Source organism: Periplaneta americana, chromosome 8 (genome assembly GCF_040183065.1).
Source record: "Periplaneta americana isolate PAMFEO1 chromosome 8, P.americana_PAMFEO1_priV1, whole genome shotgun sequence".
NCBI lineage: Eukaryota > Metazoa > Arthropoda > Insecta > Blattodea > Blattidae > Periplaneta > Periplaneta americana.
Genome location: NC_091124.1, coordinates 175,042,951 through 175,510,450, shown reverse-complemented (window position 1 = coordinate 175,510,450; position 467,500 = coordinate 175,042,951). Strand labels below are relative to the sequence as shown.

Here is a 467,500-nt window from a genome sequence, read left to right as displayed (position 1 = left end):
CATTGATTGTACAAGTTCGGGAATGAAGTTAGTTACCTTTTAAAGAATGATCGCTTGTGAGACGAAACAAAGACGATGAAGTTTCTTTATAATTTCAATATTATTATCACAAAGCTTCCTGCATTTCGTAAAAATGACGTAATGGTAGCCTTTTATTTATTCTAAACCAGCGACGCTCTCTCAGAGAACTTAGCTTCTTCTCCTGCTTCAGTTGCTGTAGTACGTAGATACTTATTTTAACTGCTCTGTTTACAATACCAGTTACCCGTCCATATTCTAACGAACGGAGTTCCTTGTTTTAGCGCAGTGTCTATGGCTCAGCGCTATCACTCTCGTCTTTCATTCAGACGGTCCGGGTTCGATCCCTGGCATACCGTGATGAAATTTGTGGTGGACAAAGCAGAAGTTGTTGACAGTCTTCCTCAGGATCTCCTCTTTCCCTCGTTCATTCCACGAGTACTGTCCACATCCCCCTCGTTTCATATACTTACTTACTTATTTTCTTACTTACTTACTTACTTACTTCTTCCTTCCTTCCTTCCTTACTTACTTTCTTACTTACTTTCTTACTTACTTACTTAATTACTTACTTATTTTCTTACTTACTTCCTTCCTTACTTACTTTCTTACTTACTTACTTAATTACTTACTTATTTTCTTACTTACTTTCTTACTTACTTACTTTCTTACTTACTTACTTACATTCTTACTTACTTACTTTCTTACTTACATACTTACTTTCTTACTTTCTTACATACTTACTTTCTTACTTACTTACTTACTTTCTTACTTACTTACTTTCTTACTTTCTTACTTACTTTCTTACTTACTTACGTACGTACTTACTTACTTACTTACATACTTACTTACTGGCTTTTAAGGAACCCGAAGGTTCATTGCCCCCCTCACATAAGTCCGCCATTGATCCCTATCCTGAGCAAGATTAATCAAGTCTCTATGATCATATCCCACCTCCCTCAAATCCATTTTAATATTATCTTCCCATCTACGTCTCGGCCTCCCCAAAGGTCTTTTTTCCTCCGGCCTCCCAACTAACACTCTATATGCATTTCTGGATTCGCCCATACGTGCTACATGCCCTGCCCATCTCAAACGTCTGGATTTAATGTTCCTAATTATGTTAGGTGAAGAATACAATGCGTGCAGTTCTGTGTTGTGTAACTTTCTCCATTCTCCTGTAACTTCATCCCTCTTAGCCCCAAATATTTTCCTAAGCACCTTATTCTCAAACACCATTAACCTATGAATTTCATGTTGAAGATATACCGATAAGCTGTAACAATTTGACTACAATTATGTATATATATACCGCCTTTGCTTATCATACAATGTGAATGAATTAATTAATCATATTTCCACATTAACGTTTTCGGTACGTAACTTGTACCATCTTCAGATGTTTGTATATGATATTAATTGTTAACCATGCCGGTGAATGCGTGTATCTGGACTTAAATGGTCGGTGTTTTTGTACATGCTGTGCGATGTCGGTGAAGTGTTGTCATGATTACATGATCACCATAACTCTTAATTACTATTTACTGGTGCCACACTTTATCAAACTTAAAATTAGAATGTTTCTGTCATTATTTAAAAACACTATATAAAAACTGTTTAAAACACTATTTAAAACTATTTAAAAGCACTTAGTTTTACATCACTTTGACTATGTGAAGTATGTAATCACTTGTTATGTGGTGTTTGCTGGTTTGTAGTTAAATGAGGCACTTGTATGATAAGCAAAGGCGGTATATATATACATAATTGTAGTCAAACCATTAACCTATGTTCCTCTCTCAAAGTGAGAGTCCAAGTTTCACAACCATACAGAACAACCGGTAATATAACTGTTTCATAAATTCTAACTTTCAGATGTTTTGACAGCAGACTGAATGATAAAAGCTTCTCAACCGAATAATAACAGGCATTTCCCATATTTATTCTGCGTTTAATTTCCTCCCGAGTATCATTTATATTTGTCCCGCGCCGTGGCGTCGTGGTCTAAGGCATCCTGCCTAGGACTCGCGTTACGGAATGCGCGCTGGTTCGAGTCCTCATGGGGGAAGAAATTTTCTCTTTTGAAATTTCGGCCAATGTACGGGACCGGTGCCCACCCAGCATCGTGATGCACTTGGGGAATTACGATAGGTAGCGAAATCCGGTTGCGAATGCCAGCTATAACGGCTGGGGGGATCATCGTGCTAACCACACGATACCTCCATTCTAGTTGATTGATCGTTCACCTCTGCTTCGACATGTGGGCGTGAGACCAGCAGCCGGCTGGTCGGTCTAGGCTCTTCACGGGCTGTAGCGCCACGGATTATTATTATCATTTATATTTGTTACTGTTGCTCCCAGGTATTTGAATTTTTCCACCTCTTCAAAGGATAAATTTCCTATTTTTATATTCCATTTCGTACAATATTCTGGTCACGAGACATAATCATTTACTTTGTCTTTTCGGGATTTACTTCCAAACCTATCTCTTTACTTGCTTCAAGTAAAATTCCCGTGCCTCTCTTTTCATACGCAGAGCTAAACTGCAACAGTTAAAAATAGGATAGGGAAGTTTTTGGTATAATACGTTTTCCGACACTGACATAGGCTGAAGCGGCTTGAAGCTCCGGAACTTGACCAATTTCTTTAGTCTCGTCTGTGAAAAATACCTGGATCTGCCATGCTTCAGACAAGCTGGCCCATCTGTCAGAGTCCGAGTCACGAATTCCCATTGAACTTGGAACAATCATCGCATATGAGTAGGATAGGCCTGTAGGAACACGATGGGCTGCTGTGAGTCTTCAGTGCAGGAATCTGGCCCTCGAAAACCAAGTAAGGCTTTGTTATAGCAGATATAAAATTTCATTCGAATTTTAGCCGCAAATACAGGTTGAATCAGGAGGGAAGGTACGTGGGGTGTGATAATATTGGTGATTCTGAACAATAAAGTTCTTAACAGTATCTGACATACAGCTGTTTGAAAATCACGGGCGTCAGTCTCATGTCCTTCATCAGCACATGCGGACGCAACCAAAACGTCATTAGGTTGTAGTAGGATCAATGAAACGTATCCTGGGCGTTGGATAGGTCACGGTGGAGTCATTTCTTGGCCACCGAGGTCACCCGACCTTACCACATTGGATTACTGTGCGTGGAGTTGGTTTAAGAGCGAAGTCTACAAGCGCAAAGTGGAAACTTCTTGCTCGCATTTTACATGCTTTTGCTCAAGTAAAGGACTGTCCGAATCAGCTCAGATCAGCAACACAGCAGCTGTGTATAAGAACTGCTAAGTGCATTGAAGTTGAGGGTGGACTTTTTGAACATTTCTGTAAATAAAAGTACACAATTCAACAAAACATATGGTAGTAACAATGTTTTAATTTTATCACCTGCTCTTTTCCCGTTCCTCACTGTTTTCCTTAGTTTTCTCCGAAACCGTTAAGAACAGGACATATGTTCATATAAACTTTTTTGTTCAGAGTAACCAATATTATCACCCCTCAAACTATGTAGCCTACCTATCTTCCTGACTCACCCTGGATGTTAAGATTAACTTTTCTGATCCGCGTTTATTGGTAGTAAATAGAGGGTAAGCAATTTATACATGGCCCATGGTGCCCAAGATGTAAAATATTGCTCTTTCAATTTCAATATTTTGTCTTCAGTAGCTAACGAGTCTTACTCATAATTCCGAGTTCCACTTAAAATACTGTATCATTAATGTTCGAACATGATAAAATAATATTTTACACTATTTTGAATAGAAGAGGTATAGTAAAATATAATCTTCAGTTCCACCGTAGCTTGGCCAGTCAGCTGACAGTTTCTCCAGCGAATAGGGATTATAAAGAATGGACATTGAGCGAATTTTTCTGTGTTTTGTTTCTCTGTGCGCCAGCGTTTAGTTCTGCTTTCAAGCGCTAGAGGTTAGTGTACTCGAACATACGCTAAGATAATAATTGAGTATAGAGTTGAGACACAGGATCAAAACATCGCCTACTTTATTGCATAATCCAGCAACGTTTCGCTTCAAATAAATTCAAGTTAACAGCTTTTCCTTATTTCTCAGTGACAAACAAGTAGTAATAATACTTTTTTTAGATTTCAGATGTAATAAATTATATTATAAAATAATATAATACATTATAAAATTATGTATCAAATTCGTTTAATATTTGTATATAATATAATATAGGTATATGGTTTTACTTCTCATAAGAGTTTTGTTTTTCCATTTTCACTGCTATCAAATCATTACATATTTTAATTGTTGTTGGGGTCAACGTCTCAACTCTCATTATAAAGGAACTCTAGAGTCTAGACATTACAGTTAATGACGGATTTATTATTTTATGGATCCAATTTATTTTCTTCTTCTTCTTCTTTCCCTTAGTTTAACCTTTTAGGTTCTTATTACACAACCCACGCCACAGGGGCCTTACAGGGCCGCGACCTGACGGGAGAAGATTAATCTATGGATCACATACATACTTTTTTGACCACACAAGGACATGGAGGGCCTCCCCTGATGAGGGATCAGCTCAATGCCAGGGCCACCTCCGATTCAACACAAACATTTAAGACATTACACAGCATTCACTCACACATATGGAAGGATTAAGGGAAGGATCGCCGTCCATAGCCGGACTTTCAAGAGGTACAATCCCGGCATTTGCCTGGAAATAACTGAGGAAACCATGAAAAACCTCAGGATTGAACCCCGGACCTGCCGAATGCAAAGCCAGCCCTCTACCACGCCGCTAGCCCGCTTGGTACTTTATTTTACTTGAGTACATAATGTAGGCCTACCTAGATGTATTAATTATGTGTTATATTTCCGCTGTGTCGACTGCTAGCAGGTGTGATGTCAGCGCCAACTCTAGGGAGAAAGCAGAATCTCACGCTCTAGCTGGCTTGAAGGTCATTAAAATCAATCCTGCTACATCAAAGGTACCGACGCGAAGTGTCCATACTTAGTTACCTATACGCTGGGCCCGGAATTCAATCCATGGTGTCTCCAAGAGATTTGCCATGAACGAAGCGATTGTGCGGCAGATTTTACTCTGAATATCTCGCTTTACATATCATTCTTTTTTCACTGTCATTCCTTTATTTTTAATCATCATCACCATCTTCGTCACGATCATAATCAAAATATTCATTTGAACTGGACGACCACTGTAATTTAAAAGGGGCATTATTATAATTATATCTTTCAGATAACCTCCACAGTTTAAAGTATAGATAAAAATAACTCACCACAACCACCGAAACTTCAAGATGTGATGTGTTACCTGTTCTGTTCCCATTTACGTATCTGAAGTTACTTATCTTTCCATCGTTTTCTATATATGGCACATTTATTTTTCCTTGTAGTTCAGAATGTAACATGTGCTTGGAAATACGGGTCCGGCGTCGCTCTGCAGAACTGAAAGTAATATGTAAAAATATACATATTATGCGTTTTTGTCTTCCTTACGTATTTCATACTGCAATTAGGTAAGGAATATGTCCATACAGTTTCACAAAATCAAGTAATTTAGCAGTAAAATATGTAACTATTGTTCTCTGGGAGAATTTGTTCCGCCATTATCAAAAAAAAAAAAAAAAAACCTTAGCGGAAGTTCATCGAATGAGATACTAATCGATTTGTATTCGTGGTTGCTGCTCTAAAGGAGAACTTCAAAGAAACTCGAGACATCACAGAATTCGTTCAGCACTGGCATCTTCAGTACGCTCCCGGAAATGGCAAGTGTTTGAAGAAGTACATTGTGTATCAACAGAAAGGTTGATATTGTTGCAATTGATAAAGAACATCAAAAGGCCTATGTTCTCGATCCAACTATAAGATTTGAGAAAACAATCAATTAAGCCGAAGAAGTAGCTCAAGAGAAGAGAGAAATTTACGAAGATTGTCTCCCCTGCCTAAGCACAAAATACACACCTAAATACAGCCCTCTTTTATTTTCTTAATAAGTTTGCATTAATTGATAAAACAAAACTCTAAAATGTAACTTCGTTGTATAATATCCCTTTACATAACTAGCAAATATACGGTTTATTATTCGGAGCCAGAGGAGGTGTTACAAAATTTGTACATAAAATCTTAATTGAATTAGGTTTGACGGTAAATTCGTTGCGAGAAATAATTTTTTATGTTATGAAAGATTCCTTAGGGATTCAACCACCATTTTTACTTTTCAAATTAATATGTTAAACTATTCTTGTTAACTTGACATTGGATAATATTCCATATTCTTTGCATCTCTTTTTTCAGAAATTGGAAGTTTTCTATATCTTAATTTATTATTATAATCATTGGCGGCTCGTGATAAAATATTATGTGTGTTCACAATTTTGTGTTCCAAAATCGAAGAGAATTTGAAATCGTTCGTTTTTAGCCTAATATGAAATGTTTCACTGTCGAAAAAAACCGTATATAAATTCAAAATAACATATAATAATAATAATAATAATAATAATAATAATAATAATAATAATAATAATAATAATAATGATGATGATGATGATGAAACCTAGTCTTTTTATTTCCAATTTTTCCTGGAAAGCCAGTTTACCCAGTTCTTTACTCTTCAAAATTACTTGAACAGAGTTCATTGTTTAAGTTTGTTAAAAATTAATACATAAAACTATTTACAAAAGCGTGTGTTCAGTAATATCTTTTGATTCACAACACACTGATACACTATAGCCTATACCAGTACTGTAATCCCATTCGCTTAGATTGATTACTATGAATACATGCCAGTAAATATTATTCTTAAATAATATACACCACCATACACATATTTAAATTCATACCACCATCACATTCGGCCAGCACGTCTTTAAAAGCCAAACCATGCTATATGCCGACACTGAAGTATAGTAATTCACAAACTACACTCTCGTAGCAGCACTGTACACACATCCACATAAAGTAAACGTTCCGACAGTGAGATGCTGACACCTGCAGGCTAAAATACATACTTATTAAATTTTCTCCTCGAAATATAGCACGTAAACGATAGGCATCGATGCACCTGACATCTGTAGGATAGATTCACTGTTCACTTAATGCTTTGTGCTCTTGACGAGTCATAAATAGCCAGCGGAAGACAATTTTCTCCCGCGCATGCGTGAAATTTCTGTAACCTTCTTGGAAAGAGCACGGCTTGTACGTGAACGGATGTTGCCAAGTTTACATAAGAAGTTTATGCAAGATGCGGGAAGTTTAAAATACTCGATCCTGATATTATACATTCCCACTACGTCAATACGGCATTAAATAATAAAACTAGTCGTGCATTAATGGAAACAAGGTTTTCACGTTCTCGTGTGCTCTTATTCACGCACCGCCACTGATTATAATTGTTAAATTCATTGTTAAACTATATAATTGTTGCACAATTCATTTCTATTCATGACCCTCGTGGTCAACTGCAGTTCAGCAGCAGATGAAAATTATTAAATTGTTAGTAGTACGGAGTCAATATTGCCAACATTTGAAACGATTTGCGCAGCAGTGCAATACATTATTACGATTAAATTGTTTTGAAATAGACTATTATACTTTTACTATGTCATACTATTTTTGACCAATAAAACGGCACGAAAGAACGTGTTTCAACCAATCATGACTGTTTATCGCTACAATTTTATCACTTCCCTAGCATTTGTTTGTTTTTATCACTTCCCTAGCATTTGTTTCTATTTTTGCCAACATTTCAAAATTTATAGCTTTACGGTACTATAAAACATGCTTTGCGATCGTCATTTGTTTCCCGCATAGAAAGTCAACTGAAAATGGCGGCTCCGTTCAAACGTTTTGGTGAAGCTAACATTAGTGAAATAGAATTACTTTATTGTATTAGAGTACTTTATTTCTTCTAATCTTTATATAGCCTACTTTCTTCTAATCGTGTAATAGTCAATTAAATCCCACTCGAGTTTTGATCTTCTCTAGATAAATCAAAACCTCTAGTGAGATTACTGTTGATAAAAGTTCGGTAAAATAACAATTGAAGACAATAATTTACAATGCGTTTTTGGTGCAAGGAGCGTTATACTTCAAAGTAGGCCTACAGAGTAAGTAGTCGACTTATATAAAAAGCCTGCTACTTAATAATTAATTGAAAAACCATGTTTCCATTGATGGTGCAAGAGTAAACAAATGAATACATTAAAAACGATTCCCCTTGCACCAAAAATAAATAATGTAACGACGACATTTCCATGGTATTGTAAATTCATTCTTTCTGAGTACCACTTTTTTCTCTTTATTCTTATGGAATTATATTACAGTGCAAGGAGCATTTGACGAATATTCATATAGACTAAATTGTGAGGAGTAATAACAGATGGCGCTGATCTCCAGTCGATTACCGCCATGTTGTTATGAAAGGGATGGTTTTTATAATGCTTATAATTTTATTTTGATAATAATATTAATCGTGAATAAATTTAATGAATCCTTACTAGATGATTCAAGTAAACCCTACAAGAATACAAAAACACAACTAATCGAAGTGAGGTAGGATGAGTGTCTGTACCAGCGTCTGTTTTAATTTAGATGGATAATGATACAATCTTTTTAGTGAATGGAAATCAGGGAATGCCTTCTTACATGTATACTTAATATATGTACCCAATTGAATTTAGATTCTAAATGAACTCCGAAGTTTTTTACTGTCTAGCTAAACGGGATAATTGTTTTATCCAGTTTCACAGGTGGAATATTCATGTCGTTGACTTCAGGAATTAATCTATGGTACGAGAACAGAATAGCCTGTGATTTATATGCGTTTAGGTTAAGTACAAATTGTTAAAGAGACAGAGTTTAGATCTTCATTAAGACTATTAATGCTTTCGCTCAGTGCATCAGGAAGGGCTGAAATATACAATTGAACGTCGTCTGCATCTACAATGTTTCAATGATTTAGAAATTCCGTTCATATAAATGGAGAAGAGCAAGGAGCCTAATACTGAACCCTGAGGAACTCCTGCGTCTACAGTCCGCTATAATCCAATAAGCAAGTATAGTAGCCTGTCGTTTATCCATGACTGCGCGTATATCCACAGTAACATTCAACAGAGCAATATAAGTGTCATTTCTGAATTCTGATTGTAAAAGGTCTATAAGATTAAATTCGATTCGATAGTCTAAGAACTGCTATGAATGGTGCGTTAAAGGGCCTTAGATAAAACAGGAAGAATGAAAATCGACCTATAGCTTTTTAGTAAGTTATTTTACGACGCTGTATCAATATCTTAGGTTATTTAGCGTCTGATTGTGATAATGCCGATGAAATAAGTCGGGGTTCCAACACCGATAGTTACCCAGCATTTGCTTATATTGGGTTGAGGGAAAACCCCGGGAAAAACCTCAATCAGATAACTTGCCCCGACCAGGATTCGAACCCGGGCCACCTGGTTTCGCGGCCAGACGCGCTAACCGTTACTCCACAGGTGTGGACTCGGCCTATTGTTACTGTCTTTGGCAGAATCACGTGAATTTCCTTCAGGAAGTGGACTTACCAAAGCTGTTTTCCAGAGTGGCGGATAAATAGACGTGGTAAGGCTTAGTACGGTAGTGTTCTTGGCAGGAAGAGAAGTGGAAGACCCAAGACCAGTGAGGAAGACATCGAACGAGTTCGTATGTGATTTGAGCGAATTCCACAAAAGTCGATTCGGAAGACATCCAGAGAGTTAACATATGCAACCAACAACAATTCACAGAGTGTTGCTTAAGAAGCTTCAGCTCTATCCGTATAGCTTCAGTTCCTGCAAAATTTCAAACCTGACAAGCCAAAAAATATAACTTTGCTGTGGACATATTGAACAGGACTGAAGAGGACCCCGGTTATTTGGATCGCATTGCTGTTTCACAAGAGTCCGCTTTTACTCGTCCAGAAATGTTTCTAGACACAATGTACGAATATTAGAATAAGAAAATCCGCATGTGCTTTGTGAAATGGAGAGAGAAAACCTAAAGGTGAATGTGTGCATGACAAGGTCATTGGACCTTCCTTCAAGATGTTACTGTTAATGCAAACAAATTTTGCACTGTTTTCAGAAGTGGCACATTTACAACCAAATATTTTCCAGCAAGATGATGCGCCTTTCCACTGGGATTAAAATGTTCGTTGTAGTTTGAATCTGGATTTCAATGGTAGGTGGATTGGCCATGGTGGACCATGCCCTGGCCTCTTCGCTTCCGACGCTTCCTCATTACTCCATTGGATTTTTTCTTGTGGGGTTTCGCCAACATTTTTTTTAAGTCGCCGGCATTATAATGAATTAAATCTGTCAGAGACTTCTGGAACACTATGTAATATACTTTCATTTCTCGTTTTGTTATTTTCGGCATTTGTTATTCCCAATGTCGTTCAATTCAATATTCAGTTAATATCAGTTGAAGTTGAAAGACTGTTGTGAAGTATAAAGTATTGTTGTTCCTAATATTTAATAAAATTGATGATTCCGACTAATGTCAGGTGCAAATAAAAATACTTATATAAACTTCTGACGCAACAAAAAAAATAGAGATAGCCTATATTGGAGAGAAGCCGCAAGTTGTATGCGTACATACGTCACTGATAAAGTTGCTGTTAAGGTAAACGTCGCCAGTGACAATCAACATCTCTTCTTTCCAGATACCCTGAAAACCAGGTATATCTTCGTTGTGCAGGAAGTAGCCATCTTGTATACATTCAAAGTATGTCGGTTGCTATAGTAACCATCATGCTCTATCTTTCGCTAATCGTTGCTTATACACTCGCCCCCATTTTCGCTGCATGTGCCTCAACTTTGTGAATTTTCTCCCTTTACTCAATTTCACTCGCGAATTTTTCAAATTTATCTTGTCGACTGCTGGTTGTTGCTCAATTGAGATTGTAACCTGGTTCGTTGCAAATTGTTTGACACCACTGCTAACGTTCTATCGCTTCGCACTTTTTTAGTTACACCGCCTCGACTGCAGGCGACCCACCAATTGGTGCCTCAACTTTCCACTCTCGCGTATCGCTAGAGGTCACGCGCTCCAACTCAAGGTCACATTGGATACATTGATCCTTCGTCTGTTGATCACAGTTTACTTCACTGGAATATGTCGTGTGGTTTATAAATAGGCGCGACAAAAGTCGTCTGGAGAAGTGCAGGTAACACCCTAGTACAGTCATGTCAACTCATGCCCATAGGAGCAAGCGCGCGCTTCAGAGCTCAGGAGAGCCTGTGCCACTGCCATCGTGATCTAGACCAGGCCGTAATGCAGTTGTGTGACGTCACTCGATAAGTCGGGGTTTTCTATTTGAGTATACGGAGCTGAGTGAAATATATTACTTTAATGCGTGTCGGCGCTCAATTTTATTTAGTGTAATGTGTGTATAAGACCCCTTCACACTTCTTATTGCATAATATGTTGCAGAAATAATTACAAAACTGTGTTATTTTAATATGAACGGAGTTTTACATGGTAACATAACCTGGTTGCATCAACATTTTAAGTTTGGAATGGAAGCTATTTTGAGATTTAATAAAGAAGAATTATTTTTATTGTGATTTTAATTTAGCACATCTACCTTCCTTACTTGTAGGTACAAAATTTACCACAGTCCCTCCTATGAAATTAGTGTATGTACAGTTGTGTGTTAATCTGGTAGGTTAGATAAATACAATTCATTACAACCCAGTAAAGTACGGAACAAATAAATAATACAATTAAATTTTTATTCAATGTAATATGTGCATAAGTTCCATTTATGTGTTGCATAATGTGGCAGGAATAATAAATAAAACTGTGTTATTTTTATGTGAAGAGAATTTACCATGTTAACATAACCTATCTGCGTCAACATTTTAGGCTTAAGTTGAGAAGGAAAACGGTTTTGAGATTTAATAAAGAAGAATATATTTTTAGGATAAACTTCAGAACACGGTTACCGTCCTTACTTATAGGTAGAAAATTCACCACAGTCCCTCCTATGAAATGTACATACGTTATATTACTTAGTAGCGCTGAGGTATAGTTCCGGTAATTTCTGAACTGAAAACAGTTGAATTTATTTTTTGTGGAGATGCATTTGATCCTATAAGCAAGGCATATTAAAATCCTGAACGAACCGAACTAATTTGTATATGCAAGATGTATGAATACGAAGGGAACTACCTCAGCGCTAGTTTAGCCCTAGTAACATATTAAACTAATCAGACTTCAGACTGGAGTACCGTATGAAACGAATAAATACAATTGAAGTGTAGACAAATTGCATTTATGAGTTATACGTAGCGTTATGCTTAATTATAATGCATAATTGCGAATATGGAAATAAGGCAAGTACTGATAGAATAAACATAACCTATAACTTCAACACATTAAAATATGCGTGCGATGCAACTGAAAATTGTTGAAACGTACATAAATGAATGTGCAAGAATTTCGTAATGAAGCATGAGTGCTTTATTTCAACTAATTACAATTCTAGATACTGTAACAGTAATGGAAACTATAGGGTATAATTTTTTGTAATATACTAATTATATGTATCTCGTTTTTAGTTCAAATTGTGTATATTATCAAACGTCGTATTATTTACTCGTATAATGTAGGTTATTCACAAATAAAAAAGGAGCAATAATTTAAATTTAATAAGACAAATACGGTACACTAACAATAATGGATTAGACAAGAGTAACATCGGTAATGCTGCACTTAGGCCTAATCACAACTTACTTTACATGCCAGTCAATGTTTCACTTTCACGTATATATTATTACACATATTTAGCCTACTGTTTATAAGACCAAAATTTCACTTAACCACATAAGGGCGCAATATTTAATCGAAATAAAGGCAGGTATTACACATACGAACTTTGCCTGCAACAACGTAATTTTCACACCAAAAATAATATTATACCTTAAATTGCAAGTGAATTGTGTCTCAAGTGTCTCACAATCACTGTTTAAAATTTTACTGATGCAATTACACTGCATTTCAGAGAAATATATTTTATTCTTCATGCACTGCAACTAATTCATATGGTTGAAAGACCGCCCTTCGCGATCAGCTGTTAAGCGAGTCACGTGGTCTGCCTTACGGCCTGTATTAGATCACAATGGCAGTGCCTGAGCGCTTTACAGCGGAAAGGAAAGAGACAGACGAAAGAGGTAGTATATGCCGCTTGGTCGAGCTATATACAGGGATGGCCAGCACTGATTCAGTGGATAAAGGGAAGAGAACTTATTAAAACTGTATCCATGTTTATTTTTAGATTTGTCTCAGAAGATAAGTGCATTATAAGAATGTAAGTTTCAATTTTAATGTTCATTTTTCACAAGTTTGCTTTTTCTATTCAAAAGGAATATTTTCTCAACTTTTTTTTTATAGAAAAGTGAAATTTTCAGATATCGGCCTATTTATTTAGTAGTCTTACAGGTAGTGAAAAATGTTTTCGTAAATCTAATATACCGTAAATACGTATTACTGAAGTTAGTGTATTACAAATTTTGAAAATATTCGCATGGAAAATGTTTGTAAGAAAATTAATTAAAAAAGCAACTACTGTCACATCATAAGCAAAAGATATGTGCCCATGTGGTGTAAAAATGTCAGCTCTATAGCTTCAGCACATTTCGAGAAAATAATTTAATATTCTGATGATAAGAAGTTGCTCACCAATATCACTTTAAAAGCATAATGCGATAAGAGTTTTGTTATGGAATATTAGTTACATTTAAAACAGATACAGTACCTAGGTAACTTTGCTTTGTATTGTAATATTATTTTGATTAGTTCATTGATTACTTTTATAAAGCTAAAGATATCATCAATATCAATTTCAACTTACCATGTCATACTCAATCTCTTACTTTGTGATACCACTTTCTTTATGAATGATGTGTTTCATTCATTTAGTACAGTATAGTTGTACTACTATGGAATTTATGTGAATATTCCTTCATAATTCTTTTTTATGTTATTGGCGTTTAAAACACAACTGCAATATTAAGAAATTGGTATTAGTACTTTTGTTTTAAAGACAACATAGATAATATCAAACAGAAATAAGCCATATAAAAATAACGACATAAAATTTCACGTTCCGTTTGAAGTTTGTGCAGCACTGCTTTCTTAATCCAACAGGCTGCTTATTCCTCCTTCCATACCCAGCGCTTGATGCCCGCGCACGACGTCGTCAGAAAAATGCGCTTGCTTTGACATCACTGCCCTAGTACTTGACCGAAGTTAGACTTATTCACGTCAAAAAACCTTCGTTCTTGAGGAATAACAGATGCTTGTTTCCAATGACGTTCATAGTTCATTTAATATTCCAGTTAATAATGGGAGAAAAAAATAAGAATATTTTCTCAATTCTTATAAAACAGCGTGATTCATTAGAAGTAACTGTTCATTGTTGTCCCTCGCGTCGTTTAATAGAATGCTCCTGGCATGCTGGGTGGACACGGGAAGCAGTGGCGGCTGATTGACTGAGGCAAGTGAGGCCGGGCCTCAGTCACTTGGCTTAACTGAAATCAAATTTTGTGTTTTTATATAATGTATTAGTTATTTGAATTAAGCATATATCGCTGTAGAAGCATTTGAAAACTTTGATGTATATATAGACCTGTTTTGCAGTAAAATTTGTTCCTGAGGCCAGAATCGTTCGTGCCGGGTCTGGCTTAAGGCGTTTCATGTCCTTTCGCGGGCTTTGAGTTTACGCTGAAAACGTTGTAGCTGAGGCACAATTTGTCTGGCCTGGTCAGGTTTCACTCGTCCCATCCATGGGCCGGCCTCAAGGGTAGAGTGGGGTGGGAATAGCAGTGGTGACTTGTCTTCCTAACTAGACCATAAATAACAAAATTTCAGCTCTTTGGCAGGCAGAGACCCACTCGATTCTCTCCCCTTATGTCTCAGTTTATGACATAAGCGAGGGTGTTCTACTATTGTACTTCATATATTGTAAGTTCACAGGGCTAACGGCTTCGAAGCTGGGTACCTGGTTCTAATGAAGTGCACTGGAAGCAATTGAAAACATAGGGGCATGAGATAGTTACTCTGCCTGCCATAAAAATTCACTTCGATTAATCCCCAAGGTAAAAAAATAAATAAATAAATAAAATAAAAAAAAATAAAAAAATAAGAAATAAATAAAAAAATGCTATTGTACTTCGTAGTACAGTAGTGAATCTGGGCCAATGTTGTTATGTATTTTGGGAAAATATAAACAGAAACAAATGAGAGAAATAATTCTGGTGCAGTTAATTCATTGTTAGAGTGTCCTTTTTCGAGAAGAAATAATACTGAAAAAATGGAAGTTTTAAATAAAGAGATAGACTACCGAGATACCTACGACATCGCTGATAATTTTTCTGACACATAATCTTAAAACGCGAGTTTCTATTGCATCCTGGTATGGGCAACATAAATGGTTATGTGGTAATGTGATGCAAAATAAACTTCTCTTGGCCTTGTTTGTTGCTGCCAAAGGAAAAAAATAAAAAGAAAAGAAAGAAAGGGGAATTTCAACACATAATATGGGTTGCTTCATCACACTGAAATAATCACTGAAACTCAGAGTATAACAGCTTATTTGATGAGTGAAATTATTATTTTTCATTGATAGTAATAAGAATAGACTAATAATAGTAGTAATAATAATAATAATAATAATAATAATAATAACAATAGTACAGTAATAATTATATTAATAACTAGCCGTACCCGTGCGCTCCGCTGCACCCGTTAGAAATAATTATAAAGTAATTACAAATTAAAATAGGAAATTTGATACAGGGAACATTCGTGTTTGATAGAAGGATAAATAGTTTAATATGTTACTTAACTTAAATTGCATCCAAATAATTAAAATGCGATCATTTTGGTCCAGAGACACTCATTTGGTGCAACGACAATTCCTTTAACATGTTTCTTAATTTTTATTACATGTAACCATAGTTTAATGAAGATTGACATCATTTAGATTTAATGTGTATATTTTATTTTACTTGTTATAGGTTTTCATTGAATTATGGTAATAACTTAATTTTAACCCTTGTTTTCTACGTATTCAGTAAATGGCGCTTGGCCCACTATGGTTCTAAACCCTTCAAATAACTTAAATTATATCATATAATATTACATATTATATTATATTATATTATATTATATTATATTATATTATATTATATTATATTATATTATATTATATTATATTATATTATATTATATTATATTATATTATATTATATTATATTATATTATATTATATCAGAAGTTACTGTAATAACATTATAACATTATGTCCATCTAGAGAAACTACACTTTCCAATGGTGAAATAATAATTAATTATACAAATCGGTTAATTTAGCTTCCGATATTACTCATACAAACACAGAAACATTCTCTGTAGGCTATCTTTCATAGCTTTCGATTGTTTCTGTCCAAGGTCCCTTATAGACGAAGTCATTTATTTCTTAATTCATTACACGGCCTTAGATGGCAATTATTTTAATTTTAAAACTCATTTATCTCATTAAATATCAGTCCTATCAAAATTTTTCATGGAATAAAACTTATCGGAAATTATTTTTAAAGAAACTTTTGTTAAGTAACATTTTTCACAAAAATCAATAATAAGCGAGATATTTCGATTTATTTAGTTCAGGCCCCCTTATAACCCCCCTTTTAAGTAGTGTATTTTGAATGTCATATGGCCTAAATCTAAGTTACAACGAACTTAATTTATATTCCAATTTTCATCGAAATCCGTTCAGCCATTATCGCGTGAAAAGGTAACAAACATACAGACAGACATACAAACAAAAATTTCAAAAAAGCGATTTTCGGTTTCAGGGTGGTTAATTATATATGTTAGAACGAATTATTTTTGGAAAATCGAAAATTACCAGAAAAATTTCGGCTACAGATTTATTATTAGTATATAATAATAATAATAATTAATATCATAAACAAACATTTTCTATCGGAGGCACTTAAACTAGTTGCATCTGGCCTCACCGAGGATTTCGATCACCGGCCGCTACTGACGGGAAGTAGTTCTTCCAGGAGAATATCTCAGGCGAAGTACGGTTTAACTCACGACTACGTGATCCAGCCCAAGGTGATTTCAACGGAGCAGTGTATCTCGACCATGTAGAGAGGAGTATTTTACTCAGCAACGGACAAAATAGCTACCCCATCCGATGTCAGGACTCAATGACAACTATCCCTCCCGTACTGCGACAAACATCGGGCGCAACTGACGAATTCCTGGGTTCGAGCCCCAGCGGTGTCTCTCACCTGAAGTGTTTGTTTGGCCGCTGCGAGGGGAGGGGCGGAGCGGCCCAGTGGCGCCACTGGGCGACCTCGGTCACTATGCATAGTGTGTGGCGCCGTAGATTGTTTTGTGACAAACACCCATCCAGAGCTAATGCGATGTTCTTCTCTTTCCTGTTATTGTTGACGTTATGCTATGTAGCATATGTGAGAATTAGCTCGTATCTATAAAACAGAGAACACATAACTAGGGAGCGGATTTTTATGTGCTAAAAATTTAAATATATTTAGTAGCAGGTTATTTTACGACGCTTTATCAACAGCTTTGGTTATTTAGCGTCTGAATGAGATGAAGGTGATAATGCCGGTGAAATGAGTCCGGGGTCCAACACCGTAAGTTACCCAGCATTTGCTCATATTGGGTTGAGGGAAAACCCCGGAAAAAACCTCAACCAGGTAACTTGCCCCGACCAGGAATCGAACCCGGGCCACCTGGTTTCGCGGCTAGACGTGCTAACCGTTACTCCACAGGCGTGGACAAATATATTTATTTTTTTTATTTTTTTATGTGCTAAAAAGTACGAAAATATTTGCTAAAAATAAAAAATATTCCTTTAAGTATGACAATATATTGAATAAGCAGTCGCGGACAGCCGATGAGTGGTGATCCTCCAGCTTTGGGGTTGGGCGAAGGGCTAACAACCCTTCACCGTAAAAAAACAGCTTGTTACGAATCCTTCAAATATGCCTCGGAATGGGACTGATTCTCTGGCACGACCACAGCAAAGGAATAAGGTTTTGAGATTTGGTACTTGGAATGTTACAAGTCTACAGTGGCGGCCGGTGAGACATTCTGGTGGTGGTGCCAAAAATGAAAAACGTTGTACGGAAATTACCCTAGTGGAATTAATATAATCGCAGTTCACGTTTGCATTATATTAAATAAAACACATTAATTAAACCAGCTATTTTACCAGGTGTACAATTATGATGCATCTAGTAACAGTTACAATAACATTTCCGAAACTAATAACGAAATTTACAGATACAGGCAATCAAAACTTTCACAGTATTGTTAGTCAAATACAAATAACTTTTATAACTAGTAAAATTACTGGCAAAAACACACGAGATATACAATGGCATAGATAATAAACAAACACGTTTGCACTTTATTTAACAGGCCGATGAATCCAAGGTAGCGGCCTGAATAACACGTGTTCATGTCCTGCATAGATCTCATGTATCGTTAACAGAGGCATCAATACTATAGCAACAGTGTAGCGATATTTAGTTGCCGCAAAATAAAACAAATATTACACAAAATTAACAAACAGTTTTACATAATATGAAAAAATATTTATCTTTCTAAAAAGAACCATGACTATCTCTGCGTTCAATATAGCTAAATGGATAATAATTTACACATTCAAATCCAAGTTATGTGCATTAGTTTTGAATTGGCAACATTACATTAACATTTGGCGCGGAACTCTAACTCATAGACAAATAACGTCTCCAACAATCCTGCCATCTAGCGAAATTTCTGCATTACTGTGCTCTAGCGGGCGGAATATTAACTACTGAGTCAAGTTGAATTCGGCTCAAAGTCTGCCATAAGAAACGCACATAAACTAGAAGCAGTAGCCTTTTGTACAGTGTTATATGGACGCAGCAACGAGCTAGATACTATAGAGAGGACAAAGACCTCAGAAAGTTGAAGACAATTGAACATTGGTCCGCCATGTTTCGGTTAGTCAAAACAAAGGGGCGTGGCTCGGATGTTGTAGGAAATGACTGTGAACTGAGCTACATATTAAGACTATGTTAATAAGTAAAAAGTAAAATACACACAAAACTTTACGTTTTACAACAGCTGTAGACCTATGTTTTATTAGTTTCACTAAATATAGCCCAGATATTAAATGACAAGCTATACTCGATGCAACCAAAGCAAAGCACCTAAAGACGATGAACTTAATCGGCAGAAGAAAAATAAATAATTTTTTGACTTCGTCACAAATTTAATTACCTTACAGCTCTTCTAACCTAATATGAAATTATGTAATTCAGTGCTCACCAGGTGATTTCAAGAGAGACGACGTATGTAACTAATAGGAGTAAAATAGAGGAAAGGTAGTGGCGAAAATTAAAAAAAAAAAGTCCAGTAATTAAGTTATTGAGAAAAATTCATTTGACATTGGAATTAACACAGAGAACTTTTGAAAACTGCAATTATTAAAACTACAAATAACCTCTTAGCATGCAACATAATAATTAAAGAATGACACTAATAGAAAGTTTCTCGTGATCATAACTCACCACATTTATTGAAACGATAAGATACTTACGATTAACATTGTTATCAGAAACAACAGGAGCCACAGCTAGCTACACTTCTTTTCGCGTGATGGAGACATCGTGTAGTCTAATATAATTTGAAACAAACGTTCTCACACATGTCTCGCAACTAGGCAGAGGCGTTTGCATCACACACAATTTGTCATTATTTTGAACAGTAATGACAAATTGTGTGTGATGCAAGTGCTAACTTTCCTCTTTGTTAACAAAAAGAGCCCTAAGATTAATAAAAAGAAAATTGGAGTAGGCCCTATAAACACAATAAACACTAAACTCTTGATGGTACAAACTTATTAATACAGATACTTCGCTTATGCTCAGTCCATCTTATCTTATAATTCTCTGCGGCAATGGTTCCTGTATTGAGAGGGTTTAATTATCCAGCAACGAATATTATGATTTACGGTACATTTCATTTAAATCCGAGGGAATTAGACATTTTTGGAAATTTTAAAGTCTTAATTATTACCTTTTCATTTATAAATCAGCTTTTTACAAAACCTATAGCGAAATGTTTAAGTTAAATATTGATGTATCTGAAAAATATAATACATGTACCAACTCGTTGCAGTGTACATTTGATAAGCACTCCTTGCGGAGGCTGGCGGTACTACAGACCGCCATGTTTTTTAGGGAACGATCCATAGTACCGTTGGCCTCCGCAGGGAGCGCTTATCAGAGGTCTTCAGCCTCTCTATAGTATCTTTCTAAAAAGAACCATGACTATCTCTGCGTTCAATATAGCTAAATGGATAATAATTTACACATTCAAATCCAAGTTATGTGCATTAGTTTTGAATTGGCAACATTACATTAACATTTGGCGCGGAACTCTAACTCATAGACAAATAACGTCTCCAACAACCCTGCCATCTAGCGAAATTTCTGCATTACTGTGCTCTAGCGGGCGGAATATTAACTACTGAGTCAAGTTGAATTCGGCTGAAAGTCTGCCATAAGAAACGCATATAAACTAGAAGCAGTAGCCTTTTGCACAGTGTTATATGGACGCAGATAGTGCCTCAGCGAAGTGGCTCCAACGTTTGGAAAGACGCTGCAAGAGTGCGTCCGGATATGTGCGCGCGCTCGTTGAAATGAAATACGAATAAAATGTATAAACTATTACAATTGCTTTCTAGGATATTATTTTTGTTTCTTTCATTGGTGGTGCCATGGCACACTGGCACTACCCCAAAAGCCGCCCCTGCAAGTCTATATAGAACGGGGGGGGGGTAACATTAGTAGCAAAAGAACTAGCTAGTTATAGAATAGACTTTGTGGGAGTACAGGAGGTTAGATTAGATGGGAATGGCATAACACAAATAGGAGATTACTTGTTGTATTATGGGGAAGGAAACTATAATCACCAATTAGGAACAGGATTCTTTATTCATAAAAGAATAAAATCAGCAGTAAAAAAGGTCGAATTATTCAGTGATAGGTTATCATATTTAGTACTTAAAGGTAGATGGTGCGATATCGTAGTTATAAATGCTCAAGCCCCTACAGAAGAGAAAGACGACCATATAAAGGATAGCTTCTATGAGGAAGAGCTTGTAGCACGTATGGGCGAATCCAGAAATGCATATAGAGTGTTAGTTGGGAGGCCGGAGGGAAAAATACCTTTAGGGAGGCCGAGACGTAGATGGGAAGATAATATTAAAATGGATTTGAGGGAGGTGGGATATGATGATAGAGAATGGATTAATTTTGCTCAGGATAGGAACCAATGGCGGGCTTATGTGAGGGCGGCAATGAACCTCCGGGTTCCTTAAAAGCCAGTAAGTAAGTAAGTAAGTATGACAAAATACCTTACTTAGCTTGGAAAAAAATGTCACTAGGTACTCACCAACCACACTTGAGTGCTAGTAGTTGGCCGAGAATTGCAGTGAACAACAAAGGTCATCTCCAAATTCTCCATCACAAATGCCTGCCCATTATCTCTGAACAACGACTTATACTGTGAAAACGATCTTTCCACATCACAGGACGTCAGACGTGCATATTTAAAGAGAGGAATGTCACAAACACTACACCGTCAATTTCACCTACAGACACATCCTCCAATACTTGAGCAACTTTACACATTTTTTTATATCCACTGTTTTTCCCAAACACATTCTGGAATTTGTCCCTTAGTACTTGTACTTCTGAACCTGGTAGCGAGTCTAGTTTAATTTCCACGGCACGCACCTCCCTGTTTCAGACAACAGATTTTACAGGGAGTTATACCTGAAATCTTGATTTGCAGGTTTTTGGATGTTTCGAGTTTTTTATGGTGTCACACAAAAATCTTAAATTTGCTAATAGGAAAGCCAAATCGTTTTTTAAATAACCATCTTTCAGTATATCTTGAAGGATATCGATTGACGAAGCCCAAAGCAAATGCCGGGTAATATTTTGGCGAATCCTCGGACCTCATCTCATCTCACTACATCTCGCCAAAATGTAAAAAAAATGTAAAAAAATTGAACAAAATTGTAAAAATTGTAGAAAATTACTAAATTGTAAAACTATAAAAATTTGTAAAAATTGTAATTGTAATATTGTAAAATGTTGACATTTTCCACATCTTAAAGCTTCATTGCTCATGTAAGATCTATGGAATAAAATAAATGAATGAATGAATGAACAATAACAGGGAATCACATTGCCTTACTTGATAGACATGAGCGAGAGGCGAGAGATTTGTTTAAATTAAATAATGTTCATACCCGAGCTCTTGTTTCACAAACAAAGCGTGGAATGTAATCACCTTCAGCAACAATAAACATTCCTAATTTTGTGTTACAAGATCTCTTCTCCTTGTCCATGTTAATTTATTCTCTAATAATAACACTGATATGCTGCCTAGCAGTTCTCAGAACTTGAGGCGATACTATTACGAAAATGGATCACGGATACACCACACAGCGCTTAGAAACACGAAGCAACCGAGATTTCTTAAAAAAAGATAACGTACTTCTGAGTGATATTATTGATATAGTTTTAAAATATATGAAAGTTCTTGTAAAAAAATTATTTAAATAAAAAACTCCAAGATTTATGTGTTTATGACAGATTTCCTGAAAATATGTATGTACATAATTTTTTTGTGAAAATATGTGTTTTTATGTGAAATAAAATTCGGGTTTTAAACTTGAAACTTCATGTTCGGAATTTTTAACTTTGTTAATTGTGTTTTATCACACGCAAAAAGAATATTTAATTACATAGGAATCCGCTCCTTAGACATAACTCTGCCACAAGGCACTGGCTCTGCGGGACTATTGACCACGTATTTCTTTTTAGTGCACAATTCATTCATTCACAGTTTTCTGCAGGTCTTCCACAGCAAACCCAGAGTTCTCCAATCTTACCTACTTTCTGCCTTCCACATAATAATATTCTCTATTATCTGATATCTACTTCTGCCCCGAACTTTTCTTCCGTTCACCGTTCCTTCCATAGCATCCTTCACTATGTACTTTCTTCTTAGCTAGTGCCCCAGCCAGTTTATTTCTCTCTTCCTGATCAGCCTGAGCATTATTCCTTCTTCACCCACTCTTTCTAGCACAGCTTCATTTCTTATTTTGTAGGTCCATTTTATTCTCGCCACTTTTCTCCACAACCACATTTCAAATGCTTGTATTCGTATCTTTTCACTCCACACAAAGCACTTCACTAGTCTCTTCTTTAGTTCTTTTTCCAGAGGTCCGCAGAAGATGCTCCTTTTTCTACTAAAAGATTCCTTTACCATTGCTATCCTCCTTTTGATTTCCTGGCAGCAGCTCATGTTACTGCTCATAGTATACACCAAGTATCTGAAGCTGTCCACTTGTTCTACTATCTCATTTAGAATTCGCACATTTACATTTTTCACTTTTCTTCCGATAACAATGGTCTTGGTCTTATTTGCATTTATTTTCATTCCATACTGCTCACAGCTGTCATTTAGCTCCACTAGTATATCCCTTAGTATCGTCTCCTCTTATGCTAACAACGCCATATTATCAGCAAATCTTATGCCCATTATTCTCCTACCTCCTACTATCACCCCTTCCCTCTTCTGAAAACAGTTCTTCTCTAAATTCTACAAGTAGAGTTTTGACCAGTACATCGCTGTGGAGTAATGGTTAGTATGTTTCACCGCGGAACGAGGGGCCCGGGTTCAAATCCAGGTTGAAGTTTTTACTGGGTTTTCCTTCAATCCATTAAGAGTAAATGCTGGGTAACATTCGGCGCTGCACCCTGGACTCATTTCGCCAGCATTGTCACCTTCATCTCGCTCAGACGCTAGATAACCATAATTTAGCAGTTGATAAAGCGTCATAAAATAACCAAATTAGAAAATGTTGAACAGAGTAGGTGATAAAGGGCATCCTTGTCGTGCTCCTCTACCTTTTCTTCTTCCCTTTGCCATTTCTTCTCCTATCCTGACTTTGACTCATTGCTTAATTCAGATATAAAGATTACTGAAATCCTCTAAAACAATTTTCATAAATTGTTGGCTTCAGAGATCGAGTAGTTACATAGTACTTGTTTTTTAATTGGTTTATCTTACGATACTTTATCAACTTCATTGGTTATCTAGCCTCTGAATAAAATTAATGTGATAATGCCAGCGAAATGAGTCCAGTATTTGCTATTAGATCGAATCCTAAAGAATGGAATGCAGCAGTTTTTACTTATGCATATACAGTGTTAGTTGGGAGGCCGGAGGGAAAAAGACCTTTGGGGAGGCCGAGACGTAGATGGGAAGATAATATTAAAATGGATTTGAGGGAGGTGGAATATGATGGTAGAGACTGGATTAATCTTGCTCAGGATTGGGACCAATGGCGGGCTTATGTGAGGGCGGCAATGAACCTCCGGGTTCCTTAAAAGCCAGTAAGTAAGATAGTACGTCTTAAGTCCCTCAATTTGTTTCGTATCATTACCAAGTGTCGCCGTCGGTAGCAGCGGCGGTTCCTCTATATGAGCACAGGAGCACGTGAACACCTTAAAAACCAACAATAATCATACATATTACTGTATTAATATTATTACAACTATTACTTTCCAATGTGCAATGACGTTCCTACATTTTTCGTCTCGAGAGAATGTCCCGTTCATCTCTCGTGTGTCTTTAAATCTCCATTGCACAGGTTGACAGCAGCTCGCACAATTTTTCCTCTAGCAGGGTGAAATAGCCTGAGGCGAGAATATTTTCTGGTTTGTTACAATGGTTACAATAGCTCTGCTCGCACAGGTCTGAACGTGCTAGTGTCAGAGAAACAGAGATGCTCCATCTCTCTTGGTCTGGCATCGTGTTCCTTTCTCCCTCTTTCCTCGTTTTCTCTCTTTACTCTTTCTTTTCAAAATACTGTTACGCGCGGGAGCTGATTCTGTTGTCTTTTGTTCAGCAAAGTAAGGAAAATACAAGCTGCAATTGAAAGTTGAAACAGTAACACTTGAAGTTTGGAGACGGACGTGTGTGAAATTGTGTGTTAAATTAAAGGAGGATTAAAAATTCCTCCGCACCATGACGGAAGACCGATTAAGTACATTGGCTATGTTGGCAGTGAAAAAAAAAACTTGTTAACGACATTAGAGACTTCAATAATAAAATTATTGATAAATTTGCATCTCTCAAAACTAGGCGCATGGAGTTTCTCTGCAAATAAATCTAGATCTTCAACACCATCTACAAGAGCAGTGAAGGTGAGTCCTATGAATTAATTTTACTCTAATCCTGTTTAATGGTTTTAATTTTGGTTTATTTACGTAGATTTGGTAAATGCATATTAGAACTGGTTTATCTCTGACGTGTGACTCAGCTATACGAGAATATATCATTGTGTTCATTACTCTTTTTTTTTTGTGAACACCCATCCAAGAAAGGCACGACCCGCCACTGGTCGGTAGTAAGATGTTTACATTGGTTGGCATTAGAATCGAAGTTAACGAGATCAAACCCGGGCATGGTCGCATATCTGCCTTCTCAAGAGAAGTAATACCCGACTCTTGTATACAGGGTGTTTCAAAAATACAGGGCATAATTTCAGGTATGTATTTCCCACATGTAGACAATCAAAATAGTTCATTACAACATGTGTCCGGAAATGCTTCATTTCCGAGTTATGGCCTTCACAACATTGAAATTCACCGGAACGTTTTTCTTTCCGCAGATCGTTGCCGTCAAAGGAGACATTAAGAGGGCACTCTGACAGTTCATTCCGAGGCGAAGGTTACATTCAGTGTCGTGTAGGTGTTAGACTATGCGACATGTATTCAAATCAAGAGCTGGCAGAGATACACTTCATGTACTGTAAGGCGGTCGGCAATGCTGCGCTGGCTCGTCGTTTGTACCAGGAGAGATACCCACAGCGACAATGTCCAGATCGGAAGACATTTGTACGTCTCCATTACCGTCTGTGCGAGTATGGAAAATTTAACTCTCCTGGTTTGGGAAGGGGACGACCAAGATCTACAACTCCAGAAGTACAGGAGGAGATTCTGGAGGCTGTGAACATGACTCCTTCTATCAGCACACGAAGGGTAGCGTTGCAAGTCAATGTTCCTCATACGACTGTCTGGAGACTGTTGGAATCCCTTCGGAATCGAATTGTGGCATGTTCTGAGGACATACGCAATACTCCTGGAGTTTGGGATCGTGTTCGCAGGTCAATGAGACATCGATGTGAGGTCTGTATTCAAGCAGGAGGTGGACATTTTGAACATCTTCTGTAATGACAACGACCTGCGGAAAGAAAAACGTTCCGGTGAATTTCAATGTTGTGAAGGCCATAACTCGGAAATGAAGCATTTCCGGACACATGTTGTAATGAACTATTTTGATTATTCTGTTGTTTTCACCCACATGAAAATTCGGAGGTCTGTTCATTTCCAATGCAGCCCAGCACTGCCTGATTCCTTGTTGTTGTTCCTCCATGTGCAGTGATACATGAAAACCGCCAAGTAGAAGAGAATAGGCTGCAAATTGAACATTATTATTTTGTTTGCCTTCCACTAAATACATTAGGGGATGGCGCTACGATAGTTCTTAAGTTGGAGGAGAAATTTCAGTCATAATTTCTATCTGGCAAGGAATGGCTTCCCGTAATAACTTTCTGTACTCCAACACCCTGCTTTCAAGCCAGACTCTAAACTGTCGACTGCGAAACAACAGTTAAACGTGGAAGTCTCCCTGCTCCACATGTCGCAGTCAGTCAATTAAATTCACAGTGAGGGAAATGTGGCAGAAAATTTTAATGATGAACAAGCATCTTTCTGCATTGATTTTCTCTCCATCCTCTTCCCAGCTGTAAGGGTTGCACAAACACATATTAGTATTTTGAATAATACTTCTCGACTTTATTTGTACAGGTTCAGTCTCACATGACCTCAATATTTCCCACTTGCTTTGTTCTGGTTATCTACAAGTGGCGCTTTCATTTGATTTATTGTAATACAGTTGAAAGGGTGAAAATGAAACAGTCCAAAGCCATACTTAAAAAAAAATAGTTTTTTGTGCGAGTTCATTTGTTACACATATGGAGAAGCTAGTCGTAAAATATTAGTCTAAAATATTTACTCAACAAATAACAGAAATATATGCTGAAGAAATTATCCGTAGTAATCTCAGACCTCGAGTGGCATTTATTAGGACTATTTCGTGAATAAAATAAAAATGTAAATAATATATCCTTAAAATTCGATCACAAAATGTTAATAATTGTTTATTAACGAATACTTAACCTATTCAGACATTGTGAAGTTGAAATACTCGTAGATGAATATCGATTATTGCAATAAAGAATTCGATGTTATTATTCAGTAATGCCAATTGCGAAACACAGATTTAACAATCTTAATTACATGTACTGCACTTTTCTCTTATTATTATAACATAAATACATTTTCATTATCTGCTGAAATCATAATTTAATTTAACAGTAACAGTGGGGACAGCTATATACCAATGTATTCACAGCGAGACATGCTGCTACACAGTGAAGCCATCTCTGTATATATAGGCCTAATTAAAACACGAATTTTATTACGCCATACGGAAGGCAGTTTGATGAAAAGGCCTTATTATTACTATGCAAGGTCATTGGGTTTGATATGCGATGATGTTACATAAATTTGAACATCTGACTTTCTATTAATTGTTTCACTTCATTCACAAAACACAAATTTTATAGGCTACTTACAGGTTATGTTACCTATGGGAGCAGGACTAATGTCAGCTGTGTCTTATTTCGACCGTTACAATCAGTGCTACACGAAAGCATTTTTTATAGCTCGACAAACACATTCTCGCTGTAGTGTGTAACGGAACTAAAGCTGCATCTACACAGTTCAATATTCCAATCGCGTATGCATGGAATCTGGGAAATATTGAAAGAATCAAGTCTGAAAGGTACGTTCAATTAAGTTGCATGCAGATTTTGTGTCTACATGGTGCGCCGTTTTGAACGTCGTCTTCACTGCGTAAATATATTAATTAATATTAAATATCAATCTTGCATTCATTGCTTTAAAGTTGAAAGAAAAGTTTAATCGTGTAGTTGCATCTTAATGTATTCATGATCATCAATTCACGGGGAAACAGTTGGCGACAACGACTAAACAAAAGAACGGCCATGCGATAAATTGATAGCGATAAATCTAGCTGCAAAAATGATCGCAAAGTCTGATTGTGATTGGTTGGAATTCAAAATTTCATTATACTTCATTGGTCGAAAATTGAATGACGTCATATAAACGAAATAGTCATACCACATCTAATAGCACTGGACTCTAAATTTTTAATACACACTCCTGTGAAATGTCTTTGTGACTTAGGATTAGTTCATTCTCACTCTTTCAATTATTATTTGTAATTTTCTGAACAAATATAGATTATATAAATTTACACTATTAAAATATTATCATAAAAATCGTCAAAAATATAAAGAAGAACCACATGTTTACTCTACGGAAAAAAATTTGGCATGTCCTTCAGTTGAACTTAAATGTTAGACAAGCACTGGATCTATTACAGCCAGAGTTACGATTCAAGGTTATACAACTCCATATTGTTAATAAATCCAGATATAGATCATTTTAATTTCGATAAATTTAAGAATAAAATTAAACACATTGTTTAGTACTTATTTTCCTTTTTTCTTTTCCTTAATACCAATGTAATTAAATAATTTATTAAATGGCGATCTTACTCGTATTAATTACGTAAGCATGTGCGACTTACAGCTGTTTCGGTGCCACTTGACACCATCCTCAGAGTCGTCTGTGTCTCGGCGCCATCTCAATTCACTGTGTGTTGTGTGGGTGCGTTCATGTGATGAAGAGTTGTGTCAAATAGTGTGTGTGTTCTGAAATTGATCTGTGTGTTGAGAATTTGATTAGGGTGTGTTTCAGTGTGTCCGTATATTTCATATTGTTCTAGTGTGTTGAGTTTTTGGTTTTTGGGTTGTATGTGTAGGATTTCCATGTCTGTATTTATGTTATTGTATGTGTGGTTAGCATTAGTTATGTGTTCGGTATATATAGATGTATTGTGTCCTCTGGTTATTGCTTTAATGTGTTCTTTGTATAGAGTTTGGAATGATCTGCCTGTCTGTCCAATGTAGACAGATCAATTTCAGAGCACACACTCTATATGACGAACGCATCCACACAACAGGCAGCGAAGTTGAGATAGCGCTGAGATCTAGTAGGCTCTGAGGATGGTATCAAGTAGCATCGAAACAGCTGTAAGGCGCACATGCTTACATAATTAACACGAGTAAGATCGCCATTTAATCAGTTATTTATATTCAAGTGTTAAAAGTAGTGTACGAAAGATTCAACATGGATTACCAATGTATTTATTCATTCGAACTTATATTCTGCTCTTGATTTGATTATCTTTTTCTTTTTATTTTAGGTTAGGTTGGTTAAGTTAGGTAACGGTGGCTAGGGGCGGGTTAGGGACGATCCTTTGCACGTCGGCTATACTGAGGCCTACGGAGCACCCCAAATTTATTGGATGAATGAGGATGAGGTGTACCAGACCACTGGCCGCATGTGACCCCTTACCCGCTCACCCATACCGCCAAGGTTACCAAGTAGCACAGGATCCATTCCAACGGTTCTTCCAAGGTGTCGAAGCGCCCTTGGAAGTGCTCTTAAGGAATGAATCCTGGCAGAGATATTCCGAAAGGCTGGGAATCCAGGGGGTGGCGTCCTCTCCTGTAAGCGGACGAAGACATACGTCTATGGAATGAGATGAAGATGAATGATATGAAACCTAAGTTCTTTTTTCTACACGTGAGGGGAAGGGAGATGGATGAATATTCCAACCCGGCATTTGCCTAAGTAACTGTGGAAAACCACGAACAAAACCACAGTCAGATCGGTCGGTCTGGGAATCGAACCATGGACCTCCAGAATGAGAGTCCCATGCGAAACGCATGAGCCGCTTCGCTCGGTTTTTTTTATTATTATTTTAGTAATTCCTATTCTCAACAATTTTTGTATAAAATTTTGTAATTTTACTTAATTTGTATTATATTGCATTTTAGTACAAAATTATTATTTAAAGGAACTGGTCACCGAACATAAGCTTGCTCAGACGGTGTGCACTATGTTTATTTTAAGCATTAATTTTGTATTGCAGTATGTAGCAATAAATACAAAAAAATGGAATCGGTTAAGAATTGACATAAACATTTCTCAAACTAACAACATCGCTAAAAACTCAATTTAAAATTCTATACATCTTGATTACACAACTTTTGACTCTACACTACGAACGCACCCACACAGGAAACACGAGGCGCCAACACGAACAACGACCAGTTCTGAAGATGACCAAAAATAGATCGAAACATGTTAAGAAGGTACGTTAAAATTTAACACAAGAAAGTCTTATCATACATATTCCTAAAATTCTATGTAATGAAGATAAGAGCTTTAATCCTTAAGGACCAAAATCGTATTGAATAACGAAATAATGTAATATACAAATACGCTTGAATTATTTTGACTGCAGTTTATTATACGTCAAAATTAAATGACGTTATAAAAAACAAACAAATCACGCAGCTCCCAACAAATAATAAGCAATCATGCTAAGAAAACATAATTTTAAGTTTACAAAACTACGGATCGTTATTTCTTTGTGGTTTCGAAACATAGCCTATGTTCTTGCATCATCACGGGTTGGGGGGGGGGGGGGAATCCGATAAAATGAGGTTTTGAGGGCGCTAACAGGTTACAGGCTTAAGACTACGTAAGAAGTGGCAACATAAGATAACATCTGAATATTTAAATCCTAAAAATTAAGCGATTTATTAAAGAGCATGCAAACAAAAAGTCTACCAATATGACTTGCTTTAAACAATCGCATCTTCGTAATCACTGTATCGGCTTTTAACACGAAGTACTTCCTGTGCATTAATGTTGTAAACTGGCCCACTCGTCACAAATTGAACAGATTGAATCTCGCGTTGGTGACAAATGCTTTCCCATTATGCCTACGCTTAGACTTTTCACAACAGTTCAGTTCATTTGGAGAGTTGCTAAGGATAACTATTTGTAAGCTACTTTATTTCCTCGTACTACTATTCGAAAGACATATCTACATAAATGAAAATATTTAATAAACGCTCAACTAAAAAGATGAAATTTCGTTTTCTGAACTACACTCAAAAAACCCTTCTTCATAATTCGAAAAGTAAGTCATCTGCTTCACTTTATACATTGTACAGTTTAAGTATAGGCTACAAGCCTACAAGCAATTAATACTGTACAAATTTACATGAAGTAGCTGTACTACGAGTATATTGCAATAATTTTAAAATATTTATTATCAATCGAACTCCTGTATCTCCTCATGAGGCGCATAGGACATTCACAAAGTGCCTCCATCGGACCCTATTTGCAGCCAACTTCTTCACTTCGCTCCATGTTTTCCCCTCCCTAGCAATTTCCTCCAAAACTGTTCTCTTCCATGTATTTTTTGGCCTTCCTCTTGTTCTACTACCCTGGGGGTTCCAATCCAAAGCCATTCTTTCTACTGCTCCATCTTCTTTCCTGATTGTGTGCCCTATCCAATTCCACTTTCGTCTTTTGATTTCTATTGTGATTTCTTTCTGATTTATCTTCCATAGTTCTGAGTTTGTGATTACATCTGGCCATCTAATATTTTAAATTCTTCGTTAAACATCTATTAACAAATGTTTGCAGTTTATTTTATATAATTTTACTTGTTTTCCATATAATAAGACTGATTTCACATTACTGTTAAAGATTTTAATTTTTGTAGATCTAGATATAATATAAGATTTCCATATTGGGTACAACTGGACAAATGCACTATTTGCATTTTTTATTTGGTTCTTTACATCCTCAAAGGCTCCACCATCCTTGTCAATTAAATTACCCAAATATTTAAATTCTTGAACAGCATCAATGTTATTATTATTTATTATAACTTTATCTGTCCTTTTACTATTTAATCTCATTTCTTTAGTTTTCTTTACGTTTATTTTCATATGAGCCCCTTTTATTACTTCTAGTAAAGTATTAACTTTATTCTGCATATCACCAAAACTATGGGAGAGCAAACATATATCATCAGCGAAATCCATATCTTCCAAGGTATCAATATTTATTATGCCCGGACATTTTCCCGAAAGACTCCCTCCTAAATTCAATTTCCCGAACGACTCTGCCCGAAATCACATTTTCCGAAACAAAAAATAATCCCGAAATAATGTAAAAAATCATTGACAGCTGTTCAATAATGTTATAGCTGTCAATATTAGAATACTATTTTTAAAATATGACGTCTACAAAGAGAAATTATATTCAATGCGCCTCATGTAGTCTAATCTTCTGTTTTCTTCTTTATACTCGTATCCCATGATGTTTACCCCGATGCGGGTTTGAAGTGATATCCACTACGTCTTCGGCTGTACACGTACGTTCTGCCCATTGTAACTCTTCTGGCATAGCTTTGTCGCTTTGTTCCTTTGTTCCACTGAGACTTTTGAATATATTTAAATTTTGATGTGTTCCGAGCACAATTACCCAATTTAAATCTCTCCACCTTGATCAAAACCATCAAATAGCAGGTAGTTATCGCCTTGAAAGATGTTTTTATATCTCTCTGGAATCTCTTGAAATTGTATTAGCAATATTGGATTAAGTGGTAGATCTTTTCATCTTCCCCTCATTACAGTTTTCTTCAAATTTTCACATTCCAGTAGCAGTATTTTAACGTGAAGGAATTTTGTGTAATTCATTTCTCAAAATTTGTAGCCTACACGATTTAGTTCAGGATATTCGTCTGCCATACGTTTCAGGTTTGCTTTTACAATTTCAGCATCAGTCTCTTCTCTATTAAGTGGATGAGAATGTGGAGACTCCGCTTCTTACTCTTGTAGCCCTATTTTGGCTTCACGTAATGTCTCTTGTGTTACACTCCCTCTGTATCATTTTCTTGCAATCCCAGTAAGTTTTTCCTTCTGTCCTTATTTCTATTTTTATAATAACTTAATGTTTTTTTTCCGTGTATTCTAGGTTCGTCGTCCATTTCAACTTTCAGATAACTGTGTCACGTTATTTGAAATGATGATTTTGTGACCAGGGATGTAGTGGAGGCGGAGCGACGCTCCGGCACTGATTTGAAATTTTAAAATCTGTTTTGACATCACAATACTTTCCCAGCTAACGATATCTGAGTTAATGTCAGAATATTTAGTGATTATATTTTCTGTGCTTCCTTTAGAAAATCGGTATAAGTAGAGGGTCGCAAGACCACTAGGAGCGTAGACGGGATGTATGGTGAGAAATGGGAGAAGAATCAGTGACAGGACAACCACCAAACTAAACTTTAGTGCGCCTGCGTGAAATGATCACATTCCTAATTCACTTTCGTTTCGTATCGTATTTCGTTAGTTTTCGCGTCTTTGTACGATACAGGAAATTGTCTATGGCAGTGGTCGTCAGCACTCGCTGAAATGTGCAAAGGGTAAGCGGTGCCGTCCCGTGTGTACCGTCGTGCAGCAGGAAGAGGTAGAGAGCATACCCGCTAGCAGCTACGAGTGCACCATGGTGCACTGTGTTCTCCGCGGTTAAGAGACGCTAGCCCCAGGATGCTCTGCGCTGACGACCCCTGGTCTATGGTGTTACTTACTGAAATGTGTTTGTGTTTGTTTCCCAGTTGTTTTACGAAGTTAATTTTAAACAGTTAATTTACTGCTTATAACGTGACTAAAAGACTGCTTGAAACTTTTGTTTTTATCTACTGTCCTTCAGTAAACTTACTTACTTACAAATGGCTTTTAAGGAACCCGAAGGTTCATTGCCGCCCTCACATAAGCCCGCCATCGGTCCCTATCCTGTGCAAGATTAAGCCAGTCTCTATCATCATACCCCACCTCCCTCAAATCCATTTTAATATTATCCTCCCATCTACGTCTCGGCCTCCCTAAAGGTCTTTTTCCCTCCGGTCTCCCAACTAACACTCTATATGCATTTCTGGATTCGCCCATACGTGCTACATGCCCTGCCCATCTCAAACGTCTGGATTTCAAGTTCCTAATTATGTCAGGTGAAGAATACAATGCGTGCAGTTCTGTGTTGTGTAACTTTCTCCATTCTCCTGTAACTTCATCCCGCTTAGCCCCAAATATTTTCCTAAGCACCTTATTCTCAAACACCCTTAACCTATGTTCCTCTCTCAGAGTGAGAGTCCAAGTTTCACAGCCATATAGAAGAACCGGTAATATAACTGTTTTATAAATTCTAACTTTCAGATTTTTGGACAGCAGACTGGATGATAAGAGCTTCTCAACCGAATAATAACACGCATTTCCCATATTTATTCTGCGTTTAATTTCCTCCCGAATGTCATTTATATTTGTTACTGTTGCTCCAAGATATTTGAATTTTTCCACCTCTTCGAAGGATAAATCTCCAATATTTATATTTCCATTTCGTACAATATTCCCGTCACGAGACATAATCATATACTTTGTCTTTACGGGATTTACTTCCAAACCGATCGCTTTACTTGCTTCAAGTAAAATTTCCGTGTTTTCCCTAACCGTTTGTGTATTTTCTCCTAACATATTCATGTCATCTGCATAGACAAGAAGCTGATGTAGCCCGTTCAATTCCAAACCCTGCCTGTTATCCTGAACTTTCCTAATGGCATATTCTAAAGCGAAGTTAAAAAGTAAAGGTGATAGTGCATCTCCCTGCTTTAGCCCGCAGTGAATTGGAAAAGGATCAGATAGAAACTGACCTATACGGACTCTGCTGTATGTTTCACTGAGACACATTTTAATTAATCGAACTAGTTTCTTGGGAATACCAAATTCAATAAGAATATCATATAATACTTCCCTCTTAACCGAGTCATATGCCTTTTTGAAATCTATGAATAACTGATGTACTGTACCCTTATACTCCCATTTTTTCTCCTTCAGTAAATATGGAACAAAATAAATATAGACAAAAAACAATAACTTCTTTCTTTTCTCGTGCCATTGCTGTTACTAGTGGAGTTATAAAAGCTTCCTCTCCTGATATTAGTGATATCTCAAGCCCCTCGCTTCTATTTGATGAACCTAGTAATTCAACCAGAGATACTGTTATAAAAGATACAGTTCCAGTATGACTGCGAAGAATATTCAACATCATAATGTTCAAAATAGTGAAAGCCAAAAAAATCGGCCTGCAAAGTGAGTGGCCGAATGTATGGAATAAAGAAAATATATGTGGTCAAGAAAAAAGAAGAAGCTTATCCGTGGATTGATTGTAAGCAATGTAAGCTAGGCTGTAAAGTGTGTCATGAAGTAACTACATTAGGTGTATTAAAAAAAAAAAAGAGTGTATTTCTGTATCTAATGAATGGTGCTCATTTTCAATAAATTATACGGATCGAACAGATCAGATCAGCTTAAGCCACTACGAAAAAAATCACTGAACACAAGAAATCCAGTGCTCATAATATAGCACAAAAATTATTGATACGTCTGAAGAGCAATCAATTGAAAATGTTGGCGAATAAACGAGTGCAGCCCACCGTGAAGCAACGAAAGCGGAATTTATATCAGCTTATTACATTGCGCAGAATAATCACCATTACGGTTTACTTGAGCTTCAGAAGCTAATTAATGGAGTAGGTATTGATTGGTGTTGCCTTGCATTATCCTGACAGTCTTACTTTATGGCATTTCTTTCTTTGTCTTATTTTTTTTTTTTGCATCCAAACCTTCCCCCTTCGCCATAGGTTAAAAAACATAAAGAGCTCCGGCACTGTAAAGTTTGGGACTGCAACCCTGATTAGGACACTGTTTATGTATTATGTTGCTATAGAAACTTTTATATATACTTCTTAATAAATTATACAAAGTAGGGTGAAACTAGCGCTGAGCTAGTTCTGGTGATTTTGGAAGTGAAAATCGTTGAATTTATAAGGGATCTGCTGCATCTTGTTGACAGACGTTAAAACTGGGAAATAATTCATTTTTAAATATCACTGTACCAAATATTGTGATCAAAATAATAGTTGTATTATAGCTAAATTAATAGTTTTATATTACAACTGTAAACTACTCCTTTAATGAATCTATGCTTCACACCTAAAAAAATATTGCGCTAAAAAATTGTCGTGAGCAAGTATACCGTATTTTTATGATCAGAAGTTGGTCACCCTGGTTATAGCTATTAAAGTATAACGTGAAAAATAACATAAATAAAATCAAGCAAACGAAAAAAAAATGAAATACCGATATATTCACGCAACAGTAGGTCTAGTGCTCTGTGTAGGCTCATTTTAAAGGGAAATTTTAATTAAAGTGATGAATCTACATAGCTATGACCTACTCAAAGCCACAGGCGTGGCTCAGTTGGTTAAGGCGCTTGTCTGCCGGTCTGAAGTTGCGCTCGGGTGCGGGTTCGATTCCCACTTGGGCTGAGTACTTGGTTGGGTTTTTTTCCGAGGTTTCCCCAACCGTAAGGCGAATGCCAGGTAATCTATGGCGAATATTCGGCCTCATCTCGCCAAATACCATCTTGCTATCACCAATCTCATCGACGCTAAATAACCTCGTAGTTGATACAGCGTCGTTAAATAACCAACTAAAAAAAGTCTACTTAATAAGAAATCGTCCACCGCTGTGAAGTAACGGTAAGCTTGCCTGACCGTGAAACGAACGGTCTCGGGTTCAAATCCTGGTTAGACAAGTTACGGGGTTTTCCCTCAACCCATTACGATCTAATGCTCGGTAACTTTCGGCGCTAGACCCTGGACTAATTCCGCTGTTATTATCACCTTCGTGTCATTCAGACGCTAGATAACACTGGTCTACAGTGATTTTGCTACTGAATAAAAACAACCCTTTCGAGTGTGCTGATTATAGATCTGAAGTCCTTTTTTTCTAACACGTCACAATTTAAAAATAATAACATTTTTAATTTTTACATTTTTAATATATTTAGATCCGTTTCATTTATTTTATTGTGATTGTGCTACTGAACAAAAACAAGTGTACCAACCCTACTTTGAGTGTGCTGATTACAGATCTGAAGTCCGTTTTTTTCTATCACGTCACAATTTTAAAATAATAACATTTTACATTTTTATTATGATGTGTGACACTACGTTCGGGTCAAAACTGAGTGCTCTTGAACTCGAAGCTTAGGACACATTTGTACTAGTGTCAACTAGGTTTTTAGGGAATTGTCGAGCTGATAATTATGCTGAGCTAGTGTATAACATGCTTAGAGCATTTCAGATTCTAGGTTGTTGCAAGTCTTTAAAAATGCACTTTTTTCATTCACACTTTGACTTTTTTCCATCAAATCTCGGCGCTGTACGTGACGAACATGGTGAGAGGTTCCATCAGGACATATCAACGATGGAATCCAGGTACCAGGATCAATACGGTCCGAGCATGATGGGTGATTTCTGCTGGTTCCTACAGCGAACAACCACATGCGGAAAAGCAAAGGTCTCAAGCACTTTTAACAGAGATTTTAGTGCTTACTACATATTGTAAGTGTATATATCTTTTTATAAAAGTATTAAAAATAATATAACAATTTACAAAGAATATATAAACTAAGCATTAGGAACGTTCAGGATAAAAGAGAAGGTTTGGAATTGAACGGGTTACATCAGCTTCTTGTCTATGCGGATGACGTGAATATGTTAGGAGAAAATCCTCAAACGACTAGGGAAAACGCGGAAATTCTACTTGAAGCAAGTAAAGAGATAGAGTTGGAAGTAAATCCCGAAAAGACTAAGTATATGATTATGTCTCGTGATCAGAATATTGTACGAAATGGAACTATAAAAGTTGGAGATTTATCCTTCGAAGAGGTGGAAACATTAAAATATCTTGGAGCAACAGTAACAAATATAAATGACACTTGGGAGGAAATTAAACGCAGAATAAATATGGGAAATGCCTGTTATTATTCGGTTGAGAAGCTTTTGTCATCAAGTCTGCTGTCAAAAAATCTGAAAGTTAGAATTTATAAAACAGTTATATTACCGGTTGTTCTGTATGGCTGTGAATCTTGGACTCTCACTTTGAGAGAGGAACAGAGATTGAGAGTTTTTGAGAATAAGGTTCTTAGGAAAATATTTGGGGCTAAAAGGGATGAAGTTGCAGGAGAATGGAGAAAGTTACACAACGCAGAGCTGCACGCATTGTATCCTTCAACTGACATAATTAGGAACATTAAATCCAGACGTTTGAGATGGGCAGGGCATGTAGCACGTATGGGCGAATCCAGAAATACATATAGAGTGTTAGTTGGGAGGCCAGAGGGGAAAAGACCTTTGGGGAGGCCGAGACGTAGATGGGAAGATAATATTAAAATGGATTTGAGGGAGGTGGGATATGATGATGGAGACTGGATTAATCTTGCTCAGGATAGGGACCAATGGCGGGCTTATGTGAGGGCGGCAATGAACCTCCGGGTTCCCTAAAAGCCAGTAAGTAAGGATATAAACTAAGCTCAATTTATATTTTCTGACTTTACGGTACAGGTATGTAATGAATAGCAAGATTTAGAATTAATGTTACAATCCTATAACTTAAAAACCTGACGTGCTATGATAAATCTGATTACAGATCTGGAATCAGTGCATCAATTTCAGTATAGAACACTTGAAATTTCTTGAGTACCGGTAACAGACAAAAAGTATTTTTTTGTAGACCAGTGTAATCATAGATGTTGATAATGCGTCGTAAAATAACCTACTAAAAAAAATAAGAAATCAGAAAGTGACAAAATTGTATTATACCGCTGAACGATTAATCTATGAGTTTCTCTTTAAAATACTGAGCTGGATTTACTATTGGGAGTGGAGTTAATTTCTTTAGCACATGGGTGCTTTTCAACAAAAGATGGTTCTTAATGTAAATTACAGTAGGCCTATCTATAACAAACTTTACGAAGTTCTCGTATGTTCAGATGAATCTAATATTCAATAAATATTTGGAAAAATTCAGTGCATTTACCAAGTACCAATTTCTTGTAAAACTTAATACCATGTCAAATGGCACAACTTATATTTGTTCATCTTACACGGCCAAGAATCAACCACAGGGAGAAGAAGATGCTCGGACATATTTGGTCAGCATACTTCTTGAAAAAATCTTAAAGTCACCTCTGAGTTGTCTGTTTTGGCAAATACTCTCATTTTTGGGTCATCAGAGCTGTCTGCTAGTGGATTTGGCATACTAATATTTCTAACTATTTCGTCTTACAACTCGATTTTAACTTTCGAGCAGGCTCAAGACTCCTGTTAAAGCTAGGCCAAAAAAGGCATGGAAATGGCTTTAGGTAAATCCCCAACTATAGCCGCGACACTGTTATTCCCGGCGTGACTCCTCCTCTTTGCTTACGTCTTAGGAAGTGAAGGCTCTATAAAGTCTAGGTAGGTAGTATCGTTCGCCATTTTTGTTCTTTCGTTGCCGAGCTAACAGTAGAAGAATCTATTTGCCACACCGTTAAACATTATCATGTCGTAGCTCCTATGGTAATAAATCAAACGCACTGTAATTGAGCAAATAATTGAGCGGCAAATAACGCCAATGAAAGAGCCAAAATGGCGGGCGATTATATTAAGTATTTATTGAGCCTTAGGAAATGCATAACGTCATCATCAGCGAATCACAAGACGCACACATTTAAATGTAGCCGACCTGCAACGTGATTGGCTGCCGGAAATAAGAGCAACGGGACTATAGGTATGAAATATATGTCATTTTAAACATTGTCCTTGATTTTAAGAAATCTCCTATGTGACAGTACACAACATAATTTTTCAGCAAAAAAGAAAAATGCAATTAAGAATCAATGGGCCTAGATAATAATGTGAAGTAATTCGGTAGGAAACGTTCGTGAATATGATGAACATATGTAGATGACATCATCGAGGATCAGTGTAGACTTATTGATATTTAATTAATTTTTTCTTCCTCCTGAGAAATTATTTTCTGTACTGTCACATAGGAGGTTTCATAAAATCAACGACAATGCTGCCTTTTTATTTTTTTATTAATTCAACAATGCCATAATTCAGCTTACGGAATGTGGGGGGGGGGGGGGGTACCGGGTTTGAATTCCCTCCTTGAACTTAAAAAAAATAAATATTTAGATTTGAGTACTTTTTTTTATCCATAATCGTTTTCCCTTCTCTAATTTTTCACGCTTGTCCTCCCATCCCTCCTTCAAAATATTCATCATGTCAGTTTCTTTCTTCATCCTTGGTGAGTTTCACGTTCCATTACTGTGTTTAATTAAATTAATTATAATATATTTGATTGTTTCCTGTTATGTAAAGTAAAGAAGTATCTTACCTTTCATAAACAAATGGAGTATGCTGGGTTTGCAGTGAAAGATCTGCCCATGGGCAGAACACTTATGAATGAATGAGTTGAAATTTTTGTTTTCGTAGGCTTCATTTCGTGTCTAAAACCTGACATGTTTAAAGTTCCTTTTCAATATCCTCTAAATAAAGATTGAGTTCCAAAACCCACTAAATACAAAAAAGATCGAACAGAAGACTGGTTACAGTTGTGCGCCAGTTAAATCAAAATCACAATGTACCGGTACTGTGCATTTTAATACTATGAAAATGTTGCACATGGTGAAGTGAGACATAAAAGTAGTGTACACTAAAAAATAAACAATTATTCTCAAAAAACAAAACAAAAAAACTTTGGTGTGCTATCAGATTTCTCACTGATGTCTTATCTTTCAATTGTCTAGTACAGAACTGAACTGAAGAAATAAGGTACTGGGTAGTGTACACGTACAGTACTACAGCTGTGTTCGATCTTCAATTAAGTCAACATTATAAGGCAGGGTGCATCAGACATTTTTTGTTTATTCTTACCGGTGACATTCAAACAGTCGGTAAAATAGTCAGCTGTTATTAGACAGAGCTAACGCAACATTTGCAATACAAAACATAGTTGGTTCCCATTTTAAAAAAAGAAAGCTGACTCTAATATCTTGAAAATTATTTCATGTACAAAACATACATTACCGGTATGTGTATCAGATGTCCCCTTCGATGTAATTTAATTTATAATTGTCGGGTTGTGCATATATGAAATATATCTCACGTTATCGGAGGTGAAAGAGTTAAGTGGGCCACCCTGTATACACGTCATTACTGATAACAGTACTGATATTTTATAGTCATATGCGAACAATTTCAAGAATTATTAACACTAGTATACATGAAAAAACTGCAGCTCCAATATTTGATCTAGGTTATGTGGAACTAAAGTCCTGTCAAGACAAACACATGTGTTGGTACCTATTGTCTTATAAGGAACTTGTATAAATAATTTCCGTAATACAAAATAACTAAAATTTGGACTACCATTTTATAGTTTCATGATTTAAATGTAAATAAATATTTATTAAATTTAATATCGTTTGCCATTTTTTCACATTAAAGAAAATGAGTTAATGTTTCTGTATCTCACATGTAAATATATAAAACATTTAAAAAAAAATACATACCAAACCATTTCAAATCAATAATTGTAAAGAAATAATTTTGGCCAGTTTTTTGTACCAAATACCCCTGTGTGCACCGGGAATCGAATCTCAGGTCACTTGGTTGGGAAGAACACGTGGTATCCATATAGCCATAATAATGGTATTTGAATCTATGCGTATATAACAAGCATTTATGATTCATTCCAATCCATTTACGTTCATGTTAACTGACCATGCAATGTAATTACACGTTTGAATGCAGAAAATCAATTCAAACTGCAATTTAAATTTAAACTTCAATGAAGTCTAAAATCCTACTGTGATATATTCACAATTTGTATAAATTCACTGATAAATCTGAGCTATTTTAAGCCAATTTTTATTTACATTGGTACTCAAAGTAGTACAGTAATAGATTAAATATTTTACACGGAAAGATGAGTGAAATTAATGAAGCTAGGTTACACGTAATTTTGCATTGGTATACTTTAGTTTCAAAGAGCTACTAGACATTGTTTCCTACCGTCAGAACAGACAATTTTTATTTTTATTTTGTAAACTCAGTACATTGCGGCAGCTGGTCATTTCTATGGATTTGAAATAAACATTTTTGGCTTATGTCCTAGTTTACCTTTCAAACAAATTAATTATTATTTAACAAATCAAAAAATAGCGCATTATGTGGCAGTAAAAATTTTAATGCCTCTCTATGGATATAAAAAAAACAAACTGAAAACATAAGACTATTTAGGGCCAAATTAAAGAACTACCTAATTTCTCACACCTTCTATTCTGTAGGTGAATTTATGACATTCAATAATGCCGCATAAATATTTCTGTTTTGTTTTAAGTATCGGTACTAACTCCTTGTGTTGTACTAGTACGAGGGGGATCCAGGAAATAACGACCGTTCGCGCATACCCGCCACACAGCTGACTCCCGTTCCTTGTTTCAAGGTCAACTGGCTTCCTTAACATGTGTTCTCATAATGTTGTGAGTACTGGTTGCAACAAGTCGCCATTGTGCATTTTGTGTTACTTCAAAATGAACGACGTGATTGATAATCCCGCCGACTGTGAGGTGAGGAGTGTGATTCGATTTTTGAATGCCCGACATTTGAAACCTGCAGAAATTTACCGGAAATTGAAAGAAGTGTATGGTGATACTGTAATGAATGAAAGAAATGTGAGAAAATGGTACGAAATGTTCAACAATGGGCGAACAAATGTCCACGATGAAACTCGACCCGGACACCCATCACTCATCACAGAAAACCTGAAGACTAAAGTGAACGACAGAATCTTGCAAGACAGGCGCACATCACTCGACGAATTGCATATTGCCTTTCCTGACATTTCTCGTTCTTTGCTTGGTGAAATTGTGTCGCAACATCTTGGCTACCACAAAATCTGTGCACGATGGGTTCCACGGCAACTGAGTGACCAACACAAAACTCAGAGAATGGCCTCAGCATTGACATTCTTGATGCGATATCACACAGATGGAGACGCCTTTCTTGATCAAATTGAGACTGGTGATGAGACCTGGGTGTCTCACAACACCCCAGAGACCAAGCGCCAATCACGTCAGTGGCATCATCCCTCATCACCCAAGAAACCGAGAAAATTCAAACAGACTCTCTCAACACAATAAGTCATGGCTACTGTCTTTTGGGATCGCAAAGGTGTTCTTTTGCTGGATTTCATGCCAAAAGGCACTACGATCAATGCAAATCGTTATTGTGAGACTTTACGAAAGCTACGGCGAGCCATCCAAAACAAGAGGCGAGGTATGCTTTCGAGAGGAGTTGTGCTTCTTCACGACAACGCCCGCCCGCACACTGCTGCTTCAACTCGAGAATTGCTGGATCAATTCAGTTGGGAAATCTTTGATCATTCGCCCTATAGTCCAGACCTTGCTCCTAGCGATTTTCACCTTTTCACTAAGCTGAAAGACTTTCTGGGTGGTACGCGTTTTGGAAGTGATGAAGAGTTGAAGAAGACAGTGAACACCTGGCTTAATGAACTGGCGGCAGAGATGTATAACACGGGAATTCTAAAGCTAGTGAACAGATACGACAAATGTTTAAATGTAGGTGGTGATTATGTAGAGAAGTAAAGGAAGCTTCAGTTATGTAACAGACTTTGTTTTTTCAAATAAATATTTTTTTTTTTAATTATTACAACAAAATGGTCGTTATTTCCTGGATCCCCCTCGTATATTGTAAAACTATTCTGTATATATTTCAACTAGACTGTGACTATAATTAAGACTTTGTAGTACCGGTACTATTAAAGATTGTTTTGACTTGTTCCATATTCTAGCTGTAAAGCAATGTATGAATACCATAGAATGTAAATAAATACAACACAATACAACACTGGGAATCTATCTTCGAATTATTTGGATGGGGGGTGGGGGTGCGACGCCCCTGGCTCTATAAGCTGAAGGGACAGAAAGTGCCTTGCCCCTCCCCTCCAAAATCGGAGCCTGTGCTCCCCAGTCATTTCACCAATTGTCGAAAACGTTGGTTATTACTATTTCACGACTGACTGCAAAGTGAGCTGGTTACCATCAACATCATAAATATATCCCACTCAGAAACAGTGCTCTTTGCGGATGATACAAATATGATTTTCAAAAGTAGAAATGAGAATATCCTACAGAATAACATAAATGAAGCTAATAATCAATTAAAAGAGTGGCTAATACATAACAGACTTAATCTAAACATCGACAAAACAGTTTTTATTAATTTTAATCGAAATAAAACGCATAAAAACTTGCAAATATATATTGACAATCAGAATATAAAAGAAGTTGAGTGCACAAAATTCTTGGGAGTACGGATTGACTCGAATTGTCCTGGACTCAACACGTAAGCTTTCTCTCTGGAAAACTGTGCAAATTATGTTACGCTTTTAGAATTCTTTCGAAAAGCATATCTCTTCCAACCTTGAAAGTAGCCTACTATGCCCATGTACATTCCATTCTTTCATATGGTGTAATGCTTTGGGGCATGTCCTCTGAAGCTATGAAAATATTTAAACTTCAAAAGAAAATAATAAAAATAATAAAACAAGTTCCTATATGCACTCCAAGCAAAGAAATTTTTCAAGAATTAAATATTTTACCACTCCCCTGCATCTACATCCTAGAAACTGTTTGCTTTATACATAAGAATCTTAACTATTTTAAAAGGAACTCTGAAACTCACAACCATAACACAAGAACTGCCAACAATTTGCATATAAACTGTCATAATACTACCAAAAGTCTCAACAGTACTTCTCATACAGGTATTTCATTATATAACAAGATACCTGGGGATATTAAACATTTAAATTATGAAGGTTTCAAAACCAGGGTAAAAACTATTCTGCTCCAGTCCATGCCGTTCAAAATCACTGATTTCTTGCATTGAAGCTATAAAGCAAAATACCTACCTTCATTACTGGTGCACATAATTTTTTCTCCAAACAATATTAATAATAATGTAGGACTATCTTGTTTTTACTTAATCTCTCTTAATTTATTTATTTAATGTCTTGTAAACGGAAAATGTATTATATATATTGTTATTTATTGTGTCTTTGGTAGTTTTACTATTGTTTGGAAAACTTAAGAGTGTTAAAATTAAATTCATACTAGAAATTAATTAAATTCACACTAGAAATCTTATTTGTGTGTGTATGTGTGTGTCTGTATGTGTATTTTGTGTGTTTGTATCTAATGACGAACCTATAACCTGTAATAGATTGTACAGGGAATGAATAAATACAATACAATACAATACAATACAACATGTCAGTTTCTTCAAGTTCATCGTGAATTGCAGAAAATATGCGATAATGAGTATATCTTCGTTCGTGGTGTAGCAGAGGCGTTGACCTGTGTTAAACCGGTGAATAAGTCGTAATAGTGAAATGGAGGACAGTGTAGTGAAACACGACCTAATGGAAATGAAGGAGAGCATAGCAGAGCTAAGGAAGAAGTTGGAAGAAATTCAATTGGAAAACGAAATTCTGAAAAGCAAATGGGATCAATGTGAGGAGGAAAAACTTGTTATTTTTCGGGATAGAAGAAAAAGATAGAGAACAGAGTATCGATACATACGAGAAGATATTAGGAGTGTGTTGGGAGTGTTTTGGTATGGACGTGAGCGATGGACAAGTACAGGATACATTTAGAGTAGGAAAGAAACAAATACAGAATAAGTTAGGCCAATATTAGTAAAATTTAAGAGCGTGGTAACGAAGGAGAGGATTATGAAGAATAGAAGAATGCTAGGGAACACAACGATCAGAATAGATGACGACTGGAGCTGCGAAGTGAGAAGCAGAAGAAGAGTTTTAATCCCTTTTCTTAAAGCAGCACGAAAAAATGGACAATTCGCGAAACTCATAAAGGGCAAAATTAAGATAAACAGTTTGGTTTTTAGTGTAGAGGAGTGCTTAGTAACATTAAAGGAACCGATCGTAGACTCAGAAGAAAAGGAAAGGAACAGAAAATTTTTGAAAGAAAAAATCAAGAATATTGTATCTAAAGGCGAGGTTAGTGACACAAGTGTGGTGAGTGTACGCGAGTCAATTGTAAATGTATCAAACTCTGCGAAAATTTCCGGAAAGCAGGTAGTGACGTCAACTGAAGAAGAAACAGGAGTGACGCGAACTGGCATTCAACAAGTTCAGCAAGCTCAGCAGAACAAGACCTCAATGCAAGCGAATGGAAATAGTGGACATCAGATGGGAGCAATTCCGAAGCGAGTGAAGGAACTAAGATCTAAATCGAAGCTGACTAGAAGTAGAGTAACGCAAGTAGGAGATAGTTCAGGGAGCAGTGATGAAGGAAGAGGGGAAAACAAGGTGAAAAAACAGTATGACTTAAGGAAATAGTGTGGAGGGGAAATAAATTGTGAGAAAAGAAAACTAAGACCTAAAAAGTAGCATTGTGGAAAAAGGGGTAGTGAAAAGTGCAAATAATTAGAGATGTAGAGTGAGGGGGGTTACAGTATTTTTGGTATAATGATGGGTTAGGAGTAAAGTAGAGGAAGAATTGATGAGAGACAAGAAAAGACTAGTGGAAGAATTGCAATTATAAATTAAAAATAAGTAATGTCCCAATTGACTTGTATGAGAGGCGTGTAAAACGATGAGATGACACTGTATACTACTAATGTGAAGTGACGCCTCACTGAAAAGTATATTGCTTAAAGACAAATATATACATTCATTCATTTCTTCGTTCATGGAAACGTGTACATTCTCTGGGCTCTTCGAGCATTACCTTCAGTTGCACCATAAATAAAGTGCAAATCCATAAGTACTCTCCACATGTAGCGCTCCATGTTGACACTAAAATGTGACTGAATTACTAGTGCTACACACTGTTTATTTACTGAGAGTACGTAATGTCTAATCACAACGTAGTACATACATCAAATCAGCATGTAGTGTCATGATTTGTAAACAGAATCATATGTTTTGGTCTCGTCCTCCACACTCTTATTTCACCTGCACATTGTCAGTACGGTACTCATTCAATATGGGTTTCTGACCCATGATTATTTAACAAAACATATGTTTTGGTCTCCTCCATGAATCCTAGAAGTTTGTACATGGGATTTTTAACACCTTGTCAGTGGCAGAGCGTCCTTTGCGTTAAATCAGCGTTTCTCAAACTATGGTCCGCGGACCACCTGTGGTCCTTCAAAAAAGACAGAAGAAAAAATAAAATTCAAACGAATTGCGTATCACACTATAGCTGAAAATCTCAGACTTTGGAAATTACACATGTCAATCGCCTTTCACTTTTTCTTCCAGTACTAATATTTTATGGAATTTCTTACCCTACCCGTCTACCCATTTCCCACTCTACTCTCAACAACAAAAGAGGAATTTAAAGCACTATGAATGTGGCGTTTCTCACCATCTTTTCCCTGGATATCTGGTTCGGAGCCTGTAACCCAGCCAGGGATCACCCGAATTCATAACAGAGGAGCAAAGTACCGAATCTTTTCATGTATTGATGACTTTCTTAATAGTTTTGCCGACACCCAGTCTGAACATTGAAATGGGCACGTATTATATGTCGTACACCAAAAACAGAACATGCCAAATTGCATCTTTACTTGTTGAAAATCGGGCATGTTTCTGCATTAATTTTTTTAATTGTTTTTCCAGATGACGATATAAGAAATTTTAGACTCCGCCTATTTTAAAATCCGACAGGTTTACTTTTTAGACTTGCGTGTTTCGTCTCTAAGTGCCGTTTCAATTTCACGGGTTTCATACACTCGTTTGAAAGCACTTCGTAACAAACAATGCACCGAGGTTTTGGTTCACTCTCATTGCCACACCAAGTAAATCCAAGTTCCAAATAACTCTTGTCATATTTACGGAAGTATTTTTTCTTTGAATATCTACTAGTAGGACTAGATATTTCTTTAATGGCACTATAATTAATATTAGCATTGCCTAAATGAAGTGTATCATCATGTTCCTTTCTTTTCAAAGATCCGGATCGAAGCCAGTTTTCCATTATTTATAAAGGACACTATTTAACAGAGACATGGACAACTACTGCGTTTACCACATAAGAAGGATTTCAAACAACTAACTGCTAACAGGCAAGCGATGATTCAGCAATGCACAGAATTTCTTATAAGTTACTTGTGATTGGCTACAAGAAATATAATTACGAAAGTATTATAATTAATTTATTTTATTTTAAACTATAAATATGCTGGTATTAAAATATTCTACAAAAATGATAAATTTACTTTCGAAGGGAACAAGAGTAAGGTGGTCCGCGGAACTGTTCTGACTTAAAAAAGTGGTCCCCATTTCAAAAAAGTTTGAGAAACGCTGCTTTAAATGGTTTAGAGAACCTCCAGGAAAAACAATTTAGTTGTTTAAATAATTGTTTCTTTCCATTTCGTATCCTTTTTCATGCTTCGGTCGTCATGTGAGAAATCAGTCCTGCTAAATCTCTTTGTACACATGCAAGCAATGTTGTTCCCCTCCAACTAGTTGCTAGCAAATCCAGTAGTAGTCTGCCACCTCACAGCTTCTGGACAAGCTGATATACTGCATTTCCTCAGTACAAGATGGAATGGTTATACCGCACGACTCGGTCCCCAGAGCCTTGTTAGTAAGAAGAAGTTGCACCACGGGAAGGTGAGGAAGAAAGTGTGTCTTTCTTAGAAAATTACATTACAAGGCCTCAGCCACAAGTATACAAAATTTTAAAGTTCATGAGCAACGAAATTAAAGAGACTTCTCAACTTAAGGTATATGTACACCTTTACATACAAAAAATTTTGTTTTGCATGATTTTGCTCTGTAAAATTTTTGTGCAATTGAGAATGGTACCAGAAAGAGAATGAAGTGAACAAATCCCTTCAAATTATGTCTAATTGTTTATAAAAATTATTCTGTTTATAATTTAGACATACAACTTGCAACATGATAGCTCATGCAGTTTTTAAGATAGAGCCACATTTTTTCCACTGTTTTATAGCTAAAATTATTCTTTAGTGCCTGACATAGAGCTATTTTTTATTTTCATTTACATTAATTAAATATTACCATATATGTAACTTACAATAATATTTTATGTTGCATATTCAATATGTTACTGATTCAATATGAAAAACTTATCAGATTACCAGAAAACAATTGGCATTCATACAGTCCTCTATGTAGATCGAAAACTCAAAAAAGTTTTATATCCATGGTTCAAGAATTAAAACAGAAAATCAATATCCCGAATTTAAAAGAAAACTTACAAATTAAACCAAACCCTTTAACTCTTTTAAATATAGAATATAATCTAAATTTAACAGAAGAAATACTGAAATCAGAAGTAAACACTGAAATAATGAAACAATTATCTTTAGAGACAATTAATATTAGGTACCCTCCACAAAACTGGCTTCATTTATACACCGACGGATCCTTGATCTCCAGAGAACAAGGTGCCAGTGCAGGTGTTACGTGCTGTCTCTTCTCACTTTATAGATCTCTTGGATATGGAACGACAAGTTTTGATGGTGAAATCATTGCAATAAGTGAATGTCTCAGGAATCTTCTATGCCATATCAATAAATTTAGGAATGCAGTTATATTGTATGACTCCAAAGCAGCTATTCTATCAATCGTCTCTAAACACACACCTTCATCTCAAACAGCAGAAATAACTAAAATGCTCTCTCAATTATTATCACTCAATAAAAGAATTGTATTTCAATGGATACCATCCCATTGTGGAATCCTGGGAAACGAGAATGTGGATGCTTTAGCAAAGAAGGGTAGCACTGCTACTTACAGACCTGTTACTAAATCTACGTATTACTCTGTGAAAAGATTTATTAAATCTACATACTTAGACTTCAACAAACAAAATTTAATAACACAATCTCAAGAGAAAAAATGGAACTCTCTGCATCATAATGCACAGTTAATTCCCGATTTACCACGAAAATCGTCTGTAGCTGCATTTAGATTGGCAACAAGCCATGATTGTTTGGCCAAACACCTGCATAGAATTGGAATATATCAGTCCCCTAACTGCCCATTGTACAACTCAAACCAAGAAATGGATTCGGAACACCTCAAAATCTGTGCTTCAGTGGCTGGCCATGATAATATCTTTGAAAAATATTGGAGTGCAAGAGGTCAAATGACTTTATTGTCAAACGCCTGGCATTAGAAAACAACAACATGTTGCATATATCATGTAAAAAATCCATAACTACATTAATGTTATTTTACTCATTGTCAGGCACTGGGGGACATTTCAAGCTTCAAAATGACACCAATATGTTCTTGGTATCACCATATTTGACTGAGATATCATGTTTAAAAGAATTAAATATTCTAAAATTACTATTTACAGGAAATGAACCACAAACTTTCAGAGCCTAGAAGACTGCATCATCATAATGTCACCCCTTAAGCAGCTTCATGTCGGCCCTGTTTCAGCTTCTTTCTGCCTCTCAAATACCTCCTCCTTGTTTTAACTTCAGGTGTTGAATGTTTTTTGGCATTTTTGTCCTTATTTTCCATTTATGCAACAAATCCTGCGATGGTGCTTGTTCCAGGGTTTATGCCCATCCTCCTCAGAATTTTAATTTCTCCTTTTGGACTCTTATTAAAATGACGTACAACATCACTGACACACAAATTTACAGTTTTATGACTAACAGCAAAAGATTATAAATTACTTCATTATGTAAAAATGTATTTTCAATCTAATGATCATGCCCTGATATCTATGCAGCTATTTTGAGACTAGAAAGAAGTTTATTTTACAAGCAATGCTGGACGAGGGGATTGACAGCTACGAGGATCACTCGAAAAATAATCCACAATATTTATTTAAGAATTACATTTTTATCCTACAGCTTTGCTATTTTCATAGAATGTAGATACATCCTTCAGGAACAATACGTCACTTTTCCACATAATCCCCGCACCTTTCGACTGCCTTACGCCACCTTGGAATGAGGGCCTGTATACCTGCACGATAAAAGTTTGAACCAACTCGTCTGAGCTACTCCCTGGCACCACTCACGGGAACGACTTAAATTAAATTTGAATACAAGGGGGAAGGATGTATCTATGACCTCCATAAATTGCAAAGGTTTAGAATAAAAAATAAATTTAAAAAAATGTTGTGCATTACTTTTGGAGTGATCTTCGTAGAAGTGGCCGTGGCTGATGACGCAGAATTTTGGAAAATGGGACTTATCTGAAAAACCATAAGGCATAAATCGAAAATTCTTATATCAAATTAAAGGGGAGAAAATTGTCTATTAAAATAGTTATATTTTCAAAATTCTAATTTTTCATCATTTTTTTGCGTTTTGTGGGTGTACATATACCTTAATACAATTCCTCAAAATTTATGGTTAAAATATTATCGAGATTTATGATGCCAGGATACTTCTCCTTCTATGCTACAATACTCACTAAATTCTGACACAGAACCCATCTCATTTGAGGAAATTTTAACAGTACTTAAAAATATGAAAAACAATAAAGCATCAGGCAATGAATGTATAAACATCGAACTCTTCAAACATGCAAATCAATCAGACCAATGCTTCAACTTCTGCTAACGAATCCGAAGGTTTTCAATTAGTATATAAAAAAGTATATAAAAAAGAGAACCCAAAGTTGGAACATTGGCTACGAATAACATTGAAATGGCCCCTGAGAGAATAAAAACTAAATCTCTATTTGTTTCGAGATTTAATTCCAAAGTCAACACAAACAATATAGAGGACTCTCTGAATAATCAACTTCAGCTAAGGTCTCTCGCTGTAACTAAACTCAAAACTAAATTTCAATATTATTCCTCCTTCCACATCACTGTTGATGTGAGGGATTTTGATTCCATTAACAATTCTGAAGTTTGGCCTGCAGGTTGCCTAATTGCACCTTTTTATGGTAAACTAAAGCCTGAGCAGCATTTTGCGCATTCTGCCAATTCGAACTCCGTTGATTCTCAGGGAAATGCCTTTTAGTCTTAGTCTTGCTCGCTCTCACTTTCAATGTTCAGTTCTATTAATCATCTTGAGATTTTCTACCAAAATGTTCGTGGACTTAATACTAAAGTTGATGAAATTTTTCAAAATATAGTGAGTGTGTAATAATGATCTCATTATCTGTCTCACTGAAACATCGTTATCTGAGTCAGTTGTTAATTCAAATGTATTTCCTAATAATTATACTGTGTTTCGTGCAGACAGAATGTTTGAAGACACTAACAAAAAAAAGAGGTAGTGATGTCCTAACAACGATTAGCAACCAGTTACCTTTTACAAGTAGGCATTTTGACTTAGAAATTATTAGTGAATGCGTTTGGGTTGAAATTAGAATAGCTGATGGTTTCAATTTGTTAATTGGTAACCATTATTTCTCTCCTGATACAGATCACAGTCACTTAAAATCCTATCTTAATTTTCTTGAAAAAATCTTGATACTCATAACTTTAGAATAGCAATCCTTGGTGATTTCAATACTCCGGGTATGGACTGGTTAACTGGTTTTAATCTTAATGACACTCATTATTACTCTAAAATTAAGTCTAAGGATTTAAATAATTGATTAAATGGCGACCTTACTCGTGTTAACTGTGTAAGCATGTGCGGCTTACAGCTGTTTCGGTGCTTCTTCACACCATCCTCGGAGCCTACTAGATCTCGGCGTCATCTCGAACTTCGCTGCCTGTTGTGTGGTTGCGTTTGATTGTTGAAAAGTGTTGAAATGTGGTGTCAAATAGTGTGTGTGTGTTCTGAAATTGATCTGTGTGTTGAGAATTTGATCAGGGTGTGTTTTATTGTGTCTGTATATTTCATATTGTTCTAGTGTGTTGAGTTTTTGGTTTTTGGGTTGTATGTGTAGGATTTCCATGTTTGTATTTATGTTATTGTATTTGTGGTTAGCATTAGTTATGTGTTCGGCATATGTAGATGTATTGTGTCCTCTGGTTATTGCTTTAATGTGTTCTTTGCATAGTGTTTGGAATGATCTGCCTGTCCGTCCAATGTAGAACTTGTCGCAACTATTACATGTGCGTTTGTATACACCTGTGTGGTCGTATTTATTTGTTTGTGTTTTTTTGTGTGTTGAGATGTCTTTGTAGTGTGTTTTCTGTTCTGTATGCTATGTTGTATTTCTGCTTTCTGAATGAAGATGCGATCTTATGTGTGCTTTTGTTTTCATATGTTAGTGTGATGTATTTCTTGTGTTCTTGTGTTTGTGTTTTGTGTGTTTTTATGTTTATTGAGTTTTTGTTTTGTCTTCCTTATGATGTTGTCTATTGTGTTTGGGTTGTAACGATTTTCTTGTGCTATGTATTTGATTGTGTTCACTTCTTCATTGTAGTGTTGTTGGCTCATGGGTATGTTAAGTAATCTGTGTACCATTGTCCTGACTGCAGCATGTTTGTGTTGTGAGGGTGATTAGATGTGTTGTGTATGTGTGTGGTGGTGGTGGTGGTGGTTGGTTTTCTGTATATTTTGAAGGTGTGTTTGTTGTCAACTTTTGTTATGGTGATGTCTAGGAAATTTATGGAGTTATTGTTTTCAAGTTCCAGTTCAAGAAACAGCTGTAAGCCACACATGTTTACATAATTAACACGAGTAAGATCGCCATTTAATCAATTATTTGAGATCGCCATTTAATCAATTATTTGAGATCTTTTGTTCAGGTTAAAGTAATGGTGATGCACATAGTTTAATCGATGTTTCTATTCAATGTTGTAATGGTAGATTTTTCATAAAATACAATTTCAGATTGAAAGTTGACCCCTAGATATGTAATACATTCTCCATTATCTATTATAGAGGTTATTATTGAACAATTTAGAGATAAAACACTATTTTTAATGCCGATTAATTTGCTTTTGACTGTCAGACCAATGGAGGCAAGATTATTCTCAGTTAAACTGAAGAGTGACTGTATCCCAAGGTTACTTTGAGATATTAAAGTGATATCAGCAAAAGCTAAAGCTTTGAGTTTATTTAAGTTAGGATGTAAAGAAAAGCCATATTCATTAGATAAGTCATTATCAGTTATATCTTTTAATATGCCATGCAATGCTAGGTTCAACAGCATTGAAGAAAGTGGACTACCTTGAGGTACTGGTATGCCTTTATTCTTACTTATTGCTTTTAAGGATCCAGAGATTCATTGCTGCCCTCACATAAGCCCGCCATTGGTCCCTGTCCTGAGCAAGATTAATCCAGCCTCTACCATCATATCCCACCTCCCTCAAATTCATTTTAATATTATCCTCCCATCTACGTCTCAGCCTCCCCAAAGGTCTTATTCCCTCCGGCCTCCCAACTAACACTCTGTATGCATTTCTGGATTCGTCCATACGTACTAAATGCCCTGGCCATTCAAGCATCTGGATTTAAATGTTCCTAATTACGTCAGGTAAGAATAAAATACATGCAGTTCTGGGGTGTGTAACTTTCTTCATTCTCCTGTAACTTCATTCCTCTTGGCCCCAAATCTTTTCCTAAGCACCTTATTCTCAAACACTCTCAACCTCTGTTCCTCTCTCGAAGTGACAGTACAAGATTCACAACCATACAGAAGAACCGGTAATATAACTGTTTTATAAATTCTAACTTTCAGCTTTTTTGAGAGCAGACTGGATGATACAGGTTTCTCAACTGAATAATAACACACATTTCCCATATTTATTCTGCGTTTAATTTCCTCCCTAGTATCATTTATATTTGTTACTGTTGCTCCAAGATATTTGAATTTTTCCACTTCTTCAAAGGATAAATTCCCAATTTTTATATTTCCATTTCGTATAATATTCTGGTCACGAGACATAATCATACACTTTGCCTTTCTATCTCTTTTCTTGCTTCAAGTAAAATTCCCATGTTTTCTCTAATAGTTTGTGGATTTTCTCCTAACATAGTCACATCATCCACATAAACAAGGAACTGATGTAACCCATTCAATTTCAAATCCTCACTTTATTCACTTGAATAAATTTAGTTTTTCCTTTACAAGTCTCAATCTGAATGTTATGTTCTTTTAATAATTTTAATAGATAATATTCTCAGGTTTAAGGGTATATCAACTGATGCTAGAGACCTTTCTATATGTTCATGACCAAGAGTCAAAAGCCTTTGTGACATCCAAGAAGGCGATAAAAAAGTCTGATTTACGACTTTTAGCTGATTGTAAATAACTATTAATTAAAGATGTGTTAATATAGGTTCCGGCTGTTGAAACAAAGCCTCGCTGATAACAAGAAAAGTCTGTATAACTACGTAATTTATGGTCTAATATACGCAGGGCTGGGCAGTATTTGAAATACATTTGTATTTTGTAATTTGTAAGGATTTTCGAAAGTATTTTGTATTTAAATACATAAAATTGATGTATTTTGTATTTGAAATACTCAAAATACTTTTTTTTTCTTCTTCTTGTTCTTCAAGTTTTGGATTTGGATTTGAAGAATGAACTTTTGTCTTATTTGCCTACCCATTTCAGTTGTGCTAGCCATACACTTAGTTTTCTTGCCACAACTGATTTCCTCAATGCCATAAAGAAATCTTCAACAGCATCAAGGATCCATCACCCAACGCTTGCTAAATGTTCAGCATTATGGAATGCGTCTAGGAGACTCATATACTCAGAAATTATATCAGATGTCTTGAAATATTCATTAAAGTTTCCTTGCCCAACTTGATGGAATTCTCTTTAAGACTCAATCTCTCAAATATTGCAATTCAAACATGATATAACCAGTATATGTGAAAAACTGGGATTGCCAACCTTCAAAGATGTTGAGTTTCAGTACCTTGAAGAATATTGTGCAGTCTGAAACCCTCTGCCGTTGCCCTTAATTTAACGCAAAATGAGAAGATGTGCTATTACGGCCAAGTTTTGTCCACATTAATTTTCATTAAAAACAGGTTACATATTCTGTTACCTAGTAATCTAAGCCATCTATTCCAAGTAACTCCAATCCTAATAAGTTCACTTTCATCAAGATTTAAAGCGATGTTTGATCTGATCCCAGAAGAAAATTGAGCTATTTAGGCAGCTTGCTCCACCCATTGTATTGTATTTATTAACATTCCATGGTATTCATACATGCTTACAGCTAGAATATGGAACAAGTCAAAAAACTTAATACTATTATAAAATCTTAATTTATAGTCACAGTCTAGATGAAATATATACAGACGAGATTTACAATATAGTCTACTAGTACAACACATAGTTTTAGTATCAATTTCATGAAGTGTTATTGAATGTCATGAATTCACCTACAGAATAGAAGGTGTGAGAAATTAGGTACTTCTTTAATTTGGCCCTAAATAATTTTATGTTTTGAGTTTCATTTTTTATATTGATAGGGAGGCTATTAAAAATTTTTACTGCCATATAACGCACTCCTTTTTGATAGCACGATAGACTTGCCGATGAAGTATGAAAGTAATTTTTTTGACGTGTATTTATGCTATGAACTGTTGAATTAGTTACAAAGTTTTCACAATTACATACGAGGAAGACTATTAATGAAAAGATATACTGACAAGCCATGGGCATTATTTGTAGTTTTTTTAAAATAGTCCTACACGTCTCCCTAGATTTGGCACCTACTATTATTCTAATTACTCTTTTTTGTAATAGAAATATATTGTTACTATCTGTGGAATTTCCCCAGAATATTATTCCAAAACTCATTACCGAGTGGAAGTATGCAAAATATATTGTTTTTAAGGTATTGATATTTACTATCTTTTGCATAGATCTAATAGCAAAACAAGCTGAATTTAGTTTGGGGGTAATTTCTTTAATATGATTTTTCCAATTTAACACATTATCGATTTTTAAGCCAAGAAATTTGGTTGTTGTTGTTTCTAATAGGGATCTATTGTTAATTATTGCGCTAGAAATTTGCGACGTTGAATTTGGACAGGATTTCATTGAAGATGAGATGGCTACCTGACATTGCCTCACTAAATGATAAGAAGAGGACACAGAATATGTGTGTGAAATCAGCTGAGCAGTTGTCTGCTACGTCTTTGGTCAGTTCAGACGATAAAAACAATTTTTATGTTTTCAACTCAAGTAAAACAGACTTTGAAAACCAAAAAGAAAAGAACTTGTCTATAGCGGAGTATGAGCTCATACAATTCTTCAATGGCAAAGGGACAACGCTGTGCACTCTAGAGAATTACACAACAGTGAAACAAGCTTTTATAAAGTATAATACAAGTTTGTGTTCCTCTGCGCCTGTAAAAGACTGTTCCGTTTTGCAGGATTTATTCATTCATAAGCAACGGGATTCTTATCTGATGAACATTTGAGGAACTGGTTGTTTTCAAAGAGAGCAGTAGTTATTCATATGTAGCATAATTTCAATGATGACTGGGAAAAGGAAGAATGTTCAGTTGCAGTGTTTATATATAACTTCGAGGTAAAAATATTTTTAATGTTAAGATAATATTTTAGATTTTCAGTACGGTAATATTCTTATTTCTTTAGGCCTATATATTGTATCGAGTATTTGAAATACAAATGTATTTTGGTTAATTTTTTTTAAATATTTTGTATTTGTATTTCAAATACAATTATTTGAAGTATTTTGTATTTATATTTGAAATACTTGGATGTCAGTATTTTGCCCAGCCCTGAAAATACACTCAGTTATTAAGATCGAAAATTTTGTAATAGGCTCCAATTCTTTAAATCATTAGAATCACCCTCTTTATAAATTAAAATGGCTCTTGCCTTTTTAAAAGTTTTAGAAACATAATTAAAACGTAACATGGCTGTTCCAAGTAAAGCTACAAATTTGGTCCCTTTAAGATGTTTTAAAACTCTGACTGTTACCGTAAAGCGGGTTGACTTTGAACGCCGAGGTGACTTTGAACAGTAATTTAGCGCCTTTCTAAATTAAATGCTGTACCCTATTGCGAAAGAACTGAACTAGTTTATTGACAACTTAAACAGTTTTATCGCAATTGGGTACAGCATTTAATTTAGAAAGGCGCTAAATTACTGTTCAAAGTCACCTCGGTGTTCAAAGTCACCCCGCTTTACGGTACCTTATCTGGGCCTGGAGCAGTATCACACTTAATTTTAGCTAACACTATATTAACTTCGTTTACAGTAATTTCAGAAATATCGGCCACAGTAGATGCGTCGCCAGCAGGAGAATCAATAGAAGTTAAATCATTAGCAGAAACAAAGATCCTTTATAGTAAGATTCAAAGACGTAAAGGGTGATAAATAGGGACCGGATTTTTATGTAATATCAAGGTGTGAAATATGTACATATTTATGTAAGAAAAATAAGCTGAATATGTACCAAAATATGTAAAATCATGAAAATATTTAATATCAATATCTGGCAGGTATAGGATAGGCAAGACTCTCCAGTTGTGATTTCATAGAGCACCCGACTTTTTTACCGCACACTTGACACATTACTATTTTTCCATCTGTAGTGAAAGCTTCGTCCATCGCAATCCATGATTTTATTTTTGTCGTTAGGGTTGAAGATTCAGGGGACATTTTAGTTAATTAAAAGCAGTAGATAAACTCACTTGCACTTTATACTGTAAGTACTAAAACTAGAGAACTGAGTGATATGAATAACACAACAGTACTGCAAGCACTGTTTCGCTTTACTGGATTAGGAGAAAATAAGAGGACATGTGGGACACATGCATTTTAGCTGCTCTCTGTAAAAAACAAAGTACTGTACCTACTAAAACCTCAAACTATAAGCATTTACAAACTGTTGTTTGAAAAGTGACATTCCTGTCTCATTCACAAGGGTAGGATTATTCCAACCGAGAACCATACTTTCTAATTCCTCGGAAAATCCCATTTCCATATAGGTCTACTAAATTTAAAGTAAAGAGGTCAAGCAATAACCTAAAAAGTTATTTATTTAAATGTTTCAACATCTTTCCAGTTTGTTCCTTTACTCTAGCTTCTTTTCAAAAGTCGGCTACTTTATTGTGGCTCATGTAAGACTTAACACGAGTTTTCCATGGAAGGATTAAGAAGAGGGTGGGTAAGGTTGCAAACTGCATGGGAACAGCTTAAGACGTGTGCAGAACAATTATAATTCGAGACAAATCATGTCATCCTCGTCCCACTTCACTGCATGAAGGCAACACTACTTTCTGAGTGATTTTTACAATACAAGATAGTTGTATGAGAAAGGTTGCCTTTTGTTCACTCGTATTTACAGTGGGCGGTATGGGGTCAGTGCCTCTATTACTTCCTGGAACTAAGGACGTTATGTTTCGTCCCGAAATATGCCCTTTCTTGGGTAGGTAATAAGGCTTTTTAAATCTGTGTATTTCAAATTGTAAACTTCCCCAGCAGATTTTTTTTTTTTTTCCTTTTAGAGAAGTAAAAATGAATAAAACCCCTAAATATGTAGATATATGTAATACCAAGCCATAATATGTAATGTGGGCTAAATATGTAAAAATATGTAGTATCAAATTTTAATATATTCATGGTAATTATAAGATTCGGAAAGATTTGTTATTTATATACGGTTAGGTTGAAAGGAATATAATATGTAATTACATAAAAATCCGGTCCCTAGTGATAAAGACCAGGGAGATTTAGAGCCAGTATTCATTATTAAATTTGTCGTACTATTTTCCGTCTATTATTATAAAAGTTATACTGCGCTAAATCATAGGAATATTTTTCTCTTCTTTTATCTCGTTCTCGTTTGAAATGTCTTGTGGAATTTGAAGACGCAGAATAAGTGTGCCATTTATTAATCAGATTAGCATGTCGAAGTTCATAGTATTTTGTTTTACGGACCAGGAAGATTGGGAATGGATTCAACTAAAAAACTGATCACATCACAAACAAGATCATCTAAACCAACATGATTATTTGCAGCCATTATATTTTCGAGTTCGATTTCCCATTTCACCAGAGGAGAGGAATCTTTATTTAAATCAACACTTACAGCAGAATGTGGAGTAATTTGTGGATTTGTTCTTTCACACGATTTCTTCAAACTTAACACAAACTATAGAAAATATAAGTAAATCTAGATACTGTATGTAATATTTCCACTTATAAAAAAGTAAAAAGAACTGAGCATTTCTTGTTGTGTATCAAATGCATGAACTACTTCGAAACTGTAGATTGTTCTATCCTTCTTTCCATGGGAATGTATAGTTTTGTAATATTCCTTCATATAATTGCACTATAGATGTACATAATTTCTATTTTCCGACCATTTAACATTATGTTTTAATATTTCTATGGAAGATCATAATATTCAATCAGCACAGCAAGTTTTCTCCTTTAAGGGGTTAGGTACCAGTACAGCTTATAGCAGTAAAATTTTGGAAATATTCAACATTTTTTCCTCCATTACTGTATCTTGTACAATAATGAAAATTAGTATGTGTAAAACACTGTCTTTCTGCTATATGAAAAAAATATTTTTACGATTTAAAAAAATATTTACTTTTTTTTTTTTTTTTTTTCAAAATTAATTTCACTGTGCAGTGATGAAGCGTTTTCTACGTAACTCAAAAACTATCAAACATTCTGTGATGAAAGTTTTTGTGTTTATTTATGCATCTCATATCTACAATATGATGCAAGATCACTTCTCTACCTTTGATAGATTGTCTGATAAAAAATAATTTAATTTAAAAAAATGGTCAAATATCAGTACTTTCTTCTAACACAAAATAAAAAAATATTATTTATTAAAGAATGTAGTTGAATAGTGTAAACATGAGTTTCAGCAATAAAATAAGAGAGAGAGAACGTGAAAAAGTTAACAAGTTTATGAGTTATGAGGGAAAAGCTTCATCACTGCACAGTAAACTGTCATCATTTTAAATTTTGAAAAAAAAAAAATAATAATAATAATTTTCTTTAAACCGTAAAAATATTTTTTTTTCATATAGCAGAAGGACAGTGTTTTACACGTACCAATTTTCATTATTGTACAAGATACAGTAGTGGAGGAATAAAATGTTGAATATTTCCAACAATTTTACTGCTGTAAGCTGTACCTAACCCCTTAAATTTAACAATTTTAAACAACTTGTAAATCAAATTGATTGGAATATTTATTATTATAGCATGAACTAATACAGCTTCAAATATCATTGATTTATTTTTTTAATGTGTTATGTGATATCCTTAATTAATGTTTTACTAAAAAGTGTGTTTTAAGTAAAAGCTACAATTTTAGCAATAAAATTAAGTTTTCCAACCAATTAATTCAGTCCAGAATTATATTTAGATTAAGTTATGATGTACAGTACCGGTATATAAAAAGAAAACTGAGTCAGGAAGTGCTAAGCTGAAGTATTATATACAAAGAAAACTATATAGACAGAAAGTAAACGAACCTAAAATGATTAAAAATATGTTTGATAGAAAATTCAAGTAACAAAAGTAGAAATGCTTGATCGATAATAAATAAACTTAAAAATCGTGATAGAAACAAATCTGTAGTTCCACTCTCTGCAGAAACTCTGAATAAATATTCCATAAATTCAGATGAAGAAATTAAATCGAAAATTCCTAAATCTAAAACTTCTCATACTGAACTTTTAAATAGTTATACATCTCCAAAAGATAATCTAATTTGAAAAGAAGTTTCTGTTGATCAAGTGGTAGACAATGACACACAGATTAATTAATATACCAATGAACAATGACAACTACACTGAAGAATTAAACACAATAAAATATATAGCACAAGACAATGGATATAACCCTAACATAATAGACACACTAATAAAAAAAGGCAAAACAAAAACAGAACAAACCAACACAAACACCACGTGAGAATAAATACATAACATTAACATATCACAATACCAATACTCACAAAATTGCAACTTCATTCAGAAAACTAAAATACAAGATAGCATACAAAACAAATAACATAACACAGAAATATCTAAATAATCAGATTATACATTCAAATAAATATAATTCAACTGGAGTTTACAAACTAAAATGCAGTAGTTTCCCACATTTTTACATAGGACAGACAGGAAGATCCTTTCACACAAGATATAATGAACATATTAAAGCTATAACCAAACCCTACATCACATCAAATTATGCAGACCACATTATCAACAATAATCATGACTATAATAATATAGAAACAGATATGGAAATTTTACACATCACACCAAAAAGTTCACAGTTAAACATCTTAGAACAATACGAAATATACAAACATACAATAATACACCCACAACATATACTTAATACACAATTACAGTTCAATACCCACACATTATTCGGTCATGATACGTCATAACAAACAACCAGCCCCCACCATAAGAGCAACACACCCCCACCCCTACAACTGACAAATGCACATTGCAGAATTCAATATCACCAGTAGTTCAGAAGACACTGATGAAGACGTAACATCACGTCAAAACAGGCCGTCTGTCCAAGGTACATACCTTTTTTAAAAATTTTAACACTTTTTAACGTGTGACTAAACAATTTTATGTTTTTAACAAACAAAGTGTTAACGTGAACTATAATCAATGATAGTCTGTGACTTCAAGAACTCTAATAATACTGTAGAATCCCGGTCGGAGCAAGTTACCTGGTTGAGGTTTTTTTCCGGGGTTTTCCCTCAACCCAATACGAGCAAATGCTGGGTACTTTTCAGTGCTGGACCCTGGACTCATTTCACCAGCATTATCACCTTCATTTCATTCAGACGCTAAATAACCTGAGATGTTGATACAGCGTCGTAAAATAACCCAATAAAATAAAAAATAAATAATACTGTACTAATGTAAATGATATGTAATATAACTCTAAAAAGAATAACTGAGAACATTCTTTAGCACTTACATTGTATATTAAACCTCTCTAAGCAAGAAGTAATTCTTCCAAACTGTCTGAAAGTTGCGAAAGTTACACCTATGCACAAAAAAGATAATATTTGTGATGTGTCTAACTATAGAACCATATCTCTAATACCAGTAATAGGTAGTTTTTGGATAGGCCTACATAATATTTAATCAAGTAAATTCCTTTTTCAAACGTTTCGATTTATTTAGCAAAGATCAATATGGATTTACTGAAGGTAAATATGCTGTAGATGCGATAAAAAGTTCAGTGGATGTGATACTTCACACTATGAAAATGGAGGCTATACTTTACCAAGTTTTTGTGACTTAAGTAAAGCCTTTGATTCCACAGATCATAATATTGATAAGCTTTATTCTTAAGGTATCAAAGGTAAGGAATTAAAACTTTTAAAATCTTAATAATAAGAAAGGCTCTTTTTCAGCTTTCCCAATAACGGGACTGCCTCATTGGACAAAGCATAACAAACACAGAGTGAAAACAAAAACAGACCACAAAAGAGAAATGTGGAGAACGAAAAAAAAAAGGAAAATTAAGTACAGGAAAAATAATAGCTTACATATAACAGGCCTAAACATAGTAAACAAACACATTAGACGTTCAAACAAAAGTTCTTCCTTTTTAGGAAACAAAGTACAGGTGGTATTTTAAAATGGCAAGTGACCCTCTGATAGCAGTAAGGGAAACATCACGAATGAAGTCATTGTTCAGCTGGAACTTCTTGCAGAAACTGACAAAGAGGCGAGGTATTGTGCCCCTAGCGCCAACCATTAGCCCAACTACTTCAATGGAGGCGAGGTGATATTTCTCCAAATAGAATGGAACTGTGGGCTCATAAATTCTGCATTTTTCTGCGTGGACTTCAGCGGGCTGTTGTTCCTGTGCCTCGAACCTGACTGTCGGGTCGATAATGTAGGCAGATGTAGAGCCTGGTGGAATGGCAAGCATGTCAATTCGCCGACAGGATCCCTCTTGAGAGATGCCATGGACTTCTTCGTGCACAGTGAGACCTTTCTTCCTCAAGGCTTCGGCAATCATGGACCTGATTCTGTGATGTCTAGAGTTCCGCAGCATCTCACTGAGAGGCAGTGGCGTGCGGTGCTATTTCTCGATGGGGAACAGGTCAGAAACAACACTAATAATAATAATAATAAAATAATAATAATAATAATAATAATAATAATAATAATAATCTGTTAATGCATATAGAGTGTTAGTTGGGAGGCCGGAGGGAAAAAGACCTTTGGAGAGGCAGAGACGTAGATGGGAAGATAATATTAAAATGGATTTGAGGGAGGTGGGATATGATAGTGACTGGATTAATCTTGCACAGGATAGGGACCGATGGTGGGCTTATGTGAGGGCGGCAATGAACCTGCGGGTTTCTTAAAAGCCATTTGTAAGTAATAATAATAATAATAATAATAATAATAATAATAATAATATGTATGATTTAGCAACATTACCAATTCCTTTTTTTTTTTACTTCATTTACAACTTAATCAAAAAAAGAATATGTTAATGTAAAACATATTAATGATATTATATTATTGTTGTTATTATTATTATTATTATTATTATTATTATTATTATTATTATGCCTAAATATATAATACCGTTAACTAAAAATAAATAAACCTCAATTAAACCTGCAATTTACCGCTTCACGAGTACCCAGCTAACCATTTCACAGAATTATAGTAACTACTTTGGAAATGTTTTGTATAAGATTTTGTTTTAGTTTTAAGTTCTGTAAGGAGAGTAGTAGGTTTGCCATTCAAAATAATCGCGCTTTTCTCAGCAACATTGATCGAATTAAACCCTCTCGACTTCGGCTGATCGATAACACAACACTCGCTGTCTCGGTTCGCATCAGAGCGCTCACGCTCGGCCTCGTTGAAGTTGGAACAGGCAGCAGTTACCTGTTCCATTGCCATTATTTCGTCAGATTTAACTCAGGCCGTGAATGCTTAAATCGTACGAATTTTTTTAGAGCTATTGTATAATTTGACACATAATATTATGTCATACGAAAAACTCTTCGAACTTAATTGTTTTCCGAATTATCTCTATATAAATAAACTAGCTTGATGAAACAGTATATTACACACTTCTCAATACTTTGCGAGGGAAGAGGTAACTTTCCAACGATACTCGGGTAAGTTCGTGTCCACTCGAGCCTGCTTCGGAGAAAACATTGCTTGCGACTCCCACTCACATCATCATGCACAGCAGTCGAGAAGGGCTCGAGTCGTTTTCACTTCACTGCAATAAGCCTGCTAACGATAGCTGTTTTTGCTTTTCGAAAACTGCAAGTAGGTCTATCCTTTAGAGTAAAGTATATCTCACAATCTCAGTTAAGGGGGCAGGGAGGAAGGGAACAGCCTGTTCCCTCTGTTCCACTGCTGAAAGGACAGGCATCCAAAACGTGGCCAAGAGTTTCAATCTCACTGACACAGTGACGACAGTGGTTTCCGTCTCAGGACCTTCCTGGTATAGCACGCAGCGGACAAACATTAGCTGTCATTTTAAGAGCTAGTCTCCATTCACTGCTAGTGAGGTGATCAGGTTGTCGGATCCATTTATTGGCGGGAGTGAACTCCTTATAGAGGATGACGCCTTTCCCTTTCTGATTTAAAGAGCACCGAGATTGAAATGCTCGCTCCCTGAGCTCTTGTCTCAATTTTTTCACTTGAAGTGAATCAGAAGAGATGTTTTGAAGTCAAAGTTTATTTAAACAAACCCCAATTTCATTAGACAAGTTGCGACAAGCGTTGACATGGATATTTTGGGATCGTTGTAAGCTCTGACATGCATTGATATTCTGCAAGAAAGCTTCCCAGCTAGATTTAAATAGTCCCAATCCCTTGTATTTTCTGTCAGCATAAAGCATGTTGTCTGGCATATCGGTGGGAAGCAAACAATGGTTTATGTAAATGGCGAATTTTCTTTATTGAGTGGACTTCCTCAGAAATCAGTATTAGCCCCTTCTTATGTTTTAGTGTTGTTAATGATCTACCAAGCAATATTCCTACGCATACTGTAATGTTTGCAGACTATACCACTCTTGGTAATGACTTAAACGTTTCGAAACAAGCAAGTGAATCAATGACAAAAGTGTCTGAATGGTTTGGAGCCAATATTATGCATAATAATCTTTATGAGCCAGAAGATGGCTGAGAAGGGGCAAATGCTGGCCTTCTCAATTGATTTCAACTTTTTTAAGGCACTAGAAAAATGTGACTTCAAGGTCTTTTGAGAGACATCTTTAAGAACTTAAAGGACAGGGAGGCCAGTGATGATAATGCTGCAGGTAGATCTGCATCACAGTAGGGCTGCATCGTCTGCTCTCTGTGTAAAGATGAAGTCCTACGATGTAGCACTATCCAGAAACCATGGCGCTACAAAGGAGAGTGTCAAGAAGGCTGTGGAGAATTGATATACAATAAAACCACCAAGACTCTAAGAACCTGCATTATAATTAAAAACAATACAAAAATACTACCATTAATGAACCTCTGTTCCAGGATCTTACATCATCATCATCAATGGCACGACAGCCCTTCATGGGCCCTGGCCTTCTTCAGAAGTTTTCACCATTCCTCCCTATCCAATGCCAAACTTCTCCAATTTCTAACACCCAAAGTCTTGATGTCATCCATCACACAGTCTTCCCATCTCAATCTCGGTCTCCCAACCTTCCTTCTTTCCATTGGAATAAATTTAAAAACTCTCTTCGCAACCCTACCATCTTGCATTCTCACAACATGCCCGGCCCAATCCAATCTTCTTACTTTTATGAATTTAACAATGTCCGGCTCATTATATAATCTGTACAGTTCGAAATTATATCTTCTTCTCCATGTTCCGTTTTCTCTAACTGGTCCAAAGATTTGCCTAAGAATCTTTCTTTCAAATGTACATAATAATGTCGCATCTGACTTCGACAATGGCCAAGTCTCAGATGCGTAAGATAGTACAGACCTTATAAGAACTTTATACATCATAATTTTTCTATTCCTAAATATAATTTGAGATTTCATATGTCTTCTAAGACCATAAAAGCATCTATTGGCAGATAATATTCGTTTTTTTATTTCAGAACTAACATTATTTTTGTTGTTAATTTCAGAACCAAGATAGATAAAACTATGGACAGTTTCAAATTTAAAAGAGCCTATTTCCAGGTAAGGGGGTCCATTTATATTAGCTCTCGTGACTGGCATATACTTTGTTTTTTCTTCATTAATTTGTAAATGCATCCTTCTTGCTGCCTTTTCCAGCTTAATAAAGACCTCTTTCATTGCTGCCTGACTTCTTCCTATGATATCTAAGTCGTCAGCGTAAGCCAGTATCTGAATCGACTTATAGAAAATAATTCCCCTAGTATTAATACGTGAATCCCTCGTGACTTTCTCCAGTGCTATATTAAAAAGGAGACAAGCTAGTGAATCTCCTTGTCGGACGCCACACCTAGTAGAAACAGGGTTAGCTTTCACCAGAGAGATCAAATTTTTAGGGATCCTCAATTCCTCCATTGCAGCATAGAGTCTTTCTCTATTTATGGTGTCATAGGCTGCTCGAAAATCAACAAAAAGATGATGAGTCTCGATTCCAAACTCGTTGCACTTTCCAGGATCTTACAGCAGTTAAAATAAAATCATCAAGTGAAGAGGGACAGAGGGAGATGATTCTTGGATCGGCATATGTCCCACACAATGATATCAATCCACTTCCCATCAGAGAAGTAGAGAAGTTAGTGGTCAACTATCAGGGAGAGAACTTGCACTTAATCATCGACTGTGATGCAAACTCCCACCATACTGCATGGGGAAGTTAAAATATCAACAGAGATGAGACTCTGTACAAGTTTATTGTAGCCTACCTAATAATTTAGATGTAATTAATATTGGTAACTGATCTACCTTTGTTACATCGAGAAGGCAGAAAATTATTGATGTAACTGTAGCTACCAATTATTTAGGTACTTTCATAAAAAAAAAAACTGGGATGTCTGAGGATGTAAGTTATTCAGATCACAGATATATCCGATTTGAATTATTACGCAAATTTAAGTAGGAAGAATTTTACCAGGATCCGAGACGGGCCATATGGGGCTCCTATAAGGAAGACCAAGCTGGTTATCTAGCAAGGATGGATGATAAGATCAGTGACTTTTCCGATTTAGAAAGTTATAACCTAAATTAACCTAGGCCTAACTTAAATTATTATGTGTATAGGAAGAATAATGTCTCATTTGGTAACAAAATATAGTGTGCATTGTTCGTAGTGCAAATGTAATCCTTCATTTCATACAATTAAAAAAAAAAACTGTTCATGAATCCCATCTTTATGACAAATAAGTAGGCTATACCGTAGACAAAAAATTGTGAATCAGGTATATGTAGCTATTCCAGCATTTTATTCAATACATGTAATTTAAAGACTTGGCAAGACCTAAAAAGTGCTGGATAGAGACCGTAACAGACCCATATGATGATGATATGTAATGTACACATGTAATGTTTTATCTATACTAATAATAAATCTGTAGCCAAAATTTTTTCTGGTAATTTTCGATTTTCCAAAAATAATTGGTGTTAACCGAAAATCGCTTTTTTGAAATTTTTGTATATCTGTCTGTCTGGATGTTTGTTACCTTTTCACGCGATAATGACTGAACCGATTTATATGAAAATTGGAATATAAATTAAGTTCGTTGTAACTTAGATTTTAGGCTATATGGCATTCAAAATACTTTATTTAAAAGGGGGGTTGTAAGGGAGCCTGAATTAAATAAATCGAAATATCTCGCTTATTATTGATTTTCATGAAAAATATTACATAACAAAAGTTTCTTCAAAAATAATTTCCGATAAGTTTTATTCTATACAAAATTTTGATAGGACTGATATTTAATGAGATAAATGAGTTTTAAAATTACAATAACAACGCCATCTAAGGCACTGTACTGAAATAAAAACAAATGACTTCGTCTATAAGGGGCCATGGACAACAACAATCGAAAGCTATTAAACATAGCCTAAAAGAACGTTTCTGTGTTTGTATGAAATAATATCGGAAGCTAATTAATTATTCACCATTGGAAAGTGTAATTTCTCTAGATGGACATAATTATACAATGTTATTACAGTAACTTCTGAAACATAAGCAAGTAATATAAAGTAAACACATTAAAACTAAATGATATGTCAATCTTCATTAAACTATGGTTGCATGTAATAACAATTAAGAAACATGTTAAAGGAATTGTCATTGCACCAAATGATTGCTCTCTGGACCAAAATGACCGCATTTTAATTATTTAAATTAAGTAACATATTAAACGATTTATCCTTCTATCAAACACGAATGTTCCCTGGATCAAACGTCCTATTTTAATTATGTAATTACTTTATATTTATTTCTAACAGGTGCAGCGGAGCGCACGGGTATGGCTGGTATGGCAATAAAGTCAAGAAAGTAAGCACACCTCCTTTAGTTCTGTATAATAAATAACTTTGTTTTACTTCTTTAGTTCTATACAATAAATAACTCATGTTTAAATAATGTCATAATAGTTCTCAGGTTAGTATGAATGTATGCTCTTTTTAAGCCACACCCTGTCATGCTGGTGACATAATGAATCTTATTCACAGTATCATGCTGGTTGCTGGATAAAACCCTCCTTTAGCAAAAAGTCGTAAAGTTTACGTGTCTTATTCACATCAATCTTTATAAGAGTGCGGGCCTGGGCCAGTTTGAGACCTCCATTGCGCTTACATTCTGCCACCAGGATGCGCTGGAATTCCAAGTATGATTCTGGTACTAGCCTTACAGTGGAACAAAGTGTTCTCTCTGCTGTAGACAGTCGTTCGTAGCCAGGAAGCCCTACAATATCCAAAGGCGGAGCAGGTCGTCTTGAGGACACGTTCTGGGGAATTGTCTTATTGGCGGTGGTAATACTGGGTGCTGGATCGCTCACTGTTTTCAAGAAGCACATGGGCATTGTCTGATTTAATCGCTGTTCCTTCTGATAAGCCTCCCGTGCACGAAGCAACTTCCTGTATAGCCGACAACTGTGGAAGCGCGTTACGCCGTTTTCTCGCAACTCCTGAAGCCGTAGGATGTACTGTCGTAATTCCCCTACATGGTGTAACCCCTCCATTATGTAGTCAAAATCAATACCCGACATTAGCTGCATGAACACTAAAAGTCGTTCAGCGACTGGTCTCGTTATGGTAGCTTCATATCGATGTAACCATGTCAATGTCTTCCTCACCAGAATCAGACCATGATCTCGTATCACACGTTTGCGCCTCTCCCTCTCTCGAAGACGTGTGTTATACATGTCCGCAACTGCCACCTGCAATGCGGTTCCAACCTCATAGTAAGGGTCGCCCGGTTGGAATGAACTTATATCTAACAGGGAAACTGGAGTTTCTGCATAGTTATCATACTCAATTTCGAAGTCACCCCTGGCTGCATTGTATCCCCCTAGAGCTCTATAGCTATTGGAACCGGGTAAGTAACGTGGAGGCTCCTCTGTTTCCATAGGACGATACTCAAAACTAGGGAGGGAGGACACTGAACGAACATTTTCTTTAAATTTTGGTAGCTCTGGTGCAGAATTTTCAATGTAAAATGATACATAATGTTTCTCACATTCTTGTGATGTTCTAGTCTTCAAACGTCGGGAAACATCACTCCAGTTTCCCAATCCACATTCTAGTATAGCATCCAATAAAATTACTTCCTCATTTGCTGTCCATGTTGAGCCATTAAATAGTGGAAACTCGTTTTTCACCACAATATATTGGTGAACATTTTTATGAGGTTCACTCTCTGCTCCAATTGAAAAACACGACGAACAAATGTTCACATTCTTACCGCAGTCGGCACAACGTATAAAAGGCTCATGCAGTAATGAAGAACAAGTGTAACACACCGATGTTGATCCTTTAATGTCCGACCTCTGCATGCAATGCCAGTCTGTAACGAAGATAAATAAACACAATTATTCAAATTCTCAGCTGACATATACAGTACCACATAGAGTGAATACAATCTAATTGCCGGCTTATTAGACAACGTTCCCACTGAAGTACCTAGTTAAAATACATACTAAAATCTATTTTGCAACTGTATTAAGTAATATGAAAAAAATGTAATATATCTTACAGTAATCATACATGTGTATTTACCTTTAGAATATTGTAAATCTCCCTCCACGTCCATATTTACTACACAATGAGCGGCCATCTTTGATGACTGCTTAGTGACAAGTGTAGCCAACATTAGCAATCTGTCATTTGCACAAGAACATGTCAATGTTGCCGGCCGTACGGTTTGAACCGTGGCGGGAAGACTAAGGGCTATACTACACGAACGTTAAAAACGTTGCGTTGACAACGTTCTCTTATAGGAACTTGGTTTTTGGTAATATGATCGCTTGTATAATTGCATGACTATACTACACAAACGTTAAAAATGCTGCGTTTGGTTGCGTTGCTTCGACGTTGAGAAGTTTCAACGCAGAGGCCTGCGTTGGCAACGTCATCTTTTGCAAACGTATTCATACTACATGTGCGTCACCAACGCAACGTCAACAACAGACTGGATATTGTCAAGCAAATGCAGTTTTACTACCTACTCTGGTGAGAATGAAACCATTTCGAATATACCTCCACCTAAACAAGAAGACATACCGGATGGTATTATTTCTCAGGCTACTTCGGGTCATGAGAGTAATGTAAACGATACCCAAACAAAATCGGGACCATCTCTTCGCTCGACAGAGACAGGAAGAAAAGAAAAATCTGAAAATATTCTAGTAACTGCAACAAGGGATATTACAAATATACTATCAGAGAGCGTGGCCATACAAATGCAAGACAGAGAGAATAACAAGGATGGAAACAAAGCTTTCCTATTATCATTTGTCAAAATCATGGACAATTTATCTCCAGATCTTGCAATTGAAGCCCGTTTCAAAGTTTCTGAAGTGTTCAGAAACCTGCTTGTCGAGCAAGGGGCAACGTCAAGAATGTCCCAATTGTCAGATATGTCGCCGTTGAGTGTTATTTTCGATGGTTCAAATGATTCTGAATTCATTGTTAATTTCAGTCAGTACTGATTTCTGCAGCTTGTAATGTTCTTAATTTTCAACATATTATGCATAAAATAAAAATATAATCATTACAAATTAAGGAAAATTTTATTACTTACAGGGTGAACTGATTTCCTCATTACAGTATCAGTTTTCCTAATTTTATGAGAAATTAAATTCAAAAGATCATCAAAACGTTTTATTGACATTCTGTAATAGAGAAAAAACTTGTCGGGATACTGTCGGTGATTTTCAAATGCAGTACAGTATAAAACTTTCCTGTCGAGAGTCTTTTAATGTTTGCGGGATGAATTCACCATCTCCTTTTCCTCTTTTTTTGAGACAGACTTATAAACTGAACACATAGCAGAGCTACATATGCAACTTGTATAACATCCATTGCAGTTCTGAAACCAAACACAGCGTCCCTAACGCAACGTGTAGTTTATACATTTTTCATGCGTTACCAACGCCTATCAATGCAACTATGTAACGTGTAGTTTACACATTTTTCACATGCTACCAACGCCTGTCAACGCAACATTTTTAACGTTCGTGTAGTATAGCCCTAAGGCGCATCTATATTGTTCAACTTTTCTTTCAACTTCACGCATTCAAGCAATGCATGCAAGATTGGTATTCATTGGCGGAGTTATGGGGTGGGGGGGCACTACTCCCCCCCAAACTTGCCTCAACTTGTTTTTCTATTAACGTTAGAAAATATTGAATTCAAAAGATCTTTTTTGCTTTTGTTTATGATTAAGTTTCTGTGCTTAAATTTATGAATTAATGTCTTCAGATCATATGTCTGGACTATAATATTTACTAGTATTTTAAATTTCTGGATGTATAAGAATTTCTATACTTTATTTGAGGAGTGGAAGCACTTCAAGGTTTCTTTTGTAACAGTCTGTATTCATGTGTTAGGCCGCCACTTGGAGATGTATGAATAACATACTGCACAACAATGCAGAAAAAAGAAAAGTGATCCCGGTATAATGTGTAAACTTAAAGACGAGATTAAATAAAATAATACGAGTTTACATCTCATATGATATCTTCAGGAAGGTAAGCTTCATATAAAAAGTTTCTGTTAGCACTGTTACGTAGTGTTATTGAAGTATGCATGTGTTTCTGTAAGAGAGAAAGAGGGAGATTGTTTTAAGTCATCTCCTATTATAGTTTGTGGTAGACCTACAGTTCAAACCCTATACAACTCGGTCCGAAACATCGCGGATATGGATGTAACACTATAAGAAACATGCCCTCCGAAAATACCTTTATTAAATGACCATATTTCGATATTCTGTACTGTATCACAGTCAAGCTATAACGTGGGGAGGAGGTAAATGATGTCCCCCATAACCCCGTTACACGGGAATTCTAGGTTTTGTTTCACCCCCCCCCTCCCAAAAAGAAACAGCTCTCTCTCCGCATATGCTGCCGGCCCTTCACATTCCTGTATTCGGGCCAGCATTCCCATTCTTACACTACTTATATCATTTATAAATTTAGTGGACGACTCATGCACTCCTGTTCCTTTACTCAACACAGCGTCCTTTCGTGTCCATTCTTTCTCTTATCACTTCAACTATTTCGTACTTTAATCATCTGACACTGTTTATTGTTCTAAACCTTATCTAAATCTAATCCCCCTATCCCTAACACTTCATTTACTATTTAATTCAATCTCTATTTTTCCTACACATACTATTCATTACCGTTTCTATCTCTTCCTTTTTTTCTCATATGATATAAAATATTTTTCGTGTTATTTATCCCAGCCGATACATACTTCTTAGACCTTACTGACATGTATCATGGTTAATTTATACTCCTAGCTCACTTCACTTCTTACATCACTTCACTGTTCATTTACTACCTTTACACTATACTGGGTGTTCAGTTCAAAGTGTGTCATAGCTCGCTGTATGTCGTCATGTGGCTAGTCGATGAGCCTAGAGAATTCGATCTTCCTACACTTCCGCAAAGGCGAATTACCTATGTGGTAGAGAAGTTGCCTAGCAAGTACGGCGTTCATTCTGAAGAGTACGTACCGATACGTACGGTAACGCTGGTAGTGGCAGGAATGTGAATTGTTTAGAAACACGTAGTCTACAGAGGTGAGTTTTTTTTTCTTACTTTCGGGATATGGGGAGAGAGTCAAAACGATTACTTACGTATTTGTTGACATTAACTTCGACGGTCAACACGGACACAGAGCATTTGATTTGTATTATGGAATGTTGCCGTACGCAACCGATGATAACAAATACCCTGCGTACGACTTGCCCGTGCAAAACACAGTTCGAAAGAGGTTATGGTAGCACACAGACCGTACAGACCGCCAACTGTTGCTACGATGTTCAAGTTATACCGTACACGATCTCAAGTTCAGATTGAACGCCTTAAATATAGGCAACTTCTCTGACATAAAAGCTGAAACTCGCTTCAAATCGCTGACTCACAACAGTGACGTCATGACACATTTTGAAATGAACACCCAGTATTATTACAAATGTAATCTTCATCTTACGATGTTTGGTGACGTATACACGTCCGTTGATGTGACATGTGATGTGTAGTATGTCACATCAACGGACGTGTATACGTCATCAAACATCGTAAGATGAAGATTACATTTGTAAAGTTTCTTTCAACCCATAAGCTGTGCTGACTAGATAAGACACTATGGACAGTACTCTAGAGTCGCCAGTATGAAAGGATAATTCCAAGCCTTTGGCATGAGACGAACTCGATAGCTCAGTGATAGAGCACCTGACCGAAGAACAGGAAGTCGCAGGTTCGATTCCCGCTCGAGGTTGTGAAATTTTTCTTTCATACCATGGCATGATTGTGATTATAATAGTATTTAAATTCATCATATTCTTACACTTCACATTATTTATAACACTACGATCTCCTCACTCTTACTCCCCCAGTACACTCCATCCTTTTTCTTTTCAATATCCTTCGTCACTTGTTCACCACTTACACACCATTTTATTAAATTTTACGTTTATTTTTCTTTACTATTACACATTTGCTTCTCATTGACTGTGTTTCCCTTATAGTCAATCCATCTCTTCTTTTCATTTTATCATCTTTCCTGGCCTTCTCTTTACTCTCCATCTGCTGACCTATATTTATTTTGTTTAGATTGCTTGATCTGCAGAAATTTTCACCCTGTCGTAGTCTTCATTCCCCTCTCCTCTTGCTCGACCTTGGGGTGACATCATCAGTGATTTTCTCCAAGTCTCGAAACCACTAATCTCTACTCTTACCCTGCCGTCGCTCCCTCTGTTGTCACGCACATTGAGGTCCTTGGCCTCGCGCCTGTGGCATTCCCGGAATCTGCTGTGCCTTGCTGTTTACCCACCTCGCCAGTCTTTTATGTTCTTCACCTCCCATCCCCATCTCTTTCAATTATTTCCACCATTTAATGTTTCTTCACTACGTCTCTTACCTTGTTTTCAAGGTCTCTTCAAGACAAGACAAGAATCCAGTGTTATTTCATAAAGCACAATGTTACGAATGCCAAACTCTAAATGGACAGAAAAGAACCTCCCTTCTTCAATCCTTAAAACTCATAGTAGTTTCCTAGAAAAGGTAACACAGATTAAATCCAAACTGAGCATTCCTAACACAAGAGAAAATCCATTGGAATTATTGCAACCTACCTTCAGTTTGGAATTAACAGAGGAAATAAGTAAATCAGACACACCAAAAGAAATACAAAAACTTCTAGCACTGGAAACGATCAATACTAGATACCCTACAGAAGAATGGCTACACATATATACTGATGGATCAACCACAGAAAACCTTACTGGAGCTGGAGTTACATGTACACATTTTTCCTTTTATCATTCTGTTGGCGGAGACACAACAAATTATGATGGTGAAATAGAGGCTATACACATTGCTCTCCGACAATTATTAAATCTTCCCTTAAATAAATATAACAAGACAGTAATTCTTTCAGATTCTAAAGCTGCAATTCAGGGAATATGTTCAAATGCTACAAAGAAGTCAACAAAAATAAGAGAATGCTACAAAATGTTAACACAACTCCAAAAAGTTAATAAGATTGTCCATCTCCAATGGATTCCAGCACACTGTGGAGTCATGGGGAATGAAACTGCAGACACACTCGCAAAGAAAGGCACAACAATAAAACAAAAATCTAAATTTAATTTCTCATATTCCTCAATAAAACGCTTGATCACTACAAAATTTTCTCATTCATACCTACAAGAAATAGAATCAAATGCTAAAGACAAAAAATGGATTACACTACTTTCCAACCCAGATGTAATCCCCCAGAGACCAAGGAAAACAGCAGTTGCAGCCTTCAGACTATTGACAAATCATGACTGTCTAGCAAGTCATCTCTACAGAATACCCTAGGTATCTCAGCTTCACCCATGTGTGTCCTGTGTAACGATCCAGCAGAAATGAATGAAGACCTGTGAAGCATTAAGATCAGAAGAAACTACAGTTCAAAAGTATTGGAAAGCACGACTGCTAATGGCTTCATTGCCAAATGCAAGGCACTAGACAACAACAACAACAACAACAATGTGTGGACATGGATGGAATTTGTCTAAAGTCGAAGAAGACTTTTTATTATTTTAATGAATTCTATACAATGTAAAATGCTCAAAAAAAATTTAGTAGTAATATTAGGCTACAATATATATTCACAGTACACATGGCCTGAACTCTACTAGATTTTGAGTTGACGATCTTATTAGTAATAGAATAATTTTATGAAGGATTCTCCATTCTAACAATGTTCACTAACAGAACATAAACGTAGGTCCTATATAAATTAATTTTTTCACCAGAATTAAAAAACAGACAGGACAAATACAAACCAATACTTTCATGATAGATAGTATTATTACAAACATATATTTTATAATGTTTGCAACAACATAAAATGGGAAATGTGCCACACAAACTCTTTGCTCCTGGCATAACAACAGGATCTGGGAGCAAAATCTACATAAAGTGAAGGATGATGGAAAGGAAATGGATTTGCAAAACCTTAAATTATCTGCGAATAATTTCAGAAGAAAGTGATACATTTTTTAAGTTATTGTGTGAAGAAGAGAATAGGCCTACTGCAAGTATGACAATATATTACTGCAAATAACGATAATAATTTAAGTTCTTGCTCCACAGTACTTTCATAGGGTTTTAGCTTAAGTAACTTTCATAGGGTTTTAGCTTAAGTAACTTCGTAGCCCCTTTGTATGGAACCATAAGAAATTTCCATTTGCTAAAAAAGATGGCTAAGAAATTTCTTAGGGGACTTTTCCAGGCACTGTTCAATGTCATCATGAGATTTTTCTGTGAGCACTGTACATCGCTTTCTTCGTTTCTTATCTGGAACGCTTTCTGTTTCCCGAAATTTATTAACTAATTTATGAATTGTATCACGATTTGGAACTCGATCACCTGGGAATTTCTCTTGAAATAATCTCCTGACAGCATGAGCAGATTCTGTACAGACATATGAATCATAAATGAACACCCGACATGGAATAGAATAATTAGATCTAACAACAATACTAAGTGAGTTCTGAAGAAGGCCAATAGCAGGCCAAAACATGTTAACCAGGTAAAGTAAAATTTTACATGAGAAAGACATATAATACATATTCCGAAATAATACTAAATTGTCACGTGAGAGTCAGGCAAACCCATTTAACCTGCCTGTCCAATTCCTCTTTCGTCCATAGGCATTGTCTTATCATACGATGAATGAGTAGTGGAATGGAGAAAAATTCTCTCCGGCACCGGGATTTGAACCCGGGTTTTCAGCTCTATGTGCTGATGCTTTATCCACTAAGCCACACCGGATTCCTAACCCAGTGTCGGATCGAATCCTCTCAGTTTAAGTTCCACCTCTTGGGCTCCCTCTAGTGGCCGCCCTCTGCACTACGTCATAGATGTCTATGAACATAGGACTAATGTCCACACATGTGCGGAGGTGCACTCGTTATGAGTGACTAGTTGGCTGAGATCCGACAGAATAAGCACCGTCTTAAATCACAAGTGATTTACGCATATCATATACATTATTTTAATGTACCGAAGTACATATGACGTTTCCATGCAAATATTCTGCGTCATCGTACGATGAAAGACGTAGTGCAGAGGGCGGCCACTAGGGAGAACCCAAGAGGTGGAACTTAAACTGAGAGGATTCAATCCGACACCGGGATGGGAATCCGGTGTGGCTTAGTGGATAAAGCATCAGCACGTAGAGCTGAAAACTCAGGTTCAAATCCCGGTGCCGGAGAGAATTTTTCTCCGTTCCATTACCCTTTCATCGTATGATGACGCAGAATATCTGCATGGAAACATCATATGTACTTCAGTACATTAAAATAATGTATATGATATGGGTAAATCACTTCGTGATTTAAGACGGCGCTTATTCCGTCGGATCCCGGCCAACTAGTCACTCATAACGAGTGCACCTCCACACATGTGTGGACATTAGTTCTATGTTCATAGACATCTATGACATAGTGCAGAGGCCGGCCACTAGAGGGAACCCAAGAGGTGGAACTTGAGAGGATTCGATCCGACACCAGGATGGGAATCCGGTGTGGCTTAGTGGATAAAGCATCAGCACGTAGAGCTGAAAACCCGGGTTCAAATTCCGGTGCCGGAGACAATTTTTCTCCGCTCCACTACTCTTTCATCGTACGATGACGCAGAATATCTGCATGGAAACATCATATGTACTTCGGTACATTAAAATAATATATTGTCTTATCAACTAAGACAGTTCCCGCCACAGCTCTGGTCAGAAGATAATTGGATGACCCAGGTAAAAGGAAATACTCGGAATTCTGAGCAGTCCATAACCATTCATTATAAATTTAAAATTTCAGCACAAGTCTTACAATCCTAGAGTAGATATCATTGCTCTTCTTTAAGCTTAAGGATTTAATTTTAACAATATTATTAAAAACATAATAGCAAACTATTATATTTCTTCAGTAATTTAGTAATTATTAGAGCAGTAGGCCTATCCTTTCCAGATTAGTGAAAATTTCAAACTGTAACTTCTTAAAAATTGCAAATCAAGCTTTCAGATATAACTCCCTGTAAAGTTGATTTGAAAAATTTCGAAGGAAAAATTGTTCCGGGGCCGGGTATCGAACCCGGGACCTTTGGTTAAATGTACCAACGCTCCACCAACTGAGCTAACCGGAAACTCTACCAGACAATGATCCAATTTTTCCCTCTATATCCACAGATCTCAAAGTGGACTGACAACAGTCAAGCAACCACCATTGAGTGCACACTAACTCCGTGTGACTTAAATTGTGGTTTTCTGTTAACGAATAGTGACGTGTATTATGCAAATCAAGCTTTCAGGTATAACTCCCTGTAAAGTTTTTTTTATTGGGTTATTTTACGATGCTGTATCAACATCTAGGTTATTTAGCGTCTGAAATGAAATGGAGGTGATAATGCCGGTGAAATGAGTCCGGGGTCCAGCACCGAAAGTTACCCAGCATTTGCTCAAATTGGGTTGAGGGAAAACCCCGGAAAAAACCTCAACCAGGTAACTTGCCCCTACCGGGAATCGAACCCGGGCCACCTGGTTTCGCGGCCAGATGCACTGACCGTTACTCCACAGGTGTGGACCCTGTAAAGTTGATTTGAATAATTTCGAAGGAAAAATTGTTCCGGGGCCGGGTATCGAACCCGGGACCTTTAGTTAAATGTACCAATGTTCCACCAACGTTAGTGTGCACTCAATGTTGGTTGCATGACGGTTGTCAGCCCACTTTGAGGTCTGTAGATATAGAAGGAAAAATTGGATCAGTGTCTGGTAGAGTTCCCGGGTAGCTCAGTTGGTGGAGCATTGGTACGTTTAACCAAAAGTCCCGGGTTCGATACCCGGCCCCGGAACAATTTTTCCTTCGAAATTATTCTCTTAAAAATTATTCACAATTCTTACTGCAGCAATTGTCACACCCTTATGAATATGTCCTAGTATAATATAAATTTACTATTGATTCTTCACACTACTGAGATATTTATAGCTCTATGGTGATGTTAGATAACATTAAGATATATGGATCTATATGAAGACTAAGACTAAGGTGGAAAAGAGGGAAGACTGGAGAATGCTGGGATTGCAGTGAAGGACCTACTTTTGGGCAGAAATCTATGAATGAGTGGTGGTGGTGGTGGTTGTGCTGATGGCAACACCAAAATAGTATCTGTCTAACAGAAATTCCACTTGGACTTGGTGGGATTCGAATTGGGTCTCCAGCATGGAAAGCTGTCACATTTGCCATTTGACTAAAAAAAAAAGAGCAAGTAAGCAAATTTGTCAGAAACAGCAGTAAGAGGGACACTACATCAAATAACAGGAGATGTAATAATAATAATAATAATAATAATAATAATAATAATAATAATAATAATAATAATAATAATAATAATAATAATATCTTCATCACCAAATGCAATGGAGCAATAACGAAATAACATTTCAGTCTCAATAGACTCATGCTGTCTTTCCACAGGTGGCCTGCTTTGACCTTTAATTAATACAAATTGTTCAATCACAAAACTGACAAACTTTGCAAGCTTATTCGGATGGTCATTCTAAGCAAAAATTCGTAATATATCAGCTTCGTCCTCAAGCTATGGACTGAAATGCCAATGTAATAGAGATGATATACGAACACATGAAATGCCCAGTTTGACTCCTGCAAAGTCCTTCAGTTCTTATGCTTCTGTGATGTATCGACAGAGGGTGCATTTAGTCAGTGTAACTGATAACGCCATTGTGACAGACTGTGATAACAGATGTGACTAACGTCCATCTTCAGTCTGTGTTGGATATACTGAAAAGGGGAAAAGCTGATGGTGTGGATAAAGATCATCAGAATGTTGGATTTTCCATAACGACTTCGACAGGCTTCGACATAACACCTGACATTCTTCACACATTTGAGATCAGAATCCATTGTAGTGTGTTTAGAATACCATCACGTCTCTGTGCTACATGTTCAGTATTTCTTCATGGAGGGAAACCAATCTCTCTCAAACACCAGTATACATTTCCAAATTTCGAATGTTGTGGGACCCTGCAATGTGGATATTATCTTCTATGCTTCTTAAGGGGAGAGGATGATATTTTTTAAAACTTTTTTCCTATTTGGTGTAAAATATTAATTTTTTGTATGTAGAGAGCTCATAGCTGTGGCAACTCAACCAAATATAAATATTTTGAAAAAAAAAAAAAAAAATTATTTGGGGGCCCAAATTTGAACAAAATATACCCAATGCAGAATTGTACTAAAATCGATATCTAAACCATTTTTAAAGATAGATTCAAACAGTTTTTTACAATGTATTTGCAAAAGCATGTTCTACAAACTGTCTGTAACAGAATGTTGATATTAGTCCCTACGTTTGTAAAATAAACAATTTTCTGATTTCCTTTCTTGCAAACAAACGGACGTAATTTTAAAATGAAATCAATTAACAAAATTCTGTTACAGAGAAAAGTTTCCTAATAGTCTAAAGAATGTGTGTTCTAAATTTCATGCATGTATCTTTAATAGTTCAGAAATTATATCCATTTTTGTCTGGCAATATTGCAAAAAAAAAAAAAATGAAGTTACTGGAAACCGATAAAAGTGGGCGTGTGATTTAAAAATCCATAGCGCAGGAAGTTTAAAAATGACGTCTCAACATCCGATATGGGCACAAATACCCACAAAGTGTTATGCAATGCATTCCACACATATCAAAGAGTATTTTAAGGAAAAAAAAAAAAATGTTTTTTTTTTTAATTTAATTTACCGGAAACAACAATAAAAGTGGGCAAGTGATTTAAAAATCCATAACGCAGGAAGTTTAAAAATGGCGACTCAACATGCGATAAGGGCACAAATACCCCCAGAATATTAAGCTATGCATTCCACACATATCACAGGGTATTTTAAAGAGATTTTTTTTTTAAATTTACTCATTTTTCACCAAAAAATACCATCCTCTCCCCTTAACAGCAGCACGATCATTTCCATTACAAACCCCGTATTCATTTGAATACAGTACATCCCAGACATTTCACCATACCATCTCTTGACTCACACCTCACTAACACAAAATGAAGGCCAGAATTACTCACACCAGTTTTCTCGGCCTAATCACAATGATGTTATCAGTTATACTGACTAATGCACCCTCTGTCAGTACATAACAAAAACAAACAAATGAGGGACTTCACAGAAGTCAAACCAGGCATTTCATGTGTTCGTACAATGCCACCTGTACATTGGCATTTCAGTCCATATCTTGGGAATAAAATCAAATCAACCTATGGTATAATATTAACATCTGCTTAGAATGACCATCTGAACATCCTTGCAAAGCTTGTCGGTTTCATGACGAAACAATCTATAATAATAATAATAATAATAATAATATAAAAAAGGCAGAATATTCATCAGTCTGCTAGTAAAATTTAATTGCGTGGGAGAGTAAATAATAACAAATTTTATTTTAATCTGATAATCAAACAGATGTGGGTGGGTGAGGCAAGGTTGTGAGGTAAGTACATGTATTTATTACAATAAACTTGCACAAAAAATACGTTCATAAAAAATCAATACTGCAAACTTCTCTTCGTCTGTATATCATCCAAAATCTGTCGTAGTTCTTCATCCTCAAACCTTCCCTCAAGACTGGAATAAAAGCAAAACAGGCAGTAAATAAACAATGAATATATTTAAAATCACAAATTCAAATACTTCTACATTTATAATTGAGGACCGATTTTGCAAAACTTTCTTAACTGCAAAATTGAGATTTTGGTGGATTAGTTAACATAAGACCGGCCTCTACATGATGCTAAAGGCTTCTTACGTAAATCTTATTATTTCCTTCGCAGTAGTGTGTCAAAGTGTGATCGTTTTTTTTTTTCAAAACTTGCTTTCTGCTATGTGAGAGCTATAGCAAAACTTGCAGTTATTTCAGTGTTTTGTTTTTCCTATAAAATTTAGTTTCTACAGTTAGCAAGTTTTGCAAAAACGGTCCTCAATTATACAGTTTTTAGACAAAATTTCTTTCGTCAACTTTTCATTCAATACAATAATTATTATTTGGATGCACACATCTATACTTACAGTTCTGAGTACCAACAAGTCTACAGACACCCTCTAAAACTATCATATTTACTTGAAAATAAGACCCCATCCATTATAAGGCCCTAGTAATTTTTTTAAAGTATTGTTTTATAAAAATATTTTGTATGTAAATATTAGATTCATAAGAAAATACTAGTAATAGAATTCTAGTGCCATATTCTAAGTGAGATAGAAACTGTACGTTTTTTCAAAAAATCGTTGTCAAGAGAACCCAATACAGTAGAATTCCTCGTATCCGGCAACTGTGGGACAAAGCCAGTGACGGATAATTGGAAAATACGTTTGTGCGAGATCGTGCGTATTTGCTTGCTTTCCGCACAAAACCAATACGCGGAAAGTGTGAAATACCACATTCAGTATTCCCAACGTAACACACATAACAATTTCCCTCTTCTTACCGCTTAAGCGCGTCATTCATTTTACTGCTTTACGCTTTTAACATATTATTTTTAGAGACGTTTAACATAGTAATAATTATAAATTGGAAACTTACCACTGCAATTTCACCTAAATTGCAATGTTAATTATTGTTTTTAAATATTTGCAAAAATTAAGTAAAGTCTACTACTCCACAAAAACTTATTGCATTCCTGATACAAGTAACATTAAGGAAGCCGTGAAAAAATCAACAAGATTCCAGATGCCAATGTTATTACTGCAATATGCTATATAAATAATATTGTTAAAATATTATAATGAAAAATAAATCATTACATAACCTTACCGTTTGTTTTAAGTTCGCATTTATAGACTGGGGGAAAAAAAAGACAGACGTATATCACGGCCTGCTGGAGTATAGTAAACACAGAAAACATTTTATAGCAACAATGATGAAGAAAGATATTTTGGTTTTCCGAAGTTGCCATCATTAAACAGAAACATTGCAACTAATTAGAAATTCGTCTTTCAGGTATGTAATAAACGATCTTCGCACAAAATAATGTACGATACACGAGCGGTATGTTTGTTTTCACGTTCTCGGAAATTAAAAAAGCTAACTATGTTTCGCTTTTTCAATCTTTTCCTCGACCATGAAAACGTCAACATACCGCTCTTGTAACGTATATTACTATTATAGGTTATGTAAAGACACACTGTACTGCACAAACATTGTTTTCCATGTTGAAATTTAGTAATTTTTATATAGATATTTAATAATAATAATAATAAAGTTTTGAAATACCTACAATGTTTATTTTTAATACTGAATACGGTAATATACATCAGTGTTCTGCAACCGGTGTGATGCGGCACACTGATGTGCCTCCACAAGGTAAAAGGTGTGACGCGAACTTTTATGAGGCGCGTCCATAAAGTAACTTCCCACTCGTCCCACAGCTAGCAAACCGTATGTTGCGCGAAGCAACTGCGTGTACGTGATGGAGTAATGAATGTCTGGTACTTTCATGTAGAATTGAAAGGAACTAACTACAGTACATTAATTTATTTTTCTAACTACAGTAATATATAAAATTGAAATTTACATTCAATTTTTAACATCAATGACTCATTCTTTACCACTCTGAAAAACAAAATAAACATAAACATTAAAAGCCTAACTTTACGACACTTTCTTTCAATTTACCGAAAACCACACAAAGTGTAGTTGGTTCCTTACACAACTCTCCAAACCAAATATTGTAGGCCTTAAGTATGACCTGGAATGAAACAACAGGTTTTTTTACTCTTATGGTTTTTCAAAGACTATACTTTCTAACCACCCCCAGCATCAAAATATAACTACATTATGCTGCCTTCATTCTTTTTCTGGAACATTCTATATCTATCTTCCTGTTTGTATATAAATATTCACTCATCATGAAAAATATTTCAGTATGATGTTACCATTTATTTTTATAAAATTCAATGTCTTCAACTAGTTTTATTTAATTCCTTTATGCAATACCCTGTTTTTATAATCTATGTTGAATCTTTCGTACACTACTTTTAACACTTGAATATAAATAATTGATTAAATGGCGATCTTACTCGTGTTAATTATGTAAGCATGTGTGGCTTACAGCTGTTTCGATGTTGCGTGACACCATCCTCAGAGCCTACTAGATCTCGGCGCTATCTTAACTTCGCTGCCTGTTGTGTGGGTGCGTTAAATGTAATGAAGAGTTGTGTAAAATAGTGTGTGTTCTGAAATTGATCTGTGTGTTGAGAATTTGATCAGGGTGTGTTTTAGTGTGTCTGTATATTTCATATTGTTCTAGTGTGTTGAGGTTTTGGTTTTTGGGTTGTATGTGTACGATTTCCATGTCTGTATTGTATGTGTGGTTAGCATTAGCTATGTGTTCGGCATATGTAGATGTATTGTGTCCTCTGGTTATTGCTTTAATGTGTTCTTTGTATCGAGTTTGGAATGATCTGCCTGTCTGTCCAATGTAGAAACTGTCGCAACTATTGCATGTGAGTTTGTATATGCCTGTGTGGTTGTATTTATTTGTTTGTGTGTTGAGATGTCTTTGTAGTGTGTTTTCTGTTCTGTATGCTATGTTGTATTTCTGTTTTCTGAATGAGGATGCGATCTTGTGTGTGTTTTTTGTTTTCGTATGTTAGTGTGATGTATTTCTTGTGTTCTTGTGTTTGTGTTGTGTTTTGTGTGTTTTTGTGTTTGTTGAGTTTTTGTTTTGTCTTCCTTATGATGTTGTCTATTATGTTTGGGTTGTATCCGTTTTCTTGTGCTATGTATTTGATTGTGTTCACTTCTTCATTGTAGTGTTGTTGGCTCATGGGTATGTTGAGTAATCTGTGTACCATTGTCCTGAATGCAGCATGTTTGTGTTGTGTGGGGTGATTAGATGTGTTGTGTATGGTTTTCTGTATATTTTGAAGGTGTGTTTGTCGTCAATTTTTGTTATGGTGATGTCTAGGAAGTTACGATAGCGCCAAGATCTAGTAGGCTCTGAGGATGGTGTCAAGCAACACCGAAACAGTTATGAGCAACACATGCTTACATAATTAACACGAGTAAGATCGCCATTTAATCAATTATTTACCGTGTTTTTAATGTTGTCTTTTAATGTAACCCCCACTAAAGACTGCAATGATCTCATTTCTCTTTATGTCAGTTTCTCTCAGCACCCTGTCTCACTGCCACATAATAATGCAGGTTGTAATATAACATTACCTAGTCATGATAGGCCTATCTTAAAAATTATTGCTATATTGCACTTGTATTTTACCTAGGAATCAGAGATTTCGCCTCTTCAGGGGTCTCTGGACACAGGTTTGCCAAAGATGCTAATTCAAACTTGTGCAACTTTTTCTGCATTAGCAGGCTGTAACATAAGACAAATGCAAGTGGTAAGCTTTAATATTCTATTAGTCTGCCATAAATTCCAGTTCTTGCAGTGCACAGAGCCAATACTCTCTTCATTCAGAGACTGATGATTAGGGCTAGGATTTTAATGACCTATAAATCATAAAAAAAAGTCCTAAAAACAATGCATTTATGACCTAAAAATCTTTAAAAAATGCCCTAAAAGTTGATCTTGCATTCTAAAATTGGCTTAGTAGGAAAAGGAGTTTTGCGCTACTTAATATTTAGACTAGTAATTCAATTAAATTCTAGTACCAACATTTAAGTTTATTTAATTTTACATAATTTTTTCTAAGTGGTACACTTTAATTATTTTACCTGATGTAGTTTCCATGTAGCCCACCACAAGGCCACTCTTATACAAAATTAGCAAGTATAGAAGAGTCTATATTGCAGGGATGGTTGGACTGATCCATTACATGGGGTGTACTACGTTAAAAGGGCAATATTTGTGTAGAAAAACGATTAAAATATTATACACCACCAGCGTAGCTCGGTTGGTTAAGGCGCTTGCCTGCCGATCCGGAGTTGCGCTCGGGCGCGGGTTCGATTCCCGCTTGGGCTGATTATGTAGTTGGGTTTTTTCCGAGGTTTTTCCCGACCGTAAGGCAAATGTCAGGTAATCTATGACGAATCCTCGGCCTCATCTCACCAAATATCATATCACTATCACCAACTCCATCGACGCTAAATAACCTCGTAGTTGGTACAGCGTCGTTAAATAACCAAGTAAAAAATAAAGGGTATTAATGGACAAAATATGTAGACAAAATATCAAAGGAAATAAACATTATTTTATATTAATAATGGGGATTTGTGGCCAAAATTAAATGAAAATGCCTAAAAAATATCCAAATAACACAAAAGATGCTCTTATGAGTTGAAACAGGCAAAAAATGCAAAAAAAAAAATGCCCTAACAAATATGTCCTAAAACACTCAGTTTATCACTTACTTACTTACTGGTTTTTAAGGAACCCGTAGGTTCATTGCCGCCCTCACATAAGCCCGCCATTGGTCCCTATCCTGAGCAAGATTAATCCTGTCTCTACCATCATATCCTACCTCTCTCAAATCCATTTTAATATTATCTTCCCATCTACGTCTCGGCCTCCCCAAAGGTCTTTTTCCCTCCGGTCTCCCAACTAACACTCTATATGCATTTCTGGATTCGCCCATACATGCTACATGTCCTGCCCATCTCAAACGTCTGGATTTTATGTTCCTTATTATGTCAGGTGAAGTATACAATGCGTGCAGCTCTGCGTTGTGTAACTTTTTCCATTCTCCTGTAACTTCATCCCTCTTAGCCCCAAACACTTTCCTAAGAACCTTATTCTCAAACACCCTTAATCTCTGTTCCTCTCTCAAAGTGAGAGTCCAAGTTTCACAACCATACAGAACAACCGGTAATATAACTGTTTTATAAATTCTAACTTTCAGACTTTTTGACAGAAGACTAGATGACAAAAGCTTCTCAACCGAATAATATCAGGCATTTCCCATATTTATTCTGCGTTTAATTTCCTCCTGAGTGTCATTTAGATTTGTTACTGTTGCTCCAAGATTTTTTAATTTTTCCACCTCTTCGAAGGATAAATCTCCAATTTTTTATAGTTCCATTTCGTACAATATTCCGGTCACGAGACATAATCATATACTTAGTCTTTTTGGGATTTACTTCCAACCCTATCGCTCTACTTGCTTCAAGTAAAATTCCTGTGTTTTCCCTAATTGTTTGTGGATTTTCTCCTAACATATTCACGTCGTCCACATAGACAAGAAGCTGATGTAACCCGTTCAATTCCAAACCCTGTGTGTTATCCTGAACTTTCCTAATGGCATATTCTAGAGCGAAGTTAAAAAGTAAAGGTGATAGTGCATCTCCCTGCTTTAGCCCGCAGTGAATTGGAAAAGCATCAGATAGAAAATGGCCTATACGGACTCTGCTGTAAGTTTCACTAAGACACATTTTAATTAATCGAACTAGTTTCTTGGGAATACCAAATTCAATAAGAATATTATATAAAACTTCTCTCTTAACAGAGTCATACGCTTTTTTGAAATCTATGAATAACTGATGCACTGTACCCTTATACTCCCATTTTTTCTCCAATATCTGTCGAATACAAAAAATCTGATCAATAGTCGATCTATTACGCCTAAAACCACACTGATGGTCCCCAATAATTTCAGTTTATCACATAACATATAAATACTAAAGCAGCTATGTTTCTGGCTTACTAGAAAAAAGATGCAATTTCATCAAAATCCTAGCCCTACTGATGACAGAATCATCACAAGCTTGTACCTCAATCTATGCACCCTGGCAGCTTTAAAAGCTCTCTTCTCAAGCTAACTGGAGTCTTATTTGGTTAGAACTGCTAAGGGACTGACACAATGGAATGAAGTGACCAGTCTGGTGCATAGTCACAAGGACAGTAAGAAAATTGACTGCCTAGTAGCAGTAGCAGTAGTATTGTCGGACCATCGGATCTGTGCCCCCGTAAGATATGCGAAATGAACCCTAATTCCTTCTCAGCCTCGGTAATTCATTTCTCTCCCTGCATTCCTATCTCTCTCCCACTACTCACAATTTTGAGCCTTCTTGCGGGACAGTTTATTTGCACTTGCAGTCCAGTGTTGTCAACTCAACATGAACACTGTAGCACGGAGTGGCGAAAGAAATATTAAGCAAGTACGTAATAGCATTTTGCGATGAAGAGAAACAAACAGGTCAATATCTGTTTCCTATAAATCAGGAACGAAAAGAGCAACTGATAACACAGGTGAGGCTTATTTTATTTCAATTCATTACGTATTGAAATTACTTACTTAACTAATACTAATAATACAACATTTTATGTAATTTATATAGGCAGGTCAGAGTGCCTAACAAAGAAAATCAGGAGAGAGGGAGGCTGTGCAGGAGATGAAAAGCTAGAATCACCAGAGAAGAACAGACCAAGCGTACCTTTAATTCTTGTAGATGATATGAACCGATGTATTTTAAGAAGAAAGATACAAGAATTTTATACCGTGTAGAATGAAGTTCCGACATTGAAGAAATTACTGAAGGTTGCGAGAGACACTATTTTCCAAGGTTGGAGAGAAACGCTGTGCAAAGTGATTCAAGAGATGGGATTTAGGTTTAAAAAATGCAGAAATACAAGATGTATTTTGATTGAAAGAAATGATATTGTAGCATGGAGGACCAGTTATTTATGATACTGTTTGACAGAAGTTTGGCAACATCCCTATTCGGCAAGGTTCGTGGCCTGCTGTTTAATGTGGTGGGAGGAAAGCGGGTGGAATGGAGTGAGTACAGGCGTTAACTTTTTCAAGAACGACGACAGCGTGGAATGAAGTGAGTACAGGCGTTAACTTTTTCAAGAACGATGACAGCGTGGAATGAAGTGAGTACAGGCGTTAACTTTTTCAAGAACGACGACAGCGTGGAATGAAGTGAGTACAGGCGTTAACTTTTTCAAGAACGATGACAGCGTGGAATGAAGTGAGTACAGGCGTTAACTTTTTCAAAAACGATGACAGCATGGAATGAAGTGAGTACAGGCGTTAACTTTTTCAAGAACGATGACAGCGTGGAATGAAGTGAGTACAGGCGTTAACTTTTTCAAGAACGATGACAGCGTGGAATGAAGTGAGTACAGGCGTTAACTTTTTCAAGAACGACGACAGCGTGGAATGAAGTGAGTACAGGCGTTAACTTTTTCAAGAACGACGACAGCGTGGAATGAAGTGAGTACAGGCGTTAACTTTTTCAAGAACGATGACAGCATGGAATGAAGTGAGTACAGGCGTTAACTTTTTCAAGAACGATGACAGCGTGGAATGAAGTGAGTACAGGCGTTAACTTTTTCAAGAACGACGACAGCGTGGAATGAAGTGAGTACAGGCGTTAACTTTTTCAAGAACGATGACAGCGTGGAATGAAGTGAGTACAGGCGTTACCTTTTTCAAGAACGATGACAGCGTGGAATGAAGTGAGTACAGGCGTTAACTTTTTCAAGAACGATGACAGCGTGGAATGGAGTACAGGCGTTAACTTTTTCAAGAACGATGACAGCGTGGAATGAAGTGAGTACAGGCGTTAACTTTTTCAAGAACGACGACAGCGTGGAATGAAGTGAGTACAGGCGTTAACTTTTTCAAGAACGATGACAGCGTGGAATGAAGTGAGTACAGGCGTTAACTTTTTCAAGAACGATGACAGCGTGGAATGAAGTGAGTACAGGCGTTAACTTTTTCAAGAACGATGACAGCGTGGAATGGAGTGAGTACAGGCGTTAACTTTTTCAAGAACGATGACAGCGTGGAATGAAGTGAGTACAGGCGTTAACTTTTTCAAGAACGATGACAGCGTGGAATGAAGTGAGTACAGGCGTTAACTTTTTCAAGAACGACGACAGCGCTGAAGGGGCACAGATCCGATGGTCCGACAATAATAGTAGTAGTTGTAAATGTATTTATTCTGGTGGTGTTAAGGCCATCAGACCTTCTCTTCTATGTCACAAGGCTCTGCTAACAAATTTGCATGCAGAGATACCTACCTACATAATACATTAATCCAGTTTTCCAATATTAATCATAATAAAAAAGACTTACTTGCGCACTGAGGAAATTGTTTCTTTATTCTTAAACTTGCGGAATCGGTTGGTGTAGGTCAGGGTCTTCATGAATACTTCCGAAAACTCTTGCTCCTCCTCTGCACTCTCATTCTGTGCCTTCCGATGTTCCAGTAGCATGTGAACCTCAGAAATCAGCAATGTTTCTGCATTTTCAAATTCTGCAGAAAAATATAAAAATTGTTTCTGTAAGTAGTTCATGTAAAACACATGGCACTGGAGTTACTCTACTTATGACCAATCTTCAAGAATAATACACATAATGTAATATTGTAAATTATTTAAAAATAGCGTGTAAGAGGGCCTTAGACTAGAAATGTTTAGTTTAAATGTAGTTCTGTTTATAAGTACAGTATGCATAAGGGTGTAATTATTTGACTTATTTGAACTGTTGTATCAGTGAAGCAAGGTGAGTCAGTGGAGTTATCGTATTACAGAGCAGTGAATAGTTCCGATCAGTGATAATTTATAGCGTCAATGAAATGTGTTCTATAGTGTCAGTGAAATGTGTTATAGTGTGTCAGTGAAATGTGTCCTAAAGTGTCAGTGAAATGCGTCATAGTGCCACTACAGTGAGTGAGATGAGAATAAAGTGAAAGACTATTCAAACTTATGTAGGGCCTATACATAATTATGTAGGTTGTAATGTAAAATTAGGTATTTTATTTATGTTTTATTATTATTGTGTTAAATTATATTGTGTATTCTTATTGTATTGTGTATAAAATTGTATTGTGTATTGCTTATCATTTTTTTTTTGTGTATTGTTTATATTGTGTATACCACTGCCACTGGGTGCTTGCCCACTTGCAGTGTAAATAAATACATACATACAATGTGATTGTGAAATATGTATATACTGTAACGTTTAATTTTTAAATGGCAATTTATGTCTTCGGTTAAAAGTCAGTGTTTTGACTATATGATACGAGGCGTGTTCTTAAAGTAAGTTCCAAAAGGGTGTAGTAAGTAAACGGGAAGATATTTACAAACCATTTTTGTTGCATTGTATTCCCCACACTTCAATTACTTCTCAACATAATCTCCACATTATTGAGGCATTTATCGAGTCGTGGCACAAGTCTTTCTATCCCCTCATTGTAGAATTTGCTCACCTGCGATGCGAACCACTCCCACACTGCTGTTTTCACTTCGTTGCCATCAAAACGTTGACCACTGAGGAACTTCTTGAGGTGCAGGAAGAGATGAAAGTCACTCGGAGCCAAATCCGGGCTGCAGGGGGAATGGTCAATTTCTTCCCAGCCAAATTTCGAGATGAGATTTTGGGTGTCACGAGCTGTGTGTGGCCGAGCGTTGTCATGAAGCAACACAACTCCGTCGGTCAGCATCCCACGTCTCTTGTTCTGAATTGCACGATGGAGCTTCTTCAAGTCTGACAATAGGTTTCTCTATTAATGGTTTCACCCCGAGGCAAGAATTCGATGAGTAGGACCCTTTTCTGTCCCAAAAACAGTGCACATAATCTTGCGTGTTGACATGGTTTGTTTGAATTTCTTTTTCCTTGGCGATGCAGTGTGTCTCCATTCCATGGACTGCTGCTTCGATTCAGGTGTCATGTGAGACACTCAAGTCTCGTCACCTGTCACGATATGGTCAAGAAACTCATCGCCTTGCTCACTGTAACGTGTGAGAAAGCTCAATGCACTGGAAGCTCGTTTGGTTTTGTGTTCCTCGGTGAGATTCTTGGGTACCCATCGTGAGCACAATTTTCGATATCGTAATCGATCTGTCACAATTTTGTAGAGAACACTCCGCGACATTTGTGGAAAATTCAAGGAAAGCGAAGAAATTGTGAACCTCCTGTCCTCATGAATTTTTTCATCGACAGCACGCACAATATCGTCATTGATCAAAGATGGCCGACCAGTACGCTGCTCGTCATGCACAGAGACGCTGCCCTCGTTGAACTTCCTAACCCATCTCCTGACCATTCCATCACTAATGGCATCATCACCATACACCTCACAAAGTTGACGATGAATGTCAGCTGGTTTGATGTTTCTCGCATTCAAGAAACGGATAACAGACCGCATCTCACAGTCGGCGGGGTGCTCGATCACTTTAAACATTTCAACTGATCACAACTAACCACACACACGGACTGAAGCTCTGAAACTGCATGCACAGCTTGCCTGAGGACTGAAGAAGAAAACACGCATGTGCAAAATAATGATTGCAGTGATGCGACGGCTATAATTGAAAACGGAACTTACTTTAAGAACACGCCTCGTAATTTAATTTGATGATAGCACATTAGAAGCTGAATGCTCGTTTCATTTTTCCAGGCCAGATATTTACATTCATATTCGAATTCTAACAAGAAGTGCAAGATTTCTGGGTATCTGCACCATAACATAGAGACATTTCCTGAATTTTACGGGAAGCTGATATAACCTCTGCAGTTGCGAGCGTCGTTAAATAAAACATAACATTTTTTTTTTTCACACGATAGTCCATTTTCTCCTTTACACATCACACCGTGTTTAGTAGTGATATTACAGGTTGTTAAATCCGGCGAATGATGTGGCCAAGTCAGGAGCGTCTGATCTATGTTAGTCCTATGTCCGATCCATCACTTGCTATGTGCTGGTTTATAAATTTTCAGACCTCCCAATGGAAATGACGAAAATCTGACATTGATCAGACGCTTCGGTACTGGCTACATTTTTTGCCGGATTTCACCATGTGATTTTTTTCTGTGGGGTTACGTGAAAGATCAAGTGTATGTCTCCCATATCCTGAGACTACCTCGGAACTGAAACAGCATATCAGACTCGCCATTTCAAAAATCAATGCTGATATGCTGTGGTGTGTACAGGAGGAAATTGTGTGAATGTCTGCAAAGTAATCAATGGCATACACATTGGACATCTATATTTTATGTAAGAAACTTTGAGAGCTTTTTTACAAAATAAAACAAAATTCATATCCATATCTCAATTGTACTACGAACAGTGATTTTTTTTTAAACCCCAATAATAACATCATATTTTCTAAGTTAATGTCGGTTTGGAAGCATTAATTTATTAATGATTAAGAAGTAGCAGTCAAAAAACAAAATGTCTGTTTTGTGTTTAATTAACTTTCGTGATTTACCTCCTTTGTGGTAGAATATGGCTCTCCAGAGATCAGAGGTCCATATGCTTCTAAGATTGCGAAGTTACTGTGACAATGTTTTTTCGTAATGTGTATAGATTTTTTGCTAGTTGGCGTTCGTATAGATGATAGATTTGATTATATTTTGCAAAGTTAGATAATATCAGAATGTTTTGATTAATGAACATGAAGGCGGCATAACTCAAGTGCATGGTTTGTGTAACAGTTGTCAATGGACAGTTCTTCTTCTTCTCAGTCTATTTTGCGATGTCTAATTGGCCAATAGGTACCAATTTTAAGTCAGTTTCGTGAATAAGTAGTTAATAAAAAGTGGGGAATTTTCAGACCACTGTCATAAATACAAAGTTCTCTCTCTCTCTCTGTGTGTGTGTGTGTGTGTGTGTATGTGTGTATAAGGCAAGTCGACACATCTCGTGGATAAATTTCAGAACACGGATTCTTTCCTTTCCCTCTTATTTCAAAATTCCAACCAGCGAGTAGGGATTATAAAGAATGGACACTTCGCGTCGGTACCTTTGATGTAGCTGGACTGTCAAAGGTGCCTTCAATGTTCAGGCTGATCATAGTGACGCATTCCTTATTTCCAAGGGTCTTCTCTATAAAGTCCTTTATGACCTTAATTGCATCCACTCTGCTTGTTTGTGATCGAAATTTGAATTTATTTTTGTTCAGCAATCATTCGAGTTCAAGTGATGCATTATTCCGTTACTTCAAAATTCCAACCAGCGAATAGGGATTATAAAGAATGGACACTTCGCGTCGGTATCTTTGATGTAGCCGGACTGATTTCAATGACCTTCAAGCCAGCTAGAGCGTGAGATTCTGCTTTCTCCCTAGAGTTGGCACTGACATCACACCAGCTAGCAGTCGACACAGCAGAAATATAACACATATAATTAATACATCTAGGTACATTATGTACTCAAATAAAATAAATTGGATCCATAAAAATAATAAATTAACTGTAATGTCTAGACTCTAGAGTTCCTTTATAATGAGAGTTGAGACGTTGACCCCAACAACAATTAAAATATGTAATGATTTGATAGCGCTGAAAATGGAAAAACAAAACTCTTATGAGAAGTAAAACCATATACCTATATTATATTATATACAAATATTAAACGAATTCAATACTTAATTTTATAATGTATTATATTATTTTATAATATAATTTATTATATCTGAAATATAAAATATTATTATTACAACTAGTTTGCCACTGAGAAATAAGGAAAAGCTGTTAACTTGAATTTATTTGAAGCAAAGCGTTACTGGATTATGCAATAAGGTAGGCGATGTTTGGATCCTGTGTCTCAACTCTATTCTCAATTATTAACATAGCGTATGCTCGATTACACTAACCTCTAGCGCTTGAAAGTGGAACTAAACGCTGGCGCACAGAGAAACAAAACACAGGAAAATTCCCTCAGTCTCCATTCTTTATAATCCCTATTCGCTGTTCTAACCTTGTGCACACAAAATAAATTATTGGCACTGAAAAGTACCTTTTCGTAAGTATGATGACGCCCATTCGACAAACGCAGACAAATCAGCTCTTTTTGGTATTTTTAGATATAATTGTCAGTGAGGAATCCGTATACTGAAATTTTGTGGGAAAATTTTAGAACACGGACTGCACCTACCAAATTATGTCTTACAATACTAAAAAGAGCAGATTTGTCTGCGTTTGTCGAATGCGCATCATTATATTTACGAAAAGGCACTCTTCAGTGCCAATAATTTATTTTGTGTGCACAAGTTTTTATCTCTCTTAATAAAAGTCACAATACAATTGTCCCAACTGTGTTTCCCGCCATTTTTCAGTAATTTTCGTTTGTGAAAAGCCATGAAATGTGGCAATTTTTAAGAGGGGGGGGGGGAAGGCAGTCACAACGGACTACACCTTTGTCAATTATTTTATAGTACAAGAGTCTTCTAACAAGGATGGCTTGAAATTAGTTTCAAAACGAACATCGCTGATCAAGTGATCATGCGCAATGTAGAGGTTGGAACAATGTTCAAACAGTTGTCAAACCATCACAAAATTCGTTGTAGAAATAAACCTGATACATCCTACTTTTCTTTGATAAGGCAATTGTAAAGAAATTACAAAAATATTCCAGGATATGCACATTTTAGAATCTTCCTTATAATACTTCTTTTGAATTATACAACTTCATTTTTTACCTTTGGGAAATTGTAAATCCGCAGCATCCTCTTCCACTTGATCAGCCTGAGCAGCCATATTGTATTGCAACCAAAGAACAGTGTCGCCAATTCATCGTGAAAAGAATGCGACAGTGGCAATGGTAAACTTTAGCGGTCTCTGCTTAGGTCTTTCTTGCACGCATTTCTTAAACAATGGAACTTCCTCACTTGTTATTTACGATACATTTCAAAATCTGGCGGTTTTTATTCGGATTCTGCGATTTTCAAGGGGTTGTTAGCGGGTTTTCATTCTTCTGTGTTGAGAACACTACTGAATAACTGCGAATCAGTGTTGCCAATTCAGCGGTTTTTCTACTTGATATGGTGTTTTTCTGTGTTTAGCGTGTAAAATTTATGAAATTTGTATTGCTGATACAGGAATTTAGCGACTCTTTTAGTACTCACAGCGGGAAAATAATTTCACTTTACGTTGACAGTGTAGCAATTTGCGGTTTCTGCACAGTATCATAGCGGGTTTTTAGGAATCGCGTTGGCGACACTGCTGCGAATGATTTATGAAAGTGAAGTTCATTTAATTTTCTGTATAATGTGTTGATTACGATAAATTTAAAATTGAGTCTGTAACTCTGTGATAGTGGAAATAGCTACATGAAACGACGTATAGTAAATATGGATCCTGAAGAATTTTCAAAATTAAAATGCGTAGGAGCTGGTAATACCTACATTTTAAATTTATGTTTGCTGTTTTAAGGTTAGGCCTATCTCTTGATTTTGTGTATTTATTATTTCACAGAAGCAAATAATTACCTTTAAATTGTAAATGTCATGTTCACCAAACAATCTTCTTGATTATTCCACAATGCAACTCTTAGAACAGGACTTACTTACAAATGGCTTTTAAGGAACCGGAAGGTTCATTGCCGCCCTCACATAAGCCCGCCATCGGTCCCTATCCTGTGCAAGATTAAGCCAGTCTCTATCATCATATCCCACCTCCCTCAAATCCATTTTAATATTATCCTCCCATCTACGTCTCGGCCTCCCCAAAGGTCTTTTTCCCCTCTGGTCTCCTAACTAACACTGTATGAATTTCTGGATTCGCCCATACGTGCTACATGCCCTGCCCATCGCAAACGTCTGGATTTAATGTCCCTAATTATGTCAGGTGAAGAATACAATGCGTGCAGTTCTGCGTTGTGTAACTTTCTCCATTCTCCTGTAACTTCATCCCTCTTAGCCCCAAATATTTTCCTAAGCACCTTATTCTCAAACACCCTTAACCTATGTTCCTCTCTGAGAGTGGGAGTCCAAGTTTCACAACCATACAGAACAACCGGTAATATAACTGTTTTATAAATTCTAACTTTCACATTTTTTGACAGCAGACTAGATGATAAAAGCTTCTCAACCCAATAATAACATGCATTTCCCATATTTATTCGGCGTTTAATTTCCTCCCGAGTGTCATTTATATTTGTTACTGTTGCTCCAAGATATTTGAATTTTTCCACCTCTTCGAAGGATAAATCTCCAATTTTTATATTTACATTTCGTACAATATTCTGGTCACGAGACATAATCATATACTTTGTCTTTTCGGGATTTACTTCCAAACCTATAGCTTTACTTGCTTCAAGTAAAATTTCCGTGTTTTCCCTAATCGTTTGTGGATTTTCTCCTAACATATTCACGTCATCCGCATAGACAAGAAGCTGATGTAACCCGTTCAATTCCAAACCCTGCCTGTTATCCTGAACTTTCCTAATGGCATATTCTAAAGCGAAGTTAAAAAGTAAAGGTGATAGTGCATCTCCCTGCTTTAGCCCACAGTGAATTGGAAAAGCATCAGATAGAAACTGACCTATACGGACTCTGCTGTATGTTTCACTGAGACACATTTTAATTAATCGAACTAGTTTCTTGGGAGTACCAAATTCAATAAGAATATCATATAATACTTCCCTCTTAACCGAGTCATATGCCTTTTTGAAATCTATGAATAACTGATGCACTGTACCCTTATACTCCCATTTTTTCTCCATTATCTGTCGAATACAAAAAATTTGATCAATAGTCGATCTATTACGCCTAAAACCACACTGATGATCACCAATAATTTCATCTACGTACGGAGTTAATCTTCTCAAAAGAATATTGGACAAAATTTTGTACGACGTCAACAAAAGTGATATTCCTCGAAAGTTACCACAGTTGGTTTTGTCCCCCTTTTTAAAAATAGGTGCAATTATGGACTCCTTGCATTGTTCTGGTACAATTTCCTTTTCCCAAATAGCAAGTACAAGTTTATAAATTTCGCTATATGATGCACTTCCACCCTCTTGTATTAATTCTGCTGGAATTTGGTTCATACCTGGAGACTTGTACTTTTTCAGATTTTCTATCGCAATTTCGACTTCTGAAAGCGTGGGTTCGGGTGTAAATGACTACCAACAACTTTTGAGTCTAAACCACTTCCCTTTGCCCTCCGCTTATACGAATGTGACAGGTTAGGTTTGATTAGTTTAGGCTTCTGTTATGGCTTGTATATACGATCAACTGCATATCCACAAAAATAATCCTTATAAATTGAATGATTTTTACCCCCCCCCCCCTCCCGTAAAAGTCTAGTTTATGTACACCAGTTTCAGATCCTCTTTCTCCTTATTGAATGCATGAAGGTCCAGGAACATGGACGTGACTTGCACAGATTAAACTTTTCACATTGGGTAGCTCGAAGTTGAATTTCTGTGATTCTGTTAGAGAAGCAGATTTATTTTTAACAATGTCTGAATGTGTAGGCAAGTGGTTGGTCAATAAAAACAGTACCGGTAACAATTTTCTTAGAATTTTATTAATACATTTTCTTTTGGGTAACGGATGTGATTAGGTATAGTAATGGATGTGACATTTACATTCTGTTGTTCTGTTTCTTCATTTAAAAGTAGTATTGAACACAATACCTATGTAGATTATATTAAGTAAAATTAAGATTTTAAAGAATGAAATCTTTTTATCCTCAAAACACTAACTAAACATTTTCGCTGTATTGTCACATGAAATATGTCAGACATTACTGAAATTCTGATTATTAATTTTTGTTTCATAGTTACTCGTAAAATATATTATTAGAAACAAAAATAAATTAACTTTTTTCTTAATAACCATAACTATTTGATTTTGATAATATACATTATTTTAAACTACATACATTCACAATTGTCACATTCATTAAACATGCAGTACACTACATTCAAATCTTTCTTGCAAGTTGCTGGAAAATTTTCAAAGTGTGCAAATAGAAGCTAACAATTTTAGGACATCTTTTGGACTGCCACTTTTCTTGGCATTTTCGTCCAGAACATTGCATATACATAGGCACCATGCAATTAGAACTAAACTGGCCGATGCCCTTAGAAAACTAAAATACACCGTCTATGAAGAAGTCCACGGAACTGCCGACAATGGCAGTAACAGACGAATTGACATAATCGCCATTAGCGAATCCCTGTCTCAGGGTATGATAATCGACCCCACCATCAGGTTTGAAATGTATAAAGGACAGCCTGAAGACGTACATGAGGAGAAACGAGCAATCTACGTTCAAACCATCCCGTATTATAAAGATAAATACCAACTTCACGATATCAGTGTTACAGGATTGATGTTTGGAGAAGAGGAATGATACCTAACTTCTCTTCTCAATTCTGTAAGACCCTAGGACTGCACAAATCGTTTCTGAATGAACTGGCCCTCCTCATAATTAGAGAGTCAGTCAAACTTTAACGAAACCACCTATATGGACTCTAATTCAGTGTACTGAAAAAACTAATGCAACATTATCTTTTTTCTTTCTCTTATTAGCTTTCATTGCTTCTTTACTTGTAACTTTTTTAATTCTATAATTTGCCATTGTTTGTTTGTTTGTGTACTTGTTTACTTTTTTTCTTACTCCGTTATCTTTCATCATTTATATTGTTTTGTATGCTTTGTCTAATGGCAGCCTCTAATTTGAGGAAGCACAATAAAATAAAATTTTATATATATATATATATATATATATATATATATATATATATATATACACACACACACAAAAAGGTAGAGATTTTATTCCTCTATTAAATTGAAACTTTTTAAAAAATAGATTTAGTTGATAGAGTAAGTACTTAAGCTAAATGGCAGAAATTATAACACTTCTTTAAAGGGATAAATAAATGAGCACAAATGTACCATTCTACAGAGTCCATAGTGGAAAGGAATGTATCACCGCAAGGAACTGAGCTCGTCAACCCTTTTGCAGTAGCTAAACATGACTCCGTTGACCTGGTTGAGCTAGCGCAAGGACTCCAAAAGGTAGGCCCCTAACTTTGTACATGTTTTTAAGATAAGAAGTCATGTGAAGTAATAATACTATTTATGATTAGATAAACGCACTTTCTTTTACATTAGAAATAAAATGGAGGTGGAGACAGTTTAGCTCTTTTCACTTTGCTTGGCCCATTTTATCTACTTTTTTAACTTAAAATGTTCGGAGTTGCAAAGTACTTACACCATCCTATTTTATGCATGTTTTTTCCTTAAGTTTCGTGTCAGAAATTCTGTTAATCTTTTAATTATGCCCTCTTTAGTGCTAAGACCAGAGGGCGTTTCAGTTATCCATCTACTATTATGTCTAAAATCAACGAGATCAGCCACTGGCGTGGCTCAGTCGGTTAAGACGCTTGCCTGCCGATCTGAAGTTGCGTTCGGGCGCGGGTTCGATCCCCGCTTGGGCTGATTACCTGGTTGGGTTTTTCCGAGGTTTTCCCCAACCGTAAGGTGAATGCTAGGTAATCTATGGCGAATCCTCGGCCTCATCTCACCAAATACCATCTCGCTATCACCAATCTCATCGACGCTAAATAACCTAGTAGTTGATACAGCGTCGTTAAATAACCAACTTAAAAAAAAAATCAACGAGATCATCCAGATGCGAGCATGCTCTGCCTCTGTCTGCTTTTTCACTGCAAAGCAAACCAGACTAGCTGAAGTCACAGAATGATTCTAGTCCAATAGGAATATTTCCAACTGCGTCCTTCACCAGGAAATTGGTTCTCTCAGTGTAAATTATATCTCAAGACTCATATAATTATATCATTGTAAGTCATAATTTCATTAATATCTTTTTGACAGTTCTAGATTATCTGGGAGTCTGAACATGAGCTGTAAGCTTTGTGTAGGTTCAAATCTTTTGAACCATTCCTGTTTGCCTCAAATTTTCACAAGCAGACAGTTGGATTGCTGAATTTAATATCTCCCTGCATCTTTTTCCACAGCTTCTGGAATTAACATAATTATTGGTCTGGATCCATCTGAATATTGGATTAGAATCCCACTTCTTGAATTTAAATCCTGTAACATTACGTACAAATATTATAGCGTCTTGTTAAATTTTATTCTGGAAATAATATTTGAATAAAACTTTTGGAATTCTTGCCACGTCAGAGAGTTTGCGCGCGTCTGGGGAGAAAGGAGGCGCACAGGGAGAGGAGACGCTTCGGCACCTCCCAACATCCGTGATTGCACAGAGACCTTAATTCAATTGTCTTTAAAATGTTATTATGTAAATAGTATTTTCTTCAATTTAATGTTCATATGTTTACCGCAGTGTTAATTTTTGTGTATACTCTTTATTCAAATGTCTGTTTACGACTATATCATGTAAATCGTGTTTACTTATCACCTAACACCAATATGTATTCCACTGTGTTGTTTTTATTATTTTTTTTTATTGTGTACATTTTATTCTATTGTTGGTTTCTGCTTTAATTATGTGACTCCTACTTACTTGTAATTTAATACTAATATGTATTCCAATGTGTTTATTTTTATTGAATTATCGGCTTCTGATTTTATGTGATTCATATGTGATTCTAACAACATTAATATGTATGCCACTGTGTTTATTTTTACTTTATTAGGTACATTTTTATTTAACTACCTCTTTTGATGTTATTATTTAAATAGTATCTATATGTAATTTCTTAAATCTGATTCAGTTGTAAGTTCGACCACGTAACCAAGTTTTAATCCTGGTTGAATGTAAGAGAAGATTCTATGGCCTTAACTCTGCCAGGTTAAAATAAAGTCATTATCATTATTATTATTATTATTACTATATCGATCGTCTAGTTCAAAAGTGCGACAACTCAAAAAAACAAGTTTTGAGATATCTTCAGTTGAAAGTTTCAAATAAATCACTTAGAAAGGAACAGAGTTCTGGTTCATAACCACGACAATTAGAAATGAGTCAGTATTCAGGACGAGTATATCACAATCTTCCAGTTCATTATTAATACATTTCGAAATGTACTAATAATGAATTAGTAAAGTCCATAGTTATAATTACTTCTAAAGCAGTTTATTTCGTTTTTTTTCTTTTTGGTTGTAAATATGACTTATCTCAATACTGAATCGGAAAGAGCTCCGAAAGGGGCTTTGAATAGTAGAGCTACTACAGGTACAAAGGCTTTACCCGATTCCATAGCCTTGTATTATGAAAAGTATGAGACATACATTATTGAAAGTTATACCAATAAAAAGAGAAACTCATCAAGTTTTTGGTCCATCAACTGCTAAAAGTGCTCGATGTGACCTCCTCGACAAACATCCACTCGGTAGTCTAACTCCTGCCACACCCGCTGGAGAATATCACGATCAACTCTAGCCACTGCCGCACGGATCCGGTTATTAAGTTCTTCAAGATTAACTGGCAAAGGAGGTACATACACTTGATCTTTGACAAACCCCCATAGAAAAAAATCACAGGGAGTCAGATCTGGCGACCGAGGAGGTCAACGGAGAACACACCGATCGTTGTTAGAAGCCCGTTGATGTTGTTGATGCCTCAGTTACATGAAGATAAACCAGGGTTTTTATTTCAACAAGATGGGGCTCCACCACATTTCCATCTGGAAGTGCGTGAGTATCTTAATGAGCATCTACCACAACGTTGGTGTGGACGGGCTTCTAACAACGATCGTTGTGTTCTCCGTTGGCCTCCTCGGTCGCCAGATCTGACTCCCTGTGATTTTTTTCTATGGGGTTTTGTCAAAGATCAAGTGCATGTACCTCCTTTGCCAGTTAATCTTGAAGAACTTAATAACCGGATCCGTGCGGCAGTGGCTAGAGTTGATCGTGATATGCTCCAGCGGGTGTGGCAGGAGTTAGACTACCGAGTGGATGTTTGTCGAGGAGGTCACATCGAGCACTTGTAGCAGTTGATGGACCAAAAACTTGATGAGTTTCTCTTTTTATTGGTATAACTTTTAATAATGTATGTCTCATACTTTTCATAATACAAGGCTATGGAATCGAGTAAAGCCTTTGTAGTAGCCCTGTATAAATAACTAAAAAATGTCAATTTTTGAGTTGTCGCACTTTTGAACTGGACGATCGATATATTGTATAAGATTATGATCACACATTAAAAAAAATATTTATTTCTACTAATAGCAGGAAAAAAACTTACACCCATACAGGCAGATGACATGGTGAAGGCAACTGCAACTAGCCAACTGCAAATGATTGCTAATCAAATGCGATTTCTGCAAGAGCAAGCACGTAAAGTTCTGTTGGAGGCCAAACTAAATGCAGATCTTCACCACGCAGCTTGCAACTTTCGTAAACTTCCAGGACACATTTACTACCTGTATGAAAGACCCAGTGGACAACAGTACTTGTCCATGTTGTCGCCTGAGGTAATCAAATTTTTTATTTATCGAGAGTTTATCTAGTTTTTTTTTTTTTAATCTGACAGACGTGTGCAGGAGTTGACAAAAGTACAGTAGCATGCAAATTAATCCGAACACGACATATTTTTACATTTTCTGTCATTGTTGGCCTCACAGCTGCTCATACCGCTTTAATTGACATCTGTAGTACGTGTAATTCCATTGTTGAAAGTCTGTCATTATTTTTTTTATAATATGTGACATTTTGCCTGTCGTTTTGTACTTATAAGCATTTCAGTTGTGTTGAAGACTTAATACTGCAATCCTGTGTTCATTCTGTCGTCTTCACAAATGGATACAACTCCACGAAAACGGTCTAAAATTGTAACATTAGCAGAGCATTCTTCTATGACACAGAGGCAAATTGCTGCAGAATGTCACATCGGTTTGGCTACTGTTAATTCGATCATAAAACGATACAGGGAGACTGGATCCATCACGCCCCAGAAAAAAGGAAACTGGGCCGGAAAAGGAAGACTTCACCTGCAGATGATTGTTTAATTGTCAGGAAAAGTAAATTAAATCCTAGACTAACTGCTGTCGACTTAACCCGCGAGCTAATGGCTACCACTGGGGCGAATATTCACGTCACAACAGTGCGGCATAGGCTTTTGGAAGCTGGACGAAGGGCTCGTAAGCCTATTAAGAAGCAACTGCTAACCCCTGTTATGTGCAAAAAACGCTTAATGTGGGCAAAATTACATCAACACTGGACAGTGAATGACTGGAAGAATGTACTTTTTTCCGATGAGTCTCATTTCGAGGTCCACGGCCACCGTGTTTCTTATGTACGGAAAGGATCCGAAAAAGTAACAGCAGCTCATCTCCAACAAGCACCCAAATACCCCCCCTAAAGTAATGTTTTGGGGTTGTTTTACACTTGAAGGGCCTGGAGCATTAATACCTATCAAGGGAATGATGAATTCTGACAAATATATTCACTTATTGGAAACCAGAATCGTATCCCAGCTGCAAAAATCATTTCCGGATGGCAGAGGTGTGTTCCAACAAGACCTGGCACCATGCCATACGTCTCGAAAAACTACAGAATTCTTCAACAAGAAGAATTTTCAGGTACTCCCCTGGCCAGGTAACTCACCTGACATCAACCCCATTGAGAACTTGTGGTCAATTTGCAAAAGAAGAATGCAAAAAGTGGATTGTTCTACAAAGGAGAAGATGATTTCTGCCCTCATTGGTGTATGGTTTCGCGATGAAGAAATGAAGAATATTTGTGGGAAATTAGTGGAATCCATGCCAAATCGTCTCAGAGCTGTTATTAGGAACAAGGGAGGCCACATAGATTACTGAGGTATGTCTTAGATCCTTTTTTTATCCCGTTTGAGTGTTTTTGCATAAGTAATTACGTTGTTCGGATTAATTTGCACGCTACTGTATAGTACTCTGCTCAAGATTGCATTGTGTTAATAATGTATGGATATCCATATTAAGAAATAGGATTCGAACACATAACAGTGACTTATATGAAAGTCACTCCAAAAGTAGTGCACCATAATTAAAAAACAATGTCAGCTTTAATTGTACAAGATAACTATTCTGAAAGAGCGTTGCTTCATCTTTTAAAGACAACATTTTTCTACAAAACTCTCCAATTGTTTTCAGTACCATTACACCACCTTGGAACAAAGGGAATGTATGCATATTGCATACACAGTAAGGCTAGGTTAACACATTATGTTTTTGCAGGTACCGTTTAATACACTCCTGCTTGGGGCCTGTTTCATAAAAGTAATAAATTAATACTATTAGTAAAAAGGTAGTAACATTTAGTAATATTATTATTGTCCTGTTTCATAAAAGTATTGTTCACACCTTTGGAGTAACAGTTAGCGCGTTGGCCGCGAAACCAGGTGGCCCGGGTTCGATTCCCAGTCGGGGCAAGTTACCAGGTTGAGGTTTTTTCCGGGGTTTTCCCTCAACCCATTATGAGCAAATAACTATTGGTGCTGGACCCCGGACTCATTTCACTGGCATTATCACCTTCATCTCATTCAGACGCTAAATAACCTGAGATGTTGATAAAGTATCGTAAAATAACCTACTAAAATAAAAACAAAAGTATTGGTTAATAATATTTATTATTGTAAACGCTCATAATATTACTGAAATAAATAATATTATTAGTAAAGTGTTTCGTAAAGTAGCAAAGATAATAAAATTTATTAATATTATTAATGTTAGTTCCATGAGTGTATTTTAACTAATAATTTAATTATTTGTAAAAAGTAAATGCCAATGTAGGGTTAGATTTTGAAGATAAAACCGTGAAAACATTTGAAATGGATAATACTGATTCAAATAGTGATGTCTCTTTTCCCCCATTTTAAAAAGTGTCAGAGACAAAAATGAATGACCACCTCTTTGTACTTACAAATGACTGTCACAGGCGCCAATGTAGATGGACCAGGTTGAAATTGAAAGCCATCAAATCTCCTACAGTACCTATTATGCTTAAAATTAGAAAAAAATAGATTGATTTTATCTAATTGGGAAGGAGAAACAACTGGAAAGGGAGAAACTTAATTAAATGACAGTATAGAATTATTATAAAGCAATTATGTTTTACATTGTCATTTGACTTAACGTTTTTCCCTCCTTTCACATTATCATTTTTTAAATTATTATAATTAGGGCTAGGATTTTGATGATCTATAAAAATCATAAAAAAATGTCCTAAAAACAATGCATTTATGACCTAAAAATCTTTCAAAAATGCCCTAAAAATTGATCTTACATTAATAGGAAAAGAAGTTTTGTGCTACTTAATATTTAGACTAGTAATGAAATTAAATTCTAGTACCAGTATTTAAGTTTAATTAATTTTACATAATTTTTTCTAAGTAGTACACTTTAATTAATTATTTTACCTGATGTAGTTTCCATGTAGCCCACCACAAGGCCACTCTTATACGGAATTAGCAAGTATAGAGGAGTCTATATTGAAGGGATGGTTGGACTGATCCATTACATGGGGTGTACTACGTTAAAAGGGCAATATTTGTGTAGAAAAACGATTAAAATATTGTACAAAATAATGGGTAGTAGCCACCGGCGAAGCTCGGTCGGTTAAGGCCGATCCGGAGTTGTGCTCGGGCGCGGGTTTGATTCCCCCCGCTTGGGCTGATTATCTAGTTGGGTTTTTCCGAGGTTTTTCCCAACTGTAAGGCAAATGTCAGGTAATCTATGACGAATCCTCAGCCTCATCTCGCCAAATATCATATCGCTATCACCAACTCCATTGACGCTAAATAACCTCGTAATTGGTACAGCGTCGTTAAATAACTAAGTAAAAAAATAAAGGGTATTAATGAACAAAATATCAAAGGAAATAAACATTATTTTATATTAATAATGGAGATTTGTGGCCAAAATTAAATGAAAATGCCTCAAAAATGTCCGAGTAACACAAAAGATGCTCTTATGAGTTGAAACAGGCAAAAAATGCCTAACAAATATGTCTTAAGACACTCCGTTTATCACATAACACATAAATACTAAAGCGGCTATGTTTCTGGCTTACTAGAAAAAAGATGCAATTTCATCAAAATCCTAGCCCTAATTATAATTGTTCAGAAATATATGCCTAGGCCTATTGGTCACAAGTTCCTCCAATTTCATTGTTTTGAGAGTAGTTTTAAAAGAACATGGGATACCTACATCATAAAATAATAACATTTTTTGTATTGAAATGTTTTTTTCAATGTATACGACAACCTGAATCTATAAAATTGTACATATTCACTAATTAACATTGTGAAGATCTTGGTGAGCCAAAGTTACTGACAACTAAAAATGAGAGGATTTATTCACTCACTCATCTATTATGTTCTATATGTGCAGGAATGCCAACTACTTTAAACCACCCCTATTGATCAACTAAAAGTAATGTGTGATATATGGGGGAGGGGGGAACTTATGCCCAAGAGAAAGATACTTTTGCTGGTCTAGTTTTTTATGTGATTTTTTTTTCAAGAGTCCATTCACTTCCATCCCCAACTGCAGTGCAGAACATTTCCTTTGTCCAATAGAGACCTTTGTAGTCTCAAGGCGGTCCCTAGAGACATGTCTGGAAAACAGGATATTTGGTGGAGCAAGAAATAGTTGCAGGATTCTTTTACATATTGTCAATCTCGAGCATATTGGACAATGGTGTGATATGTTATGGTATCAAGTATTTTTGAAGCAGTGTGTGTTCGATATAGTCTAATAAAATAGGTAACGAGTATGGCGGAGGAGGCTAGCTGGGATGGCGTAGTATAATATGTAGAAAATTAGAGAGATTGGAAAATGAAATGTACACATGAAACAGACATGATAAAGAGCATATTGGACAATGGTGTAATATGTTTTAGTATCAAGTATTTTTTGAAGGAGTGTGTGTGTTCGATATCTATACTAATAATAAATCTGTGGCCGAAATTTTTCTGGTAATTTTCGATTTTCCAAAAATAATTGGTCCTAACATATATAATTAACCACCCTGAAACCGAAAATCAGTTTTTTTTCAATTTTTGTTTTTATGTCTGTCTGTCTGTCTATCTGTATGTATGTTTGTTACCTTTTCACGTGATAATGGCTGAACGTATTTCGATGAAAATTGGAATATAAATTAAGTTCGTTGTAACTTAGATTTTAGGCTATATGGCATTCAAAATACATCATTTAAAAGGGGGGTTATAAGGGGGCCTGAATTAAATAAATCGAAATATCTCGCTTATTATTGATTTTTTGTGAAAAATGTTACATAACAAAAATTTCTTTAAAAATAATTTGCGATAAGTTTTATTCCTTGAAAAATTTTGATAGGACTGATATTTAATGAGATAAATGAGTTTTAAAATTAAAATAACTGCCATCTAAGGCCGTGTAATGAATTAAAAAACAAATGACTTCGTCCATAAGGGGCCTTGGACAGCAACAATCGAAAGCTATGAAAGATAGCCTACAGAGAATGTTTCTGTGTTTGTATGAAGTAATATGGGATGCTAAATTAACCGATTTGTATAATTAATTATTATTTCACCATTGGAAAGTGTAGTTTCTCTAGATGGACATAATGCTATAATGTTATTACAGTAACTTCTCATATGATATGATATAATATAATATAATATGTAATATTATTTAATATAATTTAAGTTATTTGAAGGGTTCACAACCATAGTGGGCCAAGCGCCATTTACTGAATACGTAGAAAACAAGGGTTAAAATTAAGTTATTACCATAATTCAATGGAAACCTATAACAAGTAAAATAAAATATACACATTAAATCTAAATGATGCCAATCTTCATTAAACTATGGTTGCATGTAATAAAAATTAAGAAACAGGTTAAAGGAATTGTCATTGCACCAAATGAGTGTCTCTGGATCAAAATGATCGCATTTTAATTATTTGGATGCAATTTAAATTAAGTAACATATTAAACGATTTATCCTTCTATCAAACACGAATGTTCCCTGGATCAAATGTCCTATTTTAATTATGTAATTACTTTATATTTATTTCTAACGGGTGCAGCGGAGCGCATGGATACGGCTAGTAGTCTAATAAAATAGGTAAGGAGTATGGGGGAGGAGGCTAGCTAGGATGGCGTAGTATAATATGTAGAAAATTAGAGAGATCGGAAAGTGAAAGGTACACGCGAAACAGACATAATAACGAGCATATTGGACACTGGTGTAATAAGTTTTAGTATCAAATATTATTAGAAACAGTGTGTGTTCGATATAGTCTAATAAAATAGGTAAGGAGTATGGGAGAGGAGGCTAGCTAGGATGGCGTAGTATAATATGTAGAAAATTAGAGAGATCGGAAAGTGAAAGGTACACATGAAACAGACATAATAAGGAGCATATTGGACAATGGTGTAATATGTTTTAGTATCAAATATTATTAGAAACAGTGTGTGTTCGATATAAGGAGTATGGGAGAGGAGGCTAGCTAGGATGGCGTAGTATAATATGTAGAAAATTAGAGAGATCGGAAAGTGAAAGGTACACACGAAACAGACATAATAACGAGCATATTGGACAATGGTGTAATATGTTTTAGTATCAAATATTATTAGAAACAGTGTGTGTTCGATATAAGGAGTATGGGAGAGGAGGCTAGCTAGGATGGCGTAGTATAATATGTAGAAAATTAGAGAGATCGGAAAGTGAAAGGTACACACGAAACAGACATAATAAGGAGCATATTGGACAATGGTGTAATAAGTTTTAGTATCAAGTATTTTTAGAAACAGTGTGTGTTCGATATAGTCTAAGTGATCTGAAAATCAAGAACAGAGTATTAAAAGTGTCAATTGTGAATGAATTAGAGGAGTGTAATAGGAAGTTAAGTATAACGAGAGAGATAATTGAAAATAGGTGAAGAGTCTGGCGGAGGAGGCTAGCTAGGATAGCAAGTATAATATGTAGAAAATTAGTGAGATCTGAAAAAGGAATTGCATACAAAAACAGACATAATAATGCACTTATTGGACAATGGGGTAGGCCTAGTATGTTTTAGTAACAAGTATTATCAGAAACAGTATGTGTTCGATATAAGTGTACTGAAAATCAAGAACAAAGTCGTAAAAGGGCAATTTAGGATGATCTAAATCAAGTTGTTAAGTTTTTAAAGGTGAGAATTGTGGAATGATATAAATCAAGTTGTTAGGTTTTTTAAAGATGGAAATAATGATCAATTTAAAGAGCTTCTAAAATAAGGTATATCTGTAATGAACGTAATTGTGGCACCGGATACGAGGGGGATCCAGGAAATAACAACCGTTCGCGCATACCCGCCGTGCAGCTGACTCCCCTTCCTTGTTTGAAGGTTAACTGGCTTCCTTAACATGTGTTCTCATAATGTTGTGAGTACTGGTTGCAACAAGTCGCCATTGTGCATTTTGTGTTACTTCAAAATGAACGACGTGATTGATAATCCCGCCGACTGTGAGGTGAGGAGTGTGATTCGATTTTTGAATGCCCGACATTTGAAACCTGCAGAAATTTACCGGCAATTGAAAGAAGTGTATGGTGATACTGTAATGAATTAAAGAAATGTGAGAAAATGGTGCGAAATGTTCAACAATGGGCGAACAAATGTCCACGATGAAACTCGACCCGGACGCCTATCACTCATCACAGAAGACCTGAAGACTAAAGTGAACGACAGCATCTTGCAAGATAGGCGCACATCACTCGACAAATTGCATATTGCCTTTCCTGACATTTCTTGTTCTTTGCTTGGTGAAATTGTGTCGCAACATCTTGGCTACCACAAAATCTGTGCCCGCCCGCACACTGCTGCTTCAACTCGAGAATTGCTGGATCAATTCGGTTGGGAAATCTTTGATCATCCGCCCTATAGTCCAGACCTTGCTCCTAGCGATTTTCACCTTTTCACTAAGCTGAAAGACTTTCTGGGTGGTATGCGTTCTGGAAGTGATGAAGAGTTGAAGAAGACAGTGAACACCTGGCTTAATGAACTGGCGGCAGAGGAGTATAACACGGGAATTCTAAAGCTAGTGAACAGATACGACAAATGTTTAAATGTAGGTGGTGATTATGTAGAGAAGTAAAGGAAGCTTCAGTTATGTAACAGACTTTGTTTTTTCAAATAAATATATTTTTTTTAATTATTACAACAAAACGGTCGTTATTTCCTGGATCCCCCTCGTACAAAAATTGTGAGGTCCATATTACATGGATGTAAATGTTGGCAATCAAATATAATACAATACAATACAATATTGTCAATCTGTGATATGGAACTTCCACCTTTACTTCTCTTTTGAAGGAAGTCATGTTCCCTTAAAAAATTCATCACCTTAAGCTGGGTTTGAACCTGCGATCTTCAAAATAATAGTGAACTTGGTAACCATAGAGGGCAACATTTTCACATGATAGGGTATATAATCCTGAAGGAATGCTTGCAGTTCTTCGAAAGAAATAACAGTGTGTCATATGAAAGAAAAAAAGTGATAAATTTCCAGGTACCATTTTTCTTATTTTCTTGGTTCAACGATATTTTATTAACTCATATAATTACAAAATATTGGTGAAATAAGAATAACTGAGTTGCGGATTTGAGAGTGCGTGATTTTCAAATTAAACCTGTGATCTTATTATTGAACTAGCACTCTCCAACGATAACACTTAGTAGAATAGAATAATTATTTTCACCAACTCATTTTCAGGATTGGAAATGCAGTTCTGCTGGACCTCCTCATCAATTTATTGGTGCTTATCTGCTGGAGCGTGACCTCTCGTGGACACCTGAAGAGTTAATACACTCCAGGAAAGCCCAAGTAGCTGTACAAGACAAATTATTTGATATTGATGTTCTCAAAGCACTTCAGCCATCTAAACTGCTGCAAAGATCGCCAGATGTACACATGTGATGGACTAGCATCATGGTTCCTACTATGTAATGAATTGCGCAATAACTGTGTGGCATTGTAATTTTATTTCATGTAAAAATAAGGAAGCTCTTTAATGAAACCAAGTAAGTCCTGCGTGAGTAAAGGCTGTACTTGCTAAAAATACTAACAAATGACTGAAGTCTAGAGATTTTCGTAATTGTTTTATCTATTTTTCATTTTTTCAAATTATGCAGTACTTACAAATTTACAACCCAGTAACTAGCAAAAAAGTCGACTATATATCTTAACACTCGTCAAGTTGCATTCACCCGATGTGCTGGAAATTAAAAAAAAAAACATTATTCTTAAATCTGATGATATAGTAGAATCAAACTGAAATAGCATGACTTTTATGTGACTTACACTGCTTTGGTATCCTCAAAGGCTCATTGTCTTCTACTGTCACTTCGTGTACATGACTGTGGAACAGGTAGTGTACTAACAGCGACTTCTCCTCTCCAACACAAGGGTCGTAGAATCCTGGCAAGTGGCTCTGTAACACAATATAGCATTTCTTTAAGCAAAGTATTTTCATTTTTTATTTCCAATAAAGATCTTATAATAAACCACATAAGAAAACTTCTTGCAAATAAATCTTCTGAATGAAGATGAATAGTAATGTAAAATAGTTTATGCTCGACCATGCCGAAATGTAATAATTATACACCTGGTAGCAGTCCTTTAATGCACCTCACTAAAGTACACCTATTCATTAAAGTTCAGGTTTTCCACCAATCAGAAAGCACCATTGTAGCAATATGAAGGCGCAAGTATCGATTACTCTCAAATATGCAATCGAAAGACAACTAGCAAAACGTCACGGTGGCTGGAAATCCAATACTGTTGCAGAAGGTTATGTTCTGTTACTATAATAATTAGCGTTAATTGTAAATAATATTCAAATAAATTCAATTTGTCATCTCGTTTTTCAATATCTAGATCAATTTCAAGGTTTTATCAAGATTAATGTTCATTTTACTCTCTAGATTATATCAAGGTCAATGACATTTGTTCCTCGGAAAAAATCAATACTTTCGTGTCTGCGCACATCTCACAATTTACGCGATATTGCACAAAGTCACTTCCGCTCCCTAGTCAGATAAGAATAATATAAATACTTATGAATAATTTCAAGTTAGAAATATGGTCGAGCATAAAAAGTCGTATGAAACTTGCCTATAATGGTAATTAAGACGCTCCTATGAAAATTATGAAACGAGCGCAAGCGAGTTTCATAAACATACTCGCGTCTTAATTACTACCATTATAGGCTCGTTGCATAATGTACTATTGCATTATGTAAAAGATCTTATAGACACGACAGTTCACGCAGTCAGAAAATGTTTGTAATATATATTACGCTGAATTCTAAATTAACTGACAAGATAAGTTCATATATTCAGTATCCTTCATTTTGAGGCCATCAGCGTGGTCAAGGGATTAGCTTGCTGGACTCTGCTCCACAGGTTCCAAAATGCTGATTACATGTTTGGTTTCTTCTCCCCTCCTCCAAGGTTTTTCCCAACTGTATGGTGAATACCAGGTAGTTCCATTTCGTGTACTACTCTGTATATTTAATGTTTTTATGCTCGACCATGCCGAAATGTACTAATTATACACCCGGTAGCAGTCCTTTAATGCATATCATTACAGTACACCTACTCATTACAGTACAGGTCTTCAGCCAATGACAACTCAGCTTACATGTGTTCAGCCAATGACAAGTCAGCTTTGTACCATTATAAAACCGCAAGTATCGATTATTCTCGGATATGCAATCGAAAGAGAATTAGCGAAAAGTCATGGAGGCTGGAAATCCAATACTGTCGCAGAAGGTTATGTTCTGTTACTATAATAATTAGCGTTAATTGTAAATAATATTCAAATAAATTCAATTTGTCATCTCGTTTTTCAATGTCGAATTCAATAATCAAGGTTATAATATTATCATATTATCAAGTTTAACGGGACTACATCAAGGTCAATGACATTATTGTTCCTCGGAAAAAATCAATACTTTCGCGTCTGCGCACATCTCACAATTCACGACCTAGAACAAGGTCACTTCCGATCTTGTCAGATACAAATAAAATGTATACATCTGAATACCGGTAATTTCAAGTTAGAAATATGGTCGAGCATAAAAAGTCGTATGAAACTCGCCTATAATGGTAATTAAGAAGCTCGTATGAAAATTATGAAACTCGCTTGCACTAGTTTCATAAACATCCATACTCGCTTCTTAATTACTATTATTATAGGCTCGTTGCAAAATGTACTATTATAAGTACAGTATTCGGAATTTGTACGAATGCTCAGTTAAGCAATATTCTATATTAAGGTTAATAATTAAAATGCAAATCATGTGGACTGTCATGGCTGCACATATGCTTAGATCTCTTTACTAGCTTCTTGCTACAAGTACATCACTGCTTTTTTTTTTTAAATATATATTAACACGTTGGGAAAAATATTTTCATTGTTACCAGTACATTTACTTTCATTAAAACAAGACCAAAAGATTCACCATTAAGTCATAATATAAGTTGTGACCGTTTGCTGCCTGCTTGTATATCTGGCTTTAAATTTTTATGTATATTGTACATTATTTTAATAATGGTTGCACATAAAATTAAATAAAGATTAAAGAAATGAACTATTTATATTATTTTATAGTTTTCATTGCTCTTAGAGCAGATATTCTTCCCATGCCAAGTATAACAGATACACCAGTGCTCTTCAATGTTATTTAAGGATTATCCACAGTAATTTACGTCACGACAAATGTGAGTAGTTCTTGAAAATGCTATTTCGATATTTGGGCAGTAATGTATTGCTAAGAATAATCCTGTAGCAGTTTGTATAATTAAGCATACCCCTAATAGTGAGCCGAAGTTTCATCATGTTCTGATATTGGATGGTGTTGGTAAGTCAATTAAAGCATTAAAATATTTTAATACTAGTGGCTTGTGCAGCAAATGCTGCAAACTAAGTTCATTAGACGTTCAAATAAACATTTTTCAGATTTATTTTCAATGAAGAATAACAGACATTTGGAAATTTGCTTCCATAACAATGAAAGATACTCTCCCTCGAGCCAATACTGAAGAGAACCACGCATATAATATCTACACCACACCGCCATTAAATATATGAAAAAGACCCAACCCCACTTGATTAATAATTATAAAAATATTTGATTTTTAATAATATTATTATCTTACGTAAGTTTTATAGCTTTCAGTAACATATACTATATAGCCGCCACTCAGTAAAATATAGAATCAAAGTCTAATTTAAGTTATTCTCTACATCTACTTATATAACCCCAAAACGTTTCACTTTCATATCATCACTATAGCATTAATATGTATAATTAATGAAAATAGTCACATCATGGCATTAACTACAATAATATTTCATTTCTAATGCTAATAATGCCATCAAACCACCTCAAGGTTTGTAGTTTTTACTATCAAATACACAGCTGTACCCAGAAAATTACACACCACAGAATCGAACCTGTAAATTATTTTTAGCAAGTTAAGTTTTTAATAACCAATTTAATTTGAGCTCTAAATATGTCAGCATTCTTGCAGATCATGGCCTTCGTGTAATATTGTTTACTGTGGTATGTGTTTTGTTTTATTCTGAAATGCAACACAGCCGACTTGATGCTCGCTTCGCTTCTGCTTTACAAAAAACCGAAGGGTATATCAAGTCGGCCGTGAATGCTATTAGCTAGTACTCAAAACTGACGACAGATGGATTTTGGAAAATAGGAAAATTATGCGATGAAAGATTAATGGAACGGAGAAAAATTCTCTCCGGCGCCGGGATTTGAACCCAGGTTTTCAGCTCTATGTGCTGATGCTTTATCCACTAAGCCACACCGGATACAACTCCGACGCTGGTTAGAATCATCTCAGATTAAGCTCCAACTCTTGGGTTCCCTCTAGTGGCCGCCCTCTGCACTATGTCATAGATGTCTATGAACGCAGGACCGAAGTCCACACATGTGCTGAGGTGCACTCGATATGAGTGACTAGTTGGCCGGGATCCGACGGAATAAGCGCTGTCTTAAATCACGAAGTGATTTACGCATATCATATATATTATTTTAATGTACCGAAGTACATATGATATTTCCATGCAGATATTCTGCGTCATCATGTGATGAAAGAGTAATGGAATGGAGAAAAGTTCTCTCCGGTGCCGGGATTTGAACCCGGGTTTTCAGCTCTACGTGCTGATGCTTTATCCACTAAGCCACACCGGATACAACTCATCGCATGATGACGCAGAATATCTGCATGGAAATATCATATGTACTTCGGTACATTAAAATAATATATATGATATGCGTAAATCACTTTGTGATTTAAGACGGCGCTTATTCCGTCGGATCCCGGCCAACTAGTCACTCATATCGAGTGCACCTCAGCACATGTATGGACTTCGGTCCTGCGTTCATAGACATCTATGACGTAGTGCAGAGGGCGGCCACTAGAGGGAATCCAAGAGTTGGAGCTTAATCTGAGACGATTCTAACCGGCGTCGGAGTTGTATCCGGTGTGGCTTAGTGGATAAAGCATCAGCACGTAGAGCTGAAAACCCGGGTTCAAATCCCGGCACCGGAGAGAATTTTTCTCCGTTCCATTACTCTTTCATCGCATGATGACGCAGAATATCTGCATGGAAATATCATATGTACTTCGGTACATTAAAATAAGGAAAATTATGTTTAAAAATTGACATTTCACTGAAAACTACTATTTTTCCGAAAATCTTTGAGTTCCAAGCTTCAAAATGAGGGGTCATTTATTAAAATCCGTCCAGCCGTTTTCTTGTAATTTCCATTATTAGTTCAAATTATATATATAGATACTGTATATATACAGCAGTGATAAAAATCTACATGCACATTTCCTTCAATGAAAGGCTTTTCATTTAACTGCAACTGCAACGCATTTTCTATACATAAGCTATTCAATTGCTTTTGTTTTCAATGTTGTATATTGCATTTTTAAATAAGCAAGCACATGTACTAACAAAAGAAAGCAAGGACGAAGTAATCCTCATTACTATGACTAAGGAGAGAGTCATGAGCCCCTAGGTGCAAATCATCATTAACCTACTTGCTGCAGAATGTGGGTATGCTTACAGATTAGTTACCAGAAGAAAAGTGTTCATAAAGTGTTCAACATTAACATCAAGAAGAAAAACTGCAAGCGCAGAAAGACAAGTTTCATGGAGTATGCTTGGTGTAAGAAGTATGTCTTTTTTTTTTTTTTGCATTTTTTTGGTGGGGAGGGGGGCGGGACAGTGAAATGCATTCTATAACCTCTCGTATTCAAATCCCATCCTTAACTTGCCCATGGTGCAACCTGCTTTTACAGATGAGGCTCTGGGGACCAAATATTGGCAGTATATTGTCGGACCATCGGATCTGTGCCCCCGTAAGATATGCGAACTGAACCCTAATTCCTTCTCAGCCTCGGTAATTCATTTCTCTCCCTGCATTCCTACCTCTCTCTTTTCTATCTCTCTCCCTTTCTCTCCCCCACTATTCACAATTTTAGCCTTCTTGCAGGACAGTTTATTTGCACTTGCAGTCCAGTGTTGTCAACTCAACATGAACACTGTAACATGAAGTGGTGAAAGAAATATTATTAAGCAAGTACGTAATAGCATTTTGCGATTAAGAGAAACAAACAGGTCAATATCTGTTTCCTATAAATAAGGCAACAAAAAGAGCAGCTGCGATCACAGGTGAGGCTTATTTTATTTCAATTGATTACTTACTTACAAATGGCTTTTAAGGAACCCGAAGGTTCATTGCCGCCCTCACATAAGCCCGCCATTGGTCCCTATCCTGTGCAAGATTAATCCAGTCTCTATCATCATATCCCACGTCCCTCAAATCCATTTTAATATTATCCTCCCATCTACATCTCGGCCTCCCCAAAGGTCTTTTTCCCTCCGGTCTCCCAACTAACACTCTATATGTTTTTCTGGATTCGCCCATACGTGCTACATGCCCTGCCCATCTCAAACATCTGGATTTAATGTTCCTAATTATGTCAGGTGAAGAATACAATGCGTGCAGTTCTGTGTTGTGTAACTTTCTCCATTCTCCTGTAACTTCATCCCTTTTAGCCCCAAATATTTTCCTAAGTACCTTATTCTCAAACACCCTTAACCTATGTTCCTCTCTCAGAGTGAGAGTCCAAGTTTCACAACCATACAGAACGACCGGTAATATAACTGTTTTATAAATTCTAACTTTCAGATTTTTTGACAGCAGACTAGATGATAAAAGCTTCTCAACCGAATAATAACACGCATTTCCCATATTTATTCTGCGTTTAATTTCTTCCGGAGTGTCATTTATATTTGTTACTGTTGCTCCAAGATATTTGAATTTTTCCACCCCCTTGAAGGATAAATCTCCAATTTTTATATTTCCATTTCGTACAATATTCCCGTCACGAGACATAATCATATACTTTGTCTTTTCGGGATTTACTTCCAAACCGATCGCTTTACTTGCTTCCAGTAAAATTCCCGTGTTTTCCCTAATCGTTTGTGGATTTTCTCCTAACATATTTACGTCATCCGCATAGACAAGAAGCTGATGTAACCCGTTCAATTCCAAACCCTGCCTGTTATCCTGAACTTTCCTAATGGCATATTCTAGAGCAAAGTTAAAAAGTAAAGGTGATAGTGCATCTCCCTGCTTTAGCCCGCAGTGAATTGGAAAAGTATCAGATAGAAACTGACCTATACGGACTCTGCTGTATGTTTCACTGAGACACATTTTAATTAATCGAACTAGTTTCTTGGGAATACCAAATTCAATAAGAATATCATATAATACTTCCCTCTTAACCGAGTCATATGCCTTTTTGAAATCTATGAATAACTGATGTACTGTACCCTTATACTCCCATTTTGTCTCCATTATCTGTCGAATACAAAAAATCTGATCAATAGTCGATCTATTACGCCTAAAACCGCACTGATGATCCCCAATAATTTCATCTATGTACGGAGCTAATTTTCAATTGATTATGTATTAAAATTAATTACTTAACTAATACAACATGTTATGTAATTATATAGACAGGTCAGAGCACCTAATAAAGAAAATCAGGAGAGAGAGAGTCTGTGCAGGAGATGAAAAGGTAGAACCACCAGGGAAGAACAGACCAAGGGAATCTTTAATTCTTGTAGATGATGTGAACCGATGTATATTTTAAGAAGAAAGACAAGAATTTTATACCGTGCAGAAAAAAGTTCCAACATTGAAGAAATTACTGAAGGTTGCGAGAGAAGCAATAATTTCCAGGGTTGGAGAGAAACACTACGGAAAGTGATTCGAGACATGGGATTTAGGTTTAAAAAATGTAGAAATTCAAGATGTATTTTGATTGAAAGAAATGATATTGTAGCATGGAAGACCAGTTATTTATGACACCATTTGACGGAAGTTTGGCAACATCCCTATTCGGCAAGGTTCGTGGTCTGCTGTTTAACGTGGTGGGAGGAAAGCGGGTGGAATGGAGTGAGTACAGGCGTTAACTTTTTCAAGAACGACGACAGCGCTGAAGGGCACAGATCCGATGGTCCGACAATAAAACCTTCCATACAGAGGAAATGTTGTTGTTGCTGTTGTTGTCTAGTGCCTTGCATTTGGCAATGAAGCCATTAACAGTCGTGCTTTCCAATACTTTTGAACTGTAGTTTCTTCTGATCTTAATGCTTCACAGGTCTTCAAGTGGTCTTCATTCATTTCTGCTGGATCGTTACATAGGGCACACATGCGTGAAGCTGAGATACCTATTCTGTAGAGATGACTTGCTAGACAGTCATGATTTGTCAATAGTCTGAAGGCTGCAACTGCTGTTTTCCTTGGTCTCTGGGGGATTATATCAGGGTTGGAAAGTAGTGTAATCCATTTTTTGTCTTTAGCATTTGATTCTATTTCTTGTAGGTATGAATGAGAAAATTTTGTAGTGATCAAGCGTTTTATTGAGGAATATGAGAAATTAAATTTAGACTTTTGTTTTATTGTTGTGCCTTTCTTTGCAAGTGTGTCTGCGGTTTCATTCCCCATGACTCCACAGTGTGCTGGAATCCATTGGAGATGGACAATCTTATTAACTCTTTGGAGTTGTGTTAACATTTGTAGCATTCTCTTATTTTTGTTGACTTCTTTGTAGCATTTGAACATATTCCCTGAATTGCAGCTTTAGAATCTGAAAGACTTACTGTCTTGTTATATTTATTTAAGGGAAGATTTAATAATTGTCGGAGAGCAATGTGTATAGCCTGTATTTCACCATCATAATTTGTTGTGTCTCTGCCAACAGAATGATAAAAGGAAAAATGTGTACATGTAACTCCAGCTCCAGTAAGGTTATGTTTTATTTAACGACGCTCGCAACTGCAGAGGTTATATCAGCATCGCCAGATGTGCCAGAATTTTGTCCCGCAGGAGTTCTTTTACATGCCAGTAAATCTACTGACATGAGCCTGTCGCATTTAAGCACACTTAAATGCCATCGACCTAGTCCGGGATCGAACCTGCAACCTTGGGCGTAGAAGGCCAGCACTATACCAACTCGCCAACCAGGTCGACTTCCAGTAAGGTTTTCTGTGGTTGATCCATCAGTATATATGTGTAGGAAATGTTAATCCCACCATTTTTTACCCCTTCAAGCTAGCAACCAGTTGGGCAGTGATGTCATAATTGCTTTGAAATCTCACAGCGAGCCTAGGATGGACCGGATGGATAATTCTGTTAATAACAAAGGTAAGACTAGGACAATTCTTGGAGGGGAGGAGGGATTAAAAAACTAGCAACATAGAATGTGCAAGGTAAAGCTTACAAGGATGATCAACTAGACGACATATTGGCAAGAAAGGAATTTCAATAACAGTTATATCTCAAACAAAAAAATTAATTTTTGGTACACAGTCCGTAAAGTGGTTGCTTTAGAGACAGGTAACAGTCCATAAAAATGAACTATTTTAAGAATTAATCCTATCAAGTCCTCGTGACAACACTTTACGGATTGAATTTGTGGTAACCACAACAATACATTATTCAAGTGGCCGCCTTTATAAACTTGATATCAGAAATACATTATAATAAATAGGTCTTGGCTTATCAATATGAATAAATATTGAAAATAAGATTCAATTTTATTTTAATATTAGTTTTAGAAACCACTTTACAGACTGAGTATCAAAACATTTTGCATGTAAGAAGTATGTGAAACTTTCAGCAACTTACATCTCGTCCTTAAACATCAATACTCATCCTCAAGATACATTGTATGTACTAGTTACATAAATAACTATAAAAGTCTCAAGAGGGACAATTGGAGTTTGCAGTAAATCAAGAGCAAAATCTGGGTTATGTTAATGATAAAAAACAAAGTCTTCCAAATTTAATAGTTAATTAGTGAATGAAAGAATTATCTAAATTAAACTATGAACATAGGTCTGTTTTCGAACGATGGCGGAGCTTGATGCATTTTTTTGGTAAAACGTCTCACCCCAATGTGAATCAGACATTACCATATGCTGCTGATGTGAGACAAGGTCAAGGTCGCAATGAATGACGTAACATTGGAATCTGCATTGTGAGTGATGTAGATAAGAGAAACAAACCAGGTGGTGGGGCTTTACAAATGTCCCAACAAATACGCTATCACTTATCAGTTCACAGCAGTTCAGTCAGCTACCTACAATACAGTAGTTATACAGGTACAGTTATCGGAAGTGTTAAGTTGTGTTTTTCAAGATGCCTTATAAATTTTCGACTATAGACTACGCCGATATTGTGTATGTTTATGGTTTGTGTGATAGAAGTTCCTTGCGTGCCGTCGCTGAATATGAACAACGCTTTCCGAACAGAAGGGTACCATATCGAAGAGTATTTACTGTCTATGGGGTTGGATGAAAGACTTGGTATAGCAAAGGAATGGGGAAACGAGAGAGGCGCTAATCGACCATATTTTGGATACGGCATAAAGAACAACGTGCAACTCTCCCGAACGATGAGCGCGATTCAAGCCCAAGTGCAACAGTGCACTGAAGCAGAAGTAGGTAGCTTTAAAAATGTGCGAAAACATCGACCCCGACATCTAGAATATTAGGTATGTATGCATACGTGGATATAAACTTTAAATTTGTCCGTTATCTGTCTCTAAATGCGAATTAGTACAATGGAATCTCAGAAGTTTTTGTGAAATCAAAGAGCCATATCTCCGTAACCGTTCGAAAACGGACCTATATTCATATGAACTTTTTGATTCAGAATGACTTCAGAATTCACATCCCAAATTCTTTACCTTTCCTCGTGAATCATCCTATATGTCTCCGATAGCAAAAAAGACTGAAGAAGAGTGGCATCATTCTCCGTGTAAATGTGTTATGAAACAGACATTCCTCTGATTTGACGTCTGCCAATAATAACTAAATTTAAAAAAAAGCTTTTTCTAATTATGTTTTATTTAATGACTAGCCGTACCCGTGCGCTCTGCTGCACCCGTTAGAAATAAATATAAAGTAATTACATAATTAAAATAGGACATTTGATCCAGGGAACATTCGTGTTTGATAGAAGGATAAATCCTTTAATATGTTACTTAATTTAAATTGTATTTAAAACATTAAAATGCGATCATTTTGATCCAGAGACCACTCATTTGGTGCAATGACAATTCCTTTAACATGTTTCTTAATTGTTATTACCAATTATTTTTGGAAAAGCGAAAATTAACAGAAAAATTTTGGCTACAGATTTATTATTATGTTTATATTATATTATATTATGAAAAAGTGTGTTGATAACGGATGTACTCGAATTAGAAAGTTTTTAATTTGTTGTAGGAGCTCTTGAATCTCAGGAGGAACAACTTTTACAACAGCGCAACATAATCTGCTTGGCTCATTACCCAATTTTTTTGCATTGCATTTATTGCATATGTATTTTATGTATTTTAACACGATTCAATTGAGCATAGTTAAAATTTGAATTATAAAATAATGGATTGCTAAGCTAACGTACCTTTACTGCATACTAAATCAATACACTCTCGTTGTTCGTTAATTCTCTGAGATAAAAATGAATATGTTCATAAACATTATTATAAGAAATACAGGAAATGAATATACAGAATAACCTATCAAGTTTTCTGTGCATAAGAAGCTATTTTAATCTTACCTGTCCTCAATTCACTCACAAGTTACTGTAATAACATTATAGCATTATGTCCATCCAGAGAAACTACACTTTCCAATGATGAAATAATAATTAATTATACAAATCGGTTAATTTAGCTTCCGATATTACTTCATACAAACACAGAAACATTGTCTGTAGGCTATGTTTCATAGCTTTCGATTGTTGTGTCCAAGGCCCCTTATAGACGAAATCATTTGTTTTTTTATTTCAATACACCACCTTAGATGGCAGTTATTTTAATCTTAAAGCTCATTTATCTCATTAAATATCAGTCCTATCAAAATTTTTCAGAGAATAAAACTTATCAGAAATCATTTTTAAAGAAACTTTTGTTATGTAACATATTTCACAAAAATCAATAATAAGCGAGATATTTCGATTTATTTAATTCAGGCCCCCTTATAACCACCCTTTTAAATAATGTATTTTGAATGCCATATAGCCTATAATCTAAGTTACAACGAACTTAATTTATATTCCAATTTTCATCGAAATCGGTTCAGGCATTATCGCGTGAAAAGGTAACAAACATACAGACAGACATACAAGCAAAAATTTCAAAAAAGCGATTTTCGGTTTCAGGGTGGTTAATTATATATGTTAGGACCAATTATTTTTGGAAAATCGAAAATTACCAGAAAAATTTCGGCTACAGATTTATTATTAGTATAGATGATTGCAACTGCCAAGGTTATATCAGCGTCGCTGGTGTGCTAGAATTTTGTCTCACAGGAGTTATTTTACATGCCAGTAAATCTATTGACACAAGCCTATTGCATTTAAATACATTTAAATGCCATCGACTGCGCTGGGATCAAACCTGCAACTTCGGACACAGAAGGCCAGCACTGTACCGACTTTGCCACACACTCTGACATAACTAAATTATATGTACAATCCTTTTGAGGTTTTTCCATAACAATTTGTATTCAGTGGTTGTAAAGTGTTTCTATGTAAATAAAAAACGAAAAGTTCAATTAAAAACGTGTTTCTACTCTGGGGATATATTTCAAACTGCAATGCTACACAGAGATGTTCTGAGAAATCAGTCTGCCAGTGATAAGCAACATGTACTTTTGTTTGTAATGAGTATCAACCTTACAGTCACACTCAAACCTCCTGACGTTTGCAGGTGTGTCCGCTTTTCGACTATAGCCAATAGCAGCAGTGCTACGTTGCAGTATATGGGCACGCATACTCGCCGCTTAGAAAGTTTCATAATCAAATAACAAGTGTGCTTGGAAAATTGGTATGTTGTAGGGACCCTGCATGTATGTATGATGAATGTTTAATGTTTTCTGAACACATAGAAACAAAAATCACATTTCTACACCCAGTGGTTCCAATTTGATGAGTTAATACAATAAAATCCTGATAAGATGGTGTTCAAGGGACCGCGTGTAAACCGTATTATTAACTGGAACTGTGTATTAGACGAATATATTAATTTTGACTTATATACAGTATCTATTAGCATTTTTCTTTATTGAAATACATGACCCATGAAAAGTAATACAGTATTACTCCATTATGTAATTACTGTACTGTACATCAAAGACATTTTCAATATGTACTTACTTACTTACTTACTTACAAATGGCTTTTAAGGAACCCGAAGGTTCATTGCCGCCCTCACATAAGCCCGCCAGCGGTCCCTATCCTGTGCAAGATTAATCCAGTCTCTATCATCATACCCCACCTCCCTCAGATCCATTTTAATATTATCCTCCCATCTACGTCTCGGCCTCCCTAAAGGTCTTTTTCCCTCCGGTCTCCCAACTAACACTCTATATGCATTTCTGGATTCGCCCATACGTGCTACATGCCCTGCCCATCTCAAACGTCTGGATTTAATGTTCCTAATTATGTCAGGTGAAGAATACAATGCGTGCAGTTCTGTGTTGTGTAACTTTCTCCATTCTCCTGTAACTTCATCCCTCTTAGCCCCAAATATTTTCCTTAGCACCTTATTCTCAAACACCCTGAACCTATGTTCCTCTCTCAGAGTGATATAGCAAGTCACCATTCTCATCCTTGATAACGTTTACCCTTGGCTGATATCCGTTCTTAAATTCCTTTATACCCTTATATAAATCTCGAATGTTTTTATTCTTACTATTTGTTTCTACCTCATTCAGTTTTTCCTTCAAGTAACCTCTCTTTTTATTCCTAAGTGTACGACTTGCTTCCCGTCTTTCATTGAAATAATTATCTCTCTTCTCCTCAACTGGATCCTGTAAGAATTTCAATTTTGCCTGTTTCCTTCTTTCTACTATGACAATTAAATTTTTCGATGTGGCAAAGTTGACTAATCTAACTCCATTGTCACTACTAATTGCGTGTAGGCTCTCTTTTCCAATAGTTGGTCTAAAAATATCCTCCCGTCCTACTTTAGCATTGAAATCCCCCAATAAAATTTTCATGTGATATCTAGGGAACTGATCAAAAGTATGTTCCAATTCCTCATAGAAGCTATTCTTTATATGGTCGTCTTTCTCTTCTGTAGGGGCGTGAGCATTTATAACTATGATGTACTGTACTTAATTCTTTCGAAAAAAGCATTTATAGTTGTTTGCCGTGTACGTGTTCTCCAGGTCCTCATGTTTACCACACTTCAGTTTCATGCACTTACACCCTCCCGACATCGCAGCTGCAGTGATTGAATCACCATTTTTTATTATCGTCATTAATGTCGTCTGCTACTGAAGTAGAAATTTGCAGCACAAGAAGTACGTTTTATTAATTCATCATTTTCTTTAAACGGAACGCAGACATAAAATAACCGCTATTTTTGCAAGACAGCATGGACATAATGATATTGTGACAGCGACGTGAGAATCGAACTCACGACCAGCGTCCCGCAAGAAAGCAGATCGCACAGGCTCCACGGAACATTGAGTGACGTCGCGCGGTGGAGAGAAGAGAGAGGGTGTATTACGTCAATGCGACGAGGCTGCGCGCGCAGCTGCTACTTAACGCAGTGAATGTGGAACGACCTTCCCGACTATTCCAGAAATCCGTCGAAGTGGAAGACTCGCGAATTTTCGAGGCTACGTCGCTGTGGTTATAAATTACGGTCGCGAAGGAATGACAGCAGTTTTCAGTTATTCAGTCAGTGAGTAAGCCAGAGCAAGCAAGCCAGACTTGTGTACCGGAGTTCGACTCGAGTGTGCGTCCGCATCTGCGTCAGCATCCGAAGACCTGAGTTCGAGTGCCGTGGACCGCAGTTGGAGGGACCCGAGTTCGAGTACAGTGAACTGTCTCTGAAGGTCTGTGGTTCGAGATACTGTGAACTCGAGTGACTGAGATAGAAGAACTGTGAACTGAGAACTGGTAGTTCTGATTTGTAAATAGTGCTTTGTAAATATTAGTTAAGATTAACAGTTCATTGTTGTGCGTAATAGTCCAAGTAAATTGTCATTGTCGTCGGTGGAGTGCTATAACGAATACTGTGTTCAGTGAAGATCCAATTGTTGACAAGAGCGTTTAAGGTGAATTGTAGAAAGAAATTATTGTTGTGACGAATAAATTACATTGTTGTAACTAATAAAATTAACAATATTTAGGGCCATGTCAATTCATTTGTACAGAAAATTACTATTTCAAATTAAGTCTAACATTCAATTTATTTTATCATAGTGTGCCTTTGTGTTATTCAACTGCTTAATTAACCCAATAAAAGTAAAATTATTACAAAAACTGATATAATCTCAGAGAGTATGATTATTTATGTGTGACTCAATTAATCTTTGTATATTTTGTGACTTTTAATTTCATTCGATGCAGTCTGATGATATTTATTACTGTTGTTATTATTATTATTATTATTATTATTATTATTATTATTATTAATATTATTAAGAAGCCTTCTGCATCTCCCTATCAAACCAATCTCAGGGAAAGGGTCGCGCTCCACATTTTTAAAACTACTGTCGCTGAGAGACAGAGACGAAGAAAGTACTTGTGACAACGTCACGCTCGCATGTTACTGGCTCTCGCCAAACGTCAGGAGGTCTGAGCGCGACTATAGGCCGGCACCATATCAGGAGGAACATGCTGCAGAGAATTGCCCTACGTGCACCATGGGAGGTGGTCAACAGCACAGCAGTATGATGATTATAATGATTAATAGAGTCAGCAGTGAAACTAAAGTTCCCAGCAAAAACCTACCACCTAACAACGTCTTTGTCCACACAGACTCACCAGGATTCGAATCCAAGTTACCAGAACTTTAGCCATGGTGGGCCCATAATCTATAACAAGGCGAAGCTCAGTTATGCAACTGCTTGGTACTGGCTAGTGTTGTTGGTAACACTTTTACTGCTACTGTTATTATTAGGGACCGGATTTTTATGTGCTAAAAAATGTAAATATATTTATTTTATATGAGCTAAAAAGTATGAAAATATTTGCTAAAAATAAAAAAATATTCCTTTTAAATATGACAAAAATACCTTACTTAGCTTGAAAAAAAAAAAATGTTACTAGGTACTCACCAACCACACTTGAGTGCTAGTAGTTGGCCGAGAATTGCAGTGAACAACAAAGGTCATCTCCAAATTGTCCATCACAAATGCATGCCGATTTATCTCCAAACAACGACTTATACTGTGAAAACGATCTTTCCACATCATAGGACGTCAGACGTGCATATTTAAAGAGAGGAATATCACAAACACATACACTGTCAATTTCACTTACAGGCACACCCTCCAATACACATTTTTTATATCCACTGTTTTTCCCAAACACATTCTGGAATTTGTCCCTTAGTACTTGTAATTCTGAACCTGGTAGTGAGTCTAGTTTAATTTTCACGGCACGCACCTCCTTGTTTCAGACAACAGGTTTTTGGATGTTTCGAGTTTTTTTATGGTGTCACACAAAAAGCTTAGATTTGCTAGTAGGAAACCCAAATCGTTTTTTAAACAACCATCTTTCAATATTTCTTGAAGGATATCGATTGACGAAGCCCAATAACAGGGAATCACAACAAGACATATTGCCGTACTTGATGGATATGAGTGAGAGGCGAGAGATTTGTTTAAATTAAGTAATGTTCATACCCGAGCTCTTATTTGTTGTGTTTCACAAACAAAGCGTGGAATGAAATCATCTTCAGCAACAACAAACATTCCTAATTATGTGTTGCAAGATCTCTCCTCCTTGTCCATGTTAATTTATTCTCTAATAATAACACTGATATGCTGCCAAGCAGTTCTCAGAACTTGAGGCGATACTATTACGAAAATGGATCATGGATACACCACACAGCGCTTAGAAACACGAAGCAACCAAGAATTCTTAAAAAGATAACGTACTTCGGAGTGACATAATTGATTTAGTTTTAAAATGTTTAAAAGTTCTTGTAAAAAAGTTATGCAAGTAAAAAAAAACTCCAAGATTTATGTGTATATAATAGATTTCCTGAAAATATGTACTTACATAATTTTTTTGTGAAAATATGTGTTTTTATGTGAAATAAAATTCGGGTTTTAAACTTGAAACTTCATATTCGGAATTTTTAACTTTGTTAATTGTGTTTTATCACACGCAAAAATAATATTTAATTACATAGGAATCTGCTTCTTAGTTATTATATTACTTACACTACATATCTCTATACTACTTACCTTGGAAGCCTCATGTAATATGAGCTTGGAATCCTTCACAAGGCACTGGAGTGGAATCATTACGTCTATCACCTCATCCACATACTCTGTATCAGTTTCTACACTCCCATCTTCTCCAGATGTTCCTCTTCTGCTGACGTCAGCAACATTCACAAGGCGTCCATACAGAGCCTTTATTATCACCAGACCTCTCTTTGCCTCCTCTTCACTTCGAACACGTGCAAAGGTGGCCCGCATTAACTCCACTGCTGCCCGGGCCTCTCGTTTTTTTTCTGCCATTCTGCATAACACAAACCATGTAAATTATACATTAATATGGTATAACTTCAATGATTGTTTGTAAGCATCTGAAGTCTGATTAGTGGAATATGTAGCTAATCAGTGATGTATGCATTGGAACTGGCCACTCTATCCCATTATGGACACAGCGGGAAAAGCATGGAGAGCGTTACACTTTGTGATGAGGGTACTAAGAAAAGGGTCTGATAAATCCAAAGAGATTGCATATAAATCACTAGTACGTCCAGTAATGGAATATGGTGCTGCATGTTGGGATCCTTACAGATTAGAACATATTAAGACACTGGAAAAGATTAAAAAAACGGGCTCTCAAGTGTTGTCGGAAAAATTCACCATTAAAATGGGACACACTCACGGACAGGAGAACGCGAATTCGATTATGCGCACTGTTCAAAACATACAGAGGTGAGCCTGCCTGGAGAGAAATAAAAAATAGGTTGCAGCCGCCAAATTACTCTTCAAGGAATGACCACTCATATAAATTGAGGGAAAGAAGACAGAGGACGGACACTGGAAAGTTTTCTTTTCTCAATCGTACTATCAGGGACTGGAATGCTTTACCTGCAGACTTACTAAAGGGTTTACCAACAACCAAAAACGTATTTAAAAATAGGCTTAAGGACTTTACTAATAGACGATAATTATACACAGTATGTAAAGGATGTAAATGATATTTTGTTATTGAAGTGTTGTATCAGTGAAGAATTATGTTGTGTCAGTGAAGTGTGTTGTGTCAGTGAAGTGTGTTAAGTGAAAAGTGTTCCTGTCAGTGAAGCTTTATAGTTTATAGTGGCAGTGCAAAGTATTTGAACAGTGAAGTGTTTTTGAAGTGTTAGTGAAATCAGGATAGAATCAGTGAAATGTGTCGTAGTTCCAGTGCAGTGAGTGAGTTGACAGCGAAATGAGTGTAATGTGGAAAGGTACTTGTGCAGATATGAACATATCATACTCGTGGGTTTTAGTTCGAACTTAGATTTAAGATACAAATTAGATTTATTTTAAATGTTATTTTAAGTGATAGTGCTTCATTTAATTTAGGATATTCCCTATTATTATTATTATTATTATTATTATTATTATTATTATTATTATTATTATTATTATTATCATTATTATTATTATAAATTATTGTTAGTATTAATTATTGGTATTATTATTAAGTGTATTTCTAATTAACAAGTTTATTATTGTCATTATTGAGTGTAATTAGTTACCACTGCCACCGGGTATATACCAATTGCAGTGTGAATAAATACATACACACATACATACATACATACAATTATCTCCTGGCCTAGTTGCCTCATAAGTGATGCCTTATTGGTGTTACTTATGAGGTTCAAACCTGTCTTCGGACAGTTGACTAAACAATAACAACAACAACTTCAATGATAATGGCACAGCATTAAATACTGAAATTCTGTGCTACAGTACCTAAAAAGTTTTACACACCAATGTGTAAATCATACAAAATGCTGAACTATTGTTCTACAGCTTACATATGAACGAATTTTAAATTCATATATATTCACTAAAATAACGATATTATTCTTCATGATTATCATCATCAGCCATACAGGTTTCTAGTCCCAATTGATCTCCTGCCTCTAGGTTGGTAATGCAGGATTGCATGAGGGATTCTAGTCCTAGACATATGCCTCACATGCTGACGCCAGTTATCTTCATAGTGACATATGTCTGGTAGTATAGAGTTCATTTCAAGTCCCTTTAAGATGTCTTCATTTCTTTTATAATATTATATTTTATTTTATTTTTATTTTTTTCGTTGTTGGTAACTCTATAGTATCTATTAGATGCTTTATGGTTGTGCTAACAGATGGAGTTACTTGTCAACAATGTGACATTGAAACGTGTGTTCAGGTTACTGAACAGCGACAGTCCTGATGTATTTTTATATTTGTGATGATTGGTTAATTAATATTAACCCAGCACACTCACACTCACATTCATACAAATTTTCAGACTCTAGACACCCAGGGAATTCCTCTTCAAGAAAAATTCACCGGGAATCGATCCCGGGACCTCCTGATCTGGAAGCCAGCATGCTGACCATCAGACCACGGAGGCAGTCCTTTTATAATAATAATGATATTATTAAACTGAACATTTGTTGCCCCTTTTGTCAACTGGTTTCTGTACTAAGTATTATATTGGCTAAAGGTGATGGATTTTTTTAAGGATAATTTTCTATTTCTTGAGGAGTGAAGTAGGATTGGAGTCCCATGTAAGGTACATAAAAGAACCCCAATACAGCTTCACGCACAATTTCTTCACTGTTATTTGCCTACATTTAACTTTATCTTTGTTGTAAATTACCTTTGTTTTTCATCCTATTATAATGAGACAATTATTAACGGTTATGAATTTCACTTTAAAACCTCTATGAGGGTCATTTCAGAAGTTTCCTTGTAATACAGCAACATTGTTGTGACAAACAGTAACAGTGGGATTTGGTACATGGCTAAGTGCAAACTTTTACCAAAACTACAGTAATAGTTTAGTCGGGTGACCAGTGCAGTGTGTTGAAAAATGGCTCGTGGAACAGTGCAGTGCAGCACAGCTTTTCACTTTCGGATGTGCGTACACTATAGTCCGGGTCAGCTTACTTCATACCCTAAGGGTGAAACCTAACCATTTTCCCCCCATTACTACATAAGCTAGTGGATTGTGGTGATTTTCTAGTTTGTATGTTGAATTTTCTTTTGCCAACTTCATTTCGAATTTCGATACTGACAAATACTACAAATGGTAGTGATTTTGTAACTAGTATGTTGGCAGCTGAGACAAATATCGACAATATTTGTCGGTACTGGAGTTCCATGAAATTGAAATTGTACTAGATTTCTGAGCCGGTTACTGGAAACTAATGAAATTTGAACATACCAGTATTAATAATTAATTAATATCTTACTTACTTACTTACAAATAGTTTTTAAGGAACCCAAAGGTTCATTGCCGCCCTCACATAAGCCTGCCATCGGTCCCTATCCTGTGCAAGATTAATCCAGTCTCTATTATCATATCCCACCTCCCTCAAATCCATTTATTAATATTAATACATAATAGTTATTTTATGTGTTGCATTGTGGTTATAATTCAAGACTATAGTCAGGTAAGTTTGCGGAGTTAGTACTAATAATTTCATGTGGTCAAACAAAATACATTTTTAGGTTAGGTCTCGTGAGTCAATGGTTTAGTCAAACCAATGAATTTCGTATTGCCAGACAAAATACTTAACATGTTGATCCCTTTCTCGTACAGTTTGCCTACGAAAATATGTTACAAATTATTGAATTATTTAGAATAACCTTCCAACATAAAGTACGGTAAGTAAATAAGTCATTTAGTACAAGGATCGTGTGATATCTGGTAACAGTTGGCAACACTGACAAAACGACAATATTTGATGCTTAAGAACTGTTCTTATGTGACCCTCACTATAATGAAGATCCATGTTCTACTGGGAAAACTGTTACAGAGTAAGGAGATGGTGCGCAATCTCTTTAAGAAAGATCTCAGCAACTATGAACTACCATATGAAAACCATGTGTTGGTGGTTTAATGTCGTAAAGGAAGGAATTACTTTGTTCGGAGGGTGTCCCAAGGACATTTAATTTTATTTTATTGTATTCATGTATTTTACATCAGCATAGTAGCTTTGAGATATGTCACAAATAAATAATTTTACAGAAATCTATACAGAGTAAGTAGACTGATTCAATTTGCAAGCATAAAGACTTCATCAGGGGATCAAGCTTACTTTGTATCTTGCTGCCTAATGTCCTGTCACTGATATTTACGTTCTGTATTTGCTGCATATGTCTAGCATCCGTAGCTGTTGTGTTTCAATCACAAGAACTTGCTTCACAACAAAATGGTTGTTGAGCATAGAGGTGTATCTCTTACCTGGCTTGAAACAGGCCTCCTTGTGTATACATAGTCCTCTGAACAGTCTTGTGTATGTTAAGAGTAAGACGAATCTACACTTTCTGCTACAAACCTTCACCCAGCATCTTCAGGGCTAAGAGCCATAATGAAAGTTTTAACATGACTGTGAAGATGTCTGATTGCTCTGAAAGATATGCAGCATGAAACTTCGCAATAATAAACCTAAATCTCTTTATGTGCACTGTTGTAAAACAACATTTAAATCACTAAACTTACAGCAAATGTTTGCAAAAAGAGGCAGGTGCACAGCTTTACTATGCTGCATACCTTTATGTAGAATTACATATGGTTGCAATCACCTGTTGATAGGTGCATAGTTTTATATGATATGTATCTTCATGTAAAACTATGTGTATGCAATCATTATTAATTTATTGGGCAACAAATCATGGCACTCTACAGATACAGTGGAACCATACATGGCAATCAATCAATCATCTTAATGTATCCAGCTGTTTGCTGACAACATAAATTCCACTATAGTCCACTGTAGTCTATTCAGTTGTTGTTTTTCACGAGAAATGAGGGGTATTTTGATCGGTGTTCATTATAAGATGCCTGTTGCTAGTAGCCAGAGGTAGAGTGTAGTCAATATATACTGCAGGGCTGTGTCTTCTGCAACCGGTACTGATGATTTTAATTTACTTCTTTTGTGGTTTATGGATGGACAGTATAGAAGCATGTGTTCCAGATCTTCATCACGATTATTACACCACAGACAAGTAGGATTATCAGAAATGTGAAATCGGTGTAGGTACAATTGAGTGACAATGTGACCTGTTCTGGCTCTTGTTTGAACATGTCTGGGCAAGTTTTTGTACATTTCCAGGTCATTTGGTTTCTTTTGTACAGACTGTAAAATTTTTCCTTTGTCAGAAGAGAGCCAATTGTTGATCCATAGGTTTGTAAAATATAGAGTTACATACCTGTCATTTTGACTTGTTCTGCCACTTCGCTCCACGCTTTTTCTGTCGAATCTTTTCTTGAGTAGCCTCAGCTTCTAGTTATATAACAGAGGTAACCCCTGACATGTCATGAAGACACTTGGGGGCATGGAAATGGAGCTCAGTACTAGAATGAGGTGGTGTGGTTGGCACCACGCTCCGACCGCCTTTCATCCCAGGAAAGATAGGGTGTTCAATTTGATAGGAGGCTGAGCAAATCTCAGGGCTGTTCTTAAAGTTTCGCAACGAGAAAATCCCATCACCACCAGGGACCGAACCCCGGACCTTCCAGTTCTTAGCCAGTTATTCTACTAATTAAGCTACCTAGCCACTTCTAGCTATATAGTACAGAGTATTTTTCAACTTCTACGAAATTGATGTCTGCTATTTATTCATTCAGAATGCAAAACACCAGATACAATATACTGAAGACAATGGAACTGTGCGACTAAAGGTGTGGTCACACGTCGCTACTTTTGCTGCGCAACTTTTGTACTGCAGCTGCAAAAGTTGCGTGTCGTGTTCACACATAAGCCCTGCATGCTACTTTTCGTGCTGCACAACCCGAGTGCAGCAAAAGTTGCAACTGGAGGTTGCGAGTCTGTTCACACATGGCACTACTTTTGCAGCCGCAGTCATGCTGCAGGTTTCCATCTCCGTGTTGACTTCTCAATATACATTTTGTGGTTATGTTCGCATTATTAATAAACTCATGCGAAAGCTTACTTATCTATTATTTGCTTTTCTGTCCTAACTAGTATTCAGAAATTGGCATTATTTTTACTATAAAGCTTTTAAAAACGCCTATATACTTAAACGATAACCAACAGCATATTCACGTAATCAATGTTGGCAACCCTCCTGTTTGGAACTACGCTACAGAAAATTAAAAAAGTGAATTATATCGTCAGCAAATATGCTCAGACTGTGTTGTGCATTTAATAACTGTTACAAATAATTTATTTTCATCACATCTAACATTAAAATATATCCAAACAATAAAAGTATCATTGGCACATTTGAGTGGCAACACTGGTAGCAACCGCAGCAAAAGTTTCAACAAAACCGATATCAAAAATGCTGCGGCTGCAACCCTGAGAACCCTGTTCACACGTCGCTACTTCTAAGCTGCGCGCAGCATGGAAAAGTAGCGGGCAGCAGGTTCGGCAGCCGCTGCTTTTCGGGTTGCACTGTTGTTCACACGACGCAGTACGAGAGTTGTGCAGTTTTTTGTACTGCATCGCTGTAAAAGTAGCGACGTGTGACCGAACCTTAAGATTGGTTTGCGACCTGCACATCGAGTTGCATGCAGAGAGTCGCGTTTTAGTCGAGTCGTGTGTGGCAGTCCACTCAAATACACGAGAAAGTGCTTGCAAGCAACCGGTTGCCAACTCGAGTTATTAACTAGTTGAGCCGTGTGCGGATGGCCTAAGACTTCATGCTGATGTCTGAGTCTTCAGATATGGGACAATATAAGAGATGTGATGCGCAGTCGCTTACCTTGTCTTGTTAAGTTCCCTCTGCTTCTCCTTGTCTCGCTCCTTCTGTTCACGGACGATAGGATCCACCACCAGCCTCTTGACAACTGCCCACACCACCACTGGAGTTATAGTGGCATAAAACACGGGGCTGGGGATCAGCTCGTCACTCAGATGGATTGGGAAGATGTAAGTCTGGTTAGCTCGGCTCAGCCTACAATACACAATATGCGCTATTACTTTCATAATAATGTAGACAGCCCGTTCTTCTACATCACATATTCTACATATAATAATAATAATAATAATAATAATAATCAGTGGCGCCAACTTATATGGGCCCGTGGGGCCTGAGCCCACCCAATAATTCGTGTTATTGTTATCATTATTATTATTCTGAGATTTACTTAGGCTAACTTATAACTCAAGTGTTTGAGCCCACCCAATATTCTCCAAAAGTGAAAATTAAACCAAACCCTTTAACTCTATTATATATGGAATATAATCTAAATTTAACAGAAGAAATACTGAAATCCGAAGTAAACACTGAAATACTAAAACAATTGTCTTTAGAGACAATTAATATTAGATACCCTCCACAAAACTGGCTTCATTTATACACCGACGGATCCTTGATCTCCAGAGAACAAGGTGCCGGTGCAGGTGTTACGTGCTGTCTCTTCTCACTTTATAGATCTCTTGGATATGGAACAACAAGTTTTGATGGAGAAATCGTTGCAATAAGTGAAAGTCTCAGGAATCTTCTATGCCACATCAATAAATTTAAAAATGCAGTTATATTGTCAGACTCCAAAGCAGCTATTCTATCAATAGTCTCTAAACACACACCTTCATCTCAAACAGCAGAAATAACTAAAATGCTCTCTCAATTAATATCACTCAACATTCCAACGGATACCATCCCATTGTGGAATCCTGGGAAACGAGAATGCGGATGCTTTAGCAAAGAAGGGCAGCACTGCTACTTACAGACCTGTTACTAAATCTACGTATTACTCTGTGAAAAGATTTATTAAATCTACATACTTAGACTTCAACAAACAAAATTTGATAACACAATCTCAAGGGAAAAAATGGAACTCTCTGCATCAAAATCCACAGTTAATTCCCGATTTACCACGAAAATCGTCTGTAGCTGCATTTAGATTGGCAACAGGCCATGATTGTTTGGCCAAACACCTGCATAGAATTGGAATATATCAGTTCCCTAACTGTCCATTGTGCAACTCAAACCAAGAAATGGATTCGGAACACCTCAAAATCTGTGCTTCAGTGGCTGGTCATGATAATACCTTTGAAAAATATTGGAGTGCAAGAGGTCAAATGACTTTATTGTCAAAAGCCTGGCATTAGAAAACAACAACAACAACAATATATTCTCCAAAAGTTGGCGCCACTGATGATGATGATGATGATGATGATGATAATGATAATAATAATAATAATAATAATAATAATAATAATAATAATAATAATAATAATAATAATAATAATAATAATAATAATAATATAACAACGTGTTTATTTATTTTTTTACAGTAATTCAATCTCCAAGTAAGATTCTGAGGAGTGCATATTACTACTTACTTGATCTTAAGAGTCACTCCAGAAGGAATGCCAACAGAGACGGAGGCTGCCAACCAGCTGTGTTGTGATACTTTCTTTTCAGCCCCATACTCTGCAATGGCTCCAAAGGTACCAGCCCTAAAACCAGAACCCAGATGGTTAACTAAAGTTAACTTTTTAGATCTCTTGTGTACCCCAGTTTCTTAAGACTCACTTGATTGAGCCACGAAGCTTCATTTCCATTTCTTGCAGCTTGTGTGTGTAACTCACGGAGATGAAGGAGTGGGGGATGCCAAACTGGATTGCAAAGGCCGCGTGTGATGTTGGAGTGTCCCGCACTACAACTGTGGACATGAAGGACTGGATGCCAGCTCTCCATGTGAGATAGCCCACAGTGTGCTTATCCAGTTGAGTGGCTAGAGCTGGTAAAGATGAATTAGGTATGAGATTTCATGTTTTTACATCTTACAACGGGAGAGTACTGGTGCATATCAAGGTTAATTTTACTGTGCCAGTATATTAATCCTCTAACTTTTTCACTCAACTAGACACTAAGCCAAGCCAAGCTAACCTAATCAATTGTACAAGGCATAACTATCACCTACATAAAACCTCTAACCTTCTCACTGAACTATACTAAAAGCCAGGTTATGAACCAACTAAACCAGAAGCAAAGTTCTGTTGCCACATAGTGGCGTGAGATTCACAGCGTGTTCAGCGTTTGTCACTGATATGTTTAAAATTACTGTCGTAGGTGTGTTTTCAATTATCAATTTAATAAAGAAGTATATAACGAATTCAAACATTTCAGTTAAATGAACGAACAACGATTCGATTCAAATAATAATGATAATGATAATAATAACGGTAATAATATAGTGTTAACTAATTTATATCAACATATATTATAGTAATTTTTATTTTATTTTGAGTCGTCATTATAAATCGAATTAACTATTTGGCTATTTTTGTACATCAATAATAATAATTTAATGGCTATGATTTTAATTTCATGTTTATACTGATTGAGTCATGTATATTCAATTATTATTATTATTAATATTATTATTATTAAAAAAGGTAAAGGTATCCCCGTAACATGCCATGAAGGCACTTGGGGGGCATGGAGGTAGAGCCCCATGCTTTCCATGACCTCAGCACTACAATGAGGTGGTGTGGTCGGCACCACGCTCTGATCGCCTTTTACCCCCGGGAAAGACCCGATACTCAATTTTATAGGAGGCTGAGTGAACCTCGGGGCCGTTCTGAAAGTTTGGCAACGAGAAATAATCCTGTCACCACCTGGGATCGAACCCCGGACCTTTCAGTCCGTAGCCAGCTGCTCTACCAACTGCGCTACCCGGCCGCCCATTATTATTATTATTATTATTATTATTATTATTATTATTATTATTAATTCTCATATATATCAACAAGCAAATATAGGAATTTATAAAAAAATCATTTCTGTCTCTCCAGACTTAAAAATCCGCTTCCTTTTTGTATCGTAACATTCGGTAGAATTCATTATTCTACTTCAAGTACTACTGTATATAATTATCGATAACACTATCAATAATATTAGTAATTAAAATTACTGTTTTTAAGAAAGCACGAGCTAATGGTACTGGTGCGAAATGCGACTCTAATACACGTGGTATTGAAAATGAACTGAGAAGTTTGGCTACACTGTCTCCGTGTTCCTGTTGGCAGACGACATTTTCACGTGAGGTCCAATGAAAAGCTCCATTCTCCTTCTCCCCTCCACCCCTCACACTCAACGTGTCATCGTTGCACAGGCTACCCCTCTAACCCGCACTTTCCTCTCGCCCACCCAACTATTTTCTGTTTAGTCGGTTCATAACCTGGCTTTTAGTATAGGGACTAAGCCAAGCCAATCTAATTTAATCATTTGTACAAGGCATAACTATCACCTCACTAAACCTCTAATCTTGTCAATTAACTAGAAACTAATCCAAGCCAATCCAACCTAACTTTGGGCTATCACAAAAATGTATCTACCTCTAAATACCTAACCACAAAATTCTAGTATCCTTGCTAACAATACTATCTGGCCACAACAGAAAAGTTCCGTGAATTGTATTGCCTTTTTCATGAATCTTTGTCTCTACACAAAGCAAAATATTTCTTGATTACATCAATTGCATTAGCCTGAAACTCAGTGAACATCACTTCCAACATCAATCGATCAATAACAGTGAGCATAGCTTGCAGCATCAATTGATCAACAATACAGAGCACAGAGAACCTTATCTGCACGTGCTAATATAACTGAAGGAAATGAGTGCAATAAAGTCTCAAGTAACATTATATATCATTCATTCTTGACTTTACTTGAAAAATTGACACAATGGCATATTGATCTTCTCTGCTATATTATGTGCATAAAGAAGGTTCTTGCTACATTATATGGGATGTACTGTTAAGGTACGGACACACGTCACTACTTTTGCTGCACAACTTTTGTACTGCAGCTGCAAAAGTTGCGTGTCGTGTTCACACGTAAGCCAAAAGTAGCGAGCTGCACGCTACTTTTCGTGCTGCGCAACCCGAGTGCAGCAAAAGTTGCAATTGGAGGTTGCGAGTCTGTTCACACACAAGGTGCTACTTTTGCAGCCGCAGTCATGCTGCAGGTTTCCATCTCCGTGTTGACTTCTCAATATACATTTTGTGGTTATGTTCGCATTATTAAGAAACTCATGCGAAAGCTTACTTATCTATTATTTGCTTTTCTGTCCTAACTAGTATTCAGAAATTGGCATTATTTTTACTATAAAGCTTTTAAAAACGCCTATATACTTAAATGATAACCAACAGCATATTCACGTAATCAATGTTGGCAACCCTCCTGTTTGAAACTACGCTACGGAAAATTTAAAAAAAATTAATTATATCGTCAGCAAATATGCTCAGACTGTGTTGTGCATTTAATAACTGTTACAAATAATTTATTTTCATCACATCTAACATTAAAATACATCCAAACAATAAAAGTACCATTGGCACATTTGGGTGGCAACACTGGTCGCAACCGCAGCAAAAGTTTCAACAAAACCGATATCAAAAATGCTGCGGCTGCAACCCTGAAAACCCTGTTCACACGTCGCTACTTCTAAGCTGCGCGCAGCATGAAAAAGTAGCGAGCAGCAGGTTCGGCAGCCGCTACTTTTCGGGTTGCACCGTTGTTCACACATCGCAGTACGAGAGTTGCACAGTTTTTCGTACTGCAGCGCTGCAAAAGTAGCGACGTGTGACCGTACCTTTAGCGTCACCATGGCTGGAAGCAAAAGGCTTCTGGCCAGTTCAAATGGTTGTTTTCATTTAAAATTCAGATTAAAAAAAAAAAAAAGACAACAAGGAGTACTCACTCGTCACCAGACCAGGACGTATACCATGGGGAGTGAACTGGAAGATGGTTGCCATATTGCTAAATGTCCGTTTTGTCAGTGTACGAAAGCCTTTTATTGAAAACGTAGGTCCATTCCCAGCCCCCACATCCAGTTCCACCCAACCCTTCTCCGAGAGTAATCTGCGCACAGAAACGTCCACAGAGCCGGATCCTGTGCCATTCTGCGTCGAGAGTTGACCTGCCATGGTCATGGTATCACGCAGTGTGAGTGGTGCCTCGATGGACTGAGTAATCGACATTCCACTGACTTCGATAATAGGGAAGTGCATGTGCTCCCTGGAAATGAATTTGGAGACAATCAATGATGAAATCAAGAGACAGCTCAGAGGGTAACAGTAATTTGATTCCCTCTCCTTACGAGAAATTAATCCCCACTATAAACAACTACAATAAACTACAGACGTGGACAAATTATTAGCAAAATTGGAGATTTTATTATATATTTTTACAAACTATGATTCTTCAATTTAGACTACAGTTGACATCTTTGGGTATTTCCAAATTATTAGGAAAATCGAAGATTTTTATTTTATATTTTTACAAAATTTCACTCTTCAATTTAGACTACAATTGATATTTTCGCATATTTACAAACTATTAGCAAAAGTGAAGATTTTTTTAAATATAGTTTTTACAAAATTCGACTCTTCAATTTGGGCTACAGGTAACATTTAGGATATTTGCAGATTATTAGCAAAACTGAGGATTTTTATTATATATTTTTACAAAATTTTACTCTTCACTTTAGACTGCAGTTGACATTTTTGCATAATATTTACAAATTATCAGGAAAATTGAAGATTTTATTATATATATTTTTTTACAAAATTTGACTCTTCAATTTAGAATAGCCTACATTTGAAATTTTTGCATATTTCTATGTACTGTAATGATAGAAATAAGCAAAATTGTCAACTGTAGTCTAAATTGAATAGTCAAATTTTGTAAATAGAATTAATCATAAAAATCGTCAATTTTGTTAATAATTTGTCCACATCTGTATGATAAAATGTTCACATTATTCATGCCTGTAAAATTTATCAATAACTACACACTTCACATAGTAAACTGTAACACATAAAATACTTTGCTATATACCAATATTCCCAAATAACGTGTGACTATACAATAGATCATTTAGAACAGCGTTTCTCAAACTATGGTCCACGGACCACCTGTGGTCCCCGAAGTCTGCCCTTGTGGTCCTTCAAAAAGGACAGAAGAAAAAATAAAATTCAAACAAATTGCGTATCACACTATAGCTGAAAATCTCAGACTTTAGAAATGACACATGGCAATCAACTTTCACTTTTTCTCTCAGTACCGACATTTTATGAAATGTATTACTCTACCTGTCTACCGATTTCCCACTCAGCTACAAAAGAGGGATTTAAAGCACTATGAACGTGGTATTTCTCACCATCTTTTCCCTGCATATCAGCTGATGACATGTGGCTAAGTACATTGACATATCTTCCAGATGTATTCTCAAAACACTAAACGAACTAAATCTCTCTCTACAAGGTAATTCTTTGACTGTTCTCAATGCACATGAGAAAATAGTATTCGAGAGGAAACTTGGTTTGTAGGTCAGTTCCGTAAAACAGAGGATTTTTTCACTATTTCTAACCCTAGAGTCTTTTTTGGTTAAAATGATCTCGTTATTGGAAAATAATTACGCAATGACATATGTTTGCATCTCGAAACTCTGAGGTCACAATTTGAAACTTATTTTCCAAGTAAACATGACGAATTTTCATGGGTTCATGATCCCTTCAATGCGATATTGAAACTAACAAACTTTCATTGATTGAAAGAGAACAGTTAATTGAACTCTCGAATGACACCGGACTTAAAATGTAATTCCAAGCGGAAGGTATGGTTAATTTCTGGACCTCATCACAAGTGAAAAGAGAATATAGTGAACTGTACAATGGTGCTTTACAGATTATAATTCAGTTTGCTTTTACGTATCTGTGTGAGAAAGGGTTTTCATCATTAACTCTAATAAAAACAAAGTATCGAAATCGATTTGATGTATGTGACGATCTCCGACTTAAGCTTACCAGCATACATCCAAATATAGAACAACTGTGCAAGAATCGGGAGGCTCATCCATCTCATTAATGTGAGTACCAACATTTATTTATTTTCTTTAGTTAATAGGTTAAAGATTATCCAAACTCTAATAGCCATGATTTATTAAAAAACGGATATGAATTTTTTTCTATTAACATTAACTTAATTAGTTAATACTAAAATAAAATTAAATGAATTAAATTAATTTCAATTAATTAATTCTGTTTTAAAATATAAATATACTGGTATTAAAATACTTACTTACAAATGGCTTTTAAGGAACCTGAAGGTTCATTGCCGCCCTCACATAAGCCCGCCATCGGTCCCTATCCTGTGCAAGATTAATCCACTCTCTATCATCATATTCCACCTCCCTCAAATCCATTTTAATATTATCCTCCCATCTAAGTCTCGGCCTCCCTAAAGGTCTTTTTCCCTCTGGTCTCCCAACTAACACTTTATATGCATTTCTGGATTCGCCCATACGTGCTACATGTCCTGCCCATCTCAAACGTCTGGATTTAATGTTCCTAATTATGTCAGGTGAAGAATACAATGCGTGCAGTACTGGTATTAAAATATGCAACAAAAATGGTAAATTTGCTTTCGAAGGGAACAAGAGTAAGGTGGTCCGCGGAACTATTCTGACTTAAGTAAAAAAGTGGTCCCCACTTCAAAAAAGTTTGAGAAACGCTGATTTACAAAATAAAGTTTTAACATGGATAATTATAAAAGTCTTCGGTCTTTCACTCTTATTATTTTAAAAACTGTTTACATTTCCACTGCAATTTAACGTACTGGACCTAAGTGTTTGAACTGCAAATAGATGTATCAGATACGCATATTTTCAAATATCTACTTAAGTAATAAAATATACAGAATTTATAAAAAAAAAAATTATTTTAATTAACTTAATGACATGCAAAATTAGAGTTACTATTAGTATTAATTTATGTCGTAGAGAACATTTCTTTATTAATTTATTTCTTAATCGAAATTATCTTGTATGCACACACTTGAAAAAATACTGATAGTATTATTCTTTTGACTGCCATTCAATTTTTCAAAAGATTCATTTTATGTCCTAACCCATAGTCAATCTTCCCTTCGTCCAGAGAAAAATGTCTTCATTTGAATTTTCAACACTGAAGGCATGTAGAAACACAAATACATATACAGTGAAACCTCTCATTTAAGGACATCAAAGGGACGTAACAATCTGTCCGCATATGAGAGGTGTCCTTTACTGGGAGGGAGGCTCCCCAATCTAACAGTAAATTTATAATATGCAATATATATCCCTTCACGCTTTAAATTAAATGTATTACTGTAGTTTATTTCTAAATACAGTCTACTGTACTACAGTAAATTCTTTGCAACTTTGAACTACAGTAGATAAAACTGAAAAAGGAAAATACAGTATTGTGCCATACAATTGTGTTCTTAGAGATATAGCAAACGCATTTAATAAAAAACTTCTCAAACTCTCACAGATTACATCCCAATATCAAAAAAACTGACAAAGTTATCAAAAGAGAATTACATAAAAATAATAAAAACAATATTACTAGTACAAAACCTGAAATATTTCATAAAAATTTTATTTCCAAAGAATTAACTCTAGCTATACAAAATTTAAAAACCAAGAAATCTCCTGGCCCCGATAACATTCATTCCGAATTTTTTGAAACATCTGGGGGAAAAAGCCAAGTCTGTACTTTTATCCATTTTCAATTTATCATGGAACACCTCAATTCCTGCAGCTTGGAAAAAAGCAATCATTGTACCAATTCACAAAAAAGGGAAACCTGCTCATGATGTTAATAGTTATCGACCAATAGCACTATTAAGCATCATAGCAAAAACCATGGAGTCCATGATCTCCAACAGATTAACTTGGTATTTAGAATCCCAAAATCTTTTATCACCAAGACAAGCCGGTTTTCGACAACCACACTCTACCAATGAACAAGTCATACGCCTCAGCCAAGAAATAAAAGACGGTTTTAACAAGAAAGAAGATACCTTGGGAATATTTATTGACTTTCAGCTAGCATATGACTCTGTTTGGAGAAATAAATTATTACTAAAACTCCAGAAATTAGGTATCTCCAGCAATATGTTCAGATGGATATCAGAATTCCTTAGTCAAAGATTCATTGCCACTAAATTCAATAATTCACTTTCTAGTTACAGACAAACATATCGAGGTCTACCTCAGGGCGCTGTCCTCAGCACAACTTTATTCAATATTTATATAAATGACTTACCCCCTCTATTAGAGGAATCAAACATGAAAACAGCACTATTTGCAGATGATATAGTTTTGTGGACTTCCGGATCTTACAGACATAGAGACAAAATTCAAAATTCTGCTCTTAAAGCTCTAAATCAACTACATGAATGGAATACATCAAATTTGATGACACTCAATTTAAGCAAAAGTAACTACCAAATATTTTCACTTGGTAAAAAAGAAAGAGAATTCAATATCCAATACCATGGCCAACACCTTCCTAAGACTTATGAATCCAAATATCTTGGAGTTATTTTCGATAGTAAGTTAACATTTCTGAAAAAGCTCGTAAAAGATTCTCCCTTCTAAAAAGACTAGCAGGAAAGAAATGGGGATGCTCTAGGAATACTTTGAACACTACATACAAAATGTTTATACAGCCAGTGCTGACATACTGCGGAGAAATTTCAATTACTTCACCTTTCATAAACGACATAGAATATGTTCAAAACCAAGCTCTCAGACTCATTACTGGTGGAATCAAAACAACTCCAATAGATTCTATGAGATTCCTCACTAGTATTAACAGCATCAAAATGACAATAGAAGAAAAAGCACTGATTCAATATGAAAAACTTATCAGATTACCAGGTAACAATTGGCATTCATACAGTCCTCTTTGTAGATTGAAAACTCAAAAAAGTTTAAAATCCACTGTTCGAGAATTAAAACAGAAAATCAATATCCCGAATTTAAAAGAAAACTTACAAATTAAACCAAACCCTTTAACTCTATTAAATATAGAATATAATCTAAATTTAACAGAAGAAATACTGAAATCAGAAGTAAACACTGAAATGCTGAACCAATTCTCTTTAGAGACAATTAATATCAGGTACCCTCCACAAAACTGGCTTCATTTATACACCGACGGATCCTTGATCTCCAGAGAACAAGGTGCCAGTGCAGGTGTTATGTGCTGTCTCTTCTCACTTTATAGATCTCTTGGATATGGAACAACAAGTTTTGATGGTGAAATCATTGCAATAAATGAATGTCTCAGGAATCTTCTATGCCACATCAATAAATTTAGGAATGCAGTTATATTGTCAGACTCCAAAGCAGCTATTCTATCAATCGTCTCTAAACACAGACCTTCATCTCAAACAGCAGAAATAACTAAAACGCTCTCTCAATTAATATCACTCAATAAAAGAATTGTATTCCAATGGATACCATCCCATTGTGGAATCCTGGGAAACGAGAATGTGGATGCTTTAGCAAAGAAGGGCAGCACTGCTACTTACAGACCTGTTACTAAATCTACGTATTACTCTGTGAAAAGATTTATTAAATCTACATACTTAGACTTCAACAAACAAAATTTGATAACTCAATCCCAAGGGAAAAAATGGAACTCTCTGCATCAAAATCCACAGTTAATTCCCGATTTACCACGAAAATCGTGTGTAGCTGCATTTAGATTGGCAACAGGCCATGAGTGTTTGGCCAAACACCTGCATAGAATTGGAATATATCAGTCCCCTAACTGCCCATTGTGCAACTCAAACCAAGAAATGGATTCGGAACACCTCAAAATCTGTGCTTCAGTGGCTAGTCATGATAATATCTTTGAAAAATATTGGAGTGCAAGAGGTCAAATGACTTTATTGTCAAACGCCTGGCATTAGAAAACAACAACAATTGTGTTCTATGTCTACAGTTATGCAGTACTGTAATTTACAGTTTTCTAAGCTTTAAGTTCAAGTGGCATGTCTCTCGAAACAGAACAACTGATTGAAGTGAAGACAATAATCCTACTAACCCCACACGTGTCAAAAAAAATTTCACCATTGCGAAAACCTTGGACCCATCAGACAGGTTAAATTTTATGACTTTGTTTATCGTCCCGCTTCCAGCTAATAAGGGATAGCCGGCTGGGCTAGTGGTAGCATACGAGACCCTTGTTGTCTTTCATGTTTTTTTTTTTTTTTTTTCCATTTTTGTAACACATTAGTTCTTGAAATCCAAGTTCTGTCCACAGTCAGGAGGTAAAGCAAGCTTTAGAACTGTGAAACAGCTGTCCGTGTCCGTGTCTGAGAGTGTCCATAAACGAGAGTTTAATTTATCATTATTTGTATATTATTTCAGTTGGGACATAAAGATCTGTCCGTATATGAGGAGTGTCAATATCTTGGGAGTGTCCGTAAAGAGAGGTTTCACTGTAATTCCCAACACACATATGGTATTCTTTAAATACATACATTTCATCATAGTCAAAATCATCTCTGTATCTACTGAACAGATCTGTTGCATTAATATTAACTGTGACACTGCCTTTAGGATTTGTACGCTGCTGCAGCTTCCGTTCCTCTCGTTCTCTGAAAAAAATATTAAAATACTTAATATGATAAACACACATAACTGCTACACAATGTCGGTACTATAATTTGATTTATTGAGTACTACTTAATGCTCATCATGAATATCATAATAAAAGGTCCAACTATTTACCATATGATTAACAAAATTGTTATTGTTAATGCAGAAGTGCATATTACCTTGCCAATCTCTCATATTCCTCTCTAATTTCTTGAGGTGTTTTGGTTCTCTGCACTATTTCCCATCCTTCAGTTTCTAATCCACGTGTTCCAAGACTGTCATAGATTGCCCTTTGATGAGGATCGCTCAAAACTGTGTAGAAAATTGTGTATGATTAAAACTGAACTGTATTAAATAAAGTAAATTTTCACAGCAAGGAAGATAAGATTAAGTAGCCCTAAGTATAAATAAAAGATCAACACGAGCTTCAAAATTAAACTTAAATGCTAAATTGCAAAACATGACAAATGAAATTTCAATAACACAGTTTACTTTTTTTCAATAGTAAGTTAACATGGAGCAACCATTTGCAATACATTTCTGAAAAAGCTCGTAAAAGATTCTCCCTTCTACAAAGACTAGCAGGAAAGAAACGGGGATGCTCTAGGAATACTTTGAACACTACATACAAAATGTTTATACAGCCAGTGCTGACATACTGCGGAGAAATTTTAATTACTTCACCTTTCATAAACGATATACAACATGTTCAAAACCAACCTCTCAGACTCATTACTGGTGGAATCAAAACAACTCCAACAGATTCTATGAGATTCCTCACTAATATTAACAGCATCAAAATGACAATAGAAGAAAAAGCACTGATTCAATATGAAAAACTTATCAGATTACCAAGAAACAATTGGCATTCTCTGTAGATTGAAAACTCAAAAAAGTTTCATATCCATTGTTCAAGAATTAAAACACAAAAGTAATATCCCGAATTTAAAAGAAAACTTACAAATTAAACCAAACCCTTTAACTCTATTAAATATAGAATATAATCTAAATTTAACAGAAGAAATACTGAAATCAGAAGTAAACACTGGAATACACCAATTGTCTTTAGATACAATTAATATTAGGTACCCTCCACAAAACTGGCTTCATTTATACACAGACGGATCCTTGATCTCCAGAGAACAAGGTGCCGGTGCAGGTGTTACATACTGTCTCTTCTCACTTTATAGATCTCTTGGATATGGAACAACAAATTTTGATGGTGAAATCATTGCAATAAGTGAAAGTCTCAGGAATCTTCTATGCCACATCAATAAATTTAGGAATGCAGTTATATTGTCAGACTCCAAAGCAGCTATTCTATCAATAGTCTCTAAACACACACCATCTCAAACAGCAGAAATAACTAAAATGCTCTCTCAATTAATATCACTCAATAAAAGAATTGTATTTCAATGGATAACATCCCATTGTGGAATCCTGGGAAACGAGAATGAGGACGCTTTAGCAAAGAAGGTCAGCACTGCTACTTACAGACCTGTTACTAAATCTACGTATTACTCTGTGAAAAGATTTATTAAATCTACATACTTAGACTTCAACAAACAAAATTTGATAACACAATCCCAATCTAAATGCAGCTACAGACGATTCGTGGTAAATCGGGAATTAACTGTGGATTATGATGCAAAGAGTTCCATTTTTTCCCTTGAGATTGTATTATCAAATTTTGTTTGTTGAAGTCTAAGTATGTAGATTTAATAAATCTTTTCACAGAGTAGTAGATTTAGTAACAGGTCTGTAAGTAGCAGTGCCAGTGCATCCACATTCTCGTTTCCCAGGTTTCCACAATGGGATGGTATCTATTGGAATACAATTCTTTTATTGAGTGATATTAATTGAGAGAGCATTTTAGTTATTTCTGCTGTTTGAGATAAAGGTGTGTGTTTAGAGACTATTGATAAAATAGCTGCTTTGGAGTCTGACAATATAACTGCATTCTTAAATTTATTGAATTGGTATAGAAGATTCCTGAGACTTTCACTTATTGCAATGATTTCACCATCAAAACTTGTTGTTCCATATCCAAGAGATCTATAAAGTGAGAAGAGACAGCACGTAACACCTGCACCGGCACCTTGTTCTCTGGAGATCAAGGATCCGCCCGTGTATAAATGAAGCCAGTTTTGTGGAGGGTACCTAATATTAATTGTCTCTAAAGACAATTGTTTCATTATTTCAGTGTTTACTTCTGATTTCAGTATTTCTTCTATTAAATTTAGATTATATTCTATATTTAATAGAGTTAAAGGGTTTGGTTTAATTTGTAAGTTTTCTTTTAAATTTGTGATATTGATTTTCTGTTTTAATTCTTGAACAATGAATATGAAACTTTTTTGAGTTTTCAATCTACAGAGAGGACTGTATGAATGCCAATTGTTTCCTGGTAATCTGATAAGTTTTTCATATTGAATCAGTGCTTTTTCTTCTATTGTCATTTTGATGCTGTTAATATTAGTGAGGAATCTCATAGAATCTATTGGAGTTTTTTTTTATTCCACCAGTAATGAGTCTGAGAGCTTGGTTTTGAACATATTCTATTTCGTTTATGAAAGGTGAGGTAATTAAAATTTCTCTGCAACACAATACAGAAAATTATTCGTAATATTTGTGAACTTCTCTAAAGCATTCAATTTAGTGAACAGACAAAAGGTGATGGAAAAATTGGGGTTGTTAATGGATAAATCCATGCTCATAAGACTAGTTAACAGCATTATGGCTGAAAACTATCTGGATCAACCAGAAGAACAGAGTGCTCCAAGGAGATCCTATGAGCCTCCAGACAATATAGCAAGCACATCAGACAGCCTCTCAAATGTACAAAAGACAAGTGGGGAATGTAAAATGAATTGCAAATAAATGGGAAGAAAACAGAGTTGATGGTGTGCAGGAGAGGGAGCTAAACTCATGGAGAGAGAAACAGGGTGGCCTGTAATGGGCAGATTCTACCAGTGATCAATTCTTTCTGATACTTAGGGGGTCAATATACAGATGACAGAAAGTGCATTTACTGTAAACATAAAAGAAAGGCTCGTAGCAGCAGTGCATACCATAAAGGAAATCTGATACCTATCAGATATGTTGTTGGCCTCAGTTATGAAGCTACATTCGAGATCGAAATATGGTCCAACATGTACAATCCAACATGTACAATCCTAGAAAACTTTGTAAGTTCCAGAAATGAGGCAGTGCTTATTATCAGAGGACAAGCAACCTGGTTCACAAGAGAAGAACTAGTTGAGGTAATAAAATTAGTTTTTATTATAATGTACCGAAGTACATATGATATTTCCATGCAGATATTCTGCATCATCATACGATGAAAGAGTAATGGAACGTCATCATATGATGACACAGAATATCTGCATGGAAATATCATATGTACTTCGGTACATTATAATAATATATATGATATGCGTAAATCACTTCGTGATTTAAGACGGTGCTTATTCCGTCGGATCCCGGCCAACTAGTCACTCATTATGAGTGCACCTCAGCACATATGTGGGCTTCGATCCTAGGTTCATAGATATCTATGACGTAGTGCAGTGGGCGGCCACTAGAGGGAACCCAAGAGTTGGAACTTAAAACTGAGACAATTCTTCCGACACCGGGGTGGAATCCAGTGTGGCTTAATGGATAAAGCGTCAGCACGTACAGCTGAAAACCCGGGTTCAAATCCCGGTGCCGGAGAGAATTTTTCTCTGTTCCATTACTCTTTCATCGTAAAATTAGTTTTGTTTCATTGTATGTCTGATCATGTGCACTGCCTCCTTTCTGGGACTTATACAGTATCTGTGCGACAAAACTTTTTTCTAAGACTGTACATATAGCCTCGAAATCATCTGCGAGTATCTAACATTGATCCAAATGCGCAACACAGAATCCCTCAAGGCAAGATTCATAAAGAGGGCTCTTTGCCTGTCCAAATATCCACCCTCAAGACTGGTATATGTACATACTTGGGTAGGAAACATTTTTGTGCAAATCGTAAAACAGCGAACACTAAGCTCCGTCCACGACCCTGTTCCACTTTTTCCCTACAAGCTCACCACACACACTAGCGGGAAAGAGTGGAAATAGGGGTTTAGGGTGGGGGTGACATCTAGTGGAGGAAAGTGGAACAAAAAGAGTGAATTAGGCATTTACGAAGCAAAAGAGGAACTTCGTCCTGCCTCCCTCTGTCTCTCCTCTCTCCCTCTCCAGCCTCTTCTTCTCTCTTCCTTGATGTCTCTCTTTTTTTTTCTTATGACTTTGCAGAGGGTAGGATTCGATCCATGTATGTTCCTAACGAAATGCACGCACACACGCTTTAGATCTTTCGGCTACCGAGGCGAGTTGGTGGTAGAAGGGAAAATGAATCTATTTGTGGCACGGGGGACAATAACCGAATAGCATGGGTAGAAAGTGGCGGGCTTGTGAATTTAGCTTGGTAGGGGTTGACTGCTGGGGTGGCATAAGTGTTAACACACGCTGGTAGAGCTTCATTGTGTCCGTGTCCAGCTACAAGTACAAATGGAACGACGTGTTGTGATGGGCCGTCACGTGGCGGGTCCTGATTACAGCAAACGAGGCTCTGGTGACTATTGTGTTACTTCGAGGACAGTGCAAAGTTAGTAGTTGGTAGGTTATTTTACGACGCTTTATCAACAGCTTAGGTTATTTAGCGTCTGAATGAGATGAAGGTGATAATGCCGGTGAAATGAGTCCGGGGTCCAGCACCGAAAGTTACCCAGCATTTGCTCATCTTGGGTTGAGGGAAAACCCCGGAAAAACCTCAACCAGGTAACTTGCCCCAACTGGGAATGAACCCAGGCCACCTGGTTTCGCGGCCAGACGCGCTGACCGTTACTCCACAGGTGTGGTCAGTGCAAAGTTAACAGGTGAGTGTTGTTTTATTCAAAGTATGTGTTAGTTCGAGGAGAAAACTTATATATGAAATACGTGCGAGACGGTAGGCAGTGATCCACCAGTGTTGTTTTATTCAAAGTAGTGTTAGTTCGAGATCCAAGCATTGTCTAAAGTGCATTAATTTCGTTGTATTGTGTTGTGTTGTAAAATATGAAATACGTGCAAGGCGGTAGGCAGTGATCCACCGAAGTGGGGCAGATAGTAGAGAGAGAGAGAGAGAGAGAGAGCAGGCGAGCGAGGTGTCGAGCGGCGAGGGTGGGGATAACTTCCCCTACTGGTGTTCGCTGTTTTACGATTTATCCCATTTTTTTTTCTGGAAGATATAAGAATGAAATTACTCCTGCCATGCACGAAGAGTTACAAAGTCGTACTTGAAGAAAGGATGCGGAAATATGGGAGGATTTCTACACAATGGATACCATGACGAAACATATGTGGCCTGAAGCAGACTACAGATTAAGGCCGTGTCTCAAAGCTCAAGTCCATACTACACACTAGTGACTAGCAACTAGGTGACTTGTAAACTACACGCTAGAGAGTTTTGGAAATGTATGCTTGAAACACGGCCTTCTTCATAGACTATTTTTATAAAAACCATGACATCACGATGCAACACTGAATTAAGAAGGCAGTGTCCTAATGCAGTTTCATTACGAATTATGAGGAAAAGATGAGGGCTTAATATATTACAATAATGTTTAAAACATTGTACAGAAGGTACTAACAATGTCAGTGTTCAAAGTTAACGTGTTATTCTACATTATATTTACATTATTTCACTTCCAAAGCATTTTCAGATTTCATAACCCCAATTTCTGATGAGGTATCCATGTTTGTTTAGTGAACAAGTCAACAATCAAGCAAGCATTTTCGTTTACTAGCTACTACGGACTTGATTGCTATGCACTATGTAGCTTTGGATCATGACTTCTGACATCACATCCGGCTATTTAGTCAACAATCTAGTTCACTTCAGCTGAAAATGTAGCTTTGAGATACGGCCTAAGATGCATAGTAAGGAGCCTTGCTGTACACGGGTTTCACTCGAGATCTGCAAGAGTCCACGACCGCAGTGATGGTTGTGTGTGTGAACTATGTGATGAAGTGCGACCAGTACCACATACAAGATACACAAGAAATCTGTCATCGAAACAGTCAAGGAAACATAAACATGTACATTGTGCGCAATACTCTTTTGTTATTATTATTATTATTATTATTATTATTATTATTATTATTATTATTATTATTATTATTATTACTACTACTAAAACAAATGAAAATAGACATGACATGTAAATATTCTTTTAAGAGTAATTCTGTACAAAAGCGCTACCAAAGAAAGGCAAATAATTTTCTGTGGAAAATGTTTGAATTGAATGCAACACTATTCATATGAAGTCCAAGGGAATTTTTAAAGGACCCTGGAATGAATTCATATGTAATCAATGCTGCAACGTACAATTGGAGGAAATGCATTTCAAGAATCATTCAGTTGCAAACATGGCGTGCTTAGGATGCCATATGAGGTCTAGGCAGCAAGACTGAAGGCGAAGTAGTGAATTTTCGGACCCAAATTGGCGTCGGGGAAAATTTCAGTATACGGATTCCTCACTGACAATTATACCTTTAAATACTAAAAAGAGCAGATTTGTCTGCGTTTGTCGAATGCGCATCATCATGCTTAAGAAAAGGCACTTTTCAGTGCCAATAATTTATTCTGTGTGCACAAGGTTGGAATTTTGAAGTAAGAGGGAAAGGAAGGAATCCGTGTTCTGAAATTTATCCTGTAAAATTTTTTCATTTCTCACTTTCATCTGACCATGAAATAACGCAAAGCAAATCAGACACATCAGTGCCGTGTGTGGTGCAGGAGGATATACCATACAACTTTTAATTTGTTTTCTAGTAAGCGCATTTTTGGGAATATACAACAAGGACTCAGGAAACGGTACATTACCATTGCATTCTCGAGTTATTCCTTTTTGTGTAATGACATTTGAAAACTGTATCAACATTATGTAAAATGCATTCATTACCTTCATAAGCTTTTTTAGTCTTGTTGAATAGAATTTCTGCTTCTTTTTTAAGAACTGGATCCACATGCTTATCGGGATGGTACAAACGACTGTTCCGGCGATAAGCATTATTGATATCTTCGGTTGTTGCCTAAATAAATGAAGATAAAATATAATAAGGTGAAAATTACAAAGAAACAACTTTACCGGTAGGCCTACAACAAATGTCTACTCTCCAATATCAAGATCATAATTAGTCACATATTACATGAACATTCAGCTTATTAACGTAACTATATCTTACTTCTCTTGGAATATTAAGAAATGTATAGTAATCTTCTTCTATCAAATTTGCTCTTTCACTATTATCCTCCATTCTGCCTTACGTGAAATTTTGCAAGTATACAACATATAAATAGGTTATGGTGAACACATGGTTCCCAATCTGAACAGGCACACGAAATTCCATAATCCACTATGCCATAAATTGCACTGTACGTGTAGCAAGCGATCCCAGCGTAGTGATTCATTTTCAAGTAACTTGAACTCTAGTCACGTGATTTCAAGTAACCTGAATTCAAGTCGCAGTTCAGACAATTTTATAGTCAAGTTATTTTGTTTTCAAGTAGGGTAAAATGGCATCGATGGAAGTTGTGCAATTAGGAATTTCTGTATTAGCAAGGCTCCGTGCCAGGAAAATGATAAATATATTTAAGAAATGGAAGACGCGTTGTTCAGTATGGGTTAGGAATTAGATTAGTAAGAGAAATACACAACCATTGACCATTACAAATAGAACAAGTGAAATCTTCAACCAGATTTAATAATTGTTAATTTAAATTCCCGCGCTTTTCTCCTTGAATTCAAGTTATCAAGTGACGTTCACACTCTTCAAGTTGTTTCAAGTGTCCTTTCAAGTCAAGTAAAAAGTAGAAAGAGGTTCAACTTCACTTGAAACTTGAATTCAAGCCGTTAATTGATTTCAAGTTCAAGTCAACTTGAAACATAGTTCATACTTTTCAAATTCGTCGAAAGTGACTTGAAAAGTGTGAACGACACAGTTTAGTATATACTAAACTGTGGTTATATACCACGGACTCAGATTCAGCCAATCAGCCTCCATTAGAAAATAATAAATCAATTAACAGACTTATTTTATCTCCTTCCTGAGCAAAATATGACTTTGGCTGAGAGGATAAAAAAATACTTTGGTTTCTGAATTGACTTGTAGTCAGTTGACATCTAGTGGTGAAACTGCGAATTACGTTTCCAAGGCAGTTGAGCCATTTTTGAGATCCGATTTGCAAAATTACCACGGTCTACACTTATGTAGTCATATCACAGTCATATACCACTGCAATGTTGTAAACACATTGTATCGTGTACAATAAAATCTTAATTACTCGTAATTATTGTTTGTACTGTACGTACAGTAGTATGTCAGTATACTTTGCGCTTATCAGCAATCCGAAGCGAACAGAATTATCGGGAAATATTTTGATGAAGGGAATTTTTGTACCGTAAGACTGGTCATCCTACGCACGCCCATTTTCCATGACTCATTTCCCATTTTGGTGTTCGGCGTTTTGTGGTGTGCTAGTACAAAACGGTACAGTGTATTATTTAGCGAAATGGTAAAAATGGATCGTGAAGAAGGAGGTAGATCGGGAAAATTGGATCGTGATGATGGAGGTAAAGCGGAACCTGAGCATATACGGAAACTTTTTATTGGTGGAATTGATTATAAAACTACCGACGAATCTCTCAAAAAACATTTCGAACAATGGGGTGAAATTGTCGATGTTGTTGTAATGAAGGATCCGCAAACAAAAAAATCTCGGGGCTTTGGCTTTATCACATATTCTCGTGCCCACATGGTTGATGATGCTCAAAACGCCAGACCCCATAGAGTAGATGGCAGGATTGTGGAACCTAAGAGAGCGGTTCCTCGTCAGGACATTGGTCGACCAGAAGCCGGTGCAACAGTGAAGAAACTGTTTGTGGGTGGTTTGAAAGAAGATATGGAAGAAGAGCATCTACGAGAGTATTTCAAAGCCTTCGGCCCGATTGTGTCCTGTGCCATTGTCATCGATAAGGCTACCGGCAAGAAAAGAAGCTTTGGTTTCGTAGAATTTGATGATTATGATCCAGTCGACAAAATTTGTCTTCAGAGAACACATCAGATTCAAGGAAAACATATTGTAGTAAAAAAAGCACTTAGTAAAGCAGAAATGGCAGGCCAAGGTCCAGGAGGACGTGGTGGTATGGGTGGCGGTGGAGGTGGTGGCGGAGGCGGTGGTGGCGGCGGCAGCAGCGGCCGAGGCGGCTCTCGCAGTGGTATGGGAGGATCTTGGGGCGGACGCGGAGGAGGGGATTGGAATTCTGGTGGCGGTGGATACGACGATGGTGGATGGGGAGGCGGTGATCCCTGGGATAACCACGGTGGCCCGGGTGGAGGCTGGGGCCCTGGTGGTGGCGGTGGTGGTCCAGGTTACGGAAGTGGAGGTGGCAATTGGAGCAGTGACAATTTCGATGGTGGCTATCAACAGAATTATGGTGGAGGGCCTGTTAGAGGCAGCTTTGGTGGCAGTGGAGGGGGAAGACCGGGCCCCTATTCAGGTGGTGGCGGTGGATATGGGTCAGGTGGTGGTATGGGAGGATATGGCGGAGGAGCTCGACGATACTGAACCATCTGCTGTTTTGTGAGTACATTGCATGGGCAGACAGAGTGAGTAAGACTTACATGTGCAGAACTTTGGCAGAATGTAATTAGCACTGTGACTGGCCCATTTGGGACTCGAAGGCCACCTTTCAGCATTAAGACACGTTGTATTGTCAGTGGTTCAAGTTTTTTAATGAATTCTTGCACATAACTTTCTTATTGAGAGATAAAAGAGAACAATAGTAACTGTGCACTCATTTAAATCGTGTCGAGTGTAGTGTATGTGTTGGTTGCCTGTTCCATATTTCAGTTTCGTTTGTACTGTTTTATCACATGACATTTCATTCTAGACGTTTCTGATGTTTTCAAATTGTATTGCATTACATGTTGGATGTTAGTCATGTATCCCAGGTGTGTCAGTATTAAATTAAATTGGATCTTAAAAGACTATGTTGTGATTTTTAAATTGCCGATATGCCCTCCCCTCCATCTGCATATGCTTTTGTGACTGAAGTTTAGTCAAGTGTACTGTAGTGCTAGGTTTTTAGACGTTCGCACAGTGAATATAAAAACGTAAACAATTTCGGAATTGTGTGGAATCCTTTCATGTGCACTGTGGGTGAAAAGAAAAAAAAAACTGTAATTATGGAGATCCACTCCAGCATCGATTTTCAATTTTTTTTTTTCTGAAAATCCTCAATTTTTACCCTCTTTCAAAATAACTTTAAAAAACAAGCAGCGAGATGATCTACTCTAACCTAAATTTCAACTTGGTATCATCAATCTCTCTTTCCTTAATAGTTCGCAGATTGATGCGTAAGTCGAAATTTAGATTAGATTATGTCAGGTCATCTCGCGGTCAATGTTAACTTATGTCCCGCCCACTATAGAGACACAAGCCAATTTTACACATATTTAGTATAACTTGTTGCTTCTTTGACAGGTTAGGTTTGGTTAGTTTAGGTTTTTGTTATAGCCTACCTTGCATATACGATTATAGCGCAACATTGGCAGTGATAAAAGTGAAATGTTCGTTCAGTGGGCATTGGATACTCTACATTCACCCGAAAATCGATGGTAGAGTGGGCTGTGATCAGAATTATTAAGCTTTTGGATAGATAACTTACCACCATTTCATGGAATTTGACATTTCAGAACTACTTACAGATTCTATCATCAGAGTGGCTTGCAGGAACAAAGGGGTCACGTGCTGTGGTCTAACCTATCTGTCCTGATGGTGGAACCTGTACGTAGTTCTGAAACGTTGGAACTCTGAAGTTCCAGGACATGCTGGTAGCCTATATGGAAAAGCCTAATGCTGAATTTACAATGATACGACATTGCAGTATCATATCACGGACTGGTGTTCACAATTCTGCAATTTGAATCGCTGGTTTGTGTTGGTTAGGAAATTTAAAATGTAACAGTGCCTGTCTCCTCTATTTTTTGGAGAATAAGAAATCAACATAGAAGACTGCAAAATAATATATTCGTTGTTGGTGGGTTTGTCCTACTTTCAGGGAGCATCAACAACTCTGATTCTGAATATGAGCTTAATGGATACAGAATCTTATCATAACTATATGCGAATAACACCTTCGTGATTTGATGATCTGCATATCATTGACCCTCATATATAAAAACATTCAATGCGGGAGGCATCTAGCAGAGCGTCTAAGCATAACTTTGAGGTTAGTATGATTTCCTTAGGGAAACTCCATTTCAAGTACTTGGCTGCAGGAGATTCCCTACTTTCGCGCTTTTCAGATTGCATTTTCTACAATGTCCATTATAGTTTTAGAAACGAGTACTGTAATCTGGGATAAATTGAAAGGCACCTTGAAGAAACTCTGAGGACACTTTCACGATGGTGGAAGAAGGATATTGGCAAAAATTAAATTTTCCAAACTTCATGTAGGCCATGGATGAAAACATTGTGTATTTCAGATAAACAAACTGTAATATGTAGAGTGAACCGAAAGTAATGTCATTAATTTTAGGGGGTTATTCTTTGAGGTATTTCTAAACAACAAACAATACAAATTTTCTCCTTTTTGCTTCCTTTTCGAGATAAAAATTATTTTATATTAAACATTTCATACTGTATTTTGGGAAAACCATTGATTTAATTTCCAGCATGCTCCTCCGTCAATTTAAGAGGGTAGTGTATTATGATAATAAGTACGCAGAAATTTGACCCTAACAAATGAAACATTTTAAAATTTCTTTTCCGAACGAAAAGTTGTATTTTTTCAGATGTAATTCCTGCATATTTGAAGGACAATCATTTATAATAATACACTGCTTTCTTAAATTGACTAAGCATACTGGAGAATTAATTCAATGGTTTTCCCAAAATGCGCCATGAAATGTTTCACATTTCTAATGGCTATTCATATCTCACTCCAACACGTACTATACAGAATAGATAAATTTCAAAATGCTGTCATTCTCTCTGATTCTAAAGCAGCATTATAGGCAATAAATTCATATAAAATGATGTCAATCCAAATTAAAGAATGTCACAAAATGATCCAACAACTTCAAAAACTACAGAAAAGAATTCAATTGCAATGGATACCTGCACATTGCGGAATTGCTGGAAATGAAACTGCTGTCTTTCTTGCCAAAAAAGGATCCAATTTAATTCAGAATACAAATACAAGCCTACCTTTTACATCCATCAAAAGACTAATTAAAAATAAATATAAAATCAAGCAAAACCAAGCACTATGTACCAAAGCCAAAGATAAAAAATGGAGCATTTTAATTAAAAAAAAAAAAAATATTCCAGAAATCCCACGTAAATCTGCAGTAGCAAAATTCAGACTGCTTACAGAACACGATTATTAGGCCAAACACTTGAATAAAATAGGAATTTACACAAATCCAAATTGCCCTCTATGCAACAAAGAAGAAGAAATGACTGAAGATCATCTCATAACCTGTGAAGTTCTACCTGATGGATCCACCACAGAGAAATATTGGAGAGCAAGAACGCTAATGGCTTCGTTGCTAAAGCCCGGCATTAGATAACAACAACATGTTTCACATAATAAAATAATTTTTTTCTCGAAAATAAGATGTTTTTTGCAAAATTGTATTAAAACTTTTTTGTTTGAAATATCTAAATACTTACAGCTCATTCTGTATAATTCAGGGTATCCTTTAACCAATTCCATGAACATTTCTGAAAAAGTATTCAATTTTGTTGCAGACAATGCCATCATAAACAAAACGTTCATTCCGGTAACATCGCATGGTAAAAGGTAACTCAATTTCAACTTTTATTGTGTTGTAATCTGTGCCATGATGTCACGTAATTCTGATTTCCTATTGGGCCATAATTTATGTAATGTGTAAAGTCATTAAACGATGCATAATTCTGATGTAGGCCTACATAATCCTATTTACTGTTAATGTTCATTTTTGTATTTTATATTTCCTGACGCAGGATTGTAAACCTTACTTAACATAGTCTTATATATAATTCAATGCATTTTGTCAAGATTATGTAATAAGCATTGGCCAAGCCATCTTACCATAAGAGAAGTCCAGGGCACATACATTATCAAATAATATACACATATATACTTCAATTAAATTTTCGTTTTCTTTTCATTCTTAAAATTTATCTAAGGCAGCTCACTGAAATTTTGACTTTTAATGGATAAGAGTGATCTTTTTTTAAAAGTTATAACCACTTTTCGATTTACAAAAGTTAAATGTTAATTTTCTAGTCAAGCACATGTAGGAAAGAGAAAAATATTTATTTTATAAGCAAGAAATCCTCTATGAATAGGGTTGTCATAATTCAAAAACACGATACCGGGACATAGGGGAAAGTCTTGCAACGCAGGTCAGCATACAGTACCGGTCAGTGTGTGTTTTTAAATACCAACAACAATTAGCAGGACGTGCAATATAGTGTACGTTACTTCTAACAGTCAGTAATCACTGGTAAATAATTCAAACTTAAATCTTCTTTCATTTGTTAACAAAGTCGGTTGAAAGACTTTTCTGTTTGCTGTGGCGCAAATCGACTAAATCTAAATTGACTGACACCAAGGCAATTCGGTAAGTATCGTTATAAATCTTGTTTCATTCGATTCAGTCATGATTACTTTTGTGCATGATCCATGTTACATAACATAATGATGCTATAGAAAAAAATATATGTTTCGCTGTGTGTCAGCCAGTACCGGTCACCTCTTGATCTTGCAGTACCGGTCATATTCTTTCATATAAGTTATGTATGTTTAATATTTTTATAGGATGTTCATGATTCCTCCAGTGATAAGTAGACCTTCCAAAGGAAAATGGCATCCATATTCTATGAAACAGACTGTAGATAAAGTGTTAACAGGCCAACTTTCTATCTGCAAAGCTGCTGAAATACACAATATCGCCAAAAGTACGTTGATTGATCGTGTTTCTGCCATACTACTAAGATTTATTTCAAATCGTCCATCCTCAAGTGAGGTTGACCACTGGGATCCGGAATTAACAAACAAAAGATAAAGGGAAATGAAACGAGCAAAATAATGATTCAATTTGTACATTAAAACAAAAATTTACGTGTTAACATGTAGATGATAGTGTAGAATTTGAAAAGAGGCCTTCAGAATTTCCGTTACAATCTTCTGAACATCATAAAAGGGAATTTGAAAGGATTTAAGGATATTACATGTAAATTTTGGTAAAAAAAAACCCTCGCTCCAAATCGTAAGCTCCCAGTTGTAAAGCGAAAAGCCATAAGAGGTAAGGAAATTACATTCACTCCTGCACTTTTCCGTTTTCAACCCACATTCATTGCTGAATTCTAAGGTGTTCTATTGGATCATGTGAAAGATCTATCTGATAGGTTATTATCACTCACAAGGAAAGAGTTTTTGGATCTAGCTTTTCAACTTGCTGACGCCTTAAAAATTCCTCATCAATTCAACTGTGACAAAAAGACTGCTGGTAAGCAGTTTTATTATGATTACATGAAACGGCACCCGAATTTGTCTCTCCGAACTCCTGAATCGACAAGCCTTAATAGATCAATAATTGGGTTTAACAAGCCACAAGTCAATCGATTCTTTGAAAGTCTTACAAATCTAATGGAAAAATATGAATTCATACCCTATAAAATTTATAACTGTGACGAAACTAGTATCACTACTGTACAAAAAAATTCTAAAGTTATTTCGCTGAAACAACGTCAAGTGGGTAAACTGACTTCGGCTCAAAGGGAAAGAAGTGTTACTGTACTATTCTGTATGAATGCTGGGGGTCAGTACATTCCACATTTTTTTCATATTTCCTTGACAACGCATGAATGAAAGACTCCTCATTGGTGCTCCCATAGAGAGCATAGGTGAAGCTCAATCAAACGGATAGATGACATCCCAATTGTTCTTGAAATGGATGCAGCATTTTGCTCACTATGCCAATCCTTCTGTTCAAAACCCCGTTTTGTTAATTTTAGATGGCCATGTTAGCTATAAGGACTTGGAGGTGATCACCTATGCTTGAAACCAGAATATTCATATGGTAAGCACTCCACCACATACGACTCACAAGGTTCAGCCTCTTGATCGTGTTTTCATGAAGTCATTTAAAGATACATATTATGAAGCTTGTGGGCTCTGGATGAGAAAGAATCCCGTTGCAAGGATAACAGAGTATGAAGTAGCAAGTCTAGTAGGTGACGTTTTCGCAAGAGTTTCACAGGCTGAAATTACAATAAAAGGATTTCAGTGTACAGGAATTCATCCCCTGAATCCCAATGTATTCACAGAGCTCGATTACCTATCATCAATGATGACAGACATAGCAATGGATGCGAACGTGGATCAAACTGAGAGCCCAACAGTTAGGGCTATGCTTCCATTCCCTGACATGACTTCTGCACCTTAGGCAAGTTCACATCATGAGACTAGTCCTAATAGGCCCACTCCTACTGATAGGCCTAATGATACCACTGTTGTAAAGGAAACAATTCAGCAGCTCAGCCTAATTCCGGATGCCAGTAACAAGCGAGAAGTTAGTCGACGCCGAAAATCTGAAAGAAGTGAGGTTTTGACATCCAGTCCTTACAAGACATATCTAGAAGAAAAAAATAATGAAAAGTTGAAGACAGAAGTCAAGAGCCTAGTGCGTGGGAAATGCCCCCTATCAGGAAAATTCTTCCCAAAAAGCTCAAAGACAACTAAGAAAAATGACGAAAAGGAGGAAACTACATGCATTTTTTGCGGAGAATCTCATGACGAAGATTGGATCCAATGTTCTTCATGCCAAATGTGGGCTCACGAAGCCTTTTCCAGCATTCCTGAGATATCTGACACGTATGAATGTGATTTTTGTCAAAAGTAACATGTGACCGGTACTGCCTGCCAATTTTCTGATTGTATCGATTTTATGGACATTTAATTTATTTATGTTTTGTATTAATATCAATTTCTGAATTTTTTTGTAATTACCATTGAGTTCAATAATATATGTACTTATATTATATCAAAAGAGTGTGCCAAAAAGTTGAATGTTTATTTATAACCCAAAAACCTTAAGCAAGACTTCCCCCTATCGGCACGTCAACTCGATCAACAACAGGAAACACATGAATTTCTAAGAAACTTATGGCTGTATTCAATATGGACACCAAATATCATTTATTTACTATAGATATAGATACATCATCAATATCACTTATTTACATATTATGGACAGGATGGGACATTCAGTAATAGACCTCATCCCATATTTCACCTTTTTATTTGGCATGGGTATTACATTATTGATTATTACCATTCATTTTAGCGACAGACCATTGAAATCACCACCACAGTAACACTCATACTTCTCAGAAGTGTGAACAGAAGAAAGGAACTTTGTTTCTGAATGACCTTGTGATAAAGCGTCATAAAATAACCTACTAAAATAAAATAAAAAATGTTGCTACATGTTGTATTTAATTTTTTCGAAAAGCCCAAAATATCCAATAAATTACTGGTATATTAAAAACAGAATATGTTTCCTTCCGCTCCTAAACACACACACACATACACGCAAGCACTAATCCACTATAAATATTACAATAAAAGACTGCAATTAAATTTATTCAGCAAAATGATGTATTTTGGCATCAGTATCTGAAATCATACCGCATATTACATCCCCAATACTACAAACTGCAAATATCAGAATGCTGCGAACTGTGAAGATTATCTCATACATGTGAAACTATATCACTTATAAACAAAATACACCAAATTGATACTGGTACTCATGGTTCTGGCAATATTCAATCTCCTAAACCCAGCATTCCCAGTTAGCATCATTTCCCGAAGTAGTTAACTCTCAAGAACAAAATGACACAACAGCTGTTCTTGCAACTAATATTGTATTGTTATCCTTCTGAACCTTTTAATTCAAAACATTTGCTTTGATGCTTCCTGTGTTACTTGAAAGAAAAATGGACTCTGCATCTAATAATGAGCTTTGCATTTGCTCTTAGAACTGTTGTGAAAGCAATATAAATATCAGGATCTATTCCATTTTCTCATTCTTTACGAAATAGACATTTTCTTAGTCATCATCATCAAAACGATTGTGCCATTGGTTTCCTAACTGAAAGCGCATAAAAAGGAGAAGAAAACGAAGCTGACATCTCAAATACCTTTAGAATGCCGAGCTGTTATATGTTTACTAACCCAATCATTTATTTCAAATATTACAGGAAGGAGCTTCAGCAATATTTTAGAACATCACTGGTTCTTCATGAATTTCTATAGGACCAGATTTTCAGATCTCTGAGATTCAAATTAACTCATTTTCATATTCGATACTTTTTTCAGTTCCATTAAACAAATAATGTGATAGCAGACTTCTGGGGAATAATACATTAATGAAAACTCACAGCTCACTTTGATACTGGTAACAATTATCCACATTCAAACTCACATAGAGTGTTTCAGAATAACTTTCTAATTTTCAGATGTGATAGCACGTAATGACACTTTTTTTCGTAATAGTGTCCAGAAATGCTTCCATATTAAGATAATTTTTCATTTCATTTACTGTATTCCATAGATCTTTCAGCATTGTAGTTTTGAGATGTGGAACATACAAAAATTACTGTACACACCTTTACAAAAAATTTTGATAGAAAAACCGAGAAACATCTGCTGTATAAGAATATACAGAGACATCACTTTATTTTTACCAACATTTTTAACATTAACCTGGGTATACTCGGAAACACTGTTGTCCCCTTCCATTACAGGAGTTTGATGTTACTAGTGCAATATGTAAACAAATCATTTTACTAGGTATAGGAGGAGAGAAAAGTAGTGTATCCATTTATGTTGTAGGGAAATACGATATTACGATTTTCAGTTTGATCATCACTTTTACGGAATTTATCAAAATACAGTAGAGTAGTAACATTTTTTTTTCAAAAACTCAACTTTTCAGGCGGCTATGTTCGTTATGTAATGTGTACTTTATTTAGCATATTAATTATTGGTGTTAACATAAAATAAAGAGAGTGCATTTAAATTGAGGGGGTCATAAGTAAAGGGCTGTAAGTGCACTTAAGTTACTTTTGAGAAAATGGGGTTTAAATATTTAAGCTTTCGTAAAATCGGTGAAATTTTTATTTAAATTTTAATGTGTGATGCGATTAAAATATCCCTTTGCCACTAAAATTTTAGATACTTTTTCTTACACTGGATGCACTTAACTCATGTTATTACAAATGTCACTAGCATTCCTTTGCTTCTAGCCACCTCAATTCAAAATAAGCTAATCTGAATTTTTAAACAAGTTGCTGCAAATGGTTGCCGTTCATTACAATGCAGGCTTCAATTCTTTACGCATATTATTAAAAACATTTTGAAGCATGTTCTCTGAAATTGAATTTATCGTTTCTTGAATATAATTTTGTAGTACGATATTATTAATATAGGTTCTTTCTTCTATAGAAAACGCAACCATATTTCTGAAACACTATACACTGCAGTGTTTACTTCACTGCTTGAAGACTTCGAATACAACAGCGGCCGTAAGTTTGTGTGTCTGACGGGAGCAAGGACATTAGTGAAGGGGTGAGAGTGAAGTACATTCAGAAATGCAGGTACAATAAAAATGCAAGTAAAAATAAAATGATGTCCCTGTATAAGGGAAGCAGATTTTTTCCGCTTAGCCAATATTTACACCTTAGCTTTGCCACTTCGCTTATGTCATTTTCATTTGATTGCCTACCATGGCGGCTATTTTGTTCACCCTGTTTCGTCACTTTGGGACAGAAGATTTAATACAGTAAAACCTCGATAAGACGCAACAGCTTATTACGCTATCCCGTGTAATAAGCTTTTTTTGTCCGGTCCCTGCACATTCCATATAATGCCTTTATAAAATGCCCCATTTGTTGTGCTCAAGTCCCGCATAATACGCTGTTTTTATGGAATATTTTCGATGTAATTTTCAGCAATGTACTGTAACAGCAATGGAACATCTTTGTCATTGAACTCACTGGTGCCATTGACCTGAAAAGTATTGGTATTCGACCCTTTACCTGCGCATTTAAACCTTCATACTTCATACCTTAGTATACCCCACCCTCTTGTTACGCTCTCTTATTCGACTCCTTATCTGCGAGGTTAAAGCCTACATACAGTTACAATACCTCACCCTCTTGCTAACCCTCTCTCTCAAACAACATTCCTCACTCGGCCGTAATAAAATTCTGGAAATTTTTGCTGGGCAGTTTCTTGTCCTTTCGTGCATTGAAGTGTCTGTGAATGTGATTACAATCAGGGCTGGGCAGTATTTGAAATACATGTATTTCAAATACGTATTTGAAATACATTTGTATTTTGTAATTTGTAAGGATTTTCGAAAGTATTTTGTATTTAAATACATAAAATTGATGTATTTTGTATTTCAAATACTCAAAATATTTTTTTCTTCTTCTTGTTCTTCAAGTTTTGGATTTCGATTTGAAGAATAAATTTTTGTCTTATTTGCCTACTCATTTCAGTTGTGCTAGCCATACACTTAGTTTTCTTGCCACAACTGGTTTCCTTAATGCCATGAAGAAATCTCCAGCAGCATCAAGGATCCATCACCCAACAATTGCTAAATGTTTAGCATTATGGAATGCGTCTAGGAGACTCAAATACTCAGAAATCATATCAGATGTCTTGAAATATTCATTAAAGTTTCCTTGCCCAACTCGATGGAATTCTCTTTATGACTCAATCTCTCAAATATTGCAATTCAAACATGATATAACCAGTATATGTGAAAAACTGGGATTGCCAACCTTCAAAGATGTTGAGTTTCAGTACCTTAAAGAATATTGTGCAGTTTTAAATCCCATTGCCTTAGCACTTAATTTAATGCAAAATGAGAAGACGTGCTATTACGGCCAATTTTTGTGAACATTAATTTCCCTGAAAGACAGATTACATATTTTGTTACCTAGTAATATACGCCGTCTATTCCAAGTAACCCCAATCCTAATAAGTTCACTTTCATCAAGATATAAAGTGATGTTTGATCTGCTCCCAGAAAAAAAATTGAGCTATTTTGGCAGCTTGCTCCACCCATCATTGAAGATGAGATGGCTACCTGACATTGCCTCACTAAATGATAAGAAGAGGACACAGAATATGTGTTGTGAAATCAGCTGAGCAGTTGTCTGCTACATCTTTGGTCAGTTCAGACGATGAAAACAATTTTTATGTTTTCAACTCGAGTACAACAGACGTTGAAAAGCAAAAAGAAAAGAACTTGTCTGCTGTGGAGTATGAGCTCATACAATTCTTCAATGGCAAAGGGACAACCCTGTGCACTCTAAAGAATTACCCAACAGTGAAACAAGCTTTTATAAATATAATACAAGTTTGTGTTCCTCTACGCCTGTAGAAAGACTGTTCTGTTTTGCAGGATTTATTCATTCACAAGCAAGGGGATCCTTATCTTATGAACATTTGAGGAACTGGTTGGTTTGAAAGGGAGCAGTAATTATTCATATGTAGCATAATTTCATTGCTGACTGGGAAAAGAAAGAAGTTCAGTTACAGTGTTTATATAAAACTTCGAGGTAAAAATACTTTTAATGTTAATATAATATTTTAGATTTTCAGTAATATTCTTATTTCTTAAGGCCTATATATTTTATCGAGTATTTGAAATACAAATGTATTTTGGTTAATTTTTTAAAAGTATTTTGTATTTGTATTTCAAATACAATTATTTGAAGTGTTGTGTATTTGTATTTGAAATACTTGGATGTCAGTATTTTGCCCAGCCCTAATTACAATGAATGTTAAACAAAAAGCGCTTTCTGTGTCAGAAAAATTGGAAATCTTACGAAAGTACGATGAGAACAGTACTCTTACTCAGAAACAACTCTCTGATTCATTATGAATCCCATCATCAATATAATAAAGAAGGAATGCGCACAAGTGTGCATAGGGTGTTTGTTCGTTAGTCTTCTGTGCTAAGTTCGGTCACTTTTTTTTGGCACTCGGTACACTGCAGGACATAGTACTTGTCACACTTTGCACCACAGAATTTACAGATACACTTCTCGGACACTGTATGGAATTCCATCATCGATATTAAGAACGATAATAAAAAATCGCGACTCAATGACTAACAGCTGCGACGTCGGGAGGATGTAAGCGCAGGAAAGTGAAGTGTGGTAAACATGAGGACTTGGAGAACAAGCACACGGCAAACAACTATAAATTACTTCTTTTTTTTTTTTGAAAGAATTAAGTACGGTACATATTGTAAATGTCTTTGACATACAGTACAGTAATTACATAATGGAATAATACTATATTACCTTTCATGAATCATGTATTTCAATAAAGTAAAATGCTAATAGATACTGTATATATGCTTAAGTCAAAATTAGTATACCCGCCTAATACTCGGTCCCGGTTAATACGCGGTTTACATGCGGTCCCTTGAACAGCGTCTTATCGGGGTTTTACTGTAGTTGAGACTTTAGTAGAATCTAACACTAAACTTCTAATGATCTGATCAAGAGGAAAACAAGCTATTACAGCATCTGGTTCACTAACTATAACTCAAGACAACATAGGCCTACCGGTAATTAAAAAATTGTAACATGTCACGCTGGTAAATAATTTATTTTGCCACAGACAGTTACAGCTTTGCACCAAAATACATAATTTCTACAGGAAGCGAAACTCGTGGATCCTGATAGGCCTGCTCGAATTTTTCGATCTCTGCTGACTTTAAATGTTCGGGTTTAACATAGCAAATGAGGATAGTTCGCAAGGCAGAAACAACACTGGCTCTCAAATTATAAATTTGGGGCTTTTGTCTTTGCAATTGTGTGTTCTAGAACATTGGAAATATGTAAAACAAACTCAAGATGTAACTTGTAAGTATGGCCTATTTTAATTTCGGATGCTAACAGTTATTTGTCTTCTGAGGCAGCATGAGTGAAGAAAAGAGAGTGAGGGCATTATATTATACAAGTACATTGTTCTAACTCCCGAGTCCTTTTAGTACTTTTAAGAGAACCAGCTGGCGACCTGCAACACATCAGAGGAGGGAGGCAGCGGCGGTTCCTCTATATGAGTACAGGAGCACGTGAACACCTTAAAAACCAACAATAATCATACATATTACTGTATTAATATTATTACATCTATTACTTTCCAATGTGCAATGACATTCCTACATTTTTCCTTTCGAGAGAATGTTCCGTTCGTGTCTTTAAATCTCCATTAGACAGGTTGACAGCAGCTCGCACAATTTTTCTCTAGCAGGGTGAAATAGCCTGAGGCGAGAATATTTTCTGGTTTGTTACAATGGTTACAATAGCTCTGCTCGCACAGGTCTTAACGGGCTAGTGACAGAGAAACAGAGATACTCCGTCTCCCTTGGGCCTGGCATCCTGTTCCTTTGTCCCTCTTTCCTCGTTTTCACTCTTTACTCCTTTTCAAAATACCGTTACGCGCGGGGACTGATTCTGTTGTCTTTTGTTCAGCAAAGTAAGGCAAATACAAGCTGCAATGGTGCGTATTGAAAGTTGAAACAGTAACACTTGAAGTTTGAAGACGGATGTGTGTGAAATTGTGTGTTACATTAAAAGAGGATTAAAACATTCCTCCACACCATGACAGAAGACCGATTAAGTACATTGGCTATGTTGGCAGTGGAAAAAAACTTGTTAACGACATTAGAGACTTCAATAATAAAGTTATTGATAAGTTTGCATCTCTCAAAACTAGGCGCATAGAGTTTCTCCACAAATAAATCTAGATCTTCAACAACAGCAGTGAAGGTGAGTCCTATGAATTAATTTTACTCTACTCTTGTTTAATGGTTTGAATTTCGGTTTATATGCGTAGATTTGGTACATGCATATTAGAACTCGATGAAAGAGTAGTGGAACGGAGAAAAATTCTCTCTGGCGCCGGGATTTGAACCCGGGTTTTCAGCTCTACGTGCTGACGCTTTATCCACTAAGCCACACCAGATTCCACCCCGGCGTTGGAAGAATCGTCTCAATTTTAAGTTCCAACTCTTGGGTTCCCTCTAGTGGCCGCCCTCTGCACTACGTCATAGATATCTATGAACCTAGGACCGAAGTCCACACATGTGCTGAGGTGCACTCGTAATGAGTGACTAGTTGGCCGGGATCCGACGGAATAAGCGCCGTCTTAAATCACGAAGTGATTTACGCTTATCATATATATTATTATAATGTACCGAAGTACATATGATATTTCCATGCAGATATTCTGCGTCATCATACGATGAAAGAGTAATGGAACAGAGAAAAATTCTCTCCGACGCCGGGATTTGAACCCGGGTTTTCAGCTGTACGTGCTGATGCTTTATCCACTAAGCCACACCGGATTCCACCCCGGCGTTGGAAGAATCGTCTCAGCTTTAAGTTCCAACTCTTGGGTTCCCTCTAGTGGCCGCCCTCTGCACTACGTCATAGATATCTATGAACCTAGGACCGAAGTCCACACATGTGCTGAGGTGCACTCGTAATGAGCGACTAGTTGGCCGGGATCCGACGGAATAAGCGTCGTCTTAAATCACGAAGTGATTTACGCTTATCATATATATTATTATAATGTACCGAAGTACATATGATATTTCCATGCAGATATTCTGCGTCATCATACGATGAAAGAGTAATGGAACAGAGAAAAATTCTCTCCAGCGCCGGGATTTGAACCCGGGTTTTCAGTTCTACGTGCTGACGCTTTATCCACTAAGCCACTCATTACGAGTGCACCTCAGCACATGTGTGGACTTCGGTCCTAGGTTCATAGATATCTATGACGTAGTGCATAATAATATATATATATATATATATTAAAACTCGTTTATCTGTGATTGTGACTCAGCTATACGAGAATATATCAGTGTGTTCATTACTCATTTTTTTTGTGAATTCCCATCCAAGAAAGGCACGAGCTGCCACTGGATGGAGGTGTCCTTTTGTCAGACATTCTCAGCTAGCAAGAAGTGGCCAGTGATTTTGGTGTTGACCATATGTGGTTGGGGTAGATGTGTAGTGCGCTTGTAAATAATTCTGTAGGTACCTTATATGGTACCCTATGTGTGCTCGTTTAAGGGAATAGGAACTCAAACAAGCACTACAAATCTTTCAAGAAGGTCTTGCCTGCACCATATAATGCATTAAAGAAGGTTTTATTGAAAATAAGCTGAAAATGACAAAAAACAGGAGATTTGCCTAATTTTTCGATTTTCAGAAGTTTATCAGTAGATTTCTAAAAGAAAAGCAGCAGATCTCTGTTGGTTCATAAATCCATTTTTCTGCATGGACTTCAGGGGGCTGTTCCTGTGCACCGAACCTGGGCCCTCTCTCATAAAGCTAACAAGTCTTAAAATCATGAAAATTCTACAGATATGTCAGAATATTATAGCATTTATTTTCTGTCAATTCTTACCTGCTTTGACAAATAAAATTTGTGAATTGTCAATAGCGTTTCATAACATGACAGTGACAGACGAAGTATGTGTAAACATGTAAGATCAATAGCAATATTCATTTCATATTTTTGTAAAAGTAATTGATATGAGACGAGTTGATCGGATGATCTATAATGCATGTCATTACCGTTAACTGGGGTTACTTTGAACACAGAGGAAACTTTGAACATTTTTTCAGACAATCATATTTAGGTTTCTACATGCTGAAACTTGTTATAGATGGAGGTAAATTATAAAAATCATTCTTATACCAAATTTACCTCAAGTGCAGCATATAGAAACCTAAATATGATTTTCTGAAAAAATGTTCAAAGTTTCCTCTGTGTTCAAAGTAACCCCAGTTTACAGTATTGAATTTGTTAAAATTAGTAACAAACCATTAGAAAATAAATTATGAAGAGTGAGAAAATTATAATTCTAAATTTGATGAAGGAATCAACGACATTTCTGTCAACAAATGCAGCCTCATTTTCAAAGGAAGCAACCATTTGTGTAGTTAAGCTCCATTTCACATCCAGTGCAAGAACACATAATTATTTTGGATCAGGTGCTTCATTTCTTTTTGTTTTGTGCAGGAAATCTCCTATTTTAGTCATATTTTCAGCTGGTTTTATTAATACGAAGTTTCTCCATGAGTACTGGCACAGACTCATTGAAAATATAATTTAGATGTATCCTTTCTTTAAAAACGTTTGTCCTACGTGGTTCCCTATAATCATCACTTTCTGTACTAGTGCTGCTCCTAGTATTGAGCATGACTTACTTAAAATAAAGTATTCCCCCTAAAATCCACACCAATATTCAATAGCATCAATTACAATATAGCTCTACTACTGCAACAATAAATTGTCAACTTCCTATGACATATGAAACAGGTGTCTACAAATATTAGAACTGTCAACAAATGAATTAACACTTCTCTGTTTCATAAAATTAAATATGTCAGAAAAGTCTTGACAATTGTAAAATATTGCCTGACATGGTAAAACTTTTATAAAACAAGAATCTGATAAATTGTCATGATTTTTCCTGACAGATGGAATGCTTTATGGAACAGAAATTTGATGTGATGCAGGGAATATATTAATTTTTTGTTCTGAGTGTAAATCCTAGCTTCATGTTCTCTGCGTTGGATTGTGTGAAGATGAAGTTAAAATTGACGATGAGTCTCCTTCTTTGTGGCTCCCTGTCCAGCCCGTAAATCGAAAGATGAAAATCGTATGTCTAATAATAATTTTCACTGGCAATGATGCAAAATCGTACAAAGACTTGAGGGGGCTTCGTGTACACTGGGCATGAGCTCATACCAATGAACCATCAGGAGTTCTCCCATTACATTCAGGAAACAATTTAGATGTACCCTTCCATTCTAAGCTTTCCAGTTGTAAAATTAATGTAAGAGTTTTGAGAATAATTCCGAAAGGAACAAGAAGTTTTGCGGCATAAAAATTAACATAGTTCATTGAAAAATGCATTTCCTTTAACTCAGAAGCATGTTGACAAGATCTTCTATTATTTGCATATATTGTGGTTAGGGTACCTATCTCTTAAATGGAAGAAGAAACCTGATAACGCTTTAGTTCCCAAAATTAAAGAGAATATTAAGCTTTCAGTCTGAGTTCTTTTTCCAATAAGAATAAAATAAAACTGTCTTAAGTCTCATCTTATAAAAACAAAAGTAGCAGATCGTTATTATATATTGAAATAAAGCTTAGAAATTGCCTATATTTAAACATTTTTCTTTTTTGTTTTTGTGAATTTTTTCTATTTTGAATTTACTTGCGAAAATTAGGAGTTTTCAGGTTTGTTCTTCAACCTTTTCGAAATGTTAACGCTTTCCGCTCATTTTTTCATAGTGTTTTAATTTTTGGGACAAAAAAAAATAGGAAGTTTTTGGAATGTTTTTTCTCGAAAGTACAGAACTACTTACAGATATTTACCAAAAAAATTTTATAGTCAAAATCACATTCTCCCCTCCCCAAGAAAACTTTATTGTATAAAATATACATCACAGTTGAGCCTTACAATAAAAACAAAACATATGGAACACGTATTCGGGGAGCCATTCTGTAATGGTCCCGACATTAACACAATGTAAAAATGACATAGGCCCTATTTCAAACTTATTGTCAAGCTTTATGAAATAGGACCCCGTGTTTAATCTGTGCCCCTGACTGTCGGGTCGATAATGTAGGTGGATGTAAAGTCTTATAATGGAAACCCAGATCATAGTATATATATAGGCCTATATGATCTAGGATGGAAAGTATGTCCATTCATCAATAACATTTACCTGGTCTCTAGTACATTTGTTGTTTATTCTCATAAGTTCTGCAGTTTGAGCTCTTACAAGGTTGAAAAGAGAAATGGAAATTATTAAGTAGAAATTAAAATTGAAGCTTATTGGTTGAATAATACCTCTACTATTTGTCAAGCTGCAAAATAATAAATGTCATTAAGGGAAATTTCTATCAAATGCTAATGTGGCAACACTGGTCTGATATTTCGGTACAGCATAGCCCGTATTATAACTTGAGGGACCATGTATAAAGAATATCGAATATCTCAGTTACTCCCTCATTAATAGCACTTAATCGCGTAAACTGCATATATTTATATAAGAATACAAGCTTCAATATATACTATACTTGTATATAAATAAACTTTTATAACTATATAAATAGTATATAAGACCAAACTGGCGAATGTTGATGTGTTCATATTAGGTTAGAGGTAACCTATATTTTATTGTGACATCGTAATACAGGATATTCATGCGTAATGCCAGGAACCAGTACTCTTAAAGTTGCTGTAATATGTTCAAGTAATATGAACAGGAGTATGGAAGCCCACGCCTTTTTGAGGTACTGTCGGTTTTTTTTTTTCCGATAAGGTTAGGTAGTGTGGTCCAGAAATTTATACAGAGTTTACGCTTTCTTTTACAGTAAAAAGGGATTTCACGTCCAATCGTATGGTACAGGTGATAAGGTAAAGCTGCCAGGACCTGCACCGGATAAACCTAACTGTTACGAATTTGGAATCACGTATGATGAGATATATCAAGACCTTCTTGTAAAGGACAAAACCTTGTATCCTTTTTCAAAAGTGCATATTCTGTCTCTCCCTCTGTAATATATGTCTATATTTGAACATTACCTAGTTTTACTAAAATGCATTGGTAAAAAAAGTTTTGCATATTAAAACAGTTTACGTAGCCTATGTTCCCGGAACAAATAGGACACAAAGTTCTATATTCAATAATAATGCATAGCATAAGTTACTAACAAAAAATAGAAATGTCTTAGAAATATCACACGATTAATCGAGGAAAGAAATCTATTTCTTTAGAACAGTTCCAAAATTCATTGATTTCTTAAAGCAAGATAAAGTACACTTTCAGTGCATTCAGTAATGTGAGGTCTCTACGAACCCTGAGACAGGTTTGGAGACGACGGAGTTTGCTCAAAACTAAGTTCTGTAGTTCAACTTGAAGGTTGTCTCATTCCTGTATTACAGTGGGTACGAGATCCCATACAGTTTGTGTTGGTTGGAGGCAGTTAGCAATTGCTTTTCAGAAAGAACCGGCATGTTCCATACAATTCATATCAGGAGATGGTTGCTGGCCACGTCAACTGATGAATGTCACATCTTCTCAAGCATTGGCTCGGTCAGGATGAGCACTATTATCCACTAGAATGAAACCTGCTTCAATGAGCGCTGCAAATCCACTAATGATGTGTTCAAGGACATTATTCATACACCATCCTGCATTCATATATTCCTGAATGTGTATTAGTGGCATGTGGCAACCCATCATGTTTTCTCCCCAGAATAATGCTGAACCACTTTGTTTATAGCATTCGACCACAAAGGATTCGTTGAAAAGTAGACTTGACATGAATAGTGTTATCTGAATCCAATGTAATCCTTACTTCATCTGTAAACAGTGTTTGAGTTCTGGGATCTAGTTTTCATATTTTATTCCCATCTTAACATGCTGAACTTTTGATGCTGACGGAGAAGGGGCATCTTCATTGGTCTTCGAACACATACCCCTATATTATGGAGTCGATTTCGAACAGTTTGAGTTGACATATTGACACCTTTAGCTCCCTCGGATCTCCCTCCGGAAGTTGGTTGCAGTGACAGTAGGCTTTCTCATAGCGGAAATACGGATTTTTTGCGTGGCCAACTTGTTCGAGGCCTATCAGCTATGGAATGTATCTGCTAGAACTTCGCCACACTCAGGAATTGTCACTCTGATTGCAGTGTACAATGTGAACTACCTCCACTTGTGTCACACCTTCTTGCATTAAAGTTACTTTGTTGTTTTCTAATGCCAGGCATTTGACAATAAAGTCATTTGACCTCTTGCACTCCAATATTTTTCAAAGATATTATCTTGGCCAGCCACTGAAGCACAGATTTTGAGGTGTTCTGAATCCATTTCTTGGTTTGAGTTGCACAATGGGAGTTAGGGGACTGATATATTCCAATTCTATGCAGGTGTTTGGCCAAACAGTCATGGCCTGTTGCCAATCTAAATGCAGCTACAGACGATTTTCGTGGTAAATCGGGAATTAACTGTGGATTATGATGCAGAGAGTTCCATTTTTTCCCTTGAGATTGTGTTATCAAATTTTGTTTGTTGAAGTCTAAGTTTGTAGATTTAATAAATCTTTTCACAGAGTAATACGTAGATTTAGTAACAGGTCTGTAAGTAGCAGTGCTGCCCTTCTTTGCTAAAGCATCCGCATTCTCGTTTCCCAGGATTCCACAATGGGATGGTATCCATTGGAATACAATTCTTTTATTGAGTGATATTAATTGAGAGAGCATTTTAGTTATTTCTGCTGTTTGAGATGAAGGTGTGTGCTTAGAGACGATTGATAGAATAGCTGCTTTGGAGTCTGACAATATAACTGCATTCTTAAATTTATTGATGTGGCATAGAAGATTCCTGAGACATTCACTTATTGCAATGATTTCTCCATCAAAACTTGTTGTTCCATATCCAAGAGATCTATAAAGCGAGAAGAGACAGCACGTAACACCTCCATCGGCACCTTGTTCTCTGGAGATCAAGGATCCGTTGGTGTATAAATGAAGCCAGTTTTGTGGAGGGTACCTAATATTAATTGTCTCTAAAGACAATTGTTTCATTATTTCAGTGTTTACTTCTGATTTCAGTACAGTGAAACCTCTCCTTACGGACACCTCCAAGATACGGACACTCCTCATATACGGACATATTTTTATGTCCCAACTGAATTAATGTATAAATAATGATAAATTTAACTCTCGTTTATGGACACTCTCAGACACGGACACGGACAGCTGTTTCACAGTCCTAAAGCTTGCTTTACCTCCTGACTGCGGACAGAACTTGGATTTCAAGACCTAATGTGTTACAAAATTGGAAAATTTAGTTTTGAGAACTGTACAGAAATTCCTTAACATGAAAGAAGACAATAAGAGTAGCGTAGGCTTCCACTAGCCCAGCTGGCTACCTCTTGTTAGGCCTAGATGGAAGCAGGTGGATAAACAAAATCATAAAATTTAATCTATCTGATGGGTCACATTATAGGATTAGTAGGATTATTCTCTTCACTTCAATCAGTTGTTCTGTTTCGAGAGACATGGTACCTGAACATAAAGATTAAGTTGAAATTACAGTACTGCATAACTGTAGACCTAGAATAGAATTGCAAGACATAGTACTGTATTTTCCTTTTTCAGTCATCTGTATTGTAGTTCAAAATTACAAAGAATTTAATGTAATATACTGTACTACTAATACATTTCATTTAAAGGGTGAAGAGATACATAATTGATATTATAAATTTACTGTTAGATTGTGGAGCCTCCCTCCCAATAAAGGACACCTCCCAGATGCGGACAGATTGTTACGTCTCTTCGATGTGCGTATATGAGAGGTTTCACTGTATTTCTTCTGTTAAATATAGATTATATTCTATATTTAATAGAGTTAAGGGGTTTGATTTAATTTGTAAGTTTTCTTTTAAATTCGGGATATTGATTTTCTGTTTTAATTCTTGAACCATGGATATGAAAGTTTTTTGAGTTCTCAATCTACAGAGAGGACTGTATGAATGCCAATTGTTTCCTGGTAATCTGTTAAGTTTTTCATATTGAATCAGTGCTTTTTCTTCTATTGTCATTTTGATGCTGTTAATATTAGTGAGGAATCTCATAGAATCTATTGGCGTTGTTTTGATTCCACCAGTAATGAGCCTGAGAGCTTGGTTTTGAACATATTCTGTTTCGTTTATGAAAGGTGAAGTAATTAAAATTTCTCTGCAGTATGTCAGCACTGGCTGTATAAATATTTTGTATGTAGTTACAGTTAAAGTTACTAAGTTATTCAGATGTGATCTGCTGCTGGAAGCATATGCTACAGCATTGTTGTAACGTACAGTAAACAACATAGAAAAGCAGTATTCACGACTTCATTCCTTGACCTACCTCTCTGAATTAATCGGTATGTCTACCAGTGGCGTAGCATCAATGTAAGCTAAAAAGCTCAGCTTCCCCAGTTAATAATAATTTCATAACAAACCTGCAGTTTATGAACAAAATTATTTATTAATTTTAATACAATTTATATTTACGCGTTAAATATTATGATGCAGCAGCTCAGGATGATTTGTGATGCAGCAGTAAACATGAAGCCTGCACACACCAGCTTCCAATCCCCTCATTCTTCTGTGTATCCCTACCCTCAGATTTTCCATCTCTTTCTAACAAAACTACCCTGGTCGCAAGGCTCACAATAAGCTAGCTTTAACATTGAAAAGAATTTAGTTTCGGAGTTATCCCTTTCGTGAGTTGTGTCTAGTTGAAGTGTTAGTGTGCATTGTGGCTGATATAATAAATAATGAGTGAAATAACAGTTCCTGACACCAATTTACTTGAAATTTTAGGACAATTCCATTATCAAGACTGACTTACGAACAAAAGTGTAATTTAAAAAGAAACGACCGACTCCCTTGCTGTCAATGGACACAACCAAGACAGACGCATACTTACGTAATTACTAATACTGTATTTATTGACCGTTAATATTGTGATTTCTCTAAATATGACAGAGAGTGAGCTAGTGTTAAATTATACGTATACGTGGCTATTTGTTAGAGATATGTGTAAACCATGAAATCATATTTTACTATGTACCATTTCAGGTAATGCCTTATTGGTATTACTTACGAGGTTCCAACCAATCTTCGGACTTCTGACTTGACATTGACTACTATTTACTTTAAGACTATATTTTTCCAATATCTACATGGAAGAGAATTTGAGTTACCTTCCCCTGCTCAAAATGTCATGCTACGCCACTGATGTCTACCTACTAGTGAATGAGAGCGAATGCTTCGACATTTAAACAAATGAAGTGCGTCTCAGACATCATACGAAGACAAGAGAACATAACATTTAGTGACATGGCCGTAAGTCAATTTTATGACTTTGTGCAAAACTTTTTTTGACCGGTGTATGAAAACATTCAATACATTGGCCTCTTAACTGTTATAAATAGCTACACACAAAATGGTCTTCTACATATGTTAGACAGAAATAAACGAATTAAACCGAGACCAGAACGTTTTCAGGCAACCAGAGATAAATTTGATATTCTTGTAACATGCGAAGAAAGAGTATATGATCAAGTTATTGAAGGTAATGCATGTTTTAAAAGTTCTTACATATTATCATGGGGCGTTTAAGTGGGCATCTATTCGGAAAAATTGTCCGTTACCATTTCTGTAATACACTAAGTGCATCTTGCACCTTAGCTTGAGTATGCTGATGCAACCTGCAACATATCAGTGCTCTTTAGTGGCAATGAGCCGATGCAGCTCGCAACATATCATTATTAGAAACATACTGTAAATGAAATCTGAATATCATCGTATATGCATTACATTAAAAATAGTAAATAGCTTGAGCAGCGAATACTGCATTTATTTTCGTGCACTATTACAGTATTTATTAAAAGTTCAAGTCCTTTGTTTTATAAGATTCCTGTATTGGACAAAAAATGATTATGCTAAGATGATTATTATCAAGTGGTAACCTACAATTATTTAAAATCACACAACTACCAATCACTTAAACGTTCCATGCAATTATAAGGATTCTACAAATCTCCTGCCATCTTTTTATAAGGAAATTAACATTTAGTAATGTACCAGTAATATCCTACAATGCCTTCACGTCATATCTCCACCATAGTAGGTGTAGTACATAGTGTTAATATTATACAACGTAAATTGCAATTTTACAGTGTTTATTTTCTAATGCTTAGATTTCCTTTGCAGTCAGAGATTCTTCTGGTGCTATGAACAAACAATGCATGCCTTCATTGTTATAGAAAGATGCAAGTATGACAACATTCATCATCCATATACGATTATGTCGATATATGCACTAATGGACAAAACATTATTCTTACTGTAAGCATACTAATTTTCCTAGGTTAGGTGGGTTGGGTTTGCCTAACTTGGATTGAATTTTCTGAGAGTGCGTACCAACCTAAATATGAATTTATTTGTACATATTGCATATGAAGATGGATTTTATCATATTTGCATTTCAGCATTCCATGTTTAACTTATTGTTTGCAAGAGCATGCAGTGGAAATTTGATATTAAATAAAACAAAACGTGTAACAATAATATTATAGTTTGACAACTTAAAGTGAAACCCTGTAAAACACGTCAACTTCTGGAATCTCTCTCTTTCTTTTCTCTCTCTCTCGATCCGAGTCATTCAGTCACCAATCCCCCATAAGTATCTGAGGGGGTGTGTGTGGGCATCGCGACCAATAGAAGAACCACTCTCCAGTATTACCACAATAACGGATTCTTCATTTTTGCCTCGACTGTCAGCTAGAAAGGTTCCATTATGCTAGCATTGCAGGCAACTAGTCAACCTTTTAATGCTTTTGTTAGCAGGTTTGACAAGCTGTGAGTGGACCTGCAAGTACAATACAACTGCGATCACAACGTTGCCGATTAGAGTCTAGCTGATTGTGAGTGTGTTGTGTCTGTGCGTGCGTGTATAAAGGTTCCCAAGCTACAGTATTATCAAATATTTAATTCACACTGTTGGAGACAGGCAATAATAAAGTTTACATAGTGAATGAAGAAGTATTGTTGCCAAGGTAATTGAGTTTTTTGATGCTGAGAAGAACAGGAATTCATTTAATTTGCCACTGTCTCAAGCAACAAAACGAGCTGCAACAGCAACTGGAAAATCGGAATCATTCATTAAAAAAAATCAGAAGAGAAACGAAAGTAGCCGACAGTAACCAAACCAAATTATCCACACCGGGTAAAAACCGAAAAGTGAGGAAAAAATTCATAGTGAATGACATGGATAGGTGCATTATAAGGAGAAAAATATGAGTACTTCACACTAAAATGAAGTACCTACATTAAAGAAACTCCGTGCTACACTGCAAGATGAAATAGGTTATAAGGGTAGTTGAGAGCACCTCAGACAAGTATTGCATTCTATACTAATAAATACTAATTCTATAATAGTAATAATAATAATGTTATGTATCCCTGTTACTAAATGTGGCAACGCTGAGTTCATAGTGCTCTCTCCCTTCCTCCCATGCTTTCTCACTTGCTCACCCCAAGACAGCCAGTGCTCACGTAGTAACTCGGTCAGGGTTTCAGTTCAATTTGTCAATCTATAGCACTGACACTTGGTCTTTACTGTGACTAAGGCAAATGATTTCACACATGAATTGAGTTAGTGAAATTGGTAGAGCAGCTAGCTTTTAGAATAAGGCTTTTGGATAATCCACTGTGTCCTGGAACTTGACACAGTGGATTACTCAACAGCCTAATTCTAACCACAATCACCATGAAAGCCTAGAGACTCATAGGCTATAACTAGGAGGAAACTCACATAATATTAGAAATTTGAACAGCTGGAGAGAAAGACAGTCTGTCAGCTTTCCCAATAACGGGACTGCCTCATTGGACGAAGCATAACAAACACACAGAGTGAAAACAAAACAGACCACAAAAGAGAAATGTGGGGAACGAACAAAAAAAGGGAAATTAAGTGCAGATAATAGCATACACATAACAGGCCTAAACATAGTAAACAAATAGATTAGACGCTCAAACAAAAGTTCTTTCTTCTTAGGAAACAAAGTACAGGTGGTATTTTAAAATGGCAAGTGATTCTCTGATAGCAGTAAGGGAAACATCACGAATGAAGTCGTGTTCAGCTGGAACTTCTTGCAGAAACTGACAAAGAGGCGAGGTATTGTGCCCCTAGCGCTAACCATTAGCCCAACTACTTCAATGGAGGTGAGGTGATATTTCTCCAAATAGAATGGAACTGTGGGCTCATAAATTCTGCATTTTTCTGAGTGGACTTCAGCGGGCTGTTGTTCCTGTGCCTCGAACCTGACTGTCGATAATGCAGGTGGATGTGGAGCCTGGTGGAATGGCAAACATGTCAATTCGCCGACAGGATCCCTCTTGAGAGATGCCATGGACTTCTTCATGTACAGTGAGACCTTTCTTCCTCAAGGCTTCGGCAATCATGGACCTGATTCTGTGATGTCTAGAGTTCCTCAGCGTCTCGCTGAAAGGACAGGCACCCAAAATGTGGCCAAGAGTTTCAATCTCACTGACGCAACGACGACAGTGGTTTCCGTCTCGGGACCTTCCTGGTATAGCACGCAGCGGACAAACATTAGCTGTCATTTTAAGAGGTAGTGTCTCCATTCACTACTTTTGAAAAGAGAAAAATTATTATGTTTACTAACCTCCCTTTTAAGATGTTGTGACACAAACACAGTAGGAAATGTCAATTTCCAGGACATAGTGGATTACCCAAAAGCCTAATTTTAATCACCGTGAGAGCCTAAAAACTTATACAACTACCTTTCATTTGGAAAAGCTTGCATTCCATTCCAAAATAGCAGCAATTAGTTTTTCGTTATTACTTCCAAAACTGTGCTGTGATTCACTCAGCTTTATATTTAACAAGTTTTTAGGAGTTGTTTCTCAAGGAAGTATGGAACAATTTTTTAAAACATGGAATGCACATTCCTGTTTCTATGTGCCTTCATGGTGTTGGAGAGGAATATCGTTTTTTTTTTCTAATTTTTAATTTTACCTTATTTTATATTGTCATTTTATTGAATGCCTATTTAAAATATTTGTATTAATATCCTCATTTTAAATTATGTGAAGAAGTGTCAGCACTCATTGAGTTCTAGAAAATTAATTGAAAAGTTGTTGACACAATGACAATGAATTTTAATAGTGTATATATATATATAAAACTGCTGTCGATCGATCAAAATATTTAATCGATTAACTATTTTAATTTAATCGAATTTTGATCGAGTTGAAAAAATGTTTTAATATACTGTAATACACAGTTATTGTTAAATTTAACTTGTGTTTGGTGATAAGCATAAGTATTAAATGTTGCATATATGTATATATTGTATCATTATATTACAAAACAACTATTTTAATAACTTACTAACATATTTATTATGAGGCTTATAATTTATTGTGTAAATTTCTCCGGGAATTTTCGAGACAAACATAAATAAGAAAAAGTATGAAGACTCACCTAGTTAATACTGCTTCATTCAAGATTTTAAACATGTGAGTGCATTCACATGCTCCGAATTAAGTCCTGCTCTACATTTAGTAACAATGTTTCCTGCATCACTAAACACGTAAAAACTTTTTTTTTGTCAAGCACTTCTCCACTATCGTTCTATTTAAATGTGGGTGTACCTCTCAAATTCTCATATGACATAATGGAGTTTACACTTTTCACAGACCACAGAAAACTGATTTTTTTTTTCTTTATCAAACTAAACACACAACCTTCATATACAAACTCAGTACAGAAACTGTAAGCACCTACAAAAGTACAGCGGTCGCAACAGAAGGCTGGCCCCTATTGTAATCGAATTACCAGATTTTAGAAAGAGAAGAAGGTAGTTATGCTCTCTCTTGCACACAGTGTAGGGATGGCTATTTTATAAGGGATGAGGGGGACGAATCCCAGAAAAGTATGTATTTCATATGCTACGAAGATGAGCTGACAACAAGGTGGAAGTTTTCTTGGAAAACCGTAACACTTAATAAATAAGGGTTTTGCTTTGTTTTTTAACTTTCAATGGAGGTAGACTAGATCGCTGTCCTAATATCTCCATCTCTTTCTGAAGTGTTTGTGCAAAGATTTTTCCTACGCTACCTGCTTTACAGTTAGAAAATAACAGTACTATTGTGCTTTTAAGTAAGCAATTTCCGAGAGAGAAATATTGTCGGAATTTTTAGTATGAGTTTGTATTAACAAAATAATAATTATCAACTATAACCGATTAATTTTAATCGACTCGATTATTCAATTAAATATTTTTTATCGATTAATCTTATAACAGAAATTCGTCGATTAATTCCCATAACATTAATATATATGCACACACAGACATATATAATGTCATGAAATGTAATGTAAATAAATTGTTTGTAATCACTTTGCAAAAATAAACAAACTAACAATTATTTCATTCTCTTTTTTTTTTCTAATTATTTCTAAATGTGTTGCTTGATATTCTAGCAATGGCATCATTGCCAGGGATTCCAGACAATTATAGGGGGACAACTTACAAAACTCCATTCGTCTGCGCATGCGTCTGTCTTAAAGAGTGACACAATATACTATTCACCTCCTCCTTTCTAATTGTCAACTAATAACTGGAGAAGATGTTACATAGACTCTCAATGAAGTCTAATATTTCCGCATTTTTATACTTAATAATAACTAAAAAAGCAGTAGTCAGATTCTAATAAGGAAAAAAGCGTGTTGAAAAGTATTGTTTGCCGATTTCTAAGATGTTTGAGTCACTGCAATATAACAAATGTAAGACTTCTTAATTGAGGTTTGTTTTATACTATTGTAGTGTGGAAAAAAATATTTTTTTGAAGTAGAAAATCAGTCAATGATAACTTTTTTTCTTTAAAAGATAAGTGGGTAGTTGCAGTGTATGAAATCGTCTAAATACATTATACTTTATATTGAAATAACCCTATATTAATAGAATGAGTATAAGATATTATCACTTGTTAAAGGTTTACGTCTGACAGCTCACGGTCCATCCCGTACATAAACATTATTTATCTTCAAAACCCAACAGTGCTTTAAAAATAAGCATTTATTGTTTTGATTGATTTCATTTACTTAAGGGCTAGACTAAAATGTTTAATCAGTTATCTACAGTCTTTTCAATTGGATTTTTGTAAATCCCACTTAATGTAAAGGAACGATTCTGTCGCCGCCTTTTCGCAGAATATGGAGAAGACAAGTGGAAGAAATGTGTTGATCACGTTAAAAATAACTAAGAACAATATTTTTGTAGTGCTAATGTATTAGACAGTGAAACTGACAGAATAATTTCGTTAGATGTTTACGTGATAGCAGAGATGCTTCAATTGGTGCGACAATGGTTCAGATTAATGGAGGAAGACTCCGCCTCCATCGCAGCGGTAAGATTTAGTAATCTCCTACAGCGGAATTTTGGCAGTTGTTAACCTATACTTATTTTGTCCTTTGGTATATATTTAATTCATGAATGCCATGGTGTTCATTGATATGTTAAAAATTAAAAGTGGTGGATGATGGACAGGCAAACAGTGCGCTCCCTACCAGAAATTTTTCAGTGCCATTTCATCACAAGGATTTTAGCCAACACAGTGGAAAACCAATGCATCACTCTACTTAATAGAATGCAACTAACATACTTAAACAATTTGGACATAATGAGGGCAATCTTGAAATGGTTTAACTATTATCTAGAGCATACCTGCACAAACAGCGCTCAACGAGCGCGCGCGCTCCTTTGGAGCGGGAGAGCTGTGTTTACCGCTCGCTGAAACGGAGAGGAAGATACGTCAGAATGACATAGACTTGCTATAGGTAGAGGAGAGGGAAACGACGACTGTTATCTAATGGAGTGCAGTGTGTAGGCCTATTCTCAGTAACTATTTCACGTTGCTTACCTACTGCTACAGTACAGTATGGAGGAATCTAAAAGACGGAACATAAAATTTAACATTTAACGATTTACAGCTTGAACTTATTCATCTTCAATGTGACCTAAGGGCTAAAGACCGTTTGAATAATACTACTAGCCTGGTTAAGTTTTACAAGACTAAACATTAGCAATAATATCCACGACTACACAGGCTGGCTGTGAAAATGATTGCTATGTTTGGCTCAACATTTATATTTGTGAGCAACTGTTTTCTATAATCAACTTTAATAAAGGCAGACATCGAACATCTGTAACAGATGTTTCATTATGATCAGTAGGCTACTGTTCCTTTCAGCTGCCAACAGCATAAAACCTCGTTTTGATGTACTGATAAATAAAAATATAACAAAATGATATTGTACATTTAAGTAGCTATAGAATTTCTATTATTTCTGTAAAATAAACATTTCTTTATTAATTAATAATAGTCCAAGATAGTTTTACAAACACTGAACGGGAATTCATTTCATGAACCTCGTAATAGTTCTTCCTTTTGTGTATATTTTGTATGAGATCACCCCTTCTTCCAGTCCACCCTTATACAGAGCGTAGCTAATATCTGCATTCCGCTCATGAGCTGTGAGCCGGCTCGGAGAGCGCAAATCTCGTGCAGGCCTGATCTAGAGTATGAAGAAGTGGGCTTGGCTTGAATAAATCAGAATAATGCAGAAAACTCATTGTGAAATAAATGTAAAGAAAAAAATACAATGAAACAGAATTCTAAGAGTATAAGTAAAATGACGAGGAGAATGAAAATCTGGGACTAAAGAGAAATAAAAACTCGGGGATGATGATTTTCCTGGATTTCTATTTTCTCAGCTCAACCCGTTGTCAAATTTAGTACTGTATCTTTTCGACTTTATTCTAGAGTGAAGTTATGAAAACATGACGCTTTATACCTCCATACTTTCCATGCGCATGTATGGCGTGAAAAGGGATACCACTACCTTTTTCCTTCAACTTTATCAGTATTATAAAAGGCATGTGACTTGAAATGCATTTTAGGAAATTACCAATTGATTGACATTTTGAAGTTTGTTGGATTACAGAATGACTTGAACTGTTTCTTTTTTTTTTTTTTTTGAACAGCTCTAGAAAGCCGGACACCTACAGATAATGCATCAGTGCATGTAATTAACATTGACATTCAAGACAACCACGAAGAGGCCACATTAGGTGCATTTCTGATATGTGAGTTAATGTCGACGGTAAGTTATTCAGTGGGAGATAAATTATATTGTAACTTCTTTATACCATAGATAAATTATAAACTTTTGTAAAATAGAGTTTTTTTTGGATTAGTAACTGCAAAATATAACATCATAAAAAGAGATGACTTGTAATCATCAACTCAGTTTATAATTCTAATGTTCTTTGTACAGGGACATCATTCTATTTTTACTAACATTTCCAATATTAACCTGGCTATACCTTTGGATCAGTGGTTGAGAACCGGAAACACCGTTTGCTACCCCCTTCCACGACTGGAGTTCGATTATACTGGCGTAATATACAAACAAATCACTTTACTAGGTATAGGAGGGAAGAAAAGTAGTTCATCCATTTACATAAACTAGGAAATATGACGCTTTTGAGTTTGATAATTTTCATTAGGTTTTTGTTTAATCAAAATACAGTACAGTATTAACAATGAGTGTTTTTACTCACGAACTGAGCTGTCCATGCGGACGTATTCATTATTATACTGTCTACAGCACATTAGTGTATACTATAGGGAATGAAGTTAAATTGAAAAATAATCATAATATTGATATTTAAACACATTTTTCAAAATGGTGGCTGTTCATTTCAATACAAGCTTCAGTTCTAATGTGTGTAATTCCAATTACCAATTTCGTCGTTCGTACTAGTAACTCATGTTGAAATAATTCTGTACCTACTCAGTAAAAGAGTACCTTACGTACTGTAAATTCAATCTTCACTTATGCCCGATTCAAAATGATAAAATTTATCAAACATGCCATCTACGGTCCGGCCAAGTGGTTATGTCGCAGGATCGTAGAAAGGAGGGAAATCACGTGATAGTTAATTACTTAACAAGGGCCCTTTTATTTAAGATATTTTAAACAGTTGTATAATATTACGTAGACGTCCAATTCCTAACAGAAATTAATGTTCTAAAAAAAGAGCTACGACAGCCCAGCCACTAGCATTTACAGAGAGGCGAATAGAAGCAGGTGGGGAAAACCGGAATGTGACGTAGACAAATGGACGACAGTACCTGTGCGAAAATGATGCAATATTGAAAGCTCTTTCGTCACTGGAAAACGCGAACATATTTTTTGGAAAGTACTGTTTACTATGACCGTAAGTCTACTATGACTGTATATGCGGTCTTGGGTCTGTGTGGAGGACGGTTGAACTTCATTAGTAGAAGGGGTGGGAGTGAAGTACATTAAAAAACTAAGGTACAATAAAAATTGAAGTAAAATTAAATGATGTCCCTGTATATGTTGTTCTAATGGCTAAATATTTGACAATAAAGCCTTTAGTTCTCTTGCTCACCAATATTTTTAAGAGGTAGTAGAAGACCACAGGAAAGATGGATAGATCAAATTCAGAAGAACTTACAAGAACAGGGATATAAGTGAGATGAAATAAACATGAAAAAAAGGTTGGAAAGACAGAGATGAATGGACGCATATTTGGAATCAACCTTCTGAAAGGAGGACAAGATAAGAGGATGATGAATGAGTATCGTGCATGAATAGGATTGTGTATCTGTTAAGATGGTCCACTTCGTCCATATTCACTACTTCACTAGCCATACCCAGGGACTTTAATTTTTGGTATCCATTTTCATAAAAATTAGCATTATTTTTCTCGAAATTAGCATCTATTTTTCTGATCCATGTTGAATCTTTCGTACACTACTTTTAACACTTGAATATAAATAATTGATTAAATGGCGATCTTACTCGTGTTAATTGTGTAAGCATATGCAGCTTACAGCTGTTTTGGTGCTTCTTCACACCATCCTCAGAGCCTACTAGATCTCGGCGTCACCACATTTCAACACTTTTCAACAATCGAACGCACCCACACAACAGGCAGCGAAGTTCGAGATGACGCCGAGATCTAGTAGGCTCTGAGGATGGTGTGAAGAAGCACCGAAACAGCTGTAAGCCGCACATGCTTACACAATTAACATGAGTAAGATCGCCATTTAATAAATTATTTATTTTTCTGAAATTAGCATCTACTTTTTTTCCAAATTACATACATACATACATACATACAATAGAATCTCTCTTATCCAGCACCAAAGGGACCAGGCTAGTTCCAGATACGAGATTTTGCCGGATAATTGAATAAATACCAGTATATACAAAAAAGTTCGTATTTCATGGTGCCAAATGTTGAAACTGCAGCCATGTGAAGCTTATTTCTCTATCACTTGCTCATAACTGAATAAACATGAAAGCTGTGTGGATTTTCCTTATTAAAACACATCACACAACACAAATAATACACTAATTTTAGGTTCGAATATTCACTGAAAATTAAAGTTCGTGCGAACTTCCTAATGTGGCAACACTGATGGCCAGAACATAACTAAATAAACATAAAAGCTGTGTGGATTTTCTTTATTAAAACACATCACACAACACAAATAATACACTAAATATTCAAACGAAAGTTGGCGCGAACTTCCTAATATGGCAACACTGACAGCCCGAACATAATTAAATAAACATTTCTTGAGGAAAATGTTTATATCATCAGTTCATTGAAAATTGCATGATTTCTCAACTTACATCATACAAGATTTAATTTTTCTTTTTATAATTCTTGAGCTAAAATCATTGGTACATCTCATGTGCTAATATAATAATCCAATTCAACTTATTTAACTGAAGTTTTATTTTTTTTAAATTAGTATTACAAAGATAAAGACCTTTGGGGAGGCCGAGACATAGATGGGAGGATAATATTAAAATGGATTTGAGGGAGGTGGGATATGATGATGGAGACTGGATTAATCTTGCACAAGATAGGGACCGATGGCGGGCTTATGTGAGGGCGGCTATGAACCTGTGGGTTCCTTAAAAGCCATTTGTAAGTAAGTAAGTATTACAAAGATATTTCTCCATGTTAATACATGGATCTTTATAAGAATCCATTGGTAATCTCTTCTGTATTGAGACGAAGAAATAAATTAAAATATTCTATGAGATCCATAATATCAATGCTGTCGGCTCCCAGTAATTCGCATGCAGTTAATTCGTGATCCTTTTTTTGGGGGGGGGGCGGAGAGGGGCGAAGTAACGTCATTTCCGTTTCTACTAGATTTACGCTCTCTCCCTCCCCACTTCAACATCTTTCGAACAGGGTTGCTACAGGGTTGCTACACATAGCAGAATTGAAGTCTTATAGCATATAGCATAACATTCATAGTATATTACTAAAATGTAGCATAACGTCAGCTTAGAGTGTAAACCTGCTAACCGCCAAAAAGAAAATTTTACAAGAGAAGCAAAAAACTGAGTTTAAATTAACTCTGAAACCTTAGGACCAAATCCAAAGCACAGGTACAAATGCCACCTTTACTTTGGATTTGATCCTAAACTTTCAGAGTTAATTTAAACTTAGTTTTTTGCTTCCCTTGTAAAATTTTCTTTTTGGCGGTTAGCAGGTTTACATTCTAAGCATATAATGTGGGAAATCTTGCCATTATTTCAATATTTTTTTGCACTGTTTCACTTTTTTCATTTTATATTAAAGTATCTTTCCAGTAAAATCTTAAAGAAATTAATATCTAATTATATACACCATAATAATAAAGAGGATATGAAAGTGAAAAGAAGCAATATTAGATTATAAAATTCCTCTTTAGAAAATATGCCCACGACATAATAGAATCTTAGGTTGATAAAAACGCATCTAACGCATGCTTAAATGGTATTATATATATATATATATATATAAAACTAAACAGAAATATTTACACACAGAATAATAAATTTTACATGAGAAAGAGTTCGTCCAAAGGGCTGGACTCGGGAAGAGTATCCAAAACGCTCATTGCATTTCTGCGTTGAATAGCAATACTTAAACGTTGACGCAAATAAGTAGTGCAACGGCGATCACCAGTAATGGAGATCAAAATTTGGCCGATTTGAGGTACCAAAACTTCAGCGTCATGACTCCAAGGACCGAAGGTCTCCACAGCAAATGGGTCAAAGATATAATTGTCTAAAAGATGAGCATATTTATTGACCTTCTTCTTCGCGGCTAATTCAGCAGCAGATGCTGCTGGAGGTATTCGGCAAGTGAGATGGAGCTAGAGTGTCAACGCAAGTGGAGTCCCGAATTAAAGATTTTCCTCTAGACCATGGAATTAAAGTGAGACCATTGGGTCGTTTACCATCCGCGCGACTAATACCTGATGGTTCCAAAAGAGACGGGATGCCACAAGAAGTCAGAGATCTTTTAATGATATCGTTGAGTGATGAATGTCTGGGAATGTGACCCTTGCTCCTCGCACAGCTGAGTGCATGATGGCTGTAAATATCAGCAATTCCTCCGCAAATGCATTGGTGTGGCTGGAAGAGTTTACAACCAAGGCGTAAAGCTATTGCGATTTTAAAGGATGTACTATTAGAGTGCTGATGTGAGGAGATGGTAACCAAGCTCCAGACTCACTCTCTTGAAGAGCTAGAAGACGTGCAATGTCTTGTTCGGATTTGAAAGAAGAAAGGATTTATCTAAAATTTTTTGGGAAGAAATAACGTCCCACTGCTTTTGAAATTTAGGATGGGCAGGAGGATCAGTGGTTTGTGAAGAAGTATCTTTTAGTAATCAAACCTGTCAAAGTAACTTCTACTGCACTTTAAATGACGCATTCCAAACTTGGACAAACCATACCTTGCGTGGTAAAGGGGTTATTGTTTATAGTGATCTCCCCAAGGCTAACTCATGGGTAAGCAATCGAAAGGGCCTATCTTCCTCAGAATGGACCAATGCTTTAAAAATGTCAAGCAATATTTCGGCAGTTCGCGCAATACCGGGCAGAACTCTAAGCACAACCCGCTGCCGTCATCCAGACTGTAGCGAGCTTGAAACACTTGGACACGTGCTTGGACAATGCCCCAAAGGCGAGCTGCTGATCAATGCTACTAGACATCATCGTGTACGACATGCTTTGGCGATATCGTTAAAAACTTTAAATTGGGAGATTCATGAGGAAGTACATTGTGTATCATCAGATGGTTCTTTTAGATGGGCAGACATTATTGCTATCAATGGACGCTTAAAACGGGCTCTTGTTCTTGACCCTACTATCCGTTTCGAAAGAAACCTAAATCAGGCCACCAAAGTTGATACTGAGAAGAAGTCCATATATGAACCTTGTCTGCCGTATCTTTCTCAAAAGTACAACGTCCCTGTTATACAATGGTCCGTCATTGGTTTGCTGTTTGGCAGTAGAGGTTCAATCACAAAATTCACGTGGAATTATCTTAAGGAACTTCACATTCCTTTTGATTATGTAATGTCTATTCTTATAAATATTATCAAGGATTCTCTTCAAACATTACATCATAATCTCTATTTCAATTAATCAACTTATGAATAATTTGGAGGGAAAAATTGTTCCGGAGCCGGGTATCGAACCCGGGACCTTTGGTTTAACGTACCAACGCTCTACCACTGAGCTACCCGGGAACTCTAGCCGACACCGATCCAATTTTTCCCCCTATATCCACAGACCTCAAAGTGGGCTGACAACTGTCAAGCAACCAACTTCGAGTGCACACTAGCTCCGTGTGACTTAAATTGTGGTTTTCTGTTAACGAACAGTGACGTGTATTATGCAAATCAAGATTTCAGGTATAACTCCCTGTAAATATTAACTTATATTTGCCTTCAACATTTAACTTTCTTTTTTCTTTAATGTATCACATCACATTATATTGTACATGTTTATTGTATTCAGGACCCTTGTAGTCACTCAAAATTCTTTGAGCTGATGTCTATAATTTAGAAAAAAAAAAAAAAAAAAAAAATTTCTCGACAAGTCAAGATTTTTTATAGTTCGTGGAAGTTCGTACATTAATTACCGCGAATTATTGGGACTCGACTCTGCTTATTGTAATTGTGTAATATTTCAACTGCAAAATTTACTTGTAAATGATACAATTTTACTGTTTTGGATTTCAGATGTCACAGAGCGAAGACCTTGACAATGATATTGATGAGCTGCTTCACGAGTTTGAAAGCAAATGTGGGCGTCCCATTCTACACTGTGTACTGTTCTACTGAGCAAATGCGAACTGCTGCAACGAGCTATTAACCTTGCTTGAGAGCCCCCTTATTCTTACAAAACCCATTAAAATGGAGGTGTATTGGGAAATTAGGATAGGACATATTCACAATACTTATCTTTTAGTTAGAATATGTCTTTTCATTTTAAGTGAGATTATATATAGTATAAATTCTACTGGCCTTTATGGTTGTGACCCTAAAGTCACTAATTCCAAGGAATTAAAGGAGTGGAATTATGTATATTTGATTGAGGTGACAGCTGCTTGTCTGTTGCTTCCTTTTTGGACTTGGTATTTAAACTTCACTGTCCACAAGGACTTGGTAAGAAGTAAGGCATTGTTTGACATCTGGCACGCCGATTCCGATTTTCTTTCTTTCCTTGGCTGTGTCCTCCAGAAGTTCGAGAGTCTGTGTACCACAATTTTTAATTTAGGAAGAAGATTTTTTTTTTTTGTAATGTACCATTTGAAACTCTTTTCGGTGTCACATGTTTAACATTGCAATTCTTTTCTTTTTTTTTATAAAAAAATGTTTTCAATGACCATACAGGGTTTAGTCCCTCGCTACATCAAATACTAATAATGTCTTCTCCTCAGAAACAGTGAAACGTAATACTTTAGGTTAGATTGAATTGGTAATAAAATCATATTAATGCTTGGACAATATTTTTAATTCCTTGCAAAGATATTGACACAAGAGCAGATGGTCTTCTGTCATTGTATCTACTTTAGGAGGAATAATATTTTGTCTTTAAAAGTTTCTGCGGTGTGAAGTTAAAGTATAAAACAAGTTAATAAAGGAGTACGTAAACTTGCAGACTGTTATTGGTAATTCAGAATACAAACACTTGTTCTTGTCCTTATTCCTTAGACCAGTGATTTCCAACTCTGGTTTTCCCTCTTGCATCAGAGATATGGAACATTTATTGTAGTGCTATGCCCCATAGATCATGTGTCTGTAACATTTATGCAAATAAGACTACTATGTATATGTATAATATGAATGTACATCATTATGTTAATCATCTGTTCTCAAAGAACTTTGTTATAGTTCCTCTTATAGGCAAATATTTAATGGTATAAACTTTCTGTATTGTCCATGATTTGATTAAAACAATAACTACAATTGAAATTTTGACGCATGAATTTTTTTCAATGCAGGACATAAAAATGATTAAACTTTACGGTCATATTTTAATGACTAATGTGTACAATATGTTGAACTGACAGTCGAAATACGAGGGGGATCCAGGAAATAACGACCGTTTTGTTGTAATAATTAAAAAAAAAAAATTTATTTGAAAAAACAAAGTCTGTTACATAACTGACGCTTCCTTTACTTCTCTACATAATCACCACCTACATTTAAACATTTGTCGTATCTGTTCACTAGCTTTAGAATTCCCGTGTTATACTCCTCTACCGCCAGTTCATTAAGCCAGGTGTTCACTGTCTTCTTCAACTCTTCATCACTTCCAAAATGCGTACCACCCAGAAAGTCTTTCAGCTTAGTGAAAAGGTGAAAATCGCTAGGAGCAAGGTCTGGACTATAGGGCGGATGATCAAAGATTTCCCAACCGAATTGATCCAGCAATTCTCTAGTTGAAGCAGCAGTGTGCAGACGGGCGTTGTCGTGAAGAAGCACAACTCCTCTCGAAAGCATTCCTCACGTCTTGTTTTGGATGGCTCGCCGTAGTTTTCGTAAAGTCTCACAATAACGATTTGCATTGATCGTAGTGCCTTTTGGCATGAAATCCAGCAAAAGAACACTTTTGCGATCCCAAAAGACAGTAGCCATGACTTTTTGTGTTGAGAGAGTCTGTTTGAATTTTCTCGGTTTCTTGGGTGATGAGGGATGATGCCACTGACGTGATTGGCGCTTGGTCTCTGGGGTGTTGTGAGACACCCAGGTCTCATCACCAGTCACAATTTGATCAAGAAAGGCGTCTCCATCTGTGTGATATCGCATCAAGAATGTCAATGCTGAGGCCATTCTCTGAGTTTTGTGTTGGTCACTCAGTTGCCGTGGAACCCATCGTGCACAGATTTTGTGGTAGCCAAGATGTTGCGACACAATTTCACCAAGCAAAGAACGAGAAATGTCAGGAAAGGCAATATGCAATTTGTCGAGTGATGTGCGCCTGTCTTGCAAGATTCTGTCGTTCACTTTAGTCTTCAGGTCTTCTGTGATGAGTGATGGGTGTCCGGGTCAAGTTTCATCGTGGACATTTGTTCGCCCATTGTTGAACATTTCGCACCATTTTCTCACATTTCTTTCATTCATTACAGTATCACCATACACTTCTTTCAATTGCCGGTAAATTTCTGCAGGTTTCAAATGTCGGGCATTCAAAAATCGAATCACACTCTTCACCTCACAGTCAGCGGGATTATCAATCACGTCGTTCATTTTGAAGTAACACAAAATGCACAATGGCGACTTGTTGCAACCAATACTCACAACATTATGAGAACACATGTTAAGGAAGCCAGTTGACCTTCAAACAAGGAAGGGGAGTCAGCTGCGCGGCGGGTATGCGCGAACGGTCGTTATTTCCTGGATCCCCCTCGTATTACGATTGAGTAAAAAAATCAGTATAATCTTAATTTACTTGATCAGTGAAATAGACTAAAATAAAACCAACAGTTCGAAAGAAATATCAGATGATAGACAACATTAAGATATATGGATAATATGCAGATCAGGGGTGGCTTTAGAGGCAGTGCCATCGTGCCATGGCACTACCAGAACACAAGAGAGAAAAGTCCAAGAATTCATATTTTCCGCGCACAACCAGAGTAAAACAAGCTACACTTATAAGTAATGAAAATTCAATTAGACCGTCTCTGCTTATCTGTATTACAATTATAATTTATTGATTTCTTACATTAACGTTTTCGGTACCTCAGTGTACCATCTTCAGATGTATTTAGGATACTAAATTTAAATTTAAACCTAGCCAATAGGTACATATGTTGTGGTTAAGTGCAATTAAGGCAACGACTAGTTGCCCCAACGAACAGTCACGATAAACATTCATAAAATTCACAGTGTTGTTGTTATCCAATGCCGGGCTTGGCAACGAAGCCATTAGCACTCTTGCTCTCCTATATTTCTCTGTGGTGGATCCATCAGATAGAACTTCACAGGTTATGAGATGATCTTCAGTTATTTCTTCTTCTTTGTTGCATAGAGGGCAATTTGGATTTGTGTAAATTCCTATTTTATTCAAGTGTTTGGCCAAATAATCGTGTTCTGTAAGCAGTCTGAATTTTGCTACTGCAGATTTACGTGGGATTTCTGGAATAATTTCTGGATTTTTTATTAAAATGCTCCATTTTTTATCTTTGGCTTTGGTACATAGTGCTTGGTTTTGCTTGATTTTATATTTATTTTTAATTAGTGTTTCGATGGATGTAAACGGTAGGCTTGTATTTGTATTCTGAATTAAATTGGATCCTTTTTTTGGCAAGAAAGTCAGCAGTTTCATTTCCAGCAATTCCGCAATGTGCAGGTATCCATTGCAATTGAATTCTTTTCTGTAGTTTTTGAAGTTGTTGGATCATTTTGTGACATTCTTTAATTTGGATTGACATCATTTTATATGAATTTATTGCATATAATGCTGCTTTAGAATCAGAGAGAATGACAGCATTTTGAAATGCTAAGACGAACCATATACGATTTCTATATTTCACAGAAACAGAGGCCTACACTTAACAGAAAAAAAGTATTATTGAAATTGAAAGAGTATCGACTTTCAGGAAGGTATCTCGTCTTTAAGGAAAGTTATTTTAAAATTAGGATTTCATTGGAAAAAAAAAAAACACACACAAAATAATTGCCATATTCTGGTGGAGCATCACAGCATTAGGGCCAAAAGTTTACAGTATTTGAGGAAAATAAAGAAGTACAGAGAAGAAGGCCGCCCCATCATTTACATGGATGATGATGGGAAAGGTAACAGTGAATCACTTATGAATATTACCGGTATTTCCGCATGAGTATATTTCATTGTTAATTAGTGATTAACTGTGTGTGTGTGTATCTAATGCTCTGGATTTAACAATGAAGTCATCATCCTTCTTGCTTCCCAATATTTTGATGGAAGGTCCACAAATGTCCTCAGAGTTTCACAATTAGCCAGGTGCTCCATCTCCATGTCCTCTTCTCTGGTGCACAGTAAGCATTTAGGTGAATTCAGTACTCCAATACGATGGAGGGTTTACTGAGGCAATCATGACCAGTAATCAATCTAAACATGGCCACGGCAGATTTTCGAGGCAGATCAGGAATTAGTTTTGGATCTTTGAATGATTCTTTCCATTTTGAATTTTGATGTTTTGCCTGTTCGCTGTAACTTATTCTTTTTATGACTCGCTTTATTGATTCATATGGGAACTTGAAATTTGATGATTTGGTGATTAACTGTTAAATGATTCGATTGCTGCTCATTGTATTTCCATATTAGTTTACTACTTTAGTGTTTATTAGTGACCATTGTTCCAGAGTATGAAGTGAACACAGTGACAGGAGCTCAAAATTATGCAGACGCTTCAACATGCGAGAGAGCAACGTGAGACTTCATTTTTAATATGACTGTATTTCCCTCCCTCCACCCAGAAAACGCTTGCTCTGTCTTGGATTGGTCTCCCTCCCACACTCGAACCTTCTCCTCTCTCGCGTCGACGAGCTGTCACCATAAAGTAACTGGGCTGTAATAGTCATTGTTGGTCTAGTACAGACGTGGGCATTTAAAGAGATGTGCTGTACTATTCTGATTGCTGCAACACGCATCACCTGTTAACGTAATACTCAGCGGTGGATCGCGTGAAGTATTGAAACACGGAACGTTAAGTAATTAAGCAGGACAAAAAGATACACAGTTTTCTACAAATGTTATTTTTATGAATAATGACAATGAAAGAAAACATATTTTCCAAAACAAATACAAACTATTTTACAAAAAGCTGAAACATAACTGTATTTCTAATTTAAACAATTACTCTAAAAACCTTATAAAATGATATAAAACGTACAATTCCACAACAGTTAAAAAGTAATGCCATAATCTGAACCTATTTGTTTTGAAAGGGCATCAGTCACTAATTTGCATCCTTTGAAAATAAAATTAAGAAACTAAGGAAAAATAGATTAACGAAATATCAAGCACATAACCAAGAAACAGAAAAGCAACAATTAGGCTATTTTTTTAAACTTCTTACTGTAGTTCTTTGTTGTTTTTGTCAATTTACGTCAATTGACTCACGCCCTTAAAAGAAAGGAATCGTTTATTCTTCTTCGTCACGTAAATCAGCAAGTGTTTCAAAATTTGGAGTTATGTCAGACATTGCAATTGTGAGCTGATAGAATAAATTTTCGTCTGAAATGCGTGATCTTGATTTGGATTTTACAATGGCCAACTGAGAAAGAAACTGTTCACAAGTAAAGGTTGAGCCAAACATAGAAGCAATTTTCATAACAAAACTCCGAAGATGTGAATATTTTACTTTGCAAAGTTGTTTAAGCTTATATACATCTAAACCAGCCATATTTGTGTACTTGCACTTGAGGTTTCGCGGCCAGACGCACTAACCATTACTCCACAGGTGTGGACTACTATTATTATACAAAATAAAATTAAAAAAATTTGTTCCATTAAAATGAGTCTTTTCATAATGTCGCTCAACGTGCTAGTAAAATTTTGTAGCATAATAAGCACCTAACGCTTTCCCCGTCTTCGCAACAAAAGAATTCATTTTCCCATTCTTTGTGGAAATAATATTTTTGGACTTTTTTACTTCAGGAGCTTCCTTAGAGAGTGACTTTTTTTTTAGTGAAATCCACCGCTGACTGCCAGTACAGTACTTCAACCGGTCGGACAGGTACCCCAGCTAGGGATGTGGAGGGAGGGAGATCACTTCCTTGCGTTCGACTTCATTCGACATGTACTACTGACGCCCACGTCTGGTCTAGTAAGAGGGTTGGGAAATCTTAACAACAGCCGCACTTTTAGGTGGTATTGTGGAAGGAGTGAGGAGTAGAATGAAAGTCATGATATAACATTAACATTTATTGTTACAAGATACAACAGCTGTTACTGGTCCAAGTGTGCATACACTCTCCGCAGCTTTTCACGCTTATTCCTCTTGTTTCGATGATCTTTCCATGGCTTTGTATCACTGCTGGAAGGTCTGGAAGAAGATTATGTATAACTTCAATTAAGCAGCTTTTTAAAGTCCTAGGACAGCCAGAATAAGAAATGAAGCTGGGTCACTGGCTAAAAAGAGATTGCCTTAAGGATGCACTGGAAGGAATGGTGAATGGAAGAAAAGTTCGGGACAGAAGAAGATATCAGATGATAGACAACATTAAGATATGTGGAGAATATGCTGAGATTAAGAGGAAGACAGAAAAAAGGGAAGATAGGAGAACACTGGGTTTGCAGTCAAAGGCCTGCCCTTAGGCAGAAAACTATGTACGAATAAAGTCCTTATTGGTGAGAGAGCATTACGGAGTAAATATCAACTTATCAAATTCAACCTTTGTATAATTAAACTGGCTGACAAAGTTTTTGTAACATGGATGAAAATAGGCATTTTAAGTCAATTCTCATGTGCTATTAACGAATATGAGTGTGAAAATTTCCATGACCCTTAATTTTTTAAAATAATGAAAATAAATATTAAATAGAGGAAAAATTAGCAAAAAAAAATGTGGGTTACTGCATGTTGGAGTTCTTAAAGAGTTGTTGTTGTAGTTGTTTTCTAATGCCAGGCGTTTTACAATAAAGTCATTTGACCTCTTGCACTCCAATATTTTTCAAAGATATTATCATGACCAGCCACTGAAGCACAGATTTTGAGGTGTTCCGAATCCATTTCTTGGTTTCAGTTGCACAATGGGCAGTTAGGGGACTGATATATTCCAATTCTATGCAGGTATTTGGCCGAACAATCATGGCCTGTTGCCAATCTAAATGCAGCTACAGACGATTTTCGTGGTAAATCGGGAATTAACTGTGGATTTTGATGCAGAGAGTTCCATTTTTTCCCTTGCGATTGTGTTATCAAATTTTGTTTGTTGAAGTCTAAGTTTGTAGATTTAATAAATCTCTTCACAGAGTAATACATAGATTTAGTAAGAGGTCTGTAAGTAGCAGTGCTGCCCTTTTTTGCTAAAGCATCCGCATTCTCGTTTCCCAGGATTCCACAATGGGATGGTATCCATTGGAATACAATTCTTTTATTGAGTGATATTAATTGAGAGAGCATTTTAGTTATTTCTGCTGTTTGAGATTAAGTTGTGTGTTTAGAGACTATTGATAGAATAGCTGCTTTGCAGTCCGACAATATAAATGCATTCCTAAATTTATTGATGTGGCATAGAAGATTCCTGAGACATTCACTTATTGCAATGATTTCACCATCAAAACTTGTTGTTCCATACCCAAGAGATCTATAAAGTGAGAAGAGACAGCACGTAACGCCTGCACCAGCACCTTGTTCTATGGAGATCAAGGATCCGTCGGTGTATAAATGAAGCCAGTTTTGTGGAGGGTACCTAATATTAATTGTCTTTGACCCTTTTATTGCTGTATTACTCTAAGCACCAGGCCGACAGGAAATAACGAATAGGGTAGCATTTGAGGGAGAAGAACTGATATTTCAGTTTTAGCTTAGATTTAGTTTTGCCGGTAATGAGTGATTTTAAGCGGATGTGAAGTTATTTTCTGTTGTAATGGAGAAATTCTGCTGTGCATGTGAGTTTCGCCAAACAGTTTGTTATACAGAGTGGAAGGGGGCCAATGCACCAAAATTTAAGAGGTGATTTTACATGTCAAATATAACAAAACTTTTATTACATTTTTCCTTCGATGAAGCACCGTTAAGCGGAAAAAAATAGTTTTTGCCCAATGTTTGCAGCGCTCTATTGTTGTAATGGCCCGAGAAAAATGGCTGATTGCTATACAAGCAGAATGGTAAAACTAATCTGAAAAGTGATGTCTTGAGTTTTTTTTATACTGTTTAATCATGAATTTAAATTGAATAACTGCGAAAATCGTTAAAATAAATCTTGCAATGTAGTGCAGTATCACGAGAGTACAGCAGAGGTGGAGGGGAGAGTAAGAGAAGCGTGGCCGTGCTTGCTAGAGTTATTGCAGTAGCTGTAATGTTGCAAAATGTTTCATAGAAACATAACAATTTCCTCTAAAACAGTGAATGTTAGAAAAAACTTATTTAGATTTTTCAAACCTCTTTTCATGATCTATTTTACCAGTTTCATTTTGGTGTAGTGGTTACCTTCCACACTGTTTATATGAACAGTTTACAGTGAAACGTCAGCATTGATCATTAACAGAAAAGGTAAAAGAAGCTAATTACAATTATTTTGAATACTGAGCAGGTGAAGAAGACAAACTGCGGGCCCTCATTGAGGAGTAGGATACCAGATGTACGTAAGTCCAAATTCAATGACTGTGGGAAATTAGCTTTAAGGTCTTGAAAAATTCAATGACATCATAATCGTCGTTGATTTCATTCAATACTTGGCAAATGCTATTAACAACTTGCCAGGTCCTAGACACCCTGCAGTACGTTATTATAACAAACATAAAGCCCATAAAGAAACAAGGCATATTTCCCACTTATCTACGAAAAATCCTGGTAGATTAGCTGCAAGAAAACGAAAACAACATAAAGAACGATATCAATATGAAGTGGCCCAGTATCAGTATTTTAATCAACGGCGTAAAGTAGTGAGAAACATAATGAATAGTCAAGATAATAAAATGTGTAAAATACCTATTAGTAATACAGTGAAACCTGTTCAAATCGGAACCTGAATAATCCAGAATCCTGTCTATTTCGGAACAATTTATTGGTCCCGGCGAAATTTGTATGTATTATGTGTAATTTTTCCTGAATAAAACGGAAACTGTCCAATGCGGAAACGGAAACTGTCTGCTACTGTTCAAAACGGAAACACTATATTTTGAAACAGCGTGTAATTTCAAGAAATATACGAAATATGTAGGTCACTAAGATAAAAACAAGTTTTCTTTGAAAATTGTAGAGGGTACGAGGGTGTGTTGGCCTGTCGGTCATAAATTTTATTACCCTATTGACTAGGCAGACGAGTCCCTTCAAAGATGTTCAATGCTTCACACCCGTATACTGTCATAGCTAAACAGAGCGCAAGTGTAGTGAATTCCTTGTAAAAAAAATTGCATAAAATGTGACATTAACATTAAGTGATGAAGTAAAAGTTATCCAGATAAAGGAAAATTAGAAACAAAGTCCATGTGAAATAATATTGAAGTACAGTTGTGGAAAACTCAGGTGTGACACTTCAAAAAATAAAGATCATAATGAGTGGCGTGCGGCCAATATTGGTGACACAAAAGGAACCAGAAAGCAACTGTTTATGTGGAAATAAATGAACTGTTGTGAGAGTGGGTTCTTCATGACATTTCAAAGAACAAGCCAATTTCTGGATCTGTTCTGCAAAGCAAGCTATTGAACTGGGAAAGAAATGAAATAAACCAGAATTCAAGGCTTCTACTAGATGGCTCCTAGTCCAATTAAGTAATAATGTGCAGTAATATGCAGTACAGTATTAGAGTGTAGTGTTAGATATTAAATATAATGAGATTAGTAAACTTTAGTAATGTTTAATGACTAATGAGTGAGTAACGATAATATTTATACAGAAAATGAGATTTTAATCAAGATGATTCACCAGCGTAATAAGCGACAGAAAGCTGATTTAATGTGATGAGTGTTAAATGGAATATTTTGTACTTCTTGCAGTTTGGGACATCCCATTTTATTTTCCATGTATATGAATGACAAAATATTCCATTTTAATGTCACACCTGAATAATATGGAAACTTGTCCACAACGGAAAAAAAATTAGGACCATGTCACTTCCGTCTTGAACAGGTTTCACTGTATTTCTGAATATTTTACAAATAGGTTTGGTAAAACAAATGATTTAACACCACTAGAGCTCATTGATCCTATATCTTCAGAAGAGGATATTCAGATATCTGAACATGATATAAATATGGCAGTCTCAAAAATTAAAGTTGACACATCTTCTGGTCCGGATCATGTAATCATGAGAACAATCATGGAACTAAAGATGAGTAAAGTACTTTGTTTACTTGCTAATGCCATGCTGAAGCTTAAAAGATGTCCTCGTGTTCTTAAGACAGCTAGGACAATTTTACTATTTAAAGGTGGTGAAGAAGACCAGTTGACGAACTGGAGGCCGATGTCAATATTTTCAGTAGTGAGAAGACTAATAGAGAAGGTTCTTGATAAATTTCTCCGCAATTTTGTTAACTTGACAGATCAGCACTGGGGGTTTATATCTATACCTGGCACTCATATAAATTCATCAGTTATCAACGGGTGTCTTCAGGATGCAAAATTGGAGAAGAAGAACTGTTGCGTAGCTTTCCTTGATATAAGTAAAGCCTACGATAATATAGGACATGAGCATTTAAAACGATCTCTCTACCATACGGATATGCCAAACAATCTCAGAGACTTAATTATTAATTTAATGGAAGATAACATTATCAAAATAGAAACAGGCTTAAATAAAAATGGCGACATACACCTTAATAGAGGAGTAGCTCAAGGTTCTCCTTTATCCCCAGTTCTCTTCAACTTGGCTATTGATAATATTCTTAAAGAATTAAATGAAGCTGAAATAGCCCAAGAATACGGTTACCAGTTGTCTCCTACTGTTAGCCCTGTCTCAATTCTTGCCTTTAGCGATGATTTGGCCCTCATTAGTAAGGACCTTGAGTCAGTTTCTATATTAACGGATTTGACGATTCAAAATTTATCAAAAATTGGTTTGAATATTAACCCCCAAAAATGTAGTCTCATTAACATTAAAAATGGTAAACTCAGCCAAGACACTATCACTTTGAATTGTGGAAATATAATTAACTGTATTGGATCAGGTGAAATCGTCAAATATTTGGGAATTACATTTTCTGCAGAAATTGTATTTGATTAACCAAGTATTATTCGAACTTTTGGTAAAGATATTGACAAGTTAACCACCACCAATTTACTAAAACCTGGTCAAAAACTGAATATTATGAATCAATATATATGGCCTAAGATCATTTATTCGCTCCAAAGTACACCAATGAATAAGATTCCAAAATCTTTCTTACACAATATTGATAAAATTGTCCGGACAGGTGCTAATGAAATTGTGTGTTTACCGCACGATTGTCCGAATGACATGTTATATGCTCCGAAGAATCTTCGTGGCCTTGGTTTATTTAATGCTGAATGGGAAGTACACCTCCAACACTATAACATTGCCAGAAGTCTTTTAAAAATAAATGACGAACATCTCCATTTCTGCATGAATCTTGAAACTGAAAAACAAGAAGCACTTCCACAATTAAACCTTCCCAACAACGCAGAAGCACATTCGATGACAGGACGAAGTTTAAGATCTGAGTTACGGCGGAGGTCGTTTAATAATTGGTGCCGTCTTCCACAAAAAGGCAAAGGAGTGGTAACTTACAGTGAAGATCCAAAAAACAACTCTTGGATTAGTAATAGAAGAGGGATATCATCCTCAGAGTGGACCAATGCCATAAAGATGTCCACAAACATTGCAGCAGATCGGTGCCAGGTCGTTCCTTTCAAGATCAAAAGTGTCGTCATCCAGGATACAGCAAAGTAGAAACCCTTGGGCATGTTTTGGGTTATTGCCCTAAAGGAGAACTACTGAGGAACAATCGCCACCATAAAGTGAGAAGCTCCATCGCAACCACTCTTTGGAAGGCAAAGTGGGAGGTTTACGAAGAAGTGCACTTCTTGGCTGAGAATGGGTCAACGAGAAGAGCAGACATTATAGCCATCGATCGCCGGAATCAAAGAAGCCTCATTCTTGACCCCACTGTCCGTTTTGAGAAGGATGATCAACAAGCCAATAACGTTAACGATGAAAAGAAGTCTATTTACAACCCATGTATTCCTCACTTCAGTGAGAGATACAAAATGAATATTAATACATGGGAAGTGAAAGGACTTCTTTTTGGCGCTAGGGGAACTTCATTTAAGTTAACCAAACCCATTCTCCTTTCTCTTAAATTTTCTAATGATGACATTAACAAAATTTGTCTAATGGTATTGAGAGATTCATTATCCATTTTACACAATCACTTGTATAATAGCATGTAATTTTTTTTCACTTCATTACTCTTCAATGTATTTTCATCTCATGTTTCTCCGAACTCAAATTGTACTTTATTTTTAAATTTATCATTGTTCCGTATTCTCTCCGCAATCATATTGTATTTTTCATTTAACCTCTGCTTTATATTCTGGTTCCTAGTGGTCAGCCGTAGATTTCGGCCAGATGTCCCAAATTGTGGAATTTGTTGTTCACTTTTAAGCATACCATGAACACAATAAAATACACGTACAATTATAAATACAGTATTCTGTATTAAAACAGTTTGTTCATTACTCACCAAACTTATTTACTGAGGAGTGAAGTAATCAGTCATTTTACTCTGTTGTCTCCTACTTGCCCAATATACACTTTCTAAATTAAATTCTATGTTCATTATTTCAGTTGAAATTTTACTGCTCCCTCTCCTAGCTTCATACTCCCTTCTCTAGCTTCATAGAAATGTTCACAATTCTAATGGTTTCTAAAGTGTCACTCACTTCTTTTAGTGCATTAAAATGCGTGCACTTAGTGAAAACTTCTTGTCGAAACTGACTGCATGCAGGTACCATTAATACTGCATGAATTCGGGCAGGTTACAATGGGATGGGGAATCTGCCTGCATTCCAGAGGTCTATGATAGAAAGGAAGCGGTAAAGGATTTGCCAGATTTCAGCAAAATACTTTGGTTCTTAGAAAATTGTATTCCAAACTGAGGTTGAAAATGATGTTATATGCGAGGGAGACGCATATACGTTTGTCGTATTAAGCAAGGTAGGAAAGCATATGTCTTATGGAGAATTAGTTGGGACCACAGAATATTTGACGTTATAGGCGAGGTGTCGCACAAAACGAGGTCGCTATAACCAAGTTCTACTGTATAAAATATAAAAATGTACCTGTTGTCCTCTCCTTTCTGGTGTACACCCACCGACACCTTCTGGAAAAACTGCTTGTCCAAGTCATCTCCAGTTACTTTATTGGCCTGGTGACACAAAAGCATATTCAGAAGACTGCCACAGCATAGAACATGACAGTATTGCATTACAATTCAGACACTGACCTTCAGGAGCCTGGCTCCTTGTGGTGGCAAGGGAACAGTGCTGGAATGCTTTGTTCTCTCGGGAAATGCATGGTACTGCGCCTGATCATATGTCGGGGGCGCATGACAGTACAGCAGCTTGCCCTTCACAAAGTCTTTCAGGACATACCTCGCAGAGCGTGGGTTATCTGGCTGTCCATTCTGTGTCATGAAACCGCGATTATCTGTAACATCATGATCAATGCCATAAACAGTACGAATAAACAACCATACTTTATCCAACCACATAAATGAAGACGGAAACTTTGAGATGTGAGGCCAATAACTAACAACTTTCAGTCAGTCAGGGTGCTTTCTGGCCTATGAATGTTCTATGATGAGTTCTGTAATGGTGTATTTATTGTAACAGAAGACAAAAATTGTGTACTACAACTGTACAATACTTATTGCCCTCAATACAGTTGCTTTATAATAACGTTAGCATAGAAATAAAGTTTCTTTATCAATCTTTAAGTGTTTTATGTAGAATTTTACTTTAGGATATTTTCGAATCAAAAGAAGTGACTGTGTGACGTTTCTGAGAATGCAGAAAAATGAGCTTCACAAAGTGATTAAATACCTCCACAAAAGGTATTTAATGCCCAAAAAAACCATCAAGATATCGATGCTGAGATCCAGACTGTTCAAATCCACCTTTTTAGAAAAAGGAGATTTACATTTCTTTGTGTTCCATGTCTTTGTTTGCATATATGAATCAACAAAATTGTAAATATTCCTCCCCATAAGCTTGAGAGGAGGCTATTCCAAAGTGTTCCATGTACAACTTTGAAAGTCAGAAACTTAAAACAGCTCTTCTGATAAAAAAAAAAAAAAGTGAAAGACTTGCAACAGTCTGGTGCTCAGCCACCGATATGACAGATATGGTAAGAGATGATGGATGCTCTTTCATATCATGTAGTGAAAAATTGGTGTCGCGATTTTAGATATTAAGAAAAAACCTGATCTTTAGATGTATTACTGAAATAACAGGCTTCTGAAACTGTATAGTTGAAACTATTTTAAATGACTATATGGGTCCCCATAGTCGAGAATACAACAGACAACGAGAACGCAGATGGTCAAAGTCCAGCAACCGTGGGTGATATTGAGAGGAAACTAAAAATGATGTGCGAAAAACTAAATGAAACTTTTTTAAAAATTCAGCGAGATATGTGATAGTTAAAGAAACAAGGAAGTGCAAACTAAGACGTGTGAAGTGTAACAAGTGAACTACAGGAGAGATCTGACTTAGTCTGAGGTATTAGATGCAGTCAAAAATGTGAGTATTAGATCAATTAGTGTAACTGAAGTGGAATTGTGAATAATATAGAGGAATAAGCAATGAAGTGTTAATAGAAGATGACTAGAGTAAATTAGAGAGAAGAAAAGCAATATGGTAGTGAGATTAATAAGCGTAGGAGATAGTATGTAAATAATAGGTAGGGTTTGATGTAATTGAGAGGGAAAATATGGGAAGTGAGGATGTAGAAAGTAGTGCAAGTAGTGAGAGTGAACCGTAAAAATTATCCAATAAAGTGAAAAAGTGATAAGTGAATCGATCAAGAAATTGCAAGGAGGTATCACAAACATTAGAACATTGCAATAATAATTGAGACAAATAATATAATAAGATAAAGTAGATGAGGTAGTAGAAATATTAGTGAATACTAGTCAGAGATATAAAAAGATTTTTTTAACGATAAAATAAAAGTAGGGATAACAGTAATGAAAGATGACAATGATAGTAGTAGAGATGGAGGAGTAGATGTAGACGCGAATGTTTCTATATAAGAGTAAGGTGGACAGTATTGCATAGCATTCGGGAATTATATTGACGGAAGATAAAGAAGGTTAAGAGTTGTAAATACTGTACATCAGAAAGGATGGAAGAAGAAATAGACAGAAGCAGGGTTTAACTTTAGGTAATTGGAAGATTTGGGGAGACATAGATGATAAGAGAAATATAAAGGATATATGATGGAATGTAAGCAAGGTAGTGGTGGACAGTATGCAGAAATGTGAGGGAAACCACTACCTGAAAGCCTTATGATGACAATAAATATAAATATATGAATATGATATATATGGGTCCCCATGGAGTATCTGCTAGGTGGGTGCCAAGAATGCAGAGTACTTTGCTCTGAAGCCAATTTGGCGGGATGCAGAAAGTTTTCTCAGTCAAATAAAGATAGTATTTGAAACATGGGTTTACCATTTTCATCCAGTGTAAAATTCAAATACTGTATCTCGCTAGTTTTGGATACAGGCCTTAGAAGGGAAGATTATGGCAAAATATTCCGGGAAGCTGAAATAATTTTAATGGTTGACTCTTTGAACAAAAGTCAGGTGATTACTGGGTAACACTACGCAGTATTACATCATTCACCTCAAGACAATGCTCCTGACCACAGAAGTCTCACTGCTGCATTTTAACTTAATGAACATCCACCCTACTCCCCTGACATTGTCCCCCGTGACTTTTATTCATTCTCAAAACTTAAAGAACATCACAGAGGGAAAAAGTTTGAGAAAGATAACTTGAGTCATGACAGTTGCATGTAGAGTACAATGGGTATGGAATGAATGGGACCGTCAATTGCTTATCATACAATATAGTGTTACTAACTACGTTACATTTTATTGATGAACGTTTTCGGCATACTATGCCATCATCAGATCTTGAAAAGTTATCTTTTATACATACTTAATATTATGCCACATTGGTTAAATGTAATATATAAATAACAAACAACGAAATCATGATTACACTAGTTTTATAGGCGAACTTGTGATTAATGTGTCCTCAATCAGCTGTTAATTGGACAATGTCATTATGTCATAATATGTTAAGACACAAAACAATAATTGAGTAAAACAGATCTATAAAACATTGCAACATTAAAAACATTGAAAGTTGACACTTGATATAATTCTTCATAGAACAGATGTCATTTTCGTCGTTCGTTTTTTGTTTACATATTGTGATGAAACAAGTTAGAAACAAATAGATAGCTTTGTTGGATGGTAGATTGTTTGACTATTATATCAAGTGTTGCATTACTAGCATTAACAATCAAGTTGAGGTACGATGATATTAATATTAGAACTATAAAAACTATTAGAAATATAAAACTGTTAACATACGTCCACTTCAAGCTGTTATCTAATATTAGAACTATAAAAACTATTAGAAATATAAAACTGTTAACATACGTCCACTTCAAGCTGTTATCTAACTAATAAATTAAGTGAGTTATGGCAGTTTGAATATTTGTTACGGAAATGAGGTGTTTTGAGAAAACAAACTTTAAACAAATCAAGATTTCAGGTATAACTCCCTGTAAAGTTGATTTGAATAATTTCGAGGGAAAAATTGTTCAAATCAACTTTACAGGGAGTTATACCTGAAATCTTGATTTGCATAATACACGTCACTGTTCGTTAACAGAAAACCACAATTTAAGTCACACGGAGTTAGTGTGCACTCGAAGTTGGTTGCTTGACGGTTGTCAGCCCACTTTGAGGTCTGTGGATATAGAGGGAAAAATTGGATCGGTGTCGGTTAGAGTTCCCGAGTAGCTCAGTGGTAGAGCGTTGGTACGTTAAACCAAAGGTCCCGGGTTCGATACCCGGCTCCGGAACAATTTTTCCCTCGAAATTATTCACCCTTAACCAAGTCTGCACATGCAAGAACTGTAGTTGATCATCCATCCAATATGAAACCTGAGTCTTTCTCAAATTTTTATCTTAAAATTACTGCAAACATTTACATACATCCATAAGCATTCAGCAACTCTTCTGCAGTGGGCGGTCTTAAGGGATCTTCTCCCTCCATCGGCGCAGGCAGCATGATGCCATACATGTACTCCAGTTCATGACGAGGGATGAGGGAGGCGACCAGGGTCACTGGGGGCACATGGTCTCGCAGCTGGTCGATGGGAAGGATGCCGTTCACCACCATCTCAGCCTTGGTGCACACAAAGCTGGGCATCACGAGGCCTGGGCAGTCACACAGAAGCAGGTCTTGTCCCAGGAATAGTGTCTGGAAGTGTTTTGTCTTGCCAGGTGTGGCTGAGACAGACACCTTCTTGCACGTCAATAGGGCATTGATAGTCGAACTCTTGCCCACATTTGGGTAGCCCACTAAACCAATAGTGGTCACGCCTGCAGACACCTTGGGACCTGTGTGCAAAGTTCTGAAGAGAGTGATGAGCTCTTCGCGAGAGAGTAGAGCCCCAGAGTTTGTCTCCACACGCTTCTCTTCACTCTCTTCATTGTCACTGTCATCTTCTTTGGCTGCTTCTGTAGCTGAGAAGAACACTGCCTGCACACCAAGGCCGGCAAAATATGTGGCCCACACCTCTCTCTGCGTGGGAGTCAGGAAGTCTGCTTTGTTAACTAGTAGAAGGTTCAGCTTGTGACAGCTCACCTCCTTCACGTACAACTCAAGGTCCTCACAGCGGAACAACAAGGGGTTGCGAGCATCAACAATCTGCACCACCACATCACTCCTCTCCACAACCCTCCACAGCTGTCGCCAGAACTCCAAGTTCTTCTCATATGGGGTCAGCAACACATCTTCCACCTCCTGTAGTTTCGCAAGGCGACGTCGCCACTCCAGAAACGAGTCTCGTTCTGCTGCCTGCAGCTGCTCTGTTGTGGTGTCAGAATCCCACTTAGGCCTGCGTGCAAGTGCAAAACAATTTAACAATGTGTGGGAAAAGTAGGGATCTCTATTTTCATAAGTTTTTCAATACAACATTTTTGAAGTTTAAAATTCTAATTTTTTATTTTTCTCGAGTGTTAAAGGAAACTGTTATGAGGAGTGTTTGAAAAGTTCGTGACCTGACGCATACAGTAGATAGCACAGGAAATGTGTCAACAATATCGCCATCATTAGCAGCCATCTTACATTAGTTCATTTCATTCCGAATTTTTTAAACATCTGGGGGAAAAAGCCAAGTCTGTACTTTTATCCATTTTCAATTTATCATGGAACACCTCAATTTCTGCAGCTTGGAAAAAAGCAATCATTGTACCAATTCACAAAAAAGGGAAACCTGCTCATGATGTTAATATTTATCGACCAATAGCACTATTAAGCATGATAGCAAAAACCATGGAGTCCATGATCTCCAACAGATTAACTTGGTATTTAGAATCCCAAAATCTTTTATCGCCAAGACAAGCCAGTTTTCGACAACTACACTCTACCAATGAACAAGTCATACGCCTCGGCCAAGAAATAAAAGACAGTTTTAACAAGAAAGAAGATACCTTGGCAATATTTATTGACTTTCAGCTAGCATATGACTCTGTTTGGAGAAATAAATTATTACTAAAACTCCAGAAATTAGGTATCTCCAGCAATATGTTCAGATGGATATCAGAATTCCTTAGTCAAAGATTCATTGCCACTAAATTCAATAACTCACTTTCTAGTTACAGACAAACATATCGAGGTCTACCTCAGGGCGCTGTCCTCAGCACAACTTTATTCAATATTTATATAAATGACTTACCCTCCCTATTAGAGGAATCAAATATGAAAACAGCACTATTTGCAGATGATATAGTTTTGTGGACTTCCATATCTTACAGACATAGAGACAAAATTCAAAATTCTGCTCTTAAAGCTCTAAATCAACTCCATGAATGGAATACATCAAATTTGATGACACTCAATTTAAGCAAAAGTAACTACCAAATATTTTCACTCGGTAAAAAAGAAAGAGAATTCAACATCCAATACAATGGCCAACACCTTCCTAGGACTTATGAATCCAAATATCTTGGAGTTATTTTCGATAGTAAGTTAACATGGAGCAACCATTTGAAATACATTTCTGAAAAAGCTCGTAAAAGATTCTCCCTTCTAAAAAGACTAGCAGGAAAAAAATGGGGTGCTCTAGGAATACTTAGAACACTACATAGAAAATGTTTATACAGCCAGTGCTGACATACTGCGGAGAAATTTTAATTACTTCACCTCTCATAAACGACATAGAATATGTTCAAAACCAAGCTCTCAGGCTCATTACTGGTGCAATCAAAACAACTCCAATAGGTTCTATGAGATTCCTCATTAATATTAACAGCATCAAAATGACAATAGAAGAAAAAGCACTGATTCAATATGAAAAACTTATCAGATTACCAGGAAACAATTCGCATTCATACAGTCCTCTCTGTAGATTGAAAACTCAAAAAAGTTTCATATCCATTGTTCAAGAATTGAAACAGAAAATCAAAATCCCGAACTTAAAAGAAAAGTTACAAATTGAACCAAACCCTTTAACTCTATTAAATATAGAATATAATCTAAATTTAACAGAAGAAATATTGAAACAATTGTCTTTAGAGACAATTAATATTAGGTACCCTCCACAAAACTGGCTTCATTTATACACTGACGGATCCTTGATCTCCAGTGAACAAGGTGCCGGTGCAGGTGTTACATGCTGTCTCTTCTCACTTTATAGATCTCTTGGATATGGAACAACAAGTTTTGATGGAGAAATCATTGCAATAAGCGAAAGTCTCAGGAATCTTCTATGCCACATCAATAAATTTAAGAATGCAGTTATATTGTCAGACTCCAAAGCAGCTAGTCTATCAATAGTCTCTAAACACACACCTTCATCTCAAACAGCAGAAATAACTAAAATGCTCTCTCAACTAATATCACTCAATAAAATAATTGTATTCCAATGGATACCATACCACTGTGGAATCCTGGGAAACGAGAATGCAGATGCTTTAGCAAAGAAGGGCAGCACTGCTACTTACAGACCTGTTACTAAATCTACGTATTACTCTGTGAGAAGATTTATTAAATCTACATACTTAGACTTCAACAAACAAAATTTGATAACACAATCCCAAGGGAAAAAATGGAACTCTCTGCATCAAAATCCACAGTTAATTCCCGATTTACCACGAAAATCGTCTGTAGCTGCATTTAGATTGGCAATAGGCCATGACTGTTTGGCCAAGCATCTGCACAGAATTGGAATATATCAGTCCCCTAACTGTCCATTGTGCAACTCAAATCAAGAAATGGATTCGGAACACCTCAAAATCTGTGCGTGAGTGGCTAACCATGACAATATCTTTGAAAAATATTGGAATGCAAGAGGTCAAATGACTTTATTGTCAAACGCCTGGCATTAGAAAACAACAACATTAGTTCAAGCACGAAAATTCATAATTTTCAGTTGAGTACATTTTGTGCAGTTTGATTTTGAAGTTAGTACACCGAACAGATTGGCAAAAATGGAAAATAAAACTTCGTGCTGTCATTAAATATTTCGTAAAAAAGGGAATGAATCCAATAGAAATTAAAGAAAATATGGAGTTTGAAGTTAAACCGCAGCACGGGATTTAAAGCCCAAATATTGTTTCGTATTATTCTGGTCATAAAAATCCTGTGGGAGTAAGTGCCTGCCGATTTTTTTAAATCTCAGTATAAAAATGAACTTCAAGACAGAAAATTTAATTTTCAATTCAGTAATTTTGAAAATTCTTATTACAGTATTAACATGGAATAAATTAATTAAACTTTATATAAAATAGTACATACCTTCAAACAGACTTTACACATGAACACAACATAAAACAATTATTCCTTGCATCGCTCCAACTCGCAACTAGGTGCAGACAGTTCTAATGTTTTATCAATCATCATCATCTTCTGCTATATACAGCATGTTCGTAGCTCGGCTGGACCGTTCAGTGGCGGCCTTGAACTGGGTGAAGATTGGCGTGCCTGCTGCCAGAATAGCGCTGTAGCTACCCCTGACGTGACAGTGAGTCGAGTTGGATCTGTCGTGAGGGAAAGACATCTGTGCGCGTGTTGTGTTTAAAATTGTATTGTCTCATGGTGATAAAGTGTTTATTAATAATGGTTGAGTACACTTTAGAACAACGTATTTTTCTTTATGATGCGTATGTGAAATACTCTTGTGCAAGAAGGTGTTGAAGAGAATCTGAACATCAGTTTGCAGGTGTTCGAATTCCTAGCAGGTCAACTATTCATGACCTTGTCAGATGCACAGTATCTTTTTTGAACAAGAAACGTGTTCAACAACGCCGTGTACTGACAGAAGGGAAGCTTAATGAAGTAGGGACCCAGTTAGAGCACTCACCCCACAAATCACTGCGACGTTTAGCACAAGAGGTTAACATTTCCAAGACGTCAGCTTTTGTGGCAACGGAACTTCTGAAACTTAAGTCATACAGGGTAACTGTAGTTCATGCTTTACAACCACAAGATCCTGTAAGTAGGGTGAATTATTGCAATTGGTTTTCACAGTCCATTCATAATGGCGACATGGGCCCATTTTTAACGTTCTTCACTGATGAAGCGTGGTTTCATCTTCACAGTCACGTTTCTACTCAGAACAATAGATACTGGGCTACTGAAAATCCCCCATGAAGTTCCTCACCACGCTGCAAAGGTTGGGGTTTGGTGTGCAGTGAGTGCGAGTAGAATTATCGGTCCCATATTTTTCGACACAAGTTGATTCACACGTTTATGTAACTTCAATTTTAAATCATTTTTTCCCCCGCAACTAACAAGAAATGAACGATTGAGTGGCTGGTTTCTGCAAGATTCAGCTACAGTGCACACCACTGCAAATTCTATGCATGAATTGCAAAGTGTATTTGGTGACAGGATAATTACTCGAGGATTGTGGCCACCTCGTTCCCCTGACCTATCTCCATGCGATTTTTATTTATGGGGAACGTTAAAGAATAAAGTGTACGCATCAAATCCGCACACGTTACAAGAATTGAAGGACAACATCACGAGAGAAATACCGGCAATCAGTCAACAAGAACTTTTGCGAGTGAACCAGAATTATTTTCGGAGATATAGGGAATGTGTTCGAGTTGAAGGTCATCACTTTCAACATCTGTTGTGATGCAGGTAAGCTTAATGTTAGTAGAGTAGTTAGTGTTCCGTACCCATGACTTGCCGGTCATTTATGTGTAACTATAGCAGGCGCGCCAATCTTCACCCAGTCCAAGGGCGCAACGGAACAGTCCGGCAGAGCTACGAACATACAGTATCTACTGTTGTTAATCTTTCTGAATCCCTTTCTGCGTTGCGGATTTCTGGAGTTCAGACATCTGGTTAGTGTTTACAGAATAGGAACACCAACTTCAGTAATTTTTTTAAATATAATTTTTTCCAGCTAGATTGTGATTCTAGCCCACTGTGCAGTGCGATTATCATAGGAGCTATGACATGATAAATGTTCAAAGAAACAGGAAATATCATTCTTTGTCTGCTAGCAGCTACTAAAGAACCATAATGGCAGATGATTATACTCACTAATACAGAGCCTTATGTAATTCTTTGCTGGAAATAATGTTTAGTATTTCGGCTCTTATACTTTATACGGAAAAAAAATGTCATAGAAGCCAATCATTTATGATGGAATTTACTGATATAACATTATAAATTTATTTAAATGTCGATTTCTCATTAGTACCTTAATGAATATAGTAGGCCTATGTTGTCTAGTTCATTAATCTGGTCCTGTAAATGTAACATAACACATGATTTTAGTTCATGAATCCCCAGTTATTTCTTAATCTCATCTAGGGCTTCACATATGATGATATAACTCAGACGTCTCAATAGGGCCTTCTCGGAGCACTTCCTCCCCTTTCTCTTTTTTAATGTAAGAATGGAACAAGATGCGGGACTAGTTCGTGTATCTCCGGATGATGTCATTGACCGCGACATTTGAATAAACATCTGCAACCGCTGCGATGCTGTGTCCATCTCCGAAGAAAGAATGTCCTTATTACTGCAAATGTATGAAGAAATAAAAGCTTTCGTAGGGAAAGCGAAATTGTGGGAGACGCAAGTTTCAGTGGGTAACTGTTACCACTTTATTAATCTAAAATTTATTGTTACCTAATTTGAATCAAGACCAGTGTAACAAATATAATGAAGTACTGAAGGACTTGAGGAAAGAATTTGAAACCAGATTTAAGATTTGAATAGTTCTAATTTAAAATAATTGGTTGTGAATTTCTAAGATGTTTTGGTTATTTTTAATTATTGAAAACATTACGAAACATGTTATTTAACTATTACTGTAATGAATGTATTAATATGTTGTTGTTTTCTAATGCCAGGCGTTTGACAATAAAGTCATTTGACCTCTTCCACTCCAATATTTTTCATATTGGAGTGAAAATGGCAAGTTGTAGCCGATTTAAGTGAACACCATATTTTAACGTTTTGGTGGCTACTTCATTCACACACAACCCCCAGAATGTCTGGAAGACCACAACCGCCATTGGTCGACGGGTCCATTGGACCTAGCTGGGAGATCTTGTTGATCACCAGCTTTCCCTCCTTAAGCCACTGGAGAACGATTTTAGTGCCATAGCAGGTCAGCACTAGGAACAGAAAAGTAGAAAGAGGAAGGAAAGGGAAATGAACCCCTAGGCCTCAGTTGCTCTAATGCCGTCAGGGTCGAAGAAAGTAAGAGTTCAGTCAGAGGACTGGATAGGAAAGGGTAAAGAGGGAATTAGGTATTGAAAAATGTAAGAATATTATGGAACAAATAAATATATCTATCTATCTAAATCCGTTCTATAGTCAATAATTTTGTAGGTAGTTTAAGGGTGAGACAAGTAGTAGTCATTCTCCACAGCCAGAAGAGGAAAATTCAGTTATTATGAATGGAGACCATCTGACAAAATTCTCTGCATCTGAAAACTTTCGGCATGAATCTTTGTCAAAATTGTACTGGGAAGCAAGGAGAAGAATAGAGATCATCCAAGATCCTGGACATTAGAATAGTACTTTTTAAATCTTTCCCATTTCAAGTGTTTGGTCAGATATGAAACCCCTACCGTCTTCAGCTTGAAACACAGGGGTCATGGTGAAATTAATAACAGAAGAAACAGCAGCCTCACACTTTATAATAATGTCCTAAAATGACCACTGTTCTACATCCATGTTACAAAATTTTATACTGATAACTTTCGAAGTATAGTTGGGCTTCTCTATTCCTATAATGGACAAAGTAAACAGGGTTTTGAACGAGGAAACTGATTCTTTATTTCTGTAATTGTAATTATTGTATATTATATATCACTGCCACCGGGTGTATACCCAATTGTAGTGTTAATACATACATAAGGAACGACTGCTACACAGCAGTTAACAGAGACGATCTGGTTTTCAATGTGTGGACCGTGAGCCTAGTAAGAGGCAGGCAATCTGCACATGTGTATATTAATATTGGCATATCATAAGAATAAGTACTTTACTAACCAACAAGTTTAATAATTGTAATTTAACCACTTCCCTTATTATCCCGAGTTAACTCGGGTTGCTAACATGTGTCAAAATTTATTAACCCGAGTTAACTCGTTTGAGTCCCATTCTCTATTTCGTAGTGACTTTTTTAAGTATGTAAGAAAATTAGTGATGTACAGTGATTCTGCAATATTAAATGACCTCTTTGCGAAAATAAAAAATATGACACTTTTTTTCACAAAACTGGTGAAATAATTAGTAAGGGAAGAGGTTAATTATTGTTAATTAATTGAATTTTATTTTATGAAATATAGTATAAACTTTAAAAGAAAAGAAAGATACCAAAAACCATTTACTAGAAATGAAGTTTTGTTGTTTTTTAATCAATTGTCCAAAGGCACGTCTGAATCTCACAAGTGATACCAACAAGGCGCCACTTATGAGGTAACTAGGCCAGGAGATAATGGGGTAGGGTGGCCAGTTCCTTGTGCTTAAATAATTACGCAACATGTATAGTTCTTCATGCTTCAGATGTCTTCTTTTTTACTTATTGATATATAATTAGAAAATAAATTTTTTATTATTATCATTACTGCAAACTACTTAAGAAATTCCTTCTGAAAACAACCGTCTATTGTGACAGTACAACTCAAAAGTGCAGCTTTGTAGCATTTCTCCCACGACAGTAACACTTAGCTCGCTCATGCTTGTAACATGAATCAGCGATCGGCTATCTTCGGGTATTGCGCTTATCTCTTCAGCTGACTACGCTATCTACAGTTGCTCTCTGTAACAACTTTTATGCGTTGGCCTTGAGACGCCTGATATAGCTGCTGACCTGTTCCTTTGTCAGTTACCAATTGTAGGGACAGTCTTCCTACTAGCGTAAAATTAATTAATTAAACATTTTATTTGGCGTTCTATAAAATCATCAACCTTATTCTTTCCTTCTTTTCCCTAATCTACCTTCAGGCGTAGGAAATTCTGAACACAAGAATTGAGTTCAGCAAGGATTACTCAACATAAAACAAACCTTCGGGGTATGCCTAAAAGTTGTCTGTTCTGGTCCTGTGTCTCTTTCATTCGCTTTTCATCTTCCTTGGACAGCAATCCAATCCCACTCTTGGGGTTCACAAACGTGACATTCAACTTTTCAGCCTGCAAATCAGAGACTGGAATAAGAATTTACAAAATAATAACAGATAGTCCAATATATTAAATATAATAATGCTTCTACACAGATTACAATTATTGTAAAAGAAGAACTCCCACTTTCCTGCTCACTCTCAAAAATGAGCTTATATTTCCAAACTTCTAGAGTCTTTCACACTAAAGTGGAGCCAATCAGAGTTACTCTCTGGTATTTATCGAGTTTGTTGCAAAAACATTTTCAGGTCGTAAAATACTATTCTTTGCTCATGCTTTTATTTGAATTTTTTTTATATTTTAGTTGGTTATTTAACGACGCTGTATCAACTACTAGGTTATTTAGCGTCGATGAGATTGGTGATAGCGAGATGGTATTTGGCGAGATGAGGTCGAGGATTCGCCATAGATTACCTTGCATTCACATTACATAATCAGCCCAAGCGGGGATTGAACCCGTGCCCGAACGCAACTTCAGATCGGCAGGCAAGCGCCTTAACCGACTGAGCCACGCCAGTGGCTTTTTATATGAATTTTCATACAAATGCTAATCTGCTCCTTGGTCTTACCAACATTTCCACGAACTTTTAACTTTTCTGCCTTTCAGTGTGTGTTTAATTTTCGAAAATGATTTCATACAACTCATCACACTATAATTAAAGAGAATAAGGTGCTTAGGAAAGTATTTGGGGCTAAGAGGGATGAAGTTACAGGGGAATGGAGAAAGTTACACAACACAGAACTGCACGCATTGTATTCTTCACTTGACATAATTAGGAACAATAAATCCAGACGTTTGAGATGGGCAGGGCATGTAGCATGTATGGGTGAATCCAGAAATGCATACAGAGTGTTAGTTGGGAGGCTGGAGAGAAAAAGACCTCTAGGGAGGCTGAGACATAGATGGGAAGATAATATTACAATGGATTTAAGGGAGGTGGGATATGATGATACAGAATGGATTAATCTTGCTCAGGATAGGGACCGATGGCGGGCTTATGTGAGGGTGGCAATGAACCTCCGGGTTCCTTAAAAGCCAGTAAGTAAGTAAGTTAACATTAGCTGGACTACTTTTCTTAAAAAGGCGAAATCACCAATGGAATTTATGCCGATAGAATATGTGCAGAGTAAAATGTGTCATAATAACAAAAAAGCTGGGCAATATGAATGCAAAAACTCAATTACATAAAGAAAGAGGAAGTTCTGTTCTTAAATATATCTAGAGTTTATGGAAGTGAGATGGAAAGTATGTCATTGAATTTTTCAAGACTTTAAAGCTAATTTCCCACAGTCATTGAATTTGGACTTGTGTACATCTGGCATCCTACTCCTCATTGAGGGCCCAAGGTTTGTCTTCTTCACCTGCTCGATATTCAAAATACTTGTAATTAGCTTCTTTTACCTTTTCTGTTAATGATCAATGCTGACGTTTCACTGTAAACTGTTCATATATACAGTGTGGAAGGTAACCACTACACCAAAATGAAACTGGTAAAATAATAATAATAATATCTATTTATTTATTTATTCTGGCGAAGTTAAGGCCATCAAGCCTTCTCTTCCACTTAGCCAGAAACAAAAGAAGCTGATACAATTTTACAGATTAATATTTAAAGAAGACTAATAAAAAAGTATATAGGCCTAGTTATATATGACACTCAATTTAAGCAAAAGTAACTACCAAATATTTTCACTCGGTAAAAAACAAAGAGAATTCAATATCCAATACAATGGCCAACACCTTCCTAGGACTTATGAATCCAAATATCTTGGAGTTATTTTCGATAGTAAGTTAACATGGAGCAGCCATTTGAAATACATTTCTGAAAAAGCTCGTAAAAGATTCTCCCTTCTAAAAAGACTAGCAGGAAAGAAATGGGGATGCTCTAGGAATACTTTGAACACTACATACAAAATGTTTATACAGCCAGTGCTACATACTGTGGAGAAATTTTAATTACTTCACCTTTCATAAACGACATAGAATATGTTCAAAACCAAGCTCTCAGGCTCATTACTGGTGGAATCAAAACAGCTCCAATAGGTTCTATGAGATTCCTCACTAATATTAACAGCATTAAAATGACAATAGAAGAAAAAGCACTGATTCAATATGAAAAACTTATCAGATTACCAGGAAACCATTGGCATTCATACAGTCCTCTCTGTAGATTGAATACTCAAAAAAGTTTCATATCCATTGTTCAAGAATTAAAACAGAAAATTAATATCCCGAATTTAAAAGAAAACTTAAAAATTGACCCAAACCCTTTAACTCTATTAAATATAGAATATAATCTAAATTTAACAGAAGAAATATTGAAATCAGAAGTAAACACTGAAATAATGAAACAATTGTCTTTAGAGACAATTAATATTAGGTACCCTCCACAAAACTGGCTTCATTTATACACCGATGGATCCTTGATCTCCAGAGAACAAGGTGCCAGTGCAGGTGTTACGTGCTGTCTCTTCTCACTTTATAGATCTCTTGGGTATGGAACAACAAGTTTTGATGGTGAAATCATTGCAATAAGTGAATGTCTCAGGAATCTTCTATGCCACATCAATAAATTTAAAAATGCAGTTATATTGTCAGACTCCAAAGCAGCTATTCTATCAATAGTCTCTAAACACACACCTTCATCTCAAACAGCAGAAATAACTAAAATGCTCTCTCAATTAATATCACTCAATAAAAGAATTGTATTCCAATGGATACCATCCCATTGTGGAATCGTGGGAAATGAGAATGTGGCTGCTTTAGCAAAGAAGGGCAGCACTGCTACTTACAGACCTGTTACTAAATCTACGTATTACTCTGTGAAGAGATTTATTAAATCTACATACTTAGACTTCAACAAACAAAATTTGATAACTCAATCCCAAGGGAAAAAATGGAACTCTCTGCATCAAAATCCACAGTTAATTCCCGATTTACCACGAAAATCGTCTGTAGCTGCATTTAGATTGGCAACAGGCCATGATTGTTTGGCCAAACACCTGCATAGAATTGGAATATATCAGTCCCCTAACTGCCCATTGTGCAACTCAAACCAAGAAATGGATTCGGAACACCTCAAAATCTGTGCTTCAGTAGCTGCTCGATGATAATATCTTTGAAAAATATTGTAGTGCAAGAGGTAAAATGACTTTATTGTCAAATGCCTGGCATTAGAAAACAACAACAACAACATAGGCCTAGGTATACAGCACAAGTCGAGTAAAATAATGCGAACATACTAAATAATAATTACAAAATAATATAAGGCTAGAAGTTACACTCAATGAATATGCAAGCAGTATGTGAACCAATATTACAAATTACGAGAATAACAAATTCAAATGTAAATTATAACTATACAACACTGAGGAAAAATTACATATTATATACACAAAGGAGAATTAAACCTGAATACTGGTCACGTGTTTAAACAATTCGCTTTTAAATTGCAATATCGTTCGACAGTTCCTGAGGGAGCTGGGTAGGGAGTTCCAGAAACGAACTGCTGATACTGTGAAAGAGGAAGAATAGTGAGCTGTTTTATGGCAAGGCGTAGATAATAAAGGGTCATTTTTAGAACGAGTACCCAGGCTGTGATAAGAGGACAAGAAATTAAAACGCATTGAGAGATAGTTAGGCGAAGAAGTGTTGATGATGCGATATAGGAAAATTAGTGAATGGATATATCTTCGGTCCTGTAATCTTACCCATTGGAGCATTTCAAGGGAAGGTGTAATGTGGTCGTATTTGCGGATGTTGCAAATGAAACGAATGCAGGCATTATGAATGCGCTGCAATCTTTGGGCTAAGTTAGAATTTAAATCTGTTAGTAGGATGTCGCAATAGTCAAAATGTGGAGAATCACACAAATAAATAACATCACACCGCCATTAAATATATGAAAAAGACCCACACCACTTGATTAATAACTATAAAAATATTTAATTTTTAATAACAATATTGTTACCTTAAATAAGTTTTACAGTTTTCAGTAAAAATATATATATAGCCTCACTCAAAAAATTATAGAAATGAAGATCTAATTTAAAGTATCCTTTCTCTGCGTCTACTTATATAAAACCCTAAAAGGTTTCACATTCATATCATCAATATAGCATTAATGTGTATAATTAGCGACAAATATGTAACTGCATTAACTATAATAATATTTCATTTTTAATGGTAATAATGTCACCAAACAATCTTAAATTTTGTAGTTCTTAATATCCAATACACATCTGTACTCAGAAAACTACAGATCAGAGAATCAGACCTGTAAGTCTTAAATTCTTTATTTGTTATCAAAAAATTACATAAACAAAGATCGACATATTGGCATTATGATGTCAGAGAATCTGAACCATCTGAACTCTAAATATGTCCGCAATTCTGCAGGTCATGGTCTTCGTGTAATATTGTTTATTGTAGTGTGTATGTTTCGTTTTATTCTGAAATGCCATTAGTTCTCAAAACTGGAAAATAGGAAAATTCTGTAGGAAAACTAACTCTTCACTGAAAGTTACTATTTTTCTGCAAATTCTTGGATGCCAAGCTTCAAAATGACGGTCATTAATTAAAATCCGTTCAGCCGTGTTAGCATAATTTCCATACCAGTTCAAATTATATATGTAGATTACAAGCAGCATTAAAAATGATGAAGTATCCTATAGTTAATAATGATCTGAGAAAAACTGTAAGCCTAATGGCCATTTGTCTCATTCTGAGTTTTGCTACTTCACTGAAGGAATATTACAGAATTTTGAAGGAGAAAGTCGAGAAAGGACTTAACATAATATCTACACATAAGGAGGGGAGAGTGAAGCATGACAGAACAGCAAGTCATTATTGCCGAAGATGTTAAAAGTCTGCACATCCAGCGGGATTCTGCAATCATCGCCATTGAATTGTGGGAGTGACACTTCGGTAAATTCGCCCAAGTACCGAAGGCAATATGTGAAAGTTAATACTCCTATTACGAAGGCTTTAATTCGGAAAAAACGTCGAAATTTGTATGCGGAAAGATGTAGGTCTGTAACCCATTTCTTTTAGGACTCATCCCGACATGTCTCAGCGCCTTAGGAAAATCACGGAAAACCATACGCAGAACGAGTTGTCTCAATATAGAAGACTAGCCAATTGGCCCTGAGGTGACTCTAGTAGAGAGCATTACCTTGGGACGGATGTGTGTTCTAATTGTTAGAAATAGCCTGAATTGTATTTCATCACGAGAGATGATATTGGGGTGTTTCTGGCACAAGATGATCCTGAAACTCGATCAGGCAAAAGATGTTGCCACTTCACAGGTTACTGCTGATGCAGTACTCCAAGTCTCTGAACGGACCGGTGAAAGGACAAAAGCTTCTGTGTTTGCCGAGTTGTGATTACTGTCGAAAAGCGTTAAGTCATGGACAGTGTATACACATAAGAGAAAATTAATTTCACTTAGCATGTAAGCACAGTCTACTATATACAGTCGCGAAGCTCAATATGTAGTAAAAATGCAAACATGGGTAGTTGCCCACCACTAGGATCGCTACTATCGCCTCATCATCGCAGATCTCTCTCCTAGCAGACAACAAAATATGTTACACTTTCGTTGTCGTGTTCTTTTTGAAAAATTAACACCTTCCTTCCATTATTGAAATATTAAATGCATGAAGTTAATTTATTATTTTAATGAAGTATATTAAATTCCACAATAAACTCGAAGATACCTGCAAGAAATAAGTAATATAATTTTTGTTTGTGCAAAACGAACTGAAATTTACTATAATAGCTTCACTCATTCAAGATTATAGCGATAATTAACTATGAAACCAATAAATATTAATTTGCATTTCCCTTTACAACAATAATAATGGAAATATGAATTACTGGAGTAACTTCAGCGTACCGGTACTTGTAGTGTAGACTTACGTAGTTAATAAAGTGGGATGAGGTTAAGCAATAATAATCACACCAGAATTGGAAATAAAATGTGATCAATAAATTTTATTGTAACAGACTTTTTCTACGTCTCTAGTAAAGCAACAAATAAAAATAACAACAAAATTAACAGCTATAATTAAAAACATATCCTTTGAAAAAAATAGGCCTAAGCAATAATAATCCCACCAGAATTGAAAATAAGACGTGATCAATAAATTTCATTAAAACAAACTTAATTTTTCTACGTCTTTAGTAAAATAACACACAAAAATAATAAAATTAATAGCTACAATTCAAAATATATCCTCTGAAAAAAAAAAGTAGACCTAACCTTTATTTCTCTGGAAATTTACCAGCCTAAGTGACAGAACTTTAACCGGTATCTAATGTCCTTTCGGTTAGACTGAAACATTTCATTGTGAAATTTAAGGATATAATGTATTCTAACAGTCACAAAGAACTTCAAAATTAAGAGTTTTGTTTCTGCACAGCATTCCTGTGGAAACCCAGGAATCTTTCGGAAATGGGGAAAAAGGATAACTCTGGCCTCTTTCTCTTACTGTTGCTACAATTTATAGCACTACAAACGTCTCCTGCTTGTCCCATATTATTATTCCAATTATTGTATTTTAGCCATTAACATTTTCATTACAACCAATAACGAACATTTCACAAGCATCAATGTGAAATACGCAACGAGCTAGCACTCGATAGAAATACGACACAGTCCAAAGTCGACCATGGGCAGTCTATTGTTTCTAGTTGCTAACCGCTTGGAGCGCTTTATCACGAGATTTGCAAAAAAACACCTCAAGCTTCGCGACTGTATATAGTAGACTGTGATGTAAGTAACTATTACGCATACCGAGGGAACTTTACTTAATGATAAACCCTCGTATTTCTGTTGACTTTTGAATAACGTTTGGCTATGCTAATTGATTAGGATATACTTCACAGGCGTTAAGTGTGGCTAAATACATCATTTCAATCGATGTAACAAGAACAAATACACTTTGAGAATGAGGGAGACACAGATTTATAAATAAGGATTATTTCATTATAAACTTTAGGCCTACTGGGCATGACTGGAGTATTCACCTCTGATTTCACTCTATATTAAGTATAACATCACCTGAAATTCAGTTCCCGCTAACTCAGCTGTAGACAGGAACTCTTGAAATGAACTCTCCTCGGTTACTGATTGCAGGTTAAGGCGACTCCACTCATAGCCATCATTTACATCTGCTGTGTGCAGCTGTGAAATGTACACGAAGCATATTGTAAAAACTACACACATAGTGTACTGCGTGGCAACAACAGTCATTGTATAATTACACGATACATTTTAACATGTTAATCAGAAAACTTACCATAGAAGAATCTTTGTTTCTTTTAGTTTTATTGGCGGATCCGAATCTATCTTTGATTAAGGATCGTCCAAGACTATTATTGGCAGATTTGTTTTTCTTTCCCATTGTTGGAACAGAGAATTAAATTACTTATGCAATATATAACACGATGAACATGTAAATTTTACTTCGTATATACCACGTTACATTTTTCTCCCATTACAACTATCGGGAACCTATTACGATAGGTTATGAAAATGTGACAAGTGCAGGCCTAAGAGCATAAGAGTTCAGAACTGTTCGACAGTGACATCTAGAGACCTTGGGCTGAATTTCTTCGCTATGACATCTAGTGATGAAATTGTGAGTTGGGTCCTATTGAATTGTTGATTATGTCCTTCAACCTTCAAAGTTCAAACTGTTAAAAGTGGTTTGGTTGTTTGGAAGACCGGATTTACTCGTTGTATTTTGTGGAGTAGGCCTATATGTCAAGAATCATTCTTGGTACGAGTTAGTACTGTTCAAAAGGTAATTTATTGTTCCGGCTTTCCTTCTCACAGTTCTAAAGTAAGTATCTCGTATTTTTCCAGTTTGGTTTTTACTTTTATTCCCATTTTGCCATGTACGGAACCTAAGTTGGTTTCTGCAATGTGACAGAAGGCCGGTGCACGATATAAGATATACTGTGGCCGGTGGCGAAGCTAATGTGTAAATACTGGGTAGGCTGAAAAAAATCAATCTGCTTAAGTACTTTGTATCTTTTCATACAACAGATGTTTCCTGGCTTTACTGTCAAAGTATTTTTTTATGACACAGACCGCACAAGAAGATCACTCATTTTCACCACCAAACAGAATACAGATATAACAATATAACTTAATTTGGACTATTTTTTAGACTGGTCAATCTGCAGTTTCCTATTGCCACTTCCAACGGACTCCTAACGAATATTCACACGTTTATCACTGGGATTGTGGCGCTGGAAATCAATTTTGAACACTTTTATCACAGCCGTGGCACATTTCAATTTTATTGTACAATATATATGCAATTATCACTACAATGACACAATAACACAGAATCAACTTAGGAAACGTAATTAACAGAGTCTCAGTTTCACTTCACTTCCACTAGATGACTGACTTCCAGCAGATAGGTGTAGCAGGGATGCCAATATCGGCAGACGAAATGAAACTGAGGAATGTTATAACAGGTGTGCTAAACGTTAGGAATGTTACAATAGGTGTGTAGCACGTTAGGTTACGTTAGGTTTTGTTAGGTGTGTAAGATAATATGAATGGTTACCACAGTTGGCAACACTACAATCCCCACTCCACCTCAAATAACGTCACAACGACGAAATATGGCCGCCTTCTTCCTTCAAGTACGACGATTTTCCTATATAAGTAAGGAATCTATTTAGGACAGGTCGGGTGGTACCACAGGTCTCCCAGTGATTCCATCGAGTTTCTACTACTCCACACTACAAAACTAAGGCATTTTCAGTGTTTGTTTTCAATTCCCTATACTGGCAATACCAAATTCAAGATTCACCTTAAGGTTTTTAGAGCTTGTTCTCATTCGAATAATCTGATAGGAAGTAATGATAGATGAAGTATAGGAAATTTTTACGCTGCCTACATTAATTTGAAACTGACATGGTATAACTTAGTTGCTTCCGTTGATAACACAAGAAAAGGCGACATTGTGGATGTCAGTAGGAAATGGTCTAAAGTTTCTCCCATATTTGTCTCAGAGCACCCTATTAGTTAAGAATATTTTTTGTACCCTGCAAATTGAAAATTTCAATTTTGTCTTCCTCCATGCACTATTTTAATATGTAAATGTAGGCTAGTGTCGATCTCCTATCTTTGTAAGCACATTAGGGATGCCAGCTTTCTATTGTCTGATTCCTAGACACAATTCAAACTTTAATTTTGAGCTTACAAGAAAATACACAAAATAACTGTAGAAATATACATACTGGTACTGATTATCAATTGAAGAGCGTGATTCCAAAATTCGCTTAGTCCATTTGACCATTTTTATGATTTATACATTATATATGAAGAAATTATTACAAAAACTGCCCTAGTCACTTTTAATGAAATTGAGTTAAGGACATATTTGCTACTATTTCAAATGTTTATAGACTCCAAAAATGACACATGTCAGGTGCAATAGCCACAAGGATAAACACCAGTTGTACGGAAACAGCTGACGTGTTGTTCTATTTATGTTATTGTTCTCTTAAAAAATAGCAATTTTGACGAGGATTGTTTTTGTAATAATGTCTTCATATATATTCTTATGTTTGAGCCCTCTATCATTATGTTTTAAGCATGTTTTCTTCCAAAACAACGCCAATCCTTGTCTAAAAGTTTGTGTTATTGTGCTTGTTACTTGAAAACTCTCTCTGCCTCTAGACCCGCAGATACAAAAACTAGCCTGACTTAGTCCTTTCATTAAAATGGACTGAACCCATTTTGGAATCGCACTCATCAATTGTAATATTTAATAGCCTTCAGTGAAAACCACAAAGCAACACAATAATTCAGTCGCCTAGAATCAAACTGCACTTTCTCCAAATTATGAAATATTTGATTAATGTGTGTTTCAGTGCAGAATTTTCAGGGAATGTGATAAACTGCTCGTTTGGAGTCAACCTGTAATTTATCTGCCTTAACATTAGTAGTAAAATCACCGTGTGGAGTCTAACTGCACTAATTTTTCGTATTTTTTTGACAACTCAGGTTTTTAGATAAAGTGCAGTTTGTTTCTATGTGACTCAATTTGAAACTTTGGATAGAAAATATTAACTTTTTAATGAAAAATCACCCATAGTCCGTCTTAAACCTCTAATTTAGTTTCACTTCTATATAAATTATACTAGGATTATCTTTAAGAAACAGACAATTTTATAACATGGTCCTCCAAAATTAACTGTTACTCGAAACTCTGCCTTGAACAAATTTTCAGACAGCTTTTTGTTTCTCTTATCTGTCAATGTGACCAAGTAAACTGAAAATTCTTTCACAGAAGACATTAGATACTTGAATTGGCATTACAAATGATAATTTCAGTAATTCACGGCATGTCCACAGACTGTTCACTACAACCAATATACTCGTACACAACCGAACAAATTTGTTCGTACAAGTTTCTTAAGATACAGAGTTCATTGTATAGTAGATCTTCACCCAGCTTGTCCAGGCAGCACGAAATCTCAATGTGAAACCTGGACGGTTGGCAACCGTAAAGCACATTTTGTTTCATATGTCCAACTAATTGGACAATATCCAATATCGAAATTTCGATAGAAAATCTGAAAAAGTACAAGTCTCCAGGTATTGATCAAATTCCAGCAGAATTAATACAAGAGGGTGGAAGGGCATTATCTAGCGAAATTTATAAACTTGTACTTGCAATTTGGGAAAAGGAAATTGTACCAGAACAATGGAAGGAGTCCATAATCGTACCTATTTTTAAGAAGGGGGACAAGACTAACTGTAGTAACTTTCGAGGAATATCACTTTTGTTGACGTCGTACAAAATTTTTGTCGAATATCCTTTTGAGAAGATTAACTCCATATGTAGATGAAATTATTGGGGATCATCAGTGTGGTTTTAGGCGTAATAGATCAACTATTGACCAGATATTTTGTATTCGACAGATAATGGAGAACAAATGGGAGTATAAGGGTACTGTACATCAGTTATTTATAGGTTTCAAAAAGGCGTATGACTTGGTTAAGAAAGAAGTTCTATATAATATTCTTATTGAATTTGATATTCCCAAGAGACTAGTTCGATTAATTAAAATGTGTCTTAGTGAAACTTACAGCAGAGTCTGTATAGGCCAGTTTCTATCTGATGCTTTTCCAATTCACTGCGGGCTAAGCAGGGAGATGCACTATCACCTTTCCTTTTTAACTTCGCTCCAGAATATGCCATTAGGAAAGTTCAGGATAATAGACAGGGTTTGGAGTTGAATGGGTTACATCAGCTTCTTGTCTATGCGGATGACGTGAATATGTTAGGAGAAAATCCACAAACAATTAGGGAAAACGCGGAAATTCTAGTTGAAGCAAGTAAAGCGATAGGGTTGGAAGTAAATCCTGAAAAGACTAAGTATATGATTATGACTCGTGACCAGAATATTGTACGAAATGAAACTATAAAAATTGGAGATTTATCTTTCGAAGAGGTGGAAAAATTCAAATATCTTGGAGCAACAGTAACAGATATAAATGACACTCGGGAGGAAATTAAACGCAGAATAACTATAGGAAATGTGTGTTATTATTCGGTTGAGAAGCTTTTGTCATCTAGTCTTCTGTCAAAAAATCTGAAAGTTAGAATTTATAAAACAGTTATATTACCGGTAGTTCTGTATGGTTGTGAAACTTGGACTCTCAATTTGAGAGAGGAACAGAGATTAAGGGTGTTTGAGAATAAGGTCTTAGAAAAATATTTGGGGCTAAGAGGGATGAAGTTACAGGAAACTGGAGAAAGTTACACAACTCAGAGCTGCACATATTGTATTCTTCACCTGACATAATTAGGAACATAAAATCCAGATGTTTGAGATGGGCAGGACATGTAGCACGTATGGGGGAATCCAGAAATGCATATAGAGTGTTAGTTGGGAGGCCGGAGGGAAAAAGACCTTTGGGGATGCCGAGACGTAGGTGGGAAGATAATATTAAAATGGATTTGAGGGAGGTGGGATATGATGATAGAGACTGGATTAATCTTGCTCAGGATAGGGACCAATGGCGGGCTTATGTGAGGGCAGCAATGAACCTCCGGGTTCCTTAAAAGCCAATAAGTATTTCCAACTAAAACGGTTTCGCTTTCAATTCTACAAATAAATAATAATGACCTCATTATTTTCTCATTATGAGTCATTTTTTTACAAAATTAATCCCTTTCCGCATACTGGGACAACACATATGGCACATACCAGTTTTATATTCATATAACTTATAATATAAGCATATAATATTTCAAACTGCATATTGGGACAGATATGGCACTGGAAGAATAACTGGATTTGACCTTATGTGACATCAGTTGAAAAAGAGAGAACTAATTAAGTTCTTTGAATATTAAACCAGTGTGAGCAAAACTGTCCTATCCATTAAGGGGTTAATATGTAACACTCGCATGCACTTTTTATTAAACTAAAGCTCAACAACACAACCCATTCATAGAACACCAATATAGTGCGACGTATTATTGCGACGGTAGGCTATAAGGCTAGCCTCGTTTAGCACGGAGATGTAGCAAATCTATCCCCCCTTCCTGGTCCCCCCCCTCAAGCTTACGTATCAGAGTCGTAGCCATGCCTTTAGAAGTTTGTGGCCACAAGCCTTGTCTCGCAATGAACTTTCGGATCCTAGAAGTTAATATGTGAAAGGATCGGAGTTAAACCAAGTGTTATGATAAATTATTACGAACTTATAGGCGTAATGTTAATAACTCAAAAGCCTCTTAAGAGCTTCGGCACTGCAGGAGATGGAGGATTGTGACAAGGATACAGTGTGTTAGACGAAGGGATAGATAAGTGACAACCTTGTCATAGTCCTCGCCTCTTGTCACCAGTGTCGTGCAGTCCAACCAAGCACGGCTTGGGCAGCGCTGATTGATTATAAGAATCACGATTCTACGTAAATCCATGATTAAACTTTCTGTTCATTTAATCATAAAGTCCTGAAACGTTTCTAAATACGTTTTGTTAATTGTAAGTCGCGTGATGGGGCATATACAATGCACATACTGCGATCCCGAGCTGGCATCAGCGTGCTAGCAGTGCTGAATGCAGGTTAGCATGGAAGTTGCCATGACAACCCACGTCATCATAACTTCTAACCAATGAGGGACGCCTCACGAGACTGTAGTAGATGCATATCTATGCATATATATACCCCAAGCAGCCGGTAGCCCAGGGAATAGGGATTATAAAGAATGGACACTGAGCGAATTTTCCTGTGTTTTGTTTTTCTGTGCGCCAGCGGATAGTTCCACTTTCAAGCGCTAGAGGTAGTGTAATCGAGCATACGCTAACATAATAATTGAGAATAGAGTTGACACACAGGATCCAAACATCGCCTACCTCATTGCATAATCCAGTAACGCTTTGCTTCAAATAAATTCAAGTTAACAGCTTTTCCTTATTTCTCAGTGACAAACTAGTTATAATAATATTTTATATTTCAGATATCATAAATAATATTATAAAATAATATAATACATTATAAAATTAAGCATCAAATTCGTTTAATATTTTTATAATATAATATAATATAGGTATATGGTTTTACTTCTCGTGAGAGTTTTGTTTTTCCATTTTCAGCGCTATCAAATCATTACATATTTTAATTGTTGTTGGGGTCAACGTCTGAACTCTCATTATAAAGGAACTCTAGAGTCTAGACATTACAGTTAATGAAGGATTTATTATTTTATGGATCCAATTTATTTTATTTGAGTACATAATGTACCTAGATATATTAATTATATGTGTTATATTTCCGCTGTGTCGACTGCTAGCCGGTATGATGTCTGCGCCAACTCTAGGGAGAAAGCAGAATCTGACGCTCTAGCTGGCTTGAAGGCCATTGAAATCGGTCCGGCTACATCAAAGGTACCGATGCGAAGTGTCCATTCTTTATAATCCCTATTCGCTGGGTAGCCTGCCTGGGCTAGCTGTGTGCGCGAAGTCGAATGAGAGTAAAACATACTCTGTTTCTCTCGCGTTTGTTTGTACCTGTACTTTGTAGTTACATTGTGTACATGTATATAAGTGCAATAAAAAGTTTTGACTATGTCTGGTGATAATAATAATTTAATTCAGCAACAAAAGCTAAATACAGTAATTTGACTAAAGCAATACGGAATCATGATATTGCTATTGCACATATTCGTGCTACTAACGCACTCGCGACTTTGGAACTGTGCTTATTGGAACTGAGCAAGTGACCAAACACAAAAAGTAATATTCTACATAATGAAAAGGCAACACCCAATAGAGACATTCTGAAAAGGCTTATAAACGCCGTTTGTTTACTTGCAAAACTGGAACTTTCATTTAGAGGAAATGGTAAGTCGAAAATGTCCAACAACCGCGGTAATTATTTAGAACTTTTGGACTACACGACCAGTACGACCCTCTTCTAAAAAATCATTTGGAGACATCTACAGTATTCAAAGATGTATCAAATCGTATTCAAAATTATTTAATTGAATCTGTTGCCAGTGCAATTAATAAGGAAATTAAACGGCAATTACAGAAATCCGATTTTTTTTGCCATATTAGCTGATGAGAAAACTGACGTCTCGAATAAATCACAATTTTCTCTTGTTTATCGATATACGATTAAAGGAAGGGTGGTAGAGCGGTTTGTGTGCCTCGGTGATGTGAGGACAAAACAGTGGCAGCACATTCTGATCTTATTTTTAAGACATATTCAAGACTTTTCAAACTGTAGTAAGAAACTTGTCTGTCTCTTCATTACATGTGTCAAGCTAATATTAAGGCGCCTTTTCTACAAGCTCTCTTTTTTCACTGCTATGCACACTGTTTAAATTTAGCACTGTCCCAAAGTGCTTCAAGTATTCCTGAATGCCGTATATTTTTTGCTACTCTTTCTGGGCTTGCAGCATTTTTTCCAAATGATCAAAGCGCACAAAATTTCTTGATGTATTTCTGGGTCGATGATTACACATGTTTCCCCAACAAGATGGAATAACTCGTCACGACTTACCAATATGTAGAGGAGTCTTGTATAATAGTATTTTTAATTTTAGGCAGTACTTGCAGTAGGCCTAATCTTATAGTTATTTTAATGTACCGAAGTACATATGATATTTCCATGCAGATATTCTGCGTCATCTCCGTTCCATTACTCTTTCATCCTAATCTTATAGATTTTGTAAAAAAAATTGGTACCAAATACCAACGTATTTTTATAATTAGTAATGTTATAAGTATTTGAATCAAATATAAATAGTAAGAAGGAAAAGAAAACTGCCTCCTGATTCTTGGAATGGATCACCATTGTGTTTTTTATTTGAAATAAATCCTCACGAGTATAACAATATAACTTAGAAGTAATTCTGTATGTAATAATTTATCTTAGGAAACTGTTTTTGATCAATGTAAACTTCATATTTTCATTTGTGAGTTTAATTTATGTACGAGTAATACAAAGAAATTTGTCTCCCGATTCTTGGAATAGATCGCCATTGTGTTTTTTTTTTATTTCATATAAATCTCATTAATCTTTAATTTATTATCTGATTGAGGTTCTGGCTGATATGTACAGCTATTATCAGGCAGTACATCTCACGTCACGATATGTGTCAGAGGAAGAACAAATTGTTTGTATGCATCTGAAGTCTGATTAGTGTAATATGTAGCTAGTAGGCGATGTAATGGAGGGGGAAAGGAATTGGCCACCCTACCCCATTATCTCCTGTTCTAGTTGCCTCATAAGCGGTACCTTCTTGGTATCACTTGTGAGGTTCAGACCTGTCTTTGGACAGTTGACTAAACAACAACAATCCCTAATAAATTGCTTGTAGATACTGAATATGAATAAAATTCAACAAACACTACACTGTATATAGGAGAAGTTACTGTATGCAAATATCTGACCTGCATGTGGATGGACAGACAGGTGTGGTGCTCAGATCTGGAACCACTTTTTCGGTATCAAAGATGCTAATGTCGTGTATTCCCATAACAATCTCAAAATAAATTTTTTGTGTCATCACAATACAAAACTTTCTTTATTGTACGATGAAAGAGTAATGGAATGGAGAAAAATTCTCTCATAGTATGATGACGCAGAATATCTGCATGGAAATATCGTATGTACTTCGGTACATATATATATATATATATATATATATATATATATATATATATATATGATATGCGTAAATCACTTCGTGATTTGAGACGGTGCTTACTCCATCAGATCCTGGCCAACTAGTCACTCATAGCGAGTGCACCTCAGCACATGTATGGACTTTAATTCTACGTTCATAGACATCTATGACGTAGTGCAGAGGGCGGCCACTAGAGGGAACCCAAGAGTTGGAACTTAAAACTGAGACGATTCTGTCCGACGCCGGGGTGGGTATCCGGTGTGGCTTAGTGGATAAAGCATCAGCACGTAGAGCTGAAAACCCGGGTTCAAATCCCGGCGCCGGAGAGAATTTTTCTCTGTTCCATTACTCTTTCATCGTATGATGACGCAGAATACCTGCATGGAAATATCATATGTACTTCGGTACATAAAATAATATATATTTCTTTATTGTACTTCATACAAGGAGAAAGTAAAAATAGGTATAAAAGCTGAATACTGGTATCTTAACGTATCTTTGAACTGTCAGTTTGTAGTTCATTATAAATTATGTTGGAGAAGAAATTCCTTCCCTTCCCTCCCTTTGGCCCATCTCTTGAATTCATTACTGCTTTAAAACTGATATGAATTTTCAGGTATTGTCGTCTAATGGAGCTCTTGTATTGCGGATTTAATGGCTTCGGCCAGCTCTCCTCAGTGAGAACAGGAATCGTGTCATGCCTTACTCCATTCCCTGCTGAGGGAATACAGCTGGCATCACTGTCCTGGAGCTATGTCGCACTGAAGTCAGACCGTGGGATCCAGCTGTCAGGATTTGTTGGACACAGATCCCACCAGGTGAAATGTGTTGGCATGCATGACAGCGTTGCAATATCATGCAATCGGAAACATATGTTAGCAGTTGTGGAGACTGGTGTCTGTTGGAGATATTGCATAGAGAGTGGCTCGTGGAGGAGACTGGACCCCTTCACAACAGTGGAGCAGGACATTGAGGGTGAGCGTGAGGACGATTCAGTTGTGCAGGTCTGCAGTGGTGCCACATTTGATGCTTCAGTGTCTGAATCAGGTGTGTGTTATGAAATCAAGTCAGGGAGAGGAAGTTTTTTATACTGTGATAGTGAAAGTGAGGAGAAGAATAAAAGATGAAGTGAGGGCTAATGTTCATTTTATGGTCCCTCTTTAAGACTATGAAGTTCAGTTAATTGAATTTGCATTTATGTGTACTCATATTATTGTAGTACCATTCAAAATGTTCATATTTCAGAAATTCGATTCTAAAGTCATTCTTCGACATTAGCAGATGACTTTGGTTCTGTCTCATTTGTAATATAGGCTAGATTAGTAACTAGAAAAGTGAGAAGATTGGAAACTAGTGGGGGTACCTCTATTTTGAAGCAGATAATACAGACGGGGCATTGCTCAACCAGTCAGAAATTAAGATCCAGTACATTAAAATAATATCCAAGAAAAGGTAGTCCTTAAGATTTTAATATTGCTGTATTTAATTACTTGCTTTTCTACCTTAAAAATGCTTAAGATATCATTTCACTAGGCCTATGTACTTACTTACTGGCTTTTAAGGAACCCGGAGGGTCATTGCCGCCCTCACATAAACCCGCCATTGGTCCCTATCTTGAGCAAGATTAATCCATTCTCTATCATCATATCCCACCTCCCTCAAATCCATTTTAATATTATCTTCCCATCTACGTCTCGGTCTCCCTAAAGGTCTTTTTCCCTCCGGCCTCCCAACTAACACACTATATGCATTTCTGGATTTGCCCATATGTGCTACATGCCCTGCCCATCTCAAACGTCTGGATTTAATGTTCCTAATTATGTCAGGTGAAGAATACAATGCGTGCAGTTCTGTGTTGTGTAACTTTCTCCATTCTCCTGTAACTTCATCCCTCTTAGCCCCAAATATTTTCCTAAGCACCTTATTCTCAAACACCCTTAACCTATGTTGCTCTCTCAGAGTGAGAGTGCAAGTTTCACAACCATATAGAACAACCGGTAATGTAACTGTTTTATAAATTCTAACTTTCAGATTTTTTGACAACAGACTGGATGATAAAAGCTTCTCAACCGAATAATAACAGGCATTTCCCATATTTATTCTGTGTTTAATTTCCTCTAAAGTATCATTTATATTTGTTACTGTTGCTCCAAGATATTTGAACTTCTCCACCTGTTCAAAAGATAAATTTCCAATTTTTATATTTCCATTTCGTACAATATTCTCGTCACGAGACATAATCATATACTTTGTCTTTTCGGGATTTACTTCCAAACCTATCTCTTTACTTGCTTCCAGTAAAATTTCCGTGTTTTCCCTAATCATTTGTATAATAAATTTTAGTCAAATAATGTATAGAATTTTATTAAATTTTTATCTCGCTTTCCATAGACCAAGTTTACTATATGTGACACTTTTAACAAATGTGAAGAAAATGGTTCCGAATAAATTTGAGAACAGGGGAGAAAAAGTAGAAGACAGAGTGTAAGATAAGGAGAAGGGGAAGGGAAAATAAAAACAAAACTATATAATAGAAAAAATGTCATACATAATCCTCACTATCATCTTTGTTGCATTGGAAAGAGAGTGAAATATATTTCCATATGTTGCAGGTCGAGCATTCATAATGCCATCACCAATATACAATCCTGGAACAAAAGTAACACAGGTTGCATGTGGAAATGAACACTGTCTTTTAGTCACAGAAATTGGCGAAGTGTTCTCCTGGGGCATAGGCAGGTATGCAGCAATGTTACTTTACTATGTTTAATGCAATTTTAATCCTTTACTTTGTTTCCATCTTCGATTATTCATGTAAAGTGCTTGATGCCTCACTCAGAGGTAGCAGCCTATTTACAATGTTTGAAAATATGTTTATGCTCGACCATGCCGAAATGTAGTAATTATACACCTGGTAGCAGCCCTTTAATGGACCTCATTAAAGTACGCCTATTCATTAAAGTTCAGATGTTCCACCAATCAGAAAACACCATTGTAGCAATATGAAAGCTCAAGTATCGATTATTCTCGGATATACAATCGAAAGACAACTAGCGAAATGTCACGGAGGCTGGAAATCCAATACTGTCGCAGAAGGTTATGTTCTGTTACTATAATAATTAGCGTTAATTGTAAATAATATTCAAATAAATTCAATTTGTCATCTCGTTTTTCAACGTCTAAATCAATTTCAAGGTTATATCAAGATTAATGTTATTTTACTCTCTAGATTATGTCAAAGTCTATGGCATTTGTTTCTCGGAAAAAATCAATACTTTCGCGTCTGCGCACATCTCACAATTTACGAGATATTGCACAAGGTCAGTTCCGCTCCCCAGTCAGATAAAAATAACATGAATACTTATGAATAATTTCAAGTTAGAAATATGGTCGAGCATAAAAAGTCGTATGAAACTTGCCTATAATGGTAATTACGACGCTCGCTTGCACTCGTTTGATAAACATACTCGCATCTTAATTACTACCATTATAGGCTCGTTGCATAATGTACTATTATATTGGTATTGCTGTTGTATAGGCTCTGAGGATGGTGCATGAAGCACTGAAACAGCTGTAAGCCGGACAAATCTTACATAATTAACACGAGTAAGTCCACTAGTTAATCAATTACTTATATTTGTGTTTTTTGTTGATTTTTATTCTAGTTTATAGTGTAATGCATAATGTTTAAATGTGAAAATTATTCTCTTCATTTGTACTTAGATTTCTTAAGATGAATTCAATAGTTATTAAAATTTAAAGAGTCTCATATCCTAGAGAAAAATCATACATATTCTGTAAAAGTATTTAAAATTATATAAACAAACATTCCTATTCAAAAGTGTTAAATATTTGGAAAGAAAACCTAATAAATCTGCACTCGTCAAAATGACGGGTCTGGTCCTTGTAGATAGACAGTAAATCTGGTCCTCCTAGTGTTAATACAAACAAATTATAGAACTAGATCTTCTATTGCTGACTATACAATTGAACCGTTTAAACATTCTGCCATTCCAACAATCACTGTTGAACTGAATTACGGCAGGATTGTGTAGTGTGGTGTTCTATCAAAAGATGGTGCTATCACAGTCTAATACATACAGTCACGCAATTCATACGTATAAAATATGCCAACATTTGACAATTGGCGCGACAGTAGCGCTCCAGCGGCAGGCAAGTTAAATGTGTGTAGAGTACATATGATAACACAGCAAAGAAATGATACTGTGTAGTTTATTTGATATTTTTATGCCATACAGTAACTGTATATGGTTCTTATTAATTTTATTTTAAAACCTACAAGATTTTTACACCCAGTTAATCTGAAAAAAGTTGTAAGTTCGAGAAATTGAGAATAAATTTATATCCCTGGGAATCATAGTTTCAGTTATATAATTTTGTGCGAGATCGTGCGTATTTGCTTGGTTACCGCACAAAACCAATCCGCGGAAAGTCTAAAATTCCACATTCAGTATTCCCAATCTAACACACATAACAATTTCCCTCTTCTTACCGCTTAAGTGACATATTGATTTTACTGCTTTAGGCTTTTAACATATTATTTTTAAAGACGTGCAATATAGTAATATTTATAAATTGGAAACTTACCACTGAAATTTCACCTAAATTGCACTGTTAATGATTGTTTTTAAATATTTGCAAAAATTAAGTAAACTCTGCAACTCCACTAAAGTTACTGCATTCGTGATGCAAGTAACATTAAGGAAGCCGTGAAAAAATCAACAAGATTCCAGACTCATCATAGACTGAGGGAAAAAAAAGACAGACATATATCACGGTCTGCTGGAGTATAGTAAACACAGAAAACATTTTAAAGCAACAATGTTGAAGATAGATATTTTTGTTTTGCAAATTTGCCATCATTGAACAGAAACCAAGATGGAAATTTCATTACAACTAATTAAAAATTCCTCTTTCAGGTATGTAATAAACGATCTTCGCACAAAATAATGTACGATACATGAGCGGTATGTTTTCTTTCAATTCTCGGAAATTAAAAAAACTCAACTACGTTTCGCTTTTTCAAACTTTTCCTCGAACATGAAAACTTCAACTTACTGCTCTTGTAACGCATATTACTATTTCGAACCTAGATGGCAAATACAATTTATTTCTAAACATATTTAGCTATTTTCCATACCATAAATTGGGATAAATTCGACAGCTGATGTAAACTTGATAATAAAAAGGAGATTTAACCCATACAAGATGCATTGAATATATTTTGAAGTTCTGTTTTTTATTTCTTAAAGTACTGGCATTTTTTTATTATTTTAAGCCACAATAGGGGTATTATTTTTTTTTTTACGGTAAGTTTATCGCAATTTGCAATACATGTCCAGTTTTCCACACATAGGCCTACTTTTAACTTATCCTACTTATATGATACATTTACATGCACTCACTACTAATATGACGTACATGCAAACAAATGAATATACAGGTTTGATGAAGAAATTTTAATTTGATGTAAATTCAGCAGTAATTGATTCTAAACATACATACATACTACGTATAATGATTTACTTACATAAGTAGACTATATCTAGAGTGTGGTAAGATAGATTGAAAGTAATAAAACTCCAAGAAACAAATTACGTAACTTCTTGTTTCTGCACATCTTATAAATTTTATCTTTCTGTACAGTTATTTAGAATATTGCACAAGCTTTTCGCAATTTGCAATTTGCGCAATTTCCATTTGTGCATTTTTGCAACAATTATTTATTTTCTAGCTTAAACCCTGCTTCTAATTCTTGACCCCCCCCCCCTCCTCTATGGCACATTTCCCCTCACTTCACATCTCTATTTGCATTTTTCACTGCTAACTTTTCCACATTGCTACTTTATTTCAGGTCTTTGTTTTCTTTTCTCACGATTTATTTCCCCTCCACACCATTTCCTTAAGTCATATTGCTTTATCACCTTGTTTTCCCCTCTTCCTTCATCACTGCTTCCTGAACTATCTCCTACTTGCATTACTCTATTACTCAGCCTCGATTTGGACCTTAGTTCCTTCACCCGCTTTGGAATTGCTCCCATCTGATGTTCACTATTTTCATTCGATAGCACTGAGGTCATGTTCTGCTGTGCTTGCTGAATACAGTTTGCGTCACTCCTATTTCTTATTCAGATGACGTCACTGCCTGCTTTCCGTAATTTTCGCTGAGTTTAACACTTTTACAGTTGTCTCACTGCTCTCGTGTACACTCACCAAACTTGTGTCACTAACCTCGCCTTTAGGTACGATATTCTTGATTTTTTCCTTCCTTAAATAGTCCATGTGCGAGTGATTGAGCTAGATTTGTCTGCTTCAGGAAAGATCAGAAATATAACTTCTTAGTACCTGTACTGCACTACATACTTGGAAATTCAATTTTTAATATCAGCACTTTCTGTTGATTGTAGAAAATAGCGAAATAAGTACTGCAGTAATAAACATACAATATATATATAACACAGTTGTATGAACACTTTACAAATGATGATAATTAAGATTGGTAAAATTCAGACATGTTTCGGAGGGTGCCCCTCTATCTTCAGTGACATTACCACGATGTTGGTTCAGGAGTCTCCTTTAAGCCACGATACATCACGGTCGAACACCTGAACCAGCATCGTGGTAATGTCACTGAAGATGGAGGGGCACCCTCCAAAACATGTCTGAATTTTACGAATCTTAATTATCATCATTTGTAAAGTGTTCATACAACTGTGTTTTATATATATATATATATATATATATATATATATATATATATGTTTATTATCTAACCCATGAACACTGTTTAATTGACCTTACATGTGTGAGTTAAATAGGTACTGCAATATTTTAAAATTGAAATAGAACAAATTTATCTATTTTCCGGATGTTATAAATTTAAAAAGGAGGCAGGAGATGTGAAACTGTCAGTGTAGCATTTACTTTCTGCATACTTCTCCTTTCAGACATTAAGACAAAGTGCTCGTTTTTAATTTTAATTTCTCTAATGGCCAATTTCCATTTGGTTTGTAATTGTGAATTTGATCTATGTTTCTAGAATCGTATATCAGAAGCATACGATTTTTTTTATTGGGCAAATCGTAAAACAGCGAATGCTAAGCTCCACCCCTTTCCACTTTTCCCCTACAAGCTCACCACACACTCTAGCGTGTGGAAAGAGTGGAAATAGGGGTTTAGGATGGGGTGATATCTAGTGGAGGAAAGTAGAACAAAAAGAGTGAATGCGGCATCTATGAAGCAAAAGAGGAATTTCGTCCTGTTTCCCTCTGTCTCTAGCCTCTCCTTCTCTCTTCCTTCTTCATGTCTCTCTCTTTATTTTTTCTTATGACTCTGCAGATGGTAGTATTCGATCCGTGTATCTTCCTAACGAAATGCACGCACACTTTTTGGTCACGCTTTAGACCTCTCGGCTACTGAGACGAGTTGGTGGTAGAAGGGAAAATGAATCTATTTATGTTCAAGGGAACTGCCATAACGTATTGCATAAATGCAATGTGTGTCGTTGGATATGTCTTAGTACGTATTTTTTTTGCCCTGAAAAGGGCAGTTTGGTGTTGGAGCATGATGTACTCCTAAACTTCATCTCTCAAACTTACGACTCTACGCAAAGTGAGGTCGTGAGTGTAATAGCGAGATCTGAATTTCACATCAGTTTCCAGTCTAGCGTAGAGGGAACTGTAATGTCTCTCGTGTTTCGGTTGTAATGCTCTAGAAAGTGGTTGTTGTCTAATGCACATTAATTTGGTTGTATTGTGTTGTGTTGTAAAATATGAAATACGTGCGAGGCAGTAGGCAGTGATCCACTGAAGCGGGGCAGATAGAGACAGTATAGAGAGAGAGCAGGCAAGCGAGGTGGCGAGGGTGGGGATAACTTCCCCTGCTGGCGTTTGCTGTTTTACGATTTATCCTTTTTATTAAATTCTGTATTTATATATTTCTGCCAGTGGCGGTTTCTCGGGGGAGGGAAGGGAGGAACGTCCTCCTCACATGTTTCTTCTTTTGAAAGTAAATACCAAATAAAATATGTGCCTTGAAATTCAAAGAAGATTCGATAATTTTTAAGTTCACAGCTATAAGAAAATCTCGGTTGATCGAGTTTTAAACGACGCACACTCATGTGCTGCTAGAAAACTGTGAGAAAGATGCGAGATGGTCTGTGTGGAGGAAAGTCAATCCATTCCTCCTTTACTGCAGTTAACACACACAGACAACAGCGCACTAGCGGCCAGAGGAAGAAGTAGAGTTTTAAAGTGAGTACATGAACGGAGAGGGAGGAGATCCTCCTCTGAATCAGCGCATGGGCGGGAAATAGAAACCGACTGGTCGTGCAGCAAGCTCGCTACCGCTGCCATGTAACGATGTTGCATTCAACCAGACTATAACACATCTAGGAGGAGGCACAATAAAAACAGTTTTAACGCAACGCTATGAAAGACACCATATAAACTTTTTTTAAAATTATAAATCAAAAATATTATTCATTGTACTTTATATAGGCTACTATTCATGGTTTGAAACTGTCAAGGATATTTGAAAGATAAAGTCGGGTTTATATAAAACAAAGAGGAAGTAGTTCTACGTTAGTATCACAGATCTTTTTGGCCCCTGAAATTCACTTCCATTCATTGTGTAGTAAACAGGGCAACAGCCAAGTTGTCAGTTTTGTACAAATATATTTGAAATTGAAAGTAGGTACTCCAAATTACATTATTTTTAACATAAAAAATTGATCGGCCACCGGCAGCTTTGAACAATAATGGTAGTATGACTTTACAAGAACTAATTGATATTCTTCAAAAGCATGTGATACCGAACTTGTAAAATGTATATATGGCAACACAGACCACGTGGGTGGGTGTAGTGTTCTCGCTTTCCTCAGATTATTTCCAATTCCGCGGTTCCGGTTACGTGTTAGTAGCTAGTCTCTTCAAACACGTGTGATGCTGTAGTGTGCTCGAAAAATGCTGCAAGGTTGTGAATTTCCTTGTAATTGTTAATTTGTGCAATTATTCAACAATGAATGGAAGTGAAAACATATTCTATTTTGGACAATTTAGGAAACTCACTTTACAAGAACAGATTATTGCTATACAGAAGGGAAAGCCAACCCCAACAGTACCTGGTTTTACATGTATGCATGTTCGCTAATTTGTAGCATGTTTCATTCAAGAAGGTGTCATTTCGTCCTGTTACCTTCTTTCCTCCTCTTAGGAAATACGCAGGAGCCGCCACTGATTTCTGCTGTAGGCTATATCAACATGGGTTGAGCCAGTACCTTCAATATTTTAGTACATTTAGTCAGTTCAAAAATAGTCTGACAAAGATAAAAATCGTGAAGTATTTTGATTTTATTTTCTTTTTTTTTCAGTCGAGGACAGTTGGGTCATAGTGACTTGGAGAATGAAGATGAGACAGCCCGTCAAGTGGATGTGTTGGCAGGCTTGCGAGTAACACGGGTGGCAGCAGGAGGTTGGCACTCTGCAGCTGTAACTGATTCGGGTGACTTATACACATGGGGCTGGAATAACTCTGGGCAGCTCGGGTTCCCTACATGTGCAGAAGAGGTAAGAATAGTTTGCTCTGCATTGTATGTATTTATTGCAAGCAACGCAAATATAGTGCCAAAACACCTCTGATTAGTATTTAATTTAGTAATTTTCCTTTGGAAATAACATATAAATCGACTAGAGAAAATGAACTACTGGCATTTGTTATTAGAGTAATTCATAATAAATGAATTAACAAACTTAAAAAACAAAACTGTCGTCATTATTTTCAAATGCTACAATACAACATAATGTTTTCAAACCAGAAATTAATCTATTAAGATGAGTGCTCTAGAATCTAAATTCAAATTTGTATTGCATTGTATTTTTTCTTAATTAATACCCAATTCTTTATAACTGCAGCCAGTTTCACTACTTGCAATTAAAAATAGTTGTAATGTTTTTAAATTTGAACACATACAACATTAAATTTCAGTAAAAATTAAAAACGTTAAAATAATGGAAGTAAGGAACTGAAGACTTGTATTGTTATTTCTTCAGATTTTCATTTTTGGTATCGTCTTCTTTTTTTAAGTGCCTGTCTGGAACTCTTGTTAGCTATTTGATAGCTACCAGACTGTGCCTGACCATAATGATTGTATTGGCGACCCAGCAGCTATCAGACTGTACTAAGAAAATGGATGGACACAGTAGTTTTCCATTGCTTTCCTTATTTGATGGTGATGATGCTGGCAAAATGAGTCCGAGGACCAAATGCTGAAAGTTATCCAGCATTTACTCGAAGGATTAAGGAAGAAATCCATCAAAAACACCAATCAGTAATTCGTCTCAACCAGGATTCGATACCAGGCTCGCGAGTTTTGCAGTCAGGCACACTTACCACTACTTCAAGCAATAGATATTTTCGATATGCTCCATTGTATATGCAAAGAAGTGTTTTAAGACAATTAGTCTAATTCTAAAATAAACATAAATATTCTCCAGAACTGGTGTAAATATTTGATATTATGTCCTCTGTGACATCCCAACAATTCATCATCATCATCGTCATTGTCTTATGAGTGTAATGTAGACTCACTGCCTTTGATGCACTCTGGATAGTCTCTCAAGAACTAAATGGTCGTGCAATTGTATTAGCTTTTTGCATTTGTCAAAGAAGCAGGGAAAAAATTTACAGTTCGTTCAAAAGAAACCAAATGACCTGGAAATGTACAAAAACTTGCCCAGACATGTTCAGACATTTTTAACTAGAGCCAGAACAGGTCACATTGTCACTCAGTTGTACCTACACAGATTTCACATTTCTGATAATCCTACTTGTCTGTGGCGTAATAATCATGATGAAGATCTGGAACACATTCTTCTATACTGTCCATCCATAAACCACAAAAGAAGTAAATTAAAATCATCAATACCGGTTGGAGACGACACAGCCCTGCAGTATATATTGACTACACCCCAACTCTGGCTACTAGCAACAGGCATCTATAATGAACACCGATCAAAATACCCCTCATTTCTCGTGAAAAACAACAACTGAATAGACTATAATGGACTTTATGTTGTCAGCAAACAGCTGGATACATTAAAAAGATTGATTGAAAAAAGCAAGTCAGAACAGTTTCACTTTCATCCCGTTTTTTTCTAGTGAAATACTATACAATTACAGAAAATATCTTCACATCATTGTGATAACTTGTATCTGACATTATTCCAAAGAAGGTAGCATTGTTTTTCATACTATTTAATGCATGTTTTACTGAATGTGAAACAATCACATTTTTTATTAATGATTTAGTTTTTGTCCTTGCACTTGAAAACTTCTGCAGTCTTTGAATTCAGGAAAATCGTATGAGAGTTTGCAGCCATTTATATTAAAACTCTTATGGTGTTTTACTGTGTGATACGTAGTCCATAGTTAATTCAGTTACTTGCACTGTATCTTCTTCATCAAAATTCTTCTTTAAGAAATATTTTCCTACAGATTTTGATTATGAAAGGAAGTTGCAGTTTATGTTTCCTGGTATTAATATACTGAATTATGTCAGGTCTCCCACCATGAGCTATGCTAAATTCACAGCTATCTAACTTGCATTGAGCATCAAATTCTGTTTCCCCCATTCCCTCTAATTTCTAAGATATCTTTTTTTGTGTTGTTTTGTAATCAGTCACATAATTGGAATTGTATTCCAATGGATACCATCCCATTGTGGAATCCTGGGAAACGAGAATGTGGATGCTTTAGCAAAGAAGGGTAGCACTGCTACTTACAGACCTGTTACTAAATCTACGTATTACTCTGTGAAAAGATTTATTAAATCTACATACTTAGACTTCAACAAACAAAATTTGATAACACAATCTCAAGGGGAAAAAATGGAACTCTCTGCATCATAATCCATAGTTAATTCCCGATTTACCACGAAAATCGTCTGTAGCTGCACTTGGATTGGCAACAGGCCATGATTGTTTGGCCAAACACCTGCATAGAATTGGAATATATCAGTCCCCTAACTGCCCATTGTGCAACTCAAACCAAGAAATGGATTCGGAACACCTCAAAATCTGTGCTTCAGTGGCTGACCATGATAATATCTTTGAAAATATTGAAGTGCAAGAGGTCAAATGACTTTATTGTCAAACGCCTGGCATTAGAAAACAACAACAACATAATTTGGAGTTGATGTATATTTTTGAAACCTGGTTGAGTGGAAGAGAAGGCCTTATGGCCTTAACTCTGCCAGGCAAAATAAAACTACTACTACTATAAAGTCCTATTCTTTGCCATACTCACTGTTAAATGTACACTTTTTTTTTTCGGCATAACCAAACAGTTTACAAGACAGTTCACAAATAAATTGTAAATGAGCTCAGTTTTTAAAGATTCTGTTTCACATTTATACATAGCACCACTTTCTAATGCATGTTACGTTTTGAATAATACTAACAATCTATTCTGATTCAGCTTTCACACATATTGACTATTCTAAAAATTCATTGCTTGATGTCAGAATCATTGCTGGTCAGCATAATCAAATATTAACAGTATCAAAATGACAACAGAAGAAAAAGCATTGATCCAATATGAAAAACTTATCAGATTACCAGTTGGCATTCATACAGTCCTCTCTGTAGATTAAAAATTCAAAAAAGTTTCATATCCGTGAATTAAAACAGAAAATAAACATCCCGAATTTAAAAGAAAACTTACAAATTAAACCAAACCCTTTAACTCTATTAAATATAAACATATATATATATATATATATATATATATATATTTTTTTTTTCTTTTTTATCCAATGCCACCAGGTTGTCTTTTCTACATTTCTGGTCTTCTCTCCTGGCCGTGGCTTAGTTGTAACCCACTTCTGAGGTTGGGGCACCTGGAAGGCGGAGTTACATTACCCCGATGATGTGATAGGATGATTATGATAATGTGGTGCCAGGAGAGGTCTTAAATCTACACTTAACCTAAATTCCAGAGCATAGACGAACACAGGAATAATCCCCTTTAAGGAAAAATTCCTGTGCTCTAACCGGGAATCGAACCCAGGACCTCATGAACTATAGCCAGAAGCTCTGACCACTAGACCATGAGGCTGGTCACTCTATTAAATATAAAGTATAATCTAGATTTAACAGAAGAAATACTGAAATCAGAAGTAAACACTAGAATAATTAAACAATTGTCTTTAGAGACAATCAATATTAGGTACCCTCCACAGAACTGGCTTCATTTATACACCGACGGATCCTTGATCTCCAGAGAACAAGGTGCCGGTGCAGGTGTTACGTGCTGTCTCTTCTCACTTTATAGATCTCTTGGATATGGAACAACAAGTTTTGATGGTGAAATCATTGCAGTAAGTGAAAGTCTCAGGAATCTTCTATGCCACATCAATAAATTTAAAAATGCAGTTATATTGACAGACTCCAAAGCAGCTATTCTATCAATAGTCTCTAAACACACACCTTCATCTCAAACAGCAGAAATAACTAAAATGCTCTCTCAATTAATAACACTTAATAAAATAATTGTATTCCAATGGATACCATCCCATTGTGGAATCCTGGGAAACGAGAATGGGGATGCTTCAGCAAAGAAGGGCAGCACTGCGTATTACTCTGTGAAAAGATTTATTAAATCTACATACTTAGACTTCAACAAACAAAATTTGATAACACCATCTCAAGGGAAAAAATGGAACTCTCTGTGTCATAATCCACAGTTAATTCCCGACTTACCATGCAAATCGTCTGTTGCTGCATTTATATTGGTAACAGGCCATGATTGTTTGGCCAAACACCTACATAGAATTGGAATATATCAGTCCCCTAACTGCCCACTGTGCAACTCAAACCAAGAAATGGATTGGGAACACCTCAAAATCTGTGTTTCAGTGACTAACCATGACAATATCTTTGGAAAATATTGGAGTGCAAGAGGTCAAATGACTTTATTGTCAAACGCCTGGCATTAGAAAATAACAACAACAACAACAACTTCTGCATTACAGAAAAGATTTGCAGTTGGTTTTGGCTCTAACAAAAAATAATAAATTAGGAAGTACATGTATCTAATACAGGACAAATGAGCGTTCCAACAAAATTTTTCGAGACACCGGGACAATCGTGTATATATGGGATGTCTGGCAATTTATTCTACTAATGAGATACTTTCCCCTTTTCTTTTGTGGCTTGGGCAGGCAAAACAAATGTTTCATATCCTTATATGTAGTCTAATTCTTGTTGCAGCAGCAGCAGTGTGATAAAAGTGAGACCTGCAGCACTGAGGCCGTGTCCATTCTGAACTTTCCATTGCCTGTTAATTGGGATAAGACTATAATGAATGTGGGCTGTGGAAGCAGACACACTGTTGTGCTTCTAGGTGAGTGGAATCGAACCTCTGTTACCTGAAGCCTTTAACATCATCACCTTTTTTCGTCTTCCTCTTTTTCTTTATTTTCTCCATCCATTCCTTTTTCTCGTTTGAGATGGGCAGGGCATGTAGCACGTATGGGCGAATCTAGAAATGCATATAGAGTGTTAGTTGGGAGGCCGGAGGGAATAAGATCTTTGGGGAGCCCGAGACTAGATGGGAAGATGATATTAAAATGGATTTGAGGGAGGTGGGATATGATGATAGAGACTGGATTAATCTTGCTCAGGATAGGGACTGATGGCGGGTTTATGTGAGGGCCGCAATGAATGTCTGGGTTCCTTAAAAGCTATAAGTAAGTAAGTATCCCTTTTCCTACTCCTGATCCTGGCTCTTCATCCACTTCTCTCTCTCTTGGAATAAGTTTTCGAGTAATGTTCTTGTACATTTCAATAATAAGACATTTTTGTCTTGGTGAATAGTTCTGTAAAAGCTTTGCCCTTGTTATGAGTGCGTGAATCTGTTGTCTTTTGTGTTGCATAGGCATACTTTTTGTATATTATTATCAAGACGTATTTTGTTCATTATCTCTAAAATCAGTGAAAAGTTTTGGGGAACAAGAGTAAGCAGTCATGTCTAACTAACCCTTCTTGTTCACACGGCAAAGTTTATGATTGGAAATTGATGCATTCTCCCTCTGATTGCAGTATTTAGTCTCTCCAGCATGTGGGTATGGCTTCCGTAAACCCTAACATTTAGGATTCTCAATGAAAGAAGTTCACAAGAGGACAAATTGAAGGGCTATTGGGATCATAATCCACAATTAATACCACCAAACACTATTCTTATTGTTCTGACATGTATTTGCGGTAAACCATTATTACAAAAGAATAAATATCTCAACGAATTAACATGTGTAACTCAGCATAGGCAGACTTCCGAGTCCATCACATTACTATACAACGACACTTAAGGTAAGTCAAGATATAAAAGACAATGTGGATAACAAAGAAACCACATTAACTGTTTTTGTTGGCTTCAGAGATGCTTATGAATCAGTTTGGAGAATAAAATTGCTTGAAAAATTAAATAAGATAGGTATAGGTGGTAAATTACTTCAATGGATATACAACTTTATTATTCAAAGATTATATTGTACAAAGTATGGAGAAGCTATATCTAAATTTCGACAGTCCAGAAAAGGTTCACACACCCAAGTGAAAGAATCTGTCTCACAAGAAACTGGGAATATTCCAAGACATTGTCTGCAAAATGCTGTGCATGGTATTGCACAAAGAATGATGCCTGTTGAACAAGAGACTGGAGGACATTATATTATTCTCGATGTTCTGTAAAACCCCATTATTTGCCCAACACAGTGATATTATTGAGGGGGGGAAAGGAACTGGCCACCCTATCCCATTATCTCCTGGTCTAGTTGCCTCATGAGTGATGATGTTACTTGTGGGGTCCAGGCTTGTCTTCGGACATTTGACTAAACAATAACAACAGTGATATTTGGTTTTTGTATTTTTCTACTTCAAATATAATATTTATAGTGGAATCCTTTGTATCTGGCACCCTTATACCTGAAATTTCAGAATACGGCAGTTTTGAATAAAAAAATGAAAATACAAGGGAGAGTCAGTACATAAGTTACAAATTGAAGTAAATACCTACATTTTTTAATGAAGTGCCTGATAATGTCACTACTAGATGCTGGTATTATTGATGTGCTCGCTAGTAACTTCACATTGGGAAGCAAGGCTGGAAGCCGTCATTTTTAAAGCAGGCATTAGCCTGTTTTTGTTCCACAAATTTCTGTTATATGCTACATAGATGTGCAGTATACATCCTGGTGTGATGTTATCACAAAATGCCAATTTCGTGTGCTGCCTTTTGGGTGCACAAACCTACTGAGATCAGTCCGATATCTGGGGTACCAGCATGGAAATGGTGAGATAATGATGTAATGTTTGGAGAGTGATCCATTCCTACACCATAACACTAATGACTAATAACAAAATTGAAATAAATGTGGTCTCGTTCGATAGGGTATACTACTATGATGCGAGCATGAACATAGTGGGAGCCTGCAGCAACTGGTGGTCATTATGGGCTTGCGCGAAAATTCCCGGGCAGTAGGCCTATATCTCGCGACTCCAATGTGTTAGCACACTAATTTTGGTGCCAAATGAAAGATCTCGTGCAGATCTGTCGATATGTATTCACGTAAAACCCAACAGCTATTTCGGACACATGTACATTTTTAATTGCTTTTCTTAAATAAAAGGTGTCAAACATAACAAGTTAGTAGGCTGCAGTGCATGCAACAGACAGATAATTCCTTGTTCGGAAAAAAAAAGAATAGTGAAAGTATAATTATTAGCTCGAAAACAATAGGTTGATGACAGCATATTCTAGTTATTATGTTGTTGTTTTCTAATGCCAGGCATTTGACAATAAAGTCATTTGACCTCTTGCATTCCAATATTTTTCAAAGATATTGCCATGGTTAGCCACTGACGCACAGGTTTTGAGGTGTTCTGAATCCATTTCTTGGTTTGAGTTGCACAATGGGCAGTTAAGAGACTGATATATTCCAATTCTATGCAGATGTTTGGCCAAACAGTCATGGCCTGTTGCCAATCTAAATGCAGCTATAGACGATTTTCGTGGTAAATCGGGAATTAACTGTGGATTATGATGCAGAGAGTTCCATTTTTTCCCTTGAGATTGTGTTATCAAATTTTGTTTGTTGAAGTCTAAGTATGTAGACTTAATAAATCTTTTCACAGAGTAATACGTAGATTTAGTAACAGGTCTGTAAGTAGCAGTGCTGCCCTTCTTTGCTAAAGCATCCGCATTCTCGTTTCCCAGGATTCCACAATGGGATGGTATCCATTGGAATACAATTCTTTTATTGAGTGTTATTAGTTGAGAGAGCATTTTAGTTATTTCTGCTGTTTGAGATGAAGGTGTGTGTTTAGAGACTATTGATAGAATAGCTGCTTTGGAGTATGACAATATAACTGCATTCTTAAATTTATTGATGTGGCATAGAAGATTCCTGAGACTTTCACTTATTGCAATGATTTCTCCATCAAAACTTGTTGTTCCATATCCAAGAGATCTATAAAGTGAGAAGAGACAGCACGTAACACCTGCACCTGCACCTTGTTCTCTGGAGATCAAGGATCCATTGGTATATAAATGAAGCCAGTTTTGTGGAGGGTACCTAATATTAATTGTCTCTAAAGACAATTGTTTCATTATTTCAGTGTTTACTTCTGATTTCAGTATTTCTTGTGTTATGTATTATATGTTCACATTATATATTTATTATGTTCACATTTTGTATGGCTCATTTCAAATCGGAGAAGATTAGTAATCTATAAGCATGAAAACAAATGGCATAAATATGTAACGGTGACAAAATTTTCATGTTTACAGATGATGGATCAGTATGGGGTTGTGGGTGGAATGCATTTGGACAGCTTGGGACTTCCCCAAAAACCATGCAAAGTTGCTGGAAGATGCACAAGTTAGAATTACCAAGCAAATGTGTTGCTCAAGATGTCTTGTGTGGAGCCTGGAGTACTATGGTTTTCACAATACCAGATCAAGAGGACAAGGAGCCATTTGCTGGCAGGAGTTTGAAACGTAAAATTTAATTTAATGTTGGTTGTTGTCTACTGCCAAGCACTTGGCAATTACACCATTTGCTCTTCTCAGTTAATTGCGCCGTATTTGATAGCCATTTTCAAAATGTGTACTTACCACAAATAAGTTAGTAAAATCCATGGTGCTACAGCCCTTCGAAGGGCCAAGTCCGACCAGCCGGCCGCACGTCCACATGCCGAAGCAGAGGTGGACGATCATCCAACCGGAATGGAGGTATCATGTGGTTAGCACGATGATTCTCCCAGCCGTTATAGCTGGTCTGCAAAACCGGATTTTCGCTACCTATCATAGCTCCCCAAGTGCATCACGATGCTGGGTGGGCACCGGTCCCATACACTGGGCGAAATTTCATGAGAAAATTTCTTTTCCTATGAGGACTCGAACCAGCATGCATTCCATAATGCGAGTCCTGGCAGGATGCCTTAGACCACAACATCACGGCATGGGACATAAATAAGCCAGTGGGTTCATTATATTCTAATGGTTCTGGACCAGAGAGATTAAGAATCAATATATTACCATTCTCCAAAATAATAAAACATAAACAATACAATTTGCTCTCCTACCTAAAGTGAACTAACTTTCATACAGTATAAAGCATTTCTCTCTCAAACCATTCCTTGTTTTAGATATGGTATTTCGTATTATCCAATTAAATGGTCGAAATGAGGCAAAACTATAGGCTAGTAATGGTTTATACAAAATTTGTGTATTTTTTTACGAGGAATAAGAATAAGAAATAAAAAATATGGCTCTCCATTTAAAAATATTAGTCTGACCTTCAAATGACCTTGAAAATATTTTCCAGATAAAACATAAGTAACGCAATTTATCCCCTCTAAAGTCTACTAACTTTAATTTAAAACATTTCTTTTTCAAACTATTTCGTTTTTAGATATATGAAAATTGAACCCCTATTGTTATTCAATCCATTATTTATGGATACACTAATATTATAATATATTATATGTGCCATATTTTGTATAAACCATTCCATTTTGTTAGTACTGTTAACTAAGTGGATAAAGTTTTGGTTTGCCGTGCAGAAGATCTGGGTTCAAACTTTAGCTAGTAATAAATGAAATTTGTTTCTTTAAAGCTAGGCACTCACTTACTGGAAAAAATTCGTTTGCCGTGTCGGATTTTTATTCTTTGCATTATTTTAAATGGAGCATCGTCCACTTGGCTGTATTGCCTCCGTCCACTTGACCGGATTCTGTTCAGAATTCTAAACAGATTTCCATATGGTCCAAGATCGAAATACAGAATGTCATGGCAAATACAGTGCGTATACTAACTGGTTCCGCAGGAGAAGTGGCAAGCAGAACGTGGGGACTCGAGCAGTTGTGTTGGTATCATCTAGGTAGAGTCAATGACCTTAGCCACATTGAGTGGTGGAGAGTGGGAGAGAGCGAGGAAGGAGATGTAATATTCCTACATGTTCAAACCAAGCACTACACAGTACCAACTTTACATTGCTGCCGGGTCAAATACTGCCGCTTGCTTCACTGTGGAGGCAGTTAGAATATGCATTGTATATCAATTAAAGGCTTCCAATCACGGTAATATTGAAGGTATAATAAAATGGATGGCGCAAAGCTTATTTTATTAAATCCAACAGTATGAAGAGCAAAAAAATTTATGAAATTAGAATTATACCAATGTATTAAGGAGAAAGTACATATGAGATGAGATTGGGAAAATACTAAATTAACCAGGTATGTCATTCATAATTTATTTATGGTACAGAATTATTCATTTTATTTCCAGGTTCAGCTCAAAACACTACAATGAAATAATGCACTCTAGCGGTAAATCACAACATTATTTTGATGATTAATCCGGAAATGCGGACAAGTAAGCGATACTATAATAAAAATCCAAATGCAACGAATGAATTTTTTCTGATAAGTGAGTGCCTACCTTAATTCTATAATTTATCCATAATTCACAATCATTCTTAGGACAAGTAGAGTAACAACGGAAAATTACTGCACTGTAACAACTTTTCCAGGATACTAACTCCATGGGAGTCATATGCTAAATGATTTATGGAGCATAAAACTATTAAAATCATTGGGATTGGTTGGTTATGATATCTGAGTACTCAGATATGGCATCATAAGAACGAACCAACAGACATTTCTTTTGTATGCACTTATGTATAGAACCATATTATGTATATAACGTATATGTTTTACAGGAAAGCATGAGGAAGCTGACTAAGATATTATGTGAATTATTGTGATTCGAAATACCACGCTGAGGATGTACATCTGGAACTTGAGATTTACATTCATCATCGTATGCTGAAGGAAGTTGAAACACGTGGTGGTAGGTATAATAATTGGTGAGTGATACTTCTGTATTTGTTGATCCGTAACTTCTTGTCAGTTTGATTTATTAATAGCTTTATTTTTTTCATTTCAGTTCTACATACTGCAGGGCATATTACATCACAAATACGTTAATTTTAACAAAATTTATTGTAATCTGTGTATGTTCTTTTATATTCCTTCACATTACTAACTTGAAAATAATAAATCAATAATATTGATTGTGAAAATGATGAAGTAGTACTATTACAGAGTGTTTCATAACTATTTATTACAGAATAAAATGGTAGTAGAGGGTCCTAAAGCAAACATTTTTGTTTTTGAATCTTGCGTACACTACTTTTTAACACTTGAATATAAGTAATTAGTTAACTAGCGGACTTACTCGTGTTAATTATGTAAGTCCGTGCGGCTTACAGCTGTTTCGGTGCTTCATCACACCATCCTCAGAGCCTACTAGATCTCGGCGTCATCTCGAACTTCTCTGCCTGTTGTGTGGGTGCGTTTAATTGTTGGAAAGTGTTGAAAAGTGGAGTCAAATAGTGTGTGTGTACTGAAATTGATCTGTGTGTAAATACGGACATGGAAATCCTACACATACAACCCAAGAACCAAAAACTCAACGCACTAGAACAATACGAAATATACAAATACACTAAAACACACCCCGATCAAATTCTCAACGCACAGATCAATTTCACTATACACACACTATTTGACTCCACTATTCAACAATAAAACGCACCCACACAACAGGCAGAGAAGTTCGAGATGACGCCGAGATCTAGTAGGCTCTGAGGATGGTGTGATGAAGCACCGAAACAACTGTAAGCTGCACAGACTTACATAATTAATACGCGTAAGTCTGCTAATTAACCAAACATTTTTGGTTAAACAAAATGTGTCTGCCCTCACTTCATTACAGTAGACTACTACAGTTTTTGTAGTGTGACATATTAAACATTTCTTCTTAAATCATTTCAAATCTTCATGACGAATTATTCTAAAGCCTATATCAGAAAGCACCTTCCCTATTTTTTCTGTCAACCAGTCATTCAGTTTCGTCTTTATTGTACACACTTGCTCCAGATTGTTCACTGTAAAATAATCACAAACTGTTGTTTTCAGATTGTGGTACTGTTTATCTTATTATTTATATATGCTTAAAAGATATAAGAATAAAATTACGTCATGCTATAATCTGTCGTCCTTTAGTAACTTAGTTAGAATTATAAATTTCACCATTCTGAAATATCCTTCTGACTGTTCATTCTTTTGGTTTTACAGTACAGAATATTGAAAGATATGTTATATGATAAACAAGTTCTGTGTTAGACGCATTTCAGACATCCTTAGAGTGACCTCTAGATTCTATTCCCAACTACTGCACATAGCAATTTTCATTACATTTATAGCTATAGCTTAAAGTAATATTTGAAATGAAATATGATTGAAAAGTAAATAGCAGCATAATTGAATTAAAATAAACTTGTATTAATTGGGTCTTTGTTCTTACAGAGAGAGAGAGAGAGAGAAATAACTTATCCGGCCTTAATTAAGGATGACCACGAGATTCCGGAAATGAATAGCAAACAAATATAATCAATTAAATATGAATATTGTTATAAAAATAAAATGTAATAATTAAGCACCATTGATTATCAATTATAAAATAAAATCTTAGAAGATGACTATAAAATTATACTTATAAATAAAAGATTTTATTTAAAATTAGCATATCCTTAATTAAGGCCTTCTGAGTGGTATAAATGAAACTGTATAATCTGCAGGGAATCTTCAAGAATTTGCGAGATGATTTTTTTAAATTTCAAAAGATGATATTGATAATTGTTTTAAAAAAATTATATGTAAATTTTGGTAAAGAACTCCGAGCACCAAAAAATAAACCTGTCACTGACCAATTGAAGAGAAGGATGTTATACTTGGCACTAAGGTAGGGAATACAAGGTTCATAAACGGCCCTCTTTTCCTGAGCAACCTGATGAGCTTGGTTTAGATCTCTCTCCATACGTATAGTTGGATCTATGATAATAGCCTTTTGTTGTTGCCTGTTTATTGCTACTATATCCGCTCTTCTGTGAGAGTCGTCTTCAGAAATGCAATGGACCTCTTCCTGAACTTTCCAACCCTTGTTCCGAAGAAGACAGGCGATAGCTCCATGGACTTTATGATGCTTGTTGTTACGCAATAACTCTCTTTTCCGACAAAAGCCCAACACATGGCCAAGAGTTTCTGTCTCGCAATCATCAAATACGAAATTTAACATAAATTTTTACTAATTTATTGAGATGTTTGACTGTACAGTTATAATAACAATAAAAATTTGTTTTGAACTACATTAGGGATGCGTATTATAATGGTAATGATATTATATATGTACAAAGTAAGGGCTTATCTAGTAGGTGCTTTATATTGTGACTTTGAAGAAATAAAGAAATGTATGTGTAGTGTATGAATACAGCAGTTCCTAAGAAACAGGTTTTGCAATGTGTGCAATTCGGTCTGAAGGCTTATTTTAAAAATCATATTATAACACTGAGTTGGGTTTAGTAGCTTTAAGTACTTAAACATATTCCGTTAATTTAATTTTTGCACTTCTTGGTACTTCGGATAATACTACATTTCGATTTTGCTGTGATGAAGTAGATTATGTTTTAATAACATATGAGAATTTTAGTGTAAAATTTCAAGGTATTAACTCATCCTGGATTATAAGCAGTCCCAAATATATTTTTTTTTTATTTTCTCTTATCTTACTTCTCCAAATAAAATTAAATACGGATATCAGTTTTTCTTCTTTTTGCGTTTATCATTTTCTTTTCTGTTTTCATCTTTTTTCCCCATTTTCTTATTCTTTTCTTCCTCCATTGATTTGATTTCTGCCTTAAAAAGTTTTTCAAAGAAATGTTCTGGTACTGCTGCTGTCAGAGGCAGTATGTAACAATGCTTTTCTGCCTCCACTGTCGCATGGTCTTCAGTTGAGAGCAGGGCAGCTAGCCGATTTGCTTCCTGCTGTTCCCTGTCACCTGGAAGAAAAATTACATGCAGAGTGGTCATGTTATAAAAATATATTGTAACTTAATTTCTGTGTCTATTCGTTTGGAATAATGCCTATGGTTACTAAAATGAGAAACTTGAGACATCAATTTTGTTTCTGCTATAAATTTTTAGATATGGAAATACAAAATAATAATTATTTAGGATAATGTGATTAATATAAAAATTGTTGATATTGATGATCTCCCAAAAAGAGACACATCTTAGTGCATCATTATCAAGGTTCAAAACTCAAGTAGTCCATATGACACTTCTGTCCTCCTGCCACTGTGCAACTATTTCTTCATTCATCATCATAATCATTCTTAATGAAGTATAGGACCACTTCTAAGTGATGTACTGTAAGCATAAAACAACAAAGTTATCTGCAACTTTGCTGTGTTATTCCTGCAGGATCTATAAAACAGTATGCTACTTGGTTCAAAAAGTTTCAAGAATAAATTTTTTTTGCCGAAATGAATAATGTTATGTGGTATATTTCTGTTTCTAATGTTGACATCATTCATGATGTCACTTCCGTAGAAGTTTCATGATCATAGTCGTTGTTGTTGTGTGGCAATTGGCTGTTGTTTGTGTGATATTCGTTCATCGCATTATTAAAGACGACCAGCACTCTGGTCATTCTTCAGAAAAACGTTTATGCCAGGCATAGAGCTACGTTTTTTTCATTGCTGCTTCACCATAAGCTTCTTCAAGCATTCTGTCTCTGAAGGAGATTTGTGCAAAAAAAAAAAAAAAAAACACAAAATTTGATATTTGCACATTGCTCTGTATCCTACATTCTGAAATCTGCAGTGCTTGGGAAAAGTGACACAAGTCAGTTTCCACAAACCTTTTTTGATAATTTATTGACAACTTACACTGGTTTATGTCGATTTTATTTTTTTCTGTATGAATTATTGTAATGGGAGGAATACCTATGTATTTTTTTCCAAGCGAACAGATGTCCCGTAAGTTGTCAATAAATTATCAAAAAAGGTTTGTGGAAACTGACTTGTGTCACTTTTCCCGAGCACTGCAGAAATACAATGAACAAATATCACACAAACAACAGCAACCAGTTGCCACCCAACAATAACAATGATTATGATCATTAAACTTCTACTAAAGTTACGTCATGAATGATGTCAACACCAGAAACAGAAATATACCATATAACATAATTCATTTCGGCAAAAAAAAATATATATATTCTGGAAACTTTTTGAACCGAGTATGTTGTTGTTGTTGTTGTTGTTGTTTTCTAATGCCAGGCGTTTGACAATAAAGTCATTTGACCTCTTGCACTCCAATATTTTTCAAAGATATTATCATGGCCAGCCACTGAAGCACAGATTTTGAGGTGTTCCGAATCCATTTCTTGGTTTGAGTTGCACAATGGGCAGTTAGGGGACTGATATATTCCAATTCTATGCAGGTGTTTGGCCAAACAATCATGGCCTGTTGCCTATCTAAATGCAGCTACAGACGATTTTCGTGGTAAATCGGGAATTAACTGTGGATTTTGATGCAGAGAGTTCCATTTTTTCCCTTGGGATTGTGTTATCAAATTTTGCTTGTTGAAGTCTTAAGTATGTAGATTTAATAAATCTTTTCACAGAGTAATACGTAGATTTAGTAACAGGTCTGTAAGTAGCAGTGCTGCCCTTCTTTGCTAAAGCATCCACATTCTCGTTTCCCAGGATTCCACAATGGGATGGTATCCATTGGAATACAATTCTTTTATTGAGTGATATTAATTGAGAGAGCATTTTAGTTATTTCTGCTGTTTGAGATGAAGGTGTATGTTTAGAGACTATTGATAGAATAGCTGCTTTGGAGTCTGACAATATAACTGCATTCTTAAATTTATTGATGTGGCATAGAAGATTCCTGAGACTTTCACTTATTGCAATGATTTCTCCATCAAAACTTGTTGTTCCATATCCAAGAGATCTATAAAGTGAGAAGAGACAGCATGTAACACCTGCACCGGCACCTTGTTCTCTGGAGATCAAGGATCCGTCAGTGTATAAATGAAGCCAGTTTTGTGGAGGGTACCTAATATTAATTGTCTCTAAAGACAATTGTTTTAGTATTTCAGTGTTTACTTCTGATTTTAGTATTTCTTCTGTTAAATTTAGATTATATTCTATATTTAATAGAGTTAAAGGGTTTGGTTTAATTTGTAGGTTTTCTTTTAAATTCGGGATATTGATTTTCTGTTTTAATTCTTGAACAATGGATATGAAACTTTTTTGAGTTTTCAATCTACAGGGAGGACTGTATGAATGCCAATTGTTTCCTGGTAATCTGATAAGTTTGTCATATACTGAATCATTGTTTTTTCTTCTATTGTCATTTTGATGCTGTTTATATTAGTGAGGAATCTCGTAGAATCTATTGGAGTTGTTTTGATTCCACCAGTAATGAGTCTGAGAGCTTGGTTTTGAACATATTCTATTTCGTTTATGAAAGGTGAAGTAATTAAAATTTCTCCGCAGTATGTCAGCACTGGCTGTATAAACATTTTGTATGTAGTGTTCAAAGTATTCCTAGAGCATCCCCATTTCTTTCCTGCTAGTCTTTTTAGAAGGGAGAACCTTTTACGAGCTTTTTCAGAAATGTATTTCAAATGGTTGCTCCATGTTAACTTACTATCGAAAATAACTCCAAGATATTTGGATTCATAAGTCCTAGGAAGGTGTTGGCCATTGTATTGGATGTTGAATTCTCTTTCTTTTTTACCGAGTGAAAATATTTGGTAGAAACCGAGTATGTAATATGTCCCTTAAAAAAAAAAAAGTAAAGAAATAATGTTAAATAAAATATTTTTAAAATATATATATTTCCTTTTGCAATAAGTCTAAAACTGCTTTACTTGGGATTTTGATGCTGCAGATGAACAGATAATCAGATCAGAATCTGTTTCCCGATCCCTCTTGTTTTCAGTACTTGAAGTAAAAAGTCCACTGGGTCACGCCTGTGACATTGTACTTCTTAGTTAGCTCTTGACTAACTTAGGTTTTGGAAACGATCTTTCAACCATTGCAGTCGTCAAGGACAATGAGGAAAATAAAATTTAAGCTGTACAAATCTCGGAGAAGAAGGCAGACAGAGTTGAATTTATTTAAATAATTGATTAAATGGCGATCTTACTCGTGTTAATTACGTAAGCATGTGTGGCTTACAGCTGTTTCGGTGCTACTTGACACCATCCTCAGAGCCTACTAGATCTCGGCGCTATCTCAACTTCGCTGCCTGTTGTGTGGGTGCATTCATGTGATGAAGAGTTGTGTCAAATAGTGTGTGTCTTCTGACCAATTTGACACAACTCTTCATCACACGAACGCACCCACACAACAGGCAGCGAAGTTGAGATAGTGTCAAGATCTAGTAGGCTCTGAGGATGGTGTCAAGTAGCACCGAAACAGCTGTAAGCCACACATGCTTACGTAATTAACACGAGTAAAATCGCCATTTAATCAATTATTTATATTCAAGTGTTAAAAGTAGTGTACGAAAGATTCAACATGAATTTATTTAATTTAATCTTCCAGATAATTCGCACAAATACAACGAAAACAGTGGTAGTAAAATATAATGATCAGTTGTCTGATAATTTTGGTATTTTAATTTCTTTTCTCATAATTGAACGGATGCTAACCATTTAATCCTTCAGATTACTATTATGTTGGTCATTTGAATTTATTGTTAAGCAGTGAAGATCGTCATCACTATGTCTAAAATTTTGGGACTCAAAAAACGTCATGTTTATTACTTATATGAAGGACTTAAAATGTTCTTTCATTCGGGAATTAGAATGTCTAAAACTTTAAAATGAATCTTTACTTTGAACTTCTTTTCACTATCTTCTATTATTTCAGCTTGATTAAGTTTATAAACTTGTCCTTCCCCCTCCCCACTATGGGGAGTTATATTACTTCCATCCTGTATTAACTGAAAAACACCTTTAAGCAGTGATGCACAAAATTTCACAGTATGTTTAAACAAATTTCTCATTAAATCACGAAATTCAGGAATGTGACAACATTTTGAGATTTAATTACCATCTTCATTTTCTGATGAGGGAAAGCTCTCAAATAGACTATTATGTACTTTTTTTTAATCATGACGTATATTATGTTAAACTTGAACTCAAAACTCTTTGACTTAGATTGATTCTGAAGTGTGCATCATTGCTCTGTGTACGATTTTTGTCGTACCTTTCCCCTTTTCTGATTTTCTCTTCTTGCCTTTTTCTTTGTCATCTTCAGCCGTTAGTATCTTGCCCTCATCTGATTTTTTCTGTTTAGAAATGGTGGCGAGCAGGGAAGCAGGAGCTGCAGTCTTGGGGACAGTGATTTGGTACGGAAATTCAGAATTCAAAATTTCGGGAGAGTTGTGTAGAATGTTTCGGAGGAGGAAGAACGAGAATGGATTGGCAAAACTGCAAACAGAAGAAAATGATTTTACGAACAGTGGAGTCTCTTAATCTGCTACTGCAACTGGTCTGAGTTACTTCTGAAATGTGAAGTAAGGCATTTGGAAGAATGGTCAGTGTGTCAACAATTTCATGCGATAAAATTAGGAATTTCAAACTAGGCTTTAAGTTAATTGTAAACTAATATCCTTGCTATAAATAAATATTAAACTTCTTTAAGCAGCAGGCTATCATCCTGCTTTAAATGCAACTTTCTCGGTTTTTAATATTATACCTACTAGCCAACTATCAGTTTGGCCGTGAATCTTATTTTGTTCCGTTGTCATTTAATATGAATTTCAAATTGAATTCAAACTACTTACTTCTAGAAAGATATCATATAAATTGTGTGAAATCAAAAACAGACCCAGCACTCGTCTTACAACTGCATAGGTCAGTGACCTTCAACTCGCACACAGTGTGATTTCTGAATGATTTTGTGTGGTCTTTATTGACTCAATTTCAGGAAGGAAAAAAATATATATAAAACATAGAGAATTCTCAAATTTATCAAGCAGCTGAGTGGATCATTTTTGTATTCTAGTTTTACATTGACTAAACTCCATACTGAGTGAAACATAAATGTGTAAAAGTTGAGTAGGTACACACAATAAACTGATGTTTTTAAAATGTCATTATTTTCGTCGCATTGCAACAGAGACCGAATAAACTCACGCTAAAATAAGCAAAGCTGCTGATTTGGCACTCCAAGAAATAACTATAGTCGCGACGCTGTTATTCCCGGTGTGACTCCTCCTTTTTGCTTATTTCTTAGGAAGTGAAGGCTCTATAAAGTCTAGGTAGGTAGTATCGTTCGCCATTTTTGTTCTTTCGTTGCTGAGCTACCATACGAGGAATCTATTTGCCACACCGTTAAACATTATCATGTCGTAGCTCCTATGATAATAAATCAAACACACGCAAATAATTGAGCGGCAAAAATACGTCTTCGTGTGCTTTCTGCGAACGCCAACGAAAGAGCCAAAATGGCGGGCGATTATATTAAGTATTTATCGAGCCTTAAGAAATAAATAACGTCTTTATCAGCGAATCACAAGACGCACACGTTTAAATCTAGCTGACCTGCAACGCGATTGGCTGCCGGAAATTAGAGCGACGGGACTATAGTGGTCAGCAGTAGTGGGTGATAATGTGTTGTTAAAATTTTAAATATATATGTATTCTTGATTAAGGCTTTGTGCTGATTTCGTAGCTGATGTGCTCTCTTCACGTTTATTTCAGTTTCCATTTGTAGTTATAATTGGTTTTGAAATATTTATTACTTACTTACTGGCTTTTAAGGAACCCAGAGGTTCATTGCTGCCCTCACATAAGCCCGCCATTGGTCCCTATCCTGAGCAAGATCAATCCAGTCTCCATCATATCCCACCTCCCTCAAATCCATCGAAATATTTATTAACAAATGCAAATAAAGGACCGAATTTGTGATTGATGAAGTCGGGCATTTCAGGAAAAATGAACGGAACTTTTTATTAATGTAAAAGGTAAACCAGTTTGTATGATTTGCAATGAATCTGTTTCTGTGATAGAATAATATGTATATCAAGAGGAGCTGTGAAACAAAGCATGCATCCACATTGGAGAAGCTACAAGGATAACAGCAAAAAGACAAAGTAGCTGATTTGAAGAAGAAGAAGATGAAGAAGAAGCAGAAGCGACAATTAACATTTTCCCAGCCAAATGTGGAGAATAAAATGGCAGTTAATATTCGTTATCTGATAGCCGAAAAAAAATTATGGGTGGTGAATTTATAAAAATATATTGTTGTTGGTCCAGTGTCTAGGCCAGTGGTGACCAAAACTCGAGCTGCTGTGATTACATGCGACAGACAGCCAATGAAGTAAGGAGACGGAGGAAAGGTACTCGGCATGAAAACTACAACCAGTGGTTGTTCCTGTACTAACGTCTTGATCAATCCCGTGGATAAAAATCTCAAGCTTTGCTGTATCAGTAATGTCACTGCTGTCATCAAGAGCCAGTGAATAATATAGGCTACGATTTTTCTTGCTTCTTTTTCTAACCTTCCTCTTGAATATAATCAGGAATTTTCTAAATTCTTCTCTCGATACTTGGTCGAGAAATTCGTAGTTTTTCAAAATTAAAAACTTCTTATGGACAAGTTATTTAAGCTATTTTAATCATTACTCTTTTGAAAAATTATGTTCTAGTAAAAGACTTTAGAGCACGAGATATTTCAAACTCCATTAGGTAGCTGACTTCCTTACATTTATTTATCTCATCTTTCTCTTCCTGGCTATGATTTAAGAATGTCAATTCCTGGCGTTTAACAGTTCGTTGGCACATAATATTGAATCGGTTTTTCTACAATATTATCATTAAATTAATTACTAATAAATAGTTATCCTCATCTAAAGATTAAGAAGATTAAAATTGAGATAAAACCTAATAATTTTATCCTTCTAGGGAGAAGATCTAAAAATATCAATATTCATGCACGTACAGAAAAATTATAGAAACACATACTTAGTGGTCAGTAATAATAATAATATTATTATTCAGCGTGGCAATTAATGTTTCTGTATACTCCTAATTGAACCATTGAGCAAAGTAAACATATTACATTTTGTCCGACAGAACAACATTTTTACGAAACCACCTCTTACTGCTTGTAGAGACAGAGTTTGTAGAGTGACATGATACCGCCACTGCTTGCCTTCAGTAGTGAATGAAACACACAGCAATGTACAGGAAACTTCTCATGCCCGTTTGAATGTCTGTGATTACGTGATGTAATCACGACACCTGCTTTGGTCACCGCTGGTCTAGGCACTTAACATTGAAGTCATGTGCCATCTTGCACTCCAGTATTTTTGTATGATCTCATCTTCTTGCAGCAATGCTGTGCATCTTTCCATGTGTTCCGTGTTCATCTCTTCATTTGCATCACACACTACACAGGTGGTAGTTATATAAAATATGTCAGTATTTTTATTGTATCTAAAAATATCAGAAACACACACAGGGCTAAATTTGAGCTGCAACCCAGCTGTTTCCTTACAAATTAATGTCCATTTACTTCAAAGGAGCTTGCAGACTGCTGGCTAGGCGATAGACATTACTTCATTAGACGTTCAGTCTTTATATTTCAGATATAGTCATAAAAGTCTTGAACAATAGTATATTGTGAAGGACATATGGTGCTGTAGCCACTGTATTATTTACTCTTTTCCAAACTCAGATATTCATGCTGAATAGCTGATTGTTCAAATCACGCAGCTTAGTTCTCAATTCACTGTACATTTCAATCTCCAAATGTTTCGTTGTAGACTAGATTTGTTTTAGACCAACGTTTCCCAAAAATTTTTTGCTCAAAGAACACCTTTTATTTAAAGATTCTTCTTCTTCTTCTTCGTCTTCCCTTCAAGTATTAGGCCAAATGGCCTGTTACGATCTCACAGTTGAATTTTTAATCCAGCACTTCTTTGGACGACCGAGAGATCTCTTCCCGTTTGGACGATAGTGGAGCTTGACTTTTGGGATTCTGTCTCTATGCATGCGATGCAGATGATTTATTCAGTTGTTCTGATAATGTTTTACGTGATTAATTACAGGTTCTAGTTGTAATTCTTCCCTAACATCTTCATTCGTTTGTGATCCCATTTAGTATATCCCGCTGTACGAGGCCTGTCTAAAAAGTATCCGACCTTAATTTTTCCCGCGTAAAGTTGTGATTCTAAGGCGGCGCCACTGTGCATGGTGGAAGGAGGAACTGTAATGCGCATGCTTGAATTTTTTCACCGCATTCGCTTGTGCCAGTCACTGGCTGGTGGTCGCCAAGTAAGGTGCTGTTCTAGGTGTTTGTCGGATTTAGTTTTCTCGCAAGATGACTGAACGAATTGAGCAAAGATACTGCATCAAATTTTGTCAAAAGCTTGATGATTCTCAAAGTCAAACAATTCGTAAGATTCAGCAGGTGTTTGGGGAAGATGCGATGGGTGTAACACAAATTAAGGAGTGGTTCAACCGATTCAAAGATGGCCGCACATCAGCGGAGAGTGAGCAGCGTTGTGGCAGGCCCCAAACTGCTCGGAGTGCAGCTGTTGTTGAGAGGGTGCGAAATTTGGTGATGGCAGATCGTCGTTTGACCGTGCGGGAGATTGCCGAAGAGGTTGGAGTGAGTAAAGATTCTGCACATGCAATTTTGCGTGATGATTTGAACATGAACCGAGTGGCTGCGAAATTCTTGCCCAAGTTGTTGTCCCCGGAACAAAAGGACCTCCGTCGTGACGTTGCACAGGACCTTCTGGACACCGCCAACACTGATCCTGGGTTTCTGAACACCGTGATAACTGGAGATGAGTCATGGGTGTACGGGTACGACCCAGGAACAAAAAGACAGTCGTCGCAATGGAAGCATCCCGAGTCTCCAAGGCCGAAGAAAGCGCGGCATGTGCGAAGCAAAATCAAGGTGATGCTGACTGTTTTCTTTGATGTCCGTGGAATTGTGCATCACGAATACGCACCGGAAGGACAAATGGTGACAAAGGAGTACTATCACGATGTTCTCTGGCGACTCCGTGATGCAGTTCGGCGCAAAAGACCAGACATGTGGACGGCGAACAACTGGGACTTGCATCACGACAACGCCCCCGCACATTCATCCCAATTGATACACACTTTCTTTGCGAAACATGGAATTACAACCGTTCACCAACCTCCCTACTCTCCAGACCTGGCTCCTTGCGACTTCTGGTTGTTTCCAAAATTGAAGACACCACTGAAAGGATCCCATTTTGAGAGTAGACAAGAGATAATGCGGAATGCGACGACGGAGCTGAACACCATTCCAAAAGAAGACTTCCAGAAGTGTTTCCGGCAGTGGAAGGATCGGTGGGCTAAGTGTGTGCAAGCACAAGGGGCCTACTTTGAAGGGGATTAGGGTCCCAACCCCGTCAGTTATTTGAAATATTTTTTCTGGCTAAAGGTCGGATACTTTTTAGACAGACCTCGTATATCTCATAAATTTCATTTCATTAGCCGTTATTCTGCTTTATTTATTTAAAGATATATATATATATATATATATATATATATATATTTATTTATTTATTTATTTAGAGAACCTGGAAATTCATTGCCGCTCTTACATAAGCCCACTATCAAGAGCAAGATTAATCCAGTCTCTAGCATATCCCACCTCCCTCAAAGTCATTTTAATATTATCCTCCCATCTACGTCTCGGTCTCCTCAAAGGTCTTCTTCCCTCAGGTCTCCAAGCTAACATTATATGCATTTTTAGATTCACCCATATGTGCTACATGCCCTAACCATCTCAAACGTCTGGATTTAATGTTTCTAATTACGTTAGCTGTAGCTATTTTCAGGCTGAATACAGGTCATGATTACCTTGCATCACTCACATCTTTACAAGATTGGAATTTATAACACAGAAGAATGTCAATGAACAAAGAACATCTGCTTCAATGCACTAAACTGAAGAAAAAATCACAGCAGAGCACAAATTTGAGTGCTCTTTATTGGGAGGCAAGAAGCAAAATGAGTTAAATGATCCCAAAAGCGGCCATTGGAAAACAAACAACAAAAGAATACAATGCGTACAGTTCTGTATTGTGTAACTTTCTCCATTCTCCTGTAGCTTCATCCCTCTTAGCACCAAATATTTTCCTAAATATACCTTATTCTCGAATATCCTTTACCTCCGTTCCTCCCTCAAAGTGAGAGTCCAAGTTTCATAGCCATATAGAACAACCGGTAATATAACTGTTCTATAAATTCTTTCATTTTTTTTTTAAAGGAATCTAGCTTCTCAACTGATTAATAGCAGGCATTTCCCATATTTATTGTGTGTTTAATTTTCTTCCGAGTGTCTTGTTACTGTTACTCCAAGATATTTGAATTTTTCCACTTATGGAAAGGATAAATTTCTAATTTTTATATTTCCATTTCGTACTATGTTCTGGTCACGAGACATAATTATATACTTTGTCTTTTCGCGATTTACTTCCAAACCTATCTCTTTACTAGCTTCAAGTAAAATTTCCGTGTTTTCCCTAATCATTTGTATATTTTCACCTAACATATTCACCCGCTTTATAAAAAAACATTGTTGTGGAACATTCACGCTTAGCCTCGGATGAATATATCACGTACCTCAAATAATAGAGGGTCACTTATAATAGATGATTAGGAGTTTCAAAAAGTTGCTGAATTTAAATACTTAGGAAGTATAATTAATGAAACAGGCTTATTTGGGAAAGAAATTGAGCATAGACTCGTTACGGCAAATAAGTGTTAATACTCCCTTCATAAATTGCTTAGTTCCAAACTCCTTTCTAGATTATCAAAATTAAGATGCTATAAAACTATAATCCTACCAACTCTCCTATATTGCTGTGAAATTTGGATATTAACAAAAAAAAAACAACAAAATCCCTTTTTACTTTTGAGAACAAAATCTTGAAGATTTTTGGTCCCATTCAAGAAAATAACACATGGAGAATTTTGAACAACAGGGAACTAAGAGATATTTATAAAGATCCGGACATAATAGCCTTAATAAAAAATCGAAGACTACGTTGGCTTGGACATGTTCTACGGCGTGATGAAGAGTCTCTTCTACAAAAAGCTTTAGACTATTCTCCAAGATGTACGAGACCTCTTGGTAGACCTCGTCTCCGTTGGCAGAACCAAGTATATGATATCCTTCTATAGAGGGAGGACGACAAGAAGATGCAGAGAACAGAGATGAATGGCGATATATCGTGAATGAGGCTAAAAACCTCTTAGGTTTTGAAATGCCCTAAATTTATTGATTGATATTCACGTCATCCGCACAAACAAGCAGCTGATATTATAACCTGTTCAATTCCAAACCCTCTCTGTTTTCCTGGACATATTTTAGAGTAAAGTTAAAAAGTAATGGTGACAGTGCATCTTCTTGCTTTAGCCCACAGTGAATTGGAAAATCGTTAAACAGAAACTGGTCTGTACGGACTGTGCTGTATGTTTCACCGAGACACATTTTAATTAATCGAACTAGTTTGTTGGAAATACCAAATTCAATAAGAATATTATATAAAACTTCTTTTTTAACCGAGTCATATGTCTTTTTGAAATCTATGAATAACTGATCTACTGTGCCCTTTAACTCCCATTTTTTCTCCAATATCTGTTGAATACAAAAAATGTGATCATTAGTCGATTTATTATACCTAAAACCACATTGATGATCCCCAATAATTTCAACTACATATGAAGTTAATCTTCTTGAAAGAATATTCGACAAAATTTTGTACGACGTCAAAAAAAAAAAGGTGATATTCCTCGAAAGTTACTATAGTTTTTCTTTACTCCGAAAAGATAGGCACGATTATGGACTCCTTCCATTGTTCTGGTACAATTTCCTTTTCCCAAATAGCAAGTACAAGCTTATAAATTTCATAGATACTGCAGTTTGCACCATAAAAATAGTTACAATATTAATATTATTACACGTCATTGAAGACTTACTGTCACATAACATTTAAACAGTACAAGAAAATGCTTTACATTTTTAAACAAATAACTTACAAAGCATAAGAAAAACCTTTGTTGCAGCATAATATACGAAATCCTTTTTGTAAATAAGTCGTTACAAAAGGAAGGAACTCTCCTATCACTCGTTTGGCAATATTAGAATACTGTTCTATGAGACTGCAACAAAAGTCATTCAAAGAAAAGTCTTTGAAAATCTGCTGTGAATCAGGATCAGAAATGATGTCATACTTTCATAATCAGTTGCACTGAAATTGACTTGCTTGAGCATTGTTATAAAAGGGTTTTATACCCAAGATTTTGCATCCTCATTCACAGAAAAATATCCTGATAAGGATCTTTGCAATTGCTGTAAATACTACAAAATGCTGCGTGAAACTTCTTCTAGGATAGTAGATTTTGTTTACTCAGAAATTCATTCAGAGTAGGAAAGTAGCAGATATTCTAATTTCCTCCCCCTTATTTTTAGTTGGTTATTTAATGACGTATCAACTACTCGGTTATTTAGCATAATTGAGATTGGTGATGGCGAGATGAAGCCGAGGATTCGCCATAGATTACCTGACATTTGCCTTATGGTTGGGAAGAACCTCTGAGGAAACCCAACCATGTAATGAGCGTGAGCAGGAATCGAACTCACGCATGAGCATCAGCAGGCAAGCACCTCAGCTGACAGTGGCTAGTTTCTCTTTTAAAAATGGAATTTTAACAAACATGTTAAAAATGGTGACATTCTTTGTTTGCAGGGATAATATTGCAAAACAGGCAACATATTTGCAACCAAGACCTCTTCAAGTGATATCTCTATTCCATGCTTTTGCTTCAGTAAAGTCTCATTTTACAAACCTATGGATCAACAACTGGCTCTCTTCTGACAGAGGTAAAATTTTACAGTCTGTACAAAAGAAATCAAATGACCTGGAAATGTACAAAAACTTGCCCAGACATGTTCAAACGTTTTTAACAAGAGCCAGAACAGATCACATTGTCACTCAATTGTACCTACACCGATTTCACATTTCTGATAATCCTACTTGTCTGTGGTGTAATAATCATGATGAAGATCTGGAACACATTCTTCTATACTGTCCATCCATAAACCACAAAAGAAGTAAACTAAAATCACCAGTACCAGTTGCAGAAGACACAGCCCTGCAGTATATATTAATAATAAATAATAATAATGATTTATTTTAGCTGGCAGAGTTAAGGCCGTAAGGCCTTCTCTTCCACTCAACCAGCAAAAAGTATATATACATATGCATGAACTTACAAAGAATTCAACAATTTGATTTAGATGAGAGTTACATGTATACAAGAGTTATTTACGAATTAAACAACAAAATACTATGAACTATTAATTAAACACTGAAATAAACTGTGTAGCAGAATTAAGCTAAAGTACATAGAATGTTAATATATTTCAAATAATATTAGATAATAGAAAGAGATTATTATGAGACAATTTTGAAAATACAGCGCTATCAGGATGATGTCTAAAGAAAGAAGTAAGAATGTAGTAAGTGATAGTTTAAATCAGTATGATTGGAGTGAAATGCTAATAAGGTTATCTTTTAAGCTGTTTTTAAAGGTGTTTATTGTCTTGCAGCCCCTAATACTTTGTGACAAGGAATTCCATTGACGCGAGGTGGATACTGTAAAAGATGATGAATAACAAGATGTTCTATGAAGAGGTATACTTATTGTGCCACAGATAAGTGATCTGGTATTGACTACACCCCAACTCTGGCTACTAGCAACAGGCATCTATAATGAACACCGATCAAAATACCTCTCATTTCTCGTGAAAAACAACAACTGAATAGACTACAGTGGACTTTATGTTGTCGGCAAACAGCCGGCTACATTAAGAAGATTGATTGATCAGGTACATTTTTAGGACTGCTGGAATTTTTTGGTGGAATGGTTTGTATAAGAAGCAGCGACTTCTAGTGATTTGTGGATTTGCATTCAGGATTCGAATTACATCCCCTTTATCTTCCCCATCATTCTTCGTGAACTGTTACTGCATATGTCAGTACAGTTACCTCGACGAATTTCATGCTCGATCATAAAATTATTGATGGAATTAAATATTTCTTCTCCAGTTGTATTGCTTTGCAGTGATTCGCATAAGAGCAGATCCTCTTCAATTCTGTTATTATATCTGTATCTAACTAATACAGTACTAGCAAATGGTCAATCCACAAATCTCAGCAGACTCGTCTAACATATACCCAGACAACTTCTCAATCTGCGAACTAATTCTTCCTTAATGTATCTAATTGGCAAGATCCTGAATGTGTTGTTGGACAGCTGTACTGTATCAATTTTCTTAGGTGATTCGCCATTCAACATGCATGTTACACTGTCTTCTGCATAAGACTTTACAAGTCTTTCTGCAATAATATAATTATGCTCCTCCAGCATGAGCTATATTAAAACTCACATGATAAGATGCTTCGGTTGCATTTTTCTTGTTTTACCAACTTTAATCATGAATATTTTCTCAAGTGAATGTAGTTTACTGGGAACCATTGAGCTATTGGCCAGGATTTTACTGCATTCAGTGCACTGTGTATCAGGAGCGTCTTTGTTTCCAACATAAGACAAATAATGTTCGCAGTACTTACGGTTTGGTCTTTTATCTGCTTCAGGCTTGGTGTGCTTTGAATAAGCTTTTCGAACTGCTTCAGTGGTTTTTTCTTTTAATTTGACTGCACCAGAAGTGTCAGAAGAATTATTTTTTCTTTTCAAATATCCATTTTTTAGCTACAGATCCATGTTGGATAAATACATATTTCTTGTGTGTGTGCTAATCTACAGTAGCTTCACAAAATAACTTGAATGATCAGATGTGTGGCCAGCTCAGGGAATAAACATCATAGACCTCTCGACTGGTTCACCATTATCACGAACCATCTGCATGATAAATGTTAATTGGTCGCAGTTGGTAATATATGGAGTTTAATCTACATTGATTGAGTAGTATTTGTTTCTCCAATTGCTTAACATTACTTGAATACATTGCATTTATATTTTCAGATAAGATACATGACCTTTTTCTAGGTTACCATACCTGTCTAAATGAGAAAAGGGTCATAGTCTGATATTAGTTACACTAGCCTTTAAAGTTTATTATTCTCATGTACTGTGTGTATTGTTGGATCCTCTGAAAGATAATCCTCTCCTTCCTGAAAACTTACCGGTAATTAAAACTTCTTGCCAGTATTGTATTTGCTTTAAGTCCTATTTATGCAGTTTTGAATCTATTGTACCAACCACATTTTCTACTTTAATAAAGTTGTAACATTATTTCATGTTCTGAACTTCCTTCATGTTCAGAAAAACATCAAATTCCACGCAAAATGAATTTCATTTTCGGTCATAAAAATAACTACAAAAAATGCGGTAATATTCTACAGTGAAACCTCTCCTTACAGACACCCCCAAAATATGTACACTCCTCATATACGGACAGATTTTTATGTCCCAACTGAAATAAAATAGAAATAATAATGAATTTAACTCTCGTTTATGGACACTCTCAGACACGGACACTGACAGCTGTTTCACAGTCCTAAAGCTTGCTTTACTTCCTGACTGCGGACAGAACTTGGATTTCAAGAGCTAATGTGTTACAAAAATGGAAAATTTAGTTTTGAGAGCTGTACAGAAATTCTTTAACATGAAAGAAGACAATAAGGGTCTTGTAGGCTACCACTAGCCCAGCTGGCTAGCCATTGTTAGCTGGAAGCGGGTGGATAAACAAACTCTTAAAATTTAACCTGTCTGATGAGTCCAAGGTTTCTGCGATCGTGAAATTGTATTCGACACATGATAGGGTTAGTAGGATTATTCTCTTCACTTCAATCAGTTGTTCTGTTTCGAGAGACATGGCACCTGAACGTAAAGGTTAACTGTAAATTACAGTACTCCATAACTGTAGACCTAGAATAAAATTGCCTTGCACAGTACTGTATTTTCCTTTTTCGGTTTTATCTACTGTAGTAAAAGTTGCAAAGAATTTACTGTAGTACAGTAGACTGTATTTAGAATTAAACTACAGTAATACATTTAATTTAAAGCGTGAAGGGAAACATAATGCATATTATAAATTTACTGTTAGATTGGGGACCTCCCTCCCAATAAAGGACACCTCCCAGATGCGGACAGATTGTTACGTCCCTTCGATGTCTGTAAATGAGAGGTTTCACTGTATATCTTTAGATTCGGAAAATAAAAACATTTTGACTCATATATTTTGATTCGCATGTACACTCTTAGAATTTCTGAAATTCAGCTCTTCTATATTTACTTATGCCGGAATATACATGATAATTAAGTCCACTGTCTTCTGATTTAGTGATGGTTACTTATCTGGAAGGTGTTGACGGTAAAGAACCATCATTTGAATATGACTTAACTTGAAAAAATTGTCTAATTTTGGTACCGGTACGCAATTCAAAACTGCAAAAAAAAAAGTCTTTATTTTTTGACGCTTTGCAGTACTCATCTTACTGTTCATTATACATTTCAGTCATGACAGTTGTAAGACTACAGTACACAACACTTAATAACACAGAAAAAGTCTATACTTCTTCTTTTTCTTTACATGACATAACATAACATAATATAGCATAACATAAAACATAACATGTATATTACGACCAAGTGTTCAGCTGCATTGGCAAAATTCTGAAATAAATGTCTTGCATCATTCTTGACAATCACAGAATGCATGTAACATCAGACCTGCCAACCTACGAGGGATGAAATGCAGGAGACGGGAATTAAATTGGGAATATTCTTTTTCATGATGATGATGATAATAATAATACTGGTAATATCGATGCGTTGAAAACATAACATTATATGTGGAAGTTAAGTGATTATTTCAAAATCCCAGAGATTATCATGTCAATGCAGGAGAGCAGAAGTCATGAGCTAATTGTGAGTGACTTGTACATTATGCATGAAAGTTGGTAGGTCAGTAATTACAAACTCATGACAACAAACCTACAGTAACAATCTGCTTCCGATATGGCTCATTCTTTGGCTACACAGTAACATAACAAAACATAACATTTTGACTTACTGTATTCCATAGATTTTACATCAGTATTACAGCTTTGAAATGTGGAATAGCAGTATGTAAAAAATTATACATAAATATACAAGGTTAGTTAAAAGTCCCGCTCCACCTAAATAACATTTGAAGCATACTGTTCAGCGACATGAAACTTGGTATGTGAGGATAACCATATACTAAGAACTCAGTAATGGTATTACCGAGTTTTTTTCTACTTCCGGTTTAACCGGAAGTAACTCCAACTCTTTTATTTTAAATGGAACACCCAATATATTATTTTATTTTTGAATAGTGCTCATTAAGAGCTTTTCAAAAAGTACCCACTATTGATACTTCTGTACAAATTCAGTGTTGCTAAGTCAAGAAAACTGAAAAGCGTATCGAATATTAAAATAATAAAATACTCCTTCCTTAACAAAAACAAAACAAAGCTAGCTCACCTTCTAAATTATGTCTTCAAATTGGTACCCTCAGCTGCTTTACAATGTGTCACTCAGTCATAGAAACCATTTAAGGAATAATTTAACCAGGCTTTAGGAATATCTTGCACCACTTCCATTTTTATTTAGCAACACTGAATTTGTACAGAAGTATCAAGTGTGGGTACTTTTTGAAAAGCTCTTAATGGGCTTCATTCAAAAATAGAAAAAAAATATATTGGGTGTTCCATTTAAAATAAGAGAGTTGTAGTTACTTCCGGTTAAACCGGAAGGAGAAAAAACTCGGTAATACCATTATTGAGTTCTTAGTATATGGTTATCCTCACATACCAAGTTTCATGTCACTGAACCAGATGCTTCAAAAGTTATTTAGGTGGTGTGGGACTTTTAACTAACCTGTATAATACATAATTGAATACTCAGTTGGAATAAGGGTCGAAGATATATTATTTCACCATTTGAGTTATATCCTTATTCCGGGGGAGAGGGTGGTATTCAATTATTAATATAAGGTAAGTAGAGTAATTCCATTACAAGCATAAATAGTTCATCACTTGAGTAGCAGGTATGAATATGAAAAAAATTCTGTTATTTCTGTTTAAAAATTTTTCTCTTCAACCTTCGAAATTTTAAGGTACGAGGCGTGTTCTTAAAGTAAGTTCCAAAAGGGTGTAGAAAGTAAACGGGAAAATATTTACAAACCATTTTTGTAGCATTGTATTCCCCACACTTCAATTACTTCTCACCATAATCTCCACCATTATTGAGGCATTTATCGAGTTGTGGCACAAGTCTTTCTATCCCCTCATTGTAGAATTCACCCACCTGCGAACCACTCCGCAACATTTGTGGAAAATTCAAGGAAAGCGAAGAAATTGTGAACCTCCTGTCCTCATGAATTTTTTCATCGACAGCACGCACCAAATCGTCATTGATCAGAGATGGCCGACCGGTATGCTGCTCGTCATGCACAGAGATGCGGTCCTCGTTGAACTTCCTAACCCATCTCCTGACCATTCCATCACTAATGGCATCATCACCATACACCTCACAAAGTTGATGATGAATGTCAGCTGGTTTGATGTTTCTCGCATTCAAGAAACGGATAACAGACCGCATCTCACAGTCGGCGGGGTGCTCGATCACTTTAATCATTTCAACTGATCACAACTAACCACACACACGGACTGAAGCTCTGAAACTGCATGCACAGCTTGCCTGAGGACTGAAGAAGAAAACACGCATGCGCAAAATAACGATTGCAGCGATGCGACAGCTATAATTGAAAACGGAACTTACTTTAAGAACACGCCTTGTAGTTAGGCAGTGTACTGAAGACTGTAATACGTGAATAGTGAAGTCATTTTTAACAGCCGAGAGGAACATGGAGATCTGATTTGTGTCTTGTATATTATGAATGTTCTGGTAAGTACTGAAAAGTATCTTTCAGCAGGGAAAGAATGTACTCACAAGGTAAGCTGCATTCTCTGTTGATTTGTTTTTTCTGAATCCAAATAATAATAATAATAATAATATAATCTATTATACATAATTTTTTCAAAATATTTAGGTTGTCTATGGTAAAAAGGTAAAAGGTAAAGGTATCCTCGTCACATGCCATGAAGGCACTTGGGGGGGGGGGGGGGGAGCATGGAGGTAGAACCCCATGCTTTCCATGACCTCGGCACTAGAATGAGGTGGTGTGGTCGGCATCACGCTCTGACTGCCTTTTACCGCCGGGAAAGACCCGGTACTCAATTTGATAGGAGGCTGAGTGAACCTCGGGGCTGTTCTGAAAGTTTGGCAACGAGAAAAATCCTGTCACCACCTGGGATCGAACCCCGGACCTTCCAGTCGGTAGCCAGCTACTCTACCAACTGAGCCATCCGGCCGCCAGTCTGTCTGTGATATATAAATGTCTAAAAGAATTTTCAATATAAGAGTACTCTACTTTATCATAATTAATTTTATACATCTTGATTACACAACTTTTAACACTATATCACTTCGAAATATATAATGTATTTCTTTCACATGTTAAAATTAAGTATCTTGTTGTTGACTAGTTTCAACCTGTTGTAGGTTATCTTCAGAACTGGGTGTTCCTGGTTTTCTTGCCTTCTGATTGTGCTTCCTGTGGGGATGTGTGTTTGTGTAGTGTAATGTGGAGTCAAATGTGAAAGTGTTTTGTGATTTTGTTATGGCTGTGATGTGTTCTTTGTAACGTGTTTGAAATGTCTGTCCTATGTAGAAGTTGTTGCAGGTGTTGCATTTGAGTTTATATACGCCTGTGTGGTTGTATTTGTTTGTTTATGTTGTTTGTGTATTGAGATGCTTTTGTAGAGTGTTTTTTGTTTTGTATGCAATGTTGTAATTTAATTTCTTGAATGAGATTGCAATTTTGTATGTGTTTTTGTTTTCGTATGTTAGTGTGACATATTTTTTGTGTTCTTGTGTTTGTATTTTATTCTTTCACTGACTGTTCATTATAAGTAAGTCTGTGATATTCCTCATATAATGCAACTTTTATTTCCAGTGTCATAATATAACACTCTTCTTTTCTGAATTTGCTATGTTTTTTGTAATTCTGTTTTGTCCTTCTTATTATGTTGTCTATTGTGTTAAGGTTGTACAGTTTTCTTGTGCTATGTATTTAATTGTGTTTAGCTCTTCTTTGTAGTCTTGCTGGCTCATTGGTATGTTGAGTAGTTTGTGTACCATTGTTCGGAATGCAGCTTGTTTGTGTTGTGGCCATATTCAGACGAAAACCTGCAGGTATTCCTGGTTGTACTGTTCATGCATTTTTTTTTATTGTGTCTGCAATGGTTCAAGTGACTGTTCCTGGAAATTGTTTTGTAACTGACGTGGAGTTGTGTGTTTAATCTAAAAATATTTTGTTGTAGATGAAGAGTGCCACTGCAAGAATACAAGCACATAGCTGAGATAAATATTTAATTCTTTAAAGAAAAGGTAAATAATAAAATGTTTAGACACATAACCTAATGCAATATATCTGTGGCCGGGAGGAAAAAGGTCTTAAGTCAATTTTTTGTGAAAATGAGATTTTTACACATTCTGAAAGCGGAAACAATTCTTTACAATCTGGTAAAACGGTTAAAGTCAAATAAGACTCCTGACTGGATTTATAGAGTGTTACCAAATGTCCTAAGTACTTCTGAATCGAGCACACACAGGATAAAGGACTTAAGAATATTTAATACTTTATTCCTTACAAACCATCACATGTTTACTTTCCATGCTTCCCTATTAAAAAGGTCTAACTTGTACTTTAGTCATTTTATCACATACTGATGCCCTTTCCTTTTAAAACTATAGGCACCAGGTAAACAATCCTATAATTGTTTAAGACCCATTTTGCATTCCTAATAATTTACATTTCTCATTTATTTTGACATGAAAAAGGTCTTATGTTTACATAGTCCCTTCTGCTCAGTTTGGGTTCTAGTCTTAAAAGGGCTTAAGTGCGGCTATTTTTGGAAATAATCAAGAAAATTGTTAAATGAGCAACATTACCTATTTTAGAAGAAATATAAACAAATAATATCCAAGAAAAACCTCTTAATTAAAAAAACTCTACAATTGACACCAATTTCAATCTTTCTACTGTTCTCCTAAAAAGTATAAAATTTTTACTTAAGACCTTTTTCCTCTCAGCCACAGATATTTAAAATAAAAGGGGCTTGTTTATTATGTCTTTATTTTCAGTACCTATTTATTGGAATCTTATACGTATTGTGTGTTTTCAGTATCTGTTCTATTTTAGTTTTTTTATATTGGGTTAATGTAAAAGTTCGTAGCGTTTTTTTGCTGTGACAAAAGTTTTTATTTGAGATGAACAGAAGACAGAAATTAACCAGGGATATGTTCTCCTATATTATCTAGGACTCTTTGTTAATGCTGGGATAGTTTTTTGATTCCATCTCAGGAGAAATCTGCTGCTTTAGAGTTAAAAAAGAAGTTGTCAAGTCAAGTTTGTAAAACATCTTCGTTAATAAAGGCATTCCCTTGAAGATTGTTGAATAGAGAACGGAAAAAGTGGAAATCTGAGGGTGCAAGATCAGGAGAATATGGAATCACCTTCCAACCAAGCTTATAAATAGCTGCTTTCGTCATATTAGCAGAGTACAGGCATGCATTATCGTGTTGCAGCAGCACTTGATGCAGTCTTCCCGGTCATTTTTCTTCAATTACGGCTGGAAGACGTCTGAGTTGTTGTAATAAATGTCATAGCCTTCTTTATCTCACCAGACTCATTTGCGAACCCTCCCATATTTACCAGGAACTCCTGTACCTATAGTTAAATGACTAGTTTTTAAGTCTCCCAGCTCCCGAATTTTTGCATAATGTTAGTTTCCAATGGCTGGATCTTGACTTAAGATCATCTTCCTTAATGTAAAAATCTTTATTTCAAACACTTAATTTTGCTGTGGATGAAGATGATTTATATGATGAATTTTGTTGTTCCAGAGATGCATTAAAATGTGCAGTCTATGATGTAGAAGGTATTACTTGCAGTGGCGGTTTCTCAGGGGAGGGAAGGGAGGAACGTCCTCCTCATATTTTTCTTCTTTTGAAAGTAAATACCAAATGAATATATGCCTTGAAATTCAAGGAAGATTCGATAATTTTTAAGTTCACACCTATAGGAAAACTTCGATTGATCGAGTTTTAAATGACGCGCAATCATGTGCTGTAGAAAACTGTGAGAAAGATGCGAGATTGTTTGTGTGGAGGAAAGTCAATCCTTTCCTCCTTTACTGCAGTTAACACACATAGACAACAGCGCACTAGCGGCGAGAGACAGAAGCAGAGTTTTAAAGCAAGTAAATGAACGGATAGGGAGGAGATCCTCCTCTGAATCAGCGCATGGGTGGGGAATATAGAAACCGACTAGTCGTGCTGCAAGCTCACTACCGCTGCATTCAACCAGACTATAACACATCTAGGAGGAGGCACAATAAAAACAGTTTTAACGCAAACCTATGAAAGATACCATATAAACTTTCTTTTTAAATTATAAAACAAAATATATTATTCATTGCACTTTATATAAGCTACTATATTCATGGTTTGAAACTTTCGAGAATATCTGAAAGTTTAAGTTGGGTTTATATAAAACAAAAACGAAGTAGTTCTACGTTAGTATCGCAGATCTTTTTGGCCCCTGAAATTCACTTCCATTCATTGTCTACTAGACAGGACAACAGCCAAGTTGTCAGTTTTGTACAAATATATTTGAAATTGAAAGTACTCCAAACTACATTATATTTAACATAAAAAAATTAATCGGTCACCTGCAGCTTTGAACAATAATGGTAGTATGACCAGAGTGGTATGACTTTACAAGAACTAACATTCTTCAAAAGCATGTGATACTGAACTTGTAAAATGTACGTGTGGCAACACAGACCATGTGGGTGAGTGCAGTGTTCTCACTTTCCTAACAGATTATTTTCCATTACCACTTCTGTAAAATGGTTCCGGTTACGTGTTAGTAGCTGGTCTCTTCCAACACGTGTGATGCTGTAGTGCGCATGAAAAATGCTGCGAGGTTGTGAATTTCCTTGTAATTGTTAATTTGTGCAATTATCCAATAATGAATGGAAGTGAAAATATGTTTTGGACAATTTAGGAAACTCAGTTTACAAGAACAGATTATTGCTATACAAAAGAGAAGGCTAACACTATCTGGTCTTACATGTGTGCATGTAGGCTAATTTGTAGCATGTTTCTCTCAAGAAGGTGTCATTTTGCGCTGTTAACTTCTTTCCTCCTCTTAAGAAATATGCAGGAGCCGCCACTGATTACTTGTCAGAAATGGGTTTCAGTGTTCACCAATTTCAAATTAGAAAATGTTAATGTTACAAATTTTGTTCTAAACGTACCAAGTAGTAATGTCCATACAGAGAGCGTTTTCTCTCATGAACAATAAGTGGATGGATGTTCGAAACAGGAGTGCAACACACATCTAATCAAGTCAGAACTGGAAATTGCAGTCGACTTCAATTACTCAAGCAGGAAATTTTTACAATTTGTTAAAAATTATTACAAGCTATTATGTAACGATAAATCTGTCTCAAAATACTCTTAATTTAAGCTATACTCTATTCGAGAAAAATAATAAAGTGATGTAAACCATGGAACAAGAATAGATCTGTTCTCATGGCGACAAACAAGAGTCACTATCAATTCTGAGCTCTCAAGACCACGTGCATCATTTTATTCTTTGGTTGGACAAACTTTAACTGCCATAGTGAATTTAATAATTTGCCAGTTTTCTATGTGAAAGTTTGTCGATTTCTTAGTCTCCCGTATTTTCTTCAAAAAAGATTGGCAACTCTAACAGCCTTTAACCTGTCAGCCCTTTTAAGGGGTAGAGAGTTTTCTGACATGAAACAAGGAAGAAATTAATAAATAAAAACAGTAAACAACCGAGTTAAAATCCAAGATATATAGGACTGAGATCTTGGATGACTTTACATTTACAATGCAATGGAAATAATCAAAAACCTCATACCATATTCATCACTGTGAAAGTCTCAAATAATACTTAATATGTCATTTACTTATCACTATTCTCTCTTTCAATATCACCATCATCATCATCATCATCATCATCATCAACAACAACAACTATCTTGGATTAGGTCTTCTGGCCTCTTCTGCTTCAGGTATATATGAACATTATTACAGATGCAGGACCGGATTTAGATATAGTGTCGCCCTTAGGCAGTGCTAAAATTTACTGCCCCCCCCCCCAACTCCCACAAAAGTTTATGAGTAGCCATTATACAGGTCATGTTTAGTTTAAATTAGTTTTAAAAGAAATGTTACAATTCAGAAAACAACAAATTACTGGAATCAAAATATATGCTTCTAACTTGTGAATTACAAAGATTTTCTTCGCATTTTCTTCCAGAGAAAGCACTGATGGTGTCATGAAATCGATCTGACGAAGCACAATATCAGACTCTATGCAAAGAAACATATTCAAACTTATTCATTGTTGAAACAAAATTGATTTGTGAAAGGCAAGCTGTGGTTTATTTTTAAACATTGTTTTGTTGGGGTATAATTAATACGAGTATTTCTTATTTCGATAGGAAATATAAAGTAACTTGAATAATAAACTCCAACTCTTTGCGGAATAAACCTTCCATATCGAATTATATAGTATGGTCTATACTTGTTTGTTTGAAAGATGGGACATGACAGGAGCATTGCGATCGGAAAAACAACTGAATGTCACATAGCGTGGTAGGCCTGTTGCTATGGTAACAATGGTTGAGTTGCCATACTTACAGTTTCCATATGGCGAGTGCTTAATAGCTCTCTTGGTTACATTTATTGTGCACACAATGTTAGCATTGGCACGTTTCGTCTTTGATTCTCTGTCGATTTTTGTATTGTTTTCTTACCTTCGCGTTAATTGTCAATGAATGTTTTAACGTCAGCCATCTTAACAACAATTGCTAGCTTTCATCAGCTGGCAGCGTCGTAGTCCATATTGGCAACATGGCACTGTAGTTCCAAGCTCGGCCGCTTAACTGTCATGTCCCATCTTTAAAAGAAAACAGGTATAGTGGTCAGAGCTTCTGGCTATAGTTCATGAGGTCCCAGGTTCGATTCCCGGTTAGAGCACAGGAATTTTTCCTTAAAGGGGATTATTCCTGTGTTCGTCCATGGTCTGGAATTTAGGTTAGGTTTAGATTTAAGACCTCTCCTGGCACCACATTATCATAATCATCCTATCACATCATCGGGGTAATGTAACTCCGCCTTCCAGGCGCCCCAACCTCAGAAGTGGGTTACAACTAAGCCACGGCCAGAAATGTCGAAAAGACAACCTGATGGCATTGGATTAAAAAAAAAACGTACTGGAAAGTGATTAAATAGTATTGTTGACGATATATTATATTGGAAGTGTACTGGTAACTGAGAGTTATGGTTATTATTCATAGCGAACAATAATAGACACACATCCAATTTGATTTTCAATAATGCATTCTTGCTTATACAAGCAGTTAAATTTAAGCAGTTCCATAGTATAATAACGTGATACTGGCATTACAATATAATTATGCAGCTGCACACTTTCCTTTTACTCTCGCCGCGACCGTGACAGTGCAATAATAAAACAATATCCGACTTCCACAAGGTGTTCAAAAACAACTTCAGAAAAGGTTTACCAACAAGTGTTTTAAAAAGGAATTTCACTGTAAAATCAAAATGAAAAAGAAAAAAAAGGAAAGAATAAAGGAAAAAAAGAGAGAGAGAGAGAGTTGCCGCCCTAGGCAACTTCCTAGGCCTAAATCTGGCACTGCACAGATGCGTAATAACAGGCTGCTTCAGAGGCTCTTTAACTACAATCTCTTTCAATTTCACTTCAGTACTTCATTCCAGCGCAGGGTACTCACATATCATACAGAATGTCTGCGAGGACCTTCATATTCTTCACCTGCTGCGGTCCATTTCCCTGAAGCATAGCACTGCGCAGACTTCGAAACACATCCTCGCGTGAAGTTGCATCTTTTCCTATGGTAGGTACATAATTTTTCATTAGAAACATAATATTTCTGAACCAGAATACCTGAATACCATTATACGAAACTGAAGCTTTTATATTCTCCTTATTTAAATTAGTATTGTAGTATTGAAAGAAAATGACACTTTATGCACGTTTAAGACTAAAATAAGTATCTGACATGTTATTTCCTTCAGAAGGCTGATTCAATACTTGACGGATCCTTGATCTCCAGAGAACAATGTGCCGGTGCAGGTGTTACGTGCTGTCTCTTCTCACTTTATACATAGATCTCTTGGATATGGAACAACAAGCAATAAGTGAAAGTCTCAGGAATCTTCTATGCCACATCAATAAATTTAATAATGCAGTTATATTGTCAGACTCCAAAGCAGCTATTCTATCAATAGTCTCTAAACACACACCTTCATCTCAAACAGCAGAAATAACTAAAATGCTCTCTCAATTAATATCACTCAATAAAAGAATTGTATTCCAATGGATACCATCCTATTGTGGAATCCTGGGAAACGAGAATGCGGATGCTTTAGCAAAGAAGGGCAGCACTGCTACCTACAGACCTGTTACTAAATCTATGTATTACTCTGTGAAAAGATTTATTAAGTCTACATACTTAGACTTCAACAAACAAAATTTGATAACACAATCTCAAGGGAAACAATGGAACTCTCTGCATCAGAATCCATAGTTAATTCCCGACTTACCACGAAAATCGTCTGTAGCTGCATTTAGATTGGCAACAGGCCATGATTGTTTGGCCAAACACCTGCATAGAATTGGAATATATCAGTGTCCTAACTGCCCATTGTGCAACTCAAACCAAGAAATCGATTCGGAACACCTCAAAATCTGTGCTTCAGTGGCTGGCCATGATAATATCTTTGAAAAATATTGGAGTGCAAGAGGTCAAATGACTTTGTCAAACGCCTGGCATTAGAAAACAATAACAACAACATACTTGACTTAGAAGAGGACAGCGCAATGGAGCTTACCTTCTTTTTGGCTAATGCAACTATTCCCTTTTCTGACGTTATACACCAATAAAATGTGGATTATTCAATGTGAAAATTAAACATGTTTTAGTAATTTTTACTTCCACTAGATATCATTTCACACATTACCACTTGAAACTAACAGCTGAAAAGTCAAAGGTATTGAAAAGATCTTTATTGAGTTCAAATTTCCTCTCCCTCATATTTATGCGCGTGCATACATTAACTTACATGTCATGTGTAAAGAGAAGGGGGGAGAAGTGATGTGTCAGAAGAAAAGGGAGAAATTAAGTATAGAATTTAGAAACAAGGAGGATAGGGAACAGTAAAGAGGAAATATGAATGGGAGAGTAGGTGAGAATTAAGATAGCATAGAGCAGGCATGTCAATTGATGCCGACAGGAGCAAGCGCGCGCTTTAGAGCCCAGGAGAGCCTGAGCGCTTTACAGCGGAAAGGAAAGAGACAGACGAAAGAGGTGGTATATGCCGCTTGGTCGAGCTATATTCAGGGATGGCCAGCACTGATTCAATAGATAAAGGGAAGAGAACTTATTAAAACTGTATCCATGTTAATTTTTAGATTTGCCTGAGAAGTATAAGTGCATTATAAGAATGTAAGTTTTAATTTTAATGCTCATTTTTCACAAGTTTGATTTTTTTATTCAAAATAAATATTTTCTCAACTTTTTTATAAAAAAGTGAAATTTTCAGGTATAGGCCTATTTATTTAGTAGCCTTACACAATGTTTTCGTAAATCTATATACCGTATATACGTATTACTGAAGATAATGTATTGAAAATTTTGAAAATATTCACATGGAAATTGTTTGTAAGGAAATGAATTAACAAAGCAACTACTGTTACATCATAAGCAAAAGATACGTGCCCATGTGTTGTAAAAATGTCAGCTCTATAGCCTCAGCAGATTTCGAGAAAATAATTTAATATTCTGATGATAGGAAGTTGCTCACAAATATCACCTTAAAAGCCTAATGCGATAAGAGTTTTGTTATGTAATATTAGTTACACTTAAAACATATACAGTACCTAGGTAACTTTGCTTTGTACTGTAATATTGTTTGGATTGGTTTATTGATTACTTTTGTAAGGCTAAAGATACCATCAATATAAATTCCAACTTATCATGTCATACTCAATCTCTTTCTTTGGAATATCACTTTCTTTATGAATGATTTGTTTCATCCACTTAATACAGTATAATATTATACTACTATGGAATTTAAGTGAATATTCCTTCTTAACTCTCTATTATGTTATTAAGATTTAAAACACAAGTGTAATATTAAGAAATCAGTGTTAGTACTTTTGTTTTACAGACAATATAGACAATATTAAACAGAAAGAAGCCATATAAAAATAACGACATAAAATTTCACGTTCCGTTTGAAGTTTATGCACCACTGCTTTCTTAATCCAACAGGTTGCTTATTCATATACACAACCCTTCCTCTTTCCATACTTAGCGCTTGCTGCCCACGCACGACGTCAAGGTAAGAAAAATGTGCTTGCTTTGACATCACTGGCATAGAGGAAGGATTGTATTATTATAAATTCAATTGGCAAGAAAACACTGATGAAGAAATTGTAAATGAGCAAGTGATGGCATCGTATACCATGGAAAGCTGAAGACAATAAATATGTCATATCACATTACATGCCATATATTTTATATAGTATATCAGCATATTTGTACTCTTTCATAGCAGACTTGTTTTGAAAATAAAAACACTCCAAATTATAATATGAGAAATTTTGGGGAACCTGCCAATATGTGATGAAAGAACCAAGAGTAGGCCTCGTAGGCTAGAAGAAAACCCTGCCTAATATTATATAAATGTGATTCATTAAATTATACCAGATGTCACTTATTTCTTAAAATAAATCCAGGGCGGTTATAAGGCAGCATACGATAGTATTAACAGGGAGAAGTTGTTTGATGCCATGGAGGAGCTTGGAATTCCTACGAAGCTTGTTGCCCTGACAAGATCAACCCTAACTAGGGTTAATTTTAGAGTTAAACTACAGGGAGGACTTTCAGAACCTTTCTATACACAGAAAGGCCTTAGACAAGGTGACGCACTTGCATGTCTGTTGTTCAATATTGCTTTGGAAAAGGTTATCTGGAGCTCAGGAATTGAAAGGAGGGGTACAATATTCCACAAATCGGTGCAAATATCGGCTTATGCTGATATTGATATTGTTGGGAGATCAGAAAGAGCCATCAAAGATGTATTCATCAACCTAGATGCTGCAGCACAGCAAATGGGCCTCAAAGTAAATGAGGGTAAAACCAAGTATATGGAGGTATCAATCAATCCTTCAGAAATGGAGTATCTTGAAGTAGGAGGATACAAGTTCGGAAAAGTTACCGAATTTAAGTACCTAGGTTCACTAGTATTGTATTCTTCACTTGACATAATTAGGAACTTAAAATCCAGACCTTTGAGATGGGCAGGGCATGTAGCACGTATGGGCGAATCTAGAAATGCATATAGAGTGTTAGTTGGGAGACCGGAGGGAAAAAAACCTTTAGGGAGGCCGAGACGTAGATGGGAGGATAATATTAAAATGGATTTGAGGGAGGTGGGGTATGATGATAGAGACTGGATTAATCTTGCACAGGATAGGGGCTGATGGCGGGCTTATATGAGGGCGGCAACGAACCTTTGGATTCCTTAAAAGCCATTTGTAAGTAAGTAAGTAAGTAAGGTTTACTAGTCACCTCAGATAATAATGTGAGTGCAGAAATCCAACATAGACTCCTCACAGCAAACAGATGCTATCAGGGACTCCAAAAACAGTTAAGATCACATGATATCAGCCTCAACACTAAGTGCAAATTATATAAAACATTAATAAGACCAGTCCTGCTTTATGGATCCGAAACCTGGGCAGTTGACAGTGCCGACAATTGTAGGCTGAGTATATTTGAGAGAAAGGTTTTGAGGATGATATACGGACCAGTAAATGATGAGTGCAGTTGGAGGAAAAGATATAACTATGAATTATACCAACTTTTTAAAGAACCAGATGTTTGCAGAGAAATTAAAGTTAGGAGAGTCAAGTGGCTAGGCCATATCTGTAGGAAGGATAAAAATTATCCTTGGAAGAAATTGACTCTCACTATACCTTTTGGCACCAGAAAAGTAGGGGGACCTCAGCTAAGATGGCTGGATGAAGTGGAGAAGGATATAGTAGCAGCAGGTGTTAGAGGATGGAAAACAAAGGTGTTAGATCGAAGGACATGGAAAAGCATCGTTGGGGCAGTCAAGGCTGGAACCTAGCTGTAGAACCAAAGAAGAAGAAGAAATCCAGGGCGGAGTATACTACAGAAAGATATTGTGAAAAAGCATTTGAAACTGAATAAAACTGTGGGATTGTTTAATTAATTAAATTTTAAATAAATATAAAGAGACTACTGGGACTGAATTAACCCGTGTCTAGTTATATTTATATTTTTCTCTCTTTTAATTAAAAGGCATATGTATGTATGTTATTATTGCTTGTCGTAAAACATTTAATATAATGGTTCAAAACTTAAATATAAATGATGTAAAAATATACTGTACACTTTAAATGTAAATATGATGATATGATATTGGTATATATTTTGTCAAACAACTCTTTACATGTAATAGTGGAATGTAAATATGAAACGACTCCGATGTGTGAGGTACATCATCTTAATGACTAATTCATCAACTTTTGCCACCTAAGACTAAGTTCAAATTGTAAAGAGAGAAATATGAAATTTATACTGATGGACAACGAACTGTATTGGGTAAGATTTTCTTAAGATAGTCAGATTTCCTTTGCAATACCTTTAGCATTTCTCAATAATCATTGGAAGCTAATGCACTTATATACATAGAACTTCAAAATTCTTAGGTGAAATGCATCTTATAACTAGACATCGGATTTTTAGGCACTAAAAATTGCAGTTTTAGGCGCCTAAAATAAGCTCAAAATTTGTGAAATTAGGCTCTATTTTAATGAAAATAGGCATTTTAGGCACATCAAGGTATCATACTTATTTCTTTCACTGAAATTTTAGTTATACACTAAAATACGCACAAAAAAGTATGTTTAAACATTAAAAAAGAATACTATATTATATTTATAAACAGAGCTGAACAAATTTAATATATTGAAACTAATGAAATAATGATTATTGATATCAAGATTACTCATTTTAAGTTATTGAAATTCAGTTCCATGTTCAGACTTTATTATAATTATCTGCACAGTACACCACCAGAAATTGTAATTTTATGACACTCTGAAGGGCAGTACAGCTAATCGGTTTCAGACCGAAAACAGTCATTTTTATAGTATAGTATATCTCTGAATCGGTAGCAGCACATGTTGTGATTGTTGCCTGCTTCAAAACTAAGGTTGGTTCTTTGTCGGCATTTATGCCTCCAAACATGTTAAATTCGGTGAAATCTATTGCGAGTGTCGTGAGATTCAAAACATTTTGTTTCCTTTATCAATGGTTTCATGGCCGGTGTGAAGCAAACTTTCCACTTTTTAAATGCCTTAAATTTCGCAGTGAATGCATGTGTAAATTATAAAAAGTAAGAGTAAAATGCGAAACTTTACAGTGAGTTAGGCATTTTTAGGCTAATATTAACAAATTAGGCTCTAATAACCGTTTTAGGGCATTTTAGGGCACTATAAAACTCTTTGAATACCTTTCAATTTCCATGAAACACAAATATTAATAATTATTTTTACTTTTCTCCTAAAGAAACAAAATAGGCATTTGCCCTAGAATCCGATGTCTGCTTATAACTGAACTACAAATTATTCCAGCACCTGGAATCTCGCATGACATTTCATCATCATCAACCACATGGTTTAAGCCTTGTTTGGCTCGTTCCGGTCTCATGAAGTATATAAATTTTAAAATTGTTGAAGCCATCTTTTCCTGGGTCTACCTATGTTTCGTTTACCAGTTGGTCTGTAGTCGAATATTAATTTAGGAATACGGTCTTGAGTCATTCTTTCAACGTGTTGCTTCCATTTATTCCTATATTCTGTGAGTTTTTCAATTAAATTGAATATATTCAGTTCTAGTCTGATGTCTTCATTGCGTTACTTGTCTAAGAGAGTATAACCTGCTATACTCCTCAAAAATCTCATTTCTATCACCTCGATTCTTTTTTCTTCGGATTTAGTAAGAGTCTAGAATTCAGAGCCGTATAGTAACATAGGGACTGCTATAACTTTATAAAATTTTAATCCTGTTTCTTTTCCAGTGTATTTTAAAGTTCTTTTTATTACCCCACAGAAGTAATTAAATTTGTTTATTTTATTTGTAAAGTCTTCTTTCCTTGCATATGAGATATTGCAGCCCAGATAATTAAAAGTATTAATTTGTTCTATCAGTCTTCCATTCAACACGATTTTGGCACTAATTGTTTCTAATCCTCTAAAGGCTAACACTCTTGTTTTAGTAGCCGATATAGTTAAGTTATTTTCTTTGCTAATTTTGTTTAATTTAAATATTGCCATTTGTAGGTCATCTTCGGAAGCACAAATTAAAACCTGATCATCAGCAAAAAGTATCGTATCTAAGTTTATGTTTTTAATTTTAAAATGTACTTTCAAATCCATCTGCCACTTCAGCACGATGTCGTCCATATACACATTAAAAAGTGATGGTGACAATGGGCATCCTTGTCTTACTCCTCTATTTATATTGGCTATTTGTTGTCCTTCTTTACATTGACATTTGATTATTTTATTAATAAGAGGAACCTCACCTTGGATGAGTGAATGTAGGTATCCAGTCCATGCCAGCAGTGCCCTCTGATCCTCGGCTTTCATATTGGACTCCTGAACCTGGCACAAAACTTCTGATATGATGTCAACATACCAGAAGCTCAGGAGATTTTCATAATAATCGTTTGCACCAGTAATTGAAGCCACAGCCCTGCAAACGTTCATGGAGTCAAAGATAAAAACAAAACACTAATTTATTATATGGTGAAGATTGGGTAGAACCACAGTCTAGTATATACAGTCGCAAAGCTCAATACGTAGTAAATATGCAAACATTAGATAGTTGCTCACCATTAGGATCGCTAATATCGCCTCATTACAGGCAATGTAAAATAGAACCTTCACAGTCTATTGTTTCTAGCACCCTCAAAACTTAAGCTTTGTGACTGTATATAGTAGACTGTGGTAGAACGGAGAAAAAAATTCTCTCTGGCACCGGGACTCAAACCCGGGTTTTCAGCTCTATGTGCTGAAGCTTTATCCACTAAGCCACACCGGATTCTAGTTTCGATGCTGGATTGAATCCTTCTCAGTTTAAGTTCTACATTTCTGTTCTCCTTTGTTGGCCTACCCTCATGTACTGTGTCACAGAATGTGATAAGCATAAGTAATCACTTCGTGATTCAAGACAGCGCATTGTTCCGCCGGACCCAGCCACTTAGTCACTTGTAATGAGTGCACCTCTGTACATAGTGTTGGACATTGTGCCACTGTCACATATTCTGTGATAGTACAGTGAAACCTCTCCTTACGGACACTCCCAAGATACGGACACTCCTCATATACGGACAGATTTTTATGTCCCAACTGAAATAATATAGAAATAATGATAAATTTAATTCTCGTGTACGGACACTCTTAGACACAGACACGGACAATTGTTTCACAGTCCTAAAGCTTGCTGTACCTCCTGACTGTGGACAGAACTTGGATTTCGAGACCTAATGCGTTACAAAAATGGAAAATTAATTTTGAGAACTGTACAGAAATTTCTTAACATGAAAGAAGACAATAAGGGTCTTGTAGGCTACCACTAGCCCAGCCGGCTACTCCTTGTTAGCTGGAAGCAGGTGGATAAACAAGTCACAAAATATAACCTGTCTGATGGGTCCAACGTTTCTGCGATCGTGAAATTGTATTCGACACATGATAGGGTTAGTAAGATTATTCTCTTCACTTCAATCAGTTGTTCTGTTTCGAGAGACATGGCACCTGAACGTAAAGGTTAAGTTGAAAATTGTAAATTATAATACTGCTTAACTGTCAACCTAGAATAAAATTGCATGGCACAGTACTGTATTTTCCTTTTTCGGTCTTATCTACTGTAGTTCAAAGTTCCAAAGAATTTACTGTAGTATACTATATTTAGAATTAAACTACAGTAATACATTTCATTTAAAGCGTGAAGGGATACATATTACAAATTTACTGTGAGATTGGGGAGCCTCCCTCCCAATAAAGGACACTTCCAAGATACGGACAGATTGTTATGTCCCTTCGATGTCCGTAAATGAGAGGTTTCACTGTAAATGAGGGTAGGCCACCAAAGGGGAACAGAGATGTAGAACTTAAAGTGAGAAGGATTCAATCTGGCATTGCAACTAGAATCCGGTGTGGCTTAGTGGATAAAGCATGAGCACGTAGAGCTGAAAACCCGGGTTCGAGCCCCGTTGCCGAAGATAATTTTTCTCTGTTCTACCCATTCTTCACCATATAGTAATGCAGAATTCCTGCACGGAAATATCATATGTACTTCGGTACATCATAGTAATATGATAAGCGTAAGTAATCACTTCATGATTCAAGACGGCGCGTTGTTCTTTTGGACCCCGGCCACTTAGTCACTCATAATGAGTGCACCTCTGTACATAGTGGTGGACATTGTGTCACTGTTAAATATTCTGGAATGTTGAGAGTTTTCAGTTAAACGCATCTACTTAGAAAATCTAAAAGCATTCTAGAGAAGAAAATGTGATGCTGAGAGACAGTTTTGTATCCTCACTTGTTGGGAAGTCTGAGGGGAATTTAAGTAGAGTGATCAGGACTACTTACTTACAAATGGCTTTTAAGGAACCAGAAGGTCCATTGCCGCCCTCACATAAGCCCGCCATCGGTCCCTATCCTGTGCAAGATTAATCCAGTCTCTATCATCATATCCCACTTCCCTCAAATCCATTTTAATATTATCCTCCCATCTACGTCTCGGCCTCCCCAAAGGTCTTTTTCCCTCCGGCCTCCCAACTAACACTCTATATGCATTTCTGTATTCGCCCATACGTGCTACATGCCCTGCCAATCTCAAACGTCTGGATTTAATGTTCCTAATTATGTCAGGTGAAGATTACAATGCGTGCAGTTCTGCGTTGTCTAACTTTCTCCATTCTCCTGTAACTTCATCCCGCTTAGCTCCAAATATTTTCCTAAGCACCTTATTCTCAAACACCCTTAACCTATGTTCCTCTCTCAGAGTGAGAGTCCAAGTTTCACAACCATACAGAACAACCGGTAATATAACTGTTTTATAAATTCTAACTTTCAGATTTTTTGACAGCAGACTAGATGATAAAAGCTGCTCAACCGAATAATAACACGCATTTCCCATATTTATTCTGCGTTTAATTTCCTCCCAAGTGTCATTTATATTTGTTACTGTTGCTTCAAGATATTTGAATTTTTCCACCCCTTCGAAGGATAAATCTCCAATTTTTATATTTCCATTTCGTACAATATTCTGGTCACGAGTCATAATCATATACGTTGTCTTTTCGGGATTTACTTCCAAACCGATCGCTTTACTTGCTTCCAGTAAAATTCCCGTGTTTTCCTTAATCGTTTGTGGGTTTTCTCCTAACATATTCACGTCATCTGCATAGACAAGAAGCTGATGTAACCCGTTCAATTCCAAACCCTGCCTGTTATCCTGAACTTTCCTAATGACATGTTCTAAAGCGAAGTTAAAAAGTAAAGGTGATAGTGCATCTCCCTGCTTTAGCACGCAGTGAATTGGAAAAGCATCAGATAGAAACTGACCTATGATCAGGACTATTAGAAGATAAGTGTGTATTTCAAAGAAGTTCTAGATGTTTTGACTGATAGATTCAGGTACATGTTCAGTGAAGAATCCTTGTCCCTGGCAAATGCTGCTGATGATCTGTTGAACTTGGATACTGAGAAGGAAAATTCATTTGTTACGAACTACAGACGTGGAAAAATTATTAGACTAAAACGTTTTTCTTGGAAACGTAATATAATTCGTCGTTTCAACTATTAGTATAATTCATAGAGTCTCTATTATAAAATATGATTGTTTACATCTTCTGGTATATTTTTCCAATAGTTAAATATATTTTGTGTGGCTGTGTTGGTACTACTGGTGTTTTAATTATATATACGGTACTGCAGAAGATATTCAACAGTGTGTTCTCCCATGGCCTGCAAGAAGACCGGACATGAACAAAATTGAAAATGTGTGATAAATACTGAAGAAGAAAGTGAACAAAAAGAGGCCTACATCAAAACATGGACTCATTTAAGCACTGTCTGATATCTGGCTAAATGATGCTGACACTCAGAGAAAGTGTCAAACTTTGGTTCCCACCATCTCTGACAAAATCAACGTGTTAAGAAAGAATAAGGGAATGTTCACAAAATATTAGTAACCTCCAGACTCAATTTTCTGTTCATTATTTCTGTGCAAAATACATTTTTGTTCATTATTTATCCTGATAAATATAGCTTTGTTGCACATATAATTAATTTAGTCTAATAATTTGTCCACGTCTGTATGTTAAATGTTTGAAAGTAGGCTTAGATGAAACTCTAATCAAAGCAGAAATGTCAATTGTCAGAAACAGTATTAGAAACAGAGCAGTTGAATTTAATTGCTCTGGCTTCGGTCATTTGAACAAAATAGTAAAGAACAACCTACTCCCTAATTTGTTTAAGTTCTAAGAGCTGCTGTTATCATTCCCGTTAAGTTCAGCAGCTTGTAAAGTGTTTTTTCCTGCAATAAGAAAGATCAAAACATGGCTGAGAACTTCAATGACCCAAGAGAGATTTAGGTCTACTACTCTGGCTTCAGATAGAAAATGGACTAAATAAAAAGACCATCACAGGTAACGATGTCAGTAGATTTTCTCAGAAACCAAAGCAGTTGCAACTGAGTAAGTGAGCATATAAGCTTAATTTTATCTGTTATCATATTGTTAATTTACTTCTTTTTCAGACACCAAACTGTAAAAGGGAAACATAGCAACTTTATAGAAATGTAAAAGGATATTGAGATATTATTTAACATATGTACCGGTATATGCAAAACAAACTCAAGCCTCCCCCCCCCCCCAAATTAACAATGCCATTAGGTAAGTCCAGGATAACAGAGAGGGTTTGGAATTGAACGGGTTACATCAGCTGCTTGTCTATGCGGATGACGTGAATATGTTAGGAGAAAATCCACAAACGATTAGAGAAAACATGGGATTTTACTGGAAGCAAGTAAAGAGATAGGTTTGGAAGTAAATCCCGAAAAGACAAAGTATATAATTATGTCTCGTGACGAGAATGTTGTACGAAATGGAAATATAAAAATTGGAAATTTATCTTTTGAAGAGGTGGAGAAGTTCAAATATCTTGGAGCAACAGTAACAAATATAAATGATACTCGGGAGGAAATTAAACACAGGATAAATATGGGAAATGCCTGTTATCATTCGGTTGAGAAGCTTTTATCATCCAGTCTGCTGTCAAAAAATCTGAAAGTTAGAATTTATAAAACAGTTATATTACCGGTTGTTCTTTATGGTTGTGAAAATTGGACTCTCACTTTGAGAGAGGAATATAGGTTAAAGGTGTTTGAGGATAAGATTCTTAGGAAAATATTTGGGGCTAAGAGGGATGAAGTTACAGGAGAATGGAGAAAGTTACACAATACAGAACTGCACGCATTGTATTCTTCACCTGACATAATTAGGAACATTAAATCCAGACGTTTGAGATAGGCAGGGCATGTAGCACGTATGGGCGAATCCAGAAATGCATATAGAGTGTTAGTTGGGAGACCGGAGGGAAAAAGACCTTTAGGGAGGCCGAGACGTAGATGGGAAGATAATATTAAAATGGATTTGAGGGAGGTGGGATATGATGATAGAGAATGGATTAATCTTGCTGAGGATAGGGACCAATGGCGGGCTTATGTGAGGGCGGCAATGAACCTCCGAGTTCCTTAAAAGCCAGTAAGTAAGTAAATCTGCCGATGATATGCACTGTACAGGGTGATCTGTTTGGTTATGGATAAAATAAAAATACTGTTAAACATTTACTACTGAACTTTATTTGTTGAAACTTTGTGTAGACAACATTGAGAGATGGGACATTTTTCAGAATTCTACATGACACCTATTGCGCACTCTGCACAACTTATAACAGTAATGCAATTCAACCCATACCCCATTTAGAATATTACGAACCTCCCATGCCCAGTGAGGGGGTGCATCATCTTGCTGGAATACAATGTTCATATTGTTGTCTTCCTCGAATTGTGGCAACAGACACAACTGCAACATATTCAAGTAAGATCCATAGCATATTCTCTTTTCCGCAAAGAAGAATGATTCACACACTTTATTACTGCTCACTCCACACCATACGTGAACTTTTGGACTTGACTTTTCAAGCTCGTAGGAGACATGTGGATTTTCCCTTGCTCAAGTAATGCAATTGTGTGTGTTTACTCTCCCGCTGACATGAAAAGTTGCTTCATCTGTAAATAGTCATTTATTTAAGAAGTCATCATCATCTGCAAACTGTTGGCACACCATGGATGCAAAATTGAAACGAGCTTCATGATCGTCATCGCGTAAGGCTTGTAGACGTGTTATGGGTAGCCTACAGTTCTAGATACTTTTGAACAATACGCTGACAGTCATCTTAAACTTTTTGTAGGACTTCTTGTCATGGCTTCAGAGATAGCCGCTTCTCGTTTTGGGTTTTGTCTGCGACCTCCTGCACCTGTTTCTACAAATGTTCGATAACACAACTGTACAGAATCACATTTAGGTACATTACGCACACCAAATTCACGTCGAAATCCTCTTTGAACTCGTTTAACACTCTCAAATTTCGCATACCAAAAGAACACATTGTGCCCACTGTTGATTTGTAGTGGCCATTTAAATTATCAACGATTTTTTTTTCACATTATTGATTTTCATGCTTGCCATGTATGGAAATTTCCATCTTTTAAGCATAATATTATCAGCAAGAAATTTCTCATACTATCATAATAGCTTTATAATAATAAATTAATATTATCCATACCCAAACGGATCAGCCTGTATATTAGAATGGTTTATACTCGACAGAAACAGCTAACAGGCTTAGGTCTTTTCTGGTGATGTGAAAGAGAATAACTCCATCAGAGTAAATAAATAAAAAGAAAGTTTCATAGCCACTGGTGTAGCTTAGGGGGAACAAGCTCCACATGTACCTATAATGTAAGGCCTGTTTTCAAATTTAGGTTTCTGCTTGTTATTAAGCGGAGGAAAGTCTACAATAACAATGACAATGAAAGAAGACGAATGGAATAAGAAACAAAAGGAATCTGAGACGAAGTATCTGTGTGAGCTCCAAGCTTTTTGGTCACTTGTCTCATTTTTACCATTCCATTGAAGGAACATAAGAGAATTTTGAAAAAGAAAAGCCGAAAATAGACGTAATCAAATAGCTACCATACCACATGAAAGGGAGGAATGTCACAAGCATGACAGGCAGTTAAAAGCCTGGGAAAAGCAAACTTGAGAGGGGGAGGAGTGTCGCTAGGCCAGAGCTTCAAACTCTTGCACTGGGCGAGTGACGACCGAGCAATATTAAAAGTATGTCCTAGGGAATAAATTTTGAACATTTGCACGACATAAATGCCACTGCTTGGAAGACTACAGTGAATGTCACTGATCAGTCGTTTGTAGGTAGGCTACAGATCGGTTCAAACATCATCTAAGATGACTGATTTATTTTATTGCACATCCCTTTTAGGATGGTAAATAAAAATGGGGGTCCCATGTTACACTTTCTTGTCATGCAAAATAATATCTTGGGTTATGCGAGCATTAGGTAGGTACTATTGTTTTTCGCTCCCTTGAAATTGAAGCCACTCGAAATGGGGCGAGACCTACTGACGAAGGTAAGATACATTTAGCTCGCCACTGTTGGTTCAGTAGTTGAGACAGGCATAACAAGACCTTAGCAAGACTTAAGACTTTACAGGGAGTTACACCTGTAATCTTGATGTGCATAATACACGTCACTGTTCGTTAACAGAAAACCACAATTTAAGTCACTCGGAGTTAGTGTGCACTCGAAGTTGGTTGCTTGACGGTTGTCAGCCCACTTTGAAGTCTGTGGATATAGAGGGAAAAATTGGATCGGTGTCGGGTAGAGTTCCCGGGTAGCTCAGTTGGTAGAGCGTTGGTACGTTAAACCAAAGGTCCCAGGTTCGATGCCCGGCCCCAACACAATTTTTCCCTCGAAATTATTCAAATCAACTTTACAGGGAGTTACACCTGAAATCTTGATTTGCACCTTAGCAATACTTCATCAAAATGAAGTAGCCTACTACTGGTAGACCTAGGGTCCAATACGTTGTGTAAATGTATCAGGATGATGATGATGACGATGACATTCTTTCTATTAAATATTTAGTTACAGTTAAAACTGCAGCTCTTATGGTACTGTACGAACTCGTATGTGTCCAGCAGGTTTAAGTCTGTTATTGTAGGAATATGGTCCCAGGAATCTGACAGTAGTTTGAATGAAATTGGCAGACAGATTCTATTGGGCCAGATAACAGAATCTGGTAATTCCTCCTCCTCTTCAACTACTTCGAGAATTGTGTCCGGTTTCATTTTGGCTGATTCTCCCATATTTAGCTAGTAAGCATCTGAATAAACAATATGAGACAATACACAATTTATTATACGTTGCATCAACTTAAAAAAAGCAAGCACAATCTCATTTTTGTGAAACCAATCTATGAAAAATAAATATACCAGTAGACGTCGATCATCTTAAAATATAATCAATATCGGTATCCTATAGTTCAGCAGTGACGTCTATAGTTTCTTAAATGTGACATGTTTTTATCATTATTTTGTATATAGTTCGTTTATCATTTCATTAGATGTTAATAATGTCCTTGGCACCTATGGTAATTTTGTAATTTGTGGAAACGAGCGTAAAACCGTTGTATACGATAGCTAGCTATAATCTGTGCGACAAATGTATTAAACATTATTCTCTATAATCGACTTCATTAATACTGAAATCGATAATTCCAACATTCAAATTCGAAGCCGGAGGATGTGGAGAGGACTGTTTAGAGGGAATACTTTTGTCTAAGCGTTTTTATCAAATGTTATAATTTTATTGTCGCGTTATCGGTATATTAGTGAGGAGTACTGTTCCTGTTATTTAATAACTATCTACACATTTAGCAGCTCAAATTTTGGAAGGAAATCCAGCATAAGGTATGCTAAATCTAAGCGGAATTTTAGTTCATTGTATAAAGGGAACTCTATTTGTACAATAATGGTTTATGCCTGCAGTTTAATTGTAAGTCTAGAATCCTAATAACGACTTACGCACTCACCTGTAGTCATGCATGACATACGCCACTTGTACTTGCCGCATAGAATTTTATGAAGATACCAACATTTTGGAAGGTTTGTTTAGGTTAGTTTTTTTTATTTTTGGGGAGTACCGGTACTTTTAATTCCCTTTTGTTACCAATGCAGATTTCACTCTATTCATTACCAATAGTAAGTAATTTTTTCGTATTACAGTAACCGTGTTATAATTTGTAATGTTACGGTTAACAGAAAAAGATTGAGAAAGAGACATAGGCTACTGTACAGAAGTCCGCTTCCAGAATCATCTGGTACCTAATCAACATTTTAATTTGGTTAAACGAGCGCTGAGGTCAACGAGTTATATGACTATTATTATAACTCGTTGGCTGAGGTAGTTCACTTCCTACTTCGCTCTCACACCTTCAGCTGTCTCCTCTGTAATAGCAACGTAACTTCGGTGACAATACGAAAGTTTCACGCTAGTGTACATTCAGGCTATGCCGTGCATATACGAATCTGTGGCAGGTTAGGTTAGGATAGGTTAGTTTAGGGTTTTGTTATGCCTTGCATATACGAATCCTAGGCGGAGTTACGGGGGGGGGAGCACTGGCCCCCCAAACTTGTCTGACCTCTTTTTTTTTTTTCTATTCTATTGAATTCAAAAGATCTTTTTTGCTTTTATTTCTGATTAAGTTTCTGTGCTTAAATTGGTGAATTAATGTTTTCAGATCATGTGCCTGGACTACAACTTAACACTGTATTTATTTTGAATTTCTGAATGTATAAGAAATCCTATACCTCATTTGAGAAATGGAAGCACTGTAATTTTTCTTTTGTAACAGCCTGTACTCATGTGTTAGAAGTCTGCAGGTGTTCAGGTAGCCACTTGGAGATGTATGAATAACATACTGCACAACAATGCAGAAAAAGAAAAGTGATCCCGGTATAATGTGTAAACTTAAAGATGAGATTAAATAAAATAATTAGAATGTACATTTCATATGATATCTTCAGGAAGGTAAGCTTCATATAAAAAAGTTTCTGTTAGCACTGTTACGTAGTTTTATTGATGTATGCATTTGTTTCTGTACGAGAGAGAAAGTTATGCCCTATTATAATTTGTAGTAGACCCACAGTTCAAGCCTTATACAACTCGGTTCGAAACATCGCGGATATGGTTGTAACTTGTAACACTGTAAGAAACATGCTCCTCGAAAATACCTTCATTAAATGATCATATTCCGATATAGGCTACTGTACCACGGTTAAGCTATAACGAGGGAGGAGGTAAATGATGTCCCCCATAACCTCGTTATATGCGGATTCTATGGTTTTGCTTGCCCCCCCCCCCTCCAGGAAATGGTTCTCTCTCCGCCTATGTTATGAATCTACAGGATTTTCAAAGCCTGGTGACTTTTCTATAGCGATGTCAGTACGGGCTATCGTAATGGCCGACGTGGAAACGAAGTTACAATCATAAAGTATATAGAGCTAGCGCGTTGATATAGACCTATAGAGCGCGCATGGTCTACTGCGCAGGGTATCAACATTGGAAACGTAAGTCACGTGACTTTGGCACTGCAGACGATTCTGTAGTGTTTTTATACGTGGGGTCTTGCTTGTGATTCATTAATGCAATGTATTCAAAGTAAGATAATAAGTTATTGTGTACCGATTGTAGGCCACGGTGATGGCGAACTACTGCTGTTGCTATCGTTACAAACAAAAATATGTAACCTCACTTGTAAATGTCGTATTGAAAATAAATTGAATGATTTATTATCATAATTTATTCTTCATTTTTATAGTTTTTCTTTAGAAATTTTCTCCAGGATTTCTTTTTGCTGATTTTTTCTTCCAGTTCTGGAGGTTTTAATGAGTTTTCTGCAGTTAATTTTTCTTGATCCCTACTTTTATTTAATTATTGTAATTTCTAAGTTCAAAATGACATTATTGAGCATAAACCCTTTCCATTTGTAAACAAATACTGTACAATAATATAACATTTAAATCAACAAAACTGTAGTTGAATTCCCTAGAATGGTGATGTATTCTACGTGCATTTTTTTGCTTGCGTGTATTTCCTTAGTGAATTTTCGCCTTCTCAAGCAATCCCAAATGTTTTTTTTGTCCTAAAATCATATTGATGTTACAAGTTATTCAGGAGTGTTCATAGTAGCCATTACTTTTTTATATGTTAAAGATATGGATGCTTTTCAATTGAGACAAAAATGTACTAGTAAATCCTCTTCTTTGATTATGCTCACGACAAAATTGTCAATACCGACTTAATAGCGTGACATACACTCTCAAATTTTATAGTTCGTAAAAGTCCATACCAATATAAAAATAAATGTAAAAGACGGTCAAAATTTCAGAAAATAGTTTATTGTTTACAAAAAAAAAAAAAAACTCTGAAACTAAACAACAGAATAGAATGCGGAACTGTAAGTGAAAATAGTCAGAAAAAATTGAGTAAATCTCTGTTCATAGTTTGATGTGAAGAGAAAGTGAAGTTATAAACTTTGCATTGCTGTAGGTTACAAATAAAATATTAAGTAATTGTGTAGAAGTCTCGTAGCGATACAATAATGATTAAGTAGGATAATGAAAATATTTTTCATAACAAGGTATTAAGAGTAGTAGGCCTATGAAATAGTTATAAGACTATCACCAACTAGTGTCAATATAGTGTAAGTATATGAGTCACCTAAAATCAAAATCCATTTCCTCCAAATTTTGAAATATGTGTTTGACATATTTCAGAATTTTGCAGGAAATGTGATAAACTGCTCGTTTAGAGTCAAACTGCAATTTATCTACCTTGATTTTAGGTAGTAAAATCACCGTTTGGAGTTTAATAGCACTAGTTTTTTTTGTCTTTCCTGAAAAATAATATTTTTTTAATAAAGTCCAGTTTGGTTTGATTCTAGGCGACTAATATATTCGATATTATTATTATTATTATTATTATTATTATTATTATTATTATTATTATTATTATTATTATTATTATTATTATTATTATAGAGGGATGAACTTACAGGAGAATGGAGAAAGTTACACAACGGAGAGCTTCACGCTTTGTATTCTTCACCTGACATAATTAGGAACATAAAATCCAGACGTTTGAGATGGGCAGGACATGTAGCACGTATGGACGAATCCAGAAATGCATATATAGTGTTAGTTGGGAGGCCGGAGGGAAAAAGACCTTTGGGGAGACCGAAACGTAGGTGGGAAGATAATATTAAAATGGATTTGAGGGGGGTGGGATATGATGATAGAGAATGGATTAATCTTGCTCAGGATAGGGACCAATGGCGGGCTTATGTGAGGGCGGCAATGAACCTCCGGGTTCCTTAAAAGCCAGTAAGTATTATTATTATTATTGCTATTATTGTATAAAACACTCATAACTGTTCAATTTGTTCCTCTCCTTATATGATACATCAGGCCACGTTCTCCTTCCCATTAATGAAATTCTTCACCAGCGTGTGTTTTATACAAAGACTATAATATTACGATGAACTGTTACCATGTAAATAATGCAACGACATGAAAAACTTTGAATACAAGTCTGAAGGTGAATTAAATCGGGAAGTAAGCAGACCAGTGGTCTTTTTACCAAGTTCAAATATCTGGACATTAAGTTTAATAAATGATAATATATTCTCGGACGAATAGCAGGAGTTTAGAAAATCAGTGAATAATTTCGAAGGAAAAATTGTTCCGGGGCCGGGTATCGAACCCGGGACCTTTGGTTAAACGGACCAACGCTCCAACAACTGAGCTACCCAGGGACTCTACCAGACACCGATCCAATTTTTCTCTCTATATCCACAGACCTCAAAATGGGCTGACAACCGTCAAGCAACCAACATTGAGTGCACACTGTGTGACTTGAATTGTGGTTTTCTGTTAACAACAGTGATGTGTATTATGCAAATCGAACTTTCAGGTATAACTTCACTTCCAATTTCAAAATCACCGGAACTATCTCAACGCTCGTTTTTCCTTAATATTTTATCCTAATACCTATAAAAATTATATTCATGCTGTCCCATTAAGATGCATACGAACGTAGCGAGCGAATGACGAAGCGAACATTCGCTGTTCGTAGCAACGTACGAATTATCATCAAATGACCAGAGAACATTCGCGTTCACTTATTTTTTCCTCAATAATAACAGACGAAGATATAATTATAGCAAGTGCAGCAGTTCATTAATTAATTAATTAATTAATTCATTCATTCATTCATTCATTCATTCATTCATTCATTCATTCAGTGTTCTGCCGAAGGGCAGGTCTTTCACTGCAAACCCAGCTTTCTCCAATCTCCTATTTCTGCCTTCCTCTTTGTCTCCTCGTATGTTCCATATACACACATCAAAATTGTCTAAGGAACAACTAAAAAATTTGAAATATCAAGAAAATTGACCAAGTTACAAAACTTAACGGAAGTGAGTATTAAAGTACTAGTCATTTGTCATTTTACCTGGTTACCATAGTAACCAAGATTGTTATTTTGTATTGTTACATCGGAAAGAATTAAATTAGTGTGTTTTAACAGGGGACATAATGTAACTAAAAACCGTGTAAAATCGTAATAAACAGTAAAGAATAGTTTTAATGATGGAAGAACGTCGTCATTTAAACCATGATAAAATGTTTAAGGCGATTGGCATAATTGAAAATGGCGGAACACAACCTGATGCTGCAAGGGCTCTAAATACGGGAAGAGGTGTAATTTAAAAAATGTGGAGTCGTTATGAACAATTTGACAGTCCAGAAGAAAGGCACTAAGGAAAACCAAGGGTTACCACTGCAGGACAAGACAGATTTCTGTACCTTAAAGCCCTGAGAGAAAGAACTTCAACTGCCACAATTTTAAGAAGTGACTTGCAAAATGTAAGTAACGTAATTGTTTCAACTCAAACTATCAGAAATAAACTGCATGAAAGAGGTCTTCATGCCCGTCGACCTTTAAGGTGTCCAGCTATTCGTCATGGAAATCGAACACATCAAAATTTGACAGTGGATCAATGGGGACAGGTCCTCTTTACAGATGAATCACGCTTCGGTTTGCACCCAGACTCGAGAAGACAGCTCATATGGAGGCCACCAGGTGACGCAGAAAGGCTTAGGAACGTTCAGGAGATCCACAAATTTCAAGGAGCTTCTATCATGGTCTGGGGAGGAATAATGACCAATAGAAAGACGGACCTCGTTCTTGTAAGAGGAACACAGCGAGCAAATGTTTATATTCTAAACATTTTGCAACCTTTGGTGCTTCCGATCGCTGAAGAGTAGGGGCCTAAATTCCTCTACATGCATAATAATACCAGAGCACATGTTGCCGGAGTGGTGTGTCAATGGTTTCAAACACACAATATTCAAGTGCTACAGTAGCCTGCACAATCTACTGATCTAAACCCCATAGAGCACCTTTGGAATAACCTTCAAAGGAACGTTTCGGAGGATCTAGACAACAACCAGTGCCTTGATCAGCTGTACGCTCGGCTTAGACATCACTGGGAGAACATTCCTCAAGATGAGATTTTCCATCTTATTTCGTCAATGCGAATCCCCTTAAACATTTCATCATGGTTTAAATGACGACGTTCTTCCATCATTAAAACTATTCTTCACTGTTTATTACGATTTTACACGGTTTTTAGTTACATATGACCCCTGTTAAAACACACTAATTTCTTTCCAATGTAACAATACAAAATAACAATGTTGGTTACTATGGTAACGAGATAGAATGACAAATGACTAGTACTTTAATATTCACTTCCGTTCAGTTTTGTAACTTGGTCAATTTTCTTGATATTTCATATTTTTTAGTTGTTCCATAGACAATTTTGATGTGTGTATCTTAATGTCGTCTATCATCTGATGTCTTCTTCTGCCTGAAACTCTTCTCCCGTTCACCATTCCTTCCAGTGCATCCTTCAGTAGGCAGTTTCTTCTCAACCAGTGACCCAACCAATTCCTTTTCCTCTTCCTGATCAGTTTCAGTTTCTTCACCCATTCTTTTCAGCACAGCTTCATTTCTTATTCTGAATGTCCACTTCACATGTTCCATTCTTCTCCAAATCCTCATTTCAAATGCTTCTATTGGGTTCTCTTCACTTCGTCGTAATATCCACGTTTCTGCCCCATACAATGCCACACTCCATACAAAGCAATTCACTATTTTTCATCAATCCGATAAATTAATAAATATGTACAGTTTCAGAAAAAAATGGCTCGCCTAATTTTATTGTTTCAGATCAACGCTTTACGCGTGTACAGTAAATAGGAGCGCCTGTATATATGCTCCTTGTGGACAGTCGTGCGGAACTTGTTGCCTACATACAAGTGGAATCCCGTCAAGACTCGGGCCATTTGTATTTTTCTGGAACTGTACATAATTTTGTCACTACACTTCAGAAATTACAAAGTCAAAACGAAAGTTTTTTTTTTCATTAGTTCATTGAACACATGGAGTGTAATTTCTATGTATGTTGAGGAGTGCCAATCAATTTGAACCGGTATTTCCAGTAGAATTACGAAATATGTTTTTAGGCGACATAATGTTGAGAAAGATCGTTCATTTGCACATGTGGACACGGGTAGCGCAGCTAGCATTTCTAGCAGTGTAAATATTATATTTGGCATTACGTTAGGATTATTCTAGATTTATTAATCCATCTAGAACAGTTTTCGGTTGATCTACCTTCTGAAGATGTGCAGTTCTTTTGTACCATAATCTAAACTCATTATCCAGATCTTCTTGGCAACCTGTTCACTATACGATCGCTTAGACATAATGAAGGACCCGGAACGACAATATAAAGTTTATATAAAAATTTTGACCTGCTAACTAGACGAAGCAATAAAAGCAGAACTCGAACGGATGGATACCGCTCTTAAAATCGATAATGCACAACATTTCACATCTGCACTGTCAAAACAACTTTTTCGTTTCACAAGTTCATGTTTATTTTTTATTAAAACAAACACAATCATGTTAATTACGAGTAAATAGTGTTTCTTAGTAAGGTACAAAAATATTCATATCATCCTCATCATCTCCATTTCTCTTTGAAAATACACGCTTCTTCATATTTTAGTTTCACGAATTCGTGTTTATATTTTAAAAGTGAATGGCATTTTGAACCACACTTTTTAAAAGAAATATTGTGAAAAAAATTGCTTTATTTAGATTTGAATATATAGGGTGATTCAGGAGGAAAGGTAAAAAATTTAGGATACGATATCTTAGGCGATTTTGAGTGCAAAAGTTCATATGAACATAGGTCCGTTTTCGAACGATGGCAGAACTAGGTGCATTTTTGTGGTAAAACGTCTCGCCCTATGTGAATCAGACGTTACCATATGCTGCTGACGTGAGAACATGAGACAAGGTCACCGATCGCAATGAATGACGTAACATTGGAATCTGCATTGTGAGCGATGTAGATAAGAGAAACAAACCGAGTGGTGGGGCATTACAAATGCCTAATCGCCTGTCCTTGTCTGATGTAATGACACAGAACCAGCACATTATACAGGTACGGTTATCGGAAGTGTTAAGTTGTGTTTTTCAAATGCCTTATACATTTTTGACTACAGAATACGCCGATATTGTGTATGTTTATGGTTTGTGCGATGGAAGTTCCTTACTTGTCGTCGCTGAATATGAACGACGCTTTCCGAACAGAAGAGTACCATATCGAAGAGTATTTACTGTCTATGGGGTTGGGTGAAAGATTTGGTATAGCAAAGGAAGGGGGAAACGAGAGAGGCGCTAATCGACCGTATTTTGGATGCGGCATAAAGAACAGCCACGAGCAACTCTCCCGAGAGACGAGCGCGATTCACGCCCGAGAGCAACAGTGCATTGAAGCAGAAGGAGGTACCTTTGAAAATGTGCGAAAACATCGACCCCGACTTCTAGAATATTAGGTATGTATGCATACGTGAATATAAACTTTAAATTTGTCCATTATCTGCCTCTAAATGCGAGTTAGTAAAATGGAATCTCAGAAGTTTTTGTGAAATCAAAGAGCCTAATCTCCGTAACCGTTCGAAAACGGACCTATATTCATATGAACTTTTTGACTCAGAATGACTTCAGAATTCAGATCCTAATTTTTTTACCTATACTACATATTTTTATCCATCATTTTCCCTTTTCTAATTTTTCACTGCCACAGTAACATTACTATGACAAAAATAATAAAGACATATATATCTTAATTCCGCTACACAGAGAAATATAGTACATTCCAATCACACACGTCTTTATACTTCCAGTGTGTGTTCAAGGTGATGGAGTTTAAACCGGTAACTCTCCCTTGCGAACGCCGCTGCAACTACTACTGCCACTATTGCTACTGCTACTTCTAGTACAGTAGAACTCCAATTTAGAGGAATACCTTGCAAACACGAAGTTCGCCCGAGACGATGCACTCGACGTAGCAAGACTCCTGCGTTCGTTCAGAAGTATTAGCATGTAGTTAAATATAAAGTACCAAAGTAGTCTATTCATTTTTAAGTGTCATAAGAAAAATTAAGTTCCTTCTATAAATAAAATATATAATCTCTTTAAATAGAATAAAACATAAATATATTTTCATAATTTCAACAAAAAATTGAATAAATAACAAATATATTTCAATGAATTCACTTATTTCGTGACATAATAATTATAAAATTAATTGCATAATAATCTCTGAACATTAATCAGATACCTTACAGTCAACTTAACTATTGGGTGTTAAATTTATTCCAGCTTATTTTATAGTTTCCCTGGATACACCATTCCAAGCATTTGCAATGTTATCAATTGCATATTTTACAGACTATATAGAGTATTTCTTTAAGAACTCACGGACATTTCTTATCATGCACTGAATAAATAGTTTCCGATATCGACGCTTCACAAATTGAGAAACAGGTGATGTATCAGCACTTCGTTGTTCGGCTTGTATTGAGATCTGGCGAATGCCATGACGTGCTTTAAAATTCCTTAACCGCCCATTGCTAGCTTTAAATGTTGTATCAACACCAAATTTGTTGTTAACTTCACGTTGCTTTCACACGCAGTATTTCACCTGACATGAGAATTCCCTCACTTCTCTTTAGCTTCAACCATTCAAAAATTTAATTCTCTAATTGCTTGTTATCAGGAAATTTCATAGATTTTCTTTTCTTTACATTACCCCCTTTCTTTTTCAGTTCTTCTGCAAAAGCTTTTATCTTTTCTCTGTCACTGTTCATCCTGTAAACAACAGGTAAGGTTAGATTACATCGCTTAGTAATTTTGCTTATTTGTTCACTATTTTCTATTGGAGCAATAACCTGCAGTTTTTCTTCTTGGCTAAATCTTGTTCTTTATCGTGCATCGAGTACTCGTTGTGTACACGACAGCAGCGTCGCATGAACTCAATCAACTCTGCTTGCAAGTTAAATGCTCCTTCCTCTAAATTGGAGTCCTACGTTGTTGTAGGAGTGATATCCTCCAATGAACCAGTAAAGAAATTTTTGTTGGCATCAGAAATACTAGAAAAATAAATAGTGCAACTATTGTTAATCTTTTTGAGATGTACCTATGTATAACATCGTGCGATGTTGAGCGAACTTTCTCGCAGTACAAGCATATTTTTATTGAAAACAGAAGGAATTTCTCTTTCTCACACTTAAACATGTATATTGTTATGCAATATACTGTAACGGACTACAGTTTGTATCAGAATAATGTACGTAGGCTAACTCGATTGCAAATACTTGTGTGTAATTTGACTAACTCGTCGTAGTTGTAAATACGTGTAAGTAATTATATAACATGTAACTAATCAAGGCATATGCTAGGCGCATACATATTATACGGCAGTGGTAACCTGTAGAAACGTTGCATTTCTGTTCCGCCGATCTATACCAGCAAACAGTCGCGTGCTGTCGCTGGACTGCTCGTATCAACTAGTCGACACAGGTACTCTATACACCAGTACCAGTGAACCTGTGGCGAACTGGGACAAAGTGTCGTCCCTAGTTATAACCAGGCTTCGAGGCTTTGGACCCAATAGAGCAGTTCAGTGGGAAATCCGCATAACGGCGTACTGAGTATAGTGGTAAAGCGTACAGTGGGTGGGGGTACTGTAGAATGAATGCCAACAAATACGCAAAGGAAAAAGCTCTGGATTTGAAGGTTCTGACGAATAATTTGGTTTTCATACAAACTGTGTCTGAAACTATTACACGGTTAGAGAAGTCAGATCAAGAGATGCCGGAAGCCCTCAAATTAATTTAGAAAATGACACAGAGAATTAATGAGACATCAAGTACACCGGGTACTGAACGTGTAAAACAGAAGTGGATATCAATTTTATGTAAAAATAACGGATATGGAACATTGCGTAACATAAACAGCAAATTAGTGGGCATAGAGTCACTCGAGAATAAAGGACTGTCTCTTAGAGACTGCAATGATGTTAGGTTTTTTTGTTTTGCTCCTATCACGTCATGCGACGTAGAGCGCAGCTTTCTACAGTACAAACTTTGGCAGATAACCGAAAAAGATTTACGTTTGAGGCACTGTGAGAATGTACTATCACTACTACCTACTATTACGACGTCAGTCACAGTATGATTAGTTCCTCGTGTACTGGGTGTACCACTGACTTGAATATGTTCTTGAACTCTTGGTTTAATTTAAGAAGTGTATAAGAACATACATTTATTTTGCAAAACTATTTCTCAGATTTTTGTTATTTGCACATACAGAGTGGAAGTGTAATAACCAGGCTTCGAGACTTGGGACCCGATACAATAAGTTTACTGTGCATGCACTGTAGGTTGTTGACTCGCTGTAGGTAGGTAGAGATGTGTTGAGGTAACAACGTTGCTATTTAGAGTAGAATACGGTAGTATGGGGGAACACACACACACACACACACACACACACACACACACACACACACACACACACACACACACACATATATATATATATATATATATATATACATTCTGAAAGTAAATATACATTACACAATGATAATGTCAAAAGAATTTAAAAAGCATTTATTCTCCTGTCTTTTATATGCATTTGTGTTTAATTATACACAGTGTTAATGGTGGAAATAAACATGTAGCAATTTTTTTTCATTTATCCTATTGGTCGTCTTTAGGAAGTGCAGTTACAGTACCGAATTGCAATGTACCTACTACAAGATACATTCTCACAGTGCCTCAAACGTAAATCTTTTTCGGTTATCTGCCAAAGTTTGTACTGTAGAAAGCTGCGCTCTATGTCGCATGACGTGATAGGAGCAAAACGAAAAAACCGAACATCATTGCAGTCTCTAAGAGACAGTCCTTTATTCTCGGGTGACTCTATGTCCACTAATTTGCTGTTTATGTTACACAATGTTCCATATCCGTTATTTTTACTTAAAATTGATTTCCACTTCTGTTTTACACGTTCAGTACCCGGTGTACTTGATGTCTCATTAATTCTCTGTGTCATTTTCTAAATTAATTTGAGGACTTTCGGCATCTCTTGCTCTGACTTTTCTAACCGTGTAATAGTTTCAGACACAGTTTGTATGAAAACCAAATTATTCATCAGAACCTTCAAATCCAGAGCTTTTTCCTTTGCGTATTTGTTGGCATTCATTCTACTGTACCCCCACCCACTGTACGCTTTACCACTATACTCAGTACGCCGTTATGCGGATTTCCCACTGAACTGCTCTATTGGGTCCAAAGTCTCGAAGCCTGGTTATAACTAGGGACGACACTTTGTCCCAGTTCGCCACAGGTTCACTGGTACTGGTGTATAGAGTACCTGTGTCGACTAGTTGATACGAGCAGTCCAGCGACAGCACGCGACTGTTTGCTGGTATAGATCGGCGGAACAGAAATGCAACGTTTCTACAGGTTACCACTGCCGTATAATATGTATGCGCCTAGCATATGCCTTGATTAGTTACATGTTTACATAATTACTTACACGTATTTACAACTGCGACGAGTTAGTCAAATTACACACAAGTATTTGCAATCGAGTTAGCCTACGTACATTATTCCGATACAAACTGTAGTCCGTTACAGTATATTGTATAACAATGTGCATTTTTAAGTGTGAGAAAGAGAAATTCCTTCTGTTTTCAATAAAAATATGCTTGTACTGCGAGAAAGTTCGCTCAACATCGCACGATGTTATACATAGGTACATCTCAAAAAGATTAACAATAGTTGCACTATTTATTTTTCTAGTATTTCTGATGCCAACAAAAATTTCTTTGCTGGTTCACTGGAGGACATCACTCCTACAACAACGTGAGCTACTTATCGTCCCACAGCATCCGATGTCTCATCTATAGATACAAATATTTTGTTACTACTTATAGCTGTTCGAATGGGTTCAGAATTTTTTTCATATACAGACGATAAATAGGTTGTACGCATTGACGTTATACAGGGACATCATTTTATTTTTACTTAAATTTTTATTGTACCTGAGTTTTTGAATGTACTTCACTCCCACCCCTTCTACTAATGAAGTTCCAACTCCACACAGAACCAAGACCGCAGATAGTAAGCACTACTGAGTTACTGAGTATAGTATGTTCCAGAAATATGTTCGCGTTTTCCAGTGACGAAAGAGCTTTCAATATTGAATCATATTTTCGCACAGATACTGTCCGTTTGCCTACGTCGCATCCCGGTTTCCCCCACCTGCTTCTGTTCGCTCCTCTGTGAAGTCTAGTGGCTGGGCTGTCTTAGCTCTTTTCTGAAAACATTAATTTCTGTTAGGAATTGGACGTCGACGTAATATTACACAGGTGTTTAAAATAACTTAAATAAAAGGGCCTCGTTAAGTAATTAACTGTCACGTGATTCCCCCCCCCTCTTTCTACGACTAGAGTAGGTACAGAATTATTTCAACATGAGTTACTCGTACGAAGGACGAAACTGGTAGTTGTAATTAGGTACAATAGTCTATAGTGCGATAATATGCACAAAAGAACTGAAGCCTGTATCGAAATGAACGGCCACCATTTTCAAAAATGTGTTTAAATATCCATATTATGATAATTTTCAATTTAACTTCATTCTCTATATTGTACGCTAATGTGCTGTAACAGCACAATTTACAATGCATAATTAATACGTCCGAATGGATAGCTCAATTCGTGAGTAAAAACACTAAGTGTTAATACAGTACTATATTTTGATTAAACAAAAACCTAATGAAAATTATCAAACTCAAAATTGCGATATTTTCTAGTTTACATAAATGGATGAACTACTTTTCTTCCCTCCTATACCTACTCCAATCGTGGAAGGGGTAGCAAACGGTGTTTCCTGTTTCAATCGTTAATAGAAAGGTATAGCCAGATTAATATTAAAAATGTTAGTAAAAATAAAATGATGTCCCTGTACTAGACAGTTTTCTAGACGTATATTTTTCCATAAACCGCTGAAAATGTGGATTATTGAGCTTGCGTATAGGACTATTCGCCGACACCATCATCTCGCACAAATCATTTTTCGTTTGACAATGCTTTTGCAAATCGTCACGAACGTTTACCTTTAGTTCTGTGTTGCCCACTTTACAGCTTATATTATCGCCCTCCACACTAATATACTCACTTCCAAACGCAGTTGCAATTGCATTCAGTTTAGACTCTTGTCTGACTGCATTGTATTATGTTTACACTACTGCACACAGAGTCACGATCACAACCACCTTGCCATTAAGTGACAACGGCACCAGTAGTGCTGTAGGAACTGTAGGTAAGCCACGTACGTGCTTTCGTTCTCCGGTGCAGCACACACAGGTTGCCCTTTCCTGTCACAGTGCAGTACCTTCGAACCCATGGCCTCCGTAACGTCTATATAGACAAGCAACAACCAACCTAATATCCGTCCATGCTGGGACAAAGTGTCGTAATAACCCTGTAGATTTTCAGAGCGAATAACTCATGTTGTAGGCCTATGTAGCAAAAAAGTGTAATACCAAATTGGTGGAAAGTCCATAGTTTTCTCAGAATTTTTTTTATTCGGTAATTATTGCGAGTAGGATCGTTAGAAAATCTAATAAAAATAGTTCGTTCCTCTGATAAGCCCCGGGGGCCCGGAAACCCAAGCTCTTCCTGTATCAGCATTGGATATCCGTACTAACTTCAAACTTCACCCCAGCCTATTTTTACTATTGCAGATGATAGATGAAGTGAGAGGGAAGTGAAGAGTATTAATGGAATGATAGAGGGAAACGAGAGTACCTCGAGAAAATTATTTGCAACATCGTCTTTGTCCACTACAAATTAATGGGTTATTTATGAAATGGCCTAAGTCTTGAATACTAAATTGTTATCAATTAAAGAAAAACTGCTTATCTGCCGAAATTTTGAAATTAAGGCTGAAATAAAAATTGTACCATAAATTCTACAAAACATTTAGAGTGTGAAACTTAGTCCTTTCATATCTAAATTGATGTATCTACACCCAAAGAGCAGTTATTACATTACGAACTCATTTTCACAAAATAATGACTTAGGCCCTTTCATAAATAACCCATTCAAAATTCATCACGACCTGACCGGGTATCGAACGCGGGCCGCCTGGGTGGAAGACCAGGACGCTAACACTTAGCCCAGATGCGGCACTTCATGTCTTTGTACAGGGACATCATTTTATTTTTACTAACATTTTTAATATTAACTTGCCTATACCTCTGGATCAACGCAGTTTGCTACCCCCTTCCACTACTGGAGTTCGATGATACTGGCGTAATATACAAACAAATCACTTCACTAGGCATAGGAGGGAAGAAAAGTAGTTCATCCATTTAGGTAAACTAGGAAATATCGCAATTTTGAATTTGATAATTTTCATTAGGTTTTTGTTTAATCAAAATACAGTACTGTATTAACACTTAGTGTTTTTACTCACGAACTGAGCTGTCCATGTGGGCGTATTCATTATGCAGTGTATATTATACTATCTACAGCACATTAGCGTACAATATAGAGAATGAGGTTAAATTGAAAAATAATCATAATATGGATATTTAAACACATTTTTTAAAATGGTGGCCGATACAGGCTTCATTTCTAATGTGCACATTATCGCACTATAGACTATTGTACCTAATCCCAATTACCAGTTTCGTCCTTCGTACTAGTAACTCATGTTGAAATAATTCTGTACCTACTCTATAAAAGAGTACCTTACGTACTGTAAATTCAATCTTCACTTCTGCCCGACCTGAAAAGATAAAATTACTCAGACATACTATCTACTGTCCGTCCAAGTAGTTACGTCGTAGGGTCGTAGAAAGGGGGCAAATCAGGTGACAGTTAATTACTTAACGAGGCCCTTTTATTTAAGTTATTTTAAACAGTTGTATAATATTACGTAGACGTCCAATTCCTAACAGAAATTAATGTTCTCAGAAAAGAGCTAAAACAGCCCAGCCACTAGCTGGCGAATAAAAGCTGGTGGGGGAAACCGGGATACTACGTAGGCAAATGGACGACAGTACCTGTGCGAAAATGATTCAATATTGAAAGCTCTTTCGTCACTGGAAAACGCGAACATATTTTTGGAACGTACTGTTTACTATGACCGTAAGGCTACTATGACTATATATGCGGTCTTGGAGGACGGTTGAACTTCATTAGTAGAAGGGGTGGGAGTGAAGTACATTCAAAAGCTCAGGTACAATAAAAATTGAAGTAAAAATAAAATGATGTCCCTGTAGGAAACATAATATGGACTCTTCGGTCGGAAGCTTAATTATAAGTGACAACTGTAGGAGACAGGCGGAGTGTTGAACGTACTTGTTTCTTAAGTTTACGTCAATTGGTAACCAACAAGCTGTCCACGGTATATGACTTTTTGTTATGTTTCCTACTTCAACAACTTTTCTGTGAAGCAACTTACTTTCTTTATAGTAAAGTTCAGAGATATAATCAATGTGTTGGAAGCCGTGTACGGACTGGCATTCGTCGAAAGCAACAGGTGCCACGCGAATGCGCCTATTACGTGTAATAGATCCAGACGCGACGCAACACTTGTATAGGAAGGCCGGCTCGCTGGTCATTGTTGGGCGGTGGTAATGACAGATCAATTCACTATTACAGGGGTTCTTAACATTTTTATGGCTCTTTTCTCTCCCCTCTCCCCTTCCACACCGCATAATTTAGGCCTCTACTCCAATAACATTACATTCATCCTTTAATAAACTGTATAACCAATCATGAATTCATATGGTGGCAGGAGAAAGCGAAAACTTGCTTTCCCGGGATAAAATGAAATAGATTCTACTGCCCCTATCAGAGTTAATTATTATAATGCATGAGCTTTTCCTATGACTAGGAATTTTATTCTGATTTTAGGAACGATAAACATTATAATGTTTATACAGGACACTGCCAGTCGTAACATTGGCACTTAGATAAACTTTTTATAACATTTTACTGAATGCGTACCAGACGTTTTCGCTCGAGCGCCAAGTAGTTCATAGCATAATCTGATGGGTAGCGCACATGCATGATGGGTAAAATTGTCACGAGCGATAAATCCTCGAACGGTATAAGCCGAGCGTTAGATATTCGTTCTTGTTACAGTGATGAACTGTGTAGTAACATCATAGATGTTTATCATTTCAAAACTTTGCAGTGTTTAACTAACCTCTCCATAGTACAACTACAAAATTTGCTTTAAAATGTAATATAAATGTTGTAGGTAAATGTTTTTTTTTTCTCCCACAGGAGTGATTTTGTTTTTGCCACATCTGATAGATATTATTGGATGTAAATGTTGTTGTTGTTTTCTAATGCCAGGCGTTTGACAATAAAGTCATTTGACCTCTTGCACGCCAATATTTTTCAAAGATATTATCATGACCAGCCACTGAAGCACAGATTTTGAGGTGTTCCGAATCCATTTCTTGGTTTGAGTTGCACAATGGGCAGTTAGGGGACTGATATATTCCAATTCTATGGAGGTGTTTGGCCAAACAATCATGGCCTGTTGCCAATCTAAATGCAGCTACAGACGATTTTCGTGGTAAATCGGGAATTAACTGTGGATTTTGATGCAGAGAGTTCCATTTTTTCCCTTGGGATTGAGTTATCAAATTTTGTTTGTTGAAGTCTAAGTATGTAGATTTAATAAATCTCTTCACAGAGTAATACGTATATTTAAGTAACAGGTCTGTAAGTAGCAGTGCTGCCCTTCTTTGCTAAAGCATCCGCATTCTCGTTTCCCAGGATTCCACAAATGTAATGTAAATGTAATTATTATAAACGGAGAACGCAATCACGATAATGCAAGAACTGTATCAATCTCTAATAATTAGTGTATTAATCTTTGCGTCTGTAACAGTTGTGCAGCATGATTATTCGTTTTATTATATTTTCTGTGACGTTATCTCTGTACTAATATTGTTATTAATCTACTGCTATATCAATAATATTTTGTAAAACATTTCTATATTGTCGCAGTATATAGGCGAAACACTATGTACGGACCAATCATATTATATGCCTATATGTGGTAAATCAAATATTGAATAATTATTAATTAGCAATAAAGTTTTTCATACTATTTTATTTATAACTTCATGTTCCTGTTTTGGTACGTTCCACTCACTGTTCCATTAAACGTTTGTCATAAACGCAGAAAATAAAGCCTTATTTTTACCGTGTGAGCAAAACATATGTGTATCTTATCTGTCGCCTTGCATACAAGATAAGACATGTCGGTGAGATGACCTTGCACTGTGCTTCTATTTATTACGAGCGTATCACGACCGATCATATCTCACTCGAGGGTGCGACACTCGACCAAGCGAGCGATTTAACTCCAATGCAGCACTCTGAGGCGTACGTTAATTTTTTTTTTTAGGGAACAGTGATGACATTGTGCCCATTTTTGATTAAAATTGTTACGCAGATCCATAAAAATCGCTGTTAAACTAAGGTACCTGAAGGTAATATTGCCACCTTAATTTGAATTAATTTTTTCATGACTGTTCAGTGTTCGTGTGCTTGCATGAACATGTGAAGGTAATATGGCCAGGAGAAAGAAAATTCATTGTTTTTGAAAGAAAAACATGTATTGGTGATTAATGAAGTTCGGATTGAAAATAATGGTTCTTGGCTACAAAATAATATTTCCACAAATAATTTGTGACTAGATCTATAAAACATTGCAATTTGAAAAAAAAAGACAAATTAACAAAAACAAAAATGAAAAGCACCTCTCGAAAATCAGCTATTGTTTAGATCGATACGAATCCATTTTAAATAAGCATTGAACAAGTTATAAAATGTTATATAGAAACTATAATTACCAATTGCTGCAAAGGAAATACAAGACAAACTTACCAACAGCAATATTGTAACACCGTCTTAATCCGTTGCCACAGAATAAAGAAGGCCTGTGGAAGCTGTTATGCTATTATCCACTAATGTCGCTGATTATGTACACGTCCTAACATGTGATTCGACATACTGGCACTAACATTTGCTTATCATATCACTTAGCTATAGAATAGTATTGTGTTCATTAGGGTTATGACTTTTTTGTAGCCTCATGTTCCTGTATTATAAATCGATTAACTTTTGGTGATAAGTAATGAAAAAGGTATTCATTCGGTTGAGTTTCTGAAAAAGGCAACCCCCGAAACCGAACATTCAATGTTACCGTATACGCTTATAAGGTAAGAAAATCAAAATATTTTAAAGGGTTATTTTTCAATTCTAACTAGTGGCTTGTGCAGCAAATGCTGCTGCAAACTAAGTTCGTTAGACGTTCAAATAAAAATTTTTCAGATTTATTTTCAATGAAGAACATTTGTCTTTTTGATAGTTATTTGTTTCCATAATAATGAAACATACTCCCTCTGAATAGATTTTTTTTAGGCCAAATACATTCTCTTGAACCTATCCAACTTCAGTTTTTGAGTTTCAACGCGAAAACGCAAGAATCAATGTCAGGACGATAGCAGTAGCTATTTCAGGTCATTGTGGATTGTAGGCGAAAGTTAAAAAAAATGTCAGGTTAGCTAAGCTTTCGAACAATAGCATTTTCGTATAGCTGCTGCATGTAGAACTTGAAATGTAGAGCGTAAAATCATTTTATCCTACTAAGAGATCTTGCTGAAATGATCTGGAGACTACAAAATTTTCTAGTCCTCTTATTTTATCAGTAAGTAATACTTTTTGATCTTTCTTTAGGAACTGTAATTTTTGCGCTCTGTCGAGCCAATACTGAAGACAATGACAGATATCAATATCTACACTACACCGCCATTAAGTATATGAAAAAGACCCAACCCCACTGGGCTAATAAGTATAAAAATATTTAATTTTTAATAACAATATTATTATCTTACTTAAGTTTTGTAGTTATATATAGCAGCCACTCAGTAAATTATATAAATGAAGATCTAAATTAAGATATTCTCTACATTTACTTACATAACCTCAAAACGTTTCACTTTCATGTCATCAATATAACATCAATATTATGCACAATTAATGAAAAATAGATGCATCATGATATTAACTATAATAATATATAATTTCTAATGATAATAATGTCATCAAACCACCTCAAGTTTCGTAGATTTGAATATCCAATAGCTGTACTCAGAAAATTATTATATACTGCAGAATCAGTTTTTAATAACAAATTGAATTGAGCTCTGAATCTGTCGGCAATCCTGCAGGTCATGGCCTTCGTGTAATAGCCTGTTGTTTATTGTAGTGTGTGTTTTGTTCTGAAATTCAATCAAGTCGGCCGTGATTCGATAAAATTAGTTCTCAAAACTGACAACAGATGGATTTTGGAAAATAGGAAAATGATGTAGGAAAATTGCCATTTCACTGAAAACTACTACTTTTCCGAAAAACTTTGGGTTCCAAGCTTCAAAATGAGGGGCCATTTATTAAAATCCGTTCAGCCGTTTCCCCGTAATTTCCATTACCAGTTCAAATTATATATATATATATATATATATATATATATATATATATATATATATATATATATGATGTAATTGTATAGTATGTATTCAGTTTTTGAAGCACTGTTTATTGATAATAGGCTAAAGTTTATTGCTATAGCATAGCATAAGGAATGAAAAAAAAAAAAAAACATACAAAATTACAAACTCACTTATGAATTCTACAAGTACGAATAGCTATATTACAAAAAACATTGTGGAGTATTTAGAAAAATTACAGCATAGTATACAATTATTATGTTTTGTTAAACAACGTTAACTTTGCATCAGAAACTATTGTACTGATAGTAATAACAATGTCAATTTTATAGTAATAACAATTTCAATTTTATAATAATAACAAAATTATGGAGTATTGAAATTTCCTTGAAAAAAATAAACATTAAACAATGTACTGTATATTTTGTATAAAAGTTAACAACAATGTTGGCCATCGGCGTGGCTCAGTAGGCGCTTGCCTGCCGATGCGGAGTTGCGTTCGGGCTGATTAACTGGTTAGGTTTTTTTCCGAGATTTTTCCCAACCGTAAGGCAAATGTCAGATAATCTTCCTGTTTCTGTTCAGTTTCTTACATCAAGACTAACTCTGAAAGAGTTAAGATTTTACGTAAAGCATCTGTTATTCTCATTGATGAAGCATCGATGATCCTCGCTGTAGCAGTTGAATGTATGAATCATTTCCTAAGAGACATTATGAAATGTAACGATCAGTGTTAATGTTATGTTTTATTTAACGACGCTTGCAACTGCCGAGGTTATATCAGCGTTGCCAGTGTGTCAGAATTTTGTCCCGCAGGAGTTCTTTTACATGCCAGTAAATCTAATGACATGAGTCTGTCGCATTTGAGCACACTTAAATGCCATCGACCTGGCTCGGGATAGAACCCGCAACCTCGGGCATAGAAGGCCAGCGCTAAGCAACTGCTCTAACCAGGCCGACTGTAACGATCAATCATTAGGTAATCTTCCAATGGGTGGAAAGTTATTCTTTTCGGTGGTGATTTCAGGCAGGTATTTCCAGTGGTGCCAATGTCAAGCCGAGTTCAAATCCTGCATTCAGATCAGTAAAATTTGGAATTTCTTTATTATTCCTTATTTTACTCAAATATGCGAGCCAATGCCAATGAACGAGCATTTTCTGAGTGGTTATTTCAATTAGAAAATGGAACACTTCAATCTAATAATCTCGGTGAAAATATCATTAACATTCCAAATAATTTTATATGCAAGGAAAACTCGGTTGTCAGACACGTTTTTGGTATTACATTAAATTCTGGTATCGTTGATGAATATTCGATCCCAGTTTTTGAGTGTCCTCGCAATGACAATTGTTATGAAATCAACAAGGAAGAGATGCATTTTATTGTACGGGATTCCAAGGAGTGCTGCAGAGTCGACTCAATCATCACAGATGACCCGGTAGAAAAGTTAAACATACCTATCATTAGAAACTGCATAAAATTGTTTCACTTGTTCAAACCATAGTTGGCCTCGCAATAAATTACTGAATCTTCTCTAAGTGTTCTAGAGAAAAAGTTTGGCGCTTGTCGGAGGAAATCAGTTTATAAGCAGAAAAGAACGTTCTACATCAACAGACGTGACAGGGAATACTTCAATTTCGGCATATGTTCAATTGGAATGTTGCAATCAACTACACCGAAGTTACCTACAATAATATCTACTGCTGCACACAGTTCATTCAGGCCCTTGTTCTTTTGTAAAACTTTTTCCGTTTTTGTACGCGCTTTTTCTCCCACATCTCCTGGCGTTTCCTTGATTTCTTCTTTGAACTCCTCCAGTAAAGCCATGTTTTCATATAAAGGTTTCCCTGAGCCATCAAATTCTGAAATGATTTCCACAAGAAACGTATAGTGGGACCTAATGTAAACCAAATCACGGGAGATGGAGGGATATTCGAGTAAAGGCTGGTTCACAATAAACCGGGAACGAGAACCAGAATGAAAACGAGAAGCAGAGGATGTGAATGTGGAAATTTTTGATTCACAATAAACCGAGAACGTAGACGACTATGCATATCGATATGCATGTCAATAACGATATGTAAAGTCGATATTACGCATTCTGATGTTATTTGTGTATAATTGACCAATGACGTTCTCTCATGAGTACAAGGCAGCCAACATAAACACAGGTTAACGAACTTCGAAATTTCAACTGAAACATTTCATTAGGTACGGTACTATAAATATGCCCATGCATCTTTATCATCACAACCTATTTTAAATCTACCATAACGTAAAATAATCAGAGAAGAAACATTTATAATAGAACAAAAATGAACACAACAGTAGTTATTAAATTGAAGCATGAATATGTAGTGTGTAATACAACCAATACAGTAATAACATATGATTCACTTACGATCGGTGTTCAAAGACGCAGCTATTGAAAGCCACGTGTTCTCCTTCATTTTCTCATCTTTATACAAGGCGCGCCGCTTATCGTAAATGTGAGGATTTTCCTTAATACTCAATATTAGAATCTCATCAAATAAAACTTGCTCCATCATGCACAGCACAGAACAAAATAATGCATAGGTTATATTGTCACGGTCTTCTTGCTACAAAATATACGACGACAAAATAGCTTTTAGATGGCAATAGAATGAATCTAGTGGGCTGTGATCGGAAACGTGAACGCCAAAGTTGAAACTTAGCCAACTCTCCGTTCCCGATCCCGGGCTCCGGCAAGCTTTTCGTTAATTGTGAATGCTCACATTTAAATGTACACATTTTAACAATTTTACTATTTTCGTTTTCGTTCCGATTCTCGTTTCCGGTTTATTGTGAACCAGCCTTAACTGTTTTTCCGAATGTTCACCGTAGTACTTTGCTGATTTTAACCATGTACCTTATCGGGTAAGAACTGGTTGAGATGGCAGAGGAATATCTGGGAGCTCTTCTCTGAAAGCCTGTATCCTTGAGGGTGCCTTAACGAAAACTTTCTTCATCGTAGAGATTAATTTATTGATCCTTTGTCTGCTGCGTGGTTTATAACATGAGCAAAACACGTCACGTGTAACATAAAAGGATAGAACATCCTAACAACGCCATTGCGGCAACCATGTTTGCCGCGGCATCTGTGTTGGCGAGCAGCACTTTTTTTTCGTCAATATTATTTGGATATAGTATTTTTAATCCATTGTTGAAAAATTGTGCGATTGTTTCCTGGTTTGTCTTAGGAAGTTACTTTTTGCATATCAGGTAAACTCGGGATGGCGCATCTGGGTTCAATTTCCCGACAACTACATTTGTAATGTATCGACCAAAATCATCAGTCGTTTGAATTGGTATCCAGATATGTGAGTATCCAATATCTTGTCGGATTCTGTTCATTGCGTCATTGTAGGCTGAATCCAAATAATTTTTGCTCACCGTTGACTTAGAAGGGACTGATTGGTGGCAGTATCCCTGTTTTCTTAAAAAATATTGCAATTCCTGCTTTTACTCTCTTGTTTTGTGGGTATCTACTATGCAACATTATATGGGTATATGATCTTCCAACTCTACCGACACTTCAAATTTCTTTTTTGTTTCTGAGATTACTGTTATGTCTATATCTGACTGTTTAACTCATTTTTGTAATTCTTCTTCCTTGTGGCATATACCTCTTACATTCCAGTTTTCCAAACATTTCATGTCTTTGGCTTTTTTTTTTAGCTAAGTTCGTCATAATGTTTGTCCGATCATTTGTTTCCTTGAAGAAACTGAGTAAATGAGATGTCCTCGGAGCACGTTACCAACGTGAAGCAGAAGACGTTGCTGGGCTCCAGCTCATAGACCAACAGTCACGTCTATCATAATATGTACCATCCCCAAATGAAGGGTTGTCTCTTTCACAGTCATCAAATTTGCACCGTTGCGATCTTCAACCTTGTTACTGCGGACATTTTTTTTTTTAATTCAGAAAACTAAAGCTTTTATTTGGTTGCAGATTGAAGCCTTTCATTTTCGTAGTAACAGTATTTTCAGTAGCTATCCAAGAAAATAAAATAGTGATAAATAGACCGCGGAACTTCATTCAGTTGCATTTTTTTTTATTGATTTGGCATATTTAAAAAGTAAAAATGGATCTTTGCCGATCATGGTTTTTACGTTCGAATAAAGTCAATTTTATTTTGTATATATGCATATTTTTGGAGTTTTCCCTTTTAAATACTTACATATCGGTACATATTTTTAATTTCCATATTTAAATGCATATATTAACATCTTTTCTTGTTTTGCCCTATTTATTACCTAATTAAAAATTTATCGTGATAAAAATTAGAATAATTTCCAAGAAATATAAAAATTATGTGAGAAATAAAACCAATAATTTAGTTAATTACTGTTGAGTACATGAAATTACTGTGACGGTAATGGATACTTGTCTCTAGTGTATAAGTTGGGTCGTTTTCCACTTTAACATGAAGCAAGCTCTGTGTACGTACAGTTGTAAAAAAAAAAGTGGCCGCACTCGTGAACAGCGAATATTTTCTAAGTCCACTTCGGGTCACGGCGAAGTTACACGATGCATGTGCTTGTCGAAGCAGTTCCTGAACTATGGAATTATTCCGTATCTGAGTCTCGTAGACCAGTGGTAGAGTTCTCGCTTAATGATTCGAAGGTTGTGAGTTCTGGTCTTGTTCAAGTTTTCATATTATTTTTTAATCGTTCTTTAGCGATATAAATAATTCAAATTATCATTTATATTCTATTATCGTTCCTTATCAATATAAATAATATTCAAGTTTCTTATATTGTGCTATCGTTCTTTTAGCGATATAAATAATATTCACGTTATAATTTGTTGTATTCTGTTATCGTTCTTTAGCGATATAAATAATATTCTAGTTATCATTTATATTCTATTTTCGTTCTTTAACGTTATAAATAATATTCAAGTTATTTATATTCTGTTATTGTTCTTTCGCGATATAAATAATCTGTATTTTATGTAAGTAATATTATAATATAAATAATCATTTTTCTTTGTAAAATAGGTTGTTTTATTTAAATAATTATATATTATATAATATCTTATATTAATTAAACAAACCGATATTCATCATTTGTATTCTATTATGTTTCTTTAGTGATACTGTATAAATAATATTCAAGTTATTTATATTGTTATCGTTCTTTAGCGATATAAATAATATTCAAGTTATAACTTATATTTAATTATCGTTCTTTAGCGATATAAATAACATAAATTTAATATTAGGTTTGGAACAATACAGTTGCATAATACTAGTGTTAGTTTTTTTCTTTTTGTATTATTACATTATACTATCTTGAAACACAATAAAATGAAAAGGAATGACGAGGAATTGAACCCGAGACGCTGACATCTAAATTCCGACATTCTTCCGACTGAGCTACGAGGGCACAATTATAGAAACATTTGCGGAAAAATTGGCTCAATCCTCCTCCAAGACTTTCTGATGATTTGTAGAAGCTAGTCCAGGATGAGGCGGGCAAAGGCTAATCGGGTCAAAAAATCCTGATAGAACTAATATTTAACTTTTGCGGTGAATTTCGGTGAAGTCCGAAGGGCCCAATTAGTCAAATCCACTCTCCTCATCTTCACACTTGGACCCCCTGGGATCTAATAAGATGCGAAAGAGACAGTGGTGTGCGGAAAGCAACGGGAAGTTACCGCATTTATCCTTCTCATGAAAAACTGCAAACATGAGCAAAGGAAGCTTTTAATGGAAAAAGGAGCATCTTCTACGGACTTCTGGAAAAAGAACTAAGGAAGAGACTAGTGAAGTGTTTCGTGTCGTGTGTGGCATTGTATGGGGAAGAAACATGAATATTACGACGAAATGAAGAGAAGCTAATAGGCCTATAAGCATTTGAAATGTGGATGTGGAGAAGAACGAAGCGTGGAAGTGAAGTTGCGTTGGAAAAAGTGGGTAAAGAAAGAATGATGCTGAGACTGATTAGAAAGAGAAAAAAGTATTTGTTGGGTCACTGGTTGAGAAGAATAATAGACGACATTAAGATATGTGGATCATATACAGAGACTGAGATGAAGGCAGAAAATAGGAAAGATTGGAGAATGCTAGGTTTGCAGTGAAAGACCTGCCCATGGGCAGAACACTTATGTATGTATGTATGCATGTATGTATGTATGTATGTATGTATGTATGTATGTATGTATGTATGTATGTATGTATGTATGTATGTATGTATGTATGTATGTATGTATGTATGTATGTATGTCCAGGATGCCTGGAATGTCGTGTTTGAGAACAGTTGCTATTTGCAAAGACTAGTCGATTCCATGCCTACTCGACTGCAAGATGTGATCGAGATATGGGAAAGATATACTAAATTTAATATTGAATCGTGGCTTTTTCTTTTATTTTTTGAACGCTTAATTGTTTGAATGTTCTAAGACAGACGCCAGCAAGTTTGTTTTGTTTGTGCCACGAAAGATATTTTTGTTGAGAATAAAATCTTTTTTTTCTTTCCATTTGCAGCCATAATGTCATAATAAATAATGATAACGTCATGACATAATACATTTATGAACCTGATGTTAATTACTAAAATAATCATAAAAGAGATAGGAGCAATTATATATATATTTGATCTTTTTCTTAAAAACAAAACAAAAAAGAACATAAAAAGTACTAACAAGGGAAGGGTTTCGGCTCGAGCAGGAATTTCGTATCCAAAATTTGTATACAGGCCCATCTTTACATCTCTGTAAAGCTCCCAAAAGCATTCGTTTGTGTAATGTGTGGTTTGTGTGTTAGAGACTGTACAAGTTGAGGGGTGGGGAGAGCACTGCACAAATTAAGGAGATGGTACACCTTACCCTTAAGCCTAGTCTAGAAGCTAGTTCGAGTGGTAAAATGTCTAAAGCCCATTTAAGAACATTTTTCTCCAACGTTCTGTCTGAAAATATTGCAGCTAATCAAAAATGTACACTGTCGTGTGAGTCATTGAATGCGCACAAGGACACAACCTTAATAAATGAATCATTCCAAGGCTAGGACATAGAATGTATGATCATTCCACCTAAAAAAAAAAGTAAATATTTCCAGCCTCTGAATATCTATTTCCTTAGACAATACAAAATATATGCTCGGAGGGTAACAGATTGCATAAGGACTCTTGCTGAGAATCCAGAACTTAACTTGGGAAATCGAGTTTTTAAATGAAAATGCGCTCTGTTGTTCATAATCAGTTGTCTGCTCCAGTATACCGCCCTATGCTTCAGTATTCCCGGCTGTCAGCTGCTTACGTGAACAAGTCTCAGACTTCAGAAATATAATTCAGGTAGCATTTGATTTTTGAGCACTGGAGTGTGGTTCAGAAGATTGTTCAGGTGTTGCTTCTGTGTGTTGTGCTTATTGCTCTGCTCCATGCTGTTTCATGCATTTTATAGAGAATCCTCATGTACATTTTTAAAGAAGTTTATTGACCAATACCAACCAAACGGAGAGTTACACAAATGAATGCTTTTACGGACTTCATCACCATTGTGAGGTAAGCCTCTGTACAAATTTTTAACAAAAAATTCCTGTTCGAGCCGAAACCCTTCCCTTGTAAGTTGTGTTCGAACGCAGAACCTCACGAATACCAGGCCGGAACGCTACCATTACGCTATAAAGCAACACATAATAGAGTACTTTAATTATAACTGTAGATATCAGGCAACGTGGTCCAACAACATGTAACATCGCCTGTCTCCGAATTGTAGCGAAGATACCCAAAGGGAACTTTGCTTCCACTTTTTCTTTTGACAACTTTACATAGACCTACTACCGATGTGAGTATAATGTTTCAGGAGCCAGAGCGAAAAATATATGCGTCGCCTAGATGTCATTCAGATTTCTGATTTCGTTGAACCAAAAATGAATGTATGTAGACATATGCAACAATAAAATCACATATTGTTGAGGTAATGAAACTGCTGCTATTGCACTCTGATTCCATAGAAACAAAATGGATGTATTTGTTAAACACTTGCGACAATGAAGTCACTTGTCACATCGTGATGTCTAGAGATCGTTCTCGGCATTTAACTAATTCTGACAGACAAGAAGTTTCATAGTAGAGAGCCTGGAGAAATCGTTGGTTGTTTACTGTCATGATAATTACGTGAAAAAAAAAATGAAAGTTTAAAAAAAAAAGTTGGAAAGTTAGGAAGTTAAAAATGTACCAATTAAAATATGTGTAAAATGAATAATTAATACATTTATAGAAAAAAGTTTTAATAAAAATGATAGTTACTTTAAATTATTTTCACTCACATCATATCGTCGGCTTACAAACAAAACACATTATGTAAAAAATATCACCTCTGAGAAAAGAGCGTCTTGAAAGCTCTTGACAAAACTGAATCCTCAAAATATTATTTTTAGTAAGTTGTTTCTCTTTATCTCTATTTAATTTTCCAATTCTACACGGTGTAACAAACATTTTTGGTACAGTGACAATTTTATTTTATTTCTTAATTTTTTTGTGGTAAATATCACAAAATAACGCCACTTTATAGCCTAGTGAACAGTCCTTTCATTACTGTTCTTCAGTAGTTGGTATTACATCCTTTTTTTTCAAGACACTGCAACACACGCCTACCAAAACTATCTGTGAATCTGAAAATGTCTTCCTGAGTAATGGACTCCCACTCTTCCAACACTCGGGCAATCAACTCATTGCGATTTCTTGGTCTGGGTGTTCGAAACACACTTTCTTGTAATCTGCTCCACAGGTACTCTATGGGATTTAAATCTGGAGAATTTCCAGGCCAGTCTGTCCAGACTTTGATGCCAGAATTCTTTATTGTGTCCAGTGTACTCTTAGCTGTGTGGGCTCTGGCTCCATCTTGCATGAGGAACGCAATATGTTGTTTTGGAAATTTAGTGGTATCCCTTAGAACTTTAGAATATGCTGGGAGAATGTGTGTACAATAATATTCGCCATTCACAGTTTTCTTCTCATTCACTATAACAAGTTGTGTCTTTCCATAACGTGAGATTCCTCCGGCCACAATAATCTTAACGCCAAACTTGGGTACTTGCGTAGGATTTATAGAGGATGGATCCGCTGTTCGAATTCTGGCATTTTGACGATTCGGAATGGAGTGGAGTTCCACAGGTGACTCATCCGTGAACAGAATATGAGCCCTTAGAATTCTGGCAGCAGGTGCATCCTCTGTGTATCCTTCTTTCAGCAACCTTTCACAAAATTTAATTCAATCGGATATGTTCTTTTCACTCAGAATTGGCTTGATTCTTGGTACATAAGACCTCCGACCCCAGTCCTGACTACGACAATGCCTACTGATTGTCATGTGTGAAATGTTTGTGTTTATAGAGCGGTAACACTCCGAAAAATTCAGCCTTTTAGCCACAGCCCGAGTTCCTACACCAACCTTGTCCTTCACCCACTCCCTTATTTTTCTTTTTGTTTGAGGTGACACTTTGCTTGGTCGACCTGATCGCTTAGCATCAGAAACAGAATCATCCGTTTGATTCTTCCATTTTAAAACTGTTGTTGGTGACATTTTCAATAACCTGGCAATATCACGTACTGATTTTCCAGTCTTGACCGAGCATGCTCACGTTTTGTTGGTGCCATGGTGACCTGAGTGATTAAAAATAAGTGTCAGTATCGTTTATTAAAATTACGTATTAAAAATTACATTTAATTGGTTTATTATCCGGAAAGTATACAAAAATAAAGATGTAACAATAATTCCTGGTACGTACCAGAAACTTTTGTTACATTTTTGTGTTATGAATAATTAATATTGAAAGAAGATGACACTTAATTTCAGTCATACTACAAGATAATTTATTGATTAAAGAATATAAAACAATACTCACCAGAATTAAAATCACAAATTACAGGAAAAATTTATGACCTCGTAATTTATACTACCTACATTTTACAACAAATTAACTCACACTGTTAATATATTGAACACCTGTCTTCAATAATGTGACATTTCCCGCCAAATTATTAATAAAGAATTGGATCACACCACAATCAAGTAGTACCAACTCCTGCATCATAAAATTTTGTCATCATTCCTGGGAAAATGGGAACTAAACAAGAGAATAATTTTAACAAACTGTACCAGAAACTTTTGTTACACTCTGTTATACACATAGTACATTATGTACATTGTAGTATACGCGTTTTTTCTCAAAAATAAGTTTTGTGACTTAATGTGTTTTGCTTGTAAACCGACGATATTATTAAACCAAGTAAAGCTCTAAATTATATTTCTTACTGCATATATTTAAATTTTAGCGCATATTTCAACAATTTTTACTGCATAGTTGCATGCAAATTTTCAGTTTTTTTTTTAGTGTATAAAGTTCCTTGGTCTAGTGATAACATTTTCAGCATAATAAAAGTACCTAATTGTTTCGAAACGCGCAAAACTTATGTGAAAGTATGTGTCATCTTCGTGAAAAATAATTTTTTAATGATGCAAAGAATAAATGTATTGATGTTATATAACGATCGAAATTCTTCAGGACAACCTATGACACAACTCTGTGGTTGCAAAGAAAAAAGTGATACGTCAATTTTTGGCGAAAATTAGATTTGTTTATATGTTGTGCATCCTGATGGTATCTTTAATGTGGTAAAAATACATTCATGATCTTTCCTATTTTTATTTCTAACACGTTGTTCTGAAACATGATTACGGGTGCTATGGTGTTATGCAATCGCTCAAACTTTAAATACTCGCTCCTGAAATACAGCAATGAAAGACATCACATTTTGCCTAGGAGCCGCAGAATTATATATGTTTGTTTTTATTAAATATAGGCCTATTATTTCATGGAAAGGAGAAGTCATAACCGCAAAACTAAATTAATTTAATACATAGTTTTTTCGTTAGATTCGTGATTTCGAAATTAAACGCCGGAATCTGCAAATATTTAATGCTTATAGCAGTTGTCGATAATTGTAATTGGTTGACACCAATACTTAATTTAAATTCCATTCAGATATTTTGCTTGTTTGAGACAACATCTTTCAGATTGTTAGAATAAATTTCTGATGCAGGTAGCTTATATTTGTATCAAAGAGATAGCTGCTTGCTGACTTAGTATTCTTGTAATTCAGTATTCCATTTCTGAAGTTCTCTATTATTTGCGAAATAACTGTAGGAACAATAAACTGGACTTCTTAGGTATCCATTAGTTGTCAATTCCTAATCAGCGAATCAGCCTATCTTCTCATTGTCGCTGCAGTTACAAAACTGACCTGTGCAATAAAATAAAACTAACTAAATCATTTGCCTTAAAAAGTTCAGTTTCACGTTGTTTTTATTAGTTAAGTAGTTCCGTACGGTATTACCGGTACAACTTACGTTCAACGTGTTTCCTGTTTATGACATGACATAGAGTTCAGGTGGGATGTCTTCCGCATGACCAACAGAAGTCACATTGAACCACATTGAGTGAAAACTTGGTGAGTTTTGCTATTACATGGCATTAAAGCCAAATCTGTATGTTTCCTAAATAAATTTCTATAAGCTTACAAAGTTGTAGGCCTATCGTCCTTTCGAATCACCGTGTATAATGGGGCCGTTTGAAATTCCCTTTCTCTTTCTGTCAAGCAAGATTTGAACTTCAGCCCGTTTCGACTTCACAAATCTTTTTCTTGGTCAGTTGGTCCTATGGCATATATTGTAGGGCAAGTTGCATTGGTATGATATGTACTTCGTTCAACATATCCTTCCAATTCGATTTTCTTCTAGGCCAGTGTTCATAGAAATTATATAGAAGTCTGCCCCTCTATATTTAATATATGGTTATCGATCTACATCTTAGAAATATCATCTACGTGGTCTGTATATTATAGATATTCTTTTACAAGGAACATATGGGTCATTTCCACAAAAGTTGTGACAGCTATTATTCGTACTTCTTAAATCTTCAGCTAGGTGTCTTCACGAGCCTTTCAGAGTAATTATGGTAGTATCACAAAAATACCGGTACAGGTAGCTAAATTTAAGTACGTTTCCCTATATTCTGGTTTATATAATATGATACATCCCATTTAAAGTAGCTAAAAATGTGCTACTACTCGATAATGTTATTGTAATTAGATGCTATTTCTTAATGTAAGTGTTATTTGCTTTCAGCAACTCACATAGTCTCCTGAGACACAATTTAATTAATTAATTATTTTGCTAATAATTGTAACATAAAATATGATATACCGTATACAGAAAAAACTTTAGCTTGCCCCTGAAGGAGTAGAACTCGTGCTCAGGGGCGGATTCCTGAATTGAAATTAATAATTATACAATACAATTTGTCTTATGTCTACTGTGCAATTATAGTATATAAATTTAAATTTACAATGTTTCAATTTTTATAAAATCCATACATAACTTTTTAAATTTAATACTAGAACTACATAACTTTTTAAATTTAATACTAGAACTATTAGAATTGACAAGATTAGGATATTTAAATATAAATTTGTTATACATTCTTGGGCCTAAATTACTACTATGATTAAATACTGTAACAGTGTTGCATTTTGGTTCAAACAATTTTAAAGAACTCATACCTTTTGTTTCATAACTATGAGAATACAATTCAAAATTATTTCGATTTTTATGTAGGAATTTTATTAATACAATATAATAAATTTGTCTTACGTTAAGTACATTAAAGTCTAGAAACAAATTTTGAGATGGAAAATCAATAGGTTTATGAAGACATATTTTAATTATTTTCTTCTGTAATTGAAATGGAATAACATTTAAACGCTATAAATTCTTCTCGGCGACCATTTCGAATGAAAAATATTACTTGGACACAATAACTCTAGCCCTAATCGTGAAAGGAATCAGCTTTCTATCTGGTCTACAAAAAGGTTGAATTTTGGTGGTCACTCGAGCCACTGAACCGTGCAAACGGGAAGGACACTGTCCTGTGCAAATGTTCACATGTACATAAGCATTTTATTAACTTCTGACTGTACATTATTGAGATGGTAGAATGACCACGTTCCGCAATTGCGAGTGCATGCGGTTGAAATCGTGACCCAGGTAATGTGCCTTAATTTTGAGAAGACCCACGAAAAGTTGAAATCAGGAGAACCGATCTCAGAGACATCATGGTGGTATGCTAAATTTACGAAGCATGCGAAATAGGTACTTACAGAATGAATGGTCAGTGGATTACAACGGAAATTTAAGTAATCTTAGCCTTTTGTAGAGCCGTGAGAATGAAGATAGATCGTGGTAAAGAATCAGCGTGTAAGTGGGCTATGTCTGAATATTGTAATGTGTTGGTTAACACGCTTTGAGAAGTCCTAAGCTGCATCTTCGACACGTGTTTCTTTTCAGTCCTTTAAACAGAGAGTTGTTAATGAACTCTGCGTAGTGTATGTGGACCCAATTATAACTTAAATGATACTCTCTAATTAAGTCTCCTTCCGGATACAATAAATTGCAAAGAAGGGCTCTGCAATAGATTATATTGGACCAGACTTCTACTGTCAATCTTATTCTCTGCAATACATTATATAGGACCAGCCTTCTACTGGCAATCTTATTCTCTGCAATACATTATATTGGACCAGAATTCTACTGTCAATCTTATTCTCTGCAATAGATTATATTGGACCAGACTTCTACTGTCAATCTTATTCTCTGCAATAGATTATTTTGGACCAGACTTCTACTGTCAATCTTATTCTCTGCAATAGATTATATTGGACCAGACTTCTACTGTCAATCTTATTCTCTGCAATAGATTATTTTGGACCAGACTTCTACTGTCAATCTTATTCTCTGCAATAGATTATATTGGACCAGACTTCTACTGTCAAGCTTATTCTCTGCAAAACATTATATTGGACCAGACTTCTACTGTCAATCTTATTCTCTGCAATAGATTATATTGGACCAGACTTCTACTGTCAATCTTATTCTCTGCAATACATTATATTGGACCAGACTTCTACTGTCAGTCTTATTCTCTGCAATACATTATATTGGACCAGACTTCCACTGTCAATCTTATTCTCTGCAATACATTATATTTGACCAGACTTCTACTGTCAATCTTATTCTCTGCAATAGATTATATTGGACCTGACTTCTACTGTCAATCTTATTCTCTGCAATACATTATATTGGACCAGACTTCTACTGTCAATCTTATTCTCTGCAATAGATTATATTGGACCAGACTTCTACTGTCAATCTTATTCTCTGCAATAGATTATATTGGACCAGACTTCTACTGTCAATCTTATTCTCTGCAATAGATTATATTGGACCAGACTTCTGCTGTCAATCTTATTCTCTGCAATACATTATATTGGACCAGACTTCTACTGTCAATCTTATTCTCTGCAATACATTATATTGGACCAGACTTCTACTGTCAGTCTTATTCTCTGCAATACATTATATTGGACCAGACTTCTACTGTCAATCTTATTCTCTGCAATACATTATATTGGACCAGACTTCTACTGTCAGTCTTATTCTCTGCAATACATTATATTGGACCAGACTTCTACTGTCAATCTTATTCTCTGCAATACATTATATTGGACCAGACTTCTACTGTCAGTCTTATTCTCTGCAATACATTATATTGGACCAGACTTCTACTGTCAATCTTATTCTCTGCAATACATTATATTGGACCTGACTTCTACTGTCAGTCTTATTCTCTGCAATACATTATATTGGACCAGACTTCTACTGTCAATCTTATTCTCTGCAATACATTATATTGGACCAGACTTCTACTGTCAGTCTTATTCTCTGCAATACATTATATTGGACCAGACTTCTACTGTCAATCTTATTCTCTGCAATACATTATATTGGACCAGACTTCTACTGTCAGTCTTATTCTCTGCAATACATTATATTGGACCAGACTTCTACTGTCAATCTTATTCTCTGCAATACATTATATTGGACCAGACTTCTACTGTCAGTCTTATTCTCTGCAATAGATTATATTGGACCAGACTTCTACTGTCAATCTTATTCTCTGCAATACATTATACTGGACCAGACTTCTACTGTCAATTTTATTCTCTGCAATAGATTATATTGGACCAGACTTCCACTGTCAATCTTATTCTCTGCAATACATTATATTGGACCAGACTTTTACTGTCAATCTTATTCTCTGCAATACACTATATTTGACCAGACTTCCACTGTCAATCTTATTCTCTGCAATAGATTATATTGGACCAGACTTCTACTGTCAATCTTATTCTCTGTCTATTCAGTTGGGTGAGTGGGTGGGTGGGTAGATAAGTAGACAATAAATGATGAAAACAGTGGCTTTGGGACAAGTTTTCTGTGAACATTATCATTTATTCTACCATGTTTTAATAATTCACAACTTACTTTATGCCCATTACAGAAAACGACGCGAGAAGCTGATGCGAAGCTGTAAAAATCCCTCGGATGGCGCCGGCACCTGCAACATCAGGTATGGTCAACGAGAATCAATTTTGATCAAATTTTGCAGTGTGAATATAACTGTTAGGAACTCTTCAACAGTTCTAAGATTTATTCCTTAAGTCTGAAAGTTGAGTCTGAGAGAAATAGACAAAGTCATCCGGAAACTTCCTTGTTTATTAGATGAAACATTTTAGGGTGCAGTTCCTTCCTGTTACATTAGCCGAAAATACTGTAACTTGTATCTGAAGTATGCAAAGCACTTTAGCATTATTTTTATCTGTCGTTTGCGTGACGATTTTTTCCTCTGAACTTTTGATCTGGTACTTTTTTCATGTTCATTATTGACGGGTTAATTTACTAGGAAAATAATTGAAACTTTTATCATTTTACCCGATTTGTAACAATATTTCACTTAAACCTCGTACATGAAAATTAACGCCTTGATGGTCGGGTAATCTTGGTTTTTATTCCTTCGATAAGTAATGGCTTGGGATAATATTGTGTAGATTGTATTATTTCTTAACATTTTTAAGTTGTGAAAATGTTTTTGTCTTTTATAGATTTATGTTTGAAACAGACCAATTCATCATACGAAAATTACTGCATTACAAAGGAGTTAATTCAAAGATTCCGAAACCCATACCAATTATTTTAAAGTAATTACACATTAATTCACATATATTTTTGTTAGCGAAGTTAAGATCTTCATGGAATGTGTAATGTTTCATATAAAGTTCCTCAATTTAATCTTAAGAGTTGATCTATTCAGTGATCTCAGGGTGGATTTATCCCAGAAACTGCAACGTGTTCATAATGCATGTGTTCGTTTCATTTGTAATGTCCGCTACTACGACCACATTTCGCCTTCTTTCGATAAATTATTGTGGCTCAGGTTAAATGAGAGGAGAAAGTTGCATTCTCTTTCTCTCTTATACCGAATTTTGCACACCTCTACTCCCTCTTACTTACCTGTCCGATTCCACAGTCTTTCTCGGTATCATAACTTAAATACTAGATCACAATATGATAACACGCTGGAAATACCACTGCACACATCATCTCTTTATTCTTCATCTTTCACTGTTGCTACTTCTCGTCACTGGAATTCTCTGCCGCCTGAAGTCAAGGGCTGCCGAACTTTAATTCCCTTTAAATGTAAATTAGAAAAATATCTTATGATGAGTTGCCAGACCTAACGCGTTGCAAATATTTAATGGAATGTGTTCCAATGTATTTATTTATTTTTTTTTGTTTCTTATTTTTATTATCTAAATCGTGTTTATTTATCACTTAACGCCAATATGTATCCCACTGTGTTGTTGTTTTTTATTATTAATCTATTTTTTGTGTACATTTTATTTAATAGTCGGTTTCTGGTTTAATTATGTAAATCCTACTTAATTGTAATCTAATACTAATATGTATAGGCTACTAATGTGTTTATTTTTGTTTTTACTGTGTACATTTTTTTTATTGAATTATCGGCTTCTGTTTTTATGTGATTCGTATTTGATTCTAACAACATTAATATGTATTCCACTATGTTTATTTTTATTTCATGAGGTAAATTTTATGTAACTACCTCTTTTGATCTCATTATGTACCTAAATTGTATCAGTATGTAATTACTTAATTCCGATCCAGTTTTATGTTCAACTGTGTAAGCAAGTTTTAATCCTGGTTGAGTGTAAGAGAAGGCCTTACGGCCTTAACTATGCCAGGTTAAATAAAGCCATTCTTCTTCTTCTTCTTCTTCTTCTGCTTCAAGCTGTAGGCTTTAAGCCCGTTGCGACTCCTTTATTTCTTGTATCCATCTTTTTGCTGGTCGGCCGATACTTCTTTTTCCAGTGGATACATAGTCAGCGATTATTTTCGGGGTTCTATCTTGGCTCATGCGTTGTACGTGTTCCCACCATTTCTGTTTATACAGACGTGGACAAATTATTAACAAAATTGACGATTTTTATGATATTTTGTTTACAAAATTTGACTTTTCAATTTAGACTACAGTTGACAATTTTGGGTATTTCCATCATTACAGTAGAGAGAAATATGCAGAAATGTCAACTGTAGTTTAAATTGAGGAGTCAAGTTTTGTAAAAATATATAATAAAAATCTTCAATTTTGCTAATAATTTGTAAATTAGCAAAAATGTCAACTGCATTGACGAGTCAAATTTTGTAAAAATATAAAACAAAAATCTTCAGTTTTGCTAATAATTTGGAAATATCCAAAATGTCAGCTGTAGTCCAAATTGAAGAATCGAATTTTGTAAAAATATACAATAAAAATCTTCAGTTTTGCTAATAATTTGTAAATATGCAAAAATATCAAATGTAGTCCAAATTGAGGAGTTAAATTTTGAAAAATATGCAACACTAATCTTCAATTTTGCTAATAATTTGGAAATACACAAAAATGTCAACTGTAATCTAAATTGAAGAATTATATTTTGTAAAAATATATAATAAAAATGTTCAATTTTGCTAATAATTTGTCCACGTCTGTACTCATCTACAGTTTCTAACAGACTGTTAACTTTTAGATTGTATCTTATTTCCTCATTCCTGATGTGATCCAGTCGAGTTACTCCTACTACACTTCGAAGAAATCGCATTTCAGCTGCCTGTAGTCGACTTCTATCTTTCTCTTTTAACGTCCAAGTTTCACTCGCATATAAGCCCGTTGGTATTGCCATAACTTTATATAGTTTAATCTGTGTCTCTTTCCTAGTTTTATTACGGAGTGTTCTTCTAATGGTCCCACATATATTGTTAAATTTGGCAATAATAAAGCTATTATTATTATTATTATTATTATTATTATTATTATTATTATTATTATTATTATAAATTTAAGAAAGAGTGAAATTTACGCTGCTTCGCTAATAATTTAATGGAATAATAATAATAATAATAATAATAATAATAATAATAATATAACAAAATTATAATCAACAACTTCAAAATTAAGCTCTTTGTATAGTTCAGTTCTCATCCTTGTGACGAGTATGAACCACCATTAGACATTCACTCAGTAGTGAGATTTGTAGTCATGTAGATAGAGTGACAAAATGCCTGCGCTTAAGAAGTCACAAGGTACTTCTTAGTCTCTATCGAATAAAATATAGGCCTAAATATGTCCACCCCTTAAAGTAGCCTAGGTGCAAGCGAGTCACTTTATTGACTGAGCTACTAGACGTCGCGCTTTTCGATCATTACTTTTCCCTGGTCAGGTTTACACGGCACTGCAGCGGCATTGGGTTTAAACTTTAATGAAGTTCGAGTAGCAAGTTTCTTTAAACACTTTTTTTTTGCTAAGAAAACGAAGGTCTAATTTTTTCCAACTGTTTTAGCTGCATACATTCATTGCCTTTTTTCCTGTTTATTACGATAGAAATTTGTGAAATGTACCGTAAGTTCTGAACATACAAAGCTGATCATCGAATGTATCGCAGCACGAGTTCGTCGTGAGTATTTCCGTTTCATTGTCCATATTACTGTGCGTTTTTCAAACCATCCAGAATGTTATTTCAAAGAGCCGAAATTATACGATTTCTTGTTCGTAAATTTACTTTGTTCAAAGTCCTTTTTTTCTCTTTCTTAGATTCTGGAAATGACACGCATACATGACTTGTAAGAATTTTATTGTTTCGTTTTGATAGCCACCACATCTTGTCGCAGAATATTCTTTTTTAAAATTTCATTATGTATTTTTTTAACATTAATTTACATTTTATTTTTTGTTCATTTGAATTGATTAGGATGCCGATATTTTAAATCCAAGATTTGGACGGCTATCATTTCGATCATGTATGTATGTTAACCATATTACAATAATAAATAAAATGAAAATTAAATTGTTCTTTTATGTGAGTATACAAAGTATCTTAGTAAATGTAAGATAATTATAGTGGCTATTTTGTTGTACGACACTTTTAACTTTGAAGATTATCAGAGGCGTAGCGTTAATGTAAGCTAAAAAGCTCAGCTTCCCCAGTTAATAATAATTTCATAACAAACCTGCAGTTTATGAACAAAATTATTTATTAATTTTAATACAATTTATACTGGGTGTTCATTTCAAAGTGTGTCATGACGTCACTGTTGTTGGGTCACCGATTTGAAGCGAGTTTCAGCTTATATGTCAGAGAAGTTGCCTATTATTTAAGGCGTTCTTCAATCTGAACTTGAGAACGTGTACGATATAACTTGAACGTCGTAGCAACAGATGGCGGTCTGTACGGTCTGTGTGCTACCATAACCTCTTTCGAACTGTGTTTTGCGCCGGCAAGTCGTACGCAGGGTATTTGTTATCATCGGTTGCGTACGGTAACATTTCACAACACAAATCAAATGCTCCGTGTCCATGTTGACCGTCGAAGTTAACGTCAACAAATACGTAAGTAATCGTCTTAACCCTCTCCCCATATCCCGACAGTACGTATTTCCAAACAGTTCACATTCCTGCCAATACCGGCGTTACCGTACGTATCGGTACGTACTCTTCAGAATGAACGCCGTACTTGCTAGGCAACTTCTCTGGCACATAGGTAATACACCTCTGCGGAAGTGTAGGAAGATTGAATTCTCTAGGCTCATCGGCTAGCCACATGACGGCATACAGCGAGCCATGACACATTTTGAACTGAACACCCAGTATTTACGCTTTAAATATTGTGATGCGGCAGCTCAGGATGATTTGTGATGCAGAAGTAAACATGAAGCCTGCACACACCAGCTACCAATCCTCTCATTCTTCTGTGTAACCCACCCCGCAGATTTTCCATCTCTTTCTAACAAAACTATCCTGGTCGCAAGGCTCGCAAGAAGCTAGCTTTAACATTGAAAATAATTTAGTTTCCGAGTTATCCCTTTCGTGAGTTGTGTTTAGTTGAAGTGTTTAGTGTCCATTGTGACTGATGTAATAAATAATGAGTGAAATAACAGTTGCTGGCACTAATTTACTTGAATTTTTAGGACAATTCTATTATCAAGACTGACTTATGAACAAAAGTGTAATTTAAAAAGAAACGACCGACTCCCTTGCTGTCAATGAAGGACACAACCAAGACAGACGCATACTTACGTAATTACTAATACTGTATTTATTGACCGTTAATATTGTGATTTCTCTAAATATGACAGAGAGTGAGCTAGTGTTAAATTATACGTATAGTGTCTATTTGTTAGAGATATGTGTAAACCATGAAATCATAATTTACTACGTACTATTTGAGGTGATGCCTTATTGGTGTTACTTACGAGGTTCCAACCAATCTTCGGACTGTTGACTTGACATTGTTTACTATTTATTTTAAGACTATATTTTTGCAATACGTTTTCTCATATGTACATGGAAGACAATTTGAGTTAGCTTCCCCTGCTCAAAATTTTATGCTACGCCACTGAGGATTATTAATTTTTTGTAATAATAATGTCTTGGAACAGGCTGGAAAAGAAATAGGCCTCATTATCAACAAGAGGAAAACAAAATATATGTTGGCAGATAATGGAAAGATAGTTGACAAAATAGACAGCCTGCAGATATCAGATTATAATTTTGAGAAAGTTGACAACTTTACATATTTAGGATCAGTGGTCACTAGCGATAATAACATGTCCAAAGAAATCTCTAATCGACTAATGAAAGCAAACAGAGCATATTTCGGCTTGAAATATCACTTTAGTTCGCATGCTCTATCCAGGAAAGTAAAAGTTATTCTTTACAAAACATTAGTGAGACCAGTTTTGACATATGCGGCAGAAACGTGGTCAATCTCCAAAAATGATGAAAAAAGACTGGAGATTTTCGAAAGAAAGATTCTGCGAAGGATCTATGGCCCAACATTTGAGGAAGGTCTCTGGAGGAGGAGATGCAACTATGAATTATATGGACTTCTAGGAGAGCCAAATATAATCAATACAGTTAAAACTAGCAGATTGAGGTGGGCAGGACATGTAATACGCATGGACCCAAGTGAACCTTGCAAAAAAATTGTAATAACAAATCCGGGAGGTCAGAGAAGACGAGGTCGACCGCACTTGCGATGGATTGATGGAGTGGAAGAGGATGCCAGAAAGTTGGGGTGCAAGAATTGGAAGGCTGCTACACAAGATAGAGACGGATGGCGACAATTACTAAGGGAGGCCCAGGCCCACCAAGGGCTGTAGCGCCAATGATGATGATGATGAATAATAATGTGTTCAATGAAAATATGTTCAATTTTCGGGGAGCAAAAAGAAAAAGTGTCTTTGCGTAATTGCATAGAATCACCCAGTTATAGGCCTAATTTTAATAAAAGTATATTTAGCACATAATACCAAATAAGTAATCTATTTTATCTGATAAATAACACGACGGAAACTATCGAAACAAAAACATGGACTTCTCTCTCCTAACCATAAATGATGGGAATTAATAAAAATGTGAACAAAAAAATGAAATACAGTAATTAAAATATTTCATTTTTGTGGAATGGATTACACTGCATACAGTTACTTACAGTTTATTTACTTAAACTATACTGTCGACCCATGTCCGCTTGCGAAAGACCACATTCAATGTCACTTAATATTCATCTTATCTTCCAAAGAAAGCACTTTACGCTTTGACATTTTTGCACAGTACATTTACTGTTCGAACACCAGAAACAGACTGATCAGGTAGAAATGACAAACGCTGTTATGCTGTGACTGCGTACTGAGCCTTGGAATTTCCCGAATCACTTCATGGAAACTGGGGGGGGGGGGTTGGTGGAGTTTGAAAGCCACCGGAATCTTACCTTAATTTATGCTCTGAGAACTGAGAAGTTTTCCTCATTTTGAACCACTTATATTGCAAGGTATTGTTTTCCTTTTGCATATTTTGGAAGCAAATTTTAAGTTTTAGGCAATATACTTACACTATTATACACATGTAATAATAATTATAATGTTATAAGACCGTTAAGTATCGATTTTAAAGGTGTGAACTTGAGATTGAAGTACTGCTGTATAGAATTTGAGGATGATATTGGACTTGTTGTGTCTGTGGCTCAAGGCTAGCGAGCTGTTCTCCAACAAGGTGATCTGGGTTCGATCCCCAGCCAGGTCATAATGGAATTTGTGGTGCACAAATCAGACGAATCAGAGGGTTTTTGCTCGGAGTACTCCCTTTCCTTCTACTATTCAACCAACACTTTCCATCATCCTCTCATTTCATCTATCATCAGCAATAGTTAAAATCAGGCTTGCATGAAGTCTCGGGGGTAGTAAGGGTTTCCGATACTGATACAGAAAAGGCTTGGTGCTTCGGACCCTGGAACTTTTTAGATTCTCATCTGAGGACGGAATCTGGCTCTGTCAGTGCTGAGACAGATGGCCCGCCTGTGAGTATCGGATTCACGAATGTCACCTAGGCCAACTGTCGAACTTGGACAATCATCACATAGCCTGTGTAGGGCATAGTGGGCCAAAGTAAGCTTAAGTGCAAGGTTTATCTAGTAGTTTCTCGAAATCCACCTTCATGCAATCACCTACACATTACACACACACATTTCAAAGAGGTGATGCTTTTAAATGCTTGGTTTGGCCTTAGGAGGCCTGAACCTGCGACGGTTCCGTACACTTAGGCCCTTTGTGCGCCCTATATATGCGATGACTTTCCAAGTCCAACAGGTGGACTGGGTGAATCGTGAATACGATGCTGACAGATGGGCCATTCTGCCTCAGCCCCTAATAGAACCAGGTCCCTCTTCGCATACGGGTAGCGTGATAAGCCCGAGGGGCTCAAAGCCCCAAGTCCTTCCTATATAAGCATCAGAAACCTGTACTACCCCCAAAACTTCATCCCAGCCTATTTTTACTATAGCAGATGTTAGAAGAAATAATAGGGAGGTGGAGAGTATTGGTGGAATGATAGAGGGAAAAGGAGTTCCCCTAGAAAAACTCTCTGCAACGTCTGATGTGTCCATCACAAATTCCATCACGACTTGGCCGGGGATTCAATCCGTGCCCCCGAATGGAAGACCAGCATGCTAGAACTTGAGCCAAAGCACGATATAATTAAGTTCGGTGACCAATGATAAGGAAGAAATAGACATTAGAATTCAGAAAAAAGATCGATTTTATTGTGCTTTATTAAATATTTTTAAAAGTAAATTAATTTCAATAAAGGGAAACTAGTGTATACTCTAAAAGGATATGTATATACAAATCGCTAATTGAGCCGTTCAGAGCAGAAGTGGTGTAAGTCAAAGATGGGTAATGATGGTTAAAGTAAACATTCTGTAAAATACAGTGCAAAGTAGCAATTAATATTAAGTTTATTTAAACTATTAGTAGTCAGTGGATAGCAAGAAGGACGTATTAATTGCTACTTTGCGCTGTATTTTACAGAATTTTTTCTTTAAACCTCATTACCCAATTTTGACGTACACCACTTTTGCTCTGAACGGCTCAATTGCTGCTGTACTGACTTACGCTTCTGAAAACTGGACGAAAATATATGAACAAAAACTATAGAATTTTTTAAAGTAAAATTTAAGGAAAATATGCTGTGTAATATTTGACTTACAAATAAACCTTCACCTGAGTTTAAAAAACAATAGAAATGAAAGGAATATTATTGGAATCAGCATAATAAAATATAAGTAATTCTCAAATTTCGTAACTCGACTGCAATTAACTAGTGCGGTACACAGTCCGGAACAAGAGGCCTTAAGCAGTAAGAAAACAGCGATTAATGCATGAGAAGGAAAACGATGGTGTGGTCATGATGTTACTTAATGCATCGTATTTCCAGAATCTGTGTTTGTTTTTATCCAGGAAAGGAACATATGTCAAACAACAGTGATAGCTAATGAAAAAATATTGGAAACACAAATTTGTTAATACACCCACAACTCGCACTTTATAAAGGCTGATTTTGCACAGGTCATACTTATTCCTTGCACATTTCGGATATAGTACTCCGTAGTGTTTTGGAAACGCTGTTCACTCTTGGATGTCAATTCAGCTAACACTCAACCATACCGATGCGTCTGTTGAAATTGTGGAGAAAGCAACTCCTGGTAAACAAGCGACTGTAATTCCAGTATATTGTTGCACTGTTGTATCAGATAAATCAGGGACCGTCAAGTGACTACACTCTCGTGCTTACGTACAAACCCTCAAGCCCTGACGTACGGCTGCGGGCAAGTGTAGCTGCTTCCACAGTGGCGGAGCTAAGAATTTGTATATGAACCAAATTGTGATAAGAATGTAAATTAATTTCAGCTTTTGATTGAAGCACGCTTTCACTGTAAATTGCACTATACTGAAAAACAGTACTCTATACAATTTTGTACAGTTAACAATATACGAAACAAATTTTTGCATGTTTGCACAATAATGAAACAAAACAAAATATACACTTTTATACAGATTAATATACTGTTTGTCTTCTTCTCATTGCTATACAATTCAATTATCAAAATAAAACAACAGTACAAACGTTGTTATTCAAATACAATTCTCTAATAATAGTACTTTTTCTTAAACATCAGAGATCCGCTGCGATTTTTGCAGTTTTCTGTTAGTAAGCAGCTATTTAATTCTCGGAGCTATTGTTTTAGTACCAGCCAATCGCAAACATGCTTTCAATTGTTCATCACTTAGTTGTTTCTGTGCCGTGACTTTGTAAACTTCATTAAACAAAACAGTGTTTCGCATACGTAGGTTGTCCCGAACATTTACAACGTTCTTGCAGCAAGATTGTACTGTTTAGGAAACCTTTCTCGTGGAAAACAAGTATAGAAATGGTTAATACTTTTTGTTTTGATACTTATCCTTTAGCTCAATATCGCTTTGTAAATCAAGTATTTCTAATTGTAGTTGAGCAGGAATATCCAGGACACTCACTGAAAAAGATATTGCAAATATCTTAAATTGTTGTTCAAGATCTCTAATATCCTCAAATCTACGTTCGAAACTTCGCACAATTGTTGCATTATTCTTATATATTCTTTCATGTCCAAGGCTTCTAACAGGTTTCCCATGTACATCCATAAATAAGGCAGTTTCATTTCTAAGTGCGAGAAAACGTTCCAGAATTTTTCGACTTCACCACCTTACCTCGGTATGGTAGAGTAAATCCCCATACTGTTAATACCATCAAGCAGTGCCCTGAAGTCCCTGTGATTGAGTCCTTTAGACCTTATGAAATTAATTGTTCGCATAACAACATCCATTACATTGCTAAGGTTCATGTTTTAGCACATAAATATTCCTGGTGCAAAATGCAGTGCACCGGTGCCCCAAGCGACCTCGATAGGTTCCACCACTGATAGACTGCAGTATACAAGTGTACTGCCCGCAGTGGAAGCCGTAAGCAGGCCTGTACGCCCTCTCGCGATCTTGACTCGACTTGGCGGAGCCTGAGATAAATCGTCAAAATCTATATTATTGGGAAATGTGTCAAATCATCTTGTACATTCGAAAAAAATATTTGTCCAAAGGTTGCAACCCATAAGTCGTATTTAGTGATATGATTTTCACCATTAGTTTTTCAAGATCATAATCCCCTTCTTCTAACAATTCTTAATTGTATTTTCGTCGCAGTGGACACCATACGAGTCCAACAGCAAAAGATTGCGTGTTGCAGACTTAGGAAGGAATATTTTATCGTAAGAATTATATCCGTATTTTTAATCACTTTTCCGACGAAGTCCATTTCACTACAAGGTTGACAGTCTGGAAAATGCGTGCCGCATCTCTTGCACGTATACCTCAGTTTTCCAGCTTTAGAAACTACAGTCTGATCAGTTTGGTTATGGATAATATTAATTTATTATTATAAAGCTATTATGATAGTAGGAACAATTTCTTAATATTATGATTAAAAGATGGGGGTTTCCATAATATGACAATTAACAATGCATAATCTGAAAGGACAAATGAAAATCGTAGATGATTAAAATGGCTACCACAAATCAACAGCGGGCACAGTGTGTTATTTGGTATGCTAAATTTGAGAGTGTTAAAAGAGTTCAAAGGAAATTTCGACGTGAGTATAGTGTGCGTAATGTACCTAAATACGATGCTGGGTAACTTTCGGTGTTGGACCCCGGACTCATTTCACCAGCATTATCACCTTCATCTCATTCAGACGCTAAATAACCTAAGCTGTTGATAAAGCGTCGTAAAATAACCTACAAAAATAAAAAAAAAACTAAATACGATTCCATAATGTTGTGGTATCGAACATTTGTAGAAACAGGTTCTGTGTTAAAAAAAACATGCAGGAGTTCGCAGGCGAAATCCAGTACGAGAAGCAGCTATCTCTTGGCTTGGTCCCCAAACTCCCCAGATCTAACCCCTCGTGACTTCTTCTTGTAGGGTTTTGTTAAAGACATTGTCTATTCACAGAAACCCAGGAACATTGATGATCTGAGAGTAAAAATTACTCAAGCTTTTCAACAAATCACCCCTCTTATGTTACAACGGATATGGGCTGAATTGCATCACCGTTATGAGATGTGCAGGGTGCACAATGGTGGTCATGTTGAGCTCTGAGGAATCTCCCATCTTTCAGTGTTGTACGCACAAAGTTTCAACAAATAAAGTTCAGTAGTAAATGTTTTACGGTGTTTTTATTTTATCCATGCCCAAACGGATCACCCTGTTTACTCTAGGAATGTATAGTTGTCATTTTGGACTGCATGACACCATACACTTTCTTGACGTTCTAATGTTCTGCCGAAAGGCATTTCTTTACGGAATCCACATTCATCTGCATTAAACACATGATCATCAGTGTACGTGTTCATAAGTCACGTGCACTCACGTCTGAATGTTTGGATTGATTCATCAAGATGTCTTGTTGTGTACTTGATGCTTTGTTACATGTTATGCTATTTTACGGCTGACAATCTTATAATGCTTTTCAAAGCGATGTAATCAGGAAGAACTTGCGTTGAAGTATTTTTGATCTATGCCTAATAAATCACGAGCTGTTGTGCAATTATTTTTATGTGACTTTCTTTTACAATTTTATTTGATGACCGGCACAGACATAATTCCTCAACTGTTCTTCGATGTACTACTTCTTTTCGTTGTTCGACAGTTTGCTTCATGTGAAGTACTTGATTCCTATTCTGACGTAGTAGTTGTTTCTTCAGTCGCACATTCTCGTACATGATACATGTCATTATCATCATCATCTCGTGGTTCATTTTATCAGTGTTCCAAAGTATGACTTTCTTCAACTGCTTCCGATCTATAATTCTTTAATAAGTCGTATATATAATCAGCAATTTTAAATTCCTTTCGCGACATTTCACAGTCTGCCTTCTTATAACTCTCTTCTTTTAGTTTATCCAGAACTTTGGCTACTATATTCACTGGGTTCATCTTCTTCAGCTCATTGTACATAACATTACACAAACAACTACAAGGTACAACTGACAGCGCGTCTAGAGCAGCACTATTTTCGCTTTCGCTTATAGCGTGGTATGCGTATTTGCAATCAAAGTAGCCCATGTCAACTTGCATCTTAATTGGTCGCGATCTCTGATGTACACTGCGTTCGAGTTGTAAAACGTACGTATTTTGCACTGGCTTTAATGCTTAATCGAATGGTAGTAAAGTCATTTGTGTTGTTTCTTACCCAGCCTGAAGGTTTACTTGTCAGTCAATTTACAATGGAGGAGATTAACAGATGAAGAATGTTGTAGTCTTTACAGTAAAACCAACGTAATTGCAAAAATAAAATCCATAGACTACAACTACTACTGCAGGCATGCCAAAACCCTGCACATTGTACACTTGTCTCTGTGTGATGTGCAGTTCCTATTCCCCTACCTGGAGGGAGTGAATCGGCTTGGAGGGGAACGCGACAGGGCTGTACATTACCTGCAGTGGCAGATCAGCTTTGGTTTCAGTAACACAGATCAGTACGGGTGCTCATTGAGCTGTGATTGTGAATGCGTTATGGAAAATAAAGTGAGGAGTCCACAGATATAACGAAGAAGAGAAATCATGAATCATATAACGTAACTGTTATGATGTTTTCCTCAGCCAACAGTAGTTCTTTTAAAATGAAAGGCTTTCATCATCTCATATGGACCTAATAGTGATGTGAGAATTTGGATCAGATTAGTAAAGTTCTCAAAATATATTCGCCAGCACTTGTTTTTTAATCAGTACTCTTACGGCAAGACAAACGTGACAATAGCGTTGTTTTGGAATTTGTACTAATCAAAGGTTAGACGACTTACAACTTTTATTTGATAAGCTGATAAATGATGAGAATACTGAGTGAAGAATACATGTGAGGGTTTGAAGTTTTAAGGGAACGAAGAAAGCAACTATTTGTAAGGCGGAAAAATTTTCTGGAAAAATATATAATGGCGAATTTTCCATCTCACGTTACTATATCATGTTAATATATTTACGTTAATAAATCTTTAAATGTCCTCGCTTCACAGCTTGTGAAGTACTCTTTTAACTGAATTCAGTAACGCTCCCAACTTGCTAATACTTGCTCTCAACGTTTTCCAAATAAACTATATATAAATTTTAATTCAAGCTTAATTTGTACAATTTATTAATAATAATGTGAATTTATATTAACATACAGCAAGGAAATGATTCCAGTGTAAAAGCCTCACAATGTCCTATTGCATGTAATTGAGAGTAAAATATTTTCTTTAACATTTGTGCACCAATGGTCCCAATAATGCTTGAGGAACAATGAAAGAGTATTACTTTGAAATAATCAGTACCTACTACGTAAAATGAAATACTGTGTTCGTTTTTTGTTGTTTCGAAATTACTGCAGTATTTATATTTTCTTAAAATACTGCATACAGATCAAGTAAATAAATTATTCTTTACAAACGACTGCTTTGTGAATTGTAACTGAGTAAGTCTATTGTTTCTTGTCTTACAGTTATTGTCAAATATAGACACTGACAATAATTGTGATTTTTTCCTTCTGCTAAGTGTGTTTATAATGTCCAAATGTCAATTTAATTGAACACTAGAGGCGGAGAATAAATTCTTGTACATCCCTCCTGCTAAGAACTGGTAAGTGTAACAGTGAATGAAGCAATCTGCACAGACCGGCGTTCCGCGCACATACACTGCACATTCAGTGTCTGATTTCTGGCATGCCTGTACTACTGGATTCCACTTGGAAGACCAAGACTTCGATAATTTAGAAAAATACATGATGATGTGAAACATTTGTGTCTGGAAGAAGACATATGCAGATAGTACAGATAGTGTAGGATGGCATTTTATTGTGAATTCAGTAGCGAGGAGTTTTCATAGCTTGGAAAGCTAATAATACATACTAGGTTCAAAAAGTTCCCGGAATTTGCTAGTATCATAGAAACAACGTACCTTAAACACTATTCTACAGCATTCCCTTCAAAATAGTTGCCTTCCGCAACAACACACTTTTGCCAACGCGTGTATAATTCCTGGAAGCAGGCCTGGAAGCCATTTTGTGAAACCCGTCTTAGTGCTCTCGTCGCGTTTGCGATAACCTCTTCAGCATTAAATCTCCGTCCTTTCAGATGACTTTTCAGACGGCGAAACAGAAAGTAATCAGGTGGTGAGAGATCAGGAGAGTATGGTGGGTGATCCAAAGCAGTTATGTTGTGCCTGGCAAGAAAATTCTTTACAACAATTGCGCGATGAGCAGGTGCATTGTCATGCATAAGGAACCAGTTGTTTTCTACCCACTTTTCTGGACGTTTCCTTCTCACTGCGTCTCGGAAGCGACGGAGGATTTCTACGTACAATTCTTTCGTTACAGTACGACCTTCTGGAATGAACTCGTGGTGGATGAGACCCTGAGAGTCGAAGAAAACTTCCAACATAAATTTGCCTTTGGAAGTGTCCCTAGGAAATTTTTTCTTCCGAGGAGATGTTTTCGATTTCCACTCAGATGACTGTCGTTTAGGGACTGGGTCGTACAAGTAGCACCAAGTTTCATCACCTGCAATAATTATGTTTAAGAAATCACCACCTTCATCAGCCATACTGATCATGACCCCAGCAAGAGTCATTCTTGTTTCTTTCTGTTCTGCCGACAACATTTTCGAACTAACTTCTGAGACACGTAATGCATGTTGAGATGCTTGTGAAGAACATTGTGTATACTTCCGACTGATATTCCGACCTCTGCTGCTATCTCTTTTATGGTTTTACGTCGGTCGTCCCTCACAATATTACGCACACGCTGAGCGATTGCTTCATTTGTTGCAGTTGTTGGTCGGCCGCTGCCTACGTCATATTTGATGCTATCGCGGCCACCAGAAAAGCGTTTATGCCAGGCATACACTTGAGTTTTTTTCATTGCTGCTTCGCCATATGCTTCTTCCAACAATCTTAATGTCTCTGCAGGAGTTTTGTGTAACAAAACACAGAACTTGATGTTTGTACGTTGCTCTGTGGACATAATTACAAAATGCGACGAACAAAAAAAAACACTATGATAAACAATTGCCTACAACTCAAAACCAACAATCGCCATTATCAACAAATTTTAAGGAAATGACATCATGAATGTTACCAACAAAACAAATGTATAATATCCCTTGTTATATATTAATACGAAAAATGGTAGTAAAATTCCGGGAACTTTTTAACCCAGTAGTAGTGATAATTATGCTGCGGATTTATGTGCACTAAAATCGTGAAAATATGCATGCAAATATGCTAAAAAAATTAAGAAAATATGCATTAAAACTTGAAAATATGCACAGATTAAATTATTTTATTTTTCAACAATAAGTTTCCCCCGTATCTTGGAGGATGTACACTTACATTACATTTAATTCTTATTTATTACAACAGATTACAATGCATTTCTCCAAATTTTCAGACGTAAATCTCTTTCGATTATCAGCAAGTATCTTCCTCTAAACAGAAAATGTTATTTCAACTTCACATGAATTTAGAGGACAATACTTGAACGCTGCTATTTCTTTAGCTGTGTAATTCTGAACAGTCTGGGAATCTTGTAGAATTCCAGTAATCTTTTTCATTGGATTTCGTTCCTCAATTTTCTTCATCTTCTCTGTTAGAATTATCCCCACTGGCTCTGGTAAGTTGTTGAAATAGGTTGTCACAGTGTTCAACAAATCCACTGCAATAGCTGGAGACTACGTCCCTTAAGTTAAACATTCTTGAACTTTAAAATACGTAATTGTAGATAATATTTCTGTCATCGATTTGAAAAAGGGGACACGTCCAAAATGACAAAGTGTTGGAAAATCGCAAAAAAAAAAAAAAAAAAAAAAACATAACAGACTTTAAAAAAGTAAAGTGTTCATGGATTCTGAATGTATGTACCCATCGTGATCTAATTAGAAAAAAAATATATGAACATTTTAATTTGTTAACGTAGTTATAGTTTTTGCGATTTTCCAACACTTTGTTATTTTGGACATTTCCCTTTTGCAAATCGACGACAGATTTGTAAGTTAGATAAAAAAATGAAAAACTATTTGTGAATAAATTTAAAAAAATTGCGAAATCTTACCTTATTCGAAAAAAAATGACGAAATATACTTCTTCCATCTGCTATTAATGTCTTCTTTCTTTCTTTAAACCCATCAACTACGTAATGTCTTTAGGCATAATGTTAGCCTTGACTCTGTACACGTACAACAAATCACCGTGAATGAAACACAAACTGAATAAACGCATGAAAAGTCAGCTTGAATTTTGTTGTTAAAATATAAATAAATTAATTTCAATTGTTGATACTGCCAGCTGCGATAGATCAAAGAGGTAGAAAAAAGGAACAAAGAGAGTATTAATCTCGCGGTTTGTATTTTTACAGAATAAAATATTTATTTTTTGCATTAAAGTAGTATAAATATGAAAATATATGCTCTTGAAGTATAAAATGTCGTATCGTCACAAATTTGTTCAAATATGCACAATAATAGTACATTATGCAACGAGCCTATAATGGTAGTAATTAAGACTCGAGTATGTTTATGAAACGAGCGCAAGCGAGTTTCATAATTTTCATACGAGCGTCTTAATTACCATTATAGGCAAGTTTCATACGACTTTTTATGCTCGACCATATTTCTAACTTGAAATTATTCATAAGTATTCATGTTATTCTTATCTGACTGGGGAGCGGAACTGACCTTGTGCAATATCTCGTAAATTGTGAGATGTGCGCAGACGCGAAAGTATTGATTTTTTCCGAGAAACAAATGCCATTGACCTTGATATAATCTAGAGAGTAAAATAAACATTAATCTTTATATAACCTTGAAATTGATTTAGACATTGAAAAACGAGATGACAAATTGAATTTAATGGAATATTATTTACAATTAACGCTAATTATTATAGTAACAGAACATAACCTTCTGCGACAGTATTGGATTTGCAGCCTCCGTGACGTTTCGCTAGTTGTCTTTCGATTGCATATCCGAGAATAAAAGATACTTGCGCTTTCATATTGCTACAATGGTGTTTTCTGATTGGTGGAACACCTGAACTTTAATGAGGTCCATTAAAGGGCTGCTACCAGGTGTATAATTACTACATTTCGGCATGGTCGAGCATAAAATATTATGCGTATTAATTCCAAACATCGAGAAATGCGTTAATGTTCTGTCTGCATATAATCAGGTTTAAGGAAGAAAAACATGCAAATGTGCAAAATCCGCAGCCTAATGATAAGAGGATAATGTTAATAGGCCTAATAACAATCATAATAATAGACTAATAATAATAATAATAATAATAATAATAATAATAATAATAATAATAATAATAATAATAATAATACCTATGTAACACATTAGTCAACTTCCCTTTGTTTTCCACATCTGAAACTTTATTATAGTTTGTAATCGTGGAGGTTGAACTTCATTATTAATAATTTCGTGAAGAAACCATTGCCATCTTGACTCTAAACTGTGTGGCGTCTTGAAATTCTTTGTCTATATTCATCTCGATCGTACGCACGAATCTCGGGAGCGTATGGACCAATATTGATTTGAAGAATTTTGTAGAGTAGAGCCTGGCATTCTATACATACTGGGGATTTTAAAAGTCGTTTTGCAACTTTTAATATTCTATTCGGGGACATCAGATAGGCAGTTACGAAAGATACTGTCTACAGTTTATCTAACTGTATGATAATAGACATCATAAAACGATTAATGTGTTTATGGTTATGATGATGAGAATAATAGTAATAATAATAATAATAATAATAATAATAATGATAATAATAATAATATCATCATCATAATCACAAATATCATACATTTAAGATTAGGAACTTATGACCCGTTCCGAGATTCAAAATTTTCAGCATCAACAACACTAAATTTGACCGTCTTCGCCTATTTTTCACTACTTCTGCTTACAGTAATGGCTTTATTTGGTAATTTTGTATTATCTAGGCTTATTATTCATATATGTATGTTTTTTAGTTGGATCTTAAACGGTGTTGTTCAATATTGTCTAGATCTAAATGGATTGAAAAACTAATCAAACCTCTAGAAACTACTGTATTATAGTGAAGAATGAATAGAACGGAGAAAAATTCTCTCCGGCACTGGGATTCGAACCCGGGTTTCAGCTTTATGTGCTGACGCTTTATCCACTAAGCCACACCGGATTCAAGTTCAGATGCCGGATTGAATCATTCTCAGTTTAAGTTCTACCTCTCTGTTCCCTTTTGGTGGCCTACCCTCATGTACTGTGTCACTGAATATGTGACAGTGGCACAATGCCCAACACTATGTACAGAGGTGCACTCATTACGAGTGACTAACAAGGAGAGGACACGCTCTGTATATCACCGAATTAAATAAGATTCTGTGACATGAAAGTACAAGACATACTGCTTAAAGTCACACCTGGTATGGGTGGCCAATGAGCCCTCGTTTTGAAAATATTGGCTATTGTTTGTGACGTACTTCCGTTAGGTGTCTAATAGGAAAGCATTAGACTGTGTAACTGCGTAGCTCATATTGTTGGATGCTGAGTTGTCATCCAGGCTACCTGCGTTCGAATCCTAATGCCTTCTCATTTTTTAAAGCTTGATATTATTATTATTATTATTATTATTAATTAATTAATTTATTTATTTATTTTTTAAATTCACTTTCAGTTGTCAGCTCCTATATTCAAAGCCATGTTGAAATATGCGTGGTACGCATCAAAATTAATAAACGAATGAGAAGTGTTTGTGAATGTGGATGATATCTGTTTCGCAGTAGAAGTGCGGAAAAATGTGTGTGACTGTGGACAACCTTCTTTCATTTGCTGTGCATGGTGCAGGAAATGTGTATGTTTTGTGTGTTTTTATGACATTTATCACAATGAATCGGGACAAAATGAAGTGGAATAGCTGCTACAGAAACAGAACAGACATCAGTGACACATCTTACCTGCCTACATGAGCAATATTTCATTATTTATCCTTTACAATACAATGTTAGTTAATTAGTAATTTGTTTAAAACATGATGAAGCGTTCAATACATTGAGAAATATGATATATGTAATTAGATAACTGTGATCACAATATTCATCATTATTAAAAGAAAAAAAATATAGGACCAGTTAAGATTCGTACTAAGGTTGTCTGGATAACAACTCAGCATCCAACTATATGGGCTACGCTGTTACACAATCTAAAGTTTCCCTATTAAGCACCTAACGGAAGTATGTCACAAACAATAGCCAATATTTTCAAAACGAGGGGTCATTGGCCACCCATACCAGGTAAGGCTTTAAACAGGACGTCTTGTACTTTCATCTCACACAATCTTATTCCATTCGGTGATATACAGAGCGTGTCCTCTCCTTGTAAGTAGCCGGGGTTCGACGGAACAATGCTTTGTGTGGAGTGTGGCATGGCATGGACATTACGACGAAGTAAAGAGTTACAACAAGAAGCGTTTGAAATGTGGATATGGAGAAGACTGGAGCGTGTGAAATGGACAGACAGAATAAGAAATGTAGCTGCTAGAAAGAGTGGATGAAGAAATAATAATGCTGAAAAGAAGGAATATAAGAGAATGTTGGGTTTGCAATGAAAGACATGTCCTTGAGCAGAAAACTATGAATGAATGAATGAATGAATTAATTAATTAATGGAACATAAACAGAAGTAGAAAATAATTGCAGATAATTTAAAGTATTTGCCATTTGTATTATTATTTCAAATAAAGACTAATTAATTTGTAGTAAAAATTGTTACATATATTCGTATTGTGCATTGCCGGCTGGATTGACTCGTAGATATTGAATAAAAACAAAATCCGTCCATATATCTACTATAAGTCACTTTACAAATAAAGACAGACGAGATACCAAAGATCATTTTCTCGGTACAAGATTGTAAAAATCTTGAAATTGATTTTTTGCAGCATCAGAATACTGCTTTCTCTTTTCATATATCTACAAATTATAAAGAAAATGTTGAGTTATTATGAGGTTACGAGTAATCGATTTCAAGATTTTGACGAAAGTACATGATTTTAGTTTTCCATCTAAAAATGGCTTTGGTATCCCGTCTGTCTGAAATTCTATCTAAGTAAAGCGATTTATCCTGGATTACGAGTATCGGAATGGTTTATAAGAAACAAAACTGGTAATCTGATTGCTTTCAAGAGAAATAATTTGTTTTTGGTAACAAATGTAGGTCGTCTCTGCATTATTTTATGTCTGCGACGGTATTCCAGACGCATATTACCTTGTACGTTAATATTTTCAATACAACGTTACACTTGCAGTACTGTCAAAATGGCGTTTTGCTTGCCGAAATGGAGAGGGGGCCAACCCCTTGGACGAGGTGAGTGACCCGCACGCACGACTGGGCGCCATATCTTGATCGCTTCACAGTCCAGCGACGGCCCTCCTCGGTTCAATTTTGGTTGATTATGGTTGTCATACGATCGATCTTCTCCCGTAGCCGAATGTTCATAATCGAAATCGCTAACTAATTGCCATAGGGTGTTCGAAGTTCTTCATCTCCCATCACCGCAGTTAATCTTTAGCTAGATCAGCCTTGCTGAAGTGTAGATTCCATACGTTTATTTTCTGTAGGATATACAGTGAATGTAAAAAGTATTCGCACGACGATGTTTTTACTACAAATTGAACCTTAAATGAAATAGGCCTATTATTAATTCTTGGTATGAAATAAACTGTTCACGTATAATAATAATAATGCATCACATAGCAAATACACACAATAAATTTTCATAATTTTGCGTGTAGGTTCTGTTTTAGTTCAATAAATTGAATGCCTAACAAAACTACAGCATAAAAAGTATTCGCACACTCAATTCTGTTGACGAATAAAAGCACTCATGCGGAACGCAGTAGGCACATGGTACTAAGAAAACACTCGTAATGCATGTTCCAAGACAGTTTGATTCTAGAATCACAAGTAGTATATAGCTATCACGTCAAATGGGACTAAGAGGGAAAGAAACTTCTAAGAAAGGAAGGGCTACTATCATTCGTCTGCATAATCAATGTAAAACACTGAGTGAAACATCAACGATTATGAATAGAGGTAAGTCAACCATCAAGCGAATCATAGACAGATACGGGGAAAGAAAGTCTAACGAAAGTTTAAGGAGAAGTGGCCGGCAGAGAAAAATAAACGAATATAGTGGCAGAGCAATCATACGAAAAATTAAAAAGAATCCACATATTAGTGCGGCAGAGCTTCAATGTGATCTTGGTATAAGTGTATGTAACAGTACAATCCGAAATTAAATAAGGAGCAGCGAATGCTATGGTAGAATCGCCCATAGGAAATACTACATCAGTAAAGTTAGTAAGAGTAAAAGATTAGACTTTGCTGAAACAAATCTTAACCGCCCCAAGAATTTTGGAACAGAATGCTTTTCACTGATGAAAGTCAGTTCAATATATTTCAGTGTGATGGGAGAAGTTTCGTGTGGAGAAAAAAAATGCTGAACTGGAAAAGAAAAATCTTCGTCCCACAGTGAAACAATGTGGAGTTTGAGTACTAGTATGGGGGTGCATGAGTGGAGTTGTTGGCTTTTATAGAGAGCAATATGGATCACCAACGTTACACTGATATTGTGAATGATCATGTAGTGCTTTGTGCCCAAAAATTTGGCATCAGGAACAATTTCATATTCATGCAAAATAACAACCCCAAACATACGGCCCACAATACTTGACTGTGGATTCACTATAGCATCCCTTCATACCTTCAGACACCTCCCCAGTCACCAGACATCAATCCAATCGAGACCTGTGGGATTATTTAGAAATAAGACTTAGAACTAGGCATATTACCAGCAAAGAGTCTCTAAAGAATGCAATTGTAGAAGAAGCGGAACATTCCGGCAAGTATTACTTCAAATTTAGTTAAATCTATCCCCAGAAGGTTAGAGGCTATTCTAAAATGCAAGGGCTACCTTACAAAGTATTGAAATTGAAAAGAAACTCACTAAAGTGAGACCAGTGTGCGAATACTTTTTGTTAGTATTTTTGTTCGTTATCTTTGTGTTTTAATCAAACATAATTGTTTATTTTGAGAATTGTGCATTTAATTTTGTGTTTATATGTAAACAAATAACAGAGAATGTGTATACTTGTACGTAACTTGTGTTCAAGTCTAAAAAGTTGAGAGTATCGGATTTGAAGCACATTAATTATTACTAGCCTATATATTTTTATTACCCACCGTGCGAATACTTTTTACACTCACTGTATAGATATTCTTCTTCGTTACTATGTTAAAGAATATATGCGGAGTTCACTCCCATCAGTGCAGAAAGTTTTGAAGGATGAAGTGACGGTCAAAACGAATAAAGCAGCAAGAGTATTTATATTTCTTGATGATTTAATATGGAGAAATAAATACATGTATTAAGTAGGCCTAAAAGTAAGGATTCACAAAGCCATTATCAAATACATTTTAACATATGCAAAGGAAACAAGGGTAGACACCGCAAGAACACAAAAAAATGTGACAAGTAAGATGGAAATGTTGGTAAATTTGTGATACATACAAGAATATTAAGTGAAGACAGAGAACAATGACAAATGAGGATAGGTGGGTCCAGGAAAGCTGTAATGATGTGATAGAATCTTGCGTTTAGTGAGGGATGACGTAACGGGAGGAAAAAGATGGCTTGGTGAACCTCGAGATAATAGAGCGATCCATTCTAGGATGAAACAGGCCCCTTGGAAAGAAATCTTTTCTTTAGAGATGTGGCGGTTGATTTATTTGTTGAAATAAAGCATTCAATTAATGCTAAATTAAACATTATTTTCTCTACCGTCCTGATCATTATGCTCACGACCATCATTACTACACAGCACAATAACAATCATCATCATTATCATAACCACCACCACCACCACCACTATTACCACCGGATGTATGAAGAAGTATTGCGATGATGCGAAAAATCAGTCTAGATGTGAAAATGCACAGTTCACATCCCTGATGCTCAAAAAAGTGGCTTTTGGCGTCTGTGAACAGCGATTTCACTGAACTACTGGGTAGATTTGTTCATAATCAACAGCAATGAGTCAATGTAACCTGGGATGTTTTTTTTAGTTGGTTATTTAACGACGCTGTATCAACTACGAGGTTATTTAGCGTCGGTGAGATTGGTGATAGCGAGATTGTATTTGGCGAGATGAGGCCGAAGATTCGCCATAGATTACCTGGCATTCACCTTACGGTTGGGAAAAACCTCAGAAAAAAACCCAACCAGGTAATCAGCCCAAGCGGGGATCGAACACGCGCCCGAGCGCAACTTCAAACCGGCAAGCAAGCGCCTTAACTGACTGAGCCACACCGGTGGCTCCTGGGATGTTACGTCATATGAAATTGTTTTGAAACTAAATGGATCTTCATATTTTTTTAGTGGGTTATTTTACGACGCTTTATCAACAGCTTAGGTTATTTAGCGTCTGAATGAGATGAAGGTGATAATGCCGATGAAATGAGTCCAGGATCCAGCACCGAAAGTTACCCAGCATTTGCTCATATTGGGTTAAGGGAAAACCCCGGGAAAAACCTCAACCAGGTAACTTGCCCCGACCAGGAATCGAACCCGGGCCACCTAGTTTCGCGGTCAGACGCGCTAACCGTTACTCCACAGGTGTGGACTGGATCTTCATATGAAATCATTAACACACGATGGCGATCCAGTTCAAATGAAATCTAAAGAATTTCTTCATGATTTTTTTGTTAAGTACGTAGAATATAAAGAGTGGTGCAGATAGAAGTAGCCTATGTAAGTATAGAGTAAATACAAAAGAAAAATACAGAAGCGAAGTGCTGAAAAGGACTCACTTTTTGTAGAAGATATTGGAAGTGGCTCTCTGCAGCACCAATACACAGCTGTGCACGTCTAATCATGTTCAGGTACACTTGCACAGATACCGTAGCGTGCCACTTTTTAACCAAACTCTTTGCCGGTTGACCTCTATCCGGAAACTTGCCTCTGAAAATTTCGCGGGTTTCCTTAATCGAACCTGTTCTCGCATACGCTTCCACAATTTCCACTCTTTCTTGTATCGAGTAAGTCATTTAGCAGAATGCGAACAGACACGTGTAATTCGACCGACGACTGATGAAATACTGACAGGAAGAATGCCAGCAATCGATTATTGTATAAAATTATCCATTGTTGTGTCTGTTTACGCATTTCGTTATGATGCGATAATGACGTTTGAAGCAGTCAAAATAGTACATTATGCAACGAGCCTATAATGGTAGTAATTAAGACGCGAGTATGTTTATGAAACGAGCGCAAGCGAGTTTCATAATTTTCATACGACTTTTTATGCTCGACCATAATTATAACTTGAAATTATTCATAAGTATTCATGTTATTCTTATCTGACTGAGGAGCGGAACTGACCTTGTGCAATACCTCGTAAATTGTGAGATGTGCGCAGACGCGAAAGCATTGATTTTTTTCGAGAAACAAATGTCGCGCTAGTTGTCTTTCGATTGCATATCCGAGAATAATCAATACTTGCGCTTTCATATTGCTACAATGGTATTTTCTGATTGGTGGAACACCTGAACTTTAATGAATAGGCGTACTTTAATGAGGTCCATTAAATAATGTTTCTTGTGTGCAAACAAGAAAACAGTTTGGTGCCAATTCATCCAGGGAATTTTCTCCCAGTAGCATTTTCATCCTCGGAACAGTCGTTCATTGGATAATCTGCCCAAAGTTATTAATCCTAAAGAAAGTTCAACCAAAGAAAATTGTCCCAAATGTATAATTTTTAGTGTTGTGGGATTTAATCGGTTAATCGATCAATTTTTGCTGTAACATTAATCGATCAAAAATATTTAATCGAATAATCGAATCGATTAAGATTAATCGGTTGTAGTTAATATTAATTATTATTTTGTTAATACAAACTCATACTAAAAATTTCGACAATATTTCTCTCTCGGAAATTGCTTACTTAAAAGCACAATAGTACTGTTATTTTCTAACTGTAAACCAGGTACGTAGGAAAAATCTTTGCACAAACACTTTAGAAAGAGATGGAGATATGAGGACAGTGGCCTAGTCTACCTCTATTGAAAGCTGAAGCACATTCGAAACCCTTATTAAATTTTATGGTTTTTCAAAACAACTTCCACCTTGTTGTCAGCTCATCTTCCTAGCATATGAAATACATACTTTTCTGGGATTCGTCCCCCTCATCCCTTATAAAATAGCCATGTCGACACTGTGTGCAAGCGAGAGCGTAACTACCTTCTTCTCTTTCTAAAATCTGGTCATTCGATTACAATAGGAGCCAGTCTTCTGTTTCGATCGCTGTACTTTTAGTTTCTGTACTGAGTTTGTTTATTAAGGTTGTGTGTTTAGTTTTATAAAGAAAAAAAATCAGTTTTCTGTGGTTTGTGAAAAGTGTAAACTCCATTATGTCATATGAGAATTTGAGAGGTAAACTCGGTGAAAAGTTTGGATTTAAATTGAAATATCGTGGAGAAGTGCTCGAAAGAAAAAAAGTTTTTTCGTGTTTAGTGATGCAGGAAACATTGTTACTAAACGTAGAGCGGCACTTTATTTGGAGCATGTGAGTGCACTCACATGTTTAAAATCGTGGATGAAGCAGTATTAACTAGGTGAGTCTTCATACCAGTGGCGGCTCGTGATGAAATATATGTGTTCACAATTTTGTGTTCCAAAATCGAAGAGAATTTGAATTCGTATGTTTAGCCTAATATAAAATGTCATGATTCCAATGTTTCACTATCGAGAAAACCGTATATAAATTCAAAAGAACATATAATAATAATAATAATAATAATAATAATAATAATAATAATAATAATGAAACCCAGTCTTTTTATTTCCAATTTTTCCTGGTAAGCCAGTTTACCCAGTTCTTTACTGTTCCAAATTACTTTAACAGATTTCATTGTTTACGTTTGTTAAAAATAATACATACCACAATGCCGTTATTTACAAAAGCGTGTGTTCAGTAATATATTTAGGTTATCAAGACACTGATACACTATAGCCTATATCAGTACTGTAATCCCATTCGCATAGATTGATTACTATGAATACATGCCAGTAAATATTATTCTTAAATATTATACACTACCATACAGATACTTAAATTCATACCACCACTACATTCAGCCAACACGTGTTTGAAAGCCAAACTATGCTATTATGCTAACACTGATGTATAGTAATTCACAAACTACACTCTCGTAGCAGCACTGTACACACATCCACATAAAGTAAACGTTCTGACAGTGACATGCTGACACCTACAGGCTAGAATACAGACTATTAAATTTCTTCGAGATATAGCACGTGAACGATAGCATCGATGCACCTGACATCTGTAGGATAGATTCACTGTTCACTTAACGCTTTGTGCTCTTGACGAGTCGTAAGCGGCCAGCGAAAGACAATTTTCTCCCGCGCATGAGTGAAATTCCTGCAAGCTTCTCGGAAAGAGCACGGCTTGTACGTGAACGGATGTTGCCAAGTTTATATAAGTTTATGCAAGATGCGGGAAGTTTAAAATACTCGATTCTGATATTATACATTCCCACTACTTCAATACTATATTAAATAATAAAACTAGTCGTGCATTAATGGAAACAAGGTGTTCGCGTGCTCTTGTGCTCTTATTGACGCACCGTCACTGCTTCATACTTTTTGTTATTTATGTTTGTCTCAAAAATTCCCGGAGAAATTGACATAATAAATTATAAGCCTCTTATTAAATATGTTAGTAAGTAATTAAAATAATTGTTTTGTAATATAACGATACAATATATACAGATATACAACATTTAATACTTATGCTTATCACCGAACAGAAGTTAAATTTAACAACAGTTGTGTATTACAGTATATTAAAGCATTTTTTCAACTCGATCAAAACTCGATTAATCTATCGATTAAATTCAAATAGTTAATCGATTAAATATTTTCATCGATCAAAAGCACTAATAATTTTATTGTTTTATGTATTAGATTTATGTATTGCATTTTAAATTTTGTAATGTTGTCAAACACCGTAATTTACATTGCCATATTATGACCACAAGCATTCAGATATCCAATAATATTACCATAATCTTTGTAATCATACCGGGATGCAATGTTCTGCAGCCTAACATTCAGGTTCTGGAACTGCTTTTTTGTGTTCTCTGATTCGACGGGACAGCTTTCGTAGGTGGGATTTCGAAGCAAATATTATTATTCGATCAAAATCTTCATCATCACTGTCATGGTCATCAAAACTATCAAACATAAAAAACTGTTCACCACTTCTTATTCGGAATTCTTGCGGCAAAGCATGACGATCTGATAGTGAGTTTGGGTTTGAGGGAAATTTCCTCTGACGTCTTTTATTCACGTTCCTTTTTATTGACTCACACAAAGGAAGTAACGGGAGCACTTCTGATCGTACACGCTCCAGCTCACGTTGGATAATTTGCGCTGGACCCGCAACAGGCTCAATCTCTGCAACTCTCTTTAGCCTAATACAACGCCTTAGGGCTTCCACTTCTTAGCGATGGTGGATGATCGTGATAAACAGCCTTCAAAACCTGTACAACATTAGCATCCGGCGCTGTAGTAATAGCCCGTTTCGTGTAATTTGATTTTCTTCTACAAACCTAGTACAATTCAGTTCTCTTAGTTGTATAGATATCCTCTGTGGACCAAAATTATTTCATTCCTTTCACTTTGTGTAATTTCTCTCTGGTCGCCCATTAGACCTGATTTATGAGCAACTGCAAATTTAAAACTGTACAAAATAGACGTGGATATGGATATGGGAATATTGTTGGGTAAATGTTCCTAGGGTGAGGACAAGAATGGAATATATTGGGCGAATTATCTTTGGATTAATATTCTTTGATGAATTTTCTTGGGTGAATTGTCCCTTGTGTGAAATATTGATGGATTAAATGGCCGGACCCCAAGAAAACGAAATTGTGTCTTCCTATTTTGTTACACAGTAATTTTTTTTATATGTCTAAGTAGGCATATATGAATGATAACTTAAGAAAATAAAATATATACTAATGTAATTTATAACATGATGAAGGACAGTGGCGGTTCTAGCCCAGAGTTTTAATGAAATAGTTATTTTATTCTTTAATTACTGCTTAATAAATTGCTCATTTACTTGATATAAAGCAAACAAATAAATTTAATGAACTTAATTTAACATTAATTTTGAAGTTTTATTTATTCTGTATGAAGGGTTCAGAGCCATAGTCGGCCAAGCGCCATATATTAAAAACGGAGAAAGCGAATGTTAAACTTAAGTGAATATCATAATTCAATGAAACATATAGTAAGTAATATGAAGTGTGCACATTGAAACTAAATGATATGTCAATCTTCATTAAATTATGACATTCACTTAACTTTAACCCTTGCTTTCTCCGTTTTTAATAAATGGCGCTTGGCCCACTATATCGTTATCTTAACTCCAAAACCTCTTAACTCGCTCTTATGTCGATTTTCACTTTTTACACATTTTGAAAGTGTATTCACAGAGAAAGAAATGAAATGGTTTCGTAGTAGCCCAATATTAGCGCTAGTATTTTAAATTAAGCTTCACTGCTTTGTCAACAGATGGATCTGTAGATATGCTTTCAAAAACGTGTAAAAGTGAAAATCGACATCCGAGCGAGTTACGAGGTTTTGGAATTAAGATAACGATATGCTATACAGTTTATTTCTTCTGTTTAATAATCATACTAATGAAATAAAGTTTAAACGTAATATTTTAACATGCATAGATCCAGTACATGCACACCACAATCAACATTTTTAGATAGTTCTATACAACCAACAATGCTGTCTGCCAGAGGTCTGCATGGACGTTTTCGCTCGAGCGCCAAGTAGTCCATAGCATAATCCGATAGGTAGCGCACATGCATGATGGGTAAAATTGTCACGAGGGATAAATCCTCGAACGGTATAAGCCGAGCGTTAGACATTCGTTCTTGTTACAGTGATGAACTGTGTAGTAACATCATAGATGTTTATCATTTTAAAACTTTGCAGTGGTGTTTAACTAACCTCTCCATAGTACAACTACAAAACTTTCTTTAAAATGTAATAGGTAATTTTTTTTTTCCACACAGGATTGATTTTGTTTTTGCCACATCTGATAGATGTTATTGGATGTAAATGTAATTATTATAAACGGAGAACACAATCACGATAATGAAAGAACTGTATCAAGTTTTCTAGTAATAATAATAATAATAATAATAATAATAATAATAATAATAATAATAATAATAATCTCTAGTAATTAGTGTATCAATCTTTGCGTCTGTAACAGTTGTGCAGCATGATTATTCGTTTTATTATGTTTTCTGTGACGTTATCTCTGTAGTAATGTTGTTATTAATCTACTGCTATATCAATAATATTTTGTAAAACGTTTCTACATTGTCGCAGTAGGCTATATAGGCGGAACACTATGTATGGACCTATCATATTATATATGTGGTAAATCAAATATTGAATAATTATTAATTAGCAATAATAACTGTATATCGAAGTTTTCCATACTGTTTTATTTATAACTTCATGTTCCTGTTTTGGTACGTTCCATTGACTGTTCCATTAAACGTTTGTCATAAACGCAGAAAATAAAGCCTTATTTTTACCGTGTGAGCAAAACATATGTGTATCTTATCTGTCGCCTTCCATACAAGATGAGACATGTCGATGAGATGACCTTGTACTGTGCTTCTATTTATTACGAGCGTATCACGACCGATCGTATCTCACTCGAGGGTGCGACACTCGACCGAGTCCAAGCGAGCGATTTAACTTCAATGCAGCACTCTGCTGTCTGCATTCACAATAAGGTATATTTGACAGTGTCGACTGTCGGTTACTCTAACAATCACAGAAAGAAAATTCGTCGTTTCGCAACAGTTTTGAGTAGCAAATGATTAGTCATTGATGCTAGTAGTGTTCTTGTATTAGTTGCGTTACGTCTAAATAATATAATATTTTTAAGTTCTTTCACCGTGATAAGCATAAGTGCGATGAAAGTGTTTGTGAACCCAGTGAACCAAAATGTCTTAAACTCTCCCTCTAACTTTGTGCTTAAATGGAAGTTCAAATGTTTCTAATGTATACAAATCGCCCTGTGGTATAAATGCATCGATATCTCCCCAACTTTGTGACGTAAAGGTGAGTACAAATGTTTCTAATTTAAACGAACCATTTTGATATCAGTGCATCGACATACGATGATCCATGCAAACCACGTAAGTCAGTTTACAAACAAACGTTATTGTATAATAACGAAAGCTTTAACAGTAAACGATTTGATAGGAATTCGTTGAATACTCTGAGCAGAAATAATATGCAGTTTTCTGTTTTCCTTACCGCCATTTCATTCAGTCTGATTCAAGCAATGCTGAACATGTTTTGGTGAATCTTTCTTATGTCCCAGCTACTAATAAATAAATAAAAAAAATGCCTTGAAAATGCCTTGGATTTAAAGTATTGAATAGTAGATAATTGATGTGATCACTGGGAGAGCTGTAAGCCCACCCAGCCCGTCCTAAATACGTACCTTATATACGAAAATCGTCGTGCGTGAACGAAGAATACCGCCATATTTCTTTAACGTAACAGTGGGTTTCAGTGTGGCCAACATAGTAATAATATACACACCTAATCAAACCTAACCTAACCTTTCTCATAATACTACACACCTAATCAAACCTAACCTAACCTGTCACATAATACACACCTAATCAAACCTAACCTAACCTGTCACATAATACTACATACCTGTAGTAACATTCCTCACATTTAGTATCAATTCGTTTTCATGTATTGCCGGCTCTGCCAATCGTGTCGGTTTCCAACTAGTGGAAGTGGATCGTAATAATAATAATAATATTGAACTGCCCCCCATTGAGGGTAGCCCTTACGGACTCAGTATATCCTCAAAAAAATATATACATATGTAAACATAGATATTAAATTTTAAAGAAGGGAAACAAAGAAAAGGGCGTGAAAAATTACAATTGCTATTAATGTGACACCATGTGATTAATTAGGATTTGGTAGGATTTTTTTAAAACAATTATCACAATGTCATCCCTCAGAGATGTTGGCAGAGCAAACTGCCGTCGAAATTCTTCGAAAAAAGCTGTTATAGTCCCTCGAGCACCTATGAGCAAGCCGAAAATCTCAACGTGAATTAAGGCATATTTCAGCTTGAAATAGTTGACTGTAGGCTCATAGAACGACTTCTTCTCAAGGTGGACCTCGGCTGACTGATGACATCCTACTTCAAAATGTATCGTGGGGTCCACAATGATGCCCTGTTTAGGTCAGCATTGTACGCTAAAATATCTACTTGTCTCGTTGACCCATTTTCAGCTAGACAGGAGATTTCTTCTTATATTATCCAGCCCTTATTTCTTAATGCGGCAGCAATTTTGGATCTTGTAAGATGATGTCTAGAGTTCCTCAAGAGCAATCCCTGTTCACAGAATCCCAAGACGTGTGCTAAAGTTTCAATCTCCGGGCAGCCATGTCTGCACCGGGTACCGTAGAGAGATCTGCCGGGAACGGAACGAACAGCTGCTAAATTTGCTGTCATTTTCAGGCTAGATATCCATTCACTAGTCGAAAGTCCTTTCTTACTGTTGGCGGCTGTTACTTCGCTGTACATCTCAACACCTTTTCCCCGTCCTGAAAGGGTCTTCCCTGATTCATATTCACGCAATTCGTCTCGAAAATTTCGAATTGTAATTGTACTAATTTTAAGAAGAAGCAATGGCGACTTTCATAATAATTACATTTGACATGTTTCATGTTTATACTAGATGTGTTAATGAAGTAATAATTCTCTATATAATTTAGTAGTATTTAGTAGTATTTATTTATTTAACCTGGTAGAGATAAGGCCGTCAGGCCTTCTCTGCCCCTCTACCAGGAGATTCCAACTACAATATCAACAATAAAATTACAATTAGTATTAAATTTACAATTACAATTACAAACAATATTACAATTAGTATTAAATTTACAATTACAATAAAATCAAAGTACGAAAAGATTACCTGAATAATTAAAGCTAGATAATTTATCATAGAGAAACAAAGAATATTTTATATTTACTGAATTACAAATTAAATCTAGAATAACAGAATTGTATAGTGATGAAATTACTGAATATTGAAATATTTTGTGATAGATTAAAGAAACTATTTACAAGTAATCAATTACTGACCAAGTGCCTAGTAAGTTTTCGTTTGAATTCAATTTTATTTCGACAGTCCCTGATGCTAGCAGGTAGCGAATTCCAGAGTCTTGGCAGGGCTATTGTGAAAGAAGATGGGTATGAGGAGGTGCGATGGGATGGTATTGTTAGTATTGTTTCATGACGAGAGCGTGTGTTCAGATTATGGTGGGAAGAAAGGTAAGTGAAGCAAGACGACAGGTACGAAGGAATAGAAGAGTTCAAGATTTCGAAGAGAAAGAGAAGTGAATGTAAATTTCTTTTCTTATCTAGTTTAAGCCAACCTATTGCTTCCAGGGATGGGGTAATATGATCATATTTACGAACATTGCTTACAAAACGTACACACAAATTATGAGCACGTTGAAGTTTCATTTTGTTGTCGCTGGAGAGGTCAGTCAGTAAAATGTCCGCATAGTCGAAATAGGGAGATGCAAGTGTCTGCACAAGGGACTTTTTTAAGCAAGAGGGGAGATGAAAATTTATCCTTTTTAGCACATGGATAATAGAATATACTTTTCTGCAGGTTTCTGTGATTTGCAGTGATGGTACAGTAAGATTTTAAATGTGTTGTGGTTGTGATAAAAGTATTTAAAATTGGTTTATAGCTCCATATTGGCAGTGACAAAAGTGTGCAATATTCGTTCAGTGGCCGGTGGATACTCTACATTGACCCGTTTTCACTAAATCTTGATTTTGCAATTGGAAAAAAAAAATAGGAGAAAAACTTGCAAAGCATGTTGATAGTGAATGTCATAAATCTTCAGTACTAAAATGGAACAGTTTTCTGGAAAGTGAACGTAGCGGCATATTCATTTCAAAGCTAAGCAAGAAACACAAAGATGACGTCATATTGCATAACCGCTCAGCTGTGGCAACAATGGCCCGGGTCGCGTTACTTTGTGCTCGGCAAGACATTGGGATTAGAGGTCAACGCGAAACTGTTTCAGATGTCGATAATGATAATCATAAAGCGAATTTTGTTGCAATTTTACAACTTATTAACCCTCACAATTTAGCTGCTCTAGAATTTCATGCTACTCATCTAGGATCTTTTTTAACCCCAAGAATATTTGTTGTTAATAGAGATGGTAGATTTTCGCAGTTGCGATAAATGCAGTGTCCAAATGCTATGTAATCACGTAATTGTGTCTTAGCGAAGGAATTTCATACCTTACGGTGGTTTTATATTCCACGATAAAATGCGAAATTGAGTACAAAATGCGAAATGTATTAGTTTCTACGAATAAGTGCGAAATTATAATTTCACGATTTTTTTTTTATTTTGCATGCACTTTGGCCAGCCTTTAAATTTTTCTTGCACTTGGACATCCTTTGCTTTCTGTTCCAATCCCCTCCCCCCCCCCCAGTTTTAAGCATCTAGAACCGCCAATGATGAAGGAACTGAATTATTGTGACACGCGTAAAACATATCCGAAAGTACGTGTCATCTTCGTGATAGGTAATTCTGTTTTGCGTTGACCGTATGATTACTGTTTTCAAAGTGGGAGCTACTATTTGCTGTCATTCTTATTGTGAGTAGGGGCGGACAAATGACAAGATGTGCATACGAAGATCGGATACGAGTTACCAGCTGGAACATGGCGAAATGATGGAGCACAAAAATACGTAGCTAAGATAAAATATTTAGATACGAAGCACCATAGATAGTAGGCATAAGGGAGTTTAAAAGATCTGGATTGTCAACGATTTTTTAATTTAATAAAAACCCGCCCTAAATAAGGGTTCGAATAGATCGGCCTACTAATCAATTCATAAAGAATAATCATGAAAACCAATTGTGTGACAATTTGAAAGAAAAAAGAGAACATTAAGATAAATGATACGAAAACATAGGAAATAATTTACAATAAAAGTTTGTTGGGTACAAATGATTACTAATTATAGCTAAGGATGATTTTAACACATGAGATCCTATGGAATCAATCGTTGCATCAGAAATTTTAAATTGTTTAAGTTGATTTAAAGTTTCTCGTGGGATCGTGCCACGGGAACCGAACATGAACCCAAAAACTGTCCAATGTGTGATGTGGTATTGTGCTCCAAGATGCTGACAACAAGGCTCATAGATGACTTGTTTTTCACGACACACCTCTTGTGACTGCTGCTCGTGCATCTCGAAACGGATTGTGGGATCAAGAATGACACCCTTATCCTTCTGCCGATCAATTATGATGATATCAGCACGTCTAGTAGAGCCATCAGAAGAGACGCAACCAACCTCCTCATAAACCTCATAGGAAGCATTCTGACGGATTGAAGATGCGATGAGTTTATTTTATTAGGTTATTTTACGACGCTTTATCAACAACTTTGGTTATTTAGCGTCTGAATGAGATGAAGATGATAATGCCGGTGAAATGAGTCCGGGGTCCAACACCGTAAGTTACCTAGCATTTTGCTCGTATTGGGTTGAGGGAAAACCCCGGAAAAAACCTCAACCAGGAATCGAACCCGGGCCACCTGGTTTCGCGGCTAGACGTGCTAACCGTTACTCCACAGGCGTGGACAAGATGCGATGAGAGAACGAACCGTATTATGTCTGTTGATTCGGAACAATTCTCCATGATGGCAGAAACCCAAGACGTGAGGAAGTGTTTCTTGCTCGTCGCATCTTCTGCAACGGGTTGAGTCAAGAGTTCTACCAGGGAGAGTACGTACAGGTATTGTATTACAGTTCATCTTAATGGCTTGCGTCCACTGACTGCTCGAAAGTCCCTTTTTGGTTGAGATCCACGAATTACCTTTCTTCCAGTGAGAATAGAAAACAACTCCCAAACCTTTACTTTTCAGCTTGCTCCATTGATAAAAAGAATCTTCACGCAATGCTAAGAGACGAAATTTCAGATTAAATGAGATCAGATTTAATTTTAATAGGTGGTATACCAATTTACGGGTCTCTGTTGCTGTCTCAAGCCTTCTCACAAGGCTGCAGGTGCCGACGGTAGGTATTCAGGGAATAATCTGCAGCATCTCTGCTATTCAGCTATGAAGCGCACAGCAGATATTATTAAAAATATCACTATCCAATTCAACGGAAGAGGCTCATACGGTCTTTTTCCTCTAACACGGCATGGATGAGACGAACGCTAGTGACTCCTGCTCCATTAGTCTCCTCAGTTCAGTCATCAAACTGACGGAGCGATTTTTCTGTAGACGATTAATAATTGATATAGTTTACCTCCAAATCAGGAATTAACAATTTGACTGTCACCCTGGCTGTTTCACAACGCTCCATGTACTCCGAATGATAGAAGATCTCATTTGGGGATTTAGTACTGCATGAGTCGCGACTGCAGCGTATCTTGATCCCGACAATGTTTGAACAGATAGACTCCTGATAAAGTTATTAGATCTGTGAGCTCCAGATGGATTGGCCCGCCTTATCTCGGCCTATCTTACAGGGTGTACATTCAAAACACAATTATAAAATAGATTTTACTTTGCCAGTCGGCAAATTCAAGTAGAAGTTTCTCCGAGTGTCAGTACTTGAGACCCCTGTTGTTAAATATTTTATAAATTAATTACCTCTTCTTCCGGTATATCGCATAGTTACCTGTACGGTTTATGCATGGAGATGAATCTGTAGTCATGCGGACGAACAAGACCCCTAGATTAGCTAGGCTACTCGCAGATTGTATATGATCTTGAACCACCTCCAACAATCGTTTCATGTTTGAAAGTTCAAAATCAATGTTAAAAATGTTTAGGCACTACAATTTTTTCACTAAGGCCTAGGCTCGAAGATAGGCTTCCATCACCCATGCTGTTTGGGCAATTCCCGTGAATGGACCAAATTAAGTATCTAGAAATAACCATGAACTCACATCTCACGTTCCGTAATAACGTCCAGGACAGCGTTAGAAATACTAGAAAATTAACAGTTAAACTCTGTACCAGGGGCAATTTCTCAGGGCATGCTATGCTTGCTGTGCAAGCCCAATATTTTCGTAGAATGTATATTTCTCAAAATGGCGTTACGTACATTAAAATTTATTTCGATTTTTAGAATACTGTATAGGCGTAATACCATCCGCAGGTTGCACACCGCAAGTAACGCAACGCTTGCTCGTTTCTTGGAGCTACAGGAAAGACGTAGAAATAGCGAGAATATGATGCGCGCAAGTGCCTTCCTCCTTAGTCCGTCCTAGGCGCACATGCTTCTGTTATGTGTTGTTTGAAGCTCTGGTCCGAGAGCTACACCAACGACTATTTAACGTTACACAGAGCAGTATTGACAGCGGGAATGTGCTGTGATTTGCGAGTGCAATGTAATTGTATAAGCGGAATGCATGTATTATTAATTCTTAAACATTAATTTGAAGTATTGCAATGAGTTCGGATTTTGTGTGTTATTGAAACCTTGTTATTAAATCCATTTTCCCGAAGGACTATTCAAGAGAAGACAGACATTATAAAGAATATGTGCGCTCGTTCAGTGCAGCTCAATACAACAATGTGCATTGGTTGGCAGGGTCGAAAAAACTAAATAAACTGTTTTGTTGGCCATGTTTGTTATATTATATCGAACTTCTACATCTGATGAGCGAATATGATCCATGACTCATAATGATTTCATAATTATAAAATAAATTATTTATGTGGCTCTGATTATTTTTATTAATTATGAATTATTATATCCTCCCATCTTCCCCTATGTATAAAAGAGCAAGCCTAACTTTCGTGACTAGCATTCGCCCCTGCTCTGTACTATCCTTATAGCCAAAACATCCCGTATTTTGGTGATAGGATTTACCATATATAAGTATCTCATTTATATTATCATAACATTACTGTATACTACACCTGCAAGCAGCACTTTCCCACATTTTTAAGCTCTAAGTGGTTCAGAACCAGATGATTCAGCTCACTACCATATTCCTTACAGTTTTTCATACACTGGAATTCATGATGAATTAAATTTACAGACTATTGATGAGAACATTGATCAATATAGGCTACATCCGTTGATTTTGAGGAATGCACACTGTTCAAGACTTTTTAAAATCATTGTATGTAGTGTTTTCTTGACAGTCCGGGACAAGTACTTAAATACCTGATACATTTTCGTGACATTTTGAACCCTATAAGGCAAAATGAGTTAAATTGAGTGATAAATTATTTGTTTGCTAGTTAGCTGTGCATATTTAAGATCCTGTCTAACTTCGGTCCAGAGTAAATCAAGTGCTAAAAATTAAAACATCAATCAACGGAGATGGAAGCTCCATAATATAATATAATATAATATAATATTCTGGAGTTTTCGAGTATTTAAAGAGACGGAAAGATCATGTGCTGGAAGGGGAACGGGCCAGGAGGCCTAATCCAAGACTGTTATTGATGGTGTGATGATGATGATGATGATGATGATAATATAATATAATATAATATAATATAATATAATATAATATAATATAATATATTATATATGATAAGCTATGATATGATATATGATGTGATGTGATGTGATGTGATGTGATGTGACCATAAATTAATACAACTTAAAGAAAATGTTTCTCAGGTACATTATATTAGAGTATCTATTTGATATTTACATTGCATTGTAAGTTATTATAGTACATTTAGTAATATATAATTTTAACTCACACATGTAAGGTCAATTAAAACAGTGTTCATGGGTTAGATAATAAACATACAATATATATATATATATATATATATATATATATATATATATATATATATAACACAGTTATATGAACACTTTACAATGATGATAATTAAGATGGGTAAAATTCAGACATGTTTCGGAGGGTGCCCCTCCATCTTCACCAGCGTACACCTGTACCAGCGTCGTGGTAATGTCACTGAAGATGGAGGAGCACCCTCCGAAACATGTCTGAATTTTACCCATCTTAATTATCATCATTGTAAGGTGTTCATATAACTGTGTTTTATATATATATATATATATATATATATATATATATATATATTGTATGTTTATTATATAATTTTAAATTATACAAATATTATGATATATCATAGTATGGTATATTACAGTTCATGATATATAATATGATATATCATGAACTGTAATAATACTATATTATGATATATCATAATACTTGTATAATTTAAAATTATATATTACTAAATATATAATAACTTATAATGCAATGTAAATATGAAATAGATACTCTAATATAATGTACCTGAGAAGCATTTTCTTTAAGTTGTATCAATTTATGGCGATCATTACCAACATATTTGTCATATTCAGTAGCATGTTGTAAAGAAAAATGCCGTTGGATATTGAACTTCTTAATAAGTTGGAGTGTTTTATGCCAAATTAAACACTTTGCTAATCCACTGCTCTCTACCAAAAAGAACTCCTCCTCCCATGATACATTAAAAGCATTGGGAATAGCGGGCCGCTTTAGTGTATGAGCAGAAGCTCCGTCTTCAAAGTTCGCCATCATACTGCAGAGTCACCACTGCACCGACACTGAATGACGTACAGTATGCATACGTCACAGCGCTCGCAAGACTCGCTCTTTAAAGCACAAAGCGCTCATTTCTCAGAATCACGTAATGTGCCCAGCCCTGACCTAGAGTTTTGTAAAGATAATGAATGATAATCATCTGGAATTTGGGATAAATAAAAACACGTTAGGACAACTAAACCGGCAGAGCAGTGAGCGCGAATCCACAAATACCTGGAAAGGAAGCAGATGAGAAGAAACATGTGCGAAGTGATGCAAAGGTAAATCAAAGGGCAACGTCATGAGAAATGAAGAAATGAATAGTGGATGTAGATTATTGCAGACGTCAACTACAAAACAAATGTTGGACAAAGATGGAACCAGGTCAACAATACCTACTTACTTATGGCTTTTTAGAGAAACTGGAGATTCAATGCCGCCCTCACATAAGCTCTCCATTGGTCCCTACCCTGAGCAATATTAATCCAGTCTCTACCATCATATCCCACCTTCCTCAAATCCATTTAATGTTATCCTCCAATCTACGTCTCGGCCTGCCCAAAGGTGTTTTCCCTCCGCCTTCCCAACTAATATTCTATATGCATTTCTGGATTCGCCCATACGTGCTACATGCCCTGCCCATCTCAAACGTGTAGATTTAATGTTCCTGTCAGGTGAAGAATATAACGCGTGCAGTTCTGCGTTGTGTAACTTTCTTCATTCTCCTGTAACTTCATCTCTCTTAGCCGCAAATGTTTTCAAAGTGAGAGTCCAAGTTTCACAACCGGTAATATAACTGTTTTATAAATTCTAATTTTTCAGCCTTTTTTAGAGCAGACTGGATGACAAGAGCTTCTCATTCGAATAATAACAAGCATTTTCCATATTTATTCCGCGTTTAATTTACTTTCGAGTGTTATTTTATATTTGTTACAGTTGCTTCGAAATATTTGAATTTGTCCATCTTTTCGAAGGATATATTTTCACCCGGCCCCGGAACAATTTTTCCCTTGAAATTATTCAAATCTGCTTTACAGGGAGCCTTACCTGAACGACTAGATTTGCATAATATATACGTCACTGTGTACGTTAACAGAAAACCACAATTACAAGTCACACAGAGATTGTGTGCACTCGATGTGGGTGTCTGGCGTTTCGTCAGCCCACGCGAGTTGTGTGGATATAAAGGGAAAGTTGAGACGGTGTCGGGTGGAGTTCCCGGGTAGCTCAGTTGGAAAGAGCGCTGGTACGTTCAGCCAGAGGTCCTGGGATCGATACCCGGCCCCGGAACAATTTTTCCCTTGAAATTATTCAAGTCTGCTTTACAGGGAGCCTTACCTGAAAGACTAGATTTGCACGATATATTTTCAATTTTTATATTTCCATATCGTACCATATTCTGGCCACATAGCTCTCCATTAGTCTCTACCCTGAGCAATATTAATCCAGTCTCTATCATCACATCCCTCCTCCCTCAAATCCATTTTAATATTATCTTCCCATCTACGTCTCGGAATCCCCAAAGGTCTTTTTCCCTCCGGTCTCCCAACTAATACTCTATATGCATTTCTGGATTCGCCCATATATGCTATATGTCCTGCCCATCTCAAACGTCTGGATTTAATGTTCCTAATTATGTCAGGTGAAGAATACAATGCGTGCCAGACTTCTTTACATCTGAATAATTTCGAGGGAAAAATTGTTCCGGGGCCGGGTATCGAACCCGGGACCTTTGGTTTAACGTACCAACGCTCTACCAACTGAGCTACCCGGGAACTCTACCAGATACCGATCCGATTTTTCCCTCTATATCCACAGACCTCAAAGTGGGCTGACAACCGTCAAGCAACCAACGTTGAGTGCACACTAACTCTGTGTGACTTAAATTGTGGTTTTCTGTTAACTAACAGTGACGTGTATTATGCAAATCAAGCTTTCAGGTATAACTCCCTGTAAAGTTGATTTGAATAATTTCGAGGGAAAAATTGTTCCGGGGCCGGGTATCGAACCCGGGACCTTTGGTTTAACGTACCAACGCTCTACCAACTGAGCTACCCGGGAACTCTACCAGATACCGATCCGATTTTTCCCTCTATATCCACAGACCTCAAAGTGGGCTGACAACCGTCAAGCAACCAACGTTGAGTGCACACTAACTCTGTGTGACTTAAATTGTGGTTTTCTGTTAACTAACAGTGACGTGTATTATGCAAATCAAGCTTTCAGGTATAACTCCCTGTAAAGTTGATTTGAATAATTTCGAGGGAAAAATTGTTCCGGGGCCGGGTATCGAACCCGGGACCTTTGGTTTAACGTACCAACGCTCTACCAACTGAGCTACCCGGGAACTCTACCAGATACCGATCCGATTTTTCCCTCTATATCCACAGACCTCAAAGTGGGCTGACAACCGTCAAGCAACCAACGTTGAGTGCACACTAACTCTGTGTGACTTAAATTGTGGTTTTCTGTTAACTAACAGTGACGTGTATTATGCAAATCAAGCTTTCAGGTATAACTCCCTGTAAAGTTGATTTGAATAATTTCGAGGGAAAAATTGTTCCGGGGCCGGGTATCGAACCCGGGACCTTTGGTTTAACGTACCAACGCTCTACCAACTGAGCTACCCGGGAACTCTACCAGACACCGATCCAATTTTTCCCTCTATATCCACAGACCTCAAAGTGGGCTGACAACCGTCAAGCAACCAACGTTGAGTGCACACTAACTCTGTGTGACTTAAATTGTGGTTTTCTGTTAACTGCAAATCAAGCTTTCAGGTATATCTCCCTGTAAAGTTGATTTGAATAATTTCGAGGGATACCCGGCCCCGGAACAATTTTTCCCTCGAAATTATTCAAATCAACTTTACAGGGAGTTATACCTGAAAGCTTGATTTGCATTCTTTACACCTGTTCCAATCTGGCCGCGAATATTGACGGGACTAGACTCGGTACATGGTTCAAGACATACAGCACTGAGGATACTATCCGCAACTGACGTACTCATTCGTCAGAGTAAAAGTAGCAGCCATGCCCATCTCCAATCTCTCACATAGCCAAAATTCAACCAACTTTCCTTCCCTTTCTCCGAGGAGATTGATGATGCTTTGACTCGGAACATGGATCGCTGATCCAGAATTTAAGATGATGTTAGTAGCAAGCGATGCACTCAATCATCATCACCAGAATAACAATCATGCCCACTGCTAATCTCTAAACAGCCATGATGCATAAACACTTCTTAAGCGCCGTTAAAACAATATATAATTATACAGGGTATAGTGTAAGTATTGTCATAAATTACAGAGAGTAATTCTTTGAGATATCTCAAACAAAAAAAGTTGAATACAATTTTGCTCCTTTTTGCCTGCTTTTCGAGATAAAAAAGGTTTTATATGAAACATTTCATTGCATGTTTTGGGAAGGCTATTGACTTAATTCCCAATATGCTCAGGCAGTTTAAGAAAGCAGTTTATTATAATAATAAATGATTGAAAGAATTTTTGTTTTGTCTTTTAAACGTTCAGAAATTTGATCCGAACAAATGTACGAGTAACTTTTCCTTCTGTAAGGGATTTTAAAATATTACTTTTGTTCCGATAAAATTTTTGCGCATTTAAAGGATAAACCTAAAAATTATTCAATCGTTTATTATCATAATACACTGCTCTCTTGAATTGACTGAGCGTATTGGGAATTAAATCAGTGACTTTCCTAAAACACTCTGTGAAATGTTTTATATACAGTGTGTTAATTAAGTATGGAATATTGCTAATAACTCTTTATATATTCATTTTATGAAAAATTACCAAGAACAAAAGTTGTTGGAGATATCTAACTAAAACTTACGGCTGTAGTCTCACAAAATTATTTATTTATGTACATGATGTGACAAAAAATAACACTTTTTTAAATGGCATTCTATATTAAATTTTACATAATTGAAATCGCCATTCAATTTTACATACAAATAGAAGTTCGACTCAGCATAAATGGTGAATACTCTCTTGTAAATGTTATGGTTCTTTCAAATGCTTTGAAATATAACACAAAATAAATGTGTGTATTCATATGGAGTAGACCATGATACAAACAAAACAATAACATAACTATTTCAGAGAATGTTTAAAATTACTGTATAACAAATGTTCAAAATGAGAACCATTCACGGCCAAACAATGCTCCAGTCTATCACGAAAGCAATCCATTGACTTTCTCCAGTTTCAGGAGTGATCAGTTCCATCTCATTACTAATCCTTAATTTCAGGTCTTCAATACTATTCAGTCTATCACGATACACCCTGGACCTTAAGTAACTCCACAGGAAGAAATCCAATGGGTTGAGGTCAGGTGACCTTGCTGGCCAGTCAATGTGTCCTCTTCTACCAATCCATCTACCAGGGAACATTTGGTTGAGGAAATCCATTACTCTTGTACCATAATGTGGAGGTGCACCATCTTGTTAAAATCAGATGTTCCCTTGACACACCAGGAAACAACTGTCTGAAAGCTGGGATAACATCATCATGCAGAAGCTGTTGATACTTATCAGAGTTCAAATTTCCGTCTATGAAAAATGGACCAATTTTGCTGCTTCCTACTAAACCTGCTCAGACATTGGCTTTTTATGGATACTGTGTATGTGCTTCTGCCATCCAATGGGAGTTGTGAGGAGACCAATACCGACAGTTATGGCAATTGACGGTGCCATGTAGAGAGAAAGTTGTTTCATCTAAAAATATGTGGGTTCTGGTCTACGATCCCAATCATTGTTTCACAGAATTCATTCCTTCCATCAAAATCATCTTAATTTAACTCTTGCACAATTTTATATGGATGCCATTTCTGTGATTTCAACAATTTGCATACTGATACATGACTGACATCATATTTAAGTGCCACCTGTCTAGTTGATTTATGAGGGTCTTCTTCAATGCATAACATCATATCAACGGCATTTTCATCACCTGTAATTTTTTTTGGCCTTCCAAATTTTGGTTTATTCTTGACACTTCTTGTTTCATTAAATTTGTTTGTATTTTTGAAACTGTTGACTGTTATGTTCGTATTTGGTTATACCTCATTAAATCAATTGCATACCTCTTTTGATTTCTCTTTCTGTCACCATAACCAACAATCATTAGGATTTCTATCCTTTCTCTTTAGGAAAGCATTGTCATAATGAACAGTTTTGAATTCAGGAATCAAAAGGAGTCATTGTTGATTTATGTTATTGTTTTGTTTGTTTTATGGCCTACTCCATATGAATACACACATTTATTTTGTGATATATTATCCATCGTAGACATATGAAAATTTCCTTCCTTACTTTTTATAGTATAATGGTATGAAGCACGCTGTAAGTAGGCCTACTGTAGCCTTGTTATGTGCTTACTATGTTAGAGCTGTTGTACTTATTGTAGATATTGTTTTCTCTTTCTATATTTAAGGTTAAAATTTTGTTTGTAAAGTGCTATCGCTTTTCATTTGAATACCAACATCTACCTGTACAGCTTGAAGAGCTTGAATAAATACAAATACAGACGTGGAAAAATAAAGTGCTTCTCAAAATGTGCATCGAAAGATTCAATGAGGGAAATATGCTGAATTTGCGGGGCTAAACAGATTTCTCTCGTGATTAATTTTGAAGATCTGTCGTTTCTCCTCTCTCTTCTTCTTTTTTTTCTCTTTTCTTTTTTTTTATTATCTTGATATATTTCTTAATCATTTGTGTTTGTATGCCATTTAGTACGACTTTGCTAATCAACATTTTATGTCTTGTAACCCACATGTATTCTCCTATTAGTATATTAACAGTCTTACTAATAAACCGTGTATAGTTTTTATACGAGACTTATGCAGAGTCGAGACAGAAAACGTTACTAATAAACCGTTAATAAGCTATGGACGTATAAACAGCCTGTAACTATACAATGGGAATTGTTTTGCAGTAGTTATATACACGAAACCTCTTGTTTAAGCGTTGTATATAGGGGAAAAAATGGCCGCCCTTCTAACAGCTGTTCATATCGACTGTCATTTTATGATGATGGTTACCTTGCAACCAGAGAAGAACAAACCAAAGATTATAGAATTATTAGAATAATATTGCTGTAGCTTGTACTCCTTGACCAAAATGTATTGTGATAATCGATTAGAGCCAGTTGTACTATCGATATTTAACACGCCACACTAGAGCGCTCTACCGGATGCAGTAGAGAACCTCAGATATTCTATTACCTTTCGTAACGAAGTAATGACGAAACTATGACGTAGCTGTGTAACAGTTATACTGTTATACACGACGTATGTAGTGATTATTAGTAAGGAATTTACACACGGCTTATAAACGAGCTACTCATTGCATAAGTATAAGACAGTTAAACGTCTGTATATAGAGTTTTTATTAGTAAGACCGTAACTGTATAATATATCTCAAGTGAATTAATCGTCGTATTTATCTCGGGCATTTTAGGTCTTATAAATTGTGTGTTTGTGTGTGTGCGTGTGTTTTCCCCTTTATGTTATGTAACTGATTTTGATTATGTGTAATTTTCTACTTTATTTTATATATTACATAACCTATCTTGACTATTTGTAATTTTATATTAAGTAACTGATCTTTTCTATTGTAATTTTCTACTAGGCCTATATTTTATGTAATTTCTAAGGTATTTTCTTTTGTGTTGATTTGTAATCAAATTTTGTATTTCATGTATATTATTGAAACCTGGTTGAGTGGAAGAGAAGGCCTCATGGCCTTAACTCTGCCAGGCAAAATAAACCTACTGCTACTACAAGTCTTCTTCACTGGCTTTGCGTTTCGCGGCATTTGTAATCATGTGACGGTCTACAGTTACATGTTTTACACGGTTGTGGTTTCCTTCTATTGTATTTAAAAGAATGTCACCTTCAACAGTTGTCACTATTTTTGCATTACACCGTTTTACTATGCACTATGCAAAATGAGCAGTCGCCAGCTGTGGAGGACTGACTGTGCCATAACTTCTCGCGGAGTAATCAGTGCTGCGCGCGCACACAGAAAATAGTGCCCGAGCTGCCACAGTAGGGGAGGGGAAAACAGTGGGGATAGTTGTAACTGCGAAGCATATTTGCAGAGTTTAAATTTATATATATTCGCGGAATTTGAATATATATTTGCGGAACTTGATAACACCGATTTATTGTGTAGAGTACGGCGTCTTTTGACCAACATTGGACTCTCTTCCAATGCGGGCCTCCCTGACTGTGTGGTCAGCACGATGTAGGGCCACCACGAAGTCGTCACAGGACAAGTGTAAGATAAGGGACAACACCAGCTGTGTGGAATGGAGATAAATCTCTGCCCGCGCTGGGGATCGAACTATAGATGGTTTGGTTGAGAAGCGCACGCGCTATCCATTAAACCATAGCGGCAAACTTAAAATAATGTATGTATGTATGTATGTATGTATGTATGTATGTATGTATGTATGTATGTATGTATGTATTTATTCACACTGCAGTGGGTGTATACCCGGTGGCAGTGGTAACTAATTACACTCGGTAATGACAATAATAAACTTATTAATTAAAAATACAATTAATAATAATACTAATAACTAATACTAACAATAATTAATAATAATAATAATAATAATAATAATAATAATAATAATAATAACAACAACAACAACAACAACAGGGAATATACTAAATTAAATGAAACGATCACTTAAAATAACATTTGAAATAAATCTAATTTGTATCTTAAAACTAAGATCGAACTAAAACCCACGAGTATGATATGTTCATATCTGCACAAGTACCTTTCAAATTACACTCATTTCGCTGTCAACTCACTCACTGCAATGGAACTACGACACATTTCACTGATTCTACCCTGATTTCACTAACACTTCAAAAACATTTCACTGTTCAAATACTTTGCACTGCCACTATAAACTATAAAGCTTCACTGACAGGAACACGTTTCACTTATACAGCACACTTCACTGACACGACATACTTCTTCACTGATACAACACACTTCACGGACACAACATAATTCTTCACTGATACAATACTTCAATAACAACATATCATTTACACCCTTTAAATACTGTGTATAATTACCGTCTATTAGTAAGGTCCTTAAGCCTATTTTTAAATACATTTTTGGTTGTTGGTAAAGCCTTTAGTAAGTCTGCAGGTAAAGCATTCCAGTCCCTGATAGTACGATTGAGAAAAGAAAACTTTCCAGTGTCCGTCCTCTGCCTTCTTTCCCTCAGTTTATATGAGTGGTCGTTCCTTGAAGAGCAATTTGGCGGCTGCAACCTATTTTTTATTTCTCTCCAGGCAGGCTCACCCCTGTATGTTTTGAACAGTGCGCATAATGGAATTCGCGTTCTCCTGTCCGTGAGTATGTCCCATTTTAATGGTGAATTTTTCCGACAACACTTAAGAGCCCGTTTTTTTTAATCTTTTCCAGTGTCTTAATATGTTCTAATCTGTAAGGATCCCAACATGCAGCACCATATTCCGTTACTGGACGTACTAGTGATTTATATGCAATCTCTTTGGATTTATCAGAACCTTTTCTTAGTACCCTCATCACAAAGTGTAACGCTCTCCATGCTTTTCCCGCTGTGTCTGTAACGTGTTCCCCCCAGCCGAGATCGCTGCTAAATGTTATTCCGAGGTAATTATATGAGTTTAAAATCACAGAACAAGAATTCTTTTCTAAGATAAATGTCTGGCGCTTTTCTGAGAGACTGTGTTTAATTTGAAATATTTTAGTTCTTTGAAGTTCTGGGTTTCTAGTGATGACTACTCATATATTAATTAGTCTGCCTTTCTCTGGAAAATCATTCTGTTCTGTTCTGGACGCTGTGCACCAACATTTACAGCTACACTTGTACTGTATTGGATTGGATGAACAATAAGAGCGTCGATATTCGCGACCCGACGCGAGGAAAATTTCTGACATATCACAGTGCCAGGGGCGGCTTTCGAAGAGGGGCTGCGGAGCTGCAGCACCCCCAGACATTTGTGGCTCTTGTCTCGTTTTATATTGTGAAATACATTTATTATACAGTGTCTATTTAGCGGCTCGAATTTTTTTTTTTTAATTTCGCTCTCAATGACATGCACGCAATCGTTAGTGAAGTCACTTCCTCCTCTGGTGATGCCAGAGCGAAACCAGAGACAAGGACTATAGGGTGAAGCCACTTCCTCCCCTGGAGCTGCCAGTCTCGTCTCTGATGCTTTGCGCGTTAGTTTTACCCCTCCTCCCTGCTGCCCCTTGCCATGAATCCAGAGTTTCCAGGCGCTGCAGAATTTACAGCAGTTTGTCAGTAGCGCGCAGTTTTAAATACATTTTCTTTAATGTTGTGAGTATAACAAGTGTGACAATGTTTAATTCTGTACAATATTTACAGTCTATTCAGTTCAGTACCTTAACAATTCAGGAGAAATGTGAAATTAAGTGCCCATCAGTTGAATATCATAATGGAAAGAGCCGCTAAACAAAATACAAAGGCTCGCATATTTTTTGATAATTTATCCAGTATCCCTGCTTTCTTTTCTCGATCTACACACAGTCTGTATTAGATTAATGTGTTTCAAAGACAATTCCATCAGCTGGGGCAACAAGATGGATTTAAAATAAGAACAGTAAATGTTGTTCATGAGAAGAAGGAGCCATTGCTACAATGTTTTCAAACCATAATGGAATCTGATCATCTAACATCACAATAAATGAGGCAAGCGCCCTGGTGCGTACTCTTGAATATCCTGAATTCAATTTCTGGCTCAGTTATTTTTTTCATGTATTGATGTATCATGTATATATATTATACAACCAACTACAACATCGACAAATCTGTATACAAAAAATTAAATTATGGTTTATTTAACGACATTCGCAACTGGAGGGGTTATATCAGCGTCTCCGGTGTGCCGGAATTTTGTCCGCAGGATTCTTTTAAATGCCAGTAAATCTACTAACATGAGCCTGTCTCATTTAAACACAACTTACGAGATAAGGCGCATGGAACTAATCTTAAAATAAAGTAAGTTGCTTGGTTTATTTTTGTATGCAGCCCCCCTTAATTCAATATCCACGAGCCGCCACTGCACAGTGCTCATGTTGAGGCCGATCTGTCAAGCTACCAGCGAGGGACTCTAGACTAGGCCTGCACAAGGTAGCTCATGAGCGGAATGCAGATATTAGCTGCGCTCTGTATAAGGGTGGACTGGAAGAAGTGGTGATCTCGTACAAAATATACACAAAAGGAAGTACTATTACGAGTGTTTATGAAATGAATTCCCGTTCAGTGTTTGCAAAACTATCTTGGACTATTATTAATTAATAAAGAAATATTTATTTTACAGAAATAATAGAAATTCTATAGCTACTTAAATGTGCAATATCATTTTGTTATATTTTTGTTTATCAGTACATGAAAACGAGGTTTTATGCTGTTGGCAGCTGAAAGGAACAGTAGCCTACTGATCGTGATGAAACATCAGTTACAGATGTTCGATGTCTGCCTTTATTAAAGTTGATTATAGAAAACAGTTGCTCACAAATATAAATGTTGAGCCAAACATAGCAATTATTTTCACAGCTAGCCTGTGTAGTCGTGGATATTATTGCTAATGTTTATTCTTGTAAAACTCAACCAGGCTAGTAGTATTATTCAAACGATCTTTAGCCCTTAGATCACATTGAAGATCAATAAGTTCGAGCTGTAAATCGTTAAATGTTAAATGTTATGTTCCGTCTTTTAGATTCCTCCATACTGTACTGTAGCAGTAGGTAAGCAACGTGAAAGTTACTGAGAATAGGCCTACACACTGCACTCCACTAGATAACTGAGTGATCGTTTCCCTCTCCTCTACCTATAGCAAGTCTATGTCATTCTGACGTATCTTCCTCTCCATTTCGGCGAGCGGTAAACACGGCTCTCCCGGTCCGAAGGAGCGCTCGCGCTCGTTGAGCGCTGTTTGTGCAGGCATGCTCTAGACTATATTTTTGTTGCTCTTCTCATTGGTGTTACGTTTCCTATTCATTCTAAGTTTAAGATAATTTTTACATAGGATATAGACACGCTGATCAGCTCTGTTCCCTATTTCTCTGAGTCTGTCTTCATACCACTCAAACTCTCGCGACGATACCGTTGTTCAGAAGAGGTTCCCTTCCTGATGCAACTGACTTCATCCCTCGATCCAGCAACTGACGACTGATGGTCTGCATGGAGTAGCCTGGTTATCTGTCGTATTTCATAACTGTCTTCATGGTTGCTCAGTCTATATTTTTGCTGACAGTTCCTGAGCACTTTTCCTTGGATGGTTCTCTGCTGTACCACTTTTTTTTACTTGATGCAAATAATTATTATTTATTTAATTATTTAATTTATTTATTTTATTTAATTAATTAATTAATTTATTTATTTAGTTTGTTAGTTATTTAGTTATTTATTTATGTATTTATTTATGTATTTATGTATTTATTTATTTATTAATTAATGTATTTATTTATGTATTTATGTATGTATTTATTTATGTATTTATTTATTTATGTATTTATTTATGTATTTATTTATTTATGTATTTATTTATTTATGTATTTATTTATTTATTTATTTACTTACTTACTTACTTATTTATTTATTTATTTATTTATTTATGTATTTATGTATTTATGTATTTATGTATTTATTTATGTATTTATGTATGTATTTATGTATTTATTTATGTATTTATGTATTTATTTATGTATTTATGTATGTATTTATGTATTTATGTATTTGTTTATGTATTTATGTATTTATTTATGTATTTATGTATTTATTTATGTATTTATGTATTTATTTATTTATTCATTTATTTATTCATTCATTCATTCATTCATTCATTCATTCATTCATTCATTTAGGCCTTCTCTTCCATCCCACCAGATAGCACATATAAATACAAAAAAGAAATACAAACACTGATGAAAATAATACGTATTAAGTTAAAGCCCTATAAAGTTTCAGCAGGGTCAAAAGAACACTATAGAGCTCTCATCGAGCTAATACAAGAAAAAAAGAGATAGCAATGATGATAGTGATAATAATAATAATAATAATAAATACATTACATATTAATTGTCAATTTTACAACAGCAATATTTACTATATGTTATGGGTTAAGCCGAAGTTGCGCAACCTGACAGGTGTTCAAAAAGCAATTTCATGAGCTAGAATGTGTTTTTTTAATTTAAATTTGAATTTTGATATTGTCCGACAGTCTCTGACATGGTCAGGGAGAGAGTTCCAGAGGCGTGGAATAGATATGCTGAAAGATGATGAGTAGAAGGATGTTCTGTGCAGAAGAATAGAAGGTACATGTTCCGGGTTCGAGGTAGTGAAAGGTAAACAAAACGAGATGCTAGGTAAGAGGGTGTGGAGGTGTGGATGATTTTAAATAGTAATAAGAGAGAGTTGAAGAATCTTCTTTCTTTAAGTGGACTCCAAGACAACAATTCTAGTGACGGTGTTAATGGTCGAATTTTCTAATGTTACAAACGAAACGAACGCAGATATTCTGAACACGCTGTAGTCTATGGGCAAGATCAGCATTTAGATTCGTGAATAGAGAATCGCAATAATCGAAGTGGGGTATCACTAAAGTTTGGATATTTTCGTAATATTTTGAATACAATACCTACTAATATTTCAGGACTTTGAACTCTCCTATTTTACTCGTGTCTGTGAGCGCTAAAGGACTGATTTTCCATCTAGGCAGCCCGGGTTCGATCTTCAACCAGGTCAGTTCACCAACACTCTTCATCTTTCCTTTATTTCATCTCTCATCTGCAGTAGTTAAAAATAGTCTGGAGTGAAGTCTTGGGGGTATTAGAGATTTCAATACTGATTAGGAAGACTTTGGGCCCTCGGGCTTATCAGGTACTCGTTTGAGGATGGAGCTCAGTGGGAGAGCGTTGGTACGTTTAACCAAGGTCCCGGGTTCGATACCCAGCCCCGGAACAATTTTTCCTCGAAATTATTCAAATTAACTTTACAGGGAGTTATTTCTGAAAGCTTAATTTGCACTCACTGCTAATACTGTACTGTATTTTGATTAAACAAAAACCTAATGAAAATTATCAAACTGAAAATCGCGATATTTCCTAGTTTACGTAAAAGGATGAACTACTTTTCTTCCCTCCTATACCTAGTAAAGTGATATGTTTGTATATTACGCCAGTATTATAGAACTCCAGTCGTGGAAGGGGGTAGCAAACGGTGTTTCCGGTTCTTAATCGTTGATTCAAAGGTATAACCAGGTTAATATTAGAAATGTTAGTAAAAATAAAATGATGTCCCTGTACAATCTTTTCAATATTAGGGGTCTGAAGATATGGAAATCAGTTTTTGTGCGCAGTGCAATATATTGAGAATACTGGGTAGGTGGAAAGAAACAAAGAACGTTTCATGACAGTTGGATTTAGGTAACATTCCACAATGTGTTGTAAATTCGGCCTTGCGGCTTGTTTGCATGCACGAGCAGTGACAGGCGGGCCACCTGATGGTGCTTTCCTCACGTTTTGTACGTGGTCGTCTGATTCAGCTTGTGTGACGACGGTGACGAACTTGTTGAAGACGCAACAAGTGCACGGACTCGCGAAATATTTCCAAAAGTGATCGCCAGGAGGGAGGAATTCGCCAGACGGATCAATACGCAATGGAAAGAAAAGGAGCGGGAGTCGGAAGGGGGAGAAGGGAAGGAGGGCGCGCTGCATTGCGGACGCTTCATCAACTGCGATGTCTAGACTCCAAATAATTCGGCGCTCAAGGCCAGCCCTGCCGGGTCTCGAACTGTGCCTCGTCATAGTCCCGAAATACGTCACGCCCGGTCAGACGAGGGGGGGCCGTCCCCTCGTTGCACCGGGCGGCCTTGCACTCCAGACAGACACGATGCACTGTCGAGCGCTGCACCGCCGGTTCATCGCCGCTACCACAAAATCATTTCCTTCCCAATCCCCTCCGTATTATAATCTTTATGTTAGAAATGAGTAGCTTAATATCAAAGACGGAAATCTGTCGTCTCCATAATTTTGATCTAGCGGCACTTTTTTGTTTCACAGTGTTCTTTGTAGTATTTTAAAACAATTTATTTTTATAAATGTAGTCCCAGAGTTTGCATATACTTCACCATAACTGAAAAGAGCATGAACAAATGTATAAGAATCCACATTATCTAAATTTCGTCTGAAGGTCAGATGTCCGCCTTTGATATTAAGCTACTCAAATAACAACATAGACAAATAAACGGACGGCAAGTGTGGCCAGGTAAAAGTTCAGCCTGTATTCGGATTTTAATCCAAGTTCTTCCAGACGGAGCCAACGCGGTTCTTTAATTTAACCTTCATAGCTTAAATCAGCGTTTCTCAAACTTCTTTGAAGTGTTTAATTGTACAAATGCAGTTCTGAGATTTTTATCAAATACAGGTTTGGATAAGGTGATTTAGTTTTTTATTGATCCGTTTTACTTATCCTCCGGACCCTTTACATCCGGAGGTTACATTTGTTGTTTTATATTTGATTTTACATTGTTGACATTTCGGACTTTATACATCCGAATATTTTATAAAATTTTATGGTTTTAAAATATGATTCACATGTTATTTCTGGTGGCCTTAGTTTTATTGTTTTATTTATTCGTTTGGAATACCACCTAGTGTGGTAGAATTGCTCACTTTTATGATTCTGTAGAAATCACCTTATGTATACTGCATTTGTGTACCTCGTTTTACCGTGACAACGCTTTTTAGTTCTTTTAGCACTCTGATTATTATATTATTTATGTCTTTGTTATATCAAGAATTTTAGATAAGGGCGCAAATAGCCATAGTAGCTGACGCGCCCTTCTTAAACCCTACTACTACTACTCTTTGAAGTGGGGACCATTTTTTTAATTCAGAACAGTTCCGCGGACCACCTTACTCTTCTTCCCTTCGAAAGAAAATTTATAATTTTTGTAGCATATTTTAATACCAGTACACTTATATCTTAAAATAGAATTAATTAATTAAAATCAATTTAATTCAATTAATTTGATATTAGTATTACCTAATTAAGTTAATGTTAATACAAGAAAATTCATTTTGTTTTTTTTTTTTTATAATTCAAGGTATTAGAGTTTGGATAATCTTTAACTAATTAACTAAAAAAAAAAAATAAATGTTGGTACTCGCACTAATGAGATGGATGAGCCTGCCGATTCTTGCACAGTTGTTCTATACTTGGATGTATGCTGGTAAGTTTAAGTCGGAGATCGTCACATACATCAAGTTGATTTCGGTACTTTGTTTTTATTAGAGTTAGTGATGAAAACCCTTTCTCACACAGATACGTAGAAGCAACTGAATTATAATCTCTAAAGCACCATTGTACAGTTCACTGTTTTCTCTTTTCACTTGTAACAAGGTCCAGAAATTAACCATACCTTCCGCTTCGAATTGCATTTTAATACTACTACTACTACTACTACTACTACTACTACTACTACTACTACTACTACTACTACTACTACTACTAATAATAATAATAATAATAATAATAATAATAATAATGACTTTACTTAACCTGGCAGAGTTAAGGCCGTAAGGCCTTCTCTTACATTCGACCAGGATTAAAACTTGCTTACATAGTTGAACACAAAACTGGATCAGAATTAAGTAATTACATACTGATACAATTTAGGTACATAATGAGATCAAAAGAGGTAGTTACATAAATTTTACCTCATAAAATAAAAATAAACATAAGTGGAATACATATTAATGTTGTTAGAATCAAATACGAATCACATAAAAACAGAAGCCGATAATTCAATAAAAAATGTACTCGATAGAAATAAAAATAAACACATTAGTATACATATTAGTATTAGATTACAACTAAGTAGGATTTACACAATTAAACCAGAAACCGACAATTGAATAAAATGTACAAAAAATAGGTTAATAATAAAAAAAAACACAGTGGGATACATATTGTTGTTAAGTGATGAATAAACACGATTTACATGATTACACAATAAAAATAAGAAACAAAGAAAAAAAAATAAATACAGTGGAACACATTCCATTAAATATTTGCAACGCGTTAGGTCTGGCAACTCATCATAAGATATTTTTCTAATTTACATTTAAAGGAAATTAAACTTCGGTGTCATTCGAGAGTTTAATTAACTGTTCTCTTTTACGCAATGAAAGTTTGTTATTTTTAATATCGCATTGAAAGTGATCACGAACCCATGAAAATTCGTCATATTTACTTGGAAAATAAGTTTCAAATTCTGACCACAGAGTTGTATTATTGGTGTACGACGTACGGTACGTAACCACTTCAATGTGCAGACTGGGTGTCAGCAGAACTATTAAGAAAGTCATAAATACATGAAAAGATTCGGTACTTTGGTCCTCTGTTATGAATTCGGGTGGTCCCTGGCTGGGTTACAGGTGCCAGATGAGCTATAGTGTGATACGCAATTCGTTTGAATTTTATTTTTTCTTCTGTCTTTTTTGAAGGACCACAAGGGCAGACCTCGAGGACCACAGGTGGTCCGCGGACCATAGTTTGAGAAACGCTGGCTTAAATCTAAGAACAGTGATGTGTGACATGACTTGTTACATTGCTAGGTTTATTTACGGTTTCGAAAATATTGATGATAATGCAAAGCTTAGGAAATTCTTAAAGCACCAAGAAAGATAGTTTTCGTTTAGTGTCATCCACGAATCCAATTATGGGGAAAATATCGTGCGTAGGAACTCGTGCAAATTTATCGAATCTCGACACATGGCTTTCCTATTAGAACAGTTTCCCAGCTTTCGTAGGTCATTCCAATCTAAAATCCATATCACTGATCCTTAAAATAATTCATAATTACCTATGATTTATCTTTGGCGCGTAATTCAATCACTAAACGTCTTCCATCAAGGAACAGGGACCTTCAATTTTCGATTAATTATTTAATATTATTATTATTATTATTATTATTATTATTATTATTATTATTAATTTGTTTTTTTTTTTGTCAAAAAAGTTCTCTCCAGCTCTTCCTCTTTCCAAAACTTAACGTTTTCGTGACAGCCTCCTTTATCTCTTAGTTTATGAAGCTTCGAAAAATGCATAGCATAATAATAATAATTTATTTATTTAATCTGGCAGAGCTAAGGCCAGTAGGCCTTCTCTTCCGCACAGCCAGACTCTAATTCTAATTGAATACAATTGGTTACATAGTTATTACATTAATATCTAGACCATAAAACAACATGAAAGTAAATAATGAAAGTTGGATAAGTAATATTAGTGTGACAGTAATAAACATTGGTAAGAAGAAATGGTAATAATAATAATAATAATAATAATAATAATAATAATAATAATAATGAGATAATTTAGATATTTATCTGTGATATATATAACCATTAAACATTGAGAAACCTGAAACAGCTATTATTGTTAACAAGAATTGTTAGAAAATATTTCGTTAATCTATTCTTATATTGGTTTGATGTCTGACAGTCCCTGACATTACTCGGTAGGGAATTCCAAAGCCGAGGAACAGCCACAGTGAAAGAAGATGAATATGAGGATGTTCGGTGGGAGGGAATGGATAATATTGAGGAGTGTTGTGATCGTGTGTCTAGATTATGATGGGTGGATAAATTTTGAAAACGAGACGCAAGATAGACAGGAGTGGAGAAATGCAATATGTGAAAGACAAGGGAAAGACAGTGGATTTTCCTACGATCTTCTAGACGGAGCCAGGACAACATTTCGAGGGATGGTGTTACGTGATCAGCCCGGCGAATATTGCAGACGAAACGGACGCACATATAATGAACACGTTGTAGTCTCTGCGCCGAAGCAACGCTTAGGTTATAATGGCCTATCTTTGGAGAATATTACATTTTATTTTAAGCGCAATTATAAAGAGACTGAAAACTCAGTCGTCTCGTGCCTGTCACAAGTCACACGAGTCGAGTGGGCGATGATGTCGTGTCGTCACGGTTAGCTTGTGTTGTTTGAAAAGTAATTAAAAAGTAACATTTGGAAGAGTTCATAATTGTCGGCTATTGATAATGTATTGTGAAAGTGATAGGCTGAAAATGAAATCTATATATATATATATATATATATATATATATATATATATATATATATAATTTTAACTGGTAATGGAAATTACGGGAAAACGGCTGAACGGATTTTAATAAATGATCCCTCATTTTGAAGCTTGGAACCCAAAGTTTTTCAGAAAAATAGTCATTTTTAGTGAAATGTCAATTTTCCTACATCATTTTCCTATTTTCCAAAATCCATCTGTCGTCAGTTTTGAGAAATAAGTAATGGCCCTTTCAGAATAAAACAAAACACAAACACACTACAATAAACAATATCACACGAAGGCTATGACCTGCAGGATTGCTAACATATTTAGAGTTCAGATGGCTGACATATTGCCAATATGTCGTGTTTCATTTGTGTAATTTTTTCTGAACGTTTCTGTAATATTGGTTATTAAAAACTTCAAGACGTAAAAAGATGATTCTCTGGTGTGTAATTTTCTGAGTACAGCTGTCTGTGTATTGGATATTAAAAACTACAAAACTTAAGGATGTTCGATGACATTATTACCATAAAAAATGAAATATTATTATAGTGAATGCCATTATGTATTTGTCACCAATTATACAGATTAATGCTTTATTGATGATACGAAAGCGAAATCTTTTGGGGTTATATAAGTAGGCGTAGAGAATATCTGAAGTTAGATCTTCATTTCTGTAATATTTACTGAGTGACGGCTATATAGCAGTCTATACAAAACTTACGTAAGATAACAATATTGTTATTAAAGTGAAATATTTTTATAGTTATTAGTGAAGTGGTATGGGTCTTTTCCATGTATTTAATGGCGGTATGGTATAGATATTTAAAGTTAGAATTTATAAAACAGTTATAGCCTATTACCGGTTGTTCTTTATGGTTGTGAAACTTGGATTTTCACTTTGAGAGACGAACAGAGATTAAGAGTGTTCGAAAATAAGATGCTTAGGAAAATATTTGGGGGCTAAGAGGGATGAAGTCATAGGAGAATGGAGAAAGTTACACAACGCAGAACTACACGCATTGTATTCTTCACCTAACATAATTAGGAACATTAAATCCAGACATTTGTGATGGCAGCGCATGTAGCACGTATGGGTTAATCGATAAATGGTATAGAGTGTTAATTGGAAGACCTGAAGGGAAAAGACCTTGAGGGAGGCAGACGTAGATGAGAGGATAATATTAAAATGGATTTGAGAAAGGTGGGATATGATGGTAGAGACTGGATTAATGTTGCTTAGGATAGGGACTTCCAAAATGTCTGGTATTTTTCATTGGAAATAAATTTGAAAAATTTTAATTTGAATTGTAATGAACTTAGTTTGTAGCATTTGCTGCACAAGCCACTAATTTTATTATAATTTGAAAGAGGCAAAGGCTAGTTCGATCTGGGCTCTTAATTGAAGATTGTGTTGAAGTTCCGGGTTTTTGTCAAGAACGTAATTAATTACCTTGGACTGTTTAAAACGCTTTATGTTTCAAAAACCGTAAAATTGTGTGATGATGACGAGGAAGGGGAAGGTAGAAATTAACTCAGCACGCTGCACAGTTCCGAATTTGATTTTCTGAAGCAGTGACAGATTCTTCTCGCAGTTTGACTACGGGCGTTTTGGCGGGAACGAAGCGCCCACAGTTAGCACCAATATTTTGGAACTTTTCGTGGTAAAGACGGTCAGAGCATGCGACCTTGTGTACACGTCTTGTGTCGTTATTGAGGTTCATGAAAGGCGACGTAGGGGCGGGCAATTTCTTCAAGGCCTCCCTACGTCTGGGTCTTCCTCATTTCCGAAATGGGGGCTCGTGGGGGAGGGTCTAGACACTGACGCGCGGCCTTGGCGATCCTGTTTGCACGCAACAAAAAGTTCAAGTACAGCAATTACTTGTCGGCCGGGCGAACCTCGTAAACATTCGGCTGCACTTGTCGCCGTCTGCAAATAAATCAGCGGCCATGGCGTGCAAAATTTTGGTTGGGAGACCTGAACTGAAATGACATTTGGTCTGGATCAGACTAAATTGTTGCAATAATGTAATTATTTATTAGAATAGGGTTATATTGAAATTAAAAGATCATAATTAAAAAATTGATTCAGTAGAGATATAGCATCATCTGTTTTAGGAGCATCAACACTCATTACATTGTGATATAAATCTGCGAAAAGGACTTCATTCAGAAAAATGTTGGGAGCAGTGATTACTGAAACCTCTGTGGATTGCCTGGTAACTGTCAAAGAATATGAAAAAAAAAAATTCCGCAAAATTACATCGCTTGACTGAGCTCTTACTGTCCTATTTTGGAATCAAAGTTACATAAAAAAAAAACAGGCTGCGTTTATTTTAGAGTTCTCTGTAGTATTTTGGGAATATAAATTATGTAATAACAAAGGAAACATGAGACAAAAATAGGCAGGTTTCATTGTATTTAGTTAGACTTACTTACTTACTGGCTTTTAAGGAACTCGGAGGTTCATTGCCGCCCTCACATAGGCCCGCCATTGGTCCCTATCCTGAGAAACATCAATCCATTCTCCATCATCATATCCCACCTCCCTCAAATCCATTTTAATATTATCTTCCCATCTACGTCTCGGCCTCCCTAAAGGTCCTTTTCCCTCCAGCCTCCCAACTAACACTCTATATACATTTCTGGATTCGCCCATAAGTGCTACATGCCCTGTCTGTCTCAAACGTCTGGATTTAATGTTCCTAATTATGTCAGGTGAAGAATACAATGCGTGCAGTTCTGCGTTGTGTAACTTCCTCCATTCTCCTGTAACTTCATCCCTCTTAGCCCCAAATATTTTCCTAAGCACCTTATTCTCAAACACTCTTAACCTATGTTCCCCTCTGAAAGTGAGAGTCCAAGTTTCACAATCATGAAGAACAACCGGTAGTATAACTGTTTTATAAATTCTAACTTTCAGATTTTTTGACAGCAGACTGGATGATAAAAGCTTCTCAACCGAATAACAACAGGCATTTCCCATATTTATTCTGTGTTTAATTTCCTCCCGAGTATCATTTATATCTGTTACTGTTGCTCCAAGATATTTGAACTTCTCCACCTCTTCAAAAGATAAATCACCAATTTTTATATTTACATTTCGTACAATATTCTCGTCACGAGACATAATCATATACTTTGTCTTTTCGGGATTTACTTTCAAACCTATCTCTTTACTTGCTTCCAGTAAAATCCCGTGTTTTCTCTAATCGTTTGTGGATTTTCTCCTAACATATTCACGTCATTCGCATAGACAAGCAGCTGATGTAACCCGTTCAATTCTAAACCCTGTCTGTTATCCTGGACTTTCATAATGGCATACTCTAGAGCAAAGTTAAAAAGTAAAGGTGATAGTGCATCTCCTTGCTTTAGTCCACAGTGAATTGGAAACGCATGTGACAGAAACTGACCTATACGAACTCTGCTGTACGTTTCACTGAGACACATTTTAATTAATCGAACTAGTTTCTTGGGAATACCAAATTCAATAAGAATATCATATAAAACTTTTCTCTTAAGCGAGTCATATGCTTTTTTGAAATCTATGAATAACTGATGCACTGTACCCTTATACTCGCATTTTTTCTCCATTATCTATCGAATACAAAATATCTGGTCAATAGTTGATCTATTACGCCTAAAAAATTTGAATTAGGTGAGAATAAAAAACGTATCATTTAACTTAGACATTGCTGCAGTATTTTAGAAATTAGATTATGTAGAAATAACAAAAAAAAAGTGTGATGAAGACGGCAATTATTTTCTCATACGTTTTATGTGTTTCACAGCAGTGCATTTCATGTTATCAGTGATATTTCGTTTGCAGTTTAATTATTTGAACTGTCACTCACAAGACACATGAAAATAAAATATGTTACTGTACACTACATAAGAGATAAACTTTCATTTCCTGCACTTAACACATTTCTAAATTCATGTATGTGTTACGATTTAGATAACTGCATATAATTAATAATTTTTAGTCTTCCTCATCTTGGTGAGGTTGCCAAATACAAAGAATGTTAAACAGTAACATTTAAGATGTGATATTAAAAATGTCTTACAAGAAGTTTGTTTACAATAAACTGAAATTTACAGTAGATAATGTTTTACAATAATGAAAATTTGCAGTAAAATAAAAAAAACAGATAAAAATAGACTGAGAAAATTCAACTTTAATTTGAATTGAAGTACAAGTGTCGCCGTAAAATCTGCAGAGAACCCTTCAAAACTATCATAGAAATTTTCTTAATTGTTGTTGTTGGGACTCCAAATTTATGACAGAATGAGACGAATTGTTTTGTTATGGTCCTCTAGCGCCCAACATTAATCCGATGACTTCTATATCTCTGAGTTTATACGGGGACATCATTTTATTTTTACTTCAATTTTTATTGCACCTGAATTTTTTAATGTACTTCACTCCCACCCCTTCTACTAATGAAGTTCAACCGTCCTCCACACAGATCCAAGACCGCATATACAGTCATAGTAGCCTTACGGTCATAGTAAACAGTACGTTCCAAAAATATTTTCGCGTTTTCCAGTGACGAAAGAGCTTTCAATATTGAATCATTTTCGCACAGTTACTGTTGTCCATTTGCCTACATCGTATCCCGGTTTCCCCCACCAGGTTTTATTCGCCAGCTAGTGACTGGGCTGTTTTAGCTCTTTTCTGAGAACATTAATTTCTGTTAGGAATTGGACGTCTACGTAATAATATACAACTGTTTAAAATAACTTAAATAAAAGGGCCTCGTTAAGTAATTAATTGTCACGTGATTTCATCCCTTTCTACGACCCTACGACATAACCACTTGGACGGACAGTAGATAGTATATCTGAGTAATTTTATCTTTTCGGATCGGGCAGAAGTGAAGATTGAATTAACAGTACGTAAGGTACTGTTGTATAGAGTAGGTATAGAATTATTTCAACATGAGTTACTAGTACGAAGAACGAAACTGGTAATTGAGATTAGGTACAATAGTCTATAGTGCTATAATATGTACATTAGAACTGAAGCCTGTATCGAAATGAACGGCCACCATTAAAGAAATGTGTTTAAATATCCATATTATTATTATTTTTCTATTTAACTTCATTCTCTATATTGTACGCTAATGTGCTGTAGACAGTATAATATACACTGCATAATGAATACGTCCGCATGGACAGCTCAGTTCGTGAGTAAAAACACTCATTGTTAATACTGTACCGTATTTTGATTAAACAAAAACCTAATGAAAATGATTACACTCAAAAGCACAATATTTCCTAGTTTACGTAAATGCAATAACTACTTTTCTTCCCTCCTGTACCTAGTAAAGTGATTTGTTTGTACATTACTCCAGTATCATCGAACTCCAGTCGTGGAAGGGGGTAGCAAACGGCGTTGATCCAGAGGTATAGGCAAGTTAATATTAAACATGTTAGTAAAAATAAAATAATGTCCCTGTATAATGTTTTGTAATAAGGAATAGTTGGTTTATAATTGCTCTTTTCTCTAGATTCACCTCCTGGGTTTGATCCTGATGCGTCTCGAATCTGATGGTCGGATCCAGACTATAACCTTCCGTCTGTACAGTAATTCTCATGACACAGCTCTTCGTATAATATTATAATCACTTTTGCGTAATATTGCAAAACGTTCAAGGGAAAGTTATCTTTACAACTGAAAAAACTCGATAAACCTTAATTAAAACAGGTACGTATTCCCGTCGTGGGTATTGCGTAGCCTGCTCCATGTAGAGAATTCCGACTACTGCACATTTGCGACTTGTACAGAAAAATGTTATTTCTAATTCTTAAGCCCCGGCGTAGCTAACAAGCAAATATTCTCATGGGGGCAGATAAAAGAGTTATTTTTTTTTATTCTACCATGTTAATAATGTCAAAACAAGTGCTTGTACAAGTTTTGGCCACTCGAGCGCAAGTACGAGGTTCTCCCAGAAAGTAATTTTTCCTGGGGCCGTTTTCAGAAAGAAAATACAATTTCATAGGAAGGTTTATTGAAAGAAACACAACAGTTGTTGAGCTATTTTTCAACATATTCCCCACCCGAATTGAGACATTTCTCATACCGTGGGATCAAAGAGAAGTGCAGATGGCTGTCACACACTGGTTCCGATCCCAGGCGGCAGACTTCTACGACACAGGATAAAAAAGTTGATCCCACTGTATGACAAATGTCTCAATTCGGCTGGGGAATACGTTGAAAATAGCTCAACAACTGCTGTATTTGTTTCAATTAGGCGTGAGTTCGCATCTCCCTTGGGCCCATTACCTAGTTTTTTCCGAGGTTTTCTCCAACCGTAACGCGAATGGCAGGTAATTCCATGACGAGTCCTCGTACTCATCTCTCCAAATAGCGTCTTACTATCAGCACTAATTCCATCGACCTTAGGTAACTTTGAAGTTGACATAGCTTCATTAAATAACCAATAAAAATTGTTACTTTTCCGTGATGGGTATGATTAGCCTACATTAATTTTACTAACCAGTGCGAGAAGATGCCTTGAAGAAAGTTTTCAGTTGGAAACATACTTCTGTAGAAATTATTTTTACTGGAAAATAAAGTGTCTTATTTGCTTTATTCCGTAACGACTACAGTTTTGTTAGTTTTGCAAAGACGTTCATATAGTTATTTCAAATGCAATTTCTTTTTTTGTCTGAAGAAATTTTAGATTTGAATATAATTGCGTAAATAATAATTTCTTTAAAAGTTACAGTAGAAATGTGACATACCGCCAACATCATTTCATATATAGGCCTACTACTTTATATCGTATGTTAGAGACAAAATATTGTGACTTTTAATAACTCACACAACAATGTTACTTTTATTTACAACAAGAATTACTTTCTATAACTGAATTTAAACACTCCCGTCAACAATGGGTATTTCACTCCACACAGTATTCGTTATTGCACAGACGACAATGACAATTCACTTGGAGTATTGAGAACAACAATGTGCTCCTAATCTCAACTAATGTTCACAAAGCACTGTTTACAAAACAAAACTGTCAGTTCTCAGTTCACAGTTCGTTTGCCTTGGCTAGTTCTTCTGGCTCATTCACTCAATTTCACAGTATATCGAACCCAAGACTTCCAGAGACAGTCCACTGAACTTCGAACTCAATACTTTCAGGTAAAGTTCACTGCACACCGAACCAAAGACTTCCGGCCGCGTTGCTTCCTCCTGGACGCTCACTGCTGCTTCACAAACTGACTGGCTTGCTGTCCAAACTAAACTGCCTTTGGCCTTCTTCGCGTCTTCTATTTATTACTAAACCATAGTTTCCAGAAAGTACTGTTTCGAGTTTCTTCCACCTATTACTCGCAGCTTCTGTTTCTGGACGATTCTGTTCGGGAAGTTTCGTTCCCCCCTTCACCTCGCCAGCGCAGCACCTGCAGCTTTGCGACCCCTTTGCTTCGCGCCGCAGTCGGCCTCCTTCCCCTCTCGGAATGCAGACGCTCCCCTTACGTCCGTCCCCTCCAGTCCGCGCGACTGCAGTCTCCTTACCCTTCGCCGCGCCGCGTGTCTTCTCGCGCGTCCTGCCTTCTGTGGGACGCGTGATCGACTCTCGACGCGGCTGTCACAATTTTGTGAATAAAAGAAATGTCTTAGAACAATTTCCAGTAAATCGCTCTTTTGTACCATTGTTTCAATAGGCTTCTTAATTATTTATTAAAATCATAAATAAAAATAAATGATGAATAATATCTAGTTGATTTGATTCGTACAGTAGATACTGTAGTACATCTAGTATTCTAGTAGGAAAAATCACTGTACACACAGTCACGTGCCTAAAACAACTTTTTCATTATCGGGTACTTATGCTGAAGATGTGTATTTCTGTGAATATCTCGAACTATATTTTACAAACATCATACAGTAGTGTTCGTTTATGTTTCATACTCTGAGAATGTAAAAATATGTACAGCAGACTTCAACTCGGATTTTATTGGGGTTTCTAGTGTCCAATAATAGCGCTGATGTAAATATTGAATAAAACTGGCGACAAGAAGCAGCCCTGACGTTCTCCACAATTGATTAGTTTCCACTCTGTGTATTCTGATCCATTATTAATTGAAATTACATTTTTGTGCATAAATTCTAAATTTATATTAATTTTTAATTTGGGGTTTTATCATCTGCCAAAATTTCAAAAAGCTTATTCCACCAACCCAAAGAAATGCTTTTTTGTACGATAGTGCGTAAAATTGCATTTTTACCCACTGTTATCAGTGCCTAAAGTGAGACTTTAAAACAGTAGTGCGTAAGAAAGTAAGTAATCACTCTAGGCTCTGCTATTCATTTTACGCACTGCCAAAGAAAATGCAATATTCAATGTACAAATTCCATTCAGCAAGAAATTAATGCATTGTCTCGATCTTTCGTGTAAAAAAGAGAACTTTACAAACTTGTCTCATAGGCTAAATAATTATTTTGTAATTCACAAATGTCATATGAGTTTTTCTGTTAAATTTCCTGTGTTTTTCAGTCAGAATTTTTAGGACAAAGTAGATATTAGCACACAATTTTTCCTTACGGAAACCATTTTGCTCTTCTCCAATAGATATATTTCCGTAATGGGTTGCTAATTTAGTAGCTGTTAATCTCGAGAATATTTCGTATCGGCTATTAAGAAGATTTAATCCTCTGTAATTTTTGCAGTCTTTTAAGTTTCCTTTATGAAAGAGGCATGACAGTAGCTTTTTCCCAAGAAGCTGGTGGGATTTCTTCATTCAGTATTATGTTAAGGAACATAACAAATTTAAATTTAAAACTTCTGTCGGTATATTTATAGAGCTCCATGTTTAGTCCATAATCTCCAGGTGCTTTGTTGTTTTTAGAAAGTATGAGGGCTGTATTTAGTTCGTATTCAGTTCTTATAATTTGAATTGTGTTTGATTTTTATGGAGGAATATCTGGTTTATTTTTGAATTGAGGTCACATGAAGGTGGGAAATAAATAGGCATTATTTTTAACAGAGGCTTACTGCATAAATTTGAAGCTTAATCACATAAAAATAAAGTTAACTATCGTTTTGTGAGAATAAGACGTAAAGATAGAGTTGGAGGTGCTTATCACGGGGGCATGGAGATGCATAAGCGCTTCAGCCCAAGGAGATTTTTTGTGCATCCGTGATGAAATGAGTTGAGCGTTATTGTGCTTCCCGGCTAAGTCGACTCTACGATCCGCCACACCGCGCAATCCTCTCAACCATCAAATCCAGTATAACACTGGTAGTGATTCAGGTAAGTTGTCGTGTCCCCATCAGGAAGGAAAGTAAGATTCCTGTGGACTCAAGTGCCTCTTATGCAACTCTATGAGTCGTCTAGAATTTACCACGATGAACACTCACCGAGTCGACATTACACAACCACATATGGTGTCCTATTTTTGGATACAGAGATGATAACGAAATGGAATTTTTGGAGAGTATTGGTGAAATGACGAAGATAAATTGAAATAAAAAAACAGTCTTGGCTTTGTCCTCCAGAACTAAAACATCGTCATCGCTAAGATTTGAACTCGAATGCTCAGTAATTGTAAGCCAGCGCTGTTTCAACTGAGCTAACAAGACAGTGAAATAAAAAATGAAAATATACATAATTTTTCTCAAGATCCGAATTATTATTTCGAAATTGAATTAGAATTGAGGAAAATTACAAACGAGAGAAACCTATATCCCTATTAGAAGAATTCGATTCGATAACGGATATCTAATATGGGAAATGCCTATTATTATTCGGTTGAGAAGCTTTTGTCATGTAGTCTGCTGTCAAAAAATCTGAAAGTTAGAATTTATAAAACAGTTATATTACCGGTTGTTCTGTATGGTTGTGAAACTTGGACTCTCACTTTGAGAGAGGAACAGAGATTAAGGGTGTTTGAGAATAAGTTTCTTAGGAAAATATTTGGGGCTAAGAGGGATGAAGTTACAGGAGAATGGAGAAAGTTACACAACGCAGAGCTGCACGCATTGTATTCTTCACCCGACATAATTAGGAACATTAAATCCAGACGTTTGAGATGGGCAGGGCATGTAGCACGTATGGGCGAATCCAGAAATGCATATAGAATGTTAGTTGGGAGACCGGAGGAAAAAGACCTTTGGGGAGGCCGAGACGTAGATGGGAAGATAATATTAAAATGGATTTGAGGGAGGTGGGATATGATGATAGAGACTGGATTAATCTTGCTCAGGATAGGGAGCAATGGCGGGCTTATGTGAGGGCGGAAATGAACCTCCAGGTTCCTTAAAAACCAGTAAGTAATGCATATCTATCTCCAAAATACAGACGATTAGTCCGTTAGGGTTGTAATAAATCTGTCCAATTTGACCTTTGATAGTGGACAATATCTCTCTTGTTAGAAGGTCTAGTGAATGTAGGTGTAACAGAGTTAGGAACTTAATACTGAAGGTCATTTTTAGCGAGGATTGAGGATAATTTCAAAGGCAGATTAAAGTGATGAATGTGTTATACTTCAGACTTTCAAGAATAAATTCGCACGTTTCTAAAAGAAGACACACTACAATTGCAAATATACCAATCCCGATCATAAGCACAAAAGCATTAAGAAAACAGAGAATGGTTCACTGCGAAATCCATTTCTACTGAAAGGTACACAACGTGAAAAGAAAAAAAATAGTGGCATTGATATTCTAATAGCCCGCCAGGACATACAGTTACAAAGTAAATTCCAAACATTTCTGTGTACTCTTACATTCTTTCTGCGTTGTGACATACCTATTTAATAGAAATATATATATTCTCCCTGTAACATAGTCCTAGTAAGCTTATATTAAATTAATTTTCATCATTTTACTAGCTATCTCAAATATTAAATTAATTATAATTCATTGAATTAAATTAGCTCATAAAATAAGTTACTACTTTACCTTATAGATTTATCTAAATTTAAATAAATGTTTAGTGAAGAATATTGCTGGAGAACCTTTTAAGTGTAGTGTAAATATTTGTAATTTAAATTTATGTATTGTATTGATTAAGGCTGGTTGAGTGGAAGAGAAGGCCTTATGGCCTTAACTCTGCCAGCGAAAATAAAACATTATTATTATTATTATTATTATTATTATTATTATTATTATTTATGGTAAGAAGCAAACAGTAGAGTCGAATATTTCATAACATGTGATTAGAAAACCATCGCTTCAAATAACATTTGAGGCGAGTAATATGGCAAATTACTTTCGAAATGCACGCAATCAAGCAGAGCTAGATATGAATACCTCAGTACTTTGTTGCGTGCTGAAATATCTTATTTGGGTCAACAGTGAGATGAGGAGATGGTCTCTGTTTTGAGGAGGTTCCAGTCCACGGAAAAGGCGATAGATTTTACTGTTGATCAGATTTTGTGAACGTTTATGTAATCCTCAAAAGGACTGTTTGACTGGGCACCATATTGGACTACAGTTCAATATCTCGTCTATCTCTTATTCTCTACAACCATTTTCATTCTCTCAAGCAGGGATATGACAAGACCAGTTGCATAGCGCTCGTCCTAGGCCACTTCTTCGTAGGCGTTTAGTATGACATCCCAAAAGGCGGTTTTAGAATTTTGGATGGGCCAGGTCAGTTTTCGGCCATGACTGGTTTCGTCTTCGCCCACATTTTTTATTGGACTGAGATTGGCCCCACATGGAGGCCAGTTTCAGCACCTACACACCTCGTCAGCTGGCCTTTTGGATTGACGACTGATCCTGCTGGAAAAAATAATCCCATCGGAATACATTTGTCACACTGAAGACTCGTCTGAGAAAATTACATTTTCCAAGTTTCGATCCACATTATCCTCAGCGAACGCGAACCGGTAGAGTCTGTGGTCCTCAGAGAGCGTCTCCTTCACATCTCAGCTCAACGTCTTTTAGACGGTTTCTCGCAGTGTTCTTACATCCGGGAAAAATACTTATACATTTCATATATACATCTTGATTACACAACTTTTAACACTATATCACTTCGGAATAAACAGACTAGAACAATACGAAATATACAGACATACAAAAACACATGCAAATGAAATTCTCAACACACAACTCAATTTCAGAACACACACACACTCTTTGACTCCACATAACACTACACAAACACACCCCCCACAGGAAACAAAACAAAGGCGCCAAGACCAGCAACAGCCAGTTCAGAAGAAGGTCAATAACAGACCGAAAAATGTTAACCAGGTACGATAGAACTTTACACGAGAAAGACATATACTACATATTCCGGAGTTATACATTTCATTTGGGTAGAAGGTAGAATTGAGGGATGGGTTTATCCGAGTAAGGTCTACCAGCACTGTGTCGTGAGCTTGGGTTGAAACACTTCGCCTTTACAACCCTTGTTGACGAGTAGAAATCCTTGAGGCTCTGTGTTGCTGCTACCAATTTTTATATTTCCATTTCGTACAATATTCTGGTCACGAGAATATAAATTTATAATAAAAATTAATCACTCAATAAGCGTCGCTCGAACATAGCAACTTTTTTAAAGGCATGTTGGGTCCGATAAGTATAACATAAGTATCAAATATGTGTAGGTTTATTACAGTAAAATTACTTATCAATAGTACACACGTTGAACCATTATGATATTACATGAAATGGTATATAAAAGTTTTTGACAAACGTTTTCGCCATAACCATGGCATCTTCAGGTCATATTAAAGGAGAACACAATAACACATGATGAACACTTAAAATATTCTGGTGAAACAATCGTTAAAAAGTAAAAACTGGTGTAGTAGGCAGTTTTTTTTTAACTTTTTAACGATTGTTTCACCAGAATATTTTAAGTGTTCATCATGCGATATTGTGTTCTCCTTTAATATGACCTGAAGATGCCAAGGTTATGGCGAAACGTTTGTCAAAAACTTTTATATACCATTTCATGTAATATCATAATGGTTCAACGTGTGTACTATTGATAAGTAATTTGACTGTAATAAACCCACACATATTTGATACTTATAGCAACTTTTGTTTAGTAGTCAAACATTATATCATTGGGCTATCGCCTATCATACACTTCGACTGTAGACCTTTGTCAGTGCCCTTTCTACAAGTGTACAAGTATGCGCGGTGAACCTCACAGGCACCTGGAAAAGTATTTGTTGTTCAATTGATGTATTTGGAAGTTTCGTGAGTTATATCATTATCTAAATTAGAAACTGATAACGGGAAAACAGTAAAGACTGGTTCACAATAAACCGGGAACGAGAAGCAGAGGACGTGAATATGAAAATTTTTTATTCACAATAAACCGAGAACGTAGACGACTATGCATATCGATATGTATGTCAATAACGATCTGTAAAGTCGATATTACGCATTCTGGTGTTATTTGTGTATAATTGACTAATGGCGTTCTCTCATGAGTACAAGGCAGCCAACATAAACACAGGTTAACCAACTTCGAAATTTCAACTGAAACATCTCATTAGGTACGGTACTATAAATATGCCCATGCATCTTTATTATCACAATCTATTTTAAGTCTACCATAACGTAAAATAATTAGAGAAGAAACATTTGTAATAGAACAAAAATGAACACAACAGTAGTTATTGAATTGAAGCATGAATATGTAGTGTTGTAATACAACCAATACAGTAATAAAATATAATTCACTTATGATCGGTGTTCAAAGATGCAGCTGTTGAAAGCCACGTATTCTCCTTCATTTTCTCATCTTTATACGAGACGCGCCGCTTATCGTAAACGTGAGGATTTTCTTCAACACTCAATATTAGAATCTCATCAAATAAAACTTGCGCCATGATGCACAGCACAGAACAAAACAATGCATAGGTTATGTCACGGTCTTCTTGCTACAAAATATATGACGACAAAATAGCTTTTAGATGGCAATAGAATGAATCTAGTGGGCTGTGATCGGAAACGTGAACGCCAAAGTTGAAACTTGGCCAACTCTCCGTTCCCGATCCTGGGCTTCGGCAAGCTTTTCGTTAATTGTGAATTCTCACATTTAAATGTACACATTTTAACAATTTTACCGTTTTCGTTCGGATTCTCGTTTCCGGTTTATTGTGAACCAGCCTTAAGCGGGATCAAGAAGATAATACTTTCATTCATTCATTAATTCATTCATTCATTCATTCATTCATTCATTCATTCATTTATTTTATTCCATAGATCTTACATGAGCAATGAAGCTTTAAGATGTGGAACATGTCAACATTTTACAATATTACAATTACAATTTTTACAAATTTTTATAGTTTTACAATTCAGTAATTTTCTACGATTTTTACAATTTTGTACAATTTTTTTTTTACATTTTGGCGAGATGTAGTGAGATGAGATGAGGTCCGAGGATTCGCCAAAATATTACCCGGCATTTGCTTTTTCGGTGGGGGAAACCTCGGAAAAACCCAACCAGGTAATCAAATCAAAGGGGTTGATGCCAAGGACTCGCCATAGACCATCCGGCTTCAGTCCCACGGCTGGGGAAAACCTCCGAAGAAACCAAAGTCCAAAGGGGGATCCAACCCAAGCCCGAACGCAACTCCGGATCAGCAGCCCAGCGAGTCTGCCGACTGAGCTACATCTATGGCTCTACTAAAAGTAATATGACGCGACATTTCAGTACAGCTATAGCATATTGCCGTCATGAAGACTTGTTTAGGGCGATCATTTTTTTATTTCCGCGAGTGTACAAATGCGAATAGACTACTAAGATACTGATACTGATGGTGAACAAAAGCAGCTGAACAGGTTTACTTCAAACTGCAAGTTTATTCTCGCCATCAACATAATTATTACGATCAAGCCCACGGGCACTTAGGTCACTGTTGCGTTATCTCCAAATTTCGACAAGGACAACAATTCGGCGACATATTTTGCTAGAAGCCCTTTATATTGGACAGGATTTTTGATGTGCCGTAAATCTATGACATAGAAGAATATTTTATTGTCATTTAAATTCTATCATCTTCTACCGGGTTTGAAACCTGCGAACCGCTAGACCACCACGAAGAACTCACCGCATCTGCATAACCTTGGTACCACTGAGTAGTAAGAGGCTTCTTAAATAAAACCCGTTCAGATACTTCTTTGTGCGCAATAGGCCTATATCCCATCCCATTTCCGAGGATCGTATTAGGAGTTCTTTCAGACAACGCTAACTGGTAATAAACCACGAAGAGGGTACTTATGAGTAGGGGGCCGGTTGTTGATGACCTAAAAATCTAATTAAATGATCATTAAAATGCCCTTAAACTAATGGAAAAATGACATGAAATTAAAAGAAAATGACATTTAACTTCTTAAAAATTAGTCACCTTGTTTCAATGACTGCCCTTCAAACCTCGGAGAGAGGAGGCAACGTCCTGGAATTTGGCTAAGATAAAGGAAAATAACATGCAACAAAATGAAGGTTTTAAGGGAAAACTATAGATTTTAATGAGAGTTTACAATGTGTTTCAATCAGGGGTGGTCCATGTCAGTGCCTTCATTCTCCGTCTCTTACTCCTTCCGCTCTTCACTTTTGTTACCAGATCTTCCAGATGAGGGAGTGTAAGTTACAAAACAAATTGTGGGCGCAGCGTGCATTCTTGCAATCTTTGTGTTAAAAATACTGTCTACTAAGTAGACATCCCTTCCGAACCATGTTCAGGACACAACGTCCTGTCCAGGACATGGTGAAAGTTTCCTCCTTTGCAAACATAAATTCTAAAGACACCCTCATACCGACAAAAGAACAATAGCGGTCAAAGTCCTCACTTAAACTAAGCTGCTATCAAGCATTTTATATTACTTCCGTTGTGTGAAATGAAGCCGTCAGTGGAATGAGGGATGGACTTTAGAGTCTGTTCCAAACTATAAAACTCAAACTTCACTGTTATTCACTTATTCAGTAGGTAATTACTACTGACCTATTGGGTTAGAAAATGATTTAACAGACCTATCACTAAAGAAGAAAGTAAAATGCATTGCAAATTATCTAAAAGTTCTTCAAAGTATTAAAAATGACCAAAAATGTCGAAAGAAAATAAAAATGACGTATTAGTTCAAAAACGTAAAAAAAATGCAATATAAAAATTACTTTTTTACGTTGATATTGACATAGAAAAGATTTCAATATTGATAGTAGTAGTAGTAGTAGTAGTAGTAGTAGCAGCAGCAGTAGCAGTAGTAGTTTAGTAGTAATAATAATAGTAGTAGTAGTAGTAGTAGTAGTAGTAGTAGTAGTAGTTTTATTTTGCCTGGCAGAGTTAAGGCCATGAGGCCTTCTCTTCCACTCAACCAGGTTTCAGTAATATACATGAAATACAAAATTAGATTACAAAACAACACAAAAGAAAATACCTTAGAAATTACATAAAATATAGTCGTCCTAATGTGAAAAATAAGAAGATGACTTTTCATCAACATCCGCCCCCTACTTATGAGCAACAAAATTATGCAGAATTAATGTCTTCGTAATAAAATTTGTTTGACAGTTGCTACCATGATCTGTTACTTGTTTGATTGTGATATAACTAATCTATTGGCTTAAGAGAGAAACTGTTCTGTTCAGTTATTTGTGTGGCTTAGCTTGAGCTACATACATTAAGAGAAAATTCAAACAAACTTTCTTATTAAATTTATCTCCATTCTAGCTTTGCCACTTGGTTTTTGGCTCGAAATGTTGTACTATCGTCTTAATCCCTCCAGAAACTCTTTTCCTTCGGCCAAATACCAATTTTTCATATTATTGCATATGCAAAGCCTCGTTTCGTTGACCTCATTTGTAAGCTCCCTTGGGACCCATTTGACTGTGCTTTATGATAGTTCAGATGGTTATAGATCAGGCCTGGACGTTAATACCTTCTTCAATTGAGGTATTGCAGACTTCCACACTCCACTTTCCCTGGCAGAGACAGTTACGTATCAGACCGATATGAGTATATCAGAAGGCAAGCATTGCTGAGTGACGGATTATACAGGAACATCATTTTATTTTTACTTCAATTTTTATTGTACCTGAGTTTTTTAATGTACTTCACTCTCACCCCTTCTACTAGTAAATTTCCAACCGTTCTTCACACAGAACCAAGCGTATATAGTCAAAGTCGCCTTACGGTCATAGTAAAAACAAAATACTGAGTTAGTGAGTATAGTACGTTCCAGAAATATGTTCGCTTTCAATATTGAATCATATTCTCGCACAGGTACTGTCATCTGTTTGCCTATGTCGCATCCCGGTTTCCCCCACCCACTTCTGCCCGTCCCTTTGTGGCTGGGCTGTCTTAGCTCTTTTCTGAAAACATTAATTTCTGTTAGAAATTGGACGTCTAAGTAATATTATACAACTGTTTAAAATAACTTAAATAGAAGGGCCTCGTTAAGTAATTAACTGTCACGTGATTTCCCCCTTTTCTACGACCCTGCGACAAAACCACTTGGACGGACAATAAATAGCATGTCTGAATAATTTTATCGTTTCGGATCGGGCAGAAGTGAAGATTGAATTTACAGTACGTAAGGTACTCTTTTATAGATTAGGTACAGAATTATTTCAACATGAGTTACTAGTACGAAAGACGAAACTGGTAATTGGAATTAGGTATAATAGTCTATGTGCGATAATGTGCAAAAAATAACTGAAACCTGTATAGAAATGAACGGCCATCATTTTCAAATATGTGTTTAAATATCCATATTATGATTATTTTTCAATTTAACTTCACTCTCTATATTGTACGCTAATGTGCTGTAGAAGTATAATATACATTGCATAATGAATACGTCCGAATGGACAGCTCAGTTCGAGAGTTAAAATACTTATTGTTAATACTTTACTGTATTTTGATTAAAGAAAAACCTAATGAAAATTATCAAACTCAAAATCGCGATATTTCCTACTTTACGTATATCGATGAACTACTTTTCATCCCTCCTTTACCTAGTAAAGTGATTTGTTTGTATCTTACGCCAGTATCATCGAACTCCAGTCGTGGAAGAAGGTAGCAAACGGTGTTTACGGTTCACAACCTTTAAGCCAAAGGTATAGCCAGGTTAATATTAGAAATGTTAGTAAAAATAAAATGATGTCCGTGTATAAGGCATGCATCATAGATTTCGGCTCTCACTGGTCGCCTAAAATCCACCACTGATGCACAGTGTTTTACTATGTGTTCGTCTCTAAACCGGTGAAGCGGAAAGGACATGCGCGGGGGTATCTCTTTCCTTTTTTCTTCCCCTTTATGCCCAGGGCTCTTATAGGCAATAGAAAGCGCAATTCTTATATTTACATGACATTTTGATAGCATAAGCTTATCTTGAAGTTTTCCATCTTCGTGAATCATTGTACCAATATTCTTTTCAAGCGTCGGTGTTAAAATTTCAACTAGTCTTTCTGGGCGTTCTTCGTCAACACTTTTCCATTTTTGAACATGTCAACACACTTCTAGAGAATGGCATAGTTCATACAGTTGATGTTAGTTGCACATTTTTAAGTAGATTTTTGCTACAAGAGAGCCAACACTGGTCATAATCTAACGTGGCGCATACTTCAAATAAAAACCTTAACTTCTACAATAAATTTAGGATATGACAAGGGACACAGCTTCAGTTTTTTGCTAAAATTCAAACCGCGTCCACTAGATTTTTAGTTTAGTTTCAGTAAGAACTACAATATAAAAAAGTTCTTTTTTATTGTTGCGGAAATGGAGTGCAGAAGTTTTCCACAATTTGTAATTAAGCTGATGTGATATGTGCAATTCAAGAGTGTGATCCCAAAACTCGATGAGTCCATTTGATTATTTTCATGATTTATACATGCTCTTACTTACTTACTTACTGGCTTTTAAGGATCCCGAAGGTTCATTGCCGCCCTCACATAAGCCCGCCATCGGTCTCTATCCTGAGCAAGATTAATCCAGTCTCTACCATCATATCCCACCTCCCTCAAATCCATTTTAATATTATCTCGGCCTCCCTAAAGGTCTTTTTCCCTCCGGCCTCCCAACTAACACTATATGCATTTCTGGATTCGCCCATACGTGCTACATGCCCTGCCCATCTCAAACGTCTGGATTTAATGTTCCTAATTAAGTCAGGTGAAGAATACAATACGTGCAGTTCTGTGTTGTGTAACTTTCTCCATTCTCTGTAACTTCATCCCTCTTAGCCCCACATATTTTCCAAAGCAACTTATTCTCAAACACCCTTAACATATGTTCCTCTCTCAAAGTGAGAGTCCAAGTTTCACAACCAAAAAGAACAACCGGTAATATAACTGTTTTATAAATTCTAACTTTCAGATTTTTTGACAGCAGACTGGATGATAAAAGCTTCTCAACAGAAGAATAACAGACATTTTCCATATTTATTCTGTGTTTAATTTCCTCCCGACTATCATTTATATTTGTTACTGTTACTCCCAGGTATTTGAATTTTTCCACATCTTCAAAAGATAAATTTCCAATTTTTATATTTCCATTTCGTACAATATTCTCGTCACGAGACATAATCATATACTTTGTCTTTTCGGGATTTACTTCCAAACCTATCTCTTTACTTGCTTCAAGTAAAATTTCCGTGTTTTTCCTAATCGCTTGTGCATTTCCTCCTAACATATTCATAGACAAGCAGCTGATGTAACCCGTTCAATTCCAAACCCTCTCTGTTATCCTGGACTTCCCTAATGGCATACTCTAGAGCAAAGTTAAAAAGTAAAGGTGACAGTATATCTCCTTGCTTTAGCCCACAGTGAATTGGAAACGCATCTGACAGAAATTGACTCATACGGACTCTGCTGTACGTTTCACTGAGACACATTTTAATTAATCAAACTAGTTTCGTGGGAATACCAAATTCAATAAGAATATCATATAAAACTTCTCTCTTAACCGAGTCATATGCCTTTTTGAAATCTATGAATAACTGATGCACTGCACCCTTGTACTCCCATTTTTTTCTATTATCTATCGAATACAAAATATCTGATCAATAGTTGATCTATTACGCCTGAAACCACACTGATGATCCCCAATAATTTCATCTACATATGAAGTTAATCTTCTCAAAAGAATATTGGACAAAATTTTGTATGACGTCAAGAAAAATGATATTCCTCGAAAGTTACTACAGTTAGTCTTGTCCCTCTTCTTAAAGATAGGTACGATTGTGGACTCGTTCCATTGTTCTGGTATAATTTCCTTTTCCCAAATAGCAAGTACAAGCTTATAAATTTCGTTAGATAATGCGCTTCCACCCTCATGTGATTTATACATGTAGTCTAAGTATATGATTAAGTTGAGCCTACTATCATTAAATTACATTTTAAGCACGTTTTCTTTCAAAACAAAGTCAATCCTTTTGTAAAAGGTTGTGTTATAATGCATGTCACTATAACTTGCTCATCCCGTAGATCGGTGGATGCAAAAACTTTCTTAAAAATGGACTGAACGCGTTTTGGGATCACACTCTTCTATTCATTTCTGAGTAAAAGTAATTTCACTTTCTCAGTCATCGAAGTATTATGTACTAGCCGTACCCGTGCGCTCCGCTACACCCGTTGGAAATAAATATAAAGTAATTACATAATTAAAATAGGACATTTGATCCAGGGAACATTCGTGTTTGATAGAAGGATAAATCGTTTAATATGTTACTTAATTTAAATTGCATCCAAATAATTAAAATGCGATCATTTTGGTCCAGAGACCACTCATTGGTGCAATGACAATTCCTTTAACCTGTTTCTAATTTTTATTACATGCAACCATAGTTTAATGAACATTGACATCATTTAGATTTAATGTGTATACTTTATTTTACTTGTTATAGGTTTCCATTGAATTATGGTAATAACTTAATTTTAACCCTTGTTTTCTACGTATTCAGTAAATGCCGTTTGGCCCACTATGGTTCTGAACCCTTCAAATAACTGAAATTATATTACATAATATTATATTATATTATATTATATTATATTATATTATATTATATTATATTATATTATATTACATTACATTATATCAGAAGTTACTGTAATAACATTATAGCATTATGTCCGTCTAGAGAAACTACACTTTCCAATGGTGAAATAATAATTAATTATACAAATCGGTTAATTTAGCTTCCGATATTACTTCATACAAACACAGAAACATTCTCTGTAGGCTATCTTTCGTAGCTTTCGATTGTTGCTGTCCAAGGCCCCTTATAGACGAAGTCATTTGTTTTTTATTTCTTATACGGCCTTAGATGGCAGTTGTTTTAATTTTAAAACTCATTTATCTCATTAAATATTAGTCCTGTCAAAATTTTTCAAGGAATAAAACTTATCGCAAATTATTATTAAAGAAACGTTTGTTATGTAACATTTTTCACAAAATCAATAATAAGTGAGATATTTCGATTTATTTAATTCAGGCCCCCTTATAACCCCCTTTTAAATAATGTATTTTGAATGCCATATAGCTCAAAATCTAAGTTACAACGAACATAATTTATATACCAATTTTCATCGAAATCCGTTCAGCCATTATCGCGTGAAAAGGTAACAAACATACAGACAGACAGACATACATACATACAAACAAAAATTTCAAAAAAGCTATTTTCGGTTTCAGGGTGGTTAATTATATATGTTAGGACCAATTATTTTTGGAAAATCGAAAATTACCAGAAAAATTTCGGCTACAGATTTACTATTAGTATAGATTATAATTGGATGGTAGCTTTGGATCGCGATGGCTGGAGAAGAGTCCTTGAGGAAGCCAAGACTCAGCAATGAGTTGTAGAGCTACTGATGATGATGATGATGATGATGATGATGATGATGATGATGATGATATGATGATGATAGATTATAATTAGTGAAAAGTACTTCTTGATGTTTCATGGAAATACATCTTCACGATACCGAAAAAGTAGTTTCTATAATACCGTCCCTTTGTCTGCTGGTCCCTCTGTCTGTGTACAGCGATTTAACTTGTATTATCTTACAGCAGCGTTTCTCAAACTATGGTCCGCGGACCACCTGTGGCCCTCGAGTTCTGTCTTTGTATTCCTTCAAAAAAGACAGAAGAAAAAATAAAATTCAAACGAATTGCGTATCACGCTATAGCTGAAAATCTCAGAGTTAGGAAATGGCACATGGCAATCGCCTTTCACTTTTCTCCCAGTACTAATATTTTTTTTCCCCCTGCATATCTGGCGCCGAGCCTGTAATCCAGCCAGGGACCACCCGAATTCATAACAGAGGACCAAAGCACCGAACCGTTTCATGTATTGATGACATTATTAATAGTTTTGCCGACACCCAGTATGCACATTGAAATGGGCACGTACAGATGCCTCAAACTAGGAAGCTGTCTCGTTCGCGCAGGCGCATAGAGCACTTCTCCCCTACCACTGTCCGCCTACTGCTGTGCACTGTGGGCTAGAACGGTACAGCTCAGTTCTAATAACAGTTGAGAAGGCTGCATAGGGAGGGTACATCTTGAATACATTGTCAAGAGGTCAACTTTTCAAATAATATGACTATACCTGGGTATCGGAGCCTAGGTGGGCCCCCTTCGTTAGCTCTACTACTTCCCCTCTCCAGGCAGCTTCCTAGTTTGAGGCATCTGTACAGTACGTCGTACATCAATAATAGAACATGCCAAATTGCATCTTTACTTGTTGAAAATGGGGCATGTTTCTGCATTTATTTATTTATTTTTTTTCTCCAGATGACGATATAAGAAATTTTAGACCTCGCCTATTTTAAAATCCGACAGGTTTACTTTTTACACTTGCGTGTTTCGTCTCTAAGTGCCGTTTCAATTTCGCGGTTGAAAGCACTTCGTAACAAACAACGCACCGAGGTTTTGGTTTACTTTCATTACCACATCAAGTAAATCCAAGTGATATTTACGAAAGTATTTTTTCTTTGAATAGCTACTAGTAGGACTAGATATTTCTTTAATTGCACTATAATTAATACATTTCTTCACACACAGCTTCTTAACTATTAGTACCGCTTAAAATAAGCGTATCATCATGTTCCTATTTTTTTTTTCAAAGATCCGGATCAAAGCAAGTTTTCCATTATTTATAATGGCCACCATTTAAAAGAGATATGGACAACTTTTGCGTGTACCACATAAGAAGGATTTGAAACAACTGACTGCTAACAGGCAAGCAATGAATCAACAATGCACAGAAAATGATGTAAGTAACTTGTGATTGGCGATAAAAATATAATTATAAAAGTATCATAATTAATTAATTCTATTTTAAAATATAAGTATAGCTACTGGTATTAAAATATCCTACAAAAATGATAAATTTGTTTTCGAAGGGAACAAGAGTAAGGTTGTCCGCGGAACTGTTCTGGCTTAAAAAAACCGGTCCCCGCTTCAAAAAAGTTTGAGAAACACTGTCTTACAGGATAGTAGGCCTACAGTTTTCGACTGCCTGACAAAAGAATGTCTATAATAAAATATTGTTTTACGAATACAGCTTTCCCTTTCACGATTGGAAATGGAAAAAATAGAGAACATGAAACTGTCATTATAAACCAATCAATCAATCACTAATAATAATAATAATAATAATAATAATGATAATAATAATAATAATAAATTGAAAACTCCTATTAACTTTAAGTGCCGATGTTCACAAACAGAAAAAAATAATTAGACTATACTAGTAACTGTTTCATATTATGAATTTGCACAAAATTAACACTCATATTATAATCTAATTAAAGCGTACAGTTTACAAATAATGTACTTGAAATTATTACGAAAATACCTTTTGTATGCAGTGTTTAAAACGAAACTTTTTACTTCTGTTCTAGTACCCAATACATGATTTTATTAATATATTTAAGAAAATGTCGTCTGATCGGTTTTGGAAGGCATAAAATTAAATCATTGTAAAAAGTAAATGAGTAGTGATGCAATAGTTATATGCGTTACATGAGCGATATGTTGAAGTTTTCATGTTCGAGGAAAAGTTTGGAAAAGCGAAACGTAGTTGAGCTTTTTTAATTTCCGAGAATTGAAAGAAAACATACCGCTCCTGTATCGTACATTATTTTGTGCGAATATCGTTTATTACATACCTGAAAGAGGAATTTCTAATTACTTGCAATGAAATCTCCATCTTGGTTTCTGTTCAATGACGGCAAATTTGCAAAACAAAAATATCTATCTTCAAAATTGTTGCTTTAAAATGTTTTCTTTGTTTACTATACTCCAGCAGACCGTGATATAGGGGAGAGTCGGGTAGTATCGGACAAATGGGGTAATATCGGATAGTGAGTTTCTTTCATCTACCACACGATGATAGTACCTGATTGACATGGTTACGTTTCTGTGATGTCGCATAGAGAAACGTAACCATGTCATTCAGGTACTACCGTATGGTGGTAGATGAAAGAAACGCACTGTCCGATACTACCCGACTCTCCCCTACGTCTGTCTTTTTCCCCCCAGTCTAAGATGAGTCTGGAATCTTGTTGATTTTTTCACGGCTTCCTTAATGTTACTTGCATCACGAATGCAGTAAATTTAGTGGAGTTGTAGAGTTTACTTAATTTTTGCAAATATTTAAAAACAATAATTAACAGGTGAAATTGCAGTGGTAAGTTTCCAATTTATAATTATTACTATATTGAACGTCTCTAAAAATAATATGTTGAAAGCCTAAAGCAGTAAAATCAATATGTCACTTAAGCGGTAAGAAGAGGGAAATTGTTATGTGTGTTAGGTTGGGAATACTGAATGTGGAATTTTAGACTTTCCGCGGATTGGTTTTGTGCGGAAACCAAGCAAATACGCACGAACTCGCACAAAAGTTATTTTAGTTCCAATAAGATATAAAAGCACAGGTATTTTGGCGTTTGTATTTTAAAAGCACAGGTATTTTGGCATTTGTATTTTAAAAGCACAGGTATTTTGGCATTTGTATTTTAAAAGCACAGGTGTTTTGACGTTTGTATTTTAAAAGCACAGGTATTTTAGCATTTGTATTTTAAAAGCACAGGTATTTTGGCGTTTGTATTTTATGTTATTGCAAAATAAAAACAGAAATATTAGTTAGTTATGGTACTTGCGAGGTGAGTGTATCTTTATTGCGCGAGTGGAAAAATTTAAGCACGTGACGTCAGCCGAGTGCTTAAATTACACGAGCGAAATGAAGGTCACTCTCACAAGTACCTAGGCCTACGTAATTTTATCCATGACCATAACAAAAAATACTGTTTATAAAAGAAAATATGTTGAAAATAAGTCCTCATATAATCAGATATTATGGCATGGATTTTAGAATCGATACGCGTACTAGGTAGGTTATGATGTAGGAGGCCATGAATAGTGAAGAATGGTATCTAAAGCGTTGGTTAAATAACAATTATAATTATAGAATTTTAATTTTTTTAAATTTTAAACATGTATTTTCATCTTTTTCAAGTTTCAGGGATTATTTAGAAGCGTTCACGGTACTAATGTGATTCAAATAATTTCACTTTTTCCTTCTGTAAACTTAAGAGGAATATTAAAACTTAATTAATCATTGTGTCTGTTTAGCTCAGTTAACTAAGGGGTGTTGTTATTTCTTATTAAATTATTAAATCCAACTTCGCCGGTTCGAGTCTCCTCGCTTCCAAAAAGGTAAATTATGATATATAAAAAATACATATTTGATATGGATGTAATGCACGAATTACGAAGTAGTGGTAGTAGTAATAGTAATAGATAGAGAAAGGAGAAAGAGATTGAGGAGTATACGGAGATATAAGAAATGGTAATAAAGAAGTAGAGGTAGTGGCATATAATAACTAATATATTAACTTCTTGAGAAATAGTTGAATGAAAAGGTGGTATATGTGCGGTCCAGGATACTAAGAAAACTGTGAACTGTGAGGTAAAGTTTATTTCACTAGTGGAATAAAGTAATGTTGACTAAAAGCCTACTTTACAAACGCAAAAGTATTTAGTAAACGCACGTTTTTGTTATGGTCATGGATAAAATTATTAAGATGGTAATGAATTGAAGTCTTACGAAGCACGTAAAGCATATAATAAGAAAGTACCTGTAATCGCTGCGTCAACATAGATTGTTTTGGATTTATTTGGCGTACCAAGAGTCAACTAGCAAACAATAACAAAAAAATGCATAATTGAAACCCATCGATATAGATACTCTAAAATATTAATAATTTATGGAATTTTTTTTTCCAAACTAAATGTTATAAACTTTTGGTCAAGTTATCTAACAAGGACGAAATAATATCTCCCACTGTAAATGAGATTTTATAATTTTTCCCACTTATCTCTGTCTGTGAAGCAAAATTCCCTTAAATGTCCTAGAGTCTGTGTGATGTATCTTGTCTCACTGTGAAAAGAGAGAGAAAGGATATATGTCTTACTTCGTCTGTATTGTTATGGCGATGGGGGAATGGAGCGGTGCCGTCCATCCATCCAGTGTCGGAAGGGACCATTTGATACATTCTGTAGCGCAAAATAAAATGACAGAATAGGGTGCAATTCCGTCACTGAGCTTGTCTTTCAAGAAATTGAGTTCCGGTAGCCTGCACAATAACAAGGTTTTGAAAGGAATACTGAAAATTTACAACCCTCCTATAATCTCCACCCTCATTTGAAGGGACTTGGTTTTATTGCTGCTGAGACAAGATAAACCTTACCAGGTATAGACAAAACTTACATAGTAGACATGGGCTGCTGGGTAACTTTCGGTGCTGGACCCCGGACTCATTTCACCGGAATTATCACCTCCATTTCATTCTGACGCTAAATAATCTAGATGTTGATACAGCGTCGTAAAATAACCCAATAAAAAATAAAAAATAGACATAGGCTGTATCAATTTTTTTTTTAGGAAAGTGGCTAGTGCGGGAAAGTTGTGATTTGTGGCAGAAAGACTGCAGGAGAAAGAAAATTAAATTTAATCAATATCTTGTGTCTCCGCATCAATACTGAAGATCCGAATTTATTACGCATACTTGTAAAATGTATTATAACGACAGTCTACATACGTTTACGGCTACCCCGTCAACCAGATTTTTTAAAAGTTAGAGAAGAGAGGGATCCAGGCAGTCAAGGTAGCCTCTGCACAGCAGTCTTATTTGGTAAGCTACGCTGGCCAGGTCTGTATCGCTGTTGTTCCATTGAAGTAGTGTATCATATCGTGGTTCAGTGGTGCATACAATAGTTCTTATGCGTCGTGTTGTCATGAGTGGAAAAAATAATTCCGTACTCGCCGTGCCTACTGCTGAGAGTCCTTTGTTCGGTACACCAGGACCGATAAGAGAGTCGCACATTCCAATCTATAACGATGTGATAACACATTTTCTTTGGATCAGAGAGCTAAAGACAAACGATCTAAGTGGAAAACACCTTTAAGTAAAAGAGATATCTCATGCTACTGCCGGCAAACTTATCGAGGTTTGGATAACAGCAAGCCTTCCCACCATCAGCAAGCGTAGAGTAGTGGAAATGATAACATTGTATCACAGTAAATATCAAAATATTCTGAAATCCCACAAACGAAGTGGGCCAACCTTAAGGCGCATGAGTAGGCTTTTATTAATAAAGGTCGAAAATTGTTTGATATATGCACTTGTAAGTGCCCGGACCCAGAAAACTTCTGTGAATGTGAGTTAAGTAGAAAAAATCCATCGATAGAACTATCCTTTCTAATAGACCAGATAAATGAACGAAATATGATGATTGGTGATATCGACATTGTGACGACCAAGACACTACTTAAGAGTGGAGAGAGAAAAGCGAAGAGGCCCATTCGCCATCGATCTGAAGAAGTGCGACTTGGATTCCGAGGAAGAGAAAAACAGACATCAGTTACAAGCTCTGAGTCTTCACCTTCCCACCACTTGGAACATCAATGAAGCAGTGTGGATTATGACTTCCTGCTGTTCAGGCTCGCTTGCCTCTACCAAAATCATCTTCATTTTCCTCCAGGACAGGCATCTCGAGGAGAGATGTGGCTCTGATTATTGCGACAACTATGCTACAAGACGCGAGAATAATATCTATAGGAATATGGGTTTTATAATAGATAAGAGCAAGATCACGAGAGAAATGAAGTTTGGAGATAAAAATCAGAAAGAAGAAAGACCTAATAATAAGTTCATTCGAGCAGTATATTGTGACATCCGAGAGTCGATCACGCGTCCCGCAGAGGCCGGGGCGCGCGAGAAGACGGGCGACGTGGCGAAGAAGGCTGCAGCCGCGCGGGTCTGGAGGGGACGGACGTAAGGGGAACGTCTGCGTGCCGAGAGGGCAAGGGGTGGTGCACTCCGGCGCGAGGCGAAAGGGGACGCAAAGCTGTAGGTGCTTCGCTGTGCGAGGTGAAGGGGGTGGGGAACGAAATCTCCCGAACAGACGTGCGGAAATAGAAGCCGCGAGTAACAGGTGGAAGAACCAGAAACTGAAACTTCCAGAATCGTACTTTCTGGAAACTATGGTTTAGTAATAAATACAGGACGCGAGGAGAAGAGAGTTCAGTTTTTTTACAGCAAGCCAGTCAGTCTTGTGTAGCAGTGAAGCCAGAGTTCGACTTGAGTGTGTGTCCGCATCTGTGCGAGCGTCCAGGCGAGTGCGGCGTATCCGGAGTCTGTGGTTCGACGTGCGGTGGACTGCAGTTGGGGGACCTGAGTTCGAAGTTCAGTGGACTGTCTCTGAAAGTCTTGGGTTCGATATACTGTGAACTTGAGTGAATGAGCTAGAATAGCTAGCCAAGGCAAACAAACTGAGAACTGACAGTTTCGTTTTGTAAACAGTGCTTTGTGAACATTAGTTGAGATTAGCAGTACATTGTTGTTTTCAATAATCCAAGTGAATTGTCATTGTCATCTGTGGAGTGCAATAACGAATACTGTGTTGCTGTGTGGAGTGGAAATCCCATTGTTGACGGGAGTGTTTAAATTAAATTATAGAAAGTGATTATTGTTGTGACAATAAAAAATTACATTATTGTTTGAAATAAAAGTCACAATATTTTAATGATCAAAAGGACAAAGCACTAATTCATGAGGAAAAGGACAACCGATTATATCGCCGAGAAAAAGAAGAGGAGCATAATTATAATTTTACTAGAGGAATCACATTCAACGTATATTGGACTTGTCTCCCCTTCCTCTGGGTATGGACACCAGATTGGAAGAGTCGTGCTTCAATTCTTAAAGGCATGTAAATTTGATGTATCGCTCCTAGCAGCACTTGGTTCTGATTGAGCCCCTACAAATATAAGAAGAAAGAACGGATCGATGCTGTGCATCGAAAAGAAAATCGGCAGGCCACTTCAACGATTAATATTTGTCTTCTCCATGCAAATGAACTCCGCCATCTCATGAAACATTTCGCTGGTATCACTACAGGTCCAGAAACACGTTCTGAACCTATGAGTGAAGAGTTACTCCATTGTGAGACAAAATCAGTGGCGAATTTCAAAGCCATATTGAAGTGCCCTTGTGAGGGGGCGGCGGTGGTACGATCATCCACTCCTCCTCTTTATCTTTCTTATATTGGCTGCTTTCGCCAGGTGGACGGCACATTGGAAGGATTGGATGTGCGCAGTGGAAGACTTTTAGAAATGAATAGTGTGAATTTGTAAAACAAATATAATAACAATAATAAGTAACAATGTACATAAATGAAAAATGAAATAACAATAAATATGAAATAGATGAGTGAAAATAGGCCAAACTAATCTGAAATGATATCCCCAGGATATGTAAATCATGTAAGTATCACAAGGCTGAGGCCAACACACTTATAAGTGATAAAACAATCTAATATGGCCTTCTCTCAACAATCAGTGACTAACCTATTAGCCATATGTTCGAGAACCACTCTTTAAATATATATATATATATATAAACTATCTGAGTATGAATCTGAAAGCAACACCCAGCCAGCACATTAACTTAATACATGATCCATTCGACCATAGATACCACTCAGACTGAGTAACCAAACTAAAAATACATGTACACTCAATAAGAGACAATCTCTACCCAGCATAAGGCATTACATGACAGATCACTATACATTACCCATTGCACATATTGCTCAGATAAACTGTGCAAACTGCACTAACACAAATCTCTGCACTTTACAAAATGAACACCCAACGGAGAGAGAGAGGGATGGAGACAGATACACGTAATAAGTAACGGACGATAATTCCAATCTCAAGGATCGTTTAAATAGCAACAAACTCGACGCATATGATAAGAAAATAGCGGCGAAGGAAACCAACAATAATCAAATGTAGCAGGGAAAACACTAAAAGAATATGTGAGACCGTAACCGCTGGTCTATCACTCTAACCGTCTCGGAACATGAACTCACGTTTCAAATCATATCTCATAACATAATTCCCAAAGCAATTTACCTCAAACACATATATCTCACAAATATATTACTCAATGCAAATACTAAAACTTGCCCCCAAGACGTATCACTAGCAAGCGATGTATCAACTACGATCCACTAAAATCCCAAACACACACGACGCAATACAACTACTCCACTGATCTATCTCCAACACGTACAAAGCCCGAGTCACGTTGTCTATAACTGCCGCGTACCAAAATCCTAAGTCTTGCTAAATGTTTCTGCCGCGTACGAGAGCTTGAATCTGAGCCAACTGTTTCCGTGTATCTCCCACGTACGAGAGCCTAAGTCTTGTTAAGTGTATCTGCCGCGTACCGGAACCCGAGTGTCGCTCCGTGTATCTCCATTAAAACAGGTAAACTCTCTCCCCCTCTATCCTCTTGAGACTTAATGAACCGGCCAATAGGGTTATTTGGAAAGAACAAATGAAAGGATTAATAGCGCTATCTATACTGTGACGTCTGAGAGCGCTCTGGCGGATGAAGTGACGTACTAGGTGAACGGCCGTGGTCGTGGGCACGGCTCACCCTGGATCAACAAAATTAACGTGGAAAATCTCCGATCTTAGTACTGACCAAGAGTATCTTCTGAGGATTTGCCAAGCCTTCATTCTGGCTATTGTCCGATAGAGCTTGAAAGGAAGAAACCAGGGCCAGTTGTTCAACCTCGATGGCTTACAACTGCTTGTAGGATTCTCCACTTGTATGTGAGCTGTAGGAATGCTTCACATAATTTAGTCTATTTAGCTGAGAAATGCCATGCGTCGAAACGAAGTCTGATTTTGAAGTGTAAATCAACATTTGACATCGGAGTATACTACTAAGGGTGGGTGGAGGGATGGGGCTGGAAGTGCAGCCACCTCTTCGTAGTGAGCTCCCGGTTATTTCTGAGTGTAAATTTAAAGAAATAAACGAAGAGCTGCACTACAAAAAAAATTGAAAACAGGCATATAGCATTAGCTCGCGAAACTTTAGAGCTGATGCGGAGACACAGGATATTGTCGAATTACTATTTTCTTTTTCTCTACGCTCTTTCTGCCGCATGTTGAAACTTTTCCGCACTAGCCACCTTCATTAAAAAAATTCGATACATCCTACTAGACAGTTTTAAACAAGAACGATATAATATCCCTAACTTTAAATAATGAGATTTTACAATTTTTCCCGCTTATCTCTGTCTGTAGAGCAAAATTCTCTTAAATGTCCTAGACAAAACATATTATACATAGTACTGTACTCCAACCACGACAAAGTCTCCAGGGAATGAAACGAAGCGGGGTGATGCTGTGAATGAATGTTGATGTCATAAGATGTCATAAGGTCACACACGTGGGTACTCATATCTCTATTGGCTATCTCTCAAAGCACAAACCATAACACATTTTTATACTACCCTAGTTACAAAATTAGATCACTGTTAATCTCTTGGTCTTTTAATCCCTCCATACAGGAAATAACATATGGAGGAGAGCGCATGATTTTTAAATTGACATTATAACGATAATATTATGTATCTACTTCGCTCCAATAGATGACGCAATAGTAAGCACATTCCTTTCACGGTTTATCTCCTGGTTGGAGAACAGTAGACAGTTCTTTTTAATTCATATTTAAATTACATTAATCAATAAGAAATTTAAACACGTTATTCATGTTTAAATCTCCTTTGTGTATGTATGTATGTGTATGTGTATTTATTCACACTGCAATGGGTATATGGCGGCCGCGTAGCTCAGTTGGTAGAGCAGCTGGCTACGGACTGAAAGGTCCGGGGTTCGATCCCAGGTGGTGACAGGATTTTTTCTCGTTGCCAAACTTTCAGAACGGCCCCGAGGTTCACTCAGCCTCCTATAAAATTGAGTACCGGGTCTTTCCCGGGGGTAAAAGGCGGTCAGAGCGTGGTACCGACCACACCACCTCATTCTAGTGCCGAGGTCATGGAAAGCATGGGGCTCTACCTCCATGCCCCCCAAGTGCCTTCATGGCATGTTACGGGGATACCTTCACCTTTTTACCTTTTGCAATGGGTATATACCCGGTGGCAGTGGTAACTAATTACACTCAATAAAGACAATAATAAACACAATAAAAATACAATTAATAATAATACTAATAATTAATACTAACAATAATTAATAATAATAATAATAATAATAATAATAATAATAATAATAATAATAATAATAACAGGGAACATCCTAAATTAAATGAAACACGATCAGTTAAAATAACATTTAAAGTAAATCTAATTTGTACCTTAAACCTATGTTCGAACTAAAACCCACGAGTATGATATGTTCATATCTGCACAAGTACCTTTCAACACTACACTCATATCGCTGTCAACTCACTTACTGCACTGGAACTACGATACATTTCACTGATTCTATCCTGATTTCACTAACACTTCAAAAACATTTCACTGTTCAAATACTTTGCACTGCCACTATAAACTATAAAGCTTCACTGACAGGAACACGTTTCACCTACTCAACACACTTCACTGACACAACATAATTCTTCACTGATAGAACACTTCAATAACAAAATATCATTTGCACCCTTTAAATACTGTGTATAATTACCGTCTATTAGTAAAGTCCTTAAGCCTATTTTTTAATACATTTTTGATTGTTGGTAAAGCCTTTAGTAAGTCTGCAGGTATAGCATTCCAGTCCCTGATAGTACGATTGAGAAAAGAAAACTTTCCAGTGTCCGTCCTCTGTCTTCTTTCCCTCAATTTATAAGAGTGGTCGTTCCTTGAAGAGTAATTTGGCGGCTGCAACCTATTTTTTATTTCTCTCCAGGCAGGCTCACCTCTGTATGTTTTGAACAGTGCGCATAATCGAATTCGCGTTCTCCTGTCCGTGAGTGTGTCCCATTTTAATGTATGTATGTATGTATGTATGTATGTATGTATGTATGTATGTATGTATGTATGTATGTATGTATGTATGTATGTATGTGTGTGTGTATGTGTGTATGTATGTATGTATGTATGTATGTATGTATGTATGTATGTATGTATGTATGTATGTATGTATGTAATTTTCCTCAGTGTTGTATAGTTATAATTTACATTTGAATTTGTTATTCTTGTAATTTGTAGTATTGGTTCACTTACCGCTTGCATATTCATTGAGTGTAACTTCCAGCTTTATATTATTTTGTAATTATTATTTAGTATGTTTGTATTATTTTACTCAACTTGTGCTTGTATGACTATATAAATTTTTTATTAGCGTTCTTTAAATGTTAATCTGTAAAATTGTATCAGCTTCTTTTGTTTCTGGCTAAGTGGAAGAGAAGGCCTGATGGCCTGAACATAGCCAGAATAAATAAATATGATTGTTATTATATACCGTATATAAAAAAAATTCCTGCTTTTCTTCAGCTCAATACAATTTTAATTAATTTTGGTTTTAAAATTCCATGTTTAAACGATGCTACGCCAATTAATAGAATTTGTGACTTCCAATTTTAAAATTTTCGTTCCTTATTTTTTAAATTTTTTGTCACGAATTTTTTAGTAGTTTTTTCCTGACTTATTGTTTAATTTCGCCTCTTTCAAATAAAATACAATGCATACGTCTTACATGCATCTTACTCTGATGGGTATGTAGTATTAAGCCACACAGTTTACAATAAGGTTGAAGAGATTAGGTTTAAAACTTATGAATCCACACTTGAACAAAGGGAAATTAGATACATGCACTAAGCCTGATCCCTTTCTCCAGACCTTAACTTAGAAAGCTGTTAGAATATTTCAAAATGCAAATATAAATACCAATATACTTACGGTACGTTTAAATGAGTGAAGCTACTCATATGTACAGTAAATATTCTATAACTGTGTATGGTGTTCATGAGGTAAAGTTCTCGCTCTTTCTTAACTGTCGTGGTTCGAAAGTTTTTAGTGTTTAGCGTTTTACTATTGTCGCCTCGACCCACAGACAAGAGAGCCGGTAATCATTTAGCAGAATACTGAATGAAGTGTAGAACAGCTCTAGAAAAAGAGAGTGAAGAGGAAAATGTCTGTGAGAAGGTTATATAATTTTTACGATTTTATACAGGGTCTTTCATAAGTAACGAGTCTATCGAAAAATTAACTATTTTGGACAATTTTTTGAAATGATGTTCATCCTCAAGAGAAAGAACCCTTACCGGTGCCGTACAGTCGATTTGGAAACGAACACCCCCGTCCATCGCCGCCAGAGCTATTAAACGAAAGAATGGTTAGTGTTTTGAACCTTTATTAAAACAAATAAATGTAAAAACAGTTTCAATTGTTGACAAATTATGGTGTACAATTTTCAAAATGTCTTTCGTTCTACTGAATGCACAAATGTAAACCACGTATCAGCTCTTCATGGACTCTGGTGAGCATGTCAGGCGTAACCATTTGTATCGTGTGTTCAATTCGTTCAACTAATTTAGGAATGGTGCGTGGCTTAGTTACATAGACACACTCCTTGATGAATCCCCGGAAAAATAAGTCCAAGGAGTCAAATCAGGTGATCGCGGAGGCCAACGGATTGGGCTTGTTCTATCGATCCACCTCCCTGGAAATACTTCGTCTACTGAATAAACGCTTAATTTGAGAGACACTGTTTCCAAGTTCAAATCAGGCAGCAATTTTTCTCTTCTGCAATAACGTTAAGCGACAGCGTGACATTTTATCATCCGAGTCTATCACAACAATGTATACAGGCATGGCCGTGTGCCATTATCCTTGGCGTATAGAAGGCCATGGTCCAGGTCATTTTAAGTTGGCATCAAATGCACATTACACATGGATAAGTAGCTTCCTCTGACGGCAGTGGGAGGGGGTGTTTGTTTCCAAACTGACTGTACGGCACCGGGAAGGGTTCTTTCTCGTGAGGGTGAACATCATTTCCACAAATTACCCAAAATAGTTGATTTTTCGATAGACTCGTTACTTATGAAAGACTTTGTATAATACGTATCCTTTCCATTAGTCATTTTGTGGCGAAATGGTAATGATTTTGGAAACTCGTACATTTGAAGTAAGACATGATAATACGAATGAAAACACAGTTGCTAACAGAGTATGTGCAAAACATGTGATAAATGCTATTATTGAATTTTTGGACTGAATATATTTTTTTACCTTGGCGATGGAAAATTAATTCTGTATTCGTATATAAAGCTATCTCACCTTCTCTCTTGCTGAAGATGACGCACTTCAAAAAATTCTTTGTTTGTTTGTTGTTTGTTGCCTTACTTATTTCCTTCTTTTTTCCTTTCTTTCTTTCTTTCTTTTGTCTTTCTTTCTTTCTTTCTTTCTTTCTTTCTTTCTTTCTTTCTTTCTCTTTCTTCGTTTCTTCCTTCCTACTTTCTTTCCTTTTTTATTTTTTCTTTCATACTTCTTTTCCTTCCTTCCTTCTTTCTTTCTTTCTTTCTTTCTTTCTTTCTTTCTTTCTTTCTTTCTTTCTTTTCATCGAATGTTTTCTTTTACAACGAATAGAAAAGTTTTATACAAATGGGGCTTTTTAAGCGCAAGAAGACCTAATGATAGCATGGTTATTATACTCTAGAAAATACATGCGTTACCGGTCTATAAATTTAGAGACTTTTTTAATCATATATGTACATTGCACAGAAGACGTAAACAATTTCGCCAGAGTAGTAGCCGGAATGGACTGGTTGCGTTGTTGCTCCCATGTGATTAACGTTGCCTGCAATTTACTTCTGATCCAGACAATAAAAAAGCTGTTGCACCAAAATCCAGTCGCTCGCTCCTTCATAAAAATGCACACATGCCAGTAATTGCCGACTACTCAACTTCATTTGTATGAGGTCTCAATTTTTTCTATCCTATATGTATTTATCTATTTATATCCATAATAGGGCAAAGCCCCAATTACAATAGACAGTACAGATATTACTAGGTTCTTTCTTCACCTTTTTCTTTCTTTCTTCCTTCCTTTCTTTTTTCCTTTCTTTCTTTTTTCTTTTCCTTTGTTTCTTTCTTTTTCTTTCTTTCTTTCTTTCCTTCTTACTTCCTTTGTTTCTTTTTTCTTTTTCCTCCCTTTCTTTTTTCCTTTCCTTCTCTCTTTTTTCTTTTTTTTGTTCCTTTATTTTTTCTTTCTTCTTTCCTTTCTTTCTTTTTTCCTTTCTTTCCTTCTTCGTTTTTCTATCTTTTTCTTTCTTTTTTCCTTTCTTTCCTTCTTCCTTTCTTTCTATCTTTTTCTTTCTTTTTTCCTTCCTTTCTTTTTTCTTTCTCCCTTTCTTTCTTCCTTCCTTTCTTTTTCCTTTCTTTCTTTTTTCCTTTCTTTCCTTTTTCCTTCCTTTCTTTCTTTTTTCCTTTCTTTTTTCTTTCTTCCTTTTCTTTTTTATTTCTTTCCACCTTCCTTTCTTTATTCCTTTTTTCCTTTCTTTTTCCTTTCTTTCTTTCTTTCTTTCTTTCTTTCTTTCCTTCCTTCTTTTTTCTTTCTTTTTTCCTTCCTTTCTTTTATCTTTCTTTTTCTTTCTTTCTTCCTTTCTTCACTTTTTTCTTTCTTTTTTCCTTTCTTTTTTCTTCCTTTCTTTTTTCTTTCTTTCTTCTTCCTTTCTTTCTGTATTTCTTTTTTCTTTCTTTTTTCCTTTCTTCCTTTCTTTTTTCCTTTCTTCCTTTCTTTTTTCTTTCTTTTTTCCTTCCTTTCTTTCTTTTTTACTTGTGTGTGTCTCTTTCTTCCTTTTTTCTTACCTTCGTCGTTATTTTTATCTCTCTTCTTTTTTCTTTTTTGTTTATTGCTTTTCTTTTTAATTTCTGTGGAGCATCGTTTTTTTTCACACTATCATAATCCTGACGGATAAAATTGTGAACTTATTTAATAAAAGCAACATAAATAACCCATATGCACATGTTCAAATTGCATTTATGAACAAACATCTAATTCGAAACATTAGTAAAACTTAAACATTTGTTATCTGCAGACATTTTTTGGGGTTTAAACTTCCGTATCTCCAGATAGAAAATGTAGAAAACATTTTACAATTTTTCTTTTTCTTGCAAAACAGAGTGTTTTTAATGAATTCAATGGCACGGACCATTTCAAAGAAATATTAAGTCACTGTTGTATGAGTTGGGTGTCTCGAGGTCTAAACCGTCATGCTTTAGTCTTACAGTAGAGATACAGCTGGTACGCCTTGGCTGTCGAGGAACGGATTTGATTTAGGTGAGAGTTTGGGTGATACAAATAATAATTTAAATGCTCTTACAAAGTTTTTACATAGTTAAGCATAACATAGCCTATGTTTCTATTTTCAACTAAACATTTTTATATAAATTTGACCACCAAATCGATGTGCTTCGAAGTTCGCATTACCTATAAGGAGGAACAGAAAGGTCAGTTATATTTTCTTTAGCAGAATAAGTTTCTACTTTCAGCTTTCCTATACGCAGAACTGCATTCATCTCTTATGATACTGCATTCAAAATATTGTTAAATAAGGGAATTGGAAACATTTTCTTTCCATGTGAGTAGCAGCTGTCAAACGAGGTATCCTGTTTTCAAGCATTTATATGTATAAGGTACTTGGCTATTATAATACTAGATATAATACAAGTTAAAATTCCCCTACTGAAGCGGTATCCACAATGCATGGAAATGAAAATGGCTATTGGATGAAAGGAGGCAAAGACTAATTGGGATTTCCCGGTCTCTGATCGGATCAAAAACCCTAATAGAATTGATATTTAACCCTTGCAGTGAATTTCGGTGAAGTCCGGAGGGTCCAATTAGTCAAATCCACTCTCCTCACCTCCACGCTGGGGGCTCCTGGAATCTTTCAAAATGCGAAAGAGAGAGTGGTGTGCGGAAAACAACGGAAAGCTACCGCATTTATCCTTCCCAAGAAAAAATTGCAAACATGGCATGAGTCTTTTCACGGTAAAAAAAGACTATATCAATGGCCAAGGAAGCTTTTAATATAAAAAGGAGCATCTTCTGCGGACCTCTGGAAAAGAACTAAGGAAGATACTCGTGAAGTACTTTGTGTGGAGTGTGGCATTGTATGGGGGCTGAAACAAGGACATTACGACAAAATGAAGAGAAACAAATAGAAGCATTAGAAATGTGGATATGGAAAAGAGTGAAGCGTGTGAAGTGGACAGGCAGAATAAGAACTGAAGTTGAGTTGGAAAGAGTGGGTGAAGAAAGAATGATGCTGAAACTGATCAGGAAGAGAAAAAGGAATTGGTTAGGTCACTGGCTGAGAAGAAACTACCTACTGAAGGATGCACTGGAAGGAATGGTGAACGGGAGAAGAGTTCAGGGCAGAAAAAGATATCAGATGATAGACGACATTAAGATATATGGATCATATGCGGAGACTAAGAGGAAGGCAGAAAATAGGAAAGATCGGAGATTGATGGGTTTGCATTGAAATATCTGCCCATTGGCAGAACACTTATGTATGTATGTATGTATGTATGTATGTATGTATGTATGTATGTATGTATGTATGTATGTATGCATGTATGCATGTATGTATGTATGTATTATGTATGTATGTGATAAAACATAGGCCTACCGCTCGATAAATGAATTACCTTCAAAATGTTATTATTTGAACTTTTTTTGTCAACTGTATAAAAATATGTTTCTTTGTATCTCATTTACGAGTTATTAGAAAATTTTTAAGCTTTCCTTTTAGAAATAGCTCAAGTGTTTTAAATTTAGCGTTAGCATAAGATTAAATGCAATACATAAGTTCTGTATTTTTACTAAGTTACTAACCCTATTTTTGACGAAACACCGGTTTTTTCCAGTATAGGCTATCCGAACTGACTCATGTAAACGAAATGTGACAAACTACTCGACTTAACTCTTACCAATGCCTTCTCGATCTAGACAGGCCTAATGTAAGTTGTGTGACGTCATTTGAAGAGTCGGGCTTTTATATTCGAGTGTACGGAGCTTAGTGAAATATATTACTTTATTGCGTATCAGCGCCAAGTTTTATTCAGTGTAATATGTCAGTAAGTTCCTTTTACTTCTTGTTGCATAATATGTTGCAAAAATAATTGCAAAACTGTGTTGTTTGAATGTGAAGAGAGTTTTACAAATTGACATAACCTGTTTGCATCAACATATTAAGTTTAGAATGAAACTATTTTGGGATTTAATAAACAAGGACTTATATTATGATTTTAATTTAGCACATCTACCTTCCTTAATTGTGGATAGAAAATTTACCATCCACTTCTATGAAATTAATGTACGTACAGTTGTATGTTACTTCGTCTGGTAGGTAGTAGATAAATACCGGTACAATTCAATACAACCCAGGGCTCAACTGTAGTATTAAAATACAGACGAATTGAATGTGGGTATATCAACATGACGTTATGCTTAATTATAATGTATAATTGCGAATATAGGAATATAAGGTAAATACAGTAAACATAACGTGTGATTTCAATATGACATAATGTATAATTGCGAATATAGGAATATAAGGTAAATACAGTAAACATAACGTGTGATTTCAATATGACATAACGTACCTGTGTAATGGCAGGGCATTGGAGACCACTAAAATTAGACAGAAAGGATTATATTATATAACTCCTTCTTAATTTAAACTGGGTACATTAAGTATTCTTGACCTTTTCCCGGAAATTTTATCACTGTCTGTAACTAGTTTGTGTGAAGATTTTTCAGTACAAATGCTTCCTTTCACGCTGAAATAAAATTATTCAGTAATATATTTAAACATTATATTAATGTAGTGATCTGTAATTTGAATAATTGTGCTACCACATTCACATTCTACGTGATAACATAGCCTTATAAATCTAGATGCTCTAATAATAGCGCTGCGAGGTTGCCGTATTTCAATACAGTACAGTACAGCTGTTGTTTAGTCAAGTGTCCGAAGGCCAATAAGGCATCACTCATAAAGCAACTAAATCAAGCGATAATTAGGTAGGGTGGCCAGCGCCGTTCCCCCCCTCCATTGCATACATCACTGACTAGCAACAGGTGAACTAGCGTAGTTCCTGTGATTTCGGAAGTGAAAATCGGTGAATTTATAAGAGATTTTTTGTGGAGCTGCAGTTGATCGTATAAGCAAAGCATAATAAAAGCCTAAACTAACCAAACTTAACCTGTTACAGATCCGTATATGTAAGGTGTATAAGTAGAAAGGGAACTACCTCAGCGCTAGTTTAGCCCTAGTAACATATTAAATTAATCAGACTTCAGATTGGAGTACCGTAAGAAACAAATAAATGCAACTGAAATATTATAATAATAATAATAATAATAATAATAATAATAATAATAATAATAATGATTTATTTAACCTGGCAGAGTTAAGGCCATACGGCCTTCTCTAACACTCAACCAGGAGTAAAGACTGCGTTACAAAAACATTACAAATTTACAAATTACACTACAATTTTACACACAAAACTGAATAAGATAATAATAATAAAAAATAAACAACAAATAAGAAGAAATCAGACATAATATATAACATACAGAAAGAAAGAAAAAAGCATAATAATATGTGAACAGCAGGTCAAAATAAATGAGGCATACAAAAAAAAAAAAAGACAATTATTCATAATAATAATATAGTTAATAATAGTTGAATAATGGAAGAACGTCGTCATTTAAACCATGATGAAATATTTAAGGCGATTGGCATTGACTAAATAAGATGGGAAATCTCACCTTGAGGAAAGTTCTCCCAGTAATGTCTAAGCCGAGCGTACAGCTGATCCAGACACTGGATGTTGTCTCGATCCTCCGAAACTCTTCTTTGAAGGTTATCCCAAAGGTGCTGTATGGGGTTTAGATCAGGAGATAGCGCAGGCCACTCTAGCACTTGAATATTGGATGTTTGAAACCATTGACACACCACTCCGACAACATGTGCTCTGACATTATCGTGAATGTAGAGGAATTCAGGCCCATACTCTTCAGCGATCGAAAGCACCAAAGGTTGCAAAATGTTTAGAATATAAACATTTGCTTGCTGTGTTCCTCTTACAAGAACGAGGTCCGTCTTTCTATTGGTCATTATTCCTCCCCAGACCATGATAGAAGCTCCTTGAAATTTGTGGATCTCCTGAACGTTCCTGAGCCTTTCTGCGTCACCTGGTGGCTTCCATATGAGCTGTCTTCTTGAGTCTGGGTGCAAACCGACCTGTCCCCATTGATTCACTGTCCAATGTTGATGTTGTGGGCACCACAAAACACGACGTGCTCGATTTCCATGACGAATAGCTGGACACCTTAAAGGTCGACAGGCATGAAGGCCTCTTTCATGCAGTCTATTTCTGATAGTTTGAGTTGAAACAATTACGTTACTTACTGTACATTTTGCAAGGTATTTCTTAACATTGTGGCAGTTGAAGTTCTTTTCCTCAGAACTCTAAGGTACAGAAATCTGTCTTGTCCTGCAGTGGTAACCCTTGGTTTTCCTTGGTGCCTTTCTTCTGGACTGCCAAATTGTTCATAACGACTCCACATTCTTGAAATTACACCTCTTCCCGTATTTAGAGCCCTTGCAGCATCATCCTGTGTTCCGCCACTTTCAATTATGCCAATCGCCTTAAACATTTAATGATGGTTTAAATGACGACGTTCTTCCATCATTAAAACTATTCTTAACTGTTTATTACGATTTTACACGGTTTTTAGTTACATAATTATGTCCACTGTTAAAACACACTAATTTAATTCTTTCCAATGTAACAATACAAAATAACAACGTTGTTTACTATGGTAACCTGCTAGAATGACAAATGACTAGTACACTTTAATATTCACTTCCGTTCAGTTTTGTAACTTGGTCAATTCTCTTAATATTTCTAATTTTTTAGTTGTTCCTTAGACAACAGCAAGAAGACAATGCTAACTTCTTATCGTCACACAGTGTGCAATTTTCCCAATCTAGGTGGACAAAAATCAAATTTCGACTTGTTCAGTTAGGCATAGGTGAATATGAATTCACGTTCTTTAACATTTGAAGAATGTTGTGAGTAATATCTTTCACTGATTTATCAGCGGCAAACTATATTTAGATCGGTATAAACTGTGAGTTCTTTCTAATGCTACGTTTACACGGCGACAGTTTAGAGAAGAGGGCTACAGATTATAGCTAAGTATCACCGTGTAAACGGTTGTGAGAGCAGGTATCTCGTTGACTCTAATATCTAAATAGAGAGTATAAATAGAGCGGCCTTGAAAACTGCTCTCGCCGTGTAAACACCCTGAACAGAGAACTCTCATATACTGTCAGCTCTCATTATAGCTACTCTAAATTAGTCAGCTAAGTTGAACTTTTACATTAACTAAAGCGACTGTTGCGTACGAGATTATACAAGCTTGCGCATAACTCTTGAAATACAGGTCTAAAGTAATAATCATGCTACGTTTGCACGGCGACAGTTCAGAGCGAAGTTCTGAAGAATCATGACAGCTCTCTAACGGAGTGTTTACACGGTGACAGAATATAGTTCTCTAAATCCATTAGCGAGCTCTCATGAGATTTATATAATTCTAAACTCTAAGTTACTCTCCGGACCGTTTACATGGTGCAGACAGTTTAGAGTGAGAGAAAGTGTTGGGAGAGAGCATTTAGAGAAGAATAGACTGGTCAGTGCGTTTTTATGACATCATCACCCATCTAACTTCTGAGCAGTGTGTCAGCAGTTGTGTAACCTGACCGCGCATAGCACTTGCGTTACTAATATTGTTGGGCGAGTCATTATTTATTTATTCGTATAGAATACTATAATTGCACGAAGGACGGAGTTGATAGTCTTGATCAAAAATGTGCAGATTATAGCTCAAGTCGGCACACATGTAATTTACATTCTGGTCGTCTATTCTTAACACGTCATCCCAGCATGTCCCACACTTGTTCAATTGGGTTCATGTCTGGACTCCTTGCTGGCCAAGGAAGAACATGGATTCCCACTTCTTGGAGATAATCTTCGACGGCATGGGCCATATGCGGCCGTGCATTATCATGCATTAAAACAAAATTATCGCCTACAAATTGGCCAAATGGCACAACATGATCAGCCAAACATTCATTTATATACCTATCAGCTGTTAGTCTTCCATTTTCAACAAAAACCAACTCTGTACGAGCATCCGTACACACTCCTGCCTAAACCATCACTCCACCACCTCCATACGGCACATTTTCGGAAATGCAACACTGTGAAAATCGTTCTCCCCTCCTTCTCCAAACCCTTTCACGTCATCAGGTGAGCACAGATTGAAACGGGACTCATCGGTGAACAGAACACAGCTCCACTGTCCATTTCTCCAATCCCTGTGATCATTTGCAAAACGCAGTCGTTCAACTCGATGCATCCTGAGAAGTCTGGGACCAGTTGCAGGTCTACTTGATATCAGTCCACTTTCTTTCAACCTCCTTCTAACTGTTTTGGCCGAAATTGGGCGTCCATGCATGTTAACAAATTGCTGGGCTACACTAGTAGCTGGCAGGTTGCGCTCCCTAAGAACTCTCAACACCATATACCTGTCTTCATTTGGATTTGTAGCTCTTGGACGACCCGAACCTGGTCTTCTGGTATATTCTAGGGTCTCTCTATACCGTTTTATGGCATCATGGGCTGTGCTTCTAGCCATATTCATAACATTTGCAATGTAACGTACACTGCGTCCATCATCGTAAAGGGCTACAGCTCGAGCCACATCTTCAGGTCGCATCTTGTTTTAAGACAAATGTTACAAGCCCACTTAAACTCAAAAAATGTAAAAATAAAGAAATAACGAATGATAACGATAATGAAGCACAAAATGGTTGAGACAAAATTCTTATAGGTGAGACTCCGAAAGCAAAATTGGAATATTTGGTTGTAATGGCTTGTTTATAAAACAGAAAACAATCAACAATGTATACACGTCTCCATAACAACAGATGGCTACCATAATATTGTATGAGAAGATAATGTTTTGCAAAATACCAGCAAATATTAAAGTGTCCGGTTTTTTTTTGTCCCTGAGTGTAGTAGACTGTGGTCTGTACACAGTTCCATAATAATCCGTTGGAATGCAGAGAAGTAATGAATTTTGCCAGGTAGATTTTCGTTATTGCACAATGTGCGTCATCTCATATTAAGATTAAACGACCGTGAGAGCTTTCACTCTCTTGTACTGTACAACTTCTTGACTGGCTTTGGAGGAACTTCGTACATTTACGCTCATTGAAATGTTTAACTGCACTGCAGGTTTTATAATTACAAACGAACTAAAGAAAAATTTCCGTTAAGTATAATTTATCAGCATTGCATGTTAGTTCTCTGTGTTTACTATTACGATATTACAAAGGACAATAGTCCGAAGCTCAATATCGTTTCTTGGAAAACCCTGGTCCTTGAAAAATGTATGTAATCGTATGACCCTATTATTATCACGTAACGTCTAGCCAAGACTGGTTTTCAAACTATATTTTTAATTTTCCCGTGGGACGGACCGCAAAAAATTGCACTGAAGAAAAAGAGTTGATCGCTAACTGTGCAATATTACATACATCTCTCTTTTCTCTTAAGGGGACACTCAACTATATTTTGGAACTTTTTTCCTTTTTGACCAATCTTTTTCAAATTTGGAGAAAAAGTTTAATATACACATGGAAAGTAACATGCAAAATCTCAGCACATTAGATCCAATACTTTTCAAAATAAAAAAGATTTCAATTTTTAATCAATCATTAATTGAAATATCACTTTTAATTATCATTTTTTTTATTTTTTTGGCTTTGTGCATTTGACTGTGACTTCTGAATGAATAGGAGAAGAATTCTGCGTATTGATTTAATTCTGTCACGTAAATTACTGTAGAAATTTAATTTTTCATTTCTATGACTCTTTTTCTCCAATTTTTAAGTTGAGTGTCCCCTTAACTTGTGTTCAGGTCGGTTCTACGACAAGTCCTAATGAAAATGTTTATTCCTAATAAGTAAAATCCAAAGGTTTAGCCTCTGTTCTAGTCCGCAACGTGTAGCATTGCGTTTGTTTACTGCTGCGCCATGCATCAGGCACTGTACGTACAGGGACATCATTTTATTTTTACTAACATTTTTAATATTAACCTGTCCATACCTTTAGAGAACCGGAAACACCGTTCGCTACCCCTTTCCACGACTGGAGTTCGATGATACTGGTGTAAAACACAAACACATCACTTTACTAGGTATAGGAGGGAAGAAAAGTAGTTCGTCCATTTACGTAAACTAGGAAATATCGCAATTTTGAGTTCGATAATTTTCATTAGGTTTTTGTTTAATCAAAATGCAGTACTGTATTAACAATAAGTGTTTTTACTCACGAACTGAGTTATCCATGCGAACGTATTCATTATGCAGTGTATATTATACTGTCTACAGCACATTAGCGTGCAATATAGAGAATGAAGTTCAATTGAAAAATAATCATAATATGGATATTTAAACACAATTTTGAAAATGGTGGCCGTTCATTTCGAAACAGGCTTCAGTTCTTTTGTGCATATTAACGCACTATAGACTATTGTATCTAATTCTAATTGCCAGTTTCGTCTTTCGTACTAGTAACTCATGTTGAAATAATTCTGTACCTACTCTATAAAAGAGTACCTTACGTACTGTAAATTCAATCTTCACTTCTGCCCGACCCGCACAGATAAAATTAATCAGACACGCTATCTACTGTCCGTCCAAGTGGTTATGCCGCAAGATCGTAGAAAGGGGGAAATCACGTGACAGTTAATTACTTAACGAGGCCCTTTTATTTAAGTTATTTTAAACAGTTGTATAATATTACGTAAACGTCCAACTCCTAACAGAAATCAAACTTTTCAGAAAAGAGCTAAGACAGCCCAGCTTTTACAGAGGGACGTGCAGAAGCAGATGGGGGACATCGGGATGCCACGTAGGCAAACGAACAGTATCTGTGCGAAAATATGGTTCAATATTGAAAGCTCTTTCGTCACTGGAAAACGCGAACATATTTCTGCAACGTACTATACTCACTAACTCAGTGTTGTTTACTATATGCAGCCTTGATTCTGTCTGGAGGACAGTTGGAACCTCATTAGTAGAAGGGGTGGGAGTGAAGTACATTAAAAAACTCAGGTGCAATAAAAATTGAAGTAAAAATAAAATGATGTCCCTGTACAATCAACTCACAAAAACACTCATGCATAGTAGGACCTCAAGCTCCAGGAATCTCTGTCAGTCTGATATGATTCATCCGTGATTACTGTAGCAGGGTTGCCAGATAAAGGAATCGCAACCGTCGTACCAATTTATGAAAATTGTCGTACTTCAGCATAAAATTGTCGTACATTTCTCAGCTTCCTAATACACACACACACACGCACGCACGCACACACACACAAAATTCTATTCCACCGCTGTGTAGTAATGGTTAGTATGTCTGACTGTGTTTTCGGGGTTTTCCCTCAACCCATTAAGAGCAAATGCTGGGTAACTTTCGGCGCTGGAGTCATTATCACCTTCATGTCATTGACGTCAAATAACCATCGCACTTGATAAATAATCATCAAATAACCTATATATATTATCCTATGTCTACCAGTCAATTTCAGTTCCAAATTTTAATAATTTACTACTAATTATTGTTCACATCCACAATGACATTCAGGATTGAAACAAATCACCACCCAGTTCTTCATCATCAACACTGTTATCACCGTAAGGTGTGCACGATAATGCTTGGTTAGAAACAACTTTGTTGTATTTAAACTCCGCAGAAATTTGATCTTTGGCTGGCGAGGCGGCAGACATTTAATATCAATAAATGCGGCGGCTGAAAATTATATCAAATTAATTCATCTACAGTCGACTCAAACCCGACACTTATATAATGTCGGCACGTTTAGACTTATTAATGCTACTGCGATACTATTTCATTGACTATTACACTCTTACTACGTCATACTACTTTTGACCAATAAAACGGTACGAAAGGACGTATTTCAACCAATCATGGCTGCTTATCGCACAATTTTATCGCGTCCCTAGCATTTGTTTAATTTTATCGCGTCCCTAGCATTTGTTTCTTTGTTTGCCAACATTTGAAACTGCGCTGGTCTGGACGTCAAAAATATATATAAAATTACAAACCACTCCAGTCGTTGCACAGCAGTTTCAAATATGACTCGCATTGGCATTCAAGAACAAGAATTAATAAAAATCACTGATCATACCTATGCATCTTCTGAAATCCGATTTACAAATAAATGAAGAGCACCATTCGTAAATCCTGAATAAGTTGAATATACCATGTAGGCCTAAATCAACGAGTTCCAATTCTATTATGCACACGTCCAATATAACATCAATTGAACCACCAACCACATTCAAATTTGAAAATTGTATATTCAATAATTATTCATTTTAAAATTATTCATTCGGAAATTCTGAATAAGTTGAATACACCATGTAGGCCTAAATCAACGAGTTCCACTTCTATTACGCACACGTCCAATATAACATCAATTGAACCACCAACCACATTCAAATTTGAAAATTGTACATTCACTAAATATTCCTTTTAAAATTATTCATGTTTATTTTTTATATCATCGTCGTTAATTAAAATTTTTCTAACACTTGTGTATATTAGTTAGGTTATGTTATAGCTTCTGCTCTGAGAGGATAAAAAGAACTTCTGCTATATGATATTATGGATAGTCACGTATCAGAGATTGTTTAATATTAAGATTTATTGAATAGTAATCATTACAGTGTCTGTATAAAGACACTACTGCAATCTAGCATGCATCTAGCGTAATATTTGTAATGTTGAGATGGTACAATAATACATTTAAAGACAGTTGTATTTTCGTAAGTCATTTAATATTTTATTGTATTGGAGTACTTCGTTACTTCTAATCTTTATATACTTTCTTCTAATCGTGTAATAGTCAATTAAATCCCACTCGAGTTTTGATTTTCTCTAGATAAATCTGTTCGTGTTCCACTCGCAGATTTATCGATAAAATCAAAACGTCTAGTGAGATTACTGTTGATAAAAGATTTCCTTTGTCGAACAAACAAGGAAGTTAATAAAATTAAACGTGTATTACTTTGACTATTACACTTTTACTACGTCACACTACTTTTGACCAATAAAACGGTACGAAAGGACGTCTTTCAACCAATCATGGCTGCTTATCGCACAATTGTATCGCGTCCCTAGCATTTGTTTAATTTGATGGCGTCCCTAGCATTTGTTTATTTTTATCACTACCCTAGCATTTGTTTCTTTGTTTGCCAACATTTCAAACTGCACTGGTCAGGACGTCAAAAAACAGAAAATTACAAACCACTCCAGTCGATGCACAGCACTTTCAAATATGACTCGCATTGGCATTCAAGAACAAGAATTAAAAAAGATCACTGGTCATATATGAAGAGCACCATTCGGAAGTCCTGAATAAGTTGAGGAATACACCATGTACATCAACGAGTTCACTTCCAATCTAACATCAACTGAACCACCAACCACTAAAACATTCAAATTTGAACATTGTACTTTCAATAATTGTTTCTTTTAAAATTATTCATGTTTATTTTTTATTTAATCATCGTTAATTAAAATGTTTCTTGTTTATTTAATCATCCCTAATTAAAACTTTTCTAACACTCGTTTATATTATTTAGGTTATGTTTGTTATAGCTTCTGCTATATGATATTATGGATAGTCACGTATCAGAGATTGTTTAATACTAAGATTTATTGAAAATCATCTGTCAAGTGATGTTGATTACTGGGATCCGGATGATTGAAGTGGAATGCAACTGTTTTAATAAAAATGAAATTGAATCAACAAATACAGAGTGTAACAAAAGTTTCTGGTACAGTGAAAATTTAATTTTTTTTTTTTTTATGGTAAATATCACATTTTCAACCAAATTATTAATAAAGAATTGCATCACACCACAATGAAGTAGTTTAAACTCCTACGCCATAAAATTTGGTCATGGTTCCTGAGAAAATGTAAACTAAACAAGAGAATAATTTTAACATACTGTCACAGAAACTTTTGTTACAACTTTTGTTACACTCTGTATATATGTGTGTGGACTTTAGTCCTACGTTCATAGACATCTATGACGTAGTGCAGAGGGCGGCCACTAGAGGGAACCCAAGAGTTGGAACTTAAATTGAGACGATTCTGTCCGACGCCGGGATGGGTATCCGGTGTGGCTTAGTGGATAAAGCATCAGTACGTAGAGCTGAAAACCCGGGTTCAAATCCCGGCGCTGGAGAGAATTTTTCTCCGTTCCATTACCCTTTCATCGTATGAATCAACAAAGCCTTCTTGACCAGTAACAGTCCACAGAGTTCAATGAAGATTCCATAGTTGGCACAACTGATAAGAAAACAACTAATCATAACACACTACTGCCATCTACTAGCGTAATATTTATAATGTTGAGATGGTACAAATTGGAAGACAGTTTTGTATTTTCGTAGGTCAATTAATATTTTATTGTATTGGAGTACTTCGTTACTTCTAATCTTTATATACTTTCTTCTAATCGTGTAATAGTCAATTAAATCCCACTCGAGTTTTGATTTTCTCTAGATAAATCTGCTCGTGTTCCACTCGCAGATTTATCGATAAAATCGAAACGTCTAGTGAGATGACTGTTGATATAACCGCGCCGTATACGTGAACCCTATATATAGCTCAAGATGACAAATTATGACTTGCATGGCAAGCATAGATACCAGATCGAGTTTCAAACCATTTTCTCCCCTTAAAAGATGTTTCTTTCTCATTAGTCAAGGACATACTGAATGAAGAAAACTTGCCTAAGGGGGACTAATTAACCATCAATTTTATTTCAATTATATGCCAACATTATAAGTTCCAAAATAATTGTTTCCCTTCAGTGAAATAGTCGTACAAAATTGCGTATGACGTAGAGTTCGGTCGTACCTCGTACAATTAGTCAAAATAGTCGTACATATGACAACCCTGTATAGTAGGCACTATACTGGAAATAAACAAGCAATACTGGTTATTGAATATATTTCTGTTGCACAGGAGAACTAACATTTATTATTATTTAAAGGAACAGTAATATGTACATTGTCACAATTTTCTGGAACAAAACATTACTTTGTTCATAGAACATAGGCCAACGTACAATATAAAGATAGTTACAAACATAGTAATTAAATATATTATTTACATTTTACTTTACTGTCTATATCTTCATTTATTTACATATTTACATTATAGCATTTCAGTGAATTACGAAGTTCCGAAGGAAAAATGTTTGCGATGCTCACTCAGAAGCGTTTGTATCGTGATAAAGAGCGTTCCACATCACAGGACGTAATAGGAGCATAATAGGCCTGTCTGAAGTAAGGGATGTCACTTTCTCACGCGCTATATTCCTGCAGGTTTGCGTCTGTGGTACCTGTCAACATATTATTTCGTATAGCCGAGACTACTGCATACTTACTTACTGGCTTTTAAGGAACCCGGGCGTTCATTGCCGCCCTCACATAAGCCCGCCAGCGGTCCCTATCCTGAGCAAGATTAATCCAGTCTCCACCATCATATTCCACCTCCCTCAAATCCATTTTAATATTATCTTCCCATCTACGTCTCTGCCTCCCCAAAGGTCTTTTCCCCCCCGGCCTCCCAACTAACACTCTATATGCATTTCTGGATTCGCCCACACGTGCTACATGCCCTGCCCATCTCAAACGTCTGGATTTTATGTTCCTAATTATGTCAGGTGAAAAATACAATGCGTGCAGTTCTGTGTTGTGTAACTTTCTCCATTCTCCTGTAACTTCATCCCTCTTAGCCCCAAATATTTCCTAAGAAACTTATTCTCAAATACCCTTAATCTCTGATCCTCTCTCAAAGTGAGAGTCCAAGTTTCACAACCATACAGAACAACCGGCAAAATAACTGCTTTATAAATTCTAACTTTCAGATTTTTTGACAGCAGACTAGATGATAAAAGCTTCTCAACCGAATAATAACACGCATTTCCCATATTTATTCTGCGTTTAATTTCCTCCCGAGTGTCATTTATATTTGTTACTGTTGCTCCAAGATATTTGAATTTTTCCACCTCTTCGAAGGATACATCTCCAATCTTTGCTGTGGTCGTGCCGGAGAATCAGTCCCATTCCGTGGCTAATTGTTAGGTTTCGTAACAAGCTGTTTTTTTTACGGTGATGGGTTGTTAGCTCTTCGCCCAACTCCCAAGCTGGAGGACCACCCCTTATCGGCTGTCCACGACTGCTTATTCAATATATTCGCAGCTACCCTCCATATCTGGAGGTCGTCTCCTCTATCCCCAACGCCGACACTACTACATACCCATAATTATTGTTCTTGAGTACCTATACTAACAAATTTATGTTTTAGATTTGTGAAAATTGGTCCGTTAGGTGACCCAGTAAGAATATGCGAGATACTGTCCTCTTGTTTTAGCCTGTTCAGTCATTGGCAACTGCGATGATTCTAAAATGGTGATAGTTTCAAAAATAACTGAAAAGTTATGGTTAATCATATTATTAACCCTACGATGCATGATGGGAGCCTAAGAGGCCCGATAGATAATTCAATTCCTTTTGAAGTGTAGGCCTACTAAATATTTGAATTTACCCTTATACTTCCATGTAATCCTCGTAAATATATATTAAGATCATACAACTCATGAACTTTTGTCGTCATTGTCAACAGACATTTAAATACTTAATGCATTGATTATTATAGGCATACACGTTTAATGCATAATGGCGGCCTTCCAAGCCCCCATGCCTGGCGATAATTTAGCGATAATTTTTTCTTTCATCTATTTAATGTTGTGACATAGTGGCAGTTATAAATCAGTTAACCGCCTATGCCATTCAAATTTCTACGTATTGCTGACAATTACAGCCAGTGTTGCCAACCGTATGATCTGGATGATACATTTGCGATAATTTGGTCTCATGTACGATCGTACGATCCAACCCGCGGATAGTACGCAAAATGTACGATCCTGTCGACAAAGAGGGTAAAACATATCAAAAAGAGAGGATTTTAAACATTTATTACAATTAACGACATTTGAAATTGTGTATATATATATATATATATATATATATATATATATATATATATATATATATATATATATATACATTCCTGCAGGATTACGGGTATATTTTACTTATACATTTAAGTTAGTTTCTACACGTAGCACTTCTGCGTTAAAAGTACTCCACACAGTCGACTGTCGCTAATAGTACATTATGCAACGAGCCTATAATGATAGTAATTAAGACGCGAGTATGTTTATGAAACGAGCGCAAGCTCGTTTCATAATTTTCATACGAGCGTCTTAATTACCATTATAGTCAAGTTTCATACGACTTTTTATGCTCGACCATATTTCTATCTTCAAATTATTCATAAGTATTCATGGTATTCTTATCTGACTGAGGAGCGGAACTGACCTTGTGAAATATCTCGTAAATTGTGAGATGTGCGCAGACTCGAAAGTATTAATTTTTTCCGAGAAACAGATGTCGACATTGACCTTGACATTGAAAAACGAAATGACAAATTGAATTTATTTGAATATTATTTACAATTAACGCTAATTATTATAGTAACAGAACTGACTTTATTTCAAATATAGGCGATTTATTGATTTATTGTTGTCTTTCGATTGCATATCCGAGAATAATCGATACTTGCGCTTTCATATTGCTACAATGGTATTTTCTGATTAGTGGAACACCTGAACTTTAATGAATAGGTGTATTTTAATGAGGTCCATTAAAGGGCTGCACCAGGTGTATAATTACTACATTTCGGCATGGTCGAGCATAAACATATTTCTATAACAGGTGTGACGAGAACGTGACTCGCGAGACATTGTGGCTCGCAGTGATAGCTGTGCATTTCGCTTGCTTCTAACGTCCGCCACCCTCTCACTCACTGGAGTCGAACTCCGTTCCATTTGTATTTGTCTCTGACCTGCGAGTGGCATATGTCTCTCTCGAATCCATGTACGAAATTTCCGAGTAGGATGGGAGGACGTATTTTTTTGTTGTCAATATGATGAGAATATTAAATGTATGATTTGTTCACAAGTATTACGAGGAAAACGGTTGTATAACATAAAACTTCATTATACTACATGTTACTGATGAAACATTAAAAGGTTAAGTTTTGTTGTTGTTGTTATCATCATCATTAGACTTCGTGGAATTGCCACGAGAATCGCAAGGTTTCCTGCGCACGCAGTATAGACTGTATGAGAAGGGGGCGTGCAAAGGATTGAGTATGCCTCTGGTGTAAATACTGAGCAGTATACTGCGGTTACAATAAAACCTGTATCCTGCATTAAAGAAATATAATGAATGATCTTTGAAGTATGAAATGTCTAAACATGTAAATACACAATTATTTTATAGTGAGATATATTAACTCTTAAAATTTAATGTAAGATACTCACATCATTCTTGAATATGTGCATTGCAGTGAATATTTACGTACATTTTGAGCGACTGCAAAGTAATCTCCTCCGATAGTCACTTAAACAGTTTTTATATTGGTAAATGTACGTTCAACATCACACGATGTAATACGTGCATATTTGAAGAACGGAAAGTTACTACTTTTTAATACACCAACTTCAGATATCTTGTCGTACATAATTTATAATACGAAGGTTGTGAATAGGCAGAATTTTTAGCAATAATGTTTCTCAACTCACATTTCACTTTTTCTGAAATTAGTGAATTATTATTTTGGATAACTATATTAAGGGCTTCTGAGAGTTGTAGTTTAGACGATTCTAACAGAATGATGCTTTTGGACACGATTTTAAAATTAGAATCAATGAACAGAATATCTTCCAATAGCTGTTCAGAAGGCAATGATTTTATAGCTGCAACAGCGGAACAGTCTGTCCTATTCAATGCATCAATTATCTCCATTATTTTGCCGTAATGTTCTGCATAATAATTAACAGCATCCAACCACGTTCCCCAACGGGTCAAGACTGGCTGCGGGGGTAAAGGTATTCCAGGGGCAATTATTTGGAACAGCAACACTCACATTGTAGTATGTTTGATTGAATTCTTGTCTACGCTGAACAAATATTAAGCTTTGACTATTCCAATCACAGTAATGCAAAAACAAGTGCTTACATAGGTATACATTAGCTGTAGCTGCTCTATCTATTTGGACCGGTCACATCTCTTAACATGAACTGCTTATACTTCGCGACCGGGCGGTCGCTCACCTCCTCTGTACTACCGTACATCGGCAACCTGATTGCATGCTGCGTGTGGCAATTCAAAGAAGTCTAATCATCATCATCTCTGTACGTCGACCCTTTTTCAGCAGATGTACGAATAATGCGGTTAGCTCTTCAATTTAAACTCACTGATTTACAATGTGATGTCAAATGAAAGCTAGGTGTAAGGACTTGACAAATGTTGAACTTTCAAATCTTTGCCAAAAAATAAATATCTGAAGCTTCGTTCTTTCGCTTGCTCTGTTGAAGCCATATTCGCTACAACTTACATTTTTGAAAAATTATTTTCAACAATGAAAATAGTAAAAACCAAATTTAGATCACGACTGACAGACAAATACCTTCGTGATCAACTACGACTGGCATTAAGTGACAGTACTGTATTAACACTTAGTGTTTTACACACGAATTGAGCTATCCATTCGGAAGTATTAATTATGCAGTGTATATTGTACTGTTACAGCACATTAGCGTACTATATAGAGAATGACGTTAAATTGAAAAATAATTATAATATGGATATTTAAACACATTTTAGAAAATGGTGGCCGTTCATTTCGATACAGGCTTCAGTTCTTTTGTGCATATTATCGCACTATAGACTATTGTACCTAATTCCAATTACCAGTTTCGTCCTTCGTACGAGTAACCCATGTTGAAATAATTCTGTACCTACTCTATAAAAGAATACCTTACGTACTGTAAATTCAATCTTCACTTCTGCCCGATCCGAAAAGATAAAATTACTCAGAAATGCTATCTACTGTCCGTTCAAGTGGTTTTGTCGCAGGGTTGTAGAAAGGGGGGGGGGAAATCACGTGACAGTTAATTACTTAAGGAGGCCCTTTTATTTAAGTTATTTTAAACACTTGAATAATATTACGTAGACGTCCAATTCCTAACAGAAATTAATGTTTTCGGAAAAGAGCTAAGATAGCCCAGCTACTAGACTTTACAAAGGGGCGAACAGAAGCAGGTGGGGGAAACCGGGATGCGACATAGGGAAACGGACGACAGTACCCGTACGAAAATATGATTCAATATTGAAAGCTCTTTCGTCACTGGAAAACGCGAACATATTTCTGAAACGTACTATACTCAGTAACTCAGTATTGCTTACGCGCCCTCGGCTCTGTGTCGTGAACGGTTGGAAGTTTACTAGTAGAAGGGGTGGGAGTGAAGTACATTCCAAAACTCAGGTACAATAAAAATTGAAGTAAAAATAAAATGATGTCCCTGTAGTAGTTTCTTGTGCCAGCCGTGTTTTTTTGTAGTGGCAGTGACAGTAAGAAATCACGTAACATTGTGATAGGTTCTGACGTGAAATAGTGGCAATGGAATCAGAAGATAGTTATAGTGGTCTTAGTAGGTCCTACTTCAAAAAATCTACATCGGGTGTACTTAAATATACAGGACAGAAACAAAATTGTAGAAAATTATGATAAACAATTCCTAAATTTAAAGCTTGGTTTTGCCCTATGAAACAAAAGGCTAGATGTAGGTTGTGGCTCTTCTGTTCCTGCTGTTGTTGATCCTTCTGAGGATCCTCCTAAGTTACAACAAAGTTAAAAAATCATTTTGTACGCTGATATTTAATTTTTAACAATTTTTTTGCAAGAATTTAAAAAATCCTATAAATAAAACACTGTGGAGGGAGTTTAAGTAAAATAATCAAAATAGGCCTATTTTTATTATGTGTACGATCCTTCTATCAAAAGTACGATAATTTGGAACCAATTGTGCGATCCAGTCAAGCCTCAGGGTTGGCAACGCTGATTACAGCATTTCATAGCTCTGAATTATTAGTATGTTGTTTCTTTCTTTGAAATGTGTGATTTTATTCAGTTCATATTATACAAGGTGCCCAAAAGATCGGAAAAATTTGAAATGGAGATTTAAGGAAGAGAGAGAGAGAATATACACTTTGAATACATTTATTCATCGCTATTAATAGTAAAGTGTATGCCATTGGTGGATTTCATCCCGATAATATGTCTTGAAGATGAGATGCAATAGGTGACCACCATCTTTACCAGAAATTCCTGCAGTCTCTTACGAACATTTTACATTACCCGACGTAACATTTCAACAGGAATTTCGGCTATTTCTTCTCGGATCTTCGCTTTCAGTTCTTCTATCGTAGCAGGTCGACTACGGTATACCTTGCTCTGAAGTTGACTCCACAAGAAGAAATCGCACGGTGTTAGATCCGGGGATCTTGGTGGCCATGAAATGTCATCGCTTTTTGAAATCACACGGTTTGCAAGCAACTGTCGTACAGCTGACATCCATTTCGTGTTGTGTTTGATGTTGCACCGTCTTGCTGAAACCAGGTGATTTGTGGGAAAATCTGCAGTTCGTGAGCAACAAAGGTTTCCATCATGACAACGTACTGAACAGAATTGACAGCGAGCGCACGCCCATCATCATTCTCAAAAAGTAAGAGCCTATGACTTCAGTTGACGACAGTGTTAAATACATGTGCTGATGGAACACAACCGTGCCATCCAAATTAAAGTGACTTCGAAATTGTTTATGCGCGGGCTCCACACTAATTGTTCTTGTAATATGCTTTGATAGCAAACTCACATTAATCACCACTCCAATTTTCCATAATAACTATAACAAAATGGAAAGATGTAAACAATATTTCATTTGTTATTCGTTGCTATCTATTACCGAGGGTTACCATTAAACATTTCAAAATTTCCTCATCTTTTGGGCCACCTTGTAGTTTTCTATAACACTAAAGAAATATGCAATTACAGTAATACAATTGATCTGTTCATTCTGTAAGGGATTCTAAACGTGAGAAGAACATTTACTTAGAAAGCATGATGGAAATATTGAGATTGTCAATTAATATAGATAAACACAGTATAATATTTGTTACTCAGTCAAATGACAAATCAATGTAAAATAATGACTTATATTACATGGTCATTAAGTTTTATATACATGAATTACAAATTGCAAACGTTTTCGCCCATTCAGGCATCTTCAGGCACAATTATACAATATCTCAATATCAAACTATGTAGGCATTACATTGGTGGTAGATAAACTGTTTAAGATTAATGATGTACAAAACATCTCCATAATTAAAATGTTGCCACGTTCAAACGACACATAATTCATCACTCATTGGACTCTACTGAACAAGAGTTCCACAGAATATTATGAAGTTTAATTACAACACTACGTGGTTTTTAACATTATTTTAATTTTATGACTTGTAATATTACATTTTAATTATGGAGATGTTTTGTACATCATTAATCTTAAACAGTTTATCTACCACCAATATAATGGCTACATAGTTTGATATTGAGATATTGTATAATTGTGCCTGAAGATGCCTGAATGGGCGAAAACGTTTGCAATTTGTAATTCATGTATATAAAACTTAATGACCATATAATATAAGTAATTATTTTACATTGATTTGTCATTTGACTGAGTAACAAATATTATATTGTTTATCTATGTGAGAAGAACAGCCCATACTTATTTTTCTGCAGAATGAAGTCACACCGTGGTAATCAGAAGAGGCCTTTACATGTTATTCTGCCTGACAAGTGTTAGGCCACAAGGCCTGTTACGGTCTCGCATAAAATTTTTACATCATCTCTTAGCAGGACGACCCACAGATCCTTGGCCATGTGGTATATAATCATAAATTGCCTTTGGGAGTCTATTATTACTCATTCTTTCCAAATGATGTTTCCAATTAGACTGATATTGAACAATGTAATCTAAACCTGATTGAGTTTTTTAGTTCCTTTTAAAATTTCACAATTTATTTTCAAATCCCATTTAGTATAGCCCGCTGTTCTTCGCATGAATCTCATTTCACAAGCCGTTATTCTGCTTTTATCTGCTTTCCTCAGTGTCCATGCTTCGCTGCCATAGCTGAGCATCGGTCGTGCCAATGTGTTGTAGAGACGTATGCGGGTGTGTTTCTGAACCAAGGATGGTTTCATCACACTATTTATAATGTCCATAGCTCTTGTATATTTATTAATTTTCTGTGATATGTCCAATTCTTCAAAAATGTAAAGATTGTAACCTAAATATGAGAAACTATTACATCTTTCTAATATTTTATTATCGAGACAAATTTTACTTTGTATTGGGTATTTCCCACAGAATGCCATAATTTTTGTTTTATCTGTTGAAATTTCCATATTGTATGTGGCTGCTACTTGCTGCAAATTATATATTGACCTTTAGACATCGTCTTCTGAAAGTACTAATAATACCAAATCATCTGCAAAAAGAATTGAATCCAAATTAAGGTGTCTGTTAATTTGTATATATCCATGGCGAGTTTGCTTCCACTCTTTAATTATTCGGTTCATATAAATAATAAAGAGAATGGGTGATAATCCACATCCTTGTCTTACACCAGTATTGATGGGTGTCCAAGATGATAGCTTACCGTCTTGTTTAATTGCTATTTTATTTTGGTTATATATGTTATGAATATTGTGGATAAACTGTAGTGGAACATTGTCGTCTACTAAAATTTGTAATAACCTTGATCTGTCTACTTTATCAAAGGCTTTCTTGAAATCCACAAAAGCCATATGTTTTTTAATATTAAATTCTTTGTGTTTTTCTAATAATAGTTTCATTGTAAAATATCCATCTGCGCATGACCTTCCTTTACGAAATTCCATTTGTTCCTGTCCAATGAGATTGTCATAAAATTTTGATAAACTACGACAAAATCTTAGGAAACAAGAGTACGACAAATGGTGTGCGCTTCCACATAAAGGAAAAGGTGTTATTTTATTTCAAGAATATACTCCCGGAAATAAATGGATTTTTTCTAAGGAGGGTCTATCTTCCTCTGAATGGCGGGACGCAATTAAGATGAATGCTAACGTAGCACCAGTGAGAAGTCTTCATGGGAGATCCTTGGACGGTTTCCGTTGCAGACACTGCAACGAGATTGAAACCTTAGCACACGTCCTAGGATCCTGTCAGCATGGAGAACTCCTGAGAAATTCACGCCATCATAACATCCGAAAACTAATAGCACAAGCCCTTAGAAACAAATCCTTCGAGGTCCATGAAGAGGTGCACTGCGTTGCGTCTGAAGGCGGCGCAATTAGAAGAGCGGACATCGTGGCTCTAGACAAGACTAATAGTAAAGGCTTAATACTGGACCCAACTGTTAGATGAGCCAGACCCAACCATCCGAGGTCAACAAAGAAAAACAACAAATTTATGAGCCTACTATTCCGTATTTTCGAGAAAAATATCAGATGGAATGGCACCTGGGAAGTACATGGTTTAATGATCGGAGCGAGGGGCACCATCCCACGATCAACTGTAAACACTATCAAAACATTTGGAATCCATGACATCATTCCAAAAATAATTACTTCAACCATTAAAGGATCTGTGGCAATTCTGAAAAATCATTTATACGGAATATCATAATACCCCCCCCCCTTTTCTATTCGTTAGTGTGTGATTGTTACAAATATATGTACAAATTTATTATTTCTTAAACTTAAGCTCCTAGTTCACATTTAAATTTGGCTCATCTATCTTACTGTAATCATTACTATTCTTATATGTGTGTTATTCTGTGTTTTTGGCAACACAGGATGCCTGGGCAGACTATTTCTTGAAATAAATTATATATTGGCATAGATTTTGTAGCCTGAATTCAATAAACTGATCCCACGATAATTATCACAGCCCTGGCGATTGTTCTTCTTGAAGATCGGTACATTTAGTAAACGTAATCCGAAGATGTCAATAATTAGTATTAGTGACCCGAATTTTTCTAGGGCATTGTTTTGTCTCAATGGATGGATTAATCTGTTTATGAATATGAATCCACCACTGAATGAGAGGAAGATAATGATCAAGAATATATGCCCACTTCATCTAGAAGTGAAAGTGAAGCAAATAATGAGGGATGAAGCGGTACTGGCAATACAGAATGTAAATCTAATAATACAGCTGATCTCGTTGGTCGTGATGAGACTCTGTGGATTAAGTTACCATAACCTATAAATAGAAAACAAACCTCCAACCTTATGAAAGCTCATCCAGGATCTGTAAGAAGCTCAGTAGTTGAACCTACTAAGATGTTAGGGTTGTTTCATTACAGGAAATTTGTTCATGAGATTGTTTCTTGGCATACAGAAGTCTTGAGAAACAAAATAAAGAACATTGTTACAAATGTAGAACTGATTACAATTTTAGGATTTTTTTCGGCATTTTTCTCCTAGTTGGTGTCCAAAGAAACTGGGATATTCCAATGAAGGAAATATTTCGTGATGCTCTTGCATATCCTGTTTATATGACACAGTAAACGGATTTGACCATTCACGAAGAGTCCTTAGATTTGATGACAGACTTACCAGGGCAGAAAGGAGCAAAGATAATAATATGGCTACCTTTCGATATGCATGGAAAGAACAGGGACCTGCCGTCAGGTGAGACTTGCAAATCTGACAAACAACTCGTACTTCAGTCATGTCAACTGATGCCCGTAGGAGCAAGAGCGCGCTTTAGGGCTCAGGAGAGCCTGAGCGCTTTACAACGGAAAGGAAAGAGACAGAAGAAAGAGGTAGTGTATGCCGCTTGGTCGAGCTATATTCAGGGATGGCCAGCACTGATTCAGTGGATATAGAGAAGAGAACTTATTAAAACTGTATCCATGTTAATTTTTAGATTTGTCTGAGAAGTATAATTACATTATAAGAATGTAAATTTTAATTTTAATAACTTGCTCATTTTTCACAAGTTTGCTTTTTCATTCAAAAGGAATATTTTCTCTACCTTTTTTTTTTTTTTTTACAGAAAAGTGAAATTGTCAGATATGTTTGTTTAGTAGCCTTACGGTACTGAAACAATATATCGTAAATATGTGTAACTGAAGATACTGCATTACAATTTTCAAAATATTCGCATGGAAAATGTTTGTAAGGAAATTAATTAACAAAGCAACTATTGTTATATCATAAACAAAAGATATGTGCCGAGTAAAAAAGTCAACTCTATAGTTTCAACAGATTTCGAGAAAATAATTTAATATTCTGACGATAAGAAGTTGCGCACCAATATCACCTTAAAAGCAGAATGCGATAAGAGTTTTGTTAAGTAATATCAGTTACAGTTAAAACATATACCTAGGTAACTTTGCTTTGTACTATAATAGTGTTCTGATTAGTTTATTGATTACTTTTATAAGGCTAAAGATACCATCAATATCAATTCCAACTTATCATGTCATACTCAATCTCTTTCTTTGGAATATCACTTTCTTTATGAATGATGTGTTCCATCCACTTAATACAGTATAATATTATACTACTATGGAATTTAAGTGAATATTCCTTCTTAACTCTCTATTATGTCATTAAGATTTAAAACACAAGTGCAATATTAAGAAATCAGTGTTAGTATTTTTGTTTTACAGACAATATAGATAAAATTAAACAGAAAGAAGCCATATAAAAATAACGACATAAAATTTCACGTTCCGTTTGAAGTTCGTGCACCACTGTTTTCTTAATCCAACAGGTTGCTTATTCATATACACAATCCTTCCTCTTTCAATACTTAGCGCTTGCTGCCCGCGCACGACGTCAAGGTCAGAAAAATGCTCTTGCTTTGACATCACTGTCGTACTTTATGAAGGATGCAGCTAACGTATTCAACTTATCCCAAATAAAACAGATAAATATGGAATTAAAATTATTTTGGCATTGCGATTCTTCAAGTTCATACACCATAAAATGATTAATTTACACAAGAAAGAGTCCTAACCAACGTCTCAAAAGTAATGTTGGAGCTAATATCTCGATACAGCTTGCAAAGTCATTGAGGTACAGCACAACTAACATCACCATGGACAACTTCTTTATTAGTGCGCCTTTCTTCAAAGAACTGAGTAATTACAAAAATTGTACCCCATCTTTATGTTGCTGTATTATAATAATATGCTATATTTCCCCTTTTTTTTCTCTTACTACGGAGGAGGGACCCGGAGGCTTACACTGCAGCCTGAGGGTTATTTTATTTTATTTATTTTATTGGGTTATTTATCAACATCTCAGGTTATTTAGCGTCTGAATGAAATGAAGGTGATAATGCTGGTGAAATGAGCTCGGGGTCCAGAACCGAAAGTTACCCACCATTTGCTCGTATTGGGTTGAGGGAAACCCCCGGAAAATCCTCAACCAGGTAACTTGCCCCGACTGGGATTCGAACCCGGGCCACCTGGTTTCGCGGCCAGACGCGCTAACCGTTATTCCACAGGTGTGGACTTTCTCGTAAGTGAAGTTAAAATTTATTACAATATTTGAAGGGTTCAGAACCATAGTGGGCCAAGCGCCATTTACTAAAACCGTAGAAAACAAGGGTTAAAATGAAGTTATTACCATAATTCAAAGGAAACATATAGCAAGTAATATAAAGTATACACATTCAAAATAATGATATGTCAATCTTCATTAAACTATGGTATTCACTTAACTTTAACCCTTGCTTTCTCCTTTTTTAATAAATAGCGCTTGACCCACTATGGCTCTGAATCCTTCATTTATAAGTGTGAACGTTCAGATTGGTTTTGAACAATCGTAGTGTGTGATAATTAGTATTTATATTTGTCATGAATTGCGTTCCGTCCCGTGATATAAAGTGCCTGTTTGATGTTAGATTTACCTAAAAATCTTAACCAATTTTTTTGTGGTTCAATAACGTAAAACCAGTAACTTGTTTATTAAATTAATTTATGTTGCTTGAAGCCTTCTTTCATCACATATCTTATCATTTTCCGTACATACCTTCCGTATAATTACATTACTATTTCTAGTATTCAGTTCACTTTTGACTAGTGAAGGTTCGAGAACTTTATTTACTTCGTATGTACGATTTTTAAACTTTCATTGTAGGTTCCTCATTTTAATGTCATAAATTACAACAAATCTAAAGTGAATTTCGTTTCTTGACATGGATTAATAAATATGACGGTGAGTATTATTACATTGAAACAATAATATTTAAACAATTTAGAGTAGTTCATATTTAATAAATTAAAACTCAGTGAACGAATTCACGTGGATTGGAAAACGTCTACATACAAAAAGAATGAAAAAATGTCCATATATACATGTTCTCAACCGAAGAATTTCAGAGCTAAAGGCCTTTCCTTACGTAGAACCTTCCCAAAATGCGGTTCCATCTGAATACAATTTGGGCACGATACTGCATTGACTGTCGTACACGAACCAATATCCCAGGCTTCAGGGAAGCTGTGCTCAATTATGTAGTTACGCTTTTTACTGTGTTTACGATAACCCTCCAAGCGTGGTGACGTACGGCCATTTGGCAGATTTTTTTATATTATAGATTTATTAATTTGTCCTCCAGAATAATATCTGTAATATTGACAATTAATATTTGAGGAGAAAAATTCGCTCCGGGGATCGAACCCTTGGTCACTCAGCTGAGTGCGCTCCTAGTATAATGGCAGTTGACATTGGACATATACTGTAAACCAACCACGAGAAAGTCCCCAGGGAATGAGAGGGAGCGGGGTGATGCTGTGAATGAATGTTGATGTCATAAGGTCACACACGTGGGTACTCGTATCTCTATTGGCTAGCTCTCACAGCACAAACAATAACACTGATATACACATTTTTATACTATCCTAGTTACAAAATTAGATCACGGTTAATCTCCTGGTCTTTTAATCCCTCCATACAGGAAATAACATATGCAGGAGAGCGCATGATTTTTAAACTGACGTTATAACGGTAATATTATCTATCTACTTCGCTCCAATAGATTGACGCAATAGTAAGCACATTCCTTTCACGGTTGATCTCCTGGTTGGAGAACAGTACGTCAACATATATGCCTGACTTGGAGTCAGGCACAAAGGGAAACATTGAAGGAGGAGAGTTCGGTCCGGTACTGTGGATAGAATTCGGCGTAGCTCAGTGGTCAGAGCGCTTGGTACGTAGAACCAAGGACCCGGGTTCGATCCCCGGCGCCGGAGCGAATTTTTCTCCTCAAATATTAATTAAAATTTTTTATGTAACCAGTGTGGCAGGTGCAAATCAAAGGTATATCTTAAACAAAAATAATGATCAGCAGCCATAGGCTAAGTCCACTTCGGAAAATTTCGTGTGCCTTCATGAGAACATAGTTTCACGCGTGAACGAATGTATTATGCGGCGGGATAGTTTCAATATTTTTTTTGTCATTGTTTCAAATGACTCTTATTATAAGAACGCGTAACTGTTACCTCGAAACCCAGGGTTCACGTCGCCGTTTAGTAAAAGAGAGGGTATGAGTGTATGACTTCACTCTGTTTTTCTTTCGTTTTGTTTCCTTGTTATTTCAGTTTACAAATCAAGCATTAAAAATAATTTAGAACAAAGATATATTCAAGGGGTAAATTACGGACTTGTCCCGCGCCGTGGCGTCGTGGTCTAAGGCATCTGCCAAGGACTCGCGTTACGGAATGCGCGCTGGTTCGAATCCTCATGGAGGAAGAAATTTTCTCATGAACCGGCCCACCCAGCATCGTGATGCACTTGGGGAGCTACGATAGGTAGCGAAATCCGGTTGCGAATGCCAGCTATAACGGCTGGGGAGGATCATCGTGCTAACCAACGATACCTCCATTCTGGTTGGATGATCGTCAACCTCTGCTTTGGCATGTGGGCGTGAGGCCAGCAGCCGGCTGGTCGGTCTAGGTCCTTCACGGGCTGTAGTGCCACGGATTATTATATATAAATTACGGACTTAAGAGAAATTCAGGCTATAGGAAATCGCTCATTTTTTGTGTCGAAGAGTGTACATTGCAACAATGGAAATTAAATAATTCTCGTATTCATTTCAATCTGTTTAGTGGGCTGTAAAATATTATAGGCCTACACCATATTATGATATACACATTTTAAAGTATAAACTTCAAAATGCATATTACAATATAAGAAACAAAATAAAACATAATGTGCTATTAGGAAATAGGCTAACTGGAAAACAAATCCATGAAATTTATCAAATCACTCAACATCATCATAATCATCATCATCATCATCATCATCATCATCATCATCATCATCATCATCATCATCTCACAAGTGTAGTTCTCTGAAATCGGGAGTAATATCAGTCATTACTCATTACTAGACTTCGTTGAATTGCCACACGCAGCATGCAATCAGGTTGCCGATGTACGGTAGTATAGAGGAGGTGAGCGACCGCCCTGTCTCGTAGTATAAGCAGTTCATGTTAAGAGTTGTGACCGGTCCAAATAGATAGAGCAGCTACAGCTAATGTATACCTATGTAAGCACTTGTTTCTGCATTACTGTGGTTGGAATAGTCAAAGCTTAACATGTGTTCAGTGTAGACAAGAATTCAATAAAACATACTACAATGAGAGTGTTGCTGTTCCAAACAATTGCCCCTGGAATACCCTTACCCCCGCAGCCAGTCTTGGATGCTGTTAATTATTATGCAGAATATTACGGCAAAATAATGGAGGTAATTGATGCATTGGATAGCACAGACAGTTCCGCTGTTGCAGCTGTAAAATCATTGCCTTCTGAACAGCTATTGGAAGATATTCTGTTCATTGATTCTAATTTTAAAATCGTGTCCATAAGCATCACCCTGTTAGAATCGTCTAAACTACAACTCTCAGAAGCCCTTAATATACCTAGTGGATAAAGTATCACAAACCGTTATCCAAAATAACAATTCATTAATTTCGGAAAAAGTGAAATGTAAGTTGAGAAATATTATTGCTAAAAATTCTGCCTATTCACAATTTCGTGTTATAAATTATGTACCATCAGGTCACGGTAAGACGTCTAAAGTTGATGTACTTAAAGTAGTGACTTTCCGTTCTTCAAATATGCACCTATTATATCGTGTGATGTCGAATGTACATTTTCCCAATATAAAAACTGTTTAAGTACCCATCGTAGGAAGTTCACTTTGCAGTCGCTCAAAATGTACGTAACTCTTCACTGCAATGCACATATTCAAAGATGGTGTGAGTATATTACATTAAATTTTAAGACTTAATATAGCTCACTTTAAAATAATTGTGTATTTACATGCTTAGATATTTCCTATTTCAATGATCATTCATTATATTTCTTGAATGCAGGATACAGGTTTTATTGTAACCGCAGTATACTCCTCAGTGCTTACATCAGAGGCATACTCTATCCTTTGAACGCCCCTTTCTCATAGAGTCTATACCGCATGCGTAGTAAACCTTACGATTCTCATGGCAATTCCACGAAGTCTACTCATTACAATTGTGAGCAGATTGTGTACTAGAAAAGGCATTTGACGGAGTGGATTGGAATAACCTGATGGGGATCTTAAAGAAAATTGGCCCGGATTGGAAAAAGAGGAGGCTGTTCAGTAACCTTTATATAAAACAATGAGTCAAAGTCAGGATAGGAGAAGAAATGTCAGAAGGTAGTGAAATAGGGAGGGGAGTAGGACAAGGATGAACTTTATCACCTACCCTGTTCAACATCTACTTGGAGGATTTAGTGAAGAACTGTTTTCAGAACACAGGAGGAGTGATAGTAGGATGAAGAAGAATAAAGTGTGTAAGATTTGCTGATGATATGGCGTTGTTAGCAGAAGAGGAGATGATACTAAGGGATATGCTACTGGAGCTAAATGACAGCTGTGAGCAGTATGGGATGAAGATAAATGCCAACAAGACGAAGACCATGGTCATAGGAAGAAAAGTAAAGAAGATAAACTTGCAAATTCTATATCAGGCAGTAGAGCAAATGGACAGCTTCAGATACTTTGGGTGTACTATAAGCAGTAACATGAACTGCTGCGAAAAAGTATAAAGGAGAATAGCAATGACAAAGGAAGCTTTTAATAGAAAAAGGAGCATCTTCTGCGGACCTCTGCAGAAAGAACTAAAGAAGATACTAGTGAAGTGCTTTGTGTGGAGTGTAGCATTGTATGGGGCAGAAAGGTGGACATTACGACGAAGTGAAGAGAAGCGAATAGAAGCATTTGAAATGTGGATATGGAGAAGGATGGAGAGTGTGAAATGGATAGACAGAGTAAGAAACGAAGCTGTGTTGGAAAGAGTGCATGAAGAAAGAATAATGCTGAAACTGATCAGAAAGAGGAAAATGAATTGGCTGAGTCACTGGTTGAGAAGAAACTGCCTACTGAAGGATGCACTGGAAGAAATGGTGAACGGGAAAAGAGTTCGGGGTAGAAGAAGATGTCAGATGATAGACGACATTAAGATTTATAGATCATATGCAGACACAAAGAGGAAGGCAGAAAATATGAAAGACCGGGAATGCTGGATTTGCAGTGAAAGATCTGCCATTGGGCACAACACTACGAATGAATGACTAAATTATTGTCTGTAAGTCTGGATCTTGATTTTGATTTAGCAGCTTCATCTGCGAAAAAAAAAAAAACTATTTGCATATTATGTAAGTGGAGCCAAATATTGATGCAGTTTTCATAGTGAAACGACGTAGATTTTGGATATGTTAATTTACAAAGTTTTTTATGTATGTCCAAGCGAAAAATATTAGTACATTTACTTTTGGTAAATGCGTCGTTCTTTAGAGGGTAACCTCTATCTGCAAAATCTAATCGAACATGTTGGACAGCAACATGAAATGGGTTCAAAATAATAAGAAATCGTTCTCCAAATTGTTAAAATAATTAAATCTATTATTGGAATAATTGAATGATTAAATTGTCTAGCAGTTGGGTGGCATTATTACTCACTACATAAGTACACTGAAAATGTCGAAATTCTTGAAAAACTGTGATGAGTGCGGAAAGAATGTACGAAAAAGGAAAATAAACAGTGGCCAAGAGTATGTAAATGCAAGTGGAAATCCTGTGTCTGTGAAAATGTACACTGACAAAGACTGCAAATGTGGGTTATGTTGTGTCGAACGCTTGGACAATGAAAATGTACACTGACAAAGACTGCAAATGTGGGTTATGTTGTGTCGAACGCTTGGATAATGAAAATGTACACTGACAAAGACTGCAAATGTGGGTTATGTTGTGTCGACCGCTTGGACAATGAAAATGTACACTGACAAAGGCTGCAAATGTGGGTTATGTTGTGTGGAACGCTTGGACAATGAAAATGTACACTGACAAAGGCTGCAAATGTGGGTTATGTTGTGTCGAACGCTTGGACAATGAAAATGTACACTGACAAAGACTGCAAATGTGGGTTATGTTGTGTCGAACGCTTGGACAATGAAAATGTACACTGACAAAGACTGCAAATGTGGGTTATGTTGTGTCGAACGCTTGGACAATGAAAATGTACACTGACAAAGACTGCAAATGTGGGTTATGTTGTGTCGAACGCTTGGACAATGAAAATGTACACTGACAAAGACTGCAAATGTGGGTTATGTTGTGTCGAACGCTTGGATAATGAAAATGTACACTGACAAAGACAACGCTTGGACAATGAAAATGTACACTGACAAAGACTGCAAATGTGGGTTATGTTGTGTCGAACGCTTGGACAATGAAAATGTACGCTGACAAAGACTGCAAATGTGAGTTATGTTGTGTCGAACGCTTGGATAATGAAAATGTACACTGACAAAGACTGCAAATGTGGGTTATGTTGTGTCGAACGCTTGGATAATGAAAATGTACACTGACAAAGACTGCAAATGTGGGTTATGTTGTGTCGAACGCTTGGACAATGAAAATGTGCACTGACAAAGACTGCAAATGTGGGTTATGTTGTGTCGAACGCTTGGATAATGAAAATGTACACTGACAAAGACTGCAAATGTGGGTTATGTTGTGTCGAACGCTTGGATAATGAAAATGTACACTGACAAAGACTGCAAATGTGGATTATGTTGTGTCGAACGCTTGGACAATGAAAATGTACACTGACAAAGACTGCAAATATGGGTTATGTTGTGTCGAACGCTTGGACAATGAAAATGTACAGTGACAAAGACTGCAAATGTGGGTTATGTTGTGTCGAACGCTTGGATAATGAAAATGTACACTGACAAAGGCAACGCTTGGACAATGAAAATGTACACTGACAAAGACTGCAAATGTGGGTTATGTTGTGTCGAACGCTTGGACAATGAAAATGTACACTGACAAAGACTGCAAATGTGGGTTATGTTGTGTCGAACGCTTGGATAAGCTTGGATAATGAAAATGTACACTGACAAAGGCAACGCTTGGACAATGAAAATGTACACTGACAAAGACTGCAAATGTGGGTTATGTTGTGTCGAACGCTTGGACAATGAAAATGTACACTGACAAAGACTGCAAATGTGGGTTATGTTGTGTCGAACGTTTGGATAATGAAAATGTACACTGACAAAGACAACGCTTGGACAATGAAAATGTACACTGACAAAGACTGAAAATGTGGGTTATGTTGTGTCGAACACTTGGATAATGAAAATGTACACTGACAAAGACAACGCTTGGACAATGAAAATGTACACTGACAAAGACTGCAAATGTGGGTTATGTTGTGTCGAACGCTTGGACAATGAAAATGTACACTGACAAAGACTGCAAATGTGGGTTATGTTGTGTCGAACGCTTGGATAATGAAAATGTACACTGACAAAGACTGCAAATGTGGGTTATGTTGTGTCGAACGCTTGGATAATGAAAATGTACACTGACAAAGACTGCAAATGTGGGTTATGTTGTGTCGAACGCTTGGATAATGAAAATGTACACTGACAAAGACTGCAAATGTGGGTTATGTTGTGTCGAACGCTTGGACAATGAAAATGTACACTTACAAATACTGCAAATGTGGGTTATGTCGTGTCGAACGCTTGGACAATGAAAATGTACACTGACAAAGACTGCAAATGTGGGTTATGTTGTGTCGAACGCTTGGATAATGAAAATGTACACTGACAAAGACTGCAAATGTGGGTTATGTTGTGTCGAACGCTTGGACAATGAAAATGTACACTGACAAAGACTGCAAATGTGGGTTATGTCGTGTCGAACGCTTGGACAATGAAAATGTACACTGACAAAGACTGCAAATGTGGGTTATGTTGTGTCGAACGCTTGGACAATGAAAATGTACACTGACAAAGACTGCAAATGTGGGTTATGTTGTGTCGAACGCTTGGACAATGAAAATGTACATTGACAAAGACTGCAAATGTGGGTTATGTTGTGTCGAACGCTTGGACAATGAAAATGTACACTGACAAAGACTGCAAATGTGGGTTATGTTGTGTCGAACGCTTGGACAATGAAAATGTACACTGACAAAGACTGCAAATGTGGGTTATGTTGTGTCGAACGTTTGGATAATGAAAATGTACACTGACAAAGACTGCAAATGTGGGTTATGTTGTGTCGAACGCTTGGACAATGAAAATGTACACTGACAAAGACTGCAAATATGGGTTATGTTGTGTCGAACGCTTGGATAATGAAAATGTACACTGACAAAGACTGCAAATGTGGGTTATGTTGTGTCGAACGCTTGGACAATGAAAATGTACACTGACAAAGACTGCAAATGTGGGTTATGTTGTGTCGAACGCTTGGACAATGAAAATGTACACTGACAAAGACTGCAAATGTGGGTTATGTTGTGTCGAACGTTTGGATAATGAAAATGTACACTGACAAAGACAACGCTTGGACAATGAAAATGTACACTGACAAAGACTGAAAATGTGGGTTATGTTGTGTCGAACACTTGGATAATGAAAATGTACACTGACAAAGACAACGCTTGGACAATGAAAATGTACACTGACAAAGACTGCAAATGTGGGTTATGTTGTGTCGAACGCTTGGACAATGAAAATGTACGCTGACAAAGACTGCAAATATGGGTTATGTTGTGTCGAACGCTTGGATAATGAAAATGTACACTGACAAAGACTGCAAATGTGGGTTATGTTGTGTCGAACGCTTGGATAATGAAAATGTACACTGACAAAGACTGCAAATGTGGGTTATGTTGTGTCGAACGCTTGGACAATGAAAATGTACACTGACAAAGACTGCAAATGTGGGTTATGTTGTGTCGAACGCTTGGACAATGAAAATGTACACTGACAAAGACTGCAAATGTGGGTTATGTTGTGTCGAACGCTTGGACAATGAAAATGTACACTGACAAAGACTGCAAATGTGGGTTATGTTGTGTCGAACGCTTGGACAATGAAAATGTACACTGACAAAGACTGCAAATGTGAGTTATGTTGTGTCGAACGCTTGGACAATGAAAATGTACAGTGACAAAGACTGCAAATGTGAGTTATGTTGTGTCGAACGCTTGGACAATGAAAATGTACACTGACAAAGACTGCAAATGTGGGTTATGTTGTGTCGAACGCTTGGACAATGAAAATGTACACTGACAAAGACTGCAAATGTGGGTTATGTTGTGTCGAACGTTTGGATAATGAAAATGTACACTGACAAAGACTGCAAATGTGGGTTATGTTGTGTCGAACGCTTGGACAATGAAAATGTACACTGACAAAGACTGCAAATATGGGTTATGTTGTGTCGAACGCTTGGATAATGAAAATGTACACTGACAAAGACTGCAAATGTGGGTTATGTTGTGTCGAACGCTTGGACAATGAAAATGTACACTGACAAAGACTGCAAATGTGGGTTATGTTGTGTCGAACGCTTGGACAATGAAAATGTACACTGACAAAGACTGCAAATGTGGGTTATGTTGTGTCGAACGTTTGGATAATGAAAATGTACACTGACAAAGACAACGCTTGGACAATGAAAATGTACACTGACAAAGACTGAAAATGTGGGTTATGTTGTGTCGAACACTTGGATAATGAAAATGTACACTGACAAAGACAACGCTTGGACAATGAAAATGTACACTGACAAAGACTGCAAATGTGGGTTATGTTGTGTCGAACGCTTGGACAATGAAAATGTACGCTGACAAAGACTGCAAATATGGGTTATGTTGTGTCGAACGCTTGGATAATGAAAATGTACACTGACAAAGACTGCAAATGTGGGTTATGTTGTGTCGAACGCTTGGATAATGAAAATGTACACTGACAAAGACTGCAAATGTGGGTTATGTTGTGTCGAACGCTTGGACAATGAAAATGTACACTGACAAAGACTGCAAATGTGGGTTATGTTGTGTCGAACGCTTGGACAATGAAAATGTACACTGACAAAGACTGCAAATGTGAGTTATGTTGTGTCGAACGTTTGGATAATGAAAATGATCGAGCACATGTGCATGATACATTCTCGTCAATTAGAATTTAGACCAGCAAATGCAGATCTTGCAGGAATGGCTCATATAATGAATACAAAGAGGCACAAAGAATCTGCTGGTGTAGAAGGTAGTCAGGAACAGCGTTCACGCATCTATTATATTAAGTTAAAAGTACGTACCATAACCTCAAAAATTATACTTGCAGTATATTCTTAAACAAAGTACCTATTTAAATAATTGTCTCTTTTAATATGAAAACCTTATATCTGAGCTATTAACATTTCATTAATTTAGCGATATACTGTACAATTTTACCTAACTTCATTAGAGTATTTAATTTATAATGAAATGAAAAAAAAAATTATTTAATAAATTAATTTTCATTTAATTTAGAAAATTATATTTCAAAAGAAGGCGAATTTTTGGACCAGGAAACAAGATTAAATTGTTATCTCTATAAAAGTAGCCTATGTGTACCTATGGTAAACATTGAT

General features: G+C 36.1%; 9 protein-coding genes and 4 non-coding genes across 14 annotated transcripts; 4 read left to right on the top strand and 9 right to left on the bottom strand.

The window, feature by feature from the left end:
* Positions 1–69,599: 69,599 nt before the first annotated feature.
* Ada2a (Transcriptional adapter 2A) lies at positions 69,600–71,438 on the bottom strand. Its single transcript, XM_069834094.1, has 2 exons — positions 71,275–71,438; positions 69,600–71,062 (listed from the first exon to the last, which is right to left on the bottom strand). The coding sequence occupies exons 1-2, from the start codon at positions 71,366–71,368 to the stop codon at positions 69,732–69,734; spliced, it is 1,425 nt and encodes a 474-aa protein (XP_069690195.1). The 5' UTR covers positions 71,369–71,438; the 3' UTR covers positions 69,600–69,731.
* An 11,269-nt stretch (positions 71,439–82,707) lies between these two features.
* Polr2D (RNA polymerase II subunit D) lies at positions 82,708–96,784 on the bottom strand. The gene is made up of 4 exons (XM_069834092.1): positions 96,682–96,784; positions 91,334–91,514; positions 86,572–86,667; positions 82,708–82,918 (listed from the first exon to the last, which is right to left on the bottom strand). Exons 1-4 carry the CDS (start codon positions 96,737–96,739, stop codon positions 82,840–82,842), a joined length of 414 nt encoding a protein of 137 aa, XP_069690193.1. The 5' UTR covers positions 96,740–96,784; the 3' UTR covers positions 82,708–82,839.
* Positions 96,785–97,200: 416 nt separating this feature from the next.
* LOC138705259 (uncharacterized protein C1orf50 homolog) lies at positions 97,201–112,849 on the top strand. Its single transcript, XM_069834091.1, has 4 exons — positions 97,201–97,375; positions 100,904–101,016; positions 104,184–104,402; positions 112,646–112,849. Exons 1-4 carry the CDS (start codon positions 97,312–97,314, stop codon positions 112,847–112,849), a joined length of 600 nt encoding a protein of 199 aa, XP_069690192.1. The 5' UTR covers positions 97,201–97,311.
* A 163-nt stretch (positions 112,850–113,012) lies between these two features.
* On the bottom strand, positions 113,013–155,614 carry LOC138705258 (dnaJ homolog subfamily C member 11). Of its 2 annotated transcripts, XM_069834090.1 has the most exons (11): positions 155,423–155,614; positions 155,140–155,269; positions 148,348–148,480; positions 148,051–148,167; positions 141,431–141,747; positions 138,256–138,463; positions 138,063–138,179; positions 136,477–136,668; positions 129,764–130,043; positions 113,234–113,363; positions 113,013–113,147 (listed from the first exon to the last, which is right to left on the bottom strand). In XM_069834090.1, the coding sequence occupies exons 1-11, from the start codon at positions 155,492–155,494 to the stop codon at positions 113,125–113,127; spliced, it is 1,719 nt and encodes a 572-aa protein (XP_069690191.1). In that variant the 5' UTR covers positions 155,495–155,614; the 3' UTR covers positions 113,013–113,124. The 2 variants fall into 2 exon arrangements, with proteins under 2 accessions (XP_069690191.1, XP_069690190.1); XM_069834089.1 differs by lacking the exon at positions 113,013–113,147 and having other exon boundaries at positions 113,158–113,363.
* A 936-nt stretch (positions 155,615–156,550) lies between these two features.
* On the top strand, positions 156,551–158,230 carry LOC138705257 (heterogeneous nuclear ribonucleoprotein A1, A2/B1 homolog). Its single transcript, XM_069834088.1, has one exon. It carries the CDS (start codon positions 156,750–156,752, stop codon positions 157,803–157,805), a length of 1,056 nt encoding a protein of 351 aa, XP_069690189.1. The 5' UTR covers positions 156,551–156,749; the 3' UTR covers positions 157,806–158,230.
* A 17,065-nt stretch (positions 158,231–175,295) lies between these two features.
* On the top strand, positions 175,296–194,419 carry Ssu72 (Ssu72 CTD phosphatase). Its single transcript, XM_069834087.1, has 5 exons — positions 175,296–175,656; positions 175,738–175,881; positions 180,351–180,490; positions 187,995–188,113; positions 194,088–194,419. Exons 1-5 carry the CDS (start codon positions 175,574–175,576, stop codon positions 194,187–194,189), a joined length of 588 nt encoding a protein of 195 aa, XP_069690188.1. The 5' UTR covers positions 175,296–175,573; the 3' UTR covers positions 194,190–194,419.
* A 5,833-nt stretch (positions 194,420–200,252) lies between these two features.
* On the bottom strand, positions 200,253–227,611 carry Ns3 (nucleostemin 3). Its single transcript, XM_069834083.1, has 7 exons — positions 227,229–227,611; positions 226,991–227,113; positions 219,814–219,938; positions 211,265–212,172; positions 207,473–207,675; positions 207,309–207,394; positions 200,253–200,386 (listed from the first exon to the last, which is right to left on the bottom strand). Exons 1-7 carry the CDS (start codon positions 227,331–227,333, stop codon positions 200,290–200,292), a joined length of 1,647 nt encoding a protein of 548 aa, XP_069690184.1. The 5' UTR covers positions 227,334–227,611; the 3' UTR covers positions 200,253–200,289.
* On the top strand, positions 227,594–264,040 carry LOC138705254 (RCC1 domain-containing protein 1). The gene is made up of 8 exons (XM_069834084.1): positions 227,594–227,735; positions 236,722–237,152; positions 238,718–238,844; positions 245,497–245,692; positions 250,394–250,526; positions 253,971–254,180; positions 256,405–256,551; positions 263,911–264,040. Exons 2-7 carry the CDS (start codon positions 236,735–236,737, stop codon positions 256,425–256,427), a joined length of 1,107 nt encoding a protein of 368 aa, XP_069690185.1. The 5' UTR covers positions 227,594–227,735; positions 236,722–236,734; the 3' UTR covers positions 256,428–256,551; positions 263,911–264,040.
* Positions 258,975–336,636, bottom strand: LOC138705255 (uncharacterized). Its single transcript, XM_069834086.1, has 5 exons — positions 336,570–336,636; positions 292,494–292,663; positions 285,584–285,701; positions 263,821–264,044; positions 258,975–259,584 (listed from the first exon to the last, which is right to left on the bottom strand). Exons 1-5 carry the CDS (start codon positions 336,578–336,580, stop codon positions 259,343–259,345), a joined length of 765 nt encoding a protein of 254 aa, XP_069690187.1. The 5' UTR covers positions 336,581–336,636; the 3' UTR covers positions 258,975–259,342.
* Positions 336,637–377,563: 40,927 nt separating this feature from the next.
* On the bottom strand, positions 377,564–377,636 carry TRNAN-GUU (transfer RNA asparagine (anticodon GUU)). The gene has a single exon. It is a non-coding gene; the product is annotated as a tRNA-Asn (tRNA).
* Positions 377,637–377,849: 213 nt separating this feature from the next.
* Positions 377,850–377,922, bottom strand: TRNAN-GUU (transfer RNA asparagine (anticodon GUU)). Its single transcript has one exon. It is a non-coding gene; the product is annotated as a tRNA-Asn (tRNA).
* A 213-nt stretch (positions 377,923–378,135) lies between these two features.
* TRNAN-GUU (transfer RNA asparagine (anticodon GUU)) lies at positions 378,136–378,208 on the bottom strand. The gene has a single exon. It is a non-coding gene; the product is annotated as a tRNA-Asn (tRNA).
* Positions 378,209–378,421: 213 nt separating this feature from the next.
* On the bottom strand, positions 378,422–378,494 carry TRNAN-GUU (transfer RNA asparagine (anticodon GUU)). Its single transcript has one exon. It is a non-coding gene; the product is annotated as a tRNA-Asn (tRNA).
* Positions 378,495–467,500: the final 89,006 nt, after the last annotated feature.

Excerpts from the sequence above, each read along its gene's own strand:
- Ada2a (XM_069834094.1), bottom strand. The coding sequence starts at position 71,368 with ATGTTGGCTACACTTGTCACTAAGCAGTCATCAAAGATGGCCGCTCAT. Across the intron at positions 71,063-71,274 it reads AGATTTACAATATTCTAAAG|ACTGGCATTGCATGCAGAGG; the intron begins GTAAATACACAT and ends TCTTCGTTACAG.
- Polr2D (XM_069834092.1), bottom strand. The coding sequence starts at position 96,739 with ATGGCTGCTCAGGCTGATCAAGTGGAAGAGGATGCTGCGGATTTACAA. Across the intron at positions 86,668-91,333 it reads ACAATTTCCTCAGTGCGCAA|CCTGCTAATGCAGAAAAAGT; the intron begins GTAAGTCTTTTT and ends CTTATGTTACAG. Across the intron at positions 82,919-86,571 it reads GCGAAATCTCTGATTCCTAG|TCTTGAGGGAAGGTTTGAGG; the intron begins GTAAAATACAAG and ends CTTTTATTCCAG.
- LOC138705259 (XM_069834091.1), top strand. The coding sequence starts at position 97,312 with ATGAAACGACGTATAGTAAATATGGATCCTGAAGAATTTTCAAAATTA. Across the intron at positions 101,017-104,183 it reads TAGCGCAAGGACTCCAAAAG|GCAGATGACATGGTGAAGGC; the intron begins GTAGGCCCCTAA and ends ACACCCATACAG. Across the intron at positions 104,403-112,645 it reads TGTCCATGTTGTCGCCTGAG|GATTGGAAATGCAGTTCTGC; the intron begins GTAATCAAATTT and ends ACTCATTTTCAG.
- LOC138705258 (XM_069834089.1), bottom strand. The coding sequence starts at position 155,494 with ATGGAGGATAATAGTGAAAGAGCAAATTTGATAGAAGAAGATTACTAT. Across the intron at positions 155,270-155,422 it reads TTCTTAATATTCCAAGAGAA|GCAACAACCGAAGATATCAA; the intron begins GTAAGATATAGT and ends TCATTTATTTAG. Across the intron at positions 141,748-148,050 it reads GATTTTGACTATGATGAAAT|GGAGCACATGCACTTCCCTA; the intron begins GTATGTATTTAA and ends ATTCATTTCCAG.
- LOC138705257 (XM_069834088.1), top strand. The coding sequence starts at position 156,750 with ATGGTAAAAATGGATCGTGAAGAAGGAGGTAGATCGGGAAAATTGGAT.
- Ssu72 (XM_069834087.1), top strand. The coding sequence starts at position 175,574 with ATGCCAGGAACCAGTACTCTTAAAGTTGCTGTAATATGTTCAAGTAAT. Across the intron at positions 175,657-175,737 it reads GAAGCCCACGCCTTTTTGAG|TAAAAAGGGATTTCACGTCC; the intron begins GTACTGTCGGTT and ends TTTCTTTTACAG. Across the intron at positions 175,882-180,350 it reads CTTGTAAAGGACAAAACCTT|CTACACACAAAATGGTCTTC; the intron begins GTATCCTTTTTC and ends TGTTATAAATAG.
- Ns3 (XM_069834083.1), bottom strand. The coding sequence starts at position 227,333 with ATGGGAAAGAAAAACAAATCTGCCAATAATAGTCTTGGACGATCCTTA. Across the intron at positions 207,676-211,264 it reads GTTGCTGAATGCTTATGGAT|ATAATCGCGGTTTCATGACA; the intron begins GTATGTAAATGT and ends ATGATGTTACAG. Across the intron at positions 207,395-207,472 it reads AAGGAGCCAGGCTCCTGAAG|GCCAATAAAGTAACTGGAGA; the intron begins GTCAGTGTCTGA and ends TTGTGTCACCAG.
- LOC138705254 (XM_069834084.1), top strand. The coding sequence starts at position 236,735 with ATGGAGCTCTTGTATTGCGGATTTAATGGCTTCGGCCAGCTCTCCTCA. Across the intron at positions 250,527-253,970 it reads ACACACTGTTGTGCTTCTAG|ATGATGGATCAGTATGGGGT; the intron begins GTGAGTGGAATC and ends TCATGTTTACAG. Across the intron at positions 254,181-256,404 it reads TGCTGGCAGGAGTTTGAAAC|GAAAGCATGAGGAAGCTGAC; the intron begins GTAAAATTTAAT and ends TATGTTTTACAG.
- LOC138705255 (XM_069834086.1), bottom strand. Across the intron at positions 264,045-285,583 it reads GCAGACATTCTGTATGATAT|TTTTGCCAATCCATTCTCGT; the intron begins GTGAGTACCCTG and ends TTCTGTTTGCAG. Across the intron at positions 259,585-263,820 it reads AAAATCAGAAAAGGGGAAAG|GTGACAGGGAACAGCAGGAA; the intron begins GTACGACAAAAA and ends TTTTTCTTCCAG.